At 41.3% G+C, this 468,612-nt stretch overlaps 3 protein-coding genes across 4 annotated transcripts; 2 read left to right on the top strand and 1 right to left on the bottom strand.

Moving 5' to 3' along the window:
- Positions 1-25,579: 25,579 nt before the first annotated feature.
- Positions 25,580-337,679, top strand: LOC145349004 (E3 ubiquitin-protein ligase SH3RF3-like). Of its 2 annotated transcripts, XM_080197201.1 has the most exons (11): positions 25,580-25,741; positions 26,317-27,038; positions 252,714-252,989; positions 262,737-262,832; positions 290,636-290,989; positions 294,223-294,329; positions 305,298-305,468; positions 305,667-305,905; positions 307,787-308,112; positions 326,807-327,147; positions 332,441-337,679. In XM_080197201.1, exons 2-11 carry the CDS (start codon positions 26,664-26,666, stop codon positions 332,607-332,609), a joined length of 2,454 nt encoding a protein of 817 aa, XP_080053327.1. In that variant the 5' UTR covers positions 25,580-25,741; positions 26,317-26,663; the 3' UTR covers positions 332,610-337,679. The 2 variants fall into 2 exon arrangements, with proteins under 2 accessions (XP_080053327.1, XP_080053326.1); XM_080197200.1 differs by having other exon boundaries at positions 25,580-27,038.
- A 17,369-nt stretch (positions 337,680-355,048) lies between these two features.
- septin10 (septin 10) lies at positions 355,049-409,542 on the bottom strand. Its single transcript, XM_080197203.1, has 11 exons — positions 409,402-409,542; positions 402,987-403,101; positions 395,829-396,024; positions 382,777-382,963; positions 375,859-376,020; positions 375,347-375,443; positions 367,425-367,593; positions 363,955-364,087; positions 361,312-361,502; positions 358,576-358,621; positions 355,049-356,587 (listed from the first exon to the last, which is right to left on the bottom strand). Exons 1-10 carry the CDS (start codon positions 409,429-409,431, stop codon positions 358,615-358,617), a joined length of 1,287 nt encoding a protein of 428 aa, XP_080053329.1. The 5' UTR covers positions 409,432-409,542; the 3' UTR covers positions 355,049-356,587; positions 358,576-358,614.
- A 188-nt stretch (positions 409,543-409,730) lies between these two features.
- On the top strand, positions 409,731-424,991 carry sowahca (sosondowah ankyrin repeat domain family Ca). The gene is made up of 2 exons (XM_080197202.1): positions 409,731-412,173; positions 424,458-424,991. Exon 1 carries the CDS (start codon positions 410,159-410,161, stop codon positions 412,136-412,138), a length of 1,980 nt encoding a protein of 659 aa, XP_080053328.1. The 5' UTR covers positions 409,731-410,158; the 3' UTR covers positions 412,139-412,173; positions 424,458-424,991.
- The last annotated feature ends 43,621 nt before the right edge of the window (positions 424,992-468,612 follow it).

Here is a 468,612-nt window from a genome sequence, read left to right on the forward strand (position 1 = left end):
AAATCCCTTCATACCTGGGATCAATCATTAAGCCTTTCCTGGACTGCCTCCAATGCCAGTATATCTTTCCTTGGATAAGGGGAACAAAACACTTCACAGTGTTCTAGGAGCTGTCTAACTAGAGCCTTGTATAAATTTAGCAAGACTTCCCTATTTTCATTCTCAATTCCCTGTGAAATAAAGGCCAATATTCCATTTGCCTTCTCTATTACCTGCTGAACTTGCACATTAGCCTTTTATAATATATGCACAAGGACATCCAAAACCCTAAGAGCTGCAGCTCTCGTCATTTAAATCATATTCAGCTCCTTTTTCTTCCTACCAAAGTGCATAACTTCACGTGTTCCTACATAAGAACATAAAAACCAAGAGTAGGAGTAGGCAATTTGGCCCCTACATTATATTCCATCTACCAAGTTTTGGCCTATTCATTTCACCTATCCATAAGAACATAAGAAATAGGAGCAGGAGTAGGCCATCTAGCCCTTCGAGCCTGCTCCACCATTCAATAAGATCATGGCTGATCTGAAGTGGCTCAATTCCACTTTCCCGCTTTCTCCCCATAATCCTTAATTCCCTTACCTACCAAAAACCTATCCACCCGTGTCTTACATATATTTAGCGAGGTAGCCTCTACCACATCAACAGGCAGAGAATTCCAGAGATTCACCACCCTTTGAGTGAAGAAGTTCCTCCTCAACTCCGTTCTAAACTGCCCCCCTTTATCTGGAGGCTGTGCCCTCTAGTCCTGTATCCCTCTATATCCCTCTAGTCCATATCCCTCTATAAACTCTGGGGACGATTTTCCAAAAAAAATACTAAGTGCCCAACAGGCAGAAAATAGTAGATTTTCCCACCCGTTTTTTTGGGTGAACTTGGTTGAATTTCCAGTGCTCCATGCTTCACAGAGTTACCTGGTGGATTCACACTGGTGGGGGTGGGGGAGCGAGGCCTAATCCCGTCCAAGAGGCTGGCATTAGCCCGCTGAGCAGGCCAATGCGCATGCACCGATCTCCAATGCACACTGGCTCCCCATTGCCACCCTCCCGATGACTTCCTCAAATCTACCCCCACCCCTCCCTCTTCAACCTAGCATTGTTGAGCTTTTGTTCTACACCACATCATGATGGGTTAGCACTGTTAGAACTTCTGACAGCGTCAACTTCCTGTTCTTCTACATACACTCATGCTATATCTAAAAGCCTCTTGACCTCGGGAGAGTAAGGGGGAAGGAAGATGAATATAATGCAAGTTAGACAAAAAAATTGCAATCACTGCCATAGAGTATGAATTTACCAGAACTCCAGCAAAGTGAAACTGTCTCAATTAGAGACAGAATATAGAAAGCTGAGTACTGGAAAAGACGCAAAGTCTAAATCCTTCGCTTGTAAAGACTAAGAATGCGATAGTAAGAAGAAATAGGAGTAAACTCATATCAGTAACAAGATGACCAAGATAACAAGAATGGACTAACTACCCATTTGATCAGGAAGACAACCTGAATGGAAAACCGATAGTCTCTGAAGATTCACAAGCAATAACATTGTCCGAGAGAGAACATGGAGTAACTCCGAGAGAGCTGAAGACAAGATTGAGATTAATGAAACCCCAACAATTATCTCTGTGAAACAGTGATGAAGTCAGAGACTTGGGGGGAGATGTAGGATAAAGAGTTAATGCTAAATTGGTAAATATATAATCTACATCATCAGTGACGTAAGATACCATGACAACAAGAGAGATAGTTCTATGCAGAGCCTTGTGCTGAGTTTACATTTTAAATATTAAGGTAATGTTCAATAAAAGATACAGCTTGCAAACAGCATTGACTCCAGCATTATTTGTAAGTCCAGACTGAGGACTACCATATCTAAGACAACAACAACATTAACAGAATGAATAGGGTGACCAAATATCCGGTGGAACAGTCTCTGATTTTCATCAAATTTCCTGTTGCCTTGACAATGACCTCAAAATTGTTCAAAGGTCCTGGCTTTCAGCTTTCCCCTCTTTGGACAACATTTAAATTATGCTAGTGGGAACAAAAATATTAGTGGCAAAACTCTAGTGAAACTGAGATGTTAACTGAAAATGTACGGTAGGACTTTCAGGTTGGGAGGTGGGGTGGGGGGTAGTGTTGGCAGGCATCCTGTGAAGATTGATCCAAAAAGGCATCCTCAGCCAGACTTGCACTCCAAAAGCTCTTGCCAGATCTGTCCGGGCCACTCTCCTGGACATGGTACTGATAACGTCTCTTAGCAATTCGCTGATAGTGGATGGTGTGCAGCAGTTGGTGCAGCTGTGGGTAAAACAGCTCAGAATTACACTGGAATGGGACACAATCATCAGACTTTCATATCCTCTTCATTCAAAACTAAGTATTACTGGGAACTGGTAGATGTGTCCCAGTTTTTGACTTCTAATTATCTGATCACCCTTGCTATGAATTTAAGAACATAAGAACATAAGAAATAGGAGCAGGAGTAGGCCATCTAGCCCTTCGAGCCTGCCCCATCATTCAATAAGATCATGGCTGATCTGAAGTGGATCAGTTCCACTTTCCCGTTTTCTCCCCATAACCTTAAATTCCCCTGTCTATCAAAAACCTATCTACCCGTGACTTAAATATATTTAGCGAGGTAGCTCCACCACTTCAACAGGCAGAGAATTCCAGAGATTCACCACCCTTTGATTGAAGAAATTCCTCCTCAACTCTGTTCTAAACTGCCCCCCCACCTTATCTTGAGGCTGTGTCCTCTAGTCCTGCTATCCTTTCTAAGCAGGAAGAATCTCTTTACCTCTACCCTATCTATCCCCTTCATTATCTTATACATCTCCATAAGATCCCCCCTCATCCTTCTAAACTCCAATGAGTACAGACCCAGTCTATTTAGTCTCTCTTCATAGTCCAACCCCCTCATCTCCGGTATCAGCCTAGTGAACCTCCTCTGCACTCCGTCCAAGGCCAAAATATCCTTCCGCAAGTGCGGCGACCAAAACTGCACACAATACTCCAGCTGTGGCCTCACCAGTACCCTGTACAGTTGCAGCAAGACCTCCCTACTTTTATATTCTTCCCCCTCGCTATAAAGGCCAGCATTCCATTCACCTTCTTGATCACCTGCTGCACCTGCAGACTGGGTTTTTGCGACTGGTGCACAAGGACCCCCAGGTCCCTCTGCACCGTAGCATGCTGCAGCTTTTCGCCTTTTAAATAATAATCCCTCCTACTATTATTTCTGCCAAAGTGGATAACCTCACACTTGCTAACATTATACTCCATCTGCCAGGTCCTTGCCCACTCGCTCAGCCTATCCAGATCCCTCTGCAGACTTTCCGCACCCTCCATGCAATTTGCTTTTCCACTCATCTTCGTGTCAGGGGGGAACAAAGAGGCTGCAAATGGAAATAGACAGGTTAAGAGAGTGGAATAGAATGCAGCAAGTAGAATGTCATGTGAGGAAGTGTGCAGTTATCCACTTTGATAAGAAAAATAAAAAAGAGAATTTTTTTAAATGCTGAAAGACTGGGACCTGAATGTCCTTATACAGCAAGTTAACATGCAGGTACAGCAAGCAGGAAGAGGACTTCTGTTCCTCCATGTTCTGCAGTGAACAAAACAACTTTTCTTGCCATCCCTTCAGTGGCCCATTAAAAGACCAATAAGCACTGGTTGGTGTCTGCTGTGCACATTCCCAACCTTTGCTGTGGGAAGTCTAAATCTGCCCCATGCTTCATCTGACCTGCCTTGTTCCTGCCCCCCAAGGGCTCTAATTAGGCAGGAAACCAATATCTATTATTAAAAATTTAAGCTTCAATCAGTTGCTCACTGGAGGTAGGTTTCTGACTCATAAACAAACCTGTTATTTTAGAAATTCAGCCCTAATTGTGAACTCACCAAGGCTCCTCATAACTGCAGCAAATCTTCTTCAAGCTTTTACATGAATTATTTTGTAATGAAGGCTAACAAACCATTAACCTTCCTAACTGCTTGCTGTACCTGCATGTTAACTTGCTGTATAAGGACATTCAGGTCCCAGTCTTTCAGCATTTAAAAAGTAGTCTCTTTTTTATTTTTCTTATCACACTTCCTCACATGACATTCTACTTGCTGCATTCTATTCCACTCTCTTAACCTGTCTATTTCCATTTGCAGCCTCTTTGTTTCCCCCTCACTGTTTATCAAGGGATCATAGAATCTCTACAAGCAGAAGGAGGCCATTCAACCCATTGGGTCTGCACCAACTCTGTGACAGAGAATTTTACCCAAGTCCATGCCCCACTCAATCCCTATGACACCACACATGGCTAATCCATCTAACCTACATATCTTGGGACACTAACAGGCAATTTAGCATGGCCAATCAACCCACACAAACATGAGGAGAACATGCAAGCTCCACATAGACAGTCACCCAAAGCCAGAATTGGACCCGAGTCCCTGGCACTGAGGCAACATTGCTAACCACTGTGCCACTGTACCACCCAACTGTATTAAAGAAAAGGACAAATTAATATCATACTTAAACTGGAAAATGACTGTAGTTTTAGAAACTATTATATCTATATCCATTTGGCGCCTCTTTGTTTCCTCCACACTGTTTATATCATCAACAAATCAAGACAAATTATATTTTGTTCCCTCATCTAAGGCATTGATATGAATTGCAAATATTTACAATCTAGGGAACTGTTGTGATGTAAAATGTTATCAACTATTGCAAAGGACATTAAATACAAAAATAGGGAGGTTATGCTTCAGTTTTACTGGACATTGGTCAGCCCATATATGGAGTACTGTGTACAACATTGAACTTCTTATTTAAGGAAGGATGTAAATGCATTTGAAGCCATTTAGAGAAATTTTATTAGACCAATGCCTGGAATGAGCACTTTGTTTTATCAGGAAGATTGGATAGACTCAGTTTGTATCTGCTGGAGTTTAGAAGAGATAGAAATGATTTGATAGAACTATAAGATCCTGATGGGTGTTGACAGGATAAATGTGGAGAGGTTGCTTTCTCTTGTGTATTTAGAACTAGAGTCACTATTTAAAAATAAGGGATTACTGATTTAAGACTGAGATTAGGAGATTTTTTTTCCCTCAGAAGGCCATGAGTCTTTGGAAATGCCTTCTTCAAATCACAGTGGAGGCAGAATCTTTACGTTTTTTTAAGGCAGAGGTAACTAGATTCTTGACAGGCAAGGGGATGAAAGGTTATTGGGGTTAGGAAGATATGTGGAGCTAAGATTATAATCAGATCAGCTATGATCTATTTGAATGGAGGCGCAGACTTGAATGGCTAAGTGGCCTACTCCCGCTCCTAGTTTTTATATTCACATGTATGATCGTATGTGAAATGTACTGCCTGAGATTTCACTGTTGTGCAATAAAACTTTGTCCAGTGAATAATGTGCTTGAATGCATCTGAAGAGTTTTTCACTTTCACAATGCTGTTCAATATAATGCCTTTTCAATATAATGCCAATACCTTTTCAAAACAAAACTTTATTATCAATCACCAGATGTAGCATCTCATTGTGAGATGTGAAGTTGGTTACCACTTTGGAAATTACCTGTCATACTATTTCCAACTCTAAACCACAGTTTCTTCCATGGTTTAGGACAGCTCTGTACTGGTGCAAACTGTACCTTCTTTAATAGACAACCCAACTCCTTAAAAATTGTGGGGCCTCTTACATGACCATTTCCACAATGGAGACAGCAATATTGAAAAAGCTGAATGCACACTTGTAACCTGCTTTCTTTCCTGCACTGAACAGAATTGCTGCTGCCAGGAATGGGGGTGGAATCCTGGAATTTTTTTTTGCCCACTCAATGGGGGTGGCACTACATGAGGACATCAATAATTTGATTAACATCCCTGCCGTTTCCTTAATCTACATTATCATTTATTCTGTCTCTGCCTCTAAGGAATCCATGTTTACCTTTGCTAATCTCTTCCTATTCACTAACCTTTTACAACCTGTATTTTACGAATACAGATCATAGATCCTTGATGGAAGCAATTCAAAATCAAGCGAAACAGATACATTCAATTTGCTTTTGTTCTGATGAATATCTCATTTTTTTTCCTTCAGGCTACTTTGCTGAAATCCCCAAACTGAGATTTTTATTATTTTTTATGAAGGGTGATAAAAAATGGTGCAATGCCTCATAGCATATGATTTACGGAACCTCTTTTGAAATGCTGTATTCCTTGTGGAGCTTTTACTCTTGGACTTCACACTTAGTATTTTGTTTTCAGGAGACAGTGGGAGAGACCACATTAACGATGATTGTTAAATAGCTATTGATCATATTAAATGACAGTTGATGATGTTAGTAGTTGCAGCATGCATTTTGAGTGTTATGCAACTTGAGTTTTAACATAATAGTGTTCAGAAGGTTACATGGAATTGTGTGACAATTAAAACGGTTTAATTGAATGTGAATGAAACCGAGCTATTAAAATGTGAAGCTCTTTAATTAGGTATCTGCATGAATGTATATCAGATGGAACTAGGTAAGTCATGAGGGTGAATAAAATAGAAAGACATGCCGATAGGGTGGAATGAAGTAAGGCAGAATGAGCCTTCATGTGTAGCACAAAGACCACCAGAGATCTTCTGGGTTGAATGACTTTTCATTGTGCTACAAATATTATCTAATACTGTGAACTATAGTCATGAAAACTTAATGTATTCCTGAACTATATCAGTGGGATTGTTAATCTATTTATTTCATGAGCAGCATGGTGACACAATAGTTAACACTGTTGCTTGTCAGCACCAGGGACCCAGGTTCGATTCCCGGCTTGGGTCACTGTCTGTGCGGAGTCTGCACATTCTCCCCATGTCTGCGTGGGTTTCCTTCGGGTGCTGCAGTTTCCCCCCACAGTCCGAAAGACGTGCTGGTTAGGTGCATTGGCTATGCTAAATTCTCCCTCAGTGCACCCGAACAGGCGACTAGAGGATTTTCACAGCAACTTCATTGCAGTGTTAACGTAAGTCTACTTTTGACACTAATAACTTGGATTTACAAAGCATCTTTATAATGAAGTAAAGATTCCATGATGCTTCTTAATTACAAAAGAGATAAAGGGGACACCTAAAATAACAAGTCAAATTTTTCTGACCCATTAGAGATGGCTTTGGGGGCTGGGTGGCCAAGAAAACTGTGGAAATATGCACCAGGCCGGCTACCTGATGAGTTCCCATTATTATTCCCAAGGACAGACTGTGGCAGCTGCCAGCAACATTCTTACCCACTGCTGGGCCCTAATTAAGGTCATTAGGGCCTTAATCATTAGTAATTGCCTGCAAGGAAGGCCAGTTTTCTAGTGTTATTAGACAGGGCCCACATTGTAATGTTCCTACCTTGAAGCCCCAATGCATTGCCAGGTTTTTGATGAGAGAGATTCTTTAATTTGAGAATGTAAGTTGCAACAGCCTTGCTTGGCAACTGTTTTCTTTCATGGAATGCAATTCTCAGTGCAGTTTCATTCTTAATCATGCCATAATATTAGTCCAGAATCTCAGTATAGTCCGTAGTACTGGAGTTACTTAGGCAACATTGGTTAGATACCATCTCAAAAACATCTGGCTTGGTGACTTCAAGGCAAGAGGTAGGAGTACCAATTGATTTTGCTCATTCATGTCCAAACAAGCAAGATCTGAGCATTTTGTTTCATTTCTCTCTCCATTCGACAGGTATAAATAAAGTTAGTTCAATAATGGCTACCTACAGTTGAATACCTGTTCATCTTAGTGCAATAAGCAGCAGAAAGCTAATGAAAAGGCTGGAATTGGATTTATTTTAAAATTTTATTTGAGAAATGAAGGATCAAAGAACATTGAGACACATTTCTGGAATTTGAGCAATTTGGAAGATTATTCCATACTCCATCTTCTTCTGGTATACAACTGGCACTACACATTCCCAGAGAATGCAGGAGAGCAGAAGCTTTCATGTATGTAGGAATGAAGCCATAAGTTGTCCATTTCATTATTTCTTGCAAAATGATGATATTTTTATTAAATGAATACTGGTGTTGAGAAAAAAGTTTATATGAGAATTATTCTGCCAGTATTGGTGTTTTCACTATTATGGTTCGGGCTAGAAACTCCAAAGTGTTTCATGAAATCCATCTGAGCCACAAGTTTTGCATCTTGAACTTGGCTAGGATAAGCATGAAATGTTTCACTTCAGGCATGATTCCAGTGACCCACTAGGGAGTTTTTATCAGACAAAGTTTATTTAAGAATATAGTTAACATGTGTAGTAAGGAAATTAGCAACAACTTTTATCAATTACAAATAAGAAACAAAACAACCAATATAATGTATAACTCTTAATGAATATCTCTAATGTGTTCCAATTAAAACCAAAAGCCAGAGACAAAACCCTTTAAACAGATTTATCACTACGTGGGCTAAAGCTTGCATAATACTAAAATCTAGTTTCCTGGGTTGAATGCTAATTTCAAATGATCTTGAAAACTCAGAGCAGCTTGTAATAACAGCTCCCCAAAACACAGATTCTTTACTGCAGGACGGCAAACAAGATGCGCTTTCACCCAACTGGTAAAACTTTAAAAATAAAACTTTAAAAATAAAACCTATGCTTCTAACACTGCAGCCAAAGCAAAACTAAAAACAACCCTTGTCACCTGACCAGCACACAGTTTCTGTTTCCTCTGCCCACCAATGACATCATCTGAGGCTGTGAGCGTGATTTAAAAAAAATTCTTAAAAGGCCAGTAACATCGCATTACTGTGATGTCAGTAAAATCAAGTGTGTACCATCAGTTATTGTTGATGTTGGTTTAGTTATCATATTCTGAAGCTGACTGCAATTGAGCATATATACACAGCAAGCAGAAGGATTACAGATTGTACGCAGCACACATGCTATCAAATGTATTCATCTGGAGTCCCAAAGAAGAGTCATATTGGACTTGAAATGTTAGCTTTGTTTTTCTTTCCAAAGATAGTGCCAGACCAGCTCAATTTTTCCAGCATTTACTGTTTTATTTTCAAATTTCCAGCATCTGTGATATTTTGCTTTAATCTTAGCATTTACCTGATACTCTGAGACTGATGCCCTTGACAGTTTTGGCCCTTATATCAGACAAGCATCTTGTGGTGCCCTCTTGCTTTTAATCAACCTGAACAGTGATTAATTTTCCCAATGGGACGGTAGGCTGGCCCCCACATTTGGCTCCTCCAATGTGCCCTCCTGCATCCATGTTCTGCCCACTGTTCCTAATTGGACTGTGAATGAAGAAACGATCTATTGGTCACCTTCCATAAAATTAAGTCGGCAAGTGTGCTACCAAAACATTACACTCCTGGACCCAGAAATTACCTTGGCATGGGTCTTTGTCATTCATGGGAGATTTCATCCCAGTTTATCTTGAGAAGACTTTGAAAGCAGAAAGGGAAGTAATAGCAAACGTTTAGGGAGGAAGTTGAAGAGCATATGGAAAGAATCCTGAAGAGTCAGCAAGCAATTGTACAGCACAGGAGGCCAGAGTTAGAACCAAAAGATAACATAAGGAGAAGCAATGTCTCTTGTTGGGAAGAGGAAAATTTGCAAATAAGGCCAAAACCTTTAAATCAGTAAATTGAGGTTAAGGGGTCATAGAACATAGAACATAGAACGCTACAGCACAAACAGGCCCTTCAGCCCACAAGTTGCGCTGATCACATCTATACCTACCAAGCCATAGAACTATCTGTAACTTCCAATGCCATTAGATCCCATATACTCATCCAGAAGTCTTTTAAAAGACCCCAGCGAGTTCACCTCTACCACCACCGACGACAGTCGATTCCACTCACTCACCACCCTCTGAGTGAAAAACTTACCCCTGACATCTCCTCTGTACTTGCTTCCCAGCACCTTAAACCTGTGTCCTCTCATAGCGACCATTTCAGCCCTGGGACATAGCCTCCAAGAATCCACCCTATCTATTCCTCTCAACATTTTATAAGCCTCTATCAGGTCGCCTCTCAACCTTCGTCTCTCCAGGGAGAAGAGACCTAGCTCCCTCAACCTATCTTCAAAAGGCATGCCTCCCAATCCAGGCAACATCCTTGTAAATCTCCTCTGCACCCTCTCAATAGCTTCCACATCCTTCCTGTAGTGAGGCGACCAGAACTGCGCACAGCACTCCAAGTGGGGTCTGACAAGGGTCCTATAAAGTTGCAGCATTACCTCCTGACTCCTAAACTCAATCCCTCGATTAATGAGGGCCAGTACACCATACGCCTTCTTGACCACATCCTCCACCTGCGAGACTGATTTAAGAGTCCTATGGACCTGGACTCCAAGATCCTTCTGCTCTTCAACCCAGCTAAGACTCCTACCCTTAATATTGTACTCCTGCATCCCGTTTGTCCTGCCAAAATGGACCACTACATATTTATCCGCGTTGAAGTCCACCTGCCACTTCTCTGCCCAGTCTTGCATCCTATCTATGTCAAATGAAGGTCAGCCACTTACTGTGCGAGAGACACTTAGTTCAAAACAGACTGCAAGCCATAGGATGGGATTCTAATGACATTTGAGAAATATATTGCATAAATTCAAATCATAGAAGAAGAGAGTCCTTCGGCCCATCAAGTTCATGCCAACACATTAGAAACACCTGAACTCATACGTAATCCCATTTGCCAACACTTATAGAATCATCAAAACTGAGGCAAAAAACATGTGAAAGCAGCAATGGCGTGAGGTAAGGGTGAAGCAATAAACTGTGTTGTTTAAGATATGGGGTCGAAATCTTAGCTCATGTGAAACCAAGAGTGTGATTAACTTTCAGTGTTTGTATTATTGTCTCAAGCATAATTTCAAAGAGACTTTCAGTGGGGAATTTTAAAAGCAAGACTGAGTTTTGACTTGGAGATAATACTTTCCTCTAATATTACGATTCTAAGTCTATGTGCTCCTACAATGTGTTCCTATTAGTAAGCCATTTCGTGTATGGTCATTTAAGACAGTGCAGGCAATATTAGTATTTAAATGAAATTCTCTAAATGTAGAATGATGTCAAGAATTAGTCACAATCAGGACAGTATGAAAATTTGATAAGCTATTATTATTCATCATTGATAAAGTAGTACAGCAATCACAAGTATTGCTAAAATGGCATGCTCATTAATGGCTATTAAGAGATAATTAATGGAGATTTATGGCACTAACAGACTGCCAGGCAGCATCAGTACTGACACCCTAAGTACCACCTATGGTTGGTGCCCAGTTTATGTAATGTATTATATGTATTCTTATCTGCTTTGCAAAAAGATGTTAGCTTTCTTTTGGAGAAATGGGGCTGTGCTCATTGAGCCAAAAAATATCAGTGCTGAAAAACACATTTCCATTTTTGTCATCCACTGAACATGAGGCTTCATTTCTGTACCCCAACAGTATGGGAAGAATTGCTGGCTGACCTGTGTAGAGACCGTGAAACTGCACTCAAAGTGAACGTGCTAATGAATTTGTTATACATGGCAACAAAAGCAATTCTTCCCCTACTGTGTCTTAATCTTAACTTCAAAGGAGCATTCCTACTGAAAGCAGTGTGACATTTTCATTTCTCACCCTGGTCTCGCTGAAAGGGACCGTCAATTTAATATCAAATCGCAGGTACAAAACACCAGTGTGCTAACCCAGTCTCCTATTTATAGTTTATCTTTAAATAATTATGTGTGTTTTCTACTCTAATTACCATTAAGTGACAGACATGCTGAGCATAGTAAAGGCAGATATAAGGGCAATGAATATGATAGTGATTTAGGACTTGCATAACTCACCATGGGAACAGTATTAGTGTCATGTCATTTATTTTGCAGCAGGAGTGGCTTATTGGAAAATATATTACACTATACGCTATGGAGTAATATACTAAAAATAATGTAAAATAATATTCACTAATATTGCAAACTTCAAGCGATTATTTTGTCTGAAAAATAGCCTCTAATACCAGAAAATGTTCTTACTTTATCTTTGCTTCAAAATGATCTACAATAAATGATCCAACAATCCAAAGCTATGAAAATTAGCATATATTTTTACTTTCATCATTTCATTTTATGAAGCAGCGGTAGAGGATTGCTTACCATTCACGGTCACAAAGATAGTATTTTCAGGATGGTGGCTGTTAAGGTCTTTTAGACAGAAGTAGCTGAGGCAAAACATCACATTTTCAACTGTCAATCTGTGCCAGAGATTTTAGTTGGTATTAGATAAATTTCCCACACTTTCCTATCCAGATAAATGGCCAATTGAACTGATTTGCTTCAGGAGGCATCCAGATTTGACTAATCCAATTACAGTCCTCACTGGCCTTCACCTTCTATCCTCTGTACACCTGAGGTTATCCAAAACTCTATGACTCATATCCTGACTCACATCAAGTCCTGTTTGCCCATCAGCCTTGGGCCCACTGACCTACATCAACTCCTGGTCAGGCAATATCTCTATTTTAAATTTCTCATACTCATTTTCATCCCTCTATGGCCTTACCCTTCTCTATCTCTGCAACCTTCTCCAGCCCCAACATTCCTGCAAGATACCTGGGCTTTTCTAAGCCTGACCTTTTGAGTATCCCCAGTTTTAATTGCTACACCTCTCTCTTTCTCATTCTTCCTGTAAGGTGCTTCTCAAAACCTACCCAATTGATCAAGCTTTTGATCAAATGCTCTAATATCTCTGCAGATAGTTCAGTATCAAAATTTGTTTTATAATGCTCTTGTGCAGTGCCTTGGGACATTTAATTATGCTAATGACATGATATAATCACAAGTAATTGTTGTTGTTATACTGGTGGGAATAAATGCTAAACACTCAGAAGCCATATTAGAGTAAACTCTATCTTCATTGTAGAATACAGAAAACAAAGTATTTGCCAGAAGCATTTTAACAACTGTTAAGGCATGTTTTGGCATTGTTAAAAGGGTATGGTTTCCTCAAGATCAATGACCTGAAAACAACTGTAAAAGATAAATGAAAATATTAGTGAAAAATCAAAACTGTACTTTGTCCAAAGAAGCAGGAAATCACAAACCCAGAAAACTGATTACACAGGCTGCCAAATTAGATTGATAATGACACTAACTTCTTCTTCCGGGCTGATGTAGAGTCTCAACAAGAATTTGCATCTTTTTCAGTACCCTTAATGTAACAAAATAACACAAGGCATTTCTTATAGGAAAGAGATTAGCAATTGGAAATGACTGAATGCAAAGTGAAGGCTTTGAAAGGCAGGAAGGGATCAAGCCAGTAGTACAGGTAGGGCATCTGGCCGACAAAGTTGAAAATTGCCCAGGTATATCTTATCCAACTAGATACTCCCTCCCATTCCCCTAATCAGTCCCATTGTATCATCAGCAAAGTGATGGAAGGTGTCATTAGCACTGCTATCAAGTGGCACTTATCAATAATCTGCTTACTGATGCTCAGTTTGATCAACCTGGACCACTTTGTTCCAGACCACATTATAACCTTAGTCCAAACATGAAGAATTAGTTGAATTCCGGAGTGAGGCATAAGTAACTGCCCTCAACATCAAGACAGCATTTAGCCAAATGAGATCTAACAAATTTGAAGTCAGTGGGAATCAAGGGGAAAACTCTCCACTGATTGGAGTCATATTGAAAATAGTTGTGGTTTTGGAGGGCAGTCTCCTCAGTCCCAAGACATTACTGTAGGAGATCCTCCGGGTAATATCCTATGCCCAACCATCTTCAACTGCTTCATCAATGACCTTCCTTTTGTTGTACATTCAGAAGTAGGGATATTCTCTGATGATTGCACAGAGTTTAAGGCACAGAGGTGGCCACTTGGCCCATTGTGTCTATGCCAGCTGAAAAACCAGCCACCCAGCCTAATCCCACTTTCCAGTATTCAGTCCATAGCCCTGCAGGTTATTGATTTGATTTGCTATTGTCACTTGTATAGGCATACAGTGAAAAGAATTGTTTCTTGCACTATTCAGTCAAAGCATACTGTTCGTAGAATAAATAGGGGAGGAGAAAAGGAGAGGGTGCAGAATGTAGTGTTACAGTCATAACTAGGGTGTAGAGAATGATCAACTTAATAAAAGATAGGTCCATTCAAAAGTCTGATGAAAGAAGGGAAGAAGCTATTCTTGAGTCAGTTGATATGTGATCTCAGACTTTTGTATCTTTTTCCTGACGGAAGAAGGTGGAAGAGCGTATGTCCAGGGTATGTGGGGTCCTTGATTATGCTTGTTGCTTTTCTGAGGCAGCGGGAAGTGTATTTGAAGTCAATGGATAGGAGGCTGATTTGTGTGATGGACTGGATTTTTACATTCACAATCCTGTGTAGTTTCTTGCTTTCTTGGTCAGAGCAGGAGACATAGTAAGCTGCAACACATCCAGAAAGGAGGTTTTCTATGATGCATCTGTAAAAATTGGTAAGAGTTATAGTGGACATGCCGAATTTCCTTCACCTCCTGAGAAACTGGAAGTTTTGATGGGCTTTCTTTGTTATAGTGCAGCATGGAGGGACCAGGATATGTTACTGGTGATCTGGACACCCAGAAATTTGAAGCTCTTGACCATTTTTACTTCACCCTCTAGATGTAGACAGGGGCATGTTCTCTACTATACTTCCTAACGTTGATGCCTATCTCCTTAGCCTTACTGACATTGAGGGAGAGATTATTGTCATCACATCATTTCACCAGATTTTTTTATCTCTTTCCTGTACTGTCTCATCATTGTTTGAGATCTGACTCACTGTGTGGCCAATTTTTGTGTTGTCTGCAAATTTTTGATTATTCTGCTTAATCATTTGAATATATTTGATTTATGTCCAAATCATTAATATATCCCACAACAAAACAGAGGACCTAATACTAAGTCCTGTGGAACCCTGGTGGAAACAGTTTTCTAGGCACAAAAACATCTGTCAACAATTAACCTTTGTTTCCTGCCACTGAACCAATTTTGCACCCAGCTTGTACATTCTCCTTGGTCCCATTGGCTTTTGATTTTTTAAGCAGTCTGGCATGTGGGACCTTGTCAAAAGCCTTGCTAAATTCCATGTAGACAACATCCACTCCGTTTCATCTGGTCCTGATGATTTATCCACTTTCAAGGATGTAATCCCCTTAATACTTCCTCTCTTCCTACTTCATATTCCTCCTTAACTACAATGACTGTATTACCTTCTCTCTGGTGCGACAGATACAAAGTATTTCTCTGACTCCACACGTAAGTTACATTTTTGGTTTTTTATGGGCCATACTCTGTGGTACAATAGCAAACTATGAGGTGCTCCAAGAAGATGTGTTGGTCAAATAATTTCTAAATCTATTATCATTGTTGTTTTCCATATATTTATCATCTGAGTTCCTGAATGTTAGTAAAATGATGATTTTTAGATTTAAAATATTCGTGCCATTAGGCATTTTATTTCAAACCATGTGGTATTTTGAAAATCAGTTTTTTGCATTGCTAAAATTTCATTATGCAACATTTTAGTTATTTAACTCAAGAATTATAGAAAACTTTACTGGGGGATGGTGTAAAGAAGGATCACAGCTTTTCTTGATTTACATTTATAACCTAGACTAGTTAGTGACTAGAGGACATAAATTTAAAGGATTGAAGTGGAGATGAGGAAAAGGATTCACTCAAGGATTGTGGGTGTCTGAAACTCATGCAGGAAAGGATAGTAGAGGAAGTGAACTGTGAGAATGGAAGAGATTGGTTTCAAGAGGATTTAGGCAGGCTGGTGGAACTTGGCAAATGGCAAATGAAATTTAATGTGGAGAAGTGTGAAGTGAAATATTCTGGTCAGAACATCGAGGAGAGATGACATAAATGAAATGTATAGTTCTAACAGAAATGCAGGAGCAGAAGGACCTGCTTGTAATGATGCATAAATCATTGAAAGTGGCAGGGCAGGTTGAGAAAGCAGTTAATAAATTACACTATTCAGGGTTTTACAAATAGCAGCACAGAATACAAAAGCAATTATGTTATGAAGCTTCATAAAACATTGATTCAGCTTCAATGGGAAGGATGTGAAGGTTTTAAAAAAAGGTGCAGAACTGATTTACGAGAATGGCTCAGAGGATGAGAGATTTCACTAATGTGGATAGATTGGTGAAGCTGGAGCTGTACTCCTTGGCGGGGAGAAGGTTGAAAGGAGATTTTTCAGATGTGTTCAAAATCATGAGGAAGAACATAAATGGGGAGAAGCTGTTCCCTTTGGCAGAAAGTCCAGAACCCTAAAATTGTGAACAAAAGAACCAGAGATGCCATGAAGGAAAATATCTTTATGCAACAAGTGACTAGAACCTGGAATGCACCGCTTCAGTGTGTGGTAGAGACAGATTCAATTGTAGTTTTCAAAAGTAAATTGGATAATTATCTAAAGAAAAAAAATTTTACGGGTCTACAGGGAAAAAAATTGAGGACCAGGACTAGCTGAGTTGCTGTTGCAAAGAATTGACATAAGGACAATCTGCTAGATGCTTCCTTCTATGCTGTAACCATTCTAGTATTAACATATGAATACATTAAAGGAACTTGATAAACATGGGGAAAAAAGAAGCTGAAAGTTGCCCTAATCGTGATCTAAGGAGATCCATCAAAGATGCCAAAAGACGGTACCAAACCAAGCTAGAGTCCCAGGCTAGCCACATGGATTCCCCGACTATGGCAAGGTCTGCAAGACATAACAAATTACAAGATGAAGGAATTACAAGATGAATTGACAACACCAATGCACACCTCCCTGATGAACTCAATGCATTCTATGCCCGTTTTGAGCAAGAGGTCCATCCCAGAAGTCTCAGATGAACCTATATCCAAGGTCACCATTTCAGATGTCAAATCAGCCTTCTCAAAAATTAACTCACAGAAAGTGACTGGACTGGATGGGGTATGGAAGTAGAACCCCTAACGGGGTGGTAAGGTTTTTAAATTGGTAGACATTAAAGCACTGAAAGAACTAGCAGCATTCAGTTAAATGACTTTTAAAGTAAGCTTATAAGCTAACAACAAGTAGTTTACACATAAGATGCAGTAATTGATTCAAACAAGTGAGTATGATTGCAAAACACATATGCTGATATTTTGAACAATTGATTTTAGGAATATTGTTTGCTTTAGTCAAAAAGTATTTTACTTCAAGGCATCATGGTAAAAGTCATTAGGGTGAAGCCATATTTTGAGAGAATATTTGGGCCTTGGAAATATGCAAGTTTTGTCAGTAAAGTTTTGGATGAGAAAGCATTTAGAACATCTAATCATATTTCATGAATAGGGTTTATTCACTGTCCAGACAAGATAGACTGGTGCCCAGACATGATGTCTAGTTAGACAGTGACCTTTAAGAGAACTTGTGAGAATGTTCATTTGAACTCTGGGCTGAGCCTCTTAGGTTACTAGGCAACCAGGGTTTGAGGTCAGCCAAGACAGGAGTCAACTTCTGGATTTCACAGACTAATAAAATACCATTATGCTGAGGGGTGGAATTCAATTGGCTAAAGTATTTGACATGTATTATTGTTGATTTGTGTATCCTGAAGATGATTAATTTAAAGTTACTGAAAGGTGAGAATGATTGATAAGAAAAAGCTATAATTGATCTGTTTTTGATTGTACATGTTAGATTCATTGGAGAGGTTTTGCTGCTCTATGTCAGAGTATTTAACCCTTTGATGAACCCATGACGGCCACAGGTTTAAATAAAAGTTATGTCTTCTTACAGAGATATCTGCCTCATGAGTCCTGTATTGTCTAAACTTTTACAGTACCGGTCACCTCAGGTACCCCACAACAGGGATACCTGGACAAGCACTCAGATCCTGTGTGGACCAGCTGGCGGGGATATTTGCAGACATCTTCAGCCTCTGTTTACAGCAATCTGAGGTCCCTATCCACTTCAAGAAGACAACCATCATCCAGGCACCTAAGAAAAGCCAGGCAGCATACCTTAATGACTATCATCTGGTGGCTCTGACATCCATCATTATGAAGTGCTTTGAAAGATCAGTATGGTACGAATCAATTCCAGCCTTCCAGTTTGCCTGAATCCACTACAGTTCACCCACCGCCATAACAGGTCCACAGCAGCCACCATCTTCCTGGCCCTGCACTCAACCCTGGAACACCTAGATAACAAAGATATGTGTATCGACTACAGCTCAGCCTTCAATACCATTATTTCTATGAAACTAATCTTCAAACTTTTGGGCCGCAGCTCCTCTCTCTGCAACTGGATCATGAACTTCCTAACTCACAGGCACAGACCGCAATCAGTAAGGATAGGCAACAACACCTCCTCTGTGATCATCCTCAATACTGGTGCCCCACAAGGCTGTGTTCTCAGCTCCCTACTATACTCCTTATACACCTATGACTGTGGGGCCAAATTCTCCTCCAACTTGATTTTCAAGTTTGCTGATGACACCACTTGTAATGGGTCAGATATCAAACAATGATGAGACAGACTACAGGAAAAAGATAGAGATTCTGGTTAACTGATGCAACAGCAATATCTATCCCTCAATGTCAAAAAAATGAAGTAGATAATCATCGATTTCAGGAAGCGTAGATGAGGATATGCCTCTATATACATCAATGGGAATGAAGTAGAAATGGTTGAGAGTTTCAAGTTTTTAGATGTCTAGATCACCAATAACCTGTCCTGGTCCCTTCATGCCAACACTATAGTTAAGAAAGCCCACCAATGCCTCTACTTCCTCAGAAGACTCAGAAATTTGCCACGTCTACTATGACTCTCTCCAATTTTTACAGAAGAACTATATAAAGCACTCTTTTTGGTTGTATCACAGCTTGGTACGGCTCCTGCTCTGTCCAAGACCGCAAAAAACTACAAAGGGTCGTGAACAAGGCCCAGTCCATCACTCAAAGCGGCCTCCCACCCATTGTTACTGTCTACACTTCATGCTGCCTTGGAAAAGGGCCAGCATAATTATCTACGCACTCTTCCACCTTCTTCCATCAGGAAAAAGATACAAATGTCTGAGGACATGTACCAACCGACTCAAGAACAGTTTCTTTCCTACTGCCATCAGACTTCTGAATGGATCTACCTCACAATAAGTTGATTTTCTCTACATGCTAGCTATGACTGTAACACTACATTCTGCACTCTCTCATTACCTTCTCTATGTATGGTATGCTTTGTCTGTATAACGTGCCAGAACAATACTTTTCACCATATACCAATACATGTGATAATAATAAAGCAAATCAAATCAAATATTGAAGTGTGGGAGGAAACTTTAAAGCAAAGAGAGCCTCAGTAATGAAAGATGATCCCCACTGCTCCATACACAGTGAGTGTATTTGCCTTAATACAGGACTTTGGAAACTATGAAGTATAATTCTTGCTGCAAAGCCTTACCCAAACAAGCTTTGCTTGTTAATTATTCATTGCTTTGGTGGTGGTGTTATGAGGAAAAGTGAAAAAAATTATCCTTTCTGTCTTTAAACAGTTCAGTAAGTTATTTTTTAAATACAGAAACAGAATGCTTTTGATTAAAGTTGCCTGAGAACTTTCTCAATGTGAAACACTAAAAAGTGGGGAATGAGGTTCATCTTTGCCCTGCTTAACCAGCCTTCCCCTGTGAAATTTTATGCTAATCAGGATGCTTACAAAAACTTTTTTCAGCCAATCCAGCACATATAACTTTTGGGTCAGAGTATAAAACTGGCATGGGAAAGAGCGTGCAAAAGGTGTAAGAACAAGGTTTAAACATTAGATTAAGTAGCTGCATCCTCCCCCTAGCATCCTCAGGACATACAAATTGCTTAACACTTGGCACCAGAGTGTATGTTTTTTTTTAGTAATTAACATTTCCCTAACTGCTTTAAAAAAGTAAATTGCATTCGGGTCCCCAGTCACTGATATTTGTATTCTTGATGCTCATTATGAATGGAAATGCATTCTAATTGTAGCATTCCTCCATTTGGACATTGCTCTTTAACACATTACTGCTGCACCAAACTGATGTGAGACATCAGAACAAGTACAAAGGGATTTCTCAAAGCTTAATACACCATGAGAGAAGACATAACAGTGGCAGCAGGAATTGTTTTCAATGTCATTAATAATGCAAAGTAAATCAGCATCTGCAATGACTTCGGAACTATGGTTTTATGTGTCTTTCATTACAATTTTCATTCATCTGGTTTATCTGGTTTAGGACCCTTTTTCTTTCCTAGCTTGGCCTGGTTGTAAATTGAAATTGTGAAAAGTGGGCACTGCTGGCAATTTTTGCAGATTCTGACTTCTTGGTTTAATAGTCTGAGCAATTTCAAAAGAATGACTCAGTGTCTCACCAATAAATAAATGACCCAGTAGCCTGAAAGATAATTAATGACAGGGGATCGCTCATCTGTAGTTTAAAATGAGTTTAAAAGGATGAGCTGATTCTAAAAGCTTTTCCAATTCAAGTCTTTATTATGCACTCTTCCATCTTTAAAAAATTCTGCCGATACTTTTGAGAAAATTACAAAACACATTTAGTTTACACGTAAAATTGGTTCATTGTAAAGTTGACAGTTATGTAACCAAATAATGACTCCTACTTCCACTCCACCCCAACATCCCTCCAACCTTCTCATCCCCACCCCCTACCTCAGCAGCAGTGCAGCAACACGTGAATTGATCTGACAAACTGGCTTCAAGAACTCAGAAGTTCCATTTTCTTTAAGCCATTCTGTCATGTCCTAAACTCTAGCTACTCAATGTGGATTACAAGAGTTCTGTTTAAAACACTGAGCCTGGGACCGATTAGGTTCCATGTCCCAATGTTTGGAACCATCTACATTCCCTTTCCTGGGACTTGGTCAGAAATGCTGGAGTGGCCCTCTGGCAGCACTTCACCCGGGTCTTACTCCTTCCTTTAGTTATCCTCTTACTCTTAATGTATTGATATAATATCTTTGGATTCTACTTGATTTTACTTGCCGGTATTCTTTCATGACCTCTTTTTGTCTTTTTATTTCACCTCTCTTCTTTCTATTTTCTTCTTGGCAGAGTGTTCACAGTGTTCAACTCAAATGATGGAGTAATCTGTTCCTACATTCAACAAGACCTGAACAACATGGGAACATCAACATCTGGATGTTCCCATCCAAGTCACTCATCATCCTGACTTGGTGATATATCATCATTCCTACACTGTCATGATGTCAAGATCCTTGAACTCCTTCTGCAATAGACTGTGGGTGCACCTACACCACATGGATTGCAATGGTCAAGAAGGCAGCTCCTCATCTGTTCAGGAGTATTTAGGGAGGGCAATAAATGTTGGCCTAGCCAGTGATATCCGCATTCCATGATTGAGTGCTGGGCTCAGTAATAACATGTAAATAATTCTTTAATTAAATTTCAACAGATTAACCTGCTCTTGCCCATTTCCGGTGAGAGGCTGACCATGCCGGAAATCCGGTGCTCATAAAATGATGCCAGTCGCAAGAACCGGCGCCAATCACGCTAATTGCTTTACATCCCACATTACGATCACACATGTCCAAAAAGAGGTGCAACACAATGGTAAATCACCCCTTTGACTGCTGCATCATTAGATATGCATTCCTTCAGCTCAAAACTTTAAACCAAAGCTTTTGTCTGCCCATTCCACTGATTCAGGGAAATAGTGAAGATCTTATATCTAGAATTACATGCTCCCCGGGTGATTCGGTCACCATTCTTTCCTCACTTGACATAACAAAAAACATTGGCTATTCATGTTAATGGAAACAAAGACTTGCATTTATGTAGTGCCTTTCACAATCTCAGGACATCCCAAACCACAAACACAAGGAAATGTAACTGCTGTGATAGTATAGGAAATATTGCGAAATAACAAGGTCCCACAAACACTAATGTATGAATGACAAGATAATTGATAGTGTTAGCGGAGGGATAAATATTAACCAACAGAACAACCCTACTTCTGCTTCAAAATAAGGCGATAGATTCTTTCACAGGATGCCTTGGTTCACCATCTCAGTGGAAACATAGCAACACTTCTTTGGTATTGCACTGGTCCCCACTCCCCGACCTTTCTGCTTGAGTCCAAAAGATTGCAAAGCACTATATTTGGACAGGCTTGTTTGCAGGAATAGTCTGAAAGATATTTTGACATCAATCCATCTTTGGTCTCCACTCTAGATTTTTGGACAGGGTTTACTCCCTTAACTTCGATTCTCCAAATGTTTCCACAAGGCAGTGGAGCTATTTGCCTACAGTTGGGAGTTCAGTTCATGAACACCAGGGTGTGGCTGTATTCCAGTGGGTTTGCACATTGCACATCTGGGAACCAAATCTCCACTGAACTCCACTGAAGCTTTAGTCAGGGACTGGGAGGAACCCAGTTTCTCTGCGTTGCTATGAGGAAGCACAACTGAGGGTTTGGTGATGGAGAAGGCATTGCTAATCAGTAGTGTGGACTGAAAATAAGCAAATTATCAAAGAAAATCAGAAAGCATGCTTTCATCAAGTCCAATGAACTTGATACTAGTTGGTTAATTTGTCATGGTCTATTTTCACTGGTCAATACAGGCATTGGGATTTTTACAATTCCACATGCTTTAATTAATTAATAACCTCAAAGTAAAGGCACCCCTAGATAGCAGCAACCACAACACAATTAAATTTTAAATGCAATTTGAAAGGGAGAAGAGTGGGCCTGAGACTGATACTTCAAATTTAAAAAAGGGCAACTATGTGGGTATGAAAGTTGAGCCAGCTGAAGCAAACTGGGATACTTGGCTAGGGGATAGATCAATAGAGAAGCATTGGCAGACATTTAAGGGGATAATTCAGAATAGTCAAAATAAGTACATTCCTACTATAAATAAAATCCACCATCCATCTTTAACTATTGAAATTAGTGAAAGTATCAAACTTGAGAAGAAAGCATATAACTGCACAAAGGTGAGTGATTGGTTAGATGACTCATCAGAATATAGAACAGCAGAGAATGTCTAACAGGTTAATCAGGAGAGAGAAATAGGTGTATGACAGGAAGCCAGCTAGAAATGTACAAACAAAAAGCAAGAGTTTCTATGGGTTTTTAAACAAGAAAAGAGAAGTAAAGTGAGAATTGGTCCTCTCGAAAGTGAGAATAAGGAGTTATTAGCAGAAAAAGGTATACCAAGTCCTCATCAGAGACTGACAATGTTGCACTAACATTCCACATTGAGAAACACCTTCAACAGCAAATGGACAGTCTCTCTCATTCCTGTAAAGAGTTTGATTTTACCATTAGCCTCAGGATAATGAATGTCCTGGTCCAGATGTTTCCATTTTGCCATCCATCAGCATTGAAACTGGGATGCTGGAGGTTGTTGGTAGCTCCACATATGTCTGCGCCATAATCACCAGAAATCTGTCACTTAATGCTGAAATCAACACATGCACCTCAAATGCTGCAGCTGTTATGTCCAAGCTGAGTAAGACAGTGTGGAACAACAACAATCTGATTGAGAACACCAAACTGTGAGTCTACCATGCCTTCATCTTCAGTGCACTCCTCTGCACTGGTGAGACCTGGACAACTTATGCTAGGTAGGGGAAAATGTTAAACAGTTTCCACTTCACTGTTTCAGACATATCTTCATCACCTTTAGCTGGACAAGGAACTCAAGACGTTCTGGAGCTTGATAATTCCATCAGTGTGCATTCATTTCTAAGCCAGTGATGTCTACACTTGCTCAGCCTTGCTCATAGGATGCAGAAGGGCTGGATACTCAAACACCTGCATGGTGAATTGGCCACTGGGTCACGACTTCCTAGGCATCCATATTCCTGATACAAGGACACTTGCAAGCGAGACATGAAGATGGCAGATATCGACACTGACAACTGGAAGATGGTCAGTCACTGCCAGTCATGACCTCTGGAGGCTGACTGCTTGGAAGAGCATTGGAAGCAGCAAGCAGAAACAAAAAGCACAACTGGCTCAGAAGAAAGCCTGGAGAAACAAAGGCCAAGGAAGCATGGCCAGTCCTTCTGCAGCAAAGATGGCCAAGACTGCCATGCCAGACTGGGGCTCCTGAGTCACATCAGGCAGCGCTTAGAGCTGACCATCACAGGATAAATGATCAGATGGAAGGCTGCCACCATCAACATAAATGATATGCTCAATCTCTCAAATTCCACTATAGCTGAAATGGCTACCACATTTGCTTATATAATATTAACTGCATTTCAAATTAATTTGTTGGAGATCAGGTGTTTGACCTGGCTGGCATGGTGGCACAATGGTTAGCACTGCTGCCTCACAGCACCAGGGACCCAGGTTTGACTCCTGGCTTAGGTCATTGTCTGTGTGGGGTCTTCATGTTCTCCCTGTGTTTGTGTGGGTTTCCTCCGGGTGCTCCAATTTTCTGCCACAGTCCAAAAGACGTGGTGGTTAGGTGAATTGGCCATGCTCAATTCTCCCTCAGTGTACCTGAACAGGCATAGAGACAAGGGAATTTTCAATGTAAGCCTTCTTTTGACACTAATAAATAAATTTTCAAACTTTGAGGTCTGTGATAATGCTCTGTAATGATAGTGGTGTGTAATGATAATACTGTGAAATGGTAATGATGTGAAATGATAACACCATGTAATGGTAATGTTGTGTAATGATAATACTATGTAATGATAACACCATGAAATGTAAGAGTTATGGGGAGAAAGCGGGAAAGTGGAACTGATCCACTTCAGATCAGCCATGATCTTGTTGAATGGTGGGGCAGGCTCAAAGGGCTAGATGGCCAACTCCTGCTCCTATTTCTTATGTTCTTATGTTAATGCTGTGCAATGATAATACAGTGTAATCATGGTACAGTGTAATGGTAATGCTGTATAATGATAATACTGTGTAATGTTAATGCTGTGAAATGATAACACTGTATAATGGTAATGCTGTGTAATGATGACACTATATAATGGTAATGCAGTTTAATGTTAATGTTGTGTAATGATAATACTGTGTAATGATAATGCTGTTTAATGTTAATGTTGTGTAATGATAACACTGTAATGGTATTGTTGTGTAATCATAATACAATGTCACGATAATACTGTGTATTGGTAATGCTGTATGTTTGTAATGCTGCATCAAAGTATGGCAATTGTTAACAAAATTAACTGGTTCTAATCTAAAAGACACCAGTGTTACTTCATGGATAAAAACAGAAAATGCTGAAAAATTTCAGCAGATCCGACAGCATCTGTGGGGCGAGAGTAGAGCCAACATTTCAAGTCTTGGAATGATACTTTGTCAGCTGCTTTCAGACCTGCTGAAATTTTCCAGCATCTTCTGCTTTTGTTTCAGATTCCAGCATCCGCAGTAATTCGCTTGTACTTAATAAGCAGACGGACAAAGATGACCCCTTTTGGTATCTCTCCATCAGGAAACTTCGCCAGGCTGCGTAAAGCGGTCCTGCGCCAGCTGAGCACCTGGAGCTGTCTGCTTTGCAGGGCTAATGTCTCTCCTGGAGAGGGCGACGTGGTCAAGCATTTCTCTCATGCTGAAGGCTGCTTAGAGTTGGACGCATTTCCGTCCCTGTCTGACGCTGCCTTGGAGCTGGAGAAATCGACACGGCGGCGGCGGCGGCGGGGTGAAATTGACAGATTGAAGGGAGCTCGGCTCTGCTCCCCTCCAGCGGCGTCTCTGACACGGTTGCTGCAGCTCAGCATTTCCAGCCAGGATTGTGGGTCTGAGTGAGTGAGTGTTTTAGCAGCCAGCCCCAGCCGGGACTTGCTGAGTTTGAAGTGAGCGGGATCGCGGTCGGGGGAATGTTGGAGCAGCGACCTGTTTCCAATTAGAATCGATCCAGGAGCTGGGAGCCGGCCGCAAGCGTGGCTGGATGGGAAATGGGCAAACGCTAAACTCAGCCGGGCACCCCTATCGCAGGCAGTTCTTCTCATGCTGCCTGCTTGAGGAGGAAAGGCAGGGAGAGGTATCCCTTTCCCAATGAACTCTTCCCCCCCTCTGGAGGATTTGATCTGTTGCGCGGTCCAAGTGCCTTTAGGGATTGAGGCGGGCTCTTCCTGAAGCTGCCTTGGTTTTTTTCTCTCTGTAAAACCCAAACAAACTTATTGTTTGGATTGAAGGAGGAATCTTGGCGAGTGACACCTTTTAAAAAGGGGGAATCCCGGGGCCTGTGCCAGTGTTTAAAAGAGCTGAGGGTCAGGCCAGAGCTGAAAGTGTCAGGGGATTGGGATGGGAGGGAAAGGTACATTGTCCCATTGACATGGGACACAAGGAAAGTCAGACCCCTTTCGTTTTTCTCCAGTATTTATGTTGCATCCGCGCGATTTAACTACTCGGACTGGGAAAGAGGAGAGAATCTGTCGGCACGGGGCAATTGGGCAGCTTTGGACTTTGTATTTAAAAATGAATTAAAGGACCGATGTGTGCCCGGAGCTGACGGAAATGTAGGCGTGTGGTAAGCTGCAGACAGTAAGCAGATAGATGCAGCACATTGCTGCTGCCACTGGCTTCTGACCGCCTTTTATTTCGGAATAACTTAAAGGAAAAATGCAGCTTGTCAGGAGACCATCATCGCCTGGCTTGGTGGAGGGTGTCATGTAAACGAGGAGAAGAAAAGCAGTCCCACTCTCCCCATCCCCATGCTCCAAGATGGACGAGTCTTCACTGCTGGACTTGCTGGAGTGTTCCGTGTGCCTGGAAAGGTTGGACACCACGGCCAAGGTGCTGCCCTGCCAGCACACCTTCTGCAAACGCTGCCTGGAGAAGATTGTGAGCTCCAGGAACGAGCTGCGGTGTCCCGAGTGCAGGATCCTGGTGGACTGCGGCGTGGAGGAGCTGCCGGCGAACATCCTCCTGGTCAGGTTGCTGGATGGGATTAAACAGAGACCGAGGAACGGCAGGTCAACTCCAACCTCTGGTCCCGGCTCATCAGCCTCGGGGAGTGCAGGATGCCCGGCCTCTTCATCCCTGGGGAGCAGCCTGAAGGAGCATCCCATTAACTCTAACCGGAGTTCTCCAGGAAAGGTAATATGCTGTTTTTTATTAACTCGTGTTACTGCTGCGGCTGTGATGTACTAATTGTGTGAGAGTGCACCAATCTGGGGTTTGACCCCTCCATTAAATCCCTGAAAGGAGGAATTCCCAATTTCACACTTTCACCGACACCACCCAAATATCCAGAGCCACTGGCTTTTGAACTGATGAATTTATTTAGTGATGCTTGAGTGATTTTTTTGATATTTCAGCTTCTTCCATGCCAAGCATTCTGACTCAGTTCAGTCAATCTGACTGTCTTCCTACTGAGCTTTCAGGGAAAGAGAAAGTTTTTGAGTTGGCGTATGTGGTCACATCAACCCACATCGAATTCAAAACAAAACAAATAGTAAACAATTTTAGGTTCAGATGCAGAACGTATCCGGTGTCAAATTACCAAACACTGTCAACACTTTGATTCACAAATATCGACCCTCCGAGTACACAGTTTTCTGGGCACATGTTACATTTTTGGCAGTTCAATTCAAAAATTGCAGCTTGGAATTGACAAAAGCTCTCAATGAAATGAGATACTGAAGCTGGGAGCTAACTGACTCATAAATAAGGTCCTACGGTTAGCAGATCCTTGGGGGACCACCGCCCCTTCCTCTTTTTCCTTCTTGGGGAACAGATGTGTACAGAGGAACTCAGGTGACTAGTGGATCAGTAAGTGGGTCATTTTAAGTTTGAAGATATCACCTCAGACTACCAGTTCCAGTTCAGTACACATCCCATCACAGAGGAACAAAAAGAACGTACGCTTGTGTTATGCAAACAACTGACTTCTGGGTATGGAAGATAGGTACCGATTGCTAATTTGTGATGAGTGACTGGAGCTGTTGAGTGAAGTGGAGGATAGTTCATGCACAGAGGTATCATTGAGTGAAGACTATCCTGTTAGGTTTTGGAACAGAAAATGCTGGAAATACTCAGCAGGTGGGGCAGCATCTGTAGAGGGCGAAGCAGAGTTCACGTTCGGGGTCAAGGTTGGAGGAGGAGGATTCTGGACATGTGTAACTGGAAAAGTTCAGAGAATTACATCAAGTCAGGATCCCAGTGTGATCCTAGTCTCTTCTGTCTTTTCCAGGGTAGGATTGGGATTGTGGCAGGGAACCCACATGGCTGAGGCAGGATGCCAACTGAGGGATTTAAAATGACAATCAAAAGCCCTCTTTCCCAACAGTGCATGGGTCCCACACAATGTTGGCAACTCAGCAGGTTGGAGAAGGCAAGTATACAACAGGAAGTCACTGAAGATGGAAATGGATAGGATAGCAGTATCATAAAGGATGAAACTGACTAATCTGAGGCCAGGAACAATCAAATGCTTGTGTTAGAGGCCAAGTGACCCTCTTGTTTCTGAGATTGTATAGCGACATATTCTACATGGAGCTCTGAGGGGAGGAGGTGCAACATTCTCCAGCTCAATACCCTTCATGACTGGTGCAGCAACTCCTAGGTGAGCATCAGCTCCAGCATTTACAGGTGGATGGAACAAAGGGGATAGCCACAGAGCAACACTTAAGTAATACGCTCAACTCAGGGTTGCCGTGTCCAGAGAGCTGCATTACGTGTTCAGCTTTTGGCAGTTTCAGATGCTGCTGCTCTTCTCTCCGCTAGACCACATCAATGGTTCAGTCCAGGTGTTGGGAATGTAGCAAGGGATATCTGTTCAAGGCCTTGCTGCTGATCCCAGTGAAGAACGCACAGACATAGGAGAGATAGAACCAGAGTCAGCTGACCATCAGGATCATAATAGAGCAAGCTACTGAATCACTTAAAATGTGATTCTGGTGCCTTGGCTGACCTGTGGGAGCTATGAGGAGATTGTCACTACTGTTATCTCTATTTCTCTCATTGCTCCCAAGGCCTACCTGTTAACCAAGAATGGGAGAGCCCCTGGCTGCATCTGATGGAGTGTTCAGCTATCAAACCAACTGTGTGACCAATGCTGTGTTTTCATTGTTGTGTGCCAACATATATTCTCTGACCTGCTATGTCCCTTTCTCCAAGAGTTAGTCATTTTTTCAATGGAGGTGTTCATCAGTGCAAATGCCTGGGACTTTTGGCACTCATGCCTGAGATGGATTTCTCCATTTTCTGTGCGAGGGTGCACACCACCCTGGAAATCCTGACAGATGCACACTTGTTTTCTGATAGTGCTCCACAAGTAGTTATTCAGTGTCAGACTACAAGACTCAGCATCCAAGTCCTTGATGCTGCATGGCTGTCCCTGCCTTGAACATCTGCTCCTGATTACAAGATGTTCTTCACTCTGTGCTACTATATCTATCTGATGCTGGACCCGTCAAGGTGTGTGTGTCTGAGCTGATGGAGGGTACACATGAATCGTGTAATGATGCTTCCTTAGAGTGATGTCCTTTCCCTGAGGACTGCACTTCCTCTTCCATCATCCCTTGTTGCATCACTGGCAATATACCTGTGGGAGTTGGAAGACGTGCTATAGTGCTGCACGTACATGAAATGGAGTCTCTTTAGCATAGTGCAAATCATGAAATTGAATGTCAATTTAACATGGCTGATGGGTCAGTACAAAGCTGCCGTGTGACAATATAATGCTTTCACCAAGTTTCCAGCTACTCCCATCTCTTCATTGACAATGGTCTATAGTGCATAACCCCTGCCCACCTCCAGGGCTTTCTCCTCCATTGCCATCAGGATGGCCATAGATTCAGCATCATTTCCAATTCTCTGCATCACTCGACAGTTGTGGGCTGCCTTCTTCTGTAATGAGAAAAGGCAAAGCGTTAGGATTGCTTGGAATAAATTAATTGCTAACAATGGAGGCAAAACATTTGGAGGGTTGTCACTGTGGGATGGTTGTAGTGAAGGATGTCTTAAGATGCAGATTTAAGGAGGAAATTGGGAAGAAATGATGATGGGCCATAATCTTCTAGTTCCAGGGCAGTGTACCTGGGAGGGCACCACAAAGATGCACTGGGTAAGGATTTCATGGCAATTGCCCAGGAAATCCATACTTCCTATGGGCCATTACCATAGGCCAGGAACCATCTAATAATGCAATATAAATCACAACTTTGGATGGTTCCAACTTTCATACTGCAATAAGTAACTAGAAAATGTTAGAATAATTTAACCGCTTCTGGGTAACTATTATACTGACCTCCTCTGAACTTCAGTGGGACACCTCCCATGGGATTCCTCCCATGTCCCAACCTCCCCTACCCTGACTGACTACCCCACCGCATTCGGTGCGACCTATTGGCTGACCCAACTTGACTCTCCCCTCCCCACCAGCTGAGGCCCATCTCAACCCTAACATATTCTGCGGACTACAGGCCCAATCTGACTCCCCAAAGGCATACCCACTTACCTGATAACTTACCTTGTGCCTAGCTTGTCAAAGTGGCAGGACCTCACACAGCAGTTAGTGTTGTAAAAAAGGGGGCACGGCTCACTTACCTTTGACTGATCTGCTCTCAACTGTAGGTTCTGGGAATGTGCTGCACAACACAGAATCATAGAATCCCTGCAGTGCAAAAGGAGGTCATTCAGCGCATGAAGTGTGCACCGACAGCAATCCTACCAAGCTCTCTTGCTGTAACCCCATGTATTCACCCTGCTAAACCCCCTGACACTAAGGGCAGTTTGCAATGGCCAATCCACCTAACCCACACATCTTTGAAATGTGGAGAAAACCGAAGCATCTGGAGCAAACTCCATACAGACAGTGACCCGGGTCCCTGGTGCTCTGAGGCAGCAGTGCTAACCACCGTGCTGCTGTGCCGCCCTAAAAGAAATTATGAACATCGAACGGAATTTATGGGCCAACATGTGGCTCAAATTATATCGGGGAGTTGATTTAGCTCAGTTAGCTGGACAGCTGGGTAGTGATGCAGAGTGATACCAACAGTCTGGGTTCAATTCCTGTACCCATTGAGATTATTCATGAAGGCCCATCTTCTCAACCTTGCTCCTTCCCTTACATCACCACAAGACAGCTCATCCCCTCAATGGGCTGGTTTCAGGTGGTGGGAATTGCTATTTGCTCATTGACTGATAGATATTTCTGTATGATTTCATATGCTGTGACTATAAATTATATATGACAAGCATATATTTTAAACCTTGACACTCAGAACTCATTTGCTTGCAATGTTGCTCTTTAACAAAATACATTTAAATGATTATTTTGTTCAATTTCTTTTGGTGAATAGTTGAGAAGAGAACATAAGGTATTAATCTCAGTAATACAATTGAAAGCACACACTAGTCTGTCCATAGGTTAGAGGGCACATGATTTATTGTTTAGTGGCAGAGCTGTCAGCATCTGCTTCTGGTGATTATGCAGTGTAGGCGCAGGAATAATGGGTCCATTTCATTATTTACGTCATTTGAGTCACAAAGAGGGCAGGTTGTCTTATCTGCTGCGATGTCCAAACACCTGCCGATTTTGTAGCTAATTGCGAGCATTAATTTGAAGCTTTCCATCATGTGCTTCAAGTGTAGTTTGAAAGCTCACTATCTCCCTCGTTACCAACTATCATTTCACCACCTACATCATCTGATACTTTAGTTCAGTGGCCTACTAAAATCTATTTTTAACTCCTCACATGCCAAATTAGTCACTTTTTTTTCAGTGAATGAATTCCAGTTTTGTGACAAAGGGCCTTCCTTGCCTGCTGCTACTCAATTTGAAACAACATTGTATGCCTTACAGAATCACCTGACATTCAAATGTGCATCTCATCAATTCCACATTTCAGAGCATGGTACTGGACTGTACCCAGTAACTTTTCTGAAAGTGAGCGGCACAATGGCACAGTGGTTAGCACTGATGTCTCATAGCGCCAGGGACCCAGGTTTGATTCCCAGCTTGGGTCACTGTGCGGAGTCTGCATGTTTCCCCTGTGTCTGCATGGGTTTCCTTCGGGTGCTCCAGTTTCCTCCCACAGTCCAAAGATGTACTGACTAGGTGGATTGACCATGCTAAAATTGCATCTTAGTGTCAGAGGGTCTGGCTAGGATAAGTGCATGGGGTTATGGGGATAGGGCCTGGTTGGGATTGTGGTTGGTGCAGATTCGATGGGCCGAATGGTCTCTTTCTGCACTGTAAGTTTTTGTGAAGCAGTTGCACTGGAAATCTATTGTTCCTTGTGTGGTAAAAGAAAAGTTTGTAAAATATCTTGAAATACAGTTGCATCTTGGCACTTCTATGAGATAACTTTGTTACTTGGTGCATTTCCAGGTAAAGTGCCAGAATGGATTGTGATATAACTTTACTCTGCCAGTTACATGGATATCAGATGATCTCAGGCCACTTTTCCAAAGTAGTTTGAGGCTAGAAATGATTGCCAGCAGGTTATTTGATCACAGAGAACATTATGGCTAAACCTGATCTTACTCATACTTGGATGACCCCATGCACACAAATTTATAGCACCAGCCATTGGTTTAATGCTTGGAAGTAGAAAGATATTAATTCCCTTTCCTATCTTGGGGCACAGGAGCTAACTGTAGTACAGTAACTGCTGCTCTATCTGAGATCAACTCATTTATAGGTCGGAAAATGAAATTTATCTCTTTATTTGACTGTGTTACTTGTGGGATAAATTGGCTGAGCTACTGAGTGTGAGTTTTTAGCAATGTGACAAAATTCAGTTATGTTGGTAAGCCTGGTAGAGGTTGTCCGTAGCTGTAACCAATTCTTGATGAATTCCGTAGGTTCCCCTTCCACCACTGCCAGTGCAGGAGGATTGGCACAATTGTACGTTAAAAAATTTGAAAACCTGAGCTGTAAATTGTGCAATATTATAGACCATTTCTTGATAACTTTGGGCTAGACATTCTGAAATTTATCCATGAATAGATCAGAATAAGATTTGCAAATGATTGCATTGTTTGCTGTTACGCTGCTAACATTGTGTCAAATCCGTCCTGATTATATTCAGCAAGCTGACTTTGATTCAGACAATGAGTGCCTCTTACTAAACTTGAATTTGACCTGAGGTAACCACCCCTCCACTCCACTTGTTGGGGCAGGGCTGTCAGGAGTACTGGTGCTATTTGAAGTTGTTTGATTGAATTATTCAGTACAGTAATCTTGCTTTAATGGAGGCTTGCTGCATTCCTGCAATTGATAGTGAAATCCATAGTTTATTGTAGTTTGGGGGCAATTGCTCCAGACTGAATGGATGGTCCACATAAAAGGGGATTGATTCTGACAATGTCAGGGAATAGGATCTAGATTGCATGTGATTTTGAATGAATGAAATCATCATCCTGGACTGCATTCAGGTCAAGGCTTTTGGGGAGGATACAAAAACATTACCAATAAAACTGACGGCCTGTACATTCCAACAGTTGCAGAATCCCATGCTTTTGTTTACTGGATTGTGAACACTCAACAAAGTTTATTTATTATTCACAAGTAGGCTTACATTAACGCTGCAATGAAGTTACGGTGAAAATCCCCTAGTCACCAAACTCTGGTGCCCGTTCAGGTACACAGAGAGAATTTAATATCGCCGACGCACCTAACCTGCACAACTTTCGGACCGTGGGAGGAAACCGGAGCACCTGGAGGTTACCCACGCAAACATGGGGAGAACATGCAAACTCCACACAGACAGTTACCCAAGCTGGGAATTGAACCCGGGTCCTTGCCTCAGTGAAGCAGTAGTGCTAACTACTGTGCCACGTCTAGCAATGCATATGGCATTTTGAAGGTATGCAGGAAGGGTTTTGCTAGCTGAAATTCGAGAAGAAATCTTTAGATTTCAATTGAAATGTTATCCCACCTTTAATTACATACATTTTCACTATTTTGGCACCATTTTTAAAAAGTATTATGTCAAGTTTTCTGGAAGGATTTCAATCCTTTGATTTACTATTGTTACAAATGGAAGTTACATAACTACAGCATTTAAACTGCTCAGTTGCTTCTTATTTTCAACATTATACGTGTCATTTTCAGTTAACTTGCACTTATTGAACTTTAAGTAGGACATGCGAGGAATGCTGAATTATGAGTTTCAGTTTTATTTTTGATGCACTTGGAACAACAAGATGATTAAAATCCATTTAACTGCTCAGATACATTGCCAAAATGAAATAGTTTTGCAGCTAAACTGTGGTTATACAAGTGATGAAGGGACTTGGATCGATAACTATGTAAAGGGATTGCAATACATGTCTTGGCTATACTGTCCAGCTGACTTTGCCCCATTATTGTTTTTGCACCTTGTACAATTCAGGTTGGGGTGTCAATTTCATTTTTAAGATGCCTTTACTGCTGTTGCATTAATTTCTGGATTAAATGAAATGGTGGAAAACTCCCACTCGCTCCCGACACACAACACAGATTAAAGGCCAGTCGTGTCTATATAGCCTCAGGCTGCTTTGTGAAAGTAAAACAAAAAGAACAATGGCTCAACATTTTGCTTGATTGCCTTTGAGGATTAAGGAGCTTTTATGTGCAGAATGTTTCCTCAAAAAACTAAATAGATGAGACAAGGTCTATCGTAGGAGAGTACATTAAAAATAGAGCAAGTTTTATTTGATTCGCAGTGGTGTGCAATCTACTCATTCCATGATTTCTCACATTTGGATCACAGAATCCCTACAGTGCAGGAGGAGGCTATTCAGCCCTTTAAGCCTGCCCAACAACAATCCCACCTAAACCCTATCCCCATAATCCCAGGTATTCATCCCACTAATACTAAGGAGCAGCACGGTAGCACAGTGGTTAGCACTGCTGCTTCACAGCTCCAGGGACCTGGGTTCAATTCCTGGCTTGGGTCACTGTCTGTGTGGAGTTTGCATGTTCTCCTCGTGTCTGCGTGGGTTTCCTTCAGGTGCTCTGGTTTCCTCCCACAGTCCAAAGATGTGCGGATTAGGTTGATTGGCCATGTTAAAATTGCCCCTTAGTGTCCTGGGATGCTTAGGTTAGAGGGATTAGTGGGTAAAATATGTAAGGATATGGGGGTAGGGCTTGTGTGGGATTGTGGTTGGTGCAGACTCGATGAGCCAAAGGGCCTCTTTCTGCACTGTAGGGTTCTATGGTTCTATGTAATCCCCCTAACCTATGCGCCTTTGGACAGTAAGGGACAATTTAGCATGGCCAGTCAACCTAACCTGCACACCTTCGGACTGTGGGAGCACACTGGAATACCCAGAGGAAACTCTCGCACACACAGGGAGAATATGCAAACTCCACACAAACAGTGTCCTGAGGCCGGAAGGGAAGCCAGGTCTCTGGTGCTGTGTGGCAGCAGTGTTAACTAGTGTGCCACCTTATCTTCTGGAACCAGTTCAAAGTCATCCTTACATCATAAGGACTTGCTTCTTTCTCTTTTCATATCTAGTTAACTCCTATTCCCTCAAACTGACTTTCATGAAGGGGGATGAATTGGAGGTTCTTTCCTCTGACTAAAGCTGGGATATCTTCCAGTCTTGCTTAAATTCTCACGAACCTGGTCCTAAATCTGAGCACAAGCACCCACCTGCATTCTTACATTGAACAATAAAGATTTGCTGTCTCTATCTCTCAGCCCTCTCTGCCTTCTCAGATCCTTGCAGACTGAACCTGTCTGTAATGTTCAATGATATTCTAAGGAAACACTGTGTAGGCCAATGGCTGCCTATTGACTCTCCTCTTAAAGCCCATCTCCATGCCAATGTGAATCACATGGGCCTTGTATCCTGATAGAAATGTAATTAATTTTCCTTTCAATTCCCATCTTGAAACAAAATAGACAATTTAAAATATAACTTCACAAAATTTGACATTCGTAACACCTCCTGGAACTTTAGTAACCAACTGTCATCACATCTCAGGTCATTGCTTACAGGTGTGAATATCCCATACCTTCTTCCCAATAAAGCAACCTCGCTAATCTTTCACACCCAAACTACTCAGGGCTGCTGTCAGCAGAATTTAGAACAGGTCACACAATCCCCTTCATTCCTCTATTCTACCCAAAATTGAAGATGCAGTCCCAAAATATAACAATCTTATAAATTCTCAGGCAGAATTCTCCCAAAAACTTTCACAATGGCAAAAATAATGGAGTGATCCATGTCAGTTTCTTAGCCACTCATCATGCTTCAATTCTTCCATACTCAGGCACTTTTTTGGAGAGTTGGGAGTTTTGCCAGTGCTGGGTGTGGGGTATAAATATGCCAATGAGCCTGGCTTCAGAGCGCCTGAATGCCATTCCATAATGGCACACTGATCTCTCAGTACACTGGGAGACCCCCTGCCTCCCCTCAAGGACATTGGTATGTCCTCCCTTCCCCCTCCCACAGCATGTTTCCCAACCCCTCTCCGACACGGGTGGCCGTGTTGGTGTCCTCCCGAAGGGTTCCCCATCATGACTTCTGACGTACCCTCTCCCAATCAGAAACATCCTCCGCGATCCACCCTTGCACGATATCACCCCTCTCCCTTCCATCATGACCTGACACCTCCCCCCCACCCACCCAGCCCCAAGCCTCCACATAGTCAACCAATCATGGCCCCCACTCACCCGCCCCCCGGCATTGCCACTGGTGCAGTGGCGGTACCCTTCCAGTTGACACTGCTGGTCTCTCTGGTGGTTACTCAGTGCCAGATGGGCGCAGCCTAATGAGCATGCCTCAACCACCCAGGGTCTTCAATGGCCTCTGAGACCCCCAGCATGACCATTGTGTCAAGTCTCTGCAAGTGAAGACCAGTAGTGATTCTCCCATTATCATGCCGTGCCCATCGGTCAGTGGATTCCATGCACTGGGACTTGAATGGGCTAAGCAAATTTAAACGTTATTTTTAAATATGCCAATCAGACTCGTGCCCATATGGGGCACAATCCGGTTTGCTCCATTAGGAAGGGACCTGGAGAATCGCAAACTGTTTTGCACCAGATCCAAACTAAATTTTAGGCCTGCAAGCTATTCTGTGGGACTGGCGCAATCTATTAACAGCGTGGCGAGGTTGGAGAATCACTCTCTCTCATGATTGTAATACCTCCCCCACTAAAAGATGAAACATCATCAAAGTGCTAAGTTTTCAAAAATAGTATCTAAGATATAATAGTGTAAACAATCTGAACGCTAACTTACTACATAAACACAAGTAATATTCAACATTTTGCAAATAAAAAGCCCAACTTGCAGCATCAATATTTAACTGGATCAACCAAATGCATGTAGCAGTTAGTAGTTAAGGTTCACTTGGCACTGATTTTTAAAGTTACTTCTCTCACATAAATGAAAATTTATTTTGCTGCAAGTGGCTCTGCCTCCGTGATGCATCATAATAAATCTCCTTTCTCCGATTGAATAGATTTCACAGCATTTTCATGTCCTTACTTAAAAGATGGACACTCAATTCAGCCTGAGTAACTTTGTCATGAAACACACTGTCACTTGCTAACAAAACCTGTGATTTCAAATTCCCTTAGGTGTAGGCTGTAAATCAAAATCAAGTTTTTTGTCACAACTCCTCTTCTCATGAGACTTCAACATATCCTTTTGTTCTTTCAAATCAGTCTGTGAATAACTTGGCCCAGCTTCTAATGCCCCATCTCCATTCTTTTCCATTGCTGCAAGCTTTTATTATCCAGCCAGCCCAACAGTCCTTCAGTGCTTCTCTTGGTCCTTCCTCTGCCTCTGGGCGTTATCAAATTTCTTGTCCAATATCCAGTCTTAGATGAGATGCAATTCCTTCCAGCTAATCCTTGGAAAGGTCAAACTTTTTGCCCACATCAGGAATACCATATCCTTACCACCAACTGCATCAATCCCTCTTGTGTCAGACTGAATCAAATTGTTTGCAATCTGGGTGCCCTTATTTGACTCGGAGGTAAACTTTCCATCTTCCACTGTCAAGAAATTACAGCATATCCAAACATTTCACTCTCTGCATCCTATTCCCCACCAAGGCTTGCTCATCTATCACCTTGTCCTTGCTAACCTACATTGCTTCATGATCCACTGAGTCAATTTTCACATCCTTGGATTTAGATTCCTTCATGACTTCACCCTCTCTATTTCTGTAACCGCCACCAAACCTATGCCAACCCCTGGAACTCTTATCTTCCGTCCATTGGCTGCTGGATTCCTTTTCTCCCCTTGCTGCAATATTGGAATCCCTGCCCTAACCTCAGCTTCTCCACCCATCCTTCACTCCTTCAAGACCCTCTTTAAAACTCACCTCTAATCAGGAGGTCAGTCCCCCTAATAACTTTCCTTATTTCCACCTCCATTTTTGTTTGATTATATTTCCCCAAAACGTCTTGGAACAGTTACAATGTTAAAGATGCCATGTAAAGTGCAAACTCTTGCTAACAATGAGGAGGAGTGGACTATAAATTCCTCTGGCATTTTTGGGAAATTTCTCAATGTCTACTCAACAGATATGATAGTATTTGTGAATTGGCTTGTTTGAAAATTCATTTAGATGAATTATTACTTCTTACATTTATTCCTTTTCCTCATCCAAGAAACTACTACTATGTAGCTTATAACTCCAGTCTTCATGGTTGCCATCTGGCACCAGTGCAGTGTGTCATGCAACAGTGATAAAATTGATTAAAGAAAAAAACTGTTTCTGAAGCCAACAAAACATGTCGGAACCCAAACGCTATATGATTGCCAGCATAATTCTTTAAATGAATTTGCTATGAGTATGTCTGTCGCTCTGCGAACTATTACATAATTGACATAAATTGTGTGGAATCCACTGTCAATTGGATGCTTGAAACTTGGCTCTAAAGATAGCCCACCTTGATCCTACAAAGGATGTGGCTCTTAACAGTTGGTGCAGTGATGCATTCTGTTTGACTTGGCTGTGATTGTTTTTCCTTCAGTGTGATAAATGTTAAACTGTGATGGCTTGCTGAGTTTACAGTTTGGGAGTCTGAATGAGGTTTGATGTGTTGGAGAATGCACAGTTTCTGATTTATTACTCACTTGAAGCCTGGCCATTGGGGGAGCACGAAGGTCTCTAATAGATTCAGTGCTGTAGTTATTGCTTTTCATTGTGCTAATGACAGTTTAAGAGGAGGAGGCTGGTTGCTTACTTTTGCTGCTGGAAATGCAGGTTGCCATCATGATTGAAATTGATGAAAAATTTCTGATCCTCACAACATTCATTACAGTGAAAGAATGTCTGCACTAATCTGCTTTTACAGCACAGGAAAATAATCCTGTACGTGAGCTGCTGATAGCGCTGTTGCCAAGTAGCTTTGCACAGTTGTACTGGGATTCAGACTGGGAAGGTTTCACATTTTATTCTTGATCGGTTTTGAGTTATCCAGGTGGTGGTAGGGGTATGATAATTTGTCACAGCATTCTTTGATTAGAGAGGGGGGGATGATGGAGGTTGGTGGGGGGGGTGCGGGTGGAGAATTGGAGAGAATTCTCACTCCTGGGCTGGATTTAATCTTGGAGGTGGAGGCCCAGCTCCTCCCAGATAAAATACTGGGGGCAAACCCATCTCCCCAGGGCCAGAAACATCTGACCTGCTGGGAACAATGGCCAATGCTAGGACTGCAGCCAGTCCCGCATGAGGAGCAATGATGGTGGACAGGCTACAAGATAAGTGGAGTGGTTTCGTGGGGTCAACCAGGCAGGCCTGAAAATGGCTGGGAGGAAGTGGGGATGACAGGGAGACCTAGTGGAGATTAGGGGAAAACAATCAGGGGTGATCATGGCTGGGCATAGAGTGCCTGAGCAGGAGAGACTTACTCCCAAATTTACAGCCAATCTGCCACATGGTGTGGTCAATGCCAGTAAAATATAACCGGTAGCAGGAGGAGACCCTGGAGTGGTTATTAACTGGCTATTCAAGGGCCTCACTTTGTTCAAGGCCATGTTGGCCACATGATACATATCCCACTATTGATAAATGCCAGCTGAAGTGGGTAGGTGGCAGGGATGATGCCCCCTGCCCGGTAACCTGATTTTACACTCTGCCTGCCAGTTGGTTTCTGGTGGGGATGAGAGGTGTACAGATAAAATTCCAGCCTGTGACCCCTTGCAGGATGCATGAATCCAAGATTGAAGCGAGTTTGAACTCCTTTGTTTAGCTCATTGATACTCACTGTCTTGGCCCATACGTGAAGAATATCTATTTGGAGTGAATTCAGTCTCCATCCGGTAGCACTCAAACATGAGCAAGTGACTTGAGGAGAGGACAAGAGAAACTTGAAGGGGGGGGGTGAAAATAGTTCAGAAAAAACCTAGTGGAATCTCAATGATCCAAACTTCCATTATCCATCGTAGAAATCAGAATTTAATTCTGCTTAAACTAACTCAACTACAACTGAACATTTTTAATTCATCCTTTGCCAGCTGTTCATCCAGGAGATAATCCAAGTATTTATTACTGAGCAGAACTTTATGTCTGGTCAGTTTCGCCATTTGGGCCAGGGATCAGACTGGCAGTAGTTTTCCCTAAGAATGTATCTCATTTTTTTTTCACAATTAGATTTTCTTTACAAAATTGGAACATCCTGAGAGTTTGCTTCTTCCAGGTGAAGTAGAAAATTGTTCAACACTGATTCCCATTTTGTACTGCATTAGAATGCACTCTCACTTTTTTTTATATTTAAGTTCAGCTTGATGAAGCTGACGGCTTTAGCATATTGTCCGAGGCACTAGCGGTACATGTTGAGGCCATATTTCCAGGTCAAGCCGTGTCAGTTTGTACAGATTTGGCATGACGAAAGCCCTGGCCGAATACCCTGGTACGAGATCAGTAAAAGCTGCTGATGACCCTTGGCAGCCAGAGATTATTATCTGATAATCATCTCTCTTAATTGTTTGCATATCAAAACTGAATTCAATTTGAAAGTTAGGGATAGTGAATGCTAATAAGATAATTTTGGTCCCTCGGAGAAGAGGAGGAGTCATATGGACTCAAAGTGTTAACTGTTTTTCTCCACCACAGCTCCCTCATAGAAACCTGGGTTCAATTCTAGCCTTGGGTTACTGTTGGAATTTGCATGTTCTTCCCATGCCTGTGTGGGTTTCCTCCAGGTGTTCCAGTTTTCTCCCAAAGATGAGTATGTTAGGTGGATTAACCATGCTAAATGTGCAAAGCGGTTCAAACAATGTTCAGTTGGTGTGAAATGTCACACATCACTTAGTGATTGTCAATCATTTTGCACACACTCAAGATTCAGGGCTCAATTTTAAACGTTACTTGCCCGGCAGTTAAAATCGTCAAAGTGCCATCTAAACTGACCATCATCAAGTTTAACTTATTTTGGAGAGTGGATTTGTAAAAGGACCTAAAACATGATGGAACAAATGAGTTTCAGTTTAGATCTCAGATTGTACTAGATATGCAAATTCTCTACCCTGCTGCAGAGTGAAAACTCTCCCATCACACATTATTTATTCCCACATCTGCTTGGCATACAGCTGCGTGTTTCTCACCTGAACATTCACATCAAGTTGATGTGAATCAGTTTTAGTAAGTTAATTCTGATCTGTCAGTAAGTTCATGATGATGATAGATCCATTAAGTAACTCAAAACGGAATGATATTCATTATCCTGTACAAATGTCATGTGGAGCTGAGACTTTGCAGCCTCAGAATTAATGTTAATGTTAAGAGCGGAATATTAATGGGCTATTCCTCTGTCGTATCTGATGGGAGATATTGATCCATTTATAATAAAAATCTTCTGTTTTGGGTAGTTCCTCAGGTTCAAGGCTGACTTGCTTGCATTCCAATTTGATGGATTCTAAGATGCACCATCTTGGATCATCTTAAGATATACCATACGGGATCTGCAGACTCTGCCATGAGGGGCAGATGCTGCTTAAAGGGTTGTATTGATGTGTTTCTTAGAGGTATGAGCTTTGAGGTCCAACTCCTCAAATTTTCCTCTGCACATTCCCGATGAAGTCTTTGATGTGCTTGGTGCCTTCTGAATGAATATTTTGGCCAGTCAAATGCAAGAGTTGATGGGTATGTTTGACCTTTTTCTGATGCTTTGGGGACTTCACTAACATGTCTCCTAGGAGTCTCCTGTTGACTGCGTTCCTGATAGAGCAGCTGCTTTGGGAGTCTGGTGTCAGGCATTTGAACAACATGTTCTGTCTAGCGGAGCTGGTTTTAGTGATTAACAGCATGATACTGAGCAAGTTGGCTTGCATAGGGGAAAGAACATGAAAAGTATAGAAGTCATTTTAGTCACATGGCAAGATTCCTCAAATGACACTGTGATGAATGAAAACAATCTGTTTTTTTGTTAGCTGGATATTTGAGAACTTCTTGTTCTTATCTCACATAGAGCATGTGCAATTGGAGGTGATGTTAGTTCAGTGTTGGCCCTAATATATGGTGAAAAAAAAGGATAATCCATTCAGACCTGCCTGATTATTCTTTCCCATGATTCTCTGCTCCTCACTTTGCCTAGCTACCAAAATCCAATTTTACCCTCAATCACTTTTAACTACCCCAGCTACTTTGTGGTCCTCCTCTGTCCACAACTTGCCCTTGTAATTTTCTGTTTAGGAACATGGGAGAAGCAGTGGATCATTTTGCCCTTTGAGCCTGCTTCACCATTCAATAAAATCATGCTTGATCTGGTTTGGTCTCAATCCACTTTACTGTTTGCCCCTCATAACCCTTGCAAAAGTCGATCTAACTCAGCCTTGAATAAATTTAAAGACTCAGCTGTCACTACCTCTTTGGGAAGTGAATTCCATGTGCTAATGACCCTCTGAGTGAAAGAGTTTCTCTTTATCTCTATCTTAAAAGGGAGAACTCCTTATTCTTAAAATTATGTCTCAGTGTGAGTTCCAGTTTCCCCGATAAGAGGTAGCATCCTATCGGCATCCACCTTATCCAGTTCTCTCAGGGTCTTGTATGGTTCAATGAGATCATCTATCATTCTCATCACCCCCAGTGGGTATAGGCCTAACCTGTTCAATCTTTCTACATAAGATTAGCCTTTCATTCCAGGAATGAGTTGTGTTTACCTTCTCTGAACTGCTTTGGAAGCAATTATATCCTTTTTTCAAATAGAGATCAAAACTGTGCACAGTACTCCCTAAATGTGGTCTCACTAAGGCTCTGTGCAGCTGTACATTTTAAAAACGCTTCTGTCTGCTTTTTATCTCCCTGTGTTCACAATCCAAGAACAGGGTTTATGTCAGACAATCCCTGCTGATTGCCCTGGACAAGGGCCGTCCCTGTACATTGGCTGTGAAGTGTTTTCTGAGACAGGCTAACAAATTGCTTATCCTTCACGATCTTTAAGGAGAGAACTTCAAAGCTTCACTTATTTGCATTTATACTACCTTTCATCTCAATGCCTTTCGTGAACATGTGGATGTATATACTTAGCTCTACAACACAATCTTAAAACATCTCTCTTCATTTCCAATCCTCACAGTGCAGCAAAAAACTCAAATCTTTTTCACAGTGCCATTTAAAAAAAAGTCTTGCCATTGAATACATCTTTTTTCATGGTCAACAGCTGTCCCAAAGTGCTTTCCAACCAATGGCGAACTTTTGCAGCATAGTTATTGCTATAATGTAAGAAACATGGCAACTAATTTACAACAGCAAGCTCTCACAAATTGCAAAGTGATAAGGACCAGATAATCAATTTTTGTGATGTTAATTGAGGGGTAAATATTGGACAGAAGAATGGGGATAACTCCCCTACTCTTCATCGAATGGAATCATTTGTGCCCACCTGAATTGACAGACAGAGATTTGGTTTAGTGATAGACGTCACCTCTGACAATGCAGCACTTCCTCAGTACTGCACTTGAGTATCAGCTAGATATTTTGTGCTCAAGTTCTTGAGTGGATTTCAACCTACATCCTTGAGGACTGTGCTACTAATTAATTGTACTCAAATCGAATGCTGCCTTGAGGGCAGTTATTCTCACTGTTCTGAAGTGTTAAGTAGTTTGCAGGCACAAGTTTGGGTGCCTTCATTGGTTCGCCAGTCAAAGCTCCATAAAAATCAGGGGAAAGCTTGCACTCCAAACTAGCTGATCATGCATTCAAAGAGGCCTGTTGTTGGCAGTCTTACTCTCAATCATCAGCAAAGTGATGGATAGTGTCATTGGCAGGGCTACCTACTTAACAATAATCTGCTTACTGATGCTGAGTTTGGCTTCTGCTGGGACTATTTGGCTCCAAACTTCATAACATTCTTGGTCCAAACATGGACAGAAGAGCATAAGTCCTGAGGGGAGGGTGACTTCCCTTGACATTAAGGCAGCATTTGACTGAGTGTGGCATCAAGGAGATCTAGAAAATTGGAGTCAGTGGGAATCCAGGGAGAATTCTCCATTTGTTGGAGATCTGGCATGAAGGAAGATGCTTGCAATTATTGGAGGTCAATCATCTCAATATAGGACGTTGCTGCAGGAATTCATTAGGGTAGTGTCACAGACACAACCATCTTCAGTTGCTTCATCAATAAACTTGCCTCCATTATAAGCTCAGAAGTTTGGATGTATGTTGATCATTGCAAAGTATTCAATTCCATTAATAATTCCTCAGATAATAAAGCAGTACTGATTAGTGTGCAACAAGACCTGAATAATATTTGGATAAATTAGTGGAAACAAGGTTCTCACTGTACAAGTGCCAGGTACTGACTGTCTCTGACAAGATAGTGTTTAACCACCACTCCAACTTTCAGCAAGATTATCATAATTCAAACCCTACCAGCAACATCCTAGGGGTTACCATTGAACAGAAACAGTATGGAACCAGCCGTATAAATACTGTGGCTATAAGAGCAGATCAGAAGCTGGGAGTTCTGTAGTGAGTAACTTAGACTCTCCAAAATCTTCCACTATCTATAAGGTTCAAGTCAGGAGCGTGATGGAATACTCTTCACTTTGATAAGTGTGGCTCCAAGGACACTCAAGGAACTTAAAATTATCCAGGACAATGTCATTTGTTGGAGATCAGGTGTTTGACCTGAGCTGCATGGTGGCACAGTGGTTGGTACTGCTGCCTCACAATGCCAGGGACCCGGGTTCAATTCCGACCTCGGGTCACTGTCTCTGTGGAGTTTGCATACTCTCCCCATGTCTGCATCTCCGGTTTCCTCCCACAATCCAAAGATGTGCGGATTAGGTTGATTGGCCATGTTCAGTTAATGCTAGTGTCGGGGGAATAGCAGGGTAAATGTGAGGGGTTATGGGAATAGGGCCTGGGTGGAATTGTGGTCAATGTAGGCTCAGTGGACAGAATAGCCTCCTTCTGCACTGGAGGGGTTCTATGATTCGATGACAAAGCAGCCTGCTTGATTGGCAGCCCATGCACCATTTAAAACATTCATGCTCTTCAGTGATGCACAGTGATTAGCGTATGTACCATCTACAATATATACTGCAACAACTTGCCATGGCTTCTTCACCAGCACCTCCCAAATCAATAGTCTCGATCATCTCAAAGGACAAAGGCAATAAATGCATGGGGACATCACCACCTGCAAATTCCCCTTGAAGTCACACCTCAGCCTTGAATTGCAAATATATCCCCATTCCTTCATCATAGGTGGGTCAAAAACCTGGACCTCCGGAACAGCTTTCTGAATGGGTGTTCCTACACCACATAGACTGCAGTGGTTCATAATGGCAACTCACCACCACCTTCTCAAGGGCAATTAGAGATGAGCAATGAATGCTGGCTTTGCAGTGATGTTTCTATCCTGTGAACAAATAAAGGAAAAAGCCAAGCAGTTTCAGGCAGTAGGTTCCTATGATGCAATAGGATGCAGTTGAAATTATTTTTTGTGAGACCAGGAGGAGGAGTATCAGTCTTCCTCTGGGTTATACTAACATTCTCTTGCTGCTCTCAAGCCAGAATCACACCTCCCCCATTCTGCAGTAGCATTCTGATGGATCTCCCTTGCTTCCTGCTGGGTCATCTTTCAGGTTGTGCAATATTGCATTGGTTCGGAGCTGATAAGCTGCAACTAGTGCCTGATTGGTTGCCAAAGCCTGCTAGTGGTATGCTGCACCAGTGCCGAGTGTAATTTGTGAGATGGTGCATGTTACTATTTAAATAGTTAAGTAGATTGAAAATGCAGCCTGTGGTATTGGAAAGTAGCAAGGAATGCTGCAGTGCCTTGGCTGCTACAATAACTCATTAGCTAACATTGCCTCTAAGCTTTGACATTGTCCTGATATTTTGAATGACAGCTAGAGATTCCTGGAATGTTGTCATTGTCATCCCCAAGACTTCCTAACTTGTCTGTTCATAACCAGTTGCAGAGCGGCAAGAGTGTTGTTGGCCCTAAATGACACTGCTTGTTTTGTCCCAATCATTTCTGAAATGATCAGCCATCTGTTTAATCAAAGTCCCTTTTAAATACCCAAATTAAAATGATGGCAGAATCCCAAAGATTTCAATTTATGCACACCAACAATCTGTCAAATAAAAATTTAAATTAAGTCACTGTTAAATGTTTCAAGCAGTTTAGCCCTTTTGTTGCTCTTTCTACTATTTGGCAGATGGGGAAAGAACTGGATGGGGGTTGAGCAGCTTATTTTGATGTTCGGGCCCACCTTCAACCAGACAATTTTCCAGGTAGTGTGTATTACGTAGACAAATATGTCAAGCTGATATTGTATTGCAGGGTGGCAGGGGAGATCTAGATTTACTGTTTAATGAAAAACAACAAATCAATATAATTTGCATTTTTGAATGCTCTTGTTTTACTCAGAAATACTCTTCCTTGACTGCATTGGAATTATGGACAGATCAATTTGAAATTAATAGGAGAGTTCATGTATAGTGAATCTAGTCTGCAGGCAGCAGGATTTCTATTGCAGCTGATAAATACAGTAGAGTGAAGTTGTAAGATTTAAAAGTGCACGACCTTGTCCTTCCAGAAGAAACTAATGCAGCCAAATGCTGCTGCAGTGAATATCCTAAACTCTGATCCATTTGTACAGATGCCATTGAATGGATTGAGTCTGCTGCTGTTTTACAAGAAACATCATGTTCAATAAACTTGCTGGGTGAATTTTCATCTAGCTGTGTGGTGATAAAATCCTGCTGCTGAGTCCGTTTGGAGCAGCTCTCACTGTAACCTCACAGTATTCTCAATCAGCATTCATGTGTTTGATGCTGAATGTCAGATGTTCAGACTCTCGCATGCCTTTAAGCAGATACTCTGGCAGATGATGAATTCCAGGATTGTGCTCTCCAAAATGCTGGAAGAGTGACTGCAGACAGACAGTTGTTATAAAGCTACACTTTTCTCAGACTCTTTATGACTTGTGATGCTGATTATGCCATGTATACACCAGTTCGATCATGGTTCATAACTTAGCGTAAAAAAAATTAAACCAGAACAGAGATGTGACTGATATTGCAATGGTTGAATATCAGACAATCCTCACTGAGCCCAGATTAAAACTTGACAAGTCTAGTTAATGTTTTCATGTGTTTTTAAAAAGGCAATTCCTCTACACAGCAGATACAATATCATGAGCAAGACAACCAATGGATGGCTTGCTCCCAGCAAACATATCACCACTATTCAAAAGGAGAGAGGGAGGAATTGGGAAGTATGGGTCTGATTGATTCTTGTAGCCATTATGGCAGAAGGAGGCCATTTGGCTCATCACATTACTTCACAGAGAATCAATCCAGTCAGACATCGTATGAGTCCCAGTGCAGAAAGAGACCTGAATCCATTGGGAAAAATGCATTATCAAAGAAGTGGCAACATTGGAAAATTGAAAAAAGTGGGCACTTGGAAAATAATATGATTGGACAGAGTCAACATGGTTTTATGAAAGGGGAATTATTCTTCAGGCCATCTGCTATGGCCATGATATTATTATGTTACAGTTTTTCTTTGAGGATGTAACTAGAAGGGTGAACATTGGATGTAGGCTGTTTGGATTTTCAAGAAGCATTCAGTAAGATCCCACAAGAAAGTGTGTTGTACAAGATAAGGGCTCACAAGTTTGGTGATAATAAATTAGCATGGCTAAAGTATTAAAGAACAGAATGCAAAGAGTAGAAATAAATGGGACATTTTCAGATGTCCAGGCTTTTACTAGTGGTTGCTGCAAGGATGGGTGCTGAAGTCTCAGTTATTGACAATCTATCTTAATGATTTAGAATGATAAAGAGACCAAGTGATTTGTGATTTCAGGAAGGAATTAGTTACAGCTCTTGGGGCTAAAGAGATCAAGGGGCCTAGGGGGGTGAAGGCAGAGTCGGAGTATTGAATTTGATGATCAGCCATGATAATGAATGGTGGAGCATGCTTGAAGGGACAAATGACCTACTCCTGCTTCTACTTTCTATGCATGTATCTATACATGTGCAATATTGCTGATGATCCAAAACTCAGTAGAACAGAAAGTTGAGGATGACAGAGAAATTTAGGTAGTTAAGTGAGTGGTCAAGAAGCTGACAGATGGAATATCATATTGGGAAACCTGAGTCTAAAAATCCTCAGAGGCTCAGGTCACCACTGACCTAGAAGAAAAGTACCTGCAAAAGATCCAACAATCTTCATGCCATGATTTTCCTCTTCCCAGGCAGCAGTTTAAATCTGGCGAGGGTCAGGCAGATGTCTTGCTGAGCAACAGACATTATATCAGTAATCAGGTAAGCAGCTAATCACATTGAGATATTCATATGGAGCAAACATGCAAGTTTAAAAGCACATAATAGGCAGAATTTTCACCAAAAAATCCTAAGTATCACAAAAGTCTGAAAACCGAAGTGTTTTGTCCCCATTTTTTTTTTCAGTGAGTTACCCCACACAATTTTCCCATGCTCTATTTGACAGTCGGGAGTTTCATTCCAGTACAGGAAGCAGAGCCTAAGCTCACATGTTTACGTAGTATATGGGAGATCAGTTAACCCCTTCCCCCCATGGACATTGCTGCCCCACCCCTCCTCTCCACGGATAGCCCTCGCCCACAGACTCCCCTCTGATCACTAACTTCCCCAATCATTGCCACCCCCCTCTCCCCCCACTGAACATCCCCTCTCACTGATCGCTGGCTCTGCCACACCACCAGCCCCTACATCCCGATACAGAGTTCCCTCCTGTCGTCCCCTCCAACAAACTTCAACCCCGCCCCTTTGACACTGTCCAGTGCTTGGTAGGCAGTGCCAGCATGCCTGGTGGGCAGTGCGTGGGACGCAAGGCTGATTATGTCAGTAAAAATGATCAGGGAGGATCGCAATTTTCTTTTTTAGCTTCCTGCTAAAATTTCCCACCCCACTATGCTACTCGACAAACATAGCAGGGTAGAAAGATTGTACCTAATATCCTTAACATTTAAATTAAATTTCACAGTATGGAAAGAAATTATAGTTGGATTAAAATAAAAGTTCAAATGAAGAGAATTGAAATGTGTGGATTTATATCATTTTATAGAAATGTGATATCAACCAATATAAAATTTAGCTTTCAGGCCAGTGAGTATATTTAGCAATAATTATGAAACTTAAAACCATCAATTTAACAAGGGGTTTTTACCTGTAACAGGCCATTATGCTGAAGTATCGTAACTGTGATTATGAGATCAATTCTGCCATCTTTATTCACAGGTTCATGCTGGTTGTTGAATGTTGAAGATAGCCGTTCATTAGGATTAAAGCTCAGGATATGGGGAAGCTGTTTACCATTTTCTACAACATCACTGGATTTATAAATTATTCAATAATTGTGCCTGAAGCAACAGTGAGTGTATAGTGGAGGCCAGGTGATTCTGCTGGGGGATTAATGTTTACATAGACCTAGATTTATGTTGCTGGCTGGAATCTGGAGCACATTGCGACACTAGAAGAATTTTTAAAAACAGGTAATAACATAGTTTCAGCACTTATACTGTCAATGATCAATTTCCAGCCAACGATTGTCATGTTAGTTAACAGTATCTACTTAAAATTCAACTATTGGTAAATGACCTCAGACTCCCACAGCATTGGGTACACTAATGTCCAAGTTGCCAATTTTTAAACCCATTTTAAATAATATGTACATGGATTCATTTTTAAATAAGTTTTAGTTTGATTAAAAACACAAACTTGAATAAAAATAATATTGTGGATACAGCAGAGCAGACAGTGTTTGATTTCAGTTCATCAGTGACTGAGCTGCCTCCCTTCAGGCTATTTGTGCTGCTAATCAATAACGCCTTTCATTTGTTAATTGCTAAGCTTGTTTTCTATAAATTCTGTTCAGAAATAAGAAAACCCAGAACCAAAATCTTTTTCTAGGTCCCTGTCCCCATTCTCTCTCTCCTTCCCCCCCCCCTCTGATATACTGAATGACTAGCCCCTGGGAATTAACAGGCATCCAACACCTAAGTGACCTTTGTTCGCATGAACCCCATTAGCGAAGGGCAGATTTTCTGATCAAACAGAGATCGGACTGAAAGTGGGGCAATATAAGAGAGGAACTCACAAGAAGCATAATGCGCTAACCTGGAATTTCAGCTTGGAAATCAACTGAATATTTAGAGAACAGAATCCTTTCTGATTCATGTAAATATATTCTTATGCAGTGCAGTAATGCAAGGTGAGGTGTTGCAATCTTTAATCCCCATGACTTTTGAAGACATCTTCATTTGGCAAAACTGCATGTACATCTTGGATATTGCCAAGTGTCTGTGGGGATGCCGAGAAGAATAATGATAAGTTAGTTATTCAAGGGAAAAAGACATGCTCCATTAACTTCTTACATTTACGTAGCACAGCTTAACAAATGTGGGTGATGTTTCTGATGACAGCTTTGATAAAAGGCATACCAATTTAGGATGCAATGTGACGTCTCCTACAAGTCACTTCGCAGGATGTGGCACAATCCTGTCTCCTTATGAATCACGGTATGCTCAAACATTGATACACTAACTGTCCTAAGTAGATATAGTAAAAAGTCTGACAACACCAGGTTTTAGTCCAACCTATTTATTTGATAATATACTCGCAAGCTTTCGAGGGGTTACCCTCTTCGTCAGGTGAATGGAGAGTTCTGGCCTCAGACAGAGCATATAAAGCACAGACAGTTTAGAGATGCATGTCTGTGCTTTATATGCTCTGTCTGAGGCCAGAACTCTCCATTCACCTGACGAAGAGGGTAACCCCTCGAAAGCTTGCGAGTATATTATCAAATAAATAGGTTGGACTAAAACCTGGTGTTGTCAGACTTTTTACTGTGTTTACGCCAGTCCAACGCCGGCATACCCACATCCTAAGTAGATATAACAGTGCCGATGGTTTAGTATAGAGCACCATAACTTGACTCCTTTATGACCCTCTATTGATCATCCTATTCTCCATCAATAACACGAGCACAGGAGAATTCACATGGGGAAACCATTGTACAACCATTAATTCCACTGGGACAAAAATGGCATTGATCCAATGGTTGCTGCAAAGGTACCTGGACTGCTAACTGACGAGAACAAATATGAACAATGATATATAATAAAATGTAACATGATGAGTAAAACCTCCTCAAAGTCTTCAGAAAAGTTACTTTATTATTCGACCAGCAACTGACGTTCTAACAAATCTGAATGCTTATTTTGTCATAGATAAGGAAACCGTTAAATTCTTGTGGAATCACTACCAAATTGTCTGAAGGTCAGTAATATGTTATTAGAATTTCCTTATTGAAAGAGTGGAACCCCATTAATACTGGAAGAAAGTATCTCCAGAAACATGAATGAATACCAAATGAATTGAGAACCGATGCAACAGTCTCCCAATCTAATTTCCAATGTACTAACTTTTTTTTTGAAGAATTTGGGAATGAGTATTAGCAGCTTTTTTGACCAATAGGCAACACTGCCAGGCCAATCCAGCCTTTACCTGACATTTGCTCATACTTGCTTCCCAGCACTCAGCGTAGAGTAGGAACTGTGGCAATGGACAAGCCTATTCTTGGGTCACAAAGGGCAGTTGGAGCATTCCTGCCACCAGCTGTTCTTGTTTAAATTATTGTACTTATTTTGGCCAACATTGTGAATCTTACCATTTATTTGCATGCCTTGACAGTTGTCCCTTTATTACAGGAATCAAAACACGAAAGCCTGGGTCAGTCTTAACAGTCAATGCTGCCTCATAAAAGCTGTTACTCAGCTGTGTTTGAATTTCTCCTTCTTTAACTACCAATTCAACATGTCAACAAAATAACCAAAGTCACAGCAAGACCCTTGTGGTTCTAATGAACATTCCTGCATGTCTTACTTGGAGAAGATTTGCTGAGTTCTTTCATCTGCCAGGGATTCTGATTCCAATGTAACATATGCCATCAGCTGGACTGTCTGACCTCACCCCAGCTGGGATTCTCAGGTCCCACTGCTGTGAATCAAGATTCGGCTAAGTGTTAAATTCTCCGTTCTCACTGGCAACAGTGGCAGGCATGAGCGGTGGAGAATTCTGGCCCACATCTTTTTATTACAGCTGTCAATGCATGGTTAGTTACAATAAATACTGAGTTGTAGCAGTAGTGATAGTTTTTGGAATGCAGTCTTTCACTTATGGAGATGTGAGTAATCTGCCTGCTAATATCTCCTAATTTATTCCAGATCACTAGTGATTGAGAATCTACTTCAGGTTTATGTTTAGAAACTGTTAAAAAATGTGACTTAAACAAGTTTATTTTCAAAGGCTGCACCATTTGACTGCAAAATAGCAATCGTCATATTTCAAAAGGTAACTAAATATGTAATTAGTCTGAACTGTTTTAATGTGCAAGGTGTTGTATGAAATGAAGATTGCCAGAAATCACTTCAGGTACTGTCCCATCCACAGAGCTGTCTACCTGCTGAATATTTCTAACACGCTCCTGAAATGCTGTAATGATTCATACATTCTAAACCAGTACCTTGTCAATGGGAGATGCCTCAGATGTTGATTTTACAGTGGTGCAAATTAATACCCTAATTGGAATAAAACAGAACTGATTTGTTAAAATTTCTTGAGCCTACTGTTCATCACATTTAGTGATTTTTGAATTCCAACAGCTTTATTTGGAATCATGAGCTTTTGGAATGCTGCTCCTTCATCAGGTGACTCATCTGATGTGCTCTGAAAGCTGGTGAATACAAATAAAACTGTTGGACTTTAACCTGGCATTGAGAGAATTGAATTCTTACTGTGCCCACCCCAGTCCAATGCCAGCATTTCCACATGATTTTGAATTGGCTGTAGATTGCAATGCTGAAGACAGATCAGATTTTTATTAGGGAAAGATATGGAGGAACATGGATCAATACATTGGAATGAGGTACAGGTCTGGTATGCTCTAACTGAATTGTGGCAGAACAGGTTCAAGAGGTTGGATGCCTGCTCCTGTTCCTATAATTTGTATTTTGTAGCAAAACAAAATAACCCCCAATGACGATTATTGGGGCTTTGCATTCCTGGATCATTTAAAGTACAGGAAGGCAATTGTGGACATTATTGAAAGCACCTTGGTAACACCTCTTACCATATTCTCTGGTGTTGGAATTGAGGATACTTAGAACATTTGTTTTCATAGAATATTATCCCCTTGTCTTAGCTTTGTGAATTTCTTTTTGCTTTTCGGTATCTTGGCCAGTGATACAGGACTAGGCTGCAGACTCTGATTTAAGACAATATTCTGATAAACACATTTTTCTACTGACTGACACCAAACCATTCTGTAATGAGCACCATGGAACCTATGCAGTAGACAAATAAAAAAGGATTTAGAAAGGCGCCAAAATGTATTAGGTTGCTTTGACATAAATTCCAGTTTAATGAAAATGTACAATGAATGCCATGGTGGTTCAGTGAACAAAGGATATTTGACTTAGTCTTTTTTAATGTAATGTTGAGCCTCTTTTATTGCCTTAATAAATTCTGAAAAGTTATGAGTTTCTTCTTCCAGAGTAGATCTTATATTATTTTGTGAAAAATTCAAATTTATACAAATTTGTGAAAATTGTGATAATGTCTAGGACATTAGTTATGAATTTGGCCTTTGAAATTCTTTAAGAACTTGCGGAGCAATTGAATTTTTCTTAGGGGGTTGAGTTTTCAATTGAGGTTTTGTGCAATTGCATTAGGGTGGCTTATTCGTGAAAGGACTGTGTTGGCAGTAATTATGCAATTTTGGATTGAAATGATAAGATTTATATTTCTGTTGTTGACAGGAGTTCTGTATTTTTTGGTCTGAGTCTGTTTTATTTGGATCAAAAAGATTTGAAATGACAATTCAGTGGTGGAGATGATTGTCATGAAAAATGACAAGGCTGATCGAGGGATAGAAAAACATCTCAAACTAGCCCACATTTGGGTCTCATTTAGAATTGTACAATGCATATGACACACATAATTTTAATTGAGCTTCTTTCTGCTCTAGCTCAATTCAGTGTCATGCTCTGTATCTTTAGCAGCCTTCAACAGCTACAACTGCACTTTGAATAATCCTTTCCCTGGTCAGAAGTGAAACTTGTAATGGTGTCATTTGTAATGTGTCAGTGTGCTGCAAGGATCAGTATCTTGATGAGGGAGAGGCTGTAGGCATCTTTCTGGTTTATACTCATTGATATCCTGCTACCTGATTATTTATTTAAATGTTTTGCAGCCTTTCAGAGGCAAATGTCTTTTCAAGATCTCTCTTAATAACAAAGCCGGTTTCTGACAATTAATATTGTGGAATAAAATGTATAGAATTATATTACTCACTGAGGGAGCAGCTGTTTTGTATTTTCTCTCCATATTTTCAGAAGAAAGAGTGAAGAAAAGCCTTTATCTCCTGACTTTCTTATTCGCAGAATCTTATCTTGTGGTTTCCAGAAATTTGAAATAATCTTACTGTTTCACACAATTCCAGGAGCTGATATCAGATGTAATTCTCAGATCTCATCATGTGTTGTGGAATGCTACATTGTTGCTTTGTATTGAGTGATGTGGCATTCTGGTGTGGACGTGCTGGCATTGGACTGGGGTGCGCTCAGTAAGAAGTCTCACACACCAGATTAAAGTCCTAATAAAGGAGCAGCGCTCCGAAAGCTTGAGCTACCAAATAAACCTGTTGCACTTTAACCCTGATATTGTGAGACTTATGATGTATACCAATACATATAGTTTCAGATAATATAGCAATATATCACAGAAATTATACATATGCCTTCTGACCTACTGTTTAGTCATTGGCATATTATTTGAATAATAATTTGGTGATCTACAGATCTGTGGTTGCCATAATATGGCTATGGGATTGTCAGTTCCTTGAGATCTTAAAGATCTGTCACTTGAGTCTTAATCTACAATCTACTGACAGATGGAGCCTTATTCAGGCCTTATATCAAGGAACACCTACAAGCCTAGGGGTGGCACAATAGCACAGTCATCAGCACTGCTGCCTCAGTGCCAGGGACCTGGGTTCAATTCCCGATTTGGTCACTGTCCGAATGGAATTTGCACGTTCGCTCCTTATCTGCATAGGTTTCCTCCAGATGCCCTGATTTCCTCCCACAATCTGAAAGGTGTGCTGGTTAGGTGCATTGACCTGAACAAGCGCCAGGCTGTGGTGATGAGGGGAATTTCACAGTAACTTCATTGCAGTGTTAATGAAAGCCTTACTTGTGATGAATAAACTTTTTTTAAAAACTTAAGCAAAATCAGAAATTCACTCTATATGTTAGAAGAGGCAATATGAAGAAACTTTATACCTTAATTATAAGCCAGAAAGGATTCTGGGGACTGTCTTTAGCCTAGCTTTCATAGTTCCTAACGTAATAATCTCCAAATCTATATTGGTATTATGTAATTCTCTAAGAGATACCCATTATTGTTCAGAGTCATCATTTTTGACAGCTGTCACGGGTGATGCTATTTATATAAGAGCTTCAAATATACCTGCTGCAACTGAGATTGTGGATGGATGCTTGGAAGGTATTACAGATTTAATTTTATGATAGAAGTGACCTTCAAGGAGCTAATGATCAATTTAATCATCAAAGGTTGTGCTTTTTATTGTCCAACCTAAATTGTTAGAAAAACATGCAAAGAGAGGGATAACTAAAAAAAAATTAGAAGACTTTGATCATGTAATCTGGAGGTGATATAATAATTGCAAAACATGCAATTTAACTAATGGCTCAGGCAGCAGGAATAAATTGATGATTATGTACAAGTAGGCTAGAGAAGGGACTCCCAAGGCAGCTAGCTCGAGTCAAGAAAGAGGTGTGGAATGGAGTCTGAGCCTGTTTTCTGCAGACAAATCAGAGGCAGTCATAAGTTGAGTGCCAAACATACGCCATTAACCCCCCCACCCCGCCAATGTCATCTCATGCTCCCGCCCACCATCCTTTGCCCTTCTATGGGAATACCTTAAAGTCATGTAGAGATTAAAATATAAATCTTAATATCCATTACAGCTTTCACTATAATAAACACACATTCAAAACTTTGAAAACCCTCAAGTACTTAATCCTTTACCAAGTAAATAAACTTTTTTTCATAACCCCATATCAAAGACAGCTAAACCTTTATTAACTTCTTTGTGGTCAAACTATGAACTTAGAACTCCCTACCAAGATAATTATATGTTGCTGACAGTCAACCATTAATAATAATATAGTGATGATTGTTACAGATGTTTCTGCTCTTATGGCCAGTGATCAGATGTTTTGTCTGGAAAGTAGTGTACTTTCTTACCCTTGGAGGATAGATCTCAATTAAATAATTCTGCAACAAGCTTGAGTTTAAAAATAAGAGGATATTTATTCTCTCTTATAAATTAAATAGAATGTCTCACATGTTCATTCTCATCAACCCGCTGACAGATTAATAAAAAGGTATTATCTTTACCTATAGATTAGTTAACTCGGTCTCTGGTTCATGATCTTGGGCCTTCCACGTGGCAGGCCTGTAGTATTTTGATTGGATTTAATGGTGGTGAGGGCCTTGTACAACAAATTGTTCACAGTAACTTGAGGTTTCTCAGTCAAATAGCCAGGAGATTGATTCTCAAGTGAACTCGAAAGTAGAACAGGTTCCATACTCTAGATGCCTAATGTCTCGCAGTTTGTTTGAACTGATTGTTTGGTGACTGCAAATAGCTTGTTGCTGGTTTTTAAAAGCAAACAAAAGCATGGCTGCCACACCATATAACCTTCCACAAGTTCTCAAGTCCTTGGGTAGTGTTTTAATGTCCTGTCTCATGAGTTAACACAACTGCAGGCCACCAAGTCTAATTTGGAAGGTGGGGGGTGGGGTGCGAGGAGCTATCATGATATGGTGGTCAGTCTTAGGGGCTCTCAACATCCAGCAAATTGAGTTTCAATCTGCCTGATCAGTTTGAAACATGGAGACCAGTCTGGAAAATTCTCATGTTGGCACATCCTTAAGCAAAGAGATGTGTCAAGTCTCTAAGAGGATTGAGAATGTCCATATTTAAATAGGTATTCGCTTGGGACTTGTACAATCTGTAGCTCAAAGGTCATTTGAGAGCTTCAAGTTTTTAGGTGTCCAGATTTGCATCCCCCCCCATGCTGATGCTATAGTTAAGAAAACCCACCAATGCCTCTCCTTTCTCAGAAGACTAAGGAAATTTGCATGTCTGCTACGACTCTCACCAATATTTACAGATGCACCATAGAAAGCATTCTTTCTGGTTGTATCACAGTTTGTTGTGGCTCCTGTTCTGTCCAAGACCGAAAGAAACTACAAAGGATCGTGAATGAAGCTCTGTCCATCACTCAAACCAGCCTCCTATCTGTCTACACTTCCTGCTGCCTTGGAAAAGCAGGCAACATAATCAAGGACCCCACGCATTCTGGACATACTATCTTCCACTTTCGTCTGTTGGGAAAAAGATACGAAAGCCTGAGATAAGATACCAATTGACTCAAAACCAGCTTCTTCCCTGCTAGACAGGGATTTGAATGGCCCTACTTCATGTTAAGTTGATCTTTCTCTACATCCCAGCTATGACTAACATTCTGCACTCTCCTTCCTTCTATGTAGCGAATGCAAGAAACAATACTTTTCACTATATACGTAACAATAATAAATCATATTTGCAGCAACTATTTGACTGAAAATTCATATGATGTCTCTATACTGGGCATGACATGGCCATTTGAGATAATGTCAACAAACAGCTATTGTAACTGCTAGAACAGACATTTTGAATTTAAACAACATAACAGCTTGAAAGTTCAATAGACCTTAGTCACCCTTTGTGAATATTTGCAGCTACCACACTGAACTGCTTCTTGCCTTTCATGTGAAACATTACAGGTTCCTGCAGAAGAATCATGTCTCTCCCAGTGAAAATGGGATCTGTCAGAAATGGAGTGAGGACCTCCGAATCTGGACTGCCAGTTTTAAAAGGTCTGAGAGTCTCCATGAAAATCTGGCCCAAAGAGATTCATTTGGAAAGTAAAGGATTTCATGTTGAAGAGCCAAAACACTAACAGCAATCTTCTGCACAATCCACCCCCACCCCCCGCAATAACCCGAGGTGCTCAAAGCAAAAGTGACATATTTTAAAAGGAATGTCTTGAAGACCCAAGCAACCATTTGGTGCTTTGTGAATTGCTGTGGTGGTGATTTTGACATCAGTATAGTTTGATTTTGTAACAATTGTTTTTTAGGAAAAAAAATCATCCTGACATGGGACTGCCATGTTCCAATGTTAATAAGCTGTCTGTGTGACACTGAGGAATTGAGACTGAACTTAAATATCCATCCCCAGGAAGGTTAGGGCCACCTGTTCTGAAAGTGAATGATTTTGCCAAGGGAGCTCAATGTGTTTTGAAAAGCTTCTTCTGCAGAACATGGTTTGGGGGAAAACACTTTGCAGCCTCTCAGTTGGCCCACCACAGCTCGGAGAACGATTAATCAGAAACCTCTTCATTTTATTTGACAGTCACGAGTGCAAATTCTCCGAGGCACCTCAATCATGAGAATGTGGTTTGAAGATTTGAGAATTGAAGCTGCCACTTAACTGCAACATTAGAAGGTTCAGTTGCAAGTCTAGCTGTCAAATATATAAACATAGAACGGTCAACTACATATATTGGACTCTCAATTTTTGAGCTGAACAATTGATTTTGTACCTCGTTTAGAAATAGGAATGAATTTAAGACAAATTAACCTGATTTCTGAACTGACGGAAAACTGTTTACAGGACTGAAGTATGTGCTTGGGCTTTAATCAACTTTTGTTCTATTGACAAAAATGTAGTGTTCCTACCAGTAATAAACTAGTTTCTGCTACAAAGAAAGGAGCCCTACATACATTTATGCAGTAAGCCGCTGTGGCATCAGAATATACTCTGGGCAGGATTTTCTGTGGGCTTTAGAATCCTGCTGTGAGGTTCAAATGGCAGTTAGAAGGCAGCACCATGTGGGGAACAGTCACGCAATGATTTTCCCTGAATTTCCCAATTAATGATTTGAGGATGAGCTTGACACCCCATTAAGGGTCAGATCTCAAAGCTGTAGAGCCATTAGTTGGCCCTTTGCCACTAAAGAAGCAGCAGGCTGTCTTTCAAACCAAATGAAAGGGAGGTTTTTGCCCCAAGATGGAGGTGATTTTTTTTTGAAACCTTTAATGGCTTCTACATCCCCTGGTTTAATAAATACACACAGATTTCAAGATTAACATGGATTACAAAGTAAATGTTAAAATCAAATAGTCTCAGCAGCTCAAAGTCCCTTTAAGCACACAGATTGGCTGTAGTCTATACGCGCACTCTGCTCTGAACCCAAGTTAATCTATGGGTTTCTCTTCAGAGATGGCACATGAAAGTTTCCAAACTCCACTCCCAAAAACGTGCTTCAAAATCTTCTTTCACAATTGAGTTAGTTAATAAATCGTTGTTGCTGACCTGATTACTACAATAGGCATTTATATTCTGCCTACAGAACCACAGGATATTAAAGTATTTTAGAAGTATAGTCACCTAATGATTGACATAATGCAATAATTTGAATTTCTATAACAATTTACATTTCTTCCCTCAAAAATTATGCAACCTTCTGGAAGTTAAATATTTAAAACAGGGTCTGCCCAAGCTCTGACAAAATGAAGCATCATTTCCTCACATTTCTGCACTTGAACAGATATTAGACAATTAACATAATTAGACAATTGTTCATGGGCTGTAGGCATTGCTGGCTGGGCCAGCATTTATTGCCCATCCTTGAGGGCAAGTAGAATCAACCACATTGCTGTAGGTCGAGGGTCACATTAGGTCAGACCAGGTAAGGGCAGCAGATTTCCTTCTGTAGAGGACATTGCTGAACCTGATGAATTTATGACAATTGGTGAGTCCAGATGTTTTATTGAACCCAAATTTCACCCATCTGCCATGGTGAGATTTGAGCCCAGGTCCCCACAGCATTACCGTGGGTCTCTGGATTACTAGTCCAGTGGCGATACCACTAAGCCACCATGTCCTCTTAATTATCCTGACGAGAGATTATGCAACTGAAATGTTAACACTTTCTCTCCGGAGGTGCTGTTCAATCTGCTGAGGGTTTCCAACATTTTGTTTTTATGTCTGTTCTTGCCTTTTACTGATGGCCACTCACTCTTCCTTGCCCCAGGCAGTGGCTAAAATCCCTGTTGAAATAGTTGCCAAGAAAGAATCATATGACAGAACAGCAGTGGTGAGGCAAAGTGCTACCCATTAACAGTGGTTTAAAATTCTTCTTATGGATATATAGTGATATTGAAATGTGCCAACACTTTGGGTGTTTTGAATCAAAATGTGAATGAGAATATATGTACTTACTGCCCTATCATTTGTTGGTAGCTGGCTTTAGGTGCAAAAAAAATGGTCATAGCATTTGCCCAAACTGGGAGGCCTGGAATGTGACCCTAGATTCAGCTGAAGAATCTGGCTGAGATGCTGGTGCCTGTTGTACTCACCCACTTTAACTAGCTTAGTTTTGAGCTGCTTTGTTGGAGGTCAGCAGTGTTTAAGTGCCCATGGTAGATTGGAGTTCATGATGCAGAGATGCCGATGTTAGACTGGGGTAAACACAATAAGAAGTCTCACAGCATCAGGTTATAGTCCAACAGGTTTATTTGGTAGCAAACACCACTAGCTTTTGGAGTTGGAGTTTGAGCAGCAATGCAGGTGGTCACATCAGCAATGGGGATGGTGATTTGGGAGAGGGGGCAGGTGAGGTAGGGAGAGATAATGCCTGCTCCAAAGGTACTATTTAAAGGAAGGAGAAACACACACCTTTTTGGCGGTGGTTGCTGCAGCTGAAGAATCCAGAGCAAATCCTGAACCCATCCACTTTCACAGAAGGGCTAACACAGACATCAGCTATGCAAGGAGCCTAGCATCCATTTTAGAAATCTGTCTGAAAAATAACCAAACACATTGAGTTGGGCACACTGGGATGTAGAACAATGGTCCCTTAAGCTGAAACTTGTTGCCCCCATTTTATGCACATAAAATGAGCATAACAAGGTCCAATTTCTATCTTCCTGTGAGAGCAGCAATGATCATTCCTGACCTTTAGCCTTCTTTAAATGAATTGGCTCCAGAGTTGTACTTGATGAAGCTTTTGGTAACCCTGGCAACCTGCTCAGGGTACAACATGTGCATTGAGAACTGAAGTCTGCAAAAAACAGGGTTAGCATTGATCATAATGAAAGCTTGAAAGATCTTCGGTAGCATTTTCACTCGAGCCCATCCATTATATAAATATTCTTCTGTTGCCACTTTCAACCCAAACTCATTCAGGAAACGGAGGTTAAGAGGGAATATAGTAGTGCATAAAACAAGTTAAGCTATTGTTAAAAAAAGGGTTGTGAGAAACACGTGTAGCATTCTACCCTCCAGAGAGCTTAACCAGGAAGGCTGCTTAATTCATTAGGTGTTCACAGGTACAGCCTGTAATAAAAATTATTTTCAAACTCTCTATGTGCAATATTGTTGACATGATGAGGAGGTACATTTAAGTTTTTCTTGCCTGCTGATATTTCTGAAAAGTCTGGAAAGACTATACTGGGGATAAATTAAGCCTGAATTGGTCAGAATTTTAATCAAATCCATTTACTTCATTATATTGTTTCTATTAAAACCCCCCAAGGTTTAACAATCCTGATCCCTTGGGTTCAGTTCTACATCACACTTGTGTTTGACAAAATTACTTTAGTTCAAATGTTCACAATGTATCCTCTGACTTGAAAGGTGATATCAAGGCAAGAAAAAGCAAACATTTTTCTCATTACACAAGAACTAGGAACAGGTGTAGGCCATTCAGCCCTCTAAACCTGCTCCACCATTCAGAGAGATCATAGCTGATCTTGTACTTTACCACTTTCCTGCCCTATCCCCAAAGACCTTGATATTTAGAAATCTATTTATTGTTTTGGACATACTCAACTACTGAGCCTTTGCAACCCTGTGCAGGTGGAGAATTCCAAAGGCTCAACCACCCTGAGTGAAGAAATTCCTCCTTGCCTCAGTCCTAAATGACCTACTCCTATTTCCGAGACCATGTCCCTTGTTTCTAGACATCCCCAACCAAGGGAACACCCTGTCAAGTATTGGAAGGATTTTATATGTTTGAATGAGATCACTTCTTATTCCTCTAAACTCTGAGAGTAAAGGCCAGATCTGTTTAGTCATCCCTCAATGGACAATCCCTGGAATTAATTCATCAAATATTTGTTCCACTCCCTCAATCACAAGTATATATTTCCTTGGGCAAGGAGACCAAAACTGTATGCCATGCTCCAGGAGTGGTGTCACCCAGGCTCCATATAATTGAATTAAGACATCTTTACTCCTATACTCTAATAAGGCCATCATACCATTTACTTTTTTAATTGTTTGTTGCATCTGCATGTTAGCTTTCAGAAACTCATGAACAAGGACACCCAAGTCTTTTCATAGTGCAACATTTCCCAGCTTCTCACCATTTAAGAAAAACTCTTTCTACTACTAACATGGATAACCTCAGTTCTGCACATTGTATTCCATCTGCAAAAGTTTTGCCCATTCTTTTAGCCTCACCAGAATCCCTTGCAGCATATTTGCACTGAACTCACAACATGCACTTCTATCTCGTGTCCTCCGCAAACCTGGAAAAATTACCTTTAATTGCCACATCCAAATTACTAATATAAATTGTGAATTACAGGTATAATTTTCTCATCTTAATTCCTGCCAAATGATGGGACCATTCAGGAGTTGGTAACCCAACTGCAACATTAACATCCCATTTCTGGGTTCTCCAGCCAATCAGGGAGGGTGACAAGTGATTTACTTTATCTGTTAAAGAATAGATTTCTAATTAAAGGGCCCCTGGCCTGTGTATCAGTGGTTCACCTATACATATATGTTTGAAGCAGCAGTAACCACAGGAAATGGGGTTTGACATTTACCTGGAAGAGGTCCTGTTGGAGTGTCTGAGTGACTGCAGTGAGATGATCTATCTCAAACCAGTATGGGAAGGCACTCTAGTGACAAACTTTGATAATGCATGTTCACTGGGAAGGAAGTCTTGTTCCAGGAGGCTGCAAATCAGCAATGACCTGCCCTGAAAACCTGAGTGTCCTGAGGTACAGATGTTGCAGCTTGTTGAGAGATCTGATCCACTGCCTGTGAACTCTGCACTGAGGTTTTCACTGTTAATTTCACCACATAATGAATCAGAAGCCAGGTTTACTTCCAAGACTGCATACTGACTCTTCAATTCCCCCAGTACCCACTGTGAACATTTTTTTTTATACACTTGTAATGAAGCCCTAATACTTCCCCAATTGGGGACAGCTGCAGTTAATGATCAACTTAAAGCATGTACTCAATTACAGCAACTCCAATATTAACATTTACCTCTTCTGACTGGATCTCTGTGTCAGTCCCTTGGGCACTGTGGAGGGGGGCTATAGCAGAGGACAAGGCAGCTGGTGTTACTACTGCTGCTGAAGCAGTTGTTGGTGATGTGAATTCTGCTCTTTCCCTTCAGAGGCGCAGGGTGGAATTGCATGATAGCGGGGAAATGCAGCAGATGAATGCAGACCTGATGGGGTAAAGTTCCAACCAAGAAGTGAGCAATCACTGTCAAGAAGTGATAGCACTCTCTGAGAGAAGAAGTACTTTGAGCAGCAGCCTGTCCTCTGGCCGTGACAGAAGCTCTTGGGCTTCACTGATCAAAGCATTCCCAACTTGTCCGTTTCATTGAAAAAGCACACCCACTATGCACTTGCCTTGGAGACCCTTGACAGGTTGCTGACATCTTGGGGAAACAATTTGCTGGCAGTGAAAGGCAGCACCCTTGGTTAAGATGTGAAGTTAATGATCTATTTGAAATATTTAAATACCTGAGCTGACTGCCCCTAGGGGTTCTCTGTTCATGTTGAAATGATGTGGGTATGCCGGCGTTGGACTGGCGTAAACACAGTAAAAAGTCTGACAACACCAGGTTTTAGTCCAACCGATTTATTTGATAATAGACTCACAAGCTTTCGAGGTTTCCCTCTTCGTCAGGTGAATTCACCTGACAAAGAGGGAAACCTCGAAAGCATGTTGAAACCCACCCGGGTGAAACCCGGGAGAGTGCAGGATGATGTCAAATCCCAAATTGATGTTACTTTTTAGGGGGATTTAGTTTCCTTTTGACATCTCAATGTTTGCTTTTCATCATAACAGCCTTCTGACTGTTGAGGGATTTTCTTTCTCCAAATTGGGACATAAGGCACATTGTGCACACTTCCATTGAATGCAGTGCCAGGTTAATTTGCCATCCTACATATTCAAACGTATTTTTCATCTCTTTTAAATCATGTAAGAGATTTTTTTAAAAATCTGCCTTTCTCCCTGTGACACAGATCGTTCATAGTTGATCAGGGTGGTGAGTAACCTATTCTCAAGTTTAAGCTAATACACCTTGGAAAACCTAGCATGAGAGAAATGTCTTTCTGTCTTTAGGGTCTCTGCACAGCTCCTACTCCACCAGTAGGGCCAAGATCAGCAGGCAGTTCATTATATGGAAAGTCACCAGTGCAGGCCTATGCTTATTGACTCTGCTCTGGTGCAGCATCTCACAGCCTCTCTACTAAGTCTTTTAATGGATGGTGTAGAGACAGCAATCCAGTTGTATTAATTATTTATATTGTGAGGGCATGACATTACACCTTTTTCGTTGTTCATGGTTAAAAAAAAGTTGCAACCAAAAATTCGAGGGAGAGGATTTTCTTTCTGAATGTTAAAGTTTAGAATAATTTGATTCCAATTGTACAGAGGAGGCATTCAGTATTAAAAGGCCTCTAGGAAATGGTTGGCTGATTAATGGTTTATGATGGAAAGCAACTTAAAGAAAGCGAGAAAACACAAATAAAGGGATTTAAAGCAACAAAAAATTGCGGAGAAGATAACATTCCTTTTTAACTGTGTACCAGATGTAACTGTTGAATACTGTAGTTAAAAAGGAAACAGAACAACCATTATTCTGATTTGGCAAGCTGCAAAGTGGAAAATGTGAAAAGGTTTTGGGAAGCCTTTCAAAATATTGCATCTCTATTCCATTTGTATGTTAGAAAAGCAGGTACTCAGTTACCCAATACTTCAAAGAACTTCACCAGTCAGTCTTGCTTTCAGACTTAATATTTCTTACTGTGTAGCCAGTGGTGATGATTAGAAACTGAATGTTTACTACTGAGATTACCAGGATTTACCAATACTGCATTTCCATTAAAAAGTCACCAGGCAGATTATGCTCTTCAGGAATTGGAAAGCCTGTGTGTGCATTAATTATTATCAGTTAAGAAAAGTAAACGGTCTTTGGGTTGCATAACAGCTTTTTCATCTCAAGCTTACTCCTGCTGCAGTATGGTGCAGAGGCAGTGATAAAGCTTAAAGTAGTTCATTGTTCACGTGTAAGCTTAGATATCAAATATCAGTGAGTTATCTGACCAACGAGCCAAGGCAGATCATGTCCTCCTTTGCGTGGTGACTTTTCAACAATAATCGTTAGATATTGATCAACAGGATTGAGGAACTTTGGTTCATTTGTTTCTCTCTTTATAAATGTTGAAGCCAATTGTAGTGATAAAAATTTGTGTACTATCTGTCTCCAGATAGAAATAGATGCCAGAGGTGGGAAGGTGTGTAAGACCACTGTTTTGCAGTATTTAAGTCCCAGTTCCGTTACTGTGTAGCTTCTTCCAGTTTACTCAAGATTTGCTCCAGCTGTGAGTGTAACATTAGTCTGTTGCTGAACTTCAATTCTAATGGGAGTCAAGTTTTAATATGCATGTCTCTGCATGAGTGATGCTAACCTTGCCCCCTGTCAGTTCTTCCAGGAAATATTCTTGTATATAGAGCTGAGTAGCTTGGATCCATTCTGACACACAGAATGACTGATGTGAAAATGTTCCTGAGAAAATAAGATGCTGCAAGCACCTCTCTGATACTCTATCATTGATATGAAGGGAATGTCTGCAGATTTTAACGTCATTCTCACTGGGAATTATCTTTGTGGTTACTGAAGAAAAAAACATTTCACATTACTAAAATGGATTTACGTTTAGGAAGTTGTCATCCGACTGTTTAGTCTATTCAGTCTCAATCCTAACGCTGTCTGTGTTTATGAGAAATTGTTTGCATCAGACTTCCTGTCTCATCCACATTACGAAAGATTCCAGCATATGTTCCACATTGTGATTCCTTTCTTCCTTTAAAGCTATTACAGCTTTACTCTCCCTCACTGAGAATCATCACATTTCATACTTTGCTATTAGCAATACCCTTAAGTCATATCTAATGGGATTATCCCCCAGATCTCCTGACTACCTGTACTTCCCAAGGAAGGTCAAGTTGAAGGCTCCTTCCCCTGGGATTTAGTGCACTTTCTTTGAGGAAATCTTGTTCACTAATGTTGCTTGCTACTTACAGATTTTGAGTATTGTTGAAAAAGAGACATGCTGTCAAAGCTTTTCATCTGGCACTCATGAGGATAGATGCAAGAATGCCAAATTTCAAAGGGAGCAACAATTTGTACTACATGAGAAAGGGATGCTGATTGGTTGATAGGTCAACTCTAGTTGACAGGCATTGTTAAAGAGGAGAATGTGCCAGGGAATTATTGTCCCACATGCTTTAGTCAATTCAAAATGGCTGCAATGCCTGGACTTGTTCCTTTTTCCTGTGGAGGACAGGTAACTGCAACAGAATATATGTAGTTTCTGGCACAGCAAGAAGTCTCACAACACAAGGTTGGCAAGCATAAATGAGACACATTGAAAGTTAATGACTGATTAATGTTACATTCACACTTACATCTCGTGCAATTCTTCTATAGACCTGGGAATCAAGCTAATGTTAGACATTATATTCTAGAAGTCCTGTACTACCTGGTGGCTATTTACAGGTTTTCACTGGAAGTCTTATTAGGAGAAATAATAACATATTTGAAGTGCAGCATTCTATATATTGTCAACTGTCCTAAATTAACTCCTGTTAGAGATAAGGGAATGAGAAAGTAAAATATGACCTTATTGGAACATACAGGATGCTGAAAGGATATTCTCCCTTGTCTCCCATTTAAGATAGATGAGAATTTTTTTCTCTGTGGGTCATGAATTTTTGGACTTTCTTTCCAAGACAGCAGTGGTGACAGGGTTAAAAAATATTTATAGGGCAGTGTTCGGTAGAAGGGAGTCAAATATTATCAATGGTAGGTGGGAATATGGAGTTGAGACCACAATCAGGTCAGCCATGATAGTATTGAACGATGGAATATCCTTGAGAGACCAAATTGTCCTAGTTCGGATGTTTGAAAGGGTAGGGTGCGCTTGAGCTGTAGATTTATTGCTTCTGGGAGATGATTTTCAAAAAGGCATCAGGGGACCACATGGATTGCACCTCTGTTTAATCGCTCATCAGAAAAACAGCACCTGTAACAATGCAGTAACTCAGTACTACACTGAAGCGTCAGCTTCAACAGGGCTTGACACGCAGCCTTCTGAATTGGAGATGAGAAAGCTCCCTTTTTGAACACTGGACAGACTATGCAGTGGACTTGCTCAAACATAAGAAACCTTTCCAGAAAGTCATCTTCAAGATTTCATAATGACTATGAATCCTGAGTTGATTTAATCAAGCATGTCATGAGTTGCAGAAAATAACACATATCCTCTGGTACAGGAGAGATACTTCTCTGACAACTTCAGCAGAAGCCCATTTGTTGATGATAAAGTTGTCAGAAAAATCTAGTCACCTTTCTACTGCTCCCAGGAAATCAGAAGATTTAATTTCAGTTCTTGACTTGGAGCAACTGTTAAGTCAGTGGTCAGGGAATGTAACCTGGAAATGATCAAATCCTCTGAAATTTGAGCAGGAAAGGAATGGCAGGAGCCAATTTTGCTGCCATTGGCTGCAAGCCCCTGAATGTTCCAAGTGCAAAGCCAGTTCAGCCCACCCATGTGTTTGTGCTGTGCAGGGAAGTATAAGGACTGTAGTTTAGGTCAGCATTTACTCAATCCAGTGGGTGCACATTTTCAGTGGAGATGACGAATATGTAATTGGAGATGCATGGCTCATATATATGGTTTTGGTGACCCATCCAGCCACTATTATACAATGTAAAAAGACCTTGAGAGAATCATTAGCATCCTCACAGGATTGTTCCCCAGTTTGCCAGGTGCAGGGTAACATTAAGGACACTTTAATATGTAGTAGCCAACGACTCTACCATCTCCAGAAGCATGTTTTCAGAAGTCTGGAAAGGAATTGGCCAAAAGAGCTATATGTATGCCATTTACCAAATTCAAATGAAGATGCTTTGGCAGATGGTGGACGCTTCAAGCTATTGAGTGAATTCACTCAAACCTGTCTGATAACCTGCAAGTAAAATGATTCAGACTTTGGATTTGCATCGTTGTCCTGTGAATTTTCTGAAGTCCATTGGGAGGATATTGTAGTGAGGGATCCGTAATGTTGTGAGGCCCGTGATTGAAAATCTTAGCTGCAGCCTCAATCTAGTGTGGGATGAAATGTCAGGGCTGAAATAAAGCTATAAAAACTGTCTAGGGATTGATGCATGTGTTTGAATGTGCTGCACAGACACACTTTGCAGTGTTTTTCCATTGCAATATTTTTTTACTGATCTGCAGCTCCCTGGGACAACTCTGCATTGTCTGTCTCCCTGACGGGGCCCATTAGAACATCCTTCCACTCCCTCCCTTTTCTCTGCACCCACTTTGTTTCCCACTTCTCCCCTGGCAGCGCTGGATCTTTCCCAGTGTGTGTTTAACGTTGGCTACCCTATAAATAGTCAGACATTGCATGAAATTACGTTCAGGGCAGTTTGTGATTGGCTGTGCACTCTGTGCCTGCTTCCAGACCCTCCGAATGCGCGTGCCCAATTCAAGCCAAAGTCTTTCAGATTGGATAATAACAGATAGAACGTCCCAAACTGTCACTCTGTACAGAAAAACAGCAGCTTTTAAAAGTGGGAGCGTTTTTACGTTACTGCTATCTCCAGCTGACCAAACTCAGAATAACATGCCATTCTCATTCTGGCAAGTCCCTCAGCTCAGTGATTCGAGGAACTGGCGCCATGACTATGAGCAACATTGGCAGAATCTTGGAATCCATTGAAAGTGTTGTTTGAAGGCTGCAGCAGTGGTTATGGAATAGAAACTGGATTAGAGGAGTAGGAGCTAATAATAAGGTGTAATATCATTACCTCAGTGTTATATAAACAGCTTTTCTACAGATGACTAGTGCTGTGCTGACATAGAGCACCCTGAGTTTTATTTTAACTCTTTTGATCTTGACCTCGTTATTGTTCAGGTTGTAGTTCATGTGCTTTTTGACACCCTGATTCCTGCTGTTTCCACCCACTTGGTGCATTACCAACTACCACTACCAACCAACCAGAAGGCACTGCTGGCTGGAAGGATCACTTCAGCACGGCCCAGATTTAAATGTAAACCTCAGGATCTTTTCTCAATCAGTTGCTGAACGTCTCCTGAGAATACTGGGAACAAAAAGCAACCAATAGACTTATCAGCAGTCTGAAAGCCATGGTTGCAATAGGGATTTCACTCTGCGACTATCGGAGAAAAGAATTGGAAATAACAGAAAGAAAATGGACGTTTATTTGAACAAAAAAATGCCCAAATGAAATTAAGCCTTGGATAAATAGATTTTGTTCAATTTTAAACCAGCTCATTGTCCATTTGTGAGCCTAAACTAGAGCCTAAACCATTTAGTGTTTGGGACATTTAATTGTGTAGCTCCTCAGATAAAAGATGGAAGTGGAAACTACATGGTCCACCATATTTTGTCATGCAGTGTATTTCTAGAAACTTTGATATGCTGGCAGGCATGTACATATGAGTACAAAGCAGAGAGCTAGTGCATCTATCCCTTACTAAACGCATCCCTGACTCAAATACATCAGATTACTTTCCCTCTCTAAGTTGTTTCCTACCCCCACCCCATGTCCCAGACAATCATAACTTTATTTCTGGCTTTATAGTCTGATAATAGAATAAAAGCAATATACTCTGGATGCTGAAAACCCAAAGTAAAACAGGTTGGGCAGTATCAGTGGAAAGGGAGGGAAACCAGAGTTAAGGTTTTAGGTCGATGACCTTGCATTAGAGAAAGTTTAGAGAGAAGATCACTCTCTGTCTGGATTTTCCTCCAGGAAATTTTCTGATTTTGCAAATCTATTTTTGTTAAGGAAACCACTGCCTGTAATATTTCAGTTTTTGACATGAACTGGAGTTGGACCTGCTGCCTCCAGAGGCAGACCCAAGCTGGTAACAGAGGCGTGTAGATGGTGATGCTGCCCGGCCAGAAGACCCATCTTTGTTTACTGGAATAAACAACCAGCCCAGTTGTAGTCATGACTCGTTTGTTTGGCCCTCAAGCCCTCCCCCCACTTATCCTCCACCCACTCCATGGCCCATGTGCAAGCTCTATTCTGTAGGTGATTTTTGCATCTTCAGGAGACTAAGAATTATGATTATCATAATCCCACACAAAATCCAACACATTTTATTGAATATTTTAAACAAAACTGTTTCAGTTAAGTCCCTCAGTTGGTCAATCCATGGTTACTTAGGAATGACCTTCCTGTTTGGTTCACAGGAACTACCCCTGTCATTATGTATCTTCTGTCTTCTTTTGGGAACAATTTATAAGTATCTGTCACCTTCCTCCATGACTGTGAACCTATGAGCCATGCAGAATATAGTTTCTTAAAGAGCTCCCACACAAGCTGGATACAGATTAGTTTAGTTGGGTGCATGATTGGTTTATTAGTTTATTCCCAAATTATCTTCCATTGGTTTAGCCAAACAAGAACTAAAGTCCTGCTATGATTTTGATGAATTTCCACTGATTTCAACCCGTTTGCTGTGATTAACCATTCTATTCAATTCAATTTGTTCTCTCAAATTCAGCAATATCATTGCAATTTACAAGTATTGATGTAATTAGCAAGTATCACACCCATCAGGTTTCTACATAAGAGACTCCTCTGAACCCCTAGAGAGTATGTTACAATAGCAACTCCCACTATATAGAAAGAAACAATGAGCCATTGACAAACCTGCAAGACTTCGAAATGCCCCTGAAATGACAATTAGAAAAACATATTTGAAAATCTGTTTTAAAAGAATATTCATCTGACAATGTCTTCAAAGCTGTCAATTAATCACAATCATTACCTGTTTCACACCTCTTGTATGTGAACAAACACAAAGACATTGAAAAACCACATCAAAGAAAGCTCAGGTAATTACAAGGTAATCAATATGTCAATCAAACAAAGCTACTGCCTGCTGAGAGCTATTCTTGGAGTTCAGCCAAGCATTCAGAATGGGGCCAACTAGAAAAACATGTCTGATAATCTGTTTTTGTGGATGCAGTTGCCAGATGGCTTCCTAATGCTTCACTTGGAGATTCAATAATGGCTAATAACTTGCTGTTTCATTAAACTTTTCAATCCTTGTGTATTTATTTACACAAGATTAAGAGGTATGAAGCGGATAAAGCCTTTTGCCATTGATGCTACAAACAGCTGTGATTGATTAACAGCTTTGTGAATATAAATGGGACAATATATTTCAAAGGGAATGTTAAATAGCTGTTTTCCTTTTTGGATCCCAACTGAGAACTAAGGGTTCCCCATAGTTCACAACTCTTCTGTGGAGCTTTGAACCATATTTGCTAACAGAATTGGCCCAATTCAATCAAAATTGTGGAAGCTTAGAAATGGTCACCTGTCTAATTGAGCCAAAAAGAGTCAGGGTACTGCATGTGGGCTAGTTACCTAGACCTTTTATCTGTGATGACAAAAATTGTCAGAAACATGAATGGGGTGGGAATCCTGGAATAGGAACATGGGAACATAGGAATTAGTAGCAGAATTAGGCAAATTCAGCCCTTCTTGCCTGCTCTGTCATTCAATCAGATCATGGCAAATCTTTCCCTGGTCTCAGATCTACCTCCTCACCTGTTCCCCATATCCCATTTTCCCTTTTATAATCAGAAATATATCTATCTCCCTCTTGAAACCATTCAACAATTCAGACTCCACTGCATTATTGGGGAGTGAGTACCACAAATTTACCACTCTCTGTGAGTAGTTCCTCTTCATCTCAGTTTTAAATCTACCACCGTGCAACCTATGCCTGTGACTTAGATTGCCCCACAAAGAGAAACATTTCATCTACATTTATTTTATCAATCCCTTTTAAAATTTTATATACCTCAATCAGATCCCTTCTCATCCTTCTAAACTCCAGCGAGTACAAGCCCAAACTGTTTAATCTCTCCTCATACATTAACCCCTTCATCCCCAGAATCAGTCTGGTGAACCTCCTCTGAACTGGCTTCAACGTCACTATATCCTTCCTCAAATAAGGAAACCAAAACTGGACAATACTCCAGATATGATCTCACCAACACCCTATAGAATTGCAACAACCCTTCTCTTCATTCATACGCCAATCCTTTTGCAATAAATGCCCACATCCCATTTCCCTTTTTTATTATGTGCTGCACCTGCATTCTGACACCCTCTGCCCGGACACATTTTGAACCTGCTTTCCATGTAGGTAATAATTTGCCTTTTTATTTTTTCTGCCAAAATAGATAACCTCACATGTATTCAAATTTTGGCTCATTCTCCCAGCCTATCTACAGCCATCTGTTCTTTGAGGACATAATAAGCATGGTGGATAGTAGAAAGCCTACGGATGTGGTATATCTAGACTTCCAGAAGGAATTGGTCTAACTGACCATTTTTAAAAGGTCTCCCAGATTGACTCAACTTCACAAAAATCCAGTCACTGTTTCTGTTTCCACAGCTGCTGCCAGTCCTGCTGATTATAGCGTACCTTGTTTGTCTGTTTATTCCTGAAATTCAGAACAACTGAAAGCATTATTGCTGGCCTTTTAAATTTTTAATGAACATTCATATGAAGACACCTTTGACAGGAAAGGATTAAACTTATTCATAAAAAGCAGTGTTACTCTTTAAACGCCTTCCCACAATTTTTCAGTGAGCTGGATTCCCCATGGGGTGGAGTTTAAACATGACAATATTGTTTGACTAGAAAGGTTATTTTCCCTCTTTGGTGAAACTTACTTACCAGCTGCAACATATTTTCTCTCTCCTTTTCACCCTCCAGTTATTGTTTGAACGACTTATCCAGAAGACTTTGAGTTACAGAGATAAATAAACGTGTAATTTCTCCACCTATCAGCACACCCTAGGCTGGCCTAAATGTATCTCTTACTCCCTGACCAATTGGGATTTGGGTCTGGGATCTCCCCATGATTTGCTTTAAGATGATTTGACAGGAATGTTGGAATATTACTGAGTACTCTGCGGGTAAATGCAAATTTGACATTTACTAAGGCTTTCCAGCAGCTGTTTGGCTTTCTGGGTGGAATTTAAGATTGACAATTTTGGGAAAAGCTGATGCAAATCTTAAAGACACTGTAATGAGTTGTCTTATCTTGTGTGGCTTTAAGCCAAACTATTTAAAAAAGAATCAAATCTACTTAATGAGAAATACTTATCAACTGACCGTTGGAATGAAAAACTCATATTGACAGATTGGCACCCATTGTGGAAACTGCCAAATTTTCCTTTCTATTTTTGTTACTCCATCCACCATCTGATCTGTTTTTCTTTATCTTTCCTATACAGCTTGTCCCTTTTGAGCCTTTCTTTCTACATCCTCATTGAATTATTTCCCTTTTGGCAAATTAGCTTTAAAAATTTAAGAAGTAGGAGCAGCAGTAAACCATTTGACCCATTTTGCTTGCTCTGCCATTCAGTAGTATACTGACTGATCTTATTGTGGCTGTAACTCCACTTTCTGTCTGTCTCCCCCTCAAAGCCCCAACTCCCTTGTGGATCAAACATCGGTCTAACTCCACCTTGAGTGTATTCAATAGGCCAGCCTCCACTGCTCTTTGTGAAAAAGAATTCCAAAAACTAACGCTGTCCTTAGAGGAGAAATTTCTCCTCATTTCTATTTTAAGTAGGAGGCTCTGTATTTTTAAAATGGTGTCCCTAGAGGACAACTATCCTCTCAGTATCTACCCTGGCAAGCACCCTTAGAATCTTACGATCACCTCTGAATCTTCTAAATTCTAATGAATATAGGCCCAACCTGCTCAACATTTCCTGGGATTGCATTGCGATTTTCTAAATTTCCCGTTTGTATCCCCTCAATAATGGAATCTAGCATTTCCCAATGACCTTTGTTGGGCTAAACTGACCTATAATTTCTTGCTTTCTGTTTCTATCCTTTCTGGAATATATTGTCTCATTTGTAGTTTTCCAATCTGCTGGGTCCTTTTCAGAATCTTGGGAATTTTGGAAGTTTGTATACTTGCAGCAAAGCCTTATCCATTCCAAGTTCCCAAATGTCCCCTCCTGTGAATCATCTCTGCCCTTCGCCAACTGTTTAATTACAGCCCTAGTTATAATGTTAGGAACTGGTCCCAACATGTTTCAAATGAAGGCTGTCCCAATGGTGCAGCTTCCTCTTTCCTCAGTACTGGGTGCCAATGTTCCATGAATCAAAACCCACTAACCTTTTGAGCCAGACATTGGCTTTCTGATCTACGGGAAGTCTTTCCATGCCTCCTCTGACCAAACCCCTCGAGAATTTTCTCTTGCCTTTTTCTTCACCAAGGACAAGAGTCTTAGTTTTTCCAATCTTTCTACATAAATGAATTTCCCCATCCCTGGAACCATTCTTGTGAATCTTTTCTGCCTTCAGATAGGTGTGGCCAAGGATATTGTATACTTTATTAATGCTCTCTCAACCTGTCCAGCACATATACATCCAGGTCCCGCTGCCTCTATGCCCTGCTTTACAATATATTCTTGATTGTATGGTTTTTATCATGGTTCACTGAGTCCACATATGTATTGGCTGCCCTTGACACACACAAGTGATTTCTCTACCCCTGTCTTATCAGCGTTTGGTTCTGTGCAACATGAATTGACCAAATGGCTGACCGAGTTACTACAGCCAGATTTGAGTAACTTCTACACATACATAGATGGCGGGAAATAGCAGAAACAGAGGTGGGGTATCAGACATCTGCACATACACTTCAATGTTGTACTCGGTGCTATATTGCAAGTTTTTAAGTGTTGTGTACTCCCAGTATACTCATGTATCTGTGTGTGATTGTGATAAAGTGACAGAGCATAGGATGTGACCATTTGTATTCAAAAATAAGACCACTGTACTTGTTGCACCTTGTTAGAAGTTTTTATACCGTTTAGTTTGAACTACTACGGCCTTCAGCCCAACTAAACAGGCAATTTGTTCCTCTAGCTATTGTAAGGATATGGGAGGGATATTTTTATTTGTGAGGTTTGTTCAAATCTTCATTGCCCTAGAAGTTTGATTTCAATCAACCCAGAGGGTGGCACAGCACCAGGTACCCAGGTTCAATTCTGGCCTTGGGTGACTGTCTGTGTAAAGTTAGCACCATCTCCCTGTGTGGGTTTTGTCCTGGTGCTCTGGTTTCCTGCCACGTTCCAAAGATGTGTTGATCAGTTGGGATGGCTATGCCAAATTGTTCTTTAGGGCCTGATATTACCATCAAGTTGCGTCTATTTTTGGGTGCGAAAACTCGGTCAAGTCGGGCGTGAGGCGAAGGCCTAGAATGGCTGCTGTTGGGCTCAATGTCAATTTAAATGCATTTGCCTCCATTTAAATTGACTTAATGGGCTACGTGCTCAAACTTAGCAGCACTTCCCCCTTTACCACCGCATTCACCCATCCAGATTCAGTGAGAAACAGATTTGGGCTGCAAAGGTCTGATTTTGGCGCTCCAGCTTCTGAGAAGGTAAGTTCAGAGCTTCCGCGACTCTCTGACTCAAATTGGAGGGAGGGGGTAGGTGGCATGGAGGCAGGGCAGATGTCAGATGGCTCTCTTGTGGGAGGAAGGCATTGTCTGGTTGGGGGTGGTGGAGGGAGGTGTGTCAGATGGCTCTCTGGTGGGACGGGGGGCAGGGGGTGTCCGCTGCCACTCTGCGTGTGATCATTGGGCAGAAAGGGGAGCTAAGGTCTGTGATCGGGGAGGTGGAGGATAAGGGGGTCCGTTATGTTGTGGGAGTGGGGCAATGTCTGTGGGGTCAGGGAGGAGGCATTATCCAGCCTGGGAGTGATGTGGCAGGGGAGCATTTCTCAATTATTTTTACTGCGCATGCACTGTTGGAGGATCTGATCAGAGCTGCAGGATTCTGGGTGCGTTAAGCCCCACCCATAAGCTTCTGCAGCACAATGATTGTTGGACCCTTAGAGGATGAGAGGGGGGACTTAGTGGTAGGGGATGGGGAAATGGCTGAGGTCTTGAATAACTTTTTTGTTTCTATCTTCACAGGGGAGGATGTGAATAATTTGCCGGGTGTTAGCGATGGAAAGATGGTAGGACTGGAGGGTCTTAATGACATTACTGTTACTAGAGAGGCGGTGCTCGACAGACTGGAGAGGCTGATCGTGGACAAGTCCCCAGGACCGGATGGAATGCATCCGAGGGTTCTGAAAGAAATGGCGGAGGTGATAGTGGATGCCTTGGTGGTTATTTTCCAAACGTCGCTGGATTCCGGGGAAGTGCCGGAAGATTGGAAAGCAGCTAATGTTACGCCATTGTTTAAGAAGGGTGCCAGGCAAAAGGCGGGGAATTATAGGCCGGTTAGTTTAACGTCCGTTGTAGGTAAAATGTTAGAATCCGTCATCAAGGAGGAAATAGCGAGGCATCTTGAGGGGAATTGCTTGATAGAGCAGATGCAGCACGGTTTCGTTAAGGGGAAGTCGTGTCTGACAAATTTATTGGAGTTCTATGAGGATGTGTCTAGGGCGGTGGATAGAGGAGAGCCGGTGGATGTGGTCTTTCTTGATTTTCGGAAGGCGTTTGACAAGGTACCTCACAAGAGGTTATTGCAGAAGGTAAGGGGGCATGGAGTTGGGGGTAGGGTGTTAGCGTGGATAGAGGATTGGTTGTCAAATAGGAGGCAGAGAGTGGGGGTTAATGGGTGCTATTCGGATTGGCAGTTGGTGACTAGTGGAGTGCCCCAGGGGTCGGTGCTGGGGCCTCAGCTTTTTACCATTTATATAGATGATCTGGAGGAGGGAACCGAGTGTATGGTGTCGAAATTTGCTGATGACACCAAGATTGGTGGAACGGCAAATTGCGCGGAGGGTGTGGAGAGTCTGCAGAAGGATCTAGATAGGCTGGGCGAATGGGCCAGGAAATGGCAAATGGAATTTAATGTTGGCAAGTGCGAGGTGGTCCACTTTGGTAGGAATAATGGTAGGAAGGACTATTACTTATGTGGCGAAAACTGCAGCAGGCGACGGTGCAGAGGGACCTCAGGGTCCTTGTGCATGAGTCGCAAAAACCCAGCCTGCAGGTGCAGCAGGTGGTCAGGAAGGTGAATGGGATGCTGGCCTTCATAGTGAGGGGGATTGAATATAAAAGTAGGGAGGTCTTGCTGCGGCTGTATAGGGCATTGGTGAGGCCGCAGCTGGAGTACTGTGTGCAGTTCTGGTCGCCATACTTACGCAAGGATATTTTGGCCTTGGAGGGAGTGCAGAGGAGGTTTACTAGGCTGATACTGGAGTTGAGGGGGTTGAGCTATGAGGAGAGGCTGAATAAACTAGGCTTGTACTTGTTAGAGTTTAGAAGAATGAGGGGAGATCTCGTTGAGACGTATAAGATGATGAATGGGATGGATAGGATAGAGGTGGAGAGACTCTTCCCGCTCAGAAAGGATAGTAGGACTAGGGGGCACAGCCTCAAGATAAAGGGGGGGCGGTTTAGAACGGAGTTGAGGAGGAACTTCTTCACTCAAAGGGTGGTGAATCTCTGGAATTCTCTGCCCATTGAAGTGGTGGAGGCTGCCTCGCTAAATATTTTTAAGACGCGGGTTGATGGGTTTTTGATAAGAGAGGGGATTAAGGGTTATGGGGAGAGGGCGGGAATGTGGAACTGAGCCACGACAGATCAGCCATGATCTTATTGAATGGCGGGGCAGGCTCGAAGGGCTAGATGGCCTACTCCTGCTCCTATTTCTTATGTTCTTATGATTCAAAATCACTGACATTTTTTCAGGCAGAGCGCATATGGGGGTGCCTGAGAACGGGTCTAAAAGTCAGATCTGAAACACTACCAATTTCAGGTCCGCCCAGCACTTAGAATTAAAATGATAAAATCAGGCCCAGTATCCATTGATGTGCTGGTTAGGTGGATTAGCCATGGTAAATGCATGGGGTTACAGTGATAGCATCGGGGAGTGGGCCTAGGTAGGTGTTCTTTCGGAGGGCTGGCACAGACCCGAGGGGCCAAATGGCCTCCTTCTGCACTATTAGGATTCTAGGCTGCTAGACTTCTGGGCTTTACATCTCTCTGACCTATCAATATATCACCTAGCAGCAACTTCAAAGATTAACTATATTTCCAAAGTTGAACAAACACTATAAATATGCTATGTTCTTTCCAATCCTGTGGGCTGCCCTGGGGATTTTCAGTTCCCTTGGTAACTTATTGCTCATTAAGAGAAAATAAAGCGTTTGGCCATACTTGAAAAATTTAACCAGGACGTGCCTGTTCCTCAGAATTAAATAATCTTTTGCTTGAGACTGCGCAGGATGGTGGGAGGGATGAGGGGAGAAGGAAGGGGGTGCAGTTTAGTCCCAGCCAGGAAGGAAAGGTGTGGTGGATGCTGGTGGTTCTAGTGGGGGGATGCTGATTGTTCGGGTCTGGGGGGGATTGCTGGGCCCCACTAACTGTAAATCTGCCACTGCAGACACTCCCTCCCTTGTCAATCATTCAAATTTGTGAATTATTTCCTCTTTTACCATTACCTGCACAGCAACGATTGGTAAAGATTCCTACACCCCTTCCCGGTTCAAAATCTCCCCAGCAGCAACTTAACCTGCATGGGAATTGGTCCCAGCTCTAACTATGTGCAATCTGTCCGATCTGTACAGGTCTTATCTCCCCAGAGCTGGTCCCACATAGCAGCACGGTGCCTCACAATGTCAGGAACCCAGGTTCGATTCCCAGCTATGCGGAGTCTGTACATTCTCCCCGTGTCTATGTGGGTTTCCTCCAGCTGTTCTAGTTTCCTCCCACAGTCCAAAGACTTGGCGGTTAGATGTACTGGCCATGCTAAATTCTCCCTCAGTGTGCCCGAACAGGTGCTGAAGTGTGGTGACTTCATTGTAATGTGAACCTACTCATGACACTAATAAATAAACTTCAAACAATGTCCCAGGAATCCTGCTTTCCAGCTGCAGAACTCCCAGTTTCTGACCTGCCCTTGTAGCCACAGTATTTATATGGCTGGCCCAGATAAGTTTATGGTCAATGGTAGCCCTCCCAGGAAGTTGTTGATGGGGGATGTGGTGACAGTAATGTGATTGAATGTCAAGGGAAGGTTTAGATACTCTCTTGTCAGAGATGGTCATTGCTTGGCCCTTGTGCACAGATGCAGGAAGGATATTCTTGACGGTTGAGGTGTCCAAAACCAGGGATCATAATCTAAGGGTGAGGGTAAATCTTTTAAGACTGAGATGAGATAAAACTTCTTCACCCAGAGAATGGTAAGTCTGTGGAATTCATTACCACAGAAAGTAGTTGAGGCTAAAATGTTGTATATTTTCAAGATGGAATTAGATATAGCTCTTGGTGCAAAGGGAAACAAAGGATATGGGGGTGGAGGGGGTGAAGGTGGGATCCGGTTATTGAGTTGGATGATCAGCTATGACCATAATGAATGTCGGAGCAGGCTTGGACCAAACGGCCTACTCCTGCTCCTATTTTCTATGTTTTCTATGTGTGTCATTTGCCACTTGTCAGACTAAGCCAGAATGATGCCCAAGTCTTGTTGCATGTTGATATAGACTGCTTTGGTATCTTGAGCAGTTGCATTTTTGCTTTGCCATAGTTTCAGAAGCACCAAAAATTATCACCTTTTGTTCACGTTCAATTATCTTTTAGATCTGCCGCTACGTCCGTGCTGTCCCCAGAGGAGCTCTGTAAGGCAATAAGACATTTTATACTTCTTATCGTGGAACAGCTTACCATGCTTTTGCCACACTTCGTATTGTTTATTATGAAGATGTAATGTATGAAGGCAAGTTTTAGAAAAAAAAAATTGGCTTTCAACAGTTGAAATCCTAAAGTGAGAATGAACCAGGAAGTTTGTTTTCATTTAACACTCATTGAGTAGCAAAGGAATACAAAATTGAAGTCATGGGCTGGAATTTTCCTTCCGTTCACACCCTGCAGCCGTTGCAGTCGAGGGCAGAGATTTTGGCGCTCAGCCAAATCTCCATTCACTACAACAGGACCAGAGGATCCCACCAGGGTGAAAGACTGGGAAATTCCAGCCATGCTGTCCTGAGACAAGAGAATAGGAAATGGGAAAAAAGGCACAATTTTCAGTTAGGCAGCAGCATGCTGTAGTTACTCCCAATAGTATGTTATATTTAGAACTGGGTGCAAATGTAAAATTGGCTGAGGTACTGAAATTATTGAGCTTGCCAAGTTGATGTCTGCACCCATTACTTAGTGTCTGTGCTTCTTTCCTGCTAACAAGGGTTAGAAGGAAGCAATGAAACCAATGTTTGGTTTTCAGTTAGATATGTTTAAAAGATGTCCCTGTTTTAACACACTGGACAAAATCACAAGTCATCACATCAGCACAAGCGGAATAAAGTTTGTAATGTGTTCAGATTTTTAAGAAGTTAATCTCTTACTAATTCACATTATAGCAAATTGATATTATATAATTAAATATTAAGGGTATTCCTGCACACTGCAGAGAATAGTCCAACCACTTATTTATAGCAAAGCATCAAGGATGTAGATACTTTTAAAAATGTGATTACATTACAGCCTGTAAAATTAATCAATAATGCAATCAAATGTTAATGTTTTCCACTGAAATGTTAACTGTCCATTTACTTTAATTGGTGGGAGTTAGATGTTCATTCACAATGTCACAGAAAGCCAACATAGATTGTATTTTCAATAATCCATGTTGTTAGAGCTGCCATTTTGCTTTGTATTTACTGGAGAGATGGAGCCTTTTGCAGGAAACCTATTTCTCAGACACTTGGGCACTTATACAACTATGGAGAATAATTTCTGACAGCAGAATTGACGAGGTAGCTTTTATCATGACAGATTGAATTAATGATCTTTTATTTAAGAAATCTAGAATTGCAGTTAAAATTATTCTCACCTGTTTATGATCTTTTATTTAGGAAATCTGGAATTACAGTTAAAATTATTTTCACCTGTTTATGGTCTTTTATTTAGGAAATCTGGAATTACAGTTAAAATTATTTTCACCTGTTTATGGTCTTTTATTTAGGAAATCTGAAATTACAGTTAAAATTATTTTCACCTGTTTATGCTGAACCATTTATCTTTTTCAAGGGACTGATGCACAGGGTAGATTTTCTAAGTCTTTATCCACGGTAAGGAACTTTACAGACTTTGTTGGAAATCGTAGAAAACTAGCCATCGGCCTGGTCAGGGCTATGTAAGAGAATCCAAAAATTCAGACATTCCTCATGAATGATGAGGGACAGATAACACAAAGTAGAAGTGATTAGACTGGTCTCTGACTGCGATGGTAAAATGTGCATGTCAGGTTGATAAATTAATTTGAAATTGCTTTGTGAACTTGATTTCTAAAGTGACTGTTTTTTGCTCCGGTCATCACACTCCAATCAGCAACTGATGGGGTTACAAGATGTTTCCAGCTTTCTGCAGTGTAGCAGGAAAGGGAGAGGAGATGGCAGGTATTTTGTTTTGTTCCTCCTCTTGGAGAGGTGCTTGGCTTCTGTCCAAAATTTCCTGTTTGGACCATTTTAAACCCTTTTTTCAGAGATTGCTCTGCCTCTTGTTTTCATGTTGCTCTGGGGAAAATCCCAACATAAGTGCCTTATCTTTGCCTTGAAATTTGAGAGTTTTTTTCAGCAACATGCACTGGAAATTTCTGAATGAGAAGTAAAACTTAGAGGGATGACTGCCAGCTTGCAATCATCTATTTTAAATCACACAAAGTATCTCAGAGTTTTATGGGGACAGATGCCGCTTTCCTTTCTCAAAATCTTCATGTATTTGTTATATTAGAAACTCGTTGTTTCTGGGATTGTAGACACAATCTTATTACATCATGGGACACTGTGCTGATATGTCAATCTCTTGTGTTACACATAAAATGATTACTGTAATACCTGCGTGGACTTGTGACCAAAGTAAAACCTTTTCTTCAAGTTACCAGCAGCAGATGATGCTACATCAGTTAGTCTCCACTTTCCATTCTTAAGCTCCTGTCAAAAAAGTTGCGTACAGAAGAATTGGGAGCAGCAGTAGGTTACTCAGCCCCTTGGGCTGGCTCTGCTACTCTGTAATATCATGGCTGATCTGATAGTAACATCAACTCCACATTCCCTTCTGTCTTAAAAATGTTCAAAGACTGTCTTGCACTGCCTTTTGAGGGAGAGAGTTCCAAAGACTCTCAATTCTCAGAGAAAACAATTCCCGTCTTAAGCGGACGACCGCTTATTTTTAAACGGTGACCCTAGTTTGCTCCCACAAGAGCAAACATCCTTCCACATCCACCCTGTCAAGACCTCTCAGGATCTTGAAGGTTTCAATCAAGTTGTCTCCTCATGAGGCGATCCTCCCATTCCAGGTATTAGTCTAATAAATCTTCTCTGAACTGCTTCCAATGCATTTCCCCATCCTTCTTTAAATAAGGAGCCAAAGACAGTACACAGTACTCCAGATACGGTCTCACCAATGCCCTGTATAAATGAAGCATAACTTGCTACTTTTGCAATCAATTCTTCTTGCAATAAAAGATAACATTCTATTCAGTTTATCTAATTTACTTGTTGTATCAGCATACTAATCTTTTGTGATTCAGGCATGGAATACCTAGATCTGCGTTTCAGAGTTCTGCAATCTCTCACCATTTAGATAATACGCTTGTTTATTCTTCCTGCCAAAATGGACGATTTCTCATTTTTCCACTTTACATTCCATTTGCCAGATCTTTGCCAACTCATTTAACCTATCTAATTCTCTTTGTATCCTCCTTATGTCCTCTTCACAACTTGCTTTCCTACCTATCTTTGTGTTACTGGAAATTTAGCAAGCAAACCTTCAATCCTTCCTTCAAGTCATTTATATACATTGTAAAAGGTTGAGACCCCAGCACTGGTCCCTGCGGCACACAATTCGTTACATCTTGCCAACCAGAAAGTGACCGATTTATGCCCACTCTTTATTTCGTGTGAGCTAGCCGATCTTCAATCCACGCCAATATGTAATTATTTTTTAAAGTCAAATTTAACATGCAACTCAAATGCTTTTGAAAGCTTATCTGATATGATTTTACAATACCAGCCATAACTCCAGTATAAATTCTGTAATATTTTTGAGTGTTGTCTCACCTTTCCAAAACTGGTTTGTGTTCTGGTTGCTGATGAGCACTGAATTTAGGATCAGCCCCACACCCTACAAGTTAAAATGAACTAAAGCAAGAATGGATGCTAGAGGATCATTTTACTGAAGTTGAAATCAACAAATGCACCTGGAATTCCACATTGGCAGTGACCAGCTTCAGACCATGATCTGAAATCTGAAGGTGCTTGGAATTCCAATGTTCACTGCTCAGTAAACAGATACAGTCGGCGCTTCTCAATTCCACGTGTTTAAAAATGTTACTGCTGCCTTCTGCAAATAGTGAGTTTATGATGCTGCCTGCGGCATAGTGGAGTGGGTTTTAACAATGCTATGATCGGAATTACAAATACATAAGTATTTTTGATGCATCAGTGAACAGCCTTTCAATTTTGACCTCCAGCAACTGCAACCATCTTCCTTCAGTGCTAGGGGAGAGTATTACTCAAATTTCTGGTGGATCCAAGGTGGGAGGTCAGCCAGGGGAGCATTGGAAAATGAAAACCTCAGGGTAACATAATGAGCCTTTAAACAGCAGCACAAGATTCAAAAAATTGTGTTTGTGATGAAACTATTGAAACTTGAACCTTTTTTGAAATACAGGCAGAGTCTGCTTTTTAACTTAAAAGTCAACTTTCTCAGTAGCACAATCATTTAAAATACCTGGTTAATGTTTACAATGTGAAAACAGCTTTGTCAGGCTTTGCATACTGTGCATAATTAGCTATGAAACCAGCAGAAAATCTTAAATTAATGATTGAAGGCAGGCATGTTTTTTCTCATAATGTGTGCTATTCTTTATGACATAAAGAAATCTTTAATTTACAGCATAATATATTGGCTTATAGTTACTGGAGTCTTTCAAATCTGACTATGAAATTTAAACTGTTCCTTGAATTGCAACACAAGAGTGCAATTTGTAGTCAAAAAATTCCTGTCTTAAAAGTAAGTTTTAGCCATTTGTTTGTTGTAGGGATGATCACATAGAGCATGGGGACTGCTTTTCTAACTTGAATGGTTTTGGTTCAGAAAATGCCAGAGAAGGATTCTCATTAATAATTGACCTAGAAAGAAGGGAGGGAGCTGTTGAAATTGCAAGAGTTCCTTCTGAGTTTGATGATCCAACTCCTTTTTAAATGACTTGAGACACAAATTGGACAATTACAATGAAAAACAGCCAAAGTTCCAGCTGTTACAGCAAATGTCTTTTATTTTCTGTTTTGAAATATGTTTGGTAAGAAAGCCTTTTATCAGACTAGACTGAATTATTATTACAAGCATTGAGTAATTCAGTTGCGTTTAATCTGTTGGAATTGTTTGGTTAAATTTCATTGTGGAGAGCACAACGGGCTTGGGTGTAGGTAAAGGTTTTAAACTAGTAAAATTGATGAGGGCATTAAGAAACTGGCTTCAGTCTGCCAGCGTCTCCAGTTTTTTATTTTGGGGGTTTGCCCACAACTCCCTCAGGAGAGACAAGTTATCCATTTTCACATGTTAATTGCTCAATTAGAATGATAGTTATACATTGTTTTCATTTTAACACCAAGTCCATGGGTTGTCCAAATTTGCTAAAACTCACCAGTGAATTCAAAGCGAGTATATCTCAAACAACTGGCTGCAACTTGACACCTGCTAGGTTCCACTCTCCCATCATTATCATGCTTTCTGACCTACACTGCTTCCTTGTCCCTAAATGTATCAAATGTGAAGTCATTGGCTTATCTTTAAGTCTGTCTATGGTCTCACCACCTGTATCTTTGCAACCTCTTTCTATCTCACATCTTCTGCTTTCCCAAATTTGACCTTTCATGCATCTCCTACGCTCTATACAATTTAGTGTTAGAGCCTTCAACGATCCTGATTGTACTCTCTCCTTCAATTTTCTCTGTTTTTAAAGGCCTCATTAAAACCTCTTCTCCATTCCCTACACCATTTGCTGCTTAATGAAATGTTTGAAAATGCACTTTATTAATGGAAATGATTGTTTCCTTTGTTGAAACAAAATTGACCAGTTGCTTCACAGCCTGTAGCGGTTTTTTCAGAGGCTAAGTATTGAGCTTAACTTTAGCTAATACAAAGACTCGCAACACAGTATCCTGGTGAAAGATGTTTCTTTACTGACCACTGCACGCTGAGAGAGAAGGGCTGGACAATGCAACTCTTCTCTGAAGTTGTATCACAGTGACAATACAATTATACAAGACATTTTACCTGTCTTCTAACTCATCATGAGCAAATCATCATTAATAAATGTCATATACCTTAGTCAATTACAGATATTCCTAGACAGCATGGGAACAATAAGTTTTAGCAGTTTCTGCCTGACTTTCCCATGGCCACCTGTCCTGGACTCTTATCTGGCTGATTCATTAAGTTCTCTGGAGCCTCTAGCTTGTCCTTGCTCAATGAATATCTTATTTACTGAGCTGCCTGGTACCCATGCTGATAAGAGCTATGCTTCTATGGATGTATTGTTATAAGGAATGTGGTTCACTTTACTGGCCTATTTCCTATGATGCCCTGAAACCCTGTGCCATTGGCCAAGATGTATGCCTGTTCAATAACACACTTTCAAAAATATATGTTTAAAATCTCTAACTGTGGTTATATATGTTTCTCTGCAAACAGTATCTCTGTAAGATAAGGTCGTCTGTGATTCTTACCCTAAGTTAATCCACTCAGTTCTAATAGTCATTATTAGTATTTTAAATCCCAGAGTATTTTGAAGTTCTCAAGCATAGCCCTCTCTCTGGTCCCATCACTTATTCATGAAAAGTTAAAATGGCGATTGAAGCTGGCAGACAATGGCACAGTCTCATAGTGTGCCTGTCCATTTTGTGGACACTTCAGCTTGCATTGCATCACACAACATACTACTGCCACCAGTTTGCAGGAGTTTAGATCTAAGTACTCCACCGGAAATTTATACGGAAATGCTTCTCCCCCAGCATAAGTTATAATTTCTGTATGGAACATTTTATTCTAGAATTAAAAACTTAGTTGTATGTCAAGTGGATATGTGCAGAGTCCTTAAATGGAGGCATTGGACAACATTATGAACTACTGTTCCACAATACTTGCATCTGATGCAGTTGTGTTACTGTATATTTAGTGGAATGGAGATGAACCTCTCTTAGAGTGCCTTTCATCTGTCCTCTATTTAGCATAAAACCCATTGAAATTTCCACTGTAAATGGTTATGGATAAGTAGTTTTAAAATAAATTCTCAGTGTTGTAATCCTTGGCCGTTAACTATTGTATGGTGTTTATAAATCTCTCAGGAATGCCATTTACGATATGCTAATAGTAGCTCTTGTGACTAGTTAGGGTACATGCTTTAATTAATCTCTGCACTAGTACTGAATCCATAAGCAACCAGCGGCAATTTCAGAATAATGATGGTGATTTTCAAAAGATACTTGTAACACTGCAGTGATTCCCATGTAGACTGTGATAACCAGTGGATAATTATTTACTATATCATCTGTGGCATGAGCAGTTTGTGCTGGCAGCTCACATTGAATCTGTGTGACCATTCTCCTTATTCTCGGGCTGCCAAGCAAAGTTTGACAGTTGAATATTGGCATGACTGACTCCATGAAACCACTGGCCTGGCACCAGTCTAACAAACTACTCGCATGTCAGATTGTACAGGGAAAATATTAACCTCCACTAGGACTGTAGTCTGAATGTCAAACAACCTGTTCTATCAATTACCTTGCTGAATATTATACACTTTGTATATTTGTTCAGTTGTCCACCAACCCCTCACCCCTATCTCCTAAATCCTTAGTTTGTTCATGCTTCTACAAATATAACAAATTCTTTGACATTATATTTGTATAACATGGTGCATCTTACAGAGCACTATCGTGTGTTGATAAAATGTTGAAGTAATTTGGCAGCTATGATCTGGATAGTATGATCAGTCACAGTACAGTATTTTTTGGTATTAGTGATACCCTTCATTGCTCAGACATGTAACCTACTGTATTCAGAGAAGTTATTGTATTGCACGCGACTCCTCATTCTGTGCGGTCCCTGTTGTAACAGTTGACTTACCAACCCCTCACAAGGATGAATCTACTATGCTCAAAACCATTCGGAAAACCTGGGCATAAATATTTTTATTTTGGGTGAATTTTCTTCCTCCTTTCCAGTTTTCCTGTATTTATTTTTATCCTTTCTGCTATTCAGCTCATCAGAAAAACTGATGATAAACTCATGGGTTCAAATGCTGAATTACCCAGACTGCCATTAGCCCTTCTGTTTTTCAACAGTTATTTCAGAGCCCACTTGATTATAAATCAGTAGAACTAATAGTCTAACAGATCTGCAATTTGGATAACCCAACTTGTTTTGCTTTTCAAAATGCCCAGGGGTCACTAGTTAGGAACAGTCAACTGGAACAGGAATAACTTTTAAAATGTTTAAAGTGGTATACAAATAAAATCTATGGAATGGTCCCTTTAATGAAAAGTTGGATCAAGAAATAAACAGAGACAGGATACAGAGCTATTGCATCTCAGGCAGAGCAATTAGCTTTGAAGCTGCCTTTCTTTCGTTTGGAGATTTAATCCATGGAGCTTAGCGATTTGAAATGATTGTTTGTACCGTCTTCTGGTGAAGCTGGAAGGGCTCCAGCACATGTTTAAGCAGTGAACCTGGATCTTTGATATTAATCAGTACTAAGCCACCTTAAGTTGATGCATCCTATTAAAATGTAATGTGAATCACTAATGTGAAACAGTTCTATGCTGTTTTTGAATTGAGACTCTGGTATCTTATGGAAATCTTATCTGGAGTCAGTCTGTGGTCCTGTGTTTGTGTGAAACATGCCTGACTGCTCTGGCAAATGATATTTATCTTTGAGGGCACTTTGTCTTTCCTTATCGATTTTTTTCCATAGAATTTCCTGCACAGAACTTAAAATGTTGATAGTTATCAATAACTTATCAATGTTTCAGAACCTACATATTCTTAAAAATATCGAAGAATGGAGAAATGAACAATGTGAAACCGCCTGTAATATGGGCAAGATTCTTCAACACCCCTAACCTCCCATCTGTAGTGTATTTTCCGGTGACTAAGGTGGCCCACCATTGTCCGGCAGTGGGATCTTTTGGTCCTGCTGGTATATACTAGGCTTTGCCCACCCCACACTCTCCGCCTCAAGGGAATGTGCCAAGGCGAGAGGTTGCCATTGACAGGACTGGAAGATCCCACCAGTTGGAAGGGCTGGAAAATTTCTGATCTATTTTACACATATACAACAGTATTAAATTTAAAAAAAGTAAATTTAAGGGGAAAAAATCTGTTCACCTAACAGTGCTGCACAAATTTACTTTGCTTCCTCAAAGCAGGCAGCGCCATGGACACACTTGCTATAAATGTCATACTTTTTCACTGTTATTTCTGTAATAACCAATGTCACATCTGACTGACACTTAAACTTGCCTATGGCTATTCATTATATTTAGTCACATTGAGCCCTCTCGGCTCTGTCTCTAAGACAACAGGCATGATAACATTCTTTTGTGTGATGGTTTGGGAATGCAAACACCATATAATACAGCATTGGAGCATGTGAACTTTCCAAAGCTGCAGAAGAGGTGTGATGGTAGACGCCTGAATATTATAATATTTCATTTTCCTCTCCATGACCCAAAGCAAGATATCACCTCTGCATCCTTACTTACTTCATCATTCACCATTATTCTCTCATTTGGCAGCTCAGAGAAAATTCACTGGGAGCTGTAGACAGTTCAGGTCTCACTGGGAAGTGTGGATAGTTCAGGTCTCACTGGGAAGTGGGGACGGTTCAGGTCTTACTGGGAGATGGGGACGGTTCAGGTGTCACTGGGAGAAACAGAATTCATGAGGGTGCCAGAGGATTTAGAATCTACAAATGGTGAGCCAAAGTTCTGGAAGTCTAGCCTTGACTGTAGCAAACATACACTCCGATGTCACAGATCTGGACAAGTATCATGCTGATGGAGATTTAAGGGCCATCTCAAGGCATCCAGGATACATTTACAAGGATTATAGTGGAGTCCAAAGCCATCTTCACTGTCAATATCTGAATGGGGTCCAAGATTTTTCACCAGTACCCGAAGTAGAGCATCTAAATCTGAGCCACATCCCAGCAACTCCACTAGCAGCCTCCCACCCTCACCCCCGAGGCACTCCAAACTGGAACTGCATCAAATTTTGACAATCTGATTACTGGTTACCAGGTATGGGAAACATTTGGAGAGATTGATGTCAGTTAACTTTGGGTGTCATCTCTCCACTTGCTGATCGCTTGATACTCCAATCCAATTGGTAAACCTATGACACCATTCTCTCTCTAGATGACAACTCATTACTTTTTTTCAGTCAGCTTCCCCAAACACCCACTTGTGTGGCCATTAAGGCCACACTTCCCATGCATTCACATTGGCAGTGTAGCCTGCTGGTAAATGCTTCTGGGATTTTGAGGTCTTGAGGAGAAGGGTCATCTCTGTCCTAAAATACTTATGAAACCACAATGCAGCCTGGTAGCTGTCACCTTCAGGCATTGCTTAGCACAGCACAGGATTTAAGTAAAACTACAGAGAGGCACCAAGGGTGGTATGATGTTCAGAAGAAGTGATGTGGGTATGCCGGCGTTGGACTGGCGTAAACACAGTAAAAAGTCTGACAACACCAGGTTTTAGTCCAATGGAGAGTTCTCATTCACTCTCCATTCACCTGACGAAGAGGGTGTCCCTCGAAAGCTTGTGAGTATATTATCAAATAAATAGGTTGAACTAAAACCTGGTGTTGTCAGACTTTTTACTGTGTTCAGAAGAAGCACAGACTATAAATGTGCATAATTAAAACAATTTGTGATATAAAATCCATTGTTCCAAACTATGCTTTTTTTTTGTGTTTTCAAGGTTTAGAATTCTGTATTAGGACCTGCTTTCTTCTGTACCTCCTTATTGAAACCTTGTTTATCTGTTACATTCCAAGGAAATGGCATTCATTCTTTGTAGCTTCTAGTTTAAAGTCACTGCTTAGAAAAGGAAGACCTGAATGCATTGAGCCTTTAATGATTTCAGGAGTTCTGAAGTGTAATCAGTATTGTAACGTAAGCAAACACAGCAACAATTTTGGAATGACAAGGTTTCACAAACAACAATAATATAAAATGATGAATAATCTGTATGAATGGGTGAAGTATAAAATATTGGTCCAAAGCTTTTTCTTCCGTTCTTCTTTGAATAAAGGGCTTTCATTGCTTTTATGTCCACCAGAGATTACAGATGGGGCCATGGTGTAATGTCTTTTTCAGGCCCTCTGACAATACTGCGCACTCTCAACATTGCACTGAACGTGTCAGGTTAGATTATCTGAAGTATGGCTTGAACCCAAGACATTCTGAATCAGATGTGAGAGTACTGCCATGGTGCCAAACCTGTCAGTTGGGTTCAGCATTCTCCTTTCTCATAGTCAGGTCTCATGTAATACTACATTTCTCTTTAACTTCTCATTGTTTTTGCTTTAGTTTTTGCAAATTAATTGAAGAAAATGTTTGAGTAAAATTGATATTGAATTTTTAATAGAAGTATTGCTTTTCAAAACAGGCCACGTATGTTTTTGTGTATTTATGAATAAATATAAATGACCATTAGCACAAGTATCATACCTTTTGTGTTCTGAAAATGTAAATTTCTGTAAAAGTATTACGTTCAGAGTGATTGAGGCCTTGATCACAAATCTAACCTTACCCTCTCACCAACTGCAAATGAGTTTAAGTCATAAAAGTAAAGAGGAACCCGTCCTCTCTCTGCTGTGCTGGGTGGCAAGGCATCCGAGCATACAATGCAATAGTGAGCCCGATTTTAGTTCTAATGGATGCCAGCTGGATTACCAGGGCTCAACAAACTGGACAACAAAATAGTGCTAAGGTACTTTTTATAAAACTCCCTGCCTAGGCCAGGCGGAGCAGGCGTGCTTGTTCCAGGCCCTCAGTCAGCCTCCACCCCATTCCCTGTGGCGACAGCCCCCAAAAAGCAAGTCTTGATTTGCAATCTGATGGACCTCCTGCTGCTTGATTTCCCACCTAACCTGGTGTCAAATTGGGTGCAGACATTCGCTTCCGCAGCCTTGCTGGGTTTCCCTTGCATGAGCTCCCCTGCACTCTCCTCACTTCTCTGTAAATATCAGGGCCAGAGTGTTTCTCCTCATTGTAACGGATCTCAGATCATCCCTACACACCTAGTTGTGTTAAGAGTGGTCTTTAATTATTTGCTTCCATCTGTGTTCAGTTAGGAATGCAAATTTGTCAAAAGTCAATGGATAGAAAAATCGAGTTCGATGAATAAGATATCCCTAGTTTTTCACTTTGTCAAAATAAAAGCACTCCCATAGTTTTTTACCTCAGTGAAATTGATTTGTGAAAACTTTAAATATTACTTGTGTTTATTGATAGTAGAATGTATGTTTATTGCTAGTAGAATGTACGTTTATTGCTAGTAGAATGCGTGTTTATTGATAGTAGAATGATAGTATTCAGATTGTTAGTAATAAGCAGACCTGGTATTATCCTCCCTGTGGCATGAACACTTCTGTTATGAAAGTGACACAGCTGACTCACTACAAACAATGCCATGAGGGATGTGCTGGCAATATATCTGAAGCATGCTAAGTATGTGACTTTATCACACTTCTCTATTACACCTCGGCATCACACTATTATATCAACCTTTTTATATTCAAATTCTTGCAGTGTAAGTTCTTCCCATTAATTTATTCAAGCTCAGTGCCACTTTCTTCCAGCTAATTGGCTAGTATGCAAATGTATTACATGCTTCATGTTTAATACCTGTAATTCAACCATATATGCAGCTTTCTGAGAAGAGACAATGACCCATGTGAATTAGATCACTGAACAAATTCTGTTACATTTTTGTCTTTTCTCTTCAACAAACCTACTAAAATAAGGTTTGTATCCGAAGAGGAAAACATATTTCAGAATAATGATGACATGATTACACTTCATGTTGTCTTTTGTACTTTTTGACTAGTTTCATTAATGTATTTTTTTGGGAAGTACTACATCTGCAGCATTTATCTATTACTTTCTCAGTGCATCTCAATGTAACAGTTGGTGTTTCCTCTTGATGTGAAAAGATTTCTTGACTTCTTCATTTCAAAACAAAAATGAGAAGAAATTTTCATTTTTTTTTGTGTTTAAACAATTATGGATATAGGGACTGCTCCTTTCCCACTCCTGGATAGAATTTGGTCTAAAGAGAGAAGCATTTGTGCCAAACAGATCTGCTCACTCATGTTTGTTTATGCTCACAAACACAAATCAATATTTATTTCTTCACATAAGTTCTTTATTCAGAATTTGCCAGTGAAATTAAATTGAGTTTGAAGCTGAAATTAAATGGTAGGGTTGGACTTTGCTGACTTTTGCTGCTAATATCTTCACTCCTTCTGATTCATTATAATCCACACCAATCATAATAAGCCTTTATTTTTGGCTCCATATGCAATAAGGGATCCTTCTCTTCAACATTTACACTGCCTGCTTCTTTGCAGTTAACTTGAAAGAAAAATACATTTACTCATTTGAAGAAGAATGCCTTTCAAGCCATGCACTTATTTATTGTTCCAGAGTCAGATGTAGAGGCAGGAATGTAGAAGATGGTTAGTTATTTTATAAAATATTGCTTGTTTATCTTCTAGGAGCGAGCCAAAAATACTTAGTATCTGCATGCAGACTTATATGGTAGAATCTTCAGTCCTTAGTGGGTATATCACACATTGTATGAAAAACTGGCATGATACATTCACTGACCCTGAGAAGGTCTGTTCTATTGTCTGCTCATTAGGTAGTTAAATGGGCATCAGTGGGCATTCCTCCAGACTGAGGACCTTGGAAGACAATCTCCTACCCTCATAGCACTGTTGACTAATCAGAGCCTGGCAGCTCTTGCACTTGGTAGCACCAGAGAGGCTGTTGGAGCAAGAGGTCCTGGAGTCCCAGGATCATAAAGTAACCAAGGAGGAAAAGCAAATGCTGCTGGGGGTGGTGGATGGGGGCGAAAGGGAGGGGGGGATCTTGCAGGGTGTTGGTTTTGGGGAGCTGAGGGCTGTGGGACTCAGCAGCAAGAGTTGGGTTGAGGGGAGGGTGATTGTCTGTCTAAAGCCACCCCTCTGTCCCATGTTCACGCACAGATTAATGCAGATGAGGGAACACCCTCCCCCACGCTACCCCCCAAGCTGACATGCAGCCTGCATTTCTACCAGTTATGCAGGCCACACACTTGCAGGGTCACCTGCTGCTGGGAAGATTCCAGCGGATGTGGGAAAAGGGCCCTAAGTGGATGCTAATTGGCAATTGGATGACTATGAGTTTGCCCACCCAGAACTTCTGGTGGAAGAAGGAAAGCATCACGTATCAGTCCCAATGCCCACCCACCACCTTCCTTGCCTCATGGTTAGGAGTGCAGTGGTGTGGAAAATTCCAGCCATAAACATACAAATCATTGCTATTAGATATAGAATTCTCTCCAGTACTCATAGGTCCGGTCCCAGTTCTGTCGAACACAGTGCTATAAAAACACTAGATTGCTCTCCCCTAATGATCCCAGATTCCACACTTCACAATTTAGTATAGAGTCACTCTGATGCCAAACCTCATACCTTCTCTCATTGACACAAAGCTCAAATCCAGTTAGAGCTCCAGTGCTAGACTATGCACCATTCCCGGTGTTGTAAAGCTGTTTAATTCCTTCCCACCGCAGTTAAACACCAGCAAAGTCCCCTCGCTGTTAAAGACTTTTTCTACTCGAAAAATAAAAGTGTTCCATCTTCCATCTCTCAACTAAGTAAGCGTAAATTTCACTAACAAAAATGGACCAGTGGGATTTGAACAACTCGTACCAATTTTCTTGCTTATGTTTAGAAATCTTTTAATGAATCAGCCACAGATTACCAAGCGCTGATTCAGGGGGTTCGTTTAAGAGCTTCAACAAATTTCAATTTTACTGTCGTCATATATTCTACTTTAGACAGGGTAGGGCAACTTGTACAAGCTCCACTCAGCCAAGACTTGTTCTTGAAGAAATTTTAACTGGTAATTAAGTGGCTGTTACACTCAAGTACTCTTATCACCATGAAAATGGAAGTTTGATACGTGTTTAACAGGTTTCCTGATACTGGGTGACAATTAAGAGCAGATTTTATTCTATATATTACTTAGCTTCAATATTTAAATCATTCTTCCTATTGTTTAACATCCACCTTCTTTCATTAACAACGTAATGTTTGCTATCAGTCATTTTGAAGAATGATTCTTTGGCCGATGTTTTAAATCATTCAAAACTCATCCATTTGCACAAAAAGTTAAAATTGGACTTTTTGTTTTTCTCTTTCTACTGTTTATCTGTTTGAATTATGCACATTTAATGGAGATCAGTCCCTTTGTCTCTCATTTGAAATAATTGTTGTATATTTTCTTTTATTAAACCAATGGACCATAAATAATCCTGCCCTCGTCTGTACTTGACTAAACCAGACATGTTTTTGGAGACGTCAGTTTCCTCAGGCATCTACATTGTGAGATGATATTCTTTTAGAGTATGTTCAATCACTGAGTTATGCAAAACCCTTGTTTGACGTGCCCTCTTTCTGTCTGCCTTCTCTTCTGCTTTTTTTTTGTAACATCTGAATTTTACATTTTCTAAAACCTCAGGCAGTCAGGCAATTGCTGGTGGGGAAAAGAAACTTGTGAGCAATCTGTACCACAGCAATCGTTTAAAAATTTACCTTTATTGGTGGTGGTCACCCAGCAGTCAAAGATTTGATTGAAGCAGACTTGACTGTTCTGCTTTGTAATATTGAATATAGCAGAAAGCACCTAAAATAGGCATAAGGCCTCTCAATTTAGTAAACAAGAGTCCTAATTAGGGACCCCAGAAAACTTGTATTACCCAGTTTCAGGTTAGATATCATTCAGATATATTGGACCTGTGTGATTGGGCTCCACAAATTGACCCTCACTGAGCCATTTTAAATGGATGTATTGAGGCCCAATTTCTATTCTAATGGGTCAAATTGTTGTAAACTTCTATGTTCTTTTAATATCAGTGCACATTCTGCTTGTAAGATGACCATTTTGCAACCAAACATATATTTTCTCTCAGCGTTGCCTTCAGGGCAGCCATCTGGAGTTATTTGCATGCTTTCAAAAGCGATGTGGCTTTGGTTTGCTACCTCGGGATGTAGAGTGCTGAAAGATTAGCTGAAAGTTTAGGTATTCAAAACTCAGCACAAGTTTTGTTCTACTTTGGGCCCTTACTTCACATGAATGTTGTAATAAATTAAGTCGGTCTCATTCTTAACCCTACACACTAGTTTCTATTTCTGGATTCTCTCTTTGAATAGATCCAGTATTTACACTGTTAGTCAAAGTGTTTGCTCTTTCCTCTTGTCGATTGTTCCTCTAATAGTTTGGAACAGTGACAGTGCATGGCTGGGGAAGCTGGAACATGGAGATTAGTGACAAGACTCGAATAAAGCATTTGAAATGAAAGGATTTGGATAGATATTACGTGTGTCATGAGCAGCCAAGCAGACAAACTACTGGGTGCCCAAGGAAGTTGGTGTAAAGAGCAGCTTGTCTGAGGCAGTGATATCAAGGAAGCTCAAATATTCTGGACGTGTTATGTGAACAAGACGGGAGTGTTTGGAAATGAGGTAATGCAAGGCAAAACACCTGGGAAACGTGCACATGTAAGACCTAAGATGGGCAGATAATGGACTGGCCTCTCTATGGGACAGGCAGCGGAGAATACGAATCAGTGGAGAAAAATTGCTTGTAGTGCCGTCAACCCTCGGAATGAGGATGAATGAAAGACGAGACGAAATACCTCACTCGGTGTTGGAAAGATCACCACAAGAAAAGAAAGGCTTCCATTTATATTGTGCCTTCTTGACCTTGGAATGTTTCAAGGTGTTTAAAGTCTTTTTCAACCAATGAAGTACTTTTAAAGTGTAGTCACTGTTGTGATGATTAAAGTGGCAGCATGAATGTGTAAAGGGTAGCAAAGTGATGGCAAGAAATGGACGACAGCAGATCACCCACTTGTTGTATGCAGTGCCTGATACTTGGTACATTGCAATCTGTGGAATTAAATATCATACCCAACATATAACAGGCAGCCAGTTCGATACTGCTGTTTTACACCACTGCTCAAAGCAAATTTCTGTCTCCAAATTCTGTAACAGAGCTATGCGTATTTTCTCAATGGATGTTATTTGCATGGGGCAGTTGAATTCTTTCCAACAACGAAGAAGACAGTATAGTATTGTGATAGGTAACCTAGCATTCTACCACATTTCTGAGTACATTACCAATTATCAAAGCACTTTACATTGTTGTGACCTATTCAATATAAATATCTATTATCTCCCATTACTGACGCCTGTTCTGTCAGCTGAGGTCTGCACAGTAAACCTCAGTGACTGGATTCCCATGTTTAAACATGTTTTGTTATATTAACCCACATCAGTGAAATTATAACAGGAATATATTTTCTGAAGCTAAGATGGTAGTCAAGGCAAAATTGTGGGCATTATTATTGCAGATAACAATGCCATCCAGTTTGATTTCACAAGACTGTAAGTCTTGGTGACCAATTGCAGTACTGAGGGAGGGGGGCACTTTTCAGATTAGGTGTGAAAGCAAAGCCCCTCCTGTGCTCTCAGGTGGATGTAAAGAAGTTCATGAAGGGGAGCAGATCTCCTTTCTGGTCGTTAGCACATTGCTTGTTTATGAGAACCTCCTCTGTGCACTTTGGTTGCTGTATTGTTCTGCATCACAACAGTGGCTACACTTTAAGTACGTCATTGATTTCAAAATGCTTTAGGATGTTGAGATTGTGAAAGATGAAGTATAAATACAAGTTCTTCTTCTTTTCACACAAAATTGAAATAACGGTGCCCTTGAGCAGCTGTCCTTATCCAGATTAACAGTTTAGATAGTCCCATGAATGGTAGATCACCTGCCTTGATGTGGTTTACTGATGACTCAGATCTTCATGATGTGCATTGATTTATTTTTACATTCACAACTGAAAATGACTGGAGATTTGTTTTACGCTTTCTTTACAAGACTCCAGTAGGTGACCTTTCCTATGTTCACAAAACCAAACTGCTGCACATTCTGAAAATAAGGAAGAAAAACTGATGGGGCCGCCAACATTCAGCAAGTCAGACAGCATCTGTGGAGGGAAGGAAAGACAGTTAACCTTTCCTGCTGATGACCTTTTATCAGAGCTGCTTTTATGTTGGCTTCCAGTTTAGTTTTAAAAATCGCTTTGAATGTAATCATCAGAATGAAGCAAAAAGGAGAACTGCTCCTATCCACTTTATCACTGAGGAGACCGGCTGATGTGTTTGCAATTCCTCCCCTCTTCACCTGTAATCCTGATGAGAAGTTTGAAAACTGTATTTACTAGGATTATTTGCACATTAGATTGAATTTTCAAGCAGTTACACTTTAATCTTCTCTCCTTTTGATGTCGACACTTAGTGGCTGAATTATGTAGCACTTACTCCAGGTGGTAACTAGGAATTACCTTGTTGTACGTTGCTTTGTCTTGAAGTGCCTTATGATGTTTAGTGCCAGATCAGTTGTTGATGAGCCAAATGGTTCTTGGTGCTCAGTTTCACCTATGCTTAAATGTGGTTTTAATCTCATTTTTCTGACGTGGATTACTGATGAAATGATGGCTGAAGCATTCTTTTAGACATCCCATTTAAATGATCAGTGAGTAAATGTGTTTAGTCTCAAGCACTGCCGTTTGCTCAAGCATTAAGGTGTAATCCTGCAGATCAAAGAGAATAGGCTAGAAAAACTGCATTCCAATAATCTGGATAAAATTTTGTTAGAGCTAATTTTCTTGAATTTGTATCTTCTACTTGTATTTGGATGACATTCATGTCTACTTCTGCAACAACAGTCTTGACCCCTCTATTGCCTTTGCACCAGATTTTCCCAAATCTTTCTCCACTATGACCCCATTTTAATGCTTGAAAATTATCGGTGTGGCCCCAGAATGAGAATGGGAGATGAGAATGGTTATTTGTTTAGTGGGGCTTTGTGTATGTGTGTGTGTGGGGAGGGGGGAAGGGAATGGTGGCGGGGGTGGGGGTGTGTGGAGCAAGTGCTTTTGCCCCAAATAGTTGAAGAACTCTGGGCCCTGGGAGCTAAGGGTCATGCATGTGCATTTTGTAGAGCCTGATCAATCCGGGATTGTCCTGCCATCCGCCAATGTATGCACTCAAAGTGCATTATCAGTATGTCCAAGGAAGTTCTGATTAACCGCTCAGGGTGCCGAATTGAATGGCCAGCCAAAGTAGTAATAAGCTGTCACATTGATGAACATGAGAAACAGTCATGTCTCAGCCAGAGTTTCTGCTCGACAGTCACTATTGCTGTCTCGGAGCTCATGGTCCCAAGAGATCAGCCCATGGTTTGGAAGTTCCTGTTCTATATAGTGTCCATGCCTAATTCCCAGATAGCAGCACTTTTATCCAGCTAAATATTGGTGAGACTAAAATCATTTTCTTTCATGCCCCACTCCAAACCCCCTTTTCTCAATACTAGCCACAACTGGGCCCCTAAATTAAAATTTCTCATTGTCATATTTAAACAGCTTTGTTGCCTCACCCTTTCCAAATTTTTCCCCATCCCCAAACTCTCCATATCTCTGACAACAGTTTAGTGCAATCCCCCTGTTCAGCTCCAGTGTTGATCACTGTCTCTTTTGTTGCCTGGGCTTCACACTCTGGAATTCTTTTTCTAAATCCCTGCCTTGGCCTTTCTCTCATTTTAAGATCCTCCTTAAAACTCATTTCCTTTGACCAAGCGTATATTTACCCATCCTAATTATCTCTTCATTTGGCTCAATGTCGCGTCTCTGCATCTGAAGTGTTTTGGGATATTTTTCTATAAATGCAATTGATTGCTGAGATCAGGAATTACAAATGCAGGTAAGTCCACCTGATGTTCAGCTGATAAATATAATTGTGAGCTTGGCAGGACCAACTGAGAGTGTCTATTACAAGAGGTCTTTAAATTAAAGAGAAAAGGTTTATAATTTCAGCGCATTTCAGTGAGAAAATGCCTTCCTATTGTACTACAAAAATGGGTGTGGCATTAACTTGTGGATTCAACCAGGACATATACCTGCATAATTCACAATTGTCCAGATAGCTGTACAACTTCAAATGGTTTGAGCTTGTCTACCATCTCAAACTTACTCATAAGTGTCACCCCTTAGTCATTTCTGGAAAAAGATCCCCAATGTGCTTCAGTTTTCATGATGAGTGGATCTCCTCAATTCTGGAGTCGCTCTTGTAAATCTTTTTTAGACATTCTCCAATGCCTTTGTGTTCTTTTATAATATGGATACCAGACAGCTCACAGTACTCCCAAGTGTGGTCTCACCAACATTGATTTAAGTTTAGCATTTTTTAACTTATGTTTTTGACATATGCTTTGAGGGGGCCAGTGGGGGCAACTGCCCTCGTGCCTCCACTAAGCAGATACCCCGTCTAAACAGCATGGTGAATGGGATGTAAGTATTAAATCACTAAAAGCAAAAACTCTCTCAGAGCAAATGAATTAGATTTTTATTTTGAAACAGAAACAGGAAATCCTGGAATAGCCCACATGTTAATCAGTGATGTAAAATGAATCAAAGATTAATATTTCAGGTATAACACAGTAATCAAGCTGATTACATCAGATTGTTTTAATTTTTCAGATTTACATCACATAAAAATCTGAATTCCATGCATTGGGACTAGTGTGGCATTTTACAACAAAAAAAAACTTCTTGAAATGGAACTGAGGGAGTTGTCTTTACTCGAATATCAGGACCCGTGAGTCCTGAACTCCAGGGCATTCTAATGGAGCAGATGGGCAACCCTGAATCTTCCCCACTCTATTTCACCCCACCACCCTCCCAGATAAGGAATGCATAGCAATTGCCCACCTGGAAAGTTCAAATCATTGCCCTGAAATGGGAACCATCTGGAAATACAATATAAATCGCAAAGTTCGGATAGTTCCGACTGTCTTACCCAGATAATGTTAGAAGAATTAAAATCACTTTAATTTCTGGGTAACTATAGTACTAAACCACCACCTCATCCTAGGAGACTCCCTCAAATCCCCCATGGATCCTCCAGCCATCCTCCTGGCCATCTATGCGGCCGCTGCTCCCCCCCCGCACTTCCACCCTGACCGGCAAGGAAGCATGGCTTCTTCACCATCTCTGTGGCACAAGGCCTTGGGAAGCTGCTACACAACACTATTCACACCTGGTCAGAGTCAGAAGGTTGCATGAGAAAAGAGCACCTCATTTCCAGATAAGTAGGAGCAAAGTGACCAACGGACTCTGATTGCCACTCCACATGGGCAGATTTCAGGATAAATCTTGGATTGTAAATAATAAGCAGACACTTATATATCACACCATATGTCAGGGAGCAACCAAGATGAATGGTGAGCATTGGCCAGGTGAAATGAAGAAGATACATGGGGCAAGATGGAGACTGGAGTTTTTAGCTGGCTTCTAGAGCTGTGAAGTGACTGGTGAAGCAAGCTGGCTTTTGTAGACAATTCCATTGAATGGAGGAATTTTAATTCCGCTATTAATCTTTAATAGTGGACAAGAGAGAGTGGAGAATTATCGGTAATCTTGAATCAATAGAGCTTTCCAAATAATGTGTTGTGGCATTCCCTCTAGTGAGAGCTAACCTCCTAATTTGATTTTCATTGACATAGGTTCTGCCAACAGAAATACTACATCATTACTTTCAACCAGCAGTATCTGCTTTGAGAATACATGATGTCCATAAGATAAACAATTGGTTCTGGCCGAACCTTCAAGGGTTGAACCCAAAGTGCGCACTCAGTGGAGTTCTGGTGCTTCAAGCAAACAGCTTCAAGTTGAATCACGAACTTTAAAATCCTGCAACCGTGTACTGTCTCTGGCTAAAATGGCAGCCAGAATAGGTCACTACAGAGGCCAAGTGATTTATTCTAGAATGTGAAAGACTCTAATTCCAAGTACATAACAGATTTAATGGCATCAACTACTATTTATTACCGTGTTTTAATGAAAATTACTAGCAACTTATACCTATGCAATGTGTGCCATATGGTTGGATGAGAAACAACTCTTTGTATAGACTTGTCAGTCTGAGTTCTCATTCTTTTGCATGGGATATTGATGAATTTAAATAGGACTGTTTTCTCTGAGCCCTGTCTAAATGTTATTGCTTTATTTACATTGATGAAGACATTCACATTTACATTCATTTGTTCCATCTCTTGCTGTTTTATGCATCACTAGATCATTTGGAAAAATCCAAACTCCACTTGGCCTTTCAAAAAATCTCTATTTGAACCATTGACTTTTATGAGAAAAAGCAAATGTTTGACATTTAAGAACATAAAAATACAAGACCTAAGAGTAGGAGTGGACCATTCAATTCCACAAGCATGCACTGCCAGTCAATTTTTCACCTCGGCTACACCTTCCCATGCTATCTCCATGTCCCACATTCCCGATACTCTCTGACTTGTAAATGCTCAGCCATTTAATATCTCTATGTTTGAGATAAAGAATTCCAATGAGTCGCCACTCTTTGACTGAAGACATTTCTCTTCTCATCTGAAATGTCCCAACCTTATGCAGGCTTTTTTGATTGTGTACCCCAAATCGCATTTACCAACATTTTGCATATCCATACAGACAGTTTCCATTTTAACTACCTTCTAATGACCACACATCTTGTAAAATATAATAATACAATTCCTGTTGCGCCCCCCTCCCCCACCATCATTCAACCAAACCCTCTTCCCTACCACTCACTCACTCAACAACTCACTTCTCAACACTTATCACCTATCATTCACTCAGCAGTCCCTCCTCCCACGTCGCTACTCCCTCCACACTCACACTTTTGTATCTTCTTGTGAGAGAGTTCCACCAGGGTAATGGTCTTGGCCAGGCAGGTCCTGTCCACTCAATAGTCCATGCTAATTTCCAGACTAAACAGCATCGTTCCATCTCAGAGTCTGAACTATACCTTTGATGGCTTAATTTTCAGGTCACTGTCTTGAGCAATTTCACACAAGGATGCAACACTCATGATGTGCCACCAGTGTCTTTCTGACACTGCATATTTACTAATTTTCTCCTTCTGCAGTCATCACCAATGGTCACAAAACAGTTTTTATCTTGAAACTTGATGACACCAACTTACTCAACTCAGTGATTCATCAAAGTCATTGTCCCGCATTTCTCCAGCTCTCATCTTTACAGGATCGATTTTCTTCTTTCCAGCAAAATGCATGCATCAAAGTGGGTCAACTACTTGCACTTAGAGCACTGATTTTGCCAGGCTGAACAGGCTTCTTTTTCTCTTATTATCCAATACTCTGGCCTTGATCTTTCTGCTGGCCTTTCTGTAAATTGTCCTTTGTTTTCATTGTTGGTTTCTGCTTGTAAGGTTCAACAATGTGCAAAACTTCATCAGTTCTTCCGTCAATACTCTCTACTTGATGATCAACCACCTCAGAACTTATGTACATGTTGATAGTTTCCTTGATAGTCTTTCTCTTCCTTCAGCAGGGGTGCTTTCACAGCACGATTTCTTATTCCTAAGACAATCCTGTGTAATGAGATAGAAACATAGAATCCCTACATTGCAGAAGGTGTCTGCATCGCGTCTGCACTGACCACTGCTAATCCCCTAACATTAACGTCAATTTAGCATGGCCAATCAATCTAACCCGCATATCTTTGGACTGAGAGGAAACCAAAGCTTTTGAAGAAAACTCATGCAGACACGAGGAGAATGTGCAAACTCCACATAGACAGTGACCCAAGGCCGGAATTCAACCTGGGTCTTTGATGCTTGGAAGCAGCAGCGCTAACCACTGTGCCACCGTGCTGCCCTAGGGTGGTCACATAGTGATTAATATTCTCCTTCTCTTCCTGAACTTTACTATTAAACACCTAGCTTTCATAAATGACGTTAATAGAGGGCTCAAAGTGGGCTCTCAAAATTTCACACTGCCCCTCAGTGAGATCTAAGATGGGATATTGCTTGTAGCATTCTTCATCACTTGTTAAGATTTTTTAACTTTTATTTGTGGAGGTTTCTTGTTCAATTCTATAGCGATCATAATTCTACAATTGAGATTGGAATTCCTTCTCAATCTCCCTTCATCTCAACAGCAGCAGATACTGAAATATTCAAACCAAACATAGCTCACCAAACAGCCGATGTTCTGTTCAAAGCTGCAAACTGAAGTTTGAGCTATTTTTTGGCTTTTTTGCATTTAGTTCTCCTTGCAGAAATCAAAATCCACTTGGTCCCAGTTATACACTTCTGACACCATATTCCATGTGGTGGACCCAATGGCCTCTGTCCAACTCCAATATGTAAATTTATATCACAACATGGAAGATCGCAAGAGTATGATAAGCCTCAATGCATAAAGGTATTTATCCAAATAGAGAGACACTTAACATATTTTCAGATTTCCTATGGAACATTGGAGATCCCTTGCACCACTATGCTCCCACCTCCCCCCCACATCCCGGCGCGCGCGCGCACACACACACACACACCTCCCAGCATCTTTACATATTCAAATGTGGCCCATAATTTCTTCCCCTGTCACTGCCCTTTAATGTTGCCCTGTAGTGAGTTCTCAATCCTCACTAAGCTGTTACTGTATAGTACAATGAAATTTGATTTAATTTCATTTCATTGTAGCTAGCTTTGTACTGGTGTTAGGAAATAGGAGTTTTCACACAAACAATCAAGAGTAAAAAACTCGACCTCAGTCCCTTTGACACTTTCACTGTGGAACAGATGTAAACTCAAAAGAAATTTCTGTTTTCACAGGCCTTGTGAAAGGGCGGTAGATAAGCTTGTCACCTTGTGAAACAAGATGAAGTGGCAGAACCTTGAAATGAGCAGGTTTGCTGCCAGTTGCAGAGTTTATACTCACCTGCTGCACGTACTTCAACCCAGTCAATCAACTTGTCAAGGAAAGCTAATATTTACAGAAGTACTTGCTCATAAATCTTCCTGAGATTAGTGCCTGTTGTGACAGAATGCAGTGGAACATGGTTTTGTTCTTGTGATGCTTTTACCTTGATTTGCAAAGCCCCAGAATTAATCTATCTGCCACTTGGGCTGTTTCCAAGAAACCATGAAACAGTCCAGAATAGTTTATGTCATTTCCAATGGTTAGAGTTCGCCGTGTAGATTTCTTGGCAGCTGATGTGCGCAAAGTAGATTTGATTGTGGTATAGATACTGTTAGAAAAATCATTTTTTTTCTAATTCTAATTAGTGGCTGTCTAATTTCTAATTTCATTCCCACATTCCAGAAGCAATTTAAAAAAAAATTGTGATCAGAGCCAAGCTTATTTTGATGAGCAATTGTGGGCAAGAGCATTATTGTGGCCACTCTCCAATCCTGGAACTGTGTACCCAAAAAGAGTTTTTGAGTGACTAGATTGGCAACTATTTCCAGTATGTATCCAACTATCACCCTATGCAATTAACAGGCACCATAAAGCAGAGTTGATGATCATTTATCTGTAATAAACTGTTCTATGCATGCATCTATAGAGTCATAGAGGTTTACAGCATGGAAACAGGCCCTTCAGCCCAACTTGTCCATGCTGCCCTTCTTTTAGAAACACCTAAGCTTGTTCCAGTTGCCTGCATTTGGCCCAGATCCTTCTATACCCATCATACCCATGTAACTATCTAAATACTTTTTAAAATACAAAATTGTACCCATCTCTATTACTACCTCTGGCAGCTTGTTCCAGACATTCACCACCCTCTGTGTGAAAAAAGCTATTTCCAGCTATGTCAATCTAAAAGTTCAGATGCATTTGTGATCAGTTAATTGTTTGCAATGCAAGCTTGAAACAGCTCAATTTGCAGCTCCTATTTATGTTACCTGTTCTGCATTGATCAGCGTTTTCTGATTTATTTCCAGTATTTGTAGTTTTTTTCTTTTTATCTCTATTACATTCCGGTCTGGAAAACTTGAATTTGTTCTGAAAAAGTTGCAATTTGAGACTTTTTTTCTCTCTTACAAGCGTGTTGATGTGTGCTGGATTAAGTGAACGGGCTTTTGGGAGTTAGTTTTGAAGGCTGCTGATGACAGCACCTTCACGAATAAATGGTTGTTAGTGAATGAAAACTGGAAAGGAGAAATGAGTCTATTAATTGGTGCAGAGGGAAGATGAGGCTAATATTGGTGGAGTCTTTTTATAAGTGAGGAGATTGCTTATTCTGATGCTGTGAATAATCTTGTTCAACAAACTGGAGATATTAAAATAAACCAATTCCTTTTTAACGTTCACCTCATTTGTAAGATGCTTCAGCCTCCAATAGATCATGCACTTTGTTCATTCAGTTCCAGACTATGAATCACTATTCATACATCAAAATCTAATTATCATCACTGCGAAATGCACTTACTCAATCTCTCAGTCACTGGGGTGATAGAAGTTGCTCTTTTTGAACTTCTAGATGATGAGTCCTTAAAGTCTCTTCAGTCATCCACCCATCCACCTGCCTTTTAAATTTCTTTCTATCTGCACCCTTGTTTATGTTTCCATTTTATCATCTTGATCTAGTTGGATAACAGTTAACCTTGCAGCAAAACAAGGATATTTTGGCCCTGGAGGGAGTGCAGAGGAGGTTTACTAGGCTGATACTGGAGTTGAGGGGGTTGAGCTATGAGGAGAGGCTGAATAAACTAGGCTTGTACTCGTTAGAGTTTAGAAGAATGAGGGGAGATCTCATTGAGACGTATAAGATGATGAATGGGATGGATAGGATAGAGGTGGAGAGACTCTTCCCGCTCAGAAAGGACAGTAGGACTAGGGGGCACAGCCTCAAGATAAAGGGGGGGCGTTTAGAATGGAGTTGAGGAGGAACTTCTTCACTCAAAGGGTGGTGAATCTCTGGAATTCTCTGCCCGTTGAAGTGGTGGAGGCTGCCTCGCTAAATATTTTTAAGAAGCGGGTTGATGGGTTCTTGATAAGAGAGGGGATTAAGGGTTATGGGGAGAGGGCGGGAAAGTGGAACTGAGCCACAACAGATCAGCCATGATCTTATTGAATGGCGGGGCAGGCTCGAAGGGCTAGATGGCCTACTCCTGCTCCTATTTCTTATGCTCTTATTTCTTATGTTCTTATGATTAAATTGAAATTGAGTTCCTTTAAAAAGGGTTAAAATAATTTAGACACTGAAACTTTGTTTTAATGAACTTTGGTAAAACAAATGAGGAGAGCAGTTTATTGGATTGCATATGGCTAGTGTTGTAACTCATTAGAAATCCCTGATCACAGAGAGAGTAATGCTAATTGAAGGACTGGGTTATTTAGGTTCCTTATGACTATATGGCGGGATAGAAAGAGAACCAATACTTCTTTGGTAATACGTTGACAGGATGGGGAGTAGTGGTGAGGCAGGGACTATTCAGCAAATCAGTAGCTCTGATAGAATGGAGCCGAATTTTCACTGTAAAGGTCCATGAGCAAATGTGGAAAGCAGCAGTTTCTCGATCACACTTTTCAATTTTTGATAGTCTAGTGTAAGGAACAAAGGGCAGGATTTTCCATCCCCCCACCGCGCTACCCCCCCCCCCCCACCCCCCACCCTACCCCACCCCACCCCTCAGCAGGATGTTTTGTTGAGGTGGCCTGCCAATGGCCAGCAGCGGGATCTTCCAGCCCCCCTGCTACAAACAGATTTTCCCATTGTTTGCACCCTCCACTGGCAGGTCATGGGTCACCGTTGGAAGGACTGGAAGATCCAGTCAGTGGGAAGAGCTGGAAAACTTCAGCCAAAATTATTTCTAAGTTTTGCAATCCAAAGTCTTGGGAGGTTCACCCCTGCCCTGTTTCTTCTGCCTGTCTGTGCTGATCAATGGTGAGTGACAGTTATGTGTTACCCTTCACCAAGTGTTCATTTTTTGGCTTTGAGCCATATTTTCCTGTGGAGATATTTATGGCCAAGCTTAATTTTATCACCAACAATTCTAGTGTGTACTTTACAGTGAATCAGTATGCCAATCCTGTTTGCTTGTCCTCTGTGACTTTGGAATAGATGTCTCCCCACTGCTGTCCATGTGGAATCAGCTAACTGAGCACAGCCCAGGGATTAAACCTGGGAGATCCCTAATCATGAAGGATGTATCACTTAATACATGCGATCATTCATTGAGCAACAAAGAAGCTGGAGTCTTGAGACATTGGTTGCATTTCCATGTGAATATAATCAGGTATTTGCCAGTAATCCTTTCATAAAGATGGCATTCGCTATACTTCCTGCTGAAATTAATAATCATTTCTTTGGGAGGTGAAAATCAAATTGATTTTGGCAGAATAAATAAAAGTTCAGGTGGGGTTACAGGGATAGGGTCTGGGTGGGATTGTACACAGGCTCAATGTGTCGAACGGGCTTCTTCTGAAACTGTCTACATTTCTGGTTGACCTTTTACATTCAACCTTTTCCTTCAGGGGCTGTCTCAAATTCCAACTTGTCTGTGCAAATTCTATTTTCCAATATACAGCAAAGCTACCAACTAATTTGAGGTTTTCACACACATTCTCCTAATTCCCACAGACCTTATATTGAAGTTACAGTGGATGATTGGGAAAACCAATACTTACTCTGTTTTGTGAAGGAGACTCTTGGGAAGATGCTGCTTATTGTTTGGCACTCCTAGGAGCTTAAGTGAGTTTTTAAGGTGCCGTGAATGCATTCACTGAAAAACAATTCAGATGTTTAACAAACTTAATAAAAGTTTTTTTGCAGATTTGTTGGCTTGGATAGACAAAGTAAATGTTGTAGAGGTCGGCCCTAGTTTTAACCAGGGGTGAGGAGTGGGCTGAAATTCCCCAACCTCGCCCGCAGCTAGGATTCTCCTGTCCCGCTGCAGTGAAGGGAAATTTGGCTGAGCACCAAATTCTCTGTTCCCACTGGGAGTGGGGCGCATGAGACCGAAGAATTCTGGCTGTGAGCTGCCCAGGATTTCATTAAGTTAGTGCTGGTCCGATTCTCTGACAGGAATAAAATATGAACGGGATGTGTATGGCAGGAAGCAGCCAATGCCAACCCAAGGAATGGTTCTTCAACAGTGTGGTAAGTAGATTGGATGGGGTTCAGGATGAAATTCTCGACAGAGGAGGGAAACGCTATGGACAGGGGAAAAACTTGGGGCATGGAAGGCCTGAGGAGTCCTTGATCCTCCAGGCCCACATGGAGATCTTCAATAACATTGAAAATATTTACTTATCTAGGCATCTTCTTACCAGTTTTTTTCATGCTCACTATCAAAATGCCATTGGTTCTGTTAGGACATCCAACCCAGGATAAAATAACATTAGGAATGATGTCCAGCCCAGATGTTTTGCACCCCTTTCCTAAAATATTACCTGAAAACAGCACCCTAATACACATGTACACCAGTGGCATCTAACTGTACCTCACTATCACCTGTCTGAACCCCTCCACGAGCCCAAGATTGTCACTGCCTTGACTTTACCCAGGTGCCCATACTCACGAGATGGACAAAAGACAAGGCTCAGTTTGCAGATTAACCCACATTTTATTAACTAGTCCTTACCATACAAGCTCTGTACAAAAGCAACTCTCAATTGTCACAGTAGCATAATATTTTGTGCTTTCTGTCTGAGATTTCTGACACCACTCAGGTCGATGAACTTGACTAAGTTGCCGTGTCCAGTTTGCTGAGCTCTGCTGTCTCTTAAACTCAGGGTCTTCTTTGCAAAGCTTGGTTTCACACACCCTCTTCCATTGTCGTCGAGTCTTCGCTGGGGTGGCCTCTAGGTGTCTCTTGTTATCCCCCTCTTTGCAACCTTCTGGAAGGTTCTCTGGCTTTCAGCCAATGAGGTCACTGAGCGATGGTCACAGCACCCAATGACGTTACTGATTCCATACATGGAGAATGCCAGGGCCCTCCAGGCTAACTCCAGGCAGGCTAACAGAATGGACAGATGGCAGATGGAGTTTAATATACATAAGCGAGGTAATACATTTTGAGCAAAAGAACCGCTTAATAGAAAGATGCTGATGGATGTGGATGAACAGGAGGGAACCCTTGGGCTTCAAATATATAATTCCCTGTAGGTCGATAAAATTACCAAATTATCAAACCATCGATATGAGGAGAAACCATTGCGCAGAGCAGAAAAGGCTGCAGGGAAAATTAATTGGAGGTTTTTTAAATTGTAGAGAGTTGTGGCACAATGAATAGAAAAGACTTCCTTTTGGTTGGTGAGCAAGTTATTAAGAGGGGTAATGCATTGCCCTGATGTGGGGTAAAGGCCAATGAAGATGTAATTTTTGTATTCTGACCTGTCCTATGTTAGTTGATTTCAGGTTGCATGGAGTAGGTGCTCTAATTGACTATAATGAGCTAAGGAGGGAAAATCACACCAAGGTTCCAGCTCCTGACTGCTGCTTAGCATGCTGTGCTGGAAAGGACATCTGTGTGGATGTCTGGAGAGAGTGTGATCAGACTTGTCTATGATGTACTGCAAATATGGTTGAATAGTCTGTGCACTGCCTGGGCTAACAGTTGAAGGACTGGCACTTTTGAAGGCTGCTGGATGGTATGAATGAAACTTCTCCACAACAAGGGTCAGTACCCTGAGAGAAGGCAGAAAGGTAAAGGTGGGGATCCAAAAAAAACATCATTGTTTGGTTTTGAAGATTTTACTCATGAATCCAAAGATTTGAAATATTGGATAAAGGACAGATAATTCCAGATAAATCAAACAAACCAAGTGAGAGCATCTCCACAGAGCATTTATGCTGAGATAAGTTTATAACTGCAGTACACACATATCAAAGGTCAGAGTGACAAAGTAACATAGCATCTTTTATTATGGATGGGCTAAAAATTCTCACATTCTGGGAAATCCAAGTGTTGTCGTGTTTAAGCAAATCAACGCTCAGATTGAAATAAAGCTGAGCAGTATTTAGTTAAGTGCAATCAATTGATTAATCTAATTATTTGATTAATTTAGTTCTTGCTTAAGTGCCAGTTTGCTGCTGGCCAATCTGTGTTCATCTGCTCAGGATTTGGCTAAAAGTCATGACATGAATGTGTGGTTTTTGGATCACTTTGAGATATCCATTATATCTCTCCTGTGTCAGCCATGTGTGCTTATTAAGCAGATCCTGCTGATTATAAAGTGACCAACATTTGGTTAACTATGCTTTCTGAACTAAAATACATTCTGTACATTCTTTAATTGATTTTCTCTGAATGAAGCAATTTCTCATTCTTTTGCACCAATTTAACCCCAGTGCTTCATATCTTCACTGAAGCTGCATATAGCTTTCTTCAGTATCTCGTGGCATGATAGCACAATGATTAGCACTGCTGCCTCATAGTACCAGGGACCCAGGTTCAATTCCAGGCTTGGGTGACTGTGTGGAGTTTGCATGTTCTCCCCGTGTCTGTGTGGGTTTCCTCCTGGTGCTCCGGTTTCCTTCCACAGTCCAAAGATGTGCAGGTCAGGTAGATTGGTCATACTTAATGACCCCTTAGTGTACAAAGATGTGTGGATTAGTGGGGTAAATACATAGGGTTATGGGATGGAACCTGCAGGTTCAGTGGGTCAAATGGCCTCCTTCTGCACTGTAGGGATTCTATGAGATAAGAATGAATCTTTGGGCCAAGGTCAGGGATCCTGCATCATATCTTTGAGATCCTGCATCAGATTGTGGATTATGCTTGGTGGACACAGGAGCCATTGGAGCTGCCATTGCATTTAGTCTCAAAATGGGAGAATCCCACCCATCATCTTTCTTTAAATATTATTTTTTCCTTTTATTTTTTCTTCCATTGTCCTTGACATTTCTTTGAACTCAAATTTTCCAAAATATAAAAATCTTTCATGTTTTCCTATTGCCTCCTCTTTCAGGTCAAATAAAATGTCCTGTTTATTTATGAAACCTTTGTAAAAGTCCTTTCCTCCCCTTTGAAATTTAAAAGCCGAAAAGCAAAGTCCTTATCTATCTCCTAATGCAAATTTCTAAACTCAACCTATTTACAAATTCATTTCACCTTGGCTTCTCCTTTCAAATGCACCTTTGCCCCTTTTTATCTTTCAACTCTTTCCATCAAGTTGTCTCTATTCACGTTTTCCTAAATAATTTACACAGGCACACATGCAGACTTCTTAACAGATTAACACAATATTCACCAAAAATATTTTAAAATATAACATCCGTCTTCAACCTATACTGCTCCACATAGCAATCACAGAAATAGAGAGGGAGTGTGTGGCTGTCCAGTGACAGGCACCTTTGTGGCCACTGGCAATGCATGCCCATCTGTTCCACTGTAAATGAGGTCTTGTTCAGATGGCTGCATCAGCGACCTGCTATGAGAGCCTGAACCTCCTGAAGCTCTGTTGCTCAGATGTGTTGGAAAATTAATCCTCTGTCTGTAAAAGTTGTGTAGAAGATCACACCCCCATCTATCTCTGGATCTCTGTGCTCATCCCCTCTGCCCTGTGGAGGGGCATGTGGTGGAGGACTAGGCAGCTTGTGTTGTCACTGGTGTTGCTCTTCCTACTGCCACTGGAGCTGGTGGTGTTGATATTGTTGCCCCTCTTATCCCTCATCAGAAGTGCATTGTGAAACTATACAGATTGTTCCTGTGCCTGGTGAAGGCTAATAGCATGAAAGTGCAGTTGAAAATGAGTGAAATCTTGGACCAAGAAGTTAGCAATCACCTGTCAAGCAGTGCTAGCACATTCTGAGAGTTAAATTGCTTTGAACATCAATCTCTCACCTGACTGTGTCTGCAGCTCTTCAGTTTCACTAATCCCAACTTGTCAGTTTTATTGAGGATGCGTTCCGAGCTGCCAACTTGCCTCATTGACACTGGCGATTTGTTGACAGAATTGGAAACAGGTATCAAGGCAGTTAAAGGCAGAATTGAGGGTTATAACAGCACACAGTAAGGATTATTTGAATATTTAGTTACTTACATAATAGCTGCATAGAGTCCCTTCTTGCCTATATACTTTAACCAAGTAAAACCCAATAGAGGACAGGCTGATAGTTTTATTAGTTTATTTATTAGTGTCACGAGTAGGCTTACTTTAACACTGTGATGAAGTTAATGTAAAAATCCCCTAGTCGCCTCACTTCGGCACCCGTTTGAGTACACAGAGGGAGAATTTAGCATGGCTAATGCACCATACCAGCTAATCTTTTAGACTGTGGGAGGAAACCGGAACACCCGGAGGAAATCCATACAGACATGGAGAGAATGTGCAGGCTCCACTCAACAGCGAATCAAGCTGGGAATCAAACCCAGCAGCAGTGCTAACCGCTGTGCCACCATGCTGCCCTTGTCCTGATGTCGGGATCTCAACCTGACACCGGAGTTAGGAGGTTTAACTCCCTGTGCACACCCAAACCCACCTCCCCTTGCCTGGGAAAACTCTCCCTTTAGAATCAAAGCTAACCTTCGACTGAGGGAATGCTGCAATGTCTACTCAATGAGGTGTTAAACTGAGACATCATTTGCTCTCTCTCAGATTGAGGCAAAAGGTCCCATGGGCAATATTTTGAAGAAGAGCACTGGGGGTTAACACTGGTGTCCTGTCCAAATTGATCAATATTATTAAAACAGATTATCTGGCCATTACCACATTGCTGTTGTGGGAGCTGGCTGTGTGCTAATTGGCATTTGCCTTTTGTATAGTGACTACACAACATTCTAATTGGCTGTAAAATGCAGTGGGATGCCTGAAATTGTGAAAGGCATTGTACAAATGCAAGTTTTAATTATTTTATTATTTGAAGCCAGTGGTTTGCAAATACTGATGGGAGCTGAAGAGGATGTCTTATGCAAATATTCATATTGATGGGCAAGAGTGTGGCAGCAACCTTTTATGTTAATGGAGCAGACTTTGTGAAATTTCCATACAAGAAGAATGTGGAAATTAACATCCTGGGGCACAGGAAGTCACCATGGCTTGAAATACTTAAGAAAAGAAACCCTAGCCAGTTTTCATCTCCCTATCCTAAGTACAAAGAACTATTGAAGGAGCCCCACAGTTAAGACATTGCAGTTTGGAAATTGAAAATGCCCCATATGGCTCACTCTAAGTAATTCTCATCAAGTAATATTTACATATTAGGAAGATGACTTGTACCATCATTAAGACTGTGTATTTCCGCCTCTGTAACATTGTCCGACTTTGCCCTTGTCTAAGCTCATCTGCTGCTGGCACCCTCATTCATGCCATCATAACCTCTATATTCGATTTTTCCAACACAATCCTGGCTGGTCTCTCACATTCCCTGCTGAAATATTGAGGCTGTCCAAACTTTTACTGCCTATGTCTTAACTTGCAGTAATAAATCCTGTTCCTCTATGCTTGCTGACCTACACTGGCTGCTGGTCAAGCAATGATTTGATTTAAAATTCTCATACTTGTTTTCAAATGCCCCTAAGGCCTCACCCCTCCCTATTACTGTAAGCTCTTCTAGCCTCACAACTGAGATATCGGCATTCCTCTAATTCTAAACTATTGTACACCCCTGATTTTAATTGCCCCTCAGTTGGCCTTCTGTTGTCACAATCACAAGCTCTGGAATATCTTCCTTGCTCCTTTCTGCCTCTAGACTTCACTTTCCTCCACTAGACACTTCTTAACGTCTGTCTCTTTGACCAAGTTTTTGATTATCTGACCTAATGTCTTATGTAGTTTGGCCACATGGTTGTTTTATAATGCTCCTATGAAATGCTGTAGGATGTTTCATTACGTAGATGATGCTATAGAAATATACAATGTTGTTCTCAATTTTGTTTTAGGAGAGCGTACCTTAGAAACCATTTTCAGAATATAAATTTATATGTCTGAAAACTAAATATTTATGAAACAAATGAAAATTAATGTCTTAAGACATTACATCACACTGGAAATCGAGACCATAGTTGAGATGTTCATGCTTCCACCCAAGTTTGAATAGAGGGGTTTGAACTGAAAATTGGCATGTGGGACTCTTTTCTGCAATTCCTACCACCATTTTGTTGCATGGATTTTTTATGACCTTGAGATAAGGGTGCAAGCAGTGCAACCACACACAACAATCCCACCATTACCTACTCCCTTGCGGGGTGGAGTAAGTATTTTACATCCATTGCTATCCCATGGATTCAGGCTTGTTTAGGTAGGCAACATGGTTCATTGCATCTCAGAAGACATGTGAACCAGAATCAGCCGATTCTGATGTTGGGAACTTTTTGACCGATATGTTTCAAGTGGTGTTGAGAACTTCATGTGTCATAATGTTAAGGTTTATGATAAATATGTTTTTAACACAGTTTTGAAAGGGACAAGTGACCATTAAATTGACCAGCATTGTGAAAGTATTCAGACACATTAGATCACTTTATCTTGTGCAGAGTTGAGATTAATATTTTAACCTGTCATTTTTTCTGTGAAGTGATCTTTTGTTTGATTGACAGGTCAGTCATCTATTCAGCCTTTTGAAGCAATGGAACAGATTTGTTCCACTTCTTCAAAAGACTTCAATGTATTCAGCTCTAAAGGCTCTGTTGGCTCAGCTGTACTTTGGCATTCTATTCTGATGCATGGTTGAGTTCCAAATCTCTCAAATGTATCTGGTTCAACATGGGCTGGTGATGTAACTGTCAAGAGGACTGTGAGATTTTTTTGACAATTTCATGAGCAGTTAATAAGATTTTTTAAAAACGAAGAAGTGTTTGCATAGTTCTTTGTTTAATTTGACAGTTTCATGAACACATAAGGTATTTAACTTTTTTAGAAGTAGAACTTGAAGGTTTCTGTGTTTGACAGTTTTATGAGCAGTTATAAGGATTAAAATTTTTGATGAGATTTTTTAATGGCTGTTTGTTTATTTTGACAGTTCCATAAACATCTCAAAGACTTCCTCACATATTATAGGGCTCATAAGTTCTGTCCATACTTGATACTGAATGAGTAGACAAGGGAGTATGGAGGAGGCAAGGGGAAATGAATCAGGAAGAGGGGATATGAAAGGGGATGGGAGCATTGGGGTGGATGAAGGGCTCGGAGTATGAGTCATATGTATCTAAAACTCTTACAGAACTGGACCAATGTCCCAGTAAGTGGAGTTGTGCCTTCAAACCTGCCCACCTCGGCATTTGCCTGCTTCAAGAGGGATGACCCTAATATGGCCTGTCCCCATAACCTCATCATGACACACCTGCTGGGAAGGAGGCAGGATCATATTGTTGGGAAATCTCCCTGACTTATAAATCTCACCCCAAGAATAAAAATCATGGCCCCACTGTCATCTTCAGATAAAGAAGATTAGAAGGCGAGGAATAATTGGACCAGAATGTACTACAGTGCCCATTTTAAGACTTGCATTCCAGCCTTGTTTTGATATATTTCCTCCATAATAAATTCCTATCCTCACAATTATATTGGAAACAGCTCATTTAGGCTTCAACAACCTTAACTTTGTGCCACATTGAAGGCCTAAAACACAGGAATTAGTACCTGGCCCCATCCCAAGCTGGCTCTGCCTTTGTTTTATTTACTTAAACCTGGTGTTGTCAGACTTCTTACTGGTTTTATTATGACAGTGGTGATGCTTTGGGTGAAAGAAGACTTTGCAAACCCCAGCCCCAATCAAAAGGTCATTTCGGATTTTTCAATGCAAGACTGGTACCCACCATCTCCATCATACCCGGGTCCAAATCTTGTTCTGAAATGTTCTGACAAACTCCTGCAAAGTTACTTACTAAATATTCAGTATGATTATATTTGACAAAAGTCAACGTAAATTGCAGTTAGTTCTTTCAGTGCAAACAAAATAATAAGATAATTTCTATAGTTTTTGGTTGTGAACCATGCTATTTCATTTATTCTTTGTCTGATTGAGAAGAATCAATCTTAAAATTGTCGTATAAGATTTGAGATGAACCCAATTATAATGTAACATTTAGTTACCACTATAGATGAAGATGGTTGTGTTCAGCCTGCCAGTACCTGGCTCCAGAATACCTCCATTGCTGTGTGTTGATTTTACTTCTGTGTGAGCCTTGGTGAACGTTACAACCTCGCCATGGTTTTTAGGTTGAACCACGCTTTTACTGAGCTTTATTTCGCTTCCCTGAAACAATAGTGTTATAATGAAAGTTCTTTTCAGTTGACAAATCTTGTGTTAATGGCAGACATTTTTCACAGGTAAGTGGGGCAGGGCAGATCTTTGTACTTTGCCAGTTAATGTGATAGACACACAGGGCTCTATTTTACCATCACATTACCCCCGTTTCCGGGCGCAAAAATTTTGTAAAGTCAGGCATGAGGTGAGTAGTGCAATCCTCACCCGTTGCCCCTTTACCAATGACTGAAAATGGCCGCCATTGGGACCAAGCCTGGAATGGGCACGACATCAATTTGCATGCATTTAAATTGTCTTAATGGGCTGCACACTTACCAGCACTGCCCCCTTTACCACCACATTTGCACGTCCAGATTTGGCGCAAAACAAACATGGAGCGCAAAGGTCCGATTCGGGCATTCCAGCTTCTGAGGAGTTAAGTTCAGAGCTTCCCCCCGGTGGCTCTCTGACTCAGAATCAGTAGTGGGGGCGGGGGGCGGTGGGAGGCAGGTCAGATGGCTCTATGAGGGCGGAGGGGGCAGGTCAGATGGCTTTCTAGTTGGGGGGGCAGGCATATCAGATGGCTGTCTGGTGGGGGGGGGGAGCAGGAAACCGGGGCGGGGGGTCCACTGCCACTCTGTGTGCGATCGGTGGGGGGCAGGGGGCAGGGGGCAGGCAGTCGCAATTGTCCTGGGTAGTGGTGGGGGGGAGGGATTAGGAGCTCAATTATGTTGTGGGGATGGAGCAATGTCTGTAAAGGCTGGAGGAGGCATTATCCGGCCCAGGAAGAATATGGCAGGGGAGCGTTTTTCAATTTTTTTTACTGTGCATTTGAAGACTCCGATCAGAGCTGCAGTGTTTTGGGTGTGTTAAGCCCCACCCACAGGCTTGTGCAGCGCAATTCAGAATCACTGCTAATTTTTCAGGCAGTATTTATGGAGGCGCCTGAGAACGGGTCTAAAAGTTGGATCTGAAACACTCCCAGTCCTCCCAGCGCTTAGAATTAAAATGGTAAAATAGAGCCCAGAGGATTTAGGGAATCATCAACAGATCTTCCCATGGGGCCTCGTGGAGTATGAATTCCCCTATTGAGTGGACAGAGACTCATCCAATGGAAAAGAACAGTGGGAATTTAGAACCAGCTGTCGCTACCTGAACCAAGTACTGTAGATCATGGGGGTTTGGCCCATGTACTATAGCCATTGAAGCTTTATTCACTATGTAAATAAAGAGTGTTGGTGATGGAAGACTAGCCTTGGTAAGGTTATTACACTTGCAAAGCAACTGAGCTTTGGGACAAGAAGAGGCTATTTGGAACTAACACAGTCAGTGTGGACAGGAGTGCTTTCTGCATTTAGGAGATTTCCTCATTATAGTCAGGAATGAATTACATTCCACATGCCATTCTGCTTTATAAAACATGTTGCTGTCAACATATTATATATTACACTAAATTAGGAGTTTAATGTGGGGACATCTAGCCTTGTGTAGCTGGGAGTTGCATACATGTTTCAGATGTGGTGAGGAGGTACAAAATAGTGTCAGATCCGTTTATATGAACATCAAGCTCCTTATGTTAAAAAAAAGTAAAACTATATCAGGCAGTCCCCCACCCTCCTGTTCCTCATTTTGTCCTCCGCATCCCCAATGCCTCACACTCATTTCCACATTATTTTCTTTTCCCTCTGGCCTCTCTCCTTTTTTATCTTTTATTATCCCCCATCCCCACCCATCCCCTCCTCTTTCTGATCATTTTTCTCTTTCTTGATCTTTCCTGAATCGCTCACTCTCTCTTTTCTTCCCTTCCATGCATCTCTCTGACTCCCTGTCCCCAGTATTCTCTTTCTCCTCTCAATCTTTCTCCTTTACCCCCTCTCCTTCAGGCAGACAACGATTCCCATCCAACACAGTCTACCTGGAAACAAATGCAGTCTAGTCAGGATCACGTATTCTGTCAACTTCACATTTGCAGTCACTTTGCAAAGAGCATGACATTTCTCTAAATAACTTCACTTTGAAGATAAGAACTCTTATTCCCTTTAATTACTGAGGTGTAGCAATTTGGAGTTGCAAGATCCTGGCATTTAGATTTAATTCTACGGTAGCGTGCAAAATAACACTCAATTTAAGCTGAATTAGAGACTGCATTTTTGATTACTGAGAGATGTTTGTTGTGTTTACCTTTGGTACTAACTGTCAAAATGGATGGAGCCTCTGAGTTTGGGAATATCTTTGGAAAAAAAGACTTCTGTCTCCATCTAGAAGTTAACCAAAATTGCAGTGTCCAGTTGTCGTCTTTAGATTGTAAGTTGAATTGTGATGACATGAGAGAAAAAAGCTCTTTTAATTAAAGACACTGCAATGTTTTGAGCTGTTGACACAAGGGCTTCAAACTTTACCAAAGAAGACCTATAGCATTTGAAGTCACATCTGTAATTCAGCAGTCAGTAATTTATCGGTAATGAAGAGTTAATATAACTGTGGATGTAAATTAATTGTTAAAAACTTTATTTGATGAATAGAAATGGATTTACAGATGGTAAAGAGACAATATCGCTATGGTACAGTGACATTACAAAATAGTAATTAGGATCTTGTACAAACAAATTGCAGGTACAAAATCTCAAATCTGACTATCTGAAAAATTGACTTTTGTTTTAAACGAGCTATGCAAAAAAATTAACTGCTATTCATTTTTTTAATTTATTCTTGTCTCAGAGTTACTAAACCAAATGTGCAAGTTTGAGTTAAGCTCCTAGTCAATCTCCTTGTCTGCTGCAAAAAATCAGTTCAGTTTGCTTCATGGTCCCTAGACAAGGGACATACCGGTTCCAAGCTGGAAACAACAGGTATTATACCTGATCACCAAAGACCAAGATGTGCTAGTAAATTAGAGAATCAATTTGCTGTTCGAGGGTTTGTTCGAGGGTTGCTGCATCTGCATGGTGGTATACTGAATATTTATCCATTCGTGTGCCTGGCATTTCCTGCATTCTGAGTGGTCAGAACCCACCCAGCCCAGCTCAGAAAAAATCAGGGGGTGACACTTGTGCTTCAGTGATCCAAAGTGAACACGGATTTTAAGTTGTGGATTTGCCAAAGCACTATCCAACTTCATTTTAGCTGCGTTAGACGAAGACTTGATTGCTATCTATCTTTATCTAATTACACTACAGATGCTGGGAAATACCTCGGGGCCTTTATCTGAAAACCAGCAAGATCCAAAATCTGGCACGGAGTCGGTCCTAAGATTGTCAGTTTTGACACAATCTATCTGTATATTTAAATAAAGCCTCTTGTAAATCTCAAACACTTTTTTAGAATGTAGTTACTCTTCTCAAAGTGAACTAGACATGTCACATAGTCCAGTTTCTGTGCTTTTACAGAATCCAGTAGTTTGGAAGAGGATAATATAGTTCCCAGCCCTGGGTACAAACACTAAAGTGATGTGCCAGTACTTTGTACGGTAGTGAGAGAATTGGCAGGCTGAGCCCCAACAGTTAAAATAATATGTTATACAGTCTGCTATCTGAGATTCTTGTTTAATTATATTCAACAATGTTGATGCTGTTCTTCCCCAGTCGTAATCCAAATTTATGTACCAATTCTGTGAACTGGTAATGAAGACAATGATTGCATGATACAGATTCTTTCAAGTTAACATGTTTTATTGACAGCTGTTACGTAGCCATGGCTTCATTTATTTTTCTTCTACAGATTAGAATGGTTTAAGAAGCTTTGCTTGAGTTAGGTGATCTGTAAAGAATAATTTGTATAAAATAATGATAGAAAACGTACAAGTAACAAGTAACAACCAGAAGCCACATCTGGAAGGAAAATAAGAACAAAAATGGAGATTTTTTTCAGCCATTTAACCCATGACGTAAAACTTATAAATTTGTGGACCTGGATTGGAACGAGATATTCATGAAGGACTTTGTTGTCCTGTTTAAACTTTATATTCCAGCTAATTGGATGTGGAGAAAGGCAAATCATCACCTTTCACCACATTGTTCAGTGCAGAATCAGTAGTGAAAAACCCAGCTGGGTATAGTATTATGTGAATGAAAACTCCACAGCAAATAGAAATGCACCATGGGAAGCAAAGAAAGAAAAACTTACATTTACGTAGCAACTTTCACAACCTCAGCACATACCAAGGCACTTTACAGCCAATGTGGCATTTCTGAATTGTAGGGCCCAATTTTAACACTCTGCTTCCAGAAAAAAAACCAGTTTGGATCAGTATTCTTGGCCGCGATTCTCCTGAAAGCGCTGAATTGGCAGGAAAACAGTTCTAGATCCCGACTGTTTTGTCAGTTCAGCTTCTCACCCAAATCTCCGCACTCCGTGCACTGCAGAGGTCCCAGTCGTGGATATCATTAAAACCCAGGGAGGCAGGACCTATTCACGCTGGAGTTTGACAGTTCTGGAACTCTGCGAATACGCAGTGGTCCCAATCTGTCAGACTCCCCGTTTGTTGGCTAGCTTGATCGCTAGCCAGCCCGGGACCTCCGCAGTGCTGCCCCTCCATTCTCCCCCCTAACCCCAGACAGCCCAATCATGGCCCCCACAACAATTCCCGGGCCAGCCCCAACTCACCCCCATCTCATAGCACCCCAATATACAGCCCCCCCCATCCACTCAGCAGTGGCAATCCTCCCACCATGGCAGAACCACCCCCCTCCCCTGCTGACATCCCCGTCAGGGTGAGACCTCACCCCATCACTGCCCCCCTCAGGAGGCAGGCCACCCCCCAGCAAACCACTCCCCCGCAGCCCAGCCCAATCACTGCCCTCCTTCCATCTCAGACCGATCCTGTCTGCAGAGTGGCAGTGGGACCCTCCCACCCCCATTGAGCTCCCACCCACAATTGCCCCCCTGGCAATGTCGATGGGCAGTGCAAAGGTGCCCCTTGGGCATGGGCACTTTATCCCTTGGGTAGTGGCGGGGGCATAGGCTGGCACTGCCAGGATGCCCATGCCCGGGGGCACCACCCCCCACCATCCAACCCCCTGGGGAGGCCCCAATTGCCATCTCCTTCATTCCAGAGGGTTTTCCCGCTAGTTCCCCAAATGTGGGGAGCTAGTCTAAACACTGCCGGAATGAAGTATTACTGGCGGGGTGTGAGGTTCAAACAGGACCAGAAAGTTCCCAGTAATTAGATTTAAGATACATTTAAAACATATTTTAAAAAATTCAAATGACTTACCAGCCTTCCCGCTGTTTCCGTCTTGGTCTGACCGGTGACTGGAGGTGTGCGAATTGGGGAATGATGCCGGTGACGCATAACTCCCACTGCAACCTGACAGAAAAGTTGTGGGTCGCAGTGGGAGAATCGCGGCCCTTATTTCCCAGTTTTACTGGTGTTCCATTTTAAAGTCCGAAAGACCGGTTCAGGTCTGTATTCTTGTTTCCCCATTTAACATTTTTTCCTTTTGGGTAACAGCTACTGCACTAGCTTTGAATGGTTAAAATTGGGCCTATGTCACTGTTGTAGATGTAGAGAATGTGGAAGTGGTTTGAACACAACAAAGTCTCAGAAGCAGCAATGTGAGGATGATCAGATGATTTGTTTTTTTTTAGTGCAGTTGGTTCAGGGATAACCATCAGCCAGGACACCAGAGAGAACTCCTTTACTCATACTTGAAATTTGTGTTTGTACATCCACCTGAGAAGGCCAATATGACTTTGATTTCCACAAACAGCGTGTCTAATGGTGCAGCATCTCCTCTGGTATCATACTGGAATGTCAGTATAGATTATGTGCTGTAATTGAGCCCATAACCTTCTGACTCAGAGGTGTGAGTGCTGCCACAGAGCTCTGGCTGACATGAGGAAAGACCGAGAATAAACCTTATGACCATGTAAATAATTGAGATAAAGGAGAAAGGCTTTTAGAACAGAGGGAAGAAAAGTAAAGTATTTGCATCTTATTAAGTATAATATATGTAGAATTACAATAATAATATAATTTGCTAGAGAATGGTTTTCTTCCCTTTTTTCAAAAGTTACACTGATGTAGGCGTAAGACTAATGAGAATTAAAATGTTTAAAGCAGAACAACAACAACCCTGTAGAAATCAATAGCCACCAAAGTGCAGACACGACAGTCTACAGATTCAATATATTTTTTAAATGATCGAAAGTCAAATTGTACTGAACAGCATACAATGGATCATCATTCTTGCATTCTCCAATTACTGAAACAGCAAAATTATTGAAGAAAAATTCTAGGAAGTGCAGCCAATGCTTAAAATGACTTTTGACGCAGGAAAACATGACAGGGTTGTACCTATTATAAAAGTACAAAACAACATGGGAGGCCAGGTAAGTTGTAATGCTGGCTGATCAAAGAAATATTCCCGGGAATTATAGACCGGTGAGTCTTACTTCTGTTGTGGGCAAGGTTTTAGAAGAAATTATTAGGGATAGGATTTATAGTTATTTAGAGAGTAATGAATTGATTGGAGATAGTCAGCATGGTTTTGTGGAGGGTAGGTCGTGCCTTACTAACCTTATTGAGTTTTTTGAGAAAGTGACCTAAGAGGTGGATGGGGGTAAGGCAGTTGATGTGGTATATATGGACTTTAGTAAGGTGTTTGATAAGGTTCACCATGGAAGGCTTCTGCAGAAAATGCAGATGTATGGGATTGAGGGTGATTTAGTTAATTGGATCAGGAATTGGCTAGCAGATAGGAGACAGAGGGTGGTGGTTGATGGTAAGTATTCATCATGGAGTTCAGTTACAAGTGGTGTGCCTGAGGGATCTGTTTTGGGACCACTGCTGTTTGTAATTTTTATAAATGATCTGGATGAGAGTATAGTTGGGTGGATTAGTAAATTTGCTGATGACACCAAAGTCGGAGGTGTGGTAGATAGTGAGGAGGGGTGTCATAGTTTACAGAGAGACTTGGACAAGTTGCAGAGCTGGGCCGAGAGGTGGCGGATGGAGTTTAATGCGGAAAAGTGTGAGGTAATTCACTTTGGCAGGAATAACAGATGTGTAGAGTATAGGGCTAACGGTAGGACTCTGAATAGTGTTGATGAACAGAGGGATCTAGGTGTATGTGTACATAGATCCCTGAAAGTTGGGAATCAAGTAGATAAGGTTGTTAGGAAGGCATACGGTGTCTTGGCATTTATTGGTAGGGGGATTGAATTTAGGAGCCGCAGCGTCATGTTGCAACTGTACAAAACTCTGGTGCGGCCGCACTTGGAGTATTGCGTGCAGTTCTGGTCCCCACATTATAGGAAGGATGTGGAGGCATTGGAGAGGGTGCAGACGAGGTTTACCAGGATGTTGCCTGGTATGGAGGGGAGGTCCTATGAGGAGAGACTGAGGGATTTGAGGTTGTTTTCGTTAGAAAGAAGGCAGCTAAGAGGGGACCTTATTGAAACATACAAGATGATTAGAGGTTTAGATAGGGTGGACAGTGATAGCCTTTTTCCTCGGATGGAGAAAGCTAGCACGAGGGGGCATAGCTTCAAGTTAAGGGGTGGTAGTTATAGGACGGATGTCAGAGGTAGGTTCTTTACCCAGACGGTGGTGAGGGATTAGAATGCCCTGCCTGCTGCAGTTGTAAATGCGCCTAGTTTGGGGGCGTTTAAGAGATCCGTGGATAGGTTTATGGATGGAAAGGGTTTGGTTTAGGCTAGAGGGTCATTGCTTTTTAATTGGTCGGCGCAGCATCGTGGGCCAAAGGGCCTGTTCTGCGCTGTAATGTTCTATGTTCTATGTTCTATATCAGTGCAACATGTAGTACTTCTCCTTATGTCAGTCACTTTATATTAATGCATTACATTTGCTGTTTTATAATGATGGATGAAATTCTGTTGTATTTTACCCACAGCAAGACCACAAACATGGAAAGTGAACTCAACCACAGGTACTCACCACAGGAGTTTGGCTAGTCATATATGATGATAACAATCTTATTTTTCAGCAGTTACAGCAATTTGAATTGCACAATTTTGCTTTTTGTAACAGCTGCAATTGCGTTTACCTGAATACAAAAAAAAAGCTTATTTTACTGTTTAGAAAGCATACGAGTGCTGAAATCTCTGTATCTCTATCAAATTTGGCTTCTGACTATTTAACAAATGAACCAGTCCAGGATTTGCTCCTCTGCCAGAAAGATTTTCATCCCATTAATGTTTTGCATCAATGTAGTTAATGGCAAAGACAAATGAAGAGCTTTATGTAGTATTAAATCAGTCTTGCTTAGATTTGCTTTGATTCTTTTGTTAGCTTGTGACAATTTAATATAAAGACATTTTCATACAATATTATGGATACATGCATTTGGCAACAGCTATTTGAATATGTTGTATGGGAGCAGCACAATATTTGTGCAAGTACAATCAAATACCTGTATCAAGGGCTTTGCTTAAAGGCAATGGTGACTACTAACAAAGTATTGTATTAGAATCCTCAAACATACAAAATTTAGGCTGCTTTCCTTTTAAAGTCTATAGAATTGCCCTACCCTGTGCAAATTTTATGTTTCTTAATTGACCTCCTGGGCAATATGCCAACTGTGTCCAATAAAATCCCAAAGCAACCGTGATAACAGAGGTTTCAAAAATCAACAAGGATTCCCTGTGAAGGAATCAGCCTTCATGTGCCAGATTAGACAAATTCTCAAGTTACTGAGGATAGGAGACCCAATGGCTTCCCTCAGCTGGTTGGTGAAGTTGTTTACTAAGCTGTGGATGCTGTGGCATGCAAACAGCTACTTGGAGCCATGGGTGAAGGTGACGACCAATACTGGATGAGCCAATTCGGAGTGCAACAAGCCTGCCTGGGAGGTGCTACCCTCTTGCACCCCTTATACCCCGTTAACAGCAATAGAAATACAAAATATGGGGTTGATTTTCAACTTATCACTTGAGCATGAAACTGGTGTTGCAGACCGGCCGTTTGTTGATTGAAAGTACGTAATTTTCATTTTCAATTCAAATCAATTGAAATGGGAATTGGTTTGTCTCTCCAACAGACAGCTGATCTATAACAGAGCTTCATGCTTGAGCAGCAAATTTAAAATCTATTGCATATTCTTTAACATGAGGAAAAGGAAATATGATTGCAGGATTATTGTGTGTACAATGATCGTTGTTCACAAGTTTTCTGCTTGAACCAAAGCAAAATGGAATGGGCAGTAAATGCTGTTTTTTCTGATAATGCCACATCTAATCAATAAATGTATAAAAAATGAATTTGGTACACATTTTAACGTTCCACTAATAAATAGATGTATTATATAACTTTATTTTGTAATGACACAGCAGTCAACCCATTGCTGGCAATGGTTTTTGTTCCTTTTAAGACAGTAGTGTTCAAATGCTGCTGTGAACCATGCTGCTGAGTACCCTTCCAAGGATCAAAGGCAAAACTTCCAAGATAACAAAATCCATTGGCTCCCAGAAGCAAAGAAGCAAAATCCCCAGTGAATTAATCCAATGTTTTTTAAACCCTGTGCTCAGCTAACACACGCATTGGTCCAGCAGTCCTGTAAAATCGCCTCATATCGATGTTTAGTCGCATTCCCTTCAATCCCATTCTTAACCAAAGAGCAGCCCAGTTCCTTTTTAAAGAAGTCAGATGTCACAGTATTAACTATCTATGATTTGCTCTTCATGCTTATTATATATGCATTTTCAGTAGTTAAAGAAAAGCGTGGATTGTGACACCTTTTCTTTAAGGAAAACAAGTTCAGCCAGATACAGCAAGTATCAGTGGAAGTGGCAATCATCCCTTCTGGTTCCACCCACTTAGTCAGCCACAAAAGATCCTATGGTACTATTTAAAAAAGAGCAGCATTGTCCTGGTACCCTTATCAGTTCAACTCGTATCGGATCTAGTCATATACCTCATTGTTGTTTGTGAGATACGACTGTCTGAAAATTGTGTGCCAAGTTTCCATTTCATTACAACAGTGGCAGCATTTTCAAAAAATCAACTTCGTTGGCTGTGAACTTCATGACTTTCAGATGCTCTGAAGTAATGAATGGCATTTCTTAGAAATGTGGGTTTGTTCATTCATTAGTCCAATTAGGTATTTGTTTGGTGTGAATGTAAGATAGGGAATCATGCCAATGTTGTTGTCCTATCTCTGACCTGTGTTTAGAAAATCACATGCCAGGAACAGTGCTTTACAAATTCTGCCATCATTTATTTGAACTTGATTGCATCCTGTTTCACAAACTAATCAAATGTGTGACTCCTATTATTAGCATTTCTGAATCCTTGATTTCCAGTAACATGGTTGCTGTTCTCCTTGTACTTGAAACCACCCGTATTAATTGCAATTCTGGCTTAAAGTAGCTTAATTTGTTATCGGATTCTTTTGAGATGCATTTACAGTAATTCATTAGCCTGATGTGTACTAATTTTACATTGATTGGATACTTTTAGCTTTAGCTAATGATCACAAATGCTTTTACTGTTTCTATTCCATTGTAACTATATGTTTCCTCTTTTGTCTTGTATTAGCTTAGGTTTATATCCCCCCATCGAATTCCAGTTCACTTATTGCATTCAGGGTTGATTGATTGTCATCAATTTCCTTATGTTTGCCTTGACAAAGCCATTTACATCTATTGATTAGTTTATTGACTACTCCCGAGTTCATACCAAATTTAGAAATGTCCAGACATTAATGCATCTATGTGAGGTGCAATTGTTAGTAAGTTAGCATCATGGAAAGCAAGTTTGCAGTTTACATGGCATTTGAAATTTCATATGATGTCTGTTGCATGTGTGGATACTATAATGTTGACTCAAACATTGTCAAAAAGTCACAGAAAACAAACTTGTATAGTTATGGAGATGGAGTCATTGCATTTTATAGTGCAGAAATGGCCCATCATGTCTGCAATAGGGGAATAGAACTGACTGAATTGCTCTGTGGAGAGTTGACATGGACTAAGTTGGCCAAATTTGAACAATCCATTTATACAAGCTGACTGCAGTTTCAATTTTGGAAGCTTATCTGTTGCACTTTGCTGCAGATTGGATTCTGAGTGACATCTATACATGATGAGGGCCCATGTGATTCACTGCAATATCTTATTGTTTGTCAGGTTCCCTTTTTGGTTGGATGTGGAGGAAGATTGAAGTCTCTGACTGTATATTTTGCCGTATTTGTGGCATTTCCACTAATTCCTAGTGTCTTCCTTTTGCTAGCCTTATAAACTTTTGAAGTTGCATACCAGATGTGATTCAGCTCACTCTGTCAGTTTGCCTCTGTGACTGTGTGGAGTGCGCGCATCTTGGTCATCAGCCATCAGTTAAACTGTACCAGGGAAAAACAAGGTAACAAATTCTGTGATAAATTATAAAATGACTCTTGCATTTGTTATTCAACTGTCTTGAGTGTACGAGCTCTTTAACACACATTGATCTTAACACTGATGTGCAGCAGATGGAGTAAAAACAAGTGGAACGTTGGCCATGTCCTCTCGGACAGTTATGTGCCAAGCTAGGTTTGTCTTTGGTTCAAGGCGGTACAACACGTGTTGATGTGGTTTTCGTATTTGCTTGTTGTCTTGGCATCCCCTCTTTCTGCTGGAATACCTGAGACTGAAGCTCAAGGACAAAGTTGTACAGGAGCAGGAATGTGTTGTTGCAATTATACAGGGCCTTAGTGAGGCCACACCTAGAATATTGTGTGCAGTTTTGGTCTCCTTTTCTGAGGAAGGATGTTCTTGCTCTCGAGGGAGTGCAGCAAAGGTTTACCACGCTGATTCTGGGGATGGCGGGCTTGACATATAAGGAGAGATTGACGAGGTTAGGATCACTTTTGCTGGAGTTCAGACGAATAAGGGGGATCTCATAGACTCATAAAATTCTAACAGGACTAGACAGGGTCAATGCAGGGAGGATGTTCCCGATGGTGGGGGTGTCCAGAACCAGGGGTCACAGTCTGAGGATATGGGGTCAACCATTTAGGACGGAGATGAGGAGACATTTCTTCACTCAAAGAGTGGTGGGCCTGTGGAATTCATTACCACAGGAAGTAGTTAATGCCAAAACGTTGAATGTATTCAAGATGCGGCTAGATATAGCACTTGGGGCGAACAGGATCTAAGGTTATGGGAAGAAAGCAGGCTTAGGCTATTGAGTTGGATGCTCCGCCATGATCGTGATGAATGGCAGAGCAGGCTTAAAGGGCTGAATGGCCTCTTTCTGTCCTATCTTCTATGTTTTTATGTTGTTGTCATATCAGATTGTGGAGCAGAAGGATCATTAAACCATTCCATCTTCTGGTTCCCATTTATCTACTCTTTGTGTTTGTCTGGGACTTTGACTAGGATTCCTTCTCTGCTTTTATTTATATTTAAGGAAAATATGCAAGAACATAGGAAGCTATGGGAGGTTGCAGCATGTTTACCTTATTGTTTTGATATGAGCACAAAAATCAAAGCTGAGTTGCCATACTCTTGGAGTTTTGTACTATTGTGTCTTATGATGGAACGTTAAATCAAGGCCCTTTCTGCTTTTCAAGGTGGATGTAAAAGATTCCATGGCACTTTATTAATAAAAGAGCAGTGGAGGTGAAAACCAAGACTTATTTGAAAACCAGATGGCTGTTGAAATGGTTGGACATTAGGATTATTTTGATGGATTAATTCAGAATACCCTTTCTCATCCATAAGTGTCTTGCGACCTTGTGAAGATAAATGCCATTCTCGTCAGTTAATTTATTGCTCGAGCTGTACAGAGTTCCTTTAATATAGTTGGATGAAGGTTTGTGTTTGTGCATCTGACTCTTCATTCAAAGGATGACTGTAAAATTAATCTTCGCTACATTTTATATAGACTTATCACCAACCCAAGCCTGCAGTGCAGAATATATTCAGAATAGATTATATTGCAGTAGCATTTATTGATGTTCTTATGGTTATTGTAAGCCCTAAGCTAGTTGAGACCAGCACCCCGTGGAGATTTTTATGCATTGTCATTAATGACAGCAATTTTCCAGTTATAAAGAATTTGTTATGAGGTTGTAAAATGCAGCGCAAGAAGAAAAACTGATCAGTAAACTAAAACATGGATGCTGTAATCTTCAGATTTTAAGTATCAAACCCCAAAAAATTGATCGAGGAAAAGATTAACATGATTCTGTCTTGTGAAATATATTCTTGATTAAAAATGGGTATAATTTCAAGTAAAAAAAATGTGCTTTTAATTAACAAGTACAATACAGATCTTGTAATAATGCTGTTAAGAGCTTTGAGTAATGATTTGTAATTGACACTGCACTGAAGTAACTTATTGCTCAAGGCTCTATTCATAAAACCTTTAGTTGTAGAGTAGTTAATCTGAGTGCTGAGATAATGGACATAATCCATTAACAATGGCCTGAGGTGGGGCAAAGGAGTGAAATAAACCCTTTGTAAAACCATTTGTAAAAAGGTCTGCCAATAGATCAGCACAATTAGAAACATTTCACAATTGTTGTTTGCTAATGAAAGAGTGAGTTTGCATTTATATAGCACCGTTCACAGTCTTGTTTCATCTTGGAGTGCTTTACATCCACTGAAATATTTTTGAAGTGCAGTCCACTTTGTAATGCAACAGCCAAGTTGCTCACAGCAAGGTCCCTGCAAGCAGCAATGAAATAAATGATCAAGTGTCCTGTTTCAATGGTAGAAGAATAACTTTTGGCCTAGGAACCAGTGAGAGCTCCCTTGCTCTTCTTTGGAATAGTGCCAAAAAGACAAAACAAGGCTCCAGTTTGACAGTGCCTCCAAAACATTATACACAAGACAGAAAGTGGGTTGAATGCATACTCGGAGAATGGAGTTGAACTAGTTGTGGATGGCATTCATGTTCAATAATCAATGCAGAGCAGCAACAAAGATGGTAGTATTTTGAACTAATATCGACAAAAGTGGAAAACAGATCAGAGGAAGCACAACAAATCATGGTAGGGTTGATATTGAGCATCATGTGTTTAAGTTATGAGGAGAGGTTCAATGTTTTAAGGAATTTTCTTAAGAGGGGACCATTCTGTTGTAGGAAGTCTTGGACCTTGTTTGAAGAGTCCAAATGGTATCATGAGGGCAGAGCTGTTGCCTGCTCCAACCAAGGCCATTGTGAAAAAGGGAGCTGGGTGTAGACTGACCCTTCCTGCACACCCAGAATTCTGCTGCCTGATGTCTCAAAGGCATTGGGTGTATGGACAGTGCAAATACTGCATTTAAACAAGTTGTACTACCCCAAAGGAGCAAAGTGAGTTCAAGCTGGTGGTCCAGACTACAGTCAAAACATTGAGGGTCTATGTGCACAGGTCATTGAAAGTGGCAGAGCAGGTTGAGAAAATGATTAATAAGGAAGATGGGATGCTGGACTTTATAAGCAGGTGCGTACAGTACAAAAGCAAGGAAGTCATTGTGAACCTTTAAGATATTGGTTTGGTCTAAATTGGAGTGTCGTGTTCTATTCTGGGCACTGCCCTTTAGGAGGAATGTGAAAATGGTGCAGAAAAGATTTACGAGAATGGTGCCAGACATGAGAGAGTTCAGGTAGATGGATAGATTGACAAGGCTGGTGTTGCTTTCCCTTGCAAAAGAAGGTTGAAATGAAACGTGATGAAAATGTCCAAAACCATGAGAAGTTGAGACAGTAGTAATGGAAAAACTGTCCTCATTGCGGAAAAGTCAAGAACCAGAGGATACAGGTATCAAGTGATTAGTGAAAGGTGATTTCTATAGCGTGGTTATGATCTGGAACACGCTGCCTAAGAGATGTGAAGGCAAATTCAATCATGGTTTTCGAAAGGGAATTGGGTAAGTGCTTGAAGGAGTGGACATGCAGTGCCTTGAGGAAAGGACTGGGGTTTGGGCCTAGCTGAGTTGCTTTTGCGGAGAACCAGCATAGGCTTGACAGGCCAAATATCCTCCTTTGATGCTGCAACCATTCTGTGATTCTGTGGCACAGCAGTTGACATACTACCTATTGGAGAAGATTAGGGGACTGTGAGAAAGGTAGATGATCCTTCTTTTATTGTCCTTTTCAACCTGTCTGCAGCCGTTGACACACTATCCTCTTCCAAGACCTTTCTATCTAGTTGCATGGGATTGCAGCTGTTTGGTTCCAATCTTATCAATCCAAAGATAACCACAGAATTACCTGCAATAGCTTTCTTTCCTCCTCCCACATCATTACCTGGTATCCCCGAGAAATCTGTTCCTGGCTCCCTTCCTACTTCTCATCCATATGTTGCCCCTCAGCAACATCATCCAAAAGCACAGCAACAGTTGTCACATGTACTCTGACAACATCCAGTTCAACCTTCTCTCTTGGCCACTTCACTGTCTCTTCATTATCAGACTGCTTGTTCGACATCCAGCACTGGATGAGCAGAAATTTCTTCCAACCAAATATGGGAAGACCAAAGCCATTCTTCAGTCTCAGTCTCAGTCTTCAGTCTGTGCCACAAACTCTGTTCCCTAGCTACTGACTTTACCCCTCTTCTTGGCAGCTGTGTGCAGCTGAATCAGGTTGTTTGCTACCTGGTGTTATATCTATCCTTGAACTGAGCTGCCAACACATCCATGCTATCAGTAAGGCTGCCAGTTTGCACCTCCAGAACATTGCCTGTATCTACCTCTGTTTCAGCTCATCTGTTGCTGAAACACCCTCCCTAGGCTTGACTATTCCAGTGCGCTCCTGTCTAGCCTCCATATTCTACACTTTGTAAGCTTGAGGAAATCCTCTCTCTGTCATTCTAATATATACCAGTAATTTGTTCAGTCATTACCCCTATGCTTGTTGACCTACACTGGCCCTTGGTTAAGCAAATTGTAAATTTTGCATCCTTGATTTCAAACCCTTCCCCACCTTGGTAAACTCCTCTGCCCCCAAGTCTGGTCTCTTCCATATCCACAATTTTAATCTCTCTATCATTATCAGGCATGCCTCCACTTGCCAAAGCCCCAACTTCAGGGTTCCATCTCTAAATCTCTTCATCTTTGCCTCTGCACATTTAATGTTCTCCTTAAAACCTATCTCTTTGATTAAGCTTTTGGTGCTAATGTATCCTCATGTGGCTCAGTGTCAAATTTTGTTTTGTAATTTTCCTGTCAAGTGTCTGGTGCTTTTACTACTTTAAAAGTGATATATACATGCAAGTTAGTGCTGGGTATGGAATTAAGGAGAAAGTAGCAAATTGGTTTCAGTACTGTTACTTTCTTCATTTATGGGATGTGTGGGCATCATTGGCTTGACCAGCATTCATTGCCCATTCTTAGTTGCCCTTCATAATATGGTAGCAAACTGCTGTCTTGAACTGTTGCAGTCTCTGGGATGGAGGTACACCTGCTGTGCAGTTAGGGAGGGAATTCCAGGATTCTGACCCTGTGGCAGTTAAGGAATGGTGATTTATTTCTAAGTCAGAATGGTGAGTGACCATCCAGGTGGTGGCATTCTTTGTAGCCATAGGTTTGGAAAGTGCTGTCTAAGGAACCTTGGTGAGTCCCTGCAGTGCATCTTAACTGCCACTGTTTGTTGGTGGAGGCATTGAATGTTTGTGGAAGGGGTAGCAATCATGCAGACTACCTTGTCCTGGATGACATTGAGCTGCACTCATCCTGGCAAGCAGAATATTCTACTACACTCCTGACTTGTGCCTTGGACAAGCTCTGGGGAATCAGGAGGTGAGTTACTCTCCCCAGGATTCCTAGCCTTTGAGCTGCTGTAGTAGTTACAGTACTTATATGACTAGTCAAGTTCAGTTTCTGGTAAATGCTAATCCCCTAGATGTTGATAGTGGGAGATTCAGTGATGATAATGCCATTGAATGTCAAGGACCAGTGGTTAGATCCTTCCTTGTTGGAGATGGTCATTGAGTGGACTTGTGTGGCATGAATATTACTTGCCACTCGTCAGTCCAAATCTGCATATTGTCCAGGTCTTGCTGCATTTATGGATATGGATTGCTTCAATACCTGAGGAGTCATAATTGGTGTTGAACATTGTCTACACAAGTGAACACCCTCACTCCTGACCTTAAGATAGAAGGAAGGTCATTGATGAAGCAGCTGAAGATGGTTGGTCTCAGGAAAGGGAGAAATAGAAAGTAGGAATTAAGAGCAGTTTTTTTTAAAAAAATTAATGGATGTGTATACAAATGACCCACAGGGCTTTGTTCTGGTACTGCTTCTGTACATCTCATATTTCAAATGATGTGGGACTGGAAGGACTGGTAATCAAATTACTAGATTAAAATAGGAAACTTACCAAATAACTGAAGACCAAACTGAATTGTATGGTGATGGAATGGGTTAAAAAGTAGAAGATGGAATTTTGTGTCGGTGCATGTGAGGTATCAGCTTTTGTTTTATTTTAGAAGTAATATATACACTTTGATTTATAGAAAGCTGGATGATGCAAAAGATTAGAGATATTTGGGAAACTGTTTCATATGGTTTGAAAAGCAGATTCTCAAGTGGATGACCCATTTTAAAAAAAGCTAATGAAATATTTTGAGATTTAAATGTGTGTTTGAAGGAACAGCAGATAAGTAATTTGGTTTGTGGAGAAGATTCAGTGCGAATGCAATGAAGATGATCCTTTAAATGGTTTATTATGCACAATTCATGCATTTAAAAAAAATCTTTCATGATATTGCATAAGGTTTTTTTTAATGGAGCTTTGGTCTGTGGAAGTAGAGCTAGTTTGTTAGCTGGATTGAAGGCACAGCGTGCAGTCTGATAGTGGCTTCTGACCACAATTTAAGTGTCCGTGTGCAGGTATGAGTGGGGAGATGTCACCCATGGGATTTTGCGCTATAAACACACCACAATGACTGGCAGCTGTTCTAATAAAGATAATTGGCTTTCGTTCAAAACGGTCCAAGACTTTGTGATCACTGCTTTTTATCCTTTGAGTGCAGACTTCAAAGGTGCAGCATCTGTCATATTGTGTTTACACCACATTAGGCAGTCAGGGTTGCCTTTGTAAATAGTGCAAAACACCATTAATACCAGCTTCCGTTTACACAGAAAACCCATTTTTGGTAATTATCCAAACACTGGCACCAATTGTGGGGTATTTCCTTTACGTTACCTGTAAAACAAATTAACAATATCATACATTCTCCATAATTCATGATCAACATTTTCTTTTAGAAAAAATACTTCAGATTAAATTGTTTCAGCATGCACCATAGATCTGTAGAACAGAAATATAGCAGGAATAAAAGCAGCTCAATTTTGCCAGATGCATAATTGCTCTGACTTTGTGAATAAAGGAGAAACATTGGTGAAATTTTCTCAAAATTGCAGGGAATGCTGGATCAGGCAAGAAAAGCTTCAATGAAACTCGCCAGCTTCACAGTTGCCTTTTCTCTCCTGATCAAACAGCAATTATGCAATTTCAAAGTGCTGGCAAGATCACATGGCCATGGAGGTTTGCCCCCTTCTCACTGTTCCCTTCATGTATCCACTTCGTTGCTAGGGGGCACTACCAGGGTGCCGGGGGCAATGCTCAGCCTTGTCTCTGAACCCCTGGGGCCTCCAGGCATCTACGTGTTCCTGTCATGGTCAGCACAACAGGTTTTCACTTTTGAAAACCAGGAGTGATTCACTCCGGCATGATGCCATGCCGTTGGGGGGAGGAGATTTTGTTGGCAGGTGTAAAGCCCTTTAATTGAAATTTATTTAAGTTCATGGAAATCACATCCATGAGCTTGCTGGATTTGTGCCCATAGCAGACAGGGCGGCTAGATCATGCGTTTTGCTTTTTTCCCTTTGGCCTGTCAGAGCTTCACATTCCCTTTCCAAAACATGAAATTGTAGTTTGTGAAAGACTGAGTATTCCCACCCTTCCTCTTTCATCTCTGCCTCTGTGATCTCTCACTGTTCTTGATGCAGAGTAGTAACTTCACCTGAGGCTGGACTTGCATCAGACTTGGTGCAAATTAATTGTGTGACACAGCCTCCACTATTGAAATAAAAGTGGCTCCATCCCATTTGCCAGGACACGCTAACATTATATGGGGTACAATCTTACCACCGGTTCACGGCACGCACCCGCTGCAATGAAGACGAAGATATTGATGACAAGCCAAATGTCTGTTCACAGCAGCAGGATGGGAAGATCCTCCTAGCTTGAGTGGTCAGAAAATTCTGGCCATGATCTCTGAAGACATGTGGTCTCGTTCCGGATTGTTGCTCTACAATTAAAAGGTTATCAGTATACTTTTCATTAAGAGATGGAAAGCAAAGGACTCCATCAGTTGCCGATAATTCTTACTACCGCCAGAAAAAGAGGGTAATTTTAAGCACAAATGCTCCATATCTCACCCATCGGAGGGGGCGGGGCAACCTTACTAGTTGTCCTGTTGGTTAGGGTGAGGTGGTAAGATCGCAAGAGAAGTGAAAAATCGGGTTCACGCCTGGTTTCTCGCCTCTCAGGATCTTACCGGCCCTGGATTGCTGGCATGTTTGGCCTCACACCTGGGAAGAATGCAGGGCTGATTTTTAATATTGAAATTTGAATTTCAATAAAATTAATAAGCCCAGGACAGAATCGTCCTGGCTCACTTGTCTTAACAACCTCGCTGTTGAAGACCCTCATCAGGGGTAGTGGGGGGGGTGATTGGCTGGGACGGGTAACAGTGCGATAATCAGCTGGGGTGGGGGGTAATGTTGTGCTATCCAGGATGATGGGGTGCCTGGTATCTGTGCATAAGCGATAGCCTCTCTAGTATGAGCAGCCAGCTTTAAGGTGGGAATAGAATCCATCCACTCCCCCTACTTGCGTGAATCACATTTAACCTCTCTTTTTGCACTAAGTGCCATAAAATCTGTCTGAAAGCTCGCTGAGAAAATGGGTGCAGTTCTCTCCAGTTTTCACACTTGTTAGGCACTTAGAAGATCGCCTCCCCCAGTTTGTTTTGTCTAAAAAACTGGACTCACTTGAAAAAACACAGCCCTATTTACTTTAAAGATTTTGTATCTATTTCACATTATACCTCTCATTTGTCTCTAAGATGTTCCTTTAAACTTATCTCTTCGAACAAAGTTTTGGCAACTTATCCAAATGTCTCCTTATGTGGCTCTGTCAAATTTATAGTGTTCCTGTGAGTTTTTTTAGGTTTTTTGCTACTTAAATGTTATACAAGCGCAATTTACTGTTTGTTTAACCATAAATCTCACTCCTAAAATATTCATCTTAATGGCATTGGTGCGAGGAGAAGACTAATACTTTCCCTTAATCGACCTTTCACATTCATCCCTTGTAGCTCTCATTGCAATCTGATACAAGCAAGGCTTCCTACTTTCTAACCTATGATTCTCCACCAATAACCCAATTAAAATAAATAGGTGGAAACTTATGAGCTACTAAGTGTGAAGCAAGAAATCTGGACAAATTCTTTAGGAATTGGAAAGATTAAAAACTTCCGGACTTTCCTTTTTTAGTAATAAACCTTGTTTGTTGAGAATATCAAGGGCAGGCTTAATTCTGTAAATTATTCAGCATGTCTGCGTATTTCTTCTTTTAATCATGAATCAAAAGAAATCAAAGTCTTGTTAAGACGATGCTTCTGGATAGCCTCAGGGTTCAAACAGTAGGAGGACTTGGCAGTAGAAAATAGGACCTGTGGCTTTTTGTACTTGCTGCTCCCAACTCTTCTTCTTTAAGTCAAAGTAGAAAAATAATTGATCCAAGTGAACTCACCCAACTTGATTTTACGTTTCATTCCGGCTGACCATACACTAACAATGAAGAAGTTTCTTGCTTATGTATTGTTAACCTCTGTGGATTTCTGTATTGCCTGTGTTGCTGATACAAGTATGGTACCACTAACTATATTGTACTGAATTATAAGATACATGTAAAAGAAAGGAGTTAAAAGATATGCAGATAGGTTTAGATGAGGTAGACCTCATCACAAAGGCTAGTTGGGCCAAATATTCTGTTTGTGTGCTGTAAGCTTTATGTAATAGTAGAGAGTTCCAAACTTTTGGATATTTGATAGGGATGTCCAAGAATGTATGAATAAAAGAGGAAACCTATGCTGTTAAAAATGTAATTTGCCAAATATTTTCACGGAATGTAATTTGTCTGGACAGCAACAAAACTATTACCAACCTGTTTTTCTACAAAGGTAAAATTTAATTAAGTTCATGGGCTTGATGGTATTGCAGGGATCAGATTTCAGGTTCACCGATGAACAGTCATGTTCAACGTGGTTTGCAACGTGTTCTGAGCACCCCAAAGGGAAGCATCAGTCTGTCACCATTCCAGCAGCACAATAAATCAAAGGGGGTACAAAGTTTCTGAGGAATTTTTGAAGAGAAACCACAAAGGAGATATGTGAGAAATGCTTCTTCTTTGAACTCCTGCAGCATGAAAGAAGGGGAAGAGTAATGCGAGAATTTCCCGACAGCCGCATAGAAAGGGAGAGGATAACACACTTCTGTTGCAACAGAAAATATGTAAATCAAATGACAGTACAAAAGTATTAACTAATGATGTTTTTCATGTTAAAATACCTTGATGCACTTCACAAAATGGATTTCCTTTTTACAGTTAATGTCTATGCAGGCAAACAACTTAATGAATTGATACAGAGTTGCAACATGAAAAAGAAAGAGGGGATTAGTTACAGGAGCAATTTCACTGCAATAAGGTGTTTACACAAGGAAGATACGATGGGTGAGATTTTGGCTGGGATTTTCATTTGCCCATGTGGGAGTGGATACAGTGTGATAACTAACCCCCCATGACTTGCATGAGGAACCACTGATTGACCTCCCCATGGACTTGTTGAATATGAACTCCCTGTGGCTTGGTAATTAACTGACCAGATAAGAGTTCGTATACCGAGCCCTGCATAAAGCAGGCCCAAATTGGGTCTATTATTCCTTAGTCCAGGTTGGGACCTGTTGTGTTCACCATAAGCTTGTGGCTTTTGCTTAACTTTATTTTGTGTATTAAAGCACGTTCCTTTACAGCTAATTTCGTGAGGTATTATACATGCTTTCCAAATAGCACTCTTGGATAGCATGTTAGTGGTTTGATGCCTCCAGGACCCACTGGGGTTTTCAAATTGAGGGTGTGGGGAGAAGTGGTAAGAGTTTGGAAAGTTCTTATCTCCAATTAATAATTTCTTATGTTCCTCGAGCAGCTTGTTAATGGGTCAGGGTGGGCCGCAAGACAGTGTTCAAATGAAGAAGCAACAAATCTCTGAAACGTAGTACAACTGTTGGGTCCAATGTGGGCAGAATATAATTTAAAACATTTACAATGGAAAATTCTGGTAATGAAGGGATCTTTCTCCAGATAGGGTGCTATATCCACTTTAGTGCATGGTGAGGCTGCTGATCCTGCCTCCTTTTCTGCAATGATGTGGATATGCCGGCATTGGACCGGGGTAAACACAGTAAAAAGTCTGACAAACCAGGTTTAAGTCCAACCGACTTATTTGATAGTACACTCACTAGCTTTCGGGGTTAGTCCCTTCGTCAGGTGAATGGAGAGTTCTGGCCTCAGCATTGTGCTTTATTGTGCCAGGACTTTCCATTCACCTGACAAAGGGACTAACCCTGAAAGCTTGTGCATTTACTATCAAATAAATCGGTTGGACTTAAAACTGGTGTTGTCAGACTTTTTATTCCTTTTCTGCAAGGCAGTAGCAGTCTCCATCATAGCTGTCATCTTGCTTTGCCACTTAATGCTCTGCAGGCAGCTCCTACTTCCTACCAGAATTCGGTGGTGCAGTTTGGACATTGAGCCTACCTCTGGCCCAATTAGGGTATTTATATTTGATGATTGCGTCTCTGGGTCAGGCGATAGGCATTGTATTCCCAACCAGTGATTGAAAATCAAATCCCTTGACTGTGCTACAGTATAAAGTAGGTAATAGCAAGTCAGCAGCCCATTTACCACTCCATGACTTGCATTTCTGTGAAGAGATGTAAAGAGAGCTGTTGACTATCACCTCTTTTATGCTACTATGCACTATGAAGATCTACTCCAATGATTTTCCCCCTCAAGTTCCCATTGCTGAATGAGAGTCTTGCCTACTTATAACACATAGAGGAAATTCAGTCCTGACAACATCAGTACCATGAGATTGGAAATTACCTCAAATGGGTATTGTATGAAAGGATATGCAAAGAAGACAGGATATTGGAATTGAAAATAGAACTGCTATGGCAAACAAAATAATCATTTAGCTCACTACTATTTCTATGCTTCAATAGAAAGAATCAGTCACTGAACACAATCATCAGTGCCATGGCTCAGTTTATAGCAATCTTGTCTTTGCATCACAAAGACCTGGGTTCAAATCCCATGATGTGGAGATGCCGGTGTTGGCATGGGATAAACACAGTAAGAAGTCTCACAACATCAGGTTAAAGTCCAACAGGTTTATTTGGTAGCAAAAGCCATTAGCTTTTGGTGTGCTGCTCCTTCTTCAGGACATTAACCTGGTATTGTGAGACTTCTTACTGTGTTCAAATCCCACTTCAGGACTTGAACACAAAAATCAAGGCTGCCACTTTAATGCAATACTGAGGTGCCATCTTTTTGATGTGTTGTAAAGCCATGGTTCTAATTGCATGCTGGGATGATGTAAAAGATCCCATAGCATTATTTCAAAGAAGAACAGATTTCTTATCCCAGGTGTCCAGCCCATACTTAACCTACAATCAACATGTACAAAAACATTATCTGGTCATTATCATATAAGTACTTAATTAGTGGAAAAGCCTTTGCGATGTCCAGTGGTTGTGTAAAGTGCAACATAAATGCAAGCCTTTCTCTTTCTTTAATCTCCCCAGACATTATAAACTTAATTCAGCCTCTGCAGTTAGTTCAGTCACATAGCAATATGTTATTTGAAAATTGTAATGTTCAGAATGAAGTTAATGTAACAGAGTGTTTTTCTCTCCTTCACCAAAGGATTAATGAGCACTCAGGTCAGGGCCTTGGTCCGCTGAGTTTGTTACTGATCGATCTGCAAATGTATAGATGGTTAAAATTATTTGTAAACTGTGGGTGGGTCTCCATAGCCTACACCTAAGCGACTGTTGAAGACAAAAATGTATTGTGCCGTCTTGCTCTGGGATCACTGTGTTCGGAAGGCAAAAATATGCAAATATAACTGGTCTTGGAACATCTACATTCACGTGAGTTCATAGAATGAAAGTTCAAAAAGCAGCACAGCCAGCATCATGATAGGGTGTGTTAATGGAAATCATTATTTCTATTCCATTCAGAATTTTCAAGGATGCACACTTTACAAAAGAGAAAATGTGGAGATGCTGGCGTTGAACTGGGGTAGGGACAGTAAGAAGTCTTACAGCACCAGGATAAAAGTCCAACTGGTTGAGTTGGAATCATGAGCTTTCAGAGCACTGCTTACCTGAGGAAGGAGCAGCTCTGAAAGCTCGTGATTCCAAAAAACCTGCTGGACTTTTAACTTGGTGTTGTGAGACTTCTTACTGTGCACTAGAGAAGGCAGCTAAGATAAATCCAGGCTTTGGAAGAGAGTGAGTGTGTTGAATATTTCCCTAGAAAAGCAGATTTAAAATGAAGAAATATGATTCATGTTTTGAAGTAGTAAAAAGGAGTGATAAGGTAGGTGTAAAGAAGCATTTTATGGAAAGATGGAGCAAAAGATTTGAGTTATTGTCACATGTATTGGGAAAAAATGAAGAGTATTGTTTCTTGCGTGCTGTTCGGACAAAACATAGAGTCCATAGGAGAGAAGGAAAGGATAGGGTGCAAAATATAGTTTTGCAGTTACAGATAGAGCGAAGAAAAAGATCAGTTTAATATATAATAGGACCATTCAAAAGTCTGATGGCAGCAGGAAAGAAGCTGTTCTTGAGTCGTTCGATACGTTTTCAGACTTTTATATCTTTTTCTCAATAGAACAAGGTGGAAGAGAGTATGTCTGGGGTTCGGGGGATCCTTGATTATAGAAACATATAAGATAGGAGCAGGGGAAGGCCATTTGGCCCTTCAAGCCTGCTCTGCCATTCTATATGATTATGGCTGATCATCCAACTCAATAACCTAATCCTGTTTTTTTCCCCATAACATTTGACCCCATTTACCCCAAGTGCTATATCCAGCCACCCCTTAAATATATTCAATGTTTTGGAATCAAATACTTCTTGTGGTAATGAATTCCACAGGCTCACCACTCTTTGGGTGAGGAAAGGTTTCCTCACCTCATCCTAAATGGTCTACCCTGAATCCTCAGACTATGATCCCTAGTTCTGGACTCCGCCACCATCTGGAATATCCTCCCTGCATCTACCCTGTCTAGTCCTGTAAGAATTTTGTAAGTCTCTATGAGATTCCCCCCTCATTCATCTGAACTCCAGCAAAAACATTCCTAACCTCGTCAATCTCTCCTCATACTTCAGTCCCGCCATCTCCAGAATCAGCCTGGTAAATCTTTTCTGCACTCTCTTGAGAGCAAGAACATCCTTTCTCAGAAAAGGAGACCAAAACTGCAGACAATACAAAGTGTGGCCTCACCGAGGCCTTATATAATTGCAACAACACATCCGTGCTCCTGTACTCGAAACCTCTTGCAAAGAAGGCCAACATGCCATTTGCCTTCTTTACCGCCTGCTACACCTGCATACTTACCTTCAGTGACTGGTGCACAAGTCAATGGTCCAGATTATTCTGAAGAATCTCTGCATCCTCATCACAGTTCATCCTCCCACCCAACTTGTTATCATCTGCAAACTTTTGAGATGTTACATTTTGTTCCCTCATCCAAATTATTAATATATATCGTGAATAGCTGGAGTCCCGGCACTGATCCCTGTGACACCCTATTAATTGCTGCCTGCCAATTTGAAAAGCATTCATTAACTCCTACTGTTTGTTTCCTCTCTGCCAACCAGTTTTCTATTCATCTCAATACACTTCCCCCAATCCCATGCGCTTTAATCTTGCACGATAATCTCTTTGGACTTTGTCAAACGTTTTTTTGAAATGCAGGACTTTGTCAAATGTTTTTTGAAAGTCCAAATATACCACATGGACTGGCTCCCCCTTGTATGGCTGCTAGCTGCTTTCCCGAGGCAGCGGGATGTATGGACGGATTTAATGGATAGTAGGCTAGTTTACATGATGGACTGGGCTATGTTCACAACCCTTTGTAGTTTCTTGCAGTCTTGGTCAGAGCAGAAGCCATGCCAAGCTGTGAATCATTTGGGAAGAGTGCTTTCTATGGTACATCTGTAAAAACTAGTGAGATTTGTGGTTGACATGCCGAATTTCACTTGCCTCTGAGAAGGTAGAGGTGTTGGTGGTTGTTTTAAACTATAGCATTAGCATGGAAGGATGCGGGCAGTTTGTTGGTGATCTGAACACTTAGAAACTTGAACCTCTCGACCATCTCAACTTCATCACCCTTGATGGAGATGGGAGAATTTCCTCCACTGCTTTTCCTGAAGTCGAAGACTATCTCCATCGTTTTACTGACATTGAGGGAGAGATTATCGTCATTGCACCATTTCACCAGATTCTCTATCTCTTTCCCACATTCTGTCTCATCATTGAACCAATGAACATCATTAGAAACTGAAGTGGACTAATGAACTGGTTTTAATTTTAAAATCGCCTCATCAGACGCAATGTACAGAAATTGCTCACAGTGGAATTCAGTTGTTGCCATATGATTTGATGGTTGAAATATGATTACCTTAGTGATATTGGAAGACACTTGCAGGTTCTGGGTCTCAACAGAATGTAATTAAACCTGTGCTTCTCAATGTTTTAAACCTATTATTGAATTAAGATGAGTTGAAACAAAATGTTGCCAGCTTTGTCAAAACTATTTGAGCCTCTTGCTCATAGTCAGTGCAAGCAAAACACTGCAATATAGCCAGTGAGTCTAGTGTAACTTAATATATGACAACTTCATCAATTTTATTACAAAATGTTGGAACACCTAATTCTTCCTTTTGTATTGTGTTGCATAAGATCACTTGCACGTCATCAGTAATAATAAATGTAAAGGAAGCTACACTAAGTTATCCATCTATCTGAAACCAATATTTGTAATTGAGAATAAAGGTGTAAAACTGTTATTTGCCTTATTCATCTAACTCCACTCCCCAGGTTATATTTCAGGCCCCAATGTTTTTTCCATCTTTTTCATCAGCTTTTTTGTAATAATTCAAACCAACAATGTCAGAACACAGATTAGATGCAGAGAAAATCTCCTTTTGCATTCACCCAATCTTGTGGCTTGAATCCAACTTTGAAATAGGCCCCCCTCCTCCACACCAGCAGTGTGGCATTTTGATTTCCCATACCAGCCATCCTTGTCATATCTCCTCAATAAGGCTGTCAGTTCAATGGCAATTAGTGGCTCATAGACAATAGGAACCGACTTGAAATTGCCCAAGTCCATTTCACTTACATCAGAGTGAGGGAATTTTCATTTAATTAGTCTAACCTCAATTCAAAGTTTAAATTTCAATTGTGATATAACATGTACTGTACTTGCTATCTCCCCACTCCCTCCACAGCTGCGACCCCTCCCTTCCCCATCACTCAATCACCATTGTATTCTTACTGTTATTGCCTGAAGTGACCTTTGTATAGGACAAACTTTCTAGAGTGTATGTTTGTTGTCTAAATCTGGTTACCATCAGGAATTATTAATTATCACATTGCTCCTAAGCAATCTGAGAGACCTTGTACATCACTGAGAAAGCACCAGTAATATTTATTTTAATGAAAATGCCAAGAGTTTGCACTTTACAAAAAATACAATTCTAACATGGCTAACATGGGATATGGCTAAGGTCTTGAATAACTTTTTTGTTTCTGTCTTCACGGAGGAGGACGTGAATAATTTGCCGGGTGTTAGCGATGGAAAGGTGGTAGGAATGGAGGGTCTTAATGACATTACTGTTACTAGAGAGGTGGTGCTCGACAGACTGGAGGGGCTGATTGTGGACAAGTCCCCAGGACCGGATGGAATGCATCCGAGGGTTCTGAAAGAAATGGCGGAGGTGATAGTGGATGCCTTGGTGGTTATTTTCCAGACGTCGCTGGATTCCGGGGAAGTGCCGGAAGATTGGAAAACGGCTAATGTTACGCCGTTGTTTAAGAAGGGTGCCAGGCAAAAGGCGGGGAATTATAGGCCGGTTAGTTTAACATCTGTGGTAGGTAAAATGTTAGAATCCGTCATTAAGGAGGAAATTGCGAGGCATCTTGAAGGGAATTGCTTGATAGGGCGGACGCAACACGGTTTCATTAAAGGGAAGTCGTGTCTGACAAATTTACTGGAGTTCTATGAGGATGTGTCTAGGGCAGTGGATAGAGGAGAGCCGGTGGATGTGGTCTTTCTGGATTTTCAGAAGGCGTTTGACAAGGTACCTCACAAGAGGTTATTGCAGAAGGTCAGGGGACATGGAGTTGGGGGTAGGGTGTTAGCGTGGATAGAGGATTGGTTGTCAAATAGGAGGCAGAGAGTGGGGGTCAATGGGTGCTATTCGGATTGGCGGTTGGTGACTAGTGGGGTGCCCCAGGGGTCGGTGCTGGGGCCTCAGCTATTTACCATTTATATAGATGATCTGGAGGAGGGAACCGAGTGCAGGGTGTCGAAATTTGCTGATGACACCAAGATTGGGGGAAAGGCAAATTGTGCGGAGGGTGTGGAGAGTCTGCAGAAGGATCTAGATAGGCTGGGCGAATGGGCCAGGAAATGGCAAATGGAATTTAATGTTGGCAAGTGTGAGGTGGTCCACTTTGGTAGGAAGAATGGTAGGAAGGACTATTACTTACGTGGCGAAAAACTGCAGCAGGCGACGGTGCAGAGGGACCTCGGGGTCCTTGTGCATGAGTCGCAAAAACCCAGCTTGCAGGTGCAGCAGGTGGTCAGGAAGGCGAATGGGATGCTGGCCTTCATAGCGAGGGGGATTGAATATAAAAGTAGGGAGGTCTTGCTGCAGCTGTATAGGGCATTGGTGAGGCCGCAGCTGGAGTACTGTGTGCAGTTTTGGGCGCCGCACCTGCGCAAGGATATTTTGGCCCTGGAGGGAGTGCAGAGGAGGTTTACTAGGCTGATACCGGAGTTGAGGGGATTGAGCTATGAGGAGAGGCTGAATAAACTAGGCTTGTACTCGTTAGAGTTTAGAAGAATGAGGGGAGATCTCATTGAGACGTATAAGATGATGAATGGGATGGATAGGATAGAGGTGGAGAGACTCTTCCCGCTCAAAAAAGACAGTAGGACTAGGGGGCACAGCCTCAAGATAAAGGGGAGGCGGTTTAGAACGGAGTTGAGGAGGAACTTCTTCACTCAAAGGGTGGTGAATCTCTGGAATTCTCTGCCCGTTGAAGTGGTGGAGGCTGCCTCGCTAAATATTTTTAAGAAGCGGGTTGATGGGTTCTTGATAAGAGAGGGGATTAAGGGTTATGGGGAGAGGGCGGGAAAGTGGAACTGAGCCACAACAGATCAGCCATGATCTTATTGAATGGCGGGGCAGGCTCGAAGGGCTAGATGGCCTACTCCTGCTCCTATTTCTTATGTTCTTATGTAACAATTCAGACTATTGCATGATTGGGCTTTTACTGTTGGAAAATGTATTTTGTTTTAGTGTGTCTTTGAGCAAAAACTATACATTTTAGAACATAGAACATAGAACACTACAGCACAAACAGGCCCTTCGGCCCACGAGTTGCGCCGATCACATCAACACCTACCAACCTACAGACCTATCTATAACCCTCAATCTCATTAAACCCCATATACTCATCCAGAAGTCTTTTAAAAGACCCCAGCGAGTTCGCCTCCACCACCACTGACGGCAGCCGATTCCATTCACTCACCACCCTCTGAGTGAAAAACTTACCCCTAACATCACTTCTGAACTTCCCTCCTTGCACCTTAAATCTGTGTCCTCTCGTAGCAACCATTTCAACCCGGGGAAATAGCCTCTGAGAGTCCACCCTATCTATTCCTCTCAACATTTTGTAAACTTCTATCAGGTTGCCTCTCAACCTTCGTCTCTCCAGGGAAAAGAGTCCCAGCTCCCCCAACCTAACTTCATAAGGCATGCCTCCCAGTCCAGGCAACATCCTTGTAAATCTCCTCTGTACCCTCTCAATAGCTTCTACATCTTTCCTATAGTGAGGCGACCAGAACTGCGCACAATACTCTAAATGAGGCCTGACAAGGGTCTTATAAAGTTGCAGCATTACCTCCCGACTCCTAAACTCAATCCCTCGATTAATGAAGGCCAGTACACCATACGCCTTCTTGACCACCTCCTCCACCTGTGAGGCCGATTTAAGAGTCCTGTGGACCCGGACCCCAAGATCCTTCTGCTCTTCAACACTACTCAGACTTCTGCCCTTGATAGTGTACTCGTTCATCCCGTTGGTTCTGCCAAAATGGACGACTACACATTTATCCGCATTGAAGTCCATCTGCCACTTCTCCGCCCAGTCCTGCATCCTATCTATGTCCTGCTGCAACTTTTTCCATCCTTCCAGACCATCCACAACACCACCGACCTTAGTGTCATCAGCGAACTTACTTACCCATCCCTCCACTTCCTCATCCAGGTCATTTATGAAAATGACAAACAACAAGGGTCCCAGAACAGATCCTTGAGGCACTCCGCTGGTGACTGACCTCCATTCAGAAAAAGCCCCATCCACAACCACTCTCTGCCTTCTGCAGGCAAGCCAATTCTGAATCCACAAGGCCAAAGGCCCTTGGATCCCATGCCCTCTCACCTTCTCAAGAAGTCTTGCATGGGGGACCTTATCAAACGCCTTGCTGAAGTCCATGTACACTACGTCCACGGCACTTCCTTCGTCAATGTGTTCAGTCACATTATCGAAGAACTCAACTAGGCTTGTAAGGCACGACCTGCCCTTGACAAATCCATGCTGACCATTCCTGATCATGTCAAACCTCTCCAAATGTTCGTAAATCTTGTCCCTCAGAAGCCTCTCCATCAGCTTACCAACTACTGAGGTCAGACTCACCGGTCGGTAATTTCCCGGGCTATCTCTGTTCCCTTTCTTGAAAATAGGAACTACGTCCGCAATCCTCCGGAACCTCTCCCGTCTCCATTGACGACGCAAAGATCATCGCCAGGGGCTCTGCAATCTCTTCCCTCGCCTCCCACAGTATCCTGGGGTACATCCCATCTGGTCCAGGCGACTTATCTACCTTGATAGAATTCAAAAGTTCCAACACATCCTCCTCCTTAATATTCACGTACTCAATCTTTTCCATCTGCTGCAAATCCATAACAAAATCTCCCAGATCAGCTTCCACTGTGAATACTGAGGCGAAGTACTCGTTAAGCACCTCTGCCATTTCTTCTGGTTCCACACAAACCTTTCCCCCCTCACCTTTTATAGGTCCTATCCCTTCTCTTATCCTTTTACCTTTCACATATTTATAGAAGTATTTTCTATACTTTCTGAAACCCAGATCATCAATGAATTTTGAAATGTGTATATTGTTGTGGTTATTGAATCTTAACACAAATGTATCCAGGACTACGGGCTAAATTTTCCAGCATTTCACATCGGTGGAATTTTCTGGTCCTACTGCAGTGAATGGAGATTTGGCTGAGCACCAAATTCTCCGTCCTCGCTTGCAGCAGTGGAAAGGTGTGAACGGCCAGAAAATTCCGGCCTTTGATAATGAGGTTTCATTAAGGGGAAGTCGTGTCTGACAAATTTACTGGAGTTCTATGAGGATGTGTCTAGGGCAGTGGATAGAGGAGAGCCGGTGGATGTGGTCTTTCTAGATTTTCAGAAGGCGTTTGACAAAGTACCTCACAAGAGGTTATTGCAGAAGGTCGAGGGACATGGAGTTGGGGGTAGGGTGTTAGCGTGGATAGAGGATTGGTTGTCAAATAGGAGGCAGAGAGTGGGGGTCAACGGGTGCTATTCGGATTGGCGGATGGTGACTAGTGGAGTGCCCCAGGGGTCGGTGCTGGGGCCTCAGCTTTTTACCATTTATATAGATGATCTGGAGGAGGGAACCGAGTGTAGGGTGTCGAAATTTGCTGATGACACCAAGATTGAGGGAACGGCAAATTGTGCGGAGGGTGTGGAGAGTCTGCAGAAGGATCTAGATAGGCTGGGCGAATGGGCCAGGAAATGGCAAATGGAATTTAATGTTGGCAAGTGTGAGGTGGTCCACTTTGGTAGGAAGAATGGTAGGAAGGACTATTACTTACGGGGTGAAAAACTGCAGCAGGCGGCGGTGCAGAGGGACCTCGGGGTCCTTGTGCATGAGTCGCAAAAACCCAGCTTGCAGGTGCAGCAGGTGGTCAGGAAGGCGAATGGGATGCTGGCCTTCATAGCGAGGGGGATTGAATATAAAAGTAGGGAGGTCTTGCTGCAGCTGTATAGGGCATTGGTGAGGCCGCAGCTGGAGTACTGTGTGCAGTTTTGGGTGTCGTACTTATGCAAAGATATTTTGGCCTTGGAGGGAGTGCAGAGGAGGTTTACTAGGCTGATACCGGAGTTGAGGGGGTTGAGGTATGAGGAGAGGCTGAATAAACTGGGCTTGTACTCGTTAGAGTTTAGAAGAATGAGGGGAGATCTCATTGAGACGTATGAGATGATGAATGGGATGGATAGGATAGAGGTGGAGAGACTCTTCCCGCTCAAAAAAGACAGTAGGACTAGGGGGCACAGCCTCAAGATAAAGGGGGGTGGTTTAGAACGGAGTTGAGGAGGAACTTCGTCACTCAAAGGGTGGTGAATCTCTGGAATTCTCTGCCCGTTGAAGCGGTGGAGGCTGCCTCGCTAAATATTTTTAAGACGCGGGTTGATGGGTTTTTGATAAGAGAGGGGATTAAGGGTTATGGGGAGAGGGCAGGAATGTGGAACTGAGCCACGACAGATCAGCCATGATCTTATTGAATGGCGGGGCAGGCTCGAAGGGCTAGATGGCCTACTCCTGCTCCTATTTCTTATGTTCTTATTGGTAATTTAAAAGAAAGGTTCTTTGTGGAAGAATAATAGGATTCCCAGAGAGCTCTTCAATCACGTTTTACCTGTTGGTAAATTCTGTTTCAATTCTTAACTCGCTTCACTTCCTGTGATGATGTATACCAATTATTTAGTTTTTGGCAGTATGTTGAACTGCATGCACGACAAAGGAATATCACAACATGTCAGTGCCAAATATCTGGCAGTTCTACAGGAAGGAAAACAAAATTGGAAAGGCATGTATTACAGTTCTTAGTATTTATTTTGTTTAATGACACAAAAGGGTGGAGAGAAAAGGCTTAGTTAATAAGGCAAAATCCCGTGTGGGCCTGTGCAATGATAAATGTAAAGAGCCCAAGCCCTTGAGCAAAATTTAATGGCAAAATTGGCATTGCTCCTGTTGACCCGATGTCAGGGTACTGAAGGAATTTGGTCCCTAATTGACAGCGGGAATCTTGGCACTGGGGCTCTCAGCTTCAGGGAGGATGCTTAATTCCTGAACTTCTCCTATTAAGATGGAAATTCCACCTCAAGGACAGCCAGCCAATTGGAGACCAGTAGCTATTATTTGCAGCAAGACTGGGACTGGTGCTTTTGCCAGTAATTCACTAGGGCCTTCAGCAGCGATTATCTCTGGGTCCCTAGCAAAAGGTGAGCGAGTAGTGGAGAAAAAGAGAGCATGTGGGTCGCATGGAGATGGTTGCTTGTGATGGGGGGATGGACAGCGGAAGGTAGAGGAGGTTGATAGTAGCGTCGTGCAAGAGGTTCTTAGCAGCATTCCTCTCAATGCCAGACCTCTCAATCAGGCACCAGGTGCCTTTGAATGAGGAACACCCCTCCAAAAGGCTGCAAGAAACCCAAGAAGGTTTGCTGCTTGTCCTCCTGCGTGGACAGACCATTGCCTGCCACTGGTTGAACACCAACAGCAGTGGACGAGATCCTTCATTGGGTATTAACTACCCACTTGAGGGCCTTAATTGGCATCTGGGTGGGAAGATCACCTGCAAGCCTTTCCACCCTGGAGGGAGGCAATCGAAGGGAGGCAAAGTGATATCCTCCCATCTGATCAGACAGCCCACTCCCCAGCTCAGAACTTGTCTCAGATGTGGGTGTTAAAATCCACCCATGCTTTCTGCCACTCCAAATGATTTGAGTTGCCCCAAATGGGAGTAGTGGCAGCACATTACAATTGATGCTGGTGTACCTGAATTTGAGAGGGGCAATATTAGCCAGGATTCTCACTCTTGATTAATGTTCTGTGACCTCTGCTGGCAAGTGCATGTTTGGTGGGGACAGATCAGGGTGGGACAGCCCTGTAGCATTGAATAATCTGCTGACAGGCTGATATTTATTATTTCTGCACTTGCCAATCCACAACATTCTGTTCATGAATGTAAATAAGTTTTAAAATCTTTGGCCGTAGAAAAGAGAACCCTGGCCTCGCAGTCTGGAATCACACGTGAATAAAAAGATCAGTCAGCCTATCTCTTGTTATCTTTCTCAGTTTCAGAGAAATGGTTGCTTCGAAGAAGAGGAAGAACTTTTTAGTTAACATTTTATCCAGTTTCTAGGATCCCCTGAAATGGTTTCACAAAGAATGAATTACTTTTGAAATGTAGTAATTGTTATTCAGTGGCCAAAGAATTGCAGTTGACCATAAGAAAAAATTCTTTAGGAACTCCTTAGCAACAGGGTTAACATTTAACTAGATACAGCACTCAATGTGAAATTGGAAATTGTAAAAACTCTTTTTCTTGCTTCATTTTGTTTTCTGAGTGGGGTATGGCTCCATTGCCACCTGTCAAGCTCTTGTATATTGAGTGCAAAGTTCCTTCGAAGGTCCATGGGTGCACATCAGCCTGGAAAAAAGGGCAAGCAGGCTTCTCTCAAACTGTCCCGTTGGAGATAATGCTTGTGCGTGATGGCCCAGAAAATTTAAAGGTATAATGAACAGGTCACGCAGAGCCAAAAAAGCAGAGCTCATGTGGACCTCAGCTGTGAATCAAGCCCCCACTTATTTGCAGGCTGTTTGATTTGGCGACCATTGCAACCAAGCTTAACACTGCCCTCATACATTATTCCCACATTTTGCAAACAAGGATAATCATATAGCAATCAGAGCAGGAATCTTGGCTCATACATCCACTTTCTAACTTGGCTAAATCAACCACAGCCACAATCCAATCTAAGGCCTATTAATACTTAAGTAGTACCACATTTGATGATGCCATTGCCACCTAAGCCATTAGGGGAGCTGGAGGCAATATTGAAACTTTTACATTGCAGGCATGATTAGGACTTTTGCTGATGTAAGTGCTGAAGAATTCAAATTAATGTTTGGTGTCTCAATTTTTCTTTTTCCTCTTCTCCTCCCTCAAACATTGCCATTATCTGGTCTTCCCGCACTTGGTGTTTTTCGTAGCCACCAATGTTTAATACAACTACTGCCCAACAAAGACATGAGTGACTGATTGAAGAATGGAACCACTGGTACAGATTTTCTCTTGCTATGGCTGATCGTCCTTCAAGCAATTGAATTGCTTAGCTTTGACGTCATTGAGAGCTGAAGTCTGGACTACTGGGACCATTGAGCACACTCTCAGGGAAATTTTTTTTCTTAAATATTACAGCACTGCTGCCAACAGATACCCTCAACCAGAATTTCAGATATTCAATAATTGGTTCATTAATTTATTAAGTAGTACCACATTTGATGATGCCATTGCCATCTAGGCCATTAGGGGAGCTGGAGGCAATATTAAAACTTGTACATTGTAGACATGATCAGGACTGAATAATTAAATATTGTTTTAATACAGTGTATGGTATTCCTCTCTATCCCAACAATTTCCTAAATTCCTAGCTGTTCCTGTTTATTTTCAACTCTGAAAGGATGCCTGGTTATTTTACAATTAAGTAAATGTAGATAAAAATCCATGCTGTTGCTGTTTTGATTTTTAAACTAAAGTTGGGTCTCTGCATCAACAATTTCTAATTCTGGAGAAGTCAAGCCCCAGCCCTGATTACTTCCAGCTGTTCTTAGGTTTTTGTGACCCTGCTGTTGTCAAGTAATATTCCTCTGTTGCAATGAGCAAGTTTTACTTTATCTGGTCCAAGTTTTGAGAAGAAACGATTGCCAAAACCCCACTAGTTGTAACTATCAGGAGGTGGTTTTCAGGAAATAGCTCCTTTTGTCTTGACATTTGTGATCCCATTCTGGCAGAGGATTCTCAACTGGAATTTTCACTGAAGCATGCCAAGCAGAAAATGACAAACATTCCCATCATATTAACCGTATTCATATTTTGAGAGTGAGCAGTTTCAAGTACGGGTATAGTTTAAAAATCGGATCTGGTGGAGCCTTTTAAAGATCCTTTTGCTTTGTTTATCTAAATCCTTTTTTTCACACATCCAGATAGTCAAATGATGATTTGTGACTTATCTATGAATTGAAAGCTGGTGCTGTTGAGATGAATGAACATAATTTATTAAATATAAAAAGAGTTGTTCTTTATGGTCACATGCAAACATGTACATACACATGCGCACACACACACACACACACACACACACACACACACACACACACACACACACACACACACACACACACACACACACACACACACACACACACACTGCCTCCTTGATGCTGCTTCCTTGGTCAGCTTTAAGCATGTCGGAACTTCAATGTTAGCAGTGTGTTTTCAATCATTGGATACCTGAGCATTATTACAACTAGGTCTGGTACTTCATTTCCAAGTTCCTAGTGATTCATTAATAGTGCAGTATTTTGCATAGGAATTTAGGGTCTTAGTCATAGATTTTAACCCAAACAAAAAAGGCTATTGTAATTTTCCTGACTCCACACGTACCACGAGAGTATTCGACCTGACCACTTTTAACAGTGTTCTTTCAGTTTATAATCAGAGAGCTATGGCAGCCTGGATTTCTCCGTAACTAGGATTAGTTTTAAACCTGGCTGTAAAGCACAATGGTTCACTGTAATGGTAAAATAGGCGCTTCTGGGCAAATTTTACGCTTTCCCACCTGTTTGTTGATATTTCTGACTGACCTTGCAGTGGGCTGTTGAATATAAAAGCATTCTGTTTTTGAACTAGGTCTGCTTCGAATTTTCTAACAGTTTTTTGTGTATTTTGGGAATTTGCAATCATTTGCGATAACGGTAAAAATTGAAGCTCTTTCGCATTCTATCAAACGTCCCCTTCAGATTTATTGATCTGAATGCATGGGCAAGAATTGAATGAACAGCTTGTGGGGGGGATCTTGGTACAAGTGAAAATTTGGAGTGGGGCGAACATGTTTCTCAAGAAGGAAAGAGGCTTTTCATAGTTTTCCTTTTTAAAATCATAAAATAGTCACTTCCAAAATCCATCTGAAAAACCACTCCTGAATATTTTTGTACATGATAATATCAAGACAATAAAATTTCATTGCATCACTATTAATTGCTGCTGTTGTGTGAGCACTTTATCAGAGCTGGATTGTGATGAGAGAGTTAGGCAATGTTTTATGATTCTATATTTAAATGGGTATGTATATCCTCCTTTTTTAAGACTGCTTTTTCCCCCTCTTTCACGCACCGATCGCACACTGTAGAATGGTTGAACGATCAACTCTTTATGATGCTCTGGGACTACTCACTAGGAGGTGTGTAAGAATGATCTGCATTTCATTCTCATCTCCTTCCCTTCCATCCTAACAGCGAGGCATTTGGACTCTGCTGCCATGAAGTGATGCTTATCTATCACAGCATGCTGAAGTTGACAGCTTGTCAGTGTGTAAGGAGCTGCATGTATGTGCTGAGAGTTCTAAAGTGCTGCACCATCCTATTCCCCTATATTTTAGGGTATTGTTCATATTTTTGATTGAATTTATACCTATGCCTGTAGTTTTACATTTAGATGGGCTGATGTGCTTTCCCCTAAGCTATTCCTTAAACCTCTGAACATTTGTCTGTTCATAACCCATGCCTTGGCCACTCTCCAGCTGAAACCTCCTTCCACACTGGCATCAACTTAAAATTCTCAGTTTTTTTTCAAAAACCTTTGCACCTCGAACTTCAACAAACTTCGATTGTTGTCAAATTCTTCAGGTGGGTCCTAGCTCACACAAAATGCTGATCATTCTTCAACCTCTCCGAGCTCACAGCTTCAGCTGCGAGCTTAGTCCCGAGATTTTTAGAATTAATGGGTAGTACAGTGGTTAGGGCTGCTGCCTCATGATGCCAGGTACCTGGATTCGATTCCCAGCTTGGATTACTGTCTGCAGAATTTGTACATTCTCTCTGTGTCTGTTTGGGTTTCCTCCGGGTGCTCTGGTTTCCTCCCACAATCCAAAGATCTGATGGTCAGGTGGCTTGACCATGCTAAATTGCCCGTTAGTGTCAGGGGCCTAGCTAGGGTAAATGCATGGGGTTATGAGGATAGGGACTGGTTGGGATTGTGGTCTGTGCAGACTCAGTGGGTCGAATGGCCTTTTTCTGCACTGTTGGGATTCTATGGTCTATGATCTGATCTAATTAGAAATCCCTCTATGGCTTTTCTGCAGTCTATGTGGATAATATTCTTCAGTCTTTTATTCCAACCTGCACCCTGTTCATTCCACTAATATCATTGCAGCTCAACCTTTGAGCAATTATACCTCAGGCCGAAGGGCCTGTTTCCATGCTGTAAACCTCTATGACTCTATGACTCAGTCCTTGGGACTCTGGAAACCCATTTGCCATTGCTACCTCTCCCCTGCTTCTGATAATGTTTCTCTTTCTTGGTGTCTTCAGTCTCTCTCCTTTTAATATTTATTTCCAGTTTAATGCTCAGTTCTGCCCTCAGAAAGTAGTTTGAGACATCAAGGCGGCTTTTAAATTATGCACGGCTCATACTATTGCTGCTGGTGTGGTTTTCATGCATTTGGATGCAAGCCAAAATATAACTGCCAGGATTTGTTAAAACCAGCCATTGGAAATGTAGCTGTTTCTGGCTCTTCATGAATCCCAGCTATTTGCATTTGAGTTTCAAGAGCCATGCTTCTACAAACTGGCTGAGGTAGTGCAGGCCACGCACACTGTAAGAACAGTTTCATTCATCTGAAGAACAGCACTATAAGTAAGGTGCTGTCTTGATTGTAATACAACTTGTGGTTGTAATTTATGGCTCGGGTTTATTTATTGGTGGCAGTTATAGTTTCTGTCTCAGTTTATATTTTCTGTCTGTGGTTTTGTTTTTTTTGGTACTGATTATGTTTTCCGATTGTGGTTAATTTCTGCTTCATGGTTTCTTTGCATAACAGTGTACGCTATGCCATAACAAATTCACTATCTCAATGTTTTTAATAGTATAGCTTTCAACATAAAGCGAATAGCTTATAACCACCTGTTCTATTGGGATCAAATTTGGTTTCAGATACCACACAACCTCATGCACCTCATTTAAAGATATTTATGCGTGATTTACTACAAGGCAACAGGACCATGGTAGTGGGGTCGAGTTAGGGCAACATTTACAACACAGTTTGTACAACAAACCTTTGGTTCCTCTGGCTCAAGGTGGTCTGCCCTTCAGTCACTGGTACAGTTTTTAGTCACCAGATTGTCCTGCCATTCTGGTCAGCCACTGATTTATGCCTGGGAGTAGCCAGCCAAGATCCCACAAAAAGGCCTTTGTGAAGAAATAGAATGGACTGAACTACCCTGTGAACCAACCTTTTGTTACCCACATTCTAGCAATTGCAGCCTTATTCAGTGTTGGAGGAACCACTGTGGCTGGGGATGTGGAATGAGGTGTGAGAAAGCAGAAGGGTTATCTTGTAAGAAAAGATCTTGACCTTGGTTAGTTCCTTTTCTGTTTCGCTGTGGAGGGTACTCCTGTAACCAGTCTTTGAGTGCTACTGTGTTTTATAATCAAACCTTTCCAACAATATTTCAGGGCAGTTGTGGCATTTAATTTTTATAGGCATTAATGTTGGGTAGTTCAGGTGTTTATTTTTGTTTGTTGGTTATAGAAAAGTTTAAGCTTTTTTTTCCATGGATCAATCTGATTCAGTGAGGGGGTGAGGAATTTTCACAGAAATCACAGAAATCCTACAGTGCAGAGAGAGGCCATTCGACCCATCGAGTCTGCACTGACCACAATCCCACCCAGGCACTACCTCCATATCCCTACATATTTTACCCGCTAATCCCTCTAACCTACGCATCTCAGGACACTAAAGGGTAATTTTAGCATGGCCAATCAACCTACTCCACACATGTTTGGAATGTGGGAGGAAACCGGAGCACCTGGAGGAAACCCACGCAGTCACGGGGAGAACATGCAAACTCCACACAGACAGCGACCTGAGCTGGGAATCAAACCCAGGTCCCTGGAGCCGTGAAGCAGCAGTGCTAACCACTGTGCTACCGTGCTGCCCTTGTGGCAGGAGGCAGTGCGTCGTTCCCCAGCAGTGGGATCTTCTGGTCCCATCGCTGTTAGTGGGATTTGCCATTGACTGCACTGCATGCCTCTGGGAAACCAATGACATGGGTGCACCATTGGCAGGACCAGATGATCTGACCGGTGTGAAGAGCCAGAAAATTCTGGCCAGTTTTGAGAAACAGTTAAATCCTAAATCCTAGATGTGAGATTTTTGGGAATGCTGCATAGATTTCTGAGGTATTCTAAGTATATGTGAGAAATCTAAATCATGGCTGACTTTCAACCTCAGGTACACCTCCCTGTACAATCTCCATATCCCTCAATTCAACCCACAACGCTCTATGGTAGAGAATTCCAAAGATTCACAATCCTCTGAGTGAAGAAATTTCTTTTCATCTCAATGCTAGATGGGCAACTCCATTTATTCTGAGACTGTGACTCTAGCCCAGAGAAGCATCTTCCCATCATTTATTCCCTCAAGCCCTTTAAGAATTTTATATGTTTTAATGAAACCTCCGGTAGGCCTAATTGACTCAATTCTTCCTCACTGGACTATCCCCTCAACCCAGGAATCAGTCCAATAAACACTTGTTGCACTCCTTCATAGAATCATAGAAACCCTACAGAGCAGAAAGAGGCCATTCGGCCCATCGAGTCTGCACCGACTTCAATCGCACCCAGGCCCTATCCCCATATCCCTACATATTTTACCCACTAATACCTCTAACCTACACATCTCAGGATACTAAGGGGTAATTTTAGCATGGCCAATCAACCTAATCCACACATCTTTGGACTGTGGGAGGAAACCGGAGTACCTGGAGGAAACCCACACAGACAAGAGGAGAATGTGCAAACTCCACACAGACAGTGACCCAAAGTGGGAATTGAACCCGGGTCCCTGGAATCGTGAAGCAGCAGTACTAACCACTATGCTACCGTGCCGCCCCTTGTAAGACAAGTGTTTCCTGCACTGCTTTGGTCTCCTTACTCAAGGAAGATTAGTCCCAGTGTGGTCTCCCCAAGCCCCTAATAATTCACTAAATCACCAAATTATTACAGCATGAAAGGAGGCCATTCAGCCCACCGTGTCTATGCAGGCCCTCTATAGGGACAATTTACCGACTGCCACTTCCCCACCTTCTTCCCTTACCCTTGAACATTCTTCCTATTCAGTAATAATCCACATCCCTCTTGAATGTTCAGTTGAACTTGTCTCTGCCACATTCTCAGACAGTACATTCCAGTTTGGCAAGAGAGGGGTGCAGGACATTGTGGCATCCAGCAGGAAGGAAGGTGAAGCTGGACGTGGGGGCTGCCATCTTCCTAGCTTTCAGGACTATGTCTTTAGTGAAGAAGTCCTGGGCTACAAGCATTGAGGAGGCCATGTGCTGCTGCTGTTTAAACATGGCGGCCGGAGTGAGGGAGCAGTGATGGCAGGGCAGGTCAATCTGAGGCTTCTCACCTGTCATCTGGTGCATGCATAATTAATAAGGTGGGAGGTGGATGATATGGTGCAGAAACCATTGCCGTCGGTGGTAAAAATGCTGTTTTTTACATCCGCTCCTGTCCTTATTGCAAAGAGAAGAAACCCTATCCAGCGTTCACTGGGAGCTTAGTACGTTTAACTTGTCTCACTGCTGCTTGCAAAGTGCTGACAAGTCATGGGAGTAATGTATCATGTCCTGTTGATATGGTATTGATTGATAGCAGTTTAAGATATGCTCTCTTAAAGGGTGCATGTCATCATGTCACAACATCCCCTTTTGATGTATCCTGAAAGAATCAAACTATTTCCATGACAATCAAACAACACTGTATCTGAAAGTACCTCCACACTGAGGAGTAAATTTACAAATATCTGAAGCCATTGGCAGTTTGTTTATCCGTGCAGACTTAGTCACGGTGATACTTGCTTGAGGCTGCAGTATGTTTTCAGAATGCTGGTTAGGGTTGCTCTGTGTGTGTCGCACCGTAGTCTGTGCTCTAGTCACACTAGGACTGCAATGTGTTCCTGGTTGTGATATTGTCCTGATTTGGCATCTGCTTCGTCACACTGTCAGGCCTGTCTGTTCGTTCTTGATACAATCTTGTTTGTGGGCCTATGCTGGTGATTTCTGCCGGATTCCAGGCTGGATGTTGTATTCGAACCTTCTGTCCGATGTTCAAGCTGGATAATTCATTACCTTTATGCTGGTCATGGGCATCTTTCGTCAGTCCCTGTTTTTCGAGTAATGCATCACATACTCCTGGGAGTATCGACGAGTGATGACTGGGGAGTGCTGGCTGCACTTGTCTGCGAATAGTAATCTGTGTTGGTTCCACAGTGCAATGGAATGTGCATATTTGGAATGAGTGTACATAGTTGGTTCACAATGTACTTTGCAGCTTGTTTGCTGATTGCAGAGATAGGTAATGTTCTCCGGGCAAGAGTACAGTGTTTCCAATTATGTTCCTAGTACATGGATTTCAGTGTGTGAAGTGGAAGCACCTGCACCTGTAGCCATTTTAGCATTTAGTTTATGTTAAGCCTGCATCTATGGCATATAATCTGGATAGTGTCAAAGGTTTCTGTTGGAATCACTGTGTCAGTACATTCTTTGATGTTCACCATGCTGAATGTTGGCTCACTTTGTGCTGGTCACCCTCATTATCTGACTGCACAATTGGCGAGATATTTTGTGGACCTTGTCTATGTTATTTATATGTGTTCTTGATTGATTGGAATACCATGCCCGTTTGACATTAGGTTGTGGTTTCCTGTAATGTCAAATCACTTGTGGTAGCCTTAGCCTTGTGTAGTGACATTTCCAACATCTCTGGTAGGCCATTTGTAAGAGTGGGGGCAGAGTGTGTCCTGCTTCTGCTCCACTCCATCCAACATCCTGTTGAGGGCGCCCTGTGTAAAGCCTGATGCTGCTTTCTTGTCTGCCACCTCCAGCAGTCAGTGGGAGCCTTGCTATGGAGTTGCAGCAATTAAGTTGTTGCGGGCTGGGCATATCAGAGCAGCATGAAGCTCATGGGCATAAAAATGATGACTAATGAGGCATAAAAGTTGGCCCAAAAACACACCACTGCCATTGGTGGGAAACATTCCAGCTGGGATGCTCCCCAAGAAATTCTAAGTCTCCCATTTGCGTGATTTCCAGAATGAATCTCCAACACTGTGAGCAATGCAGAATGTCTCACTCTGAAAATCATCTGGGGCAGGATCTATTCCCATTCGAGAGGCCAGCAGCGTGTGGGCCACTGTCAGCGCCGGGATCGGTACATGCGTGGTGGCCCCACGTTGCCAGCCTCCAGATCGCTAGCTTCCGATCATTGGCCTCCCGTACCTCTTCGGCCCAGCCCCAATGTCCCCCCAACCCCGGGCAGTCCTGATCTCCCCGACCGAAATTCCCCACCCAGGTGGTCTCTCCCGATCACATCTTCCCTCCCTCTGCCTGCGATCCCCATTGTAGAGTGGCAGTGGCTTTGCCCTTGGCACTGCTTTATGGGCAGTGCCAAGGTTCTCCTTGGGCAGTACCAGGGTGGCATTGCTTACAGGGCACCCACCCCTTACCCCTGACCTCCTAGGGTCTTAATGGTCTCTCTTTCCTCCAGCTGCTTCTTCCCCACTTACGCTGGAAACCTGCTGGGGTGAATCACTCCTGGCGGGAGGCGCAGGGAAAATGCTTGCAGGTCCAGAGACATCAGTTCTGGTCCTGCTAATGAAATGGAAATGTTGATTTCCATATTGTAATCAGCTCCGCACTGGACCTTGGTTTGGAGCTGATTAGGCAGGAAATCCTAAGGTGGGAGACATATGGAGGCTGTGGTGCCCAGTGGGAAGCCCACAAAACAACTTTCATTGATGCTCGTGTATCAGTGTGGGCTGGGAGAATCACCCCCTCCATCTATCGCTCTGGAAACAACACTCTGCAACGTTTTGGTAAGATTTTGCCCATGAATTCCAGACCATAATTCCTGAAGTTCAGCTTCACTCATAATTGAACTTTGAGTACTGACCGTATTTTTTCTGAATTTTCAAGACAGTTATCAGATAGACCTGACATTTTCAATCTGGGGGGGGCCTTCATTGCCTGCAGCAATTTTAATTTTTATGCCTTGTTTATCTGATTCAGAAATAATGAGGTCCACAAAACTGACAGCTCAATGTGTTGTAGGACAAGGTGGATTCTGATCGGAGATCCATCATCTTCCAGCTTAAAAATTACTGTTGGCACTGCCAGTGCGATGTCCAGCATTTTCCTGTGCGTTATTTTAATGCTAGCATGGACATTATCAAAGCAGACAGATTAGCACTTGTTTTGAAACTACAGGCAGAGGACATTGCCTAATATTAGGACTATGACTTCTAGGCACATGTATTTATACTGTGGAGAGAGATAGATGAACGAAACATACTGGCTACATACAGTAACTTCATAACAAGTTAGTGAAACATTATTCCTGCTTGCAGCGTGGCAATAAGACAGTGAACACTGCATCATTTGGCAAAGTATAAATATTTCATTCATGTTCAACTCCTTCCCATTTTTTTCTCTTTTTATCATGTTCTTTTTCTCTCCTGTTCTGCCCTGGCCTTTTCTGTCTTATTTACTCTCTCTTCCTCTTTTCTTTCTGAGTTTTCATATTTGCCTTATAACTACTGTGCGTCAAGATACAGTCCCAAAGCAATCCAATGTTCAACATCTTCCCCTGGCCCACATCCGAAATGTCTTATGTTGCTCCTTTCTCTGAAATTTGTTTTTTTAACCATTCCTATTTTGCCTAGGGATAAGGCCTAAAAGAAAGCTTCCCTTCCCATTCAGCACCTTCTAGCTGATATTGTTCTAGGCCCCCTTTCTTCAGAGAATGTCCCTTTCCCTTTCAGAGCCCCTTGGACACCTCTGTCCTCATCCTTGAACCATTCATTCTCTCTAAGTGCCTCTTGAAATCTCACTTTATTTTCCATCTAAGGTTCTTGAACGCATTATTATTTCCCAGCCGTGAGTGTCAATCACGCACACCTTTTTTGAAAGGGACCCAGTCTAATTCTTGTACTGCTGACTGCACCTAGATTGCCTCGGCCAAAGTACCAATGATATGTTCTGGTGACTGTGACCATGTTTATCCCTTGTCCCTTGTCTATATGTTTGTCTCTGTAGTTGAACTGGGCTTTGAGTTTGCAAGTTATGGGTTGAAGAGCTACTTTATTTCACTGCATAGGCTGACACTTCAAGGCAGTATTAAAGGAGGCAACTCTATTGTTGGATTTGCCATCATTCAGATGAGTTTTTAACGAGCAGTACCTACTTAACCATTCAGGTGGATGTCAAACAGCATATGGTACAAAGAACGGTGAATTTTCCCAGTACTCTAGCCAGTATTCAATCCTCAGTCAACATTACCAAGACAGATTAACTGGTTTTCTGTCTGTGAAACCTTTTCCTATAAAATGATTACTCTTCAAAGATAATTCTTTGGCTATGAACTGCTGTGGCCCACCCTGAGGTTGTGAAAGGCACTATAAAAAATCCTTCTTTGAAAATAAATTCAGCCAATTTTTTTCAACTAAGACTATGATTACTTTCCCCCACTCCTCATCATCTCTTTCCTCATGGTTCAGTGTCCGATTTCTCTATGTCTACCCCCATTTGCAAAGTGTCTGGGGACCAAGCTTGTGCATCAGAGAGACAATAAATACAAGTTGTTGTTAAAGGGCGTGTGTAGTCCTGGAGCTCAGCTGCTTGAGAGCAGTTGAGTAAAGCAAGGAGTCCCTGTGGGATGCTGTCTGTGAAATCGATCACTGTTGATGTGAGACCTTGCACTTTAGTTATTCACTGATGGGGTAGAACTGAATGTGAAATTGCATTCTATTATTTCTCACTTCATGCTGCCTCAGAGTGTAAATCGATTCTCAGCAGGGAGGAGGGAGGATACGGATAATATGATTGGAGCTGCCTTACACTTTCTGCATCCCTGATGTCTTCTGCTGAAGATGTTTTCATTCTAAGTGGTATACAGTACTTTCTAAAATGTGGACCCTGATAGAATCATTAGAACAGTGTTTACTTTGTTGGAACTGTCATAAATTCAACTGGTAAATGTAACTGTTTCAGTCTTTGAGCACCTAAAAAAGAAAGTCTCTAACAGCTGATCAAAAATACTTTCATTTATAAAATATGAACACAAAAATGATACATCTCATCCATCAAATTATGGCTGTCTTACAGCTCCAGTACACCCATCAAACCATTTGAAGAAATCCCATCTTGTTTTTCTGGTTCAGGTAAATAGACACTGTGAAAAGGAAAGGAGGAATGAACTATATTTCAATTTATTTCCCTTGAAGGCATGAATCCATTAGGTTTTTTTTCGAAGACCCTCCCAATCCTCCTGGGCCAACCACTGCTGACATCTGAGAGAGCTGGTGACCTCTGTAAATGTCACAGTGAACCAGGTTCCTAAGAGGCTTGTGACAGAGGCCATGGCATATGTATCTGTGTAATGTTTCCTGTCCTTTGTGAATGTGCCTGTGCTTCACATAGGGCCTTACAGAGCTGCATTACTGAGATCAAAGACTCAGTAGCAAGAAGAATCAAACCTGCAGCCTCGCTTCCCTAATGTGCATAGACTTGTTCAATTTTGAATCAGCATCTAATATTGGGATGCAGAGGCCAGCTCACTTAATATTAATGAATGGTGGGATAATCTAAGTTTACACACACATCCAATAATTTTGTACAAGAAATGTAAAAATGGCCAGGTTTCTGAAGTTCTTGAGATTGACTGAACTTTTGTAACAAAGTTGTAACTGGCACAAAATATAAAATAATACAAAGAAATTGTTACATTTGATTATATTTCACTTCAGTTTTTATTTAATGAGATGTCAGTTAGAATCTTAGAATCCTACAGTGCAGAAAGAGGCCATTCAGTCCACTGAACCTACACTGACCATAATTCCACCCAGGTTTCATCCCCATAACCCCATGCACTTACCCTAACTCGTCCCCCAACACTAAGAGGCAATTTAGCCTGGCCAATCCACCTAACCCGCACATCTTTGGACTAAAATCTTATTATTAAATTATCTTGACATTATAGTCTCCTAGAATGGCTGGGAGACTACCAGATTCGTAGTCATCTCCTGGCGGCTATTAAAAGCATCCAGGAGATAGTAAAATGATAATTCTGTGATTCCATTCTATAATCATAGTCCTCAGTCAACGTTCATTCATAGATGTTAATGATTGCGTTTGTAGCAGCCAAGCAGGCGCAATGTGATAACACAGGCGGAACTGACATGACTGCACATATGTACAGCACACACGAACATTGCTGCAGCTGCTATCTGATTTTTTTTTTGGCCATCGAGAATGTTTGAGCCTTGAACCAAAGTCCTGGGACCCGAGGTCAGAGGGAGTACTGCTGCAGTGGAATAATTACTTTGATAAAAAAAGCATAAAATGTCTGTTGTCTTAAGACAGTGTAATCAATTGAGCTGCTGATTTAGCACATTTTCTTTGTGAAGTCACATCCACTTGGTTGAAAAAATGTTTGATTCAGTAAGTTGTGACTTAGAACCAGCATTGAAATGGCAATGACCAAGCAGGAGCTGGGGACCTGGGCCCTGGTTAAAGCCTGGGCCATTCCTGCACCCATATCGGTCGTTAAGGTTTGAGCACATTACATTAACCTCGAGGAGATAGTGAATCAGAGTGTCACCAATTTTAACGAGGTGCAATTTCATATGTTTTCCTCTAATCTTGGGACACTAAGCACAACTCATGTTAGAAGCCAGAATTAAACCTTCAAAAGACTCCAAGGTCATTTTTGCAGGGGAGTAAAAGACAATACCAAACAGAGAAATAAAAGCTGGAGCTGGGAGAGCGACCAGTGAAAGTGGGTAAAAGATGACTCGGTGGATGAGAAATAAAAACAGTAAAATGCTGGAAAAACTCAGCAGGTATGGCAGCATCTGTGGAGAGAGAAACAGTAATGTTTTAGATCCAATTTGACTCTTTGGAACTTCAGGCAGATGAGTATTTGGGCTGGTGAAGGAATTCACTCACTTTCACCATGCTGCCAGCTTGCTGTGACTTCTACTGACATCTGCTGGAATTTGCCCATCCAGAACTGGAAACCCTACCTGGCACTTGTGCCAACACTGAACACTCCCCCTTTTGGCAAAGAACGGATACAACTCCCTTTTCTCTGTCTCAGCAACAAGGTAACAATTCCTCTGGTTTTTATGAAAAAAAGCAAGCCAAGGGGTTGTGAAAATATTCTCTGTTTGGACAGTAGCCTGGATTTTTGTTTTGTGAAGCCTGCTTTATTTTGGCTGATATGGTTGCAGACAACAAAGCAGTCAGGCTTCATGCACTACCTCGAAGGGTAGGCACGCACACAAAAGTGGATCATAGTGCTGAAACTAGAATGGTGTCCCATAAATGGGAAGCATCATGTAGGTCAGACATCACTGAATTTAGAGATGCTGAAAGCCTGTCAAGATTAGAGGTGACTCCCATTGACCTACAACGCTCAGTTATTAAGGTAATTATTAACATTTAATAATTGAATAAATAATAAAAGATTTCCCTCTTGGAATTTCAGTATTTCCGTGCCCTGAGGAAGAAGATGACATGAAGATGTGTGATGCTTTAGTGCTCTTCCAGTTTCTGTGTGAATGCCGATGCCTCCAACTTGGCCAATATCATTAAGTCATTGAAACAATGACTTGCATTTATATAGAACCTATTAATGTAATCAAACTTCACAGAGCGCTTCACAGAAGTATTATTAAATAAAGTGTCACACCAAGAGACAAAGTGATACTAGGATAGGTTAGCAAAAAGCTTGGTCAAAGAGGTGGGTGTTGAGGAACATTTTAAAGGAAGTGAAGCAGGGAAGTGGAGAGGGTTAGAAAGGAAATTCTAAAACTTAGACATTGGCTAGAATTTTCTGATCATTTCCACTGGTGGGATCTTCTGGTCCCGCCGATGATGAACCCCTGCAATTTTGGGGTGGGTGGGGGTGTGCATAAAACAGGAAACCCCATTGACAGTGGTGAGACTAGAAGATCCCACCACCTGTTATTGGCGGGCTGCCTTCCACCATGTGAAATATGTGGCATGGAAAATACTGCTCATTATCTTAGCAATTGTGTGGTGATCATGCTGTCACTGATGGCCTGTTCCTCAAGCCTTCATACTGTCTGCATTACCTTTCTCTGGAGTGTCCTTTCTTAGTTACAGACTCTTCCCTTGCTGCTATTTTCATCAACATCAAGTCAGTAAAAGCTTCTGAACTCTTTGTAGACTTGGTGGAAACTCCCAATGTTGGTTAATTTTCTGCCATCCTACATTCACTGTGTTGTAGTCTGTCTCCTTAACAACTGGTTGTTTTCCAATCCTTTAAGCTGCAGCTGCACTGCACTTGGCTCCCTCCTACCAAAAGAAAATTTCGCGGAAGTGGATTTCCTGCAAAATTAATTAGGTCTCAGCCCCAGGAACATGTTGTTGGTTTCTGTAAGGTTCACGTAAGCAAACTGGAGTCCTGCTTGGCTTTCGGTGGGCCTAGGGTATTCTCAACCATGCTGTTAGAACTTGTCTACTGACTTACTAGAATCAGCAAGTGGAGGAAAGCTTCACAAGTTCATTTAAAATGCATGACTTGGAGCAACCAGAGGAATTCTTAACCCACCGTGCATCATGATGTTATCGGAGAAGAGCATCCGCTATTGTACTGGAGTGACATTTTCATTTCCTGCACTGACTACCAACAGATTTCCTGCACCAGCTGATAATATCTGAGACAGATTGTTAATTTAATGCTCAATTATATTCCAGTTCTATCCTTGACACAAAGACTTTCAACACAGGATTGAATATAAGTTCAATCTTGAATTCCAAGGTGAAGAGACAGTTTGCCTTTTAAAGTGTTTGATTTTTAAAAGAAATACTGGTTGTTAGATTCAGTGCTTTGCTGCAACACCGTTTAAATTTCTTAAGAAACGGCTGCTGAGCATATTTTGCAATTTATATGATAATTAGAATCTTTTTTAATAATCAGTGTAACAAAGTGAAGGCGTTGTATTCTCAGAATGATCAGTAGTGCACTGATATCAAATAGCTTATAAAATTGAGTCTTTTTTTAACCATGTTGGTGGTACCTGTTGAAAGGTAAGATAACCAATTCACCGGTACAGCAGTGAAAATAGAAAATGCTGGAAAAGCTTTGCAGATTTTGATGGCATCAGTGGAGTTTAGAAGAGTGAGAGGGGATCTCATGGAAACTTATGAAATTCTCAAAGGATTAGAAGGGGTAGGTTCAGAAAGAATGTTCCTGATGATGAGGGAGTCCAAAACTAGGGGTCATAATTTGAGGATAAGGAGCAAACCTTTTTGGACTGAGGTGAGGAGAAATTTCTTCACCCAGAGGGTACATGGTACTGGTGAAGCCGCAGCTGGAGTACTGTGTGCAGTTTTGGTCGCCGCACTTGCACAAGGATATTTTGGCCTTGGAGGGAGTGCAGAGATGGTTCACTAGGCTGATACTGGAGATGAGGGGGTTGGACTATGAAGGGAGACTAAATAGACTGGGTCTGTACTCGTTGGAGTTTAGAAGGATGAGGGGGGATCTTATAGAGATGTATAAGATAATGAAGGGGATGGATAGGGTAGAGGTAGAGAGATTCTTCCCGCTCAGAAAGGACAGCAGGACAAGAGGGCACAGCCTCAAGATAAGGGGGGGGGGCAGTTTAGAAAGGAGTTGAGGAGGAACTTCTTCACTCAAAGGGTGGTGACTCTATGGAATTCTCTGCCCGTTGAAGTGGTGGAGGCTACCTTGCTAAATATATTTAAGTCACGGGTAGATAGGTTTTTGGTAGGCAAGGGAATTAAGGGTTATGGGGAGAAAGCAGGAAAGTGGAACTGAGCCACTTCAGATCAGCCATGATCTTGTTGAATGGCAGGGCAGGCTCAAAGGGCTAGATGGCCTACTCCTGCTCCTATTTCTTATGTTCTTATGCTCAGAAGGTGGTGAATGTTTGAAATTCATTATCACAGAATGTAGTTGAGGCCAAAACATTGTCTGATTTCAAGAAGAAATTAGATCTAGCTCCTGGGGCTAAAGGGATCAAGGGATATGGGGGGAAGACGGGATCATGATATTGAATTTGATGATCAGCCACAATCAAAATGAATGACAAGGCAAGATTGAAGGGCTGAATGGCCTATCTCTGCTTCTATTTTCAATGTTTCTATGAGTCAAATATGGAGAGTAGTAGAAATGTGATGGATTTTATGCTGTTGAAAAAGTGGGTGGGGGGGGGAAATGTAGCAAAATGGAAGGTCAGGAATAACTTGGAAAGCAGGAGAGATTAAATGACAGATATATCATGGAATACAAGACACAAGCAGTGATAATGATGGTTAATTAAAGACCAAAGCAAGTATTAATAGCAGAATAAAGTAACAAGTCTCATAACACCAGGTTAAATTCCAATAGATTTTATTGGAATCATGAGCTTATGGAGTGCTGCTGCTTCATCAAGTGAGTGACTGATGCAGGAGCAGAGCTCCAGAAGCTTGTGATTCCAAATAAACCTGTTGGATTTTAACCTGGTGTTGTGAGACTTTTTACTGTGTCCCCCCTCCCCACCGCCGAAGTCCAATGCCAGCATCTCCACATCATAGCTGGATAAAGGTCAATGTGGTCTGAAAACAAAAACAAAATACAGGCTGTTGCTTGAGGTTGGGGGGAGGGGCTGTTAAGAAGTCAAAATGGAGGACAGAGTTCATGGTCTGAAGTTATTGAACTCAGTGTTGAGCCCAGAAGGTTATAAAGTATCTAATCAGAAGATAAGGCGCTGTCGCTCCAGCTTACGTTGGGCTTCAATGGAACATTGTAGTAGGCCAAGAACAGAAATGTGAGCATGAGAGCAAGCCACTGGGGACAATTTTCAGCCCCCACTCGCCATCAAAGAGAACCACAACACGGGCTGAAAATCTGGAGATAATTGGAAACTGCGATTCTCTCCAAGAGATTGCGTTCCGTGATTTTCCCTGCCCCTCGCCAATAACTTCATGAGGTTCACAGAGAGTGTGCACTGAAGTGAGGGGCATTGCCAGTGATGACAGCTTTCTATTGCTATTCTTTCAAGGAGTGTGCAGAGATATTGCCAATGACAAATTTTTACAAAAGGAGGTCTGTCCACAGGTGCTGCCAGACCTGCTGAGCCTTTCCAGCATTTTATTTCAGGTTCCCATCAATCACAATATTTTGTTTTCATTTCACTGTTACGGTAGCTTATCTTTTAATGCAGTAATGCTAAAGTCAATGCCATGCAATTGAGTTTTTTTTCCCTGTTGGGAGCCAAATTATGAGCTGGATCTTAATGAGATGGAATAATTAAAGAACTGTGTGGCTGAATGCTGATGCAAAATTACTGTGATATTTCAGAGAGCTGCTTTTATAAACGGTTTGTCAATAGCAATATGTCTGTGCATTCCTTGAAAGAATAGTGACAGAAAGCTGTCAGGCTGTTGTCGCCTATCAATTGTCAAGAGTTAGAAGTGTTACATTTGTGCCACCATAATAATGTGTTTACATTGACTGCATCTTAAAAATGAAAACCAGTAAATATGTCCTGAGAGGGTGTTAGACGTAGATTTATTCTAAGTGTGGGATATGTGCAACTATTCCAGAAAAGCCCAAAATAATTAGATCAGCATGAAGGAGATAAAATATAATGTGAAATAGAGTAACATGCTAATAAGTTAATTGAGTGATATCGAGATAATTGAGTAAAATATGTATATCCAGTGTGAGGGACTGTAAACAGCCCTTTGGCAGACTGCTGAATGGACAAATTTGTACATGTTCCTGTCTGGTTCCAGAAAAATGAAACCCATCAGCTACTTGGTAATTCATTTTCATTGAGAAACTCCTGTGAAGGGCTATGAGCCATGATATGGGACACCAATTATCTCAGCAAAAAGGATGGGATAAATGTAGATGAGTGGTTTGGTAATGCTAGGCTTCAGTTTCAAATACTTTGCATGTTACAATAGGAAAGAAGCTAGTTTTTCTGTTGGGAATCTGAATGCTTTCAGACAGACTTGGAGTGATATTTAGAGAGAAATGGGGCAGACAGGTTTATCACTGAGTCCCCAACCCACAAATTGGACACATCCCTTCTCCACCCAACCACCAACATTGGTTTTATACCATCCCAAATCACCATCACAATGGAGGGATGAAGCTTAGCACTCAGCGATTTTCCATACCATCTTTATATCCCAGATGGAGGGGAAGACAGAAAAAAACACTGTACTGCAAGACAGGAAGTATGAAGATTGGTTGCAATATTGAAGGAGGCCACTTTCCCATCTCCCACGCCCTTCAAAATACTGGGGTGTGGGGCTGCTTGGCTCATTCAGAGTGTTTTCATTAGGACCATTTTAAAACCATCATCAACACCTATACCATTGGATAACCACGACTTGTTTCACCTTGGCAGAGGCAGACTCCTTCTTGAGAATGATGATGTCATCAGGAGACTGCCCTGGGCAGATATTTGCCTCTGGACCAACATAAAAGACTAAGTCATGGTGGAATTGGACCAAAAGACAGAAGTCCCACCCAACCCGCTTGCAGCACTAATACAGCCCATAAGGAAAATTTCTTCAAGGAGTTTCATGATTTTTGAGATCCTTGGAAAGAATGGATTAAAGTGCTTTATGTTGCAGTGGTAGCGTGGACTTCCAATGGATGATCCTCCAGTTAATCGAATGGAGTGTATTTACTCAGCAGAAATAAAGACATGAGGGAGGATTTTTGTCCCCAGATGGAGGTGCTTGGGGAGGCACATGGGTGCTAAAGTTCATGCTGTTGGCTGATGTCCCAGTTTGCTTGACTCATCCCTCCCCCAGGCTTTTTTTTTCCCAGAGATGGGATGGGAGTTTGTAAGTGGCAGATAGCCAATTAATTAATTAACTGTCAGAGGCCAACTATAATTTTCCAGTTGGCCTGCATACGCCCTGATGCATTGGAGACTAAGCCAGCACCCTGAAGGTCGTCTTTCAATGGCAGAACCTGGGCTGCTCAGTGCTGCAAGCAGTGTTTGAGGCTCCCTTTCCTGCCTGACAACAGATCTGGCCCTTGGCCCCTTCCAAATAGGTGTCCCGACTGCTAAGGGTACTATTAAATCTAAAAGTTTGACAAGTGGGAGAGAGGGCACCTCAAGATAGAGATGCCTTCTCTTAAATGAACTGCAGGCTGAAGCTTCGTCTGAGCTGGAAGGATTTGGCTCCTTTGTCAGGGTCCCAACCCAAAATCTTTCCCACAGTTTATCACAAACTTCTTGAGCTGTCAAAAAGAAATAGGCTAAAACTGGTTCAGTGCGTTTACAAGACCATCATTAAGTTTATGTCAAGATGTAAATCAGCTTCAAGTTACAACCACGCTAACATACAGAACTATCCAAGCGAGTTTTGGAAGTCCAGTGATCTAAATTCCTTTGTTAAAAAAAATACAGAGCACATTACTGTAACGTTATTCATCTCTGACCTCCTTTAGCACCATTTCAGGCTCATTTCAAAAACAGAGACTCAATCATTTAAAATATTTTGGTTTCTCTAGAAACCGCAAAGAGAATACATTTTCCCACCATATTTACAAAGTCACCAAAGGCCAAAGACAGGACAAAATTGATCTTAAACCATCAGAGTCCGCATGTGATTGTAACCGGGATATTAGTAGGATTATTTTGCATTCATTGTCCCCTCCTTAATCTCCCACCAGATTTCTTCTTTTGGTCTGGATGAAAGGACATCAGAACCTTAAATTGTCTCCACGGTTGTGGACGGCATCAATCTACTGCCCAGCTAATCTGTGCTCTGATCAGGCTTTGGCTCCCAAATGATAAATTGCTTTTGCGTGCATTCCTCCGTCCAACAGCTTGGCATCTAACTGAAAACAATGACTCCAGCGAGAGAGCAGGCAAATGAAGTGACGGTTGTTGCAGTGAGTTAAATTCCTCACCTTGCTTCAGCTCAGGAAAAACTGATAAAATTACAATGTTGTAATGATTGCTTTTTGTTCATAATTTTGCGAAAATATTTGAAGTTTAGAAGATCAATAGCTATCCGAGCCAGGCAAGGATTGGATTGGATTTTTAAGATAGTCATCCAAATGAAATTCTGTATCACTCGCTTCATATCGATCAACAGAAATATTTCTCAGTGCAATTTAATGCAATATATAATTTGTAACTCTAGATGCAGGATTCTCTGTTCATGGATACACTACCTGGATTTCAGTTTTAACGATATACGGTCAGGGCAGCAGTAACAGAAAACCTTTGGACTTTTTTGATCACAATAGTAGTTTTGCTTTTATTGAGCTAAATCTTTTATATAATTAAGGGACAGGACCATTTCGAGGACTGGATAAATTCTGTCCTTTATGTCCTGCACAAAAAACATGTATATCAAATTGAATCACAGTAAGATCTTGAAACAGTTACCAGTAATTGACAGAGATCTCAGCATTTAAAAGTAAAACCACAGGAAACAGTAAGGCAAACAGAAATCACTCAAAACATGCAGTAGATTAGTCAGCTGGTGTACAAGGTGGGGAGAGATGCACAGTACTTTGGATGGCATTACACTTTGTGATGTTATGCATTCATTTGATTTGATTTGATTTATTGTTGTCACATGGGTTAGCATACACTGAAGAGTATTGTTTCTTGCGTGCTATAGACAAGCATACTGTTCATAGGGAAGGAAACAAGAGAATGCAGAATGTAGTGTTCCAGTCATACATAAGGTGTAGTGAAGGATCAACTTAATGAGTATTATTAAGAAGTTTAAAATGAAGTTTTAGAAGCATACAACGAGAGTAAAAGATAGAATTAGAAGGTATGCTGCGCACAGCTTGCAAGAAGTCACCTCACTACGGTGCCATCTTGAAAGAAAAGTGTGCACTGATGGTAACTAGCTAAAGGCCAAAACCAAGACAACAATGACTCCTACAGTAGAAGTACAGTATGCTGCTGATGCACAGGTTATTGCTTACTCTGAAGAAGGTATTTGATGTATTCACAAAAGTCTATGAGAACATGGGACTTGTCCTGAACACCAGGAAATCCTCTACCAACCCATGCCAGAAGAGTCAAATCCAATGCCTTCAATTGAGATTCATGGTGAAGTGTTAGAAGAAGTCCCTCACTTTCTACATCATGGAAGTTGTCTATTCCAAAAAGCTGACATTGATAAACAGACACTGAATCCAATGTACGAGCTCCCCCTTTGGTAAATTATGTGTTTGCATTTTCAAGAATCATGGGGCCCTATTTTACCAATTTTATTCAAACTGCTGGGTGGATTTGAAACTGGGAGTGTTTCAGATCCGACCTTTAGACCCGTTCTCAGGCCCTCCCCCATAAACGCTCTGCCTGAAAAAATATCAGTGAGTCTGAATCGTGCTGCACAAGCCTGTGGGCAGGGCTTAACGTTCCCTAAATCCTGCTGTTCTGATTAGTGCTTACAAAAAATGATAGAATACTGCTCCCCGCCACATCCTTCCAGGCCGGATAATGCCTCCCCCGACCCTCACAAATGTTGCCCCACCCCACCAACATTACTGACCCCTCCTTCTTCCCCCACACTCCCACAACCCAGACTGATCGAGGCCCCCTGCCCACCCTCCGATCAGAGGCAGAGTGACAGCAGAGCCCCTTTCTGCCCCACTGATGACAGGCAGAGTGGCAGCAGACCCCCCTCTCTCCCCATTGATCACAGGCAGAATGAAACAGACCTCCCCCCCACCGCTCTCACACAGAGAGCAGTCGGATGCCCAGCACTTACCGCCTTACTAACCCTTGCTGAAGGAACGCCCAAATTGGATTTATATGGAGCATATCTGTTTTGCGCTGATTCTGGATGGGCGAACGCAGTGGTAAAGAGGGAAGTGCGGGTAAAGTTGTGTGTACAGTCCATTAAGTCAATTTAAATGTGTAGCTGTCATGCCCATTTCAGGCACATCCCGATCGCGGCCATTTGCGGGCCTTGGTGAAGAAACCAGCACGGAGGCAGGTACGGATCACGCCCAACTTTACCAAAATTTTGCATCTGAAAATGGGCACAATGCAATGGCAAAATCGGGCCCATTGTGTGAGGAACCAAGTGTATCCCTCTAACCAGCCCACCCCCACCTACAGGCCAAACTCATCACGCCCCAGACCCCTCCCATTACCCACAAGCCTGACCTGATGCCCCAAACTCCGAACCCTCCAAGCAGCGAGCTTGGGAAGCGTGTGCAGGCTGATAAAGACAGAATGTAGGGTTAAATTCCTAGTTAATGAACGTTTTGCTTATTATCAAAAGAGAAAATGCTGGAAAAACTCAGCAGGTTCTGGCAGCACTTTATCAAAGCTGGTCATCTGGACTCAATGTCAGCTCATTTCTCTCCTTATAGATGCTGCCAGGCCTGCTGAGATTTTCCAGCATTTTCTCTTTTGGTTTCATATTCCAGCATCTGCAGTAATTTGCTTTTATTTTTACTTATTATGACTTTCTGGACATGATGGACAGAATTTTAACCACCAATCCTGAAAACCCCAAGGAGTTAGGTTGGAATTGATCACAAACTTTCTACTTGCTGAATGGATTTGTGCGGGGTGGCGGTGTAGGGGAGGACAGTGTGTGTGTGGTTCCCCTCCCTGCAAATCCGTTCAGCAAGTAGACAGATTTGTGATTTATTCCAAGCTGACTCCTTAGGGTTTTCAGGCTTGGTGGTTAAAACTCTGTCCATCATGTCTGGCTGTAGCTTTCTGTGTTCAGATTTCCAGCCTTTATCCCATTATACTTTTATTCCCATACACTTTATGCAGGGCACAGATCTCTTTGATCACCCAATTTGGCAGGCGAGAGGGAGTATGTTGCACGCAGTGCACTGAATGTTCAGTTATGCAGGACCATTTCTTCAAGAAATCAATGGGATAAAGGGAAGAATTTAAAACATCTCCATCTTACGACCAGACGTATCTCGCTGTATTAATCATGATCTGTGAATTACTGGGCAATAGCAGCTAGGTGAATAATATCACCAGCTGTTTCAGTAGCTGTTACTTAAATGGATCTGTAGGCTTTTTAATATCAATGTGTGGAAAGCAGATGAAACCTCTGGGAGAATGGTTCAGGATAATACCTATTAAAAGTCCAGTGATGGATCTGGACAGGCACCTACTGGCGAGACAGGTTTGATTAGTTCTTAGATCATGGTGGTGAGCTACTGCCAATATTGAATGGTAGCTCTATGACTGATTTAATCAGAATTATTGTTAAGTCTTTCTCACCTCTGAGGAAAACATCAAGACTGATATAATCTAGGGGGGGTGCGGGTGGTGTGGGGTGAAGTGAAATTATTACAAAGTGCGAGCAGCAATTACTAAGAAATAAAAGATTTGTGGATCTTTAATCAGCTGAATAACTTCATTCGGGAAACCAATTTCTTTTGTTAGATGGTGGTGCTAAAATACCTGATGATGTAGAGGGATTTCATTAACATCATTTCATTAAAATTACAAGAAATTGTAGTGGGACAAAGTTAATATGACCCTGGTGTGATCGGAAATATACGCTTCTCATTGTACTGGCATTTAATTCTGATTGCCAAGCAATAAAAGAAGCCTTCAGGCATTGGAGGAAATGTAGAGATGAAATGTGATGCAAATCCCCAGTGTGAGGGGTCTAAGTTATGAGGAAAGGCTGAAAAACTATGGGGATGAAATTCATCTCGAGTGGTGACACAGAGCAGAGGCGAGGGGCTTGCATGGTATCAAATTGCCAGCCTGTTATACATAGCCACTGATATTCTGTTTCATTACGGTCAGTGGAATTAAATATCAGGTGCTGCATGTAACAGGTGGCCTATCCAATGCCCCACCTCCCACATCCTGTGTCACCACCCGAGACAAATCTCTGCCCCCTTGAACTTTTCATCCAGAGAGGAGGAATCTGCAAGTTTATGTTAAAATGTAACAGGGTCATATGAGACTTTGGGTGGGGGGTGGGGGGGGAGGGGAATTTCTGCCCTTTTGTAAGGCACCCCAGGCTGAGGTACAGGTGCCATGCTTAAGGTTATGAGCTTTGACCAATAGTGGAACTAGCAAACTTTCAGTGGTCAACCTTCATTAAGCCTTGAGGGACAATGGCTGCTTACAGGTGATGGAGGACCATTCTGAAAAATGACTTGTATTTCCTTTAAACATTCATGAAGAAGGTGAAGGGAAGCCATCTCGTGTGTTCATTTGCTAAGTCATGTGATTTACTGAAATTGACAATGGATGCTTTTCTGGACAACTGAAGACAGTAAAAGAGCTTTAAGAAATGAGGACAGGACCTGTCTTGGGCATATCCCTACTTTGCTGTTGCAGAAGTATAAAAAATTAAGCACGTAGGAAAAGTTCATCTTTTAAAAGATAAAAGATAAAATCTTTTTATTTTCCATCGTAGTCATACGGTTTCTGTGCTGTATTATTGCCTCTGGTGCACTCTGTCACTGTTCAGAATTTTGAAGTTCCAACCAAATACACCATTGTCCCCGGTATTATTTGTCAGATAAAATGTTAAACCATGATCTCATCTCCCTTGACTGATGCTTCAGGTGGGCTTTGGTGCTATTTGAAGGAGAGTTGGAAGTTCTCCAGATGGCAACATTTTTTCCTCTATGATATTTCTGAACCTGTGGTACAGCAGTATAAAACATTGCAATAGTTTTATGATTAGAAGGCTTCCGTAATCCTATAAGTAATCGGTTCATCTCATAGTAACCGATTTATTTTGCATTATATTCCCTCCAATATTTGATGTCGCTTTTATTTCATTAACTCCTTTCCCTGTAGCTGGCATTCTCTTATAAAAAGCAGGACAAGCCCTTGAAACTGTGTATGGTGTCCGCCTAATAGTGGACCAATGAACAATTTGAGACATCTGTTTGCCTTTATTTCCATCCGTCCTCTCTTGAGGGATGCCTTCCCTCTATGTGTGCTGCTGCCTCAGTTGCAAATTCTGCTCTACCTGTATTATGGAATTACATCAAAGGACCATTCTGGAATAATTGCCAGAGGTTGTCAAGTGCTGTAGAAATTGTCCTGTTTATATTGTGCAATAGAAAATACACTATAATTGGGTGATTATTTTAAAATTCTAGACATTTCTTTTACTTTCTGTCACACTTTGACTAATGAATTGGTAATGTCTAAATGGCAGTGATAGGCAAGTAAAATACTGCATGCCTACTTTGTATGAGCAAGTGACAAGAGCAGTTAGAGGTATAGGTAAATTCCAGTCCTTTAACAGGACTTGGTTTGTCTCAGTACAGTGATTGGGCATTGTGTCCTACCCAACCTCCAGCACTCCCCTTACTACCTGCAAGCTTATAGTATTGTTGAAAGTTTGTGCCATTGACTGGGAATTTCCTCTGAACTGTTCCTATTTTGCTTCACTAAATGTGCAACAGAAATCTGTACGAACGCAGAGTTTCCAATATAATTAGCTGATGATGCAAGGAATAGGTGATTTGTTTTCCATATGAGATGCAGGCGAATGTGAAGAAGAACGTTTTTACACAGCAATTTTTAACATCCTGGAATTTACTGCCCATGAGGGTGGCAGAATCAGAAATAACTCAAAACAAAATTATTTGGGCACATGTAAGAAATAAACTTGCAGGGCCACAAGGATAGAGAGGAGGATTGAGATTTGCTGGTTTACTCCATTGAAAGCCATCATAGACTTAATCTTTTGGTGCATGACTCAGGCTGAACCTTGTGCTGGCAATGGGCCTTTTAGGAAGACCCACTTGTGGTATGTCAGACAGTCGACAGGCCAGGGGTCAGTCTTTCCCCAGGATCAGGACCCTGGGTGTTAACATCTGCTTACAGAGAATTGTCAGCCAACCAGAGAATGGGGATGGTGACTGCTGCCAGAATGACAACCACTTGAGGCCCAGGACTCAGGCCAGAGACGAGTAATGGAGAGAGGGCGTTCCTGGGACAAGAACTGGGAGGGAAGGAGGTGAACGGGAATCAGGATTAAGAGCAGGGAGTGGCTTTCAGCAGGCTCCTGCCTTCCTGATGCTGAGCCCCTTGGTCAGGCATGGAATGCCTTTGAACAAAGGACACACAACCCTCCTGGGTGCCGGCAAGCTACCAGGCCAGGATTTCCTTGTTGTGATTGTCACATGGTGCGGCTCTGCCCGCTGCTAAGTTAATTCCAGTAGTGGCAAGGTCCCTGTCCTCCACCCCACTGCCTGATCAAGTGTACCGTGGCCATCAAGCTCACCACAGGGGAGGTCACAAAAATCAGCCCAATGCCTCTGACATTGAAGGTTGGAGGCTGTTGAATCTCGAGTACTGCTGTGGTTGCACTCATTGAAGTGAGTGAATATTTCATCAAGCCCTGTCGTAAGCTTTATTAGGTGATGGAGAGGCCTCAGCGGGGGGGTTAGCAGGTGAGCTATACATTACAGAGAACCCAGCCCCTGCCCTGCTCTTCCGTCATTCTGTCAGTGGTGAGTCCCCAGATGTTAATTTTATTTGAATTTGTATCGAGTCTATTCATTTATGTAAGTTGTGAGGTCCTCGCTTTTAGTAGCTACTTATTCTGCTTCTTCACAATCTATTTCTTTAAAACGTTCCACAGTTGCTGTTCAGTCAATAGGGTGATTGAATTTAATTCAATCCCCTCACACCTACCAAATAAATTATCAAAGACTGTGATGGGCTATCTGACCTTGGACTAAATGTACTCATCCTCGGGAATAAGCAATAGGTTGTGCCTGACTTCCCTTTGGCTGTTTTTAGTACCAGCAAATAACCTGTTAATGACCAGTGCCTGTGATAAATGATAGTCCCAACTTACTTGAAAGATTTGTCCTTCTGAAATGAATGGATTACATCTAGGGGAAGCTTAAATTAGCTGTACCGTGTCCTTCCTTGTCAGCTTCAGATAAAATATGATGGTAGATGTTGGCTTGTGCGGTGGTGGACTGTGCTAAGAACATGGGTGTGTAGCAGCTTGATGGGATTTGCATATAGATCTGTATTTGATTGTGACTCTTAATATATATAGTTCATTATTCTCGACATTTACAGTGAGGAATTGTGGCTGGTGCGAGTTGTTATGGCCCCAAGAGTAGTGACACATTTACTATTTTACGTAATTCCCATCGTGTCAGTTCGTAGCATTCTCAGCTCTTAAGTCGCAGCAGCCTGGATTCAGCTCCAGGGCTGGATGACGAAAATCAGGACCGATACTCCAGTGTGGTACTGAGGGAGTGCTGCACTGTTGGAGGCACTGTCTTTTGGATGAGAAGTAAACTGAGACTGTGTCTGCCTGCTTGTGTGATGTAAAATATCCCATGCCAAAGAAGTGCAATTACACCCCCCCCCCCCCCAAATATCACAAAAACAAATTACCTGGTCTGTTTCACATTGCTGTTTGTGGGAGTTTGCTTTGTGCACTTGGCTGCCATGTTTCCTACAGCACCATAATGACTACACTTCAAAAAGTACTCAATTGGCTGTAAGGTACCTTTAGACATCCATTGCTCGGGAAAGGTGTTGTATAAGTGCAAGGTTTTGTTAACTGTCCCAGATGTAATTTCATCACAAAGATGGTAAAATGTACAAAATCTGAAAGCTTTTCCAGGTTTTCTTCTCCCTCTTGTCTTCTGGTACTGCGTTGACAACCCTCAATACTTTGCTAAAGTAACCATTCTTCATATATGACCATCAGTGCCAAAGCTATAGAATCAAAGAAGTCCTACAGTGCAGAAGGAGGCCATTTAACTCATTGAGTCAGCACTGACTCTCCAAAATAGCATCTTTCCCAGGCCCAACCACATCCCCCCTTCCACATCCTATCTCCCTAACCTGCCATTTTGGGACACTAAGGGAGAATTAGCATAGCCAATTCACCTAGCTTTTTTTTCTATTCATTCATGGGACATGGACCTTGCCAGCTGGGCAGCGTTTATTGCCCATCCCTGGTTGCCCAAGAACAGTTGAGAGTCAACCACATTGCGGTGGCTCTGGAGACACATGGACCAGACCAGGTAGGGACAGCAGATTTCCTTCCCTAAAGGACATTAGTGAAGCAGATGGGTTTTTCCAACAATCAATGAGGATTTCACGGTCATCATTAGACTCTTAATTCCAGATATTTTTTATTGAATTCAAATTCTGTCAACTGCCATGACAGGATTCAAACCCAGGTCCCCAGAACGTTCACTGAGTTTCTGGATTAATAGTCCAGAGATAATACCACTAGGCCATTGCCACCTGCCATCTTTGGACTGTGGGAGGAAACTGGAGCATCTGGAGGAAACCCACGTAGACATGGGGAAAACGTGCAAACTCCACACAGTCATCTAAGGCCGAGATCAAACCCAGGTCCCTGGTGCTGTGAGGCAAATATGCAAAGCGCTGTCTGCCGCTTGATTTTGAAGGGCCAGGAGTGGAAAATGGGCTGAAGTTTGGTGAAACTGGAACGCCACCTACTCTGCAATTCAGTGTATTGTCAGCCGGGTGCGGCTGGCCCGGTGGCAATGTGCCCTCAATAGGCAGTGCTTTGTTTAAAAATATTCGTTGAGCTTGTTAGATGCTGGTGGTGTGGATCCTGTGCATCATTTCTTGCTGTTTTCAGAATCTCAGAATTGTTACAGTGTAGAAGGAAGCCACTTGGTCCATCATGTCTGCACTAGTTCTCGAAATGAGCAATTAACCTAGTGCCACTTCACTGTCTTCTCCACTGTCTTCCTTTTCCAGTAGCGCCCGGAATGTCTAATTCTCTTTTGAATACCTTGATCGAGGATTGGTTAACTAACGGGAAGCAAAGAGTTGGGATAAATGGGTGTTTTTCTGGTTGGCGATCAGTGACTAATGGTGTGCCTCAAGGATCAGTGTTGGGACCCGAGTTGTTTACAATAGATGATTTGGAGTTGGGGAGCAAGTGTAGTGTGTTAAAATTCACAAATGACACTAAGATGAGTGGTAGAGTAAAGTGTGCAGAGGACACTGAAAGTTTACAGAGGGATATAGATCATCTAAGTGAGCGGGCGAATTTCTGGCAGATGGAGTACAATGTTGGTAAATATGAGGTCATCCATTTTGGTAGGAATAACAGCAAAATGGACTATTTTTTAAATGGTAAAAAAATTGCAGCATGCTGCTGTGCAGAGGGACCTGGGTGTCCTTGTGCATGAATCGCAAAAAAGTTGGTTTGCAGGTGTAGCAGGTAATTAAAAAGGCAAATGGAATCTTGCCCTTCATTGCTAAACGGATGGAGCTTAAAAACAGGAAGGTTATATTGTAGCTGTGTGAAGTGCTGGTGAGGCCACACCCAGAGTACTGTATACAGTTTTGGTCTCTTTACTTGAGAAAGGATGTACTGGCACTGGAGGGGTGCGGAGGAGATTCACTAGGTTGATTTCGGAGTTGAGAGGATTGGTTTATGAGGAGAGACTGAGTAGACTGGGGCTATACTCATTGGAATTCAGAAGAATGAGGGGAGATCTTATAGAAACATATAAAATTATGAAATGAGTAGATAAGATAGAAGCAGGGAAGTTGTTTCCACTGATGAGTGAAACTAGAACTAGGGGACATGGCCTCAAAATAAGGGGGAGCAGATATAGGGCTGAGTTGAGGAGGAACTTCTTCACTCACAGAGTTGTGAATCTGTGGAATTCCCTGACCAGTAAAGCAGTTGAGGCTACTTTGTTGAATGATTTTAAGGCAGAAATAGATAGATTTTTGAACAGTAAAGGAATTAATGGTTAGTGAGCAAGTGGGTAAGTGGCACTGAGTCCACAAAAAAATCAGCCATGATCTTATTGAGTGGCAGAGCAGGCTCGAGTGTCCAGATGGCCTATTCCTGCTCCTAGTTCTTATGTTCGTATGAACTTGCCTCCAACACACTCTGTGCATTTCTATACTTAAACTCTCACTACAGGGAAAAAAATTCCTCAGGTCACTATTGCTTCTTTTGCCAGTTACTTTAAATCGGTACCCTCTTGTTCACAACCTTTCATGAGTAGGAACAGTTTCTTCCTAACTACTCTATCCAGACACTTCATGATTTTGAATACCTCGATCAAATCTCCTCTCAATCTTTTCCTGATCCCTGAAACATTATCGTGAATCTTTTCTGCACTCGCCAATGCCTTCACTTATTTCCCAAAGTTCAATGTGCAGAACCGGATGCAATACTTCACATGAGGCCGGACTAGTACCTTATACGAGTTTAGCATTGTCTCCTTCTCTTGTATTCTTTACCCTCTTAATAAAGCCTCACTGTCAGCTTTATTAACCATGTTCTCAACCTGTCCTGCCGACTTCAGTAACTTGCCCACATTTTCACCCAGAATCCTCTGCACCTGCACCTCCTTTGGAGTTCATGCCTTTTGTTTTATATTGTCTCTCCATGTTCATCTATTAAAATAAATTACATCACATTTCTCTGAATTCAACTTCATCTGCCTCTTGTCTGCCCATTCCATCAACTTGTCTATGTCCTTTTGAAGTTCTACACCATCTCCCTCACAATTCACATTGCTTTCAAGTTTTGTATCATCTGCACATTTAAAAATTGTGCTTGCATTCCAAGGTCACTAATACATATCAGGAAATGTAAGGGTCCCAAACCTGATTCTTGGAGAATTCACGACAAACCTTCCTCAGCCTGAAAAATATCCATTAACCAATACCCAGGTTGGCCCAGTAGTTAGCACTGCTATCTCATAATACCAGGAACTCGAGTTCAATTCCAGCCTTGGGTCACTATCTGTGTGGAGTCTGCACATTCATTCTGTGTCGATGTGGGTTTCCTCTGGGTGCTCCAGTTTGTTTCCAGAGATCAAAGATGTGCAGGTTAGATGAATTGAATAGGTGAAGCCATGCTAAATTGCCCCAAGATGTTAGGGGGATTTGCAGGGTAAATGCATGAGGTTACAGGAGTAGGGTAAGATGCTCTTTCGGAGAGTTGGTGCAGACTTGAGGGATCAAGTGGCTTCCTTCTGTATTGTAGGGATTCTATGAATACCTCCTGTTTCCTATACAGCCAATTTGTATCCATGTTGCTCCAGTCCCTTTTATTTCATGAATTATAACATTATTTACAAGTCTGTTGTGTGCTATTTTATCAAATGCCTTTGGATCTACAACATATCCAAACTCCAGCAAGTTAGTTAAGCACCATTTCCTCTTAAATTCATGCTGGCTTTCATTAGTTAACCTACATTTGTCCGTTCTAGTCTGAGTATGTCAAACATTGGCTAAGTGGCAGGTATACGGAGATGATGGAAAGGGTATCATAATATTAAGGTGAGTATATTCCAGCCATTCCTAAACCATCTTCATCATTTTTATTGTTCCTTTTCTTACAAATATTCAGGTTCCAATACATGTCATTTATTCTACACTTCTTGGAACTGTTACTTATACCAATGGATTTCTTCAAGGAAGTTTTGTTATCTCATCAATGTGGAAGAAGGAAGGATCCACAGAGGATATATTATGTACGTTGCTTTGGTAGAAGCTCCGGGCAGATGAAGATTCCTCACCCTAATGAATCTAAGGCAGCATTGCTAATGGTGCCACTAAACTATATGAATGCCTCATTATCCTTTCGGTGTTGCATGCTTTCTTGGAAGTACCGTAATCAGAACATGTCATATTTTCTGCAGTTCAACATGAAAGATGATATGCCAAGGTAATTAAGAACTAGTGTGCATGATTAAATGAACCTGCAAGATGTCAGCACTCATTTGACAGATTCTGACGCAACTACTTTGCAGTGGCCATGTGAATTTGTCTTCTCAGGGTCTGAGCCAACAGAGAGGCAGGTGCTGAGTTGTGCCGTACGCTGCAAGAATATCTCCAGCCACAATGCAGCATGCAGGTGGTGAACACAGTAACAGTACAGTCTGCTGTGGCCGAAACCTGGCTCTATCTCCATGTGTGACAATGAGGATGATGCACAGAGCAGCATGGAGAATGACTCTGATGAAGCACCATTTCCACCTCAGCAGTCAACAAACAATCTGCTACTGGGCTGCTCTATCCCTGCTGCAGACTCAAAATAGTGGGTTAGTATTCCTTCCTGTTTTGCCGATCTTGCCTTAGCTAGTAACCCCTAATGCTTGGCAAAGACTGATAGATAATGTGTGGAGATGCCTTTGACATCCAATCATGACACTGCTCATCAATTTCTTTATATTTTACTTGTGGCAGTTTTTTTTACATCCATCAATAGTGTGCAAATTGCATTTTCCACATCTGCACTTGTAACAAAGCTACCAGCTAACCACTAAATTTGGATCGTCTAGTTGTATTTTAGTTTCAGAAAGTAACTGGGGATAGTTTAGACATTTCACAATAGTTTTGTTAATCCCATTGTTGTATACTGCTGAAATTGACGCCAGGTCATGGTGCGTAAAATAATTTTTCTTGCTGGTATAGCTATCTAGTGATTGACTGCCTATTCAACTTCATGTGGAAAGTGTTGCAGCATTACTGCTGTGAAGCATCAACATGCTCAATTTCATCTTCTACACAGGGAAGCTTCCCGATGTTAGAAAAATAAAGTTGACTGAGTAGCAATACAGACACAATCAATAATTATTCTGAGGCAAATGCACATTTTAAGGAAGTATTTTAGCACATATTGCCAATAATTGTTGGCATTATATTTGCACTTGCCTTACGCCAGCTCAAACAGTCTAACAAAGATAAATGACCGCTGAAGGAAATTTTGGCACATATTCCCATTGGCAAGTGTGGCGTCAAACTAAGTTTTGGTATAGTTTCTGTGTTAAGTACAATCCAGGCATTTTGGGGGCCAGTAGAAAGCTCTAATGTGTCTCATGGACGTGGACCAAGGGAAAACCTATGACAAAAGTTCTTAAAAGCTAATTGAAGCCTTTCCTTTAAGACGGCTTCTTAAAAATGCAGCTCCCCAAGTGAGAGCTGCTAAGCCAGAAAAAAAATCAAACCTGACTCCTTGTGGCCTGTTTGTTTAATACAGCACATTTGTTTCCACTCTGGCTTATGTATATTGCATTTCTCTTCATACTGCTCTTCTCATTTGGGGCAAATGTGAGCTAGGACATACACCACATGGCTTCTATCAATGCTGCTATATACCATTCATTCAGCGGAATTTTCCCATTCTGTCCACCATGGGAATCATAGTGGGTGGGATAGAACCCATGCAAAGTTCCATTGACCTCGGGCAGGATTTTGATTTGATTTATTGTCACATGTAATAGCATACAGTGAAAAGTATTGTTTCTTGCATGCGATACAGACGAAGCATACTGTTCATAGAGAAGGAAACAAGAGACTGCAGAATATAGTATTACAATCATAACTAGAGTGTAGAGAAAGATCAACTTAATGCAAGGTAGGTCCATTCAAAAATCTGACGGCAACAGGGAAGAAGCTGTTCTTGAGACGGTTGGTACGTTACCACAGGCTTTTGTATCTTTTTCCCAATGGAAGAAGGCAGAAGGGAGTATGTCTGGGGTGTGTGGGGTACTTAATTATGCTAGTTACTTTGCCGAGGCAGCAGAAAGTGTAGACAGAGTCAGTGGATAGGAGGCTAGTTTGCGTAATGGATTGAGCTTCATTCGCAACCTTTTGTAGTCTTCCGGTCTTGGAATGAGCGCAACAAGAAAATCCCAATCACTGAGTGCACAGCTCATGTAAGTTTCTCTGCCCTCTGCAAATTACTCACTTCCCCACACACCAGAGCCCAGCCAAGAATTGTAACAGAAAATGACAGTTCATTTTAGGTCCAAGCACTTTTCATCAAAGAGTTTTCACAGTTATATTGTATAACAGGGCAACCAGTCACCAAAAGGAGCAGCTGGGTTTGAACCATGGACCTCCTGATCTGCAGTCTATCACTGAGCTATACCCCCTCAAATTTGAATTGCAGGTTTTGATTGAATTCAAATTTTACAATCTACTGTGATGGGATTTGAACCCACATCTCTCGATTACCAGTCCAGTGAGAATGTCACTGCTGGCTGCCCAAACACCCAGAGGGTACCTGACACGAGGAGAATGTGCAAACTCCACACAAGCAATCACCCAAGGCTGGAATTGAACCCAGGTCCCTGGGGCAGCAGTGCTAACCATTGCGTTCCCGTGCCTCCTCAAGCACTTCTTCTTCACATTCAGCAAATGATTATTAATCCTGCAGGATTAGTTAACAAACAGCTGCAACAATGACACCACTGCTGTTGAAATCTGATTGTTTATTGAGAAATGAAGTCTCAATTAAATTCTATGCAAGTGTAGACAGCAGGAATTTAACCTTTTTTCTGCTTTCATTGCTTAAAGTCAAATTACATTTTCACAATCCACGCTGGACATTGCTGTGCATACTAATACTATTCCTTTGTTAGTCCCCAGTGGTGTGGTTTAGGGAAAGATCAAACAACGCCTATCAAAAAAGCTCCCCTACACATCCCCTCCCAGGGTTTGGAAAAGACTATTAAAAAGATTGTTGCAATGGAGCAAATGTAATTCAACACTGACATTCCACGCACAAATCCAGCATTTATTTGCCATTAAAAATTCAGCTGTAACTTTCAAATCACCTGCACGGTAGTTGGGCAGTTGTGCTGGAGCAGGCTTATTTTACTGTCGCTGATAGGGGACTCGTGACCCTGATCTTTGCAAATCTGCCAACACATTCTGCCCTGGGAAGTTGAAAAGTGAAAATAAAGGCAGAGATCTTAATAAATCAAATTCTGTTTTTGTTACAGCCAGCATATTTAACCAGTGTTTTGGGGTTCACATTCTATTCATTTATTAGTCAGTCCAAAAATACCTAAATAAAACAATTCTGCTTCTTGATGACCAATCAAATTAGGTTCTTATTAGATGAGATTGGAGAATTTTGGAGAGGGGGTTGGTGTAGGGGAACAGGTCACACACCATTTTCAGTGGCTTGTTTAAAGTCAGCCCTACTGATGTCTTCAACAAAAATAACTTGCAACTAACTGATTTATGATTGTCACATCGAAGGGCTGAATGACCTATTCCTTCCCTATTTTCTATGCTTCTATGTATTGGTATACAGTGAAACGTATTGTTTCTTGAGCTATACAGAAAAAGCATACTATTCATAGAGTAGGAAAGGAGAGGGTGCAGAATATAACGTTACAGTCATAGCTAAGCTGTAGAGAAATATCTACTTACTATAGGAGTTAGAGTTTTAAAAGCATAGACAGAGTAAAGGACAGAATTAGAGGGTATGCTGGGCTCAGCTCACAAGAAGTCACCACGCTCCAGTGCCGTCTTGAAATCTTTTAGAAGGCTTCACTCGTATCTAACTGAAAATGTCAAGTCTGATTTTTGACATATTCTGAGCTATCTAAACTTACCATGGTAACAGTAAGAACTCTTAACTCAGCCTCTGTGGGCTAAGGGGAGGAATGTCATCCTGGTTGTCACTCTTGATCAATGTCTTGTCAGTCTTGGTTGCAATAGCGTTTGTCACTTGAGGGAAGAATTGATGGCGCACTGATGTTCACTGCGGGCTGGAACGTATCAAAAGGCCCACAGAGTTTCAGTGTCACAAACCTTAAACTTTGTTCAATAGTGCTTCAGCTTCTTTGAGAACGCAGCCTGGGCAACACTGCCAGACCCTAATTCAAGCATAAATACCCTAGGAAAATCTGATTCAATTTGCATCAATCAAACAGGATGCTAAATTAACTCAAGGATCTCACAACAATAAACACAGATTGACAGCACTGTGCCATGCCACCAATTTATTAATTCTCCTCTGTTGTCAAAGATTTTAAGTTTGAAAGTAGGAAATGGTTGAATCAACTGAATAGAGCTGTTGCATTGCCCACAAATGTGGGACTGGTGTTTGTGAAGATAGATCAATGAAGAACCTGTAATAAGAAGTGCTTGAGAAATTCTCCAGTTTTTAGCAAATCCTACTGAATGCAGTTTAATCAGTTGCAGCAGCATTTAACACACAGCACATTGTACTCATTGCTTTGAGTGTTTCTTTTAACATTGACAGCACTTCATGACCATCAGTGATATGGTGAATGTTTTGACAAATAAGGCCAACTTGATAGTGATGAGGTCAGTTTCATCAATGAAGATAACTCCCTGCTGCCCACAAATTATACAATTTAGCAATTTACACTGGGTTTTGTAAACCAAGTCCTGCTGCTACTTCTGTGCACAAATATTCAAACATTGGCAAAGTTCGTCATAGGCTTTGTAGCTAAGTGCATGGTCCTATATGGAGCTGAGTTACACATGCATGAGGGAATCTTCCTTAGAAACCTACAATTCCCTCTCATTATAGAGCCTAGAGTCTCTAAATGATTCCAGAGGTTTTGTATGAATTAACCTAGCCGGAGAACTATCACAGTTATTGATCATTCTTTGTGTAAAAGTATTCTACCAGCCATCATTCTATTTACCAGTTTTACCCATGTCTCCATGCCAGCCTGTCATCCTTCATATGAGCATGATTTTTCAAATGGTGGCATCTCCTGCCCACCACCTGAAGAGTGGGCAAAGAAAACATCCCTATCAATTATAGTAGTCCCTGCACCCCAATCTGATGGGTCACCAGCCTTGTAATCCCAGCAGTGCTGGTTTTAGCAGTGGCCAAAACAGTCCCTGGGTTCAAAGTTCCAGGGCAGAGTTTTCCCGCCCTGCCTGCTGTGGGAAATGTAGCGGGTGGGACAGAAAATTCGGCTGATCATGCAAAAATTGACTTCGGGCGGGAATTTCCAATCTTGGCGTGTGCAAGGCCAGAAAGTGCCACCTCCAGAGACTAGGCTTAGATGAGTGTGGATGGTCTACTGCAGAATGAGGTGGTTCATTTCGGAGAGATGGATAAGTTGGCTTTGGAGTCCTAAAGGAGAAGCTGTTTGAGGGTATATATTAGGGGAGAGTGGCGTTGCAGGGGGTAGGCTTTGGGCAGGTACCCAATGTGGTAAGGGGCTTGAGGGAGATGCTTCTCCCAAGGCGCAAACAGGGTGACCTGCCGTGCATCTCTCCTGCCTCTAAACTCCTCTCATCAACCTCAAGGAAGTCAGCCCTTTAATCGGCCAGTAATGGACACCTGAGGGCCTCAATTGGGAAGAGGGAGGGTGGACCACCCCATGCCTCTCCTCCATCAAGTAAAATTATGGACAGATTGGAGATGGAGGAGAGCCGTAAAATTCTACCTTTGCTAATACTAAAGATTAGCATATTCTATTTTACTTCATATCCGAGGCATCGCCATGATTTCCTTTCAAGGATGAAAAAAACCAAGAGGCACGATGGAACAATAGTTAGCACTGCTGTCTCTCAGTGCTAGGTGCCCAGGTTCAATTCCCGGCTTGGATCACTGTCTGCTCAGAATCTGCATGTTCTCCCCGTGTCTGTGTGGGTTTCCTCCCAAGTCTGAAAGACAAGCTAAATTCTCCCAAACAGGTGCCAGAGTGTGGCAACTAGGGGAATTTCATAGTAACTTCGTTGCAGGGTTAATGTGAGCCGACTTGCGACATTAATAAATACACTTTAAAATTTTTAAATGTTTTTCTCATGACTCGCCCTTTCAGTGGAAGACATCAGCTTTATGGTGCTTCTCTGCATCACTTACAACAACCTTTTTACAAAAATTCCAAGTTTTGCTTGTCAATCTGTGTTGAGTTAACTTCATCTCAATCAGAGTGATGGTACAATTTGTTTTAGCTTTGCCAGGTCAGGTCTGTTGCTCCCACTTTTGATCACTATTAGGTTCTAACGTGCCCATGTGTGGACAACAGGTGAGGACAACAGTAGACTTGGGTCTGAGACTCTACACAAAATACGCTATCCACATTCAATGTCCAGGCTCACCATTGGAGAAAGGCACAAGATATTGAAGGATATCATTGTTTAAATATCAGTAGTTGAACATGTGCCAGCGTCACAGCAAAGGGAGAAATTATGAGATATGGATGGTGGTGGGGGGGATGTAAAATGAAATATGCACTCAAGTGGAAAGTGGTGATATTATAATGAGATTGGTTCTACTGTTAGTTCAGGAGACTTTTATCATCAAATGAACTAGAAAATATAGCACAGGTAGAGTGAAGAAACACAAGCATTTTGATGGAATGCTAGATTGTGAAGCCCTTTGGTTTATTGTAGTTGAGTATGGGGATCCATAACTATCAATGAAGTGGTTGGGCCATTTACAGGAATCTGAGATGGGAATAATGGCATAGAACAACCTACATTAAATCATGACACTATTTCATCACTTCAGCAACCCACAGGATCTCTAACTTAATAAATCTCGATAACTACATATTTTAAAATTGTTATTGGGCAATTTGGAAGTCCAAATCAGAATCAGGGTTATGGTTTGATGCGTTATAATGAAATTTTGGTTATAAAGTTCTTACTTTGCAGTCAGAAGGAAATCAGGTTCTCACTTGGATCAAGTGCACTTATGCTGATGGTTGTAGGGGTGGGGGCTGACCTCTCTTGATTTTTCAATGCAAACTCCCCTCATTCATTTAAATTTCTTTCCTATCTGTGGAAAACGTGCACAAGGAACAGGTTTTCATGTTAGTTGGTTAGGAATTGTGCTGTTGAGCAAGAGTTTAGAAGTGATGGTGCTAACCTAACAATCTGATGGCTATGAGTTTAAATCACACAATGCCAAGTCATGCGATTGAAGTCACTAACTCCAATCACTGCCCCTAGGACATGACCATGAAAGCTACAGTTTTACTGTAAAATCTCTTCTGGTTTATTAATGTCCATCACTGAAGGGACCAATTAACTTAGTTCACAGAGGAAATTACTAAAAGCCTTCCAGCTTTCCAGCTAGAGAATCAAGGAACTGGTGTCATCGAGGAACTGCACGCTCCTAATATGAGTAAAATAAAACTAGAGAAATTAATGGGAGTTCAAGTAGATAAATCTGGTCACAATGATCTACATAACAGAGGGTAAAATCCTAAGCCTGCATTCACCATCTGTGAGAATGCTTGGCAGGGGCTCAAGATTTAGAAGTCACAGTTCTCGCCAGCAAGAATGTGAGTTTGGATCTTCCCCGCGCCTTGCCGATACGTGATCAGGATAATGCCCGTAACAAGTGTGAACTTGCTTTACATGCATCCATATACATTTTCATATTATTAACCTGCCCCCCGACCTTGTCTTATCTTTACCCTCCCCCGCCAGATATTGACACCGTGTTGACATCATGTGACATTGGCATGATTCACACACACATGCACTTTTCGTGGGGGTCTCCTCGGGCATAAAGGCATGTATACCCCCAGGGGAGGGGGACATAGGCAGGCAGTGCCCTGACAATGCCCTTTGGCACAGGTTGACACTGCCAGGTAGGCACCCTGGCAATTTTAACATGTGCCAAGGAGAGGCCTGAGTTGGTGCCTCATGAGCAATGGGGGGGAGTGGGGTGTAAATGCTGTTGTGATTGTGTGGGTAGGGTCGGTGTGGTATGAGGGGGTCGATGATCATGGCTGGGGGGATGGGGAGAGAAAAGGCTGGTGATTGAGGAGTGGGGTGTGGGGAGCTGCCAAGTTGAATCCCTGAGGCCTCAGTGGTGGGGTGGGGGGAAGTTTATTGGAGTTTTGATCAGTGTGTCCTTTAAAGATGGCACCCCGATCTCTGAGCAACTGGGTGTTTAAGCCTCGCCACCCGCCCCCCCATGATGCTGTGATTCATTTCCCCTTGATTGATTTTGGCAGAGTGTGGTAGAGTCAGGGAAGAAAACCAACTGGTTTACTGGAAAGAAATACACTGGCTTCCTTGCCAGAAACCACACATTGCCATATCTTGGTAAGGTTTCACCCAGAGTCTTGAAAGAGGTGGCTGTAAAAATAGAAGATGCATCAATGGTCATCTTTTAAAATTCTGCAGACTCTGGAATGGTTGCTGCAGGTTTGAAGGTGGCAAATGGAACGCTATTATTTAGGGAAAGAAGAAGAGAAAAAATGTAGAACAACATACCTGTTAGCTCAACATCAGTCATGGGGAGATTGCTAGAATCTATAATAATGGGTGTGATGACAGAATACATAAAATACTGGTAGCACTGGGCAGAATCAATATGGATTTATGAAAGGGTTAACCCACATTTTTCCACATTGTATTCCATCTGCCAAATTTTGCCAATTCACTTAGCCACCAGAATTCTATCGCCCCACCCACCACGGAATTAGAGTGGGCGAAGGGTGGACAATGGAAACATCCATTGTCCACGGGTGGGATTTTCTGGTCATTAAGTAGACTGGTCCTTCACTCTGTTGAGGAGGAATGAGAGGTGATCTCATTCAAACATATACAATGGAATTTTACCGCCCACCCGCCATAAAATTAGAGTGGGCGAGGGGCAGACAATGGAAACGTCTGTTGACTTCGGGTGGGATTTTCCGGTCTCAGGTCAAATGAGACTGTAAATTCCTGCCCATTAAATTCTTACAGGTCTTGACAGGATGGAGACAAGAAAGATGTTTCCCCTAGTTGGAGTGTTGAAAAATCAGAGACACAGTTTCAAAGTAGAAATTTCTTCAGTTAAAGAGTAGAACTTTCTGTCCCAGAAGACTGTGAATCTCAGTCATTGATCAATAGACCCACATATTGAAAATACCAAGGGATACGGGGATAGTGCAGTAAAATGGTGTTGTGCAGTAGATCAACCATGATCTCATTGAGCGGTGGGAATGGGCCTGAGGGGCTGAATGGCCTACTCCTGCTCCTACCTGTATGTTTTTATCTGGCCTGCCTTTCAAAGACAGTCTGAAGCTTTCCTTAAAGCGCAGCAACATTGACATTAATGACTGGGAGGTGCTTACTACCAATTGTTCAAAATAGCAACAACCTATCCATCTAGCTGCCTCATGCTTTGAGTTCAAACGCCTTGATGATGAGGGAGAGTTGTGGCAGAGAGGGGCAGAAAAGGAAACAAATCTTGTAGTTCAAATCCTGCTATCTCATGGAACGTGCAGTCCTTTGTGCACAAAGATCTGTGGGTTGAGGATCGGCCTGCTCAATCATATGAAGACCCTTGACAGAAACCCGTGATCAAGTAGATGTCAATCTCAAATTGAAGGACAGCCGACAATAATATGTGACTTAATTCCCACACTTATGTGGTTGATGCTTCGGGTGGGATTTTCTGGCCGCGTTCACCCCGAAACCAGAAAATCTGGCCCGAGGTCAACGGACCTTCTCGTGGTCCGCCCCTCGCCCGCTATGATTCCCATGGTGAGCAGAACAGAAAAATTTGCCCCTTTGTGCCCTCACTTTGATTATATTTTCTTAGAACGCTCCACATGATACCACGCGCTCTGGCATACCACAGCAGACTTTGCCCAGCTCTGCTCCTGCCCATAGCTATTAGCACTCCTTGAGGTTTGAGAGTGCGTTTGAGGAACGTGCACCTGTGGAATCACAATTCACAGGTAAGGAAGAGTAGCTGGAAGGTGTTCATAAAGGAAGCATGAAAATCTGGCTCGCTTGGAGTCAAATTTATGGACAACTTGTTGGTTCCCAATTAAACCTGTCTGAAAATAGAAGTTAATGCAGGAGCAGCAGGCTTTAATAATACTGATTCAACTCAGCACAAACAGCCTGCAGTGACTTGGAGAGACACAGGGCAGTACATCTCTGCAATCAATGCAGCCCTGTGGGAAAAATTCTGGAAATACAAATGTGTCTTAGAGAAAATGATATTTGCTTCAGAGCAGTGAAAGACCACGCATTGGCCATTGTTCACTCACTAATGACCAAAGAACAAAGAAAATTACAGAACAGGATTAGACCCTTTGGCCCTCCAAACCTTCAGTGACCATGCTGCCTGTCTGAACTAAAACCCCTTATCCTCCCGAGGACCATATCTCTCTATTCCCATCCTATTCATGTATTTGTCAAGATGCCTCTTAAAAATCACTATCATATCTGCTTCCACTGCCTCCCATGGCAGCGAGTTCTGGATACTCACCACCCTCTATGCAAAAAAACTTGCCTCATACATCTCCTTTAAACCTTGCCCCTTGCACCTTAAACCTATGGCCCCGAGCAATTGACTCTTCACCTTGGGAAAAAGCTTCTCACTAATGCTGTGGATATTCTTACTGTGCCCATGGATAAGAAGCACTTCATCCCAGATTTTAGGTCAGTGAGAATGGACTTCCCCATGTCAGAGATGCCCAATTGATTGTTCTTGTCATTGAGCTGGTCTTTCCAGCTAATGTGGCAGGAGGAGGGTCAGGTGAGGTGCCTCCCTCTTATTTTGCCTGTACACTATCTCAATATAGACAGACACCTGGAAGTACTGAGAAAGTGTCAGCTGTTGTCAACCTCAGTGTTGGATATGGACATGGCCCCAGAATGAAGGGATTCAATGCCAAAGTCCTTTCTACATTAACTTGCTATCATCATTTGAGGAACACTGCTAAAACATGATGCTGTGAAGTAGAATAAAAAATGGAAAATGGAATTGTGAATAGGTGTGGCAGTGATAGAAAGGATATTTTTTCAGCTATTAGAAGTCATAAGAGAGATCAAAGTCTGCTGAGGCCTTTGAGAAGCTCCATGGGACATATTTGGTTGGAGTCCAAGCTATGACCAAATTGCTGAATGGTTCCATTACATCTGTTTTCACTACTGAAGATGATGCTGAGTTGCCAAAAGTAAGAGATAGATAGAATGTTAATACTGAGTGCTTTGAAGTTGTTCAGAATGAATCCTTGGTAGAATTTGAGCTCTTAAAACCAGATTGGTTGTTGATCATGATATTATTCATCCTAGAATCCTTAAGGAAATGGGGTCTGTGTTATGTTAGCCACTGGCTTGCATATTTGTCGAAATATTATGGTCTGGGAATGTTCATACAGACTGGAGGGAGGTCCATATGGTGCCTTTATTTGAAAAAGGCAACAAGTCAGAATCGAGTAATTAAAGACCCATTAGCATGATATCATTTCCTGAAGGAATTATCAGGAATTAGACGCCAGTTTTATATGATTTGTTGGGGGATTTTAAAGAATGGCTTTTAGTAACTCAGTTCCTGCTCTTCCAACTTGGTTGAATTTTGGAAAAGGTCACAAAATTAGTAAATATTCCCTTTCTGAATTTCTAAAAGGCCCTTGATAATCTGCTGCACAGATGGCTGTTAAGTAAAGTTGTGTCTTGTGGGATTGGCAGTCACATTTTAAGATGGATTGCAAATTTGCTACATTCATGTAAGCAGAGAGTGGTTATTAATGTAGGCAGCTCTGCAGGGGAGCCCTGGAATCCTGCTGGGATCTGTCTTAGTCCACTGCTCCTCACCATCTTTAAAAACAATTTGGTTGAAGGCATTGGGAATACAATCCTTAAGCTTGTTGATGACAGCGAGGTTCTTGCAACAGTTAGGACTTGGGGAAAATGAGTTCAGATGTGGCACATGTTACTTGATATTGATAAATGCAATGGGATGTCTTTAGGTTATGGTGATTATAGGGGATGTGTACCTTGCAGAGTAACCCTGTAGAGGGGCAGGAGCAAGAGAGAGACCTAGGGCAGGATTTTCCGGCTGCACTCACCCCAAAACCGGAAAATCCTACCCGAGGTCAACGGACCTCTGCATTGCCTACACCCTGCCCGCTACAATTCCCATGGCGGGCAGGATGGAAAAATTCCCGTGCTAGGCTGGAATTCTCCAACCTTGTCTGTGGACGGGATTCTCTTCAGTGAATGGAGTTTTGGCTGAGTGCCGGGAGCAATGGTGGGGCGAACGAGATCAGAGAATCCCAGCCCTAGCAATTATTGTTCAGTAAACACAGAAGTTTCATTAGCTGGGTTGCAAGGCTGTAGAGAAAATACATGAGTTATTAGAATCATAGAATCCTACAGTGCAGAAGGAGACCATTCGACCATCAAGCCTCCACCAACCACAATCCCAGCCAGGCCCTATCCCCATAACCCCATGCATTTACCCTAGCGAGTCCCCCTGACACTAAGGGGCAATTTGGCATAGCCAATCCACCTAACACACACATCTTTGGACTGTGTGAGGAAACCAGAGCACCCAGAGGAAACCTTCGCAGACGCCAGGAGAACGTGCAAACTCCACACAGACAGTGACCCAAGCTGGGAATCGAACCTGGGTCCTTGGCGTTGTGAGGCAGCAATGATAACCACTGTGCCACTGTATAGGATGTATACTAATATATAAAATGGTTTTGCAATAATTACCCCATCTGGTACGTCCCCAAATTGTGATCAATTTGTGCCTCAGATATAGGCAATATTTAGCCTCTAGTGAAGGTCCACATGAGGATCACCAAGTTAATACGCAGTTTTAATTCTGATTGGTTTCGAGAACTGAGCTCTTTTCACTTGAAAACTTTAGTTTTTTGAGCAAATATAATTGGAGGCTTCAAAATGTTGAAGGAAATGGTTATGAACAAAAATTCTTTGTGGGTTTTCCTGATTAGCTGCAGTAACTTGGATAGAGTTCCTGGAGACCCCAAATCTCACAAACTGTACATCTGCAAACCCTCCCAGATATTACACAGGCCAAACAATAGAGTGGCTAAGAAAAAAACTTGTTTGACTGGACAACAGCAACAATTTGTAATTAAATACTGGGGGGGAGGGAGGTGGCAAGTCAGCTGTGGGCCAGGGACATCAGGGACTGCCTATTCGTGGGATTCACGCTGGCCATCATGGCCTCCACGTGTCTCCCAAGGCAGGTTTCTTTGGCATCATCAACTCCACGCCGGAAATCAGCACGGAGCTGATTATCAGCATGAAATGAGCATTTGAATACGATTAGCGGGCCTGGGAATGTATTTTCTGGTTCCATTAGTGTCCTGGTCCCATTTCCACCCTCCTCCCCCCAGCTCACCCCCACCCACCAACCCCATCGCGAGTGGTTCTCTCCAGCAGCATTAACGACTGCTCCCCACCAATGGGGAACAGGCATTTGACCCACAGGAGGGAATAGATGCCATTGAGGCCCCCTGAGAGATTGGGGGTAAGTGGGAGTGCCCCTTGGCACTGCCCAAGGGACAAACTGGAACTTCCCAATGAACAGTGCCGAGGGGTGGGGTCTGCTGGGAGGCTGGGCCTATTGGAGGTGATCAGTTGAGGGGGGATACCCTCTGCCATCTGCAAAAGGATCGGTGGGGGAGGGCGGGAGTGAGGATGATTGGGGATGGCCATTCGGGTTGGGGGAATGGTAGAGTTGGGGCTGGTCATCGGTGGGGCGATGGCAGGGAGATCGGGAGAGGGAGAGAGGACATAAGGGTCAATGATTGGGGGTTGCAGGGTTGGCCAGTGATTGGGAAGCTGGCAATGGGAGGACCTCTGTGCGCTGATCTGTCAGAGCAGAGATTGGCACATGCGCAGTGGCCCGCACAATGCTATGCTGCTAGCCTGTTGAGCAGGTATAGGCCCTACCCCCTGCTTTCCAGAGTGAATTCCGCTGAGGTACACTGCATCACCGAGTGTCAGAGATTTGCTCTGGTAAGTACACTAAAAACCGGTGGCTTTTACTCCCATTTTCCTGCACATTGGGAACTTTAAATTTTTTTGGGAGAATCCCGGCCATGATCTTTAACACAGTACAATGTTCAAAGGTGCTTCACAGGACTGTTGTCAAACATAAGTTGACATTTAGCCACCTATGGAGCAGAATTTACAGCCCCACTGCAATATCAGCAGGGCCATAAAATGTGACCAGCTGTTCAAAACTCCATTGATTTTGGTGAGAATGGAAAATCCTGTTGGTGGGAGAGGCCATAAAATTCTGCCCAAGGAGATATTAGGATAGATTAATTTGGTCAATGAGTTAGGCTTTAGGACATATCTTAAAAAAAAGAGTAAGAGATGGAGAGGTTCAAGGAGGGATGGTGCCAAAGTAACTGATGGTATCACCATTGATAATGGGACAGTGAAAACCAGGTATGTGCACAAGACAAGTCTAGGAGGAGTTTGAAGATCTTAGAGGGTTGTAATCCTAGAAGAAGTTACAGATGTAGGGAGGTGGAGAGGTATGAAGAGATTTGAAAACAATGAGAATTTTAAAATCAAGGCATTGCTGATCAGGAGCCATTTAAGGGGTGAAGGGGACTCAGTGCAAGTTAGGGTAGAGTTTGGATAAACGAGTTTCTGAAGGAGGTAAGGTAGAGGAGGCTGGACAGAGAAGGCAGCACTGTGGTTAGTGACAAAGAAAACATTGATTCAGGTTTGACTCCAGGAAGTACTTAATTTTTTTCAACTTCTGGTACAAATCAAAATTTGAAGAAAGTGGAGTGAATATGGATTCATTATAGGAATCAGAAAGGGAGCTTGTTAACTTCCTGCAAGTAGAAGGAAAGCTGGCGAGACTAGAAGTGATTACAAATCAGTTATTTCAGCGTTCTCAGCTTGCTGGATTGTTTCCAGGGGTTGGTGTCATTTTTTTCCCCCAGTGTTTTATTTCCAAAGTCAACCTCAGGATTTTTCTCATTTTTGCCACTCCCAAGACTTTGTCGACTGAAGTGGATTAGTGCTTACAATACATAGGTGTTAAGACAGAATAAATTGGTTTTCCTTTATCATCTCTTTTGTTTGTAAGAGCAGAGTTACCAAACAAAACAATGAGCTTCAGGACTGGAGCACGTTCATTAATAATATTAAATAAGTATTCAACTTTAAATTTCCCCACCATCATCCCTGAAGCCAATCGAACAAGCTTGGGATAGCCTTACCTACCTTCTGTAGCTCAAGATTCTTCTCTTCTTGCTACGGGGAGTGTTTATTGCAATTAAGAAATCTCACAACACCAGGTTAAAGGCCAACGGGTTTATTTGGTAACACAAGCCACAAGCTTTCAGAGTGCTGCTTCTGCATCAGATGAGTGGGAATCATGTTCACAAACATATAAAGACACAACTCAATTTACAAAATATTGGTTGGAAATTGAGTCTTTACAGGTAGTTAAGTCTTAAATTTAAAGACAGTATGAGTGGAGAGAGGGTTAAGCACAGGTTAAAGAGATGTGTATTGTCTCCAGCCAGGACAGTTGGTGAGATTTTGTAAGTCCAGGCAAGTTGTGGAGGTTACAGATAGTGTGACATGAACCCAAGATCCCGGTTGTACACGCTACATACTCTTGCAAATCGACCGATGTTGTCTACCCGTTATGCTGCAGGAAAGAATGTCCTGAGGCATGGTACACTGGGGAAACTATGCAGACGCTACGACAACAGATGAATGAATACCGCTCAATAATCACCAGGCAAGAGTGTTCTCTTCCTGTTGGGGAATATTTCAGCAGTCAGGGGCATTCAGTCTCTAATTTTCGGAAAAGCATTCTCCAAGGTGGCCTTCACAACACATGGCAATGCAGAGTTGCTGAGCAGAAACTGATAGCTAAGTTCCACACACATGAGGATGGCCTCAACTGGGATCTTGGGTTCATGTCACACTATCTGTAACCCCCATAACTTACGTGGACTGGTGCTATAATTGGTGTTATAATTCTCTGTCTCTGCAGTAAAACAGAGTTGACAAAGACTCTCTTTGCAGCATATGTGAATTGGAGTGGTATAATCTCTAAATTAGTCTTTGGGGATAACACTGACTTTGGGCAGTAATGTATAATGGGCGCTATTTGATCAGTCACCTGTATACACAACTTCAGAGGAAATGAAAATCCAGGAAGGTGCATAGCAGATGGCTGGTAAAATATTCTATAAGATTGCCCAAGGTCAAAATGGTCCCTTCTTTCACAGATCATTTTGCAACTGAAGGCACTATCCCTGGGTGAATAGATTTTCTTTATCCAGTTCATGAACCCCTATAAAAACAGCTAAAGGGATTCCCATCCTTCCAGTTTTATTGATGTGCAACGTGCATTGCAGCACAGATTGGCAAGACTTCAGGAAAGTGTGGTTTTACAAACTGAAGGCTTCAGCAAAAAACACAGAAATGTGGAGAAATATAAAAGTATGTAATATGTTCAGTGCACTAGCAAAGAACTGCTGACTGCACAAATAGAGTTTAATAGCAACTGAAGCAACAGACCCTTTGCTTTGAGGTGCATTCCAAAGGATGTCAGCTGTATTATGGTCTGATTATGCAAAGCTGTTTAGAAGTAATCACTGAAAGGGATTTGAAATTTCTGACACATAATGAGTAATATAAAATAATTAATGATCTATATAAATAGATTTTTTAATGTACAGTGAATGATCAGACTGGTGACTTTGAATGCCCTTAAGAAGTGTGTGATAGTCCAGGAGCAACTGGACAAAAAAGATGACAATTTAAAGTGATAACTCCTATTTACATTTATATGTACCTTTTACATAGTAAAGTCCATTTTATCTAGGATTGGAAGCAGAACTTTTCCCAAAGTCGTGAAATTCAGCATGGGGAATTTCATTTGATTAAATGTACTGAGGTTTGCCTATGCCCTAATACAACTTCATTAAGCTGTGCCAGGACATAGACATAAAAAAAATTACATCTAAAAGTTGGGCATGTTACAAGTTGACTGAGTAAATCAGCAGTTTTCTAAGACTGAGGCTTGCCACTGCTACCCTGTAGAGTTAACCCTGAAAAGTCACATTTACAATAAAAAAAAACACAACCATTTGAAGTTTTTACAACCCCAATGTAGAATCATTTTGTTCCTCCAATTCTCTCTCACCTATTGAGCGTACGATTTTGTTGTAATTCACAAGGAAGGCGGAGGGGATAGGTGTGACAAAGCTCGGAGTGGTTGAACCCTCTGAGGCATGATAATGCTTAATAAGGTCAAACCATGTGCACTCGTAACATGAAGGAGTTAATATGGGGAGTTTGTTGAGGAAAGTACATGATTGGAAGTTGGTGACTGATTCTGTAAAGGCAAGGAAACGCTTTTCAGTTCAGCAGCAACAATGAAATGGTTGCCTTCCTTGCTCTCTATGTAGTTTTGACACTGAAGTGTGAAGTCGGAAAAGCAACATTCAAAATCAAGAAGTGTGCAACAACTAATAACTGCTGAGTACATTTAGTATTAATAACTATAAAAAGGTAACACTGGATCACCCTAATATAACTTGCATGCTGAGCATAAAGCAGAGGGATGAATATAAATTGGACTAATTAAATATTCTAAAATAATTCTCTGACAGCATTTAAGGACCAAAATACTGATGAGATTGTCTGATTATGCAAAGCTGTTTAGAAGTAATCACTGAAAGGGATTTGAAATTTCTAATATATCTGACACATAATGAGTAATATAAAATAATTAATGATCTATATAAATGGATTTTTTATTGTACAGTGAATTATCAGACTGGTGACTTTGAATGCCCTTAAGAAGTGTGTGATAATCCAGGAACAACTGGACAAAAAAGATGACAATTTAAAGTAATAACTCCAACTTTCATTTATAAGTACCTTTAACATAATAAAGTTTGCAAGGTATTTTAAACAGGAGACGTGAACACAAGAAATAATAAAGGTTTATAAGATAATTGAAATGATATGCAGCACTGGATGAGCAGAAACTTTCTTCAATTAAATATTGAAAAGACCAAAGTCCCTGCAACAGACTCGCTGCAGCTCAATTCCATTCTGAACAACAGTCTCACAGTGAACCAGACTATTTGCAAACTTGGTGTCATATTTAACCTGAAGGTGAGCTTCCAGCTACTTATCCAAGTCAACATTAAAACCACCAATTTCCACTTCCGTAACATTTGCCAACTCCACCCCTGTGTCAGCTCATTGATGGCTAAAATACGCATTTGTAATCTCTAGACGAGGATCTTACAATGCACTCCAGACTGCTTTCAATTTCTACCCTCCCCGGAGCTGGGATAGTCTAAAATTCTGCTGCCACGTCCTAAAGTATCAAATTCTGTTCTCCATCACCCCTGAACCCAGTTCAGCAACACCTCGATTTTGAAATTTCAATCGCTTGGATTCCCTTCCCTCTAGCTCCCTGACCCTCTCCTCTTTTAAGATGCTCCTTAAAACCCACCTCTTTGACCAGGCTTTTGGTCATCTCCCCGAATATCACTTTATGTGGCTGGGTGTTAAACTTAGCTTTACAACAGTCTGGTGATATGCCTTGGGATGTTTTACAATGTTAAAGGTGCTGTATAAGCACAAAGCTGTTATATTTTTAAAAATGACCGAGATTCTCCAGCCTCCCAGCTGCATGTTCCCTGCCAGCGGGAGCTGGAGCATTGTTTGCTAGCAGTGGGATTCTCTGGTTCTGTCACTGTTAATGGGAATTCCCATTGATGTCAGCCCAAGCCAGTGTGAAACCTGCAGGCGGGGGTGCGCTGCCGGCGGGACAGGAGAATCCTGCCAAGAATTCCGGCCATTATGTTTTGAGGATGTTTATGAAGGTAAGGAGAGAAATAATAAAGGGAAGTGATTTAAGGCAAAAAGCTCTGTCTGATGGTGGAGCAGAAAGAAGTGCGGGACAATAGGAAGCTAGGCTTGGAAGACTAACTGAGAAGCGTGGAGGACTTTTTGACTGAAAACAGAGCTTTTGGAACAGGCAATAATCTAGAAAATGACTAATTGAGACCAATTCATACAAAGACAAGTCTCTGAAAAATTTACTATAACTGCATTAAGTATGGTGCTTATGGTTTCTAAAATAATGAATATGAATAAATAATTATCAATCAACTGTAAAGGATTAGTATTGAAAAGGTTTTCATGTGTATCACAGAATTGTGTCAACTACCATGTACAACTGCAATGCTGTTCAGTTGCAAATAGTTTGAGAAAGTACATTATCTTGTTTCTTGTATCATCAAAATGTATATTAGGTTTTAAAATATAAATCTGGTAGAAATCGGTACAAAATGAATTACACTGTAAAATCTATTAATCCTATGTTGTAACTGACCTGTATTTCAAAGCAACAATAATGTTGTTCTTGGACATGTTCTAGATTTAAAATCAAATTAATTTTCTTTTTAAAAAAGAAATACTTACTGTAACAACCAGTGAGGTAGGGTGAAAGGACTCCCACTTTTTCCCACTCCTTGGTTGTAGTGGGTTCTTTTAATTTATAAGGATGAACGTGCCAATTCTTACCTGGTTACATGCTGAACTAGTATAACTCAGTTATACTAGTTATCTTGAGTTTACAAGTAAAGGAGTTAGTTTTTATTGTACTTAAAACCCACCCATGTAAAAGTATTAAAATATTAATTTAAACATGCCTATGGCATGTGGCAATGCATGCATGTGCAAACACACATACACAACTTCATTTCTTGAAGTTGTAGAATGCAGTTTTTCCCCTTAGAAACACTGTTTCAGAATTTGAAGTTTTTTCTGGGATTTCTTTGTCTGCTACCCACAGTTGGATAAGTAAAATGTAAGATCCAGCTCAGTTGAAAGAGTGGGGAAAGCAGTGTTTTTTGCTGCTTTCAGATGTTCTTTCTCCAGACTGCTCCAAAGTAAGCAGGGCTTGGAAACAAAATACTTTTCAAAATGGTGGTCCTGATCACATGATCTCTTCATAATGAATGAGTGTTTTACAAAAGGTAAATGATTAGATCATATCTGGACAGACCTTGGCTATTCTGTTACAGCCTGAGTATATTTCTTTAATTTTTAGTCCAAACCATCACTTCTGAACGGCCCATTCTTCCATGTGATAAGCAAAGAACATATCAACACTTCCAAGGTGACCATTGTATATGTAGACTCACCATCTCCAGCCTGATGGGAATGAAATGTAGTTAATATAGTGATGGAAATGGTGGTGGCCATTTAAAATGTAAGTCCCTCTTTGAAGTAATCTTTGTAATTAGTAGGTGTGAAATTCCAGAATAGAGTTGCTTGGGCATGTCCAATTCATAACTCACATTGGAAACTTCCAGAAACACGACCAATTTGCAGTTGCAGATGTGTGTGGTAACCTGACAGCCATTTTATGTTGGTGCCTTTGGTTTAACAGTTGAAACTTTTTTTAAACATGTTCCATATGTGAATAGAGCAGTTGAAATTGAAATTTAATATTTGACTTCAAAATACCTCCATAATATTGCCAGGGATTAAACGTCGGAGTTCATAAGCTTGTTGGGAGGTCTCTCAAATCTCCTGTAAGGCTTTCTCCAAGTTTGGTAAGCCATGTGAACTCTGTGTAACATGAACTTCGGCAGATTATTCTATTGTAGAATTGAAAGGAATAGAACGGCCCATGGAACATTTTGATCGTAATAGAGTTGTCAGAATTAATCTTCAATTGCAGCTAAAACTAAACTACTCTGGTATAGACTCTCTACATACGAGGTTCTGAACCTGTGGCTGAAATCCAAATAAAGTGTTTTGAGAGCCCCCTTGCATTTTAATATCTTGAATCCTTTACAATTAATTGAATTGAATTTGTTGGAGCTTGCTAATCTTATCTGCAACAGCTGTGGTAGACCTGGGTAGACAGTCAGACATAGCTGGGGTGAGGAGTCATGCTAGCAACGCTTTGAGCTTTATCAGTGTTCTCCAGCCTGTTAAAGATGAGGCCGATTGTAGTGATAATCTATAATGATATGAACTGCTGACTGAAACCTTTAGACAGAGGCTTGTGTGCTTTAGACACCACCACCAGACCAAAACAAAATGATTTTAAAATCTGATAATGCTGACGGTATTTGGGTGCAAAAAATTACCTGGCACAAATAGATACAGAAATCACAGCATTACCAACATAAGGATGTAGATGTGTATGAATCAATCATGCCTATGCCTGGCAGTTTTAGTTTCATAGCAGTATGCACTGCTTTTAACCTTGACCAGGATTTTCCAACCTCGCTGACAGCAATGTCCACTCATGCCGGTGCTGCTCTTTGGCTGGGATTGGCGAAGACCAATGTCAGGCGGGAAATACCATGTTGAAGCCAGTGGTGGCTTTCGCCACCGTATAGTGCATCACTTAAAAACTTGTAGTCACGTGTTCCATGATGTATCACTGGCAAGCGAGCTCTGATTCACCCACCCTGCCTGCAATCTAGGCAACCAAGGATCGGGCCACCGTTTTTAAAAGCTATCCAAGTGCAGAGCAAGCAAACCTCTGGCTCTCCCCAAGCAGCACCCCTTGGCACTGCCCGGGCACTATTCTACGGATCTCTTATGCACAGTTATGTAATCTGGTACTAATTCAGCATTGCTTATTCTTCTGATGTTAACCCTTTACTCTACACCTGCCATTTGATCACCTAATGATCTCCTCCAGTGCAGCAGATCAGCTAAGAACAGGCTATGTGTAGAAATTTGATGATAAAATGTTATCAGCTGCCAGAAGCTGTTATTATGAAGCCATGTTAAAGCTCAAGTGAAGTTGGGTAAGGCTTCAATATCATAAAACCCATACAGTGTGGAAGGATGCCATTCAGCCATCGAGTCTGCACTGACTCTCTGATAGAGTATCTTACCCAGGCCCCCTCCCCTTCCCTATCCCCACAACCCCACACATTTACCGTGGCTAATCCATCTAACTTACACATCTTTGGACTGTGGGAGGAAACCAGAGCACCCAGAGGAAACCTACACAGACGCAGGGAGAATGTGCAAACTCTACATAGTCACACAGGGCCAGATTTGAACCAGGGTTCCTGGTGCTTTTTTTAATTTTTGTGCTGCTTTCTGAGCTGGATTGCACATTTTTATTCTGTTTCATTGAATCCCATTGGCACTGAAACTGGTGGACCCAGATGATACGCAAACATGGGAAGGATGTGCAAACACCACACAAATATCACCCAAGGCTGGAATTGAACCTGGGCCTGTGAGGCAACAGTGCTAACCACTTGTGCCACTATGTAGTGCAGAGAAAGCAGTGCAAAGTTCATTGGCAGAATGGTAACCCACCAATGGTTAGGTGTGTTACTGAATTTCCCTCTTTGCCCCAGGGCTCTATTCGCCTGTTTGACAAGAATGAAGGAGATCTGCTTTGTGAAACTATTCACTGTTGTTAGTATATTTGCACAAACTCTGGAATATTCCTGGAATAATTGGTTCCAAGATCAGAAACACCCACTCCAGTGGTACATACAAAAATATTTTCAACACTGCCTAAAAAAGAGTAAAATTCAAGAATGGTGGGGGACATCATAACTACCTATTATACATTTTGTCAATGTTTTCTTTTTACAGAAGCAAAATGGAATTGAAAATTTGGTATAGTGTATTATAAGGCTGTATCTGCTACATCCCATTTTGTGCTTTGAGAGAAGTTGAATTTTGTCTTGAATATTTTTCATTCACTGCAAGTGGGAATGTCAGTGCTCGAGAATGGAATTCTTCCTGCCTTGGGCAGTCTTATTAACATCAGTCTCTTCCTGGTCATGTATACTGTGAAATAAATGCCAATTCAAGCTCCCTGGCTTTGCTCTTTATGTTCATGGTCTGAAGATTACCACACTATAGCAGTGTAAATTTTCTATTTCCTTCACCTTTATGATTTTCATGGAAAATTCTTAGCCAAATCAACCAGCGTGCAAGTACCCAACGCATAACTGTCTGTAAAGGACTTTTGAAAATTCTGAAATCACAAAAGTTGTGATGCAAATGCACAGCTTCTTTCTTTCACATTTCAGGTAGGATTTTATTGCAAGCAGAAAATAAATTTAATGCACTTATTTCAAGCTCCAGGGGTGAAGAGAGACAATCTGCTGTGATTCACATGGAAGGGCAATGCAATGTTTACTCTTTTAAAACAAAACGTAAATAACAGGGATCTGATATTTTGAGTAACATTTTTCTCATTACTTAACACTTATTTCTTTCACTTCCTTCATATTTCTTCCTTATCCATTCTCACAAAGGCAATACACATTGCTGGCATGTGGTTCTTAGGATGCTGGCAACTCTGCAGAATGTTGTCCATGGGACAATTCTTCATATTTGGGGCCAGTCAGTGGGTATGAACAGGCTACCACACATAACATTCGAGCTGAAGTGAAATATATGTACAGGTGGTTAAAGGACAAAACAGGACACGAAAATTACATTGTTCTGCCTTGCCCATGCAAGATGAGCATTACTTGGTTATCACTATTTGATTTTGGAGGAGATGGTAGCAAAAGTTCTTCCCACACCTGCTACACCTAAAGGATTGGTTAATACTGTTTACTCATTTCATACTGAAAGTTTTGTACCAGTAGGTAAATGGTATTGCACATTGCAAGAAGGAAAACCTCACATTTTGTGTTAGAAAAAAACCTTGGTGTAAGATTAACACAATTGCATTGTTTTAGAACTATCACATTTGGATAGAAACCTGGGATATGGTGCCAAAGCCCAAATTGTTGTAGAAGCAAAAACAATTGGTTATTCCAATTTTAATATTATGGGGCAGTGTCAACATGAGTCTGGCACGAATTTGAGATGATTGGAGATGCCGGCGTTGGACTGGGGTAAACACAGTAAGAAATCTCACACACCAGGTTAAAGTCCAACAGATTTATTTGGTAGCAAGTGCCACTAGCTTTTGGGTCTCTATCTCTTCATTAAGTGAGTGGGGAGTTCTGATCACAAGCAGGGCATATAAAGGCACACATTCAGTTTACAGAATACCAACTAGAATGTGAGTCTTTCAAGTCTTAAAGGTGCAGACAATGTGAGTGGAGATAGCATTAAGCATAGGTTAAAGAGATGTGTATTGTCTCCAGACAGGACAGTAAGTGAGGTGTTGCAAGCCCAAGCAAGTCATGAGGATTACAAATAGTGTGACATGAACCCAAAATCCCGGTTGAGGCCGTCCTCATATGTGCAGAACTTGGCTATTAGTCGCTGCTCAGAGAGCAGTCTTGCCTGGTGACTGTCGAGCAATGTTCATTCATCTGTTGTCGTAGCATCTGCATAATCCCCCCAATATACCATGCCTCGGGAATCCTTTCCTGCAGAGTATCAAGTAGACAATGTTGGCCGAGTTGCAAGAGTATGCACCGTGTACCAGGTGGATGGTGTTCTCACGTGAGATGATGGCATCCGTGTCAATGATCCAGCATGTCTTGCAGAGGTTGCTGTTGCAGGATTGTATCTACACTACAGACAGTTATCTGCAGATCCAACCGAAGAACACACCAATCAACTTAACACTCGGATCAAGATCTTTGATCCGGACCTTCAGAGCACCCTCCATGCTCTCATCCTATGTACTCCCCACATTGGAGATCTCTACTGCCCCCCAAAAATACACAAGGCAAACACACCCAGCCGTCCCATCATATCGAGCAATGGGACCCTTTGCGAGAACCTCTTCGACTACATCGAGGGCATCCTGAAACCCATTAAGAAATAAGAAATAGGAGCAGGAGTAGGCCATCTAGCCCCTCGAGCCTGCCGCACCATTCAATAAGATCATGGCTGATCTGAAGTGGATCAGTTCCACTTTCCCACCTTCTCCCCATAACCCTTAATTCCCTAATTGTACGAAGAACCCCCAGCTTTTGTCGCGACACTACGGACTTCCGACAGAAACTCAGCACACATGGAGCAGTTGAACCAGGAGCACTCCTCGTCACAATTGATGTCTCAGCACTCTATACCAGCATCCCCCACGATGATGGCATTGATGCAACTGCCTCAGTACTCAACGCTGACAACTGCCAGTTTCCAGATGCAATTTTACAATTCATCTGCTTCATCCGGGACCACAATGTCTTCACCTTTAACAACCAGTTCTTCATCCAGACACACAGAATGGCCATGGAGATCAAATTTGCATCTCAATATGCCAACATCTTCATGCACAGGCTCGAACAAGACTTCTTCATCACACAGAACCTTCAACCGATGCTACACACCAGATACATCAATGACATTTTCCTCCTTTGGATTCATGGTGAACAATCACTAAAACAACTATATGATGATATCAACAAGCTCTAGCCCACCATCAGACTCACCATGGACTACTCTCCGGAATCAATTACATTCTTGGATACGCAGCTCCGTTAAGGACAGTCACCTCAGCACCTCACTGTTACGCAAGCCCACGGATAACCTTATGATGCTCCACTTCTCCAGCTTCCACCCTAAACACGTTAAAGAAGCCATCCCCTAGGGACAAGCCCTCCGTATACACAGGATCTACTCAGATAAGGAGGATTGCAACAGACACTTCCAGACACTGAAAGATGCTCTCATAAGAACAGGATATGGCGCTCGACTGATCGATTGACAGTTCCGATGCACCACAGCGAAAAACCACACCGACCTCCTCAGAAGACAAACACGGGACACGGTGGACAGAGTACCCTTCATCGTCCAGTACTTCCCTGGAGCGGAGTACCTACAGTATCTTCTCCAGAGTCTTCAAAGTGTCGTTGATGAAGACGAACATCCTGCCAAGGCCATCCCCACGCCCCACATCTTGCCTTCAAACAACCACACAACCTTAAACAGACTATTGTCTGCAGCAAACTACCCAGCCTTCAGGAGAACAGTGACCACAACACCACACAACACTGCCACAGCAACCTCTGCAAGACATGCCGGATCATTGACACGGATGCCATCATCTCACGTGAGAACACCATCCACCAGATACACAGTACATACTCTTGCAATTCGGTCAACGAATACGCTGAAGGAAAAGATGTCCGGAAGCACGGTACATTGGGGAGACCATGCAGACGCTACGACAACGGATGAATGAACATCAATCGACAATCACCAAGCAAGACTGTTCTCTTCCTATTGGCAAACACTTCAGCGGTCACGGGCATTCGGCCTCTGATCTTCGGGTAAGCGTTCTCCAAGGCGGCCTTCATGACACATGACAGCGCAGTCACTGAGCAGAGGCTGATAGCCAAGTTCCACACACATGAAGATGGCCTCAACCGGGACCATGAGTTCATATCACACTATTTGTAACCCCCATGATTTGCCTGGGCTTGCAACATCTCACTTACTGTCTTGTCTGGAAACAATACATATCTCTTTAACCTATGCTTAATGCTATCTCCACTCACATTGTCTGCACCTTTAAGACTTGATTGGCTGTAAAGATTCACATTCTAATCAGTATTCTGTAAACTGAATGTGTGTCTTTATGCCTGTTTGTGATCAGAACTCCCCACTCATTGAAGAAGGGGCAGAGCCCCGAAAGTGAGTGTCATTTGCTAACATATAAACCTGTTAGACTTTAACCTGGTGTTGTGAGACTTCTTACGAATTTGAGACTACAGGAGGCTTGTACAAGACTGAATTCTAAACTAAAGCAAACCAGATGTAATTTGAATCCCTCTTGGTGTCATTATGTTTTATTCCTCCTGGTCAAAATATTTGAAAAGTGCATTTCTGAATGTACAGAGCAGAGCTTTATTATTGTGGGATGATGTCATTTGTATTTCCACATGCAAGAAATATCCTATTGACTGGATCTGGCACAGGTGTGGGTGCCTGTGTCTGGGGGTTTGACCATGGGTTATGTAATTCCGTGTTCTTTTCAGTTTTTAGGAAGTTGCATTGATTAATTCTGTTCTGAAGATTAATTGCACAGTATTGTACCATTCTTTGTACAACAGCTATTGAAGTTTAGTTTACAGCCCAAGGGAAGTTCTTGTGAAACTTTTGTTGATAGTTTCTACAACGGTATAACACACTGAGCTTGGCTGTACAGAATACTAGAACATATCAATTTAATATAAATTAAGCAGGAGCAAGTGACCCTTGGTGACCTTGTGTGCACAAGATGAAGAATCTAAAAATGAGAACATTTTTGGCCGGATTGTCTGACCTCACCCGCAGCTGGGATTCTCCGGTTCCACTGCACTGAATGGAGATTTGGCTGAGTGCCAAATTCTGTGTTCTTGCTGGCAGCAGTGGTGGGCGTGAAAGACTGGAAAATTGTGGCCTTTATATTTATTTCACGGAGTGTATAAGAGTTGAATCACTACTTAAAAGCCAGTTTTTTGGAAAATTCAGTTCTTTCCCTTGTAAGCACGCTGATATTCCTGTTTCATTTTGCCACCAACAGAATTCCTGTCAGAAGTAGGGGCCAGCTGTTTCCTGAACCTGTCTTTTCCTCAGCAGCTATAATCAAATGAGGTGATAATGGAAATATGTTATTTGACAAAATTCCAGTTACTACTGCTGCCATTGGGCGGACTGTAAGCAGGCTCAAATAAATTAAGCAGACTATAGATGTACTGAAGAAGTTTTATGTCAATTAACTGTGGTTGATATATTGGCTAGCTGTGGATTTTTTTCTTAAGGTGCTGATAATCTGCTCAACAGACTTGACATAGGTTGGGACCATCTACAGTTTTTTTTGTGCATCAAACCCTTCACCAACTATCCCTACCTTGAAATACAATCACCACCACCCCACCTCCCCCCCTCCCCCACCTCCACCCAATAGAAAAGTAATCAAGCTTGGGCCTCCCTTATGGAGATCCCTCATTTTATCATGTTTATGAAAGGGTCCCAAAGGAGGCAAAAGCTATATCTTGCAGTATTGACAATACCAACATCCACTCATCTGTACTTTAACTACTTGAAGCCCATGTGAAGGTTTGAGTGAAAATTTGACAGCAGCATGAATAGATGATACAGTTCTACAGTTGGATTGCCCCAGATTTTGTGCTCTGTAAATGGGACTCGTGTTTCCTTGTGAGCTCCATTTACTAACCAATGGATTTCCTAAACACAGAGACATTTTACTCTCTCAAGTTTCAATTAGCTACATGACCGGGAATGATGACTATTAATTCGAATGCCCACGCTGTTAAGCAGCTGTAATGATTCTGCTGTTACGTGGCAATCTAACCTGCCAACTCTTGTCAAGGAAGACATGTAAGTTTCCAATCACTCCTAGCCAAGAACATTTATCGATAACATTTTGAGCTGCTATTTCTAGTTAAACCTGCAGAAAATGTTTCCCTCCTTTTCCTCACCCACTTTTTCACTGCTCATCACCCTTGAGTGGTGTTAGCATGTATTTGGAATGTTGGGATTTGTAAATAGATATACTTTAAATAGTCTATTTACTTCCAAGAGTTTGGGGTCAGGAGAATAGCTAATTAGCATTTCTGTCAGGATATAATGCCCATGTGATTCACATTGCCTTGGGGATGGGCTTTGAAGGGGGAAGGATCCACAGGAACTCCGTGCAAAATCAGGTTGCAAGGACAGAAAATCAGTGGGAGATGTTCAAAAATTGACTTAACAAGCAAAACCAGTTTATATTCCTTCGGGGTAAGAACTGTATTTGCCAAGAAAATTGCCATGGATGAATAAAGAGAAAAGGCGCAACATAATACTCAAAGAAAAAGCACAGAAAATGCAAAAGAGAAACATAGATCCAGGCAAATGAGAGAGATACAAAGAACACTGTAAACTGTAAGAGCTATGAAACAGAATAATGAATAGAAATTTACAAGGTAACTCAAAATTCATGCAAAAAACTTTTAAAATTATGTTAGGGAAAAGAGGATTCTTAAGAGAAATGCAGGCTGCTGATAATATGACAATAGTGATTTTAGGTATCTAAAAATGGAAATAAAAGGTGAAATGTTAAATTATTACTTTGCATTGATGTTTACAGTAGGGGAAGAGGAGAAGAATAACATGTCATACATCCCAAGAAAATCATAATACATCAGGAGTGGGGACTCACCAAAATGAGTGGAAGCGAATGCAATAAAGAAAATAGTGAACTAAATCTCTGGAACCACATGGTTTTCATCCCAGAGTAAAGGAATTAGGCAGGAACTTCACAGTTGCTCTAAATAACATCATCTTCCAAAGATCTTTAGATGTAGGAGCTGTTCCTTTAGGTTGCAATATTATTCATGTCGCTCTGATATCTAAGAACCGTGAGAGAGGGAAACCAGTTAAAGACTGGTTCATCCAACATCTGTTGTCAGGAAATTGCAAGTGTTTATAATTGAGGATGGAGCGACTGAAGATCTTGAAAGTTTTCAGTTGATCAGAGAGAGCCAGTGTGGATTTGTCCTTGCCTGAAAGTCACACCTGATTCACTAAAGGACTGAAGGACTAAAGTAGTGGACAGGGGAACATCAATGGGTGATATTTATCTGAATTCCAAGAAAGCATTTGATAAAGTTCCCTATAATGACTGTGAGCGAAATTTACATGAATGCAGTTCATACAATCCCTATAGTACAGAAGGAGGCCATTTGGCCCATTGAGCCTGCACTAACAACAATCCCACCCTGTCCCCGTAACCCCACATATTTACCCTGCTAATCTTCCCAAAACTAGGGTCAATTTAGCATGGCCAATCAACCTAACCTGCACACCTTTGGGCAGTTCATAGATTTGATGGAATATTATTGACTTGGTAAGGATGAGCTTTAGGAGAAAGACAGTAGAGCTATTGGTCAGGTACTATAATTGGCAGCCTGAAATGGATGCCGGAACTGGTCACAGGAATCAATTCTCTGCCCAACCAGACTGTTATTCCCACATGCCCTCAACCCCCTACACCATTCCTTGCACTCACACCCTGGCTATCATAATGTTCCATAAAGCCTAGCAGAAGGAATTTAGGCACATATCAGCCAAGGTCTCATGGATTGGCGGAATTGGCTTGAGAGGCTAATTGACCTATTTCGGATTTTAAGCCACAGGGAGTTTGCCCATTCTGCCGATTGGGCCAAGTCTCATGAGGAGACATCTGTTTATGAAGTAAAACCAAAACATTGTATTATATTGAAATCCATACCCTTATATAGTAATTAAAATTTTCTGGTTGATGAGTCAGTAAACAGATGGTATAAATTTAAGATCACCGCTTTGTAAGGTGAGGTTAGAGAGCTGGCATGGACAAAATTGGCAGAATGACCTCATTCTGCACTGCAAAATTCTACAAAATTGTTTTTCTAACTTTTTTTCTGTATCGTTGCGTTTTTACCTCTAGTTTCCCTGTGCTCCTATGTTCCTAGCTGATTGACCAAGGAAATATTAGCTTTACCCCTTTGCTACTAGCTGAAGCCAGTATGTGGATGGCACGGTGGCACATGGGCAGCATTGTGACACAGTGGTTAGCGCTAATGGCTCACAGCACCCGGGACCCGGATTCGATTCCCGGCTTAGATCACTGTCTTTGCGGAGTCTGCACGTTCTCCCCCGTGTCTGCGTGGATTTCCTCTGTGTGCATTGACCATGCTAAATTCTCCCTCAGTGCACCTGAACAGGTGCTGGAGTGTGGCAACTAGGGGATTTTTACACTAATTTAATTGCAGTGTTTCAGATCCCGATCGAATCTCCCACCCCGCCAGGAATACTTCAACCCAGCGGGGTTCAGGCTATCTCCCCACTTTCAGGGAACTAGTGGAGACCCCACCAGAATGAAGGGGGGGTGCAATTGGGGCCCCCCAGGGTGTTGTGCACCAGGTTGTGGTGCCCCCTGGGCATGGGCACCCTGGCAGTATCAGCTTATGCTCCTGGCACTGTCCAAGGGGCAAACTGCCCATGCCCAGGGGGCACGCTGGCACTGCGAGGCCTACTGTGGGTGGAGTCTAGGTGCGATCGGTGGGGGTGGGGGATTCCTGCTGTCACTCTGCATTGGGTTTGGTCTGGGATGGAGGAAGGGCAGCAATTGGGGCGAGCTGGAGGGGCCTTCCTCTGCAGGGAGATCTGACTCCGGGGGGAGAGGGGGAGGAGTGAGGGGGGGTGGTGAGAGGGCGGGGGTCTGCCAGGGTCAGCGGGGTGGAGTTATTGCCACTCCTGGTGCTGGTCGTGGACATCAGGGCATTCCGGGACTCGGGGTCAGGGCTGGCTCGGGAATTGTTGTGGGGGCCACAATCAGGCCTTGGGGGAGCTGGAGGGGCAGCACTGTGAGGGTTCCAGGCTGGTCAGCAAACAGGAGGTTAACAGTTTGGGGCCACTGTGCATGCACGGAGTTCCAGAACTGTCAAACTATGGCATGAATAGGCCCCCCTCCCCCACCAGGTTTTTAATGAGATTCCTGACTGGGACCTCTTCGGCACCCAGAGTGCAGAGATTCAACTGAGAAGCTAAACTGACAGAACAGTCGGGAATTAGACCCATTTTCCCGCCAATTCAGCATTTTTGGGAGAATCTCGGCTATTGTTTCTATTTCATAGACAAATTGCCATTCTTAATAGGTGAACCTGGACAGTGAGTTATTTTAAGAGCCTGATGTTATTCTCAAATGATATGCACATGCACACACCTTGCAGCAGGCACCATTGCATCATGATCATTTAACTGATCTATTTTCTCATGGGCCAGAAGAAAAGGTCAATTGTAGCTTCCCTTTCACTACTTTAATTTGAGTTCAGTTAACACAAAACTGCAGATGCAATTGAACCTGGGACCTTTACGTCACATTGAACACAAATGTGAGTAAAACCTAAAGTCAGTGTCCCTCTTCATAATCTTCATCAATTCCAGTTTCCTCTAGCTCCCATCCACTCTTTATTTGTCTTTAAATGTACTAATTCTTTAGCTAGGTTGCCAATGAAGGCAAATTATTTCTGTTTTTAGGCAAAATAAGTAGCATTGGCTAAAAAAACATCAGTCATGTCTTTTTAATGTTAACATTTTTCTATATGGCGACAAGAATTTCATAGTTACAGCTGAACATTACTGGGTTGGTTTTGTATAGAATCATAGTTGTAGCAACTTGCAAACAACCAGGTTTTTGACAGCTTCTTGACAGCAACTGGAGGCAACATTTTGTTGCCAGGGTGTTGTCATTCTCAAGCAGGGTAGATGTGAGACATTAGTCTGTTGCCAGTAGCGACTTCAATATCCAACATGGTTGTGACTTGCAAACCTGCCATTAAACTGCGTTTTGAAAAACTGTAATGTGTAACGACTCTGTAAATCAATATTATTGAAAAAAATGTGCAGTTGTGATGGATACATTTTTTGTACTGTGGATAACTTAGACTTTTTAAATTGCCATTTAGAAACTTTACACATCTGGAAGAAGCAGGGTACATATATCGGCACGTAGTATTTTTACAAACAGTTGGAATTGCTTCTTGGCTGAGTTGGGGAGCCAAAGTTTGGGCAGATTGATGGGTGTAACATATGAGCAGCAGAGATTGTCAGTTTGAGGTTTTTAACGCCATTTGTCATAGACTCATAGTTTTACAGCATGGAAAGTGGCCTTCAGCCCATCATGTCCGTGCCAGTCACCAAGCACCTATTTATTCTTATCCCAACTTCCAGCATTAGGCCGATATCCTTCTATGCATTTCAAGTGTTCATTTAAATATTGCTTAAATGTTTTGACAGTTCCCACGTCTACCATCCTTTCAGGCAGAGCGTTTGAGACTTCCACTACCCTCTCGGCAAAAAGGTTTTTCCTCATCTCCTATAAACCTTCTGTCCCTTAACTTAAATCTGTGTTCCCTTTTGCTAAGGGGATAGTTCCTTCCTATCCACCCTATCTATCGATGCCCCTCATAATTTTATCTACCTCAATCAGGTCCCCCCTCAGCTTTCTCTGCTCCAAGGAAAACAATGCTAGCTTATCCAATTCTCTTAGCTGGAACTATCCGGCCCAGGGATGCATTTCTGTCAATCTCTGAACCTAACACGGCAGACTCAGTTTGGATTGCCAAGGTTACGGCTTTTCCCAGGTTAAATCATCATCCTCCATGAGGAGAAGTTCCCTAATTCATGGAATTGAAATTGGAATTGGTTATGAATTAGTTAATTTGTTAGCTTGCTAAATTTACTGGTAGGAGCCAGTGGCCACAGTTGTGCCATGTATAATTTTATGGGCTCATTGTTTCCCTGACATCTCTGGCAGAATATATGTAATTTGAAAATCATGCACTTCTTTGGCCTGTAATATTTTACAAGAGCACTCATTGCACTATCAAACACAGACGTGTCTTCTGTGAGCTGCTTAAATATTTACAAGGCTTCTGCACCAAAACAATACGAGTATTGCCTTTTTTTATTGTTGCTACATCTGGACTGTCCATCCCTGCACCAAGTAAATAGGTAGTGAACCTTGCAATCCATCAGTCCCATGGCATTGTTAGATGCACCAGCAAAGAAAGAAACGGTACAATAGCCGATGTATTCATACTTTTCTCCATCATGCTTTTTGCCTCTTTTTGCATATTTTATATCTTGGTTTCAATGTGCATATCAGGTTTAAAATATCTGCTCCATGCTTACAACTTTAGTTTCCAGCATTTCTACAATTTGTTTCTTTTTCTCTGAGTCCACACCCAGGCTTAACTAATCAAGTACAGTGTGCATCAATAGTAAACGGACTCACGTAACCATGAATCTCCACCCTGAATTTATATAATTCAGTGTGGGAATCAGCATTAATGCACAAGTAAATGTACCTGTGAGAGGATATGTGAACACCAGGAACTCAATAATTAGAAATAGGAGTAGGCCATTTAGCCTGCTCTACCATTCAATAAAATCATGGTGAGATGACTGGATTTTGTATGTAGAAAACATTTGAATAGGAATTTCAGTCACTGTAGCTGAAGATTGAAGAATTCTACAAGTTTGGCAATGAAAGCGTGTTACTTCACTTGCAGAAAATCTCCATCTTTCTGACTGGGTTGGAATAGTTACTTCCAATATCTCCTTGCCTATGGGCTACAGTTTCTTTTATCATAAGGGATTGTTTTCTAGGGAAAAAAAAAGTAATCAAACCTTTATTTTCTAAATAATGAAAATTGCATGCTTATTTGAAAAAGCCATTTCAACCATTAATGGGGAAATTAGGGTATCTCCACAACAACTTGGGGACAGCCTTTTCCTGATTCATTCCCCATGTCAACACTTTGCTCAATCAGGGTCCTCTTGCCAACCAATCAGCACCCTAATCTCATGCAGTATAAATTGTTGTCCCCTTTAGATTTGGTATTCTTGTGAATCTATCCTGATGTGCGCAAGGCAAAAAAAACTTTGACAGCATATTTCTCTTCAGCAATACTCAAGTTCTGTACTGCCAAACTTATATGTGTTTGTGCGTTGTTTAAGCTTATTGACCCAGAGTTTGCATCAATAATGACAGCAAGGTTAACAGCACTGATCTAAATTGGATGTGGGCCACAGTCAATGAGGTGAATAGTGAGCATTGTTCCTTTGTCGCTGAATGAGAAATCCAGGCTAACCTATTATTTAAGTCTAATGTTAGTGAATGAAGTGGCAACATGTATAGACCTGGAACTGTGTAATAAAGCTTTGAATTATCATTGTTCTGAAATTCTGATGTTAAGTGTACAGTGCGGAGCTGGCACTGGATGTGCGAGTGCCTTTCCCAAAATAAAACAAAAGGGAGCATTCTCCGACCTCGCTTCGCTTGGCACAATTCATGCCAGACTGGAGCATAGCAAGCTGGCCTAATAATCCATTTCTTATCCAGCGCTAGAAAGTTTGCAATTCTCCCAGCCTTTTTCTAATGGCATGAACTGGAGGGCATATATTTAGAGTAGCATTTAAATATGCACTGCCAGTTCAAATCCCAGCACACCGAATTCACCGGCTTTTGGGCTCAGCACGATAATGGCGAGAATCATTGCTGGTCTCTGTTAATGGAGGAGACCTGGCGCGATTGTCACTCCGTGAGACTTAGAGGCCACTGAAATTCCTGGGGTTGGTTAGGCACATGTCTGGACGGTGCCCATCAGACAGTGTTCAACTGGCACACCAGTGCCTGGTAGTGGCCACCGCTCAGCCTGGCTGTGCCAATTAGGCACTGCCAGTATGCCAGGGCAGTGTCAAAATGGGCATTGCCCAGCCATGCTCCTGATCATCCAGGGGCTTCCATGGCCTTTGAGTCCCTGGCATGGCCATTATACCTGCTCTCTGCCAGTGGAGACCTGTAGTGATTCTTGCTGGTCTCGCTCCGCATCCGAAGGTCGGAAGGTCCTGGGAGCTGGGAGAATCTGACACCGAGCTGGATAAGCATATTTTCAATATGCTAATCGGTCTCATGCCCAAAAATCTGGTTTGTGCTACTAGAAAGGGACCTGAACGATTGCAAACTGTTTGGTGCTGGGCACAAAACCGATTTTTAGGTCATCTGTGCCAGTTGCAGCAAGGCCAGAAAATCACCCCGTATGTCGCCTTGCTGCTGAAATGAGATTGGTCATGGCAAGCTGTTTTCAGCTCCATTCCAAATGAAAATAGAATTAAAAATCATCCACAAACTATTAAATCAAATGTACAAAGTTATAATGAAAATACAGTTTAAGTGGCCTGGGTATCTGAAATATGTGTGTTTTTAATTATTTGTGTCTATGGTTACCCACATCAATTATACATTATTTATCTCACTCCCTCATAAACAATGGAGTGCATTTTCCTAATGCTTTCCTTGGAATAATTTACCTTTTATTGGTGCTCAAGGGGTTAAATTTGGTAGACACTGCCTTGGCACGTAGGCTTAGAACAGTGTGGCACAAATGTAGTTTATTGCCATTGCAAATAGTAGACACTCAGACATTCAGGACCAGTGCAGTATTGAATGAAAATGAATTTAAACTGTGTGCCAGTCTGAGCTGTGCTATTGATGTGAATAGAAGGATTACAAGCAGTCTGAGGCTTCAAAGAATTAAGCAGTGTGGTAACCAGATGACATATGCTCACTTTCTGTGATTCATGCCTTGCTCGCTCATTCAGGCAGCCAGGCTGATTAATTTGCCTGCCTAAACTGGAAACCTCAGACACTCTGATCGCGTATGATTAACATGAACAAATGTAAACAGATCTGATTAATAAGAAATAATTTAAAAGGTTGAAGTCCCTCAAGTTAATAACTGGGCTGTGGTTTAGTTGACCAGATCCTATCGGGTATTTCAATGAGCTTAGTTAGTATTTCTTCTGTCCTGATTTAATAGACATGTTCAGGGAAATTTTAACCCAGTAGGATAGGCAGGAGAGCTGGGGATGATGGTTGGGTGAGGTTAAGCTCTTAAAGAAAAAATTAGTTGCCAGTCCCTCAGCTATCACAATCACATCTACCTCCAGATTAACTGGAGCGTGATGGCAGTCAACTGGGTCACCTGATCTCATTGGGTGCATTAGTCACTATAGTATCCTAATGAGAGTCTCAGGTTTTAGAATGGATTTGGATTTAATGGCTACAGCCTGGGCTTTTCCAGGGTTTGGAAATCTGACAACTGAAGGGCGGAGAAAAGAAAGACTTGCACTTAATGTAGAACTGCCAGTCTCAACGTGATTGCTTTTCCAGAACTGCTTGTGGGCTAGAAACAGCAGGCGTTCTTCCTCCTGGCCTATTGAGCAGGAGTAGGCCATCTAGCCCTTCGAGCCTGCCCCGCCATTCAATAAGATCATGGCTGATCTGTCATGGCTCAGTTCCACATTCCCGCCCTCTCCCCATAACCCTTAATCCCCTCTCTTATCAAAAACCCATCAACCCGCGTCTTAAAAATATTTAGCGTGGTAGCCTCCACCACCTCAACGGGCAGAGAATTCCAGAGATTCACCACCCTTTGAGTGAAGAAGTTCCTCCTCAACTCCGTTCTAAACCGCCCCCCCTTTATCTTGAGGCTGTGCCCCCTAGTCCTACTATCCTTTCTGAGCAGGAAGAGTCTCTCCACCTCTATCCTATCCATCCCATTCATCATCTTATACGTCTCAATGAGATCTCCCCTCATTCTTCTAAACTCTAACGAGTACAAGCCTAGTTTATTCAGCCTCTCCTCATAGCTCAACCCCCTCAACTCCGGCATCAGCCAGGGCATTGGTGAGGCCGCAGCTGGAGTACTGTGTGCAGTTTTGGGCGCCGTACTTACGCAAGGATATTTTGGCCTTGGAGGGAGTGCAGAGGAGGTTTACTAGGCTGATGCCGGAGTTGAGGGGGTTGAGCTATGAGGAGAGGCTGAATAAACTAGGCTTGTACTCGTTAGAGTTTAGAAGAATGAGGGGAGATCTCATTGAGACGTATAAGATGATGAATGGGATGGATAGGATAGAGGTGGAGAGACTCTTCCTGCTCAGAAAGGATAGTAGGACTAGGGGGCACAGCCTCAAGATAAAGGGGGGGCGGTTTAGAACGGAGTTGAGGAGGAACTTCTTCACTCAAAGGGTGGTGAATCTCTGGAATTCTCTGCCCGTTGAGGTGGTGGAGGCTACCACGCTAAATATTTTTAAGACGCGGGTTGATGGGTTTTTGATAAGAGAGGGGATTAAGGGTTATGGGGAGAGGGCGGGAATGTGGAACTGAGCCATGACAGATCAGCCATGATCTTATTGAATGGCGGGGCAGGCTCGAAGGGCTAGATGGCCTACTCCTGCTCCTATTTCTTATGTTCTTATGTTCTTATAGGCTTCTCTCTAGGTGATCTCCAAACTCCCCAACTATGATTTGATATCTTCACCAGCAGGTACCCCCCCCCCCCCCCCCACCCCCCTACAATCTCTCCCAGCAGTGATCTGCTTAGCCCCTGGTGATCTAATGTTCTCTGTCACATTATCTCCCTCCTTCCCTCCCTCCTCTCTGTTGTCCATTATGGCTTTGCACAGTGGACTTTCCTATCCAGCAGCCAGTCAGCCTCTCGATCTGACTGGCTACCATGTAAGAAACTGAATAAACAAAATGAAATCAGATCCTACAGTTCAATTCTTCTGTTCAATCCATAATTGAAAGTCTCCCAGCCCCTCAGAGTTCCCCCTGCTCCCTCCCCAGATCCAGGGCTGTTAGTTCAACATGGTAAATTTGGCAACAGGGTGGAGGAGAGGAAAATGGAAGGGAATTGTTTGTTGTCCTCTCTAAAGGACTATTGAGCAATTGTACAATTTTATTTACTTGTTGTTCTTTGGCAAGATAGAAATTTGTATTAACTACCATACAGCAGTTGACTGCTGAAATCCCATTGTTGGCAGGGGTTATGTTTCTGCAAAACCTCGCAAATGGCAAAATCTCAAATGATGAACATGCTTTTCAATGGAAGTCAGTATTCAATGAAAGGGCAGTATTGATTTTTTGAAGTTATTGTGGTACAGTACCTCTATATAACAAATGGAAGGAACCTCTGAATAATACAAGATACGTATTGAAAATTTAATAAAACAGACTATCTTCATTTGAGAAGCAAATAAAGAAATAAGTGGGATTGAATACATCCACCCGAGCAGGCATGTGGGGCTTTGCTTTAACATCCCACATGAAAGGCAGCAGCTTTGACAGCGTAATGCTTTCTCAATACTGCAGTACAGTGTCAAGTTTGATTTTTGCACTCAAACCCTGCAGTGTGATTTAAACCTGGAACCTAGCGATTCAGGGGCAAGCGTGCAACCAGCTGGACCACGGCTAACACACAGGATATACCAACGAGTATGCAGCGCACATATTATTCAGAGACATTCCTTCTACCACTACTATACGCCCACCCTCATACTTCCCTCTTTTGATCTACGTACGTAGATACAGACACAAGATTAAAATCTGCAGCTCTTGTTCATGAAGTCATAAGAACAAGCTGAACGCCAGCTCTGGTGATTTTGTGGGTATGTGTATATGTATAATATTATATCTGTAATGGAGGCCAGCTGGGTGTCTTTGTAAATGAGCGAACCCATTGTTCAACTGGCTTGAATGATCTTTTGGCACAATTCCCTGAAAGGCCTTTCTTTACATTTGTCTGCCCTCTTTTCCAAATATTTGTCTAATAAAAAGATGCACACGTACATGCACATGTAGAAAATATATATGTATTACATATTCTATACATATGCATGTTTAGAATATATGCAAAAACGATTAGTGCTGTTGGATCTAGCCTCGTATTCTGAACAAAAGACTGATTTCCTGTGAGAATTTGTGTCTGCGTTTGAACTCTTCAAAACCCAATGCCCAGAGAAATCATTTGCATTTAAAAGATCTGAAATCCCTGTTGGCACAGGCCTATATCAGTTGATTTTTAAAAATGGACATGTAATATGTTCTCTGGTTTCTTTCAAGATCATGTTTTGCAGCAAAATTTATTTTTTAAAATCAGGTTAAATTTTTAAGTATCGCAAATTGAAGACTTCTGGCTCTTTATTTGATATATGTTACAGCAGATTTACTGACTGAGCCAAGTATGTGTCGCAATGTATAGCTTGTTAAGTGTGGCTATTAAAAGGTGGGCGGGCATGTTGAAGCAATTTGAAATGCTAATTAATTTGCCCTGTAACCTCTGGAGGTGTGTTTGAATTCTGTTTCTTCCTGTCTTTGTGAATTATTCTTACCTAACCTCAGAAATTGCTCATCAAAGCAAGAGCTGATTATGATCTTCTTCCAAGGCACTGTATAATGAGAATGGAAGATTGGCTGCCAGTTGCTGCTGTCAGCAGGAGCTGAAGATTAAAGTGTACGCTAATCGCTTTCATAAAGACAAGTGTTTGTCAGCAGGTCGAAAATTCCTGTACCCCGACACCACTGACCCAACAAAAAGGTTGTGAACATCTTGTATGAAACCAAAACCCTGACCTTTTTTTGCTAATTCACATGAGGTTTTACTGGTTATCATTCAATGATTCGATTACTTTTTGCTCATTAGGATTACTGGAGATGTGGCTAATTTCTTTTGTCACTGAGGATTAAATATTTCTGTGTGACTTGTCCACTTTTTTTATTTCTCCCTTGCTTTGTCCCTGTCATGGCAGATGGTGGAATTTCAATTCAAAAAAAAATCTGGAATAAAGAATCTACTGATGACCGTGAAACCATTGTCAATTGTCGGAAAAACCCATCTGGTTCACTAATGTCCTTTAGGGAAAGAATTCTGCCGTCCTTGCCTGGTCTAGCCTACATGTGACTCCAGAGCCACAGCAATGTGGTTGACTCTCAACTGCCCTTGGGCAATTAGGGATGGACAATAAATGCTGGCTAGCCAGCAATGCCCATGTCCCAAGAATGAATAAAAAAAATACAGTGGGACATATGTAGTTGAGACTTAGACCACTCAGTTTAATTCTGAGTGCGATTCATGGTTGTGCATTAGGGTATGGGAGGGTGGGGAGCACCGAGTGTTACATCTTGATCTCAGTAGCATGAGGCTGGGAGATTTTATAACCCAGGCTTGTCTTTGTCCAGTTAGTTTTCGACATGAAAACAATGGGAAGGCAGAGTGGTTAAGTGCACAATGATAGGTCACAGGACTCTAGCACAAGAATTATGTAAGTCACAGAGCAGAGGAACACTAAACTTCTTTTGTGGGTCCAGAGAAGTTCTCCTGTTTCTCACAATCCTACAAGGAAGGTAGGAAAAAAAAGTTACGATTTGCAACAACAACAGTTTATAGAGCACCTATTATCTAATAAAGGCATTCAGAAGCAAACTATAACACCGAGCCATGTAAGGAAATACTTGGTCAGATAACTAAAACCATGGTCAAAGCGGTAGGTTTTTAAGGCACATCCTAAAGGAGGAAAGATAGATAGACAGGTATAGGGAAGGATTTCTAGAGATTGGGGCTTTAGGCAACTGAAGGCATAATCACCAATGGTAAGACCATGAGACATAGAAGCAGAAGTAGGCCATTTGGCCCAGACTCAATGGGCCAAATGACCCATTCAATGAGATCATGACTGATCATGACAGATCTGATGAACATAAACTCTACTTTCTACAATAATAGAAGCAAAATACTGTAGATGCTGGAAATCTGAAATAAAAATACAAAATGCTGGATAAACACGGCAGGTCTGGCATCACTGGCAGAGGGAAACCGAGTTAATGGCTGGAATTTTCACAAAAAAAATGAAGTGCAAAATTTTCAAAATCCCATTTTGGGATGGGTAACTTGCCCCTTCTAGCTACAAAAGTCCGGATATGAAAATGATTCCAGTCCCTCTGCAGCTGGAATGGGCTAGTTGCTCCTCTGTTCCATTAGAGGGGGTGGCTGCTGGTCTGCTGTACTGGAATGGACTGGCTGCTGGTTTGCTCTGTTGGAATGGGCTGGCTGCTGGTTTGCTTTGTTGGAATGGGCTGGCTGCTGGTTTGCTCTGTTGGAATGGGCTGGCTGCTGGTTTGCTTTGTTGGAATGGGCTGGCTGCTGGTTTGCTCTGTTGGAATGGGCTGGCTGCTGGTTTGCTCTGCTGAAACAGTCTGGATGCTAGTCTGTTCTGCTGGAACTGGCTAAGTGCTGGTGTTCTTTGTTTGAACAGGCTGCCTGCAACTGTATTCTGCTGGGACTGGCTGCTGGGATACACTGCTAAAATGGACTGGCTGCTGGTGCACACTGCTAAGGTAGACTAGCTGTTGGTGTACACTTTGGAATAGGCTGATTGCTGGGAAGGTCTGGCTGCCAGTGCAATCTGCTGGTCAGCCACCCAACAGCTCAAATTGAGCCCAGTGATCTGACAACAGCAATATCAAAAACTGTAAAGCAGGTACACTGTTAGAGCAACAATACGTAAGCACAGGGATGAGAAAAGGCATGCAGCATATCTCAGCTCACACCTCCGCGACCGTAATATTCCTATTCCAGCTCCAGTAATAATTTTAAAACACCTCTGGCCATTTTGGTCATTAATACTTTGCCCACGTTAACCTCACAATGCTGAATTTCTGATTTTATCCATGGTTCTGTCTTTCCCAAGGGACATTAAATATTTCCTTGCAATGCGTGAATGAGGAAAGGGAGAGATGAACTCTGGATGCCCCACATTGTATTGTGAGCAACATATTTCTGAGAAACACAGGGTCCCATCTGTCCATGTTGTTCGCTATTAATACGTGGTGTGGAGTGATAATCAGGAGCGGCCAGAACATGGGAAAACATCACATGAAATTTTTAAAAATCTTGCCAATATTCAGCACTTTCAGTAAATGGGAAACTAATTCAAAACAAAACAATAACTTTTCCAGCAGAGTTTAGCTCAAACTATGATTTATCAGGTTAAGGGGTCATATATCACATCATTGTTCCGCATCTACAGCATGGGGCTCAAGCCTGACTTTGGATTTGAGACTGAAAGAAGGAAGCAGCTGTTACTGCATTTAAAAAAATGCATTTTAAGAAAAATCTTTTATTTTCCTAATGAGAAAACATGTGTTAAGTGCCCAACCAACAGCAACAACTTGTATTCATATCTTGCCATGCAAACTCTGGCTAGAATGAGATTTTTATGTGCAGGCGTGATAGTCTTTCTTCACAGTTAGCATGAATGGATGTTAGTCATCATCACAATTCTGTTTCATGGAGAAACATCTTCTGAATAAAATCTGGTTGTAACCAATCTATTTGTCGCTCTGATTAAGTTCTTGATGTGAATTTTGTAATGTTATTTTTGCACCATTTCATCTTCTCTAGGAGGCAGAATGACACCTTCACTGAGTTATTTTCTGACAGTTTAAATTACCCAGGCATAACTTGCTGGGTAATTTCACAGTAAATTATGCAGGCAAACTGCTTCAAAAAGGAAGTTAAACAACAAACTGATAATCAGGATTAGATTCTATCAACACTGTGGTCAGGGTCAATGGGGTACTTGAGGTGCATTCAGCTGTGAAAGGAAATAAAAAATAAACACAGTTGGCTGGAGGATGATAGCAATCCATTGAGCTGGCAGCTGAGGTTTTTACTAGGCACTGCACATTGAATTTGGATCAAAGGCTTCAAGTGCATTGGAGAGGGTTTCAATATTATCAGCTTCCTGGAAAGTCTGAGCAACTTCAAATCAAAACTGTGTGCGTGCACTGGGGCTGAGTGCACAGCTCTGTAGAATGAAACCTTCTCCCATCCTTGGGTGAAATTGACATCTCCTCTCTGTCAGAGAACTTCAAAGGGGTCTGCTCACACCTGAAGCTTCTGACAGGGAGAAAGGAAAAGCTCTGCTGCAGAATGGGGTACTGCACTAATTTAAAATCCTGCTAGGTGACCAGAGGACATGGAGATTAAAGAGACCTGATTACTTCAGAATTTTCACAGCTGATAGGCAGGAGTGAAGATGCTGATCACAGGGATGCCTAGAATTATCTTGTCAGGGGTGATCTTCAGGTCTGCCAGAGCTAGAAGGGGCCATGTAGCCATGATACCTGCATCCTGGCAGAGAGTGGTGAGGCCAATCCTTTGCCCCCAGTCAGCACCAAGACCTTGAGAGACCCGTCCTCTGCAGCCTGACAGCACCTCTTCGAGTCCCGTCAGAGCACAAGATGTTGGGTCAGGGTGTCAGTGCCAGGTTGCCAAGGAACAGTGCACTGTTGGCACTGCCAAAGCAGGTTTCTGAAGGAAGGCTAAGTGGGGGCCTGAGGGGGAAAGGGGCTGTGCGGGAGGTTCTGAGGGGGGAAGGGGTCTGAGTGGGGGTTCTGGGGGTAAGGGGCTGTGCGGAGGGTTTGAGGGGGAAGGGGCTTGTGTGAGGGGAAAGGAGACTGAGTAGAGGGTCTCTGTGTGTTGCTGTGTGTTGGGTGGTGGGGGGTGGTGTTCTGGTGAGGGAAGGGATTTTGTGGGGTTTTCGGAGGGGGAAGGGAGCCTGAGTGGGGAATTGGGTCGGATAAACCTCATGCCAGCATGATTTGGGGTGGGGAAAGATGTCTCTCATGTCTAAGGGGTTGGTAGTGCTTCCTGAACCCTCTGAGGGGACCTGTATGAAAGCCTGCCCAGTGCAGATCGTGTTTGGGAGGCGTGTAAATAGTGGGAGGTAATTTAGTTGGGTTTCAAGCCCTCTAATTATATTTATAATAGTTAATTTGAATATTTATTGGGTTCCCACCCACTCTGAGCAGGAACCTGATCTGGACTGGTGGGGCAGGCTGGGAGTATCACCATTTCTCTAGGTCATCATGATTCTTGCTGGGAACTAGTGGGCCCAGGGAATCCCCCCCTAGTATCTTTAATCAAAAGCCAGGCGTTGATTGAACTGATTAACTATATCTGTAGGGTAGAGCATCATTCTTTTATGACGTTACGATAGGAAGTGTTTATAACATTTGTTGTTAACAGTGTTGGGAATGGGTTACAATATGTTCATATGAATATTCATGTGACTATTTTTGGTAGGGTGTGACTTTGTGACTGTTCTGTATCTGAAGGAAATGTATAAATTGATTGCAATAGAATGTGAACTCTGGGGGCCCAGAGGAATGAACATTTGTCATTAATCTATGTGACTCTGGTTACAGAGGTGACACAGAGTGGTTTGTACCTTTAGCCAATGGACAGGTGAATTTAGGCTATTTATGGATAAGTGGGGGTTGGGGGTTTAAGCTTGGATCAGGCATGCCAATCTCTGGATCTGGCATTGCTGGCTCTACCAGGCCAAATCCTGCCATCGTGATGGCAATGATCACACTTCACTGCTTTGTGTTCAGTACATGTAAAATCATATTTAATAAATTCTGCTTGATTCATAAATACTAATTATTCGTACTTTGTAGATCAAGCACAACTGAGGACTTCAGTGTTAAGAATTATGAAATCAGAACTCAGAAATTTTAATTAGAAGGCTTTTGCACCTCAAAATCCTACAATCTTACAGTAAGGAAACAAATTACTTTATACATTGATACAATGGTAAAAAGTTGGTCCTTCTAAAGCAGTAGTGTTCAAAGTGTAGCTCACAGAGCATCTGTGGTCCACAAGAATCTTTCAGGTGGTCCACGGGCAGGTTGAAAGTTAAGTCATGATGCCTAACACCATAGCCAAGGCCATAAAGGAGAACTTTCTGGTTGCCATATTACCAGAAGGACGTGTAAGCCTTGGAGAGAGTGCAAAGAAGGTTCATTAAGATGTTGCTTGGTCTCGAGGGTGTTGACTATGAGAAGACGTTGAATAAACTAGGATTGTTTTCATTGGAAAGATAGAGGCTGAGGGGAGACCTAAAAGAGGTCTACAAAATTATGAGTGGCATAGACAGGGTGGATAAGCAGAAGCTTTTTCCCGGGGTGCAAGTGTCAATTACAAGGGAGCACAGGTTCAAAGTGAAAGGGGGAAAGTTTAAGGGAGATGTGCGGGGGAAGATTTTCACACAGAGAGTGGTAGGTGCCAGAGGAGGTCGTGGAAGCAGGCACATTAGTAACATTTAAGAGGCATCTAGATGGGTACATGAGTAGGGAGGGAATAGAGGGATACAATCCGAATAAGGGCAAAAGGTTTTTTTTAGTTTAGCTAGGGCATTCATGATCAGCACAGGCTTGGAGGGCTGAAGGGCCTGTTCCTGTGTTGTAATTTTCTTTACTCTTTATTTTGTTCTTTGCCATCTTCACCATTCATTTGACATCACACATCCAGACCAGCTCCCATGTACACAACATGAGTCATCATAAGCACAAACAACAACTGTTGATTTTGTTTGATTCGTAGAGAGGGAAGATAAATATTAGTTTCTCAGAAGATGATTGATGTGGTAACATATATTAGAATGTTTCAAATAAATTTGTTCTCTTGTGGTATTAATGTTTATAATATGACAATGTCTATGCATTTGTTTCTGACATTAATTAATCATTTATTTATAATATTTAATACAATAATTAAGGTCCATGCACCTAATACATTTAGAAGCAAAAAGAATCAATGAAAATGTTGATAGTTTCCATTGATTCCTGTAAATTAGAATCATAGAGGTTTGCAGCATGGAAGAAGGCCTTTTGGCCCAACTTGTCCATGCCACCCAGCTTTTACCATTAAGCTAGTCCCAATTGTCCCAAAATTTGGAGATAGTCAGGCATTATCACAACATGCCTTATTTATAGTTTATTGGCAGGCAACACTGAAGTCACACACTCTGCAGAGTGAAAAGTGAGAAGCTCACATTCTGCGGAAATGATTTACTTTTATGTAGACTCCATCATCGATTTCAGTAAGCAACATTTGGCCCATATCCCTCTATACCTATCTTACCCAAGTAACTGTCTAAATATTTTTTAAAAGACAATATGGTACCCACATCTACTACTACCTCTGGCAGTTCAATCCAGACACTCACAACCCTCTGTGAAAAGATTGCCAGTGTTTCCAAGTATTTTCTGATTCTGATGAGTTCTTTGTGGCGACAAGTGGAAACAATTATAGGATTGGTAGATCCATAGGGTCTTTTTCCTGCTTAAGTGTTCCATGGATGAAAAAGTTTTGAGACCACTATCCTAAAAGAGAGTTGCTAGAGAAAAGAAGCATATTTAATGCTAAAGGAGCAAAACTAGCAGTCATTAGATTATTGCCAGTTGTTGGGAATTCAGCAGAAAGGAACACAGAGGGTGAATTTCAATTGCAAAACATCTGAACTGAATCTTCAGTAGATAAGACAATCAGGCAAGGTGTAGAAAGGAGTGTCACTCATTCAGAATTCCCTCCTAATGGCATTGTGGGTCAACCCACAGAACATGGACTGCAGCGATTCAAGAAGGCAGCTCACTACCACCTTCTCAAGGGTAACTCGGGATTGGCAATAAACATTGGCCAGCCTGCGATGCCCATGTCCCACAATTGAATAAAAGAAATTAGCTATAATGATTGGCATGAGGTATGGATTTTAAAAATAAAGAATGTGACTGTAGATAACTAGAGGCAATTTAGTGAAGAAAATAGTTGTACAGGAAGGATGAGGTGCATTTGAGTAGGTTGACTGGTAAGAATTAGTTGAGGACCCATCTGATATCCATTCCACTGAAATGAGCGATCGGTCAGCCAGATTACAATCTCAGTGATGGGTGGAATTTTCCCACAAAATGGCGAAGTGTCAGGTTCTGAATGAAAACTGACCTGTTTCTCCCCAGTGAAACAAACAGGTTTTCTCTCCAAATCATCTGACACTTTGCTAAAAAAAAAGCAGGAAGATACGTTTTGTGCCATAATACTTGAGGGCTGGGGCCTAAAGATGCCACTCAGGTCAGCTCCACAGTGATTGGGAAACAAAATCCTGGCTGATGAGAACAGAAAAAAAACCGTTCCATTAGAATCACAGAATCACCGAAACACTACAGTACATTAGGTGAAAGATTCAGTTTCTGTGGAGAAACTGGAGAAGTTGAGGTTGTTCTTCTTAGAGAAGATTAAGTTTAGAGGAGATTTTTTAGAGGCGTTCCAAATTATGAACAATTTTGTCAGTTAATGAATAAAAACTGTTCATATTGTCACAGGATTGGTAACTAGAGAAGGTAGATAGATGGTGATTGACAAAATAAGCAGAGCCATTTTGTTTTACACAGTAAATTGTTACAGTGTAAAATGCATTTATCAAAAGGGTGTCTGATGATGTTGAGAACAAACAGAATCAGGCACTTGGACTACAACCATCTTGCAATACTTGACCCAGGATCTATGGCCTTAATCATTAGCTCGATATTTTGCATGATCACAGCCACAAAATCCTGGAATCTCTGATGCAACACCTTAATCAGAGGCTTTAAGGCATAATTCAGAGTACAATCTGTAAACCAATACTGCAAAATCCACAGTCTGAACTTCAATGGAATGGGTAGTAGTTGCTTGTGGTTAGGATTTGGTGCCAGACTTATCTCTTAGCTGAGTGTAGTCTGAGGTGTGGCTTACATGACTGCTGGAGTGTGGTAGTGCCCAGAGTAGAGCAAGATGTGTGTCTTATCTTGCCAGCTCTGGTCAGCTTGCTAAACTTTTTTCTGCACTGGCCCTATGTCTTGGGAGTCAGAGGTGACACTTAATGCGTGTACTACTTTTCTCTAGGTGATACAACAAATGATTCAGGCTGATCTGCCTTTTTTTTTAATTCCAAGGAAATGGTCCTATCTGACCTTTATTAAAGTTACAGATCTTCTTTCTGCCAGGTTTGCTTCTTCCAATCCACTTCTTAGTGGACATCTCTGTTAAATGAAAATGTTGTTCAGACACTGGCTACACATAGAATGAAGCATTAAAAAAAAGAGTGTGGGCATGATTAAGAAGTTCACAGATCATATGAAAATTGCCTGTGTGGTTGATAATGAGGGAGAAAACTGTGGATTGCAGAAAGATATCAATGGACAGAAAAATGGTAAATGGATTTCAGTCAAAAAAAGTGTGAGGAACAGAGAGTTTTGGATGTGAGAAAAAATTGGAAAAGAGGAGGCTAAGGGGGAGTTAATTAATATATTAAAAATTATAATGGGATTAGACAGAATGCATTCAACAATCTTTTTCTGTTAAGTTAAAGCTAATAGGTAAATTTACAGCAATAGATATAAATATTATAGGGAAGTTGAGAATAATTTTGTTTCACCCAGATGCCTGGGGGGAGATTTAGAACTCACTGCCTGAGAAGTGGAAGAAGTAGAAACCCTTCCCACTTTTCAAAAATCCTTAGTTAAGCACTCTAACTGGAAAATGGGAATTGGCTGGATAGATCTTTCTGGCCAGCAAAGACATAAGAGACTGAATGGCCTTATACATTGCCTATGTTTCTAAATTCTGTGTTTCTATATAGAAAATTAGCCTGTGACAAACAATCAACTCCCAACCATTGGTAAGAAAAATGGCATGTGTGCTATATTTTTGCAGTGTTTCCTGGCGGTCTTATTAGTCAGTCTAAAGTTGCACTTGCTTTACACTAGTTTTTATGTTCTGGTGTGGGCGATGATCTATGTCAAGAATATGTTAGTTTAACTTCTGTTGTAGGAAAAATGCTTGAATCCATCATCAAAGAGGAAATAGCGAGGCATCTTGAGAAGAATTGTTTGATAGAGCAGACGCAGCACGGATTCGTTAAGGGGAAGTCGTGTCTGACGAATTTATTGGAATTCTATGAGGATGTGTCTAGCGCAGTGGATGGAGGGGAACTGGTGGATGTGGTGTTTCTCGATTTTCAGAAGGCATTTGATAAGGTGCCGCACAAAAGGTTGTTACAGAAGGTTAGGGGGCATGGAGTTGGGGGTAAGGTGTTAGCGTGGATAGGGGTTTGGCTGTCAAATAGGAGGCAGAGAGTGGGTGTCAATGGGTGCTATTCGGATTGGCGGTTGGTGACTAGTGGAGTGCCCCAGGGATCGGTGCTGGGGCCTCAGCTATTTACCATTTATATAGATGATCTGGAGGAGGGAGCTGAGTGTAAGGTGTCAAAGTTTGCTGATGACACAAAGATAAGTGGAACAGCAAATTGTGCGGAGGGTGTAGAAAGTCTGCAGAGGGATCTAGATAGGCTGAGCGAGTGGACGAGGACCTGGCAGATGGAATACAATGTTGGCAAGTGTGAGGTTATCCATTTTGGCAGGAATAATAGTAGGAAGGACTACTACTTACAGGGCGAAAAGCTGCAGCATGCTACGGTGCAGAGGGACCTGGGGGTCCTTGTGCACGAGTCGCAAAAACCCAGCCTACAGGTGCAGCAGGTGGTCAGGAAGGCAAATGGGATGCTGGCCTTCATAGCGAGGGGGATTGAATATAAAAGTAGGGAGGTCTTGCTGCAACTGTACAGGGCACTGGTGAGGCCGCAGCTGGAGTACTGTGTGCAGTTTTGGTTGCCGCACTTGCGCAAGGATATTTTGGCCTTGGAGGGAGTGCAGAGGAGGTTTACTAGGCTGATACCGGAGTTGAGGGGGTTGAGCTATGAAGAGAGGCTGAACAGACTGGGCTTGCACTCGTTAGAGTTTAGAAGGATGAGGGGGGATCTTATTGAGACATATAAGATGATGAAAGGGATGGATAGGGTAGAGGTGGAGAGGTTCTTCCCGCTCAGAAAGGACAGCAGGACTAGAGGGCACAGCCTCAAGATAAGGGGGAGGCAGTTTAGAATGGAGTTGAGGAGGAACTTCTTCACTCAAAGGGTGGTGAATCTCTGGAATTCTCTGCCCGTTGAAGTGGTGGAGGCTACCTCGCTAAATATATTTAAGACGTGGGTGGATAGGTTTTTGGTAGGCAAGGGAATTAAGGGTTATGGGGAGAAAGCGGGAAAGTGGAACTGAGCCACTTCAGATCAGCCATAATCTTATTGAATGGCGGGGCAGGCTCGAGGGGCTAGATGGCCTACTCCTGCTCCTATTTCTTATGTTCTTATATTAAGAATTCCGGTGCAAATTTCCAATGACAGTGAAATTGGTGTAAATTTATACATTAGAACCAAGGCAATTCAACACCTGCACTTCCAACTTTTCATTGGAACCCTTCCTAATTATTTCACTGAATATTACTCTTGGACTGCTGATGTAAAGATAAATTGCTTGGGGGCAAGTTGTTGAAGTATGCAGTCAAACTTCACATTAATGCAATACTCCATCGGCTCTTGTGGGGGTAAACAAATAGCTATCCAGCTGGCTGAAATGAAGACAGTAAGAATATAAAATCCAAATTTGAATTAGTGGTCTCCCTTAGAAATTTTGCTTTAAACTGTTAGGCTGCCAATCCCAGATTCCTGTCTCCCATGTCTATCTGAGTAGAGTGTGGTGCCACAATTTAATGTGACAGTAACATGGATCTGATTCCAAGACATGCCACAATACATCATTGTTGTTTTTCAGCCTTGTTTTCTAAAGAGATTTTAAAGTTATCATGTAATTACCTACAGTACAAAAATGGTGCAATACAAAAATCTATATTTTGGACCTGACATCGGTTGAGATGATCCAGGATTAGATGAAAGCCTGCTGGGAACTTCGCGTGCTGTCTGTTGCCTGCTGGGTATCCCCATCAAACAATCAGTCGATGTTTGCATTTGTCTGAAAGAAAGCTAAACCCTATTCAATGGGATACATTGAAAGGTCACTCATCTTTGTACTGGGCATTCCTGTAACTGTATATAAAAACTCTACCAGTGCCTAAGACTGAAAATGTGTTGAGTGATACTGCCTGGCTATGTTTTAATTTGATTCAGAGTAACATAGATGCTCTTAGCCCAGAACATTTCTAAAGAAGTACAAGGTACTTACTTGAAAGTTTGTCCAAGTTGCACATAGTCTCCAACACTGGCAGTTTAGCTTCAGCTTCTGTACCACTGCATTTAAACAGGCAACTAGATCTTCACCTCAAACTATTGAGATTATTGACTCAAAAATGACACCGGGATAGATCAGAACTATTTTAAAAGGTCTGATATTGCTACTGATTTGGGCACTGCTCATCTGTTTGAAACAAGCAACAGATGTGTGGCCTTTCTCCTCTACTTCAACACACTCCCCTCATCAATCATACATTTCGCCTCCATTACTGCAACTTGAGGAGATGCAGAATGAGCTTCGGTCATCTTAGATTGAGTTGAATTACTGGCAAATTGTTGCTAATATCATTCCTTGCCATGTTGGCAAAGCTGGAACTGTAGCTCCATTCATCTCCATGTATGATGGATAGTATGAGTTCTCGTAATTCAAGAGAATTAATTACATCTATTCTGTTACAATGTAAAAACAATACTTCTCATTCATCGCGGTTTGAATGGGCTTGTGATATGATACAGCAGATAACTTCTGTAAGCCATTATTACCATTTATTGAAAACGTAGATACAAAAACAGATGCCACTAAACCAATTCATTGATGCACGGATGTACCCTAAGGCTGACTGAATAGCAATCCATTTTTCTGTGTTAAATATGTTGGGGTAGCAATTGGTAGATGTTTCAGTTGCTTTGTGGATACATTTAGATGAATTGTTGTTCATCGTATCAGTTTTCCCCAGTAACTTCAGCAAAACTTCTAGAGAAGCAGCACAAACAGCAACAGTTTACACAATTTCTTCATAGTTTCCGCTGAAGTCATGGAGGCAAAGTGGATGAACTCTGTGGACACTATCCCCCAATCCCCATCCCATTTTTTTGAGGTAGACGAACTCCAAAGTTCTGAAATTGAGCCAAACTAGAGGATTTGCAAAATCAGCTTGACCACTCCAATTTAAATCACTTCAGATTAGAGATTAGCATTTTGCCCCACTGAAAAACACAACTTTGTGCTTTGGTTACAACACGTGAACTTCTCACTCAGCTCCCCTTTCTTAAAATATTTTTACATGTCACTGAGAGATGAGAATCGAGATTTATCAGAAATCTTTGCCTATCTGATTACCTCATGATCAGTTTTGTAGTGGGCATTTATTTCCAAGCCATGAAATGTAGGCCAAAATAGGGCAATTCTCCTCATCGATAACCCTTTTGAATCAAAAGATGGCATGTCCATATTCCCTGCATCCCAGGAATTGCTGTGTCCTAGAAATAATAAGACTATTTCAAATTATAATTATACTTCCAGCAACAAATTTCACTCATACACAGGGTTGCCCAGTTATTTTGATCAAAGCAGTATTCTGAAAAATCTACTACATGTTGGGAATTATTTCTTTTAATCTCTAGTCTTCGTTGTAACTTGGTAATTTTTTCAGTCATACCTTCTGGTTCAGGTTCAGAGTCCTGGATAAATAGCCTAAGCACATTATAATATCATAATCTTCTTTTCTTCAGTCAGAACGCATTTACATCTATAAAATTGACTTTGCAATTTAGGTTGCAAGAGCAATCACTTTTTTAAGAGTTTTCCATGCCCTTGTGCGCTTGGTGTTATAAAAGTGGGAGGGAATCTCATAGAAACTTATAAAGTTCTAACAGGATCTGACAGGGTAGACTCAGAAAGAATGTTCCTGATGGTAAGGAAGTCCATAGCTAAGGGTCATAATTTGAAGATAAGGGGTAAACCTTTCAGGACTGAGTTGAGGAGAAATTTCTTCACCCAGAGGGTGGTGAATCTGTGGAATTCACTACCACTGAAAGTAGTTGAGGCCAAAATGTTGTGTGATTTCAGGAAGGAATTAGATATAGCTTTTGTGACTGAAGGTACCAGGGGATATGGGGGGAAGCGGGACAAGAGTATTGAATTTGATAATCAGCCGTGATCACAATCAATGACAGAGCAGGTTCCAAAAGCCTATTTTCTATGCATAATATTCTAACTGCACCCTCATCAAGCCATTGGATGTTAAACTAATCTGTTGCTGTCACATTAGTTATGATATTTTCTACAGTTGCCAAAAGAAGATGGCAATGTCTGAAAACACACTTAGCCAGCAATCCTGCTGCTATTAGCTCCAGACCAGAAAGCCTCCCCAATGGTCCAACATGCAGTAATGGAGTATACAACATCATGCACGTATAGTTTGTATTCGGCAGCTTTCCTCACAGTTGGAGATCAAACATTGGTTTGAACTCATGAAAAGTCCCATTGTAATAGTAATATATACAGGAAGAAATGAGAGGGTCCCTGTCACTCGCACAGACTCTGACCAGACACTGGTGACGAATGTTGCCGTCCTTGATGCTGGCAGCTTCCAAGGTGTTGTTGATATCACTGCAGCTGCGCATGTGCGGAAAGTGCTGTCTTCACAGCTACAGCATCAACAATTACAGCTGAGAAAACTAAAAGAAAGGAAACAAAATGGGAATAGAGGCAATGATTTAAAATTGTTAAAAAGGAAAAATAGAACGACTTTCATTTAAATGGCATTTCTCCTGACCACCAAATGTCATAAGGCACTCTACAGTGACTGAAGTACTCTTAAAGAACTTGTAGTGCAGCAGCCAATTTGTGCTCAGCAAACTTCCAAAAATATTAATGGGATAATGACCAAATAACCTGATTTTGTGATGCAGATTGAGGGGTAAACAGTGTTCAAAACACCAGGGCCAACCCTCTGCACTTCTTCAAAATAATGTCATGGGATCTTTTACATCCAAGCCAGCAGACAGATGGAGGCTCAGTTTAATGTCTCAGACTGACAGCACATCTGATAGTGTGGTCTTAAGGGTGTGTTTGCACTATCAGTCTAGATTTTTAACACTCAAACAGTAGAGTGGAGCTTGAACTCAGAGCTTTGTGAGGTAGAGGCAAAAGTGTTACCAACTGAGCCACAGCTGATTCCCAAATGCAATGGTGAGTCCAGTAGGCTGTAAAGTGCCCAGTCATAAGATGAGGTGCTGTTCCATAGGTTTGCATCAGGAATCTCATTAGAATACTGCAGGATGCTGAGGGCAGAAAGATCAAAGTGCAAGCAACATAGAGAATTAAAATGGGAGGTGACTGGAAGCTTAGGTTCTCACTTGTGAATCTAATAGCATTTTTCTGCAAAGCTGTCACTCAGTCTGATTTTGATCTCTTTGGATAAGAGAAGTTGAGAAAAGAGTTATTAGAGGAATTCACAATTAGGAAGGATCTGATCAAATGAGGGGGAAATGTTGCTATTACTGGATAGATCAAGAACCAGATGACACCAGTTTAAGTGACTGGTGAAAGAAGAGCTCAGTAAGAAGTCTGACAACACTAGGTTTAAGTCCAACCGATTTATTTGATAGTTCACTCACAAGCTTTCAATGTTTCCCTCTTCGTCAGGTAAATGAAGAGTTCTGGCATATATGCTCTGTCTGAGGCCAGAACTCTTCATTCACTTGACGAAGAGGGAAACCTCAAAAACTTGTGAGTTTACTATCAAATAAATTGGTTGGACTTCAACCTGGTGTTGTCAGACTTCTTACTGTGTTTACCCCAGTCCAACGCTGGTATCTCCACATCATGACTACGAAAGAAGAGCTGACAATGATAATAGCTTTTGTTTTATACAGAGAGTGGTTAGAATCTGGAAAACATTGCTGCAGTGTCTTTTCAATTGGGGTTTTCAAAAGGGAATTGGACCATTACCTGAAGAGGAAATTTTTCAGGACTCTGGGGAAAAGGCAGTGGAGTGGTGTTCAGTGAATTGTGATTGCAGGGAGCTAGCACAGGCACAAGGGCTGAAGTTTCCTTCTGTGTTGTAACCATTCTATGATTCTAAGTAGAGGTGACCACATTGTTAGCAGCAAGTACAAGAAGTAGAAGAGAATTGATGTTACACTTGGAGGCAGTATTTAGGAGCCTTGGATGATGAGAAAGGAGGAGGTAAAAGGAACAGTGTTGCATGTCTTGTGCTGGCATGGAAGAATGTCACAAGAAAGCGAAGGAGTATTGGGAGTGATTGGGCCAGGGTGTCATGGTATTCCTATGCATTGCTGAAAGGGGAGGGAAAAGGAGATTTGGTAGTAGCATCACCGAGTGCTGGTGAAGGACAATTTGTTAAATATAGAAGCTAGTGGGGTGGAAAATGAAAACAAGAACAACCCTACTATGCTTCTGGGAGGGAGGGGAAGGACTGAGAATCAAAATGCATGAAATAGATTGGAAATGATGGAAGGCCCTGTCAATTGCAGGAGGGACAATCCTCAGCTGAGGAATAAGAAAGACAAGCTGGAAACATTGATAGGGAAGAGTGCATCACCTGAGCAGATGAGACTGGGACAGAGTCCTTTTGGAAGTACAAAGAAAATTACAGCACAGGAACAGGCCCTTCGGCCCTCCAAGCCTGCATCACCCATGCTGCCTGATGTAACTAAAACCCTCTACACTTCCGGGGACCATATCCCTCTATTCCCATCTCATGCATGTACTTGTTAAGATGCCCCTTAAAGGTCACTATTGTATCTGCTTCCACTACCTCTCCTAGCAACAAGTTCCAGGCACCCACCACTCTCTGTGTAAAATATCTGCCTCGTACATCTCTATTGAAACTTGCACCTCACACCTTAAACCTATGCCCCCTAGTAATTGACTCTTCCACCCTGGGAGAAAGCTTCTGACTATCCACTCTGTCCATGCCTCTCATGATCTTGTAGACTTCCATCAGATCTCCCCTCAACGTCCTTCGCTTCAGTGAAAACAAACCAAGTTTCTCCAACCTCCAACTACCAGGATGCTGCCTGGTTTGGAGGGTAGATCTTATGGGGAAAGGTTGAGGGAGCTAGGGCTTTTCTCTTTGGAGCGGAGGAGGATGAGAGGCGACTTATTAGAGGTTTATAAGATGATGAGGGGGATAGATAGAGTGGATGTGCAGAGACTATTTCCTCGGGTGGATGTAGCTGTTACTAGGGGGCATAACTATAAGGTTCATGGTGGGAGCTATAGGAGGGATGTCTGATGTAGATTCTTTACTCAGAGAGTGGTTGGGGTGTGGAATAGACTGCCTGCTGTGATAGTGGAGTTGGACACTTTAGGAACTTTCAAGCAGTTATTAGATAGGCACATGGAGCACACCAGAATGATAGGGAGGGGATACCTTGATCTTGGGATTGAACATAGCTTGGCACAACATTGAGAGCCAAAGGGCCTTTACTGTGCTGTAATGTTCTATGTTCTAACCTCTCCTCATAGCTAATGCCCTCCATACCAGAGAACATTCTGGTAAATCTTTTCTGTAACCTCTCCAAAGATCTCCATATCCTTCTGGTAGTGTGGCAACCAGAATTTAACACCATATTCCAAGTGTGATCTAACTAAGGTTCTATAAAATGTCAACATGACTTGCCAATTTTTAAACTCAATACCCCAGCCGATGAAGGCAAGCATGCCGTATGCCTTCTTGACTATCTTCTTCCCCTGCATTGTCACTTTCAGTGACCTGTATACCCGTACACCCAGGTCCCTTTGCCGACCAATACTCTTAACAGTTCTGCCATTTACTGTATATTTCCTATCTGTATTACACCCTCCAAAATGCATTACCTCACATTTGTCCATTTTGAATAAGTAACTTATGTAAGGTGTGAAAAAAATGCAGTGAAGGCAGCAGTGAAAGTCGATGGGTTTATTGTGAATATTGGTGGCTAACCTAACTCAGAAATGGAGACCGTGAAATCAAGACAGGAAAGATTTCCTGATAAAAAAATTCCAAGTCTCCAATTTGCGGGAAAATGGGAATAACTCCCAATGATTTGTTTAATATGATTTCCAGAGCAGTTTTCCAATACTCTGTGCATCACCGAGTACCTCAGCGGGATTCACTCTGAAGTTTAGTGGGTGGGGCCTATTCCTGTCCAAGAGGCCAGTAACACAGTGCTGAGTGGGCCACTGCGCGTGTGCTGTCTGTCAGCACCAAGATCTGCTTTGTTGGCCTCCTGATAACTGGCCTTCCCCACAACCCTCATCGTTGGCTTTGCAAAGCCCCCCCCGCTCCCCCACCGCTGGCCTCCTTGACCTCCCCAGGCAAGCCCCAATGGCGCTCCCAAACAGTCCCAAACAGCCCCAATTGTTGTCCTCCATTCCTCTGCTGGTGTAGAGTGACAGTGGGATCTTCACACCCACCAATTGTCCTCCCATAATAGGCCCAGTCCCGTCTGCCACTGCCCAATGCCTGGTGGGCGGTGTCAGAGGGCCAGGCTGGGCACTGCCCAAGTGGCACCCCCCTTTATCGCCAACGTCCTTGAAAAGCCTCAGTAGGCTTTGTTCCCTCCACCAGAGTCAGCTGCTGTTCCCCATTAGTGGAGATGCTAGTGGACCTGGAGACTTCAGCTCCTCTGCTCGAGCACATAGCAGGCTGAGAGAATGCCCCTTATATGAAGGTAAGAGGAGGGTAAAAATTGAAAGCAAAGTCGATTATATTTTCCAGTTCAGGATGAGAGCAGGAAATTACACCAGTTCTGTCAGCAAGGGAGGGGGCCTGAGCTGAACTGGAACAAAGTTCTACATGTTCCACAAAAAGGCAGTCATAATTAGCATGCATGAGGCTGCCACAGCAACACCTTTTATTAGAAGGGTGTGAGTGGAGTTGAAGAAGTTGTTCAACGTGAGAGCCAGGCAGGTAGTGGTGGATAAGGACTGATTGGCCCTCCATTCAAAGATGAAACAGAGTCCTGGTGAAGGATGGAAGGGTAGAGTAGTGGTTCCCAACCAGTGTGGCACTGCTGTGCCATGAAGACCCTTAAAGTGTGCTGTGAAAACAGATTCAAAATTATTCAAAATGCATGTAATTAAACTAAAACTAACCTTCGTCTTTAGCTCTGTGGTTGGCATTTCCAAGATCCAACGAACTTTGGGCTTCTCATGCCGTACACTGGCTGGGAAAGGGCCACATGTGCATGGTTTAGAGCTTTTACGTTGGCCAGACTCACCTGCATGACCAATGGGACTTGGAACTGAAGACAAAGGCCCCATGCTCCTACACAAAAAGGGTGCAAAACTCTGAGAGAAACGAGAGAGACAGGGTGGGGTGAAAAAAAATACGTGGGAGGACAGGGAGAAGTTCAAAAAATGAAGAAAATAGGAAATGTCGCTCAATTTTTTTTTGATATTATGGAGGTGCGCCATGACATATAAAAGATTGGGAATGACTGCAGAAGAGGATTGATTTGATTTGATTTATTATTGTCACGTGTATTAACATACAGTGAAAAATACTGTTTCTTGCATGCTATACAGATAAAATGTACCATTCATAGAGAAGGAAACGAGAGTGCAGAATGTAATGTTACACTGATAGCTAGGGTGTAGAGAAAAATCAACTTAATGTGAGGTAGGTCCATTCAAAAGTCTGACAGCAGCAGGGAAGAAGTTGCTCTTGAGCTGGTTGGTATGTGACCTCCGACTTTTAGAACATAAAACAGTACAGCACAGTACAGGCCCTTCGGCCCTCGATGTTGTGCCGAGCTATGTCCAAACCCAAGATCAAACTCCCTTTCATTCTGGTGTGCTCCATGTGCCTATCCAGTAACCACTTGAAAATTCCTAAAGTGTCAGACTCCACTATCACAACAGGCAGCGCATTCCACATCCCAACCACTCTCTGAGTAAAGACTTTTGTATCTTTTTCCTGAAGGAAGAAGGTGGAAGAGAGAATGTCCAGGGTGCGTGGAGTCCTCAATGATGCTGACTGTTTTGCTAAGGCAGTGGGAAGTGTAGACAGAGTCAATGGATGGGACGCTGATTTGCGTGATGCATTGAGCAACATTCACGACCTTTTGTAGTTCCTTGTGGTCTTGAGCAATGATGGAAAAAATAAATAAATCATAGATTGTGGCAACCCAATGCTTCTGGAAGCCCGTATCAGCCTCTGAATTCTTAGCAAATGTGGTTGCATTCTAAGTATTTTGGTTGAATCTTTGCTGAAGTTTGTGTCAGCAATCACACATGTGGAATGTTTTAGTATTGTAGTAGTTTGTTGAGGCTTGAACCATATTGCAACCGAAGGTGGGGAATAAATAAACATTAACAAAACCCTCAGGAGAATATTATAAAAATTCATTACTTGGACTTTACATTAATTAAATGAAGAGTTAAAGCTCATCCACGTGTCACAATTTTCAAAAGGTATGGGAAGTGGAATAATTAATGCTTCAGGGAGCGATTTTCATAATTTGTATGGTACAATTTTTTAAGATGGGGCATTATGGTGAAAATCAATTACAGTTATGGATAATCCTTGAGGATTTCAGAGCCTAAGAGAAGATCTGTAAGTGAATCCATTGTCAGAATACAGAAGAAGAGAGTGCTGCTGGAAATGTACAACCTGTTCATTCACATCTCAAAATGAGATAAAGATTAACTTTTTTTAAAGTTAATTCATGGGACATAGCGCCACTGGCTGACCAGCATTTTTGACCATCCCTCACTGCTCGCTGGCAGTTAAGAGTCAACCACATTGCTGTGGCTCTGAAGTCTCATGTAAGCCAGACCAGGTAAGGCCGGCAGATTTTCTCCTGTGAAGTACGTTAGTGAACCAGATGAGTTTTTCCGACAATAATTTCATGGCTATCATTAGATTCTTAATTCCATATTCCTTTTTAAATTATTGAATTCAAACTCCACTATCTGCCATGGTGGTATTCGAACCCAGGTCCCCAGAACATTTGCTGAATGTCAGGATTAATAGTCTAGCAATAGCACCACTAAGCCATCACATCCCTTGTATCAATTAGGATTCAGGTGAGGGATCTCATGTAAGATTTTAAACTTCTTTGCAGGTGCTGATTGGCTTCATTTGCAAATGTATTACTTTCTGACAGAGATACCATATGTTCCCAAAGAGTGATCAATCTCGCGGAAAAGTGGAACTCCAACTTTTGCCCAAAAAATTCCATCATTTTTCATATTCCTCGTGTAAAAGTTCACCGCTGACTTTCCACAGGCACTCTGCTCTGACTCAGTTCGCTGCCCTGCTCTTTGGGTTCAGGTTAACACAGCAAAAACCAGAATTTGAAGCAGGAATTTTCTGATTGTTCAGTATTGGTGCTTGTTCACAAACTGCAATTTTCCCCCGAGATATCTGGAAACTTTAGTAATTTCCAGTTGGAATGATGGGAGCAAGATTTAGAGCAAATTGCAGAGTCTGTGTGCAGAGTGCGTGAGGACCATCAACATATTAAACCTTACCAGAAATGGAACTAAGCTTACTGAACTGTCATGAACAGTCTGATGGCCACATAGAGAAATAAAAGGGAATTCTTAAAAACTTACCTTTTTATGCATCCTTTTTGCTCCATCCACTTCATTGCAAGCCCCAAGTGTCTGAAGCTGAGGGTCTGAAAACCCAGTTCTGTGCTGACCTTGTGAGTCGCAAGTGTTGCAAGTTGTGAATGTAAACCACTTGGAAACACACCTGCATAAAACTCAGCCTTTGACCTTCTGCCTCAAAAAAGGGTCTCAGAACTTTCACCTGAGTACATACAACAAAAGAAAAACTATCAATATTGACATCTGAAGTAGAACAGAAAATAATAGAAATATCCAACAAGTAAGTCGGGATGTGAAAGAGAAAACAGGGTCATTCCATCATGACATCTGATCAAAGGATCCACTTTTCTTTGTTGGATGCTGACTGATTCGTTGCACGTTTTTAAAGTTTTCTGGTTAATTTAGAGTCATAAATCATAAAATTCCCTGCAGTGCAGAAGGAGGCCATTCAGCCCATTGAGTCTGCACCAACTCTCCGACAGAGCATCTTACTCAGACTCACCCCTCCTATCCCTGGAACTCCACACATTTACCCCACTAATCCCCCTAACCTACTCATCTTGGGGCACTAAGGGGAAATTATAGCATGGCCAATCCACCTCACCTGCACATCTTTGGAGCATGATGTGGATATGCCAGCGTTGGACTGGGGTAAACACAGTAAAAAGTCTGACAACACCAGGTTTAAGTCACACCGATTTATTTGATAGTAGACTCACTAGCTTTCAGGGTTAGTCCCTTTGTCAGGTGAACGGAGAGTTCTGGCCTCAGACAGAGCATATAAAGCACAGACAGTTTACAGATTACTGATTAGAATGCAAATCTTTACACCTAACCTGCTGTTCAAGTCTTAAAGTGGCTGACAGTGTGAGTGGAAGGAGCACTGATCACAGGTTAAAGAGATGTGTATTGTCTCCAGACAGTACAGTAAGTGAGGTTTTGCAAACCCAGGCAAGTCACGGGGGTTACAGATAGTGCGACATGAATCCAAGATCCCTGTTGAGACCGTCCTTATGTGTGCAGAACTTGGCTATCAGTCTCTGCTCAGCGACTCTGCGCTGTCGTGTATCGTGAAGACCACCTTGGAGAATGCTTACCCGAAGGTCAGAGGCTGAATGCCTGTGACCACTGAAGTGTTCGCCAACAGGCAAGACTGTTCCCTTCCTGTTGGCGAACACTTCAGTGGTCTCGGGCATTCGGCCTCTGACCTTCGGGTAAGCATTCTCCAAGGCGGCCTTCACGACACACGACAGCGCAGAGTCGCTGAACAGAGACTGATAGCCAAGTTCCGCACACATAAGGACGGTCTCAACAGGGATCTTGGGTTCATGTCGCACTATCTGTAACCCCCATGACTTGCCTGGGTTTACAAAACTTCACTTACTGTACTGTCTGGAGACAATACACATCTCTTTAACCTGGGCTTAACGCTCCTTCCACTCACATTGTCGGCCACTTTAGGACTTGAACAGCAGGTTAGGTGTAAAGATTCGCATTCTAATCAGTAATCTGTAAACTGTCTGTGCTTTATATGCTCTGTCTGAGGCCAGAACTCTCCATTCACCTGGCGAAGGGACTAACCCCGAAAGCTAGTGAGTCTACTATCGAATAAATCGGTGTGACTTAAACCTGGTATTGTCAGACTTTTTACCATCTTTGGAGCACCCAGAGGAAATCACGCACACACGAGAAGTATGTGCAGACACCAGAAGAACATTTAAAATTTTCATGATTTGCAGTTTGTTCTTTTCACCTTTGTCTGAACATAGTGTTGTATTTTCATACCCACAAAAAGCCAGGAATGGGTGCGGAATCATAAAACTTGTAATCACTGGACTGTAATTTTGAATTTCCCCCTCACAAAGAACAGCACACAAACTTCTCACAGACGGGAACAAGTTTGTTTTAAGCTTTGGGGTCAGAACCCTGTATGCACATCCTATGACATTGGGGTTGCTATTATATATGTAAGGGTATTAGCGAGGTAAATATGTGGGGCCAGATACTCCATTAAAGAGTAGGTGCAGACATGATAGGCTGAATGGTCTCCTTCTATATTGTAGGGATTTTGTGATATGGACCGAGAGGAATTTAAATTTTTCTGATGTCATTCGGGGAATATGCATGGCCCTCCACAGCTCTGAGCTTACATATGTTTGCAGTGTCGCCCCAGTCTTCTTCAGCTCTTGGAAGTTCTGCATCCTCTTCTGGAAAGATAAGAGGGAAAGGGCAATATGGTGGCATCTAAAGGCATGGAGATTGGAGAATCCTCCGAGAGGTCTTCACAATCATCTCCACATTGAGATTTGAGAATATTCATAGTGTTAGATGGGACATTGGCCTGGGCAGGTACCCCTGAAACTCTGTTCATGCAACCACCCAAAGTCTGACATATTACACGCAGCAATGCCTGTCTGTATGTCAAGCATCTCACTCACTTTACTGGAGCACAGAAGGTTACAGAAGTGCATTTGACACAGTATCCAGGTTCACTGATGGTCATCTGCTGAGCTAACCTGCAATATGCAACCAGGCTGCTTTAGTTGTGGCTGGAGGGAACTTGTGTCCAGCAAGGAAGAGGGTGTCCTTGCAAGCATATGGTTTGTTCAAAAGGATGTCAAGGTTGTGATCTGTAAATTGGGACACTGTGGCCTCCCTGAATTTTTGGCTGCTTCCATGATCCACTATTCTGGAATAAGGGTAGCGGACTAGAAGAGTCAAAATTTATGGTGCTCATGGTTTTTTCTATCATTAACTTTATATGATGGAATGCTATTGAAGGGATGGTGTTGCTCTTTGTGGCGTAGAAGAGCAGGGTTTGCCTTGCACAGGGTTGGTGGCCTCAGCATTGTATGACAAGCAACGTCAGTGCAGAGGGGTCCTGAGGTCTTTGAGGAGCATTCCCTTGCAGTGCATCTGGGTGATTTCTCAGTGAGCTGCCTCCTCTGGGTTGAAAGCACTCAGATGGAAGTTGGGAGTGTCAAAAGCGTTTGAATTCTGAGTGAGGGGTGCAGCAGGTGAGCCATGTCATTTGCAGAGCTGTGTGAGATGCTGCACCATGCTGTATGAAAATTCACTGACCTGCAGCACTGAGCAGCAAAGGATTGTTGCAACAGAATGCACAGTAATACGATTTGGGCTGGATCGCGAAGTGATCCCAGCCTCTTTTGTCTTTCTCTTGTGCAGTGAATCCATTGGAAGACCCACTTGGGTCAGGAGGGAAAGTGTTTTTGAAGCAGAGTTTCTTCCTTCCCCTACAGCAAACAGCTTCCCCACTGCCAGGGTCAGCGAGATGGGTGCATAGCTGGAGGACCTTCTTGAATGAAATCCACGTGCTGGGAAGGCTTTGATCAGTTATACTGAAGATTTCCACTTGAAGCCATTGAGAGACTACAGTTCAAAGCATTTTTTCTCTCAAAGAGCTTTCACTGACCGGCAGGTGATTGCAGCTTCTTTGTAAACATTTCACCTATCCAGCACGCAACTGACAGCTGCATTTCTCTCCTGCCAGCCTTGACCATGCCATGGGAACAGCTTTCGACTTCCAGCTGTGCCAAGGGACAAAAGCCAACAGTTCAGGCAGCAACTGGAGCAACCACAGCCTTCTCAGCCTATGCCCCTACCCAGGACAGAGGGGATCTGTGTTCTGCTAAGATCTAATTGGAAGGAGACAAGACCCCACAACACAGAGGGTCAGCTTTCTCAACATGCGTGAACATCAGTAACATAGGAGGCTCTGGGTCTCCTGGCAAAATCACTGATGACATCTGCAAGATTTCCTTTCCAGTGGAACAGATGGGTCCATGTCCTCTGTGTCCAACATGCCACTAGAGGTACAGTCACTCACTCAATCATTCACTCTCCTCCTGGTTCTCAGCCTCTCCCCAAGTTTATTGTGTGGTCCAAGGAGAGAAAATAAAGATTTATGAATGTTATAAGTGGCCTGTGTTGAGGGGAGGGAAGGACATCTTGGAGGGGTTACAGTAAGAGGTTGAGTGAAGTGTGAGTGTTCAGATGGAGCTGTGAGGTGAGAAGAATGGACGTATAAATGTGTTCTCCTGGGGAGTGTGGTGCAGGAGGATGCTGAGGAAGCCAGGGTGCAGGGTTTGACATTCACCTTTCCCACTCTCCTGAAGTTTTGGATTCTTGAGTGCCCTGTCTCCAGGTTGGAGGGACCACAACTCTGTTGCCAACTTAGCTACTTCCACACACATCTTTTTAAAAAAGATTTACTTCATTTTTAAATAACAAAATATTCAGAATGGACTGGGCTGTTCCAAATCCATCTCCTTGCTTGCTCTGAAAACCAATTCAAATTGAATCCAATTCAAGGCCCCCACAAGAGACACAAATGAAAAGAAAAGGCATTGATTTTTTCTTGTACTTGATCTGACATGTAATCCTCACCCAAAGACTGACAGATTATCGTGGTTTCTTCAAGAGGTTTACTGCTTCCTCCCACCCTTAGGTGGGCTCACCTCACTGCAGCTCCTTAGATCCCAGAGCAAGACCTTCAGGTAAGAATGTGAAACCTGAGGAGCAGCTTTCCCAGGTCTCTTCTCCATTCCTGGAGTTCCTGCAGCCTCAAAGATCCAAATGCTGGCAAACCTTTTGTAGACCATTTTTACTCTGGGAAAGAACAATGGCAGGATGCACCATTTAGTTGTGGCACGGTGGTAAGCACTGCTGCTTCACAGCACCAGGGACCTGAGTTCAATTCTGGTCTGTGTGGCATTTGCATGTTCTCCCCATGTCTGCATGGTTTTCCTCTGGGTGCTCCAGTTTCCTACCACAGTGCAAAGATGTGCAAGTTGGATGGATTGGCCATGCTACAATGTCCCTTATCATTTCAAGATCTGGAGGTTAGGGGGATTAGCGGGGTAAATTACATATGGTTACAGGGATAGGGCCTATTTGGGATGCCCTGTCAGCATTGGTGCGGACTTGATAAACCAAACTGCCTCATTCTGCACTGTATGAATTCTTTTCCATCTATGAAAGACTAGGTGGAGAAGAATTCACCTAATGTTTTGACTGCTTGAAAATTTGATGAAGAATGCTCTAAGGAATATGGTTAGAACTTGCCGGGTCAGAACTTATTATTCTGAGAAGGAAATAGGCCACTGCAACAAAAGTAAGAATGGGATCTGGTTATTGTGAGCATTCATTATTGTGAAACCTTCTATAATTATTGACTGAAGTGTTTTGAATTGTCGAATGAAATCAATGTGATAGATTAATAAAAAAAAAGCAGTCATAATCAAAGTGTTTACCACCTAAGGGCAACTAGAAATGAGCAGTAAATGTGACCTTTTGTCAAACAACAAAACAAATCCATGAATGTGAAATACTCCCTTGAGTATGGTTTCTTTTCTTGGTCAAAGTTATTTCAGATAACTTCAGAAGGTTAATGATTTTCGTCAAGGTGAAAAAAGTCGTACGATGTTCTGTGTGATCTCCTGGGTTGATTTCAGTTACCTGAGTGGATTCAAGAGGAATTTTCCTAAGTATTTCTTCCCTTTAGGTCCTGAATGTTTTTGACAGTCAATGGGTGATAGAGTGCTCAATGCTGTAAGACTGTTATCCCTCGCCTCAATACCGTCACATAGAGAAACTGATGCTTTTAAAATGTGTTTTATTGTCTATTAATTATAGCAGTAATAAAAATACAATGCAGCATAAACAATTCATCACAACTGCACAATTTTGGCCAATATTAGAAATAATGAAGTCTATAATGAGAAATCCAGTTTTATCTCTGTTCCATGAAAGAACTTTATTTAATTTTCTCATTTACCATCTGCTTTATTTTAATGGAAATTTGTATCATATCCAGCATCTCTTGTTCTTGGAGAGGCCGCACAGAAATTGGCCCCTTTGAGCTACTGCTTACGGACAGCCAGAGACAAGGACACGCACATTTAAACAAATTGACCCTGCACTACAAAAAGATTGAGAGGTTACATTGGTTATATTGCAGACTGTCTTCAGAGGCTGGATTTCATGTTCCTGCACCAGGGGTCATGTTAAATCCAATGTGTGGCCTGTCCACTACATATCTCCTGCCTCTTCCGCCACCACAGTTTTACCAGTGGTAGACGAGGTGTTGATGCTGCCATTCTATGGGACAATTGCGTCCCTCAATTGAGTGATTAAACTGGCAATGGGAGAGGCCCACAGCAAGCAACTAGCCCAGCATGTTTCCCTATGTAGGCTGGCAATAGACAGGGAAGGGGAGATGGCTTCTTACCTAGCTCTCAGGGCCCATCGGAGGGCCTACCATTGGCCTTACTCCTCCCCAGATTTCCCCTCCATCTCCCACCCCCTATTGGCCTGTCCTTACCCCCTCACCAAACCCCACCCCCAAATGCTTATAAAGTTCAAATCCATTGTTGAATGCCTCCTCAAACCCTGCCTACCATTCCAGCAGTGGCAGCCACGGTGCTGCTGGCACTTGAGAACTGCCAGCGGCCCTACCATTTTAGCTGGTCTAAGCGTCTGAGCAGGAATCTTGATGTCTCGTATAATTCAGCCCCTGGTTCTACAATCTAGATTGATTCTACTTCCAAGTCTGAATCCACAGAATACATTTAGACATGGTGCTTGGTACTGACATTGCATTTTGCTTTGCTTCAGACCTTGATTCTCTTGGGACATAATTGAGAACAAAAACCAGGTTAAAAATATAGCATGTAATAAGAAGAGAAAATGCTCAAAATGCACACCAATATAGTTTAGCAGCTGAAAAGAGAAAAAAATGGGATAACGTTTCAACATTTGGCTGGAATTTTACCAGCACGCCCGCCCCGATTCCAAGGCTCGCAGAGTGGTATTCTCCATTGGCCTTGCGTGGGATCCTACAAGCCTCTGGTGGGCGAGGTAGTAAAATTCTGGCGTATGTCTTCATTCCTTTCAGATACTGATGGACCTGCTGTAGGCTTCCAGAATCTTCTGTGTTCTAATTTCAGATTCTCGCAATTTTCTTTTCCTTTTTAACTTTGCAGTTACATTGTGGTTTGTCCGAGTGAAAATCAAACAGCAGGAACCACAGACCAGCTGATCCCTTTATTCTGGGTGTTGTCACACTTCAGAGGAATTGGCAGTAGTTAGTCTGCACGTTGAGAACCTCATAGAGTGTCACCTCAGTCACTGTGTGTCATTTAATGAGGATACAAGTGAACTGCACTTGTCAGTGAAAAGCAGCAATTTAGCAATACAAAACGTTAGAATAATAGAATCCAATTTACTTCACTTCATATTTTCTGTTGAGTTGGAGCCAGATAACTGGTGCGAGAGATTTCTAATGCAAATCTCTGAGGGACTCATGTGGTGTACCCTTTAAAATCATTGCTTGTAATGGCAGTTCAGAATTCTGAGAGTAAAATTTGATGCTTATTGCCATGGTGAAAACTCTATTGTGATATAAGCACCGATTTAATTGTGTTCCAGCAAAATCATTTGAATGGAAAGCTTTTAGAAAAATAAAAATATTTTTTGAAGTTTGGAATTCAGTGCCAAATATGAAATTCTATTGAGTGTGAAAGCAGGATTAGCAGGATAAATATGTAGGGTTATGGGGATAGGGCCTGGGTGGGTCAGTTGTTGGTGCAATGGACTGAATGGCCTCCTTCTGCACTGTAGGGATTCTATGTAACTATTTACTCTGCAGTTGTAATAAACATTAATTATTACATAAATACAAATTACTGCAGCTGCTGGAATCTGACACAAAAACAGAAAATGCTGGAAAATGTCAGCAGGTCTGACAGCATCTATGGAGAGAGAATAGAGCCAACATTTCAAGTCAGGATTACTCTTTGTTAGAGCTCCATTAATCATTAATCATTGCTGTGCTTTGGGTTTCAGAGTGTTCCACAGTTACCGTGTGCCAAGGCTCTCTATAACTATGAAGGGAAGGAACCTGGTGATCTCAGATTCTGCAAAGGGGACCTCATCATTCTGCGACGGAAGGTGGATGAGAACTGGTATCATGGCGAGCTGAATGGTACCCATGGCTTTTTCCCAGCTAGTTATATTCAATGCATCAAGCCTCTTCCACAGCCACCTCCTCAGGGCAAAGCACTTTATGACTTTGAAGTAAAGGATAAAGAACAAGACAAGGACTGTTTGACTTTCTCAAAGGTAAAATAATTGTTGTACAGATGTACCAAACGTTTGTTTTTAAGCTAGACATGTTTTACATTTACTCAATGCTTTATCATAAATTCAGCTGCAGAATATCTCAACCCTTAGAGTTATTGGAGAGCACTATAACCAAAGACAATCTAACACTAATGTGGTATTGCTCTCGCAGGTTCTTGTATTCCTTCAAAAGCTAGATAGATGCTTGTCCTCTTGTGTTTTACAGAAATTTTGGTAGTGGTAAAACGATTCAGCAAATATCATTCAGTCTATCTAACCTCCCCCCATGTTATATGATCCGCTGACCCGCATATAGCCCCAAGCCAGTTTTCGCTGACCAGTGCAGACCTTCCTCTGACATTGGGAAAGTCTGCAGGGAGATGATCAAAATTATATAAACAACTTTGCAATACCTGTACATGTTTGGTTATTTTTGAGTTGCCACTAGTGCTGCAAAATAAGTAATGTAAGCTGGGAAAACGTACAGCACTGCCAACGTTTATACATGGAGGAACCGGTTTTGAATGCGATATCAGTTTATGCTGAAATTCAAGGACAAGCTTAGAGTTAAGCTAGCTGTAGTATTCAGGCAGACTCAGGCCCAATGTGACTAACGATTGTCAAGATAAACAGGTTAATATAATACACACATAACAAAGATGTAAATGACTGATTGGTTTCTCAAGACTAATTATTATTTGAACAATCTACCAAGATAACTTATTTTAATCACCTCACATTTACTTCAAAGTATCTGTAAGAAGCTTCATTCCGATTTGTTTCACATCCTGTAGACATTATTCTGTTTGCCTACCTTCAATTCTGCACAAAGTTTCAATGTGGTATTAAGGTTACACACTGTTTACAGTATGGTCCTACCTTCGGTTCTGTTCTTCTGTGTGCAGAGACTTCAAGAAGTTCTGGTTCCACCCAAGTTACGTTTCAGTCCACGAAAAACTTTTATGCTTTATCCTTAGATCAGTTCAGAACATTATGTGCAGCAGTATAATAACATCCTACAAATCAATGGATAATATCCTTATAAATCATACAATCTTAAATCAAAGTTGGCTTGAACTTATACTGCAGCCAGATGCTGGGAAAATCCGGTAGAAACCAGCTGGTGGACAGTTTGGAAGCAAATCATGCTGGTTATATACTTCCAATTTAATATTGCCAGCTGAAAGTCCTAGAATTCGTATTTGGTCTTGTTGAACCCCGGCTAGTTTTATCTTCTATCTCAATGGGAAAGTACCTCCAATGTAGTGGGCGTCATTCTGTCATTCTGTGTAGCATGTCAATGCCCTCTGTCCATCTATCATTATTTCCTAATTCTAACCAAACTGTTTTTGTTTTCCAAAGCCACTTAGCAAGCAAGTAGGGATTGAATTACAAAAGTAATGAATGCTTTAGTTTCTAATGTAAATTCAGTTCAATTGGAGCAAAATGAAACCCATTTTTTAAAAAGTGGCTCATTACTGAACTTAATTTCTATAAGTGTGGAAAAGCTGGAAAAGAACAGCAGGAAAAGAGCATGAGGTTCATCCTATTAAGTTAACACAATAAATATGTTTCCTAACTCTATTTCCTAACCCTACTGAAGCATAAAGAATGAAAATCAAACTTCAGCTAATTCAGGGAAATTCCTGTCTAACTCCCTCAGGCAATCAAGCAAGTTTGAGGAGGCAACAATAGCATGTGAGTGTCATAAATCAAAAATAATTAGCAATTTGCTCCCCCTGCTCCCCGAATAGGAAATGGTCTCCTCCCATTAACTTGTTAAAAGTACTTGAATATACAATGGAGCATCCACAACCCTCTGGAGTAGAATTTCTAAGACTCACAAACGTCTTGATAGGAGAAATTTCTCCTCATCTCTATCTGAACTGGTTGCCTCCTCATCCTGAAACAGTGCCCACTAGTTTTCTACACTCTCCATGGAGGGGGCAAACATCCTCTCAGTACCTATCCTGTCACATACCAGAATGTTTAAAAATATATTAATTCGTGTAGGTGTAGATGTAGGCCAGCGTTTATTGCCCCCTCCAATCGCCCTCGAAAAGGTGGTAGTGAGCTGCCTTCTTGACCACTGCAGTCCGTGTGGTGTTGGTACACCCACAGTGTTGCACGGGATGGAGATCCAGGATTTTGACCCAGTGACAGTAATGGAAGGGCACTTTATTTCCAAGTCAGAATGGTGAGGGCTTGGAAAGGAACCTCCAGGTGGTGGATTTCCCACTTGTCTGCTGCCATTGCCTATCTAGATAGTAGTGTGCATTTGGAAGGCCTGACCAAGGAACCTTGGTGAGTTTCTGCAATGCATTTTTTAGATGGTACACACTGCTGCTACAGTGCGGCAGTGGTGGAGAGAATGGATGTTTGTGGATGTGGTGCCAATCAAGCAAGCTTCTTTGTCCTGGATGGTGTCGTGCTTCTTGGGTGTTGTTGCAACTCCACTCATCCAGGCAAGTGGACAGTATTCCAACACTCTTCTGACCTGTACCTTGTACACGGTGGACAGGTTTGAGGAGTCAGGAGATGAGTTATTCGCCACAGGATTCCTAGCATCTGACCTGTTTTTGTAGCTACAATATTTATATGGCTCGTCCAATTCAGTTTCTGGTCAATGGTGACCCCCAGGATGTTGATAATGGGGGATTCAGTGATGAGAATGCCATTGAATGTCCAGGATGATTTTTAGATTCTCTCTTGTTGAGGTGGTCATTGCCTGACACTTGTGTGGAGCAAATGTTATTTGCCACTTGTCAACCCAAGCTTGGACATTGTCCAGGTCTTGCTGAGTTTGTATATGGACTGCTTCAGTATCTGAGAGGCCACCAATGATGCTGAACATGGTGCAATCATAAGCAAAATCCCACCTTTAACCTGGTGATGGAAGGAAGGTCATTGATGAAGCAGCTGAAGATGGTTGTGTTACGGATACTACTCTGAGGAACTCCTGCAGTGACGTCCTGGAACTGAAATGATTGAATTCCAACAACCATAAATGTATTTCTTTATTCATAAGAACATAAGAACATGTTCTTATGTTCAGGAGCAGGAGTAGGCCATCTAGCCCTTCGAGCCTGCCCTGCCATTCAATAAGATCATGGCTGATCTGAAGTGGATCAGTTCCACTTTCCCGCTTTCTCCCCATAACCCTTAATTCCCTTGTCTATCAAAAACCAATCTACCCGTGTCTTAAACATATTCAGCGAGGTAGCATTATACTCCATCTGCCAGGTCCTCGCCCACTCGCTTAGCCTATCCAGATCCCTCTGCAGACTTTCCACACCCTCCGCGCAATTTGCTTTTCCACTCATCTTCATGTCATCAGCAAATTTCGTCACCCTACCCTCAGCCCCCTCCAGATCATCTATATAAATGGTAAATAGTTGAGGCCCCAGCACCGATCCCTGCGGCACTCCACTAGTCACCAACTGCCAATCCGAATAGCACCCATTGATACCAACTCTCTGCTTCCTATTAGACAGCCAATCCTCTATCCATGCTAACACCTTACCCCCAACTCCATGCACCCTAACCTCCTGTAGCAGCCTTTTATGAGGCACCTAATCAAACGCCTTTTGAAAATCTAGAAACACCACATCCACCGGTTCCCCTCTGTCTACCGCACTAGTCACATCCTCATAGAAATCCAAGAAATTCGTCAAACGCGACTTCCCCTTAACGAATCCGTGCTGCGTCTGCTCTATCAAACCATTCTGTTCTAGGTGCCTCGCTATTTCTTCTTTGATTCAAGCATTTTTCCAACTACAGATGTTAAACTAACCAGCCTATAATTCCCTGCCTTTTGTCTGCTACCTTTTTTAAACAGTGGTGTAACATTAGCCGTTTTCCAATCTTCCGGCACTTCCCCAGAATCCAGCGAATTTTGGTAAAAATTTTAGGTAGGACTCCAGCCAACCGAGAGTATGCACCTTGATGTCCATTGATTTCAGTTTTGCTTAGGCTCACTGATGCCTTACTTGGTCAAATGCTACTTTACTGTCAAGGGAAGTCACTCCTTCCTCACCTCCTGAGGTTAACTCCTTTGTCCATGTTTGGACAAAGGCTATAATGAGGTCAGGTGCTGAGTAACCATGGCAGAAGCCAAACTGAGTGCCAGTGAGAATCGTTTATATGTTTCAATGAGGTAGCTTCATATTTTCCTAAACTGCAGAGTATAGGCCAATTTTATTCTGTCTCTTTATTGGGCTATTGTCAGGAATCAATGTAGTGAATCTTTACTCCATGCCCTCCAAGGCAAGTATATCCTTCAAGATCCTGTTAATATTGCAAAGCTTATGCTACACCACTGTAATACTGAGTGCAAGTTATGACATTTTACTGAAAAGCCATGGCTTGCAGGGCAGGACACCACCAAGGTTTAAATGACATAAGTTATATAAGGAAATAGTGTCTAGGTGACGTTGGTTGAAAAGCCTAAATATGACAAAAGAATGAAAGATAGTCACAGAGAGCCATTGTTTTGAAGTCCCAAGAAACAATGAAATGGGGTTGGAAGCAACCAGATGAGCCTAAATTTCAACTAATAAGTACAGGAAAGAGGACGTGGATGCAAGATGCCTATTTGTAGTGAAAGAACAAAAGAAGAAAGTACAGCCAAGCAAAGACAAAGCTTCTATTGATAATAAGAGAGAAATAAAAAAAGGTCTTCTGTATGAGATTGCTGCATTTCCATACTCGTTTCCTCAGCTTGGACAAAAAAGCTGGAGCTTTTATGATGTTTCTTATTCTAGCATGAACTGACAGATTGCTGGTGATTATGGAGCTGAGATATGTATGAAGGTATTAACAACCTCTAGTATCACATTGTCAATGTTAATGGATGGTGATATGGGAACATTCTGGACCAAGGCATTTGTCTTTCTGACACTGACGGTCAAACCAAACTATTTACAGGTGTGAGAGACTCTGTCCATTGGCTGTTGTAAGTGTTTCCCAGTATGGAATGTTAGTGCAGCATCATCAGCGTAGAGCAACTCTCTGATGATTAAATGGTGTACCTTTGTCTTGGATCTCAGGGAGCAAGGTTGACCAACTTTCCGTCAGTTCTTGTATGTGAAATAACTCCTCTGTGGCCAGTGTCCCATCGCCAAACTTAGATTTATTGACATAGTCAGCAACACGCAGACAAATATTTCCTCATACAGAGTATAAACCCATTAGCCCTGATACTCCACATTACACCCACAGACAGGGCTCCCTGATTGGACAAGCCATTATTGCCTTAATCAGGGAGTTCACATTCGTAAACTAATATGCCAGGGGGGTGGAAACCTACATAAGGAGTCAGAAAAGGAGGGAGTAAGAACAAAAACAAAAGATAGAAAAGGGAATAAGAAAACTGATAGGCAGAGAAAACAAGAGCAAAATTCAAACAGGGATATAGAGAAAAATATTAGGAGCAAGACAAACAATGTTAAAAAGACAAGCTTAAAGGTTCTGTGCCTTAACGTGTGGAGCATTTGCAATAGTATCCCAGGGTATTCAATATTTAGGAAGGACAGGCATAAAGGAAAAGGTGGTGGAGTGGCACTGCCGGTATAAGTGGAAATTAATCAACAATAATGAGAAAGGATATTCTGACGAGATGGAGTTTGCGCGGGTAGAATTGAGAAATACCAAGGGACAAGAAACGTTAGTGGATGTCATATATAGACTCTCAAACTGCAATGGTGATGTTGAAAATGGCATTAAACATGAAATTAGTGATGCATGTGATAAAAGAATATTGGTGATTATGGCACTTTTAATCTGCGCGTACATTGGGCAAATAAAATTAGCCACAATGCTGTAGAGGAGGAATTCCTGGAGTGTATATGGGATGATTTTCGTGACCAATATATGAATGAACCAACTAGAGAGCAGGTCATCTTCGACTGGGTACAATGCAATGAGAAGGGAATCATTGCCTGTCTAACTGTGTGAGATCCCTTGGGCAGATGAGCAAACATTACATGATAGAATTTTTTATTAAGATGGAGAGTGAATTAGTTGATTCAGAAACTGGGATGCCGAATCTTAATAAAGGAAACAATGAGGATATGAGACATAAATTGGCCTTGATAGATAGGGGAGAGTTACTTAAAGGAATGATCGTGGATAGACAATGGCAAACATTCAAGGAACGAATGGGGAAACTGCAGAAACTGTTTATTCCTGTCTGGCACAAAAGCAAAATGGGTAAGAAGGCCAATCCATTGGCTTATAAAGGAAATTAGAGATAGTATCCAGTCCAAGGAAGAAGCATAGATTGGCCAAAAAAAAGGTCTGAGGATTGGGAGCAGTTTACAGTTCAGCCAAGAACGACCAAGGGATTGATTAAGAAGGTGAAAATACAGTATGAAAGTAAGCTTGCAGGGAACATAAAGACTGATACGAAGAGTTTCTCTAGATATGTGAAGCAAAAGACATTGGTGAAGACAAATGTAGGTCCGCTACAGATAGAAACGGGGGAATGTATAATAAGGGACAAAGAAATGGCTGAGCAACTAAGTACATACTTTGGTTCGGTCTTCACAAAAGAGGACACAAATCAGATATCAAAGTTGTTGGAATATGCAAGATTTAATGAGAGGGAAAAACTGAGGGAGATCAATATTAATAGAGAAATTGTGCTGGGAAAATTGATAGGATTGAAGGCAGAAAAATCTCCAGGCCCTGATAATCTACATCCCACAGTACTTAAAGGAGTGGCTTGAGAAATAGTGGATGCATTGGTGGTCATCTTCCAGCATTCTATAGACTCTGGAACAATCCCTGCAGATTGGAGGGTAGCTAATGTCACTGCAATATTCAAAAAGGGAGGTAGAGAGAAAACAGGGAATTATAGACCAGTAAGCTTAACATTAGTAGTGGGGAATATTCTCAAATCCATTATCAAAGGCTTTATAGCAGAGCATTTAGAGAGCATTGGCAAGGTCAGACAGAGCCAACATGGATTTATGAAAGGGAAATCATGCTTGACAAATCTATAGCAATTCTTTGAGATGTAAGTAGCAGAGTTGAGGGGGGGAGCCAGTCAATGTAGTATATCTGGACTTTCAGAAAACGTTTGACAAAGTGCCACATAAAAGATTATCGTGCAAGGTTAAAGTGCATGGGATTGGGGAAAATGTATTGAGATGGATAGAAAACTGGTTGGCAGAAAGGACACAAAAGGTATGAATTAATGGATACTTTTCAAATTGGCAGGCAGTAACTAATGTGGTGCCACAGGGATCAGTGCTGGGACCCCAGTTATTCACAATATATATTAACGATTTGGATGAGGGAACAAAATGTAACATCTCAAATTTGCAGGTTGGTTGGAGGCTGAACTGTGACAAGGATGCAGGGATCCTTCAGCATGATCTGGACAGGTTGGATGGGTGGGCAAATCAATGGCAGATGCAGTATAATTTGGATAAATGTGAGATTATTCACTTTGGAAGCAAAAACAAGAAGGTAGATTACTACCTGAATGGCTGTAGATTGGGAGAGGAGAGCGTGCAGCAGGACCTGGGTGTTCTTGTGCACCAGTCGCTGAAGGTAAGCAAGCAGATGCAGCAGATGGTAAAGAGGGCAAATGGTATGTTAGCCTTCATAGTGAGAAGTTTCGAGTTCAGGAGCAGGCATGTGTTGTTGCAATTATACAGGGCAGTTTTACTCTCCTTTTCTGAGAAAGGATGTTCTTGCTTTCGAAGGAATGCAACAAAGATTTATCAGGATAATTCCAGGGATTGCGGGACTGATGTATGAGGAGAGATTGACTAGATTAGAATTAAAAGTTTTTGCTGGAGTTCAGATGAATGAGGGGGGAAATCTCAGAGACATATAAAATTCTAACAGGACTATACAGGGTAGATGCAGGGAGGATGTTCCCGATTGTGGGGGTGTCCAGAGCCAGGGGTCACAGTCTGAGGATTTGGGGTAGAACATTTAGGACAGAGATGAGGAGACATTTCTTCACTCAAAGAGTGGTGAGTCTGTGGAATTCATTACCACAGGAAGTAGTCAATGCCAAAACATTGAATGTATTCAAGAGGCAGTTAGATATAGCATTTGGGGAATGAAATAAAGATTATGGGGAGAAAGCAGGATTAGACTATTGAGTTTGATGATCAGCCAATATCATGGTGAATGGCGGAGCAGGTGCAAAGGGCCAAATGGCCTCCTCCTGCTCCTATTTTCTATGTATGTTTCTAAGAGGTCCACTTTGTGGGCCTCAATAAAGTCATTACATTCAATAAATAGACACTCTCTGTAGTAGAAGCATCTGCCAGCAACAAAGAGAAGAATATGCCAGACTGTCAATGTCAGTTTGACCCCCTGTTTGACCCCCACAGAGAATCTCAAAGGGTTCTCATATTTACCCATCATAGCTGACCTTATCACATTGTGTTGTCATGGACAGCTGTAGTGTCTTCAAAGGGAATAAGTGTTTTCAATTCCTCTTTTGGAATTACTTCCTCATTCCCTTTGGAGAAACCACAGCTCTCAATCAGGCTTAGAGTCTATGTAAATATTGTGATTAGGAACAATGGAGCTGCTTGAGATGCATTCAAGCATCAAGGAAAATACAAAATAAACATAGCTCACTGGAGCCTAAGGAGAAATCTGTTAAACTGTCAATGGAAGCTTCTTTCAAAGCATTACACTTTGAAATTGACAGAAATTAAAGGCTTTCAATGCAATAGAGAGGGTTTCAAAGGCTTTAACTTTCTACGCACACAGAGAGACTTAAGAGAAAAACATATGAATATATTGAGGCTGAGTGCGCATCTGTGAAGAAGGTATCCCACTCCCCCCCCCCAAACATCCCCTCCCCCCCACCACAGAGAAATTGATACCTCCTCTCTGTCACAGGACCTCAAAGGGATCAGCTCATAGTCGCAGCTTCGGGCAGAGAGAAAGGGAAATCCCTGTTGCACAATGGGGTGCTACAGTGATTTAAAAAGCCAACCAGTTGATCGGGAGTATGGAGATTAAAGTGACTGGTCACTTCAAAATCTTCACAGCTAGCAGGCAGGAATGAAGATGTTGATCACCGAACTGCCTACAATCATCATGCCAGCATCTGTCAGGGTTAGAAGGGGCCATCCAGCCATGAGATCCCCATCGTGGGAGAGAGTGACAAGGTCAATCCTTTGTCCCCAGCCTGAGTCCACCAAACGCAAGGATCTTTGAGGAACCCTTCCTCTGCAGCCTGGCAGCACCAGAGGGCAAATAACTGCTGGACTTACCTCCTTGACCCCTCTTGGGGCCCAATGTCCTGACCAGGGTGTCAATGACAGGGGCAGTGCACCATTGACACTGCCAAAACGCATGGCCTGAAGGTGGGATGGGGAAGAGGGGGTTAAGTGGGAGTCTGAGGGAAGGAAGTGGTCAGGTCAGGTCACCTTCATGCCTGAATATTGTGGCAGTAGTGGGCAGAGAGGGAAGGTGGATGATGCCCCTCTTTGTGAAGAGTTGGTGGTGCTCCCCTGGACCTTCAGGATCCAGAATGCTAGGTCCATGTTAGTGATGGCCAGCACCAAAGCCTGTCAGGTGTATTTTCCACTGGAGAGGTGGGTGAATGGCAGTGGGCTGATGAATGGGCCATCAAGCCCACTAATTGTAGTAGCATTTTCACAAATTGTAGCAAGATTTTCACAATTCTTGACCCTCATTTGCATTACTCTTAAGAATATATATTGTGAAATTCAGCTTTTTAAACACTTATATTCTTTCTGCTTCCAGGATGAAATTTTGACTGTCATAAGGAGGGTGGATGACAACTGGGCAGAAGGAATGTTGGGAGATAAGATAGGAATATTTCCTCTCCTGTACGTTGAGGTGAGTCTATCAAAATAATAGCAACTTGCCCTGTGTTTCAAAGTGTCTGATTCGTAATACATTCATATGAGCAGTCACCTGTTCATTCATCAGTCAGCAATGTGACCACCAGCTTACATTAGTTTGAGGTTGAAGGTCAAAGATCAGGTTGCTCAGCTAATTTTTTGAGGGGAAGATATTTTGATTTTGTGGATTTCGGCTGTCACTATTTTGAAGTCTGGGCTAGTTTAACTCTTGAACCTCATTTTCATTCAATCATTCATTAGTTTGTGGTTGGCTTAGAGGGATGCCTCGGCCGGGGTCTTCCGTTCATGTCGCACTGTCTGTGGCCCGGTGATTTGCCTGGGCTTGCAGCGTCTCGCTTGCTGTCCTGTCTGGAGACAATGCGCATCTTTTTGGCCTGTGCTTGGTGCTGCCTCCACTCACGTTGTCTGCGCTTTTGGGATTTGAGTGGCGGATTGGCTGTGGAGACTCGCATTCGGGTCAGTGTTCTGTAGACTGTGTGTGCCTTTGTGTGCCCTGTTTCTGATCGGAGCTTTCCACTCGCCTGATGAGGGAACAGCGTTCCGAAACCTTGTGGGTTTGCTGTCTGGTGGACTTGTTGGACTTTAACCTGGTGTTGTGAGACTTCTCCTTGCATACAGGACAGGCAAGAGCAGAACTGGCAACTCAAGGCTGGGGTATAGGATCTTTAGATGAGACACAGAAGGATGTAAGTGGCGTCGCATTATTAATTAAGCAGTTAATTACTGCAATAAGGAGAAATGATATCTTGGAAGGGTCTTCAAAGACGGCTTTGTAGTCCAAACTCAGGAATATAAAAGGGACAACCACATTACTGGGAATGTATTATATGCCCCCAAAGAGTCAGCACCAAATAAAGGAGCAGATATGGAGACAATTCATTGTGGTTCATAAGAATAATAAACCAGATAATTATACTAGGGGACTTCAACTTCCCTAACATAAATTGGGAGAGGATTTAGAGGGGCAGATTTCTTGAAATGTATTCAGGGAGATTTTGTATTGATATATAGTTGAGCTATGAGGAGAGGCTGAATAAACTGGGCTTGTACTCGTTAGAGTTTAGAAGAATGAGAGGAGATCTCATTGAGACGTATAAGATGATGAATGGGATGGATAGGATAGAGGTGGAAAGACTCTTCCCGCTCAAAAAAGACAATAGGACTAGGGGGCACAGCCTCAAGATAAAAGGGGGGCGGTTTAGAACGGAGTTGAGGAGGAACTTCTTCACTCAAAGGGTGGTGAATCTCTGGAATTCTCTGCCCGTTGAAGTGGTGGAGGCTGCCTCGCTAAATATTTTTAAGATGCGGGTTGATGGGTTTTTGATAGGAGAGGGGATTAAGGGTTATGGGGAGAGGGCGGGAAAGTGGAACTGAGCAGCGACAGATCAGCCATGATCTTATTGAATGGCGGGGCAGGCTCGAAGGGCTGGATGGCCTACTCCTGCTCCTATTTCTTATGTTCTTATGTTCTTATGTTCTTATGTTCTTATTCCTATTCCTCCCATCCAGACTTCATACCAGTCTGTATCTGTGACCATTGGATTCTTGTCTTTACAATGGGCCACAATACACACTTCTCTGTCACACATGGCAAAATTACAATCAAAAAGAAAAAGGATGCATACATGAGGTGTAGGCAACTAAAAACAGATGAAGCATTTGAAGAATACAGGGAAAATAGAAAAGAGTTCAAACAGGGAGTTAGGAGGGCAAAAAGGGGTCACAAAATGTCCTTGGCAGACAGGATTAAGGAGAATCCCAAGGCATTTTATATACATATTAGGAACAAGAGGATAGCTAGAATAAAAGTTTGTCCACTCAAGAAGAAAGGAGGGAAATTATGTGTAAAACCAAAAGTAGGTGAGATCTTTAATGAGTATTTTGCATTGGTGTTCATGAAAAGAGGGCACGTCAATTGATGATGTCTCAGAGGGGTGTATAAACCCTTTAGAATGAATCATCATTAGGAGGGAGGAAGTGTTAGGTGAATTAAAAAGCATTAAGGTAGACAAATCCCCAGGGCCAGATGGCATCTATCCCAGATTACTGAGGGAGACAAGAGATTAAATTGCTGGGCCCCTAACAGAAATCTTTGTTTCTTCCTTGGCCATTGGTGAGGTTCCAGAGGATTGTAGGGTAGCCAATGTTATCCTGTTATTTAAGGGTAGCAAGGATAACCCAGGTAATGATAAGCCAGTGAGCTTGATGTCAGTGATAGTGAAATTGTTGGAGAATATTCTTAGGAATAAAATCGATACACAGTTGGAACTGAATGGTCTTGTTAGCAACAGACAACATGGTTTTGGATGAGGGAGGTCATGTCTCACTAATTTAATTGAGTTTTTTAAGAAGGTAACAAAAATGATTGACGAGGGAAGGGCTGTGGATGTTGTCTACATGGACTTTAGTAAAGCATTTGACAAGGTCCCTTATGGCAGGCTGGTGCAAAAGATTACACCTTACGGGATTAGGGATGCACTAGATGGAGTCAGAACTGACTTGGCCATAGAAGACAGAGGGTAGCAGCGGAAAGTATTTTTCTGAGTGGAGGTCTGTAACTAGTGATGTTCTGCAGGGATCAGTGCAGGGACCTTTGCTGTTTGTAATACATAATGACTTGGGAAAAAACGTAGCTGGTCTGATTAGCAAGTTTGCGGATGATACTAAAATCAGCGGTGTTGCGGATAGTGATGAAGATTGTCAGAGAATACAGCAAGATGTAGATGGGCTGTATCCGAACAAATGCGAGGTGATGCATTTTGGTAGATCCAATTCAATTCAAGTGAGAGCTATAAAATAAGTGGCGAACAATCAGGAGCATAGACACACAGAGAGATCTGGAAGTTCAGGTCTGCAGATCCTTATAAGTGGCAGCACGGCTGGAAAAGGTGGTGAAGAAAGTATATGGCATGCTTTCTTGCCTTCATCGGATGGGGCATCGCGTATAAAGGTGGCAAACTATGTTACAGTTGTATAAAACATTGGTTAGGATAAATATGTTCAATTCTGGTCACCACACTACCAGAAGGATGTGGAGGCATTGGTGAGAGTGCAGAAAAGGTTTATCAGCGTGTTGGGGGTATTAGTTATGAGGAGAGATTGAATAAACTGGGATTGTTTTCCCTGGAAAGACAGAGGCTAAGGGGGCAACCTGATATAAGTTTACCAAATTATGAGAAGTACAGATAGGGTGAACAGTTGGAAGCATTTTCCCAGGGCCACAATGACAATTACAATGGGGCACAAGTTCAAGATAAGAGGGGAAAGGTTCAGGGGAGATGTACAGGGTAAGTTGTTTACACAGAGAGTGGTGGGGGCCTGGAATGCACTGCCAAGTGTGACAGTTGAGGCAGTTACATTAGCCACATTTAAGACTTATCTTGATAGGCATATGAACAAATGGGAAATAGAGGGATGTAAGCGGTTGATCTAGACAGGTAAATGTGATCAGTGCAGGCTGGGAGGACCAAAGGGCCTGTTCCTGTGCTGTACTGTTCTTTGTTCTTTGTATGCATCTGAGATCATAACGTTAAAGCAGAAATGAATTACCATGAAACCAATGAACCAACCTCCCATTCAACGACTGTCTACATTTCCCGTTGCCTTGGAAAAGCAGCCAGCATAATTAAAGACCCCATGCACCCCGGACATACTCTCTTCCACCTTCTGCCACTGAGAAAAAGATACGAAAGTCTGAGGACACCTCCCACCCGACTCGAGAACAGTTTCTTCCCTGCTGCCATCAGGGCCTACCTTATATTAAGTTGATCTTTCTCTACAGCCAAGCTATAATTGTAACACTACATTCTGCACACTCTCATCTCCTTCTCTATGAATGGTATGCTTTGTCTGTATAGCATTCAAGAAACAATATTTTTCACTGTATGCTAATACATGTGACAATAATAAATCAAATCAAATCAAAAGATGTACAAATTCTATTGATAAAGTGTCAGCAGCCAGCAAACAGCTTCTAACAAAACAATCAGCGCGTTGGAGAATACAAACCAACAAATTCACTCAACATATTAGTTACCAATGGGCTTTTCAAGTAACCAACAAGCATAGCATTACAAATAAAGTTTCTAATATAATGCACACAATGAGTGGGATTTTGAGTCCACATCCAGCGCATGTGTGAACAGCGATGCAGATTTAAAATTCCACAAGAGCTGGAAAAGGAGATTCTCGCAGGTCAGTTCTCAGTTCCTAATTTTCCCCATCTCTTGCCAGTGTGGTAATGAGGTTATATTTTAATAAATTTCAATATTTATTAACGTGCCTCCCCATCACATAATTCCCCGCCCCCCACCCCGCTCACTGAATATTCAAACGACAGTGAGGTTTACAATACCTTTCTAAGACCATCATTCCATTGAGGGCCCCACGTTAAAAATAGCCCTAGGGAAAAAGGTCACTGTTGGCTTTGACACCCCCCCAAACCTGCACTCCCCCCGCCCCAGCACAACAGGCCCTCTCTGGAGCCCAATTGCAGGTGTTTCCCCTTATTTAGAGTTCGGTGCGGGAAGGACAGATGCTTGTGAGGCTAGGGGGTAAAAACTTGCCTATGAAAGGGAAAGGGGATTGTGAAGTGGCTGGCAGTAACTTGGCTGTGACGTGAGGGGGGAACTTGTCTGTGAAGTTGTGGGGATGGGGAAGAATTTGCCTGTGAAGGGGGTTGGGGGGGGTCATACCTGTGATGGGCAGAGAGAAACTTGCCTGTGGAGTGGGTGGGGGAGACTCGCTTATGACATGGGGTGGGGGGGGGCGTTAGGGGAATTTCCTGTGAAATGGGAGGAGAGGAACTTGCTTGGGGTGGGGTAGGGTGTGATACCTGGATGACTGTGAGGGGGAAAGTGCCCATGATACTGCCTTGGTGATATGGTGGGGCGGGGGGAAGCGTGATAAGAAAGGCCCCGATATTCTTGTGCTGGTGGGAGGGGTCCTCTGTGTTCAGGGGGTGTGGAGGGAATTTGATTCCAGCACAGATTGGGTGCCTTTTAAAATGATGCCCCAATCTCTGTGGAGCAGGCCCTGCCCCAACAGAGTGACGAAGTGAACCATCCCCCAGGCTTTTTGTTCTCTGAATGCCAGAAGATCTGGCATTGTAGAGATACATTCTGGTTTCAGAAACTGACACTCTCATGAATTATGGCGAAAATCCACCCAATAAATATTACGTAATTCACAAAGTAATTCAACTTATTTACACAGTTGGCTTTTCTAGGTTTGAAATCCCTCTGACATTGCTCGTCTTCTGCCTTTAGTGCTGCTAACATACAGTAGCCTGTGGAAATCTTCTCCCACAGTGTGTTTTGGGTTCAAACGGCTGTTATGGGAGAAAATGACCTTCCACATTCCAATCCAACTGTGAAATTGCATAGCGTGGGCCTGTTGTAGACCTGCCAGGATTCATGAAATGCAGGGGATTGCTGAAGTGTAAATGTTGTGACAGTGTGACCAGACAGTGGGAACGGGTAATAAATTGGGTGGAATTAATTATTCAACTCTTGAAATTAAAAAAAACTCTTGCTGGAGAGATCCCAAGACTGAATGATCCATTCAGTTCAAAGTGGAAAAGCTCCCTGTGGCTGGGAGAGTGAGGAAGAGGCAGCGACTGGTTGGAAGTGCCCTGATTATATTTTCATCATACTAAAGGTTACAGAAGAGAAACTAAACTGCTGTGAGCAATTGGAATTGCCTCACTTATTAAAGGCACTGGTCATTCACATTTGTAGAGAAAACAACAGAGTTGACAGCTGGGTAAGAGAGAGCTTGAGGGAATGGAATTGCAGAATAATACAGGTTCCAGATATTAAAAGCAAAATGGTTGAATTGAAAAGATCCTACTGTTAATGAGTCCAGTTAAATACTCACTCATGACACTGTTGTTTAAGATATGATTTCCGAGGTTACCTGCACTCAAAATTGATGGAATTGTGGCTCTTAATTGTACAGTTTAAACTTGATCCTATTCTACTTCAATTTACACTGCATCTGTCAATCATGATAGACTTGGGAAAATCTGCTCAGTTTAACAACACCACCACCCAACAGGTCAGCTGGTCATAAGTAAGTCCCATTCTATTTAAATAAGACACAACTATTGAAATTGATCAGACCTCCTATTGATACCAACAGGTAGAGAATGCTCACTGCCCACACAATGTGATTTCAAAGCAAAAATCGATCTAGGTTTACTGAGAAATAACCGGCAGCTAATTACCATAAAATTCTATGTCCATTGTAAGCAGTTTGGTGACAGAAGTGTTTAGTCTTATGTTAAAAGAAAAGTTATAGAAAAATGTGCTTGGCATGAAGTTGAAGAGGAAAAGGGTGGGAGGCTTAACGTCCATTTCCTGTTCATAATGATTTGTGCTTCAATTAATGCCACTCTCTTCCATCTTTTTACTTTTTGAAGTATTTGCCAAGTTCAGCATTCCCACTGGGATTTTATTTTTTATCAAACTGCTCTGTTTAGATTAACATATTTAAGATATATACAGTCTGCTCATTTGAATTGCAGAACTCTGAATTGACAATGCAAAAGTTTTCAGCCCGAAATTCACTTAGTTGTGTAATTTGCAGTGCTTAATTCAGATTATTAGATGGTTCAATTTCTGGGATGCACAAAGTGACTTTGAGTTATTCAGAATAGACTTGAAGCCAAAGCGATGTTTTCAGTCTGTTCTACACACTGTTTATAACATGGAGCTGGATATTACATTGGACCATAATCATCTACTATAATCCTGGACAAGTTCCAGCTCTTTCAATTTGTAAAGCAGTGTCCACTTCTTTAGACAGTTTGAGAGTCTGGCAGGAAATGCACTGACTCCACTTTTCTCGATGCTTTGAATGAAAATAATACTTTAAAAAAATGCTCCACCCAATGACTTCAACATTGAGCATAGTAGTAAATAATGTTGGAATAGTTCATACATCTAAACTGGATTTTACATTAAGCCCTTTTCTATTTCCAAGTTTTCTCCTGAGTTATTTTCTCCTGGCTTCTTCTGTAGTATCATTTGATAGAGGCTAAGTATTCTCTGGTACCTTATTCGGTTGTCCATTATTCATGTATGAGCCTTTACGCTGAGTGTGGCAACCTGTTTTGACAGCATGGGATATCAATGCTAACTATGATCCTCGCTTCACCCACCCTCTACACCTGGAGCTGGACCTGGAGTTGTTGGATCGTGATCAGTTGTGGGAACCTAGGCCAATTTTCCACTCCTAGGCTAATCCAATAACGCCTTCTCAGCTGAGATGAATTAATTCAGTTCTGGCAGAAAACTAAACCCAGGATTCTCTCCCTGGCTCAGTGGCAAATGATTAGCACTGCTGCCTCACAGCAGCAGGGACCTGGGTTCGATTCGTGGCTTGGGTCACTGTCTGTGCAGTGTTTGCACATTCTCCCTGTGTCTGCATGGGTTTTCTCCAGGTGTTCTGGTTTTCTCCCACAGTCCAAAAGATGCACTGGTTAGGTATGTTGGCCATGCTAAATTGCCCCATAATGTCCCCGAACAGGCACCGGAATGTGATGACCAGGGGATTTTCAGAGTAACGTCATTGCAGTGTTAATGTAAGCCTATTTGTGACACCAATAAAATAAAAATAAACCTATTTGCTGGATAGACTAGCTGAATCTCTGGGGAGCTGCAAATTGGACCTTTTAAAGATTTTAAAAATTTTCATGATGACCATTATAATGTTTCTTTGAGTGCTTCTTCATTTTCTGAGATATTCTCATCTTTATGGGTCTAGAAAACCCAAGTTGTGATCCTTCCCCAGTTTTCCTCTATTTGTACTCAGCTTTTCCCCAGAGGGAAAGTTATACCAGAATTTGTTGCTTTTTCTGTGGGTGAAATGAAGGGGAAAAGAAACATGGGCAGGTGATGCTCCATTAAATCTGAATTCAGCCAAGAGTTTTGATCCTGACTGTCTTCCAATGGTGTGAACTGGAAGCATACAAAGTTATATAATGGGTGAGGACATGGTCAGACTTGGTTGTATTATCACTCCCAATGAATTTGCTGATAGCACAAAGTGTTGGAGAGCTGCTGATGGTGGAAGCGTACCCCAGCATGAAGTGGGGGAGGCGATGGCTAGACTATTAATCCAAAAATTCAGCTTATGTTCTGGGGTTCTGGGCTCGAAACACGCCATAGCAGCTAGTGGAGTTTGAATTCAATAAAAAATATCTGGAATTAAGTTTCTACTGGTGACCATGAAACTATTGTCAATTGTTGGAAAAAAAACCCACCTGGTTCACTAATGTCCCTTCGGGAAGGAAATCTGATGTCCTTACTTGGTCTGGCCTACATGTGACAGCAATGTGGTTGACTCTCAACTGCTCTTGGGCAACTAGGGATGGGCAATAAATGTTGGCCAGTCAACGATGCCCACATCCTACGATGAATCTTTTTTAAAAATTGAAAAGGAAAATTAAAAAACAAGTATTAATCGTAAGTCTTGCACCCATCAGGTATCTGTCACATTTCAAAGTGCCACACTTTCTCACAAATGCAAAACTGTGTTTAAGAAGAAAGATTTTCTTGTGGTTGATAACTTAGCCTTTCCCATGGGGCAGCAGCAGATTTATAAGCAGCTGCAAATCTACAGAAATTTCCTCCCGTAATTAGTTTCTGATGGTGTGTCACTTTGGGTCAGTGATGCTGCTTTTTGTCTTTGAGTCAGACATTGTGGATGCAAGCCCCAATCTAGGCCTTGAGCACATACAGTAATCTAAAGTGACACTTCAGTGCAATGCTACATTCTCAGAGACACTGTATTTCACATCAGACACTAAACTGAAGCTTAGTTTGCCTGCCCCACTTCTGACCTTCTGATAGGGAAGATAATTGGCAAAGCAGCTGAAAGTAACTGGGTTAACGCCTTGACCTCAATATTATTCTAATAATGAATATTTCTACAAGCTTTTGTAATAACCTACTCTTTTTTCCAAACATTTTTTGTGGAGCAGCTTTTCGAAGCTGCATGCCTTACGTGTGTCTCTCTTTCTGGGAAACAGTATTTTCGTATAGAACAAAGGGAATTTATTTTCTTGGCATAACATTTCACTTCAGACAGAAAGCAATACAGCACAGTAGCACTATTATGCTACTGAATAAAATTAGAACTTCAAAAAAATATGGAAAAGCTTTGGGGAGCCAGGCAGTGAGTCACTGACTGTAGGATATCTAGGCTTTGATCTGCTCCTACAGCCAACATATTCATATAGCTGATCCATTGAAGTTTCTGGTTAATGGTGACTCCCATTATGTTGAAGATGGGTGATTTGTAGATGCTAATGCCATTGAATATCAAGGGAAAAGTTTCTTCATGCAATCACTGGACCTGTGGTGTACACAAAATAGAATATCTAGGATGACCATGGTGAGTTGATGTAGTGACATTCAAATGTGATGGATCCCAGGAATCTCCGAGCCATTGTAGGATGTCTCACAACACAGGTTAAAGTCCAACAGGTTTATTTGGAATCACGAGCTTTCGGAGCACTGCTCCTTCCTCAGGTGAGTGGAGAGTGGGGTTCACAAACACGGCATATATGCACAGAGACGCAATTGCAAGATAATGGTTGGAATGAGAGTCTTTACAGGTAATCAAGTCTTTACAATTACAGACAATGCGAGTGGAGAGAGGGATAATCACAGATTAAAGAGATGTGAATTGTCTCAAGCCAGGACAGTTGGTGGGATTTTGCAAGCCCAGGCCAAATGGTGGAGGTTAGGTGTAGTGTGACATGAACCCAAGATCCCAGTTGAGGCCATCTTCATGCGTGCGGAACTCGGCCATCAGTTTCTGCTCATCGATTCTGCATTGTCATGTGTCTTGAAGGCCGTCTTGGAGAACGCTTACCTGAAACTCGGAGGCTGAATGCCTTTGACTGCTGAAGTGACCCCGACAGGAAGGGAACACTCCTGCCTGCTGATTGTTGTGCCTGTGTGCCTAGGTGTCTGTTCATCCGTTGTCGTAGCATCTGCATGGTCTCGCCAATGTACCACGCCTTGAGACATTCTTTCCTGCAGTTACCTCATACGCTGTTCTCCAAGGCAGCCTTCAAGACACACAGAATTGCCAAGCAGAAACTGATGGCCGAGTTCCGCATGCATGAAGATGGCCTCAACCGGGATCTTGGGTTCATGTCACACTACATGTAACCCCCGCCATTTAGCCTGGGCTTGCAAAATCCTACTAATAGTCCTGGCTTGAGACAATTCACACCTCTTTAACCTGTGATTATCCCTCTTCACTCTTATTGTCTGTACCTGTAAAGACTTGATTACCTGTAAAGACTCACATTCCAACTATTATCTTGTAATTGTGTCTCTGTGCATATATGCTGTGTTTGTGAACCCAACTCTCCATTCACTTGAGGAAGGAGCAGTGCTCTGAAAGTTAGCACTTGCAGCCTTCATATATTTTTTCCATAGGTATACAAGGTATACAATGTAAGTAGTGGCAGAAGTTACTAAAGTGACACAACAGTGTCAATATGTTCTGTGATGTTGACTCTATAGATGCCTGTTCTGGACATCCTCATCGTCTGACATTGCAATCTGGCTAGTCATTTTTTGGGATTTGTTGTTAGTGATATGTGATACACTTCCTTTGTTGCTGCAATGCCGTACCTGTCTTGCATCACACTACCATACCACGGTATAAACCCTGGCTTTGCCTTCTTACATCGATGCTTCAGTGTCACCTGGTGCCACATACCTTGCATATGTCATGAAAAGCTGAATAATTTCTGGGTGCATGTATGAGACTGCATCTGCTGCATAGCTTAACAGTTTTGCTTGAATTGTCTACCATGCCAATGGTGGACATAGCATACCGAGCCTGCAAACTCTGTCTGTCCATAAGTGTTACTTCATACTTGCATCTGCTTTTTAGCATCTGCCTCTAAGCTGTAATTTTTGGGTTGTTCCAAAAGATCTTTTTCATTTGCTTCAGTAGGGGTAGAAGCAATCAGTGATGCAATCCATCAGTTCCACTTCTAAAATATTGCAGTGATGACCCTTATCTCTGCAATGGCTCACAAGATGATCTATCACCTCCTTGGATTGCTGTCTGAAAAACGTAAATTCAGCACAGTGTGTGCAAAAATTAAGCTTAACTCTCAAGTGGGCCTCTGGTGTCACCTATGTTTTGATTGGGTCTTTGAGGTCATCTTTTGACAGTCTTGATGTATTCAGTCTGTGGAGACCGCTGTTTCCTACTGTAATTTTGACTTTAACTTGTTAGTCTGGTTTGGGATACAACCAAGTCCAGGAAACATATTTCCATTTGTTGCCTGAACAAATTGAACTCAGTAAGGAGGTCAGCCATTTTCAAATTCAGGGATAGAAATAGTTACTCTTTCAGTACTTGCAGGTGTTTCAATGATTTCTGTAGCAAGAAGTCTAAAGATGTGTGGTTAGGTGGATTGGCCATGCTAAATTGCTCCTTGGTGTCAGGGGGATTAGCTAGGGTAGGTGCATGAGGTTATGGGGATAGGGCATTGGTGGGATTGTGGTTGGTGCAGACTCAATGGGCTGAATGGCCTCCTTCTGCACTGCAGGGATTCTAAGAACAAATAATCAGGCATGCACAGTTCTTCAAGGCTTAGGTTCTGTGGCTCCACTGGCTTGCAGTCCCTTGTATAGTTACACCCTGTCGGTTTGATGGCACTTTTGCTGCCATCCCACACATGAAACATTGTATGCGATATGGCCCCATGCCGAAATAAATTATTTAATGGCGATTGAAATTTTTTTCATCCTTCTGAAGCTGCTCAATGGACTTTTCTGCCTGGCATGTTGCCACCCCCTCCCTGGTATTCCTGATTGGGGTGGCATGCAAGAGAGGCAGATGTCCACGTTACCCATCAGACAGTACATTAACTGTTGTTGCTGTACAAGCTTTCACAGCAATTAGACTCAAGATTACACTCCCCTGATTTGTAGGGGCTTTTTTAACCATGAACCAACAGCTCCCTGTTGAAGCAAGGTGTGATGTGATGTGAGCAGATCATGTGCATCTGCTATGTACAGGATACCTACACTGTCACAGAATCCGTCACAAAGAGACTTCCACACTGCTGGAAGTACTGCTGATGTACTTGTTAGGTCATCAGACCTCCACACACTAGAATTCAGTTGCACATGGAGGTGTTGCAGGTTCTATAAAATTTTCAGATCAAATCTTCAAGGACAACCAGCTTCCACCATGTCTTTACACAAGTGCACCAACCAAACAGAATTGTTAATCCAATTAGGTGGGGTCTTTTATTTGAAGGGTTGAAACTATAAAATATCTGGGAGGCTACTTAACACATCTGCAATAATCTCCTGCCTGATGATTACATGGGTATATACATCACAGATAAAGGCCAAATACTGTGGGTGCTGGAATCTGAAATAAAATCAGAAAAATGCTGGAAAATCTCAGCAGGTCTGACAGCATCTCAGCGCTACACTGAGATGGCACTCAGTAGAGCAGTCTGATTAAGGGTCATCCAGACTCGAAATGCTGGCTCTATTCACTCTCCGCAGACCTGCTGAGATATTCCAGCATTTTTCTGTTTTTGTGTTGTACATACATCACATCTTGCCTACTGATGCACAGCAGTTTCAGATGTGCCCCTTAATGCTATACTAGAACACCACTTCCATGCCTTGCTGTGGCAGACTGGCAATCCAAATTCGTAATTTCTTTAAATTTTAAAGAAACTGAGAAAATTTAAGTTTAAAATCAAAGTAAAGGTATACACTTATACAGCCTTGCATAGGGTGATTTGAGTACTGCACGGAAAACGTTTGAACACCAGTTGATTCCTAACAGTGTTACTTGTGCCTCTGTGTCTGATGGATAGGAATGAATTCCTCTAACTAGGTGAAGATGCCTTGGTTATTATCCTTCATGTCCAGCCTTACACCTGCCCTCTGTCCCCCTACCCACCAAATTCAGAAACCTGTGCCTTGAACAATGCACCTCATACAATCATAGAATCTACAGTGCAGAAGGAAACCATCGAGCCTGCACCGACAATAATCCCTGCCATGTCTCATTCCCATAACCCCACATATTTACAGTCCTAATTCCCCCTGATACTAAAGGGCGATTTATCATGGCCAATCAACCTAACCCACACACCTTTGGACTGTGGGAGGAAACCGGAACACCTGGAGGAAATCCAGGCAGACACGGGGAGAATGTGCAAACTTGACACAGACAGTGACCGGAGGCCGTAATTGAACCTGAGCCTTTGGCATTGTGAGACAGCAGTGCTAGCCACTGTGCCACCGTACTGCCCCAGTGTGCCACTGTGCCATCCCTTAATTAACTTTGAAGTTGGGTTTGATCAAATTTGAATCGAGAAGTCAGCAACAACACCTGTATTTTCTGCCAAGTAATTATGGGGTAATGGTGAATAGTCAGCACCGTGGTCATTTTATTAGTCCACTAATTTATATCACAGAAGAGTAGGAAAAATTGTATTAAAATGTGGAGTTGAAACACAAGACTTGGAAATACCCAAATGAGCTATCAAACAACAAATGAAAAATGTGCATGGAAGTGGAGTGCAGGCAATTCCCATGGTTGAGGCAAATCACACAACAGAGTATAAATGATGCATTAATTCCCACGAATCCCCACAAGCCTTACGAAAAATAAAGTAAATAATCAGAAACACACGAGAAAGTGTAATTTAATTCCATTGGAAGTACATATGGATAATATTATGAGGCAACTCATCTAAGTTTCTTCACCTAAAAATGCCCAAAGAATTACTGTGAGGATTTTTCAACTTACAACCCCGTGAGATCTGTTGCAATACATTTTTTTACATTTGTTTACAGAAAGATTTACAAGATCTTGTATTTACAGGAACATAATTATGCTCCACCAGTTGTTTTCCCACATCCTGTAATTTAGTCTGGCATTGAGTTGATATTTTTTCCATTTAACAAAAATTGTTAAAATTGTTCCAATCTTTCCATTGGATGACATAGTATGGAATTATCCCTGGTACTAATTATTCAATTGGGTGTATTTGAAATGACTATGCTGTAAACTCTCATGAACCAAATTTGTTAATGCGGCAGCATTATTTAAGTGTTGCTTCTAGCACCATTTCTTATTCGAAGCCAATTCTGACCTCGTAGAGTCTCAGTGCTATAATTGATGTGTCTGGGGCCAGATGCATTTTAATGTTCCTGTTTGGGGCTATCCTGATGATTTAGCGCAGAGTAGTCACATTTTTCTTATTTGCCATCGGCCTACAACTTTGAGCCATGATCCACACTGTGACAGTGCTTCCTCTGTGCTGGTTTGTATATCGAATCTTTGCCCATCATTAATGATGGTCCAGTACATCCATTTTTTTTGGGTCAGTTTTGGTCAGTTTTTCTCATGTTTGAAAATCAAACTGTTCAGTACAAATTTTCCCTGTACAGATGTTTTCTTGGTTCAGAAAGGAGAGTTCCTTTACTTGCTCATCGCTTAGCAATTAGAACTCACCTGCCTTTCACATATTAGCAACGGTCAACGTTACTGGAGGAAGAACATACTCTGCTTCAACTATTGTAAGAAACCAATGGCCCTGGGCCAAGGAAGGAGAAACTAAGAAGGATAACCAAATATTTGGTCAAGCAGCGAAGATTTAAGGAGGAGAGAGCAGTAGCGAGGCAGAGGGGGTTAGGCAAGAAATTCTAAAATAGCCAAGTGGACATGAAATGTTAATCCTGTTTCTCTCTCCATGGGTGCTGCCAAATCTGCTGAGTTTTTCCATCATTTTCTGCTTTTATTTCAGATTTTCTTCATTCTTATATTTTACTTCTATTGAATTCTAAAATCGTTGGACTTGGATGCAAACCCTAATAGCGAAGCAAAGGAATCAGGGGTGCACAAGGGACCAGAGTAAGAATAGAGAGCTCAGGAAGTGTTTGCGTTCTACATAGATCATGGCATATGAATCTCAAATTATAGCAATAAAACTCCAAAGTAAATTAGTCATGGCATTTGTAACAGGCTTAAGCAATTTATTTATTGTTGAAGACTGTTTGGATTTGGTTGGGAAATTGCAGTTATGTCTCAAGTATCTGCTTCTGTGCTACACCCTTGCCCAGTGTAAGTAGAGCTGACTGACTGTATTGCTTTTGAAATAAAAGTAAAATGTCTTCTTTGATTAAACACATTCTCCAATTTTTTTTGTTTTCCTTTTCTCCAAATCTTTGCAGAGACTCTAAACACTGAAACTGGCCTCGATTTCTTTCCAGAATGGTCGCTTCCCGTTGATAAATCTGTTCACTCCCTGACCAGCCTGTTGGACTGGGTGCTATTCTATTGAGAAAAACACATCTGTTTGTCAATTTAAAACAGCAGCAACAAGAGGTTTCAGCATACACTCCCACCTTCTGGTTGAATAATGACTTTACAAGAAGTGGCTGTAATAGTCAGGCCATTAGCTTACACTTGTTAGATCTGATTTTTGCTGCACCTTTGTTCTTTATGATTGATGTTCTGATTTTGTATCACATCAAATGATTTCACCAGCAAATCTATCCTTTCAACTTTTAAAGAAGTTACTTTTAATATTACACAAATAGATCTTGTGGTACTTTCATTGTGAATCAGGGTCCACGACCAAGCTATGGTGTGAATTATCATAAATGAGGATGTATGATATTGTTCTGCAACTTACAGCTATTTGTACTGTTTACAATAATACCACACAGATGGAGCTCCTGGATAAAATCTGCACTTGAGCAATGAATAATTAGTGACATTTCTCAGGGAGATGGACAGTGGGGGGTTGGCATGGTGGCAGGTGTTAGAATAAGGGATCGCCCCTGGATCAAAGGGTTCAAAAAACCATGTTTGTTATCAAACTTCAGAACTAAGTCCAACTCAGAAATTCATAATCCAAATTTAAATATTCTCCCCCTACACGGCCAACTCACAGTGGCAGCAACATGCATCATCTACAAGTTGCACTGCAGCATCACGCCAACACTCCTTCAACAGCATCTTCCAAATCTGTGATCTCTATCACCTAGATGAACAAGTCAGCAGATACATGGAGATACCACCACCTGTAAGCTCCCCTCCAAGCCACTCACCATCCTGACTTGGAACTATATCTCTGTTCCTTCACTATTGCTGGATCAAAATCCTGGAACCCTCTTCCTAACAAAGGGTCATCTGGACTTGAAACGTTAGCTCTTGTCTCTCCTTACAGATGTTGTCAGACCTGCTGAGATTTTCTTGCATGATCTCTTTTGGTTTGAGATTCCAACATCCACAGTAATTTGCTTTTATCCAGTGCTTAATTCATAGAATCCCTAGAATGCAAAAGGAGGCCATTCAGCCCATCGAGTCTACATCGACCACAATCCCACCCAGGCCCTATCACATAACCCCACTTATTTACCTTGCTAATCCCCCTGACGCTGTGGTCAATTTAGTATGGCCAAACAACCTAACCTGTACATCTTTGGACTGTACAAAGAAACCCACACAGACATGAGGAGAATGTGCAAACTCCACACAGACAGTGACCAGAGCCAGGACTTGAACACAGGTTCCTGGCACTGTGAGGCAGCAGTGCTAAGGACCATGTCACCCTAATCCTTGAGATTCAGAGTGGTTACCTATTCTAAAGGATACATTAATTCAAATGAAGTTCTTATTTCTCTTCCTGCATCTAGTGGTGCACCAGGTAGGCTTTCACCTGGTTCCATAGCGAGGTGTTTTCCTGGAACAGGTTGCCAACTTGTCGCCAGAGGCTTACAGCTTGAAGGGTGTTACTCTGTATCAAGCATGGCTGACCGGGAATGTCTCCCAGGCTGCTGGTGTGTTGGAATGATTTTGCAGGTTGATACTCAACATGTCTGCGTAACGAACACACCTCCCTTGGTCATCACATCGGGGGGGTGTGGGACTCGAACCCAGGGCTTTTGGCACAGAGACAGGGATGCTACCTACTGTGCCACAAGGCCTCAATATACAATTGAAGTGCTATCCCTTACACAGGCACTGTGTAGTGCAGAGACATCCTGGCTCCCTTTTAAATATAAATGAATGAGCAGTTCCTTGATGTAAGGAGTCATCTATATAAATATTGAGGTACAGTATTCAGGAGCTGGCGAGCCTATCTTTAGTTTGTTTCTTGTAACATGAATACGATGCTCCTTAAAATTTACTTTTCATATCAGGTTTTTGGTCATTGGTCCTAATGTCTCAATGTGGCTTGGTATCAAATTTTGTTTGATAGTCACGTCTCTGGAGCTACATGTGACGCTATATGAATGCAAGTTGTTGTTGCTGTTGTTGAAGGTCAAACAGGAATGACTCTGAATTGCCTTTAGACATTTTTCTACATTGTTATTGAAGTTCATCAGTTATCACGTAATCTTTATCCACAGACTTTCTGTGGCGATGTTGTTTTATTGATCATGTAGAAATTGAAGTTATGCAAGTGAGATTAGAGAGGTACCATTAGTTCCCGAGGGTTGAAATCGATTGAAGGTATCTGTTTACGCAGTTCTCACTTTTCCAGTTTTACAGCGATTCCAATTGTTTATCATGAATGATGGTATTGTTTTTCACTAAAACCGTGTACATCAGTGCAGCATCCAGAGGCTAAAGAAATGATGAAGTGAATTCCAGGAGTTTGTTGCAGCCCACTCCTTTCCCTTCAATTATGGCACATTTCCCAGCACTAGGTGTTTCTGCATGGAATGATAATGCAGTCTTTGGGTGTTATGGACTGTTGTATATCATGCAGGGTTCTGCTAATACCAATATTATTGCCAAAGATCGCTTTAAAATAAACATTGCTTTTCTATTTAACTATCATTCTTCAGTGACAACTGAAAATGAATTTTAAGAGTCCAGTTGTTTTATTCGAAAGCAGTATTATTACTAATGGAAATGGCAGTGAGTTGAAATTTGTTTTTTTTAGTACATGCTGTAGCTCAGTCAGATGCTTTAAACTACAAGTTTTTAAATTTGGTCAGGAGGGTTGCAGTGAAGGAGATCCCAAGGTCATCAGATTCCTGTCCATCTTTTGTATTCAATGCTTCACATTATTTTTGTTGCTATGTACAAATAGAAACTATCTTCCTGCAATTATAGATTATTTACTTTTGAGCAGTCAGTCTTCTTATGAGACCAGGAAAGAGACTTGAAATCCTGTAATGAGTAACTCACTTCCTGATTCCCCAAAACCTATCCACCATCAACTTCTACATGTCAGGAGTGTGATGGAATACTCTCCATTTGCCTGGATGAGTACAGCTCCAACACTCAAGAGGTTTGACACCATCCAAGACAAAGCAGCCCACTTGATTGGTACGCAATTCACCACCTTAAACATTCACTCCCACCACAGATGCACAGTGGCAGCAGTGTGTACCATCTACAAGATACACTGCAGCAACTCACCAAGACTCCATCGATATTACCTCCCAAACCCATGACCTCTACAATGTAGAAGGACAAGGACAGCAGATACATGAAAACACAGCCAGTTGAAAGTTCCCCTCCAAGCCACTCACTGTCCTGACTTGGAACTATATCGCCATTCCTTCACTTTTGCTAGGTTAAAATGCTGGATCTCCCAAACAGCACTGTGGGATTACCCACACCAGATGAACTACAAGGGTTCAAGAAGACAGCTTACTGCAACCTTCTCATGGGTTATTAGGAACGAGCAATAAATGGTGGTTTAGCTGCCAATGACCACATCAAATGAAAGCCAAAGAGAGTGGCCTAGGATTTTGTTATTGTTTATCATACATTCCAAGATTTTTTTTAATGAATTCATGGGATTTAGGCATTGTTTGGGTGTATATGAGGGGGAAGGATTACCACACAGGAAATATGAAGATAATTATTTTAAGAAAAATTCTTCTGAGCAAACCTACAGCAGGATTGGTTACCACAGTCCACCTGATTAATGCATAGGATTGTCAGTGATCAGTCAGATTTGGCACATGTGATATCTCTGTTGTGCATACAATCAATCTGCAGGAGTGCAGTGTGAAGAGCTGGAATATGGTTTTGGTCATAGAAGTACAAAAAGGAGACTTATTTTCTGTCAATGGTTCTGAGTTGGAAGCAGATTAATATTTTCCACTGAGGTATTTAATTGGTTGAGAAGCGATCATAGAGGAGAATGAAGTGTTTGGAATTTAGGCTAAAACTTTTGAATCCTTCTCTTCTTCCTAATCAAGTTTGCCAAAGAGGGCGCTATGCTGTATATGTTTGCAATAACAATTATTCTCCTTTGTTCTTTTTCTCCTCAGCTTTGATTGTTGTCAAGCTGAAAGCCAGCAGACTCCAATCCTCATGTGCTTCCTCCAGCTTGCAATTCATGTATTCTCATTGGGAATCTTCTGCTTTATTGTTGCAGTTTATTTTATTTTATCTACTTTTTGATGGCTTTTGTTTCTTTCCTGTTTCCAGTTTTGACCACTCCAATTCCAATTCTGCTCTCATTCACAAGTGCTCTTTCCAGCCAGGGATACTGAATAGATGTCAGGGGCTGAATGGCCGATCCTGCTCAGCCAGCCCCCAATGCTCCAACCATTTAAAGGGCAGGGAGTGTGTTTGTTATCTAGTTAGGGATGGCAGGTGGGCCCCCAGTGCTGGAAGATCAATGTGAAGTCCTCTGGCACTCGATAATAGGCAGCCCCACTGGATGAAGTGGAAGCTGCTGATCTGTGCAAGGAGACTGCAAGGAACAAATGCAGGTAAGTTGATTTTACTTTTTAAAAAGCAGCAGTGACCTGTTGCCTCATCATGATCCTGGAGGGGCAGCTTTTCTAATGGACAGTCAGTGGCTGCAACAATGGTTAGGTAGCTCTGGCTTTGGGGCAGGGGCTTGATCTTTCCACATCCACATACCAGCTCCTCCACCCCAAAACCCCTGCTTCCTGACTCACTATGTTGACCTGAAAATGGTTCAGGTCAATGTTGGTTGCCCGCATTGCCAACTGGAAATTCAATCATTGGCAGTGTGCCATTTCCTAGCATACAGGCAACCTGTCGCTGAGCTGGTCCACCTTGGGGTCGGAATGGTGAAGGCAAACTGGCACAGAGGCCGGGAGTGCTAAATTGTGCATCCACCCACCTCTGATCCAACTCCAAACCATTTACAAATCCTGGCCCATGAAGGAAAAGCATCACTAATTACTTCTTCTGCTCCCTTGTTAGCTTAGGAAAATTTACAAGGCCATAGGCGGCATGGAAGCACAGTGGTTAGCATTGCTGCTTCACGGCTCCTGGGAACTGGGTTTAATTCCCGGCTTGGATCACTGTCCGTGTGGAGTTTGCACATTCTCCTCATGTCTGCGTGGGTTTCCTCCGGGTGCTCCAGTTCCCTCCCACAATCCACAGATGTGCGGGTTAGGTTGATTGGCCATGCTAAAATTGCCCCTTAGTATCCTGAGATGTGCAGGTTAGTAGGTAAATATGTAGGAATATGGCGGTAGGGCCTGGGTGGGATTCTGGTCAGTACAGATTTGATGGGCCAAATGGCCTCTTTATGCAATGTAGGGATTCTATTTCAATGATTTACTACCACGTAAAGGACATTAGTGGGCCAGATGAATTTTATGATTAGCTGGTAATTTAATGGCCCCCATTACTGATGCTACCTTCTCATTTTCGATTCATTTAATTAATTAAATTCTAATTCCCCAGTTGCCGTGGTGGGATTTGAACACATCTCAGGATTATTAGCCCAGGCCCCTGGGATCCTAGTCCAGTAACCTAACGACTGTAGTCCCACCCCTGCAGCACTTTTTTCATCACCCCAGATAAGGTCAGTGAACTTGTAAGAGACTTGAGATGGAACAGAGATCTCTTTTGTCTGAAAGGTTCAATAGCATTCCACCTATTGCATGTAATCAAAGAGAGAGCTAAATGTGGGTTTGTTTTATCTTATGTTTCTACTTTTTGATCCAAAAAGGCGGTACTGATAACGTCTGGCAGTTAACTATATTATGATGCTCTCTAAGTCAGTGTTACCGGGGCAATAGACATAAGTGTGAAATAATGGCTCAGTTCTTGCTCTCTGCAAATCTCTGCTGCTGTGAAAAATTCTGCAACCTGACCTTTTTGCACATCTCTGATCTGAGCTGAATCAGCGATGGGTCAGCATAGTCATCCCCGCAGGATACCAATGAGCACAGAAGAAGACAGGACACGCTACCTTTTTCACAACACTAGTTGTCACAGTCAAGTAGGGTCTGACGGTTTTGAGTGGATGAATGAGTAGGTGTATGGGTGAGTGAGTAGTTAGGTCATGCCAGCGAGGTGATGATGGTGAGAGAGAGAGTCAGGTCAGATTGGGTGATGTCAGGGTTGGGGGGGCACCGGGGTGTAGTGGTTGCGTGGTTGGTTGTGGTGCTGGATTCAATTACACTGGCTAATCACTGACTTAGACCAGGTATTTAGACCATAAGATATAGGAGCAGAATTAGGCCAATTGGCCAACTGAGTCTGCTTTGTCATCAATCATAGCTGATGTGTTTCTGAATCCTATTCTCCTGCCCTTTTCCCATAACTTTTGGTCCCCTTACCAATCAAGAAACTATCTCTGTCTTAAATACACTGAATGAACTGGCCTCCACAGCCTTCTGTGGCAATGAATTCCACAGATTCACCATCCTCTGGCTGAAGAAATTCCTCCTCATCTCCGTTCTAAAGGGTCATCTCTTTACTCTGAGGCTGTGCCCTCAGATCCTTGTCTCTCCTACTAATGGAAACATCTTCCCCACGTCCACTCTATCCATTTCCAGGGTAAGTATGCAGCTAACACCTGGTGTCAGAGACTTTTGTGGTGGGTTGGAGGCTGCAGAAATCAGCCCATCAGAAGTTTGAACTTCCCATCTGATTTCAGTGTATGTGAGTGCGTCACGACTTCCCTGGGTTCCTGATGCTCTTCTCTCAACCCAAATTCCAATTTCAACGATACCCGAAGATTTGGGCCAGTGTCTTTATTTCTGCATTTATGTCAAACTCCACTGTAACAGCGACTTAGAGAACCTTATAATATCGCCATTTTCCACACACAATCACTACCTCCTTTTGGGAACAAAAAGTAGAAAAATAAAGTAAAACAAGCCCATCGAAAAACTGGACTTGCACTTCACCACGAAGGTTTTTAATTGGCATTCTCAATACTGTAATGGAAATGATTCCAACCTCCATATGAGAATGCATAAGCGGTAACAAGCAAACACAACACAGAGGCATTTAATCAAACTGAATGCATTGCACCATGGCTGCGTAAAACATGGGTAGTTCCTGACCAAAGCCATAATTTGCATGGTTCATCTTTTTCATCATGGTATGGTGCCAACAAGTCATCAGATTCTTTCTAGCAGCCTAAACTGGTCTCATGGCACTCCTAACAACTGAAGGAGATTTGGAAGTGAATCCTTTCTCAGTGGGTTGAGCTGACATTCGCCTACAGCATGGAGATACAAGGAGAAGGAAGAGATAGTTTAAAAGAGAAAATTCAAACAAAATAGGCTTCAACTTTTTGCAAATGCTTACAGCAGAGGCATGAATTGCCTGCTACTTCGTGTACTAACTCTTCATGGGTGCATTACTCATTAATAAAAATCTCCATTGCCTTAAAGCTTGAGATTATAGACAGCATCAGCTGCACAAGATAGTGCTGGCAGCTATAATTTGCTCCATTGACTCTGGTAATGACTTCACGTTGCAGACCCCAGCTGGTGTAAATGGGCCTTTAATTGAATATCAGTTGGGTTTGACTGCAATCCCCTCCTGCATTCACTGGAGATGACTGATTGCAGCGTATCAGTTTTATTTGTACGCCTCAGACAGTTAGTTCTTATCGCAATGATACGTGGAGTTATGGACTCCTGTGCCAAGTTAGGCTTCAAAATCACTGGAACTGAGTGAAACAGTCTGTGATTTGTTAGTCAACTCCATAGGAGCAGCTGGAGTTTAAATCCTGCACTGAATTCTACCAAGTTGTACCATGATGTGTTTAGGGATTGACACAGCGACAGGCAAGTAACCATGGGCTAAATTTACCGCAATTGTATCACATTAAATAAATTAAGTCATCCTCCTGCCTATTTGTCACTGTAGGAGTTGAGGCTGAAATAATGCTGATAAATAAGTTTGCTTTAAAAATCCCCACATCCCATTATTCTACTCTGTGTCTGCTATCGATAATTTTCAGAATTTAAGCGATGTTGCACTGAAATTTGGCATGTTTTAGGGTGGATGTGACTGTATTGATAGAAAGGATGAAGCAACAGAATTGGGCAGGCATGGCTGTTTAAAACCTGGATTAGAACTTCATCTTTCTGTTTTTTTCTGGCCTTCACTAACCTTAAGGAAGATCTATACAAATCACAAGTAGGAAAATCACTATCTTGGTGGACAATAAAGGCAATGTTCTTGGCCATTACCAGCCCCCAGCTGTGAGAATTGTTCCATGGGGCATTTACATTCCATTTCCATTCTTGCTGGAAGCATCCGCTTCTGGAGTGGTCTAATCATGAGATGGTTCTAGCCTGTAATGGTAATAGCGATGTGCCTTCTATAGTGCTGCCAACATCGGAACCCCAACGGGTAGCAGGTTGTAATACAAAGGGAGCATAAATTAGGCTGTAAACATTTGGCTGGTGAATAAAATTACCACAGCATAACTGCAGTGCATTCTGACCCATTATTAGGAATACATGAGTTTAAACTTATTAATCATTTTAATCATTAATCATCATTATTCAGCCAACTGTATTCACTCTCTTGCACCCCTCCTCAAAGTTTCTCTCCCTCCTCCCTCCAGCTCCACTTGTCTATTTTCTACCTGTTCGCCAGACCATAATGCGCTATTGCAGTTGGATCTTCATTCGTCAGACACCGAAGGATGTGTGTACTGGTTATATTGATACTTCCCAAATGCTTTGAGGCTGGACCTAAGCAAATAATTCTCAAAGCCATTTGTACCCCTGTAGCTATGGAGGTTTGTGCTGCTAAAATGAAAGTCTCTCTTTTGCTATCTATTTCTTTCTCTGCCGCTATCTTTTCTTTCTTACTTTTCTTCACTTCTGTTTTGCTCATTCTTCTGCCTCTTGGTTTCTTTGGCCTTGTGTGCTTTCATCATTGCTTTGCCCCATCATTGACATGGGTAAATAGTTAGAAAATAGAAAAACATAAACTAATGTTTAAAGTTATGGGATCAACAACAAAGATACCAATGAGATTCTGCTTCCAGGAACCATTGATGTTTATTGCAAAAACAAGAACCAAATTGATCCATTGACCCATATTTACTGAGATGCATGTTTGAAGTACAGGTTATGGATGGAAAATCCAAAGGAAAAGGTTTCTGATCGTCCTAAATATGTCAACCAATCATAGTTGACAAAAGAATGGGGCAAAAGAATGGTGAAAGCATGCAAGGCCCGAGAAATCAAGAGGCAGAAGAATGAGCAAAGAAGGAAGGAAAGGGTTTCGGAATGTCCTAAAGGTGTCCTAAAGATGTCAACTGCAGGAAGACTTCTGAACATTTTTCCCCAATGGTTCCCCTGGATTGATAGCCTGGTTGCAAGTAGGGCAGGAAAACCTGCTGCACAAGGATGCAGTGAGATAATAATCAGTGTTAGAATGTAACCGGTAACAACTTTGTATTGGACGTAATGTGACCAATGGAACAAGATGTAAGTGTCAACTGACCCAAGGAACCAATTACAGAGTGATGTAATAGTCAGCTGACCAGCTGATTCACTATAAATAAGGAACTATAGCACTGTGGTGAGCTTAGATTGGTTTAGGGCAAGGTTCTAAGTGTGGAATAATGATGCTTCTTTCTTTGATTTATAAGTTGGAGTAAGTTTTGTTGTATTTTTGTTAGCTGCATTTTGAAGAGTTCTTTCTGAAAAAAACAATCAGCAGAAGTCAGGTGTCAATGTGGGTGGTGGGTAGTTACTGTTTAGCTTTTTGGCTTTGAGGAAACATTGCTGCTGCTCCTCCTCACATGCAAGCTGCTGGTAACTGACCTCCTTAAGGATTAACACCAACACTTCCCTTTAAGTAGCAACATTGATATAGTAAAGCAATCCAGGATGCATTATGTGAGTGTTATCAAATAAAATTTGACACAAACCATGTTAGCACTGAGACCAAGACTCTTTCAGAGTTAGATTTGAAGGTGTCTCTTAAAGGAGGAGAGAGATGTGCAGAGATTTAGGGAGGGAATTTGAGCATCTGGGGCTGAAGGCTTGGCTGCCACTGATGGAGCAATTAATATTGAGATGCACCAGAATTGGATAAGTACAGAAAGTAGGTTTGGAGGAGTTTTAGAGATGAGGGAAGAGGCTATCAAAGGATTTTAAGATGAGGTTGAAAATTTTATAATCTGCTGGATCAAGAGGCATTGTAGGTCAGTAAGCACAGGTGATTAGTGAATTGAACTTGGTGGAAGCAAAAAAATGGAGAGCAGAATTTTGAATGAACTCAAATTTACACAAGGTGGAAGTCTAGAGGGAATTCAGTTTCTGAAGTCTGCTCTGCCATTCAACCAGATCATGATGAGATCAATGCACTTTTTCCAAACTATCTCTGTATCCCTTGATGTCATTGGAATCAGTCAATCTCTGCCTTTAACATACTCAGCAGCTGGAATTTTACCAGCATTGGGGCAGGTGAGGCTCGCAAAGTGGCATTCTCCTTTGGCCTCAAGTGGGATCTCACAAGCCTTGAGCAGGTGAGGTGGTAAAATTCTGGTAAATGACTGAGCTTCCACAGTTCTCTGGGTTAGAGAATTACAAAGATTCAAATTAGAGGACAGATTTCATGGTTTGAAGTTGTTGAACTCATCCCAGAAATTAGTGTGGTGAAACTAGGCTGCAGTCTCTCTGTGGCCAATATAGTCTTCCTTAGGTAAGGGGACCAAAACTGCAGACAATATTCTACGTGTGGTCTAACCAAGATTCTATACAATTAAAGCATGACATCTTTACTCCTCTACTCAAATTCTCTCACCATAAAGGTCAACATACCATTTAACTTCCTAATTTCTTGCTGCACCCGCGTGTTAGCTTTTAGTAACAACCTAGGTCTCTTTGGATATCAATACTTCCCAATCTCTCACCATTTCAGAAACACTCTGCACCACTCTCCCTCTGCCAAAATGGATAACTTCACACATATCCACGTTATATTCTATCTGTCATGTTCTTGCCCATTCACTAAGTATGTCCAAAACCATTTGAAGTTTTTTTTGCATCATCCTAAAATTTACATTCCTGCAAACTTGGAAATATTATACTTGACCTTAACATCCAAATCATTGTTATAATTTGTGAACAGCTGGGGCCTAATAACGATCAGTGTGGTACCCCACCAGCATAGCCTACCAACCTGAGAATGCCCTGTTTATTCCTAAACTGTTTTCACAATCCATGCCAATATATTACCCCCAATCCCATGCACTCTAATTTAAGTTGTCACCACCTGTGTGGGACCTTATCGAAAGCCTTTTGAAAAATCAAAAAACTCCATAGCCACTGGTTCCCCCTTATCTATTCTGCTAGTTACATCCACAAAAACTCCCAATAGGTTTTTCAAATATGATTTCCCCTTCATAAAACCATGTTCTGCCCAATCAGATCATTACTTTCCAAATATTCTGTTATCACAATGTTTATAATAGATTCTAACATTTTCCTCACTACTGAAGTCAGGCTAACCAGTCTGTGGTTCTCCATTTTCTCTCTCCCTTCTTAAACAGACCAATTACATTCTTTTCCTTTCCAATCTGCAGGTAGCATTCCAGAATCTATAGAATTTTGGAAAATGACAACAGCATAGATGTGAGTTTTGTCAATAGATGAGTTGAAGTGGGGAGGACTCAGGCAATCTTATGGAAGTGGAAGCAGGTGGTCATGGCAATTCCATGGATATGTGATGGAAATTCCATCAAATACAACACCGTGGTTGTGAATGGTCCAACACAGCCACAGACAGTAACCAGGGAGAGAATTGAAGTTGGTAGAGAATGAGACATGTGGCGGGGGCCTAATACAGTGGCTTCACTCTTCCCAATATTTAGTTGGAGGAAATTTCTGCTTATCCAGTACTGGATGTTGGAAAAGCAGTGTGATAAATGAGAGATGGTGGATCGAAGCCTTCTTGCCTCCTTTGCTATTTCAGGTTACCTGACGCTTGGAAAACGTGGCTAACATTAGTTAAAAATGAAAAGTATGTTAAAATGGAGGCATGCAGCCTCTGTAAAAGGATCTGTCGACCAATTTGCTTCCTGAGAAAGGATTGATTACCTACCCCAGGTCCTGCCTTCATTAAAACCAGAAGTGGTCAGGTTTGAAATGTAAAAGTTTTTAAACTTCTCATCTGATCCAAACCCACCCTTGTTGGGGTTCAAATCATCCCAATTGTGTTGGCTTTTTGCCAGAACAACCTGAGACTAGTCCCATTTGTCTTTATTTGCACCATCACCCTGTAACTTTACTACTTCTGCCTCAAATACATGTGACTAGTGAAAAAGAACACTGACGATTTGATTAAAAGGAAAATACTGCGGATGCTGAAAATATAAAACAAAAATTGAAACTCTGGTTAAACTCAGCAGGTCTAGCAGCATCTGTGGAGAGAGGAACAGAGTTAACGTTTTGAGTCCACATGACTCCTTCGGAGCAACTTCTTCACATGATATTTTAATGATCTTTAATTAGTTGTTATTTTTACCCACAGCTTAATTCGACTGCAAAACAGCTCATTGAGATGGATAAACAGTGCCTGTCAATTGCACAGAACGTTGATGCAGCTCCATCAGCCGCGACCAATGCAGGAGCCAGCCCGGCACCTAGCTCCCCTATAAATTGTGGCGGAGCTGCCAGCGCTGTTCACAGACGTATTGACGGCAAGAAAAATGCCAAGAAACGGCATTCTTTCACTTCGTTCAGCATGTCACACAAGTCTTCCCAAGCCCTCAACAACAGGCACTCGATGGAAATCAGTGCACCAGTTCTCATCAGTTCCAGTGACCCCAGAGCAGTTGCCAGGATTGGAGAAGTACCACACCTATCATCTAGTGCGCCTTCCCAGGTAAAGTAACCTGAGCAAAATATACTAGTATTGATTCAAAGTCACACCTTCTAAAGAAGTGAATTGTCTTCATAAACTCTTTGGTTTGAAGCTTTGTATGTTCTGGAGATCTACTCATAAAAATTAGGAAGGGACTGGATGGTGATTGGGATAGGATTTCCCCATTAGTGACTAATGTTGCCAACTTTCCAGGATTGTCCTGGAGTCTCCAGGAATAAAGATCCTGATGCAAGCAACTTAGGAAAAGAAATCAGTATTGGAACAAATATGTGCATTTTTGTTTCAATTTTTTGGAGTCTTTATTTATTACTCATTGAGGCAAAGAAAAGCTTTGCCTGACTAGGTGGGGTGGTTAGAGGTGAGAGTTCATGTGATGAAATCTCTGGGAATACATCTGACCAGGGCTGGCAACCTTCTCAATAATAATTCATAGATCCCCCATATTGAATAAAACAGAATATGGGGAAAAACTCCCACAAGAAGCCTACACCATCAAACTGCATGTTGTTTCACAATTAACTGACAGTCTCCGAAAGGTCTCAAAAATAACTCCAATAGAAAGTAGCAAATGGCGTGTCTGCTATAGAGTAAGCGCTCTTTTGAGGCTTTGGCTAAATCATATTGTCAGAATAGTGTAGAGAAAGTTTTATTCCACAACTTATTTGTGAATGCTCACTGCTGACATTGAGTACTTGAAATGGCAAAATGTTCCATTCTCAATTACTAACATCCTTCATTGCAAATGTAATTTAAAGATATATATTGAAAATCCAATTTATGTATTTTTTTTAAAAGCTTATTTCCAGGAATGTACAACTGAAAATGACTTCATGATGCTATCCGCTGTTTTAGCAGAGCTATTCACCTCTGTTATAAATACTGCTGGTAATGTCTATATTAATACACTCAAGCGGTTATTACACAACATTTCACATTAAGCCTAATTTTCTTGTTCCTCTGTCCTGCGTTCCATGTTCACAGTAAAATAGATTTGACCACGTCTTCTATGATCTGAAATTTCTGCTCATATTGCTCCCATGGAATGATATAACATTTCTGAAATCTGATCACTACCCATTAAATACATAAGAACATTAGAAATAGGAACAGGAATCAGCCCACTTAGTACTTCGATCCCGTTCCAGCATTCAAAAAGCTCACCGCAGAATTATTATGCCACAGAAATGGGCCATTCGGCCCATCATCGTTATTCTTCTGCCTTAGCTCCAACTTCCCTTAATTCCCCTAGCACTCAAATATTTGTCGAGATCTAACTTGAATGTACTGAACAATTGACCTTATACAGCTCTGTGCAATAGAGAATTCCAAAGATTCACAAGCCTTTGAGTGAAGAGATTTCTCATCTCAGTCCTAAATGATGCATGGGTGACCTACCTACATCAAAAGGTTTTAAAAAGGGTAGCTGCAAAGATAGTGAATACAGTGCTTGTGATTCCCTAGGTTCCAGAATTGTGGATCAGAAGATAACAAAAGTAATACTGCTATTCAAGGAGGAAGGGAGAGAAGAAATGGAGAACTATAGGCTAGTTAGCTTGACATCAGCAGTAGGAAAAATGTTATAATTATTATTAGGGACATCATAGAAGGACAACTGGAAAATTAAACTATGATTAAGTGAGATCAAGATAGGTTTATGAAATGACAGATCTCTTCATGTTTTTGAGCTAGTAATTGGAATAATTGATAAGAGAGAACTAATGGGGAGAAAGCAGGAATAGGCTATTGAGTTGGACGATCAGTCATGATCGTGATGAATGGCAGAGCAGGCTTGAAGGGTCAAGTGGCCTCCTCCTATCTTCTATGTTTATGAATGCTGTTAGTTGGGTTTTCAAAAAATATTTAATCAAGTGCCACTTAAAAAGTTACTACACAAGGTAAGGGCTCATGGGATTAGGGTTAATGTATAAAGTTTGGATTGAAAATTGGTTAAAAGAAAACATACAGTAGGAATAAATGGGTAATTGGCAGACTGGTGGTACACCCAGAGGATTAATATTTGCCCTCTTGTTTACAGTCTGTATCAATAACTTAGATGAGGGAAGAAGTGTAATGTGGCAGAGTTTGCTTACAATACAAAGTTAGTGGGAAGCAAGCAGTGAGGAGGACACAAAAGAGGATGCAGAGGAATATAAACAATTAAGGTGAGTGGACAGGAACTTGAGAGAGGTAACATAATAGGGCAAAATGTGAAGTTATCCACTTTGGTAGGAAAATTTTTAAAAAGTAAATTATTCTTTGAATGGTGAGATATCAGGAAATATGTCCATTTGGAGGGACCTGTGTGTTTTGTACATGAATCACGGAAAGTTAACATGAAGGTACAGTATGCAATTAGGAAGGGAAATTATATTTTAGCTTTTGTTACAAAGCGATTGGAGTAAAAAGAATAAATGAAATCTCACCTCACTACACTTACGCAATTGACTCGCCTGGTGAAGGAGCAGCGCTCCAAAAGCTCATGATTCCAAATAAACCTGTTGGACTTTAACTTGTGTTGTGCGACTTCTTACTATATCCATCCCCAGTCCAACACCACAATTAAACAAGGCATTGTTGAGGCCACACCTGGAGTGCTGTGCGCAACTTGCTTTTCTTAGCTAAGGAAGGACATACTTGCGCTCGAGGGAGCGCAATATAAGTTGTCTATAAAGATTGCTGGGTGAGGCAATTGTTCTATAAGAGATTGAGTAGAATGGGTCAATTTCTCTGGAGTTTAGAGGAATGGGATATGGGAATGATGCATGAAGGTGATGTTGAGCCTCTTATTGAATCATGGAGTAGGCTTGAAATGCTGAACAGTCTATTTCTGCTCCTATTTCTTCTGATCTTAGGTTGAACTGGGAAAATGTTTACTTGATACAGGACTCTTCAGCCGATATTCACGTGACCATGCAGCGTCTCTGAAGTTCCCACGCAGGCTGAACATAAGTCAGCTTGTTTAAGTTAAAGCATGTGTACGGCCATGCAATTACATTTGAAAGGCCTGCATACTCTGACCAAACATTTAGTCAACTGACCTAGTATCTCATTATGAGGCAAGGTGTCATTCTTTGCTTTATAATGGTCCTGTGAAGCGCCTTAAGACATTTTATGTTAAAGGGGCTGGATGAATGTATGTTGTTATTGAAGTAGCTCAGAATCATAATGATTTAGAAGTGCAGCCTGATCAATGATTTTTGTTCTAAATCCACCTTGTCTTTTATATTTCTTAGGCTTCACCTCTTAATGCTAATGCAGCTGCTGGCGCAGTGGGACCTAGACCAGGAGCCACCATAGGGGACCAGGCAACAGCATCAAAGACACAACTACCACTCAATATGTAAGTTATCATTCAGATTAAAGCTCAGTAGTCTGAATATTGCACATTCAAACATCTGCATCAGAGTGACGTGTGCTGTGCCTGTGAAACTGACTTGGGAATGGGTTTTGCCATGTATCACCTTCCTGGTGTTCCTGTGCTTGCTTGGCAAGAATTGCAATGCATGGTCAGGTGGGATAAACCACACAGATGTGACCTAAATGAGCTCATCCACCACTTTTTTCAGGAACTCTCCCACCTTGTTAAGCCAGACAGCAATTATCCAAAGTGTAATACTTAGACCAAAGGACCTGGAAGGAATTTCTGGTGGATGTGTAATTATGCTGCCAAGTTTGAACTTCAGTGAAATGAGAATTGCTGTGGTGAGATGGAGAAGTTAGGGTGTTGTTGTCTTAAATGAGTGAATTCCAGTTTGTTGACTTCCTCAGGTCTGAAGCTACTGGTTCTACTGGGGATTAGAGTCATAGAGGTTTACAGCATGGAGACAGGCCCTTCGGCCCAACTTGTCCATGCCGCCTTTTTTTTAAAACCCCTAAGCTAATCCCAATTGCCCGCATTTGAACCATATCTTCTATACCCATCTTATCCATGTAACTATCTAAATGCTTTTTAAAAAAACAAAATTGTACCCGCTTCTACTACTACCTCTGCAGCTTGTTCCAGACACTCTGTGTGAAAAAATTGACCCTTCTGGACACTTTGGTATCTCTCCCCTCTCACCTTAAACCTATGCCTCTAGCTTTAGACTCCCCTACCTTCGGGAAAAGATATTGACTATCTATCTTATCTATGCCCCTCATTATTTTATAAACCTCTATAACGTCGACCCTCAGCCTCCTACGCCCAGTCTATCCAGCCTCTTCTTATTACTCAAACCATCAAGTCCTGGTAGCATCCTAGTAAATCTTTTCTGCACTCTTTCCAGTTTAATAATATCCTTTCTATAATAGGGTGACCAGAACTGTACCCAGTTTTCCAAGTATGGCCTTACTAATGTCTTGTACAACTTCAACAAGACGTCCCAATTCCTGTATTCAATGTTCTGACTGATGAAACCAAGCATGCCGAATGCCTTCTTAACCACTCTGTCCACCTGTGACTCCACTTTCGAAGAGCTATGAACATATACCCTGAGATCTCTTTGTTCTGTAACTCTCCCCAATGCCCTATCATTAACTGAGTAAGTCCTGCCCTGGTCCAATCTACCAAAATGCGTCACCTTGCATTTGTCTAAATTAAACTCTGGTGTAAATGATGTAAAGCAGTCAAACAGATCACGAAATGGGGAACACACTTTGGGGAAATTGAGAACCCAGTATGACATCTGGGCTTACCATTATATTTGGTATTCCTTGATCCAGAAACACATAAGGTTCTATATGCAGGGTGCCAACAATGGCTTTGCCTCATTACCACCTCATTACCCCTCCATCTCCCTAAATTGTCAAGCTGCTTGTCCAACATACAATCCTAAATGGACGGAAATTCTTCTGTAAAATCAAAGCCACTGTTTTCATTCCCTATCACAAATACTGTTCCTTAGCCACCAGTTCCATTGTTCTCCCTTGGTGCTGTCAAGACAATTCACAAATAAAATCAGAAAATCTAGGAAATGATCAGCAAGTCTGGCAGCACTTGTGGAGAGAGGGAGAGAGAGACAGGGTTAACATTTCATGCTGATGATCTTTCATCAGAATTGGCTTGATTTTAGTGAAAGGTCATCAAATAATTCTGTTTCTCTTGCTCCAGTGATGCTGCCTCTGGCCTGCCCCTGTGGCCTGTTGAGCACCTCCAGGTTGCAGATTGGAGGGCTGGTGTTTGTTGAGTTGCCCAGGTGTTAGATCTGGTTTTAAACTAACATTTTGTGGCTAACTATCTAGGTAAGTTGCACAGATCTATCTCAAGTCTCTTGACTGGCTCAGAATCGGAGACATTCACAGGTGGTCTTGGGCAAGTTTTAACTTCCTGGGCAATTTTTACTTTGGATGACACATCAGGACTTCTGCATGTCCTGATGAGCATCTTTTATCATATGTCCAGTCTCTGACGATCCAGAGACTGTAAGATGTGAGCCCAGGCATTTGGATGGTGCTGTCAAAGGAGTTGTGGTGAGTTACTGGAATGTATCTTTCATAATGCTACTACTGTGCATCAGTGATGGGGTAATGGATGTTTAAGATAATGGATCAAATCAAATGGACTGCTTTGTCCTGGAAGGTGTCAAGTTTTTTAAATGTTGTAGGAACACCACTCATTCAGATAATCCAATACACTCTTAATTTACATCTTGTAGATGGTGGACAGATTTAGGAGAGTCAGGAGGTGAGTTACTTGCTGCAGAATTCTTAGCCTTTGACCTTGTCTTGTAGCCACAGTATTTATCTGGCTAGTCCAGTTAAGTTTCTGGTCACTGGTAACCCCAAGGATGTTGATAGTCAGGGAATCAGTGAGGGTGATGCCATTCAATGCTAAGGTGAGTTAGTTACATTCTCTCTTTTAGGAGGTGGTCATTGCATAACACTTGTGTGGTGCAAATGTTACTTGCATCTTATCAGCCCAAGCCTGATGATTATCCAGTCTTGCTGCATGTGGGCATTGACAGCTTCATTATCTGAGAAGTTGGAACTTAACATTTTTGCAATCATCAGCAAACATCTTGACTTCTGCCTTTTGATGGAGGGAAGACCAATGATGAAGCAACTGAAGGTGGTTGAGTCTCTAGGACATTACCCTGAGGAACTCCTGCAGCCATATTCTTGGGCTGAGATGATTGGCCTTCAACAAGCACCTTTGTCTTCCTTTGAGCTGTTGAAACCCTCACCCCTGTTTTTGTTTCCTTTATGCTTGATTATTACACTGCACTGCTTGCCAGCATTCCATCTTCCACCCCTGCATAATTTGAACTCATTTGATACTCTACTGCTTGCATCCTAACTCACACCAAATCCCTTTCACCTATCAGCCCATATTCACTGACCTATATTGGTCTTCTTTGGGCAACAACTGTAAATCGAAATTATTTCCAATTCTCTCCAAGGCTTTGCCCCACCCTACCTCTGTAAACACCTCCATACTCTCTGTGCCTCTCTAACCCTGGCCTCTTGTCATCCCTGAGTTTAATTGGTCCACCATTAACAGACATGGCTTCAGATGTTAGGATCCTAAGCTCTGCAATCCCTTCACTAAACCCTTCTGAGAGTCTTCTCTCTTTTGTGACGCTCCTTTAAGAACCTACTTCTTTGACCCCTGTCCTAATATCTGGTTGTCAATTTTATTTGAAGCACTTTGGTAGATTTACTATATTAAAGGTGGGCAGTTAAATGCAAGTTGTTGCTGTGAAAGGCAAGTTAACATTGGAGCAGGGAGAATAATGCCTCATCAGAGGAGACTGAGGAGGGTAAGGAGTTATCCAGAAGGAAGACAGTACGAACAGAAAATATTTCTCCTGCAGCTTCTTAAGCAATAACGTGTGAGGACCTTTGGGGGTGAATCATTAATTTCTGACCCAAATGTGAATGAAGCTATAATTTGGAAGCTCAAACCGCTTACAGGTTCATATCCTGCTTGAACGTAGTGGACAGGCTGGAGAGACCAAAAGGTGCTCTGCTGCAGACCACCCATTGTGAGAGAGCCAGCCAGTAGCTTAGGCCTGGAGGGGGTGACCTGATTTCCAGAGTGCGTTGAGCAGAATGGCAATATTTTTTGTGTAAGCCGGAGCTGGGTGAATTGCTAGTACCGCTGGCCTTTGCAGTGGATACCTGTGGAGGCAGCTCTTCAATCCTCACAGGCACTCAGAGCAGATAGCACAATGAATTCTGTGGCATGTAAAAACGCATCTGGAAGCTGGCTCAGGGACAGATTTGAACTTCTTTTTTCAAACAAAAAAAATCAGTTGGGGATTATGTTAAAGATGAACGTATGAGGAAAAAAATGTAATCTTATTTCACAGCGGCTTACTATATCAGCATATAGCACATGTGTTTGACTTAATTATCAAACAATTCTGTTTCTTCTGGCCAATGAAGCACAATTGGGTTTCATTCCACTCCTGTTACATGGTGAATCATACAAAACACTTTGAACTAAGTGTCCCCAGAGGCATTTGGTAAAATATTCAGATTTCACAGTACATGTCAACGAAAGGCACTGCCAATGAAAAGTCAGATTATAAAACCTCAGGGTAGTAGCTAAAATGCAGAAGCTGGTACACTACAAATCTTTGTTTTTCTGACATTGATCAAGTTTAGAGTAATATGTTATGGCTAGGAGTAGTTGTGGTTCAAAATCATGTTGGTTACCAGTATTAGCTCTTACCATTGTTTAACTACTAAAAAAGAAGTTACGTAAAAGATCATTCAGTTTGATATCTTTGTTAACTTGGATCCTAATGAGTACCCATACCTGAGGTTAATCATTAATGCCAAGTTAAGTCGACATCATATCTGCTTCTGCTCTAATCCAGAATACTGGAATTGATTTTTAAATCTTAAACAAAACTGGATTTACATAATGACTTTTACATTCTCAAGATACCACACTACATTTCACAGTCAATTAATTTTTTTGAAATACAGTCACTGTTGTTTCGGTAGCAAAGGCAGCTGTCAACACGCATAAGGAATTAGGAGTCAGCATTGGAACGAACTGAGATTTTTAGGATACAGACTTGCGCCTGCAGTGAACCACATAGCCTTTTCTCAGAGAAAAATAAAAATGTGCATTTAGATAGCACTTCTCATGACCTTGGGACTGCCCAAAACACTTTATATCATGTTATTATAATGATATAATATTTTGGGCTTATTTACTGTCAAGGATACAACGCGCCAATCACTCAAAAGGGAACAGATAATCACATCTTGGGTTCATTTATTAAGATTAGGCACATGAGAACACTTATTCCACGTATAAAGCTTGATGGCATCAGAGCTGTGTGCTGTCCTCTTCCCAAAACAATTTTATTGTTTTCATTCTAAGTGCTAGGTCGACTTTATACCGGGAGTGTTTCAGATCTGACTTTTATGCCCGTTTTTAGTCTCTGTCCATTCCCCCCATACACAGTCTGCTACAAAATTTTCAGTGCATCACATTCACACTGCAGAAGCCAGTGGGCGGGGCTTAAAGTGCCCAAAAGACTGCAGAGGGAGGTAGTGCACATGTGCAGGCCTCTGATGCTGCACATGCAATAGCAGGGGTCTGACAAAAGAGAGAGTTGTCAGGCCCCTGCTACTGCAGGCAGCCTGAAGCAGCTCCCCCCCCCTCCGCCCCGACTCTGCTGCAATCACAGGGGCCTGCAGCCCAAGATACAGCCCCCACCAAGTCATCCACCATCCAGGTTAATCGTGGATGCCCTCCCCCACCGATCATGGACCGGCAGCCCCCCTTCTCCCCACCACCTCCCCCCCCCCCCCCCCCCAACCAATTGTGGACCACAGAGTGGCAGTGGGCCTCCTCCCCCATTAGTCCCGCCCACACTGGTCCTTCCCCCATTAGACCCAGTTCCTGGCACTGTCTGCTGGGCATCCAGGTCCCAGTGTGGCACTGCCAGCCTGCCACTGCCCAAGGGGCACCCCCCTTGCCCTCAGCCTCGGGGGGGGGGGGGAGGTGTGGGTGCGGAGGGCCTCAATAGTCTCTGGTTCCGCTGGTGAGGCCAGGTCGATTGCTCCCCGTTCATGAGGAACATGTCCATTCTTTGCCATCATGAACCTTTCCCGGAGAGATCACAGACGGGGGGGGTTGGAGCCAGAACGATTGAGTGTTTGGCTAGGTAAGCAGATGCGAATGTTAATTTCAATAGATTTAAATATATTAATTTGCTTCTCGCCCATTTCCGGTGAGAGACTTACCGCAATGGATATCTGGCGCTTGTAAAATGGCACCGGCCACAAAAACTGGTGCTGACTGCACTCGGTGCTTGACGACCCACTTTACCACTGTGTCGCACCCGAAAACGGGCGCAAAGACCAGATCACATGACACATTTCCCTTCTAGTGATATCATCCCTTAAAGGCATATAACTACACTTCACAACCAATGAGGTGCTTTCTTTGACGTGTAATCACTGCTGTGGTGTAGCTGCAGCCAGTCTGTGCAAAGCAAGTTCCCAAGAATGTTACAATTTTTGGGACCCTTTTTGGGACCCTTCAGCAATCAGTATTTGCCAGAACAGTGAGGATAACTTTCCTGTCTTCTTTGAGATTGTATCATGGAATTTTTTACCTGAGAGGGCAGACTGAGCCTGAGTTTAATGCCTCGTCTGACAAACAGCACCTCCAAAGGTGCAGCACTACTTCAGCTCTGCGTTGTGGTGTCAGCCTACATTTTTGTGCTCAAGTCCTGGAGTGGGACTTGAATTCACAACCATCTGACACGGAGGCAAGAATGTTGTGGCTAAGCTGTGGCTGATTTAGGACACAAATGTCAAATTGGGTAAATCGCAGTTGTTAAATTCTTGGTAGCCAGTCAGTCATCATGCTCTAAAGCTACAACTTCTTTCCAAATACACAACGTCTTCCAAATACTACAACTTCTTTCCAAATACAATTGGGTTTATGCTCCTGAGCATTAAAACTGCTGTGAGATAAACTGTGGGGCTTTTACTGTACAGAACTGCTTCACAAGGTTGTTCTTTACTTTCATCTTGTTGTCCTCTTGCTGTTGAAATTGTCCTGATTACAGGGCAGATGTTTTCTAACAGCAATGAATGCATAACGATCTGAAAAAAGAATATAGCTGCTACCAGCAAGACTGACGTTTTCACTATTCTTTGCCCATGTTATGAAGGGGCTTGAGCTTCATCTGGCTGGACAGCGTCCTCAAATTCTGGAGATGTTGTTGGAACAAAGATTAACATGCGTAGTTTATTGAAAAAAGGATTAATTTTTGGTACAAGTTACTTGTGTGGGTGAATAACAATAACATGTCATCACCTCCACATGGAGAGTTGGAGGAGCTTCAAACTCCCAGGCATGCAAAAGCTATGTTGTTTTGCGGTGGTCATGACGATCTGATCCCTTGGCTCCCTAACTCTTCCTGGCACTGCAGTGTAGGAGCTGGTGCCCTCGAAAGGTAAAGGGTTTTGGTCTGTCCAGTATCGTAGTAAAAATGTAAAAAACCCAAAAATAGTTTAAGTTCTGTCTTGGCCAAAAATATGGCTTCCGTACTGTGAGGAAGCCTTTTATGAAATGTGGGCAGAGAGTTGTGTTAATGAAGGCTTACAGCTTTATTCCCCCTGTTGCTTTGTTCATGTCACCTGTGTGTTTTTTGCCCTTTTCCTGCTGCCTCCTTTTGCCATGCTCCCATCCTTTCTAATCAAATGCCCAACCCTTTCTCCTGTTCCCCCTCTGCCAATCTGCCCCCAGCAAAAACTCAATGTCATCACATCCCCACTGTGATGTGGCAACTAGCTTTGTTATCTAAAATTATAAGGACTACATTTTAGAGTACAAGTATTCTAGAGTAATGTACATTTTAGAGTACAAGCAAAGACAGCAGATTACCTTCCCTAAAGGACATTAGTGAACCAAGTAGGTTTTTACAACAACGGACAATGGTTTTATGGTCAGTGTTAGGCTTTTAATTCCAGATTTTGTATTGAATTCAAATTTCATCATCTGCCATGGTGGAATCCAAACCTGGGTCCACAGAGCATTACTCTGGGTCTCTGGATCACTAGCGACAATACCACTACATCACCACCTCCCCTAGATTTACTTGTACTTGTTTTATTTCAGTATATTGTACTTGTTGCTCACTATGTAGTCTACTGTACACTTAGGAGACCAAACAGACAGGATGACCCTAAGCTGCAAGTCACCTGTCATTTTAATTCTCCACCTTGCTCTTATTCTCAACCTCCTGTCCCCAGTTTCCTGCAAAGTTTCAGTGAAGTTTAAAGCAACCTTGAGAAACAACATCTCATTTTCCTACTGGACACATCTGGACGTAACATGATGTTCAACAATTCTAGAGCAGAACCTCCACCCCATTTTATTTCCTTTTTCTTACTTTTCTTTCTCTCTTGTTCCTTTTTCCCTTTCCTCTGCTTTTGGATAACAGTGACACTCATGATCCTGCCATTCGCACTTACTCTAGACACATCTTTTGTGTCTTAACTTGGCCCATCACTACTCCCTTTGGTCTTGCACCATGAACCTTTTGTCTTTTTATCACCACTGCCCTCCACCTTATCAGAGAGCTTTCCTTTGTGTTTTTTCACACCCTCACCTCCCTTTCACTTGCTCAAAACTTATTACCTTTCTCTTTTCCAATTTCTGATAAAAGGTCACAGATCTGGACTATTAGCCAGGATTTAGGCCAGATCTGCTGCCGGCGGAATGGAAAATGTAAAGAGGTACCGGCAAGGCTGGAAAATCTTTACCATTTCCTCTGTTTCTCTCTCCACACAATATTCATTAAGTATTTCCATGTTTCCTGCTTCTATTTAAGACCTCCAGCATCCACAGTACTTTGCTTTTCTTCCTAAAGCCTGGAATTCCCCCTCAAACATCTTCATGGTCTCTACCTCTCCCTTTCTTCCTTTAAGATGCTTCCTAACACTGACCTCTTTGATCTGTCCTAATCCCTCTGTATGTGACTCAGTATAAAATATTGTGAGATGGTGCTATTAGGTACTTTGGAATGTTTTATTATGTTATTGGTGCCATATAAATGGAAGTTGTTACTGCATAACTTGAAGTTCTTGCAAAGCTATGAATGTTGCAACACATTTATTACAGATTTGCCAGGAATTTGCTCAGAGTTGGTCCCACTCTGTTGCTGTAGCTTTATTGGAAGTGCAGTGAAAACCACATCTAATCTTCAGTGAGCAGCATTTTTCTTCTTGAGGGGTTTTTGGAAGGATATTTCATATTTTTAGTTAAGCTTCTCACACTGCTGGAAAAATAGTGAGAAACACATTTCTCCTTTGAATATTTTTTTTCTCCAGAAATAGGATTTATGATATAACAATTCTGTACATCCCATATTTAGAGGCTTGAGAATTACCTGAAATCTCACTTCCCTCAGTGAATGAATTGTGCCGGTTTTGCATTAGGCCTCATAAGACTATAAGATGTAGGAAGACAAGTAGGCCATTCAACCCATCGTGTCTACTCCACCATTCATGACTCATCTGATATTCTAATCCTCAACTCCACTTTCCTGTCTTATCCCCATAACCCATAAATCCTTTACTAATTAAAAATCTATCTCAACCTTGAACGTTCTTAATGATCCAAATCTCCATATCTCTTTGTGGTAAAGAATTCCACAGATTCACTATCCTCTGAGAGAAGAAATTCCTCTTCACCTCTTCACTGAGGCGGCACGGTGGCACAGTGATTAGCACTTCTGCCTCACAGCACCAGGGACCCAGGTTCAATTCCTGGTTTGGGTCACTGTGTGCATGTTCTCCCTGTGTCTGCGTGGGTTTCCTCTGGGCACTCCAATTTCCTCCCACAGTCCAAAGAAGTGTGGGTTGGATGGATTGGCCATGCTAAATTGCTCCCCTAGTGACCGAGGGACTAGCAAGGGTATATGCATGGGATAGGGCCTGGGTGGGATTGTGGTTGGTGCAGATCTGATAGGTTGAATGGCCTCCTTCTGCACTGTAGGATTCTATGATTCTAAGTCTATGATTCTCTATCTTAAACTCTTACTCTGAGATTATGCCCTCTGATCTTAGACTCTCCCATAAGGGGAAACAACCTCTCAGCATCTACCCTGTCAACCCCCCTGAGAATCCTATATGTCCTAATAAGGTCACCTGTCATTCTTTTAAACTCTGATGAGTACAGTTTCAGCCTACTCAATCTCTCATACAAAAATCTCTTCATATTCGGATGAACCTAGTGAACCTTCTCTGGACTGCTTCTAATGCCAGTTAATCTTTCCTTAGACAAGGGGACCAAAACTGTTCACAGTATTCCAGATGTGGTCTAACTAGTGCCTTGCATTGTTTTAGCAAAATATTCCTACTTTTATACTCTATTCCCTCTGAAATGAAGGTCAACATTCCATTTGCCTTCCCTATTACCTGCTGAACTTGCATGCTAGCTTTTTATGGTTTATGCTGAGGATTCCCAAATCCCTCTGAGGTACAGCTTTCTGCTGTCTTTCCCCATTTAAGTAATATTCAGGTCCTTTGTTCTTCCAATCAAAGTGTATAACTTCACAATTACCTACATTATATTCCATCTGCCAAGCTTTTGCCCACTCACTTAACTTTCTGTATCCCTCTGAAGACTTTTGTGTCGTCCTCACCGCTTCTCACCTATCTTTGTGTCATCCATAAACTTGGTAATAATGCATTCACTTCTTTTGTCCAAGTCGTTAATGTATGTTATGAATAACTGTGGCTCCAGCACTGACCCCTGTGGCACTCTACTAGTTACAGGTTGCCGTCCTGAAAATACCCGTTTTGTCCCAACTCTCTGTTTTCTATTAGTTGTCTGACAACACCAGGTTTTAGTCCAACCTATTTATTTGATAATATTCTCACTAGCTTTCGAGGGGACAGCCTCTTCGTCAGGTGAATGGAGAGTTCTGGCCAGAACTCTCCATTCACCTGACGAAGAGGCTGTCCCCTCGAAAGCTAGTGAGAATATTATCAAATAAATAGGTTGGACTAAAACCTGGTGTTGTCAGACTTTTTACTGTGTTTACGCCAGTCCAACGCCGGCATACCCACATCATTTCTATTAGTTGGCCAGTTCTCTTTCCGTGCTGCTAATATATTAACCCAACACCATGGGTTCTTATCGTGAGGGCTTCATCATTGTGCTGGACTGATGTGGGAGAATGAGAAGCAGTAGAAGCCCAGTATTAGCCTACAGAAGCAAACACTAATACATGGTCACAGAAATAGCACTTGTTATTAATACACAGTGAGATTTATAGACTAATGCAATAAGCTGATTGGAGAATGTGCATTTTAAATCCATCTATGACTCATTTTATAACTCCAGATATATGGCCATGTATGCTTACAAGCCACAAAAAGTAGATGAGCTGGAGTTGCGGAAAGGAGAGATGTATCGTGTCATTGAGAAATGTCAGGATGGATGGTTCAAAGGCACTTCACTGAGGACTGGAATTTCTGGTGTCTTTCCTGGGAATTACGTGACTCCTGTCTCCAGGTGGGTGCATGAGCAGATTATATGACATTTACATGTGACCCAAACTCTACAGTCTAAAGGAAGCATTGCTGATATCAGGACTAATTAAAAAGAAAAATTATTTTCTTCTTTTTCTATAAACTTTGTCACTTGAATAAGGAAATAAAGGCACTAGTGTGGGCAATGATTCAATAACAAGTGGTATCTGTTTTGTTTTAGGGCTCCCTTTGGAACAGCTCAGTCAAAAAATTCAGGAGGTGCTGTCCAAACCATAAAAGGAAGCTCCCCATCAGGCCATTCTGCAACCGGTCTTGTGAATAATGGTGTGAGGCCCATTCCTCCTGTCGCCATCTCCCCTGTTCAGTCACAGCTTCACACTACCAGTCCCCAGATCAACAACTGCATGCGTTACTCAGGGCAGCAAACGGTCAACCAAGCCCGCAGTGCAATGCAGATGGGTGAGTAACACATATCGCAAAAACTTCTTTCCAATCTAATACCTTGTTTCACCGCATTGGCTAAATGGTATACTGTGTGTTATCCTTGCTGTAATCAACTTCATTAATTCATCATACATACAGTACAGAAACAGGATACCCAATCTGTCAGGTTCTTGCTGGTGTTTATGACCACATCAGTCTCCTCCCATTTAACTCTATCAACATATTCCTTTCTCCTTCCTGTGGCTTATCTTAAATGCCTCTATGTTCTTTATCTTGACGACTTTGTTTGTACTGAGTTCCACACTCTAAACACTTTTTGAATAAAGATGTTTTTTTCCTCAAATCCTCAAAGTTATACTTCTACCTTTACCCACAGCTTAACCAACCAATAAGTGATATGTGAAACAGTTTTCCCTGGGATGACTCCAGTAACTGTCCTCCAGTGGATAAACCTGGACAAGCTTGTGGGTAGTCTTGTAACTCACAACTCTCAGCCCCAGGACTTACGAAATTTGAATTTTTTGAAGTTCAATAAGTACACTTTAAATATGAATTGAATGCTTTGGGTGGCATTTAGTTTAATATCACAGTGCCACAATTTTTCTAAATTTTATTTTTGAATGAAATACTTTGTAGAGGAGTCAGTGTCTGTTTCGAGAGCATGCCTAAGTGATACCGCAGGGTGCAATGAAGGAGCACCATGGGTGCTCCTGCATCACTGCGTTACTTAACTTAGCAACTTTAACTTTGTGTGGAAAGTGTTTGGATTTTTTATTGAACAGAATCTTGTATTTTTATCTCAAAACAAGTGATTAATGATACAGTTCAAAGCAATTTGCAACTTCATGTCAAGTTTATAACATAAATATTTTCTTTTTCCATAGGCTGTCTGTCTAGTGAAGGAACTCCCAATGTAATGGTGTCCTATATCAAACTTAAATTTCAGGTCTTATTTTTATAATAATAATTCAGAATATTTCCCTTCTCTTGTAGCTTACTTACAGCTCTAGACGCGTAGAAGGAAAATAGATAACTTGTGTGTATCAGGCGATTACTATTAAACTTGTATATTGTTATGTAATATTATGATAAAAAGTTTTTTTAATAAAAGAATATTTTTTATAAAAAGTGAACAGGAGGAGAAGATTAATAATAATGTAGACTGCCTGGGTCATTGATATTGTTCTGAGATTCAGGCTGCGGCACTGCACTAGACATCTGTGGATGAAAATGGAGGAGATGTATGTAGCAAACGAATTTTGTTTGCTCATGGGAGCAACAGTCCTTTCCTTACCTTTTGATCGTCTCTTTTATTTTTTTAAAATCTGTATTATGAACGTTCTTTTGATGTGACGTTCTTGTTGTCTGCTGTGAATGACTCCTACCTTCATGAAAAATATGATCAGAGTGCAATATTTCAGATACCCGCATTACTACCCATATTTCTCAGTAGGAACTGTGAAGCCACATTTGTACTGCATTTTATGAATACATGTTTTAAAAATTGGATGGTTTTATACGATCCAAAACATTTAACTAAATTATTTTGAATATATTTTTAAGAGAAATATTTTTCCTATTGTCCAGATAAGGGAAAGGTTTAAGAGGAATGTTGCAATTTAAGCATTTAAGTTGATATCACATACAATCAGAAGCAGCCTTGCTTAGAATAAGGATTTCATGGTGTAGGAAAAGCCCAGTGGGAGTCTGCATTATATTGTGTACAGTCTTCCATTTTGCTTTTTAGGTTTTGCAAAATGGTTTCATTTTAAACTGTGCTCAGTGGTAGGATTGACTTGACCATTATCAGTATATGAGAATCATCTGAGGAAGCAACAGCCTGAATAAACTGTTCCAGGGGATGCTCAGATTTCCTGTTCTGTTTTATTTTTGCAGTCCATCCTGCTGTTCAAGCACTTGAACGTCCTACAGCAACTGTACCACCACTAAGAACACAAAGTCCTCCAACCCGTATCGTGGCCACTGTGGTGCGACCCCAGCCAATGACCTCCCCGCAGCATGTCTATCAACCCTCTGGAGCTTCTGGTGCTAGACCAACCATTTCGCTCACTTCCGCAGCTGTAGCAATCACGCCACCAAATGTCAACGCAGCCAACTTGAATGGGGACACAATGAGTGGATCAGCAAGCACGTCAGTGACTTCCAGTCCATCGAATTCCACCCCTGCTGTGCCCAAATTGGAAGAGCGGAAAAGTGAGAGGGTGAGACTTATCAGTAGGTTGTTCAATGCGTGGGTTTTTATCTAATCTTTTATTCCTTTTGTGTGATAATTAGAGAATGGACAGCAGGTTGCACTGAATCTTTCCACACTCGAGACTCATCACGTCACTTAGAGACTGACAACAGTCACTTGTCACATGCTCAGGCTTATTTGTGGAATTATTTCCTTTTCTTTTCTTGTGTCGCTGCTGTGCTGAAGCCAATGAACTCTTTGAATGGAGTTCCTGAAAGGGCATATAGACCTTTGCTCCCTCTCTGTGTAGCCATTCTTCATTAGGTTAGACCTATCAGCAAATAATAATCAATCATTAAAATGAAGGGATTGGTTTTTTTAAACTTGTTTCATGTAATGTGGGAATTGTTGCCAAGGCCAACATTTCTTTGCTGATTTCTAATTGCCTTTGACCTGAGTGGCTTGCTTGGCCTTTTCAGGAGCCAGCTAACAGTCAACCACGTTGGGCGGAATTTTGCATTCTGTGCACAAGAGTGCTGGCTGAGGCAAGAAAGCTGGTGTGCAGCTCTCCTGCTGCTTTGTTGTCATGTTGGAGAGAGCAAGGCCCAATAAAACCAGCAGCATTGACTCCACAGAGACCGGGGCACCCTTTTCAAAGATCTGTACTTAAGTACTTTCTTCCTTTAGCCCCTGCCACAGAACCCTTCTCCCCCCAAAGCACCGAGGCACTGCCCGGGCACGTCCTGCTCCCCTGCAAGCTATACTTACCTGTGTGCCCCCTGGTGGCTTCCCCTTTTTTTTAAACAGCAGTTGTAGACCTCAAGGGAGTGTTCTAAGTGTGTGGGGGGTGGAGGGCAGAGCATCTGGCGGGGAAGACCATTAATTATATTAAAATGCATTAACCTCATTAAGGGCTGCGGAGAATCAGAAAATAAGATCTTGCCAGTGAGAATCTTGTTGCTCAGTTCTCATGAGATTTTGCACCATGTCACCGTTTGCGCTCATCGCTAACGCGGGTGCAAAATCCATTGTGTGGGTATGCAGTCACATGTAAGCCAGACCAGGTAAGGATGACACGTGTCATTCCCTAAAGGGTATGAATTAACCAGTTGGGTTTTTAGAACAATGGTCACAATTACTAGCTTTAAATTCCAGAATTTATGAATGAATTTAAATTCCACCAGCCACTGTGGTTGGATTTGAACATGTGCCCTCTCCCCGTCCTAGTTGAGTGAACCACCATCTCCCCCACCATTTGGTCCTGACCCAACTGAACTGTCAACATTGCATCCACATTTTCAGTAAGGATCATTGGCTAATTATCAGGAAAATGTCTCAGAATTGGTTTTGCCCTTCGCTATTCTGAAGATACTGAGCCAGCTGGAGGTTCCTCATAGCCACTTCGGTTGTTATTGACTCATCTATATGGACAACAGAAAGAGATGGTAGTCATGATGTGGAGATGCCAGAATGGGACTGGGGTAAACACAGTAAGAAGTCTCTCAACACCAGGTTAAAGTCCTGTATTTGGTTGTAAACGGCACTAGCTTTTGTGGTTTGCTCCTTCATCAGGTGAGTGGGAGTTCTGATCACAAACAGAGCATATAAAGGCACACACAGTTTACAGAATAATGATTAGAATGCAAGTCTTTATAGCTAATTAAGTCTTAAAGGTGCCTTGGCGAGCACATCCCCACACTCCCACTTCTTGCCTTCAAACAACCGCACAACCTCAAACAGACCATTGTCCGCAACAAACTACCCAGCCTTCAGGAGAACAGTGACCGCAACACCACACAACCCTGCCACAGCAACCTCTGCAAGGCATGCTGGATCATCGAAAAGGATGCCATCATCTCACGTGAGAACACCATCCACCAGGTACAAGGGACATACTCTTGCAACTCGGCCAATGTTGTCTACCTGATACGCTGCAAGAAAGGATGTCCTGAGGCATGGTACATTGGGGAGACCATGCAGGCGCTACGACAACGGATGAATGAACACCGCTCGACAATCACCAGGCAAATCTGTTCTCTTCCTGTTGGCGAACACTTCAGTGGTCACGGGCATTAGGCCTCCGATCTTCGGGTAAACATTCTCCAAGGCGGCCTTCATGACACACGACAGCACAGAGTCACTGAGCAGAAATGATAGCCAAGCTCTGCACACATGAGGATGGCCTCAACTGGGATCTTGGGTTCATGCCACACTATTTGTAACCTCTCTGACTTGCCTGGGCTTGCAACATCTCACTTACTGTCCTGTCTGGAAACAATACACATCTCTTTAACCTGTGCTTAATGCTATCTCCACTCACATTGTCTGCACCTTTAAAACTTGATTAGCTGTAAAGACTCGCATTCTAATCAGTATTCTGTAAACTGTGTGTGCCTTTATATGCCCTGTTTGTGATCAGAACTCCCACTCACCTGACAAAGGGGCAAACCCCAAAAGCTAGTGGTGTTTACTACCAAATAAACCTGTTGGACTTTAAACTGGTGTTGTGAGACTTCTTACTACAGAAAGAGACCAGGATTCTCCCAAAAAAATTCTAAGTCCCCAGTTTACGTTAGAACAAGAGTAACCCCCACCATTTTTTTAGCGTAATTTTCAAACTGAATCTTCCACACTCTGTGATGCACAGAGTGCCCTAGCGGGATTCTCTCTGAAAAGTGATGGGTGGAGCCTATTCCCACCTGAGACGCTGGCAGCATAGTGCTGAGCAGGCCACTGCACGTGCCCCTGTCTCAGCACTGACAGATTAGTGCATGTGCAGCGGCCCCACATTGCCAGCTCCCAACCACCAGCCAGCCCCCAACCCTCCGATCATTGGCCTCCAGGACCTCCCCGGGCCAGCTCTGATTTTTCGATTTCCCGATTTTTTTCCCCCCCCCCCCCCCCCCCCCCATTGCCCATAGAATCCCCTCAATCACTCAATTCCTGCACCCACCCCCCCCTCCACTGACAGTCCTGACCAGCCGTCCTCCCTCCCTCTGCCACAGATCCTAAATGCAGAGTGGAGAATGCTCCCAATGGCCCAGACCCGTTGGCACTGCTGAGTGCCTGACAGCCAATGCCAAGGTGCCAGCTTTCCCCTTTACCCCCGACCTCTTGGGGGGGTGGTGCTCAATGGCCTCTGTTCCCTTCAGCGGGGCAGCTGTCTGTTCCTTTTCAGTGGGGAGCAGTTATAAACCCTGCTGGAGTGAACCACTCCTGGAGGTGTGGGGGAGACACTAGCAAGCCCAAAGACTTCAGTCACGGGCCTGCTAATGATATTGAAATGCCAATTTCAATATGGTAATCAGCTCCAGGTTGATTTCTGGCACAGAGCTGATTACTCTGGAAATCTTTGGCTGGGAGACACGCGGAGGCCGTGAAACAGTTTCTGTTGATATCTCCTGGTCTGTTGTGCTGCTAAGGCAGTGCAGTGGGCTGGAAGATTTGCCCCCAGAATGTTAATCTATTCTGTTCTATATGATCAGGTACCAAATAATGCAATACTTTCATCTGTTAGTCTATTAAGGATCTTTGAAAATACCTACTTTACTGATTAATTTTACAGTATTTTAGCCTGCAGAAAATCTGTGGTTTGCACCTCGGATGCCATGGTAGAAAATATTTTCTCACTGATAACACAAACGTTATAGATTCATGTATTAAAACAGACTCATGATAATTTACATTCTCTATTACAAGTACACTCTTCATCTTCCCTGAATAATACAATTTCTTTGGTCACTATAAGGCACAATTGCATGAATAAAATCATAGAAACCCTACAGTGCAGAAGGAAATCATTCTAGCCCACCAAGTCTACACCAATTCTCTGATTGAGCATCTATCCCACACCCCATCTCCATAACCCCAAGCATTTATTCTGCTAATCCTCTGGACCTATACATCTTGGGACACTAAGGGGCAATTTAGCACAGTCAATCCACTTGACCTGCACACCTTTGGATTTAGGGAGGAAACCGGAGCACTCAGAAGAAACCCAGTAGGCACAGGGAGAACTTACAAACTCTCAAATTCACCAGGATTGAAAGTTGCTATTTCGTCATCTTTTAATTATTTTGTATGTTCTTCTTTTTGCCTACAGTACAAACATGAGGCATACGAGGAAATGGTTGGACTTGGGTTTAACTCAGCCATAAGTAACATCAAACATTCATAACGCTGATGGATTGACAGCCGATCCTCCTGGGATAAATAAATAGGAGGAATGGCAATCAATGGCCCACTACCTTCTACATGGTTCATCACTCTTCCATTTTATAAGCACATTGGCAGCATTCTCCATCTGGGGATCAATTATATCCCTGTTTCTACACTTAGCTGCTGCTGTATCCTTAATTTTCTGCTCAGAGAATATTAAATACATTTTTAACCCTTTTTAACTCCAGAGGGTGTGCTCAAAAAGGGCTGCAAATTAGGATGGAGTCTGGTTACAGCAAGTCTCAACTTTACTTCAGAGGTTTGTAAAGGGCATTGTAAGTTAAGTTCCAGCCTCGTAGGCCCAGTGTATTATTGATGGCTTATGTGCCCAGTGAAAGCTAGCATAGCAGCATTTTCCTGGCAGAAACTGGAAATCCAGGCTTGGGTAATATAGCTTCAGGGAAACCAGTTTTGCTTTACATAAAATAAATCATAAATTATGAAATAATTATATGCCATTTCCAAGGAAAATAGCTTACAGTGTGCAGTTTTTTTATAATTAACATAATTTATTCATTTAATTTGTTTTTATCTGCACGCTAGTAAACTGTCCTGCAGTCTATATCCACTTTGACAAGAATTGAATATGAGATTCCCTCAATTGCAACACCTACTGGTCAAGGTTCACAAGCAACAGCAGTTTTTAACAGCACAGAAAGAGGCCAATCAACCCAGCATACCTCTGCTGGCTATTTGAAAGAGTTGTGCAATTTTGTCGCACGCTCCAGTTTTTTCCCCTATAATCCTGCAAAATTAGTCCTCTTCAAGCACATGTCCAAATGCCATTTAAAAATTCCAAGGAATTTTTTTTTCCTAGTAGATTCTTTGTACCAGTACAATCAGTACATTTAAAATCCTAACAGCCCTGTGCAAAAAAAAATTCTTCTCATTCTTTTGCCAATTCTTTGAAATCTGTGACCTTTGGTTACCATACCACTGCCAGCAGGAATATTTATTTTTTATTATTCTTTCATGGGATGTGGGCAAGGCCAGCATTTGTTATCCACCCCTAATTATATTTGAAAGGTTGGTGCTCTATTAAAACATGTCACCATTTTGAATATCTCTATTAGGTATTTATCGCTGCGCTTTTCATAGAATCCTATAGTGCAGAAGGAGGCCATTCAGCCCGTCGAGTCTACACCAACTACAATCCCACCCAGGCCCTATCCCTGTAACATCACATATTTACCCTTGCTAGTCCCCCTGACACTAAAGGGCAATTTAGCATGGCCAATCAACCTAACCCACACATATCTTTGGACTGTGAGAGGAAACCCATGCAGAAACAAGGGGAATGTGCAAACTCCACACAGACACTAACCCAAGCCAGGAATCAAACCCAGGTTCCTGGCACTGTGAGGCAACAGTGCTAACCACTGTGCTACCGTGCCGCTTCTTTTTCTTTAAAGAGAAAAGTTATCAGCTTCTTCGATCTCTCCACATAACTGAAGTCCCTCATCTCTGGCATCATCAATGCTCCAAGACTAAAGTAGAGATTGTAAAAATTTGGCATGACTTTTTTTTAATGCAGTTCCCCTATTTACAAAGAGAAGTGTTCCATACAGTTTCTTAATCACCTTATCATCTTGCCCTTCCACTTTGAAAGCCTCCCCCATCCCTGCTCAAAATGATACCATTTAGATTAGGCTGCCTTTCCATTTTGTTTATTCCAATGTGCGCCACTTTATTAATCTATATTAAATTGCACATATCACACACCTTCCCATTTCACAAACTATCTTGGTCCTTCTGAAATTTGAAATATCATCATTCTGAATATTTCCCAGGTTATCAAATTTTGTATCATCTGCAAACTTTGAAACTGTGCTCCCTAAACTCAAATCCAGGTCATTTATTTATAGTGACAAAACATGCCTAAAATCCAGATAGAGTAATAGGGAGTTGGATGGAAAATGCACGTACACAAAGTTTTTAATAATATATACATAGATATCTAGATACAGTTTTCTTTTGCCTGCAACTACATCTGAAGTAGAATTTCACGAAAACTAATGGTATGTTTTCTAAAACATTAATAAAATATCCCACTTCTATACCCTTTCCATGATTCTATGCTATTATCTAAGTCTGTTAAAGCAGCTCACCCACCAAACCCACCACCCTCTTTTAGATGTGGAGAAAATTAAACTATAAATCAGACCAGATTACTAGTTGGTTCTAGAACTTTGAGTTATTGATGCGCAGTGGAGTGCAAAACTATCTTTGCAATAAGGAGACTATTGAAACCTCTGCAAATCTCAAGACAGCTTGTGTGCTCTTTAAATCTTTAATGTATTTGCACACATGGAAGCTGTTGTTGGTTTTATTATGCAATTATTCCAACTGTCCTCGAGCTAATATCTTGGCAACATGCCAGCTGACTGACAAATAAAATCATCGCTGTAAATGTGACTCTTTGTTAAAAACAAAAGTCAGTTTAAGCTCAAGGACCCTGAATCTTTGCCGAAAGCACAGGCTATAAAAAACATTCATTATTGTTTAAATTTGAAGGAAATGGAAATTTTAAAAATGGAACCGCTAGAAATCAAAATTAAATTTTATATTAAAGATTATTAAGATCCTGAGGAGCAGATGTTTCCTCTTGTCGAAGAATCCAGAACTGTTGGGGGGGGGGTCACTGTTTAAAAATAAAGGGTCGCTTATTTAAGATGGAGATTAGGAGAATTTTTTTCTGAGGGTCATGGGTTTCTGGAATTCTCTTTCTCAAAGGGCAGTGGAAGTAGAATCTGAATATTTTTAAGACAGAGCTGGGTAGATTCTTGACTAACAAGAGGGTGAGAGGTTATCGAGGGCAGGCAGGAATTTGGGGTTGAAGTCACATTCAGATCAGCAATGAACCTGTTGAGTGGTGGAGCAAGCTAGAGGTGCGGGGAGTGGCCAACTCCTGCCCCTTGTTCGTATGTTCAGATTAGGTGAACACATTTTAGAAGAGCTCCATTTTGTCATTCAGGATGACTCTAATTTCTCTGTGCCTTGTCCTTTCAATGCACTCTTCATCATAGTCTTATCAATGCAGCATGGAAACTGGCTCTTTGGCCCAACCGATCCATGCCGACCAGGGTGCCCTCCCAGATAGTCCCAATTGCCTAATCATCTAATGCTTTTGCCTCTGGCCTCCTGGATTTCTTCAGCCAGGATCACAGAAATTTCCGAAATTGTACCTCATGATGGCTCAGTGGTGAGCACTGCTGCCTCACAGTGCCAAGGACCTGAGTTCAATTCCAGCCTCGGGTGACTGTCTGTGTGTATGATCTCCCCGTGTCTGCGTTGGATTTCTCCAGGTGCTTGGGTTTCCTCTCACATTCCAAAGATTTGTAACTTAAGTTGATTGGCCATGCTAAATTGCCCCTTAGTGTCAGGGGGATTGATAGGGTAAATACATAGGGTTACAGGGATAGGGCCTAGGTGGGATTGTTAGCAGTGCAGGCTCAATGGGCCAAATGGCCTCCTGCATTGTAGGGATCCTATGATATATCTGTTTAGAACTCTGTCCTCTGTTTTAAGCATTGATTTTAGCAGCTTCAAAGTTCAGCTGGCTCCGTGAGTTTCCTGCCAAATCCTCCTGCTCACATTCCAACATGAGCCCTTCCATTTTGATCCTGTTTTACTCAACTTCTGTCTTTGTGTTTGTATCTCCATTTTGCAATTGAAATGAGGAAACATTCTGTATTTTTCAGCGGTTTTCAGCTCTTCCCAAATTTAGAAAAAAATATTCACAAGCTATGAGGCCCATTTACTGCCTCTTTCAGTATTTAACACAATCGTTCCAGCAACTTTTATCTGTTTGCAAATCTTCCCTTTGTACCAATCCGGCAAAGGAGGCCTTTTTTTTAGTTTTACGTCTGACAAAGGTTTGAAACTTGAAACATTAACCTACTATTTTCAAATGTGGACAGGTCTTGCAGAATTTTCTGATTTTCCGTCAGAGGAGTGCTGCACTTCAGCTGTATATCAGCCTGTAATACATGATTATCTCAGGGAAATTGGCAGGAGCCTGGGTATGTCGAGTCACAGTTGCTACTGCAGATTTCTGTCAGGATATAGCTGGTGCTTAACCTTTCTATAGGTCTTTCTATATCCACTCTTTTGTCACTAGTGGCCCTGGAGAATTGACCCATGATTCCAGGCCTTAGTTCTCCAGATGAGTCCCAATTCTGATACTCTAAAAACATGATGTGGCAATGCTGGCAAGGGGCAAACACAGTAAGAAGTCTCACAACACCAGATTAAAGTCCAACAGGTTTATTTGGTAGCAAAAGCCACTAACTTTCGGGCTTCTGACCCTTCGTCAGGTGAGAGGAGAGTTTTGATCACAAACAGGGGATGTAAAGATACACACTGTTTACGGAATACTGATTAGAATGCGAGTTTTTACAGCTAATCAAGTCTTAAAGGTGCAGACAAGCATTAAGCAATAGGATAAAGAGATGTGTATTGTCTCCAGACATGACAGTAAGTGAGATCTTGCAAGCCCAGGTAAGTCATGAGGGGTTATAAATAGTGTGACATGAACCCAAGATCCCGGTTGAGGCCATCCTCATGTGTGCAGAACTTGGCTGTCAGTTTCTGCTCAGTGACTTTGCGTTGTTGTGTGTTGTGAAGGCTGCCTTGGAGAATGCTTACCTGAAGATCAGAGGCTGAATGCCCGTGATCGCTGAAGTGTTTGCCAACAAGTGTTCTCCACTCACCTGACAAAGGGCCAGAAGCCTGAAAGCTAGCGGCTTTTGCTACCAAATAAACCTGTTGGATTTTAACCAGGTGTTGTGAGACTTCTTACCCTAAAAACATGGCAGGATTCAGGCTAGGCATGTTAGAAAGGCCAGGGTTAAGGAAACACCTTGGGGAGAAATTCATCCCCTGACCTCTTTCCATCCAAGGACGAGTTTATGGAGGTTAAGCACCAGCTATATCCTGACAGAAATCTGCAGTAGCAACTGTGACTCGACATACCCAGGCTCCTGCCAATTTCCCTGAGATAATCATGTATTACAGGCTGATATACAGCTGAAGTGCAGCACTCCTCTGACGGAAAATCAGAAAATTCTGCAAGACCTGTCCACATTTGAAAATAGTAGGTTAATGTTTCAAGTTTCAAACCTTTGTCAGACGTAAAACTAAAAAAAAGGCCTCCTTTGCCGGATTGGTACAAAGGGAAGATTTGCAAACAGATAAAAGTTGCTGGAACGATTGTGTTAAATACTGAAAGAGGCAGTAAATGGGCCTCATAGCTTGTGAATATTTTTTTCTAAATTTGGGAAGAGCTGAAAACCGCTGAAAAATACAGAATGTTTCCTCATTTCAATTGCAAAATGGAGATACAAACACAAAGACAGAAGTTGAGTAAAACAGGATCAAAATGGAAGGGCTCATGTTGGAACGTGAGCAGGAGGATTTGGCAGGAAACTCACGGAGCCAGCTGAACTCTGAAGCTGCTAAAATCAATGCTTAAAACAGAGGACAGAGTTCTAAACAGATATATCATAGGATCCCTACAATGCAGGAGGCCATTTGGCCCATTGAGCCTGCACTGCTAACAATCCCACCTAGGCCCTATCCCTGTAACCCTATGTATTTACCCTATCAATCCCCCTGACACTAAGGAGCAATTTAGCATGGCCAATCAACTTAAGTCTAAAAGTAGAGGAACCACAAAAGTGATAGGCTGACGGATTAGAAGAAAATTGAGTGGAAATTATTTTAACCAGAGAGTGGAGGGGGAGGACGGTGGTAGAAGCGGAAAGCTTCTAAAACATGCAGTTCATGGTTATCCATTAGAAGTACCATGATCTACAGGGCTACTGCCAAGGGCTGGAAAACAAATCTCTTTTAGCCAGCAGATATCTGATGGGCTGAATGGCTGCCTCCTCTGCTATCATTTTCGATAAATCTATAGCCATTCTCCTCATTTCATCCAACAAGAGCCTCAGAAGGAACATTCCTTTTTAATGAATTATTTAACTTAAATGATCTTGTCAATGATGTGAGATATGGGTGCAGAATCTTATCCATTTGAACATTGGGTCATTTGGTATTTCACTGACTCTTCGAAGTTTCACAATTCTGACTAGTTGTGGCTACTTTGGATTTGAAATTAACCTTAGAGTTATGACAATACCACACAACATAAACATTCCAGATCCTACACGTAAATACTGTTAATTACAGCACCAGTTTCTTTCTATATGATTTTACTTTCTTCTCCTCAATGTTAGCCTTCTTAAGAACTGTTAATAATATTTCAATGCAACTTATTGGCACTCTGGGACATCAGGAGAACATGATAAAGTGCTATGCAAGAATGCAAGTCTTTTTAATGATGGTTTTCTCATCATTTTCAGCATCTATGAGAGAGATAGTGGGCAGCTGGTCACTTGGAGATATGTAAGGGCTGGTATTGGGATAGCTCTCCCTCCCTGTGTGGGGAGTGTTTGCCTTCCAATGATTAGTTGAGATTGGAAACTCATGAAGCAGTATATGTGCTAATCTATATATCTCTGCTTTATTGTATACAAGCACACAACCCCAGTCCACTGTACCACTCTGACACTCATGCACTAGTTATAATATTAGAACAATGTCATGGTCATGGTCTTACCATTGTGCCCCACTGGCCAATGGGAGAGGTGAGCTGGTAAGATTGCAAGAGAGCTGAGAGATCAGGTTTGCACCTGATTTCTTGCCTCTCGGGCGCGAGGCTGATCTCAATGCTTATTTCTATTCAAATGGAATTGTTCTTGAATGTCAGCTGATCTCTGATTTTGCCTCACATGCCTGATGAATTTGGCCTGATGCGATTTATATGGGGGAAGTTTTTTCAATTTTAAAGTTGTTAATTCCAGCCTCGGTAGCGCTGCCAGCAGGAAATACAACGATTTTCCCACTGGTGGCAACACTTTGATTTTTTCCTGGAGCATTCTGTCTCCATTAGTGAAAGTCTCAGCAGCAGATTTTCTTTTGGCATGTTCTGTAATAAAGAAGGTTGATGGTGTTAGAGCATTTTGTTGATTGTTGGCATCAGCTTCTGCACTAGCAGCGGATCAGTTTCACTTTAAACACCCCACCCCGCTCTTCTGGTAAATGTCCAAGGGGTTCTCATTATGATGTGAATGCCCACCACTGGCATGATAATTACACAATTGCTCCAGATACTCCAGCGAGGTCAGGTGCAGAGCTGAAGATATTTGGTCTTTTTGCTTTTATTCTTAAAACTATATGGACATGGCATGATAAATGAGTTCATTTCAATCCTGAGTTCTGTGCTTGGCTTAGTTAGTAGAATTTGTCATCACCAGCGCCTCACTCCAGGACAATTTCTAGGCTGATGCCCCAATGCAGCAGTAAGGAAGTGCACCATCGGTCGATGTGCTGTCATTTGGATGTGACTTTAAACTGAATCCTTATTGAAAAGAATTATTTAAAAACAGCATTTGGAATCAGACTTAAAATTGCTTTTGGCAATGTTTTGGACACACTTGGAGACTCGAGAATGGGCCTTCCACCCTCTTTTTTTCCTCTTGCCCAACCTAAGGTATCAAGAAAATATACCAGTTGGAAGAGGCGATAGAAAATAAATAGATACCTACAGAATAAATCGTAGTTATGTACCTCGCCACCTCTTTGTATGCCTGAACTCATGGAAGAGCTGGTGTCATACTCGTAGTTAAACCTCTAGTTGCTCTTTGGGCAAATGAAATGCTTATAATGCAACACGTTTGGCATATATGTGGATTTTGCCATGCTGTTATCAGAATCTCCTGGGATTATTTCTGAGTATAATCTACCACTGGATACATTTACACATTCTTCCAAATGATTCTCAGTGCAGCACTAAAGACTGAACTGTGGAGAGTGAACAGCTGGGATCCAGTCTCTCTTTCATTAGGTACTTAAGATGGTGAAGAGAGAAGCAATTCACTCACCAAAAATGTTTTTTGCTTTGCTCCTTTTCATTTTTTTCCTGAATTGCCGATACCTTCTCACATAACCATTTGTTAGCTAAGAGGGAGGAATGGTCTACTTGCAATTATCTGTTTCTCATATTGTACAATTGAGACGGAGCACACTTCTATCTTAAATGCCCCTGTCCAAACGCCCGACAGAGAACTGGCAAAATCTAATTATTAGAGAGCAGCGATGCTTGAATCTCAGATGAGGTTCCTAGCTTGACATTTCAGCAATCTTCTGCTATGCAGCAGCCCTTAATTAACTCCATTAGTGAGTTGTAAATTTGAGTATTTGTCATTCCGGCTCAGTTTTCACGGTTGGCTAAATTTCATCTGTCCTCACCAGGCTGCAGTTTGAGCAATGTCCTTGCACTAAGGAAGGATTAGCTGAACCCGAGTTGCTTTGTTTGAATTGTGCCATAAACCAGCAGATGATAGTGACGTAAGTGCATGGATCTGAAGCCAGATCCAATGGCGGATTTTGAATTCGTGAGGCCCTAGGCGCAGCTTCATCTTTGGGATTCCCACCTCAGGACCTAGCCAAGAAAAAATAGTGTTCTCTCTTATATCCTGGCCCCACCCCATGTTTTTTTATTCTTTACAAACGTTGCAGTGCTTTTATCTTGATGACTCGGCCTTTATATTTAGGAGAGTCTAAGATCTGCGATATTTTAATATGTCACACTAACAAACCATCAGGGAAAGAATATTCAATTCATTTTTCATGCATACAGTAGAATTCTCTTTAAAGATACACAAGGAAAAGATTTAATTTTCACTACTTGGTCACACTTTATTAATTTTCTACTTCCTGATAAGCCAGATGAAATTATTACTGAATACATAATATTAAACAAAATACACATCATTCAACAAAATAAGTCCAACATACACATGATATGTGATTATGAAAGAAATTTTTGTAAAATGCAGATGAATGGTGCTCGAGGAAGAGACAGTGTGAACCCTTCTACCAGCTGTCTGGAGAGCAGGACTAGCCAGATGGTCTCCTCCAATGTTTTTGTGACCACTCCATAACTGTCTGGGGTTCTCGTTCCAGCCCATTCATAATAAACAAACCTGAATCCATAATCAAAGAGAAAATAGTGAGGCATCTTGAGGAGAATTGTTTGATAGAGCAGACGCAGCACGGTTTCGTTAAGGGGAAGTCGTGTCTGACGAATTTATTGGAATTCTATGAGGATGTGTCTAGGGCGGTGGATAGAGGAGAACCGGTAGATGTGGTGTTTCTTGATTTTCAGAAGGCGTTTGATAAGGTGCCGCACAAAAGGTTATTATAGAAGGTTAGGGGGCATGGAGTTGGGGGTAGGGTGTTAGCTTGGATAGGGGATTGGCTGTCAAATAGGAGGCAGAGAGTGGGGGTCAATGGGTGCTATTCGGATTGGCAGTTGGTGACTAGTGGAGTGCCCCAGGGATCGGTGCTGGGGCCTCAGCTATTTACCATTTATATAGATGATCTGGAGGAGGGAGCTGAGTGTAAGGTGTCGAAATTTGCTGATGACACAAAGATAAGTGGAACAGCAAATTGTGCGGAGGGTGTGGAAAGTCTGCAGAGGGATCTAGATAGGCTGAGCGAGTAGGCGAGGACCTGGCAGATGGAATACAATGTTGGCAAGTGTGAGGTTATCCACTTTGGTAGGAAGGACTACTACTTACAGGGCGAAAAGCTACAGCGTGCTACGGTGCAGAGGGACCTGGGGGTCCTTGTGCATGAGTTGCAAAAACCCAGCCTACAGGTGCAGTAGGTGGTCAGGAAGGCCTTCATAGCAAGGGGGATTGAATATAAAAGTAGGGAGGTCTTGCTGCAACTATACAGGGCACTGGTGAGGCCACAGCTGGAGTTTTGGTCGCCACACTTGCGCAAGGATATTTTGGCCTTGGAGGGAGTGCAGAGGAGGTTCACTAGGCTGATACCGGAGTTGAGGGGGTTGAGCTATGAGGAGAGGCTGAATAGACAGGGCTTGTACTCGTTAGAGTTTAAAAGGATGAGGGGGGATCTTATTGAGATGTATAAGATGATGAAAGGGATGGATAAGGTAGAGGTAGAGAGGTTCTTCCCGCTCAGAAAGGACAGCAGGACTAGAGGGCACAGCCTCAAGGTAAGGGGGGTGCAGTTTAGAACAGAGTTGAGGAGGAACTTCTTCACTCAAAGGGTGGTGAATCTCTGGAATTCTCTGCCCGTTGAAGTGGTGGAGGCTACCTTGCTAAATATATTTAAGACGCAGGTAGATAGGTTTTTGGTAGGCAAGGGATTAAGGGTTATGGGGAGAAAGTGGGAGAGTGGAACTGAGGCACTTCAGATCAGCCATGATCTTATTGAATGGCGGGGCAGGCTCAAAGGGCTAGATGGCCTACTCCTGCTCCTATTTCTTATGTTCTTATGAATGTGCAAATTTAAATGTAGGGGAAATAACAACCACCAAACAAGTGTTTTAATAATTTGCCAACAACTCTATTTAAGGTTTAATTCTAACTAAACTGTCGAGAAGTGCCTCCCTCCTTTCCTACTTCAGCTGAGTGGCTGCTCAGTGTGTTGGTGGCTTTGGATTTTGACGTCTGGATCCCACCTTGTGGGAGGCGAGGGGACCTTAAATGGGGAGAAGGGGAGTCCCAGGTCCTTGAAGTGGGAGCGAGTAATGTCTTAGAGCCTTGAGCGTGGGAGGATGGTCCCTGAGGCTTTAAGTGGGGGTGGTAGGGGGGTCTTGGGATAAGGGAGGGGGGTGCTGCAGGACAAAGTGTGGGACAGTGTTGAAAAGCTGAGAGGAGGAGATGTCAATCATTTCACACTTGCACATGGCAAATGCTCAATGTCTGTGGTACTTGTGCCCCTTCTCACCTCATTACCTTGTTCCCCTTCTCTATCCCCAGACCACATGCTACACTCATGAGGATCTGACTTAGATGCATACACAAACACACACCTTGAAGCTTTTTGCAACAGGAAAAAGCCATAATCTTAGACTATGCCCAATTCACATTCTAATGTCTGCAAAGGAAACCAGTAAATGTCATATTGATTTAGACCTTCATTCCCTTGCACACGTATTATGCAGCAGGCAAAGGTAATTTTTCTTTTTTGTTGGCAGTTTGCAATTCATTTGTTAGATTAGTGCCTACTGGACCTTCCTGAGATGGCCTCACATGTTTTGCCACAATGCAGTTGTAAGTGAGTTGTTTAGTGTGGATAGTATGAACTGATCAAGGCTTTTTGCAGCAAGTTTTGCTTTTTTGGGCATTTAGAACTGCCTTGTAGCAGCTCAAAACCAGTGGTACAACCCAATATCCACTTGAAATTTGAAAAATTAACCCCTGGAACTGGGTTTGATGGTAATCAACATCAGAATCTTAGTGCCATAAATAATATCTTCTAGTGGTTTTGACCACACAAACTATCTTTGGCATTGTCAGATAATGTAAGTGCGATATGTTATCATCATTCATTTAAATCAAGTCCTGTTCTAATACTGAATGCAAGCCCCTCCAATAACTAACCAAACCCCAATGGCTCTAAGCAGTAGTTGGGGTAGTTCTAACATGCACAGGACACAGAAAGGTCGTAATATATTAGTAATGTGGAGGTAAATCTAATAATCTAATGATAAAATAAGATAGAGGGTAACCACAGAAGAGTGAATAACAGTTACTTAATAGTAATAGAAAAACACAAATTGGAACAATCGATGCATCAAAATTAGGCATGGGTTGAAATATACACAAGTCCGGCACAGTCAAATTCTAAGACTGGTTACAAATTTCATTTCATCCTTCTCTTCCAGAGTGGGAGCCTGAAATATGTTAATATACCACCTATGACTATAACATTTAATTAACCAGCCTCTCACAAGCCATTTTAATAAGGCCATTCAAAATCTGGAAGCATGTCAATCAATCTTCCTGAATTTATTAGAAAAGTAACACTGGACAGGTGGCAGGTCACTGCTAGTTAATTATACGAGACCACTCATTGGTTAATCACTACTAAAGTACAGATGCTAAGAGGTACTAGAAATGTATATCAGGATAAAAGTTTAAAGTGGAATTTATTGCCATTTTGGAGGAGGGAATTAAATTGCTCTGTTTGAAATGTCTTTTTTGCATGATTATGTGTTTAAGCAGCAGAATTGTGTTTTATTTTACATGAATTGTATCACAATGATTAACTTCCAAATGACTTGATAACTTCACAGGGGTGCAAATATCCCTTTCAGACTTTATTAACAATTTGTATAAAGTATCGGCCTCACTTGCTCACTTTTAAGGTTTATACTTTCTACAGTGGCCTAACATAATCCCATGGTTAAAATTCTTATACAGAACACTATTCTTATACAGAGACTATTGCTGAAAAAAGAGACATACTGTCAAAGCTTTTCACCTTGCAGTCATCAGGACAGATTCACAAAAATACCAAATGTCAAAGAAAACAAAAATTTACACTACATAAGAGGGTGTGGAATAGTTGACAAGTGGACTCTGATTGATAGAGCCGTTGCTATGGAGAATGTACCAGAGACCAGCTATTGTCATGCTTTTGTTTAAATTGAAATTGGACAGATTAATTCTGATCAGTTAAGACCTTTCCATGGGAATGAACCAGGAAATGGCTGTCCCCCAAGCTTTTGGTAACTTGAAAAAAGTGTAAGCGTGGAAATGTTCTTCCTGTTTGAACATAAGAAATAGGAGCAGGAGTAGGCCATCTAGCTCTTCGAGCCTGCCCCGCCATTCAATAAGATCATGGCTGAACTGTCGTGGCTCAGTTCCACATTCCCACCCTCTCCCCATAACCCTTAATCCCCTCGCTTATCAAAAACCCATCAACCCGCGTCTTAAAAATATTTAGCGAGACAGCCTCCACCACTTCAACGGGCAGAGAATTCCAGAGATTCACCACCCTTTGAGTGAAGAAGTTCCTCCTCAACTCTGTTCTAAACCGCCCCCCCCCTTTATCTTGAGGCTGTGCCCCCTAGTCCTGCTGTCCTTTCTGAGCGGGAAGAGTCTCTCCACCTCTATCCTATCCATCCCATTCATCATCTTATATGTCTCAATGAGATCTCCCCTCATTCTTCTAAACTCTAACGAGAACAAGCCTAGTTTATTCAGCCTCTCCTCATAGCTCAACCCCCTCAACTCCGGTATCAGCCTAGTAAACCTCCTCTGCACTCCCTCCAAGGCCAAAATATCCTTGCGTAAGTGCGGCGACCAAAACTGCACACAGTACTCCAGCTGCAGCCTCACCAATGCCCTATACAGCTGCAGCAAAACCTCCTACTTTTATATTCAATCCCCCTCGCTATGAAGGCCAGCATCCCATTCGCCTTCCTGACCACCTGCTGCACCTGCAGGCTGGGTTTTTGCGACTCATGCACAAGGACCCCGAGGTCCCTCTGCACCGTCGCCTGCTGCAGTTTTTCGCCACATAAGTACTAGTCCTTCCTACCATTATTCCTACCAAAGTGGACCACCCTGCACTTGCCAACATTAAATTTCATTTGCCAGTTCCTGGCCCATTCGCCCAGCCTATCTAGATCCTTCTGCAGACTCTCCACACCCTCCGTGCAATTTGCCATTCCACCAATCTTGGTGTCATCAGCAAATTTCGACACCATACACTCCTCCAGATCATCTATATAAATGGTAAATAGCTGAGGCCCCAGCACCGACCCCTGGGGCACTGCAAAGGACAAGGCCCAGTGTCTAAATACCTGTATTCATCATTCAATATCTTCACTCTCCATTTTTTAGGGGGAATTATGTAATATGTGATTTATCAATTTTGTTCCAATTCCTAAGTTCTATAGTTTAGACCTAAAATTTTACCTGCAACTTTGGTTAGTTCTGATGTATACATCGAATCTTGCTGTAAGATACAGGAATTACAAAGTCTTATGGCTGCATAATGGATATTATTATGGCTGCATAATGGACATCTCACAAATCAGTGTTAAGCTATAATTGGATGGGAAAATAAAGGAAGCAAGTGGTAATAGCTGAATATAAAACTACAATATTTATTTTGTCTCCTAAGTATAAAATCTATGCAGGTATTAACTCATCTCCATGCAAGTGGAATGTATGGACGTGAGGTTTCAATTAATAAGATTAAGGAGTTTAGCTGTAGTTTTGATCACTTAAAATCCAAGCTATGTCTTACCGTCTTATGTTTTTATGTCCTTTTCATATAAGGAAGTAATTCATATATAACGGTTTGACCTTCAGAGGACATAATGGTGCTTATTATATTCTTGTTAAGGCTACTTATGTATATAATCGTGAACGGGTCTGTTTAAATTTGCAATGTATACAATCAGCAACAGGGCTGCTGATTACAGTATTTGGGTTAACTACATACAAGTTCACTGTAGCAGAAGAGTGATGTGCAAAAAGACTGTTGTGGGATTTCAAACTGCTTGGAAATGAATACAATTGATCAAACAGATGGCAGAATTGACTAAGAGATTGAAAGTGCAGGCTTGAAAATGCAATCTTGATTTTTTTAAAACTTTTTTTAATTTGCAGAAAGAGAAGAAAAGCGGACTCTTAAAACTTCTGTCAGGAGCCTCAGGAAAGAAGAAGTCTCGCTCACCTCCATCCGTATCTCCAACTCATGATTCCCAACAGGCAGCAGCAGACAATACAATGCAGGGAGCTGTGGGTCCGGAGGTTCCTCCAGTCTCAAGCCATGGCAGGGCTGGCTCTTGCCCTTTAGAAAGTGAAATGCAAGGGGCTATGGGAATGGAGCCACTCCACAGGAAAACTGGCTCCTTGGATTCCAATTTTTCCATTTCTCCACCTACCCGGCAGATGTGTTCTTCCATGGTTGCAATACGTCCAGATCTAAAACCATTGTCTTGTGAAAGGTAGGTGCATAATAAATTAAAAAGACAGAGACTGGAATGTTATAGCCCTTCACGCCAACAGGATTTTCCCATCCCGTCGCAATGAATGGAGATTTGGCTGGGTGCCAAATTCTCCCACCTTGCTGCAGCGGGACGGCGATGTGAATGGCTAATAAGCCAGAGGCTTCATTGAATGTTTATCTGTCCTTAACTAAATAAAATGTTTAACTGTGTTTTAATTGCATTATGGCTCTGGAAAGGTTTATATAGTGGTGGTGTCATCAAGGGGAGTTTCACAGTAACTTCATTTAGTGTTAATGTATGCCGACTTGTGACTAATAAATAAACTTTTTTTTTCAAATTCTTTCATCAATCCATAATCTGCTTCTGCTGTGGCGTCAAATTTGAAATTCTTCCCTTCAAGATGTATCACATCACATCTCTGGGACATGCTGCGGCAGGCCTTCTTGGCCAGAATTTTAAGTTGAATGAGTGGACACACACCCAATCCAGAAGCATGTGAAATCAGGCAAGCAGATATTGGATGTGGATCCGATGGATGTTATCACTCTCATGCGTAACAGTATGATCAGTGGGCATACACACGAGTCTGAAATGTGCCTGCCAACAGTTAAGCAGAAAATTAAGTGCATTAAGGAATCAGTTGGTGGTGATTTTGCATGGCCCATCCACTTTTACAGATTGTGAATGGGCCAATTAGCCAGGTGGCCTTCATGTTTTCGCAGCAAATATGTTCCAGGGTGGGATAAAATGTCCAGGGTGATATAAAAGAACATGTTTGAGGGCTGAGCATCAATGAAGTCTGTGGTAACCTGCTTGAAACTGCAGTGTAAATACAGTTTGCAGCATTTCCTTGAGCTCATTTCATTTATACAGTACTGTAGTTTTCCAAGGCAACTCCACAGCAGCTGTTGGTCTTCAGGGAGTTCGATGTAAACATCCACCTTCATTCACACTCTGCTCAATGTCCACTCTCTGTATCCCCCACCCTGTAGCAGTGAGCCAATTAATTGGTCAGCCAGCGTGGACAAAGAACAAAAAAAACTACAGCACAGAAACAGGCCCTTCGGCTTTCCATGCCTGCACCAACCATGGCGCCCGACTGAACCCCCTTCCTTTCCATGGACCGTATTCCTCTAGTCCCATCCTATTCATATATTTGTCAAGACACCCCTTAAAAGTCGCTATCATATCTGCTTCCACTACCTCCTCCAGCAGTAAGGTCCAGACACCCACCACCCTCTGTAAAAAGTTGCTTTGTACATCTCCTTTAAACCTTGCCCCTCACACCTTAAACCTATGCCCCCTCATAACTGACTCTTCCTCCCTGGGAAAAAGCTTCTGACTCTCCACTCTGTTCAAGCTCCTCATAATCTTGTAGGTGATTATGAAATTGTGTAGACGTGATGGAAGCATAATCCCGTCCACTTCCTGGCCCACCAATCACAAATTCAAGATTCAGGACCTTGAACAAGGGTGACCCGGGGCTGCCATCAGCTCTTCAAATAGTCACCTCTATAAATTTCTGGCACTGAAGTCACTGGTCAGGGAGCAATGTCAAAATATTGGTACAGAATGTCTTACGTGCTTGCATCCTACAGCATGGGCCAATGAAACTGATTTGTTTCAAAACAGATTAACATGAGAATGAAAATACAATTAAGACCTATATTGCTTACATCCTGTGAATGAATAAAAAAAATGAAGTCAACAGTGTGTAAGAATCATGCAAAAAGAATTGCATGACTGTGGAAAATTGTGTTGACCCTAGCAATAATTGCACTGCATTGCCTCAGACTTAAGTCCTATTGTATTTAATTTGTGTAATTGTTCATATCTGGCTAGTGTCTCTTTAGAATAAGAATATGGTGTTGTCAGATATCTGACAAGATGATACAAGGCTTCCACTGTTGACCCTTGAAACGGATTCCAAACTTTATTCTCTGTTCACCAAGGGGCTAGCAATTGATTTCACCATTGATAGTAAAGCATGATCGATTCACCGCTTTAGGGACTTTGATGTATCATTTGCAAATGAAACTGCAGAGCAGAACAAGTCCATAAGTCATTTGAGATAATCCATAAAATGGATTATCTCAAATGAAATGGAACAGTCACAACTGGGAGGACTGTAGATCGACACATTCTTTAACAACAGCACCACTTATATATATATTAAACCTACGGTATTCTACAACTGATGAAGTTAAGGTGATTGTTCTTTTTGACGCTGATTCATGTTAACAACACCCCTAGGATGTTCACAGCTGTCATTTGTACAGAATCTCTCCTGTAGGAATTTGTTCAGTGTGAATAAGATAGCCAGGGCATTTTAATACCTGCTGGAGGAAATCACAGCTGTCATCTGCTATCCTTTCATATTATTGTCTTAAATAAGGGGTGAAAGAAATGTGTCAAAACTAGGCGACTTAGTCAAAGATTGATTCTCGCTATCTTTTTTATCATTACTTATCAGTTGCCAGAACTTTATACAACGCTTGGAAAAGGCTTGTGTTTGTGTCTTTGGGGTGAAATTCAACTCCAGAAGGGGCACAAGACAAGCAGTTTTACGTCCCATCCAAACATCAGTGAAGTTGAATTTCACCTCCTTTGTGACCTGGCAGTAAGACAGTTCTATTATTTTTCAGCAATTCCCAGAGGATCCCACAGTGGTGTCGAAGTTCTTCACTGGCACATTAGCAATTTGTTTTCTCTTTCAAATAACTGAGTGACTTTTGAAAACACTTAGGGTAATGTATTGATAGTGTAAATTGAGTACAAATTGATGGAAACAAAGAGTAGAGAGCTATTATTTCAACTTTCACAGTCCATTGAGCTCCCAATCTTGGCTGCGCTGTACAGGGAAGTGCTGACTATAGATTCACTAGCTACCCACATCTGTTGGGTTGCCAAACTTCCAAAAAATGATCAGGAGCTTCCTGGCTACCTGGACGATAAATAGGCCAGAATTTTCCAGCCATTCATGTACTGCCACTGCTGCAAGCGAGAACGGAGAATTTGGCGCTCAGCCAAATCTTCACTCATTGCAGCGGGACTAGAGAATCCCACTGCCATGAACGGCCGGAAGATTCCGGCCATAATTTATATTCCCAGCTGCAAGTGCACCAACATGAGAGACACTTATGTGGGGCATTACAAATAATAATGAATCATTTCCTTGGCACCAACTGTCAGAATGAGTTTAATGATTTAATTTTAAACAGAATTATTTAGTGACTTTTCCACAGAAATTATACTGGTTACTGTTTGCCTTTGTCACCTGCAGAGAGCCACCTCTCTTGGGAGCATGGCAGGCAAGTGTTAGTAGGGCACCAAGGGGACTTGGAGCTGCCAGGGTTGGAGTGGGTGTATCTGACATCACAGGGGTCTCAACTTGGGAATAGGAGAGAGAAAGACAGTAGAACAGAAATATGGGCTCGAGGATGATGCGGAGAGAGGTGCTTTAGGAGGTTCAGCTTTTCATGGCAAATCATTGCTGCTTCTGAAGTCTCCTGGAACAAATCCTCCTTTCCTTCCCAGTGAGCTAAGTGTGCATGCCATTCCAGTAGTGAATCAATTTGCCTGTCACTGAAGAGAAGGACAACATTTGTGGAGAGTGGCTGTGAGGCATGAGTGCAAGAGGACATAGGATGTGGGTAGGTGAGAGTGTCAGTTCTCAGATGGTGCTGTGAGATGCCTGGAATGAAAGGAATAAATGCAGCTATAAGGTGTGTGGTCCTGACAAGTTAGGTGGGTGGATGGGCCAACACTAGGCTGCAGCCAGGAGCAGACCAAGAGGGTGAAGTTCAATACCCTGAGGGGGGAAGGTTGATAACCTGGGAGATGAGTCGGACTTTTAAAATGCTGAATGTGGTGTTGGGATGGGGTGGGTGGACAGTGCGTTGACCTGGTCATGGATGAGGTTCCAACCATGGGATTGAGAATCTGATCAAGTAGATAGAAGTAGGCAAACCTGGTAGGCCAGGTAGCAGCAGCAATTCTGCCTTCCTTGGTGCACAAACCATGCTGTTCCAACCAGCCATTCTCACCTCCTTTCAGCTACTGAGCTTGCAGAGACACAGGAAACTCAGCAAGCTGGTGTTAATTCTGGAACAGAGATAAAATATAAGGCATGCAGTCTAATTAAAACATTTCAGTCATCAGCCCTCCTCTGGAGAGATCAGTTGCCTCCAAAACCAATAAAAACAGTTGAGGTTAGGTTTTCCTTTTATTTTTAGTTCTCCACACCCCTGCTCCCTGGCTAGCCCTTAGGGGATAAAATTCCCCCAGTGTTCTGAGAGGTGTTCTTATATCATTATAAATAATAATAATAAATGGTCTCTAAAATCCTAATCTGGAGAACTGTGGATTACAGAGTTCCTGTCACTCAGACATTTAAGACTCAATTAATTCAATCAGTGCTTTGTCAGTTCTCAGCCATATTGAAGTACACAGTACAGCAAGACATGCCGTCTGAGTGGAGGAAGTATGTCCACCTCCTTTTGCCAGCTAATTTTTAGCACCAATTTCCCTACTTATTAATGAGAAAATATCACAAGTTAATTGCAGGATAAAGGTTCCTCTGGAATTGGCCCAGTAATTATATAATTCTTCTTAACCTTATCCTCCCTTGTCAGCTAAATAGGGAGCAGACTTCATCTGTCCTACCACAACTATCAGACCTACCCCACATCCCAGACCCTACATCTAAATGTATTTGCATACTGTCTCAATGGAGAGGGGAGTATATTGCATGTCAAAATGAATCATAGCCACGTACACTGATAGGATTCAGCATACACAGATTGTGTATCTGGCTACATGGAATTCTGGGTTCAAATTAATACAAGTTACAAAGATGTTAAAATGACAAACACCTTTTGTTTTTACCATCCTCATAGTTCAGTGTGTCACATGATATTCAATTTTACTGACTTCTTCAAAAATTTGATTTTGAAAGCAAAAGCAGAATTCTGTTGAGATGGGTTTTGTGCTAAATGACCTCCTGCTTCAAGCTAGTTTGAATAATTGTGAAGTATACTATTGTTTTTGGTTTGTGAGCCTACAATGAGCTTATTCTATTGTCTGGAACTGAAAGTAATGTCGTCAAATTCATAGGTTAGAAGAGTTAAATGAGAGTGGTAGATTGAGCTAAGTAATTAGTAAAGGTAATTGTTGTTAAAACACATGAAAGTGTTCATAAAATCACAAAAATTTATGTGACACATTGGTGCTGTAGTATTTGCCAAAGAACGCATGAGTTGTGATCAAGTTTTATTTTCTTCTTTGGTAGATATCGAGTGCTTGTCCCTTATCCCCCTCAGAGTGAAGCTGAGATCGAACTCAAAGAAGGTGACATAGTGTTTGTTCACAAGAAGCGGGAAGATGGATGGTTCAAAGGCACATTACAGCGAAATGGAAGAACTGGTTTATTTCCAGGAAGTTTTGTGGAAAGCTTCTAAGAAATCTGATGCTTACCCAGTGCTGATGTTTTATCATCTGACTATCATGGCTGTTTGGCATTAATACAATTGGATAAACAATAAAGCACAAAATCACAGCAATTGAAAATTTACATCTTCTGCCATTTTGTCACTTCCAAAGAAATCAAAGACACCTATCTAATAATGGCTATTCATTGACAATACCATTATTATATAAAGATGTACATACAGAAGTATGTTGAAGCAGTGCCTTCCCCATGAAGCCACAGACTGAGACAAGTACATTTGCTTTTAAACTAGATTGAAGTTCATTTATTCTTCAATATGTAAATTATAAATTTGAACTTTTTTTTAAAGAAAAGAATTTTGATATATCACCATAAGTTATTTGGTAAGGTTAGCACAAATGAATGATTGTATGTGAGGTGCTTTCTCTAACAGAGCAAATGATTTTTCTTCTTTCAGTCTAATAATAATTTGAAATCAAAAGAAAAAATTGGATTAAATTGGAGCTGTCATCCGCTGGAGAGAAAAAATGCTATTTACAACCAGTCAAATAGTTTCTTATGTGTAGTTTAATTATAATAGTCAGATGACTTTGTCTAATTCAGACAAAGCAGCTATAAAATACATTGTAAAGATGTAGCGATAAGCAGACCAATTAATCAACTGAAAATGATTTGGTCATACTATGACAATCAATTGAATGGTCTGACTATATGGAAAACAGATGAATTAAAGGCAGGTTTGCAAGAGAGAGAAAATGTCATTAATCAATTGTCAGTATTTGTATGTTAAGAATTCCAGTTTTTTTTCCCTCAAATTGCAAAGTATTAATGAAAGCTATCACTCTTGGAGGCAACCAAGCATGTTCTAATTGAATAATTGTAATGGAGAACAAAACACAGATAATAGTCTGGTTGCCTATTAAACTTCTCATATTGAAAAATGTGTATCTGAAGAATGTCAGTCAGTAACTATCCAGATAACTAGGACATAGAGTTCCCTGATGATGCATTCCTTTCCTATTTCCATCACTTTTCCAAATGGATGCTACTCAATTGATTTGGTACTTAGCTACAACAAAACCTGTGATTGAGCATTTACTGAGTTCCACTATTGAAATGGAGGAAATGGATCACTTTGTTCTGCAGTATTCCAGCACTCACACCAAAACCTGCAGGGTTAGCATTGTTACAAAAAGACTAGTGTACATTTACTTAGCATGCTTGATGCCAGAAAGATAGTGTGATAGCTGGCTGAGCATATTACAATGACTTCTGCTACCCAAAACATTTCTAAATGATTGTTTCCTTAAAACTATACCAGTAACTTGCACCAAGCTCCATATCTTGCAAGCTTTGGCTTGGAGATTATGGAACCCCAATAACAAGAGGTGGTTTACTACAATAAATCACTTAAATCCTCTGTCTAAACTGACCTATTTCCTTTAAGGGGAACAGTTGGGATGCAATAACTAGATTAATGTCTAGACTGGAAAGAAAGTCTGCCAAGATTTCCATTTTTGATCATTGGCTGTTGCTGGAACATATTCATGTATGTTTCAGGGAGGACAACATCAAGCTGGGCTCCAACACTAACCATCAAGGTTTGCATAGGAACACTGACCACTTGGTGAGATATTGAAGGGCTATTGCTGCCTGTTAAAACCGAATCCCAGAAAGAAAGAACCAGCGCATTCAAGAGAAAAGGAAGAAAATAGTTGAGGAATAGTGAGATCTAAGTAATGTAACAGCTAGGTCCAGAAATGAGTTTGATCTTCCGTAATTTATTTTGTTTCATCAAGTTATTAAATATAATTCTTTTCATTGTTTAATGCTGCCCTAAATAATGATACTATGATGATTCAACCATCTTGTCCAGTAACAGCCATGTAATATTGGATAGTGTGTATAACATTGGAACCTCTTAATCTGTGAAGTTACATCACATCAGAAGAGTCTCAGCAGTGTAAAAATGTTCCTATATTTGGTTGTGATTTTCTAAGATTAAATGTCATAGGTTCTGCTGGATATAATACCTACAATTGTTTCTTCGCCACAAACAAGTAGTGGGTTTAACTACATGTTCACCATGGTAGTAGCTATTTTCTTTATCCGTTAGAGTGGAACAATGATCAATGAGTAATTCTGTATAATTGCCAATATGTTTAATCCATTAGAATTCATGTACAACAGAATCCTATTCTGTCAAATACAGAATTTCAGTTCATAATGAAGCTTCTGGATGAAAATATTTCAGTAAGTTATTTCCATTGGTTCTAATCTCTGCTCACAATAAGACTGACAAAAGATAAATCAGACAGGGAGGTCAGTTGTCTCATAAGCACAACCTTTTGTTTAGCAGAAACATGAACTTCAGGAAACTTGGTTGGAAGTATTGGGGTTGTTTTGGATCTGGAATTCACATTAAATGAAATGGAAGGGTGCTTCATGTTTGGTATCATGATCTCTGGAAAGTTCTGGATGCCTCTACTATAATAACTATGCGACTTGGCATGTACTTTATACTAACACTAGATACCAAGGGGATGTTCAAGGTCTGATTTGCCAAAGTCTCACAGTCCATTGATTCCTGTGCCTCTTACATGTTCCTGCAAGTTGAGCTGCTTAATCACTGCTATTTTCTGCGACTCATTGAATGTATGGTTTCAATTTGGGGTCTTTTATTTATACTTGGCTCATTATCAGTGTTTAAATAACAATAAGGGTGTTTAAAATGTAAGATTAGATATAGGAACCTAATTTGAGATAAATTAATAAGCTAAATAGCTATTTTGTTTATGATCAGGTGCACACAAACACAATGGTTATGCTGCTTATATTGAATTACATGCCCTAAACAATTATATGAGTGTAATTTCTCAACTATGAATTGATTTTAAGCTTCACCAAACAGATCAAGACAAAACAAGAAGAAAAACCTTTTTTCCACAAGCTATGAAAAATGTCACAACTTATCAACTGATTTATTACACCAATTCACATACTGAAATACTTTACATGTAGCCAGGATAGATCCAAGTCTTTTGTATGCCTGCTGACTTTAAAGGAGCAATCAGCTGGAAAAATTACTTGATAAACTTACATCATTTATTTGGAAATCCACAATGACATTCAGCACATTGATACATACAGACATGTTCTCAGCTTGATGAAGCTGAAGCATAAATATTATGAATATTACACTTGTCCAAAAAGATTTGCTAAACCCTTTTTCACCAACACATTATTCCTTTAAATAGCTCATTATAGATGTGAAAGCGGGTAATCTTAAATGTGAAAACAACCAAAAGATACTCATTCAAACCACTGTTCCAGTCCCATACCAACACTGCTGTCTGCAACTCACTCAGGAAAGATGATCTCAGCTGTAGTCAGATATACTGAGGAGTAACAGTAATTCAGTATTTAGGGTTTTTCCTGTAAGTCCTACACAGCTTTCATTGCAGTAATTACAAAATCCTACTAGATTTTTAACTGTTTTCATAAAATAATACTTGTGATATTATGCATTGGCTAGTGAAACCATCCAAATATTTTGCATGCAGCTAGTCTTTTTATAGTACATGTAGGTCACCTAACTAAGTCCTAGCAATCTTGCCATATGGTTAAACTACAACATTGTTTGGAAATACGTCAAGTAGCCATTCAGCTGAGAATATGAATTAAGAATTAGTTACATTTATGCTCCAAATACCAAAATGGACAGTAAAATATCTATTAATGTCCTTGCAAAATTCTCCAAGGTAGTGGAAACAAGAAAGATATTGTAATACTCCATGCTGTGTCGTGTTACCCTCGCTCCCTTTGTGAATGACTTTTGCCATAAGTCAGTGAATTAAGTTTCTGCAATAACATATAGTTCATTCTTTATACTGTGCAACATATGTAATCAGTGTAATGGGAGGAAATGTCAACTATTTTACATTCAATTTCTGACTCATTTGAAGGTAGAAAAGAACTCATATCTGGTCTTAAATAAAAATTTGAGCTGTTCCATCTTTCTCCCTCAAACCTAGGGCAAGTTTTGTCATTCCCTATTTCTGTTGGTTTGATTTCAGCATTTTTGTTTATACAGGCACAGGCGGTGACAATTATTAGCAATCAGATTGAAGGAGATGCTGAGCTAACATCAGCAGAGACACACACTCATTAGCCCTAGACCATTCAATAACACTGTTATAATAATGTTGCATTATTTAGTTTAGCCATTTCAGATGGTTGAGCAAAGTGACTTACAAGGGTGCACCGCTTCCTCCAGAGGTCTTTAACACTTCCTTTACATAATGAACCAAAATTACTCTCTAGAAACACAAAGACATTTTTTCAGTGCTTTGCTTTTAAAACATAAAAGGGCTACTTGATTCTCCCTCATGAAATGCAAATGTGAAAGTACCTGTTAAATTAGTAAATTGAGTCATTTCAGTATTATAATTGGTGCTCTTTTGAGTGTATCCTGCTGTAAATTGAAATAATATGGTACCTTTGGTACAGATATCACCAAGTTTTGCTCAGATTGACATATTATGCAGCACAGCTGTCCTTTGCATGCTGTTACGTACCTTACATGCAACCATTTGAAATAATGGTCTCTAGAACAGATTTTTTTCTGTTTCAGCATCACTTGAAAGGAAACAAAAACAAAATAATTACGGCCAAGCATTGGAAGGACAATACTGACATTAAGCATGCAATGATTATTTTACCAGGATTTTCCTCTTTACTCAACAAGGCATTAGCTCTTTATATGAACCATTTAAATTATCTTGTTATTTTGCTGAAAATTCTAATGCAGTTAACTGAGAAAGTCATAATGTGTTTGTAAATACATTTCAAAATGCTCTGAGCTCTAAAACGTGTTTGATGTACATTTGTCTAAGTCACCTTGCGACTTTTAAATGGTTATAATTAATTTCTAAACTAACAAATATTCCATAATTGTTGCACTCTTATTTGAGGAAATCAAAACATTTATTCATTTTTACAAAATGCTTTGTTTTTTTTAACATATGTCCATGAGACCTTTTGTCCAACAGTAATAAAGTGTTCAATATGATTAAATTTCCCTCAGGTGTAGCTTGTATGAAATTAACATACTATGGATCACCATTTCTTGTTCTTTGAGTGAAGAACTTGGCTGGATGAATATTAGGACTACAAGAACATTTTGAACTATCAAAAAACATCCACTATTTGCAATCAAAAACATAAATGAATTGAAAAGAGGTAAAATATTTTACATTTAGGGTGACTAAAAAGTAACGTTTGATCTCATTTTAACTCATTCTTTCAGCAACAAGCATTTTTCAGAGTTTAAGGAACTTCTTCACTCAAAGGGTGGCGAATCTCTGGAATTCTCTGCCCGTTGAAGTGGTGGAGGCTACCTCGCTAAATATATTTAAGACGCGGGTAGGTAGGTTTTTGGTAGGCAAGGGGATTAAGGGTTATGGGGAGAAAGCAGGAAAGTGGAACTGAGCCACTTCAGATCAGCCATGATCTTATTGAATGGTGGGGCAGGCTTGAAGGGCTAGATGCCTACTCCTGCTCCTATTTATTATGTTCTTAAAGACAGAAAGTTCACTAGTTAAGCAAATATTAAATTGCACCAGTACACTTTTTTTCAGTGCAGACAATTGCTTAAAGATCTCTTACAAGATGAAGTTTTTTTTTAGGCCACAAGATTTCAGTTTTGTTGAAAAGTCATCACTCTGAAACATTAGACCAGAACTTCCATAGGGTGGTGCTTGCTGTCGGATTGCCTCTCCACTCCTTTTTAATAACACGGTTTAGGAGCAGCACATTTCTCACCCACTCTTCTGGCTTGGATCTGGTAAGAAATATGCAGCACACCAACTCCTGGCACTCCTGGTGCAGAGTAGCAGGATTGAGGGAAGTGAAACTGCACTTATTTTATGGCACTGGCTGCCGTAAGCCAGGTAAGTGTAAAGGTTCCAGTAACTTTGAGATGGTCAGCATGTCAGGTAAGAGTGGAATAGTACAGGGGAAGGTTTGGGAGTTGAAGAGGTAGTCAGGAGGTCAGAAGAGTTGTTGGAATGGGGATAATCTGGGGGTTGGGAGAGTAAAAAACACTTCTAACTTTTCATCCGTAAATATTCCACTGAGAGAATTGGAGCCTCCTTACAATTTAACAACTTCTGGGGTACTGCTAGAGTATGACCCCTTGGAGTTCACAAGTTCTGATAACTCTTGTTTCTCCACAGATGCCTGTTGAGTATTTCTACCATCGTCAATACAGCATCGTCAATTTCTACCATCGTCAATACACCAGTACAGCAGACCCACCAGAGGTGGTAGCACAGTAAGGGAAGGAGTTGCCTTGCTAATGCATCTGTCCATGACAGTATTGGTAGGCTTGATCACTACACAATCCTTGTGGAGACAAAGTCTCATATTCTCACTGAGGATACTCTCTACCATGTTGTGTGCTAACTGGCATAGAATTCAAACAGTGCCAGCAACTCAAAACTGGACATTCATGAGGCACAACAGGCCATCAGCAGCAGCAGCAGCTACTGGATACTGCAAAAGCTATGGGCCCTTGCAATATTCTGGCAATAGTACTGAAGACTTATGCTCCAGAACTAGCCATGCCCCTAGCCAACCTGTTAAAATGCAACAACATTCAAATCTACCTGGCACTGCAGAAAATTGCCCAGCTATGTCCTGTCCACCAACATCAAGGCAAATTCAATCTGGCCAATTATTGTCCCATCAGTTTACTCCTCAATCATCAGCAGTTCATGGAACTGTCAACAGTGCTATCTTGCTCAGTAATAGTCCTCTCACTGACAATTAGTTTGAGTTCTGCTAGGGTCACTCAACTGCTAACTTTGTTACAGCTTTAGCTCAAGCATGGACAAAAGAGCTGAACTCAAGAAGTGAATGCCTGCCCTTAACATCCATGCCACATTTAACCAAGTACGGCAGCAAGGAACCCTTGCAAAACTTACAGTCAATAATAATCAGTGGTAATATTGGTTGGAATCATAGTACAAAGGGAAGTGATTGAGATTGCTAGAGGTCAATCATCTTAGTTCTAGACAATCACTGCAGAAGTTCCACAGCATAGCGTCTTCAGTCCAACCATCTATTACCTTCCCTCCTTTATAAATTCAATGCGAAGGGAGTGAGTGATATTTGAATGAATCTTTTCTTTCTCGGTATCTCTCGCGTGAACTGCAAATGCATCCCATTGATCAGATTGGAATTTTATTACCTGCCAGCCCCACCCCCCCACACCACACCCCCCACCCCGCCCCCCCCCACACCCCCCACAACCCCTACCCAACCCCCCCCACCCCCACCCCCCCCTACCCAACCCCCCCCCCCCACACCCACCCCCCCTACCCAACCCCCCCCCGCCCCCCCACACCCACTACCCAACCCCCCCCACACAACACCCCCCAACCCCCCCCCACCCACTACCCAACCCCCCCCCACCCAACCCCCCCCACTCCCCCTACCCAGCCCCCCACACCCACCCCCCCCACCCAACCCCCCCCACACCCCCCCCCCCCAACCCCACACCCACCCCCACCCACACCAGAAAGTTTTGGGGGAATCTATTATTTGGGATTTTGTGCTTCCGATAACCTGCTCTCCCTAGTTGACAGCCGTGCCCATTTAGTATACTGTGTTCATAAAAGTTTAAAGGATCCGCTAATTTAAGATGATTATAGCGTTGGAAGGAAATAGAAGCAATTTCTCTGGTGGGGCAATTCAGAAGCTGAAGTTATTTTGAGAAGTGATTGGACACAATACGAATCGATAAATCTCTCCATCAAAAAGCGACTGAGGGGATATCAATTCGTCGATTTTTGACTGGCGGGTAGAAATACAGACGAGCTAGGATCTAACTGAATGTTGGGATATGGTCAATAGGCTCAGCGGTCTACTTTACGATTGTCACTCGTCCGGTTTATACCGGACAGTCTGGTTTTTCAACGGTCCTGTCTCCTCTCCCTTTGTCCAAAATTTTTATTCTGAAACATCCAGTTTCTAAACAACTGAATATTATTCCGAAGAGCAAAATTAAGCACTGGTTAGTTGGGGGGTGGGGGGCGTGGGTAATAGAAATCCAACCTGATCAATGGGATGCATTTGCAGTTCGTGCGAGAGATACCGAGAAAGAAAAGATTCATTCAAATATCACTCGCTCCCTTCGCATTGAATTCATCTGCTCGCTGTTTTGACCGGTCTTTCTTGAAAGGGGGAAATGTACCGTACAGAATTGGAAAGTATTAAGGAAGGGGTATAATTAAAGCTCTTGATGGATGGGGTGGGGAGGGGCTGAGCAAATCCTCTTTCTGTCCAGAAATGCAAAACAGGACTAGATGAATTCTAATGAACCAGCGATGCCTTCCAAATTCCTTCTTAATGAACGCAGTTTAGAACATGTGAAGGATAGATGGCGGTTGGCGGGGAGAATGCAAGCTGACGACGTGAACTACGTATCATGTTGTAGATCAGATAATGCCCCTCATTTCTGCATGACAGATGACATGTACAGGGAGTGTTTGGAGCGTCAGCGACCAGTGTCACCCTCCGTCTGAAAATACAGGCAGCCACGAGAGCGTTCTGTCCAGATCTGGGCCCATTCAGCATCTCAAAAATCGGTCAAGTTTTGAATTGTTTGCAAAGTAGGGTTTAACAGACATTTGATGTACTATTCTCCTATTTTTAAACGCAACTCGAATCAAATTGAATTACAAAGGAAACACTGGCTTGCAAAACAAAAAAGATGAACACGAAATTGAACGATAGAGTTTTTCCTTATGTAGCAATGGATATAGGCAATACAATACTGATTGTTAACATACACTGTCAACCCGCGAGTGTGTTATGGTTGACACAAAAGAATTAAATGGGTCACGAAAGTAGTACCCCCCAGCTATCTGAATTTATTCAAACAAAATGATAAATTTCTATTTATGTTGAACCCCCCCCCTCCCCCACTACCACCAAGAGCAGCTGCAAAACTATGACCTATATTTAAATATAAATGTAGGACACAACATTTTCCACAAAGAACAAATAAAGTCTACAGTCTGAATCACGCCACCACTTTAGAGTTTTCATGTTGTATTGAATTAAGATATAATGTTTGAGAATGATTATTCAAATTAATATAATGTTCACATGAATATACAAATTAAATAGATTTCCTGCAGTCTAATCTTTTATGGATGAGGTGATACTATTAATTTTCATTTTTTCCCCCAGTGAAAGGCCAATTGACTACAAATTATTCCCCCCATTTTTATTTTAGTTCAATAATTGAGTTGCAATTTGAGTCTATAATGTTACATACCTGAGAAAAGCAAAGTATAAATTGTCACCATTTATTACAATTATATACAAGACCTATTTATCCAGTCCTCCAGGCAACTGCTAATATTTGCCACAAGGACAATTTGTCTGCACAAACTGCTGCCATCTGAATCATTGCTACCCAGGGAGTCATCATGTTGACTTAGTACAAAGAGTTCCAGCAGACAATATAAGCAGGAAAGTAAGTAATTTAAAGACTCTCTATCATGTTACCTTGACAGCTAATATAATTTTTGAATTTTGTGTACCAATGCAGAAAATTATCTCTACTATACTACCTGTTCCTGAACAACATTGCAAATTATTGTTCTATTTCACAAATGCACAATACAAGACACAATTTTCAAAGCTGGGAAATTTCAGTTGATACCACTGAAATATTGAGTAACCTTTCTGCCTTTAGTGATGAGTTTGAAGGTTAAATTTTATTAAACAATATGATTTTATTTTCAAAAGTGGCTTTTTAAAGATTATAATCTGCCATTGTCTTCTTAACTTTTCAGTGAGGAACCTTTTAATTTGTTCAAACCATACATTAAAAAAGATTGAGCAACTAAGGTTTTATTAAACCAAAATGTTTTCAATCCTATATTGTACCATTTATGTTGCTACTTCACTTTCATTTGGAAATACTCTTTTAGAGCACCACTGTTTGCGTTGCTGATAATGGATGGCAGGGGCAGGATTAAGCAGCCCCATATGCTGCTGGCAGGAATCCTGATGTCCTGCTGTATGGGGATTCCTGATTGGCAGCGAGGCAAACTTGTCACCATTCACCCAGCCAGCGCTGAGCAGACTCCTGCGTCAACCAAGTGGGGACCTAATAATCATGCAAATCTTGTGATTTGCATTGCATTAGTGAGTTAGATAACCAATTCAGTGGGCACCTGTGATGCATCCACCTCCACAGCAGGAAATGCACCAGGCAAGCTTTGGCAATTATCCAGACACTCATTGACCTGGTGGCACATTTCCTCACCACACTGACTCTGAAAGGTGCATGGTATAGTGGTTAGCACTGCTGCCTCACAGCACCAGGACCTCCATTCAATTCTGGCCTTGGGTGACTGTGCATGGTCTCTGCATGTCTGTATGAGTTTTTCCCCGGTTTTCCTCCAGTTTCTTCCACAATCCAAAGATGTGTAGGTTAGGTGGATTGGCCATGATAAACACACAAAGTTATGGGCATGGTGCACACTCAATGGGCGAAATGGCCTTTATCTGCACAGTAGAGACTCTATGGTTCTGATGAAAAGTTATGGATTGTTTAGGTGTAAAAATTCAATTCAATTGCATATCAGCCAGAATCACAGGGCACATAAGAACAATGGTAACAAGCTTCAAAAATCATGTTGAGGGCATATAGTCAAGATTATCCAAAGGATTAGGATAAAGATATTCCATTTGGGGGACTTTAACTTTACAAATATTGATTGGAAAAGCTATAGTTCAAGCACGTTAAAGGGGTCAGTTTTTGTCTAATGTGTGCAGGAAGGTTTCATGACACAGTATTTAGATAGGTCAACAAGAGGTGAGGCTACATTGGATTTGGTACTGGGTAATGAACCAGACTCGGTATTAGACTTGGAGGTAGGTAAGCACTTTGGTGATAGTGATCACAATTCGGTTACGTTTACCTTAGTATATACCAAAGGGCAGAAATTACAGCTGGGGGAAAGGTAATTATGAAGCTATTAGGCAGGATTTAGGATACATAGGTTGGAGTAGGAAACTGCAGGGGCTGGGAACATCTGAAATGTGGAGCTTATTCAAGGAGCAGTACGCTTCATCGTCCAGTACTTCCCTGGAGCAGAGAAGCTACAGCATCTTCTCTGGAGTCTTCAACATGTCATTGATGAAGACGAACATCTCGCCAGGGCCATCCCCACACCCCCACTTCTTGCCTTCAAACAACCACACAACCTCAAACCATTGTTTGCAACAAATTACCCAGCCTTCAGGGAACAGTGACCACAACACCACACAGCCCTGCCACAGCAACCTCTGCAAGACATGCTCGATCATCGACACGGATACCATCATCTCATGTGAGAACACCATCCACTAGGTACATGGCACATACTCTTGCAACTAGGCCAACATTGTCTATCTAATACGCTGAAGGAAAAGATGTCCCGAAACATGGTACATTGGGGAGACCATGCAGATGCTACAACAACGGATGAATGAACACCGCTTGACAAGCGCCAGGCAAGACTGTTCTCTTCCTTTTGGCGAACACTTCAGCGGTCACGGGCATTCAACCTCTGATCTTTGGGTAAGCGTTCTCCAACACAGCCTTCACATCACATGACAGTGCAGAGTCACTGAGCAGAGACTGATAGCCAAGTTCCGCATGAGGACAGCCTCAATCTGGATCTTGGGTCCATGTCACACTATCTGTAACCCCCATGACTTGCCTGAACTTGCAACATCTCACTTACTGTCCTGTCTGGAGACAATACACATCTTTTTAACTTATGCTTAATGCTATTTCCACTCACACTGTCTGCACCTTTAAGACTCAAACAGCAGGTTAGCTGTAAAGACTCACATTCTAATCACTATTCTGTAAACTGCGTACGCCTTTATATGCCCTGTTTCTGTTCAGAACTTTCCACTCACCTGACGAAGGAACAGTGCTCTGAAAGCTTGTGGGTTTACTATCAAATAAACTTGTTGGACTTTAATCTGGTGTTGAGACTTCTTACTGTGTTTACCCTAGTCGAACACCAGCATCTCCACATAAAGAAGAAAGTGGATGGAGATAAGGTGACCTTTTTAAATGGGCCTGACCAGACATGTGAAGTTAAGAAAGTATGCAAAGGGAGAGACTCTCTTTGACCAAGTCTGTGACTCTCTTTGACCAAGTCTGTGAGCAGTTCAATCTTCTGGGGGGAGGAGACAGGACTTCATTTCGACATTTTGGGACTTTACAATCAATGTAAAGTTTTATCCTTCTGATCTTACCTAGCTTGCTGAGGACATAACCAGAACTAAGTTATATTTGTAACAATGGAATTGAGTATAACCTGGAATAAAAGCAGGATCAAAAACTGAAGGAGTTTTTGAACAGTAAAGAGAAAGCAGCTGAACAAAAGCAATGTGTTAAGAGAGAACGTGATTGCCAATGCTTTTTCAATACTTTGATAAAAAGGAGGAATATTCAATGGTGAAAGAAAAGGACTATCCTATTGTTATGTTTGCACATTTAGATTTAATAAAATGTGTGTGTATATATGTAGGGTTCTAAGAGTGTGAAACTAGGAGGTTTTGAAAATGACACCAACTTTGCATTTTAAATGGTTTATTTTTATCAGGGGAGGTAAGGTGTCATAATACTCTGTCTTTAAGAAATGGAGTGTGGGCTAATGCAGTTTTATTTTACTATTTCCCCTGGGGTATTCAGGGTGGGTTTGATTAGGTTAACAAGAAAATCATGTGACTGGGTGGAGCTAGGCTTAGAGAGAAACAAGCAGTTAACTGCCATTTTGAATCTTTACAGTGCAGTGGTCCTGTATCTGTGTCTGTGTGTCTGGAGATCGGCATGCAAGACCTGCCAGAAAAAAAAAGGTGTCTTTCTCTGAAGTTCTGCTGTTAAAGATAGATCTTTCTCTAGAAGCTGCTGTCTGAAAGTCAGAAGACAGATGTATTTCTGTATCTCTGTCCAGAGGTTTTAAAAGGCTGGAAGACCAGCACCTCACATAAACCCATTCTGAAGAGTGGTTTGTGTCTTGGGGAGATCCGGTGAGTTACTAGTCAGAATACTGAAGTCGCAACCCCTACTCCCTCATCTCAATTCTGCTAATGTCAGAGTCTGGCTAATGACCTGGAACACAAAATGACTTGAGCACATCCGAAGAAACAGGTTCTCTTGTGCTACTTGGCATAAAAGAGATGACAAAGAGAACCCAAAATCTCACCTGCTACTTATCCACCACTTCTGCTATGAATGCAAAAGATCTGACTACAGCAAGTTTTAAAATATCACAATGTAAAACATTTTTGAAATGAGGTCAAAGTTGTTGAAGTACAAACTTTCTCTTCAATGCAAAACTCCCAACACAGATTCCTGTGGAATAACACTCTCACCTCCTGTGGCCGAGAAGCTTCTTTTTAAACTCCTATGTGTTTTCTGCCTCCCAACCATCTCACAATCTATGTCATCAACTTCTAGCTAGCTTTACTTGTGATCTTTACCATCTGTCTTTATATATCTTCTCAAATAAACAAGTAGCATTAAAATTGAGGCTGTAACTGATGCGGTTTTAAAAAGGATGATAGCTAGCGTATGTGAAACATCTTTTAATGTACAAATTTACCAGTGGGAAATTTGCACAATTCATAAAAACTTGCTAGTCAGCTGGCAAAATCAATACCACGTTATTTTCCATAAAAACGATTAAAATAAAAGCATCACCTCTTAAAAAGGAAAATACCATTCACCATACACCCATGAAATATGCCACCATCACCCTGCCACGTTCAGCCCCCTCCCCAAAAATGGCTTTGATACTACAGCATCCTCTAGTGCAAAAACTTTGCATAACCTCAAGAAAATAAAAAAGTCCATTATATCACTAAACATTATAAAATTGGAATTTAAAAAACCCATCTGGCTGCATCTCAGCATCAACCTAAAATGTTAATCATTTCTCTTGCCACAAAGATTGGAAGTGTGAACTCATTCCTTCCCTACAGATGCTATCAAACGAGCTGCACATTTCTATTTTTATTTCAGGTTTCCAGCATTCTCAGTATTTTGCTTTTTTAAAATCATATAATTGGAGCTGTTTATGTTCACAATTTGCATAGCACCGTGGGTAGCTCTCAACTCTTTAATATGTAACTTGACATTTTTAAAAATCCCCACTCTGATCAGCCATCTCAGAGGAATCTTACAACTATTAGACTATGATACCAGTCAACATTATTACAGTACAACGAAGGTTGCAAAACAGATATCATAGGTAAACATCTGGACAGCCATGAAGCTCCCGTTCACAATATTCGCTTGACTGCCAATGTTGATTAACAAAATTGCCTAGTGAATGGTAAAGATGATCTGGTATGTTGATTTCTTCCTTCAGAGAAGATTTGTGGCACTGGCAAGGCCAGCATTTATTGCCCATCGCTATTTGGCTTGAGGATATTGTGGTGAACCACTGCAGTCCACATGGTAATGCTACTCCCAATGTTGTTGAGGTGACTTCTCAGATTTTTGATCCAGCACTGAAGGAAAAATAGCACACCTACTTCAGTACACGATTTGGGATCTGACTGATCTTGCTATGACTGGACAGACAATAAAATAAGCGCATCCCGTTCATCAAGGGGATTGTGGAAAAGCATTGGATGTGGATTGTGTATCAACTACTGTCAAAGACCACAAGTTGAAGACCAAATTAAACTTATCAACAGAGCCTCAAAAGGATGTCATTCTGACTTTGATGAAAAGGCATTTTGATATTACGCCAGTGGCAGAAACTTGTTTGAAAGGATTCAAAAGGATTCTGGGAGAGGTGACCATGAAAATTAGATTCTCAACGATTTCTAATGATCTTGACACATCATTTCATGTATTTTTTGAATACATTTTGTTCTGCCTCCACTTGTAAATCAAATTTGTCATTGTGTCCCCTCACCAATGTTAGCCTCAGTTACGAAGAGCTACTTTTTGGTAGACTTTCTTTATCCTGAATTCATTTTGCAGCATACATAATTATGCCATGATAATTAAGCAGAACACTGCAGAGTTAACTTCGTTGGTGGTTTATGTCTAGTCAGGGTTCATCATCTTGAACACCAATTAATCTGTGACTCTGCTGCTTCAGAGACTAATCATTTTGTTGCATATTCCACCACGATGCAAGCATGAGAACTTAGAAAGGAATAAAAATTTTTTTTAAAAAATCAAAATACTGGAGATCACTTACGAACCTTGCTGATATTCAAGGTGAGGGCACCCCAAATCCCAAAAGGGGAATTTGGAACACCAGTTAAGAACATAGAACATAGAACATTACAGCGCAGAACAGGCCCTTCGGCCCACGATGTTGCGCCGACCAGTTAAAAAAAAAACAACAACAATGACCCACTAACCTAAACCAATCCTTTTTCGTCCATAAACCTGTCCACAGACCTCTTAAACGCCCCCAAACTAGGCGCATTTACAACTGCAGCAGGCAGGGCATTCCAATCCCTCACCACCCTCTGGGTAAAGAACCTACCCCTGACATCTGTCCTATAACTACCCCCCCTTAGTTTAAAGCCATGCCCCCTCGTGCTAGATTTTTCCATCAGAGGAAAAAGGCTATCACTATCCACCCTATCTAAACCTCTAATCATCTTATATGTTTCAATAAGATCCCCTCTTAGCCGCCTTCTTTCCAGCGAAAACAACCCCAAATCCCTCAGCCTCTCCTCATAGGATCTCCCCTCCATACCAGGCAACATCCTGGTAAACCTCCTCTGCACCCTCTCCAAAGCCTCCACATCCTTCCTGTAATGTGGGGACCAGAACTGCACACAATACTCCAAGTGCGGCCGCACCAGAGTTGTGTACAGTTGCAACATAACGCTACGACTCCTAAATTCAATCCCCCTACCAATAAACGCCAATACACTGTATGCCTTCTTAACAACCTTATCTACTTGATTCCCAACTTTCAGGGATCTATGTACACATACACCTAGATCCCTCTGCTCCTCCACACTATTCAAAGTCTTCCCGTTAGCCCTATACTCAACACATCTGTTATTCCTACCAAAGCGAATTACCTCACATTTCTCTGCATTAAACTCCATCCGCCACCTCTCGGCCCAGCTCTGCAACCTAAGTCATATTCATATTTGCAATAAGTTCATATTTGCAATTTTGAAATATGAGAAGAGATGAATCCAAGTGACAAAAAGGAACAGTCATGTTATAAATTATTCAGATAACAAAATGTTTATTAAACCTTAAAGCATACAAGGAAGAACATTTACAATTAACTACAATAATGATTACTCAGATCACAGTCTACTTTCCTAAACTCAAGAGAACACAACTTCCCTAAAAATACATCCCACAGCTTTTAACACTGAGCCAAATCCAGCAAATAACCACAACAGGACTTTTTTTTTGCGGGAATCCTTCTACATTAGAGTAGCATTTATGGGGTCTAACAGACAGCTTCTTCCAGATTCAGCACAACTGCTTGAACCAGGAGAAAGAAAAACAGTTTGCAAACTAAGTGTGGCTACAATCTGGACAGTGAGACTGTTAGACATCACTTTGCTGAACAACTCTCCTACTAGTCTATCTGCATTACATAAGCTCTCAACACAACTACTTGCCCATCTTTAAAATTCTTGACTTTTCATTTAATTCCAACTTTCATATTGTATTTTAGAATTTCATTTTCAACACAGCAATTAGCCCAAACTCCATTTAATGCAGAATTCTCTCATTTGTAAATTAACAGTTGCATCACTTGTTTTTACTTCTTTTGACTCCCTTCCTCTGCCCATGTTAACTTTAATAGGATAGGTGGTGAAAGAAGAATTGATACAAGTAGTATGGATTTACAGGATTTGAGCTAGTATGCCTGTAGAAGATCAGCACCAATGGATTCACTGGGTTGAACGGTCTACCTGCAAGTTTACCTCATGTACACGGCAGTAAAAGCACTGCATTGACTTGAATTCACTCCTCCAGTTTTTCCTCCTCCTCCCAAAAAAAAGTAACCAATGTTGGGTTCTTAACCAGTGGCTCACAGGTATTAGTGATTAGTAAACAGGAGCAAGAAATCTCTTATTATTTCTCCCAGTCAATGCACCAACACGGTTTCATCAAGTAATCGGGGTATAGATGAGTTCTTCAGCATTTGTATTTTTCCTACAATGTACATTTTAGGAACACTGCACAAGGTTGGACTTCTCCCTCCAGATCTGTTATAGTCATTATATTATAGTTGCCTTAGCATCAGGTGCTTCTGAAGATATTCCTAATCTACAAACACCACCACTAGTTTGTAATTAGTAACTGCACACTCTGGTCACAGTGATATAAATAACACAGCTTGAATGGCAAACCCAGCATAAACAATGGCTGGATACTGGGGTATTTTGAATAGAACCATAGAAAACTAATGGCACAGAATCCATCCAGCCTACTGGATGGAATTTTGAGCTTTTTTAAAAGTTTCCACCTCGTGTGAAATCTGGAGAGTTCCTGATTTTTTTTGGGCATGTTTTCACTTCCAATTTTATAGACTTAGACATTGAAACCATGAGCTAGACCATTTTTAGCTGCTGCAGACAGTGGGCTGGACTTAATTTGCCAGCCAGTCTGCAGAGGGAGCTATTGCGTGTGTAACGTGCAATTCCAACAAGAGTTCAGACAGGGAAAGAGAACTGTTCAGGCTCCTGCTGCCGCAGGCAGCCTCAAGAAATAAAGTCCCACCTCCTTCCCAAATTCACTGAGACCAGCAGCCTATCGCAATGCCAACATTGCATTTCTGGGCAATTTCCACCCCACAACAACCGCAGTGGGCGCTGCTCCCCTCAATAATCGCATCTGCAAGTAGCAGCATCCCCCCTTCTCTCCTGCCCAGTGTGTGCAAAGTTGCCCAATGGGCATTACAGAGGTGACAGGTTGGCACAGCCTAAGTGGACATCCTCCTTGCCCTCGCATCCCCAGGGAGCCTCAATGGTGTCTGGTTCTACCAGCAAGCCAACACAAGTGTTCCCCATTCATGCAGAATTTTCCCCAGCCAGAGAGAACATCTCCTGGAGAGGCCGTAACAAGCCAGCCTACACAATTCAGCACCGGGCTCGCTAATGCCATTTAAAATCAGAATTGTAATAAATTACCACAATTTATTCAGCCTCTCACCTATTTCCAGCAAGAGACTGACCACACCTAGATATCTCACATAATCCTGATTTTTGGGTTCAAATTTTTCCAGCTCACTTCTGCCCATTGATGGGCGGGGTGATCCGGTAAAATCCTGGCCTTTATGCCTGCACCAGCCAAAAAGAGAAAAAAATTTAAGTACTCATTTTCATCTCACTTTTCAGCATTTGGTCCATAGCCTTGCAGGCTACAGCCCTTCAGATGCAAAGCATCTGTAAAAGTACCTTTTAAATCAGTTGAGTGTTTCAGCCTCAACCACCAATTCAGGCAATGAATTCCAGGTGTACTTCACCCTCTGCACAAAAACATTTTTCCTCATATCCCCTGTAATCCTTTTACCAATCATCCTAAATGTATGCCCCCAGTAACTGACCCATCAGCTAGGGAGATAGATATTTTGTCTACCCTATCTAGGTCCCTGAATTTTGTATCTCTCATTAGGTCACCCATTAGGCTCCCATGCCACTAAGAAAACAATTCTAGCCTGTCCAGTCTTTCCTCGTAGCTGCAATTTTCAAGCCTTGGCAGGATTCTTGCAAATTTCTTTACTCTCTCTATATCAATAATGTTCTTCCTGTAATCTGGTGACTAGAACTGTCCACAAAACTCCAGCTTTACATCCGTGCTTTTGCTCTCAATATCTCATCTAGTAAAGAAAGCATTCCATGTGCATTTTTTGCCATCTTTTCCATCCTTCCTGCTACTTTCAGGAACTTTGGACATGCATTTCCAATATCTCTCATTTTCTCCAACCCTCTCAATATCTTCCCATTTATTGAATATTCCGTTACTTTGTTTAATCTCCTCAAATGCATTATCTTGCATTTTCCAGATTGATCATGCTTGTTTTTCTACAAAATGCACTAGCTTCATTTCAGGGAAGGAGTGGTGTTTTTATCCCTGGACAGAAACCACCTGTCATCTAATGTAAAATTCATATGGATTGCTACAAAATCATACATGGAAAACTTAATTGAGTAGTGAAGACTTGATAAAGGAGGAGTCACTCAAATTTCAGCGATTTATTATATAGCATTCTAATGCAATTTGTCTTCTGGTCCAAAAATAGTTTAGTTCAACTCGTAACGCTCTTCACTTTAGGAACGTCTTTTCAACCAAACATTGTGACAAACATAATTAGTGTATAAGAAATCCTTCACTTCTGGATAAAATATATTCTCAAAGATACACAGAATCTCTAGAGTGCGGAAAGAGACCATTTGACCTTTGAGTCTGCACCAACTGTCCGAAAGAACATCCTACCTCGGCCCTTCCCCTGTCTCATCCCCCTGCATTTACAATGGCTAACCCACACATCTTTGGGCAGCAAGAGGCAATTTAACATTGCCAATCCATCTAACATCTTTGGATGGAGGGAGAAAATACAGAAACAGCTTCAAAAGAATGTTTTAGGTGTTAACCTCAGCTCAGACTCAGCACTCTTGGATCCGAGTTAATAGTAATGGGTATAAGCCTCACTTCAGAACCTTGAGAAATACAAATCCAGAGAAATGCTGAATAGAGATCCCTTTTACCTTCTCGGGTAGAAGAAAATAAACATTTCCATTACATTAATTGAAGAGAAGCACAATAGTTCTCCCAATATCCTGGCCAATATTGATCCCTCAAATAAGTTCACTAAAAAAGTGACCTGGTCATTTATTTAATTGTTGTTCATAGAACCTTACTGTCCACAAATTTGCTGCCATTTTCCTACAAGTGATGAAGATTCAGAATACTAATTGTGGTTGAGCATTCTGAGCTACGCTGAAGTTATGAAAGCAGGTATGTAAAAAAGCAAATTCTTTCAAGTAAAGGTTGGTAGCATGTACTGGACGCTATCAAAAGATGATGCAGTCAAATCTTACTATGGAAAGTTGTAAAGTTGAATATAATAAATCTGATAAAAAATTTGTGGCTGGCATCAAAAATAACAAACTAGGTCATGAGTAGCCTTTAGGGAAAGGAACAGGTCATACTTATACAGGCTGGCCTCCCTTAAACCTAGAAATTGGGCCATATTTTAGCAGAACATCTGTGTTTGCCATTTAAGATTTGCTTTTGCATGGTTTTTTAATGTTTTGTCTGCTGCAATTATGCACTGGTACCATTGTAGCAAAAGAAACAAAGTATCTGAAATAGGAACGTTCAGGGCAAACAACTCCTTAACTTAAGGATTAAGAATTTAACAACGGAAGAACTGGGAAGATGTAAATTAGTCTGGGTGAACTGAAAGTCAAACCAGGTACAGGAAGAGATATAAAGAGATTTAATTGAGAGAAGACAGGACAATGGGAAAAGTAAAACTTTTATGTTTTTAAAATCTACAATTAAAACCCGAAGGAATGAGATACTACACTTCGTTAATTTTCAGTAACAAGAGAACTTGATTGGCATAAGTTTATATTGTAGAACTAATCTGTAATGCATTTCAGTAGTGAGCCAGACAGCAAGATGCATTGCTGCAAAGCCACTGGCAGTGTCATGTAATTCTTCTAGATTTTTGAGTTTAATCACATATTTACCCTGCACTTAAAGTTGCTATACTATTTACACAAATAACAATGAGCAGCACTAGTTTGACCAGAAAATCTGGGTGAATGCAGCTGAATCTTAATATGCAAAGTAGTGATTACTTATTCGTAAAAAGATTTCATCTCAGGATAATAAATGTTTGCCAATAACACCCATGTCGAGACCAAGGTTAAAAAATCTTCATACTATAAAAGAAATCTAGCAAGAGAATTTTGAAAAGCTGGATTTCCCTCAAACTTCAAAACACGAGTTATTATTTACACAGGTGCCACATTTACTTGGTCTTTAAATACATAAATGGTCATTTTGCAGTTCAATACAGTATAATTAGGTCATATTAATCAAAACAAACAAAAATCAATATATTTGCAGAATTGACTGTTTGAAAAGTGAATCACATAATAAACTGAATTCAAATTTGCCAGAAACAAAATATATACCATTTGATTTCCAGATATTACACTTATGCAAGTTTGAAACTTTATTTCAAAAGTGCATAATTTTCATACACGAGAAACATTCTCACCTCTTCTACTGTTGAGTGCTTCCAGCATCTCCAGATACTTGCTAGGGTATAATTGCCATCTGATTTTTTACACATGACCCTAGATAGCCAGTGTCAAGTATCACTTCTCCTGCAGCAACAACCAACATTTTTCAATGCTAATCATGCTATGCTGGTGACATTATTTCCTCCAACACTGCTCTTGTTGAACCAGTTCCCCTCTTAGCAACCTAACTGCAACCTGTGCATTTTCAGTAAAAACTTTTGTCTCCACAGTATTATTTCTGGAGTCCCGAAAGACCACGTTTCTCATTTATTTAGTACCACTCGGCAAATTGATTTAGACATGCAGCCAAAATCCTTAGGCTGAATATTACACTGGGCAGGGTGGGGGTGGGGGGGGGGGGGGGTGTATTGTACCACCCCACTGCCTCCCCCATGCAGTCAGCTCACTCAATTAGCTTGAGGGGGATCTTCTGTCTCCAGCAGGAAGCTGCACTTCCAAGCTACCCATCAGATCACCTGGTCTCTGGCCTCAGTCATGATACCATAAGCAGTGGCCACTACTGGGAGTGTCTGAGGAAGAGTCTTACAATGGAACCAAACTTGTGAAGTCTTGTCAGAGCTATGCTTGCAGCACCTGGTGAGCATGTTGGTCAGCAGGCAGTGGAGAATAAAATAAGAAGGTATCATATAATTTGGCATCTCCAATGTGCACAGGGGACCAAAAAGGAGGTTCCCTGCACACCCCCCTCTCCTTGCTTGCTCAGTGTGCTAGGTTTTATCTTACAGGCTGGACATTTGGAGCTGGCCTCATCTGCAGTCAGTAAAATTCCAGTGTGACAGCAGGGGACCTTTATATGGCCCACAGACAAGCAAACAGCCTGATGATTACTCTGCCAGTAGTAAAATTGCAGTAGTGGTAGGGTGGGGAAGGTAGACAGTGGAGATGGTATCACAGCAGCGGCATCGAGTTTTCAGCCCTCTCCTCATCCTGCCTTCAAGGGATGGGGTGCTGTAAAATTTCAGCCCACAAATAACACCAAGCTCTTCTTTTGCACAACAGCTCTTCGTAACTACGCCACCCTAAGATTCATTTGAAGATTTGACAGTAACACAAATAACTCCAAAAGTCCAGATATCTTTTCAATGACAAGTTTAATTGTAAAAGCATTTTATTAATGAGGAAACACAGACTGACACCAAAGAGTGGTTTGTGCAAGACTCTCAAGTCAGTGAAGCATAGCCAACAGCAGTACAGTAGAATATAGTTCCATTAAGATAAGTGTTGGGGAAAGGAGGCAATAGCAGATCAAAATGCCACCTGGGCTCAAAAACCAATGTGTTTTGTACACTAGAATAGAAATGCTAAATGCCACTATTTTTGGGAGCTGTGCATATGTTAAGTTGGATAGTTTGGGGTAACAGTTACTAATAATGGAGTGTTGTTTGGAAAAAAAATTGCCTATATTCAACAATCAATGATGCATCAATATCTCGTCACAACAACTACAGATTGTAGCCTGCTATTACTGCAAGCTCTGAATTAGAAATGCAAAGACCTCTATAATACAAGAAAGGTTATATCATTGTAATGTGTATGTATTTCTTATATATCTACCAAAAGTTAATAAGTCTTAAGTTTTAAACGTTATTGCTCAAAATTTCATCTCAACTATCAAGGATAATTAGATATCGTGACATTAATACAAACCTACATTAAAATTCAGTCTAATTCAAATTGGGTCATCATATTATTTAAACGTGTGATATATGCACTGGCACTGAGCACATGTACTTTTTCCAATTCACTGATTTTGCCAATGGGCATCTTCTGGCTGTATTCGAAAATATAAATTCACTTCACACAAATAGCTTCCATTGTTGACTCCATGAGTGGTAGCACATTACGTTCCACCACTGGCAAAATAACTGTGCTGTCGGTACGATCAGTTTGAGAATTTTTGAGTAGTACATGCCCCAATTTAATCTCATGAGATAACCATACTCTAGTATTTGGTAGATCGTTGCCCTTTTACACCATCGCCTGGTAACAATAAATCAGTCCTGCAGAAACCTAGTAAAATTGAAAGCTTTCTCAAACCTACTGAAGTGCAACATGTGCACACATATACTTTGGCGTAGAAAGAACATTACTCGATTGTGCATGCTCAAGTACATTTAAATGTCTAAATGTCCCTCCCTTCTTTAGAGATAGGAAACATGACATAGTACCAGCTTAATTCAACAACAAGATTTAGAAAAAATCTCCAAATGAAAGATGCAGAATATAAAAAGTTTTAATGTATGCATTAATAAAAAACTTAGTATTTCATAATTTTCAGGCACATTAACAAAAACCGATAAGAGATTTTTAACTGAAATCAAGTGATAAATACAAACATTTCCCTGAAAGAGATACTTAATAATTATGCAAGGTCTTGTGTAACCAGGATAGCACCCTTGTTGTTTAAATATATGGCTTATTATACAGCTATAGAGGCAGTGCATTTGGCACCAACTGGATGATTCATACATAGTTTAATACACAGGTTTCATCCATCCAAGCAACCCAGAGGGAAAATGGCAGCAAGTCGAGGACAGCAGTTATCTAGTTGATAATTAGAATACCACTGATATGTGATGTTCTTGAAAAAGGTTCGAATACATGAAGGTTGAACTGAAATTGAAGAACAGTTAGTTTCTCAGAACAATTTAAGTTTATAACAGTATCATCACAATTTAACTATTCAGCTCACTGTAAAAAATTTATATTTGGAGTGTGTGGCAATGAACACCATTTAGACAATAAAAATGTCCAAAGAACAACTGCTACATTACTTTCATAACAAAACGAATAAAGGCAGATGTTAAATGCAAGTTGATAGAAATATTAATACGACTGTGGATTCTACAACAACTGGTAAGAAAATCTGAATTTCACTAACAGGATCAATAGTCCTTAATAATCTGCCAGATTGTTCGGGATACCATGCAAGTAAATGTCCACTTTGTTTAGCAATGAACATTTGCATCTTTCTAATTCTGCTATACGAGTTCAGATAACTTTCTGTTGCACGTTATAACAGCGTACGTTGCATAAAATAGTCTTGGGAGTTCATGTCAACTTAACACAACAGGAAGAGGAGAAATTTTAAAGAATAGTTTGAGAAAGTAAACTGTTACGCAGAACTCATCTCTCAATACGTTACATTTATAAGATTGTAAACATTGCATAGTAAGTCTGCAAAAATGCGAAGGTGTTCACGGAAAGTTTGAAAAATAATGCAAGGAAACAATTTAAACATTTGCAGCTAACAGCTTATTAGCCTATAAAGTAGATACTTACTTCCTGAAAAGCTGCAAGAAGATTGTTGCGGGTGGTTAGAGGATATTGAAAGAGAAGGGGGACCACACGTCAAAAAAAGGTCATGTTAAAAAAAAGTTGAGTATCTTTCCTCCCTAAGGGACAATTAAAATTGCAATGAGGGACATCAGGACAGGTTGGGAAAAAAATCTTTGGATTAACTGCACTAGATTGGGAAAATAATTTACTACGATTTTACATGCTACAAGAAAAGGATAATTCTTTTGGTACTTAAGAAAATCATTCCTCTCATTTTTTAAATTCAGTTTGTCAACTGGAATTAATCAAATCACACATCAAAAGATGATTAATTTCACTATCACAGTATTGAGAAATCTTGCAGCTTGCATTGCTGCTCCCATATTTGTTTATATAATAGAGTTATAATAATGTGATTAATCCAATGAGGCTTTCCTTATCTGCAAAACTTTTCCTATTCAGGGAGTTTTCAATAATCAATTGTGATCAGCCATAAGTTAGGAGCAGCTTTTCTTGTGGTACAATTAATTGAAACATGCAGCTGATCTTTCAACACCATAGCTATGGAATTTTAGTACGTATTTAGACATTAGCATGAGATCTTAACTTACTATTGGATTGAGCATTACTTGGATCTATGGAAGCAAGATAGATTTCATTTACAGATTTTAAAACTTAAAGATGTTAGTCAGTCTACTTAGAATGCTGAAAGGGAGGTTGAGACAAGAGAAAACATACCACCGTTCTACATAAATTAATAAAAAAGTATTTTTATTTCTCAGAAAAATAAATATTTAGCTCATCTTTTAAAAATGTATCTGCCATACAACACATTCTTGGTTTATTCTTTGATGGGATGTGCAAGTCACCGGCAAGGCCAGCATTCATTGCTCATCTCTGTTTGTCCTTGAACTAAGTGACTTGCTTGGCCCTTTCAGAAGCAATTAAGAGTCAAGCACACCATTGTGGGGATGGAGTCACATGTAGGCCAGACCAAATAAGGATGGCATGTGCCCCTCCTTAAAAACTCATTAGTGAACCAGATGAGTTTCTGCAAATATCAATACTGGCTTCATGGTCACTGAGATTAGCTTTAAATTATGATTTTATTAGTCGAGTTTAAATTCTACCAGCTGCCATGGTGGGATTTGAAACCATGTCCCCAAAAGGATTAGTCTGGGTTTCAGGATTACTAGTCCAGTCATGTTACCACATGATCTTCCCAACGATAGCATTAGCCAATTGAACTTGCAAAATTTAAAAGAAATAGAATTAAATAACTGGTGCCTTTGTAGCCAGAGCAGCTATTCTAACATGCTTACCTCAAAGTGAGATGCAGCACTACTCAGCAAAATAAAATATTAATAGCTGGAAGACAAAGCAAAGAAACAAAAATAATTAGCAATGTGTATTTTGGCAAATTGATTTGCAATGCCTTGTTAAAATAAATTTACAGTTTTATATATGCTATGCTTTTTGATTCCACGTTTCCAAAACAATGGAATAAAAGATGAACAGCTCACCTGAAGTTTACAAAAGTAAATTATTTTTTAGACTGTAGTACACAAAGTTTTAAACATAGCTGCTCTCACCAATCATTAACTTCAACAGTAAGTTCCTCAATCACAAAGAACTATAGGCTCCTAGGTTCAAACTCTAGTTTGTTCTGTCTTTACTCTCAGCCAGAGTGGGCAAAGCAAGTTAAGCTCCTGCGTTGTATTTCTGTCCTGCAGCTTTGGTGAAGCAATTGTTTGCAGAAGCAGAGTGGAGGGCTTCATCCAATAGTACAAATCAGCATTCACAAGTTTTGAAGATTTAGTTATACATTGAGCTCCAGAGTTAGTTAACTGTATATAGCTTCTCCCCCCAATGATAATTCAGTTCTAACCTGTATAATCAGAAATATTTTCACTTAATGGTGTCTTAAAATAAGAAACATTTCATTAGGCTTAGTTGGCCTGCAGTGCCGAATTGGAACCGATGGGTAACATTTTTCCATCATTGAACAGAAATGTTCCTCCTATTCCATTTAAATAAATTGATAATTTCTGCGTGCATTTGATTGTGGCGAAATATCAAGGAGATATTGTCCTGTGTAAACTCGTGCATCATTTTCTTATCCCAAACACAATTTAAATTACATATTAAAAAGTTGATCATAATTCTCATCTGGTGATGAGCTAAAAAAACAAAAACATCTTCAATCTTAAAGCAATATAAAATAAATCTATACACAGTAAGTACAGTGGGATAGCAATGGTCATGGTGCATTTTACCATACAAAACATAAATCACATTTAACAAATGGTTTTGGTCGCAGTTTTGGTCGCCGTACTTACGCAAGGATATTTTGGCCTTGGAGGGAGTGCAGAGGAGGTTTACTAGGCTGATACTGGAGTTGAGCTATGAGGAGAGGCTGAATAAACTAGGCTTGTACTCGTTAGAGTTTAGAAGAATGAGGGGAGATCTCATTGAGACGTATAAGATGAATGGGATGGATAGGATAGAGGGGGAGAGACTCTTCCTGCTCAGAAAGGACAGTAGGACTAGGGGGCACAGCCTCAAGATAAAGGGGGGGGTGGTTTAGAACGGAGTTGAGGAGGAACTTCTTCACTCAAAGGGTGGTGAGTCTCTGGAATTCTCTACCCGTTGAGGTGGTGGAGGCTGCCTCGCTAAATATTTTTAAGACGCGGGTTGATGGGTTTTTGATAAGCGAGGGGATTAAGGGTTATGGGGAGAGGGCAGGAATGTGGAACTGAGCCACGACAGATCAGCCATGATCTTATTGAATGGCGGGGCAGGCTCGAAGGGCTAGATGGCCTACTCCTGCTCCTATTATTTCTTATGTTCTTATGTTCAAAGACAGAACAGGTAAAATTCTAAAAACAAATTTCCCAGAACCTTACTGAAACTTATGATTACAGAATAGGAGGAGAGTCATTCAACTCATCATAAACAGCACTAGAAGTAGCTAGACTAATCCGGTTTTCCTGCTCTGAAGTTTTATATTCTTCAATTGTTTAAATCAAATTCCTTCTTAAATGAAATGATTAGTGCTGCTTCAGTAGTTACTTGTGGAATTTCATTTTTTTTTAAACGTTATGCGCAAAGAAAACTTGTAAACTAACATTATTTTGCTTCTCATATTAATCACAAACTTGTGCTCTTTGCCACTGATTCACAAATGAATTGAAATAGTTTTTCTAATTAACACTCAAAACCATAAACTTAAATTATTTCATCTTCACAGCTCTAGTGAATGTAGTATTAGTTTTCTTCCATATCTCAAATTATTCAAGTCACCGTCAGCCAACTGAATCGACATTTAATTATGACTCCAACATCCCGTGGTGGCCAAAGTAAAAATAACCAAATTAACCACTGCCTTGCATAAATTTGAGATTCACCTTCATGTTTTTGCATTCATTATATCCAAAATGTAATTTGCCATTTATTTTAAAATGGTTTTTCGCACCAGCAATTTTGATTTGTTGACTTTTTTTTTAGGATATACTTCCATTCTTTGTTCTCCTCCCTTAAAATGTACTGCTTCACATTAATGTTATTTTACATTATTCAGTGACTGCTGCAAACAATAGCACTCAGTTTCTTTTATATACATTGCATCAACAGGAAATCAATTAGTAAATGTCCTCAGGCAGAAAGCAAATTTTGCAGACAGTCTTAATATTGCAGAATATGTGGAAACTCATCTTGCTCATAAACAATTAGCTTTCCTTCCCTAACATTTTGTCAAGCACACCTTCATTTTTTCAATTACCTAAAATTAAAAATTCAAGTTTCTCCTTCATTTTCATTCACGTCCTCTAAATCTCCATCAGCTGCCAAAAAGACCTGGTAGCAAACTTTGTTCCTAGGTAGTAGGCCATTTTGCTTGCTAATCTAGATCTCAATTTTCCTTTGCTGTTGGCAATATCCCTCATGAAAATGGCTGTGATTGCACTGAAGGGAATCTTTTACTATTTTTGCTATAAATATTATAGGGAAAATTACGACTTTTCTTAAAAAAGCACAGTTTATATCAAGATTGTGCCTACTTTTTGCGATCCTTATCTTTCTTGAGATTCATTTGTGGCGCAGTCTGGAATGCCTGGCCTTGAAGCAGTTCAGTTGCAGCCTTCTTCTTATTGAATATACTCATCTCTTCATCCAAGACACTTTTTTTTTCATCCAACTTCTTTCTTTCTTCCTGGTGCATTTTCTTTAAATGTTCAAATTTGTCTTGCAACTGTCAAAAGTTTTTTTAAAAAAGTGGTCAATAAACTCAGGTTCCACAAGATGGCAGTAAATCCCAAACATTTTCGAAGTACAGGGCCTTGCTTATAAAATAAAACCATGCATAATTCATGTATGCAATCTTAGCCTTATGTAGATCCTTTCCTTCTCTCTCTCTCCACTCCTAATCTTCATTTTTGTTTTCATTCCTCAATTATGTGAAATTAAAAATTTAAATTATTAACCTCCTATAAACCCCAAGTAGTATGCATCTTCTCTTGCCAAAAAAATTGGTAGGAAAGTTGCTCCCAGGTAAAGTCTTATGGGTCCACAACATAGCAAAAACCCGTTGGCCCATTACATCTGCGCCAGTCAAAAACAATCATCTAATTCAACCACATTGCTTGCTACTCTAGATCTTAATTTTCCTTCTGTTGCAAACAATTTTGTTTAAATTAAGTCAAAAATTAAAGATGACTTTTCAAAGGTAAACACATTTTAAAATGGCCAAAATTCAGGCCATTTAAGTTGACAATAAAAGATCAATTGCAATGATTCAACTGACAAAGCTTCATGAACGAGAAATGTCACTTTCTATTGCCAAAACAAAAAACTGAACAGAATCATACTACAGTTGACAGTGAAAGTTAAAGGTCTTCACAGAAATTGTATAATCACTGGACAGATCAGCCTAGTAAATCAATTTAACACCACACCTGAAAAAAAATTTAATAGCAATCTTACAACCCTGCGTTTTAATATGATAGAATCCCTACATTGCAGGGACAGGCCTGCACTGACAACAATCCCATCCAGGCCCTATCCTCGTGTCCCCCTGACACTAAGGGGCCAATCAACTTGACACACTCATCTTTGGTACACTTTTTTTGAAAAGATGCTAACACTTGATTTAATCCTTGTGAGTACAATCATCCAACTATTTACTTACTATACCCAGTATTCTTACTTCATAAATGCAAGCACTTTACTAAGTATTAACATGCCAAACTTGTCCAAGTGCAATCCATCCAGCAAGTTACAGCAGCTAATATATTCAATGAGACATCACACAATGTCCTAATTGCTTAGGACATCACACAATTTCATAATGTTCCCTTTTCTCATGCTGTAATGCTGCTGGACTATTTCACTTAGTACTATTTTGATAATTTGTTGAACAATTGGTCCACTGTTCATCATGTGGAATTACACTCGCTCACTGCACCAAATGAATCTGCAGAAGGAGGCCATTCAGCTCATCAACTCTGCATCAACCTCGTCCTACAATCTTGCACATTCCCTCTTTTCAAGGAAAAATCCAATCCCCTTTTGAATACCCTGACTGAACCTGCCTCCAATACCCTCTGAGATTAGGTGCAAATGTTCCAGCTTTACACACTCAGATGCAATTTTAATCACTGACATTAAAAAAAATCAAAAGTTTTCAGATAAAATGTTTTGAGAGAGTTTTCATTTTGTGAAGTCTGACTGCATTGAACTTCTACAGCTCGGAACTGAAAACTACATTAGCAAATTGACAACACATTATAGTTAGGAAATAAAAGTATCTTGTTATACATCTCTCATGGTACTTATTTTCTTTTAATTGAACAGCTGTGGCAATAAGCTGAAATTTCTCCAGTTATTTTGGTGAGAATTTGATTGGGGTGTTCTCTCAATTGGCTGCTAACTTAGAGTCACAGGGGTTTACAGCATGAAACAGGTCCTGGTTTTAGTGTTCTCTACCTTTGGGAAAAGACATTGACTATCTAGCTGATCTATGCCCCTCATTATTTTATAGACCTCTATAAGATCACCCCTTAGCCTCCAACGTTCCAGAGAAAAAAGTCCCAGGCTATTCAGCCTCTCAACTCAATCCATCAAGTTCTGGTTGCACCCTGGTAAATCTTTTCTGCACACTTTCTAGTTTAATAATATACTTTCTATAATAGAGTGACCAGAATTGTACACAGTGTGGCCTTACCAATGTCTTGTACAACTTCAACAAAACATTCCAACTCCCGCATTCAATGTTGTGACTGATGAAACCAAGCATGCTGAATGCAGAACTTCAGCAGAACACTGGTGGAAATTCCTTTACAGATGAATCCAGAGTTCTGACTGAAGATCTGCCTAAGTTATAGGAACTTAGAGTGAACACCCAAGGAAGTTCCATTAAATTTGTCTTGTAATGAATTAGGGGAGTGATGCACAGTGAAATAAGCCTCCCAACAGTCCATTCCACAAAACGGATAATGACAGAAGGAAGACTTTTCCAGAAATTGAACCAATTGTAAAACTCCACACAACGTCTGTCAAGCCCTTTTCAACTGTTTTGCTAACCTGTCACTGCAAGTAACTTGCTCTACGAACTTTGGTACTTAAGTATTGTATTACATTTGTGTATAACATAGGATTAGAGTTTGTGCAAGTTCACATATTATAGAAAGCAAATCTTTCAGTACCTCCCTCTCTGCCTCTTTTAACTGAGACTCTTTTTCTTTGACTCGCATCACAAACATTTGTCTCATTTCTTCTTCTTTTCTCTGAAGCTCACCAAGAAATTCATTCCTCTTTGCTTCATATGTTTCTTGAAGGCTGCAAAAAAGTATTAACTAATTATTTTTAGAAATTCTGGGCATTGATGTCAAAGTTACAATTGTGCTGATTTGAAAATTTCAGAACTCAAGGTTATTTCATGAATTGAAGACTTTTCATGGATCACATCCATTCAATTGTTGCAAAATTAAATAACTATTAGGATTGGCAACATTATTTCTACGGTTAGTATACTGAGAAAAAACATTTTCTGCAATAAAGATTGATTTTCATCTGGTAATTGACTGACTTTAAGATGTTAGGATCATCAGTGAATCAATAAGTTTGGGTCTGCCACACACAAACACGTTTTAAAAATCTGAAAGATGGCAATAGAATCAGAAACAAATAATAGTATGAACTCTAGTTGCAAGCAAAATCAGTTTAAAAACATGCACACATCCTAATCAGCTAGTAAAACATATTATATTCTACATGACAGCAATATCATTTATTACCTTTTCCATGCAGGATTACGTCATTTAAACATGGAAGTCAATCGTTATACAGAAATACAGTTTGTTAAATATTAAATTTGTTTAACTGGATTAAAAAAATGTTCAGTAGTCAAAAGTTTGTGAAAATTTACTACTGTTGCTTGAAATTGCACAGGCTGAAACTTGCAATTTTCATTAAGTGAGTTAGATGAACAATGAATGAATTTAAATTTGATGATTAGGAAAGCTTTCAACATATGACAGGCTCCAAAATATTCGTCTCTTATGGAATTTTGTTATATGCTGAGACAAGCAAGAACAAAAAAAATTGGTTATATATTAGCACCGTCATGTGGAATATAATAAACTTGACCAGCTGATGGTTAAGATGTGTGCATGTTTTAAGTCATAATTTTGCTTGTAACTAGTTTACATTATTAGTTGTCTCAAATTTTGTTAACTGCCATCCTTAAGACAATGATTTTTAAACTTATATATGTAGCAGACTCTCAAAATTGACTGACTGTTGCCCCTAACTTCTTAAAGTCTGTAATTTAGTAAATGATAATCACTCTCATTGTAGAAAATGCTTTTTTAAGAATGCTAATTACAGAAATAATGTTGCCAAAGGGGATACTGACAGAAACACAACATTTTTCATTCATTTGGTGAAGAGAAAGGATCTTTAGGATAACCAGATTCAATGTAGTCACCTTGATGCTCGAAATTGAGAGGTTGTAACCGAAGAAAAATGATCAAACTAAATGAAATTATTTTTGTTTCCTTGATGCCAATATTGACATTACCAGGTTTCTCTTAGATAGAGTCATAGAGGTTTACAGCATGGAAACAAGCCCTTTGGCCCAACTTGTCCAAGTCTCCCTTTTTTTAAACCCCTAAGCCAATCCCAATTGCCTGCTTTTGGCCACTATCCCTCTATACCCACCATACCCATGTAACTACTTAAATGCTTTTTAAAAGACAAAAAAATTGTACCCGCCTCTACTAACACCTCTGGCAGCTTGTTCCAGACACTCAGCACCCTCTGAAGAAATTGTTCCTCTGGACACTTTTGTATCTCTCCCCTCTCACCTTTGCCCTCTAGTTTTAGACTCCCCTACCTTTGGGAAAAAATATTGTCTAACTAACTGATCTGTGCCCCTTATTATTTTATAGGTCTCTACAAAATCACCCCTCACCCCTCCTAAGCTCTAGAGAAAAAAAGTCCCAGTCTATCCAGCCTCTCCTTATAACTCAATCCATCAAGTCCCGATACAGCAAAGGAACATAACATTCATACTGAAGCCACTATTCCCCACTAGAGACCAAATAATCCACGATGCATTCTTCAAGTAAAAGAAATGGTTATTGTCCAATAGAAATTGCCAACTAGCTACAAATGCCACCACAGGTCATTCTTGCTACATGCACTAATTTCAGTAGCAGACACCTTGCACACATTTGCTCGTTGATAAAATATACTACTTGTGTATTTATTTCTTATCATTAAATTGGTATTGTGGAATCTTTTTACGTACCTAAAGACATTATTCTATTATTCATCACTTATCAAGACAGAATGAACTAGAAGTAAAGTTTATGCATACTGTTCTTTGTCATACTATTTGAGCAACAATATGCAAAGATATTAAAGCACTCATGCATACCCCGTGTCAATCTCAAAATGACCTATCACATCTTATGATAAGAAGTTGCACAGGTCTTGCATCAAATCACAGCTCATGGGTTCAAGCCCTATTCCATAACTTGAGTAAATAATCTTGGTTGATAATGCAACAATAGGGCGCCTGCAGTGTCAGGAGTGCCATCTTTCAGATGAGAAAAAAAATCAACAGATCATGCACCTCAGCCTCTGTTGCAGTTTGCTGTACATTAATCGGCTGCCATGTTCCCTTACATTGCAATGACAAATACGCTTTAAAATTACTTAATTGCATATAAAGCACTTGGGATGCCCTGAGGTCACAAAAGCCCAAAAGTCTTTTCCTTCAAGAATAGAAGTTTTTGCCCCTTAATATTCTGGCCAGTATTTATTGTATAGTCAGCATAAATGACAAATTAAGCACTTTGAATTATCAGTGAGATATTACTGTGCGCACTTTGACTTCTAAATTTCCCTGCATTACAATAGCAACTACTTGTCAAAAATAACTAATTTGCTGACGAGTACTTTGTGGTCTCCTTCAGCACTATAAAAACGTAAATTCTCCCCTCATTTACACTAGATCAAAGGAAAGAAAAAAGAAGAATTAATGGAAGTTTTAGCAGTTAGAAGAGTTTGGAGAAAATAAATAGAGCTAGACTTCCACCTTGACACTTTTGTTTGTCTTGGCTTATCCCAGTGAAAACAATCTTTGGGCCATCTGTCTTGTGTTTGCTTTCACTGTGCACTGCTTTGTTGTCCCATTAACATATTCTGCTCTTACCTTTATGCCACTATCAGCACTCCTTTAATCTTCATCTCGTGTCCAATGACAGCTTTGTTGGTCTCACCCTGGCTCCAACCTATCACTGTCCTTCTATTCTGCCCCACCTCCTCCACCCACATCCCCCCTCCCCCCACACCACAAATCAAATAATCCATTACATTTCTACCCTCTTTAGTTCTGATGAAGAGTTATATGGATTCAAAATGTTAACTCTGCTTCTCTTTCCACAGATGCTGCTGGACCTGCTGAGTTTATCCAGCATTGCATGTTTTTATTTAAGACTTCCATCTGGCTCAGCAGTGATGAGGGATCATCAGCAAAAGTTGACAAAAAAAGAGGGGAGGCTGGAGAGATATCTTTACACAGCAAATGAGGCGGCAGGGACCAGAGCACCTTTTCGAGCAAAAGCTGCACGTTCAAAGCAGAGGAAAATACAAGGTTATTTTGTACCTGACTGGCTTGTTATTTGGATCTGTATCTTTGAATCCCATCTCTTCTAACTTGCAGCGACGATACAGCTCATAATGCCGTGTGTGGGTCTGCTCTCTCAAGTCTTCCATATTCACACAAACAAGCATCTCTCGCAGCTTCACAAAGTCACTGTGATTTTCATTTTCAACTGAGATAAATTTGAACAAGTCATTTTATTTATGCATCTTGAAAATAAGCTGTACACTAGTGGGCATAAAATTTAAAACTTGCATATCCCTTAAATTTCAAAAAAATCTCACTGCCATGCCAAAGATGAGACTTTAGTGCACAAAAGCTGCGGGTGGTAACATTATTGAACCTGTTGGGCATTAGAAGCTTTCTAAAGAGCCATTAATGACACTCTAATGACAAGCCAAGCTGATCAATTAATAGGTGATTATTCCTAACCCCAGCAAATTTAGCTCAAATGTACTTTTATTCAACTTTATTTTTTGAGGCAAGGAGGCACCCTTACTGTACCAAAATACCTGCATCATGCAACATAGATTCCTTTTGATCACCTTGGATCTGCAACATCTTAAATGTTTTAATGTCAAAGATAGAGATTACAAGTGCAATCAAGGTTAAACTACTTCCAAGGAAAATCACAGCACTTGCTGACTTGTCTAAGGGTTTGAATTCAATCTTGCCAATACTAACATCACAGGTAAAGAAAGGAGGTTTACTGTATGGAACATGTCTTGCGCAATCTCTTAATTCTGCAAAAGTGACAGAGGAAGAAAATTCTTCCTTAAAGTTCAGAGATTTGGGGAAAAGAATCAGGACTTAATCACCCATTGGCAAGTTGTTGAGAAAGAGCACAGTTTGCAAATAATAGCTGTGAGAAAATGATGACAGATTGCACATAACATTCAAGAAACATCATCACTCATTATTAACCAGTTGGAAGGATTAGCTTGAAGTGTCTGGCAGACTGATGTAGCTGTCTCAACTTGCCTCCTAATCCTTGTTGGGCAGTCCAAAACAATTTCAGAAAACAGAACAATGTTTCATATTGCAAGGAAGCAACAGTTCAACAGCAACTCATTGATGCTACTGACAATTCCACACCCCAGATACACACAATTCCCTAATGCCCCAGGCAGGAAATTGTTAACTATGCATCAGTACGTTGCAGAAAATGCTTTCCCCCTAATACTGTGATATCGACAGTTGCAGTCTAAATTGCAAGATAACATCAGTCCAGATGCTAACTTTAGTACAATAAAGGGTTTAAAATGGTATCCTCACAATTGCCAAAATTGTAAATCAAGATAGATTGACAAAGCATAAAGACTGTCTCAGAATTCTGGCTCAAGCAATTCACACATGTAGGCCAAAGCAAAACTGAAAGATCCTTGTTCACAAAGCCCACTTTGAAATCCTTTTTGTAAGAAGAGCTCACAAATGTAAGCCTTTTCAACAAACACAACCTATTCAAGATTATTTCAATTTAGAACTATTGGCTAGGCATAAACAAACGGGAGTTGTGTCATAAATACTGATTATTTCTGTCATCAGTATCCAAGAGTAGGTAGTCCTTACATCTAACATTTAAGCAAAAATAGAAAGCCACCCACCAATTAAAAAGATACTCTACATCTTAGGTTTCTGAAATATAAACAGAAATTGCTGGAAATAATCAGCAGGCCAAGAAATGTCTGTGGAGACAGGTAGAATATAATTTTATGAAAGCAAAATTGCGGATGCTAGAATCTGAAACCAAGAGAAAACACTGGAAAATCTCAGAAGGTTGGCAGCATCTGTAAGGAGAGAGAAGAGTTGACGTTGAGTCCAGATGACCTTTTGCCAAAGCTAAAAGGCATAGAAAGTGGGGAATATTTATACTATAAAAGATGGGGGAATGAATGATGAGCCATAGCTGCAGAAACAAGGGGAAAGGCTGCTCATGGCAGTCCATAGAGAGAATAGAAGATGTGAATGGCCAAATGGCAGAGAGGCTGAAATCAGTGGGTAAGCTGTGACAGATGAAGGTGTGGGGGGAGGGGGGAGGTGGGAGAGAGAGGTAAAATTGAGAAAAGGGCAGAAAGGGGAATCAAAGGGGGAGAAAAGGTAAGGAAGGGGGGGATAAAATAGACTAGATGATTGCTTTGTTGAGCACATTCACTCACTCCAAGACTGATGCACAGCGGTAGCAGGGTGTACCATCTACAAAATACATTGCAGGAACTCACCAAGGTTCCTTCGATATTACTTTCCAAATCTATGAACACTATATCTAGAAAGACAAGGGCAGTAGGTGCATGTGAATGCCACCACTTGAAATTTCCCTTCCAGATAACACTCCTAACTTGAAAATATATCCTTATTACTTCACCGTTGCTGGATCAAAATCTCTAATAGCACCTGTGAAAAGTGTGCCTACACCATATGGACTGCGACAATTCAAAACAGCAGCTCAGCATCATGTTTTCAAGGCAATTAGTAATGGCAATAAATGCTGTCCAAGCCAGCAATACTCACATCCCCCTTGAAAGAATAAAAACAGACAAAAAGGCAACCAATCACTCCACGAATACATTCAAGAGGCAATTTTATCCTGCTGCAATAGCCAAATAAAAACTACACAAAAATTGCTCTGAAATCAAATAGATCTTTCTGCCATCATAGCCACATCTTCAGGGGATTCCATTTGCTTTGGAAGGCAACTGATTGCAGAGGAGAAACTTAGAAAACAAAACTTTTAAAAGGGGCAAAATTCAGTTCATTTTTGACACAACTTTCCATCTTCTTACAACTCAAAGATTTGATGAATGGGTGATTTGATTCAATATTAAGTATTGTCAGATTCCATATTACAGCCTGTACCCAGATGACATGTGTTAATGGGATAAATGGTTAAACCATTACAGACTAATGTCTTTTTTCCTTTTGGGCTAATGTTCCAATAGTTAAAAAGGTGGTTAGAAATAAGAACATAAGAAATAGGAGCAGGAGTAGGCCATCTAGCCCCTCGAGCCTGCCCCGCCATTCAATAAGATCATGGCTGATCTGTCGTGGCTCAGTTCCACATTCCTGCCCTCTCCCCATAACCCTTAATCCCCTTGCCTATCAAAAACCTATCTACCCGCGTCTTAAATATATTTAGCGAGGCAGCCTCCACCACTTCAACAGGCAGAGAATTCCAGAGATTCACCACCCTTTGAGTGAAGAAGTTCCTCCTCAACTCCATTCTAAACCACCCCCCCTTTATCTTGAGGCTGTGCCCTCTAGTCCGACTGTCCTATGAGCGGGAAGAGCCTCTCCACCTCTATCCTATCCATCCCATTCATCATCTTATATGTCTCAATGAGATCTCCCCTCATTCTTCTAAACTCTAACGAGTACAAGCCTAGTTTATTCAGCCTCTCCTCATAGCTCAACCCCCTCAACTCCGGTATCAGCCTAGTAAACCTCCTCTGCACTCCCTCCAAGGCCAAAATATCCTTGCACAAGTGCGGCGACCAAAACTGCACACAGTACTCCAGCTGCGGCCTCACCAGTGCCCTATACAGCTGCAGCAAGACCTCCCTACTTTTATATTCAATCCCCCTCGCTATGAAGGCCAGCATCCCATTTGCCTTCCCGACCACCTCCTGCACCTGCAAGCTGGGTTTTTGCGACTCATGCACAAGGACCCCCGAGGTCCCTCTGCACCGTCGCATGCTGCAGTTTTTCGCCAAGTAATAGTCCTTCCTACCATTATTCCTACCAAAGTGGACAACCTCACATTTGCCAACATTAAATTCCATTTGCCAGTTCCTGGCCCATTCGCCCAGCCTATCTAGATCCTTCTGCAGACTCTCCACAGCCTCCACACAATTTGCCGTTCCACCAATCTTGGTGTCATCAGCAAATTTCGACACCATACACTCGGTTCCCTCCTCCAGATCATCTATATAAATGGTAAATAGCTGAGGCCCCAGCACCGACCCCTGGGGCACTCCACTAGTCACCAACTGCCAATCCGAATAGCACCCATTGACCCCCACTCTCTGCCTCCTATTTGACAGCCAATCCTCTATCCACGCTAACACCCTACCCCCAACTCCATGCCCCCTGACCTTCTGTAATAACTTCTTGTGAGGCACCTTATCAAACGCCTTCTGAAAATCAAGAAACACCACATCCACTGGCTCTCCTCTATCCACCGCCCTAGACACATCCTCATAGAACTCCAATAAATTCGTCAGACACGACTTCCCCTTAAAACCGTGCTGCGTCTGCTCCATCAAACAATTCTCCTCAAGATGCCTTGCTATTTTCTCCTTGATCACGGATTCTAACATTTTACCTACAACAGACGTTAAACTAACCGGCCTATAATTCCCTGCCTTTTGCCTGCCACCCTTCTTAAACAATGGCGTAACATTAGCCGTTTTCCAATCTTCCCGGAATCCAGCGATGTTTGGAAAATAATCACCAAGGCATCCACTATCACCTCCGCCATTTCCTTCAGAACCCTCGGATGCATTCCATCCGGTCCTGGGGACTTGTCCACAATCAGTCCCTCCAGTCTGTCGAGCACCACCTCTCTAGTAACAATGTCATTTAGGCCCTCCACTCCTACCATCTTTCCATCGCTAACACCCGGCAAATTATTCACGTCCTCCTCCGTGAAGGCCGAAACAAAAAAGTTATTCAAGGCCTCAGCCATTTCCCCATCCCCTACTACTAAGTCCCCCCTCTCATCCTCTAAGGGTCCAACGTTCACCCTAGCCAGCCTCTTCCTTTTTATATATTTATAAAAACTCTTGCTATCCTTTTTTATATTAAGCGCTAGCCCAGCTTCATAGTTTATCCTACCCTTCTTTATCAACTTCGTCATTCTTTGTCGACATTTAAACCTCTCCCAATCCTCTTCTCGCCCACTACTCTTAGCTACTTAGCTAAATAGGAGTGATGCTAATAAAGGGCCAAAAAGAGGTTTACAGATGGAGGTAGAGGGGTTTGGCAGAATTACCAAATAACTACTTTTCATCTGTCTATCAAGGAAGATACTACCCAAATAATAGAGAAAGTTGAAGTGGTTGAGACAATGGATGGTTAAAACTGACAGAAAATGAGTTATTAGAAAATTTGGCCATACTTAAAGTTGATAAAAGTTTAGAGAACTGGATCAGGTGCAACTGAGGATATGGACAGAAGCAAGCATGGAAACTATGGAAATACTGGCATAATCTCCCAATCTTTATCAGGTACAGGGTGGTGCCGGAGAATTGCAAATGTTACAGCTGTGTTCAAAAAGAAGTGCAAGAGAAAGCCCAACAACTGCAGGCCAGCCAGTTTACCTTAGGTAATGGGACAATTTTTAGAAACAATAATCCGGGACAAAACTAACAGTTGCCTGGACATGTGCAGATTAATTAAGGAAAGTCAACATGGATTTACAGGAGAATCGTACTTAAAATAATGGACTGTTTTGAGAAGTCAACAGTCACATTGCCCTCATTAGTTCTGATGTGGTGAAATAGATTTCCAAACATGCCATGATAGACTTGAATTTTGCTGACAAATCTATGTTATACAACTCTGCTGCACATTTTGAACAGTTCTTTTAAACATTTTCCATTATTTACCACCATTGCTTTTAGTCCATTTATTCCTTTAATCATCTCTCCCCTAATAATTATGTAATTGGCTTTGTTTTTAAGTTTAAGATGCCAATTTGGGACTGGTGCATCAGCTCACTTCGCTTAACAAGGAATGCAATTGTATTATGATCACTTATTTTCCCTGTGGAGGATACTTTCACTTAACTAATTAAACTCATCTCATCACATGATACTAAATACAAAAAAGCCTATCCCTAGTTAGTTCCACAACACACACTTGCAAGAAACTAGAAGGAAATAATTCTACAAACTATTGGTCAAATTGATTTGTTCAGTCTACAATATGATTAAAAATGCACCATGATTATTACATTGCCTTTGTTACAAGTTCCAATTATTTCCTTTAACTCTGTCCAATGATTAGTCAAGAATGGTGCTGCAGCGTGGCGACCTTTTGCGCGCTGTGCCCATCATGTCCTCTAATTCTATACTTTTAAACTGTACTCTAACCTTTATGAATTTTCTAACAGTACTCCAACGCAATCTTACAGATTTGGCAATCTACGGGACTGTGAAGCTTCCCTGCTGCAATCAGACTTTTGAATGGAGCTACTTTAAATTAAGTTGATCTTTCTCTACATCCTAGCCAAGACTGCAATACTACATTCTGCACCAATACCTTTCCTTCCCCACAAATGGTATGCTTTCTCTGTATAGTGCACAAGAAACAATACTTTTCATTATGTGATAATATAAATCAAAACAAATAACTACTGTTAGCAGGCCTACAAACTACTCCCACCAAAGTTCTGTCTCTTACTTTTCTAATATCAACCCATATGGATTCTACTTCACAATCTTTTGCGTCAAAATTTTTTCTTACTGATGTCCTTACGTCATTATTTACTATCAGAGCAACTTTTTTATTCTGCCGGTCTTCTCAAAACATCTACTCTAAATGTTTATTTCTCAACCTTGGTCAACTTGTAACTATGGGGGCGATTCTCTCAAAAGCGAATTGGTGGGAAAACTGTTCTAAATCATGACTGTTTTTTCAGCACAGTTCAGACCTGAATCCCTCCCACACTATGCATTGTGGAGATCACAATCATGGATCTCATTAAAAACCCTGGGGATGGAGGTTATTCGCGCTGGGGTTTGAGAGCTCTGGAATTCTGTGCGTGCGCAGTAGCTCCAATCGCAATTTCCCCATTTGCTAGCCAGCTCAATTGCTGGCCAGCCTGGGACCACCGCAATACTACCCCTCCAGCCTGCTTCACGGCCCGAGCGCAGCCCCCACAACAATTCCCGGGCCAACCCTAAACCACCGATCAGCCCCCACCCCACTCCCTCACCCTCCCAGGGTCAGACCTCTAAACCCCTCCCACCCCCCAGACACTTCCTGGGGTCAGATCACTCCCATTCCCACCCCGCAACCAATCACTGGCCTCCCTTCAGACCAGGCTGATCCCAATGCAGAGTGGCCAGAGTGGCAGCAGGACCCCCAAACCCCGCACCCCTTGGCACTGTTTGATGTCTGGTGAGTAATACCAAGGTGCCTCTGGCTATGTGTACTTTGCTGCTTGGGCAGTACCAGGAGGCACAGGCTGCACTGACAGGGTGCCCATGCCCAGGGCCATCCCCTGCCGCCCAAGCCCGAGGGGCCCCGAATGCCCCCCTCACTCTGGTGGGGTCTCCTGCTAGTTTCCCGAACATGAGAAGCTACTCTAAATCCCACCAGAATGAAGTATTCCTGGCGGGTGGGAGATGCTATTGGGCCTGGCAAGTTCCGTGCATTTAAAAATACATTTTAATTATACTTAAAACATATTCAAATGACTTACCTCACTTCCAGCTGGTTTTCTGCACGTTCCCGATGGTGCCATTTTCTTCTGAGGGATGCATGCACGTTGTAAAAGCTCATAAGGAACCTGTGAAATGGCCGACATGCACATCTCCCGACCTGACAGAAAAGTTGCAGGTCGCAATGGGAGAATTGGGCCCTATATCTCGAGTCATTTATGGCAATTAGATGCAAATCATGTCATTAGCTCAGGTAGCTCAAAACATATATTCTGCTTTCTAATTTGCATTCACTTGTTCTTCTACTCCCATCCAAAATGAAAACTAACATAAATCGTAACGTAGTTAAACAAAGTTAAATAATTGGTGAAGCAATTAGCTTCTCCTTCCTTCCAATTTTTTTTATTATTGTAATTTTCTTTTCTGTCCAAGAAACACTGACATTGAAACACAGAAGATAGGAGGGGGAGAGGCGGCCATTTGGTCCCCACTCCACCATTCATCACGATCATCCAACTCAATAGTCTAAGCCTGCTTTCTCACCTTGTACAACTCCCCATGGATACTGCCGAGCTTTAACCATTTTGTTCCCAACTTTCACTTCCTCTGTACTTCCAATTACAGCGAATGGCAGATGACCCTAAATTTCAAGGCACATAGCAAAATCCATTCTAGTTAGCTGCATAGAAAAATCTGATATTTTGTGTGGATTCAGAATGATAGACACTTAAAACCAATTTTAAAAGGAAGTAACTTGTTCCAACATTCATTATTGCAGAACAATGCAACAATATGGCTAAAGTTTAATAGAAATATTAAAATATAAATTACTTTCAACTACTTAAACTATAATTTGACAAATGCTGCTCTTCAAGCAGTCAAGTTAATCAATCCCAGAAGTGGCTAGATATACCTGTGCCATCTAGTTAAATTATTAAAATTTCTCTCAACTTCAGTCCAAATACTCAGAACGATTAGGGGTTTTATTCAATGGTTGATTCACTTTAATTCAATGTGGCTTTATACACTAATACAATTTGCATCAACATACTTACATTCATGGTTGAATTAATTTTTGCAACGGTTTCATCATCTATCGGAAATTGATAGATCTGTACCCCATTGCTAACCAGTTCACTCATTATTTTGATTTTAAATTTATGAAGTTCATTTTTGGCGATAGTGTCTGCCTTTGCAATAACTGGAATGATGTTCACCTGTGCAAAAACAAATACAGAATTCACCACCTTAAGATACTATCTGAAGTTAGAATTCATGAAGTTCTATTGTGCAGGAGGAGGCCTTAAGCCCATCAAGTTTGCAACAACCCTGCAATAGAGCATTTTACCCAGACCCTCCCCTCTAATTTATCCCCGTAACCTCACGCATTTATCCCGCTAATCCCAACACATCTTGGGACATTAAGGGGCAATTTTGAAATGGTCAATCCAACTAACCTACACATCTTTGGACAATTCAGCAAGCTTATTGGCAAATTAAGCAACATAACAAAAGTAATCTCAGCTGTGCAAAATCTCAAGTAGGTACAGTTGCTTATATATTAGTCTTCATAGCATTCAAAGCTTCACTCCCATGAAATCTTACTAACCAATGCTAGCGTTAATGTGAAAAAAATACAACACGGAACCTAGCTATGGTTTTAAAATGTGTTGTTTCTATTTTCATTTTAGGTTTATGCAATCTCTCAAATAGGTACATCTTTTTTGCACTTTCTCCACTTTGCTTCTATATAAATCTGAGAATGCTGTGATCTACTGACTTCAGAACAAGTTTGAATATCTGAATTATCAGATCAGTTTCTACTTGCTGCATGTGCGCGCGCGCATATGCTGAGGAGTTGCGAGTATAAATTTCTCCAATGCTTTGATATCCTTTTTGGAGTAATATCTGCTCTCCATTAAGGTGCAGTCTAATAGTTAATTAGACACATCCTCACTTTTGTATTCAGCCATTGACAAACTCAATTTGCACTACTTTTAGCTGTTTCATCATGTACTGCTACATTTAGTAGTTTATGTACTTTAATTACTTTACAAGGGCCTCCTTAACCTTCCCACCAAAGTCATCATCCCACACTTTGCTATATTTAGAACATAATACATTTATTTGCCCACTCAGCCAGGTTGTTTGTCTTGTATAGTGAGCTAGTAAATAGTAAATGTGATGTGAGTGGTTAGTCAGATGTGACCTATTGAATCTACCTGAAATTTTTCAGGAAATTAACGGCATGGCAGATTGTAGGGAATCTACAAAGTAGTTCATTCGGACTTCCACAAAGCACTTGACAACATTCCGTACAAGAGATAATTAACAAAAGCTGAAATGTGCAGAATTGGAGGTAATTTTGTGGAAAAGGCAACAAATGGTTGGGAAGTTGGAGATTATAGGGATTTCCCAAATATTCTTTGATTGACAGGTTGTAGCAAGTGGCGTTCTCCAGCGTCTGTACTGAGGCCTCAGTTTTTCATATACAAAAATGATTTGGATGAAGGAATATAGAAGTGTACCCACGTTTGTGAATGACAGCACATTAGAAGGCTCAGCAAATTGTGTAAATGGAAATATTTTCTTATAAAAGAGACATAGGATCAAAAAAAATATTTTGAGACACACTAGAGTTTATGGAAATGATTTAGATGTCCATGAATCACTAAAAACTAAGGGCAGGATTTTTCAGATAGGGTGTTTCCTAACCTGGCCACCCAAAGAGTTGGCCCTGCTGATAACAGCAGCCCCAGCAGCCTTTGGCAACCCAGTAGTGTTAAATGGCTGGAATCAAAGCTTCAATCCTCACTTGGATACAGAGACATTGCCTCAGAGAGCTGCCAGCCAATTAGACTGACAAATAACTCTGTAGTTCCGGCATCCCCAATGTTAGCAGTGGCCAGTAATGGGACTACAAGCAGTGTCCAGATTATAAATCTGAGTCCAAGACCAGCTAAGTGTGTGGGGACAGGAAATGGAGCTGAAGCCTTGTGGGTGTAGGATTAGGGATACCCAATGTAGAAAATGGAACCTTGAAGGAAATGGTCCCCCCATGCACCCCCACCGCCGGTCCAAGTAGAGTGACCAGCCAGGCTTTTCCCCTGCCCCAAACTCCTCCTGCCAGTCTCAAAAGTAAGACAGGGCAGGAAGCAGCTCTTAATGGCCACAAGAGTAAAACCCTTGGCCTTTCCAACCCCACAAAAAAAGAAATTGCAGACAGGTCAAGAATGGCCAGGAGGGTAGTGGAAGACCAACTCGGGAATTTTACTGACTTCCTTGCCTGCAAACCCACTGGTTGGAATGCATAAAATTTTGCCCTAATATACTGGTATTAAAAAGTATTTTAAAAGGCTAATAAAACTTTGGCCCTACTCAAACGTTAACCCCTTGAGGGAAGTAGTGTTAGGGCTTTTAGCTGGCATTAAAACCGATAAATCTCCAGGGCCCGATTGCATTTATCCTAGGCTGCTTAGGGAGGCGAGGGATGAGATTGCTGGGCCTCTGACGCGAATCTTTGTCTCTTCTTTGGACACAGGTGAGGTCCCAGAGTACTGGAGGATAGCGAACGTGGTACCGTTGTTTAAAAAGGGGAGAAGGGATAGCCTGGGTAACTATAGGCTGGTGAGCTTAACATCAGTGGTAGGTAAGTTGATGGAGAGGATTCTTAGGGATAGGATGTATGCGCACTTAGAGTGTTGTGATCTGATTAAGGATACGCAGCATGGCTTTGTAAAGGGGAAGTCTTGCCTTACGAGTCTGGTAGAATTCTTTGAGGTGACAAAAACGGTCGACGAAGGACGAGCCGTTGATGTCATCTATATGGATTTCAGTAAGGCATTTGACAAAGTCCCTCATGGTAGGTTGGTACAGAAGATTAAATCTCATGGGATATGTGGTCAGGTATCTAGATGGGTAGAGAACTGGCTTGCAAAGAGCAGTCAGAGAGTAGTAGTGAAGGGGTCCTTTTCTAGCTGGAGGTCTGTCACTAGTGGTGTGCCGCAGGGCTCAGTACTGGGACCTCTTCTCTTTGTAGTGTATATAAATGATTTGGAAGAGGGAGTAGGTGGTGTGATCAGCAAATCTGCTGATTTCACCAAGATGGCTGGATTGGCAGGCAGTGAGGAGCAGTGTCTGGCAATACAGCAGGATATTGATAGGCTGGTTGATTGGGCAGATACATGGCAAATGGAGTTTAATCCAGATAAATATGAGGTGATGCATTTTGGCCGGAATAATGTAGGGGGGAGTTATATGGTAAAGGGAAAGCCCGTAAGGAGTATAGAATCGCAGCGAGACCTGGGGGTGCAAGTGCACAAGTCTTTGAAGGTGGCAGTGCAAGTGGAGAGTGTGGTGAAGAAGGCCTATGGTATGTTAGCCTTTATATGAAGGGGTAGAGAATATAAGAGCTGGAGTCTAATGTTGCAGTTGTACAGAACGTTGGTTAGGCCGCATTTGGAGTACTGCGTCCAGTTCTGGTCGCCTTACTACCGGAAGGACGTGGAGACTCTGGAGAGAGTGCAGAGGAGGTTTACCAGGATGTTGCCTGGTATGGAAGGACTGGGGTATGAGGAAAGATTGAAGAAATTGGGGCTCTTTTCTCTTGAAAGACGCAGACTGAGGGGGGATCTAATTGAGGTATATAAGATTATGAAGGGTATAGATAGAGTAAACAGAGGTAAGCTATTTCCTATAATAGAGACACATAAGTCAAGGGGCCATGGACTACAGGAGCAGGAGCAGGAGGAGGAGCAGGAGGGATATTAGAGGGAGGTTTTTCACCAAGGGTAGTGGGGGTATGGAATGCTCTGCCAAGTAAGGTGGTGGAGGCAAACACGTTAGAGTCATTTAAGAGTAACTTAGACAGGCACATGACTAGGTTGGAGATGGGTGGATATAGGAGATTGTTTTAAATAAGGGTCATTAGCATTGGGGCGTCCCTGGTAATTAACTGGATATGGTACAATAATGTTTTTTCTCTTTTCATTCACAGGTTTTCAGTTGGTCTGCCTCGTGTCCAACAAGGGGCATACACACGATGGGTCGTACTGGGGCTGCTCTTGGTTGTTCGGGATTGGCCTAGTGCTTCATGTCGTTAGTGTGTGCCTAAACTGGACCAGATACTGAGCAAGACGACAGCTCAGTGACTATCGCTGTGCAGACACATGGATTTGGGCCGGTGTCTGTGGGAGTTTGCGCATTCTCCCTGTGCTTGTGTGGGTTTCCTCCCACACCCCAAAGATGTGCTGTTAGGCTGATTGGCAGGGATAAATTGTCCCTAAATCAGATTCCCTCAATCTGGATGGCCATAAAACATTAGACAGGGGTCGTGGGTGGAGAGGGGGACTGGTGATGTTGAGATGGCGGCGCGAGCTCGTTGGGCCGAAGGGCCTGTTTCCCGGGCTGATTTTTTGTTCTTTGAGATGAAGTGCTGCTTAAATTTGTTTACAGCCTTAGCTAGACCCTACGTGAAGTACTCCTTTCAGTAATATACTATTTCATTTTAGCCAAAAATGATCACTCTTTTACAAAAAGTTAGATTTCTAGAAATTTTAATGGCCTAAGTTTAAAGTACTGGATTTCTCCCTTCTACCCTTGAGCAAATTTCAAAACTCCACAAAAGTTATACAAAATAAATGTATTTAAATACGAATTACAATTCTTAACAGGAATTTACACTGTTTTCTTCTAACACAATTCTGAAATCTAAGATGAAGCTTAAACTCAATTAAGTGAAATGCACATATGAAATCTGAATCCTGGTGGCAGCTAGGATAAAAGTATTCATTACAGCTCCTGTCATCACAGCACATCAGGCAACATTAGCCTTTTATTAATGTATCTGGGTGGCACTATCACATTTAGGAAACTTTCAAATTTGAAGTTTAGGTAGCTGAATAACGAATTAGCTTTGAGGTTATTAAATCTAGCTTTGACGTTATTAAATCTAACTAAATGTTAAACTTGCTTTGGTAATTAAACAGTTCAAACCCAGTGGGGAATGGGGTTTGAAAAATCTAATGGGAGCTGGGTCTCCGCCCATTCCATTCTCCGTCCTCCAACCTTCTATTTTCTTCCCCCCTCTCTCCAAGGCACAAGTCTGGTGGGAAAAGCCAGCAAGGCAGCTGGCAGGTTGCTCTTCACTTGTCCCGCACAAGAAAACACTGACATAAAAGTCATAAAATTCTACCCAATATCTTGGGAGGTCCAACAGAACTTCGCTTTCTAGCTGCCTAAAGCAAGAGAGGCAAGGCAGACAGGAGTTTTGCCAATATAATTCTGCAAAGCAGCAAAGCCCAGGAATACATAATATTAAACATAACATGCAGGAAAAAGGTAAAAAGTCATTTGTTAATATTAAACATGACAACCCGTGGTTAGTGGGAAATGTGTCAATTTCATTATTTTTGCATTACACCAAGGCAATCATCAATGTAATTAAATTTACTGGTCACAACTGTTGCTCTGTATATCCATACACAGTGAAATAAACCATTGAGCTGCCTTTGAAGATTGTAGTGTGTTCACAAATGATACATATATCCAGAGAACAGCACAAGGAAACTAATTTTAAACACATCATACAAATAGAAATGGATATAGTATGCAGGCATATCAAATAATTAGGAAAGCTGCCATTGTTTATTGAGGGGGAAATTGATTACAAAAGTAGGATTCAGTTGCTTGGGGTACTGATGAAACTTCATCTGGAATACTGGGTACAATATTGGTCTCATTTTAGGAAAGGTGCAAATGTATTTGAAGCAGCTCAGAGAAAGGTTTAGTAGACCAACATCTGGAATGAGTAGGTTGTCTTATGACAAAAGGTCAAACAGGTTAGCCTTGTGTTCATGTCAGTTTAGAAGGGTAAGAAGCAACTTAATTGAAACCTTTAAGATCCAAAGGGGTCAGGCTAGACGCAGACAGAATGTTTTCTCTTGGAAAAGAATCTATAATTAAGGGTTACTCATTTAAGGCAAGAGATGAGGAGAATTTTTTCTGAGGGTCATGAGTTTTAAGAACTCACTCCTCAAGGCAGTGGAAATGGAGTAGTTGAATATTTTTAAGGCAGCACTGGACAAGATACATGATTAACAAGGGAGTGAAAGGTTATGGAGGGTACACAGGAATGTGGAGTTGGGGTTGCAATTTAGATCAGCCATGGTCTTATTGAATGGTGGAGTAGGCTCCAAAGATTGTGTAGCCTACTTCTGCTTCTAATTTGTATGTTTGTATGATCAATGAGTCTCTGACACCTAGAACACTTGTGGTTAATTGATACCAATGAACCATATCCAGATTTGTAATAGGTATGATAAAACCAAAATGGTACAAGACAGTTTTATTATCGTTAAGTCAAAACGTGAGTTTTTACAATTCTTTACATTATTTTAAGCAGTTAAGAAAATAACATCTTAAATTTTCAATCATCCTTTGTTAAAGGATGTAATAATCCCAGCACACAAAATAAATATCCACTTTCCTTCCTTAGCAAGGATCCTACCTAACAACAAAATATTTAGGTCTTACATCATTACTTAAAGACACAATGATAAAATGGCCATTCCAAATGAAGCCAGTTTCCATGGTTGTAAAATTGATTTGTCGGTCACTTTATCAGATGGAAGTATTTCAATTATAGAGCTAGCAACTATTAATGGATACATTTTTAAACCCTAAATGGCTTCAATGACCCAATTCAATGCATCATACAAATGACAGCACCTCCAACAGGGCAGTAATTTTAAGTAATTCACTTTTATGCTCAAATGGGACATGAATTGACAACCAGAGGCAGTGTGTTACCAGCAGGATTCTGTAATCAATTTTCCAATTCTTTGTACTGCAAAGGAAATACGCTCACAAGAAGTGTGAAAAATAAATGAGTAACACAAGAGCTTTAATTTCAAATGATGAACAAGAATTTCATCCTAACAGCACCTTATTCTTGAAAGCTAAATTTGACCTACCTTGCTATCCAGCTTTTTCATGGTCACTAAATCTAGTGACTTAAGAGAATGGCCAGTGGGAGAAATGAAGTACAGACAGACATGGATACGGGAATCATGATAATTGTGCAATGAACGTTTAATCTTCAACTCTTCTTGCAGATAGGCCTCAAACTGTGCATCAATGTAGTCAATGATAGGCTTATAGCTATGAAAACCCAAAAGTAAACAAGTGAAATACAGGACACTGAATACCAATGAAAATCTGAATATATAGATTATAACTCGTTCATTGCTATAGCTTGCCACTTGGGCATTTTGGATTAGATGGTACAACTGGTAAAATATTATCATTTGATCACTGGGACTTTAACTTAGTACATAAATCAGTGGTATAGCCAACTACTCACACTGACAGTAGGTGCCAAAGGTGTCTCATTTTCTAGTAGTCACACTTCTAATTAGTACAAAACTTTTTTAAATGGAGTACAGATTGAGTTAAGTGTCAAATTATCCTTGATTGTGGCCAACAGTTAATATATCTGAAGTCTCATTTTCAAGTATGGTTAAAACTTTGATTTAAATCAAGGATTTCAGTGAAAACAAAAGGTGCATAATTACAAATCTCTTGTGCTTAATTAAATAGGGCATCTAACATAAATGTATTACAAACTGATTTACCAGGCCAGGAGGTGAAGAAGAGTGAGGAGAAGTGGTCGACCAACAAAGGAAGAAAAACGAGTATGGTGCTGGAAGGAAAAGGTTGTTTTGACTTGGAAGAATACTGATTGTGGGGTTGGGATTGAAATGAAAAAGACCGTTTTTCAACATTTAATTTCTTTAATCACGTATTTTAAATGCACACGTCTGGGGTGGAGTTCGGATACATATCATTCAACAAGGCAAATATAGTCTAAGGAGTAGGAAGGGAAGACTTCCTATACGAATGTAAAATGTAGATGTTTAGGTGATCCTAGTGTTGCAATGACAGATACTGACTAGGATACAAATAGGTAAAAAAAGTGCTAAACAGATGTTAGCAAGTCAAGATGGGATGTATTTTGTGTTGCTGAGGAAAGCTAGAATGGATGCAGCAGAAGTTCAGACTATAATCTTTTACTACTCCTTTGATGTGGAATTGGTGCCCAAAGACTAGAAAATTGCAAATGTTACAACCCTGTTCAAAACATGGGAGAAACATAAACATAGCAACTTTAGTTCAAGCAATCAAATATCAACAGTAGGAAAACTATGAGACCCATTGTCATGGCTAAAACTAATTCTCACTTTGAGCAGCATGGAATAAAAAATTTATAACTTTTTAATCACCTGGAATGACAAGGGTAGCAGACGCATGGCCACACCACCACCTACAAGCCACAGCATGGAACTATTTTGCCATAAAACCCACCTGGTTTACTAATGTCCTTGAGGGAAGGAAATCTGTCAACCTTAGGCAGTCTGGCCTACATGTGACTCCAGACCCACAGCAATGTGGTTGACTCATAAATGTCCTGAAATTGCAGTTAGGGATGGGCAACAAATGCTGGCCTAACCAACAACACTCAAATCTCAAATGATTTAAAAAAACTTGAATTCCTTTAGTGCCACAAGAAATACAAACACTGTAGGCACCCTTCACTAGATGGACTGCAACAGTTCAAGAAGGCAGCTCACCTCCACCTTCAAGAGTATTTAGAGATGAACAAAAATGCTGGCCTTCCGCATGTAAAAGTGAAAAACGAACAGCCAGTACAAATTTGTTAGAGACAAAGCTTGTCTGATTCGCTGATTGAGTTTTTTGAAGGGACAGAGGGTATTGATAAAGGTTGTGCAGTGGATGTCATATATAAAGCCCTTCAAACAACTTAGACCTATTGAAAAAAATAGAAGCATACGGAATTAGAGGGACAGTGATGTTTCGCTTACACGATTAACCAACAATTGAGGGGGTGTGCGGTTCCTCCGAGGGCCAAATATTGCATTTTCTATACATATATGACTTCGACATTGAACTATTTAAAGGTTTACAGATTACACAAATAAAGCAACAGTGAATTGCTCTGAAAACATCTAATTTCATAATTCAGAGAATCATAGAATCCCTACAGTGCAGGAGACCATTCTGCTTATTGAGCCTGTACCGAGGTTTTGTTGCAGCTGTATAAAAGGTGCTGGTGAGGCCACCTGGATTGTTGTGTACAGTTTTGGTCTCCTTAGTTGAGAAAGGACATACTGGCACTGGAGGGGTTGCAGAGGAGATTCACTAGGTCGATTCCGAAGTTGAGAGGGTTGGCTTATGAGGAGAGACCGAGTCGACTGGGGTTATATTCATTGGAATCCAGAAGAATGAGGTGAGATCCTATAGTAACATAAGATTATGGAGGGAATAGATAAAATAGAAACAGAGAAGTTGTTTTCACTGGCAGGTGAAACTAGAACTAGGGGGCATAGCCTCAAAATAAGGGGAAGCAGATTTAGGACTGAGTTGAGGAAGAACTTTTTCACAAAAAGGGTTGTGAATCTGTGAAATTCCCTGCCCAGTTGAGGCTACCTCATTGAATGTTTTTAAGGCATGGACAGATAAACTTTTGAACAATAAAGGAATTAAGGGAGGGCAAGTGAAGCTGAGTCCACAAAAAGATCAGCCATTTAGGTGCTTGGTATTGTAAATAGCCTGCACAATTTGGGGTGCGTCAAGGCCATGCAGCTCCTGGCCTCATTGCAGCCATTATTGAATGGCGGAGCAGGCTCGAGGGGCCAGATGGCCTACTCCTGCTCCCAGTTCTTATGACAACAATCCTACACAGGCCCTTTCCTCGTAATCTCACATATTTACCCTGCTAGTTCCCTGACACTAAAGGAGCAATTTAACATGGCTAATCAACCTAGTCTGGAGTTTTGGGAATGTATTTTTCACATATAAAATAATGGAAACATCTGGTCTTTTAGAAGCTAAACAAACCCAAATTGCAAGAGTGGTCTATGTTTCAGTCAGAATTGAAAGGGGAAAACAATGAATTATTGTTGACACAAATAATGGTCCTCTCAATATTCATAACAGAATCAGCGAGTCTGATGAGATAAAAATTAATCATGTAATTTCCCCAGATCAAAGAAAGGTTGGAAAGCAATCAGGAAACAAGGCAAGGACTTAAAATATATACACATACTTTTCAGATCAGGACAGGTTTTGGAATGGGAGATAATTAAAGATCTGGGACAATGCAGTTGTGCCAAGGGGATAGATTGTAGGGAAGTTTTTTTTGAAGAATGGGATGTAGTATATTGAGATTTTTGGGTTTAAACTAAGTGTTTACAAAATATATGCTGTTAAGTTAGTAGTACTTGCTTTGTTTAAATCTTGAATTGTAAAGTCTTTTTGTCTAAACTTGAAATCTTGTAGCGTAATTCAGAGTTTGAATTTCATTTCAAAATGTTACTGGTCTCCCTTGAGATCATGACTGATTACAAGGATAGTAGCAGACTTCAAGATAAGACTAGTGAAATCCAGGCAATTTAATATGGGCAAGTACAAAATGATGCCTTTGGGGGATAAAATACAGATGCAGCATAATCAAATAGTACAATTTTGAGGGTGGGGGATACAAGACCAAAGTGACCTAGGATGCATGTTTACAAATCTATGCAAGTGGGAGGGCAATAGGTAGTTAAGAAAGCATTTTAGGTGCTTGGTATTGTAAATAGCCTGCTCAATTTGGGGTGCGTCAAGACCACGTAGCTCCTGGCCTCATTACAGCCTTGGCATAAACATGGACAAAGAGCTGAATTCAAACAGCTAGGTGAGAACGACTGTCCTTAACGTCAAAGCAGTATTTGAACAAGTGTGTCATCAAGGAGCCCCAGCAAAATTGTACTCAATGAGAATCAGGAACAAAACTCTCCATGATTGGGATCATAGCTAACACAAAGGAAGACGGCTATAGTTGCTGGAGATCAATCATCTCAGTCCCAAGATATTGGTGCATTAGTTGCTCAGGGAACTTGCTTAAACCCAACTGTCTTCAGTTGCTTCATCAATAACCTTCCCTCCATCACAAGGTCAGAAATGGGGATGTTTGCTAATTACATAATGCTCAGGAGCATTTGAGGCTCATCAATTACTGATGCAATTTGTGTTCGTATGCAGCACGACCTAGATAAAATTCAGGTTTGGGCTGATAAGTGGCAAGTAACATTCATGCCACACAAGTGCCAGGCCATGATAAGAAAATCTAAACATCTTCCCTTGACATTCAATGGTATCACCGTTGCTGAATTCCTCACCATCAAAATCCTGGCAGTTAACATTAACCAGAAACTGAATTGGACCAGCCATATAAATAATACAGCTACAAGAGCTGGTAAAAGACCGGGAAGTATGCAAAGATTTCATGACTCCCCAAAGCCTATTCACCATCTACAAGGCACATGTAAGTGTGATGGATTACTCTATACATGCTTGGATGAGTGCAGCCCCAACATCACCAACCTGACAAAGCAGTCTGCTTGACTGGTAGCTCATCCACAATCTTAAACATTTACACCACTAACACACAAAGGCAGCTGTGTGCAACACCCACAAGATGCAGTGTAGCCACTCACCAAGGCTCCTTTCACGTCATCTTCTAAACCTGTGATTTCTGCTATCCAGAAGGACAGGGACAGTAGATGTGGGAACATCATCTGCAAGTTCCCATCCAAATCACAAACAATCCTGACATTTAACCATATCGCTGCTGCCAGACAAAATCCTGAAACTCCCAGCATTGTGGGTGTACCTACATCTTATGCACTGTAGTGTTTCAAGAAGATGGCTCACCACTATCTTCTCAAAGTCAATTAAGGGCGGGAAATAAATGCTGGCCCAGCCAGCAATGACCACATTCTGTGAAAGGACAAAAACATTCGGCACACCATACTGGATATGGGGCGGGAATACAAAAAAATACTTAGCAGGTTCATATTAGAGATTTTGGTTCAACAGGAAAAAAAATCAAAGACAGTGGCATTGCTTTTCTTGGGGCTGTTTTAAAATTCAAAAATTTAGCCACTTTGATGGTTCATCCCTACCATTTTTACTGGCAAATGGCTCAGTAACCAGAGGTCATATATTTAAAATAATCTAGACAGAAAATGTTTAAAAATGAGAAAATTTATTACATAGACTTACATTAAATTGTTCAAAATGAGATTTTTTTTTCAGTTGATAAGCAGATTAATAATCTTGTGGCACTGCAATAATTACATTTGCTGAGGACGCCAAATTATGTGGCAGGTTGCGTTGAATTCAATTGATTTATTGTTACATATGTTGGGATAGAGTGAAAAGTATTGTTTCTTCTGAGCTACACAGACAAACGTACCATTCATAGAATACATAGGGGAAGAGAAAAGAATAACATGCAGAACATAGTACCGCAGTTACCAATAGGGTGAAGAGAAAGATCAGCTTAATGCGATAGAACCAATCGAAAGTCTGATGGCAGCCTGGAAGAAACTGTTCTTGAGTCATGTTCTGAGATTCGTTAACTGCAGGATTAATGTACTTAACAGGATTTTGGGTCTTGGGGATACATTTGAAGAACTGCTTCCGGTTTTGGGATCCCCACCTTCACAAATGCATTTTGATTCTGAAGAAGATGCAGACAAAACAGAAATAATTCACAATCCAAGAACACTGTGCTATTAAAATAGGCTAGATGACTTGGGTTTGCACTCACAGGAAAGAAGATCTGATCCAGGAGGTTATTAAAGGAACGAAGATCATACCATGGAAGGGGAGGTAATGGCAACGTTGTCACTGGACTAATAATCCAGAGACCCATGGGAGTGCATTATGGATCTGGGTTCGAATCCCATCTTGGCAATTTTGGAATTTGAATTCAGTCAATAAAAATCTGGAATTAAAAGTCTAATTATAAGCTTGAAACCATTGTTAATTGTTCTAAAAATCCAGCTGGTTCACTAATGTCCTTTAGCGGTGAAGGAACTCTGCTGTCCTATATGTGACCCCAAAACCACAGCTATATGGTTTACTCTGAAATGGCTCAGTTGTATCAAAACCACTAGCGAGTCACTAAGGAATGTAATCAGATGGGCCAACCAGTATCAACCCAGGCACTGGAAACAACAACATGAAATTCAACCCTGTCAGCCCTGCAAAGTCTCCCTTACAAACATCAGAGGGCTTGCGCCAAAATTGGTACAGCTCTCAGATTTGTCAAGCAACAGCCTAACATAGTCATTATGTTGATAGAATCGTGCTTTACAGATAATGTCCCAGACACTATCAACACCCCCACATGTGTCTTGCCCACCAGCAAAACAGGCCCAAAGTGGCAGCACAGTGATACAGCCAGGAGGGTGCTGTCCTGGCCCCGCCCTAAAGAATCAGTACTCCATGTCAACACCACTTGGAAGAAGCATTGAGGCATGCGGCAGAGAATGCACTCTGCAATGAGACGCTCAATGTCACATCACTACAGACCAAAGTAGCTGAGTCCTAAAGGACATAACTGCCAGACTGGGTTTATGGCAATTGATAAGAGAACCAAGAGGAAAAAAAACATATCTGAACTCATCCTCGCCAACTACTGATGCATCTCCATAACAGCATAGTAGTTGTGGAGACAAAGACTTGACCTCACATTGATGATACACTCCATTGTATTGAGTGACACTACTACCATGCTAAATGGGATAGATTTCAAACTGATCAAGCAATTCAAAATTGAGCATATAAGCCCCCAAATAGTCAGCGGGAAATTGAGGAACAAACATGTAAGGACAGTACAGTTGACTCAAGAAAAATAGTACAGTAATAGCAGGGGAATTCGACTTTCCCAATATTGACTGGGACAGCTATAGCATTTGGGGTTTGATGGAGAGAAATTTGCTGAGTGTGTTCAGGAAGAATTTCTCATTCAGTATGTGGATGGCCTGACTAGAGAGAGGGCAAAACATGAGCTCTTCTTGGGAAATAAGGAAGAGCAGCTGATAGAAGTGTTAGTGAGGGATTACTTCGGGACCAGTGACCATAATTCCATTGGTTTTAAGACAGCTATGGAGAATGACAGGTCTGGTCCAAAAGTAAAAATTCAAAATTGGGGCAAGGCCAATTTTGATGGTATCAGACTGGAACTTTCAAAAGTTGACTGGGGATAGTCTGTTGGCAGGCAAACGGATGTCAGGTAAGTAGGAGGCTTTCAGAATTGTTTTAATCAGGGTTCAGAGCAAGCAAATTCCTTTTAGATGAAGGGCAAGGCTGGGAGAAGCAGGGAACCCTGGATAGCTCGGACATCGAGGCCCTGGTTGAAAAGGAGGAGACATATGACATGCATAGGCAGCGAGGATCAAGTAGATCCTTTGAAGACTATAGCATGTGCCAGAATAGAGTTGAGAGAGAAATCAGGAGAGCAAAAGAGGGGACATGATAAGGCAAAAGAAAATCCAAAGAGCTTCTACAAATATATAAAGGGCAAAAGAATAACTGGGGAAAGAATAGGACCGCTTATGGATCAACAAGGTCACCTATGTGTGGATCCACAAGAGACGGGTGAGATCTTAAATGAATGTTTCTCATCAGAATTTACTGTTCAGAAAGGCACAGATATTAGGAAACTTGGGGAAATATAGTGATTCTTGGAGTTATACATATTACAGAGACAGACATGCTGGAAGTCTCAAAACGCATCAGTGCTGATGAATCCCCAGAATCTGATGAAGTGTATCCCAGGATGTTGGGGGAAGCTAGGGTGGAAATTGCAGATCCCCTAACAGAGGTATTTGAATCACTCACAGCCACAGTTGAGGTGCATGAAGATTGGAGCATGACAAATGTTATGCCTTTGTTTAAGGAAGACTGCAGGGAAAAGCCTGGGAACTACATGCTGGTGAGCCTCACATCTGAAGTTGTTAGAAGGTATTCTGAGACTCAGGATCTACAGGCGCTTAGACAGAGACTGATTAGGGACAACGAGCATGACTTAGAGTGGAAGATCATGTCTCACGATTTGGATTAAGTCTTTTGAAAGGGTAACCAAGAAGGTAGATGAGGGCAGTGCAGTCGACATTGTCTACATGGACTTGAGCAAGGCCTTTGACAAGAAAGCACATGGTAGGTTGTTGTGCAAAGTTAAATCTCGTGGGATCCATGGTGAGGTAGCCAATTGGATACAAAACTGGCTTGATGACAGAGGGTGGTTGTAGAGGGCTACTTTTCAAACTGGGAGGCCTGTGACCAGCGGTGTGCCTCAGGTATCAGTGCTGGGTCCACTGTTATTTGTCATTTATATTAATTTGGATGGGAATTTGGAAGGCATGGTTAGCAAGTTTGGTGGCATTGTGGACAGTGAAGGTTATATAGGGTTGCAACTGGATCTTGATCAATTAGGCCAGTGAGTTGATGAATAGCAGATGGAGTTTAATTTAAATAAATGTGAGGTCATGCATTTTAATAGATCGAACCTACTCAGTCAACGGCAGGGCATGGGGAGAGTTATAGAACAAAGAAATTTAGGGGTACGGTTTCACAACTCTTTAAAACTGGAGTCACAGGTGGACAGCATGGTGAAGGCGGCATTTGGAATGCTTGGTTTCATTTGTCAGAACACTGAATACAGGAGTTGGGACATCTTGAAGTTGTATAGTAAGGCCGTACATTGGTAAGGCCATGCTTGGAATACTGTATACAGTTATCATTCTGTAATAGGTGGGATATTACTGAAAGAGTGCAAAAGGATTTAGGAGGATGCTACCAGGACTTGATAATTGGAGTTATAAGGAGAGGCTGGATAGACTGGGATGTTTTTACCTTGAAGCTCAAGAGACTTAGGCATGATGGTGTCTACAAAACAACAAGGGGCATTGTTAAGGTAAACATCTTTTCCCAACTGTAAGGAAGGTGGGCAGTCTAAAACTAGAAGGCATAGGTTTAAGGTGAGAGGGGAAATATACAAGAGTCCAGAGGGGCTTTTCCGCGTGCCTCCCCCCCCCCACCCCACCACACACACACACACACACACACACACACACACACACACACACACACACACACACACACACAAAACACAGAAGGTTGAATGTGTCTGGAACAAGCTGCTGGGGACAGAGACAGGTACAATTTTGTCTTTTAAAATGCATTTAGGCAGTTGCATGGGTATGATTGGTATAGAGGGTTATGGGCCAAACACGGCAATTGGAACTAGCTCAATGGTAAAAACTGGCTAACACAAACAAGTTAGGCCAAAGGGCCTGTTCCTATGCTGTAAACCTCTGACTCTGAGGTTTTGCCGGCCACCTGGAGCAACAGAACTGAACTCAACCATGATCTTCAACCTCATGGCCTAGCATATTCCCTCCACCACTATTTTACATTAAACAGCGGTTTCCACCAATCAGGGATCAATCCCAGTTCAATGAAGACTACAGGAGGACATGCGGGAGCAACACCAGGTATACCTAAAAATTAGATGCCAACCTAGTGAAGCTACAAGACAATACTGCATGCGTGCCAACAGCACAAGCAGCTACAGACAAAAAGTAACTCCACAACCAACTGAACAGATCTCAGCAGTCCTGCCACGAGTCATGAATGTTGGTGGATAATTAAACAATTCACTGGAGATGATGGCTCCACAAATATCCCCATTCTCAACGATAAGGGATGCCAGCACATCAGTACAAAAGAGAAAGCTGAAGTATTTGCAACAATCTTCAGCCAGAAAGTGGATGATCCATCTCAGCCTCCTCCAGAAGTCCCAGTATCACGCATGCCAGTCTACTCTCAATCCTCAGTAGAGTAATGGAAGGGGCCATCAACCGTGATATCAAGCTGTATTTGCTTAGCAATAACCTTTTCACTGACATTCAGCTTGGGTTGTGGCAAGGTCATTCAGCTTCTGCTCTAATTACAACTTTTGTTCAAACATGAATTCCAGAGATAAAGTGTGAGCAATTGCCTTGCCATCAAGGCAGCAAGAGAGTGTGTGGCATCAAGGAGCCCTAACAAAACTGAAGTCAATAGGAATCATGGGAAAAGTCTCTACTGCTTGGAATCATATTTAGCACAAAGAAAGGTGGTTGTGGTTGTTGGAGGTCAATCATCTGAGTTCTAGGCATCAATGCAGGAGTTCGTCAGGATAGCGTCCTCAGCCCAGCAATCATCAACTGCTTCATTAATGACCTTCCTTCCACCGCAAGATCAGAAGTGGATGTTCATTGATAAGAACATAAGAAATAGGAGCAGGAGTAGGCCATCTAGCCCCTCGAGCCTGCCCCGCCATTCAACAAGACCATGGCTGATCTGTCGCTGCTCAGTTCCACTTTCCCGCCCTCTCCCCATAACCCTTAATCCCCTCTCTTATCAAAAACCCATCAACCCGCGTCTTAAAAATATTTAGCGAGGCAGCCTCCACCACTTCAACGGGCAGAGAATTCCAGAGATTCACCACCCTTTGAGTGAAGAAGTTCCTCCTCAACTCCGTTCTAAACCGCCCCTCTTTTATCTTGAGGCTGTGCCCCCTAGTCCTACTGTCTTTTTTGAGCGGGAAGAGTCTTTCCACCTCTATCCTATCCATCCCATTCATCATCTTATATGTCTCAATGAGATCTCCCCTCATTCTTCTAAACTCTAACGAGTACAAGCCCAGTTTATTCAGCCTCTCCTCATAGCTCAACCCCCTCAACTCCGGTATCAGCCTAGTAAACCTCCTCTGCACTCCCTCCAAGGCCAAAATATCTTTGCGCAGGTGCGGCGCCCAAAACTGCACACAGTACTCCAGCTGCGGCCTCACCAATGCCCTATACAGCTGCAGCAAGACCTCCCTACTTTTATATTCAATCCCCCTCGCTATGAAGGCCTGGCTGCATAATGTTCAGCAGCATTTGCAATTCCTCAGATCCTGAAGTAGTCAATGTTCAAATGCATCAAGACCTGGGCAATAACTAGGCGGGGCTGACAAGCATCAACTAACATGTCATGCAAGCGGTAGGGAATGATGTCTTGAAGAAAACAGAATCTAATCATCCTCCCTTCACATTACCATTGCTGAATCCCCCACTATCTACATCTGGAGGTTTCCATTGACCAGTAACTGTACTAGACAAGCCATAGAAATACTATGGCTATGACAGCAGGTCAGAGGCTAGGAATCCTGTGGTCAGTAACTCACATCCTGACTCCCCAAAGCACAAGTCAGGAGTTTGATGAAATACCTTCCACTTGCCTGATGAGTGCAGCTCCAACAACACAAGAAGCTTGAAACCATCAAGACAAGCCACTTGATTGGCACCCCCTCCACCAGCAACACACAATGGCAATAGCGTACAGCATCTACAAGATGCACTGCAGGCAATTACCAAGCTTTCTAGACTGTAGATTCCAAACTTATAAACTGCTACTATCCAGAAGGACAAGGGCAGGACTGACATGGGAACACTTCACACCACACACCATCCTGATCTGGAACTAGATCACCATTCCTTCACTGTCACTGGGTCAATTTCCTGCAGCTCCCTCTCTAATAACACTATAGGTATATCTACTTACACCACATGGAGTGCAGTAGTTCAAGAAGGCAACGCACTACCACCTTCCCAAGGGCAATTAGGGAAAGGCAGTAAATGTTGGCCTAGTCAACAAAACCTACATCCCTGAATGAATTTTGAAAATAGATTGTACATGATCATCCTTAGAAACTGAATATGTAACTGCTTTCCCTGACCCAAGCAGAAAAATTAAGAATTTTTAAAGCTGAACTAATTGATATTTCTCTCTTTTATGTTCATCCTGGGAGACTGGAGGAAGGGGAAGCTAGTACAAGTGCCTTGAATCAAACAGATGGCAGTGACCTGGATAGTCTTGGTGCAATTTTCCTCAGTCTGGATATATCAAAACAAACTTAAGAAATAAACGGCAAACAGCGTTGGAAAATTTAGGAAAGAAGACTGAGTACCTGCTGAAAAATGTTTTGAATAAGTTTTAAACATGGAGAAATAAAAAGAAGCTGAGGGCTTCACGGAGAGAATAAGTGTACAGCCAAGGCCACCAAAGAATCTACTAACTTGTGCGCTTCAATTTTTGGGTAATGGAATGACACAATGAGCTGAAGGCCAGGATCAGCAGACCAATGGGTATGAGTGAGAATACAAAGCCAGAGTTGACAAAAATACGTTGGAATTATTTGAGGTTAAGAATTTAAAAGTTTAATATGATGAGTAAACAGGACAAAGTATAGGTGGCAGCTATTTGGACAAGTTGGCAGTTTATAGAGAAGATGGGAAAGCAGCAAACAAGACAGTAGAAAAACCTATAGCGATACAAGAATATGGATAAGGTATTCCTCAGTGCTGGAACAGACGCCAGCAAGTTATAGAGCATGAAGCAAACAGTTTAGATGGACAGGATGTGTGGTTTTAATCTCCTTTCTGGGTTGAGCCAGGTGCCAAACATTTATTTTTCAGCCCTAGTGTATGGTTCGAAAGGGGATGGAATCAGTGAAAGGAGAATGAAGTTTATACTAAAAAGCTGAAAATTACCTCCTTAATTTACTATGATAATCCTAATTCTGTATTCATGTGTTTCTTGCCCCAAAACTTGTACAGTTTTCCTGTAGCACAGTTGAAAGAAATTGTGTTCTTGTCCACAGCGACGCAACAGAGGCAAATTACTTAGTGATTGAAGTTGAAGAAGGGAAGTGCTGGGCATGAGTATGCAAAAGTTTATCTTGTGTTATCAAATGATTACTAAGAGGCACTAAATGAGGAATTGGAGAAAAGCAAAAAAAAAATTACCTTAGGGTCTCCAAAGCTCTCAGACAGCAAGAAAAGCCATTGTTGAGAACTACTGGGTGCCTTTGGACAGATCTAAATGGAACATGGAGCTGAACAATGATGGATAAAGGTGATAAAGATGGGATGGTTTAAATTACCATGTTCCCAAAAGTATGGGATTCTGCAATATTTCATATTTCTAGCAGTACCACCTCTGAAAAATCCTAACTCAGGAAAATTATTGTAGTCAAACACTATCCCAAAGTTTCCAATAATTTTTAAAAATGCAAATCACTTACCTGTCTTCTTTATTTATCTGGTCTCCAAAGCCCACTGAATTTACAACAGTTAACTTTAAGCGAGTAGTACTCTCCTGTAGTTCATATGTCTGAGCCTTCAATTTTACTTGGCTTTCATAATGTGTTGATTGGCTATTCTCAAAACTGGTGTTAAACAAGGTATCCATAAGGGTAGACTTTCCAATGCCAGTTTCTCCTGCAATTGCGGAACAGAAGAAAAATATAGCATTAATAGCAATAATATAAACAGATACTTTAGAATACGTATGCAGCATGTGACAAATAATTCACTAAATTCTGAAGAAAAATTAAAATTTGTACAACCATTGGCCAAAAGCAGACTTTAAAAAAATGGAAACTGCTTTCAGTTCTGAATAAAAGCTTTAAAATACCTTTATGCAACTTGAAATATCATCGAGACCTCAATTGAAATCTGTGTGCTAAATATAAATCATAAGGCAAGAAGCTTCAGGCAAATTAATTCAAATACCAAGACTGACCACTACTTCAGTCACAGGAAATGTAAAGAGTCATTAAATTCAATCCCCAAAACACCACAAGAAAAATTATAGTCTCATGTGGAATGATCCCTGAAGATGAACAAATCAAAAGAATAAAATCTACTGAACTACACAATGAGAAAACCAATGGACAAAATTTCACTTTTATAACTTTTATCAAAAGTCAAAATCAACACAAATTGAACATGAATTAACAAGCAAATCATTAATATGAATGATAAATTAGGAATCAAGTAGCCGACTCAATAAAGATGGACCTCAGATTTACAAACCAGTTCACACTTTCCGGCACCAATTTCAGGCATAAGGACTCTCAAAGTAGAATTCCTGCTCCTCAACTTCAAAAGATTAAAAAAAAGCTATGACAACAGATCTTAATTTCCTCAATTTCCATTGGCCTTTCATCAAAATGGCACATTTTAACAGCATCTCCTTAGTCCATTCAGCCTTGATGGCATGTATACACCAGTTCTTCAAATATAACTGGATTATTTTTCCCTCGTCTTCACTTCCAGATCCAGCTTTTGTGTTCTTTTGACTGGGTCACAACTTCTCTCAAACCTTGCCAGGTGGGTCAGATTTCAGGCAATCCACAGGTTATGTGGTCCCATTTTCAGCTTGCACCCAGTCACAAATTGCTTCTGGCTCAGTGGCCCACCATCAGACTCTTACTGCCCAATCCCCCAAACAGGAAATTAATGCATACTGCTGCTTAGCAAGAAGTGTCTTCGAGACCAGACTGACCACTGTTGACCCTATCTGATCTCCCAGCTGCTCACTTTACAGTGGCACATGCATCTCCACGTGCTGCCTCCAGCCAATTGGCTTGCACCAACTCCACCAATGTCACTCAACACCATCACAGTGGTAGAACAAAGTTGGACTTGTGCAATCCCCATAAAATAACTTTTCTAATTGTAAACTGATGAAAGTTGTGGAATGCGATCCCTCAACTGTCTAGTAAAAATCCCGAAATGCCATGGAATTAATCTTAGTCACATACACTAAGCATTTTCCCTTGAAAGACGCTGACTGAGGGGGGACCTAATAGAGGTATATAAGATTATGAAGGGTATAGATAGAGTAAACAGAGGTAAGCTATTTCCTATAATAGAGACATGTAGTTTAAGGGGCCATGGACTTAAGGTGAGGGGGGAGAGGTACAACACAGATATTAGCAGGGAGGTTTTTCACACAGGGTAGTGGAGATATGGAATGCTCTGCCTAGTAAGGTGGTGGAGGCAAACACGCTAGAGTCCTTTAAGAGTAACTTAGACAGGCACATGACTGAGTTGGAGATGGGTGGATATAGGAGATCCTTTTAAATAAGGGTCATTAGCATTGGGGCGTCCCTGGTAATGTAAATGGGTATAGTATGATAATAATGTTTTTTCTCTTTTCATTCACAGGTTTTAAGTCGGTCCACCTCGTGTCCAACGAGGGGCATACACACGATGGGTCATACTGGGGCTGCTCTTGGTTGTTCGAGATTGGCCTAGCGCTTCATGTCGTTAGTGTGCGCCAATACTGGGCAAGACGACAGCTCAGTGACTATCGCTGATTGCTGTGCAGACACATGGATTTGGGCCGGTATCTGTGGGAGTTTGCGCATTCTCCCCGTGCTGGCGTGGGTTTTCTCCAGGTATTCCGGTTTCCTCCCACACCCCAAAGATGTGCTGTTAGGCTGATTGGCAGGAATAAATTGTCCCTAAATCAGTTTCCCTCAATCTGGATGGCCATAAAACATTAGACAGGGGTCGTGGGTAGAGAGGTGGACTGGTGGTGTTGAGATGGCGGCGCGGGCTCGTTGGGCCGAAGGGCCTGTTTCCCGGGCTGATTTTGTTCTTTGTTTTCAAACCATGCAGATCTTTGAAAATGCTTAAACATTTATGAAACCAGAGAATAATGACCTGGCCCAGCCCTCCCACTTTAACTTCTAAAAACGTCAGAATACAGTAACATTCGATGTTACAAACACTTTCTACTCATATTCACGTCATCATCCTCCAACTTGCCATCTTTCCTTGGTCTCTCATTAATGGTGAAGGATACAAGATGATTGGCAATGTTAGATTTGATCATGGGTCACAGATTGCACAATAGGGTCAAGGGTCATAAACAAATGACAGATTGGGGAGCAACGATTGAAATACAACACTACCAAGATTGACACAGTAGACATGCAAACCACAACCAGTGAGAACAGTTTACTGGCCCCAGACTAGACAGACATGGCAAACAGTTTGATCTGTGTAGCCTATTGTGATCGTGGCCTTCAGTTTACTTCTAAACCACTTGAGAGACAAGCTATTTGGCAAGCTTTTCTGTGTCTGTCTTCCTCGCCTTCTTGACAGTCTGTTTATAGATCTTATTTTAGTGATTGATTTGACCTATGATATCCACCTTTCATTTAATTATTTACCAATTCAATTGTCCAGTAATGGGGAGAGTAGACACTCAAGATAGACCCCTCCGAACCAAGGTTCCAATCCCTTGTGGCCATTCTTCATTTATCTCGTATACGCATATCAATACATTCTCCCAGACAATTTGTTTAAATACTCAGATCATGAGACAACCCCTGCAATCTCTTATCAGGCCTAGTTATGCCTACAGAAAGATCTGTTATGTCACGTCCTTGGTCATCCAATGAATGCTAATGAAAAACCTGATGTAACGCAATTCATATTTTTCAGTATTAGCTTAGACAAACTGCCCTAGAGAAATTTCTCGTATAAATTTTGTAATATTGTTATTTCCTATCCATACCTCCCAAACCTCCTTCAACACCACTCCTTCTGTATTCTTCTGAGAAAATAAACCACTCCATGCCACTTCCACACTACCTACCTTTTAGCCTCTTATTTACATGGTACTGCAAGTGCTGATTTGCTCAACAATTTTTGCACTTCCACATTAGGTATTCCTTTCATCAGCAAGACCTTCAGTCTCTTCCATCCTGGTTGATCACCCAAAATTGTCCCCATCTTTGCTCCCTCAAGTCCAAGAAGCACAGGCTTAAACTTATCTGCCATGTAGGTGATTCCAACATCAAGGGCTGAAGTGGGAGATCATACAAAATGAAGACAGCCTTGGAAAAACATTGTTCATTTTATTATATCTGTATGGCAAATAATGTGAGCACTTACAATTGAGGCATACCTTAAGTGTTGACTATTTTTACTTTTTAATCATATGATAATACATCTTTCACCTGTAAATGTTTCAATTATGTTGATTTTAATTGGTTTGTCACAGTAAAAGTTTTAAACAGTGAAACATTGTCCGTTGGTTTTCTTTCCATTGGCTTTAGGGTTTTTTTTTCCCCCCTGTTAAGGCAATTCATGTAGTTACTGTATGTACTTTGATTACTAGGAAATACTAACAGAATTCTAGAATACTGTTACTAGCCTAAAGAACTTGGTTCCAAACTACAGTTTGCCTGGTCAATTGACCCATTAAACTCTATTTACTTTTCTGAAATTATAGCTCTGTTTTCCTTTCAGTAGTCAGTCTACCAAAAGTTATGTATATCAATATTTAAAGTGCGCATGTGAGTTAAGCCAACAGCTGTCCATCTCAACCCAACCCAGTACAAATGAGCTTTATTTTGGTGTATTGTCCTTTGTCTTGGGAGACTTTTACAAAACTTGCTTCAAGATTGACATGTCTTGATCAATTTTTCATGGTACAGCTACACAAGTTACAAAATAAACCAAACTAAACTAGTATTTATTATTCACCACTATTTCAACAAATAAATCAATACCAAACTATTTTGGGCAAGGCAATATTTATTGCCCATCTTGATAACATCCTGAGGATGAAGGTCACATCACATCATTTGGAACTGGAATCATATGTAGGTTAGACTTGCCAAAAGTGGTAGGTTTCCTTCCCTGAAGGACAGGAATAAACCAGATTGCTGGCACCATCTAAGTCATTTTCTGGTTCCAACCCACAAAATGAACACATCCATTGAATTGAATTCCACAATTTTCCATGGGCAATTAATCTGCATTGCTAACCCAGTAACATAGCTACCAATCTTGTATCATAATTACTAAGTTACAAAGGGCAAATACATGCCTATTAGACACTCTGGATCAACATATAACAATTGGAATTTTTCCTTTAAAATGCGTCTCCAACTCAAAAAAACAGATTCCAGATTTTACACTGCAAAGTGTTGCACACCAGTAAAAGCTCCAGCATCAGCTACAAACACAACTAAAGATTCACTGCTGTCATCATTTCTGTGTTCATTGTCAAACGTGCCTATGTTTGCAAAGGCTTTAGGTGAAGGCACCATATTCACAATTTGATCAAGTGTCATTGGCTTGAAAAAAAAACAAGAGGTAATAGCATAGCACAAACAACACCAGTTGCCCAAATGTACATATCACACTGTTATGGAGTGTGCTATTGGGTAATGCAAAAATCAGCCAGAATAACCGCTGTTTCAATCTATATAGTGAGGAAAATCTATTTTAAACTCAACTTAAGTGGACAACTTTTCCCTTTGCATACTAGATTTAGCTTCTGTTGTTGCTCAAGGCACAGCACCTTGGTGAAGTTGCAATGAGCCAAAATTCCTTACAGCTCTGGATTGGATGAATATCTTTACGCTTGCCATATGGTGCACTGACCAGAGCAAACTTAGGCTCCTCAAGAGCATAAAATCATGGCACGCTGGGCCAGCCATCATTTGACAAAGAGGTCTCCCTGTGAAAGGTCGTGCAAAGGCATCAAGTATGATTAAATCTGTGACATAGTTAAAAGAGAAGGTGACATTGATACTATCACATTTTTACACATGCTGCAAGTGGAAAGCAGATATCGCAAATCTGTCAATGAGTGATTCTACCATTACAAAGCAAACATCTTGGAACAGTTTGACAAGCAGGAATTCTCCCCAGCAAGGATGAGGATGAAAACAGCCGCCTATCCAAATGTTGAAGCACCTCTGCTAACATGGTTCAAGGAAGCCCAAGCAAAAAATGTTTCCAATTTCAATCCAATTCTTTTACAAGATCAGACCATTGCACGGTGTGAAAAAATGTATAAAGGCTCTTACACACATTTATTGCTTTATTCTGTTTTCATTCGGCATTTAAATTATCGTCTTTGACACAGATTGCATTTGCAGGCATAATGCAGACTTGATGTAGAGATGCTGGCATTGGACTGGGGTAAACACAGTAAGAAGTCTGACAACACCAGGTTTAAGTCCAACCAGTTTATTTGATAGTAATCCCACAAGCTTTAAGAAATGGTGTTCCTTCGTCAGGTGTGTGGAAAGTTCTGATCAGATAAAGGCATATAAAGACACACACAGTTTACAGAATACTGATTAGAAAGCAAGTCTTTGCAGCTAACCTGCCATCATGAGGGTTACAGATAGTGCGACATGAACCCCAATATCTGTAACCCCCATGATTGCCTGAGCTTGTAAAATCTCACTTGCTGTCCTGTCTGGAGACAATACACATCTCTTTAACCTATGCTAAGGCTTTCTCCACTCCCATTGTCTGCATCTTTAAGACTTGCATTCTAATCAATATTCTGTAAACTGTGTGTGTCTTTATATGCTTTTCTCTGATCAGGACTTTCTACACACCTGACGAAGGAACACCATTTCCGAAAGCTTGTGGGATTACTATCAAAATCAACTGGTTGGACTTAAACCTGGTGTTGTCAGACTTCTTACTGTCTCATAATGAAGACATACAGGGTTATAGAGATGTACTCATGTGTGAATGGAACCTCCGCAGCTATCTCATGGCTTCATTCAACAAAATTTTGTAGGTGGACCCCCCTAGGATTCAATTATCAGGATGACACCATAAATAATCCCAAAGTCCAGAGACTGGATATAAAATGTAATATTGGGTTGTGAGAGCCGGTGGATACAAGTGCGCTGTTCACAGAAATAACTATTGCCCAAAAACAATTGTCACATTTGAGTTAAAAAGCTCAGATTTTTTGCTGACAAATCACGTGACATTTTGTTTGGGACAAAAGATTTTCACGAACAATGGAGGTGTGAGCATATTTCCAAATTACCAAAGACTTAACTTTCTCCATCACATTTTAACTGGCACATGACTTAACTAACCACTTTGTCATTGTAGTTTTTTTTTCAAATTGCTAATGTGACACTAAATTTACAATTTAGAATCTCAGTTCAGATTTTGTTGATGCCATTGACAGCGCTCAGAAATTTTGCACTTTCTTGCAGATGAGGTATACATTCCTGGAAGTGTGGATATTACCAAAGTGGGTTGTGGGTGAAGGGATAGTGAACACTATGAGATCTTGACTGATCTGTACATTAACTTAATTTATCCACTCTTCATGATACCCTTGCCATTCGATCAGTCTCGAAAATTTCACTGACTTGGCAACAATAGTTTTTCAGCTAAAGTTCCACAGTACCATTACCTTTGTGAGCAAAAAGTTCTTTTGGCTTATGCTCAATCTTAAAATTTCAACAAAACTATTTATGCCCTTGATCTAGATTCCACTACCAAAGTGGATACCATCTTTGTATGTGCCTAATCGAATCACTATCATTTATGCACTTTTATTCAATCACCGTTCAACAAGAGTGAGAATAAAGTAATCAAGAACTTACCAACACAAAGAATATTAAAGCAAAAACCTTGGGAGGTAGATTTGTTAACGAGTTGATCTGGTAAACTGTCAAATCCAACATGGCCTGACAAGGAAAGTGGGCGGACACTTTCACCCTGCAAAGAAAACAACAGTACGTTCAATAGCTAATGGACAATTAAAATAGTCTTAGAACTTGCAACTGTTATCTGAACTAACACAATGGAATCACATCAAAATATCTACCATCATAACTAATCCTGTCACAGATTAAGCTTCCCTGAATATTGATTATGATATTATAAAGAACACTGTAGCTAGACATAAAGCAAAAAAAAAGTCATGCAACCAAACACTGCATGCCCTTGTAAACGTTTCTTTCATGGAGTTACCTCGCCAAGTTCTAATATCCAATACCTTCAACCTTTCTTCAAAGAATTCAATAGTTTCAATTAAAGGAACAATTAATTCATATCATATTTACATATTCATCAATATTGTGTGCGTGTGTATACGTGCCCGAACTGGGGAGGGGGGCTGTCAATTTCAAACTTTTCAACCTCGGAATGTGTTTTGTGCTATAGTCATTGCAGAAAACGTATTCCAAAGTCAAATCACAGAAGGAAGCCATTCAAGCCATCACACCTGCAAATTTTGCATGCACCAAATCCTCCAGAATATACGCAGCCATCAGCTGAGAAAATGACATCAACACAACTAGAAATGTGTTTTAAGATGTGGAGATGTCAGCATTGGACTGGAGTAAATGCAGTAAGAAGTCTCATAACACCAGGTTAAAGTCCAACAGGTTTATTTGTTAGCAAAAGCCACTAGCTTTCAGAGTGCTGCTCCTTCGCCAGGTAAGTGGGAGTCCTGTTCATAAACAGGGTTTATATGTGTCTTTATAAGCCCTGTTTGTGAACAGAACTCCCACTTACTTGACAAAGGAGCAACGCTCCGAAAGCTAGTGGCTTTTGCTACCAAATAAACCTGTTGGACTTTAAACCTGGTGTTGAGGGACTTTAGCATGTTTTTAAGCAGTCTCCAAGATCCAATCTGCAATTAAGGGCCTCTACAGCAGCTTCTGCAATGACGTGTCTGCCTCCTGCCTTCAGCTGATTGAGCTAACTTGCATGTTATATTGATACTTGCATTCCTTTGATTACAAAAACTACGTTTGCAATTATGAGAAATTTTCACCGTTCAAATGCTTATTGCCATATATAACGTAGAGCAATAATCCAGTAACATGAGCACACAGAAATGTGCAATTAGGAAAATAATCAGAAAAGTACGTTCAACTGCAAATCGGATTCGAAGTTCACTTGAATGATTTTAAAAGGAAATTGGATGGGGGTTACAGTGAAATAAACTCAAGGCTTTGGAGCAGAGCAGAGGAAACTGGATTAATTGGATTTTTCTACACAGAGCTGACATGGCCTTGATGGGCCAAATGGTCCCCTTTTGTGCCATAATGACCGACTTGCAAAGAAAAAAATGTTAATTAATACTCTCTCAGGCATCAAAATACTGATTGGTCAACTCGGAAAATAAATGTACAGTTTTTTTGATAGCTCCGTTGGTATACAGCAAATAGATAATCCACAGAGTACATCAGCTTAGTTCAAATGGGCAATATTCTTGCCCAAGTTTTTGAGCTGAACCTATGTAATCTAGCCTGGTGCAACAACACAGTGCTAGGGGATTTTTGCATTGTTGCACCTTTTGAACGACATTTTGAGCCAAAGTCTTTGACTGTCTGCCTGAATATAAAGGATTCTATGACTCCATCAGTCCCTGCAACAGAAATTGTTCAACACAGTGAATTGATTTGGATGCAAGTTATACTATATGCAATTCAGCCAAAACAATTAGCAGTGCTCCAAAAGCTCATGATACCAAATAAACCTTTTGGACTTTAACTTGGTGTAGCGAGACATCTTACAGAAGCAGAGTGATGGATTGGTTGGGATTAGGCTTTTTACAAGAACCAGAGTATGTACAGTTATGATAAGAGGAAAGATAGAAGGTAATTAGTGCCTGATGAGGGTCTCAGAAAACTGAGCCAAGAGTATAGGTGAGAGGGCAAGTTGAAACAGCTGTTAAGAATACTGAACTTCACAAGACAGTAATGTTTTGAACACCCCTTTAAATGACAGTGAAATAGAATGTTCTTAAAAGGAAGATGGTGAAGTCATAAGAAACATCTGTTATTTTAGTTTGTTATAGTGAAAACAGTTAAAGTAAAATCTTAATCTCCAGTTTATCTCCATTACATTTTCAAAATTCTTAAAACATTAATATTCTCTACAGGGATCATAACTCAGGCAGGAAGTAGAGCAAATGGGTTACGGACCTCAGAAAGAACATGGTCTTTGAGGGAGAGAGCAACCTATAGTTATCTGGGACTATGGGAATTTATCTTTATACTCACTGGCTAAGACTCCACAATCCTGTGGCATAGAGAATTTATGATTCACAACTAAGTAAATAAACTTTTCATTCAGCACTCAATGCTCAACCCTTTATGTAGAGACAATAGCCACTCGTTCTAGACTCTCCACTTGGGGAAACAAATATCTCACTAGAACTACCTGGTGAAGCCAATAATTTTATATTCCAATGACATCAGTTCTCATTCAACTAAACACCAAAAAAAAAGTCCATTCCACCCAATATCTCTTAAGAAGAAGAATAGCCTTTTCACTCCTGTAATCAATCTAGCCAACCTTTGTAACACTCCCAGGCAAATCAAGGAGGCCAAAATTGTATAAAGTATCATAAGTGCAATCTCACCAAGTCCCTATATGTTTACAGCAAAAGTTCATTACACTTGTATTCAATCCTTTTGAACTAAAGGCCAACTTATTTGCCTTCCTAACTGGTTGCTGGGCCTGCGTGTTAATTTTGTTCACATACAAAGGTAACTAAATCTCTGAGAATCAACATTTACTAGTCAACATTCTTTAAAAAGCACTTGCTTTATTTTTTTTCTACCCAAGTGGATAATTTCACACTTTAATAATAGAATGGTTATAGCAAAGAAGAAATATTTAGCTTGTTACATCTATGCTGGCTCTCAGCAAGAACACCACAGCTAGCAGTTTTCCCCCATAGTACTGCAAGTTCTCTTTTTAGGTGAATATCCAAGTCCCTTTTGAAGCCATGGTTAAATTTGCCTTTACCACATTCTCAGGCAGTGCATTCCAGATCCTAACCACTCATCATATAAAAAATGCTTTCCTTACATCACTGATGTTCTTTTGCCAAATATCTTAAATCGATGCCTTCTGGTTTCCAATCCTTCTACCTTGAAAATTTGCTCCTCCAATCTTTTCTATTAGTTGTTGAATACATCTAGTTGTGTAATAGTACCTCTATGCTTCTTGGTGCTAACCAAACTGACTCTGTCCTCAGCCCATCTTTCTCTCCAACATTAACACTCTCCAAAATCATTACCTCTACCATCACTCCATCCCAACCCACTTTCTGTCAGGGAGTATTCTGTGCCCAGTCCTCCTTTCGCCACCTTACACTTCCATCCATCTTCCACCTATTTGCCTAATCAGTTAAATCCCTTTGCAGCCTCTTTGTGTCCTCCTCACAGTTTAATTTCCAAAGTGAAGTTGGTGACACCAGAGGTGGATATCAGTGGAAGTCTTGAGTGTTGTGGTCAAAGCAGAAATGTTAGAGGGCTGGAGGCTGCTGAGTGCATTCTACATTCTATCATACTACTTCCTGAAGGAAAAGGTTTCTGTGGGTACGGAGAAAATTTCTGTCTGCACTCTTCAATATATCTCACAATCTTTTCATTACTCAAATTTAGCAATTAATTTCATCTTTTAATTGCTTGAACTTGGCAATTAATTTCCCTTACTTTTTCTGGCATCCTCCTGGGGTTTGTGAGAAACTAGATTATCAGTGTAACAATATTGAATGAGGGTTGTGGGCTTTAGGAGTTGTGGCATAGAATCCCAAGCTTAAAGCAATGTGCAGGGTGGACAGGGATTCTGGATACTTGACGCTTGTGATGCTGCAGTATCAATTTCAGATCCGGAAACACCACTATAACAATTCTGAAATGTGTCAATAGCACAGACGTCTGTTTTTTAAAATGAGATATGGTAGTTGAGAGTGAAGATTTTGCTTTCCCTTTGTCCCCAGAATGAAACAATTATAGGAATTTTAAGTTATACAGAATTAAGTATCAAACTGCAGTGTTGTATCTTCAAATTAAACAGGGCTTTCCAAGGTGGGAAAAAAGCTTTATAGACTGTGCCTATCCCTCACAAGCAAACACCAAAACTATGATCTGGAACCCAATTTTTTTTTGTTTTTGAGTGCAGGCGTAAGGGCCATGTCCGAGCTGGGTTGGGTTAAAGTATCAGTATAATTGGAAGAGGATGGTAAACTCCTATAGGAAATCCAGAGTAAGAAATGCCAAATTAGGTTTTAAGCAGGAACAGTGTTTAAGATAGAAAGATTGCAGGGAACTATGCAAAAAACTAGGAGTTGTTCAGTGTACTGACCAGCATTCTTCCCCAGATGCCACACAGTACCTGGTCATTCAGTTGCTGTTGGTGAGACTTGCTTTATACAAATTGGCCAATACAGTTGTCTACAAACATCATTACGTCTTGCAAGTTCCCCTCTGAGCCACACACCATCCTGACTTCAAACTACATCACCATTTCTTCACTGTCACAAGATAAGATCCTGGAACTCTCTTCCTAACATCATTGCGAACATACCTACACCATATGGTCTGCAGTGGTTCTAAAAGGTGGCTCATCACCACAGACCATATGGTCCACAATGGTCCCAGAAGGTAGCTCACCACTACCTTCTCAGAGGCACAGTAAGAAGTCTCACAACAGGTTAAAATCCAACAGGTTTATTTGGAAGCTTTTGGAGCGCTGCTCCTTCATCAGGTGAGTGCTTTTCAGAGGCAGTTAGGGGTTGATACACGTTAGCCTTGCTAATGACCCTCATATCTATGAGTGAATTAAAAACGTCAACATCAATAGCATTTTATATAAAAGCACGCTGGAAATTAAAAATGTTTTCCACGTGCTCCTTTGAGGCGAAGATGAACAATTTCATCATCTGCAGTGTTTGGTAGGGTTCAAATGGGCATGTTGGTGACTTCTAATACCAGTTGCAAATAGAACAATTGAATTTGGATGAGTTGCTGGCTCAGGATTTCCTGTGCTTGAGTTTGTTAGTCGCTATTGATAATATTGAACGCCTTTGCGTTCAAATGAAACCACACAATTTATTTGGTTGCGGCAGATGCTGGAATCAAAATCGATACAAACTTCCTAAAGCTGTCAAGATAAGCGAACTTATCCACTGTTGATGGGTTCTGGTCGTGGACTGAAACCTCTAGCTCAAGACGGGGGTTTCCTGGAGCGGGCTGGTATTCAGTTTTCTTCATGGCGATCGCAGGGCCAAAGCTTGTAGAACAAGCTCATGCTGCATTGCATCTCCAGCTCCGGACACACAGCTAATGCACATCTTACTAATTAAAAATATACTTAAATAAAAATTAAACTTTGCCCTGCGCACGGGCAACTCTTCCTACAATCTTTCTTCCAGAGTAATGGCCGGTACATAAGACCAGAGCGCGATGTCAAAACGGTGGGTAACTACAACTGATGGAATAAACCACACTGACCGAAAAGAAAGGCATCTGCAAAATTGCTTTACTTTCACAGGATGTCAGAAAGGGTGGGGTGGGGAAGGGACGCTTAAAAGTAAACTTCAACATTTTGCTAAAAGACCCATCAAGAACTGAGAGACGGAATGTCCGACTTTACAACCGTGTCTCGCACTCGACGAAGCCCGATCCCATTTCCCCCAGAGCCACATTCCACAGGAATATCAGCACCGCCTCAACCAGGAATTGTCGGAGACATTCCGATCATTTGTCAGGAAGCGTGTCTACTGCTTATTAATGGCCTACTCATATTCCACCCCCCAAAAAAAAACTTTCTTAATACTCGCATGGAATCGTGTCTCAAATTGCCTAATAAAGGTGAGCAAGGGTGGACATTCAAAGCTTCAAAAACGTGTGTTTCCCCACCCCACGCCCCATTAGTCGTAGCTTTGCATCGAATTGTTCTCCCTCCCTCCTTCCTTCCTTCACTCTGGAATGCGCTCTGTTGGGGCGCCGTTCACTAAAACTCTTGCACAATTCGGCCTATGGTTTCTCAAACAGGCGCCCCAACAGAGAGCCGCACCGCCAACAGCAATTTAATCGTTATCACCGCCAGGGGGGAAAAAAAATTCACCTAGTCCAATCGCACCACTATTTGACTCCACCCGGAATAGTGACAACACCCAGTCAGTGACCCGGGTAAATCTAAATGGTTTCGTTGACTCCGCACGAAAATTAACGAATGAAGAGTTAACAGCATGGAGGAAAAGGTACTCACCATCTGGCGGACAATGTCTGCTGAAGCCATTGTGGTACCGGTCGGAGCGAGATCCGGGCTGATTATGAATGGGGTCCGGGATCCGAGCCGGGGGCTCGAGCAGGGGCTGCTGGCGGTTGGAGCCGGGAGGTCGAGCTGGGACTGGTGGTAGTTGAAGCCGGGAGCTCGAGCTGGAACTGGTGTCACTTGGAGTCGGGATCTCGAGCTCGGGCTTATGACGGTTGGAGCCAGGAGTTCCAGCTGGGACTGGTGGCTGTTGGAATTGGAACGCGGATGCTCCGCTTCAATCAGGACACAATGTGGGGCTCTACCAAACACTAAATGCGGGAACGGAGATGTACGAGTTCAATAAATTCATGGTACAATAAACGAGAAACACATACAACTACATTCAACCTTGCCTGTGCTACACGTAGCAAAAGAGAAAAATGCTCTAGCGACTGCCAACACATCTAATATTTTGCTGTCGTGCTTGTTCTCCGCCTTGTGACCCCTATTCTGTGGCCCGATGGTTGCTGCTTGATTGACAGGTGGCCGGGGTCGGACCGGAAGTGATTGGTTGCCTAGGAGGGAGTGGGGAGGGCGGTTTCAGCCGCTGGCCACGGGATAAACTAGGTAGCATCTTGGAAAGGGCTAGTTAGTGAGACTGAGATATAAAAAAAGAGAGGAGGGTACAGTGATGTCTAAGATAGGTTGTTACCATCACCACCAAGCCCGTCTGTTGAAAAAAAGCCGCTAAAAAGATAATAAAGGCGCAATGGCAACGGAGTTTAGCTTGAACGCCGTGTGGCAGTTTCTTTCGGAGAGAGGAGGGAAAGTGCCGAGTGCGGAGCTGCTGGAACATTTCGCAGCTTTTCTGAACAACCCCAAGACGAAGACAAGCGTTCGAGGATTGTTCAAGGAGTTCGTGAATAAAGTGGGGCTGGTGGTTCAAGAAGACGGCGTGAAATACATCTGTCTGAAGAAGAAATACCGGGGTCAGGTGAAATGGTCCGAAGCGTCTGCTGGTGGTAGGGGGCATGGCAGCAAAGACAGTGATAGTGCTGCCGGTGAGGTGGAAAATGGTGAGAGGCAACGTGGAGCAAACGGCATCGGGCCATCTGCAGAAGCGCGAAAACAAAGCGCAGGTGAAGGAGCTTCGACAGATGCGCTTAAATCAGTACTTTCACCGCCAGTTGTCAACAGTGGACGTTTGGACAACTCGTGTCGTGAAGAATGCGATGAAAGTAGTCAGGCTGCAGCCGTGCACCAGCACAACGCGCAAGAAGATGGGCGAGTTGAGGGGCACTCCCATACAAATGGCACGAATGGACACATTACTTCATCAAATAAGAATCAGACCGTGACAAACACAAACATAGAAAGGAGGAATCCAGTCCAAATCAAGCATGACCAGGCGACCGAAACCTTTCAACTAATCACTGATTTGGGCGAAATATTGCCAAATCACGACTCCAGTCAGGGTGTTCAGAATGCGAAAGATGGTGGCGATCTGCTTGCCATTTTCTCGAATTCTGGCGATGACAGAAGTGATATTGTAACCTGGAATCTGCCTGAAAGGAATGCAGAGCAGACAGCAGTATCCAAGAAAATAGAAAATGTGGGCTCCACAGAACACGATATTAAGTCAAAGAATGAAAGTAAAACGTTATTTGCATCTCAATGCAACTTTGCACCCACTCAAGTCAAGACAAGCCCGGACATTAATGTCAGAAGATCGTCTCGAAAGCGTTTGCAGCGCAGCCAGGCGGTTAATCGGTCAAGCAGTCTTTGTGATGATGGAAACACAATTGAGAGCTCGACCGAGGCATTGATTCCAGCTAGTGAAAGCTTATTATGTACACCCAGATCAAGTAGGAAAAACTTTAGAGAACTGATGATTAGCAGCTCACCCCAGCTAAGACACAGTGTTGTTTATAGTAACCCTGTCGGCTTCCTAAATGTTAAGCAGGGAGATTCGGGATCTAGTAGAAACGATAGCGATTCCTCCTCTTTAACTTCCTCAAAACTGGACTATGAAGATACTGGATCAGTAGCACTCGATCCTTTGGAACATGAGTGGATGATACATGCTTCGGAAGGCAGGTGGGATGGCCTCAAAGCATTACTGACAACTGACCCCAGCCTGATTACTTGGAAAGATTTTGTCACTGGGTTTACGTGCCTTCATTGGGCAGCAAAACATGGGAAACCAGAATTATTAGCAATGCTAGTCAATTATGCAGCAAAACATGACATTCCAATCAATATTAATATTCGATCTACGGGCGGTTACACCCCTCTACATTTGGCTGCAATGCATGGGCACACGGAAGTAGTGAAACTGTTGTCTGGTGCCTATGACGCTGATGTTGATATTAGGGATTACAGTGGTAAAAAAGCGTGGCAATACCTGGGCCAAGAGGCTTCAGAAGAATTGAGGAACCTTATTGGTGAATGTAGAAACCCTGAGTCTGAAAACGCATTACAGAATGGAAGTGGCCGTTGGAGGCTATCGAAAGTTCTTCCTGCCAACCTAACACACAAATTGTCCAATGCTCCTGAAGCAGAAGCTTGTTCTGATGGCCCGCCTATAAAAGCACTCAGCCGGAAAACCTCGACTAACAAAATGAAACTAAACCGAATGAGATTTAAAACACAGATTATTCACACTGCACCCTCGCTTCGAGGAACAGCTGATCAGAGAGATGCAAAAAGCGCATTGAAACTCAGACCAAAGTCAACTATTTTTGGATAAGAGATTACAGGAATCCAGAGATGGAGTTGAATGTGGTAACATTAAACTGTACTATTTTCCTTTAACTGCACTACGGTTAAATAATTTGGTTACTAATCAATGGTGCAAAGAATATATTTGGTGTATGTTTGTTAGGTGCCTTTCAATGAATGATGCTGACCATCTGATTATAAATCTCATCTCCTATCAGTATCATCTTAGTACTAAATTACACTTTTTCAGTGGAGTTGAGACTCGCATTGACATAGGCTGTTTTCTACTTTATATCATTGCTATAGTTTTTGAAAATACAATAAATTCACCATATAAGAACTGGAGAAAATTAAGGAAGAACAGAAACATGCAGGTTTTTTTTCTAGAACATTGTAGATCAAATTTCCAAAGCGCCTGTAGTAGTGATGGAGTATTGTGAGTTATATATCTATGTTGTAAATATTGTGACACTTGGTACATTCAGTTTCAGGCCCATGATGACATTACAGTGCTTCCAAGGTATTAGTCTGATAGTTTAATTGAAAGTAATTTAGAATCACATTCAAAATAATTGGAATGACTTTAAATTTAGTTTTTGAAATGCTGCCTTGATATGGTCAAAAGGTACTTTCTTAGTTGCTGTGGTCTAAAACTTCAGCTGCTGCTAACGCAAGTTATGACCAGACTGCTGCTTTGAATGTGGTAATTAGTTATGGTTGATAAGATAGCTGATGTTATAACTGTAATGCCTAGAGAGGTTTTTTTCTACAAGTCTTATGAGACATAAATGTTACAACATAGAATATATAAATTAAAGACTATTTGACTAAGTAGCTTATGTAACTGTAAATTTCAGCCACTGTTTCAGATGGAAGTGTGCAGTAACAAAGTTTTTTGAAGAAGGACAGTATAAGAGTAGGTTTTATACCATTATTAGTTACAGTAATGAATTGGGTGTATGGAATCTTTTGAGGGGACATAGGAAATTTGTATTTCAGGGAATACTGAGAAATTGTAATCAGGCTGGTCCTTTTAAATTGATGCTGCTGGATTCCAGAGAAGTCCTTTTGTTTAGTTTTACTTACAATGTATGCTGCCAGTAAATGGCTGAACTCTTAGTCACCCTTAGTGCAGCTGCTAGAAAATCATGAGATAAAGCTCTTCATGTTGTTGAACCTAATGTTGACTCAGTAAGTCATGTTCATTTTGCCCTGAAAATTTGAGCAATTTATTTTCAAGCTGAAATGCGATTTAAAGGTGGGCATTACTTCAAATAATTAAATAAAAGTTACATGTTCAGGTTGTATTACTAAATGAATTAACTGTGAATATTTTCAAATATAATTAAATTTGATTTGTGAGCCGCTTACGATGGAAACATATAGACTGCCTATCTCTGATTGTTAATGCGTAATTTAGTTTGCTCAAGCCTGTGACAAGTCCTTACTTTTTGTTCAGATTAAATAAATTGATTTGTTTTAAGATCCACTGTGCATTAAAAATTGGTATCCCACTTCTTTTCCAATAGAAAATGTGGCTTATAACATTGAGTGTTGTGGTTTATGAATGTTTCCACAGGATCAGACCATGTCAGATAGGAAGTGTTACATTCGAATTATTGTTTTATTAGGTTCTTAAAAGATGTAACAGTTCTAATGTTAGTATCAAATTGTTAATACTGTTTAAAATGGTGTGAATTTATAGTCTCGAATAGCACAAATAAGTAAATTGAATTGCACAAAATACTTCAACTGGATTGCTAGTAACACTGAGCAAAACTTTTTTTTAATGTAAGACAATTATTTTGAATTTTTAAATATCTTGTAACTTAGGTATTTGTTTTCTAGTTTAAGTCATTCAGCTTTAGTGGCCCTGTTAAATGTTTTTCAGATCACATTCTTTACAAAAATGTTTCATTTTTTACATAATCCAGACTTGTGTCCTTAAACATGGTCTAGAATACTTGTGTAACATAGGTTAAATGTAACAATTTTGACTACATTAAAAAAAATCCCACAGTAAGGAGTGATTGAATCTGAGAATATATCACCTGAATTACTATCAGATATGTTCATGGTACAGATCTAAATGCAGTTTGGCATGGATTGGCAGTATTATTTAGGGAAGAATGGCTGATGTGAAAGACTTGCAAATTCACACTTTTGTTTTATGAGATGGCTTCTAATGTTGGAGATATGTTTTGGGAAGAGGAGATTCTGTTCTACATCTGGAGTTTACTATAACTAATGCAAGTTTTCAGTGCTGCCAAGTGATAAACATGGAAAAAGATGTCCAATTTCTATATCTGATTTCCCTGAATATAATGAGTATAAATTGCTTGTGGGTTGGAAAGGTGAAACTGTTGTAGTAGATAAGTATGGAATGACAGCCTGACTATGAGCAGTCAGCAAAAGATATTTGGTGTAGTGTAAGGGCAGGAAAGGAAAGGGAGAAAGCTGACAACGGACTCAGGCTGTGACTAAGTAGAAGGAGGCTGGTTTCCAGAATAAGCAAGTTGGCATGAAATCAGCGTTGTTTTTTTTTGGTTGCCAGCCTGATTAGCACCATGTCACTAGCATGGGTCAAACTACAAGTTACAAGGACCAGATTAGAGTACTACATCACACAAAGCAGCATTCACAAAACTATTAATAACATACATTTCTGAAAACTGGACAATTTTGAATATAGGGTATATTGATTTTTCAGTCATTTATGCCTCACAATTAGTGATAAAGAAAACTTTGGTGGGGTGAGACTGCATGGTAAAAGAACTGAAAGCTTTTTTTTATTTTTGCTTCAGTGGATGCTGTGTAAATTTTGTTTGGAAAGGGACAAAGGGTTTCAATGCCTTTTGTATATTTGCGCATTGAAAAAACATAGCACTTTATACTTGTAAATATGACTGCACAAAAAATGATTAATCTCTTTGATGTGAAATATGTTTTGTTAACTAACATGTTACCATTTATGTGATTAAACACTTAAAAAAAAGTCCTGTGTAAATCATGATTGATATGAAATAATCTTCATTGATTATTGCTGCTTAAAAACAGACATTTTGTTGAAGTTATTCATTTTGCACTCATCAGAACAATTCACAAGAATGCCACGCAAGGGGAAATATTGCATCGAAGTACCCAGTCTACCCTGTGTTACCCTGGAAGGGAGAGGTATCTCAAAACATGGATAAACAGCAGCAATGTGAAACAGCTACTTTCACCCATGCAATGGTATTCCCCACTAACAGGATCGCTACCTTGAAGCTAAAAAGATGTTCTTCCTATCGTACAATGAGTAAAACGGAATATGAATTTCAGTGCCAGTGTGTTGCTAGATATGTAGACTGTACATCTCAATGACAGTTGGATCATTTCAAGCAGCATGTCACTTCTGCTGTTTGCAACAGACAAGGTACAGATTGTACTCTATCAGCCCATGCTTGCAAAACTCAGAACTGTATTATTAGGTGTGATTCTGTGATTGCACAGCGTTTGCCAAATATTTCTCATTGTGCTAAGAATTACGCTGACAACCAATTTAAGATTGTTGGTCAGGCTCAATATGTGGCACCATTTATGTACTTGAAGCTACATATATTAATATACAGGGTCCTGTTCTTTGCAGATAGAAAACAAGCATGTACTCACATTGCACGTGTTTCAACTAAACAAAATAAGTAGCAGCCATTCATTGACTCACTCCTCAGGGAAATGCTTTGGGCGATCAGTGTCAAGCTGCTTGGTTAAATTTCAGTCTGTGCTTGGCAGTTAACTTGTTCACCATCAGCTACTGATGCATTCTCCATGTCAATCAAAGTCTACTTGCCAAACAATCAGCACTCTTCTCATTCAATATAAATTTGTTGATTTGTCTTGCATTGGCATTCTTGCGAATTGTCCTAATGTCCTTTTCATCTGGTAAATTTTGACAAAATGTCTCATTTTTCAGGAAAACTCAAGTTCTGTACTACCAAACAAACCTTCTTTTTGAGAGATCATGTATTGCACTTGATAGGTACAGAAGTCAGCCTTAATTAAAGGGCCAAAAGTTTCCTTTTCTTTGTCTTTTGTATGGAAATGTGAAATGAGAGTAGCCTCATCAAATTTCCACTGGGACAATGAAACAAAGTGACATTACTAATTTGATGCTCTCATTCGAAGAAGCCATATGGACGGCTGGTGTGAGAAATGAAAACCTGCACATTACTCCAGTAGGTGATAATATGATGCTCAAATTTGCAACACCATATACTAGTTGCTCCTCTGAAATCATGATTAAAAGGTAAGTAAACCTGGTGACTCTACTCTTGCTCAAAATAATCATTGTTTAATGCAAGAAAGTAACATTCTTTACATTCACTTTGTCTTAGTTTCTTTGCTGACATGGAGCCCTTCAAGTCAGTTCATCTCCCTTGCTATCCTGTTCTAGTTCTTAGGGACTTTTCCTGGAAATTGATCATAGCAAGTGGCATGACTTAGAATTGACTTCACTACTGTCCCAGAGCCATATAACCATGTGCTTGTGTTCCAGAATCTGATGAACTGCTGATCAGTTTGAAGTTATGTTTTTAACAGCACAGCTGGATGTGCAAGCATGCTATCTCTAATACCAATGAAACAACTAGCATTAGAGGAGATCCATCTTCACATTTTCAATGTTGCAAGATAGGAAAGCTTTTAAGTTTTAGTTTTAACTGGATATATTGCAGCTGGGGACAGAACAATCTTTCCCAACTCTGCCAAGAGAAGCTGGACAGACAAAGGAGTTGCAAAAGATGCAGGCTTCCTAAGAAACAAGTTATAGTTCAGCTAACCAGGGAGTTGAGACAGAAAGAATGTCTTAAGACAACTGGAGTTAAGAGAAGATACTAGGATATTGTTTAGAGGAAATCGAGAAAGAGTAAATAAAGGGCTCTGAGTTAGAGACAATTGCAGTAACCAGATTTAAAGTGGGAAAGCAGACTTCAGAGGTAAATCAGAAGTTTGATGTCATTTCAATAGAGTCTGGGAATCAATAGTTAAAGCAATTGTGAACAGTTTGTCCAACAGCCAAGACAAATTAATCCAGAAGGGGCAATTAAAAATCCTGAACTGGATTTGTTGTTAAAAGTGGAGCCGAAGCTTTGTTTAAAAGCATCATTTGGAATACCTGGACTGGATTTTGGAGTGCAAACCACTAAGGGAGTGCATTACTGTGAAAAGTTAAAGTTTGTTTATTTATTAGTCACAAGTAAAGCTCACATTAACGCTGCAATGAAGTTACTGTTTTAAAGTCTGCTTTTGGGAGTGGAATTTGGAAACTCTCATGACAATTCTCTAGATGGATTCTGAGGAGAAATCTACAAACACTAACTTGGATTCAGAGCTGAGTGTGTGTATTTGTCCACAGGCATTTTGTTTGCTTAAAAGGGACTTTGTATGTTAATTAGACCATTGTAGCTTAAGATGTACTTTGTGTTCTCTGTTAATCTTAAAACTTGTGTGGGAGAGTAAAGGAATATTCTATCATTCAATTTTTTCATGTTTAATAAATGTTTTCTTTCTTAACACTAATTAGCAGTCCTGACTTTGTTCCTCTGACATTTTTTTAAAATTACAGTCTTTTGAATTAGGGTTCAATTCTGGAATCTTCCCATCCAGATGTAACATCAATTGGGATTCCAACAGTTGTCCAGGTCTTGCTGCATGTGGACAGGGACTTCTTCAATATTTGATGAATCACAAATGGTACTGAATATTGTGCAAATGTCCATTCTTTTGACCTTTTAGCGGTGGAAAGGTCATTGATGAAGCAGCTGAAGATGGTTGGGCCCAGGACACTATTCTGAGGAACTCCTGTAGTAATGTCCTCAAATAAGGTGATTGACCTCCAACAGCTACAAACATCTTCCTTGGTACTAGGTATGACTTCAATCAGTAGAGAGTTTCCTCCCTGATTCCCAATGAGTTTAGTTTTGCTATGACTCCTTAATGTTGAACCCAGTAAAATACTGCAAGGGCAGCCACTCTCAACTCGCTTCTCTGTCCAAGATTATGATCTAGCATTTGGAATTGTGCTTTCAAAGAGGCAGACTTCAAAGCCATGTATTAGTTCCCCTCTTCCACAAAAGAAAATAGATTTATTTGTTTCCATTTCCCCTGTTTTACATAAAATTATGGGTTAACAGTATTCGTTATTCCTGCAATAGGTGTTCTCATTTTGACCGTTCACAAGTAATCTGTTTTATTTGTGTGCATTGGAGAGCAAAAAAATCCCACATTTGAGCTTTGTTGAGTTGATCTCAACCTGGTGCTGCTCAGTAAGGAGAGTGGACAGTGGCCAAGCATCTCATTCCTTATTGTTAGCAATAGCCTCTGCTATTTGTGGACAGCGGGAGCAGATAGGGTGGGCTTGTCTGCAGTTGCATAGCCTACCAATGCTTATTGCCATCGTGTGTGAATAAAGGCTATTTGGTTCAAATACAGTGGGTGATTGGTGCTTCTATATGTAGAACAATGTTTCAGATAAAGAATCAATGTTTTCAGCAGAGGAGGGAAAGATAATAAGATAACAAAAATAGAAAATTGCAGTTGGTGAAGTTAACAGTTGACTAAAGATGCAATAAAATTTATTGCTGATGTTCTTCAAGGGACGGCAGAGTGACGCAATGATTAGCATTGCTGCCCCACAGAGACAAATCAATCTCCCACATGGAATTTCAGTTGCTTTTAAAGTAACTTTTCTAGGTTCGATTCTGGCCTTGGGTGACTGTGAAGTTTTCACATTCTCCCTGTGTCTGTGAGGGTTTCCTCCCACAGTCCAAAATGTGCAGTATTGGTGGATTGGCCATGCTAAATTGCCCTTAGTGTCCAAAGCTGTGTAGGTTAGATGTATTAGCCATGGTAAATGCATAGGGTTATGGGGTTAGGACAACCCAGCTTGCAGGTGCAGCAGGTGGTCAGGAAGGCTAATGGGATGGCTGGCCTTCATAGCGAGGGGGATTGAATATAAAAGTAGGGAGGTCTTCCTGAGGCTGTATAGGGCATTGGTGAGGCCGCAGCTGGAGTACTGTGTGCAGTTTTGGGTGCCGTACTTACGCAAGGATATCTTGGCCTTGGAGGGAGTGCAGAGGAGGTTTACTAGGCTGATGCCGGAGTTGAGGGGGTTGAGCTATGAGGAGAGGCTGAATAAACTGGGCTTGTATTCGTTAGAGTTTAGAAGAATGAGGGGAGATCTCATTGAGACATATAAGATGATGAATGGGATGGATAGGATAGAGGTGGAGAGACTCTTCCCGCTCAGAAAGGACAGTAGGACTAGGGGGCACAGCCTCAAGATAAAGGGGGGGTGGTTTAGAACGGAGTTGAGGAGGAACTTCTTCACTCAAAGGGTGGTGAATCTCTGGAATTCTCTGCCCGTTGAAGTGGTGGAGGCTACCTCGCTAAATATTTTTAAGACGCAGGTTGATGGGTTTTTGATAAGAGAGGGGATTAAGGGTTATGGGGAGAGGGCAGGAATGTGGAACTGAGCCACAACAGATCAGCCATGATCTTACTGAATGGCGGGGCAGGCTCGAAGGGCTAGATGGCCTACTCCTGCTCCTATTTCTTATGTTCTTATGTTAGTGGTTGATTGAGCCCGAGTAAGATAATCTTTCTGAAAGTCGGTGCAGACATAGGAATTATATGGTATTTTTTGATGTTTCCAAATCAGTCTCCCACATGGAAATTTCAGTTGCTTTTAAAGTAACTTTTCTGTTAGATTGGGATGTTGACATGTAACTATTGCACATTTACATTATTTGTTATGAATATGTAGGGATGTAAATTAAACTTTAAAGAAAATCATTCACGGGATGAGGGCATCACAGGCATGGCCAGCAATTATTGCCTTCCCTAATTTTTTTTGAAATGGTGCTGATAACCTTGAACCTTTACACAGAAATGTTGGGGAGTCTCTGAATTTTGACACAGTGACAGTGAAGGAATGACAATATACTTCAATGTCAAGATGGTGTGTGACTTGGAGAGGCACTCATCAGTAGTAATTTTTCTTTGCACCTGCTGCCCTTGTTCTTGAAGGCAAAAACATTTGCATCAGTATGACACCCACAATTTATTTGCTGGATATCAGTGGTAGATACTATAATAATCAGATTCTAAAAGAATAAAGAGCATGGTGGCACAGCGATTGGCACTGCTGCCTCACAGCACCAAGGACTCAGGTTCAATTCCTGACTTGAGTCACTGTCTGTGTGGAGTTTGCATATTCTCCCCATGTCCATGTGTGTTTCCTCCGAGTGCTCTGTTTTCCCCTCTCAGTCCAAAGATGTGCAGGTTAGGTGCATTGACCATGCTAAATTCTCCCCCAGCGTGTCCGAACAGGTGCCAGAGTGTGGCAATTAAGGGATGTTCACAGTAACTTCATTACAGTGTGAATGTAAGCCTACTTGTAACTAATAAATAAGCTTTATTTTTGTTCTTTTAGGTGGTAGAGATGGGTTTGGAAGGGAGCCTTGGTGAGGTGTTGCAGTACAACTTTTTGATGATATGCATTGCTGCCCGTGGTGTGTTGATGGTGAAGGGAGTGAATGTGATGGATAGGATGCTGATTAAGCAGGCTACTTTGTCCTGGATGGTGTCCAGCATCTTGACTTTTGTTGGAGCTGCACTCATTGTTACAGGGTGGGTTTTGGTGCCCTATATTTATATTTGTTTCATCTGCTGGATTCGTATGGAACTTTTTTTAAAAAAATAAGCATTCTCGACTGTTAGAAAAACAAAGGCACAAGCTTAAAATGGCTGCCACAGATCTGCAAATGCAAGTTGATCAATTTTCTAATGTGGGTTGCCATTAGGCAAAACTCGTGGAATTTCACACCTGCTGATGTTAAGGATTATTTTGAAGATAAACTGAAACCTAAAATGCTGTTACCATTTGCATCACTATCAAAGTCACATTTCATTCCATCAGGCAGAGAATGAAAGTCTACAGAGACTATAGTTATGTTGAAGGTGTTGATATGTTCTTCTTAGCTTATCAAATGGATGAATGGGCCATTTTGAAGTGATGGCTTGGACATTAAAAAATAATCACCTGGACCATAATATGATCAACATGAACTTATCAATTACTTTTTGTGGAATAGTTATCATTGTGGAGAGAGAGTCCATTAGATCAAGATCACCATTTTTGAAAGTCTTATTATAACACCCTGCTTGCTTTTTGAGCAGCTTGAAAAATGAACATCTGAAAGCTGCAAGATGACTACCTTTCTCTTTCAGCCAAAGTAAAATGTGCCTGCTTGTATCATATTATGGAAGATAAATACTAAAGAAAACTTTGAATTCCAAAGCAGCTTTTTCAGGGAAAACACTTGGACTACTGCTTAAAGAGCTGCTTCAGCCATGAACAACAGGGAAGAACTCAAACTGTGAAACTGAGTGTATTTGTCTTTTATTGTTGGAATCTTAATTTGGCCAAAAGTTAACCTCCTCTAGTTTGTAACTTGTAATTTTGCTTTTGTGTACGGTGTGTGGATATGTATATATGCAAATGTCTGAGTGTGTGCAGGCATGTGTTCATACTGTTAGAAAGCTCCGAGGAGTGGGGGAAGGTGCGTGTCCTATTTGGTCAAATGTTCATACAGGCAACTGGGAAGTATATCAGCAAACGCCTTGATAGTACTTGGTAAACGGTGGGCACAGAATAATAAATACAAAGTTTGAATCAAACTAAATACTTCCCTCACCACTATTCTGCTGTGTTTTTATCCAGAGATGTCACTTTATTTAATAAAATTTGCAGAACATGTCTGTGGTTTTATTTATTGTATTATTCTGCTGCTGTTAAGGTGCTAAACAAGCTTGACAGAATACATTTGCTATCATTAACTTTCTGACCAGCTGTTTCACAACACAATCTGTGACATCAGATTAAAATTTCCATAGTTATTTCCATTTACTGCCAAACTAACCAGAAAGACAAGACTAACCTGCTCCTTTAAAAGGTTTGTGTTGTAGTAGTCAGATACCATCCTCAAATGATTTTAAGAAAGCCTTGAAATAAAAGACTTAGAAACCCTATAATTCTCAAAAACTTAAAAATCATAGTTTATTTGATCCACATCAAAATAGTAGAATTTCTTTAGTTTATAAAGAGACATATGTCAATGCCATAAGGGTTGTTTCTAAATCTATCCCTTTCTTTTCTGAAGGCGACAAGTTGTTAAGATACATGCTAAGAAATGGAAATAGATGCCAAGACAGATGAATTAATTTTAAGAGAATCACAAGGAATATGTGACCAGCTTAAAATTAAAACTTTATTTATTAGTCTTGCAAGTTTCTTTAACACTTTGGCACCTGTTTGGGTACACAGAGAGAATTCAGCATAGCCAATGCACCTAACCAGCACATCTTTGGAATGCTGGAGGAAACCCACACAGACACAGGGAGAATTTGCAAACTCCACACAGACAGCCACCCAAGCAGGAAATTGAACCCGGGTCCCTGGCACTGTGAGGCAGTGCTAACCATTGTGCCACCATGCCACAATGTGGACTACATTTGGAAAGCATTACATTTTTGCAAAGTATGTGCAAAATCTTTCATGTTAAAATATAATCTCTGCACAAGCATGGTGTCAAACTCTTTCCTGTTAGTATAAACACAATAATAAAAACTGATGTGATTCTGCCCTCAGTTCATTGGCAGTGCTGTTGGGATTCAGAACGTGAGATAGTTGTTGCAGAATTTCCAGCCTGCATTTATAACCACGGTGTTTACGTGGCTGGTCTAGTTATGTCTCTGATCAGTAGTAACCCTAGGATGTTGATGGTGCAGCACTCCACGACAATAATGCCATTGAACAGCATTAAACAAATCAAAAGATTGTCAACAAGGATACATGCAAATTATATCGATAGTTAATATATCTTGGAACAATTACAAAGTTTATATGCTTTTTTTAAAAATTGAATATATTAACATAAACATGGTCTTATTTTAATAATGGATTTTATGGTGATGCAAAATTAAGCTTGCATTGATAATGGATAAGCTGATTGAAGAAAGAAAATATTTTGATATGAAAGGTGACCTTTTATGATATTTGCTCAGTGAGTTGGAAAATGTGTTAGACAATAGGAGTAATTTACAGAGAACGCAGCAGTCCTGAACATTGGGAATATCTATTCCAATTCAGTCCTGAACATCAGGAATATCTGCTCCAACTGAGTCCTGAACATCAGGAATATCTCTTCCAATTCAATGCTGACAGATCTGAGGGAAGGATCAGTCCTTAGCTGAATGTAGAGAAATGATTGTAAATTGGTCAGAAATGTCTTAATAAAGCTCATTAGGAACTGGTTCAAGTGGAAAGAGATTTTTATTCAGGAAGGGAATTGAGGGTTATGAGGATTCACTAAATGCATGTCTGGGTATGTGAAGCTCTGCAACTGGAGAATTAAGGATAAAAATGTATCCAATGGGCACCAACAGACTTCAGGGGCATCAACAATTAGCCACTCGGTTTGGCTTCACAGTGGAAAATACCCTCACTCTAGAGGCACAGAAGAAGAGTGGTCCTATACTCTTCCATTGATTCTGGAGCAAGATGTCTGGTTGATTTTCTTCTCTCTAACCTCGGGCTGCTGAGGGCGTTTTTCTGCCAACACTGTCCGGGTGCGATCGAGTAACTCATGACAATGCAGGGGTGCAAAATTGGGGTGTTCCTGGTATGTGTGACTCAATGCCATTTATGCATTTTTAGTGAAAAAAAGCTTTCAGGAGAATATTGAAATGTTGTTGTTCAATATTCATTAAAATATATTTTCCCCATTCTGTTTTGAAATACTATGCTACTTCAGTTAAAATACTAATTGGGTAGTGAAACACCCACAGCAAGCCAGAAGTAAACAGATTGTTTGCAGACAAAAAAAATGCTCAGGTGGCAACATACGAACATTACTAACACACGAAAGTTAAAATTGAATTTTGAGAATATAAGAAGTATGACAATAGGTGCGATAGTTCATTTGGAAGAGGTCTAGGATTAAGTTTAAATATTTATGAGGTTGAATGCTGCTGAGGTCCCCTCTCCCTTGCATTCTTGAGGTCAGTAAATGATTGTGGGAGACAAACTTTTGCACAGCACTGTCCATACTGCTGTCAGATTTACTAAATGACAATCCTGGCTCGGCACAGAAATTGAGCTCGCATGACAGCAGGTCAAACCATTAGGAAACAGATACTAAACCCTAAAGAGGCATTTTGTTATGTTACAAATCTTAAGTCACCACCCACCAGATACATGGTACATACTCATGCAACTCGCTTAATGTTGTCTACCTCATATGCTGCAGGAAAGGACATCCTAAGGCATGGTACATCGGCAAGACTATGCAGATGCTATGACAACAGATGAACGGGCGCCATACAGCAATCACCAGGCAAGAATGTTTCCTTCCAGTTGGGGAGCACTTCAGTCAAGGGTATTCAGCCTCCGATCTTTGGGTAAGCATTCTCCAAGGAGGCCTTCAAGAGACATGACAACGTAGAATCGCTGAGCAGAAACTGATAGCGAAGACGGCCTCAACTAGGATCTTAGGTTCATGTCACACTACTTGTAACTCCTACCATATTGCCTTGGTTTGCAAGATCTACTAACTGACCTGATTTGAGACAATTCACACCTCTCACCTGTGATTATTTCCTCTCTCCAAGTGCACTGTTTGTACCTGAAAAGACTTGATTACCTGTGAAGACTAGCATTCCAGTCTGTAATTATCTTGTAATTATAGGCAATTGTGCCTTTGCCTATATATGCTGCATTTGTGAACCTACCTCCACTCACCCAAAGAAGGAGCTGTGCTCCAAAACTATGTGATTTCCAAATAAACCTGTCGGACTTTAACTTAGTGTTGTGAGACTTCTTACTGTGCCCACCCAGTCCAACACCAGCATCTCCACCTTACTTTGTTTAAAAAGTAGACATTTGTTTTAAAAATATGAAACATTTAATTTACTGAAACTTTCCAAAACAAATCTTAGCAGTACTGTTTTGTCAAAATTGAATGAAGTTATTGGTTTTGTGAACCTTGTCTAAAGCCAAGTGAAATCATTAGTCAAAAACAATTATCAAAAATTTATCCATGAGCTATCAAAGTGTATAGAGAGAAGCAAGGTGCCAGTTGGTTAACTTGCATATCCTTTTTTTAAAGGAAACCAGGGACATGATATTTTGTTTGGGACTGGGACTCCAACATCAAGGTCAAATGCAGTTCCTGACCCTACACCATATCAAGAGTAGTGATCCAACATTGATTTTGCATGGGTTGATCAATTAGAGGCCAGAGGACAACAGGCCAGTTGGGAGACCTGCAATATAAAATGCATCAGAACAATAAGAGAATCCCATTCAGCCCAGATGTTGCAATTCTCAAACCAAGTTAATCACAAAATTACACAGTCTTAGTTACCTTTAATTAGATTGAATCTGTCACCTCGTTCTACTCATGCTATTTAAAATGAGATAATATTCTGGATTTACCTTTTGCATTCCCTTAATTATGTTATACATCTCTATGATCAGCTCTCAGTTACCTCCTTTCCAAGTTTTCTAGTTCTCCCATTTCCCTCAACTCGGAAGTTTAATATAGGTATCACCCTCTTCAGTTTTGTCTGCACTCCCACCAGCAGTTAAGTGTATGCCTTGTGTAACGACTTCAGTTAGGCCATTGAGGTTGACCTATTGGAATGTGAACACCCTGATTAAGGAATCCAATTAATGGGCCAATCAGGGAGTCTTTGCGTTGTACTTAACCAGGAATGTCAGTTCCTCTGATACCCCCAGAGGTAGATTGCTACCTGAAGGCATTCTGTGGTTTTTAATTCATTTTTAGGAGAATCGCTGGCTGGCCAGTATTTATTGTCCATCCCTAGTTGTCCTTGAACTGAGTGGCTTGCTAGGCCATTTCAGAGGGCAGTTGAAAGTCAACCACATCACAGTGGCTCTGGAATCACATGCAGGCCAGACCAGGTAAGAATGACAGATTTTCTTCCCTAAAGGACATTAGTGAACCAGATGGGTTTTTCTAACAGTCAACAATGGTTTCATGGTCATCAGTAGATTCTTAATTCCAGACATTTTTAATTGAATTCAAATTCTGCCATCAACCGTGGCGGGATTCGAACCCAGGCTTCTGGAAGATTAGTTGAGTTTCTGGATTAATAGTCCAGTGATAATACCACTAGGCTATCGTGTCCCGTGTGTACTGCTATTAGAGTTTGTAAATAAAGGGATGTTGGTGAAGGGACATCTGCCTCTGAAAACTTATTACACCTTGCATTTCTGCAACCAGAACCAGATGCAGTGCGTAAATGAGATCTGATTCGGACACTGCAGTTTCACAACTTACTTTGACTTTTATTCTAGTGTTTTGGCCAAGTAACTTAGCATTCTATTTGTTGCATAAATATTAATATACTTTGGTTGAACATTGATATCTAAGACTTCACTTTCTGTTAGCATTTAGTCTTAGCTAGTTCAAGACTGTTCATGCTATCTATATCTTTGTTTTTTGCCTTCCTGTGTGTAGTATTTTAGTTATCTGTATCTTCCATTTATTATGACCCTTTGTATTGAGCCTTACTCAATGCTCATAGAGCCACATTGTTAATCAGTTATTTAATGCACTAAAGCTGTATCAACTTGTCTTTCTTAAAACTCAATTATTTTATTTTCTTTTCCTTCAGTGTTGCCAAGATAAAGAATCTGGTGGGAGTGACAGTTGATGACTGCACAGCATGTTGCAACAAGAATGCATTTGCCTTTAACGTCACCATAGATACTAGCAGCCCATAGATAGTTTGAAGATAGACACTGAGTGAAACAAAAGATGAAGAGTAAAAACAGAGATAGTGGGCCTGATTTTACCAAAAATGGGTGCAAAATTGCGGTAAATTCAGGCATCGGGCCTGTAATGCGATCTGCACCCGAATCCAAACAGATCACGCCTTTACCAACACCAGATTTGGGCATGGATTAAAATCGACTTAATGAACCGTGCACCCAACTCTATCGCCAAATCCCACTTTACCGTCTTCGGATCCGTGCTGTTATCAACCTGCAGAATAAAAATCTGAAGCGGATTCCTATTCTACAGGGGAACTTCCGAAGCCCATCCTCCTCGAACACCCTTCATAGACAGCCCACCCCCCCAACGCAATCGGATCCCTCCCCCAGGGAGGCAGCCCCAGCCCCCACGATCAGACCCCACCTGGGAGGCAGGCCCCCCTCCCCAAACTACTTCGATTGCTGCTGTCCCTCCACCATCCTTCTGACCTGCACTCGTTGATGTGGAGATGCTGGCGTTGGACTGGGATAAACACAGTAAGAACTCTCTCAACACCAGGTTAAAGTCCTGTTGGAGTTTAACCTGGTGTTGTGAGACTTCTTATTGCACTCATTGGACAGCCTGCAGCACCTTCCTGGCCTTCTGCTGGAGGAGGGGAGTGGGCTCAGATGGATCTCTGGTTCAGGGGGGTGGGGGCGGGTGGTTGAGATTCTCCCAAGTCCATTCCACGCGCCCCCCCCCACCCCGGCTCTCTCTGCTGGTTTTGTGTTTCACTCCCGGGCGCACTGTTTCAGATTTTTTTCGAACTGCACATGCACAGTTCAGAGCTCTGACCCACAGCGCAGACCAGATTGGAGCCGGCAAAAAGCATATGGACGCGAGAACGAGGATTCCAGGCTCGAATCCGTTTTATGTCTGGATCCGGCCCTTAGCCTCCGATTGATAAAATCAGGCCCAGTATGTGAATTCACAGTGTTTATAGCTACAGTGGACAAATATTCAGCTCTGTTGGAAGAAACATTGGTTCTTTTCTGTCTCCACAGATGCTGTCAGATCTGTTGATAATTTCCAGCATTTTCTGTTTTTGTTGAATTTTTTGGAACTGCCTTCAATGTTCATGCCCAATTCTTTGTGCCATCTTTCCTCATCTATATTTACCTTTGCAACCATCTAACCTCTCTCTCATATATGCTTATTTAGCTTCTTCTCAAATGCATTTATATTATTTGCTTCACTTGCTTACTTGGGTATTGAGCTCCACATTTTCGCCACTCTGGGTAATGATGTTGCTTTCAACTTCTGAGACAATATAATCCAGAGACTCAGGCCAATGGCAGCTGGTGGAACTTAACTTCAAACAATAAATCTGGAATTAAAAGTTAGTCTTGGTAATGGTAACCATGAAACAATTGTTGATTATCTTAAAAACCCATTTGGTTCACTAATGTCTTTTAGAGAAAAAATTTGCCATCTCTGCCATCCTTCCCTGGAGCATGCCAAGAGCAGCACCTGATGAAACTACAACACAGGACTACTTGCTAGCCAAACAGCAGAAGCAACATTAGAACATAAGAATTAGGAGCAAGGAGTAGACAACATGGCCAGTCGAGCTTACTCTAGCATTCAACAAGATCATGGCTGATCTTGGGCTTCAATTCCACTTTACCACTCACTCCCCATATCCCTTAATTCCCCAGGAGATCAAAATCTGTCCATCCCAGCCTTAAATGTATTCAACAATGGAGCATCCACAACACTCCGTAGCAGAGAATTCCGAAAATGTACAACTCTTTGAATAAAATAATTTTCTGCAGTAGACATAGCCAAGCAATTCCACAACCGTTGGATGGGATCAAAGCTCAATTGACTGACTAAGGAACAATTGCTGAGAAATAGGTTTGTCTGTACAGTAACAAGTTTATTGGATGATAACTGTATACAGACATACAAGACTAGGTATTACTTAGTCTAAGCCATGAGCATTCTTCTTTCAACTCATGGTCATGGGCAGGATTACACCCGGTCTCGAGCAAGATCAGAAAATCCCACCTGAGGACAACAGACATTTCTATTGTCCACCCCTCGCCCACTCCAATTCCGTGGCTGGTGGGGTGATAGAATTCTGGCACATGTGTGTCTTGTATCATCACATTGTTGGTACTGTTTCTCCAGTCGGCACACACTAACTCTTAACAATCTAATACTACATCTCTCCCCCCCCCCCCCCCCCCCCCGCCCCCCCCCCCCCGCCCCCCCCCCCCCCCCCCCGCCACAAGTTTTTGTCCAAATATATTACCATCATGCCATATCCCCACCAACGTCTCTCATTTAATAGATTCAATTATCTGGAGGTTTCAGGACTCTCCCTGATCATGTTGTTGTCAGATTTGGAAGATCCGTAGTCTCCCTTTGGACTTCTTTACTTTGACTTGATTGGTCTTTGCTTAGAGTTGTAGTATCTGGTGCATTCTCAATTTGAGCATCCGCATTTGGCTCTTTCAAATGTATAATGGATGTTTCTCTTATCTGGATTTGAACTTGATTCTCTTTTCCTCTCCTTGTTAGTATATCTTTATGAATCCAATGCTTCTCTCTCATGGTTGGAGTTTGTGGGTTTATCCCGTTCTTTGCATTTCTTATATTTCCATTTCTTATTCTTGTCTTATGAGTTAACCCTGATTTGGGTAATCCTGGACTACAGCCTCTGGAAATAATCTGTTAGGTAATATGGGTGGTTGTGAGAAAGATAATTGACCAATATTTTACTTTCTCTCAAATTTCAGTTACCCTGGTGTAACTAAGGTCAGTGGCTCTAAACGTGGAAGAGATGTTCATCATCTGGTTCAGTTCTGTCTCTAGTTCTGGATTTGTTTGACTGCTTGCATTCTTGACTCAACTCTTCTGGTGGATGGATAGATATTGATGCACTTGCAAAGGGCTCCCACTGTCAGGTGAAGTATTGTAGCGATGTATTCTATCACTTGAATTTCATTATCCACCTTCTTAGGTGACACAGAGTGATGTAGGATCATGGTGGCATTCAGGTACTTGTTGATCCAATTTGTTCATCAGTCCTTCAGTGTGATCAACTTTATTCTCTCCTCCTGGATATCTTTTGGCCATTGTTTGCTTGTTAATTCAGATGTACCTCATATATTATCCTGGACTGTTGAGATAAATATTTAAAATTGTTTTTTCTTTCTAATCCTGTAAAGTTTATTTTTGTTTGCTCAAAACCTGTGGAATTTTGTGATCTTATTCACTGAGTAACTGTCTTGAATCTCAAACTTTGTCTACCTTAAACAAAATGTTATTGGTTGCTAGCTGGATCTTATCAAAAACTTGAGGGTCTGGTCCTGGATCATGACAATGTATTTAATGTATGCTGCTTTCCTGACCCTCAGATGGAATCCCACTAATGTTTAGCTTGTCTTTTAGCAGAATATATTTTTATTATTGTTATTTTATTTTCTATTGATATTTGTCATGGAGGCTTTTTGGGGAATGAAGCTTCTCAGGGATTTAACACAAATCTCTTGAAAATATTATTAAAATATAACTTTTAAAATTAAAGGAACATACTTTCCCCCTGGAATTGTTACAGAAACAATTTATCATGCCATTTCAGCATATTTATTGAGTTAATTCCTTGATATAGAAACCATAGGTCTCATTCAAGCTGGTCTATTAAATTGTGTGTGCATTTCCCACGCCCTTTGCTCCAACCAGACATTAAAGTAAACTGTCTGAACATTCCAGATAATTTTCTGCTTCACATCAAGTTTGCCTTTGTCAGAAAGATCCACACTGAAAATGCTGATCTGAACATATTTCCTTCTTGCATTTCAACTAGATACTGTGGCTTTTAAACATTTTTTAAAACAAAAATCCATCTTCTAACACATAACCCTTTATTTCTTACTCTGCTGGTGTTCTACATGTTTATGAAGTACTGAAGGGGGAGGAAATGCCTGAATTTCAATTTTAACTCTCACTTAGCAATTGACTGTGAATGTATTAAACCAGTTGTATAATCAAGTGAAGTAAGCCTGATGCTGATGTCGGTGCAAACATTACTGCAGTATTGCTGACTCCATGCAAGACACAAAATGAGGTCACCATTGAGACAGTGCAAATAACAAAATGCTCTTTGTACCGCATGTGCACAGCTTTCTGATTGTGCACATAACAACCCTGTTTAATGGTGTGTTTACTATATAAACTTTGGTTATCATGCAGTTTAGTAAAACTGTAAACGATGGTGGACAGCTGGTCTCAGTTATGATTAATATCCAAATACTTCATTTGTTAGCCATTTCAAAATATAGCTTGTAACTATAATCTGAAAAGGCTACAGATGTTCTTATATCCCTTTTGTTTCTATTTGCTTATAATCAATCACAGATGTTACAGTTTAGCAGAATACTTTTCTCACTTTCCGATGCAATATTTTATAGTCATTCATGTTATTAAAAAATACACAATTGTTTGGATGTTTATGGAATTTCTCTTCCCTTAGGATGCTTAATTTAAACTTGGGGTCTTAAGTAATGTGGATAGGGATTTTAATGTACAGTTTCCAATGTAGAAATCGTTCCACCCGCATGAATCACTTACGTAGATGTGGGTGGGTGGCCTCCCTTTTGCCAAGGGCTTATCCCTAGATGTTCAATTGAAATGCTTTAAGAATCACTGTGCGCTTCTAGAGAAAGCCAAACCCACCATGACTCAGTAAATTAAATATTTTGCTATTGGTCTGTTCAAGACTTGCCAACAAAATAGGTACTTTTTCAAAGAACCAGCACAGACATGCAGGGTCAAATGTTCTCTCTCTATAATTTTACGTACATAGTGTTCATATTAATGAAGAAAATTGTATTCAAGAAGAATTAATGCTGCTGGGTGAAAAATAGCATGTAATATAAATTATTAATGTGACACCCAGCTGCTTTTGCTGACGATGGTTCCCAATACTCTGGCTCCCATGAACATACGTCAGTTTATGAATAGTATTATGTTTACAAACTTTACTTTTTCCTTGTTTTCCCCTTGTGTTTCTTTCTATGACACGTTTTAGGATATAAGGTGCTAAATAAATATTCATAGCAGTTCACACTTAGGTTATGTATTTTATAAATGTTTTACTTTATGACAGGAGTTAAATCTATTTCCATTTCTGTCTCATTGATTTGCAATTCACTCATTATTTTAATCATTTGTAGTAACTTTAAGTTGAACAACATTCAAAGTCAGTAAAAATGGCATGATTCCTTTTTTGGTAATATGACTTTCTTCTTTTAACCCCAGCAACAAAAATGTTGGTGTTTTTAATCTAAATATATTTCCACATGATGGAAAAAACATTTCCTTGAGACATTACCATGACAAGTTCCAAATACTGAAATGAGAAACAGATTGTGGGAGTGAAAAGAACTATCTGCTCGACAAGACTAATTAAGTTAAACAACAAATGACCTTGAGGTTTCAAAAATTCAACACACACACTACATTGCCCCAATTTCTAATCTGGCACCGAAAAGCTCTTTACATATCAGCCAATAAATGATAACAGATGTCAGTTATTCACTTGGTCCATACAAGCCACTATATTTTAACTCGTATCGAGTGAATCTTGTTCTCAGCATGTAGCAGAGTGAGCATTTTTGTGCTCTCTCCTAGCACTGCAGTTTACAGAAATTACAATCCCCTTATGGTTAACTGACCCCTGAGAAACCCAGCCCACTTATTGGTAATCATCACACCAGGATTACTGCATATGTTACTAATCACTTTGAGAACATTCCAACCACTGATTACATTGATGCAAAGTGGTTTAGAGTATCACTATTGGCATTGATACAGAAGTGCACCATAGCTCTGAATCTGATCCCATAATGCACAAACATCAACTTATTTGAAACTTCACAGGAATGACAACTTGTGCTTTTTGGATTTGGCATAAATGCTAGAATCTCCAAGTGAACAAGTTTGAGAAGTACTCAGGCAATTGATTGGATCCTCTGAATACTTTAAAAGTTTGTTACAGAGTTAATTTAAACTTGTGAAAAAGTGGTTCACCTGAACCTCTCACTTATGCATTGATTAACTGATGCCAGAAAGACTGCTATCTGCTTCTTCTAAAAAATATCACAGATGAAATTCTGAAAGTGGTTCTAGATGTGATCAATGCCATTAACATATACATTGACCTTTAAAATCTTGTAAAATCCCTCCATAAATGGGAGCCCACTCACAGAATCATACAATTGTAACAGCAGAGGGCAGCCATTTGGCCCATTGTGTCCACAGCGGCTCTCCAAACAAGCCTCATGACTTAGTGCTATTCCCCCTGCATATTGTTTCTATTCAGGTAATCCCCAATGCCCTCTTGAATGCCTCAGTTGAACCAGTCTCAACCGAAGTTCCAGACCCAAACCACTCATGTGAAAAAGCTTTTTCTCACATCACATTTCTTCTTTTGCAAATCACTTTAAATCTATGCCCTCTTATTCATGGTTCTTTTATGAGCAAGAACAGTTTCTCCCTACTTACTCCGTCCAGCCTCCTCATAATTTTGAACATTTCTATCAAATCTCCTCTAAGCCTTCGTGCACCAAGGAGAGTCATCGTAGCCTCTCTGATTTACCCTCATAACTGAAGTTTCTCATCCCTGGAACCATTCTTGTAAATCTTTCTGCAATGTGTTCCCATCCTTCCTATAGTGTGGCAACCTGTACTGAGGTCCCAGCTCAGCTGAGGTTGAATTAGTATCTTGTACAAGTTCAGAATAACCTCCTTGCTCTTGTACTTTATGCCCCTATTAATGAAGCCCAGAATACTATATGCTTTATTAACTGCTGTTGTCATTTGTCTGGCCATTTCAATAATCTATGCACGTATATACCCAAGTTCCTCTGTTCCCGAGACCCTTTACGAACTTTACACCTTATTTTATATTGTCTCTCCATATTCTTCCTACCAAAGTGCATCACTCTGCACTTCTCTGCATTGAACTTCATCTGCCATCTATCTGCTCACTCCAACAATTTGTCTATGTCCTTTTTGAAGTTCAACATTGTACTCTTTGCAGTTTATAATACTTGCAGATTTTGTGTCATTCAGATTTTGAAATCTGCATTACCTCACATTTGTCTGGATTAAACTCCATCTGCCATCTCTCTGCCCAAATCTCCAAGTACTTCCCCTGAAGCTAGAGAAGATTATGGTCAGTGTCTCTGCAATTTCAATTCTCACTTCTTCCAATATTCTTTGTTGCAGAGGCACTTTCACTACTGACAATTTATTCAACACTTCCTCCTTATCCATTTTGAACCTTTCTGGGGTCAGAGTTTCCTTGTTGTCATCGCGTCCTGGGTAGCTTCTACCTCCTTGGGAAAGATGGGTGCAAAGTATTTATTTAATATGTCAGCCATGTCCAAACCTCCATGTGTGAGTTCCCTAATCACCCCCTTTCCTCTTTTTACCTCCCTTTTACTATTTATATGCCTGTAGAAGACTTTAGAATTCCCTTTTATGTTAACTGCCAGTCTTTTCTCATAATCTATCTTTGTTTCTCTGGGCTTTTTCACCTTCCCTTTGAACTTTCTGTATTCCTCTTGGTCCTCAACTGTATTTTTTTACCTGAGCCTTGATAAAAGCACACTTTTTCTTTCTTATTTAATTGCTATCTCCTTTTTCATTTAGGGAGCTCTGGATTTGTTTGCCCTACCTTTCCCTTTTAAGGACCATATCTGTTTTGAAGATAGCCCATTGTTCAGCTACAGTTTTTCCTGCCAACCTCTCATTCCAGGCTAACCAGCTCTGTTCTTGCCCCGTTGAAGTTGGCTCTATCCAGTGAATTATTTTTACTCAGGATTACAAATTAATTTTTTCTATCATCATCCTAAATCTTACATTACAATGACCACTGTCTCCTAAATGTTCCCCCACTGACACTTGATCTACTTGGCCCACCTCATTTTCAAGAACCAGGTCCATCAGTGCATCCTTTCTTGCTGGACTGGACACAAACTGCTGTAGAAAATTGTCCTGAACACAATCTAGGAAATTTTGCCCCTCTCCATCCTTTGCCACTGTCCCAGTCTACATTTGGGTAATCAGAGTTCCCATTGTAACTACTCTATAATGTTTGCATTTCTCTGTAATTTCCCTGCAGATCTGTTCTTCTATATCCTTCCCACTAGTCTGTAGTTTATAGACCACACCAAGTTACGCAATTGCACCCTTCTTTTACCTTTGTTCTAGCCAAATTGATTCTGTCCTTGAACTCTTTGGGTCATCCTCTTGCTCCAGCATTGCAATCCTCTCCTTAACCAATACTGTCACTCATTCCCCTTTCCTTTCTTTCCTATTTTTTCTGAACACCATGCACCCAGGAATATTTAATACTCAGTCTTGCCCTTCCTTGATCCATATATTTCCATGATGCAATATGCACTTGTAACTCCCCAATCTTATTTACTATTCTAATTTTGATGTCATTACTTTTTCCCTTACTCAGACTTCACTTACTATCTTACTATTCTCTACAGTTGTTTTCTATCCCTCCCAGTATGTTGTGCATTCTGGTATTCCTCTCTAATATTTCCTCATGGTTTGCAAACCCCTGCCAAGTGAGTTTAAAGCCCTCCTGTCAGGTCTGGCAATAAGAACTTCCAGCTCCATTCCATGCCATCTCCCCCAGAGTCAGAACCAGTGTCACAGGAAACTAAAGCCTTCCCTCCTGCCCAGTCTTTCCAGCCACGCATTCATCTGTCTTCACCTCCTATTTCTGTACTCAATTGCACATGGCAGTTGGAATATTCCAGAGATTACTACATCTGAGGCGCTGCTTGCTGATTTTCTACCTAGCTCCCTAAATTCTCATTTCAGGACCCCATTCCCCTTCTTACTTCTCATTGATACCAATGTGGACCATGATCTCTGTCTATTCACCCTCCCCCAGAAGAACATCCTACAGCCACTCAGTTTCTGGCAACAAGGAGACAACATATCATGCTGAAATCACATCTACGGCCACAAGAATGACTGTCTGCTCCCCTAACTAATAAAAACCCCAATCACTATTGCTCATCCCATTTTCTTCCTCCCCTTCTGTACAACTGAGTAGCTCATGGTGTCACAAACCTGGGTCTTGCTGCACTCATCTGAGGAACCAGCTTCCAAAATGGAAAAACGATATCTGATACATGCCTAGTTCCCTTGGACTGCCTGGTGGTCACCCATTCTCTGTCTGCTTCCAGGCTATGTGACCACCTCTCAATGTGCTATCCATGTGGCTCTCAGTCTTGTGGATGTGCCATAGGTGACTCCCACCACTGCTCAAGCTCTGAAACCAGGAGCCCAGGTTTCTGCAGCTGGCAGCACTTCCTGAACCTACAGTCATTTAGGACACTAGTAGTGTCCATGACTTCACACATATTACAGGACACGAATTCCATTCGATTGAGTTGTCCTGCATCATCTTAACTGTATTTCCTTTACATTATCGCTATTCTATTTTGGATTACTTGTATCACCTTCCTATATGGGCCCTGGCTTTCCCTTATTCCAGACGCTAGATTCCACACACTGTCCCTTGGAGGGAGTGCAGAGGAGGTTTACCAGGCTGATACCGGAGTTGAGGGGGTTGAGCTATGAGGAGAGGCTGAATAAACTGGGCTTGTATTCGTTAGAGTTTAGAAGAATGAGGGGAGATCTCATTGAGACGTATAAGATGATGAATGGGATGGATAGGATAGAGGTGGAGAGACTCTTCCCGCTCAAAAAAGACAGTAGGACTAGGGGGCACAGCCTCAAGATAAAAGGGGGGTGGTTTAGAACGGAGTTGAGGAGGAACTTCTTCACTCAAAGGGTGGTGAATCTCTGGAATTCTCTGCCCGTTGAAGTGGTGGAGGCTGCCTCGCTAAATATTTTTAAGACGCGGGTTGATGGGTTTTTGATAAGAGAGGGGATTAAGGGTTATGGGGAGAAAGCGGGAAAGTGGAAACGAGCAGCGACAGATCAGCCATGATCTTATTGAATGGCGGGGCAGGCTCGAAGGGCTAGATGGCCTACTCCTGCTCCTATTTCTTATGTTCTTATGTTCTTATGTTCTTACACTGAGCACAAACTGGCCAATCATCCTGTAACATTATGGTTGTTTTTTAACCCCCACTCCTGCCTCACCAAATAACTAGCCTTGACTCCTGCAATACCTTTCGGTCTGTGTCTCACTCAGGATGAAGTCTCTCTCACTTCTTGTGCTTATATGCTGAAAAGTGAGCCATGGGTGTGGGTAGTCACAATCTGTATGGGGTATGGTCTGTGTGGGCATGTCATTAACTCTTGGGCATCTTCACAAGACAGCCATATTACCCACTTGATCCATTGCACACAGTTAAAGGTACAGATAAGTAAAATTATCCAAACTGAGGCTGATTACTAATGTGGGTATGCCATGGCATAGCTGAAAAAGAGGAAGACTTGTATGTCAAGTATTTACAAAAACATGACTTTTGAGTTGAAAAAATTTGGTCATCTTATACGCTGTATTAACTTAAACTCTGTGATTTATGTTATATGATTACTTGACCTGGAACATGAAACCCTTCAGCAGTAAGGAACAGGACTAAGTCACTTAACCCCTTGACCCCGTTCTGCCATCCAGTGCAATCATGGCTGATCTGTAACTTAATCCCATAGATCATAGGCCTTTGCTTAATACCTTTGGCCAACAAAACATCTATCAATCTCAGTATTAAAAGTATAAACTGTTCTAGTATTAATTAATTGCAGAGGAGAGTTCCAAATTTCTACCCTTTGTATGAAGAAGTTTTCTAATTTCAGTCTTGAAAGGATTAGATCTAATTTTTAGACTCTGTCCTGTAGTCCTTACCTCCCGAACTTATGGAAATAGTTTTTTCCAAAATACCTTGTCTCTTAATATCTCAAAAACTTAAATCAAATCACCCCTTAACCTTTTAAATTTCAGGAAATTAGTTTGCAGAAACTGATAACCAAGTTCTGCACGCATGAGGATGACCGCAACCAGGATCTTGGGTTCATGTCACACGACTTGTAACCCCCACCATACTGCTTGGGTTTGCAAAGTCCTACGAACTGTCCTGGCTTGAGACAATTCACACCTCTTTAACCTGTGATTCTCCTCTCTCCACTCACACTATTCGTACAGGTAAAGATTTGATTACCTGTAAGGACTCACATTCCAACCACTCTTCACATTCCAATCTGTAATTATCTTGTAATTGTGTCTGTCTATATATGCCATGTTTGTGGACCTACTGCACTCACTTGATGAAGAAGCAGCGCTCCGAAAGCTCATGATTCCAAATAAACCTTTTGGACTTTAGTCTGGTATTGTGAGACTTCTTACTGTGCCCACCCCAATCCAATGCCAGCATCTCCACCTCATGTATGCCAGTAATACCACTGAAGATATGTGCACGCAGCAAAGCATTTCCAGTACAATATAACAGTGGCATCTACCTGACAATGTGAAAAATTGCCCTGGTATGTTCTGTACACAAAAGGCAAGGCAAATCCACCTGGCCAATTACTGTCCTATCATTCACAATCATCTGTAAAGTGAGGGAAGGTGTCACCAACAGTGCAATCAAACAGCACTTGCTTAGCAATAATCTACTCATTGACACTCAGTTTGGATTCCATCAGGGCCACTCAGCTCCTGACTTCATTACAGCCTTTGTTCAAACGTTAACAGAAGTACTGAACTCCAGAGGTGAGAGTGACTGCCCTTGATATCAAGGCCACAATTTACCAAGTGTGGCTTCAAAGACTTCTATCAAAACTGGAATCAATGGGAAACAAAGGAAACGCTCCCCATTAGTTGGAGTCATACCTAGCTTAAAAGGAAAATGATTGTGGTTGTTGGAAATCAGTCATCTCTGCTGACATCGCAGAGAAGTATTCCAGGCCCAACTATCTTCAGCCGCTTCATCAATTATCTTCCTTCCAACATAAGATCAAAAGTGGGGATATTCACTGATGATTGCACATTCACAACTCCTCAGATTCTAAAGCTGTCCATATCCAAATGCAATAAAACCTGCACAATAACTAGCTTGGGTTGACAAGGGGCAAGTAACATTCATGCCATACAAGTGCCAAGCAACAAATGTCTCCAATAAGAGAGAAACTGACCATTGCTCTTGACACTCAATGGCATTATCATCACTGAATCCCTCACTAGCAAAATCCTGGGGGTTACTATTGACCAAAAACTCAACTGGACTAGCCATATGTGTAGTACCTACGAGAGCGGAGGCTAGGAATCCTACACTGAGTAACTTGCCTCCTGATTTCCCAAAGCACGCCAAGCATCTACAAGTCACACATCGGGAGTATGAGGGATTGCTCTCTGCTGTCTGGTTGAGTGCAGCTCCAACAACATACAAGAAGCTTGACACTACCCAGGATAAATCAGCCCACTTGATTGGCATTCCTTCCATCAACATTCACTCCCCTCACAATTGACTCCATAGACTGCAAAATTTCACTACCTTCCCACCTTCTCTAGAGAAAGTAAGGATGGGCAATGAATGCTGACCTAGCCAATGACACCCCATCCCGTGAATGCATTAAAAAATTGCATCCAATGGCAGCTCAGCTGGGCTCTTTTCCATCCTTGAATGTAGAATTGCTCCATACATGGATATCTATGACAGCACTGCCTTCTTCCACTTTTGCCCTTAACCTAAGCAATCCTCATCTTTTCTCTAAGGATTGATTTTATTGCTCCACTGCTCAATTTTCCCGTGGCCATATAGGGTTCAGTCTGTGATGGTGAATGCCTGTGACTTATAAGTAATCTGTAAAGGTCTGTGAAGTGATTGGAGCCCATTATCTGAATACAGGATGACCGGTAGACCATGCTTTTCAAATATTCCAGTGACTGCAGACATCATTTCTCTGCTATTGTAGACTCCGTCACAACATATTCATAATAGCGATTGTAATAGTCAGTCACCAGTAGTATGAACTCTTCCAGTGAAAACTACTACACCCTCCCATGGCCTAGCTGCGTGCAGGTTCAGGTGGATTGATCCTGCTGACAATTGACATCCATGACATGTTTTTGCAAATTTTCATCTTTTCTGTTCTTGACTATCATACTTGGGTGTGTATTTTTTGCTTAGTACCAACCACTCCCAGTTGGCACTCATGAGTTAATGTATCATCTGAACCTTGGCTTTTATGACACTGCAAGTCTGCTCTCTCTGAGAACGTATTTCCTCACTGTGCACAGTTTATCTCCTACAGCGATGTACACATTGAATGGGCAAGTCTCCCAGTTTCCAGCTTGGGTTCTCTGTGTTATATCATCCAATTCTGGATCTTTGTCTGACTTTCTTTCAATCTGTCTAGTTGTCATTGCTCTGGGTGTAGCATTAACTGCCACAAACTGCACAAATAATTCAACTTCCTTCTTTAGTGAGGATCTATATGTATGATCCTCCCTTGGTAGTTGTGATAGAGAGTTAGCGATGTTCTTCTTTCCGGCAATGTGAGTCACCTTGAATTTATACTACTGGAGTCTCAAAACTCCAGTTGCAATTCTACAGCATGGTTTGTGTCTGGGAAAGTAAATCATCTCTAATAGCTTGTGATCCAATGCTAATTCAAATACAATGCTGAACAAGTATATATAGAATCTTTCACATGTCCACAACAATTCTACAGCCTCTTTTGTCATGAGAAAATCTCCTCTCTAAACTTGTCAGACATCTGCTCACATAGGCAATGATTCTTGAGCCTTCAGCCTGCATATGCACCAGCACTACATCTAATCCTACTGCATGGTGGCATGGTGGTTAGCACTGCTGCCTCACAGCACCAGAGACCCAGCTTCAATTCCAGCCTTGGGTAACTGTCTATGTGGAGTTTGCACATTCTCCCTGTGTCTGCATGGGTTTTGTCCAGTGCTCCAGTTCACTCCCATAGTCCAAAGATGTGCAGGTTAGGTTGATTGGTCATGGTAAATTCCCCATTGAAGTATTAGCAGCTTAAATACATGACATTATGGGGATAGGGCTTGGGTGGAATTATTGTTGGTGCAGCCTTGATCGGCTGAATGGCCCGCCCCTTCTGCACTGTAGGCATTCTATGATTCTATGATTTATTCCATGACTAACAACGTCTTTGATTTTCATTGATGAATTTGGATCATAGTATTCCAGGGTTCAAATATTTGTCAAGCTGTCTTTCTTTCTGGTTAACTTCCTCAGTGAATCAGCCAGGGTCATGAAGTTTGGTATATGCCTTGCACAATAATTCAGTCCCAGAAAAACTCTCACTTTGCTGGCATTTTGTAGTTCATGTACCTCTGTTATTGCTTTTATCTTGTCTTTAGCTGGATTGATACCATCACTCATGAATTTATGTTAATGCCCCATTAACATTAGCACTGTCAAGTCCAGTAAGCTCTTGTCTACACTTATCACAAATCTAATGAATACTAATCTCAGCCTCTCAGTATATTCTTCTCTACTGGCTCCATGAATAATGATGTAATTTGAGATATTGTGAGATCTCTTGTATTGCCTTATGCATTTTGTGTTCATAAATCTCCATTGCTACATTCCAGCCAAAAAGCAATCTCCTGTATCAGTTAAGACCACAACGAGTGACAAAAATCGTCACCTTCCTTGAATTGGGATGCAGCACCAGTTGGTTGTATTTCCACTTTAGGCCTAATTTGGAAAGTACCTTGCTTGTTGAAAACCTTGAAAGACTTTGTCTGCAGTGGGAGTTGGATGATGTTCTGTCACTACTACTTCATTCATTTTTCGCTTTTCAAAATAAAGTCACCATTTGTTTTAGGCTTGACCACAACAAGACTCATTCACAGTGTTAGTCCTTCAGTTGGCTCTATGATCTCTTTGATTAGTTCCTTGATATTTGCCTCAACTTTTCCTCTCAGACCAAAAGATTTTTCTGTGTTTAGGCTGAGCTCTAGGCTTCTTGTCAATTGTTAATCTCACCCAGTCATTGTGTAATTCCCCAGTTCCTTGGAACACAAGTCCAAACACTTCTCGTAGCTTTGCAAAGGATTTTACAAAATTCACTTTCAATCCAATCTAGCAATAATTTATTTGGCAGCTTTATCAAAGAGCTTCCTGTTGTTTCACTTTTATGTTGTCACTCACTGCTGCTACCAATTCTGGCTTCAGTAGTTTTTTAGCTATTGGAAGCGTAGTCTGCAGTGTTAGTTGCTGGACTGGACTATTTTTCATGCCTTCGGTAGATATGTTTCTCCACTCTAAGATTTTCTTGTATACATCCATGTTGAATCTAGTTGATTTTTTGAGGATCCATTTACTAATTTTGATCACTGCCTCAGCCTTTCTGTTTGACTGGGAATAGCAGGGAGATGATGTGTAGTGTTGAATTTCCCAATCATTCATAAAGTATCTGAATTCTTCACATGTGAAACAAGGACCATTGTCATTCATCATAATGTCAGGAATGCCAAAGTGACTGAAATCTACTTTCTGGTCTACTTTAATCTGTTCAGAATCTAGACTTAACTTATCATTGAATGTGGTGCAGTGGTAGCACCCTGCAAGTGGAATTTAGCCTTCTTGTGTGTACTTCCCTCGAGAGACCAGACAAAGCTTTCAGAGTTTAAAATTGGCCTGTATTCAGCAGGGGAAACCAGTTTCCACACACATGGCATGTAGACTCTCAGAATAAAAGAATACAATGGCAATTATACCTTAGTTTCAGTTACAAGTGATTTACATACATCAGTTGAAATTGTACACTTACAAAGAGAACAAAGAACAAAGAAAATTACAGCACAGGAACAGGTCCTTTGACCCTCCAAACCTGTACCGACCATGCTACCCGATTGAACTAAAACCCCCTACTATTCCAGGGACCATATCCCTCCATTCCCATCCTATTCATGTATTTGTCCAGACGCCCCTTAAAAGTCACTATTGTATCTAAAGAACTTATTCAAAGGTAATCAATATCTAGACCCAATTAATGTTTCTGATGACTTTATTTGTTTCCTGTAGTAGTGTTTAACCAATTACAACAACTCTACACTTGCCTGATTACAGTATTCAACCACCAACAATGCATGTACACATAGTTATGCTATCAGAAAAACATACATCTGTGGTCCTTGAATGTCAGGATATATAGCCCCCTTGTGGTTTCAGAGTTCTTCTCTGTCCATTGTTTTCACAACTATAACTTGCAGTCCTAACAGCTTCCCAGGAACTTTGCTGCACTCAATGATTTTAACCCCTTCATACCCCTGCCACTGGACCAGAAGCTCTGGGTTTGAGTTGAATGCCACAATGTATTGACTATGGAAGGAGCATTCAGTGTGGTTCAACAGGCTGATAATCAGCTCAGAGGTCCTTTCACCACTTTCCACCTCTATTCCCCAAAGGGTTAACAAACAGTGTGAGTGTGAAGATATGATAACAACAACATCAAGTGGTGACCTGGAGCTACAATTTCCAACATGCCTCAATAGTTTCTGCACACACATGGACAAGGAGCAGATAGTACATGTGCAGAGTGGTGTTTTGGAGCTCTCTGGCCTGAGGACAATGGCCCAGTGTGCCTGCATAAAAAAAAAAGTCGTGCAAAAACTCTAATCATGAGACCAAGGAGAGGGTCAACATAATCAGAGAAGATTCCCAGGTAGGGGACAGAGAGAGAGAACTAGGAGAGATCACAGTTACAAAGAAAAAGAAAGGAACAGAGAAAGAGGCTCCAAGCAAAAACAAACTGCAGTTTATAGAATTTAAGTAGCGAGAATTTGGGAGAAGCCCTGGAGATTGAAGAAGGCACAGTAAGAAGTCTCACAACACCAGGTTAAAGTCCAATGGGTTTATTTGGCAACACTAACTTTTGGAGTCTCAATTAGTGCTGCCAAATAAACCTGCTGGACTTCAGCCTGGTGTTGTGAGGCTCCTTACTGTGTTTACCCCAGTCCAACACCAGCATCGCCACATCATTGAAGAAGGCAGCAGAAGAATGGTGATTCCATATTGTGGGCCACTGGGGCGAAGGTAACCATTTGGAGCAATAATGTTTTACTCAGCATGACCAAAGAGTTGGAGTTATGATTTTATTGGTGCTAATGTGCAGACTTGGGAATTGAGTGGAATGGAGTCTCAGGAGATGAGATTGAGGCCCTGTGAGGCAAGCAGTCATTAAGACAGTCCAAATCAAAGGAAAGTTTGGAGAGAATTCCAGAGCAAGATCTTTAAGGGTAAAGACTGGAATCCCTTGTGAGAAAGAAAGAACCTCAATGAAATTGGTTTGTTTGCTGATGTCTGGATGCTGAGAACTCAGTGAGATCTGTATTAGTCACATTAACATGTCGTGTGGATGTTAGACCACAGTTTGTCTGTAAATATACATTTATCTCATTTTAACCCTGAATGTTAGCGTGTAAGATAGATATTGTAATTTTTTTTGACCTTGTATGATAAAACTTATTTTGTTTGTTCAAAAATTGTGGAATCTTGTGGCTTTAATCTCTTAACAGGTGTCTTGGATTTCGAACTTTGCCTGCTTTAAACAAAAAGTTTCTAATCTAATTGTATAAAAAACGTGGAAGTCAAGTCCAGGATCATAACAGATCTCTCTGGTGGTCATTGGTATCAGCTGGTATAACTCCCAATATTCTGAATGGTTGTTGACTGTGACAAGATGACCAATTCCAGTGAGAGTGAAGAGGTCTACTCCATCCAAGCTTCATCCATGGTCTGTCTGGGATATCATGAGTCTAAGGTGACTCCTTAGTTTGTTTAGCTTAATGTTCATTACAAGCACTGCACTGCAATAATCTCATTGCTCATGTCTGGCCAGTAAAACAGTTCTCTTGCCTTCCACAGACTAACCTCAATGTCTTATGTTGATGCATTTGGAATCTCTTTTCTCATCTCTTTAGGGTTAATGATCCTAGTCCCTTTGTACAAGATGTCATTTTGTGCCATCCATGAGATGATGCCCACATTCAGTCTTTCATTCATATCTTGTCTTGCGGAGAGAAATGGGTCCAGAGGACAGCATGAAATCATATAATCTTGAATTAAAACCTGCATGAGTTTGAGGCAGTGACAAAATCTCTTCCAATAATGTGTATAGAGGTAATTGAGAAAAGGATGAGCAAATAAAGTGAACATAGTTACAGACTTGTAACAAAAACAGTAAAAGACTGGATTGAGCAAGTTAAATTTGGTTGCAAGCTCACTGAAACAGGCAAAAGTCCCATCAACAAACCATTTGAATCTCCTTTCCCTCCACAAGGCAAACACTGAGTCAAGCTTGGAAGGCAAGAATAAGTGGTTATTACAAATAGGGCCTAGTAGTGAAGGACAGGTAAATTTAAAATATTTTAAAAGTAGAAATCACAATGGGGTCTGATGTGTATTTAGAAGAGACTAAGGATAGCAGGGCAGATCAAGGCAAAAAGAAAGGATCAGCAGCAGAAATGTGCTTCCATAAAACAACATTTAATACTTGGATTGTGATGCCATATTAAAACCTTTTGAATATTGACTGCCCAATAATATTAAATATGTTAGGTAGTGCTAGTCCATCATCCTGCTTCCCGCTCAGAAGTATCGACCTCGGGTTCCAGGAGTCCTGTCTGCCCAAACAAATGTTAATATCAGCTTAATGCCATAACCAAAAATAATTCTGGTAAAAATATAGGGAGACATTGAAAAATAAACAATCTGTTTTAGGATGTAAAGTGATTCTTCAGAATCATCACCCAACTTCTCACCAGCAACCATCTTTCTAGATTTACTTTTCTGTGGCTCAGTGGTTAGAACTGCTGCCTCACAGCACCAGGGACCCATGTTCAATTCCAGCCTTGAGTGACTGTCTGACTGGAGATTGTGCAATCTCCCTGTGTCTGCATAGGTTTCCTTTGGGTGCTCTGGCTTCCTCCCCATAGTCCAAAGATGTGCAGGTTAGGTTGATTGGCTCTGCTAACTGCCCCTTACTCTCAAGGAGATTAGTAGGGTAAATGCATAGGATTACAGGGATTGAATCTGGGTGGGATTGTTGTCGGTGCAGGCTTGATGGGCTGAATGGCTTTCTTCTGCACTGTGGGGATTCTGTGATATGATTCTATGATTCTTTCTAGCGAAACACTTGCTGCAATATAATTCAGCTTTATGAAGTTAGATCACTGCTTTCCCCATGTTGGACATGCTTCCTTTTCCTTCTTGTGTCATCCCCCACAGTATGTATATCCAATACTCTGGCCTTGATCTTTCTACCACCCCTTCTGTAAATTGTCCTTACTTTTCTTCATTGACATGTGCCTGGAGGGCTTGAACTACCTCTCAAAATAGTACAAAATCTTATCAATTCCCCCATCAATGCTCTTCAGCTGATGATTAACCACCTCAGAGCTGCTGCACATATCAATAGCTTTCTTGAGAGTATGTCTCTCTCCTTTCATGTTTTCCTGGTGGGATCTGTTATTCCTGAGACAATCCTATCTCTGATGAGATCATCCTTTAGTTGCCCAGACTCAAAGGATGCATCAAAGCATCTCCGTACAGTTACAAACTGATCAGTATTTTCCTCTCTTCCTGAGCTCTAAAATACAGCAATCATAACTGACATTAAGGGAGCATTCAACATTCATCTTCAAAGCATCCAAAATTTCACACATCTTATTCACAAACCTTGACATTGAAGTCTACAGTAATGCTTATAGCATTCTCCCTCCATACCAATAAGAATTACTACTCTTATTTGTTTAGGTTTTTTGTTTAACTCTTTTACAATTTCATAACTCCACCATTGAAATTAGAAAGATTGGCAATTTCCTCTCAAATCTCTTTTGATCTCCATTGGAGCAGGTGCTGAAACATTCAAAGTCATGATGACTCACCAAGCTGTCAATGCCCTATACAAAGTTGCAGATCAACATTTTAATTATTCTCTGCTTTTGTTTACATTTGCTCTTCCGACAACTGGAATCCATACAATCCTAGCTGCACGCTTCTGACATCATGTTTCATGTTGTGGGTCAAATGGCTATTGCCCTGAAACCTTTATTATATCTTGACAGCAGAGGTCATATGAGATGGGTAAGTCATATACAAAGATATGTGTGATACACAAAGATATTTATCCAAACAGTCTGTTGCATATCTGTCTCCAACCTGTATCATGGACTGTCTTCAGTTTATATCGTGGACTGTCACTGTCTGTCTTTAGTTTTTCTCCAGTCTGTCTCTTGGATTGTCTCAGGTCTGTCCCATGGGCTGTGGCCTCCTTTCAGTTTGAATACCTGAACTTATACCATGCTTTCTGGTAAAAATAATCTTCTGATACGTTACATTATTCTCTCTCACCTTGCCATGGTTCAATGCAAACTGATACTACAGCATCTAATGTTTGTTACGGCTTTTCACAGACTTTCAACACTTTTCAGTTGCCTTATCTTTAACCTTGCATCTTATCTGTGAAAGCACAACGGCCCTGTTAGCATTCTAAGTAGGATAATTGTATATTTCAGACTTGTTCAATCTTCCTACAGCATGCCTTCCAAATAGTTAGATTGACAATCATTATTTCATCCTTTTTTGTTAAACTTTTAACCAAATACTTATCTTTAAACAATCCAGTGTTTCTTCTTTCTTCTAAACTGGTGCTGAAATCTGTCACCTTTAAAATGATGGTTTCTGGAGCATAAGGAGTAATGAATGACGTGTTAAGTTTATAACCTTCAGTTTGAGGTTATTGCAATCTATAAATCATGATTCAGACAGGCGAAATTCAACCCCAATATTTCTCTAGTTTAGCCAATGTCTTGTATAGATTCATAATGACCAACTTGTTTTTATTATTCACATCTAATATGTCATTTACATGTTTCCATCTGTGATGCCATTTTAATGACTTGTCTAGGTTTGTCAGTCCTGCTATTAAAGTTATCTTTTATCTGTTTTCTCCCGTGGCCTCTGAAGTTGCTCAGTTCTCTGGTCCGACATTATTGGCAACTTACATATTTATTTCCCCTAGGGCCACTCAGGCAAGGAAGTTCTAACAATAATCCTTGGCCTTAACACTATGTCTTAAATCAAAAAAAAATCTCTTTACTCCCTCTGCCTGCTTTTTATCTTTTAGCCACAACCTCTCTCCATTTCAACAATTCGACTTCATGTTTGCGTAGAACATTATTAACCTGCTGGAAGCCTGTATACATCAAATAATAAGGGATTCACAATCACTTTGGTATTTCTTCAAAAATGTCAGAGGTTTATTCAGCAGGATCTATGGATATAAATTGCTTTTAATCTTTTTGTTTGTTATTTATTAGATCATTGTCATGCATGCAATCTTCAAGATTGCTTCTGCTAACCAACTTCATTGTTTTACCTACAATTTGAGTAAAACAATTGGATATGGTGCTGCCCAAGTCTTTTTTGTCACATTTTGGAATACTGCCATTTTAAGTTATTTCATATTATTCCAGGGGATGTCCAGTATTCATCAACTATATTATGATTGTTAGTACTGTACAAATCTCAGCTTCCTCTTACCCTGTTATATTTCAAGCTATTGCACTGGATTTTATGGGGCACTGCCTTCACCAGGCCCAAAGTCAATGGCAGGGACCACATCCATGATCCTGATGGCTGCCCCCTCCCCAGCATTTAGCATTTTGAAGCTGGGAGCAGCTTTAATTGCTTGGAGGTGAGACTTGTGCCCATTTATTGCAAGTATGTTCTGCCTCAGACAATTGGATGCCCAAAAGCCCTGTAGCCTCAGCAGCGCCAGCCGGGAGCAGTGGCTAATGCTGAGACCACACACAAGCCCATAATGGTGAGCTATACAAGTAACTCTGGGGGTTGGGAGTTTGGGATTCAGCCATGGGAAGCGGGGGCCAGGTTCAAGAGGCTGGAAGAGTTGGAATGGGGGATATGATCTCTGGAGGAGATGCCTCTGCTGAGCCCAGGGGGTCCACAAAGGAAGTTTGCCATTTTTCCACAGACCAATCCATGCAGCTAAAGCTGTTCAGTTTCGTGCATGGTGTTGGTCTCCCCCAGCAGAGACAAAATGCTGATAGTGGTGCAATGTGGCCCTTACAGCTATTCATTAGCTACTTAAGATCCTCAACAGGCCCAGGAGCAGGCAGGGTACCCAACACCTCCCCCATAAAATCTGAAATAGTTTGGGACAGGCAGCTAAAATGTTGGAAGACACCAACTGGCTTTTACATGCCACCCTCTCTCTCATTGTGAGTTGCCCAGCAGTTGTTTTTTCCAGAATTGTCAATCTGCATCTGGGATCCCTGATCAGTTAGGGAAGGCAGCAGGAATGACCTGCCGAATTCTGTCAAAGAGGAAAGATTTCTAATTAAAGTGTGGGCTACAATAGTTGACTAACACCAGAATCTTTGAGGCTGCTGGGATGGAGAGGAAATCTGGGAAGGCTGCTCCTCAAATTTCTTCCTCTTACTCGGAGATCCCACTGTGGGACCCAAGGGACTTCAGAAAGGTAAACACTCCCAAAGAGAGGAAGAAGAGAACAATCTCTTCATTCCAGCCAGCGTGGATGAAAGTAGCTGAAGAAACCAGCAATGAAAGTATGGTCTCTCTAACCCTGACTGTTACAAGGAGTAGTCCATTTGGCCCTTCGAGCCTGCCCCGCCATTCATCTTGATCATTGAATTCAATCTCCTAATCCCACCTTCCTCCCATATCTCTTGATCTCTTCAGCCCCAAGAATTATATCTAATTTCTTCTTGAAATCAGACAACGTTTGAGTCTCAACTATTCTGTGGTAGTGAATTCCACACATTCACCACCCTCTGGTTGAAGAAATTTCTCCTCACCTCAGTTCTAAAAGGCTTACCCCTTATCCTCAAACTATGACTCTTAGTTCTGGATTCCCCCACCTTTGGGAACATTCTTTCTGAATCTACCCTGTCTAATCCTGTTAGAATTTTAAAAGTTTGGTAAGATCTCCTCTCACTCTTCTAAACTCCAGTGAATATAATCCTAACAGACTTATTCTCTCCTCATATGACTGATCTGCCATACCAGGAATCAGCTAGGTAAACCTTCACTGTACTCCCTCTGTAGCAAGGACATCCTTCCTCAGATAAGGACACAATACTCCAGGTGTGACCTCACCAACACCCTAAACAATTGCAGCAAAACATCCCTACCCTGAAATTCAATTCTTCTTGTTATGAAGGTCAACATACCATTTGCCTTCTTTACTGCCTGCTGTATCTGCACACTTACTTTCAGTTACTGATGCACAAGGACTCCAAAGTCTCATTGAGTATTGACCTCTCTCAATTTACACCCATTAAAGTAATAATCTGCCTGTCTGTTATTGCTATCAAAGTGGATAACCTCACATTTATCCATATTACACTGCATCTGCCATGCAAATGCCTACACTCTCAGTCTGTCCAAATCACGCTGAAGCATCCCTGCATCCTCTTCACAGCTCACTCTCCCACCCAACTTTATATCATCTGCAAATTTGGACATAATATACTCAGTCCCTTCCTCCAAATCATTAATATATAATGTCAAGAGTTGGGGTCCTAGTATTCTGCAGAATCCCCTAGTCACTGACTGCCAACCAGAAAAAGATGCATTTATGCCAACTTTTGTTTCCTATCTGTTAACCAGCTTTCTGTCCATCTCAAGATATTACCTGCAATCTCATATGCTTTAACTTTACAAAAAGGTCTGTTATGTGAGATTTTGTCAAAAGCCTTTTGAAAGTCTATATAAACCATATCCACTGGTTCTCTTTGGTCAACTCTACTATTTTCTCAAAAAATTCTAATAGATTCATCAAGCATGATTTTCTTTCTGTAAATCCATGCTGACTTTGATTATACTAATATCTTCCAAATGCCGAGTTATGAAATCCTTGATAATAGACACTAGCAACTTCTCCAGTACTGATGTTAGGCTCGCTGGTCTATAGGTCCCTGTTTTCTCTCTACCTCCCTTTTCGAATGGCGGGTTTATATTAGCTACCCTCCACTCTGTAAGAACTATTCCAGAGTTCAAAGAAATTTGGAAAATAACCACCAATGGATCTACTTCCAGGGCCACCTCCTTAAGTACTCTGGGATGAAGGTTATCAGGACTTGGGGATTTATCCACCTTCAATCCCATCAATTTCCCCAAAACCATTTCTCTACTAATGCTGATTTCCTTTAGCTCCTCCCTAAAACATGTTTCTCTCAGCACTTCTGGTACATGATTCATGTATTCCTTTGTTAACTCTGAAGCAAAGTACAAATTTAATTCCTCAGCCACTTCTTTATTCCCTGTTAAGAAGGCTCCCATTTTTGACCCTAAGGGGCCTACATTCATTTTTGTCAATCTTTTTCTCTTTACATATCTATGGAAACTTTTACAGTCAGTTTTTATGTTTCCCACTAGCTGACTTTCATACTCCATTTTTCCCTTCTTAATCAATCCCTTTGCTGAATTTTAAACTGCTCCCAATCCTCAGGCCTATTGCCTTTTTTTGCCAATTTGTATGCTTCTTCCTTGATACTGTTGTGCCTGCTGCACAGTCTATTTTAACCCTTAATACGATGGACAAAGAATTGCGAGTAGACTTCTTGTTAGTATAACCAATATTTATTTAAAACACACAATCAACAATAAGTTAACTTACAGAAAATACTAAAGTTCAAGTTCTATGTTAGACCTTGACTTTGAGTGACTGGCAAGCACCCAAGCAGATATTGGCTTTCATCTGTGCGCGCTGGTCTCTGTAGTCCTCTGGTCCTTTGGCTCTAGTCTTCCTTCCTTCTCAGATGTGGTGGCTCTCCTCGTTGCTGGAGATGGCCACTGTTGTAGTTCATTCATGGGGCCAGAGAGAGAGAGAGAGAGAGAGAAGCGAGAGCTTCTGTTGTGTAGCAGCTTTTATTCCTCCTTGGTTTCGTTTCCTTTTTGGGCAATCTCCTGATTTTTGTCAATCAATCAGAGCTTGATCACCTTGATTGATTAGAGTCCAATCAGGTGCTGCCACACCGATCTCTGGATGTGTACCCAACGGCCATACCTGTAGGTGCTGGAGGCACATAGGTCACAGACCTCCTTCCCAAATAATGGATTAAAGCTCCCCTTTGTCTGGTAAACAAGTCTGTTTGACCAGAGAGTGTCCATTGTCTTTGGGATGGCCTATTTCATGTGTATTCAATCGTCTTGGGCGCAGCCTATTTATCTCTGTCTTTTAAGCTGCAATCTGCTGTTTGTGCTTGTCCAGTTATCCCAGCGTGCTCTGTAAATCACCATTTTAGGTGGCCCATTTGGCCACAATACTATCTCTAATTTCCCTTGTAAGCCATGGTTGTCCACAATTCCCTTACCATTCTTGCAACAAACAGGAATAAACAACTTCTAGAGTTCACCTATTTGTTCTTCATGTGCCTGCCATTGCCTGTCCACTCTCTTTCCTTTCAGCAATGTTTCCCAGTCCATCATGGCCAAATCAAGCTTCATTCTATCATAGTTACCTACGTCAAGTTTCAGGATCTTGGTTTCAGAATCAACTACATCATTATCTACTTTGACAAAAGAATTGTACCATATTATGATCACTCGTCCGCAAGGGTTCTGTCACAACCAGATTGCCAACTAATCCTTTCTCATTGCACAACACCCAGATAGCCTGCTCCCTTGTTGGTTCCAGAAAATCATCCCATATACACTCCAGAAATTCCTCCTCTATTATACTGTGACTAATTTGACTTTGCCGTCTATGAGCAGATTAAAGTCACCCATAATCACAGATGTTCCTTTACTACATGCATTTCAGCTTTCCTTTCAATGCTTTTCCCAACATTACCACTACAATTTGGTGGTCTATATATGTAATAACTCCATGGAGACAAAAGTCCCATCACCTAAGTTTCTTTATTTCCAAGAGAACTCTATACAACAGAACTCACACTCTCTCTCTCGGTTGTTTCCTGCTTCAGCAGGCAAAGAGGCTGACACACCTGCTTTAAATAGGCTCCCTGATTGGACCATCAATTAGGACTTAGCAGGGACATCTTTTAGTGTTCAAATTCCACCATCTGCTGTGGTGGGATTTGAACCTGGGTACCCAGAACATTAGCTGAATTTCTGGATTAATAGTTTAACAGTAATACCACTAGGCCATCACCTCCCCAGGACTCAGCAGGCCAACCTCATTAGGCTGACTGGAGTCATCACATTCCTCCCCCCAAAAGTCCGAGGAATCCTCTTGGTTTGTTTTTCTCAGGGGTCTTTTCCTCTGCTTGAGCACTGGGTCTGGATCCTCCAACTCAGCCTCTGATGTCGATGAGGTGTAACAATCAGGTGTCCGCCTCATCTACAGTGAACGCCAAAGGACTGGTTCCCGTTCTACTTCTGGCAGTAGGGTAACCGCTGCACTTTCATCCCGTGTCCATCTCAGACTCTGAGGTGCCCACCAGGAGTGCTGGAGAGCATTACTGGCCCATCAAGGGGGGCTCTGCTCAGGAACGGGTAGAGAGTTTGAGGCACAGACCTGTCCAGGTATTTCCTTACAACTGCCTCACCCACGTGTACTCAGTAGGATACTGGAATCATCCTGGACTTGACTGTTCCTGTTATCCATATGGGTCTATGCGGATAATTGCTTACCCAGACTTTCTCATTGACATCAAAATCTTTCTCTTGGCGAGTGTTGTCATGGCTCCTGCATTGGACTTCTTGGGGTCTTTCCACCTTCCCTCCCATGTTTGGAAATAACAGACTGAGTCTGGTGTGGGATTATCTGCCCATCAGTAATTCTGCTGGAGCAAATCCCGTGGTGGCAAGTGGAGTTGTTCTATAATCGATTAGCCAGCATGAGAGTTTAGTTTCTAATGATGCCACTGGCCTTTAAGGTCTAGACTGCTCTCTCCCTGAACCCATTTGACACAGAGTGGTATGGTGCCCTCTTGATGTGCCAAATCCCATTCAATTTCATGAATTTTGTGAACCCGAGGCTGGTGAAAACTGATCCATTGTCAGAAACTAATACCTCTGGGATCCCGTGCATTGCAAACAAGATGTGCAGTTTCTCAACAGTTGCCATTGTGTTTGCTGAGTTCAGTCCAGTCCAGTCCAGCCATTTGGAAGGGGCATCTATTATTACCAAAAACATGGACCCCATAAACTGGCCTGCAAAATTGACATGGAGTCGCAACCATGGTCAACCTGTCCATTCCCATGGATGCAGTGGGACTGCCAGTGGTGCCTTCTCCCCCTGTTGGCATTTCTTGCACTGTCCTACCAATTCCACTATGTCTGCATTCAAACCTGGCCACCAGACATAGCATCTTCATTTTTGACACTCAGGGATACCATGGTGTAATTCAGCCAGTAAGTCCCAAGACAGGGCTGTCGGACCAATGACGTGTGCTCCCATAGCAGTGTCCCATCTTCTACAGTGATCTGCTCCAATATGGGTGGAACTGTGGTTCAACCGGTCTTTCCAACTCCCCTGTTAGCTCCAGGTGCTTTACCTTCACTAATACAGGGTCTTTTTGCGTCCACTGGTGTATATTGTGCGCGTCCACCGGAAGGTATCCAAGAAGTTTACTGCCATCACAGTCTCCTCTATTCCGGGTACCAATGGTGGGTGTCCAGTAATGGTAGCTGGCTTAGGGCATCAGCGTTTGCCACTCAAGTCCTCGGCCAATGCTCCAACTGATACTGATATGCTGCCAGTAATAATACCCGGTGCTGGATCTGGGCTGAAGCTCTTGGCGATACTGCTTTGTCCTTCTTGAATAGGCTGAGCAAGAGTTTGTGAACTGTGATGATCGTGAATTTCTGCCCATATAAGTACTGGTGTTTTTTTTAACTATGAATACTACAGCCAGACCTTCCTTTTCAATTTGGGCATATCTTCGTTCTGCTATTGCTAGGATCCTGGAAGCATATGCTGTTGGCCATTCTTGTCTAGTCTGCCATCTGTGTGCCAGGACTGCGCCAACTCCATATGGGGACACGTCACAGGTGAGCACCAATTCCTTCTTGAGGTCATAAGGTGCCAATACATTTTCAGATGAGAGGTTGCTGTTTAATTTTCTTGGTGGGCCAACCATTCCCAGACTTGCCCGTTTTTTAGCAACTGGTGGAAGGGATCCAGAACGGAGGCTCTGTTCTGTATGAATTTCCCATAGTATGTTACCAGTCCTAAAATGACCGTAACTCCTGGATGGTGATGGGAGTCGGGGTGTCTTTTTGTACTCGCACCTGATCCTCCTGAGGATGTAGGCCCAACTTACCTACTTTGTACCCGAGGTAGGTTACTTACGGTGCTAAAAAGAAGCATTTTTCTTTTTTCAAACGCACCTTGCTGCTGCAAATTTCCTAAGGACTTCTTCCAGGTTCTACAGATGTTCTGCCCTTGTTTTCCCATAATGAGGACATCGTCCAGGTAAATGGCAACCTGTGGTAATCCCTGTAGGATGTTCTCCATGATTCTCTGGAATATGGCACAAGCTGACAATACCCCGAAAGGTAATCTTTCAGTATAAAAGAGGCCTTTCAGCATATTTATTGCAGCAAATCTTTGCAAATCTTCATCCAGACATACTTGCAGGTATGGCTCGTGTCCAGTTTTGTGAATAGACGTCTTCCTGCCAGCTTTGCATAAATATCCTCGATCCGGGAGATTGAGTATTTGTCCAGCTAAGAATAACAATTTATCGTCTGTTTGAAATCACCACAAAGGTGCAGAGCCGTCCAGCTTTAAAAGTTGGTACCACAGGTGCGGCCATTCCAAAAACTGGAATGGTTTTATTATTCCTTCGTACTGCAACCTTTTAATTTCTGTATCAACCTTTTCCCTTAATGTAAATGGTATTGGCTGGGCTCTGCAAAACTTTAGGACTGCCTCTGGGTCAATGTGTAATTTCACTTTAACCGCTTTGATTGTTCCAAGGCCTTCCTGAAATAACTCCGGATATTTGCTCAGAACTTCACTTAGGTGACCATTTTTGAGCTGAAAAATATTTGCCCAATCGAGCTGGATCTCTTTTAGCCAATTTCGCCCTAATAGGCTCGATCCTGAACCTTCCACTACCATCAATGGGAACCCAACTAATTGTTTCCTGGAAGCAACTGGCACATGGGTTGTACCCAACATACAGGTCCTCAGCCTTGCTGAATTCTTGGTCAGGGCTAAGGGTTGGAATCCAGTGCATGTCTTGTTAAACACGGTTTCTCCTATGACCAATACGGCTGCCCTGTGTCGACCTCCACTAAAATTGGACATCCATTCAGTCTCAGTGACAACTTGATGGGTTCTGATTTAGTCATTGCTCTGCAAAGTAGCTGCTCCTCGTTAGAAGTAGGTTAAGCTTCCAGGTTGTGCATTCTCCTGTCTCTTATCCTCTCAGCCTAAGTTTTCTTTTCGGAAATGTTGGTTTTGGAACCTTGCCTTTCTTCTGCGCCTCCTGACACTGGCAGCCATTGCAATGTCATGTCAGGTGGGGCTCTACAGGCACTGCTATCACTCCAGACTTAATCCAGCCTTGTCCAGGGGCGATTCTGTGAATGGACCTGGGCTTCCTCATATCTGAATCCTTCTGAAGGGCCACTACATAGTAGCCTATTCCGTAGTGGTAGTCCCCTTACCCAGTTGCACTGATGTTGGCTTCTACCACCATCGGGATACCCTGAAGCTCACGGTCTCCGCTTGCCACTTTTTCTAAAGACAAAGCCAGTTGTTATACCTGTTCACAGTCCAGTTGGGTCTCCGCCAACAGGCATTTTTGTATTGCCATATTATTGATTCCGCACACCAATCAGTCTCAGATCATTTCATTTAATGTCACCCTGAATTTGCAAGCCTACGCCAAACATCTTAGCTTTGTCAGGAAACTAGTGATTAACTTCCCCGCTTCTCGGAATGTGGAGTAAAACCTGTACCTTCGCAGGATCAGAGGTGGCTTAGTATTGTACTATACTTGTACTAAGTCTGACAACTCCTGAAAGATCTTTGTGTCTGGTGCCTCTGGGTAAGTTAAAATGCACATTATAGCAAAAGTTGCTGATCCACAAGCAGTCAGCAGGATAACCCTTTGCTTCTCATCTAAGGCAGTCATTCACCCTGAAGAAGTGCTTCATCCTTTCCACATATTGGGCCCAGTCCTCCACTGCAGGGTCAAAAGAGTCCAACTCATTTTCCTTGTCGCCACTGTAATATCTCCACAGAGGCAAAGGTCCTGTCACCAAGGTTTCTTTATTTGTAAGAGATACTGTACAACAGAGCTCATTCACTCGCTCTCTCTTGATTGCTTCCTGCTTTAGCAGGCAGAGAGACTGACACACCTGCTTTAAATAGGGAACATGAGGCTCCCTGATTGGACCATCAACTAGGACTCATCAAGGAGTTCATACTCTAGCAGCGAACCTTATTAGCCTGACTGAAGTCATCACAGTATATCACCCCCACCAATGTTTCTTGCCCCTTGTTGTTCCTTAACTCAATCCATTACAGATTCCACATCATTTATGCTAATATCTTTCCTGCAAATCAAATCAATATCATCTTTAATCAAAAATGCAACTCCATCGCCTTTTCCTTTATGTCTGTCCTTCCTAAACACGGAATAGCGCTCAATGTTTAGTGCTTATCCTTGCTCACTTTGGAGCTACATCTCTATAATGCCAACTATGTCATGCCACTTTACATCTATCTGTGTAACTAATTCATCCATTTTGTTCAAATTCTCCGAGCATTCAGGTTCAAAACCTTAAGGTGGGCACATTTAACATTGCTTTTCCCCTCCATACTATTTTTTACTTCTCCTCTTCTGACTCTGTCCCTTGATTTCTCTGCCTATCACTTTCCTTATTCTCCTTACTGACTTCTCCTCTTGTTCTTAATTCCCCCTGCTCTGAATCTTTGCAAAGATTCCTATTCCCCAGCCGTGTTAGTTTACACCCTCCCCAACCATTCCAGTCTTCCACTATGTCTACAAATTTGTGTTGCACTTTAGAAGAAACAAGATAAAGTAAATTTAATTTTTTATGCACTAATTGTACCTTACTTTATTCACAGCTCAATTTTAATGAACAAAATTATATGTAGAATATTTGGCTCATACCTTTAAGATGTCTTAATTTTACTTGTCACAAACTCTTATTTATAATTTGTGAAATGATAGTTATAGATATTAGCTGTTCGCATAAAAGACCTAAAGGTTAGTGCAGGAGATAAATGGCGCACTTCTGTGTAGGACATAAACACAAAATGATAAGTAATATAATTCTGCCCTCTGCTGGACAGTTGTTGTATGAACAATCAGGTTGTTTGTAAATGGTCTGCAGTTCTTTCTACTGGATGCTTAAATATTATATGTATATCAAAGTTCATCATATGTCTACATTGTTCATATTCTGATTCTGTGCCGAAACGGTCATATCTTTCATTAAAACACAAGAAGTAGTATTGACTTGACATTGGCAAAATGATGGCATTAAAGTGAAATGATCCAGAAAGGAAAATATAATAAAATAGAAATGATGATTGTTTTTCTCTGGGTTGTTTGTAGCAGTATTTTGGAGATCAATAGATTAACATCCTTTCAGTTTCTATTATAGTATATCAGCAAGCAAAATAGCTTATTAGTGACAATAATGCTGATATAGCTTTGATAATATTGCAAATTTTAGCTGCTGGTAAATTAAAATCAAATGTAAAATAGCCTTAACCAGTCTATAGTAACCCTTTCTCTGCATACAAGTAAACTCACTCACATCTCACTTCCCTGAATTATTTTCTAAACTTATTGCTTAAAGGAATGTTACAGAATATCTTTCCAAATTTCTTTCAAGTGTATATTAATTGCAAATTTGAGTTTGTCAATATGCTTCTTTTTCAACGATGAAAGTAACTTTGCAAGGAAACCTCTGTCTATGTCGTCAGTAGTTGCATCACCAGTTATTCTGCTCCACCTGAGTCAGCTTCCTCAAAATGATGCCTGTATGATATGACATAAAAGAAAGCGTCTTAAGTTAAATTTCAAGTAGTGAATTTGTTGTGGCACGTTTGAAAGAGAGTTAGAGCTATCATATTTTCAACAGCAACCTGAAGTACTAAATTGGATCTTTTTTCTAATTACAATTGTTGGTTACTTGTGATTATTTAAAATCAATTTCCCAAGGCACCTTCTGATAGCATAGTGGACATTGGAATTTCTGTGATTGGCATCTTAAAACAATTTACTATTTTATAAATTAGGTGCAATTTCCTTTAACAACCTCCATATCTCTATACAATTCATAAGTTGACTTTCACAATTTTAACTTCTAATGACAAACAATATTCTGCATCAGTCCTTTTAATTATTGCCAAATCTGTAGATCCATTAACAGCAAATCTCAATTAAAAGTGGTCTTTCAATCCAGTAAATAAGAACTGATTCCTTTTTTTTAAAACTCTGGACAGAAGTGCATACTGGGTTTTGTGGACGCCAAGCAATCTGTATTACCTCCTGAGAAGATAATTCTACATCTTCACTCCGATACCAACTATTTTCAAGTTCTTCGGTGAGAGCATCACTGCTATCTGTACATTCATGAGTCAATCAGCAAGTAGGAGTTACCTTATCAACTGTCAAAATCTCATTTTTTAAACTGGATGCAATCAGAAAAAAAGCAAATATCCTTTACTATGATAGATCATGACTATTTGATGCAAATGTTGGTTGCCAGCATTGAAATATCTCATCCTTTCAAAACTAGGAATATTGGATACTACCCCTTCAAACCCAGACCTACTGCACCATTCCTTTTGCAGTGACTCTCACAAATGCACTAACCCACAATTTTCTGGCACTGAAGTATCAGGTGTGCGTCATACAGTATGTATAATGCTTCTTTCCTTATAAAACATTGTGTGAGAGCAATGCCTGTGAAGAATCACTTGCAAATTAAATAACTGGCAATAAGTACGATAAATTATTTTAACACAAATAGTTGGTTAGTGCAACCAAGCTGCCCCTTGGAGTGTCTGTGACTGAATAAATTTTCAGGACACAAATATAATAGAGGTAGTGTTCATGTGACAACCAGTTAACTTCAGCTCAGTGTTTCATATTGGCATTGTGTGATTTATCACTATTTTACCTGAAACTAACATTGCTTTGTATGTGGAAATTGCCCTAGCTCAATTGGATACAGGGAAGACTACAGCACTTGCCATCTCTATCCTTTCATTTTCCTTGTAGTCTTGCAGATCAAATAAACTCCAGAAACTTTAAACATTTTGTGAATGGGGAATTGAAATATTTAATGTATTTCATCAATGTTGGTTAGTAAAAGTGTTGATTCAGGAATTGAAGTCAATTGTAGCCAAGAGTGGGGTGTGTTTTAATCTGTACTTGGGGAAACTGTACCTTTATACTTGTCTGATTACCACAATTTGAAATGATTTTACCTCTAGCACCAATCCTACTGAGTATAAATATTCACTTTAAAAAGTTCGGCACACAGCATTGAAAGTTTATTATGTTCAGTTATGAGCCTGAGGCAGATTAGCCGACTGTTAATGATTTGGAAGGAACTGAAGGCACTGTTGCTAAATTTGCAGATGATACAAAGATCTGTATTCATTGGGAGTTTAGAAGGATGAGGGGAGATCTCATTGAAACTTACAGGATACTGCGAAGCCTAAATAGAGTGGACGTGGAGAGGATGTTTCCACTAATAGGAAAAACTAGAACCAGAGGACACACCTCAGGCTAAAGGGATGATCCTTTAAAAGAGATGAGGAGGAATTTCTTCAGCCAGATTTGAATGTGTGGAACTCTTTGCCACAGAAGGCTGTGGGAGGCCAGGTCATTGAGTGTCTTTAAGACAGAGATAGATAAGTTTTTGATTAATAAAGGGGACTAGGGGTTATGGGGAAAAGGCAGGAGAATGGGGACGAGAAAAATATCAGCCATGATTGAATGGCAGAGCATACTCCTTGGGCCGAGTGGACTAATTCTGCTCCTGTGTCTTATGGTCTTATGTTAGAACCTGACAACATTGAGAAGGTGGGAGTTTTATCTAGCAGGGTCAAGATATGTGTATTAGTTTCCAATTAAAGGGGTGTTTATACTGCTTAAATTGATACTTAACAGTTCAAATGATTGGAGGAAAAGGCAAGAAAGTGATATTTTATGAAGATTAAGATAATAGAAACAAGAGACAAAGGAGAACAAGCGAAGAAAAACATGACAATGTGGCAAATGGAATTGAAAGAGAGGAAATATTGGAGAAAGAGCTTAATCCAAAAATCAAAAATGCAACGTTGCGTTGGTCTGAACTCTGGGCCCTGCCTTGGAAAATACCAGAGAATCTATTGCCGCACAATATCAACATTTTAGTCTTTCCCTTTCTCCTTCATACAACCACGTATCTGGAGTACTGTGTGCAGTTTTGGGCGCCGCACCTGTGCAAAGATATTTTGGCCCTGGAGGGAGTGCAGAGGAGGTTTACTAGGCTGATACCGGAGTTGAGGGGATTGAGCTATGAGGAGAGGCTGAATAAACTAGGCTTGTACTCGTTAGAGTTTAGAAGAATGAGGGGAGATCTCATTGAGACGTATAAGATGATGAATGGGATGGATAGGATAGAGGTGGAGAGACTCTTCCCGCTCAAAAAAGACAGTAGGACTAGGGGGCACAGCCTCAAGATAAAGGGGAGGCGGTTTAGAACGGAGTTGAGGAGGAACTTCTTCACTCAAAGGGTGGTGAATCTCTGGAATTCTCTGCCCGTTGAAGTGGTGGAGGCTACCTCGCTAAATATTTTTAAGAAGCGGGTTGATGGGTTCTTGATAAGAGAGGGGATTAAGGGTTATGGGGAGAGGGCGGGAAAGTGGAACTGAGCCACAACAGATCAGCCATGATCTTATTGAATGGCGGGGCAGGCTCGAAGGGCTAGATGGCCTACTCCTGCTCCTATTTCTTATGTTCTTATGTTCTTATGTCTTATATAAAATGTGACAGTCTCGTACAAAATTGTGGTTAAAGTCTAGTTTGGACAGAAAAGAAGTTGCTTTTCCTTGAATGTGTTGTCACTTTCTAAATCTGCTCTTATCCTTCCTGAAACTCCACGGCCTGAATTTCATGCCTGGATGAGCCCAGAAGACATCTGTTAGGGAAACAATTTCATGCTGGTCAATTAAGACCCACCTACCTTGGGACTGTGGGACTTTGGCCCAGTTAAAGTTTTAAAAAAGGCCAGACACATTCCCCATGTCCCATTCATGCCGCTTCTGCCAAGCAATCACACTCCATCCCCTCAAGATTTCTAAGCCAAGCTATGGTACTGTTCTACCCATTGACTTTTACACTTTATCAAACCAATGAACCCGATATCAATACTAGGGTAAAAAAGCATTTCAAAAGTCATTCATTCATGACTTTTTTTTAAACATTGTGGTATTTAATTTCAGTGTAGAGCAATCATGGAAACATCAATAACAGAACAGCAAGCCCACGAAACCTCCTAATCTTGTGTAAATTAACATTGTGAAATTGACAGCAGATATCAGAGAGCCAGAACTGCCAATCAAGCTGTTAGAGGAAATTAAGATAACCTGGTACTAAATCAGGATAGACTAATTTAGAAATGAATATAGTACAGAAAAGTATTAAGTACCCGAGATTATAAAGGTACAGTTGCATAGAAACACATATAACCACTGTTAGAGATTTTAAATATGTATTTTTGAAAAATTTTCTGTACACCTTGGCCAAATACAGACTGCCCCTAGACATAGTGGAATGAAAGATGAGATGAACCACATTCTTTAAGAACAATACAGCCACAGAGCAGTTTTTATCAGCATAGCTTCCAAGTTCCCCAGACACTAAATGGGACAATTCAATTCCATTGATAAGAAATGCTCATGAATGCTCTATGACCTACATAATTGAGAGGCAGTAGGAAAGATACCTTTGAACTCTCATAATTGAAGTAGCTAGGAGATAAGTTGGTGGAAGCTTCCAGATTGTACGCACCAATGAATTCTCATGCTGTCAGAGGAGGGTATAATTGGCCAAAGTAAATAATCCATATTACAATGATTGGTCCATCCTATTAAAATGGACAGATTCGGCAGGCAGATAATTTCTGAAGTGTAATTATAGAACATCTTGATAATTTAAGCGTAATTTGAACTGTCTCATAATGCTCTCCATCCATGGTATAAACCAAGCCTGGGCAATAAAGTATGTCTTCACACCAGAAGTACTGTCTCCATGAATTCTTTGTATTTGCTGAGCTGGATTAATAGAGAAATCTCCTGCATGAAGTCAGCAAAATACATAGGTCTCTGAAAAACACGAGCCATGTTTTCTCTTAGCCTCAGGTGTTTCAACAAGAGTAATTGATTCCTGGACTTAGCTGGTGGGGGGGGGGGGGGGGGGGGTGGGGGTGGGTGGGTGGGTGGGCGGGGGGGGGGCGGTGCGGTTGGAGGGTTATTTCTTGGCATAAGGCCCCTACCTTCCCTTATGTGGATGATCTTTTAAACCTACCCTGTGAAAAGGTCCCTCATGCAGACTAGGGTTCATGACACATTTGAAGGGCTATGAACCACAACTCTTTAAAAACCCAGCTGACTCCATAAATATTACTGAGTAGCACATACCCATTTCTGCAAAGGAGCCAGACAGGTCAGATGTAGCAGGAGCAAGTTACCTGAATCAGCCTGCACCCTTTAAAGGCATTGCAGAAAATCAGACAGTCTAACAATGGGGTCAGAAATCCCAGGATTGGAAGCTACCCACCATTTTTAAAGAGCTCCCAAATATTCCTGACTCAATGAAATAGCCATTGTTATAACATAGAAAATGTGGCAGCCAATTTGCAAAGAGGAAGGTTCCACAAATTGCAATAAGGTAGTGGTGGCCAGATCATCTGTTTAATGCTTTCGGCTGAGGAGGCTTCAAATTACTTCTTTCTCTAGTTTTTCTCCCATCTCCACTGATACTGTCTCCCAGTTTATCAACTAAGAGACACACTCCATGATCCTTTAGCCTATTCCCAAACAGCTGACCACTCAACTTCTCTTCCTAGTTGTCAAGGATTCCTTCTCTTCTCAACTACCGTTGTGCTCTCTTTCAAATCTGCTGTCATCAATCCCTCTCAAAAGACACCTACCCTTGACACACTTTGCACTGGCAACACTGAAATTTATCTCGCCAACTCCCCACCCTATGCGTACTACCAATTTGTCACACAGCTTGTCTGGCAAATACAGTATCGAGAATGCCATGTTCATTGTCTTCAGTCCCTGTCAAAGACTATTCCCTCGCCACTGGCTCTGAGGCAACCGAGGTCTTTCATAACTATGACGTTATATTTGACCCAGTGGTGAACTTCCGATCCCATAATTGTTCCATCATCAAGACCAACTAATTTCATTTCAACTTCACTCGACTCAGATCATTAGCTGCTGAAATCCTTTTCCTTCGCTTTGGACTCCACACTTTCCTGCATAGCAATTAATCTTTGATCAGATATAAACTTCAATTCATTCAAAACTTAGTTCCACCCCTTCTTAGTAATCTCCTTCAACCCTTCAATATTTCTAGATCTCTGAACTCTGTCATTTCTGACCACTTGAATATCCTAGATTTCCATCACCCCATCATTAATAATTGTGCCTTCAGCTGCCCAAGATCCAAAATTCCCCATCTCTCTTTCCACCTTCAAAAAGGTGCTACCCAAAACTTATCTCTTGAACCAAGCTTTTGGTCATCAGGCTGAATATCCTTGTATGGCTCTTGTAAAGTGCCTTGGAATAATTTATCACATAAAAAGCACTACTTAAACACAAGTTGTCATGTCACTATTAAGTGTCCCTTTTCCCTGCCCAAATATTAGATCCTTTTGCTCTCATAAAAAAACTATATTTATTTGGTTAAAATATTTAGGCTGTGAACCAAACAAATTTGGATTGTAATGTTCCTTTAACTGCTAAATGTCAGTAAATCTTGCAACAGATGGTTATGCTCTAGATGGCAAGCTCCTAATAAGTGTTCATAATATTGGAAGTTTGCCATGAATATTACCACCAGGCTAACACTGCAAACGATGTTAAAAACACCCTATAAAGAACAACTAAGTTCTTGTCACATGGGCACCAGTTTTTCTCTGCAATTCGATTCAGATTCGTTGCTTAGGAAAACGTTTATTTCTTGCTACTTAGAGATGATCCATGGTGAGTGAATTAGGGATATGATTTTATTTCTTCTCTCATTTAACAGTACTGCAAATTAAAATCCACATTATGCAATATGCAACTTATTTTGTATGAAGATTTAGAGCATCAAAAACTGGTCTGATCATGCCCACATTATCCACCCACGACTGGACAAGTCATCAGCTTCTACCCTGGTCAATATATAGCCACTAGGAAAATGTATCCCATCTCATCCTTTCCAGTAGGTACTTTGTGCCTTTCTCTGACATCCAACAATATCAGATATTTGCCATCTGGGGAAAAGAAACTATGCCATGGTGTCCAGGGAACAAATCTCATCCTTATTATAAATTAAACACTATAAATTAAAGAAAAATAATGGCACAATATAATGTTTCATTTGTTTTATTTAGTTAACAAAACATTATCTATGTTTTTGCTTTTAAAGATCATCTATAGTTACGTAGAGAAATGTGTTGCAAAACGTATTTATAGTTGGAAAGACAAATCACAGCTAAAAAAGAACAGATATTGAAATTATCTCTGCAAGATGCAGCATCAAATCTTCTTAACATGTGGCTAATACTGTTAGTGCACACAAAAAATAAACTAATTGTTTCAAAAGTAAACCTGCAACCTTCAATAAAAAGACGCTAAACTAGCAGAGGACTACAACACAAAATTAACAGCCTGTACAAGAAGCAAACCTGTACTGTTACTGGAAACATAAAATCCCTTGGCAACCTCAGACAGAAGTCCCAGAGGTTTACGAATAACTTGTTAAACCCATTGTGAATTGTTAAGCGTTTTGCTGAATTTCACACACACACACACACATATATACAAGATATATATATATAGTAATACCTAGAATTTGTTTTCACATAGGTTGTGTAACAAGTTAGGCAATTCAGCATATTTCATGATAACCCTTTCTTAATATGAAAACAGGGAATTAAAAGTGTTTGCTAAATACAGCTGTTTCTATATTAAAAAAAACTTAGATTGGAAGATCAAATATCTAACACAATAAAGCAGGGTATGCTAATCAACTAGATACAAAACATTAAAGAACAGGAAATTCACTAATTTGCCACTTAGCATAACCAGGCACCAAAATGATGTGTTGCCAATTAATTGAAAAATCCTCCAACTATAACTGCTCATGAGTTGGAAGGAGAAAACAAAAGTAGACAATCAAGATATTTAGGATGCACTGGGCAAATGCCTCATCAGTTCAGTAATGCATGCAGAACTTTACAAACAACCAACCATGGAGTGCATGTTCCTCCAGTTGCTAATATGCATGAAAGTCATTGCTGCTCAGAGTTGGAGAATGCTATTTCATACTTATAGCAAATTACTTGCTCAAATTAGCAACCAAGGAAAATAGCTCCCTGTGTTTTCAACTATTTCAGGTTCTGCAAAAGAAATACAAGTTTCCCTGTGTACAAAGTGAACAAAGGGCATATTTTTAAACGTTTCCAAAGTTTATTTGCATTGTGATTCTGTAAGACTTCAGAGAAGAATGGCAGTCCAGATTTGGACACTGCTCTCTACACCATTTGTACCTTGCCCAGATTGCAATTTTAAGCAAAAGAATTTTTAGTAGAGACTGTTTATGCATTTGAAGATGAGGGATTGAATGCTGGGAACTGGAACACTTTCCATTTAAAAATTGTCATTCTACTCATCACCTTGATTGGATATGACTTTGCCACCTTGAGTCTGCTGACATGTATGTTTTTTTAACTCAGCTGGAAGCTGAAATCCATCTCCACAAAATGAGCAATGAATAGGAAAGTTTTTTGTGTGAGCTATTCTAACATGTCCAATGTAATTTACAAACAGGTACGTGCTGTAAGGGCAGTAATTACATTTGTAAAGCATTTTGTTATCAATCATATTAGACTGATTAGTCTTTGAAATATTTTGTTTGTGAGCTTTGAGGTGATCGCGCAAATCAATTTGTTTCTCAAACTTGTTGCTGCAGATCTCACAGTTAAAAGTTTTGCCTTCAACATTTGGTTTATGAATATTCAGATGATGCTGTAAATCATCTTTGCTCTGATACTTTGCACTGCAGCTATCAGAGTCAAAGGTTTTTTGCTCTGCATGATTTTTTTCCATGTCAGCACTCAGGGATGCTACATCATCAAGGGGAGGCTCACAGGTTAGTGGCTTTTCTACAGAATGGAGAAGTTTGTGCTTCTGGTACAGGTCTTGCTCTTCAAATGTCTTTCCACATTCATGACAAGATAAAATGTTATCCTTTGAAGATGCAGAATCTTGCTGATGAGCCACCACGCGCTCTGCTGGTTCCAGAAGCTGAAACTTTGAAGCCTGAACTGTACCAACGTTTAGCTCCAAATATTTTTTTCCTGCTTCTGATGATTCCATTTTTGGAAAAGAATTCTCATGCATCTGTATTTTATCATTTTGTGAACTCTGGGGCTGGACTGAAGGCAATTCCGAACTAATTAACTTTTTCCGTTGATCAGCGATCTGCTGCTTATCAGCATCAATACTGATTTTCTGAATTTCAGAACGATTATCTTCTCTCTGTTGAGAAGAACACTGCTTTTCATGATTCTTATAAGCTCTGGCATAATCAGATTCAAAGTCACATCTGGAACATTTGTAGTAAGCTTCTCCAGTATGAACTGACATGTGTCTTTTAAGTTCCTTGTCCATAACAAAACATCTTCCACATTCACCACACTGATAAGGATAAGGTTTGTCATGTACCCTTACAATGTGATATAGAGCACTACTTTTACTTTTACAATGGAATCTACAGAAAATACAGTAAAAGGTTCCTCTGACATATTTAACATTTTCTTGTAAACTTTTTGCATAATCCTTTTCTTCAGAAGATCCTGCAGGATCATTTGAATTGGTCAATTTTTTGGGATTGCTTGAATCCATCAATTCTGTAGGATTACTTGAAACTGTCTGCTCCGCAGAATTATTTGGAATTGTCAGTTTTTCAAGACTATTTGAAACTGCTGCATCTTTGGGGTTATTTGAAATAGGTGATTTACAAGTGGATTCATGTTGAACTGAGTAATGGCTACTATAATTACTACGCTCAAAAGGTGCAGCCTTGGCACCCTTCTTCTTTTTCTTCTGACATTTATGGATATTTAGCTCATCAACAGTATTGAACCGATTACCACATTTTTCACAGTTAAAATCAACACTTTGACTTTTGGGTTCTTCTACTTTACGCTTTGGTCTTCCAGGTCGTCTTTTAACAGGCTGTACTTCAACTGTGCTTGAATTTGTTTCTGCAGGTTTTATAGGCTGTATTTCAATTGCGCTTGCAGCTATTTCTGAACGTTTTTTACGCCCCCTTCGCTTTTTAATAGGTTTTTCTTCCTTAATCACTTTGGGTTCTTTTAATTTTCTCTTGGTAGCTCGCAGC

The sequence above is a fragment of the Carcharhinus amblyrhynchos genome, chromosome 10 (genome assembly GCF_965287045.1).
Source record: "Carcharhinus amblyrhynchos chromosome 10, sCarAmb.v2.hapA, whole genome shotgun sequence".
NCBI lineage: Eukaryota > Metazoa > Chordata > Chondrichthyes > Carcharhiniformes > Carcharhinidae > Carcharhinus > Carcharhinus amblyrhynchos.

Excerpts from the sequence above, each read along its gene's own strand:
- LOC145349004 (XM_080197200.1), top strand. The coding sequence starts at position 26,664 with ATGGACGAGTCTTCACTGCTGGACTTGCTGGAGTGTTCCGTGTGCCTG. Across the intron at positions 252,990-262,736 it reads ACTGTTTGACTTTCTCAAAG|GATGAAATTTTGACTGTCAT; the intron begins GTAAAATAATTG and ends TTCTGCTTCCAG. Across the intron at positions 305,906-307,786 it reads CCGCAGTGCAATGCAGATGG|TCCATCCTGCTGTTCAAGCA; the intron begins GTGAGTAACACA and ends TTATTTTTGCAG.
- septin10 (XM_080197203.1), bottom strand. The coding sequence starts at position 409,431 with ATGGCTTCAGCAGACATTGTCCGCCAGATG. Across the intron at positions 403,102-409,401 it reads CAGACATTGTCCGCCAGATG|GGTGAAAGTGTCCGCCCACT; the intron begins GTGAGTACCTTT and ends TTTTCTTTGCAG. Across the intron at positions 364,088-367,424 it reads CCAAATAACAAGCCAGTCAG|CCTTCAAGAAACATATGAAG; the intron begins GTACAAAATAAC and ends ACTTTTTTGCAG.
- sowahca (XM_080197202.1), top strand. The coding sequence starts at position 410,159 with ATGGCAACGGAGTTTAGCTTGAACGCCGTGTGGCAGTTTCTTTCGGAG.